Below are 554,691 nucleotides of genomic sequence, written 5' to 3'. Positions count from 1 at the left end.
TCTCTCAACTAATTTTGAGACAAAGGACTCAGGAACATCTAATTAACACAACACAGTCCTGGAGAGTCAGTAACCAGATACATAAGTTTATCTTTTCCCTGAGTCACTTTGTGTGTCTCTTAATGATCTTTTGTCTTAGTTTTCTCATGCGAAATTTGGAAATATACGATTTCCAACATTACTAACAAATTAGGCATCCAATGAACACCGACTGAGTCCCACCAATGAAACTGAACATTTTCTAGAAAAATGCCAATTATCTTAGAAAAAAATCAAATGTGAAGTTATGTGCTTGGGACCTTTTTTTCTAGATCACATACCTACACCCTGAGACCAGCATCATATAGTGCATTGTCTTTTTTTTCTTTTAATTAATTAATTTATTAGTTTTAATTTTTGGCTGTGTTGGGTCTTCGTTGCTGTGTGCTGGCTTTCTCTAGTTGTAGCAAGCGGGGGCTACTCTTCGTTGCGGTGCACGGGCTTCTCATTGTCATGGCTTCTCTTGTTGCAGAACACGGGCTCTAGGCGTGTGGGCTTCAGTAATTGTGGCTCGCGGGCTCTAGAGCACAGGCTCAGTAGTTGTGGCGCACAGGCTTAGTTGCTTCACGGCATGTGGGATCTTCCCGGGCCAGGAATCGAACTCGTGTCCCCTGTGTTGGCAGGTGGGTTCTTAACCATTGTGCCACCAGGGAAACCCCCAGTGCATTGTCTTCTATTACTCTTCTTGGGTCTTGGAGAGGACAGAGAACAGCCTTCCTACATCCTTTGATTGATGAGATACCTAATTTCTACACACAAGATCCCCTTCTCGTTCAGAAGGGAGTAGCAGGGGGCTAGGTGTGGAAAACCCACTGTCAGGTTCTGTACGGAGATGACATCAGGCCAGATCCACACAACACAACCTCAATGGGAGACCCAAACAAGCTGGAGAGACTGCTGGGATCCACTGAGCCAGTATTTGGGGTTCTGTCTCTATCTCTAGGTGGAGAAATACACTTTCTCACGGGCACGTCCTACCAGTGAAAAAAGGGACCAACCATACTACACACAACCACTTGCCCCATGTGGTCTAATAAGCAAGACATGCTGTAAACACTTAGCTATATGACTTATAACCATGTCAACTAAATACTCAAGTGTACTTTCTAGAGTAATTGGAGTCTGGTGAGTTTGGAGCAGGTTTCCACACTCCCTGTTTCTGTTTTGTTTTGTTTTTTTTAATAATCCTAGGCCAATCTTGGATCTTATGTACTTTGAAGGCCAATTAAGTGGAGATTCTCCTTGACAGTTCAGAATGTTTCATTTAGCACTGATCTGTTGGAGACCCTGAAAGTCATCCTTGGGCCAAGGTTCAGAGGTTCCTTAAGGGCATTAGCAGGAACTTGGCATTCTCAGACCCACCACAGGGAGAAAGTGCTCCTGGAGACCCACCCTGGGTCAGATCTTTCATGCTTGTACAAACTTCTAGAAGAGTTATTCCAACAGTTCCATCCACGACACAGAAAACAAGTGTACAATTAAGATCATGTTCCCTGCAAAGCCAAGCTCCTGAGCACAGCTTTGCAATTTAGACCACGACCCACGAGGACCAAGCCAAAGCCCCCGTCAACGGCATTTCTGTGTCTCCTGGCAAATGTTTCACGTCTCATTACCTTCTTCTCACAGCCAGATTGGGTCTGTGAGATAAACAGCCCGTTGCAAGCTGTGTGGTTACACTGCTTTATTTGAAAGTCTCTTTCAACCACGCCACGCCACCCAGCGGTACTACTGAGTCCTGGAGTGACTGGTGATACCCACTCCTAGGCTGTATATGTGCCATGTTCAATAGCTTTCATGACTCTCCCCCGTGTTCGGGGGGCAGAGAGGCCCACCAGGCTTGCTGCTATGAGCTAACCAACTGCGGAGCAGTGCAAACACCGCTACAGATGAGGCTGCAAACCTGGAGCCTGTGTCCTCTGTTCTGAGGACGAACAACGTCTTCCTTAGAGAGATGCCGTCTCAGCCAAATATATTCAGTGGTCCGTTCCTCTCAGCCCTGCTCTAAGGAGATAATGGATAATGCTACTCCACCAGTTGTGTGAAGAGGGAGAGGGTCAAGAAAGCATTTGAAGCTTAGAGCAACAGGCTGTGGGATCCATCCAGTCTTATGCAATCCTCAATCCCCGGGCGTAAGCTCCGTGAGTAGAATTTGTCAGCAGTGGAGAATTTTTTAAATTATAAGTTAAGTTCTATGTCAGCTTGAGGTTGTGTGAATGAGTGACAGACAGGTAGAGAGGAAAAGAGGGAGAGAGAATGATGAAAGAGGGGAAGAGAATGAGAAAGATGAACGAGGATGGATAACGGGAGGTAGAGATAAACGCAAAGCAATCTAACACAGAGAAGGGAGAGAAATGAAGCAGTGACTTCTGGTAATTGCGGAAATCTACCACAAATACAATTGTGGAAAAGAAGGGATTAAGACAGCGGACAGGAACATTGAGAGTATAGCTGTAGATGGAAGAAGAAAGACAAATAACGGGGGAAGAAAAAGGAAAAGCAAAAGGGAAACAGTTCAACAAATAGGTAGGAAAGGAGATGTGCATTTGGAATTTAAATGAATTATGTTGTCTCCCAAGTTTTTAACTTACAATGTGTCCTGCGATGACAGTCTAATTCCCAATTAAGATATGCTAATAGGGCTGACCATACACCATAGACTCACCCTGCCTGATAAGCCGCTTACCTTCCTTTTGGGTTGCGGGGGGAGGCAGTTATCTTCACTTTCCACACCTACGTTTCTCATTGGCATTTTTCCTCCAAAGACACAAAGTGACCACATGTTGTTCCGCCTCAGATTTGTCTGGGTCTACTACACTTTCACCTCTGCTGAACTGACCACTCACTGCTCCTACAAACTTCCTATTCCTCTATCTGCTTTCAGTTACCTTGATGAAAAATCATTTTCACGTGAATCTTAGATACACATATATGTATAACTGAATCATTTTGCTGTACACCTGAAACTAACACAATATTGCTAGTCAGCTATACTCCAATATCAAATAAAAAGTTAAAAAAAATCATATTTCACTTGAATCTTTTTTCTTAATGGGAAAAAATTGGTTTATCCTAGTCGATTTATCTGTGGAGAAATAGAACTCTTTTCCAGTATGTAAAGCATTTTAGGAGGCTGAGAAGATGCCTGAGAAGTGACACTGATAGAAAAGGAGACATCATGGGACTTCTCTGGTGGCACAGTGGTTAAGAATCCTTCTGCCAGTGCAGGGGACATGGGTTCGAGCCCTCGTCCAGGAAGATCCCCCATGCCATGGAGCAACTAAGCCCATGTGCCACAACTACTGAGCCCACGTGCCGCAACTACTGAAGCCCGTGTGCCTAGAGCCCGTGCTCCACAACAAGAGAAGCCACTGCAATGAGAAGACTGTGCACCGCAATGAAGAGTAGCCCCTGCTCACCGCAACTAGAGAAAGCCCACACGCAGCAAAGGAGACCCAACGCAGCCATAAATAAACAAACAAACAAATAAATAAATAAATACATTACAGAGTCATCTTGCTGACCTGCAAATGATCGACAATGAATAGGCACTGAATCGTGGTAATTGAGTGAAACGCTGGATTGTCTTTCAAGGGATGTTAGAAAAAGGATCAGAAAATGGCAGGAAGACTTAACATACAAAGCAACCAATTACTGAGCGTGGGAGCCTTGTGAAAAGCACGATGCCCGTGTCATCACAGTTCACAGGGGTGGAACTCATCCTTTCCACGTGCAAATTTCTCCAGGGAGAGTCCCTGTTCCACGGTACTGCAGGAACGCCGGGTCCTTCCTGAAGGCTTCTGAGGTTCCCGGAAATTGCTTATATCCTCTCGACGTCATTGCCTAGCTTTTGCTTTGGGATTCTCCCAGATTTCTCCCGCTGGGCTCATTTCCACCTTTCTGTGGTGTGCCAACATTTCTGGTCTGCTCCTCCCCAAAATGTCCTCGCAGATCCTCCCTTTATTTATTTCCCAGGCTAACATGAACCTAAATGACGATGTAGGGAGTAACAATGGTTAAGATTATGAGCTCTGCAGTCAGACTTCGTGCGTTCAAATTCTGGCTCTGACCCTTGCTAGTTGCATGGTCTTAAACTAGTGACATAACCTTTCTGTACCTCGGTTTCTTTCTCTGTGAAATGAGGGCGATAATAATAGTTCTTTCCAGAGTTGCCTTGAGGATGAGTTGATAATTTGTGGAGCCCTTAGAAGAGTAGCTGGCACATTGTAAGGCCTCAATAAATGTTCATTATTATTAGTGACAGGTTGTAACTATGAAGAAACTTTACTGAAGACTTTAGGTTATAGGAAAATGACAGCTTTGGGAAGGACAGTGTGAAACTGTGTATGAGATACCACTGCTGCTAGAATCCATTGGCCACTCTCTCTCTCTCTTTTAAAAAATCTTATTGAAATATAGTTGACTTACAATGTTGTGTTAATTTCCGCTGTACAGCAAAGTGATTCAGTCATACATATGTATGTTATTTTTCATGTTCTTTTCCATTATGGTTTATTACAGGATACTGAATACATTTCCCCGAGTTACAGAGTAAGACCTTGCTGTTTATCTGTTCTATATAGAATAGTTTGCACCTGTTAATCCCAAACTCTGACTCCATCCTTCCCCGCAGCCCTTGGCAACCACGAGTCTGTTCTCTATGCCTGTGAGTCCGCTTCTGTTTCACAGATAAGTTCATTTGTGTCATATTTTAGATTCCACATGTAAGTGAAGTCATACAGTATTTGTCTTTCTCTTTCTGGCTTACTTCGCTTAGTGTGATAATCTCTAGGTCCATCATTAGCCACTCTCTGGATCCACAGACTCTGACGGGTTGTTTTTCTTCTTAGTCCTCAGCCTGCACTGTCCTGCTGGAGTCACACTCTACCTTAGTTTTTTTTTTTTTTTTGCGGTACACGGGCCTCTCACTGCCGTGGCCTCTCCCGTTGCGGAGCACAGGCTCCGGACGCGCAGGCTCAGCGGCCATGGCTCACGGGCCCAGCCGCTCTGCGGCATGTGGGATCTTCCTGGACCAGGGCACGAACCCGCGTCCCCTGCATCGGCAGGCGGACTCTCAAGCACTGTGCCACCAGGGAAGCCCCCTGATCTTCCTTTTTAAACTCCCAAATCTAATCAGTCATTAAGTAACATTTATTTTCAAAATGTCTTGCATACTCAGTCTCTTTTCCCTATTTTCTCTGACTTTTCCAAATGTCCTCTCCTGGGACAGCCGTCCTGGGTTCCTCCACTCAGGGTAATCATCCCCCGCTCCCCCCCCCCAGCCCCCCCCCCCACCCCCCCCCCCCCCCCCCCCGCACTGCCAAGCAACTCTGTTTCTTTGTTTGCATTTCTCTCAAGTTACTTAAGTATCACACCCCATAACTTTCTGTTTTCTTATCTTGCTTTGTTTCTTTCTTCCTAGCCCTTCTCACTTGACAATATACAATGTATTTATATGTTTCTTTATTTTGCACCTTTTTCACTGGATTGTGAGGTTGAAGATCCGGTATCCCCAACACTTAGAACTGGACTGTGCTTGGGACACAGACCACCAATAAAACAAGACCCAAGGGAAGAATGAATGAAAGGATGACTCCTAGCAGCAACAGGGACCAAAGCTTCCTCCAGGGATGGAGAGAAGGAGGCTCCTGCAACCTCTTTTTGTTAATTTTATTGTTACTATTTTTTAAAGTACCTTGGATCTTCTGCGCACGGTCATATGTGCTGGGATTGACATGGCCGAGGGATTGACATGTGCTGATGGACTTAATGCCTGAATTCATGGTCCGGCACTGAGTCATTCACTGCGGATGACTCCAGTCAAGGCCCACCCTTACAGCCAGGAGTTGGGTGCATTCAACCAAAACCCCTGAGTGTTTCACAGTAGGAATGGGGGGAGGGGTTGGAATGGATACTGTCGAGAGGCTGTTGAGAGGCAACCAAAACACCCACTACAAGAATTCAGAGGAGACCTATGAGAAGCAGTTTCTTTCAAAATCGACTTTGCACTGCCACTTGCATGTGCTAAGCTGGCCGCTCTACAAAGTCAGTGAAATGACGCGTCCCCCCACCCTGCCCTTCCCTTCTCCTTCCAGCTAAATCCTTTGGTCTAAAATACACCGCTCGTCATTCTCCAAAATACATAAAAATGATGCACTGTCACACAGTTGCTTTGAAAGGAATGAAAACGCTGAAAGAATGAATCAATAGTTTAAAATGTGAACAAACTATTCACCAATAAAAATGAGAATAATGTAGAACGCTTTCATCTATATTCAAAGACACCCTTGGGGAGAGAGGGGGAGGGGCATTCAGAGACTTCTAAAGCACAGCTGAATAGCTTAGGTTGCAGTTGCAAAGAACTTACCCCAGAGGAGATCATTTCTGTAACGTATATATGTTCTCCAGCAGGCCAGGATCATTTTCTGTAGAAGCCCCCTGAGACGAGAAGGGACTGTGGATTCACATCCTCTGAGATCATCACGTGCTAGGTCTTCGGTACCCACTGCGTCTTCCCATATTTAAAAGAGGGACATTGCCCTCATCCCTTTTCTCACAGCCTGGAGCCACTCTTGGGGAGATGGGGCCAACTGTGGTGGCCAGTTTCAGGCTCCCTCGAAGCTCACAAGAGGCATATCAGTTAGTGAAGAGTGAGCAGCTCTAGTGGGGATGACGTTAGCGCACATTCTGACACAATGATCCGAACCGTTCTGTGGCTTCTGTAACCCTTAGCAGGACCAGCCAGGGAAGGGCAAACTCAGGGAGCATCCTGGGCTCTGCAGAGACCTCATCCAGCCCTGCTAGGAGGGCTCGGGGATACGGACACTGGGTGGGGCAGTGAGAGGCAACCAGGGAGCCTGCGTTACAGAAAACCTCAGCTTCTTTTCTGTCCAAGTCAGCTTGGTCAGGATGTCCTTCTGCCAGCAAAAGTCCCCTTGTACACTGACCCACCCTTTTATGCCACTGCCTCCCTTTTACTTAATTTTCACCTTTGATGGTCATCTTAATCAGAATCAACTTGAATAAAAGTACAGTGCAGGATCTGGAAGTAATAAGATGGTTGAGGGTGGTGGCCACTGCAGAGTAATCTGTGGGGTGGGAGACGTTTGTCCCCAGATATCTCCTTCAATCTGAGAGTGTGAAAATCCAAGCTTCACGACTCTTTTGGATCAAAGTACAAAGATTCCAACATCCTCCGGGAGGATTAACACCTCAACACATGGTTTGTTATCAACCATGAGTCCATTAGCAAAGATTGGTTTTCTCAGATTATCTTGTCTCTTCTGATACTAGAGCAGGATGAAGCTTTACATATAGTATTTCATTGGTTTGTCCAGACTACCTTATGTGGCAGATCTTATTATACAGATAAGAAAATTGAGTCCTAAAGAGAATATAACTTTATTCCCTCATCCGTCCGTCTCTCTGTCCATTCAGCCAGCATATTTATTAAATGCCTCCAATGTAACAGATATTGTGCTAGAAGCCAGGATAAAGAGATGAGTATAGATAAGACAAGGCCTCTGACCCTGAGGAATTGCCAATTAAGCAGGAGAGAAAGATAGTGAATTCACACTGGTAATCATACCTGGAGTTGTGTATGTAGCTAGCTAATGGATGAACCGGGGGTCATGATTCAGGTCTCAGAACTCCTAATATACTATTTTTTCATTGTATCAAACTATCGCTTTCATTGTAGCAACTGATTTCCTGATTGCGAAATATAGTTAATGTAAGAGATGCGGAATAGCTAATAAAAATGATTGCAGTTCACCTCTTGTGGAGGACTCTTTTGAACAGACTTAATGACTCATAGGAGATAAAAATAACAATCAGAACACTTTCAAACTACCGTGCAAAATTGGCACTGGTCTGTCTCAGTCTTGATCACTCACTGATGTCTCCTCAACAGCAGCGAGGATCTACAGCCTCAGGAATCCTGGGGTAAGTTCTGTGGTTCATAACTTTGAAGTTAAAATTCTTCCTTTTGCAGAGTAGCACTTCTCTCCCAGTCAAAATAATTTGCTTGGCTTTTGCTAATCTGCATGGCTGTCTAGCTTTATTAGAGGGGCAGGTAGAAGGAAGGCCTAAGATGTCACCTGTCCAGAGAATTGAAGAGCAGCCTGAAGCAGTGCCAGCAACAAGCAGATGACAGTAATTCAGAGTCACTGGTGACAATACCATGAGAGTCAGGTGGGACCTCAGAGAGGTCATCCAACCCAACGCTTGCAACATAACAAAGCTCAGGGCGGTGGAAGGGGTTGTCAGAACCACAGAGCAGGTGAATCTCGGAGCCAAGACCAGGTTGAGCCCAAGTCTTCTAATGCTTAGTCCTTGATCCTGATGTTGCCATGGCAGGGAGAAAAGAACCGTGTTCACTTGGCCAAATATTTGAGAAGAGACACAATTTGATGAAGAAGAATGAAGCTATAGGAATCTAGGAATCAATTTTCACAGTTATAATTTATGGAAAGACATTGAACCATATATGTCAAGTTACCTGGGTCACAGAGCTGTAGTTCTGGTCTGTCCTTTTATATCCCAATGATCTTTTGCTGGTTAAAGCTTCTTAATCTTATTTATTTATTTTCTTTGGATGGGGTTGAGTTCTGAAGATGTGATAAAAGCTGTAGACCCTTTCCCCAGATATTTGTACATACATTCATAATTTTATAAACATTTCCAAGGGTTTCATGAGCTTCTTGAATCTCATTCATGGCACAAGTACACATTCAGATACCTTTAAAGAGAGGCTCTGGGACTTCCCTGGTGGCGCAGTGGTTGAGAATCTGCCTGCCCATGCAGGGGACATGGGTTCGAGCCCTGGTCCGGGAAGATCCCACATGTCGCGGAGCAACTGAGCCCGTGCTCCACAACTACTGAACCTGCGCTCTAGAGCCCACGAGCCACAACTCTTGAAGCCCATGCACCTAGAGCCTGTGCTGCCCAACAAGAGAAGCCAACGCAATGAGAAGCCCGTGCACCGCAACTGAGAGTAGCCCCTGCTCGCCGCAACTAGAGAAAGCCCGTGCGCAGCAACAAAGACCCAATGCGGCCAAAATAAATAAATAGATAGATAGATAAATAAATAAATAAATGTATTTTAAAAGAATAAAGAGATGCTCTGGCTCAGGGAAGTTGACAAGATGTGATCGTGACTCATCTCACTGTCTCCATGAGTTGCTTGATGGTGGGCAAGAAGGAAGTCTGCCAGCAGAAGGCCTCTGGACTCGAACTGCACACCATCCTATTGGTTCTATTTTCTGGAGCATCTCGACTGATACAGATTTCCCCCAAAGGGTACTGATGTTAAAACTGTGGCAGCAAAAGTCTATGTTGCCCAGAGCACACCTTACTCGTGGCAGTGGTAGTTGCGCATAACTCTGCCAAGGGGGCAGATAAAATCTGTGCTTTTGTTCCAATCGATCAGTCTTCCAGCTGCTCCTTGAGACTTATTGTTTTAGGGAAATCTGAGCAACGTTTGCACGTTCAAAAGCACTGGGATGGCCAAACAGACTAAGACCAGATTCCTAAAATCTGGTTTGTGGGAGCAAAGCATAGAGTGATCACGCCAGTCAGTGAGATAGAACAGGATTAAATAAACTGACTGAATTACTTGTGGGTGCCCAGAGCTGCCATGCAGCTTCTTGCCCCTGTGCCTTTGCACATGCTTTTCCCTCTGCCAGAATATCCCTGCTCACACTGTGTGCTAATCAGCGTTCTCCAGAGAGACAGAACCAGTAGAAAGAAAATCTATGTATATACCGAAATATATACATCTCTCTCTCTCACACACACACATATATTTATTTTTAAAACAGTGTTTCTTTTTAAAAAAATTTTATTGAAGTATAGTGATATACACCGTTGAGTTAATCTCTGCTGTACAGCAAAGTGACTCAGTTATACATATGTATATATTCTTTTCCATTATGGTTTATCACAGGATATTGAATATAGTTGCCTGTGCTATACCGTAGGACCTTGTTGTTTATCCATCCTATATATAATAGTTTGTTTATTTATTTGTTTTAAGGACTCGGCTCCTCTGGTTATGGAAGGAGATGGGCATGCCCTAAATCTGCAGGGGGGAAGAGCTGATGCTGCAGATCCAGTTCGAAGGCCATCTGCTGGCAGGAATTCCCTCTTGCTCGGGGAAGGTCAATCTTCTGTTCTATCCAGGTCTTCAATTCGTTGGATGAGACCTACGGACATTTCGGAGGGCAATCTGGTTTACTCAAAGTCCACTGATTTAAGTGTTAATCTCATCCAGAACATCCTCACAGAAACATCCAGAATAACGTTTGACCACACATCTGGGCACCAAGGCCCCACCAAGTTGACACATAACCATCACACATCGTTTGCCTGGGTTCTTCTCCTAATTCCTTAAGGTCTACCTTAAACGTCTTACTCCCTCTCTATTTTGCCACTGAACCCAGCATATTCTTATGTTCGAATCCGTGTTCCCCAGTATTGAAAGGATTTGATCACATGGCTGTGAACCCTGCTAGACATTGAGGCTTCTGAGGGCAGGCACTGTGGTGTCTATTGGAGGTGACACTACAAGATGACATGCTGGGCCCTACCCAATGCCTAGCACAGGGAGTTGCTTAGTGTAGTTTGTGGAATAATGTGATAAATTAATGGAAGGACTCAGAAGCTAGAAATCTCCAAATTATGACCTTTTTTCTTTTTCTGAGTATTTGTTGCATCAGAGATGCAACAGAGCTTGGTCACCTTGTCCCAGGAACGCATGTACACACACACCCATATTCAATTTTTCAGACCCTGGAAAGATTTGGAGGGGTCGTTAGAGATGCAATTCAATGATTAGCTCTTCCTGCCCTTCTCAGGGCAGAATGAAGCAGAGGGAAGAACCGGGTTTATAGCTTCGGGTAGATTTGCCTTTGACCCACATGGCAGTGCCTTGCTAATTGCCTGGACTTGGGCATGATTTGTATATTCTCAAAGCCTTCTTAAATTAATCCTGTGAGAACAACAATAATGATACCTACAACATAGTGTTAGAAAGATCGAGTGCCTAGCATTGAGTAGTTCCTCAGTAAATGTTGATCCTCCTTCCCTCTTATTTATGTTTGAATTAATTTCTAGTACATGTGCATTAACTATTGAAACTAACTAAGAACATGTTGATGAATTCTTTTTTTTTTTTACATCTTTATTGGAGTATAATTGCTTTACAATGGTGTGTTAGTTTCTGCTTTATAACAAAGTGAATCAGCTATACATATACATATGTTCCCATATATCTTCCCTCTTGCATCTCCCTCCCACCCTCCCTATCCCACCCCTCTAGGTGGTCACAAAGCACCGAGCTGATCTCCCTGTGCTATGCGGCTGCTTCCCACTAGCTATCTACCTTACGTTTGGTAGTGTATATATGTCCATGACTCTCTCTCGCTTTGTCACAGCTTACCCTTCCCCCTCCCCATATCCTCAAGTCCATTCTCTAGTAGGTCTGTGTCTTTATTCCTGTCTTACCCCTAGGTTCTTCATGACATTTTTTTCCCTTAAATTCCATATATATGTGTTAGCATACGGTATTTGTCTTTCTCTTTCTGACCTACTTCACTCTGTATGACAGACTCTAGGTCTATCCACCTCATTACAAATAGCTCAATTTCATTTCTTTTTATGGCTGAGTAATATTCCATTGTATATATGTGCCACATCTTCTTTTATATATGTGCCACATCTTCTTTACATGTTAATGAATTCTTAAGAGAGTCTTCATGTCTCTTGATGCTCTAGGCTTCCTTTTTGTCTTCTTTCAATGTTTGACTGAAAGGGAGAATGTAGATTGTATAGCGGGTGGTCCCATATGAAAGAACAGAGAAGAGGGCTTGTGTGTGCACCATTTTGTTTTTCATTGCAACTGGTAATTTCTGATCTTTCCTGGGACACAGGCACTTTTGAGGATCTTCATAAAGCTAAGGACTCTTTCCCCAGAAAAATGCATGTACATTTTGCACTTTGCATATTATCTCAGGGAGTTCATGAATCTCATATATTCCAGATTAAGAACCCTGGGTCAAAATATCCTCACCTGCTGTCTGTCTGTCTTCTGTCCCTTGTCTCGCATTCTCCCTCCCTCTCTCTTCTTCTATCTATATTTTCACGTACTTAACTAATGTATTTAGATTAGGATAAGGATTACGGATGGATAAATGGGTGAATGGATTAGAAAAGTAAAGGGCAAGAAAGCACTATGGCGTTAGAATGGTTCCTTCTTTTTTCCTGGGAAGCTCACTAATATGTCACCTTGCACATACCTTGCTGATCTGTTATAAGGCAGAATGTTATAATGGTTAAACTCTGAAGCTAGGCTGCTGGGTTCAAATCCTGGCTGTGTGTGAATTTGGGCAATGAATTGTCTCTCAGTTTCCCTGTTTTTAATGTGATAACACCACCATATTGAATTGTTTTTAATAATTAAATAAGCTAAGACATATATGGATTTTAGAATAAAATACTTCAGCAAGTGCTCCGTAACAGCTACTACTATCGTTAATTTTGATCATTTAAAATCACCAATAATATAATTACTTACTCACAAAGCATGACATACTACAAATAATAAATTCAACATTACTAAGAGGAAAACTGCAACTAGAAATCCTCTTTTGAAAAAAAGAACTTGCCTACCCCTTAGGTGTCTTGCTCTTAAATAGAAATTTTAGGTTAACAGGGTAGCTAGGAAGCCATCATGGATCTTTTCTTGAGACCCAGTGAGAAGAGGGAGCCATTGTCCAGAAGATGGTTTTTTGTTTTTCCCACACTAACAAGGCCTTGTTAGGAGAGGAACCCAAGCCTACTTCTAGACGTGACTAGGAGGGTTTATGTCCTTTTGTCTTTTACTTAGGAAGGGTCTCTAGACTGGTAATTGCACCTATACCAAGGCAAAATGTATACCATGGTGTCAAATTATGAAGCTGATACTTTCCCATGAGACGTTGCTTAAAAGAAAAAAATATGAAAAAAGAAATGTAAATGTGCGGTCACCACTGTTAACACTTCACATTTTTAAGGTAAAAGACTGTCTAAAATGGAATCTATTTTCCCTAATTTATAGGACTTGTTTACATGTGGCTTTTCATTCTTCTCTTGCAATGTGTTTCTTGCTGCTTTTTATTTTTTTTAAACTATGTGTCTCAACCCCAGAGGATTTTTTAAAAATTAATTAATTAATTAATATATTTTTCGGCTGCGTTGTGTCTTTGTTGCTGCCCATGGGCTTTCTCTAGTTGCGACGAGCTGGGCCTACTCTTCGTTGTGGTGTGCGGGCTTCTCATTGCGGTGGCTTCTCTTGTTGCGGAGCATGGGTTCTAGGGCGCATGAGCTTCAGTAGTTGTGGTACACGGCCTCAGTAGTTGTGGCTTGCGGGCTCTAGAGTGCAGGCTCAGTAGTTGTGGCGCATGGGCTTAGTTACTCCGTGGCATGTGGGATCTTCCAGGACCAGGGCTCGAACCCATGTCCCCTGCATTGGCAGATGGGTTCTTTAACCACTGAGCCACCAGGGAAGTCTCTCTTATTGCTTTTTAAATGGAAAATATTAATTCTTGCAAAACTGCAGCAGAATTCTCCAGTTATTGCAGCAGAATTGTCCAGTTACTGCAGTGCTAGCAGGATGGGAAGAGCCATTGGTCCCAGGCCAGCTCTTGACACCCCACCTGTGCTACCAGAAGGGGAAGGTGAAGCTGAGTCTGCGTCCAGGAGATGGCGCTGCCTTCAGAACACGGAAGGGAGGGGTGGTCCGGCTGGGGAGGCAGGGAGGGGTCCCTGGGAGAGAGCAGCGGGGAGGGAGGGGGGGGAGGAGTGAGCAGTGGCCAAGGCCTTGTTCTAATGGTTCCAGAGGTATGAATTGTGAATTTCAAAGGCAATGTAATTGAATTCTAATTGTTTTGAGGTGGGAACAAAATCTAAGGACATTCAGATAGATCTGGGGATGCCTGGAAACCCAATGGCAGGGTCTCCTAGTAGCCTATGTGCATGAGAATTGAGGCTCCTCCTGGGACAAACTCTTCCCAAGGGAAGAAGGAGCTTTGAGAAGCAGGACCACTTTGGTCCTGGATCACCATATGCTAACTGTACGAACGGCCTGGAAGTGGCTCCTGAGTCATGAACACAAGTCTGCATTTTGGGACTTCCCTTGTGGTCCAGTGGTTAAGAATCCGCCTTCCAATTCAGGGGATGCGGGTTCGACCCCTGGTTGGGGAACTAAGACCCCACACGCCATAGGGCAACTAAGCCCGTGTGCCGCAACTTCGGAGCACAAGGGCCACAACTAGAGAGCCCTCATACCGCAACTGCTGAGCTCTGGCACCACAACTGGGGAGAAGCCTGTGCGCTGCATGCCGCAGCAAAGGATCCTGCATGCTGCAAGGAAGATCGTGGAACAACTAAGGTCCTGCAGCAACTAAGACCTGATGCAGCCAAAAATTTAAAAAAAAAAAATTTTTTTAAATGTGCTCATAACTTAATAAGAACAATATTTCTAATGAAACAAAACAAAAGAAAAAAACACCAAGTCTGCATCTTGTGGGCCGTAGAGAGAGGAATCTGTAAATGCCCCCTGGAAGAAATGTTTCATTAAAATCCCAGGAGGCAGTGAGGTACATGTCACACAACCTTGGGGCTCTCCTGACAGAAGCTAACACTGGGGTGATGGGGACATTGCTACCGACGGCTGTAATTGCCATGTATCCAGGACTTATTTTCTGCCTGACTCTTGCCAAGGGCTTTATAATCTTGTCTCATTTAGGTTTCAAAATAAATCTAGAAGGTAGATTCTACTTCTGGTCTTATTTTACAGAAGAGGAAACTGAGGCGGACTGAACTTGTGGGCAGAGCTAGGGAGTTGCAGGCTGGGTTTGCACTACGTGGGCCTGACCCCAGGGCACATGGCGACTGCTGTCCTTGTCCTGGGTGCCTGTTTGAACCTGTTCCAACAACAGGACTTGCCCACAGTATGTGCCCCGAGGAGAAGATGAGGTTGTACGGGAGGGCTCAAGGCAGTTCTGACTGGCATTGTCTTGAGGTCAACATGGTGTTGTTGAACTTGAACCAGGCTCTGAAGACTTGGGTTTGGGAAAGGAATTGAGCTTTTCAGGCAGGGGCCTGGAAAGAAGAAAAAAGTGAAGGCAGGTGCAGGTAAGGTGTGATCACGGGCAGTGAGAGGCCTGTCTGACAGGGTGGAGGGGTCGGTAGCCTGAGGCCCACGCAGAAAGGGTGGCCTGGAGCTGGCAGCCTGGAATGACAAGGATTGATGGTGGCATGTGTGGGCACAAAGAACGCAGTGAAGGGAGGGTGAGGTGGGCTTCACATCCATAGGACCCCAGAGACCTTGGGTTGTCTTCCACATGGGCTCCCTCATCAAGCTCTGAGTTCTTGGTACTGACCAGAAGGCTCGTTTGGGCCTTGGATCGTTTATGGGCCTCTGTCAACCCAGCATGAAGTCAGTATCTCAACCCAGCATGAAGTCGGCATCAGAAGTGAAATACTTTTTTTTTTTCTGAAGAATGTTGCAGAGAAAATAACTTTATTGTCACTTCGCAATTATCTGTGAGGAAATAAGGTTAATTGAAATCTACAGATTTCAGTAGCTAATAGCTTTGCCTTCTTTTGCAAACCATCCTTCATCACAGCTTCCAGAAAATAGCACAACTGACTAATCAGATTTTTGCATCAACTCCCTCATGTCCTCCACATGAAGTGCTAATAAGCAGTGAAATGGTCCAAATGTGGACAGCAGGAGGGAGAGAAAGGAAAAGCAGGGGTCTGGAGAACAATCCACCTAGACGTTAAACTCCTAAGGAACCCAGAATGAACGCTGGGATGCGTTTGTGCCGGTGCTGTTGTGGCTAGAATGCGTTTGTGCATCCCATCAGGGCTGCTGGCTTGGTGGAGACCAGGAGACGGGATGCGAGGTAGAAATCTGGGACATAATAGCTGCAGACGTCATTGAAGTTCAGAGTTCAAGGGCACCCCACAAAGTCGACATGTCCTGAGAAGCTTGACAAAACACCTTGTCGGGGAGGCTCACATGGGGAACATGGGAACAAAACTGGGGTGAGCTGAACTGAGGACCAGCTAGTGGGGTAAAGGAATTCAGCAAACAACTCCATGACCCTCATCATCCCTCTCCTCTTCTGTTCCCCTGGAGAGTGGCTTCAGGTGGTAAATATTTATATAATATCTGAATTAGTGGTGATGTCATCCATGCCTGGGCATCTTAGAACATCTTGTGATTTAGATGGAAATTCTTTATCATCTCCATTTCTGCTAAGTAGGGTCTGTTCCTGATGTGAGGATACAGGGCCTTGGGAAGAACATTTATATTTGAGAGAAGAGGCCCTGATGTGTAATCTCAAGAGTGCCCCTTATTTCTTTTAGAGGGAGAGGAAATGAATTTTGGGTAAATAAAGAGGATGTAAGTCGGGGTGATGGGGCTGGAGAGAGGGAGGTCTAGTGTTTTTTACCTTTCTTGATGGTAGGGGAACACAGAGCTTACCCCAGGCCCTGGGCAGACGCTCCAGGGCGGGGAGAATCGTCTACAGCCAGGGCATGTGGAGAAAGAGGACCAGCCTCTGGCAGGAGGAGAGGCAAGAGCAGGATGGGCTCTGTGTGCTTCAGCCTCTGCTCAGACCCTGGTGTGCTGTTCTGACAGAGCCGTACAGGAGAAGATGCTGCTACCGCTTCTTTTCCTCTTGCAGTGCGCGGCCCATTCCTCCACGGCCTATGACTTCTCACCCCTGACAGCTGTCATTCTGGTTTCTTGCAGCCCAAGAACCCACGAGCAACGCCCCGGCCATTGCAGCTTCATTTACGCTGTGCACAAACCCAGAGCCCGATCTTCAAGGAAATCCAGATCCTGATGGGGCTTTCTGTGGGCTGGGTGCCTGGGGCTACATATCACAGCGCAGCAAAGCCTCAGAGAAGAGAATCCCTGAGGACAAACACCCACCAAGCCTTGTCCCACACTCTCGGTAACATCTCATCTTCTTCTTATGGGATATGGGTGACTCTGTTGGTGATGGAAAGATGGAAATTTGAATGCTGTTTTGACATGGAAAGGGGATCCTTACATGAATTTTGGGAAAGTTCACTCCCCTGAGATCTCTTCAGCTATTTGCTTAGTCTTGTGGGGAAGGAACACCCCTTTCCCCCTCTGGGATTCTGGAATCAGAATGTTAACTCTGACCGTGACTCTTGTGATCCCAGGGAGACTCAGCTCCTGAGCTGCTGGGAAGTCCCAGTTTTGGTACCACGTTCCTGGAAAAGCTGGACTGGCTCCATAAAGGGTTAGGTGTGTCATCCGGCCACCAATGACGCAGCCTTGGAAAAGGCACGCCACCGTCCTAACTTCAGTTTCTTTATCTGAGAAATGAGGAGGTTACGTAGATAATGTCAAAGGTGATTATTCACGTCAACGAGGCTTTTATTCTAAATTTCCGGACAAACAACTTACATCTCTGACTCTTTCTTTATCCACAAATGGGGATCATAATACCCACCTCTACCTTCTAATCTGTGTGAAAACACTTAGACCTCTGTGGAGGAAAAGCATTATAAAATCCAGAGTAGAATTATTATTATATTTTATTTGTTCTTTCCTAGTTATTCATCATGGCTATGCTCTACCATTAGGCCCTGGGGTGAGTTATGTGAATAAAGAGTCACACTGGGCGAGCTTATCGGGTGATGGAGCCTTCTGACTGTGCTGGTGGAAAAGACGCCCAAAGTCTTTTATTTAGTTATTTTAGAGCGGAACTTGTGATCTATGTTGTATCCAAATGGAATACAACCCTAGCCCTAGAATAGAAGCTTTGCGGTGAATTTAGACTTTGTTTTCTTGCCCTTGAAGCTCTGTGGCTGTTGCTTTGCCCGGTTCTGACCCCGAGGAAGCATAGTACCAGTCCTCTTTGGCTCCCAGCAAGACCCTGCTAGTGCCCCAAACTCTGATGGTACCTGGGGTTTTGAGTATAACCAGGGTCCCCATGGCTGGAAAATCTTTACAGACCAAGGCACATACACATAAAGGCTCACCTCACCTAGCTAAACAAACACACGCTGGCTTATAACTGCTTTTGTATTTTCCCTTTGTAGCCACCAGAGGCCTCCCGAATTGTGGTCGATTTTAATGTCAGTGGAAATCTACTGGGAATTAACCAAAAAATATATATTTTTTAATTGAATAGAATGCCTACGAAAGTTCAAAGTCTGTTACCTTGTTCATTCAACATCGCTATTCATGCAAAATGTCATGCAAATCAGTTCTTATTTACTGAGTACTTTGCTTCAGTAATCCCCCCAAAAAATGCTAAGAAAAAAAACGCTTATGTTTAGCCATCTATTTTTCCAAAAATAGGACAGCAATTAAAGTAGTACCACATGATATGACTGATGATATCAGTGCAGGAAAAGAATGCCATCTTGGTGGCTGGTGTTCAGGGCTGAGCATCCTCAGAGGCTGGGCAGAGTATCCTGAAGAGACGTTCTGGAATGCCAGGGCCATCAGCAACGTAGATGCTACACGGGGCATGGAATGATGAACGCATCCTTTGTGTGATTAATCATGACAGCTGTGCCTTCCAACAGGGGAACTCAGAGACCCTTTGGGAACCTAACTTCACGTCTGTGGTGCTCAGTTTCTTCTTTAAAAGTGAGAGGATTGGGCTATGTGATCTCCAAGTCCTTAAGAATCTATGATTGTTTTCTAGACATTTAGGACCACTTGTTGTGCATCTGTCATATGCAATCACAACAAAAGTTGGTTTGCAAATGTTTTCTTACTTAACTCTCGAGACCACCCTTTGAAGTAGGAATAGTCAGCTCCATTTTACAGATGGTGAAACTAAGCTCAAAGAATGAGGCTTGGTGAGGGACTTCACTTACAGCGCAGGTTGTAAGTGACAAAGCCAGGATTTGCACTCGGATCAGTTTGATTCCAAAACTTCTCACTGCCTTATCCTATCTTGCATGCATTCTCCAACTGAGAAAATAAACTCAATTAACCTATATAATTTACATAGGGTTAATATAGGTAACTATGTAAATGGGGTGTACCATTCCTTGCTGGTTACTGTACCAGTTAAGACTTGTGCTCACGGTAAGCAACAGACCAGACAACTAATGGCTCAAATACACATAAGTTTATTCCCTCTCATAAGTAAGGAGATGGGTTGCCTAGGGCAGGTGCTTTGGCTCTGGAGTCACCAGAAACCTCAGTGCCTCTGTCTTTCTGCTTTACCGTCTCCTAGGATGTTGTTTCCATCCTTAAGTTTGACTCATGGTGCAAGACGGCAGATGGAGATCCAACCGTCACATCTGGGTTGCAGGCGGGAAGAAGGAGGAAAGCAAAAGAATTCAGCGGGCGGGTCTCTAAGTTGACTTAGCTCCACTTCAGCAACACTTCAAAACGTCAACACAGCGCTCCTGCTTACATCTCATTGGCCACGCTTTAATGACAGGGCTACACGTAGGGGTGAAAGTGTAAAGCTAGCCAATGCAATCTTTTTTTTTTTTTTTTTGCGGTACGCGGGCCTCTCACTGTTATGGCCTCTCCCGTTGCGGAGCACAGGCTCCAGAGGCGCAGGCTCAGCGGCCATGGCTCACGGGCCCAGCCGCTCCGCGGCATGTGGGATCCTCCCGGATCCGGATCGGGGCACGAACCCGTGTCCCCTGAATCAGCAGGCAGACTCTCAACCACTGCGCCACCAGGGAAGCCCTAGCCAATGCAATCTTGATTCTTGTTGCCTAACTGCCCAGTCAAACCCTAGGGTTTAATGTTGTTAAGGAAGAAAGGGAAAATTGGTACGGGGAAGCAAATAGCTGTTGTTGCCATAGTTATCAACTCCACAGTGACCCCCAGCTTTTTTCTGCTGTTGGAGCCCTGATTTCATTCAGGTTTCTGCCTTTCCCCAGCCTCTCAGGTAATCCTGAATAGGTGGAGTCAGTCACGGTGGTAACCACTCCTCTTGCCTGTGATTGTTTGGAATTAGATATATGACTAGTTCTGGACAATGAGATATGAAAGTTCTTCTGGAAAAGGTTTCTTTGCTCTTAAAAATTTGGTGTTTGGGAAGAGACTGCTTTTCTACTAGATGTTATAACGTCTGGCAATGACATCTGGAATGTGGCAGCCATCTTTGTAATGATCTGGGGAACCTACTTCTGGGGATGAAGCTGCACCTGGAAGATGGCGAAGGGGAGAGATGGAAAAAATCTGGGTTCTTGAGGATGAACTGACCAACTCTGGAGCTAGCCTACTTCTGGACTTCTTATGAAACACATTGCACATGGTTTAAGCCAGTCAAATCAGGGTATTTTCTTGCTTGCAACCAATGATGTCCTGACATATATGCAGGAGAAAGAAAGGAAGAGATCCATTCCTTTATGCCGCTGGCAAGCGAGACACCAATCTATGCCCATCTTTGACTAAACCCCTGTATTGCTCTATTTCTTATAAGAGGTACTTCGTTTTGATTCCCACAGAGAGGATACCTTTACACAGAGTATTTAATAGGCTCAGGTAGGAATGTTTTAGAGTTACAAGGGAACTTATCCCCATTGCTCAAGGCTCAGAGAGAATCAGTGATTTCTCCAGGGGAAAATTTACTTAGTTAGGGGTAGAACTGGGCCTGGGGGTCAGGTCTTCTGAACACCTCCCAGTTCAGTGCTCTTTTCACTACATTGCTGTCCTTCTCCTTTGTTTCCAGTCCAACCACTGCTGCAAGGTCTGACATGTCGTGGGTTTGTCTTGATCATGGTTAGAACTTTCCCAAAGAGATGCCCTCCCCTCCATGCCCCCAGCCTTGTCTTTCTGCCTCTTCTACGTAACCCCTCTTGGTTCCAGGCTCCCAGGCTGGTCATGCTGGGAAAGATGACTTACAAGGGTAGGCAGGAAGTGGCTTTCAGCATCAGCTGTTGCCAGCCACATCAGCCATGGCTGTCGCTCTTCCTTTCTAAATGCTCTTGCCAAAGCGTGCTGGAAATCTTTAAGATGGCCTCCTTCCCTTGAAATCAAACCCCAAAGGGCTTTGTGCACTCAAGCCCCATCTGCTCTTCATTCCAGACCATGTCATGTCACAATTATCCCCAATCATGTCTCATTTGGCCAGCCAGGATGCACCAGACTGGGAAAAATTCCCTTAGTGAGAGTCAGAAGTATGTGCAGCTGTCCAGGGCTGGGGGGTGGGGGGCAGGGGGAGCTGCTCTGGGACCTGAGTGACAGGCTCAGCCATGGTCTGTGGATGTGCTCCAAGGGAGACAGCATGGCGGTCAGGGGCTGTGAAGTCACACCAAACCCAGCTCAGCTGCCTACTAGCTGTTAAGACCTTGCAGGCTGTTTAAATTCCCGGTGCCTCTGTTTCCTCACCTGTCAATTGAGTATAATAATATTGATAGTTATCTTGTAGAGCTTTAGTAAACACCAGATGACACGGTATGTATAAAGTACTTAGCAGACACTCAGTAAACAATTTTTAAAAGTATCTAGAAGGCACTCCATATACTATTAATCGAAAAATAAACTTTTGTCGTTGAGTCACAACATTAAGGCTTCAACTTGTGTCTTGTTTTTTTCTGAGTTCATGCTCTTTGCTCCTCTGACTTGATACTTACTGGTTCCCTGGGATCCAGGGAAGAGGTTAAGTGTCCCTCCTTCCCAATCACAGACTCTTAGAGTTGAAGGGACCTTGGAGCTGTGTATCCTGACCTGCTTGGTCCTGGCCTCTTACACAGTCTTGCTGAGCAAACAGGATCAGTTCAACAGGTGGAGCTTGAGTTACTCTCACCCCAGGAGTTATCATCAGCCTTCCAGAAGAAAAGACCTGCCAAGGGACTACTGAGGCACTAGAAAGAACAGTGACTTGTTACGGGCTTATGGTGGAAGTCAGTCTGACTCTAACTTGTCCTGTCTCTGCCTATCTAGGCTACTCTGATCCTTCTTCCATTGGGGTTGTCCCCTTTCCTCTGAGGTCCCCTGGATCTCATCTGACTTTTCAAAGGGTAGACAATCCTTTCCAAAGGACATCCCCGGGCATTATCTTAACCGCCCTTAGCAAGAGATGGAATCAAACAGGTGAACTGGGGTGAATAAGAGAAATGGTATCAGCTTTGCTCTGACCATTCATATCCTGATAGGATGACCAGCTTTATGTATGCTTAGCATGTCATGTTATCTTTGATGTTGACCGTCTTCCCTGGCAGTGGAGTGAGGGGAATTGTAGACCCTGAGTTCTCTCATGAGACTCTTAGATTTGAGCAACAGTGACCTCATAATAGCTGATAAATTTGGTTAATTCTATTAGGGTCCTCAGTTTAATTGCAGTGGTCCTATTAACTTCCTCTTCAAACACAGCCATATCGTTCACCTCTCGCTATTATTTTCTTATCTGTACTGTGGTGAGCACGATGGCTACATTAGCACCAGCATTCTCAGATAAACGGCACCATAATTCAGGGAATGCCTTTTATGCCTTCTAACCGAAAACAGGCTAAGGAAATAGTAAATGAAAAAATAAAAAGTTAAACAGATTCTTCAGGGGAACGTTTGCTGTTTCACAATTTGCCTAGTTGGAGGATATTTTATGATGGTGTCAGGCAGTCCTCCTATCTTGGGGACACTTGAAAAATCTTCATGAGGCCCTTGTTCTAAAGACTGGCCTGAATGTATGGGACAGAGGCTGCTGAGGTGGATTTTCACGGCAGTGTCAAGAGGCCAGCCCCCGAAGACGTCTAGAAGTCTTGGCCATCTGGTCTTAAATACCAGAGCACATGCTGGGAGTTGCGGAAGGACGGATGCCCTTAGGAGCAGGGCTCAAGGAGGCTCTTGTGACACAAGTGGTTGTCTCCAATTTGCCCTGAGGAATATTCAGATGGGAGCTGTGGATTGCACTGATGTTATCTCATCTCTGTGAGACCCCTCTTGTGCTGAGCTCCACACTTTCACTTAGAGGCAGTAGATGGCTCCCTCGTCAACACAGAGGACCAGGCTGCTTGAACGCTGCTTCCTCCAGCCTCTGTTCCTTTGTTCTTTGTCTTGTTTTTCCCTTAACATGTGCTCATCAACATAGGTTCTTCCTTTTACCTTTTTTTTTTTTTTTTTGCGGTACGCGGGCCTCTCACTGTTGGGGCCCCTCCCGTTGCGGAGCACTGGCTCCAGACGCGCAGGCTCAGCGGCCATGGCTCACGGGCCCAGCCGCTCCGCGGTATGTGGGATCTTCCCGGACCGGGGCACGAACCCTTGTCCCCTGCATCGGCAGGCGGACTCCCAACCACTGTGCCGCCAGGGAAGCCCTTCCTTTTACCTTTATTGTCTCTTTAATTCTCTAATTTTCAGCATTTCCTGGCCTCTTCCTCTCCACCCCTATCCTCCAACCTGCTTTCACCTCCCTCACACTTCCTTCCTTCTCTGTATCCTACCCACCAGTTTATTCTCTATTCTCTCTCCCTTGTTATCATCCGACTTCCTTCATTCTGTTGTCTTTTTTCTTCTCCGCAAAGCTTTCTTGGAACACGGTTTAAGACAGATGTCAACGCTCCGATAAAAACAAGAACTTGACACAGAAATATTTTACTGAGGAACCCTCTCTCCATCCGTGCAGCTCTGGGCCCTGCGGTGGCTCTCACACCCCTGTCCCATGTCACCACTCACCCAGCATATATTTAACGTGCTACATGACTCCAGAATAAGATTGGTTTTCTTAAGATCAGTTTGTTAATTCTTGGAGTGGGCGGTTATTCTAGATGAGGAAGCTAAATGGTAGAGCGTGGTGTTCTAAAAACTCTGTAACAACCAAGCTGAACAGAACATTCCATCAGGAAGCTGGGATGAGACGTGGAGGCCAGACCCTCATGGAGGTCCTCCTGGACTCCCCACGCAGGGTTCGATGCTCCACCTATGTGCTGCTGTGCATTCCTCTCCTTGCGTAGCCCCCATCACCCTGCCTGTGTGGTTGGTGGTCTCCCCCACCAAAGCATAACCTTGCACAGTGTCTGATGGAAGTAGGTGCCCAGTGCATGGAACCCACAGGTCACTGAGATCCTAGGGAAAGTCTCTGTCCCAGGCTGCTTCTTTCCAGCTCACCCCGAGAGTAGGAGGATTGCCATGAGTAGCCGCGTCGAGAATTCCCTTTTGTATGTGAAGCCAGAGAGCACTGCATTTTGATCAGGTATCCCAACAAACGATTCAGCATTTCTTCCCAACAAACACTTCTGGGCCTGTGCTAGGAAATCCAGGTATCAGAGACACCAAATTAAATGAGTGTACCTACCGCCCTTGAGGAATAGACGGTCCAGTGATAGGTCCTTCCTCAATCTTGAGTTTAATGTGACATCTGCTGGGGTGGTTCACGGGGCCTGGACAGTGAACTCAAAGTTTGCTGAAATTTTCTAATGTATAGTTTACCCGTGTTAAGTACAAATGTATTTTCCTAACAAGAACCTGTGTAGAATATGCTATCAGGCACCTTACGTATTTTCTGGAGATTATCATCCCTGCATGATTTTTATTTGTAAGTAGGTCCACAGCCTTTTTTTTCTTTCTTTTGTTCCAGAATTATTTACAGAGTTATGAACAGGTTTAAAAATCACTTGTTTGGAAAGCTACATTTAGTTCACAAAAATGTCACTGAGCTTTGCAACGGTCACCAGAGCCACTTTTATCCACAGTCACCTTGCTTAGAAACTGGTCCAACTTTAGGAAATTAAAATTTCACTTGCTTTGCAGGAGAAAACTTTTGGGCATGGTAAATAGATGTATTATCTTGAGTGTGGTGATGGTTCATGGCTGTCTACATATGCCCAAATCTATCAGATTGTACACCTTAACTACAGGCAGGTTATTGTCTGTCAATTATATCTCAATAAAGTTGTTAAAAAAAGCTCACTGGGCCCCAAATATGTCCCTTTCCTCTGCCTGAAATTCATCATTTTGTTTTCTTTCACTGTCTTTGACTTCTTCCATCAGACAGGCATTTGGTTCTATCAGATTTTATGAAGTAAATGCTACTAGGAAAGTAAAAGTACAGCCAACAGATTCTCACACTCTTGTATCAATTAAATCAATTTACTGACTTTTTAGCAACTGGGGTTCAGAGCTAAAAAGGGACAGAACTGGAGTTCAGATGAGGCAGCGAAAGAGGGAAAAATGATTTTGGAGCCTGGGGAATTTTAGAAGATGAGAAGACAGGGTAAAGTGACTTGGTGACCAACCAGTTTCTAGGGAGGGGTCCCAGGAGATGAAAGTGTTAACATCTGTGAATTTGCGTCAAGGGTCAACCCTGTTACTGATCAAGACAGGTCCTCTCAGTCTTTTCTTTAGGATCAAGGGTGGATCTGCGGGAGGCTTTGAAGTCAGGCAAACATGGATATGACCACGGTTCCCTCACTGATGAGATAGATGACCTTTGGCAAGTTTTTCAACTGACCTTAACTTCATTTTCCTAGTGTGTCAAAGGGTATAAGAATGTTTATCTCAGAGGGGTGTTGTGAGGCCCAAATGAGATTATTTAAATGGAAAGCTTTACCGAGTGCCCTGCACAGGGTAGGGCCTCCTTTCCTCACTTTAGGAACAATTTACCATAGATCTTTTGAAGCTTCATCAAACCCATTTAAAAATAGGTGTAGGCACTTCCCTGGTGGTGCAGTGGTTAAGAATCCGCCTGCCAATGCAGGGAACACGGGTTCGGTCCCTGGTCCCGGAAGATCCCACATGCCGCGGAGCAACAAAGCCCGTGCACCACAACTACTGAGCCTGCGCTCTAGAGCCCGTGAGCCACAACTACTGAAGCCCGTGCGCCCGAGAGTCTGTGCTCCCAACAAGAGAAGCAACAGCAATGAGAAACCAGTGCACCGCAACGAAGAGTAGCCTCCGCTCGTCGCAACTACAGAAAGCCCGCGCGCAGCAACGAAGACCCAATGCAGCCAATAAAGAAAAAAAGAAAAAGAAAAAAATAAAAATAGGTGTATACTTTTCTTTTCTAATCACAGAAGTAATCCATTGTAATGGTTTTGAAAGAATGCAGAATACAAATTAGTCAATGGGGAAAAAATTCTCCCTTCCCTGTGAGTTCGTAAGAGAAAATGAACACCTCAAAATATAAACATTCAGAAATAATGCCATTTGCAGCAACTTGGATGGACCTAGAGATTCTCATACTAAGTGAAGTAAGTCAGCAAGAGAAAGACAAATACCATTGATATCACTTATATGTGGAATCTAAAATATGACACAAATGAACTTATTTATAAAATAGAAACAGACTAACAGACATAAAAAACAAATTTTTGATTACCAAAGCGGAAGGGGAGGGGGATAAATTAGGATTTGGGATCAGCAGATACAAACTACTATATATAAGGTGGATAAACAACGAGGTTCTACTGTATAGCACAGGGAACTGTATTCAATATCCTGTAGTAAACCATGATGTGAAAGAATATGAAAAAGAATGTATCAATATGTATAACTGAATCACTTTGTTGTATGCCAGAAACTAGCACAGCTTTGTAAACCCACTATGCTTCAATAAAAAATATATATATAAATATTCATTGTAACCCTTACAGAGCCCTGTTAAGGGCGAGAGGTTGTGGATGGGTAGAATATAGGACCCTGTGTCCTATCCTGCCTTATTACCTTTGGTCAGCTTTGATCTCCTTTTGATTCTGGAAATCCAGACTGACACTTATTTTCAGATACTACTGTCTTATTTTAAACCCAAGGTAAAAGAAAATTTGGCATAATTTTATATTGCAAAGTTCAAGGATGCTTACTCAGTGTGGAGAGCAGAGGGCGGATGTACCATGTGACCCAAAGCAGATCTTGCAGTTCTGCTGTGTCTTTTTTAATAAGGCCAAACGCAGAGCATCCACGCTTACTCTTGACTTGCTGTTTTTGCCGACCTCCGAGCACAACAGAATTAGTGTCCGGTTACCCCTGACCTCTCTCTTCCTTCCTCTCTCGCACCAGCTCAGTCTCCGAACCACGCCTGTTCCCTATGCCCCACGTGTTCTGCTCCATCCTTTCCGCTGCCTCTCCAACCATCACGATTCTTTTTTCTGCAAAATCATATTGCTTTATTTTTTTTATCCGTATTTTTTCATGTTCTTTTCCATTACGGTTTATCCTAGGATATTGAACATAGTTCCCCGTGCTCTACAGCAGGACCTTGTTGGCTATCCATTCCATATATACTAGTTTGCATCTGCTAATCTCAACCTCCCACTCCATCCCTCCCCCATGCCCCTCCCCCTTGGCAACCACAAATCTGTGCTCTGTGTCTCCATCACACTACTCTTTACACACACAACATCTTTGCCCCTTGTGAACCACACCACCTTCGGTGCCACCTTTAGATTCTTTGTGGAATTCTTTCGGTGCCACTCCTTTAGATTCTTTGTGGAATCACATTATCAAGAGCTAGAAGAGACTTCAGGGTCATCTCATGAACTCCTCCCATTGTATCAGTGCTTAGTACAAGGCCACAGAGCTGGGGCTGCTGCACTGATGTTCTGATGCCCAGGCACAGGTGGCCCGGAATGGGCTGGAGCAAGGGATCCACTGATCCGTGACGCTGGCCACGATCACCTGGAACGACTTACTCGTAAAGCAAGGAAAGGCTTGGGAGCCCCTTAATTTTGGCATTTTGTGCAACACAAAGACAAACCCTTTAAAGAGTTTAGCTACTTGTGTTGCTCTAAGAACCTCCTGCTTGCTTCCATCAAGGAGGCTGATAAAGGGTCAGTCCCCCCAGGGTATCGATCCTGTCCTCACAGCCCAGGCCACATCTGTTGCGTCCCTGTCCCCAGACACACAGATCTGATCCCGTGGCGACACAGAAGCACTTTCCCATCTACGCCACCTGTCTCTGACCTCCTGGTCCCTCTGACTGGAAATGTCCTTCCCACTTTTCTCACCTAGAAAATGTCCAGTCCAACCCCTCTTCTGTGCTGCCTTGCATGTTATCACGATCCCTTGACCACCCCAACGACGGTAATCATGATAAGAAAGACAACCATGGTAATGAAGATTGATCGAGTACGGGCTGTGTGAGGGGCAATGTGCTCACCAAGACTCACTATTTTATTTATTTCATCACCGGAAATGACTTGATTAGGGTGCTATGTTTACAGAGGAGATACTTGAGCCTGAAAGAGGTTTAGTTATTTACCCAAAGGTACAGCTAGAAAATGGTGGCCTGAGGCTCAGACTCAAGCTTGTCTGAATCCAGAGCCCAAGTCCCTCATCACGACATCACCTCTCACCACTTATCATGTTGTCTTAGCAACGATCTGTGAGCAAGTCTTACTGATTGAGGACAGGGACCATCAGTGTATTCCCTGTGCCTAGAATAGTGCCTGGCGTATTCCAAGTGTCCAGGAAATGTTTGTGGAATAAATGAATAAACAATACATTTCAACGGGGCACTCCCCACCTCCAACAGTCTTTGAACTAAACCCAGTGACTTGGGTGGAGGATGGTGGTCTGCGCCCAGGAGTAGTAGCAGATGGTGCTGCTGGGAGTTGCTTCTCCCATCACTCCTGCCCTGAGCTGCGCTCTCCATCCCCTCTCCTCCAAAGAAGCGCCCCCCCCCCCACAAGGCAGCCAAGTGAGGCTGCCAGCAGGAAACACCTGGCTGGTCAAAGGTTTTTGCAAAGCTTTGTTCCTACAATTACCCTTTATTTCTCTCTCCCTCTCTTAGATTTCATGCAAGCCAACTGGTATTTCTTTCTAAACAGCTGAGAACACCAGATGGAAGGGGAGGGAGAGGGGGAGGCACAGGGAAAGGAAGGCAGGAAGAGGTCGAGCAGGGTCTGTGGATGAGGAGGAAATGTTTTGAAACACGGGAAGTTGGGGAAATGCCGGACAGGTCAGCAGAGGAAGGAAAGGAGAAAAGAGCTGAGAAAGCGAACAGCCACCATATGTGTGATGCACAGACATGCAGGGCTTTCAACATCCCATTAAAATAGAGAAGGAAACGTTCTGGTTTCCGTAGCAACAAGGCCTGTTGGCGCCTCAGCCAGAAAAACGTATTGGAAAAAAAAAAAAGGCATTTGCCTGTTAAGGAGCCTGATGAATTGGGAGATAATTATACAGCGTTCCACCACCGCTAAGGACACACAGATATCCTCCAGGAAGTAGTTTAAAGAGCACGGCTTGTCACAGACCCGTGAAGGCAGGGGATAGGAGTAAGAGGCAGAGGCAAGGATAAAAGGCCACTGCAGTGATTCTAGGGGAGCAGCCCAGGGGTGTGTGTGCTTGTGAGGGGCAAACTAGGACCAGTTCGTATGTCAGGCAACAGACATCTAATGAGAGGCCAGAGCTGGCCAGAGCTGTGTTTGATCGGAAGAAGCCAGTACATTGAGTCCTATTGTTTGTCCCTTCACGACGTGGCGGGTGGGTCTGTAAAATCTAAACTATTTGATGCAATATGAGAGAGTCTGTTGACCGGAGTGCTGGGATCTGCATTTATCAGGGTCCTGCTGGTGCCATGGAATGTGTCAAATGAAACTCATGGTACATCTGGTCCCTGAGATAGGTTGGGACAGAAGAGATTCTTTTTTTAAAAATTTATTATTTTTTAAAAAAAAATTTTAAATTTAAATTTATTTATTTTTTTATACAGCAGGTTTTTATTAGTCAACAATTTTATACACATCAGTGTATACATGTCAATCCCAATCACCCAATTCATCACACCACCATCCCCACACCTTCGTGCAGAAGAGATTCTTGAAAACGAGTAAGGTAACATAGAATCTTGCTTAGGGTAGAAGGAGAGGAAATAGGTAATTATTTTGTACTCAAAGCTAGGGACACAGTGCTGGGCATATAAGAGTTGTTAATATAATAGCGAATGAGGATTGAGTGGATAAATGGATAGATCAATGGTTATGTAAGTGAAGTGATGAACGCATGGATAAAGAATCATGAATGACCAGGTCCCCACCTTCTTTCCTCTTGTTCCTCCCTAGGAACTTAGCTGCAACTCCGTTTTGTCCTCCAGAAGATGGGCAGGGACGTGCACACCCTCAGCCATGGAGTCTTTGGAAGACTCACGTTCTGAGGTAAGCCCCGTGCTCCTGGGGCTAAAGTGTCAAGCCTCTTCAGGAGATTTTGAGGGGCTGGATTTTCCGCGCATGCTTCTCCCCACCGTGGACGGCATATCCTGTGATACGCCCTTCTAGGGATGCATCCTAAATTAGAGGGAAGAGCTCGCCCACTTCATCAAAGCACCAGGACCACTTTCTGTGGTTCTTGGGGGCTCAGAAGAGCCTTCAGATTTGCTCTGGATCAGTTTTCCATCCTTGATTTCCTATAGTGCTGGGTGATGTCTTCATTTGCACCTTATCACATGCCATGTACAGACCTTATTTATCGTTTAGTTTCTCCTGTGTGGACGTCACACCTCTCCAACTAGACTACGCTCCTTAGGGGCAGGGGACTCCCACAGAACCTCTTCTTCCTGCCAGCCCCTAGCAGAGCGCCCTGCATTTCGAAGCATTGAATGTTGGCAGCGTTAACACCAAGGAGAAGGACATTGACCCAGAGCCTTTAGAAGCGACGGAAGGCATCAGGCTCCACCCCAAGCTGGGTTCAGCTCCATGCTGAGAAGCTCCTTGATCACCAAACACACCTGCACCCACACCTACCATTTAGTGGGTGCTGCCTGGTCAGCTTGCATGTTCAGGCATGGGCTTGAGGGCTGTGTGAACTGATGGGAAAGACGGGAGGGGTCAGGGAAAGTGATGGAGGACTCAGCCACCTGCTACTCACAGGCACTTGGCCTATTCTTGAACTGAGTGTATTGCAGTCGCGCCCTAAAGGGGTCCTGCCGGGGAAGGGAATGCTGAACCTGCCTCGGGCAGCTTCTCTGTTCTGAATGTAGCGATGAGGGGATGGGCACCTCGGGCACCACTGCCTCTTTGTCATCACAGTTTTGGAGGAGCATTTGGCTTATATTTTGTTTTCTAGACATGGAAATGGAGGTTCAGAGAGGTTGAGTAAGTTGCTCAAGGTCACACAGCTAGTGAGTGACCATGTTGGACTTACACTCAGGCTTTACACTGTGTCCAGTGTCCAGGCTCTTGACTCCTGTCCTATATTGGCTCTTGTGACTCAGGCTCACTGGAGGAAGCCGAAATATGTTTGATTTCCCTGAATAGATGCCTCTTCCAAAATACAGCCGGTTTGGGAGTATGAAAGAAAAAATCGGATCAGAGCCCACTTCTAGTTAAAATAAAGATGAAGGAAGCAGAGTTCAGAGCAGGGAAAAAACTTATATGTCTTATTTTGTGTAAGCATCATATTAACAGATTCCGTTCCAACTATAAACAGATTTTCACATTTCCACCTTCCCCCCTCCCATTCCCCTCATCAGCCCCACCATCCCTAACAGATTGTTCCTTTCCTTCTTGTTTAGATTACAACTAAGCAAAATTGGCTTTCTTTTCATTCTCCACCCCCCGCCCTGCACCATCTGCGGCGGGGGGGGGGGCATATTTCTAACCCCAGTTTCTTTTAAAATCCTCCCTTGACTTCCTGTCCAGCGGCCCCGTGCGCTTTGGAAGCTCTGCGGAGACTTTCTCCAGAAGCCGCCAGGGGTCGCGGTCGAGCAGCCGGAGCCTCCTCTCTGCAGGGGCTCAGGGACCGCTTGCCGGGAATCGCAAGCCCATCTCCTGTAGATTATCAGCGCGCAGCATTCATCAGGCCGCAGCTCTGCAGTGCTTTGCGAGCGGAGGGAGAGACCGGGGCTGGGAACGAGAACGGACTTTTTTCAGGCATCTAGAGCCCGGCCGCGTCAACTCTCCCGCCCCGGGCTCAGAGCAAACAATGATGCATCAAGTGAAGTGAGGCCACCCACTCGCCCTGGCCCAGGGTCGTGCTGTGCCTTTCAGGATTCCTGAAGGGAACAGGCGTGGGAAACCACAGGGCCCGTGACTCTGCAGAGGGCAGTGCCCTGCCAGGCCTGACTGCATCAGGGGAGGAGGGGGGCTGGTGGTACAGGGGCAGCGCTTGCTATAGGAGGGGAGGGCATCTCTCCCAGCCCGGTCCTCTTACTGCCCCTCCCCCCAGTCGACAGCCCCGGTCCCCAGAAGCAAAGTGCTGCTTTCCTCCTGCGCACACGTGGACGCTCACAGCTCCCCAGTGATTGCTCTGTCACCTCAGACAAACTTGGCCCAGCCTCGCGTGGTCTCCGCCAGGATTTTCTCAGATGAGATGCAGAGGAGGGGGGGGAGCACGTGCTGCCTTTAGCATACGAATTTTTCAGCATTACATTTTCATCTCTTCGTCCTATTTCTCTCCATTCCCGCCCACTGCTCTTTTCAGAGGTGGAGCTGCTCAAGATATGATGCAATTACTGGGCATCTAAAATGGAGGCACATGGGGAGGAGCGGGGAGAGGGAGAAGAGGGGGAGGGGGAAGGGATATGGTAGCCCAGGATGCCAGCGGTACGGCGATGATGAGAATCTGGGGGCTCGGTGAGGCTTTGCCAGTCCTGGGAAGCACTGCTGAACGGCTTGATTCAAGACAGTGAGGTGAACCAGCAGAGACCCAGGAGGCCCCTCTGCTTTTCCTTCCTCATTTCTCCTGCCCCTCGCTCTCCTCCTTCCCTCTGCTCCTTTCTTCCTTCCTTAGAGACAGTTGCGAGCACACGTATAGAAAAATATACAAGCATGAAGACATGCTTACAATACAAGATGGACTTTGATCTTTTATAATAAGTTTGAAAGGAATAAGGAGCTATTTTAATGGAAGGGTCTGGTAAGTTTCCTGAAATGAGATTTGAGTTGGAACCTGAGGGATGGGTAGGACTTCTGCAAGAGGGAACGAGGCATGCCCGGCAGGGAAAAAAAGAGCTTGAACAGAGCTTCCCTGGTGGCGCAGTGGTGGAGAGTCCGCCTGCCGATGCAGGGAACACGGGTTCGTGCCCCGGTCTGAGAAGATGCCACATGCCGCGGAGCGGCTGGGCCCGTGAGCCGTGTCCGCTGAGCCTGCGCGTCCGGAGAGGCCGCGACAGTGAGAGGCCCGCGTACTGCAAAAAAAAAGGAGCTTGAACAGAGACCTAAAAGTGAGAGGTTTCATAGCATTTGGGGAGAGTAACGGGTCAGCAGCTGAGGTTCAGCAACAGGCACAGGGGAAGGGATGCACTGGACGTGAGCGTGCGAACGTAGGTTGGACCAGAAGATGGAGAACTCTGCGTGCCCGGGTGAGGATCTAGGATTGCCTTTAAAAGGTGAAGTCCATCAAAGGTTCCCATGGTACCGCAGACTTGTGGTTTAGGGGGATCCTTCCAAAAGATGGACAGATAAAGAACTGGCAGACTAGGAAGTTGCTGGGGTGGGAGATCTGTTAGGAGGCCATCATGGAGATCTGTCAGGAGTTGGAGGCAGTCAGGTCCTGAGCTAGAGCTGCCCCACTAGGAGTGGAAAGAGAATGTGAGCAACCGTGAGGAAGGGCTTCGTGATTGTTCCTCAACATGCCCGCCCTCTGCCTGGCAGAAAGGTTTACTTTCATTTTAGGTTCGAAGGATTCATTAGCAGAGACACCGCTCGTCACGCAAGTAGACAATTTCAACTTGACTTTAATAGAAAATCATTAAAAAGAAAGAAATAGAAACGAAAAGGGAGAGAAAAGTAAAAGCGTGTACCTCACCAAACTGGGCCGACACCTACATCCAGACCTGAACGGCGCTGGGAAGTCCTGAAAACAGCAATCTGGAGTCCCAACTGGGCAAGGTCCCGGGCAGTGCGTCCACTCCACGGGTGAGACTTCAAATTGCAGTTTAGGGGAGTCCCGCTTATAATACCAGGCCGCAAACTGATATCATCAGTTTGCCTGCAAATACGCAGCTTGGGGTTTCTTCAACGATGCTGTTTATCTCATTTCGTGTATCATAAGAATTTCTAGATCCCCGGGAACTGGCCAGGTCCCTGAGGCTCAAGAAACTGCACGATCCACTCCCTTCTTTATCTTAAGTGCCGCCGGACTTGCTGGCCACAGCTCCCAAGCAGGCACGTGGTCCAGGCAAGATCACAAATCAGTTAGAGGCCTAATATCGCCTCTGAAGCCTGAACAAGATGACTTCCATTTCAATCCTCCTAACACCCTCCCATCTCTTTCCCTCCTTCCACTGTCATCATAGCTGGTGATCACTCTTTATTGAAACATAGAAACTATTGGAGAAGAACTCCCACTTCTCCCAAACACCAAGTCTGCACAGGTACCTGTGTGTGTACCACTGTCTCCATCTTCCTTGCTCCTGGGAGGCAAAAGGTCCCCCTTATCAAAGGCCAGTGCCCCCCCCTCTGCTCTTCTAAAGGATTTTTCTTCTTCGTGATTCCTTTCTCCTGCATGATCAGTCTCTCCCTCTTTAATATTCATTCCTACCAACATACAAGCTTGCTCTCTTATTCCCCATCTCCACCAAGGCTTTGACTGATGCTACGTTCCTCTCTACCTCTACTTCTGTTTATAGTAAAACTTCCCCCGAAGTATCGTCTGTACATGTCGCATCCATTTCTTCACCTACAAATTGCGATTCAGTTTGCTCCAATCTGGCTCGCAGCACTGCTTTGCCAGAGATTACTCTGCAATCTCCACCATCCTAAACCCAAATGGGCAGTTTCCTGGCTTTATTTTGGTCTTTTTGTAATATTCGGCACATTTGACCCCTTCCTCCCTCATGTTCTCAGTTTTATGAGACGCTCTCCTGGATTTTTTTCTGTATCACTGCGCTCTGCTTTTCATGCTGAATATTGCTGGCTCATCCCCTTTCCTTTTCTTTCCTTTCTTTTCCTCTCCTCTTCCTGTCTTGTCTGTTCTCTTCCCCTCCTCTGTGCACTCCCGTGGTGCAAATACCGTCTCTACAATGATGTCTTCTGAATGGATCTCCATCCCAGAGCTTTACCCATGGAGCCCCAGCTTGTTATATCCAACTGTCAACTTGACATCACCACCAGGATGTCTCACAGGCATCTTAATTTAGCATGTCTAAAACAAACTCTTTATTCCCTGCTGTACTCAACTACCAGCTGGCTCTGTTCTTCCTTCTATGTCCCCAACTCACGAAATGGCATTATCAACCACCTAGTTGCTTACACCAGAAGCCCTGAGTCATCCTTGGTTCCTCCTTTCCCCCCCATCTCCATATCTAATCCATCAGCAAGTCCTCCAACATAGACCTCAAATTGGTCCATTGCTCACCACGGTCACTGCCATCCTGTAGTTCAGGCTGTCACTACCTCTTATCTGGTCCGGTGCAAAAGTTTGAACTTGCTTCCCTACCCAACCTCTTGCCCCCTAATCCCCATCAGTGAAAGTGAACTTGGAAACACGTAAATCAGATCAGATCCCTGCTCTGCTTAAACGTTGCCGTTTGATTTCCCATCATACTTGGAATAAAATCTAAATGCCTTGAATGGCCTCCAAGGCCCTTCCTAATCTGGCCCTCTGGCCGCCCCTCGCCCTAATCCAGTTACAATCACACCCTCCTCCGTAAGGTCTGCTGCAAAGGACTCATTGCTGGTCCTTGGACCTGTAAAGCTCCCTCTCTCCCTGTAGCCTTGGCATCTGCTGGCTCTGGGACCTGGATTGTTTGTTCTTCCCCTGGGTCTTTCAATGAGAGGTTCCCTTCTCATCCAATAGAGAGGCCTTTCCTGAGCACCCCATGGCTCCAATCGTCCACATCAACCTGCTCCCTTCCTTCACAGCATGGGCCACACTCTGCAACACGGTGCTCATTCATTTGTCTACTGTCTGCCTCCCAAGAATAGGAAACTTATCTGTCTCACCCGCCCCTATATTCTTAGCACCGAGCCAAGCCCCTGGTTATGAATGAGTCGTGTTATCTGTTAGGTAGAAATGAAAGACTCTGGTGAGTTATCCCATATACAGAGTGTAGAAGGCAGAGATTTCATTAAAGATGGAGGGACTGGAGAATGCTAATGCCTGTCCCTGGATGAAGGGACAAAGGAGAAAGTAGAGGCTCGAGTGGGGAGTCGAGTAGGGTGGAGATTTCACATTGAGTGTGAGATGTCTGTGGGACTTCCAGCTGTTGGATAAGGATATATAGGTCGACAGCTTGGCTAAGAAGTTAAGGCTGGAGATACAGGTTTGGGAGACAGCTGTGCCAACGCCATAATGAAAGCCACGGGCATAGATGAGACTGATCGTGGTGGGTCAGATGGAGGGAGACCAGGAGAGAGACAAGGATGAAACCTTAGGTAATGCCTATAACTAGGGATGGGAAGAAAGGAGGAGCCTTTGAGGGAGCCTGGGAGGCAGGGGGGAAACCAGGAGAAGGAAGTATTCCTGAAGCTCAGGAAAGCTGAGATTTTAAGAAAAAAGTGTAGTAAGCTTTCAGTTCAGCCCTACAAATATTTATTGTGCTGTTCCTTCATGCCAAATACCATACTTGACTGCAGAACTACAAATGTAAATAAACTCTCATTCCTTGCGGGGAGGAGTTAGTGTCTGTTAGGAGAAATAGATACGTGAAAACATTTAAATAAAAAATATGTGCTGGGCTTCCCTGGTGGCACAGTGGTGGAGAGTCCGCCTGCCGATGCAGGGAACACGGGTTCGTGCCCCGGTCCGGGAAGATCCCACATGCCACGGAGCGGCTGGGCCCGTGAGCCATGGCCGCTGAGCCTGCGCGTCCGGAGCCTGTGCTCCGCAACGGGAGAGGCCACAACAGTGAGAGGCCCGCGTACCGCAAAAAAAAAAAAAAAAAAAAATGTGCTGACACAAACTAGCTCTATGTACTTTTTAAGCGTGTATCTAGATATAAAGATATATGTCAAATGTATTAGAGTGCTTTCCTGCGGAGAGAACAGGAGTGCAGAATGGGGATAAAAAGCAATCAGTACGTAAATAAAACAAGAGAGGGGCTCAAGCACACAAGGATGTTAGAATGCCATGAACGGAGACTCCTGCCCACCTCCCAGATCCTTGCAGGTTTTCCCTTTATTATCAAAACGCTTTTTTCCTATTATAAAGTGCTAAGTATTTAAAGTGCTAAATATTTATTGTAAAATCTTTAAATGGTAGAGAAAGCATAAATAAGAAAATAAGCATCCCTTGACACCCCATTGCCCAGAAACAACCTATGCTAATATTTTTGTAACCAGGTATGCCTGCACGTACATGTATGTATATCTTTGGTGCCTTTACTTATTTAAAATTTGCTGACAATTTTTGTTTCAAATCACCTGGGAGCAGATCCTCTTTTGGGGAAGAACCACTTGCATGTGTTCATTTCGATAGTGGATATAAGGGGCGTATCCATCTGCCTGCTGTTCTAGGAGAAAAATATAATAGAATATGTTTTGGTTTCACAAGAGTCCAAAGCTTAGACACTGGGGTGGGTGAAATTAGGTAGTGAACTTCCCAATATCCTTTGGCCTCCATTAATTTAAGAAGTCAAAGAGCCTTTATGAAAAAGGAGTGAGGCAGAAAGAGAGGTGGGGTTGACGAGGTGAGTGGATTCTATCCTGCAGGGCCTCATAAGCCAGGTCTGGCCTCTGCATTTTGTTGTTATATATGACTGGAACATCACTGGAGGATTTAGGCAAGTGAGTGACATGACCTGCTTACGTCTTTTACCTGCACATCTAGAATTTTCCATATAAGCGGGCATACGATCCCCTCTCTTCTGTAGCTTGCTAGCTTTGCTCAGGAGTGTGTAATATCTAATCACCTCTGTTTCGTATGGGAGGTGCAATGCCATACCATGGCAGAAGGGCCCCGGGAGCACAGAGGGCATGTCCAGCCCTAAGGAATCATGGAAGCTGTCTTGGCAGAGGTGCCTGATCCAGGTCGTAGATGAGAGGTAGCCTAGGAAGGAGCAGTGAATGGACCACGTATAGGCACAAAGGAGAGAAGCACAGGAGAGGGTGGGGCAGGGTGCCCGTGTGCATTGCCGCAAAGGTAGAACAGGACAAAGAGGCCACTGGAGTCGATCTTTTTTATTGAGATGTAATTGACATATTATATTTGTTTCAGGCGTGCAACATAATGACTTGGTATTCGTATATATTGTGAAAGTATTGCCACAAGAAGTCTAGTTAACATCCATCACCACCCATAGTTATGATTTTTTTCTTGTGGTGAGAGCCTTTAAGATATACCGGAGTCCATTTTTAAGAGGCGATGATCAGCAATCTTGAAAATATCAGCTTCAGGGAGGTTGTGGGAATGTGGGTTCAACAGCCGTTGTCGGATTACAGGGACAGAAACTACCCAACTAAGAAGGGCAGCTGGCTATTTTAAGGATCTCACAGACGGTCTAACAGGTATCCGAGAACAGGATACGCTGGGATTGAACCTGGAAAGTCAGGAACTGAAGTCATTCTCCCTCTGTGAGAATCTGATTGGCTGAGCCCGGTCCATTACTGGATCTGTCCACTCCAGGTCCAATTGGCTTGGGTGGGTTGGCAATTCCAAAGAAAAGAGCATGGGTTGAGCAGGCCTCCCAAGTATGTCTTCTGCAGCTCTTCTAGTGATGAAGAAGACAGACTCCAGAGCCAGAGTGAGGCAGGGCCTCAGCACTACCACTCACCAGCTGTGTGATATTAGGTTAATGGCTTAACCACTCTGTGCTTACTTTCCTGTACTGAAAAATGAGGATGTTAGTGATATATATCTATCTCTCTATATATATACATTTAAAATGTTTATACATGACTGTTCCTCTTCAAAGAACAGTCCTGTTGGGGCTCGGGTCTGCGGCTTTGGTCTCTGTTGATAGAGGAGCTCTAGTTGTCACCTGTTTGGCAGAGGATCAGGAATCGGACTGAGAAAATGCCAGGACCTTTCCTCTCTTGGCTCAGCTCTGAGGTCCCGCCCTGGCCCTTCCTCTGCCGATCTTCCCTCTTTTTTTATTTTTTTAAATTTTAAAAAATTTTTTTAAATTAAAAAAAATTTTTTTACATCTTTATTGGAGTATAATTGCTTTACAATGGTGTGTTAGTTTCTGCTTTACAACAAACGGAATCAATTATACATATACATATATCCCCATATCTCTTCCCTCTTGCGTCTCCCTCCCTCCCACCCTCCCTATCCCAGCCCTCTAGGCGGTCACAAAGCACCGAGCTGATCTCCCTGTGCTATGCGCTGCTTCCCGCTAGCTATCTATTTTACGTTTGGTAGTGTATATATGTCCATGCCTCTCTCTCGCTTTGTCACAGCTTACCCTTCCCCCTCCCCATATCCTCAAGTCCATCCCCTAGTAGGTCTGTGTCTTTATTCCTGTCTTACCCCTAGGTTCTTCATGACATTTTTTTTTCTTAAATTCCATATATATGTGTTAGCATACGGTATTTGTTCTTCTCTTTCTGACTTACTTCACTCTGTATGACAGACTCTAGGTCTATCCACCTCATTACAAATAGCTCAATTTCGTTTCTTTGTATGGCTGAGTAATATTCCATCGTATACACGTGCCACATCTTCTTTATCCATTCATGTGATGATGGACACTTAGGTTGTTTCCATCTCCAGGCTATTGTAGATAGAGCTGCAGTGAACATTTTGGTACATGACGCTTTTACCTTCTTCTTGTGCACGCAATGCAGACCCTGCCCCACACCCTGCTCAGTGCCCAGAGGACCCACACTGCCTCCTTCTGGCAATCGCTTCTGTTCCCCAGTGATTTATGGACCATATTTCCTTTAGTGTGAACATCCTCTGAGGGCAAGACCCGTGCTTATTTCACTTGAATATCTCCCTCACACTCCTTCGCTAGGATATGTAGCCCAGGGCTGTGAGGTACACAGTGGGCGCTCAATAAATGCAGGTTTTCCAAATGTGGAAAAGAAGTTCTCAGACTCATTCCACTTAGATCCCGGTCTCCTCAATCTCCATTGGTAACATCCCTTTCACAACACACACTGACACTTTCAGAAACAACTTTACTTTCAAAATACTTTTAAGGTTCTTGCCGTTCTATCGGAAAGGAGTCAACTCTGGCTTCCAATCAGGCATTTGTCCCCCCCTATTAGAATCACTGATTGGGGAAATGCTTCTACTGGAGTTCAGCATGAGATGGGCCTGCTTTCTGTGGCTTTCCACTCTGGAGGCACAGGGATGTTGAAGGCTGTGTGTGGGAAGGAGGAGGGTTATGATTACGTGCAAGTAAGAGAAGACTCCTGTGAATCAAGAAAAGCTCAGCCCTTTATCTTCATGCTTCTGTTTTATATCTCTGTACTTCATCTGTCAAATTGGATAATGACATCTTTAGAAGTTGCCTACCTATGATTTTAAAATATCTAAGGTGATGAAAATGCTTTGAAAAGTGCCAGGTGAGATGTAAATACCAGGTGTTCTATTTCTGCCTGCACACAGATTTTAAGGTTTCAGTTCTGACAGGTATGCCTCAACTACTGAAGAATATCTAGGGGCAGTTCATTATGTGTGTGTGAAATACATACTCGGACGCACCAACGCTCTTTTTCTTTATCTCAGGAGAATTTATTTCAAAGAAAATGTTATAAATACAGTTAAAATCCACTGGGTACTCCTCCCCAATCTCATTTCTCTCCTTCTTTTCTTAGAAGTAACCAACACCCTGAGTTAGGTGTTTATCATCCCACACATTTAAAAAAACTTTTACTATATATACATGGTCATAAAAATATATGGAATTGGCTTTCGTGTCCTAAAATTTTTATATAAATGGTTGTACACTGTACATAACCTTCTGCAACTTTCTTTTGTTTGCTCAGGATTACATGTATATATGTGTATACAGGTATAAATATATGTATGCATATACTTTATTGAAATATAATTGATATGTAAACATTGCATGCATTGAATGTATATTTGATGAGTTTGGACATGTTCATACACCTGTGATACCATCGCCACAATCAAGGTTCTAAACTGTTGCATCACTTGATGGAGATTTTAAAATAGAATCTGCATGTCTGTGTGTGTCTATACTTATGCCAGCAAGGATGTTTTGTAAAGATCTGCCCATGGCAAGTGTATGTCAAATATATCATGATGCATTTGTATGTCCTGGTTTAGCGGGATGAACTTGAAGTCTGCCCCTGAACATATCCACTTAAGTTATACACGTGTTTATTAGATATGCACATATTTATAGATTCAGATATACCATAGGTCAAGTCCTGTCCCCACTAAACACGGTAGGCTCCTTATTGGGAAGAATTTCTTCTGTGCTTTCATCTTTGATTTTGGACTAATATCCATAAATTGGCACTAACAGTTGCCCATCTATTTCTCAGAGAGCTGTTCGTCTTCTCTTACGAAAGATAATTACTCACTAGCCCAAGAAAGTTCCTAAGTTTCGGTGGGAACTTTAGTTCCAGGAAGAGATCACTGAGACTGGGTGCCACTAGGAAAAGTAAGACTTTGCATTTCAAACATTCCTGGGAAACTCAAGTACACTGCTTCTGACCTACAAGCACTACAGGCTATGATAAACGAAGATTCTACTTCCCATGACTGATTGCACTTGACATGAGAAGTATAGGCCAGACCTTGACCCCAATTAATTAAATTGCCAATTGCTATTGACAGAGGTGAGCCCAGTGCCTGTGATATGTCTGTAAAATCTCATTTATTCAAACTTCATTAATTTAGAATTTAGGTTCCTCTGGAGAGGGCCAACCTCTGCATTTATCCTCGTGTTAACTGCAGGAAAGAGTCTGCTACAAGAGCTGCTGAAGTGAAAAGTCACAGTGGGGAAATACTTAGCACACGTTGGCATAATGCAAGCAAACGGAACCTCTTCGTGGCGTTCCACCAGCCTGGATTTGAGTTGCTGCAAGACAAAACTGGGTGAGGTGTGGATGGATCAGCATTTCATGAGGGTTATAACCCAAAACTGTCAGATGAGTTTGGACAGGTACATACACCTGCGATACCATCACCACAATCAAGGTTCTAAACTGAGACATCACTTCATGGAGATTTTAAGATAGAGTCTGCATGTCTGTGTGTGCCTACATTTATACCAGCAAGGATGTTTTGTAAAGATCTGCCCATGGCAACTGTATGTCAGATATATCATGATGATGCATCTCTATGTGCCAGTTTAGCGGGATGAACTTGACGTCTGCCCCTGCACGTGTCCAGGCAAGTTGTACAAGGCTCTTCCTCCTCTACCTGTGACCACGTGTCTCTTGCTCACGGCACCTCTGTTTCTGTCTGACATCTGTTCCTTTTTCTTTACTAACCAGTTCTTCTGGCCTTATCCATATACATCTATATATCTATATCTATTCACGTTTCCAGGGAAATTCTGATTCCTGTTTAAAAAAATGTTTTTCTTTTGATTCCTGGTTTTTATGGCTCACCCCAATTCACTCTGCACCTCTGGGAAGTGACCTCTCTTACTCATTTTCCTGTGCCCAGGATACGGTTGGTATTTACTGAATAGACTGTTGACTGTAAGCTCAACTAGACACATTTTATCAGAAAGCCATGCCACGTTTCTCACCCTCTCTGTGGGCGTGGCTGAGGCTGCACCGGTGCAGACACAGCCCTGGCCCGCAGGCAGCTCCTCCCGTTCTCTGCCGTGGTGGTCTGCTGTGTGCTGCCCTGTGGCAGTGTCTCCTATGCACGTGTGCCGGCTGTAACCTCAGCACCCAGGGACATCACACTTCATATCTTTAACTTAATTATTCCCCCAACATCTTAGGGATGCGAGGCGGACTCAGGTGTGGAGTACAAAGATGGAGACGTGAGGTCTTGGACCTTTCCACCATCGGCAGGCTGGAGTCGGGGAGGTCAAGAGAGATCCCTCTGCTGGACTGCACAGTGCTCCTTCCTGTCACTCACAATCTGTCACTCTGTAAGTGGGTTCAGTGGTGGAAAGATAGACTGTGAAGGGAAGAAGTCCACAATGCCTTCCAGAAGCCCAGGGGAGCTTTTCAGGAGACAGCACATCTGGCATTGCTTCAAACCAAGACTGGCCTAGATTCTGCGATGAAATAAACAAACAAGCATGGTGGATGTTTGTAACTCATTGAAACCTTGTTAGAGATCTTAAATGACTTCCCACTGTTCTCCGGCTAAAGTCCTAAATCTTTACAAAGACAGTGCCCTGCAAGATCTGGTCCCTGCCTACTTCTCTGGTTTTCTCTCATCAATATTTTCCTGGCTCTGGACAGCCCAACCAAGCCAGTCATCTTCCAGCTCTCCAAAGTGGCCTTGACCTTTGCTCACATTAATTCCTCTCCTGTGATCATTCCCCCTTCCCTTTCCTCCTCCTTCTTCTAGCTAGCTCACATTCCACTGTAGGTCTCTGCTTAAATTCACATATTCAAGGAAGACTTTCCTGATACCCTAGGCTATAATATTAGTCAGTGTTCTCCAGAGAAACAGAAGCAGTGGGAGCTGTATACAAAGTAAGTAATAAATCTATAATAAAGGTATTTATTATAAGGAATTGGCTCACATGATGAGGGAGGCAGAGAAGTTCTACATCTGCCTCTGAGAGCGGGAGACCCAGGAAGCTGGTGGTATACTTCCAGTTTGAGTCTGAAAGCCTGAGAGCCAAGAGCACTGATGGTGTAGGTCCTCGTTCAAGGGCAGGAGAGATGGATGTCCCAACTCAAGCAGTCAGGAGAGAGAGAACTCTCCCTTCCTCTGCATTTTTGTTCTATTTAAATCCTCAACGGATTGGATGGTACCCACCCACATTAGGGAGAACAGTCTGCATTACTCATATTCAGATGCTAATCTCATCCAGAAACATCATCACAGACACACCCAGAAATAATATTTAACCAAATGTCTGGGTACCCCATGACACAGTCAAGTTGACACATAAAATTAACCATTACAATCTCCCTACTATACATAACAATGCACCACAGTTTTTTTTTTAATTTGCTTTTAATTTTTATTTTTGGCTGTGCAGCATGTGGGGTCTTAGTTCCCTGACCAGGTTTCGAACCCATGGCCCCTGCCCTGGAAGCACAAAGTCTTAACTGCTGGACTGCCAGGCAAGTCCAACAATGCACCACCGTTGTAACAAATTATCTGAAGTGGTGTGGTTACTACTTTAAAGTCTGTCTTCCCTTTGTAGCCTGTAAATTCCATAAAGAACTTATTTTGTTCACCGCCTTATCTTCTATCCAGCGTGGTGCTGGAATAGAGTTGGCATTTAATGAGAATTTATTGAATTAATAGCGTTCCAGGAAAATCCCATCAGTTGCTAAGGAAGATATTACTGAAGAGATAGGGAGGTGGAGAGTTTCAAATTCTATTGCAAATTCTGAGGCAAAGGACTTTATCTTAAGTTCTTTTACCGCTCAAAATTTTATCTCTCTCATTCCTTATTCCTAAGTCTCAGCGATTATTGAACAAATACTCAATGAGAGAAGGAAGAGAACTAATGGTATGACATGGGGTGGGGAACTCAAAGCGTGGGTCTGGGTCTCGGGCTGGTTTTGTTGATAACCTGGGAGATGACTGTCGGCAGTTACTTGACTTCCCCCTGCGTCACCTCTAAGCTTGGTCTGTGCCTCAGCCGTGCTGCTCTCTGGTCCAGGAGCAGAGGGGCCTTTCCATCTCTGTGAAGGGAGGAATGGTGGGTGCATGTCTTTCTGCGAGTCCGCGTTGAGAGGTCTTGACATTGCTCCCCAACTTTGCAAAAATGCAGACAGAAGTCAGCTAATGGAGGGAGGATGAACCCAAGTGGTCAGGGCACAGTGGGAAGGAAGAATGAGTCCCCTGAAACATTGGAGCTGGTAGGAATCATCGAGTTTATCTAGTTCAGGCCGTATTTTACAGGTAAGGCATCCGAGGGCAAGATTAGCTCATCGGTTCATCCTAGATTAGTGACCAAGCCAAGACCCAGATTCACCTGTTAAGACTTCTAACTCAGGGCTCTTCTTACCCTGTCCCTTTCCCCGTCCACTCTGAGGACTTGGGCACACACCTGAACACAGACACACGTAAGCAGTGGGCTTGATAAACCTCCATAACCCAGGTGCTAGCTGGAGTCCCCTGGCCCTTGGAAATGTGGATAATAATGGCCGGAACCCTCATTCCATGGACACTAGGGATCCACCTTCCCTCCCAGTCTCCCCAGAGATTCTTACAGAAATTTAGTCTTGGGCTGGTCTCCTCAGGCTCTGAGTTCTTGCTTCCGCTGACTTAATTCCATTTCTGTATCATCTGGGCCACCTGTGCATGTCTTGCCCTTTCCTCACTAAGTTACCCCTCACTAAGTGGGATCCTTTCACCGCTGCAAGAGAGCCCATCCCCTCCTTCGGCTGTGTGCATAGCAGACTCTGATGAGGGCTCAGGGCGGTGGAGGGAGTTTACACGGCAGCACCACAAACAACTTCACTACATAGTAGACACCCTGTTCTTGAACCTTCTTGGGCATTTCCCACTGGCCCACATCTCAGCAAGGGGCCGACTTCGGCCACATTACACAAACCCCACCCCCGCTCCTGCTCTACATCCCATTACATTTTTGTGCAAAAAAATTTAACTAAGTCATTGACTATCTCCTGCTAGTCCAAGCTCTTGGGGCCCAGCTTCTGCACTTCAGTGGGCGTAACAAGGTATTTGCCGAACCAGAGGCAGTTCTCTTCCTGAGGTGAACTTTATCTAGTTAGTGCCTTCTGTGCGCGTGTGTGTGTTGGTGTGTAAACAAGTATGGCGCAATATTTTAATTTGTTCTTACTGTTTTCCTAATTGTTTAAGTATTTTAATTGTTTCTTAATATTTTCCTAATTTTAGAGAAGGATGAGAGCTCAAAGAAAGATCAGGAGGAAAAGAATGCAAATGGCCGTTATAGGCAGGTAAGGAGGCTGCTGCAGAGGGGCAGGAAAGACTCTGAACGCCACAGAGCCAAGACGAGGTCAGGGTACAGAGGAAGGGCGATCCCTGGAGGTGGCTGTGCCCGTGGTGACGCACGTAAGGCCAGGCTTGCAGGGGGCAGAGTAGTCGAGACCCTCTGATGGGCAGGTGTCAGATGGAGGTTGGGCAGGTGTGACTGCAGCGGTTGAACCAATGGTCCAAAGCCCTGCACTCCCATACTGCAGCCCCAAGTCTGGCTGTCAATCACCATTAAAATAAGATGCTGGGAGGTGCTTCAAGGGGGCCCCCGGAGACAGAGACCAAGATGGAACCCAGAAAGGGATTGCATTAAGCCATTCTCATTGGATAGAGTAAGCAGGGCAGGGGGGTGGCTGCGGTTTTTGTGAATGGGAGGTTGGGTAGGTGGGGGGGCTTCAGAGAAGGAGCGTAGAACCTCAGGGTCTTTACTGCCTCCTTCTAAAACGTGGGTCCAGCCCAAATGGGACGAATTGTCCTTTGCTTCCAGAAGCTTCTCCTAGATCTATAACTGTAGTCAAGGAGACGGACTATTCTAGATGGTCAGCCTGGGTCCATGCTCACCCCTAGGACAGTGGGGGAGGAGGGCTAGGTCATGGGGAACGATAGCCCACTTGGCACACAGGGTGGGTAAGTGGTTCTCCAGTGGGAAAGTGAAGCAGCGTTTTCAGACAGTCACTGAAACAGATTTCTGCTAAGTTAAAGTGGCAAGAGAAAGAAGAATCTTTTGGTGCCAAGGGGTTTCCCTGAGCCTTTCGTGGCGTTTCTCCTTCTTGTAAAATTCTGTGTGACAGCAGCTGTGCCAGGTGCCTGGGATACAGACACAAAATAGCCATTTTTCCGGGCCTTTAAAGCCCACGCGATCTTTTAGCTGGATGGAAACATCAAAAGACAAATGCAAGGCAGTGTGACGTTGGCAAAAGGAGGCCTGGGCAAGCTGCATCGGTGCGTCTGACCGTGTCTGTGGGTATCAGATGGGGAGAAAATTGAGATAGTCCTACAAGGGGTGAAGCTTGCTGGCCGTTAGCTCGAGGAAGGGCAAGCGTGCCTTCAGGGCAAAGAGAACAGCTTGGCAAAGGCAGAGAAGCTCAGTGTTCCATGGAAATCCAAGTTCAGTATGTTAGCACAGCCGAGACCCTTTGTGCCCTGCGGGCTCCAACCAGGCCAAGCAAGGCGGGGCACGGGGGGCGTGAAAGCGGAGGGCAGGAAGTAGCATCTTTGGGAGGCAGCCTTAAGGCCAGTGGAGGCTTTGTCCCAAGAGCGGCTGCGTTTCAGCCCCACCAAGATGGGTCCCGTCCAGGGCTTCCGGGAAGTATGCACAGAGGCTCCACGCTCCCTCCCCAGCTTCTCACCAAACAGGATGGGCGCTGCTGAGCTGTTGCTACTTAGGGCACATCCCCGTTTGGGCTGCTCTTTCCCTGGGGTCTTTCTCTCCTCCCCTCTCTTCTTTACGTGTGCGCTCATGCCTGTGTGCTCTGGCGTCTTTCTCTCTGAAAGGCTGCCTGCCCTGTGACATGTTGACAAGGAGGAGACACACTGGGAAAATGTCACAGCTGAATGGTCCCAAGGGAGACAGCTTTGTTAGATGCCAAGCGTACAGGAAAGGTGAAGGCCTGCTGCCATCTGGGGAGGGAGTGATTGAGTGGAATCCAGGGGCTGGCACCACTAGTGCCCCCAAGATGGCCTTAGCACTTGTTTTAGAGCAAGCCGAGGGCAGGGGCCTGAAATGGGGGAAGGGTGGAGTGAAGCTCCTTTTAAAATTCGTGGCCCGGCCCTGCCAGCCTGGGCTCTGGGGGTGATGAGGGAGGCTGACAGATGAGTTTGGATGTGGAAGTTCTGCAGCCCCTCCTGGGGCCTGGAGAGGGCAGTTTCTCAACCAAGAAGGACACATTTGAATCCTTCAATGGGATTTTGAACACACTTAGTAAGAGGGACAGATGTCGGCGGGAAGCTGAGTTAGACAAGATTTTTAGGACTCCTACCCTGGTTCTATTCTGAATTCCCAGTGCACTTTTCCTGGGACCTTGGAATTTTGCAGATGCAAATGGACACAAGCATAGGTCCTTCTGTAGTTGTGGTGTTTGGACAGGAATTGGTTATGTTTTAGACTTTTCCTGAACCATACTGAAACCAAACCCATGTACTCAGCATGCAACAGGCTAGGATTCTCAAGAAGCAATGCTCATGCCTAAGAGAAATATGAAGGCTCTTTATTCCGTGTAGTAAAGGGTCAGCCCTCATTTCTTTCTCCAGGAGCATGTCAAATACTAGGTTTATTAAACAAAACGCCACATCTGTCTTTATCCCTGCATCCTGACTGGGCACAGACTTGTAGGAGAAAACAGGCAAAGAGAACTCAGGTACCAGATGGAAGACGGTACCATCATCCTCTAAAACACTGATTTAGGCAGAAATCACTTCCTTTCATTCACAGTCATTCCCCCAATTCATGAGGCTCCTAGTCATGGGAATAAGACAATGGACATTTTCAAATCATTCAGTTATCCGTTCATTCATTTAATGACCATACTATAAAAACTTATTTTGCTCCATGGTAGGGACTTAGGAGGCATTCAGAAAGCTCTGTCTTTAGAATCTCATAGACTCATAGCAGAAAGAAGACATGTAGACAAATAAGAACAATGCAATGGAAGAAGTAATTGGCATCATAGCAAAGGTTTGGGAAACGGACTGTGCGTGCAACTTCTCATCGGCTAGAAGCAAATTATGGCCACCCTAAGCAAAAAGAGATTCGTTGGGATTGTGAGATCATAGATTAAGCTTCAAAAGGACAGAAGTAAGGACAACTTTTGGAAAGCACGGATATGGAGTCCATTTTTAGGATTCTGCCTTAAGCTCCACCCGCATTTCATTTCCTACTCCTTTTCTCTTCCACCCAGATCAGCTTGCACCAATCTTGCAGTGTCCCTTTCTTACAGTATCTTCTGAGAGCCTACCAGAAGTAGCGGGGACACTCTAGTATCTAAGCCTGCAAGGAGGTGGCTTACACAGTCACCCCGTCCTTCACCAGCTCACACTATCCAGTATCTTAGGGGGCTGTCACTTTCACCAGCCTATTTCTGGGCACTAATATCAAGGCAAGGTGGGTGAGTTACAACACTTGGCTTAGCCTGGGTCAATGTCTGCTTCTGAGACTGGGGGTGAAGGAGGGATCTTTTAGAAGAAGAAACGGTGGAGGGGAAGGCTGCTCAGGAGAAAGGACATCAAACTGTCACCTACGAGTGATATAGATACTCAACGGTAAGAGAGGTCTAGATGGTGGAATCAGAGAAAGCTTTGAGAAGGAGCTAGAGTTTGGGCTGGGTTTTTCATGTAGGTAACTTGTAGGGGGTCTTCCTAGGGCATGCCCTGCTGCAGTGAGACTGTCCCCCTCTCAGCAACACAGGTGTACCTATACAGAAGCTCAGTCAAGTTATATTTGACGTTCCTCACCTCCTTGGCCATGGCTGGGCAGATGAAGTTGAACAGCTGATGGTCAGTCCAGTGGAAAGGTGACCCTATGACACCTCCTTCCGCATCCATTGGGAACTGGTATACACTGCAGGATGCTGGTTGGCTGGCTGGTGAGCTTGGAGCTGAGAATCATGGAAAAGCCGTAGGTGGCCATGTTTGGTCAATATATATGGAAAGGTAGAAAAAGCAGAGTCTGAAAGCAGCAGAGCAGACTCATGGGAGAAAGTAGAGATAGAGCATATTTGACTAGCGAGGAAGGAAAAACTGGGGTGGGCGTGAGGGGCAGAGAGAGAAAAATGAACCATTGCTCCCTATGGCTTTCCTGTGTCTTTTTCCAGACCCTCTTAAGATCTAGTTATACTTGGTTCTTTTGGCTTTCATGAGATATCCTTCAATCTTTCCAATCAATTCCTTTTGAGTCAATTTATGTCTCTTGCTATCTTTGAAGCTTTGAAGGACAATGGGATATGAACCTTCAGAGATGGGCCAGGAGGTGAGGAAGAACATTAGAGACAGCTTGAACAAAGCCTGAAGGTGGGAGAGTGTGGGACTTAATAGGTAAAGAACAGTAAGAAGAGTTCAGTTTGCTTGGTTCATTTTGTAAACAAGGGCTAGGAAGTGGGATGGGAAAGTAAGTAAGGTTAGATTGCAAGGACTAAGGAGTTTGGAAGTTAATTGGGATGTAGGGTTGAACCACTGAATTTTTGAGTGGGAGAATGAGTTCATCTGACCTGGTCTTTGGGAAGATCACAGAGAGTGGACACCACTTTTGTATCCAAAAAAAAGTGTGCAGTGCTGCCGCTTTCCTAGGAGAGGAGACGAAATCCCTTCTATGCCCCACTTCCATAAGATCTGGCTTGGGGCAGCTTATTTTGTACAGGGTGTGTACTCCTTCTTCACCCTTATGGTGGGTAGCACCCAAAAAAGAACCTGGGATTCTTCTATTCTGTGTCCCAGATCAGTCATGTCTAAGATGGTTGTGGGGATTTGCCATTGGAACTTTAAAAACCTGAGTGGTCAAAATCTCTGAAAAGATCTATCATCAAGACAAATTTCCTCCCATCTACAATAAGAAGATTATGCAAAACAGTGTGCTCTGAGATATTCTGGTTTTGAGAACACTATCTGGATGACTCTAAAACGGCAGAAAAAAAGTTGCCTAATGATGGAGGTTGTTCATGATGTTTCCTATACTAATTGTACAGAAAATCATCTTCACGCCCACTCCCACGCTCACCCAGCCTTGGAGAATCAGCAAGGTGTGGATCTGCGGTCTCAAATTTACAAGTGCCTTGTGTGTCACTGCGTGCAGTCACTTTTAGGAGTCCTCTGTGACAGGAAAAGAAACATGAGGAGTACAGGAACCTTGAGTACCAACTCATTTAGCAACCAGCCTGCTCTCAGCAGTGATGGCTAATAACCAGGTTAGAAACCAGAGATGCTTTCAAATAAAAATGATTGCTGAGGGTGAATTGAAAGAGCCCAGGAATGGCTTCGTTTAGGCAGGCGTGTTCTGTGCTGGGCTGGGAGGAGACTCTTTTAGCTTGAGGCAGGGGATTCCGTAGAGATAGGATATGAAAGGATACGCCAGAGGGATAGTCATCTCGCTTATCCTTCTCGCTGCTAATGGTGGTGGGGTCACCATGGTACCCTCCCTGCAACATCCACCCCGTCACTCTACTTACAACAGTCACTTCTGCAGCTGACAGTTCTTGGTGGCGCGTGTAGAGGTGCCTGTGGGGAGGGAAAAATCCCAAGAGGGAATCGAGACAGGTGAGAACAGTGGGTAAGTGGACGGTAAGTGGTCCGTTTATCTTTGCCCGAGCGTGGAAAGGGGGCATTGCCATAGCACGAGAGAAGATGCCCCCCTCTCGGTCTCAGTCCCATGCTCTCGGAATGTGGACCTTGGAGCAGAAGGCTTTGAGGGCTCGTTCTATTGCTTATGTGGTGTGATTCCGTGGATTACTGAGCTCACTGGGGTTCATTCTCCATCACTTGGGGAGGAGGTGGAAGGAGCACCATAGCTGTGATGGAGGACCTTTCTGCCCAGAGAGACTTGGGTCATACTTTGAAGAGAAAAACAGGTACGGTAAAGCTTAACTGGTTTCCTGGGGAGGGGTGAGAGGTGGGGTGGGCTGTACTTGGTGGCATTCTGATAAACCGATCGAAAAAACAAAATCTTGCTCCACTTATTTTCAAGTGTGGTCCAACATCCAACACTTTTTCCTGCTATTTGGGCAGACAGAAGTTGAACTCTAACCGAAGTATGTGGAATGGTAAAGAAGTCTTCTACCTTCATTTATTCAAGTTTTGAAAATTACTGTTTTAGTTTTTTTTTTTTTTAACAGTAGATTCCATATTTTGGAATGTGTTTTGGTGGATGTGATTTAAATTAATGATATTTCAACTAGTCCAATCATCTTACCAGTGCAGAAATCTCATCTATAATTGATTCCTGCCTACCTCCCTCCCTTTCCCCCTCCGATAGACATGTTTAATATATGTGTTCAGAGCAGGGCAAGAAGAATTAATAGAAATTCAAGTGGTTCATATGTCCAGGGTGGGATGGCCGGGCAAGAGCCATGCAGACACAGCATAATATAGATCAAAGCACAGTGTCTGGTACATGTTAGAGTTTACCGAATAAATTTTTGTCTAAAAACAAGAAAGAAAGGACTAAATACATCCTCAGTAGTTTTGCTCTCTGCTTTTCAAGGAAGCCTTTTTCACCACTGAATAATTTTGTCAGAAAAAGCTTTCCTTCTTTATTGAACTGATTTCTGTTTTTTCACTGGCTGGCTTATGTTCTGCCCTCTCAAAATTCTTTTCATCCTTTAAGAACCATCTCAACAGTCACCTTTATTTGCCTTTCCCATCCCATAGTTCTCTTTCTCTGTTGGCCAGGGAAGTGACTGAAATAATCCTTAGAAGATGCTCCAGAGAGCAAAATTCTTGGGCTTGCTTGGTTGCCTTTTTGAATCTCTTTTACTTGGGTTTAGTTTTGTAGAGACAAAGGCCCAAAGGAAACCCAGCTGACATGTTCCCTAACTGGGCGTCCTGCACTGGGGCCAGTGCACGCCACACCTGTAATCCTGCAGCCCAATTACAATATATCTTTTGAGGGTAGTGCAGATTTTAACTCCCATGTGTACCAGAAAGGCTAAGTCACTGATTTGCCTAGGCCTTTAAGGATGCTGTCATAATTTAGGGGTTAGTGAAACGTCACAATGTGTGAGCAAAGCCGTGAAACTCTGAGACTGTCTCTATCTGTCCCAAAGTGGAAGGGAGATGGGCACACTATCTGGTTTATGGCAGTATTAGAGGTTGTGAAGAGGACTGTCAGCTGTGACTCCACATCTGGCTTGAGCATCTTTCTCTCGTGACTCTTCAACGTGACCTTTCTCTTTCAAGTTAATCTCCTCAGTGGCTTATATTCCCTTAGTTGAGTTTATGTCCATTGGCTACTTCGAAGCCCAAGTTTGTAGCCTACTTTTGATCATATAAATTTCAGTTTCTGTTCCCAGTAGCCCTTGTTTGTTTACCAGGTCACAAAGTTTTAAAACTAAATAAAACATCTTCAAGTTTATGAGGCTGACGTTCCTTGGCTATAGATTGGTGATAACGGCAGCAAAGTGGAATCAAATTTTGAAACTTGCTTTGAGGTATTGAACAATTGTATTTGTAGTGATTTTACAACCTTTGTGGGTGTTTATTTTGCAGTTATCGTTTGATGCCATAGGTTGGTCACTTATATTTTCTCTATGGATTTCTCCTCTAAGCTTGGTGTCTTGGCAAGCTTACTTACTCAGCACAGGAGTATTGCTTTTTGAAACGGGGCAATGTTGCTTTGATTCTTGTCCTCTAATCCATTACAGGCTGTGAACAGATAAAGCCAGGGCATGCCACACCTACACACTAAGGAGGCAGCACCTGTTTAGGGAGGTCTACAGAGACAGAGACGCTCTCTCCCTCTCCCTAGCCCCAAACATAGCCGAGCAGTGTTTTCCTTCCTCTCAATATAATACCAAGCTCCCAGTGTATCAGCCCTAATTAATAAGATGTCGGAAGTCAGAATCGTGCATGTCTCATAAACTCCTCTGAGTTTGGGCTTTGCCATAGCTGATCAGGGGGAAACTCATCAAAGTATAGCAGAGAGGAAGGCAAGCCCAGACCAGGGCAAAGCCAGGGAAAGAGAGCTAAACTGAGCACCATTTAAATTATTTTTCACGTGGCCTGGAGAAGAACCTGCAGAAATACGAGCAACTAAGCTCTTGAAGATTTCAGTTTTCCATTTTGGTCTCCCCTCCCTTGTCTCAGTTCTTATCAGCGGGAGAAAAAGCTTGATGCATATGCTGATGACTCTCCAGTTAACATCTTCATTCCAGATGTCACATTGCCTTCCTGACTCGCCCATTGGGTGACTAAGGGATAACTCAGATTTAATGTGATCAACCCACGATGCCGAGCTCCTTCTCCCATGTTTGTGTTTTTGGCAGTCTTCCCCCATCTTAGTCAACGCTAACTCCAGCCTGCTGGCTGCTGAGCTCTAGCACCTTGGAGTCATCCCTGAAATCTTTCTCTCATATTGGTTATAGCTGCTGTCTCAGTAGCTCGACAGTCAAAGCACATCCACAGTCTGATCACTCGTGTTGCTGCCATACCCTCATTCAAGCCGCCATGATTTCTCCCTTGGATTATGGTCATAGCCTTCCGACCAAGTCCCCTACTTCTACTCATCTGGCTTTGGGCTCTGCTTCCAGCTGTAGGTCTGGTCTGTCCTTCTCCTGGCAGGTAGGACTCAGGTGGCTTCCTTGTGATTCCGTTCTGGAGTCTATGTGGAAAGGGCAGCAAGGACCCAGGGAAGGCTCTTCTCATGGTGATGGCAGAGGTGCAAGACTATAACCCTGGTCTGCAAGCACATCTTAAAGACATTGTCAGCCTTCTCTGAAATAATAGCATGTCTACTGTCAAACATCTTTGGTGATGCGTTGATGGTCTCTCTCTTGTTTTGAGATGAAATGTTTATATTAGCCAGATAGGACCCCCTCCCACGGCTCACTCCATCACTTCTTTTGTTCAAATATCACCTTTTCAGAGGGACTTTCTCTGACAACTCTTTCAGACATAGCGTACCGTACTCTGTGTACTCTGCTGTATTTTATTTTATTTTTAAAATTTATTTTAAACATTTTTTAATCAATTAATTTATTTTTGGCTCTGTTGGGTCTTCTTTGGTGCGTGCAGGTTTTCTCTAGTTGTGGAGAGCGGGGGCTACTCTTCCTTGGAGTGCACAGCCTTCTCATTGCGGTGGCTTCTCTTTGTTGCGGAGCACGGGCTCTAGGCATACAGGCTCAGTAGTTGCGGCTCGTGGGCTCCAGAGTGCAGGCTCAGTAGTTGTGGGGCACGGGCTTAGTTACTATGTGGCATGTGGGATCCTCCCGGACAAGGGCTTGAACCCATGTCCCCAGCATTGGCAGGCAGATTCTCAACCACCAGGGAAGCCCCTTCTATCTCTTATTTATTTATATTTTTTATTAAAATTTTTTGTTTTTAACATCTTTATTGGAGTATAATTGCTTTACAATGGTGTGTTAGTTTCTGCTTTAAAACAAGGTGAATCAGCTATACATATATATATATCCCCATATCTCCCCCCTCTTGCGTCTCCCCCTGCTGGATTTTAAAATAGCATTTCTCTGTACTCTACATTTTAAAAACTTTTTATTGAAATATAGTTGATTTACAATGTTGTGTTAGTTTCAGGTATACAGCAAAGTGATTCAGATATATATGTATGTGTGTGTATATATATATATATATATATATACATATATATGTATATAATTGTTTAGATTCTTTTCCATTCTAGGTTATTATAGGACATTGAGTAGAGTTCCCTGTGCTATGCAGTAGGTCCTTGTTGGTTAGTTATTTTATATATAGTAGTGTGTAAATGCTAATCCCAAACTCTTAAGTTATCCCTTCCCCCTTTCCCCTTGGGTAACCATAAGTTTGTTTTCTAACTACATAACATTATAGTAAATATTTATTTCTTGTTTCTTTATGTCTCTCCTACAAGAATATAAGCTTCATGAGGGGAGAGACTTTGTCTCGTGCACGGATGGATTTTCAGCACCTTGAGTGGTGCTTGAAGGCTAGAGGTTTTCAATAAATAGTACTGAATGAATTAGGAAAAACAGTTATGAAAGAGGTCTAAGTCTGCATTACGGACTTCTCCACGGAGGAGAGTTGCTTGCCCCTGAATTATGTGATGTCACTCTACAGTGTCCGTTTATTCAGGGTCGAGCTCTTTTTGACACAACATCAATATTTTTGACATTCTTGGTTTTTTTTATTTGCTCATAAAACACTGTCTGTGGCCCTGTAAAAGCATCTCTAAATTTTTCCTGATACTTCATGCGAAGTTTTGATTATTTCTGAAGCCATTCTCTGAGCCCCTAATATATCTGTCCCTCCGGTCTGCAGATACTTTCAAGGTGGTAGAGTTGAGCTAACGAGGAAATAGGTAAGCAGTAGGCTTTGCTTCAACCTTGTGCACTGACTGCTTTTGATTCTTATCCTTGAATCTGGTATCAAAACAAAAATCTTTAACACGGGAAGATATTCTAGTCCTCAAGCTATCTATTATTGTCACAGATAATGAACGAGGCAACTTTTAAAAACACCCAAACAACATTCTCTAACCTGTCTCTCCAGGCACCCACCTTCTCCTACAATGAGAATGTTATGACTGGATTCATTCCAAATAACCTTACTTTTATATAACTTAGAACTGTAATGCTTTTTTAAAATCTCACATATTTGTATAGTGTTTGTTCCTTTCTGGAGAACTTTCACATCGTGTATTTTTTCCTTACACATCAACGTAGGTATGGCTGCTCCCATTCGACACAGGACAAATCAGATACGGAAGAGTTCATTGACATCCTCAAGTCACTTGGCTAACTAGTGACTGCATCAGTACACAATCTATCTCCAGGCTTCTGTGCTATACAGATTTCGAATGTTGAAATATGAAGGTCACTTCATCTGATTCCCAGTATAGACTTCCTGTTTTCTCGATTTGAAAACGTATCAGTAAGCTTAAAAAGGAAACATCAAAGGAACAGAAGTGTGTTTGACAAAGCTGTGGGGCTGGGGTAATCTACGTACTGTATTCTCCCCGCTGTCCCATCACTACATTTATGAGGATAAAACCAGTTGTGTTTAATGGAAATGGGTGGGCATGGAAGGGCAGCATGAAACGTGAGGGAGATGTGTGTAAGGGGGGGGGGCTTCATCCAAGAGTGTACATAAGGTGAGAACCTGTGTATTAAGGTTCTAGGGCTTTCTTCGCCAGCCCTGTCTTTCTCATCCCAGCTCACAGGGGCTTAGCCGTGTCCATTACTTGAGCCAATCCTGACCAGGTGTCAGCAGCCTCAGGCCACCAGGTGGCGTGTTCTAGCATGTGCTGTCGTGGATCCGGTGTCTGATACGAGCTATAGGCGACCACACGTCCACCAAGTCCTTGCCTTCTTTGACTGTAGCGGTCACTTCCTATGTTTGGATTTCTGTCTGGAGCTGTGGCCTGAATACCTGATCATCTATCTAGGACCCCAATGACCCCCATCTAGCTCCCACCAGCTCATACCCTGAGGGGGTGGCTGGGTTTTGCTTCCTGAAGATTCAGGCACTGGTTGGGAACATGGAGGTATCACTTGGTGGTAATATTGCTACAACTGCCTGCCTGACTTCAAGCATGTCCTGTAGGGTCCAATGCTAAAACTCCAATGCCTTCCATCCTACCTGGAATGGGGTAGACAGTCAATGCATAAGTGAATGAATAAACAGAAACACTTCCCGACTTCCTATATCCACTCACTGGGGAGAGCCTTTTAGATAGGACATCTGTCTGGATATAACCTGAATTACATCATCTTTTTGGACTATGAGTCTTGGGCTGTCTACCATTTGCGGCTAATTCAGTCTTCCTGCTTCCAGATTCACGGGCAAGCATGTGCCTTACAAGGGCCTCCCATTCACTTGCCCCTTTATCCAAGTCGGCTACCCTACCACCACTACTTGACAGTGAGTAGAAAGACAGCCCCCTTCCACTTTTGGGGACTGTGAAAGCCATTTCAGAAACCAACAAGTGTGCCCTCACGAAATGGACTCTAAAAATGCTTTTTGAGGAGCAGCAAGGAGAAATCTCTGGCCCATGCTCAGGATTTTGAAGGCAGAATTAGATTTGGCAGTAGGAAAAATTCAATGCCAGTTAACAGAGATTTATTTAATTTTAAAGTACTTTTATATGCCTAGAACAACAGGAATGAAAAAAGGGAGTCAGGCATGTACTCTGCTCTCTAGAGAATGACAATCCAGTGCCTGAGGAAGACCCAGTGATAATTGAGGTAGGCACAGTCATTCCAGCATCGGGCAGATTTAGCAAATGCTGTAGCAGGGCAAGGGTGGAACCCCTGGGGAGGGCTCAGCAGTTATCATATATTTCTAGGAGACCGAGGGAGGGAGAAGTCCTAGAGTACTATAGCTTGTCCTTGGTGTCTTCCCGTTTCCTTTTCGGGATCCTCTATTCTAAATGAAATGAAATGAATTGAATTAAATTCAAAATTTTGGTTAGTTAATATATTCCAGTGATCAAAAACCAAAAAGGTTTCATGAGACACACACTTCAAAGTCTTACTCTTACCATGATCCCTTTCGGCCCATCCCCCCACTCCTATTCCCTGTAGGTAAGCTTTTGTACTGGTTTCTAGTGAATTCTTCCAGGGCTACTTTATGTAAACAAAACAGGTAAGAATGCACATTCATATTCACCCGTTTTCTCACACAAAAGTTTACGTTATGTCTGGTTTCCATCTTGTTTTTTTTCTTTACGATCTATCCCAGAGATGATTCTATATCAATAAATAAGGAACTTCTTCTTCTTTTTTTAAATAAATGCATAGAAAGCCTTGCTGTTTAATGAACCAACTCCTTTGGGATGTTTCCAACTGTTCGCCTTCAAAAATATTGTTGCACCATTTATGTACATCATTTCATTTGTGTGCAGGTATATCCGTAGGGTAAATACCCAGAAGCAGGACTGCTCAGTGATCCGCTCTCTTCTCTTTTTCTTTTTCATTTAAGCTCATCACTATTCCCAGTCTCAGAGATACTTTCTTTGTCATAGAGACTCTCAAGGACCAAAGGACTAGATCTCTTCTGGTTGAAGTCCAGTCCTATGAGGAGATAGAAGGTGAGATCTTAAGACACTTGCTACATTTTAAGACCTAAGAAGCCACTTAGTTCTACATGACCCACTTATTGGATTGACTCTATCATCAAATCCTGATTTCTAATTCCATTAATATTTGTTTTGGCCTAGTCAGTGGCTTATTCTGCCCTCATTCACCTGTGCAGCCAACAAATGTTTATTGGGCACTTACTAGACCTTAAGCTCTGATAGACACTGGAGTTAGAATTGGTCCCTGATCTCTAGCTCACAATCTAGACAGAGATGTAACTATCTAAGTACACATTCAGTACGGCAGATATTGCTATAAACCTACATGTAGGTTGAACTTTGTCTCCAGCCTCCCCACCTTCTCTGTCTATGTTCTTGGCAACCTATCAGGATCCCTCACTGCCACTTGCCATGTGCTTCTCATAAGGCATGGAAATTTGGGTCAGAAAACTTGAATTTGGGTTTAATCTATGTTACTTATTAGCTTGTAGTTTTTCAGAAAATCGAAATCTCCATTTGAAATGTATGTCAGTATCAAATGATAGAAAAGCTTGAAATGCTTTGCATTGTTTACATTTTTCTCTCCTAGAAAACAGCACTGTGAATAAGAACAGTTAAGGGTTGTGGGAATAATTTTAGTACTTGCCTCTGGACCGTCAGAACCTCTCAAGTCCCTCTCCTTTTCTGGGTAGATTTGTCCAGGTGACAGGCAGTCAAAGGAAGACATTAAAGTTTTCTTGTAACGGCTGTCAGTGCAATTTCTCATGTGGCCTTGGCACCGACTTTGGCCCACATGTACTTGTCGCTGTCAGTGTCACTTCATCACCACTGAGCCATGGAGCAGACCGTCCTGCTCTGACCAAGGAGGGGGAGGGCTTTTTGAGATGATGTCCCTGGGAACGTACCAGAAACTATGAGAGTTGTACCGAAAGTATTCCTGCATATGGATGGCACATCAGTGTCAACACAGGGTCAGAATCGTGCATCTGTATCAGCCAACGTGTGGTCAGGAAAAGAAAACCCAGGCCAGGGGGTCCCTCAGAAGAGTTATAATATGGGGAGCGCATCTCAAAGGCACTGGAGGAGCTGAAAAGTGAACCTGGGGATAGAGAGACAACTCAGAACTCAGCAACATTCACAGCGGGCCGCCAGCCCTCGGGTGGGAGGAAACAAGAGAGCAGGAGGTATTATCAATGCCCAAGAGACGGACCTGATGGTCTGTCTTGGATCACAGAGCAGCCTCAGCTCACTGATGGGAATTAGAGAAATTCTGTCTTCTTCCTCCCCCCTCTCCTCCCCCTGCTAGTCCCTTCTGTGAGCTGAACCTAGTGAGAAGACTATTGGCAAGGGAGCCTGGGAAATAGGTTTTGCTGGACAAAGTCAGGGAACGAATCCGAGAGCAAACAGGCAACTGACCAGCACAGACTCTGCTCTCTTAGAAAGTGTTCCCTTTAAGTGGGGAAGGTTGCTTCCAACTTTCCTTTGGTTCCTGAAGCCATTTGCTTTTGTCCTGAGGCCTATCGGGTTTTACGTTCTTTGTTACTCTTTCTTCCAGCAGGCCCACCAAGCCCAGACCAGAGAGAGCTTCCGGGAGTCCCAGCAGGGACCATCAATCCACATTATCCTGTCTATTCTCTTTTTTTTTTTTTTTTTTTAAATTTATTTATTTATTTATTTGGCTGTGTCTGGTCTTAGTTGCAGCATGCAGGATCATCGTTGCGGCTTGCGGGATCTTTCACTGAGGCGCACAGGCTCTTCAGTTGCAGCTCGCGGTCTTAGTTGCCCCGCGGCATGTGGGATCTTAGTTCCCCGACCAGAGATCGAACCCGTGTCCCTTGCATTGGAAGGCGGATTCTTAACCACTGGACCACCAGGGAAGTCCCTGTCTGTTCTCTTTGATTCCTACAGTCGTCTAGCTAGCCCTTTCGTCAGTGGCTTGGCTGGATGCACAGGTAGGAAAGGGGAGGTCCGGGATCAACACGTCACCTCCTAGAATCATCGAGAAGCCAGAGAATTCTGAGAAGGAGCAAGATGATTGCTGAGGCTTCACCGTGGTTATTACCCACCACACATCCAGTGGTTACAGGGAAAGAGTCTCTAAATCGCTTTACTGTCAGCCACAGTCTTCTAGTCTTGATTAGAACGATGGCATTTTAGAGCTAGAAAAGTTGTTAGAAATAACCAGTCTCAACATTTTCTTCTTCATTGTATAAACAGTGCAAATGAGGTCCGGCAAGGTTAAGTGACACTATCCAGGTCACATAACAACTTAGTGGTGTGAGCTGATTTTAAAACATCCCTTTTCCATCTCCCCATGTCAATTTCACTTAAGTTCTGTACCGATTCAACATCTTTTTTAAAAATTAATTAATTAATTTTTGGCTGTCTTGGGTCTTCGTTGCTGTGCGCGGGCTTAGCTGCTCCATGGCATGCGGGATCTTCCCAGACCAGAGCTCGAACCCGTGTCCCCTGCATTGGCAGGCAGATTCTTAACCACTGCGCCACCAGGGAAACCCGTTGATTTATCATCTTAATACATTTTTCCAAAAAGATTTAAGCACTTCCACTCCTACTACTTCAGAATTTCTCAGTGTAGAGATCAGTTTCGGTGGTCGCAGATCACTTTCAGCAGATTTTTATTTTCCCCTGCTGCCTCCATCTCACTTGATACAAATGATTCTGAGCTGAGGAGTATCTCAAATGAGCTCAGGTTTGAATTGGCCGGTGGCTTATGTTATCAGAGGGAGGGCTTGTGTGGCTTTCCCTTCTCCAACGTTGTTTGTGGTTCGAGCATGCGAGGGCCCTTTCTGTGAGAAGTTCTGCGGTTTTATTGCCAGTAAAGTAAAATGGAAAACCAATACTATCGTTTTCACTGTAGGTTTTATTTCCCTGGTGCTACATGAAGAAATTGGTTCAGTGAAGAAGCCAGCTGTGAGCGTGGAAATCTGCAGAGCGCAGGTCCATGGGAGCCCCGGAGAGGGTGTGGAGTCATGGGGGAGGAAGGTCTGATCTTTGATGGGACGGCTGATCCCACAAGCCTTCTCCCCAGCTTCAGTCAGTGGCTTGAAGCGGCAGTTTAGTTTTTATCTGAGTGGGGAAGGAGAAAAAGACAAAGAAGCCAAGAGAAAAAAGATAGACTAAAGAAGGGGGGTGGGCACAACAGAGACAGAGCACAAAGGAAAAATAGAAGGAAATGCTCCCACTGGAGCAAAGAGCCATGCGAGAATAAGAATCAAAGAAGGGGGCCACATGTCACCCAAAAGTGCATTGAATGGAAATGTGACTTTTTTCTTTGGTCTGCAGCACTAAGCTGAATTAGCTATTTTTATCAGTGTGAGGTAATCAGACTCAGGCCATGTTTCTTTGACTGCAGAGAAATCAGAGCGATCCAAAGACTAGGTCAGTCTGGTTTGCAGCTGCAGGGACTAACGCGCTGAGATCTTACATGGGTTGGAGGTAAGAATGGGGTCGGGGGAGGAAGGGGGAGCATGGTCTTAATCCACTGGGGATGGGGGCTCGCACATACCAGGTCCTCCGTGGGCACTGCTTGAGTGTTCGCTCCTGCTTTGGCTACTTGTTCTGATGCAGTCACGGTGATGCCAACTTAGCACAGAGATTAATTTGTACGTTTTTTTTCAATTGTTGTGAGTCAACATCTGGCTAGAAATTGGGCATCCTGAAGTTTGGAAGGTAGAGGAGTGAGTGGGAGGGGAAACCTCCTGGGTGAACACAGAGGTAGGAAGGTGTTTGTTCTTCTGGGCGGTAGTGAAGGAGAAGGAATCTTCTAGAGTGGGCAGGTGCTAGAGGGCTGTATAAAGTGGAAAACAGCTGCGCTTTAATCAGCTGGAAGGAGAGAAGGATAACTGTTTTGAGACCCTCGAAGTACTTTGCAATTACACTGGTTGGTGAGGCCATCAGTCACGATGCTCCAGCTGGACTGTTTCCCGGAACTTAGAATCGTTTGCAGATGAAAAAAGCAGTTGGTAGGATCGTCTCTGGAGAATATTCCTACCTATCATCATTAAAGGAGAAATAATGAGAGAGCAGGAGATTAACTAGTTAGTTGGGGAATCAAGGAGAAGGTGGGAATTGACACCTCGGGGCCTAATCTTGATAATTGTTCTGGCACAGACGGCAGCTTGCTGAACAGAAGAGGAATGGGATGTGGAATGCCAAAAAACAGAAGAGAAAAAAGAAAAAGAAAGATCAAAAATGCTAATCAAAATATAATACATAGACCTAGAGATTTTCACACTAAGTGAGAAAGCCAGACAGAGATAAATAGCGCATGGTATCGCTTATGTGTGGAATCTAAAAGAAAAAAAAAACAAATGAATTTATTTACAGAATAGAAAGAGACTCACAGACATAGAAAACAAACTTATGGTTACCAGAGGGGAAAGGAGAGGGGGAGGGATAAATTAGGAGGTCGGGATGAACATAAACACGCTATTATATATAAAATAGATAAACAACAAGGACCTACTGTATGGCACAGGGAGCTATACTCAAGATCTTGTAATAACCTATAATGGAAAAGAATCTGAAAAAGAATATATATATCATTAAAAAGTTATATATATATATATATATATATATATATATATATATACATTTATATGTGTATATAACAGAATCACTTTGCTGTACACTTGAACACGACATTGTAAGTCAATTATACTTCAATAAAAAAATTTAAAAATATGTAATAAATATAAAGTGCTAAACTATTTTAAATAAAAATAACAGCTTTGGTATGACATCTTTATTCAGTCATAGATGACATTTATTAAAAATGCGCCCATTCTTCAAGCTGTTTCAGCACAGGAGCCAGAGAGAGAAACCCAAGAGTTAAACTGGTGATGGTTGCAGCTAGATTCCTCATCTCTCCATGCTGTGTGGGATGCCAGTCCTGATGACAGCCACAATAGCTAAACACGGCTCTGAATTATAATTGTCATAAGTCTCTTTCCCGAGTTCATCTACCTTACTTAACATTTTAAGTCTCTCCTGCTTAATGAAATGTCATCTTTTCAAAGCCGGTGACCAGATAATTGTTTAAAGTGAATCAGAATGTGAAAGGTGAAGGTTTTCATAACTCGAAGCTTAATTCATTGTGATACTGAGAATCATGCCTCACACTAACTTAAAGGATGTCATATTCCAGGACGTGTGACCTTTCGCCACCCCACGCTTCACCAATTACAGCATTTCCCTTTCTCCAGAGTAGCTGGGGAGAGTGTTTTCAATTTCCAATATTCTGATTAACTGGGTATTGACATATAATCCAATTATCAGAGAATGAAAATTCGTCTTCTCTGAATGATGGCTTTACCTTTGTAACCTTGCTGTTTTTTCTACTCCCTCTTTAGGTTAATCTTCTTGAAGACCAGCTCATTTCTCCCCAGCTCAAAACGTTCAGTAACCGAACTTCCCCGGTGGTCCAGTGGTTAAGACCCTGTACTTGTCCTGCAGGGGGCATGGGTTCAATCCCTGGTCGGGGAACTAAGATCCCACAAGCTTCGCGGCCAAAGGAAAAAACCCTCCAATAACCTCCTGTAACCCATGGGATGAAACTTCCATTCAAAGTTGTTCATGATCGTTCCCAGTGTATCCTATTTTTACCCCAAGTTCTGTACCTCTGTGCCTCTCACACTCTTCATAAACACGCTGACCTTTCTCCATGCTTGGTGTTCCCTCCACAGAAGGTTGTTTCTGCGTGTTCAAATCCTACCTATTCTTGAAGACTCGGGTCAGTTCCCTCCTCTTTGGAAAGTCTTCCTCAATCTCTCCCTCCCCCCACCTCCTGGTTTTACTAATATCTTCTCCTTCTGAAATCTCATATTCTTTCTTTTTAATTCTCTGTAACATTTTCTTTTAAAAAACTTATTGAAATATAGTTGATTTCCAATGTTGTGTTAATTTCTGGTGTACAGCAAAGTGATTCAGTTGTATATATATATGTATATGTACACATATATATTCTTTTTTCATATTCTTTTTCATTATAAGTTATCACAAGATATTGAATATAGTTCCCTATGCTATATAGCAGGACCTTGTTGTTTATCTATTTTATATATAGTAGTGTGTATCTGCTAATTCCTAATTTATCCCCCTACCCCTTTGGTAACCATAAGGTTGTTTTCTAGGTCTGTGAGTCTGTTTCTGTTTTGTCAATAAGTTCATTTTTGTCATATTTTAGATTTCACATATAAGGGATGTCTTCTATTTGTCTCTCTTTGTCTGACTTACTTCACTTAGTATGATAATCTCTAGGTCCATCTATGCTGCTGCAAATGGCAGCATTTCATTCTTTTTTGTGACCGAGTAATATTCCATTGTATACATGTACCACATCTTTATCTACTCATCTGTTGATGGACATTGAGGTAGCTTCCATGTCTTGGCAATTGTAAATAGTGCTACTATGAATATTGGGGTGCATGCATCTTTTCAAATTAGAGTTTTCTCTGGATGTATAGCCAGAAGTGGGATTGCTGGATCATATGGCAACTCTAATTTTAGTTTTTTAAGGAGCCTCCGTACTGTTCTCCATAGTGACTGCACCAACTTACATTCCCACCAGCAGTGTAGGAGGGTTCCCTTTTCTCTACACCCTCTCCAGCTTTTGTTGTTTATAGATTTTTTTGATAATGGCCATTCTGACTGGTATGAGATGATACCTAATTGTAATTTTGATTTGCTTTTCTCTGATAATTAGTGATATTGAGCATCTATCGTGTGTCTATTGGCCATTTGTATGTCTTCTTTGGAGAAATGTCTTTTCAGGTGTTCTGCCCATGAAATCGCATATTCATCTCTGCCTCTTTTGGGAAATGACTTTCCCCTTTAAGCCATTATCATTTACAACTACTTTATCTTAGCAATTAGTCACAGTTTTCCTGAATGTATAATTTGTGACAGATACATCTCTGTCAATCCCCTAGGTGCCACCACATGTCTTGCACACAGTAGGTGTTCATTAAATAAATGAACCAACAGAACCATAATTTCATCACTAGGATGGGTCAGAAGGTGATTTTCTCTTTCTTAGATGATTCATAGAATACTTCAGGATCTCACAGTGCTTGTGATTTATTATGATTAATGTCAGCCATCATTAGAGAGGCTGCAAATAAGTCTGGGTATTTGAATTTTCTGGTTTGGATTTCTGAACAAAACTGAGAGTGAGTACGTTTAGCAACCAGGGGACTGACAGAACCTAAAGGAAAAATGCAAGCGTTCATTGACTTCACATAAACCACGGTAAAGGGTTCAGGGAATTAGGAGAAAATTAAATCCATCTAGATGTGGAGTGATTTTGTCTGAGAGAATCTAATTAGTCATGTCAGAGTGTGATCAGAACCTCAGTGTTAATACTACCAGCATCCCCACTCTCTGAGGAAAAGGACTTCAGGAGATGTAGCCATCCCAAGGGACAGGACCAGGCACTAGGCAGGAGGTAGACAGCTTCCTTCTTCATCACCAGAACCACAAATCGGATTGAAAATTCACTGTGATTTCCTGCCCCAAGGGCTGCAGGACATGGCATTTATTTCAAGGCTGGCACAGTCACTGCCCCTGATACCATGCCTGCGGGCCGACAGGAGTTCGTGCAGACTCATGCATATCCAGATAAAATAGGAAAGAGGCCAGTGACCAAGCGTGGGTGAGAGGGCAGTGTCCGTGATGCCAGGCGTCGCTGGGAGCAGGCTCAGGTCAAGTGATCTGAGGAAGAAAGAAACGGGGATGTAGGAGCTCATGGTAGGATACGGTCAGGGTAGCAGTGTGCCGGCTGCCAAATAAGCTAACGTAGATGTCAGGAAAAAATAGAAGACCAGTCCAGGCTAAGAATCAGCCTCTTTGAAATCTGAAGAAGTTGAAGGGACAAAACAAGATGGATTGCCAATATGGAGCTATCTGGAGCATTTTGCAGCTTTCTCTCCAGAAAACAGCTGCAGGGTCCCAGCATCCAGCAAAGAAATGAGATGCCAGGGGAATTTGCTATTCCAGTCCCAGCTGCATTGATGTGCCCTCTCACTCTAGTGAAACCCACTGTGATGTCTCCTGTCTCGAGGGTTGGCAGACAATGCTCACTGAAGGCTGGTGGCAGGAAATGTGGCAGTGATCATCGGAGGCGATTATCCAGGCAGAATAATTTTCTCAACACACGGGCAAATAGTTGTTTGGAAATGGACCCTCCCTGGAGCATTACGCTGATCAGGACATCTACTAGGGATTCTCTTTCCTAGACTTTTATCTGATTTCTCCTCGAGGTTATGGGAACCAAGAGTCCACTAAAATCCTCTCCAAGAGCTCCCTGTCTTGGTCTTTGACACTGACCGATGCTTAACTGTGGATCTTCCCACAGCTGGCTGTACTGTCCTCGTAACAGCTGGCGGCAGTGGGAGCCAGGTTCACATGCCCTCTCAGAGCAAGCCAAGCCCATCCTAGAGTAACTTCCAGGTGGACGGCTGAGTGCAGTTCTTTGTGTAATGGAACTGTCTGAATTATAGACTCGATAACGTTAAAGCTAGAAGAAGACAACTCTGTGTTTCATACAGAGAGAAACAAGTTCAGAGTAGTTAAGTAACTGGCCCAAGGTCACAGAGTCAGAACCAAGAGAACCCAGATCTTCTGAATTCCTGTCTATTAAATCATATCCACATGGCCATCAGGGACCACACCAATTCCAAGTCAAGCTTTTAGGCTCCCATCTGATTAGTGAACAGGAAGTTCTGATCCATTGTCCATGCAGTGGAAATTGATTCTTAAAATGATTGTCATGAGAGTACGTAAGAATGGGTGAAGAGTTGTGAACAATTTACCAAAACTGCTCTGAGCCCTCGCTTTCTTATTTGGAAAATGAAGCCTTATCACCCCCCTCAGAGGATTACTGTAGAGATTAAATGGATAAAAATGTAAGTATAACATTAACTAGACGTATGGTAAGTCCTTGCTTCATCAAAAGAAAGATTCAAGAAGGTTTCGTTTTGGTGCTCTTTCGCCACATTGTTTCTTGGAGTTTACTTAACTCCTGCAGGGTTTTTTGTGTGTTTGTTTGTTTTGTTTTGATTTTTGCAATGTTCTACCGACCGGAAAGAAGCACAGTACATGAGAGTTATATGTACTTACATGACCAAGAAACAAAGATATCTAAGTGTCAGTTCCAGCCCTGCTACCTACAAACTGGATAATCCCGTGTAAACCATTTCGAGTTTATGGGTATCAGTTTCTTCTTCTTTAAAATTCAATAATAGACTGTGTTTTCTGTATCTACTTCATAGGATTACTGTGAAGATCAGATAAAGTAACAAATGAGCAAGTGTTTTTACCATTAACTCCGTGGCCATGTATCAAGTGTGTCAGTTTCCAGCCGTCATTTAATCTCCACAATAATCCCGTGTGGCAGACATAGCTTGCTCCATTTGAAAACCTGAGCTCAGAGAGACATTCAGTGACTTTCTAAAGCTTCGCAGTTACTGAGCAGGAGAGCCAGGACTCAAAACCAAGCCTCTCAACTACAAGTGCCTTTCTCACTATTATGTGGAATCAAATAAAATTGCTATTTTTGTAGAAAAAAAAAATCGAATGTCAGCAGTTTCACGCGGTTTAACCTGATATAGCACCTCTGTATAAAGAACTATTGAAATTCAAGAGAGCAGAACTATTGAGTAGTAGCTCAGGCTCTGATTAGCACCATTCAAAAAAGTATGACTTTATACCATGTAGAGGATCAGCAAGGGGTCATAAATTTCACGTTTCATCCGAATGGGAAACGTGGCAGAACCCTGCTCTGGTTCTGAGCATATTCACAGTTCAGCCACAGCTCATACACAGGAGACAAGCTCTATCAGCAGCGCCGCCCTTAAGCCGGGGTCCTGATAGACTATGTGATGTACAACAGCTACCTATTGTCATAGAAAAGTGTAATCTCATGATGAAGCTGAATCCAGGTGCAGACTGAGATACTAAATCATTTATTTAGTAACGTAAAGTGCGCGCCTTTAGCAAATATGCCTCTATGAGATTGAGATTTTTTTTGACTATTCTTTTTTTATTGAAATATAGTTGACTTACAATATTATATTAGTTTCAGGTGTACAGCAGAGTGATTTTAATAGTGAATTATATAGATTATACGCCATATAAAGCTGTTATAAAATATTAGCTATATTCCCTGGGTTGTACGTTACACCCTTGTCACTTATTTATTTATTTTTAGAGTCTTTATTGAATTTGTTACAATATTGCTTCTGTTTTATGTTTTGGTTTTTTGGCCTCGAGACATATGGGATCTTAGCTCCCCAACCAGGGATTGAACCCACACCCCTGCATTGGAAGGCGAAGTCTTCACTACTGGACTGCCAGGACAGTCCCACTTATTCATTTTATACCTAGTCGTTTGTACCTCCTCACCTTTCTTGCCAAGTCCTGTTGACTCTTACTCTAAGATCTCTCCAGCATCTGTTTACTTCTCACCATCCTTGTGGCCTCCATGGTGGCCTAGGCCATCAGCATCTCTCACCTGGATGACTACAATAGCCTTGTAAGTGACGAGATTATTTTTTAATATGAACTTAGATTGGTCTATTCATGAAAATCGCTGTAGTTTGGCGGGAGATCTACAACTCTTGGCTGATAAGGTCCTGTTAATCCTGTGAGGGATGTTGGTTTGAGTTTCTCTTCACTCATGCAGGAAAAGACTGTGAATGGGTTCTGGGATGAGCTTGACCTAGCATTACCTGTACTGGAGACATGGGGTCCTCCATGTGGTGTCACACAAGGTTGGACAGCTGACTTCTGGGGAGATGTATACAGAGTATCATGATTGCTTTGATCACAAGGCTGGATTATACCCCACAGATAAGGGTGGGGGTTTTTCCCTGAAGATAATAAATGTTCCTACTATTGGTTATCCTGGGAGACTGGGAAGAGGAGGGCTTTGGATTAAGAAGGGGAAATCTTCTCTCTGTAGGTTGAAGGGCAGTTAGGGGTCAGGATTGCAAGTTAGGAAGAAGTTTGGACATTCCTGTAGGATTGAATTTGGCCAGCTATTTCTAGATAGCGGCCTTGACGTAGCATTTAGAGAATTTCCTCCTGGAGCTGCATACCTTTTATACCAAGCCTTCAGAACAATTTCACTAATTGTTATAGATCAGCTTCCAGGTAAAAGCAACAAGTTGGCCACATATATTTATTTTCACTTCTCCACAAAACCCCACTAAAATGATAGAAAAAGAAATTTAAAAAACAGTCTTTATTCATGAAGACAAAAGAATAGGAGAGGACAAAATGACAATTAAATTTTGGAGGCTGGGAACCAGGTGGATAAGCGATAACTGACTTAGCAATCCTGAGAATGTGTGGGAAATGAATGGAAAAAACTGAAAAGTAATTGAAGTTACGTTGAAGAACTCCAGAATTTGTGTCACTATGGAAGTGAGTATGAAGATGGGACTGATACCAGGGAGGTTGGTTGAAAGTCTGTTTAAGAAGGAAGCAGTTATGGGCCCAAATCCTTCCTCCCATGCAGTGTAGCTGGGCTGCTGCCTCTTCCCGACACTGGCAGAGGTGAGAGAAGATAAAAAATCACTAAAGTGAGACGATAGTAAGTACGATTGAGAATGGAAGTATTATAGTGAAAGTATCCATGGGAGGGAGCATCAGACAAGCGAACTCTCTCCATAGTAAACCTACTCACTAGTTCAGAACCGTCAGTCGGCATTTTCAACCAACACTTGCACGTATAAACAGATCACCAAGATGACCATGCATGTCAGAGGGAAGTCTGCAACATGAAAGCAATAGATAGGAACAAATACACAGAGAAAATTGAAACAACTTGGAGGAAAGAGAGATTATACAGGCACAGGAACACTTAAAATATTTGCTATTCTCTACGACTCAGCCATAAAAAAGAATGAAATATTGCTATTTACGGCAACATGCATGGGCTTGGAGGGTATTATCCTAAGTGAAATAAGTTAGACAGAGAAAGACATATACTGCATAATACCGCTTATATGTGAAATCTAAAAAATACAACAAACTAGTGAAAAGAAGCAGACAAAAAAAAAAAGCCGACTCACAGATAGAAAGGACAAACTAGTGGTTACCAGTGAGAAGAGGGAAGGGAGGAGGGACAATACAGGGATAGGGGATTAAGAGGTACAAACTATCATGTATGGAATAAGCTACAAGGATATATTGTACAACATGAAGAATATAGCAAATATTTTCTAATAACTATAAATGGAGTAGAATCTTTAAAAATTGTGAATTACTGTATTGTCCATCTATAATTTATATAATATTATACATCAACTATACTCAAATTAAAAAAATTGTAAGTCAGACAGAGAAAGACAAATATATGATATTGCTTACATGTGGAATCTAAAAAAAGTGGTACAAACGAACTTATTTACGAAACAGAAATAGAGTCACAGATGTAGATAAAAAACTTATGGTTACCAGGGGGGAAAGGGGTGGGAGAGGGATAAATTGGCAGACAGGGATTGACATATATACACTATTATATATAAGATAGATAACTAAAAAGAACCTAATGTATAGCGCAGGGAACTCTACTCAATACTCTGTAATGGCCTATATGGGCAAAGAATCTAAAAAAGAGTGGATATATGTATACATATAACTGATTCACTTTGTTGTACAGCAGAGACTAACACAACATTGTAAATCAACTAAATTTTAAAAATTTTAAAAAAGAAAAAGAAAAAAATTGCTATTCTCAGAGATATGCAAGGATAATACATCTACAGACCAAGGAAAAAATATTGTAGAAAACAATATAGAAAACAAATTAAAAAGCTCTTGGAAATTAAAAATGACAGCAGAAATTAAAAACTTGGAAGAGTTGGAAGATAAGATTGAGAAAATCTCCAGGAAATAGAACAAGAAGGCAAGAGATGCAGAATAGGAAAGAAAAGAGCAGAAAAAGATATAATCAGGATATAGGAGCTTCAGAAAAAAAGGAATAAAAACAGTTAAGGGAAAACATTTATTAAAGAAACAATTAAGATGAACAAGTGGTCAGCACAAAGGAGGGTAAATCCTTTGTGACCCATAGCTGTTACAGGGGATGTCATCTGGGCAAGCTCCAGAGGCTCCCAACATATTCCACATGTATAGTTTTGTCCAGACCTCAAAAAATGTTCAGGGCTTCCCTGGTGGCGCAGTGGTTGAGAGTCCGCCTGCTGATGCAGGGGACACGGGTTCCGGGAAGATCCCACATGCCACGAAGCGGCTGGGCCCGTGAGCCATGGCCGCTGAACCTGCGCGTCTGGAGCCTGTGCTCCGCAATGGGAGAGGCCACAACAGTGAGAGGCCCGCGTACCACAAAAAAAAAAAAAAAAAAAAAAGCCTAGCACAAGGCCCAGCATGAAACAAACTCTCAATAGATACCTGTTGAATGAATTAACAAGTAACTAGATGAAGACTCTTTCCTTAAAGAAAAATCCTCACTGCTGACCAGAAAAGTCTACATCACCTTTCATATTTTTAAATTAAGCTTCAGGCACTGACTTCCATTGCTATATGCACTCTTCTAACATGGATAGATAGGCATCCTGGAGGCCTGTTCAGCCCTGGCCAGATGAGCAAACTCAGGAAACTGCATTTCAAGCCTCACTGGTGACTTTTGGAAATTACAGCCAGTGCAGTCCCTTGTGTGCAAGTCTTAGGGAGATGGTAGGGGAAGGTGGGCAAGCAACTTCCAAATATGAGAACTGGTGATCAAAGCCCGGCCCCAGGAGGGCAGTGAGGGACCCAGGTTATCTTCCTCAAACATTGATGAACGCAGGGGTTACAAATGCTGAGACTGGAGCCCTGGCTCTATTTGAGTAGAAACCCTTAGAAAGGCTCCCAGAACAGATATTCTGTTTCCAAAGTAGCAATGCCAATGCCAAGTTTCTGGGCCAAGTAAAGGCCACAAAAGCTGCTTTCAAAGGACAGCTAAATCACCGGATGACTGCTAGACCGTGTTTATAGCAGCCACAGAAGTCAACAGACTAGGATGGGTAAAAACAGGCCATAATCTGATAGGCCCCCCATTTATCATTGCCCTTCGTGGTCCACGATGTTGAAGCCCTGGCAGTGATCTCGATCTTTATTGGTCTGCCTTAGACAAAAAGATTAGTGCATGGCCCTGGGTGTATCCGCAAGGAGACTGACAAAAGGCCTGGAGGAAAGAACGGCCTCAGCCCAGTGCCCTGTGCAGAGTGTGAACCCGGGGGCCGGCACAGAAGCCAAGACGGAATGCCTTCCCTTGGGAGTGGGTGTTGGTATATCCAGGACACATAATGCAGGCCTCTGCCGTGAGAGGACATTGAAGCCAGCCCAGTGCCCGAAGCGTGGGACAATTTATGGTTATCCTTTGTTGCCAGGATATGCGTCACTCCCTGGTGGATGTGTGCCCCCCCGCCTTCCTTATCTGCTTAGCTTCTATGTGGCACACGGGCCTGCTGTGCCCCTCTCAGGGGCTGGCCCATCATGGTATGTGTCCTGAGTGTGCTGGAATTATTTGAGCGGTAAGAGGGTCAAGGTGGTGCACAGAGATAAGGATGCTGGAAATCTCTGCAACCAGAGGCTGGGGGCACATCTCCCCAGGGGGTACCCCTACTCCTTCTTCAACAGGTTTGGCTGGGCTCCCTGGCAGACTTCTGAGTGGTTGCCTTTCCTTATGCCTGATGCTCAGGGGGTGCAGACGTGAATTTGACCTTGGATCACTGGAAAGTAGCAGCTTGTGACTAAGAGGTCACCTACAAAATCCTACCTGACGCTACAGAAGTAAGAATAGCTCCCTAACTTTGTAAGCCATCCGAGTCCTAGAAAATAATGGGAGTTTTAGTTTCTTCTGGGGAAGGGCAATCTGGTTTGAATGACCTGCTTTGAATGAGCCCTTTTGCAAATAATAGATTCTCATCCCGAGCTATCTTATGAACTTGATACAAGAGTTTCTTCTTTACATTTTCTGAAAAGGTCCACATGGTAACTGTTTGAGGCTTTGCTGGCCACATGTGGTCTCTGCACTCCTCCTTCCTCTCATTAAAACTATAAAAACCATTCTTAGCTCAAGGACCATATATAAACTGGCCTTGGGCTGGATTTTGCCTGCAGGCTCGGTTGCTGGTCCACGCTCTAGAACATAAAGTGAAGAAAACCATCTAGTGTCATACAGGGGACCGGAGCATTTTTCAAACACTTAAGTCAAGTGGGACCATGACTCTAAGTTGGTGGCCCTTCACTGAGACGGTTGCACATTTATGTAGGTCAAGTAGATCTGAGAGGAGCTGGGAACTCAGAAGTACTTCTCCATCCATCTGACAAGAAGAACATGAAAGTCTACCAGAGATATGTTCCTATAGGTCAAAGCTTACACATCCCAGGATTCCCAGTTAAAAGATAGTCCAGGCAGGTTAAGATTCATTTCTCCAGATGGTTTTCTAGATTAAGAGGTGAGTTAAAATGGAGCGAAATGTGAGACAGGTGGGTTGAGATGCCTTCCGGACCAGAGGAGCACAGCTCAAGTGGTAATAGGGTGTAACAGCGGCAGAGGGCAAAGAGGCTCTTAAGTGCCGTCCAAGCAGGTGACATAGGTGGGTCTCAGAGGGTCTGCATGTTCAACAGGAACCAATGAAGATGACCAGTCAGCAAAGGGACTACAGAGGCTTCCACAGGGCTAAGAGAAAGGACACTGAGTACATCGCTGTGGATTCCAGCAACGCATCCAGCAAGAGACAGGCAGCAGCGTACAGGCTGGATGTGTTCTCTCCCCTGCCCACTGGCACAACTTGGAGCCTGAGAACCCTCCTTGGGTAAAGGGAAGGAGAAGGGCAAGGGCAAGGAACTACTGACTATCGGATGCTCTTTACTCTACAGGGATTAAGTTCACCCTGAAAGAGACTTTCAAACCAAAGGATGCTGAATTCCCATCAACTGGTAAATTTAAATTCCCCACCTTCTCCCCCCACCTCCATCATCAGGAACAGAGGCTTAGAAATAGAAAATAAAGTCCTCTTTCTATGTCCCTCCCCCATCTGAATCATACTTTGGTCTCCCTACACATATGAAACCGATTATTGCCCACCACGTGCGAGCCCCTGCTGTTGCACATAACCGAGATGGACATGACCTCTGCCCTCATGGAGCCAGTGGTCTTCCTGAGCGCTAGTCCGTCATAAAAGTGCTGGCCAGTCTCCCTTCTATGCCTGTCCCTCTGGTCATCTCCAATAGCACTGCCCGAAATAGCCACCCGCTGGTTTCTCCGTTCCAGTATTTTCCCGCTGATACCCATTGTTCTCGCTGCTACTAGAGTGCTTTCTCTAAAAAGTGAAAATCTAATCATGTTCTTCTTTTCAAAAGCATTTAATATACACAACATATAGGCATTTACTATACACCAATATTGAATCATTGTCTTGTGCCTCTGACACTAATGTAATGTTATAGATCAATTATATTTCAATAAAAAAATTTAAAAGAAATTACAGGATATTGAGAAGTATCAAAAGGAATACGCCAAAAAGGGACAGCCTATGCTTTATAATCAGAACTTTGAGAGGCAGTTTCATTCATCAAATTTTAAAAGGGAAATACAAGAACAGTATAAGCAAATAAAGGGGCAAAAATGGAAGGTGTTTGTTATGCTGTTGCTGTCATTTTTAAAAAGAGCCAAAGTAATGAGGGCTAACAGAGTCAAAAAAATAATAAGTCCAGTAATGACGATGGTGCTCAAGTACAGAGAGCTAGGGAGGAAGATACTGATTAGCTGATCTCTGCAATAAATCTGTGGAGGTCTGTGCAAGAGGAAATGGGCTTAACTATGAAAAAAAGAGATATATCCCCTGGAAGTAATAAAGCATCTCCCAATACATACCTTTCATGAGAAAAAAAAAAAAAAGGCATTTACTGGTCTTCTACTGCCCACAGGGTAAAAATCCTAATTTCTCGTTGTTAGGAAAACCCCACGTGAACCCCACCCCAGACATATGGGGTCCTTGCTACTCCCCAGACAGATCAAGCTGCTTTGCATCTTTCAAGCTGTGTGTGTGACTCCTTGTGCTCTGCTGTGGTCTGGAAACTACTACTCATTCTTCAAGTCTCCCTTGATGTCCATCTGTTGGAGCTTGGCTAAGAACCTCCGTTGCTAGGCTCCCACAACACCTTATGCCACCCGAGCTCTTACCGTACCGAAGGGCCGTTGCTTATCAATGTCCCGCGTTGGGTTCATTCCTTCATTTATTCACTCACTTAATATTTGTTGAGCACCTACAATGTGCTAGACGTTGAAAAACACACAGTCCTAGCCTTTCAGGAGCTGGTATTCTAGTGCAGGAGACACACAATACATTTAGGGTCAGGAATGGGGTTTTCTTTGTCTTTATGTCCCTGGTGCTTAGCACATGTGTGACACACACATGACCCTCCACGATGCTTGTGAATGAATGAATGGATAGGAGAAGCAGAATGTTATGTCCCTGACTACATGAGTATATGGAGGAATGATGTTTGTTTTTGATTCATCTGAAATTCTCTTTTCCTCAAAATCCTCTTCCATCCTCCCCGGTAGAACTCTGAGGACTTTTCACGTGGTTCTCCTTATTTCCCCTTCTCTTGGATCCCATTCCTTCATGACGGTCCTTCCCTCAGGGCATTCACCGTCTGGCAGATTTCTCACTCTTCTCCAGACAGAGCAAACCATCAGCCTTTCTGGGAAAAAGAGAGGTATCTCCCGGGCTCTTTCCTCACCTATTCCATAAACACTGGGTATTCCTCATAATCACACGACAGTATACTCACAACCAAGGTATGGCAGAGTCAAATCACTCTCACGTAACAGAATCTCATTAATATCTGTTTCTCCAAAAGGCTTGAAGAAGGCAAACGTGATGCACACAGAGGTGCATGTGTCGCCCGCCCTAGGTGGGGAAACTCACAGGTACACATGCATACAATACACAGCCACGTGGAGTCACCCAAATTGGCATCCCTGGCCCCTGAGACACACTGAAGCAGCGCCTGTCTGAGCCTCCCTTTCTGCATCCTTACAGATTTCTCTGCAGTCATCAGGGCTACCTGACCTTCCTCCTCCACTTCAGACCTGCCTCGAACCCTCTCATTTGTTTCTTCTCCCTATTCGTGGGTCAATAACCCCTCTTCTTTTGCAACATCCGTACTGAGATGAAATCCACATTTGTTGATTCTCTTAACTGAGCTCTGTCCCCCACAATTGATTAAAAATTAACCTTGCACACCACTACCTTGACACTGTACTTTTTCTACGGGGCCCCCTTTGACCAATGTCACCATGCTGTGCAGATCCTACAGTGAGAGGAGGATACAATTTTATAGCTTGGTCCTCTTAGGCAGGCTCATGACTTTCTCAAGACATAGACTAATAAATAGTGACTCCAGAAGCTTCCAAAAAAGGCTAGACAAGATGGCTAGTCCTTTAAAACATGGCCTGTGGCTAAACCTCATGTGACTACACAGGCAACTTGGATAGTCAGGGTGAGCTGGATTCTGCTCATTGCTGTGGTAACAAACATCCCCCACCCCTCAATGGTCTACAACAGCAAAGGTTTCTTTCTTTCACTCATTCCACTTGTCCACCACACCTGACCACACTCTGCTCCCTATCTCCACTCTAGGGCCCAGGTCCACAGAGCAGCCTCTGGCTGGAACACGACAAATCTCATGGCAGAGGGAAAAAGAGATCATGGGGACACTCAAGCCGGCTCTTGAGGCTTCTGTCATATTCACTCTCACCTCCTTAGCCAAAACAGTCGCATGACCAAACCTGATGGGTATCCTGGGTGACGGCCAGCAAATAATTTGGTTGGTGATACAATCTATCACATAGTGGAAACTTAAACTAACCTCTGAATAACTCTTCCTCTTCTTCCTCCAAGCTATCTCTCCCTTCTTTCAGATCGGGTGAATGGCACTAACATCTACTCAGTCACATTTCCCCAGGACGCTTCCAGAATTGTCTCTCCAATTCATAAAATGAATCATACCACACCCCTGCCTTAAACCTTTCAGTGCCTGTGCTCTGCTCACGGGATAAAGTCCCAACTTATCAGGAGGGTCTATGCAGTCTTCACAATAGGGCTCCTGCCAAACTTTTATCTCCAGCTACGCCCTCCCCTGAACACTCTGTACTGCATCAATTCTCAGTAACCTAAGGTTGATTTTTTTACAAATCCCGTTTTCAAGGCTTCATGTCCATTTTCACGGTCATGAAAACTTGTTATACTCTTCCTGTCTTCGGTCTAAAAAAGTCTTACCTATCTTTGAACCGTCAACACAAATTTCACCCCCACCATAATGTGTAGACCCCCAGGCAGTATTCGCCCAAACTACCACCCAGGTAAAAGTGGCAATTTTCTCCTTTGTGCCTCTACTACATCGTATAGATAGCAGCTTTAAACTTCTTTGATTGTGCCCCTGTAAGAAACATATCTGATATCACAACTCAGAACATACATACATATATATAAACATAACACGTATATATGTGGGGCTGTATATATATATATATGTATTGTATATACACACACATACAAAAGTGAAACAACAGTATTAGGAAATAATATATCTACCTTTACTACGTGTGACAAATTCTGTTATTTTCTATTCTTTCTACTTCATTTAAAAGATGCTGCTAGGTCCCACTGAATTGGTTCCATGACTCACTAACAGGTCATAACCCACACTTTGATAAACGCTGCTATATAATATAGATGGATCTTAGGAACACAGTGCTTAGTAAAAAAAATTAGAAATAGATTGTGATCTGCGATTCAGTACCATTTATTTGAATTAAATACACTACCACGTGTAAAATAGATAGCTAGTGGGAACCTGCTGTATAGCACAGGGGGCTCAGCTCGGTGCTCTGTGATGATCTAGATGGGTGGGATGGGGTGGGGAGGGAGGTCCAAGAGGGAGGGGATATATGTATACATATAGCTGATTCACTTCACTGTACAGCAGAAACTAACACAACATTGTAAAACAGTTATACTCAAATTAAAAAAAAAAACAAACACGCACAAAAAGTAACAACATATGTTGCAGGAGCACACACAAAGAAAAATGATATGCTTGAAAATGGTTGTCTATGAGGCAGGGAGGGGAATGGGAATGTTTGGAGATAATATAGAGGACAAATAAACAAATAAATGGATCAGTTAATAACTGGGAGGCCTTGCAAGTACAATAATACTAACAGGTAATGACTTTACACCTAGGGTCCAAAAGAAACTGTAACAAGGATTCTCTATTATGGAAACTTCTATAATATTATCTAACATCTTTTTCCTTGCCTTTGGTGTTCTGTAGTTTCATTATGATTTACAGAGGACGTGTATTCATTTTATTTATCCTGTTTAGGGCACATTGGACTTCATGAATCCATAGATTTAGGTCTTTCTTCAGTTCTGGAAAACCCTCAGGCATTATCTCCTCAAATATTGCCTTTCTTTCACTCTGATTAAACATCTATTAAATGTTCTCTTCTCTCTTCCACATTGCTTAATATCTCATATTTTCCATGTCCTCATCCAGCCATGGGGTTTCATGGATTTTTTTTGTTAGCTCTAATTTACAGTTGACTAATTCTGTCTTTTGATGTGTATAATCTGCTGTGTAACTAAAGTTCCACGGACCCCGTGTTACTGACCAGTGTTCTGGGCCTCCTTAATCAACAGAAATTGAGAAATTGATCACATGCCAGACAAGAAATTCAGGCGGGGCTTTACTGGGGCCCCTGCTGCAGCAGTGGCGAGTGAGAACAAGTAACATTTTCCCTTGCTCGCTCCCTGACTGGGGGGCTAAGCTGGTTCCTTATATGGGGTGAGGGTAGGGGTGTGTCCAGGCGTTGGGCCGGAGGGGTGGCTTAGGTGTTTTGCCCACCCCTTTGTGGTGTTGAGTGCAAGGGGCACGTGCAGTACCCTGCTTTTGCTCCTGACACCTTGCTTTTGTTCCTAGCTCTTCAGAAGCAGCAGTTGGTATTTTTGGCCTTTTTGCATCTCGTTGTCCATAATTTGCCCCAACTGTGCGTGCACGCAGTGATGTTTAGTCCCTTATAGTTTCTTTGTATTCTGTTGCTCGAGGAGATGTTTGTCCAGGTGCAAGCACTGCAGCCGAGGGTCCCAGGTCCCGGGTCCCAGCCTGTCTTGCCCACAGTGAGTCCAGCTTTGCCCTGACCCAAGCACACCTCTCTTTGGGATGTCAGGAGCCTGGAGGACTCCTGTGGTTGCTGCCCTTCTGCTGATGGCGCCAGCCCTCAGAGATGACAGCAAAGACATATGCCTGGCCCTCACTTTATGGGATCCTGATCCTCAGTCATGGCGGGTTTTGATTGTGAGCCCATTTTTGCTTGTTCTCTTAATCTGTGAGAATCCTGAAAGTCTAAATCAGGGATATTTCCCTTCCAGACAGGGTCTGTATCTACTTCTGCTGAGAGGTAGTGTCTTATCCTGACTGGTGACCGACCCTTCAAGGACCTGCAAGTGTCTCAGGTTTAATTTCCGCATTTTGCTGCTGGCCCAGTGCTGATACCCTGAGAGCGTTGCTGGTAGAATTTGCTGTTGGGGCAACTCCATCTTCATCACTGTCTTATAGCTCTCCACCTCCAGCAACCCATTCAGCTCACACTTTGGGGGCAGAGGGGAGGGTTTGTGTGAATAATTCTTGGAGATTCCTTTTGAGTACAGCACTGAATTACAAGGTGTGTTATACCCAGGATCTAGTAGCTTGGTAGCAGAAGGATCCTTCCAGGGTAACTAATCAGCCATATTACAGGAGGCAGAAGGTTTTTACACACATCTGTCTCCCGCTACTAGACTCTGAGCTTTCTGAGGAACAAAATATGCCTATACCCAGCACCCAGCACAGTGCCTAGACTATGATAGGTCTTCAAAAAATGTTTGTTAAAAGAATATATGATGTGACAACACTTTCCTCCCTCAAAACACTACCAAAGCAGCCCCTCACCCCCAAACGCATAGCATGTACTTCTTAGTCTGAATCTTATCTTTTAAAATTATTTTCTGAATTTCTACTTTTATGGGAAAACAAGAAGGAAGAATCACTTGGGTTTGTTTTAGGTCTAAACGACTACTCCTAGACTGTCACCCAACTTCTCACTCCCTCCACCCCAGGAGCAAGGGATGATTACTGTGAAGTTAAGAGGTGGTAGAGAGGGCTTCCCTGGTGGCGCAGTGGCTGAGAGTCCGCCTGCCAATGCAGGGGACGCAAGTTCGTGCCCCGGTCCGGGAAGATACCACATGCCGCGGAGCGGCTGGGCTCGTGAGCCATGGCCGCTGAGCCTGCGCATCCGGAGCCTGTGCTCCGCAACGGGAGAGGCCACAACAGGGAGAAGCCCGCGTACCACAAGAAAAAAAAAAAAAAAAAGAGGTGGTAGAGAAATTCATAGTAAAGTTCAGTCTGCTCTGGTGCTTGGAGATCCTTGGGGATAGTATCGGTGTACACATTTTAAGTACTTATATTATTCACATTTATTACTATTAGTATCTAGAGTTCCCTGCAGTTTTCTAGTTCAGACATTCTGATCCATTCTGCATTTCCTGATGCCCAGCAAAGTAAGGATTCCCTGCAACTAAGTCACAGGGATTGGCAGAACGCCAAGGTGGTATTATTGCCAGGCCAATAGTGCTTCATAATCAATTAGGCTTATTCATTAGTATTATTTACTCTCTTTCTCCAGTACCACCTGCAGTCCATTACACGATGGCAGACAGATGCTTTCCAGATGTTCACAAGGCCAGTTTTGTGGGTTTTCTTGACTCTAATCAGGCAGGCTGTGAAGATGCCCGAGGTGGAGAGGAAGGAGTTAGGGAGTGGCGGAGGAAAGATGGGGAGAACAAGGAATGAGCGCTCGTTTTCAGGGTCTGTGGTGAATTAAGGTCGGGTTCGTGGAGAACACGGTGTCCAGGCTGCGGCAGACAGAAGGTGCAGCCCACCTGTGACCAGCTCTGGCCAGAAAGGGATTGGATACAAGAAACAACTGGTCCCACCCTGGTCCCCCTCCCACTGCCTGATGAGCACATTCTACCCCAGTAGAGTCGGGTTGGAGTGGGTTCCATAGTGACTCCAAATACTTTCCAGTTGTCTACGAAGTGGGGACTGTATGCTTCTGGACGAGGCTCAGTGGTATCATTAGTTTGTAGACCTACGGCCAGCTTTTCAAGAATGTGAAAACTGAGGGTTTTCACATTCACAGCAGCTTGGATATAAACCACATCCTGCTGATCAAAACCGCACAGTAGCAGGGAAGGTATGTGTCCTGGGGAGACCGATTCCACAGCCCAGGTTTTGTGCTGGATTTGTGCCCTGTCTCTGGGCGGGTGGACTCCCCTTCCCAGATCCTGGAGGAAGCAGATGGAGAGTGGGAGGAACAAACAGCTCCGGCAGCCATGGAGCCGGCTGCTGGAAAGTCGTCGTAATTACGATAATAAAAATAAAATTGTCACCAGTTATTTGCCAGGCATGCGTTTAACCATCACAACAACCCTGTTAGTTTTGTGGCATTGTTGTTCCCATTTTGCAGATGCAAAAACAAGTCCAGAGGTTGTAAGTTCACATGCACCTCTTCTAAGTACACATCCACATACATTGCTAAAAGTTGCACAGTCAGAATTCAAACCTATGTTGTCCAGTTCCCAGTTGTGCCTTCATATCCCTGTTCAAAAATATTCACCGTTCTCAACCCTAGGACTGCTTTTTGTGATTGTTGTAGGTTGAGCAGAAGGTCTAATGCAATCTTATTTTTGGTAGTGGGTGTTCAGAATTAACGTATGGTGCAGTCAATGGATGAAGAATTCTTTCAAGCTAAGAACTTGTGAGTCTCTGTAGTGTCAAAGAAAACTCACAGAGCTTTACTTGATATGAATATCTGATTATAAAGGAAAATATTTGGTTATAAAGGAAAAAGGGAAAAGTTGTTTAACCTTTATAATGATTGATTATTACAATGGGGGTTTCCAGACAATGGGGGATTGGTTAAAAGTGATTGTCTTATATCATTTAAGGAAGATAACTTAAGTTTTATTTATGATTATAAGAGGCATTTACAAGAAATAACCTAAGTTAAGTTTCACTTATGTTCATGAAATAAACTAGATTATTTTGCTTACATCGCTGAACTGCTTTTCTCTACTTGGAGTACTTTCAAACCTGGTCTTTTTATTTTATTTTAACAGAGGTAAGTTTAGGTAAAAAATTGGGGGAAGCATGTTTATAGATGACACATATATTTTTTAGGTGTTAGACTAGAGAAACAACACACACACACACACACATGCGCGTGCGCATACAGGCACACTTACAGCCTTTGTAACTGAATAACTGTCTTGGCTTCCTGATTGTATCAGCTGCCTGGGAGCAAGGTGGCCTCTGAGAACAAAGGTTCAAACACAAGAGGGCAGAGAGTGTCCTGAGAAGAACAGGTGGCTGTGTGGTTTGGGGACAAAGCCCCTGCCTCCAGGGCTGCCCTTCAGGCTGTCATCCTGGGGTTGTTCACCCCATCAGTTCCCTGGGTAAAGCTGACTGGGAGATGGCCTGGGGCAGATGTGCCCCTAGGCTGCTTTCTCCCTGGAAAGTCCCTCAAATGTAACAAAGACTCTTCCTTGTCTGTGGGAAGTACCAGGGCTGAGAGGGCTGTGAACTCAGAGACATGCAATTGCTGGATTGAAGCCCTTACTTGCTCCACACGAAAGACCCTGAATGCTGAACTCCCAGCATACTTCCCGCCTTGGGGCCAGAGGCCCTCCCAGGGACCGAGATATTTGCTGGGAATGCCTGATTTGCTCATTTCTACCTCATTAGCTTTCACGCGGCTAACATATATTAAGCACTGATAAATGTTGCTAGAATGAATTAATAAATGCATAACTCATTTCTTGAGCCAGAAGTCAGAGATCAAGCTGTGGGAAAACATGTCACACATATTTAATAACCGTATTCATTCAGTGTCTATTGAGCTTTTTTTTTTTTTTTTGCGGTACGCGGGCCTCTCACTGTTGTGGCCTCTCCCGTTGCGGAGCACAGGCTCCGGACGCGCAGGCTCAGCGGCCATGGTTCATGGGCCCCGCTGCTCCGTGGCATGTGGGATCTTCCCGGACCGGGGCATGAACCCGTGTCCCCTGCATCGGCAGGCCGACTCTCAACCACTGCGCCACCAGGGAAGCCCTGTGAGCTCCTTTTTATAGGGACCATGTAAAGCATTGTGAAGGATACAAAAATAAAATATATGGCTCCTATACCTAAGGACTGGGAACTGTAGTTAGGAAGGATAACTGTTAACACTGGCAATTCTTTTCTTTACCTGGATTCTTTTCCCTTATTCTCCTGTCCAGATGGTTCCCATCCTTTAAGATCCTGTTCATATGATGCCTCTTCCATGAACCTTCCCCCTTCTCTGCATTCCCAGAGTGTATTATAATTATTTCTGTATATGCATTATGTACTATTTTAGGCTATAAGCTTCTTCAGAGTATCATTGGCATCTGAATCATGGATATATTTTCTCATCTGAGAGCCTAATGTAAACCTAGAACATAGCCGAATCTCAGTGTTTTTAAAATTAATTAACTATTAAACCAATGAAAATACACTAACAAAGAAAACAAATTTTGAGGCTGGCACAGGAATCGGGATAGGCGAAGAGGGAGGAAAGGAATCCAGAACGTAGAAAGGAGCAATGATTTGACAAGTGGAATGAATTATTTCATGGGAAGAACCATTGAGAAGTGAAGAGAGCCCAGTGGTCTGGAACTGACAAGGGGGAAGGTGAGCTATTCCACTGGCCCATAGAATCCAGAGGAGTGGAAGAAGCTGAGGGTGTCCAGAAATACACAGGAAGGTTTAAGCTGTGAGGAAAGCCTCATTATATTTCATTCTGGGTGATGAGACCCAAGATGAAATTGATAAGTAGATTTAGGCTGTAAAGGGGTTTAAGAAATTTCCGGTCAAGATGTCATGGAAAGGTCAGTCTTTGAAGTCTTTCAATAACTTCTACATGTAGAAAATTTTAAAAAGGGAAAATTTCAAAGACAAAGCTGTGTTCAAACACCAGATAAATATCTCTGTGCAGCACAAATGAAATGAATACAAAGTGCAAATTGGGCTGAGACTGGGAGCCTTCTGGGCTCTAGGTCCAGAGGCAGGCAGAGAAAACCAGGTGGTTCAACTCTTGCAGAGTGACATAGACACAAAGGCCTCGCTCCGGGAGATGATCAGTCTCTGTGGTGGTGGGGCTGCCACCCACAAAAAGCGGCTAATAGAACTGCATCTGTTTCCTGGGGCTCTGCTTCAGTGAGGGTGGGAGGAAGCAGACCCAGACGTCCACCTAGAGCCATGGCCAAGAAAATCTCTGTCCAGGACGGGCAATATGAGTTCTGGTTCCATTCTGGGGGCCCTGGGAGGCTACATGGAAGCAACTGCAAAGCTGTTAGACCAGGAAGGATGGAGGGACAGGGAGAGAGGAGAGAGGAGAGACGGAAAGCGAGAGAGACAGACAGACAGAGAGAGATAAAGAGACAGAGGGACATAAAGAAGATGTGGCACATATATACAGTGGGACTATTACTCAGCCAGAAAAAGAAACAAAATTGAGTTATTTGTAGTGAGGTGGATGGACCTAGAGTCTGTCCTACAGAGTGAAGTAAGTCAGAAAGAGAAAAACAAATACTGTATGCTAACACATATATATGGAATCTAAAAAAAAAAAAAAAAGGGTTATGAGGAACGTAGGGGCAGGACAGGAATAAAGACGCAGACGTAGAGAATGGACTTGAGGACACAGGGAGGGGGAAGGGTAAGCTGGGACGAAGTGAGAGAGTGGCATGGACATATATACACTACCAAACGTAAAATAGATAGCTAGTGGGAAGCAGCCGTATAGCACAGGGAGATCAGCTCGGTGCTTTGTGACCACCTAGAGGGGTGGGATAGGGAGGGTGGGAGGGAGACTCAAGAGGGAGGAGATATGGGGATATGTGTATATGTATAGCTGATTCACTTCATTATACAGCAGAAACTAACCCAACATTGTAAAGCAATTATACTCCAATAAAGATGTTTAAAAAAAAAAAAGAGAGAGACAGAGAGTCAAAGAGACAGAGCGGCAGAGAGAGACAGAGAATGAATAAACTTTTAAAATAAGATCACAAACTAAAATTCCCAAAACATGAAGGGAAAGTAATGCTAAGAAGAAAGCAAAGCCAATAATTTGGGACACGAATTCATCTCAATGAACTGAAAATAATAGAGCAATCTAAAATAATACAGCAATCTAAGGCATGTGGACTTTAAGATATTCAGAATCTTCACAGAGATAAAGGAAGGAAGAATAGCCCCCCATCCCCCAAATAAATTATGACACACTAGAGTAAGAAATAAAGCAAGAAGAGAATTTTATAAAAATGAAACCATTGGAAAACGTGAAAGTAAAAAATGATCATTGAAATGAAAATAATCTCAACAGCCAAGATGAATTTCACACTGGACACAAAGGGAGAATTAGTGAATTGGAAGGCATTAGTGAGAAGGCATGTAGAATAGAGCAGATAAAAGTACGGAAGGGCAGTTAAGAGATGTGGATAACAGCACTTGTCCCAGGAATTCTAGACGAGGAAATAAGAGAGCACCAGTACTTAAAAAGATAATATCTAAAATTTTTCCAGAATTGAAGAAAACATGCATCTTCAGACTGAAAGCGCACATAATGGGCTAAAAATAAATCTACATCACCTAGAAACATTGTGGTGAAATTGAAGAATATAAAGTATAAGGGAATTTTTTTAGATCTACCAGAGAGGGAAAAAACCCAGACCATTTCAGAAAAAGGAATTTCTCTTATACCATCAGTAAGCCACTCATTAACAGCAATAGAAAAGTCAGTGAAGCAGTATCTTCCAAGTATAGAGGGAAAGTAAGGGTTCAGATGGGCTAGAAATTATCTAGGTTTAAAAATGTAATTGGGTTCGATCTCTGGTTGGGGATCTAAGATTCTGCATGCCATAAATAAATTAAAAAATTTTTAAAAAGGGGGACTTCCCTAGTGGTCCAGTGGTTAAGACTCCGTGCTTCCACTGCAGGGGGCATGGGTTTGATCCCTGGTGAGGGAAGATCCCTCATGCCATAAATAAATAAAAAATTTTAAAGAAATGTAATGTAAGGTGAGGAGGAGCAAAATAGGTGAAGGGGATTAAGAGGTATAAAATAAGAAAGTTACAAGGATGTAATGTACAATACAAGAAACATAGTTAATATTTTATAATAACGTTGTATGGAGTATAATCTATAAAAATATCAAACTACTATGTTGTACATCTGAAACTAACATAATATTGTAAGTCAACCATCCTTCAATAAATAAATAAATTAATTAATTTAAAAATGTAATGCAAGGGCAAAATAATGATCAACTGAATTTCTGCTCCCCTCCTTTCCCCTCCACTCCATCCCCTAAGCCTTGCTAGCAGAATGACTACAAAAGGCACACCTCAGCTACAACAGTGGTTCTTAACTGTGGAAATTTTGCTTCTCAAGGGACACTTGGCAATCTCTGGAGACATTTTTTGATCGTCATGCCTTGGGAGGTGCTCCTTGTTTCTAGTGGGTAGAGGCCAGGGATACCACTGAACATACCACAGTGCATAGGACACCATGCCATAGGAAAGAATTAATCCATTCAGAATGTGAATAGTGCCACTGCTGAGAAACCCTGAGTTAGAAGAAATCAAGAAACAACATGAGCCTCCAAACCAGTAAAATATATTAATGTACTCAACTATGGATTATTTACAAACCATTGGTAATGTATAAAAAAGTGGAAATAAATTCTAGCAGTGGGAGGTGGTTTTAAGTAGTTGGTTAAAGCATGATAAAGTCTTTATTTTGTTAAAGAGGAAGATAGAAATAATAATTTTATACTTTATTTAAAATGTAAATTGTGTGTTTGTTAAAAATTTGGGAATAACAATGAAAAAAAAAATAGAAACATACTCTACAGGTTCCAAACCAGTAAATGAGGAAAAGCAAGACTGAGACAACTTGATGAACTTAACATAAGGCAGGAGAAGAGGGACAATAAGCAAAAAGTATGGAAAACAAAAGATACAAAATAAGATAGAAATAAGTTCAAACATATTAGTAGACACAAAAATGAAAAGGAATAATCTCGCCTAGTACAGATCTCAAAGACATCAGGTTGAATGGAAAAATCAAGTGGTATGTTGCTATATAGAGGCTGACGATACCATGTGTGTAAAAATTATATATTTAACTGAATTTCAATTATAGATAAATGCATACACAGTAAATATTTTAAAACATGAATGGGAAAGTTACACACTACCTTCAGGATACTGGTTTGTTGTGGGTGGGAGAGGAATGAGACTGGAAAAAGAGAACATAGGAAACTTCAACCTTTTCTCTGAAATACTTCATTTCAAGAAAAGAAAAAATATGAAGCAAAGATGGACAACATTTGGGTATTGAGTACACAGGTGTTCGTTAGCTTTCATAGTTTTCTGAATGTTCAAATTATTTTAAAAAGTCATTATAATTGGATTGAAAAATGGAATAAAAGCTGTCCCAAGAAAAAATGAAAAAGCATTCTGATAGAGTTTTAGAAGTGAATATGCAGTTTTTATGATGATGCTTTCTTACAAATCTGGTTTCATTACTTATTAAAAATGTCTAGTAATTATTTTTAGATTGTCGTGTTTAATTCCATATTCATTCTCTTTCTATCAGATAGTCATATAACAAATATACGTAAAATAAACCAACCAACAAACAGGTAAATAAATACACTCATAAATAGGTAAATACATAAATAAAATACCTTAAGTTCACCCATAAGGGAATGCAGTGTCTGCAGGACATAGTGTAAGGAAATCATAGGCGTGAAACGTGTAATGGAGAGAGGTCTGCTCCTATCCCAGCTCTGCCATGCGGAACCGCGGGCAGGCATTAATCACCAGGAGATCGGACTCCTTGTAAAAAATAAAAGAGGTTAATAACCCTTGCCTGATATGATTGAAATGACAAGAGGGAAAGCACTGTGCAAAATTTAACAGGCAAGTAAGATGTGTGAGATAAGAACAGAGATGAGCTGAGTTGGCTGTGAAAATTCATCTAGGGGAAATGGGACTAGAATGTATGCCCCCAATGGTGGGGTATAGAGAGGGGAGATGCTTGTGAAGTAGGACATTTCCACCCCCTATTCGACATGTACCTTAGGCCAAAGTGGACTAAAACTAATTGCAAGCACTCTATCCCAGAAGGCATCTCCCTACCTGCTGCTAGAATTGGGTAACGGGCAATGATGCAGGACAGGTCAGCTGGAAACCAGCATTCACTGGAGCAGTCAGCTGCTGAATACAGATGCACTTTACATATATATGTAATAAGACTGACAAAGGTATCAGTGGAAAGTATGCTGACAAGGGTAATTGCTTTGGAGGCCACATATCCAAATATTGACCCAACTTGGGAGCATTAGCATAACTATTGTCTCCTGACACCTGGGGAGATGGTAGGCACACTAGCCATAGGCTAAATGAGTTCCCACAAATTCTCTGGTCCCCGTCAATCCAGCAGTTACTGCCATGCTGGTCCCTGTGGCAGCTGGGCAGCAAGCTATATTGGTTTAATATAATTTGGAAATCTATAACACTTTCCATTTTCCTTTGTATCCCAAAGCGTTTATTGTTTAAAGAAATTAAGTTAGAATTTTCTCAGGACTATAACTGGAGCAGAGAAGAAAAAGAACTTCTCAGCTGCAATGGATATCAAAAGAGGTCTCACAGTGGTCCATGGAAATTATACTTAGATAAACGCTTCTATCATTCCTCCAAACAACCACCACAATAACAACAAATATCATTTATTGAGTGATTACTATGTGGCATGCACTTTGCTGAGTGCTTTATATGTATTATCTCATTTATACCTTACAATTATCCTATTAGATAGTTATAATTATTGTACTGATTCTGTAGGTGAGGACATTGAAGCCTAGAGGTCACACAGCCAATACTTAACAGAATAGGAATTTCAACCCCCATTTGTGGCTGTCCAGAACCTGAACTCTTAAACACTAGTGTTTTTTGAAACTTAGGCAGCTAGGTACTCTCCTGACTTTTTCCAAATCCACCTACCGCCTAAATGATTATTTATTAAATATTTGTTTAACCCAATTTCCCCTCCCCAACTTAAAAAAAAACATTTCATAGTTGAGAAACAGATATAGAAAGCCACACAAACATATATATTAATTAATGAAGGCAAACATCTTTGTAATTATCACCCAGGTCAAGAAATAGAACTTTGCTACCTGCCTCAGAACCTCCTTCATGTGCCGTGTCTCAACCAGAACTCCCTTCCCTTCTCCCACAAGTAACCACTATCTTGACTTTTTGGGTGTTTCCTTATAGTTTTATCATCCCAGTTTGTAACCCTGGGCATAGTAGTTTAGTCGTGCTCTTTATAGAAACATGATATGCCTTTAATGCATTCTTTTTTTTTTTTTTTTGCGGTACGCGGGCCTCTCACCGTTGTGGCCTCTCCCGTTGCGGAGCACAGGCTCCGGACACGCAGGCTCAGCGGCCATGGCTCACGGGCCCAGCCGCTCCGCGGCATGTGGGATCTTCCCAGACCGGGGCACGAACCCGTGTCCCCTGCATCGGCAGGCGGACTCTCAACCACTGCGCCACCAGGGAAGCCCTCCCCCATTTTTTATAGTTCTACTATATCTTCATTGTCGGAGTTATAACCATTTCATACTATACTTTTTCTTTTTCAGCCCTCAGTCATAGCTGTCCAAGTAATTATATCCTTAATGCTTATGTAAAAGGTGCTGTAGTCATTTTAGTTGTCTGAAGCTTGTTCTCTACTAGATTTCTCAAGAAATGCTCATGAGAACAGTATTCTCTGGTTTCTTGTATGTTATTAACAGCTGTGTTCTTCATCCCTGAAGGTTAGTTTTGCTTGATATAAAATCCTTAGGTCATTCTTTCTTTCCTTGATTATATTACCAATGTTTCTCCATTGTCTTCTACTATCATTTTTTTTTTTTGAGTTCGCGTTTTTAAAAAAATTCGATTTACTGAGGTATAATTTACATGCAGTAAAATTCACCAGTTTTAAGCTTCTTGAATTTATTGAAAAGATTGCCTCACTCTTATGTCACTTGTATATTGTTTGAGAAGTTGGAGGGTAACTTGGTACTCATTCAGTTTTAAGTGACTTGGGTTTTTTGTCTGGCATAAAGCATTGCTGGGCAGACATCTGATAATGATCTCATTTTCTTTCCTTTATAAGTCACCTGCTCTTTTCATCTAGTTATTGCTCATTTCTTTCTTTTTTAAAAGTCAGTTAATTATACAAATCTGTCTTGCTCATGGTCATTCTGAGTTGATATGCTCGGATATGTAATTTATGATGTTCTTTGCTTTGATTTTCTTCTTCAGGGATTTCTATTAACTGTATACTAGATTTTCTTTGCCTCTCTTTAATGTTTTTCTCTTTATCTCATTTTTTCTTTCTTTATTCCTATTTGATTTAAAAACTTCCTTGTTTTCACCTCTAATTCCTCTTAAGGAGCTGTCCGTTGTACTTATTGCCCCATGTGTTCTCTTTTGTTTAGTTCTCACTTCTGAGATGAATTGTTCTTTTGTTTTTATTTCCTGAGTTCTGTTACCTCATTTCTGAGATTTGTGTAGTTCTGATTTATATTATTCATTCATCTCTCTTATCACTTTTAAATGTCTTTCAGTTAGTTTTGAAACAGAAGGTTACAGTTTTGATCTCTTTGTGGGCATTTTTCTTTCCTGGAAGGCTTATTATTCTGCTCTTTATTCTTATTTTTTCTTATGGTTATTTTGTGTGGGATTTGACCTCAATACTTTTTGCATGCTTTTATTTATATGAAATGTTTCCTTGAAATTTTAGGAAAAAGCTGTGTTCAGGTCAAAATAGACTTTCTAACTTCAAAGAGCTCTCTCTTCTGTGGTTTTGTGTCCTACTGAAAAAATAGCACTTGGCTTTCTAAAGTCTGCTGGCTGTGCTACTCTCCCCCAATTTATTCTCCATTTTTTCTTCATCTCTATTTTCCTTATCCTGCTCAATTGTAATCTCATCCCAACAGTTTCTCCTCAGTCTGAGTCTTTCTCTTGGAAGGGGTCCTTAACTGGTCAATTTTGAGAGTTTATAGGTGCTAGACTTCTCCATTGTCTTCAAACCTTACTGCAGTTCACTTGTACTCAGCCACAACTGAGAGGGAAAAATAACTCTTTGTCTCAGCTTCTTTTGCCAAATTAGTCTGCCAAGCTTTCCAATCAATACTTGTTAGCTATTTTTTGTTGTTGTTGTTGTTAGCTATTTTGACATTCTCCTCATGTTGCCTGTGAACTTTTGGTTTTGCTCTCTAGTTGTGTTCTTTGTTTTAGTGTGAGGATTCAGGGAGACTAAAAAAAAAAAAAACAAACAAAAACTATGCAGTTGCTGTCTTCTGATTGCCCCAGAATCTTCTGCTAACATTTTTTTAGTTCCATTAAAAAAAGAAAATGGGTATATTGAGGTGAAATCTACATGTAAAAAATGCACCAGTTTTATGTTTCTTGAGTTATTGGCAATGTTGCTTCATTATTGAGTTGCTTTGTGTATTTTTTTGAGAAGGTGGAGGCTAAATTGGTATCCATGAATTGTAAATGATTTAGTCTTTATGTCTGGAGTCCCAGAAAAAAAGTTTTAATTAACTTCAGCATCTTAATAATTTTACTATGCTATGTCCTAGTGTTAATTATTTGGGTTCCAGTGTTTTGAGGTATACTATGGACTCTTTCAATATGTAGATTCAGTTCTTTTTTTTTATTTTTGGAAGGTTTTCTTGCATTATAGTTTAGACATTTTTATTTTGTTCTGCTTGCTTTTCCTCTATGGAATTATTTCACCTACTTCTTTATTTTCTTATCATTCTCTCAGGTGTTTTCATTTCTCTTCTCAATTTCACTTAATATACTTTCAATCAGATCTATTTTCACCTGAGCTCATAAAAATTTAGTCTTCATTTCTGAGAAGAATTTGTCTTTTTTTTCAATTGTTTTCATTGAGTTCAAGTTCAGCCAACTCTCATTTTATGTCTTTTTTTTTTCTAAGTCTGTAATGAGTTTTTGAATTTCTGGTTGAAAGAGGTCTTTCTTCTACAACTGCTATTTAAATGATATTTAATTCACGTTGAGGCACTGTGTTACAGTTTTCCTCTGCTTCATGGTTGATTTGGGGGAGAATTTTTTTTATCATTTGAGAAGTTTTGATTCTCAATTTCTATTTTCTTTTTGTAGCAGCTTTGCATGATGTTTCCTGAAAAATTAATATAAAGAATTGTTATCTAGTAGTAGGTAGTTGACTACTAAGGGATAAAAGAGGACTCTCAGGATTCCAGAAGTAACAAGTTAAAGAAATCAGCTACTGCTTTTAGGCTGAGGAAAAATAGAAATAATGCAACTAAGGATTTAGAAGAACATCCTTATATCCCTTAAGCATGAGATTCAGACTTATTTAAAGAGGAATGTACAGCCTGCCTATAAAGACAAGACTTGCTGGAAGGCATGGATTAAGTGTCAATGCAGTTGCCTAAGGGTGTAGCTGCAGCTGCTGTGGAAGTGGTTCACTGGAACCAACCAGAACCAGCTGCTCAGTGGGGAGAGGTTGGCTTGAAGATGTAATTGGAGGCACCAAGGAAGTAGCCCACTAGAGTGGGTCAGAAGTGTTTACCAGATAGGGACAGAGTGGCCTGGGGGCACAGCTAGAATGGGTCCATTATGGCCACTAGGCTGCAATGCTGAATAAAGAATGGTAGACTAGAATCTGGAAGAAGCGCCTCTTCATGTGGCTATCACCTTGGTGTTACTCCAGCATCTCCTGTTGATAAAGCTTCACATTGTGTCAGCTGGCAAAGGACATGTTTGTCCTTTGCAAACATGTCCTAGACATGTTTACAGGGTCTAGCTTCATTATCACAAAGTAGGTCAAGGAAGGGTGGGTTTGGAACAGGGAGACAGTAAACTGATACCTGGTACAGAGAAGTTCTTTTTCAACTTGTCTTCTCTCCCAGAAGCTGTGCCTTTCCAATACTGCCAGCTTTGTAACAGTACCCTTTCAACCCCCTTATTTTCAATTCCCAGTTACCAGTAGTCTTATTTACTATCCCAGACATTTTCTCAGTATTTCTCAGCTCAGGATGAAATCATCACTTTCTGAAGGTGTATTTATATTTCTTCTGCCATCTCTAGGACATTGCACTCTCCTTTTCTTCACAGTCGTCCCTGGAATCTCTGCTCTAGCATGAGCTACAGGTGTGGTTCTTCTGGTTTAGATGTTCATTTTCCCACTTACTTGTAAAATGAAGCTTGTAGCTTTCTTTTTGTATCAGTAAGCTACTATCATGTAAGAAATCACCTATGTAGCCTGTAACAACAAGCATTTATTTCTTGCTTAATCATCTTTGGGTTTGTTGGAATTTGGCTGATCTAGACTGAGCTTGACTGGTCTTAATTACAAACTGTGGGTTGGGTCCACATCTATTGAATGTGCCTTTCATTCTCCTAGTGGCCCTGGAAGACATGTTATTTCAGGACAAAAGACAGGAGTGCAAGAAACCAAGCCCCTCTATGAGAACACATTTCAAATCTCTACTTACAACACAACCCATTGACCAAAGAAAGGCATATGAATGAATCCAAAATCAATGGGGCAGAAAAATTTGTTTTCTCTGTGGAAGTTGGAAGAGACAGGAAGTGAATATTTTCCAAACAATAATCTTACGTACTGTAGGCTTCCCTCTTGTTCATAAATAAATATCTATGTTCCTCCCATATTCAAAATAAACTCACTCCCATCCCAAGAGCCCCCGAATTCTTATCAAATCACGGCATAAGGCTTGAAGTCCAGGATCTCATAATCTACACCAAATCTGTATTTGTCTTCTTCTCTTGATCCAGAGATTTGTGAGCTAAGAAGACAAATTGTTATCTACCACCACTCCATGTATAGAGAGTATAAAATTGTGGACCGGAAGCAGGTAAACTGCACCCTCATCAATTAACTGCACTCTAAACTTTCTAATTTTAAAAGGGAAAGAATAGCAATCATATAGCACATAGTCACTGATCCACAGAAATTCTGAAATCCTGCTGGGAAAGTGTTATCAGGTTCTTCTATATTGGGAGCAGCAATTTTCCTCCATTAGGTCCTGGCGATCCCCCGTAGGAACAGTCCTAAGTCCCTTGTTCCTCGCTATTCTTGGCTCTACCTTTTGGGAGTTCTTTCTTGTTTTATCATTTGATTCCTATCAACACAAATGCCAAAAACCACACACACACACACATATTTTTTAATACATGCCTTTCTCTTTCTAGACTTAAATTGCAACAAATTCGGACACTCCACTCTTCCATGGGGTCATGCTCTCCAGCTTTCTACTTGCCCTCTAGTTTAGTTGAAAGGATCTAATAGACTTTACCTTCATCTCTTCAGAGATATAAGCACATCTTATAGCCACACCCTTGGTCTGATGCTTATTCTGAGGTCATGTGTGACTGGAAGAACCTGGATTTGGCATTTTCTCTGAGGCTGTGTCATAATGATAACAATTTGATTTAGTAGTAAGCACTTTTATTTTACAACCCTGTAATTTTCTTCTAAATATTGCTTGCAAACTGGGTGGTATTTTTCTGATCTAATCACTTTCATGTATATCAAATACAGCTAGTCGCAACCAGCTCACACTTTGAATGTTCTACCTCAAAACTTCATTGGACACTAAATATTTATTAGGTACATTTTCCGCCTTCTAAGATACTGCAGGTAATATTTACCAAATAATTTGCCACTGCACAACATAGACATTATTTTTCATCATTTCATCGCCTACTTCCTAGTCCCAAAATGAATACCAAATGTTTCAAGTTTGTTACAGCAGCATCTCACTTCTGGTACTAATTTCTTTTTTTAAAAAATATATAAATGTGTATATATATATATATATATATAGGACAAGTAGGTCCTTGTTGGTTATCTATTTAAAAACTAGCAGTGTGTACATGTCAATCCCAAACTCCCAATCGGTCCCTTCCCCCCCTTCCACCCCCCTCCCCGTAACCATAAGTTCTCGAAGTACATTTTGTGAGTCTGTTTCTGTTTCATAAATAAGTTTGTTTGTATCGTATATTAACACATATATGTGGAATCTAGAAAAATGGTACAGATGAACCTATTTGCAGGGAGGAATAGAGATGCAGACATAGAGAATGGACATGTGGACACAGGGGTGGGGGAAAGGGAGGGTGGGACGAACTGGGAGATTAGGATTGACATATATACACTACCATGTGTAAAATAGATGGCTAGTGGGAACCTGCTGTACAGCATGGGGAGCTCAGCTCGGTGCTCTGTGATGACCTAGAGGGGTGGGATGGGGGTGTGGAAGGGAGGTCCAAGAGGGATCCATAGAGATTCTGAAATCCTGCTGGGATATAAGTATACATACAGCTGATTCACTTGTTGTACAGCAGAAACTAACACAACATTGTAAAGCAACTATATTCCAATATAAAAACTTTGAAAAATTTTTTAAATCTTTATTTTTTAAAATTAGACTCTGCATGTGAGTGATATCATATGATATTTGTCTTTGTCTGACTTACTTCACTTAGTATGATCATCTCTAGGTCCATGTATGTTGCTGCAAATGGCAGTATTTCATTGTTTTTATGGCTGAGTAATATTCCATTGTATATATGTATATATATACCACACCTTCTTTATCCATTCATCTGTTGATGGACATTTAGGTTGCTTCCATGTCTTCGCTATTGTAAACAGTGCTGCAATGAACATTGGGGTGCATGTATCCATCCTTTCTAACCATGTTTTTCTCCAGATATATGCCCAGGAGTGGAATTGCTGGGTCATATGGTAGTTCTATTTTTAGTTTTTTAAGGACCCTTCATACTGTTCTCCATAGTGGCTGTATCCATTCACATTCCCACCAACAGTGCAAGAGGTTTCCATTTTCTCCACACCCTTTCCAGCATTAATTGTAGATTTTTTGGTGATGGCCATTCTGACTGGTGTGAGGTGATACCTCATTGTAGTTTTTACTTGCATTTTTCCCTAAGAGACTACTACAAGCAACACTATGCCAATAAAATGGACAACCTGGAAGAAATGGACCAATTCTTACAAAGGTGTAACCTTCCAAGACCGAACCAGGAAGAAATAGAAAATGTGAACAGATCAATCACAAGTAATGAAATTGAAACTGTGATTAAAAATCTTCCAACAAACAAAATTCCAGGACCAGATGGCTTCACAGGTGAATTCTATCAAACATTTAGAAAAGAGCTAACACCCATCCTTCTCAAACGCCTCCAAAAAATTGCAGAGGAAGGAACACTCCCAAACTCATTCTATGAGGCCACCATCACCCTGATACCAAAACCAGACAAAGATACTACAAAAAAAGAAAATTACAGACCAATATCACTGATGAATATAAATGCAAAAATCCTCAACAAAATACTAGCAAACAGAACCCAACAACACATTAAAAGGATCATACACCATGATCAAGTGGGATTTATCCCAGGGATGCAAGGATTCTTCAATATACGCAGATCAATCAATGTGATACACCATATTAACAAATTGAAGAATAAAAACCATATGATCATCTCAATAGATGCAGAAAAAGCTTTTGACAAAATTCAACACCCATTTATGATAAAAACTCTCCAGAAAGTGGGCATAGAGGGACCCTACCTCCACATAATAAAGGTCATATATGACACACCCACAGAAAACATCATTCTCAATGGTGAAAAACTGAAAGCATTTCCTCTAAGATCAGGAACAAGACAAGGATGTCCACTCTCACCACTATTATTCAACATAGTTTTGGAAGTCCTAGCCACAGCAATCAGAGAAGAAAAAGAATACAAATTGGAAAAGAAGAAGTAAAACTGTCACTGTTTGCAGATATGATATTATACATAGAGAATCCTAAAGATGCCACCAGAAAACTACTCGAGCTAATCAATGAATTTGGTAAAGTTGCAGGATACACAATTAATGCACAGAAATCTCTTGCATTCCTATACACTAATGATGAAAAATCTGAAAGAGAAATTAAGGAAGCACTCCCATTTACCATTGCAACAAAAAGAATAAAATACCTAGGAATAAACCTACCTAGGGAGACAAAAGACCTATATGCAGAAAACTATAAGACACTGATGAAAGAAATTAAAGATGATACGAACAGATGGAGAGATATACCACGTTCTTGGATTGGAAGAATCAATATTGTGAAAATGACTCTACTACCCAAAGCAATCTACAGATTCAATGCAATCCTTATCAAATTACCAATGGCATTTTTTACAGAATGAGAACAAAAAATCTTAAAATTTGTATGGAGACACAAAAGACCCCGAATAGCCAAAGCAGTCTTGAGGGAAAAAAACGGAGCTGGAGGAATCAGACTCCCTGACTTCAGACTATACTACAAAGCTATAGTAATCAAGGGCTTCCCCGGTGGCGCAGTGGTTGAGAGTCCGCCTGCCGGTGCAGGGGACACAGGTTCATGCCCCGGTCCAGGAGGGTCCCATATGCCATGGAGTGGCTGGGCCCGTGAGCCATGGCCACTGAGCCTGCGCGTCCAGAGCCTGTGCTCCACAATGGGAGAGGCCACAGCAGTGAGAGGCCCACGTACCGCAAAAAAAAAAAAAAAAAGCTACTGTAATCAAGACAATATGGTACTGGCACAAAAACAGAAATATAGATCAATGGAACAAGATAGAAAGCCCAGAGATAAACCCACACACCTTTGGTCAACTAGTCTATGAGAAAGGAGGCAAGGATATACAATGGAGAAAAGACAGTCTCTTCAATAAGTGGTGCTGGGAAAACTGGACAGCTACATGTAAAAGAACGAAATTAGAACACTCCCTAACACCATACACAAAAATAAACTCAGAATGGATTAGAGACCTAAATGTAAGACCAAACACTATAAAACTCTTAGAGGAAAACATAGGAAGAACACTCTTTGATGTAAATCACAGCAAGATCTTTTTTGATCCACCTCCTAGAGTAATGGAAATAAAACCAAAAATAAACAAATGGGACCTAATGAAACTTTAAAGCTTTTGCACAGCAAAGGAAACCATAAACAAGATGAAAAGACAACCCTCAGAATGGGAGAAAATATTTGCAAACGAATCAACAGACAAAGGATTAATCTCCAAAATATATAAACGGCTCATGCAGCTCAATATTAAAAAAACAAACAAACCAATCCAAAAATGGGCAGAAGACCCTAAATAGACATTTCTCCAAAGAAGACATACAGATGGCCAAGAAGCACATGAAAAGCTGCTCAACATCACTAATTATTAGAGAAATGCAAATCAAAAGTACAATGAGGTATCACCTCACACCAGTTAAAATGGACATCATCAGAAAATCTACAAACAATAAATGCTGGAGAGGGTATCGAGAAAAGGGAACCCTCTTGCCCTGTTGGTTGGAATGTAAATTGATACAGCCATTATGAAGAACAGTATGGAGGTTCCTTAAAAAACTAAAAATAGAATTACCGTATGATCCAGCAATCCCACTACTGGGCATATACCCAGAGAAAACCATAATTCAAAAAGACACATGCACCCCAATGTTCACTGCAGCACTATTTACAATAGCCAGATCAGGAAACAGCCTAAATGCCCATCGACAGACGAATGGATAAAGAAGATGTGGTACATATATACAATGGAATATTACTCATCCATAAAAAGGAACTAAATTGGGTCATTTGTTGAGACGTGGATGGATCTAGAGACTGTCATACAGAGTGAAGTAAGTCAGAAAGAGAAAAACAAATATCGTATATTAACACATATATGTGGAACCAGAAAAATGGTACAGATGAACCGGTTTGCAGGGCAGAAATTGAGACACAGATGTAGAGAACAAACGTATGGACACCAAGGGGGGAAAACCGTGGTGGGGTGGGGATGGTGGTGTGCTGAACTGGGCGATTGGGATTGACATGTATACACTGATGTGTATAAAATTGATGACTAATAAGAACCTGCTGTATAAAAAAATAAATAAAATAAAAGTTTAAAATAAATAAATATTCACTTTCACTTGTTTTTGCATGTTAACTGGGACTCAGCTGATATACTCTGGGTTAGGCTGGGTTTGGTTATAACCTGCAGGTTGCATCCACATCGTCTTCAAGTGTCCCTCATCCTTTTTGGACCAGCTGCTAAATAAGGCATATACTTTTCATGGCAAGAGACCAGACCCAACCACACAAGCACATATCGGGTTTCTGCCTGCATCATGTCCCCAACATGTGACTGGCTGAAGCAAGTCACCTCACCATGCTCAGTGTCAGAGGTGGTGGTGGTGATTCTTAGGTGGGAGGGAAAGTGAGCTATACTCTGTCTCCTAGTGATGCATTAGGGCCAGAGGTTTGACTATATTTGTTCCACTCGTGGTCCATTTGTTTTTTTTGGGGGGGGTATGTGAGAAATTTAAAACAGCTGCCATTATCCTATGAAAAACTAGAAGTTCTCTGTTTAAATCAACTTAATTTTTTAAAACTAAATTTATTAAATAGTAATATCCATTAAAAAATTTAATGTGTGACATATATTTGTCATATCATCACATATATATGATTTTACACACATATTAAAATTTTAAGAAAAAATTCCCTATACTGCATACAACCTTCTGATTTACCAACTTGGGCACATGTACCAAACTTTTGGAAAAATACTGTCTTAACCTGTAAAGTTTCCCTAAATCGCTGATGTAGGTGTCCCTTGTCCTTTCGACCCATACGAGAAAAGTGCCTTCATCCTATGGATCTTAATAGCCTGGGTGATAGTCTAACCAAAAGTGGGAGTCCGGCTGCTCGCTGCTCGAAAGCCAATGAAGAGGCAAGTTTGGTGGAAAGTTTGCTTTATTTTGGATGCCAGCAACTGGGCGGGGTGGGGTGGGAGGTAGGGTGGACTCCTGTTCAAAGGCCAGCTTCCTACCACTGACAACCAGTGGGCAAGATCTTTTGTAGATGGAGGGAGGGGGCTACATGCAGAAACAGTCATCTCTCACAGTCATCTTGAAATTGGCCATGGGTCGTCTGCCCAGCATCCTCTTGATTATTTTAGGCACAGTTAGTCTTCAGTTCCGGGGTTGGTTTGTTTCCATTTCTTCGAGGCAAATTCTCAGAATTGTGGCAGCTTATGTCATGGCTACAGTCTGGTCATCATGTAGTTAACTTCTTCCACCTGGTGAGGGTTTCAGTATCGACAAGGCAGCTCCCAGGATATGGCTCAGAATATTATCTATAGTCCTTGAGAAGGAACCGAAAGTCCTTAAGTATGCTTAATGACTAAACTATTATTATTTAGTCTTGTTGGACAGTTTTCCTTTGTTTCTGCATTTGCTCACGTCTATGATTAAACTTATTCTTCGTCCACAGACAAAAGGCAGACAGAGGACATGTGTGTGTGGGGGGCGAGGACCATAGAGTCCTGTTCCACTTCAATAGGTTTGACTACTGCACTTGGCATGCAGTAATAACCAACACTTACACAGCACTCACCATGTCATAAAGGTGCTCCAAGTGCTTTACACATTAGCTAATATATCCTCACCACAACCCTCCAAAATTGGTACTATTATTATCCCCACTTTACAGATAAAGTAACTGAGGCACAGGGAATATAAGCAATTTGCCCAGAGTTACAGATTTAACAAGTAGCTAAGCCCAGATTCAAACCCAGGCAGTATGGTTCCAGAATCCAAGTTCTTAACGACTTGAATGTTCTGCCTCTCATGGCAGGTGCTCAGTAAGGGTTTGTTGAATGAATGGTTGCACAAAATCCACTACATGGTTGATCAGAAAAAAACAAATTTAGGGCCACTGGATGGCATTTAGATTTACAGGACCCCTTATAGCACAGACCGCCTCTGTAATGTTAGGACCTGCTGTTTGTTTCATAAATGGATATCAAACAGCCCTGTCCCCCAACCAGCTATTAAAGCAGTACTCTATTTAAAAAGAACTAAATGCAATGTGCTGTTTGCTTGGTACTTTGCCTGCAGACAGGCATTAACTCACCACCAGACAGAAGTGAACCTCCTTTTCCTCACTGCTTTGCAGCCTCCTTGCTAAAACAATATCAGAGGCCCCTGTGAGAGATCGATGTGTATCCTGAATGGGTTAAGAGCTCCAGGCACCATCCTAAGGTACCCTTAATAACAGATGATCTCTTTTCTTTTTCCTTTCTCCCTGGAGGCAAACATGAACTCAGCTGGCTCCTAGAATTTATTGGTGCTTAAAATAAATTAACTAGAACCAAAGAGCCTTTCTGAGGTGATGGTACTAGTCTGGAGTGCCCTGAAGACAGTAATCCACTTCAATTCCAATATCTCTGCCTTTTGGGCAACATGATGGGAGCCCACAGTGTTTGCCATGGTCTCGGGGCAAGCACCAGGCAGGCTTCTGGAGCTGGAAGTCCCTTACACTTTGAGGCTTTGATATAGATTTCTCTGTCTGCTCGCCTGTATGTAATTGGGAGGGGCACCAGAGCAAGAAAGAGTAATGTGACCTTTCAGGGCTGTGTAAACAATCACGTCCTCTCTGAATTTGTAGGTTGAGTGATGATGTAAATTAGGGCTTTGGCTTATTCTTCGGGGTGAAGTACCCAGACCTTGAGTTACCTTGAGAATATTTCATCATTATTTCTTCATACCCAGTAAGAGCTCTGCCCTGCCCCCCTTCTTAATTAAAGAATCCTTACATCCTTGTAATAAAATTTCACCCTGTGCTCTCATCTCCTATCCCACACTTCAACTCTGTCTCCTTCCTCCTCAGTGACGGTAAAGAATCAAAGAACATCCCAGCCTGACCAAAAGCCATACAGAAGAATTTACTTAGCATCCATTTAATAAGTATTTACTGAGCATCTTCTAGATATTGGGAGAGTCTTAGCAGAGCCCTACCGCTCCATGCTAAGTCCTGGGAGAGTAGACAAAAAAGGGAAACCTGGATTTCATTTTTGGTCCAGCTCTGTGACCTGGGTAAATTAACCTCTGGGTTGCTTCAATGGCAGGTTTGGGATTACAATGTTTATATTGTGAGTTTTAAAAGAAATACTTTATGTATGATGTGTCACATAGTGTTCCCTTTAATAAAAGCTCAACAGGGACTTGCCTGGTGGTCCAGTGGTTAAGACTCGGTGCTCCCAATGCAGGGGCCCCAGGTTCGATCCCTGGTCAGGGAACTAGATCCCGAATGCCACAACTAAGAGCTCAACAAATGCTGGTACTACTCCATCCCCTTTCCCCTCTCCTCCCCAGGAACAGAGGAAACAAAGATAACTATGATACAGCCTTTCTTCTTGAGAGGCTCGTAGTTCAGTGGGGAAATACTTTGTAAAGAGATAAACTCTAATAAAAGGTCTACAGAGGATGAACAGCATGCTGTGGGAGCCCAGAGGAGGAAGCAGCTGATTTTCTAACAAAATGAAAGCTGGGGAGGCTTTACTGGTAGGATAGCTCAGCTTCTTTATTTTACAGGTGAGAAAACTCATTCCCAGAGAGGTCATGTGACTTGTTCGAGGTCATGTGACTTTTTCAAGGTCATGGTGCCTTCGCGGAAGAGCTGAGAGTAAAACTCAGGACTCCAGATCCCCAGCTTGGGGCTGAGGTCACACAGACTATGAGGCAGTCATTGAGACAGGAAAGAATACAGGTATCTTACTAAACAGAAAAGTGCAAAGCTGGATTTTGAGTTGATGGGTCTAGAAGCTGGAAGAGGGCTCTAGAGCGAGGGAACCCGGGACTCATCTCATGCTGGACAGAGTGCCTACTCTGTAATTGGAAACTTGAGTACAGTTAATGGTTTGATGATCCCCGTGCTCTCTCAGAAAGTAGGTTTATTGTCCCAGAAGCCAGACCTGAGAGTGAGTTCTGCAGGACAGTGCATTCTAAGGCAGGGCACAGTAGAGAAAAAGAAGCGGGAGGAGGATGGTGTATGTCCTTGACGTTGGAACCACCGCGAAGGTCCTCAAGAATCTTGGTGTTGAAAACAAACCTGCAACTGAAACTAAACCATATTTAAATCTGGAGCGAAAGCTTCATTTCATCTAGACCCAAGTTATGGTTTTGGATTATGCAGATGTTTAACGAATGTAATTTTAAAAATAATTAAATTGTAAATTAATTAATTAAAAATTAATTTTTAAATTGTAATTTTAAGAATTTACAAATTTTTCATGCCTATAGAATTGTCTTCAGAGACCCTGACCCAAGACCTGAAACTTATCGTCCACTCCTCCCTGCCGCCCTCACTGGGTGGCCCTAGGAGCTCCCCAAGTCCCTCGGCAGGAGGGGAGGGAGAAGTTGATGTGTGAAGTTGAAGTTCATGTTGTTACGAGTGGCTTCAGGATTAGCCTGAGCTATTAAGGACCAGTTTACCTAAATCCTCCCTAGCCCACCAATGTTTCAATTGCGTTGCATGTTTTAAACTCTAGAGCAAAATAGGAAAAGCAGCCTAATGACTTGGGTGTTGGAAAACGGAGAAAGAAATAGAAATAGAAATAATCACCCACTTCACTCCTCATCTCCTGCCTCCAGTTCCAGTATGAGATGGTATTTACACTTCAGGTGATCTAAGGAGGATGTAGTCCCCATTTTTTATTTTGTAGGGGAAAGAAGATCAGAAGTGATTTGAGCCTCAAAGCAGCAATAAAACAGAGCTGTATTTCCCGCCATCCTAAGTCCCTGGCAGGTGGGTGGCAACCTTAGGGGGTCTCCACTCCCCACGCCTTCTTCCCCTCTGTCCTCCCCCCCTCCACCAAACAGAGCAGAGGTTCTTGTCAGAATGGGGGACTATTTTTCTTTCTAAGATTTCTTTCTTCTTAAGGTCAGGTCAGAGTCTAATTATTATTATTGGCCAATCAATTTATCTTATTGAAAAAGTTGGTGTTTAAGAGCAGAAATAAAATTATTTTTCTGGCTAGGTTTGATGACCCTTAGAAGATTGTCTCTTATTTTGAGTCTATATAAAGTCAAAATATACTCATTCTCTGAGTTTCGGATACTGTATTAATATGACTTTTGTTTCCTTATTCTAAGGGGGTTGGAAACAAACTAAAACAATTATCCTTTTGGGAAAATGTTCAGTGTTTAAGCCCACATCTAATTTCCAGTTCCTCATCTCCCAAGGCTCCGTAATTACAGTGAGAACTTTAAGGACTCTCCTGTGTATTTGTTCTTTGGGCTTAAATTGCCTTCCTCGGCAAGAAAGCAAATTGGGCACGACTATCAGCGTTCGGCATCTCTTGGCAACCAACTGCACTTCCGAAGGGCCGTCTATGGCTTTTTAAAAATTTATTTATTTTTAACATCTTTATTGGAGTACAATTGCTTTTACAATGGTGTGTTAGTTTCTGCTGTATAACAAAGTGAATCAGCTATACATATACATATATCCCCATATCTCCTCCCTCTTGCGTCTCCCTCCCACCCTCCCTATCCACACCAACCATGGCTTTTTTTTTTTTAACTTTTTAATATGGGAATTTTCAAATACATATACAAAAGTAGAGAGAATGATGAACCCACATACCCATCGCCCAACTTTAACAGTTATCCTTTTTAAAACCCTCTCTCCTCTCTTCCCAGCATCCCCACTGCTGCAAAGAAAAGTGCGGCCAGGTCCGGGGCTGTTGCCTTTCCAAAGCTCTTAGGACATTCATAGAGCGGAGGTTGTGATACCCAGTGTTATCCAATGTGATGGCCCAAAGTGGGAGCCTTTCAGCCTTGCCTCCCACTCCCTTAAGGCTGGCAGCCTTCGGTGTCTACACAGATTGTAAGTGAGCCAGAGGAGTTCGCACGCCCCCTAATTTGTCATCACCTTGGAGCAGTCAGAACGGATAGGCCATGTGAGTGCAGTATTTGCATAAGCAGGGTGCCAGGGTGCAGGAGGTAGACGGTGCCATTGAGGACTTTGGCAGCCACCCGCCCTTCCCGGCAGAGCTCTGCAGCTACAGGACAGGGATGAGAATCCTCCCTCAAATTTCCCACTGGGAGAAGGAAAGCTCGATGGAGAAAAGGTAGAGAAAGTTTGTGTTTTAAAGCTGGCTAATGCTAAATTATGGAGGAGGTCTGTGGGATACCTTTTTTTTTTTTTTTTTTTTTTTTTGCGGCGGGCCTCCCAGTGCTGTGGCTTCTCCCGTTGCGGAGCACAGGCTCCGGACACGCAGGCTTAGCGGCCATGGCTCACGGGCCCAGCCGCTCCACGGCATGTGGGATCTTCCCGGACCGGGGCACGCACCCGCGTCCCCTGCATCGGCAGGCGGACTCTCAACCACTGCGCCACCAGGGAAGCCCTGGGAATCCTTTTTGATCTACATAAGTGACAGAGCTGCAACGTGAGCCATGTAACTAACACCGGTCACAGGGCACCTGCTGGCACTGACATTTCCCTTTAGTTTCTGCCCACCCCCTTCCTCATTTGCAGCCTTCTCTGCAGTCCCCAGCCCTGTCCCCTCCCAGCAATTCTTCCTTCTGGTCTTGGTGGATCTTGAGAGGAGCTGGCACAGTCAAGCGGAAGGTGTCTGACTAAGAGCACACACACTGTCCCGGGGGATGGTTCCTGATGCCCAGCTCTATTGCTGCAAATAAGCAGGAGGTTGTACTTTCCTGAGGCCTGGACGTGGCGCGAGCATCCAAGGGAGCATCAAACTACTAGAGGAAAAAGGAGAAAAGGGTGATACCGGCGCATTTTGTTTGCATCAGGCAAGAGGTGAAGGCCTGGAGAAAATGCTGCCCTTTGATTGTGCGGAGAGATACTGACAATCCGTATGAAAACGGCACCAACAAGGCGATGGTTTTTCACGTTGTTTTCTTACTTCAGTTGCTACAAAGGTCAGTGGAACTCAGACGTTTGGCGGTGGCTCCTCTCAAATGAGAGTAAGAGCCCAGGGGAAGGGCGTGGGTTCTGACCTCGTTTTCCTTCGGACTGCCTGAGCCACCACTGGGGGGTTTTAACATCTCGGTTTCTGCATCTGGAAAACAAAGGGGCAGATGGCAATGAGTTGGGTGGTTTTCCACTCTCCTCCCACTAGGAGCAGAAAGCTCTTTCAAACTTCGCCCTTCCACCCCCCCGCTGTGTGTTTTCACTGGTTTCTTTGTTTTTGTCACTTAGTTCCCTCAATGCCACCCTCCTGTAGTAAGATGATCCTGTAGTAAGACGGGTTGTTCCACCCTGTCTCTTCCAGCCCGTGGACCTGGTCCTGTGATGAGGTGAAGCAGGTCATTGCCTCACCCGTGTGATTTAGGGGGGGTTGTGTGTGTTGGGAGAAACGAAGACCATGTCTTTCCCCAAATGCCGCATCAGTGCCTAAAATTTTGCCATTGCTTGCTCGTCCCTTCCTCTCCAAGATCATTTGTTAAAATATCAGGAACCTTGAGAGCGATCATATAGGTCTAACCAGTCATTGACTCTTTAAAGTATGTACGTCTTTCCTGACAGCAAGTTTCCTGATAGGAGGGTAGGGGGAGACTGGGGCCACTGATGGCTGTTCATCTGGTGGCCTGGGTGCGGACACAGTGGCGTGTTCTCACACCCAGTTCTAAAGCTAAATTGCCCCGCTGAGGAAACGGACAGCCCTTTGTCACCCCGAACTGGGCGCAACCAGAGCTCCATGTTTGTGGGAGGGAAATCTGAAGCCAGAGTTGTGGAGCTCAGCTCTTAGCAGCTGTTTTCGGGGCTTGGGATTCAAAGAATGTTAATTTAAATGTACCTTATCAGTAGTTGCTTGATACAAAGGAAAAAAAAAATCCCAGAAAATTTCCTTTAACTGTCCCTAAGGTGACTCTGGTCCAATGAAAGCGGGGCCTCCAGAAATCCCAAGGTTATAGGTAATAGGGCCTGCCCTCCCATGGCCGTGTAGTTTATGAGGAGAGCATCATTTTAATTTGCATTGCTCTCGTCCCTGCTCTTGTATTCTAATACCCAGTAGCACGATAAGGAGAAAGGGAACTAATTTCCAAATATTAACAGAGTTGTTCAAGGGACCTGAATTTTCTGATGCTGCACGTCTTTTTCAGAAACCTTGCCTGTGGCTGACAGCCTGCTTGGCACACTCCTGCTGAAGTCCTTTGGTGATGAAGAGCAGGCCTGACAAATGGCCAGATTCCAGGTAGGCCAGTGAGGGCAACAGTCTGCGACCTGGGGGAGATTGAGGCCTTAGAAGGGCATCCGCGGATGAATGTATCCAGTCTAGGAGGGAGGGGGGCAGCCAAAGAGAGCCACCTAGGGAAAGTAGATTGAAAGCAGCTTTGAAAAATTCTTTTTTCTTCTTTATTTAAAAAATCTTTTTAGTTTGCTAATTGAAGTAGAGTTGATTTACAATATTGTGTTAGTTTCAGCAAAATGATTCCGTATTTTCTTTTCAGGTTCTTTTCCGTTATCGGTTATTACAAAATACTGAATAGAGTTCCCTGTGCTATACAGTAACTCCTTGTTGCTTATTTATTTTATCCATAGTAGTGTGTATCTGTTAATCCCATAGTCCTAATTTATCCCTTCACCCTCCCCCTCCTCTTTGGTAACCATGTTTTCTATGTCTGTGTGTCTGTTTCTGTTTTGTAACTAAGTTCATTTGTATCATATCTTAGATTCCACATATAAGTGATCTCATATGATATTTGTCTTTGTCTGGCTTACTTCACTTAATATGATAATCTCTAGGTCCATCCATGTTGCTGCAAATGTCATTATTTCATCTTTTTAATGGCTATGTAATATTCCATTATATATATATATGTACCACATCTTCTTTATCCATTCATCTGTCAATGGACTTGTAGGTTGCTTCCATGTCTTAGCTACTGTAAATAGTGCTGCAATGAACACTGGGGTGCATGTATCTTTTTGCATTAGAGTTTTCGTCTTTTTTGGGTATATGTCCAGGAGTGGGATTTCTGGGTCATATGGTAGCTCTATTTTCAGTTTTTTAAGGAACCTCCATACTGTTTCCTGTAGTGGAAACTCTACATTCCCACCAACAGCATAGGAAGGTTCCCTTTGAAGAATTCTGAAATAAGGATATGGAATAATGCTGGTCACCTCCACATCCCCATACAGAAACCCGCTTAATTAAAAAAGCTGGGCTTATTAGGAGATGTTGAGCACCAGCCTCCTAGGTATTAAGCACTTTTCTGTGTATAATATGATGGAAACTACCACTGATTTCTGAGCAAACCCAGGGTAATAGAATACCCTGGGTATTAGCTGAGAGGTAATTATTCAGCCAAGGACTAATTTCTGGCTCCTTCTGGAACCAGGTGCGGCCACATGACAAACTCTCATCTATAGACTGTGAATGGAAGTGATGTGAGCTCTTTTCAGACCTGGCCATAAACCTTGTTCATGAGCTCGTGCCTACCACCACCCTCCTTGATTGCTGGGATGGCAATCCCCCAGTAGCCATTGGAGCCATGAGTTGAAGGTGATAGAGCCACCCTCTGTCTGGATCCCTCCAAAGAATGCTTGGAGCACAGCGCTCCCCAACTGCCCGCTCTAGGCTACTAACATGAAAAAGAAAAAACTTCTATTATTCTTTGGCCATTGCATTTTGGGGTTCATCCATTGTAGCAACTTAGACCACACTGTCCTAGTCCATTTGGGCTGCTATAACAAAATACTATAGACTGGGTAGCTTATAACAGAAATTTCTTACAGTTCTAGGGACTGGGAAATCCATGGTCAAGGTGACAGCAGATTCACTGTCTGGTTCTTAGACTGTTATCTTTTCACTCTGTCCTCATGTAGCAGAAAGGGCTAGGGAGCTCTGTGGGGTCTCTTTTATAAGAACACTAATCCCATTCATGCGGATTCTGCCCTTATGACATAAGCACCTCCCAAAGGCCCCACCTCCTAATTCCATCACCTGGGGGGTTAGGCTTTCAACATATGAGTTTTGAGGGACACAAACATTCAGCCCATTGCACTGCTTAATATATACAACAACTGTGGAAAGTAGGTGATGTCACTGTTTTATAGGTTAAGAATTTGCAACTCTGAGGATTTAAGGGATTTGTTTATTTACCCAAAGTCATGTGGATTTGATTTGAATGTGGAATCATGATTTGGACTGGAGTCTGTCTGGTTTAAACCTGTAGCTCCTCAAAGTTCAGGCCTCCAGAGAAAAAGAGGGAGGAATAGATGGTTTGGTGTCTGATTCATTGGGGATATCCACTAACTCAAGCCCACATTCACACCACTCTTCCTGCAGCTCCAGCTGCTGTCCCCCTGAACTTCATGTTGGAAGAATGTGAGAACTGGAAGGGGCCTCAATAATCACCAAGCTCAGTGGTTTTCAAATTTCATTTTGGCAACAGAAACCCTTCTCGTGAAATCTCATTTGGAAGCCCTGTGAGTGGAACAGTTCAAAGCGGAGCTTGTATCTTTGAAGCGGGGGTCTGCTCACCTCTTACCCACATAGCCCCTGGAGGCTTCCTCAAAGCGGGTCAGAGAACCACTGATTGGGTCCAGCCCTTCATTTCACAGGTAAGGAAACAGCGGAGTACTACGTGTCTTCATCAGGGTAACACAGATGGTAAATGGCAGGGCAGGGACAGAAACCCAGGCTCCTGCTGTTCATATTTAGAAATCTTTCCATTGCACTGGGTGGGCTTCTTCTTTTGAGATATCAGCCCTTGACCCCGATCCAAGATGCCCAGCCTCTTTATTCAGTAAGGACAGAATGGCAGAGAGTCAGAGTTAAGTATTGTATTAGTTTTGTTCCTGTGTCACAAATTACCACTAACTCCATGGCTTAAACGGTACCCATTTATTACCTCAGTGCTCTACAGGCCAGGTGAGCTCAGCTGAGTTCTCTGCTCACAAGGCTGAAGTCAAGGTGTTGTCTGGGTTGGACTGTTGTCTGGAGGCTTTGGGGAATTATCCACTTTGAAGCTCATTTATGTTGTTGTTGGAATTCAGTTCCTTGTGGTTGCACGACTGACGTCTCTGTCCTCCTGCTGGCTGTTGGCCGTTGGTCACTCTCAGCTTCTGGAGGCCACTCTCTTCAGGTCATTCCCTGTGGCTCCCTCCGTCTTAGCAACAAAGAACCTCCCTCACATCAAATCCCTCTTACATGTCACTTCTCTCTCACTTCCCCTTCTGCCACCAGCCAGAGGAAGCTTTCTGCTTTAAACTGCCCATGTGATTAAGTTGCGTCCGTCTGGATAACCTCCCTGTCTCAGAGTCACCTGATGAGTAGCCTTAAGTACATCCGCTAATCCCTTTTGACGTGCACGGTAGAATCATCTCGGGAGTGACCCCAAGGGGTGAAGGTCATGGGCCATCTTAGAAATCTGCTTCCCATGCTAACTCTGTAGCTCACATTACCTTCCTTCGGGGCCTCAACCGTAACATGATTTACCTCTGTGACCTCCTAACAACATTTTGCCAAATTCTCTTTCCTCTCCTGGGGAGAGAAAACAGCCTAGTTATGTTGGTTTTTCTTTAACATGGTCTGTAGGGCCAGGGCAGGTAGTAAGATCTGCAGAGTGTGTTCCCAGCATGGGCAGCTCTGACAGGGTGAGCTCAGCACCTGTATCTCTGGCTACGTGCAGGAAGGCGGGTGGCAAGCCTGGGATCTTGGGAACGTCAGAAGGGGATAGGGCCTCCCTTCCTCTGGTGCTTGTCATAGAATGATGCGCGCCACGATCTCCTCCCTTTATTGATTATTCCAGAGCGGAGACAGGATTTAACCAAAGTTTGTAGGACTAGCCAGAGCTCTTAGTTCAATGTTGTTTCTGCTGCTCTAGGTCAATACTAGGGTCAGCTGTTTTCTTTGCCAGTTCTTTGCTCTGGCCTCTAGGGGATCTCTATGAAAAGCCTTGCATAGTGTCTTCAGTTTCTTTCCTGCCCTCTAGTCTAGCAGGTAGGATTGCTGGTCGCCTTATCCAGGCCCAAGAAGCATGGGAAATTGCATATTCCAAGTATCATGCTGGCCGATTCTTTTTTTTTTTAATTTATTTATTAATTTAGGCTGCTCCAGGTCTCAGCTGCCATGTGATGGATCTTCGTTGCGGCATGCCTGATCCTTTAGTTGTGGTAAGCGGACTTCTTAGTTGCGGCATGCATGTGGGATCCAGTTCCCTGACCAGGGATCAAACCCGGTCCCCCTGCATTGGAGTCTTACCCACTGGACCACCAGGGAGGTCCCATGCTGGCCAATTCTGACAGAGCATTCCAGAGAAACTGTCTGCCATCAGCTGCAGAAGAAAACTGAGGTGAGAAAGACAGGCGGGGCTGGGAAAGAAGATGCCAAGAACAGGAGGTGGTATGCTTAAGCTCCTGGGTTTCTAGTTTTTCTGTGGCAATGGGTTTGCAACATGACTTTGGAGGACTAGCCCAAGGTCTGGGTGTGATACTGGAGGCTCCAAGGCTTGTGTCAGGGGCGGCAGGGGAGGGATGGTTGCGGGAACTGAAAAGTCTGGTGGGTATGAGATAGGATAGTTCATGCTTTAAGGAACATTTACATTTGTGTTCTTTGTTTTTTCAGAAGTGAGGATTAAAAGAATAAAGGATAGAGGAAATGAAGGGAAAAATAGAGCCATCAGAGGTGATGATATTGAAGTCTGATGCTGACCCAATTCTGATGCTGACCCAGAGAAAATTGAACCTGCTTGCATTTCCACTGACTAATTAAATAAAGGGCTGGTTAAGAAGCTTCGAGAGACTTCCCTGGTGGCGCAGTGGTTAAGACCCTTCACTCCCAGTGCAGGGGGCCCGGGTTCGATCCCTGGTCAGGGAACTAGATCCTGCATGCCGCCACGAAGAGTTTGCATGCCACAACTAAGGAGTTCACGTGCCACAACTAAGGAGCCCGTGAGCTGCAACTAAAAAAAAGGAGCCTGCCTGCCACAACTAAGGAGCCCACGTGCCACAACTAAGAAGGTGGTGAGCCACAACTAAGGAGCTGGACTGCCACAACTAAGACCCGACGCAACCAAATAAATAAATAGATAAATAAATAAATATTTTTTAAAAAAAGAAGAAACTTTGAGACTACTTCTCTTCCAATCACCACTGGAAAATACACACGAGTCTCCCTCCCATTAGAGACACATGCTACCAGGGATATCCAAGTTCTGCTGGGGAGGAATTTGGCTCTAAAAAGTCAGATCTTTTTAGAGTTGGTCCCATAAACCACAGGCACAGGGCCCACGCAGAGCCTTCCTCTGGGCCTTTTAGATTGTGTCAGGTCCTAGGGTTGGCAACACCAACACCTCCACCAAACGACTCTGCAAGTTTCAAATTTCCGAAAACAAAGGTCTTGGGAGGAAAAAAGTGGCAGAGAGATGGAAACGGACCAGGACCCAAGGGCAGATGCTGGAGGAGGTGCTGCAGTAGCATCCTTTGTGACTCCTGTCCAGGTTCTCTGAATATGCCCTTGAGTTGGGGCTGTGGGTGCAGTGGAATAAAGACAATTCATAGTTATTGTCTTGGGAGAGGGCAAGGACCTCTCCCAATAAGGACCCTCTTATTGCAACAAAGTCTCCAGACTCCTGGCTGGAAGCTGTCCTAGGCCCATGTCTTTCCCTTTGCAATCCAATATCCTTCCACCAGGCTGGGCTTCTGGAGAGCCTCATCCAGACCCAGGAAACCCAGGCCAGGACAGTGGGGAGGGGCAGGCTCTGGTGCTGTTGAGGACCTTCACCGCTGGCTTCAGTCATCTCTCCCAGCTCTGCTCTTCCCTTTGAAGGGATGCAGTTGACAAGCGGGTCTATTAGAGCCTTAACTGAATCGTCAGCACACCAGCCATTAGCAGCTGCTAATGAGGGAATCCAGAGGATTACAGCATCAGTTATCAAGTTTGACTTCTGAACGTGGCTCTGCCAACAGTGGGCTCTCATGAGAGTCTTTAGAAAATGTGATGGAGACAGGGAGGAGAGGCAAGTGCCCATGGTGTGGCTATGCCCAGGATAGGCTCTTGTGGGGCCTGCTCTATGTGGCTACAGGTCCCGGGGCAGCCAGTGCGTTGGAGACAGAAGAGCGTCCCACTCACAGGCCTGCACGCCTCTCTCCCAGACCTTTACAGCTTCCTGAAAATGCTTATGCTTCTTTGCCTCCCACAGCTGTTTCCTCCGTAAGTCTTGCCATCTCATCCGTGGTCTTCCTTAATGCCTTCAGTCAAAATCATTCCCAAGTTTCCCATCATCCACATCCATCCTAACAGTCACCGAGTCCTTGGAATGCCAACTTGTTAATATCTCTCTGGACTCCTCTTCCTTTCCTTCTCCTACTACTTTAGTTCAAGCCCTCATCATCACCATGGAAATGGTCACGTAGGGAAATTGGTCTCTCCATCTCCAGTTCATCTCCTCACCTACGTCCAAATCATTCTCTTTCTAAAAAGCAAATTTGATTGTCACTTCTCAAAACCCTTCAGGGATCCTTATAGCTTACAGGAGAAAGCATGATTTTTCAGCAGAGCATTATAGGACCTCCATGATCTTGGATCCTTACGTCTCACCCTCATATTCCCTCATTCTCTGCTTTTCAAATCTAGCTGGAGCCACAGCGCACTGCCTGCCCTTCCCTAAAGTACCAAAATGTTGGGGTCATCATCTTACTTTGCGCATGCAGATGCGTCTACCTGGAGTGCCTTCCCCCACTGGATCACATGGGAAACTTGTACCTGTCTATTAAGTCTCGTGTAAGAATTCTTCCTAATTCACCCCTTCTTTCCCGGGAGCCCTGTACATATTTTTCTCCTAGCACCTAATCACACTACAATTATAATTGTTTATTTGTCTCCCCTACTGGACTTTGAGATCATTAAGGACATCAGCTTCAGTATTTATTTCTGGAAGCCTCAGGTCGAGCACACGTGTCTAGCGCATCAAAGACATTCAGTATGCTACCATTACTACAGTGTGTGCTTGACCAGTGGATTAGAATACTGACGATGTTTCTTCCAGTTCCTTTCATGGATCTGTATTGATGTGCATTTTATTATTCTATGTGGGATTGTTAGTTGTTCACAGTCTAATTCTTTCAAACCCAAAGAGAAATGTTTTAGCTGTCAGAAATACCCACCCTCTACCCCAAGAGCTCAGCACATGACCTTGGCATCCTTGAATATTTATGGAATTGAACTAAAATCTGCAAGTGTTAATTGAGCCTCTTGTTCTACTGAGGCCCTAGAAGGAGGTGCTTGGGGAAAATGTCAGACTGTAATAACCTATATGGGAAGAGAATCTGGGAAAAAATGGATATATGTCTCTGTGTAACTGAATCACTTTGCTGTATACCTGCAACCAACACAACACTGTAAATCAACTATACTCTATTATAAAATAAAAATTAAATTAAAAAAATTTAAAAAGCCTATGGGGTGGGGCAGGGATAAATCAGGAGTTGGGGATTAACAGATACACACTACTGTATATAAAATAGATAAACAACAAGGACCTACTATATTACAAGTTATATTTAATAGCTTGTAGTAACCTATAATGGAAAAGAATCTGAAAAAGTATATATATATATATATATATATATGCACATGTATAAGTAACTGAATAACTTTGCTATACACCTGAAACTAACACAACATTGTAAATCAACTATTCTTCACTAAAAAAGCAAAACAAAACAAAACAGAACCCCACAGCTGTCACAACAGCCTCAGGTGGAAACTAACACAACATTGTAAATCAACTATTCTTCACTAAAAAAGCAAAACAAAACAAAACAGAACCCCACAGCTGTCACAACAGCCTCAGATGGTGTGTAGCCCTGTGCCCAGCCTACGTAGGAGAAAACCGAATCCCATGGAAAATAGGAAGGGCTCATACCACGCTGCCTGCTGCCAGGGCTCCAGACTCCCACCTGCAGTGACTACTGCCCGGTAGCCATATGTGGTTAATGTAAATCAATCTCTCCAACGGGGAGGGAAGCTCTTCCCGCTTCCTCCCATCCCCTCCATCTGTTAACGCTTTGCAATCCGGGGGATTGTCCGCACATCAAAGCCTGTCAGATTGGACAAAATGAGATAACAACGCAGAGATTAAACTCTTGCCCGAGGTGGTAGCCTTTGTGCAGCCCAGAAGTCGCTTTCTTTGGGGACTTTTAAAATTGAATCACACAGTCTCAAAATGAGGACAGTTAAGCCCCGTAAGAGAAGAGAATTGTTCAGGGTAGTCTTCCGGGTACCTAAAAAGATACCTTGCACACAGTAGGCACTTAATAAGTATTTAAGAAAATTACTGCAAATGGTAGAAACAGGAGCATTTCAGCAGTGTTTAGAAGGCCATGCCCATTCTTATTCTTACACTTACTTATACCAGGAACACCTATGAGATGCTGAGCTGCTTTGCATACACTCAGCCCTGTTCTCGTCTCTTTCCTCCATCAGCCCAGAGGGGAAATCCATAGCACAGCCTGCATGTCCTGCAGAGCGGGAGGCTGTGGGTTGCCCACTTCCTGCAGCAGCCTCTTCACCCTTAGTTCACTAAAAGGCAAAATTTCAAAACAGGCATGGGACTAAGGTGAGCTGAAAGAGGCAGAAACTAATGGTCTCACCCCTCTTATTTCAGGCCTTGCTCTAAAGAAACTCATTCTGTCAGCTTTAAGTAAATGGGAGTCTAATCGCCTGTAAAAATACATGTGTGAACTTTCTCCTAAAATGTATTACATTAAATCATCTATTTTGACATCACCCTGGGTGAGTTTATCCAATCTTTCCTGAAGTGGATGAAACAATGTCCATATATTGATATTTAAGTCATGCCCTGTGGATCCCGATCTTTTTTTAAGTGAAATTTTGGCTGAGGTAATCACAGATGTGAATGCAGTTTTATGAAATAATACGGAGAGACCCCCTATGTTTTTACCCAGTCTTCCCCAGTGGTTAACATCTTGCAAAACTATAGTACAATATTGCAACCAGAATACTGAAGTTGGTAAAATCCACAGATTTTACTCAGATCTTCCTCATTTTACTTTTACTCATTTTGGCGTGTGTATTTAGTTCTCCACAATTTGATCCCATGTATATATGTTGTGCATCTACCACCGTAATGGGATGGTGAGCTATACCATCACCGCAGGGATTTCTCATGTTCCCTTAATAACCACAGCCTACCCCCTACCCACACTCCCCTCCCCATTACATTTTCACATTACATGACTCTCCATGGTCTTTCCCAATTTGATGGCTATAAGTACTCCATTTTAAGAATTTATCAATACCATATTCACCCAATCATCGATAGTTGAACATTTTTTAGATGTATTTATTTTTGTTGTTGGAGACTCTATATTCAGTTTGGCTTCAGAAACTCCTGAAAGGCCTTAATGGTCAGAAGCATCTTTCCTGGCCATCCTGAAATGTCCCCACTAGCATGCTGTCCCTATAGCTGGAGGCTTTGATTCCTGTTCTATGCAAACAACCCTGGAGGTTCTATCCATAACTTGTATATAAATGTGAAAGGAGGAGAGAAGTGAAAAGTTTTAATAAAGGGAAGAGGGTAAAGAGAGGGTGTGAATACAGGAGGATGGAGGTAAATTGGGGGATTTTAAGTGTAGGAACCTATCTTCATTTCGATTTGCCTGGCCCGAACCCCCACTGCTAATGAACTCGGATGATCTGACGTTCTCTGATCCAGGGCTCCGTTCGGCCTGTCTCCCAGCCCAGGTCCTAGTGTCAGTCTTTCCAGGCACAGGTGGAGTTTCTGCAGCTGACTCAGGCCTCGGAGGAGACCGTGCACAGGCTCCCCTGGCTCCTGTCCTAGGATCCCCAGCCAGCAGAGCCGGGCACAAAAGCCCCACACCAGTGACAGCACAGGGAGTAAGTGGCTGGCCCCCTGCACCACCCATCCTGGCAAGCTGGGAGTCTGGCTGGCATCACTCCCGGCTCATTTCTAAGAGCTCGCTAGCTAGATATTTACTGGGAGGGACCCTTGGCAAGAGGAGGAAGCTGGGCAGAAATGGTGCCCAGGCCCATTCACCCACTGCGCTGTGGCAACTGAGGTTTATTGCCCTGATGGAGTTTGGTCTATGACACAACTTTAGCAAGCTTCTTCCTCAGGCTGTCCCTCACCCAGATGGCCAGGGGAAGAGGCGAGGCAACCCTTCTATCACCAGAGGCAGGATGGAATGCTTATTGTGTGTCCCTCACTCTGTAGCAAGGGAAATTTGATTTATTTTAGAGTTAATCCATCACCCTCTGGCATTCTTTCAAGATGGGCCTTGAGCATAATTGCAGGATCTGGATAAAATAGGGAAGTCAAATTCAATTTATTCCATTAACATTTAAAAGGCATCTAATTACAATAAAAACTGAAAAGCATTTAATGTGAATGGGACCATGGCTTTATCTTCTCTCTGTGTTTTCCCCACCAATCTCTCTCTCCCTACTGCCATTGGCCTGTTGGAACTTTGTTTCCTGTTTTTAAGGGTTCCCATGAGCCTCGGCCCCATTGTCACCTTGGCCGGCTACAGCAGGGGGAAAGGAGGTGCCATGTCCTCTCACCGCCCTTTGTGCAGACCTAGATCCACTCATTCCTTTCTGCATGGTCATCGCACTGTCTGCCCTGCTGCACTTTACTTTTTGTATCTTATCCCGTCCCCTCTTCCCTTCAAGGGCCAGGGAGTAGAACAGATGGGATGCAGTCACATCTGCCTCTTTCAGCTGTCCCCTCGCCAAGCCCTCAGTCCATGCTGGACTGTCCAGCACCCAGAGGAGACACACTCGCAGAGCACTACAAAGCGGGGGCAGCTAAGGGTGTGATTTTAGAAAAAGATAGTATATTTCATTTTTCTCCAAGGTCACCAAGGTAGACAAGAAAGACTAGCATTTGGTCAGATTTCTTCATATTTATTTTATGATTAGGTATTGCTTTTACTTTTAATTCTATATGGGATTGTGGGAGGCAGACAAGTGGTCCCCCAAAGATGTGCATGCCCTAATCTCGGAAACCGTAAATGTGCTATGTTATACGGTCAAGGGAAATTAAGGTGGCAAGTGAATTAAGGTTGCTAATGAGCTGCTTTATTTTATTTTATTTTTTAAAAAATATTTATTTATTTGGTTGCCCTGGGTCTTAGTTGCGGCAGGTGGGCTCCTTAGTTGCGGCTCACAGGCTCCTTAGTTGCGGCATGCATGTGGGATCTAGTTCCCTGAGCAAGCATCGAACCCAGGCCCCCTGCATTGGGAGCACAGAGTCTTAATCACTGCGCCACCAGGGAAGTCCCATGAGCTGACTTTAAAATAGGAAGGTGACCCTGGATTATCCAGGCGGCCCAATGTAACAAAAAGGGTTCCTAAAAGTGGAAGGGGGGGCAGAAGACAAAACCAAAGTGCTGTAATGTGAGAAGGGCTTGACCCACTCTTGCTGGCTTTGAAGGTGGAGGAAGGGGCCACGGTCCAAGGAGCACAGACGGCCTCTAGAAGTTCGTGAGGGAAGGAAAAGGATTCTGTACCGAGAAGCCTGCAGAAAGGAACACAGCCCAGCTGACACCTTGATTTTAGCCAGTGGGACCTATGTTGGACTCCAAATCTCCAGAACTGTGAGATAACAAATCTGTATTGTTTTATATCACTGAATTTGTGGGTGTTTGTTAAAGCTTGGAAACTAATCCAGGCCCTGCCTAGATTAGGGGAGGAGAAAGATGCTTGGAGACACACCATCATCCCCAGCAAATATATTCATTCCCGAGCATCTTCCAGGTGAAAGGCAATGTGTTGGGGCCTGGTCCTTGCCTTACATAAGCCCTAGAAGAGATGGTACAAAGCAGGTGCTCAGTGAGGCTCTGTGGGGTTTGCAGGCTGGAGCTAGTCCAGGGTCAACTTTAGTTGGGTAAACTCGGGAAAGGTATTTAATGTCTCTGAATTCCCATTTGCCCACATTATAATGGATATAATAATAATATTAGGGTTGATATGAAGAATGAATGAGTTAAGATTTGGAAAGCCCATATAACAGTGCCTGGCACGTGAGAAAGGCCATATAAGTATTAGTTATCACTGGACTTTTAGGAAAGTCTTTAGGGGCAAAGCAGCCTTCAAGGAAGGAAAGTTAGAGAGATAATAAAAATAACCAATATTTACCAACTCCTTCCTGTGTGTAAGCAGTGTGATAAGCATTTATCTTTATAACATTATGTGCAAGTATTAATCTTAGTTCCACTTTATAGGTGCACAAAGCTTAGAGGCTTAGAGAGCTAAATAGCCCAACCGTTGAGAGGCCGAGTAGGGATGCAAACCCAGATTCTTGTCCTTCCAGCCAGCACACTTATACAACTGCTCAGAGGTGGGGATGAGCACGTGTTGGAAGAAAGTCGAGGCAGGCAGTTAGTTTAGTGGAAGCCAAAGGCTGGTATGAAGGAGGAACTCACTGGGACCAGGCTGGGAAGTCAGAGGGGCCAGACAGTGATGGCCTTGAACAGCAAGATGTTATTATTTAAGGAAGGCAAACAGATGGACTTGTAAGAACATGAATCTGGCAGGTGTGTGTGGGGGAATGGAATCAAGAGAAGGGGATCCAGATGTAGACAAAGCAGTTAGGGCATCATCCCAGATGCAGAGGTGCTGGGGTGGAGAAGATGTGAGGAACAGGTGAGTGAGGAAAGTAACACAAAGGAAGCACTCCCACAGAATGGGAGAAAATATTTGCAAATGAAGCGACCGACAAGGGATTAATCTCCAAAATATACAAACAGCTCATGTAGCTTTATGTCAAAAAAAAAAACCAACCCAATCAAAAAATGAGAGGAAGATCTAAATAGACATTTCTCCAAAGAAGACACACAGAGGGGCAAAAATCACATGAAAGGATGCTCAACATCACTAGTTATCAGAGAAATGCAAATCAAAACTACAACGAGGTATCACCTCATGCCGGTGAGAGTGGCCATCATCAAAAAGTCTACAAACAATAAATGCTAGAGAGAGTGTGGAGAAAAGGGAACCCTCCTACACTGTTGGTGGGAATGTAAATTAATATAGCCACTATGGAGAACAGTATGGAGGTTTCTCAAAAAACTAAAAACAGAGTTACCATATGACCCAGCAACCCCACTCCTGGGCATATATCCAAAGAAAACCATAATCTGAAAGGATACATGTACCACAGTGTTCATTGCAGCACTGTTTACAATAGCCAAGACATGGAAGCACCTAAATGTCCATTGACAGAGGAATGGATAAAGAAGACATGGTACATATATACAATGGAATACTACTCAGCCATAAAAAAGAATGAAATAATGTCATTTGCAGCAACATGGATGGACCTAGAGATTCTTATACTGGGTGACGTAGGTCAGACAGAGAAAGACAAACATCATATGGTATCACTTATATGTGGAATTAAAAAAATGGTACAAATGAACTTATTTACAAAACAGAAATAGAGTTACAGATGTAGAAAACAGTCTTATGGTTACTGGGGAGAAAGGGGCGAGGGATAAATTGGGAGACTGAGATTGACATAAAGACCAATGACCCAGCTGTCTGACCCCATCTGCCACAGGAAGTGGGGAGCTCACCACCCCTGAGTCTCCCTTCTCTGCCCCACCTCCCTGCAGGTTATCCCCTGTCCCCTGTCACCCTACCCCGTTCTTTCTGGTGCGTTGGGAATTCAACCCAAGCCCACGCTCTCTGAACATTGAAACATCACCCCAATTGTCCTGCACGCAGCTGTCAGATCAGGATTAAGTGCAAAGGAAGAGTAACAGCCCAAACAACCGAAACAAGAAAAGCAAATAACAGAGGAGGTTGCAGAGAAGCCTCCCTACCCGCCCTGTGATGAACAGAGAGCCCCCTTGGAGTTTACATCTCCCCTTCGTGCAGTTGCAGGTTCCAAGCTGACATCACCCCGCCTGGCAGATCCCCATGGAGCAAACCCACTGGACACCCGGGCTCCCTTGGTTGGACCATCTTTGCAGCAGAGTAGGGGACTCTGTAGGTGCCATGACACAGAGGGTGGCCGACGAATGTGGGATTTAAGGAAAACAACTTCCCAGAGGATTTTCTGATGATTTATTTAAAACATTCAGTCGCACAGTCAATAACAGAAGCAAAAAAGAACAAAAAAGTGCAGGAGTTGATAAAGTCATTAGCCGGGGAGAGAGGATGTCCCAGGGTGCAGGAGACATGATCGCCCGGATGGAGGCCGGAGTGGGTGGAGAACGGGACCCACACGCCCTCCACACAGCCCTGGGCACCAGGGAGCCCCGAGGAGCTGTTTCAAGCTTTTTGGCTTGGTCCACCCAGAGGCCTGGCCCCGAGGACTAAGGAGTCCCGTGGAAGAGCAGAGCCAGTAGCCTGGAAGGCAGAGCAGGAGGGCTTAAGGCTGCAGTCGGTCAGGAGGTTTAGAAACTTGCAGGGGTTATTATGGAAGGAAAACCATTCCAGCTGGAAATCAGAGAGAATGCGAAGTGGGTCAGAAAGTTCAAGAACATGTTTCAGCACATTTAGACTTTTGGCAGAGGACCACGGAGCTGCTTGCTTCCTACCAGTTCTTTTTTTTTCTCTTTTATTTATTTTATTTTTATTTTATTTTTATTTTATTTTTATTATTATTTTTTTTTTGCGGTACGCGGGCCTCTCACTGTTGTGGCCTCTCCCGTTGCGGAGCACAGGCTCCAGACGCGCAGGCTCAGCGGCCATGGCTCACGGGCCCAGCCGCTCCACGGCATGTGGGATCTTCCTGGACCGGGGCACGAACCCGCGTCCCCTGCATCGGCAGGCGGACTCTCAACCATTGCGCCACCAGGGAAGCCCTTATTTTTATCATTTTTTTAACATATTTATTGGAGTATAATTGCTTTACAATGGTGTGTTAGTTTCTGCTTTATTATTTTAATGAACCCAGTAGATCAAGACTTTTCCTGGAGGGGAGCTCAGTGTGAGTGGTGGACCTCGGAGAGCTGCCTGCCCTTTTGCCAGATCCTGGCGATTCTATTGCCTTTATGCCCCTCCAGCTCCCACTGCTTTTCTGCCTTATTTCAGACTCTCGTCTTTTTCTCCTGCATTATTGAAACAGCCCCCTAAATGGTCTCCCCACCTGTATTCTCATCACCTTCCAGTCCTCCCCCCTCCCAACCTTCCAGACTAATGCTTAGACATCCCAAATCCGATTGCCTCACACAGCTGCTTAAAATCCTCCCCGGCTCCCTGCTGCCCATGGACGTGTTCTCAGCCTTCCTTGATCACAAGGCTCCCCTGAGATGGTTACCAGAATACAGATTCTTAGGCCCCCTTGAGATTCTAATTTAGCAGATCAGAGGCGGAGCTCCAGTATCTGTATCATCAATAAACATCCTAGCTGATTCTCATGATCAGGAACGTGTAGGAGACACTGTCTAGAGCTAACACTGAACTCTCGCTCGTGTGAAAGGTCTGTGTTGGGCGGCTGTCTCTGCACCCTGACAGTTGAGCTGCATCTCTGAGCATCACTTGTTGGAACCCAGCCAGACTGGGCTCTGGAATGGGGATCGAAAACTGAAGGCTGGTTCAGAATACCAACCACGGGGCAGTCCAAGCTCATTGTCAGGCAGACCGCCCGACTCTGGGCTGGGAGACGGCAGGTACATGTGCTTTGGAGAGATGGAGAGGTTTTTTTCTTTCCTTCTTTCTTACAAAAATGAGAGAAAAACAGACTGCAGGTAGACAGGGAAAAGCAGTTTAAAACCCATATTATATAAATAACTTGTGGTGTCCACTCTCTCCTGTTGTTCTGAGACAAACAGCTTAGTAAGTAAACCGAGGCAAGACAAACAAGATAGTAACAGCACTAAACGAGCTCGGCCGGGATTCTCCGAATTGCATGTATCTGAAATTTTCGAGCTCCGGATGGTAGAATTGTGACGTCGGCGGTTGGCCTGGACATCCTCCAACCTCTCCCTTTGGCTTCTCCTTCTGCCTTGGTTGCCTCCCTCGGCTGCCTGATCACTGGGATCCAGATACTTAGGGCCGCTCACCACAGATTCCATTTCAGCAGCCCACCTGCCCCACTCTCACCCCTGCACCCATCTCTATTCTCATCCCTACACCCACCCCTCATTTCATACCTTGACCACTTGCTTCCAGATGGGAAACGATCTGATGAACTGATCTCTGCTGAGGTTTCCATACCTGATAGTAACTATATCTAATGTGACATACATATGTAAACACTGTATTCCTGAATACAGTGTTATAGAGCTTATGTTTTCACCGGTGAACTGCTGGGAGACAAACCTTTGCTAAAGGTTTAATTTATGGGTGTGAGACGTAGGAAAAGATTGTTATCATTTCCCACCCATTGGCTTTAACCACTGTGTTCTAGCCCTGATCACTGTGCTGGCGCAGAGTAGGGACTTGATAACCTGGCTCCAGGGCTTAGACAACAGAAAGACTGCTCTCCGACACCTGGATTCCACCTGGATTTTCTTGGACCACTAAGTGTTGATATAAGCATTGTTTTGGCAAAGAAGATTAAATATTCCGTAAGATGTTATGGAAAAACCCCGAACGAACTTTTTGGCCAACCCAATATCTATTTAACGAAAAGGGTATCATTTAACTTTTATATCTCTCAAGATTTTTTATTTAAATAATTCCCCAATTTAAAAAAATCTGTCAGACCGTGACTTTCTGATTTGGTTTGCTGATTTAAGTCTTAATAAAATACTATTACTCCCATTCTGCCTCAAATAGAAGTGTCTTACAATAAGAGTTGTCCTCATCCCTGGTGAGTTTTTTTTTTTTTTTTTTTTTTTTTTTTTTGTCTCCTGTGCAAGCAGTGTTCTCAGGCACAAACCCAACTTTCCAGCTGGGATCTTCCCTTGTGATCTGTTGGTATGTCAGGTTGGAGGGCTCTTCACTGTCTTGGATTTTAATAAGCTTTGATATGGATAGAATCCATCTCACTCCCTGTATTAGCTTCCTAGAGCTACCATAACAAAGTACCACAAATTGGGTGGTTTGAAACAAGAGAAATGTATCTTCTCACACTTCCGGAGGCTGGAAATCTAAAATCAAGATGTCAACAGAGGCATGCTCTCTCCGAAGGCTCTGGGGAGACTCCTTTCTTAGCTCTCCCAAGCTTCTGGTGGTTGGCAGAATGGCCTGACTTGTAGACACGTTACCCCAAACTCTGCCTCTGTTTTCACAGGATATTCTCCCTGTGTTTGTGTCTCTGTTTTCTCCTCTTGTAAGGGCACGAGTCATCGAATTAGGGCCTGTTATAATCCAGTATGACGTCATCTGAACTAATTACATCCTCAAAGATCCTATTTCTAAATAAGCTCGTATTCTGAGGTTCCGGGTGGACATGAATTTGGGGGCACACTCTTCAACCTAACACACTCTCCTTGGCATTTCTGCCCTCACTTTCAAGTTCTATGTATAGTGAATCCATCTAAATACACATCCATCTCTTCCTGTTTTCCCTGACTCACTCCTCTTTGTTAATGGCCTTAAGGTGTTTCCAAAGAGAGTAAAACGTTCTTATTCTGATTCTCCCGGGCGGGGCAGGGGCTGGTAACCCTTTGGCCAAAGACAGCTGGGGCAGAGGGTGGTCGGCGCTTCAGGAAACGGGTTCCTCACCAGCCTGCCCACAAAAGTTGACTGTGTTTCTCATACTGTTTTGCAATTAAGTGTGACCCCGTGACCAGGTTCTAATATATAGAATCTGAGCAGAATCATGTGCTCCACTTCCAGGATTGGCCCTTGATCACCTCCCGTGCAGGATCCTCCAAGCTCTTTCCTTCTCTGCTAGCTTGAAGCAAATGGGCAGCATGGCCTTGAAAGCTGTGTGCTAAAAATGGCAGAGGCAGAAGATAAAAGGAACTGGACCTCTGTGTCATTTCCTGAATGAGAGGTACCTGTAGGTCAGGAACACCATTTTGGATTTTATATGGGCAAGAAATACACTTTGATTTTATTAAACGCAGGGGCTGATTTGCTATAGGCGTTAGCCTACTCTGAGTAACCAGGGGTCTAGTCCAAGTTTATATGGCTACGTTTATATTAGTGGCAGAGACACAGGATTCAAAGACCCAGTTCTTCTCACTCTTATTCTAGTACTCTTGTCACTCAACCGCCCCATATCAGTTGAGCTTCAATCATTCCTATGATGTAGAATTTATTTCTTTGTGACAAATTTTAAGATTACGTATTTCTTGGCCTGAGTCTATGCATTGAAACACAGACATGTGAAGTCATGAGAATCTATGTGGATACTGACCTGACCATTTCTCCTGTGCATTACTGGATACCTCATCTATCACTACTTTTATTCTATGTCTTAGTCTGCTATTCTATGTCTTGGGCTCCTCTAACAGAATACCACAGACTGAATGGCTTATAAAAAACAGAGATTAATTTCTCACAGTTCTGGAGGTTGACGTTGGTAGGTTCAGTGTCAGGTGAAGACCCATGTCCTTCCTGGTTCATGGGTGACTCTCTTCTCCCTGTAACCACACATAGCAGAAAGGGTGAGGGATATCTCTGTGGTCTCTTTTTTTAAGGGTGCTAATCACCTCCCAAAGGGCGCCCTCTCCTAATACCATCACAGCGGACACTAGATTTCAACATGAAAATTTGGGGAGGACACAAATTCTTAGTCTATAGCATTCTACAGTTGATTTTGTGATATTATCCAACTATTTCCACCCAAGTTCATGTTAAGCCCTCTTGTGCTTTTCTTCTGGTATCAGTGTGCCCTTCAGCTTTCTCTGTGGAAGACTGTTCCACTTCAATATGAAACTTCCTCCATCCAGGCCTGGGTGCTCTCATGTAGCTCTGTTTTCTCACCAGGTCCAAGATATTTTGGCCCCATTCAGAGTGCCCTCCTTGACCACCAACCAGATGTTGATTTACTAATTCTAGACCTTTCCTCCCAGGACCCTTCCCCTAACTTCTGAGTGTCAGGAACCCACACACCAGCTACAGAGCTATCGTCACGTGGAGGTGTCAGCATCCGCCGAGACTTCTTGTTCTGGGGGACACTCCAGAGAGTGGATGGGACCACTAGGGCCAGCATTGGTGTAATGTGGGGAGGGGGTGGTGTTAGCCTATTCCCACCCTTCTTCATGGTTCCTAAAATAATGCTGACCTCTGGCTGCCCAGCACTCCAAAGATCTGCCCACGTCCTATTCTACCTGAGTATTTCTAGGTTTGTTATACCCAGTGTTTTCAATCTCCTTGCTTTCCTTTATCTCCCCACTTTAAAAAAGTCTCAGAGCTTAGTTTTCTAAGCTGAATGCCATGGGGCTATTTTTACTTTGCTGAGTCTATTTGTCTCATTATTCTACTGTTCTCTCACTTGTACCAGCTCCCGGCTAAGCGTGAACATACCATTTCCAACCACTTCCAGATCATTAATAAAGCTGTGAAGGAAGACAGTTCCTTACCCTAAACCCTGTGTCACCAATTAGATGCTTACCCCCAAATGGGCTTCTTGGCAATTTATCATTACCCTATGGTCTTTCAGTCAGTGTTTAATCAGTGAGGCTGTGTTCTGATCCAGGCCAATTTTCAACTAAGTTTCCAAGGAAACTTTCTTGAGACCAATTGCCTTTCTGAAGCTGTCTTCTCTCTTGCAGCCCTTCTAGCTGCTCAGTTGGGAGCACAAAAACCTGCCAGACCATTTATTTGGCTCTAATGATTGTTGAGGGTGGTAGCATTCATCTCCCTTTACTTCTATCAACTTCCGCCTCTTGAGAAAAGGAAATCATCTTGGACTGCCCCCTTCTGCATTACAGAGACTGAACTGTTGCCAGGGTGGGGTTGGAAAGGGGAGCCTATCTTCTACTCTAGGCAAGACCTTGATCACCAAGTCCTGCTTCCCAGACATATCCAGGTGCAGAACTTTATATAAGGGGGCTCTTCGGAAGGACACCAGTGATATGGGGTGCCTATGCTCAGTGAGTCTGAAGATTAAATCATAACCATTGAGCACTGATCATGTTTTAAGAGCTGTACCAGAGACGCCCATACAAATCTAAAGAAGCCATAGCCTACAGCCTCGGATAACTTCAAGTGTGGTGGAGGTAGAATGAAAACCTAACAAATCGTCCCTGCCAGGAGTTGAGATATAAGAGGACCAGGATAAATATAAATATATTTGAAATTATGTTCCCTGGCAAGACAAAAATTTAATGTTTTATGAGTTGCTACCACTCTCAGCTGGGTTTGGCTATCAGAGAATGAGATGTGGGAGAGATGTGTTTCTTGGTGAGTTGCTGGGTCATAGGCTAGGTACATCTTCAACTACTAGGTATCACCACATTTTCCTCCAAAGTAGTTGCACCAATTTGCACACTATAATAGAAGAAGTCTAGGTATGCAACTCAGCTCCAGCACCAGGAACACAGGGGACACCAAATCTAGGTGGAAAACTCTCCAGCACTGTTCTTTCAGGCCATCGCTCAAAGTGTGGTGCCGAGGTGTCTACGCCACAGACACGAGGGTGATTAAGACGCAGATTCCTGCATCCCATCCTAGCCCTTCTCCACCACAGTTTCTGAGCATGAATCTGCATTTTAAACAAGGATGCTTAGGTGGTTCTAAAGCAGGAGTTTTAAACCTGGGGTTCACAGGCATGCTAGGGCAAGGTTCTCAAATTATGGTGTGCCTAAGAGTCACCTGGAAAGTGGGTACAATACAGACACTGGAATCTAACACTTACAGATTCTTCTTAGTACGTCTGGAGGTGGGGCAGAGAGCCTGCCTGCATTTTTAATTAGCATCCCAGGTCTCTGTAGTGCAGGTGGTCCTGGGACCGCACTCTGAGAACCCCTGCCTAGGAGGTCTCAGGGGTTCTATGCTCTGCGTCCCATTCCTCCACTCCCACTCACTGACAACTTACGCACAAACCTTCCATGTATGTGCCTCTGTGCCATTTTATGAGGACGGTCTTTTGTTTCTTCAGATCCCCAAAGAGATCTGAAAAAGAGTCCAGAAAAAAAAGTTAAGATACACTTTTATAGATGCAGCCTCTCCTTACTGGTTCCAATAATTTCTTACATCTCTGTGTAAGCAGTATAGGGGAAAAAATGTATCAGCCAGGAGCTGCAGACGCTACTCCCTCAGGTAAGCTATTTGCTCCTCAAATGACTCATAAGCCCTGTCCAGCAGAAGCCCAAGGACAGGAGCACACAAAAACGCATCCAGTCTCCAGTTTCTGATTGAATATTCTCACTGCCCAGCCTTCAGGCTCTATTTTAGGGAATTCAGCTTTAAAATTAAAAAAATAAACTATAATAATAATTGGTTTATATTACTAAATTTGCTGTCCCTGGAAATACACTTTTTCTGATCTACCAGAGTTATCATTTCCAAGATCCTCTGAACTCTCTCTCCTGGAGGACCACTTCTGCTGTCCTCATTATTTAAGTCAAAGACAATCAAAACCTGCACCTTCTCACTCTCCTATGATTTATAGTAAAAGTGAACCCCCTTTTTCATTTTTCCATGGTTTCACCTGTGTTCACTCAAGCTCCAATTAAATTCTCATAAGAATTTTTTGTTTGTTTATTTTGCTTCCTTTTCTGTTTTCAACTTATGTTGTTGTTCAAACGGTGGGGGAAAGAGATGTGCAGATGTTGCTTTTATCTAGTGGCCAGGTGGGGGGAAAAGACACAAAATGTTTCAAGGCCAAAATTGGGAGAGTAACTGCCAAGTCCCCAACCTAAATGGTCCAAAGACACTGCACGCTGGAGTGGACTGAACCTGGGCTTTGGAAAATGCAAGGCCTTAGCAGCTTTTCCTGTGTGACTCCAAGAAGGCAGCCTATACCCTCTGAGCCTCAGTTTCCCCATCTGCATGTGGGCAGCCGTCCTCACTCCTCTCCTCCAGGCAGGGTAACATCTTCTCACCTCAGCCAGTAGGACTCAGCACGTCTTTCCCCTCCCAGTGAATCCAACCACACCATAGGATTATAGAGCCACATGGAGTTTACTGAAGATTTTGTGTAGAATCAGAGGAGGCTTTACATCACACAGCTCTGTGGGAAAACCCTGTGAGCCCCCGCAAACAGGTCTTCTCTTCCAAGTCTTTCCATCTCCTGCTAATCAGTAGCCTCTCTTCTCTCTTTCTGCTTCACACAGTGCCCAGGCTCACTGGCTGAGCATCTTGGTCTCCCTACTTCCCATCCCTGCCCCTTTCCCCAGTTCCTACAGCCTCTAAGTCACTGTCCACTTCCTCATTGCTCAGACCCCGTGTCTCCAAATCTACAATCATCAGGTGCTCAGAGAACAAGGGTACCTCCCACCCTCACCAGCCTCTTACTTTGGAAAAACACAAGCAATTCAGCAATAAGATATTATTTCCTATTAACTATACCTCTTCCCCCACCTCTTTTTAAGAACCTTCAAATGAATTCCAGCCTTTTTGATGTCACATGTAAAAAGTGAGAGCCTGAAGAGGTCCCCATGGCTAGGGCTACTTCCCAGGGCTTCCAGCCACCCAACAGCTTGGGGCGGGTAATATGTCACCAGATCCCTAGTCCATCCGAGGCACACCTATGTTCCACCGCACACAGGCCAGGAAGCTTGACCTCTGAAGACAGAGGGTAAGAAGAGCTGACTCATCGTCACCTGTCAAAAGGGGGAAATAATGCCTATTGGATAGGGCTCCCCTAATGACTAAATGAAATAACACCTGTCAGCCACCCAGCAGATTCTCTGCTATCAGGAGGTGATCAAGGAAGGACCTTGGTTAAACCTCGACTTAGTTTTTATGTTGATTCACTTTCCTGGTAAGAATGCCTTTTGCTGGGAATTCCTTTGCTTCCCTTTATTTCTGTTTCATTTTAAAGAATATCCATAAAGTCTCTAAACTTACTTCTTTGAAGCTACACTGGCTGAGGTCAATTATCTTCCCTGTTTGAAGGAGTTACAGTTCACTGGGGCTTGATTATGGTCTCCCCTGGGAGGAATACATTTCCTCTGCCATTTGTATATCCTGACCTCACTCTCCCTACCCCCTGCCCGTTGCTTTCCACCACAATCCCTCACCATCAGTCGCATATTTTCCCTCTAGAGCCTCCCACTGCTGATGGCCTATGTCTCATGTCTCTTCGTCACATTTTATTTGTCTTTTACCACCCACTCCTGGTTCGACACTTGTTCCCCGGAATCAAGGGAGACTATGACTGCAACATTGTCGTGCATTTTGCCAATGTGTCAACTTCAGTCATTCACCTGTGCAGCATGCCCCTTGCAGATCAGCATGGAACCACTACATTTTGTAGGAGAAGGTACTTTTGAGATGCATCATGATTGATCTTATCATCCTCTTCCTCACTTTGCTTCAGCCACACCAGGCTCCTTGCTGCTTCTAGAACACAGCAGCACACTGCTGCCTCGGGCCTTTGCTGCTCTCCCCTCGGCTGGAACGCTCTTCCCCCAGACAGCCACTTGGCCCACACGCTCACCTCTTTCAAGTCTTTGCTCAAATGTCATCTTCTCCTTGAGGCTTTCCCTACTATACCCCAGTGCCACCAACCACCTCCCTGCTTTACTGACTTCTAACATTGTGTGTGTGTGCATGTGTGTGTGTGTGAGAGAGAGAGAGAGAGAGAGAGAGAAATGTATATAGTTTGTAGTTTGCCTGCTCCCACTAGAATGTAAGCGCCAGGAGGTCAGGGATTTCGTCCTTTTTGTTTCTTAACATCTATCCCCTGTATTATATATTCAATACATATGTATTATATGCATATTATGTATATGTATTATGTACTCATTTATATGTATCCCCTCTTTATATTCTATATCTAGAATATATCCTGGCACATAGTAAGAGCTTTGTATATAACTGTTGAATTGAATGAATCAATCAGTCACTTATTTCAGACAATGGTGGAATGAATTGTCCAACATTGCACGCTATCTAGGATAGAACTAGGAAGTTAACCCAGGTCTCTATCACACAGTTCAAAGCCTTTCCTCTGCCTCCACTGCCATCTTTATCAATCACAATCTACAGAGCTCTACCCTTGGGGTCACTGCCCCTAGAGTGTAGCTAGGGAAGGCTTGGAGTCTGTCCCTCAGCAAGAATTAAAGAATGTGATGTTTTTAATGTGTTGAATGTATGCTCCTTATAAAAGTGGCTTCGTTTACTATGCTTCAGCCATACTACTCTTCCTTCAGTTCTCTAAATCAACCTCAGGGCCTTTGCACGTGTAGTTTTCTGGAATGCTATTTGCCTAGCTTTTCCTTTGACTGCCTCACTTTCATCCTTCAAGCCTTGGCTTAAATGTGCTTTCTTGAGAATCCACCCCCAACTACCCACATCAAATAAGTTTCAGTAATTTTTCTTCATAATATTTGTTACTGGTTGTTTGTGGTTATTTGTTAAGTCCTTCTCCTCCTGTAGGGCCGGGGTTAAATCTATTTATTTCACCTTCGAACAACAGTGCTAATGAAGGATCTGTAATGAGTACGTCAGTGAATAAATCTATTACCAGATAAAATGCAAAGAATTTGAGGATTAGGCCTTACTTCACATTAGCCACCAAAGCCATTTTTTGAACGCATGCCATCTAAAGGAGCAACTACCAGTGGGTACGAGCCAGGTTCAAGCCAACATGTGCTATGGTTGTTTATGTTTGATTCTGTTTCTAACTTGCCAAGTATATCCCAGGCAAGTGACTCGGTATATCTTCACCCAGACCCTGAAAATATATGTCCTATTGTATATGTGTATATGTAACATTGTAAGTCCCTCCGTATAAACTAAGTTACATCAAGCTGTGATAATACTTACCTTCATATGCAGTTCAAGCCTTACCGGGGTATCTTTTCTAATGTCTATCTTATTAGATTATACCTCATTGGAAACTATTTTAGATCAATGGATAAATATTCATTGAGAACTTATCCAGTGCCTACCTCTGAGAAGAATATGAGAGTACTAAGAGAATGACTCTGTTCTCAAGAAACAGATTATCTAGTAGGACAAACACAGTTTATACACGGGATGATGTAAACGGGATTCTCCTTCCTAATGCATACATTAAGCAGGACAGACAGTAAGTACAGTGAAATCTGGTGGGAGGAAAACAAATGTGTGCTAAAGTCTTAAGAGAAGGGCTTATGAATGAGGTGGTATTTAACTGGATTTTGAAGGATAGGGGAGAATAAATCAACATATTTATTGAGTGCCTACTGTGTGTAAGATACTGGACTGAATACTATGGGGGATACAAAGAGTCATAAGACAAGGTTTCTGCCCTTGGCAAGTTTGTGATCTACTTGCAGAGACAAGACATAAATTAGCGGAAAGTTAAGTAACGTTATGAGAGATAAGTAGCAGCTTAACACAGGAGATGTCAGAAGGCAATGTGTGATTAATTACCCAGGAAATGCTACAGACAGTAAAAGCTTTAGGAGTTCAAAGAAGGTAGGCTGGGAAGGCTTCTCAGAAGGCATAGGACTTAAATTTGTGTTGGAAGGATGAGTGGGGTTGGTTAAGAAGATTATGGAAGATGAGAAAAGACATTGTCAGGGAGGAAGGGTGGGGAATGACATAAAAGTACAGCGGCAGGGAAAGAAAAGTGTGTATCAGGAAAATGAATGAAACAGAGTGGCTGGAGCAGATAAAAACTAGACAACAGAAGAGAAATAAAGCTGGGGAGAAAGATTAAGAGCAGATCATGAAGGAATGAAAGCTGTCCTACTGAGTTTACATATCACCCTCTGTGCACTTAAGAGACACCAAAGCTTTGGCAGGGGCATGATGTTTAAGAATGATTTGTCCGGCAGTGTGAAAAGTGGCTTTGAAAAGAGCAGCTCTTCGGGAGTCTGATGCAGGTGTCCAAGCATGAGGCTAGAAGGACCTAGTAAGGGACCTAGTAAAATGTGCATATTTCAAGTTGAAAAAATAAAAGAAAGAAAAGGCTATGGAAGGGGTCTCATTAGCTAAGGAGCCCTCTGGTCCTGAGACCTCTTGGTCGACAACTGGATGACCATGTCTTGAATATCACAGAAAGTCCCCCAAATTTGGTGGGAAATTGGGTTAGATGAATGGTTTTCAGCTAGGATGTTTCAAAGTGTTGTTATTGATGGTAACAAAGTATCTAAGTTTATAAATGATTTGCTTTTTTATAATAATGAATCAGAGCACATTAATTTATCCAAGTAATAATTTTGTAGTCACTGACTTGCATTTAGGTAGGTTTCCTTGAGTGGGAAAGAAAGGTAACTTACCCGAAAGGTAGCATACTTGGGAATTGGACATATCTCCCAGCCTGTGACATGCCCACCAATATTGGTGGCTCATACAAGTATCAGGAACACTGGTGTGTGTGGTTGAAAAATGCTGGGTGGCTTCAATGAACGACAGTTTCTTTTGTGACTTAATATTTCTATAATACTGTGATTTAGCAATTAGAGGCCATAGGTGGTGAGCTTCTGGTTGGTGAGGACCATGTATTGTATCCTTGCATTTGTACCCCTCCCAAGATCTGATACACTGGTAAGTACTTAATAATTTTGTATATGAATAAACTGATGGAGGCCTTCAGCAATGCAGTGCAGTTTCTATAGAACAGGAAGAATTTTTTAGCATCCAGTCAAAAAGATGATGAAGAGATCAGAAAGTAGAAGTAAAATTGATGGGGGTGGCTTTTGTAATAGCTTCATATCTGTGAATGGTCATTGCATGAAGACATATATCTGTGCTTTGATAAGAGTGACTTAGGTTGGATATAACAAAGACTTAGGTTGGATATAACAAAGCCCTTCCTGGTCGTAAGGGCTAATAGATTCTGAGGGGAGATTGTAAGGAATGATGTGGGTGTGGTATCTCTGAAAATGCTTGTAAAATGGAAGTCCTCTGCACCTGAGGTTCAGCCCTCTTTCTTTCCATTCACCGATGCAGCGATACAGACCACCATAGCGAGTGTCCCTCCTTACATCATGTATTTGAGTGAATATTTATTTGTGAGAACTTTGATATTAACCACTTATTGACCACTCTTAGGGACCAAACTCAGTCTATTATGTCTCCTAGAAAATGAAAATGACTAGTGCATCTGCATTGAACTTTTAACTGTGGATGTCAGGCAGTCAGATGCCACTAGCAAGGAGCAATGAACGTTAGTGAAAGGAGATGGTGTGTGTGTGTGTGATTATTTCAGCCCTCCTTCCATTCAGAGGGAAAACATGCTTCCTCTTTTGTGTAAGAGGACCCAGCCTCACTGCTTACTGTGAACTGTAAGTTATAGTTTCCATCCAAATACAGCCGGAATGGAAATCATGAACTTGAATACATCATAGTTCACATTGCCCAATTCTCTCTTGCCCTGCTCTCTGTTTACATTCATCCATTTATATATAACCTTGTATTGTGCTTAGACATTTATTATAAGCATTGCTGGAACCTCAAACAATGGTTATCTTCACTTGACAGGTGATGCTTTGTTGAGAAAGGGCCAGAGGAACTTGAACACAAATTCTCTCCCTCCTCCCACTTGGCTTCAGTCTGGACTTTCTCTCCTCTTTCCTTCTGTCAGCTTCCTGCTCTCTCATTTCCATCCCACTGCCTCTCCCAAATTCATATTCAAAGATGCTTTCAACATAACACAACTTCTGCCAGAGCTGATTATAATTGTGCATGGATCCTGTTACATGACATAAATTTTCTCCTAGCTTGAATATTTCAGATTGACCTATGAGAGGTACAAAGAATTAACGTGATAATTTTTCCCAGCCTCCCGCCCTCCCTCCTCAGTTTCAGTTGAGAGGAACCATTTTTTTCCCTTCTTGGGTCTGTCTATTTTTTATTCCCTGTCCCCTGCACCCTTATTTAAACCTAAAATATTGAGGAACTCCATTTCAAACTCAGCATTCGTTAGCAGAAGCTACAGTTCAGTTCAGTACAACCGGATGCAAATTCCTAGGATTCCTTAGAGGCCAGACAATGAGATGCATAGGCTAATGTGGGGAGAAAAATGATAATACGCACTGATTTTTAATTTTTTTTAGTTGAAGTATAGTTAATTTACAATGTTGTGTTAGTTTCAAATGCACAGCAAAATGATCCAGTTATACATATATATGTATATACATATATATATTCTTTTTCAGATTCTTTTCCATTATAGGTTATTACAAGATATTGAGTATAGTTCCCTGTGCTATACAGCAGGTCCTTGTTGTTTACCTATTTTATATATAGTAGTGTGTATATGTTAATCTCAACCTCCTAATTTATCTCTCCCCACCTCCTTTACCCTTTGGTACCCATAGGTTTGTTTTCTATGTTTGTGAATCTATTTCTGTTTTGTAAATAAGTTCATTTGTATCATGTTTTTAGATTCCACAAATAAGTGATATCATATATTTGTCTTTCTCTGTTTGACTTACTTCACATAATATGATAATATTTAGATCCATCTATGTTGCTGCAAATGGCATTATTTCATTCTTTTTTTACGGCTGAGTAATATTCCATTGTGTGTGTGTGTGTGTGTGTGTGTGTGTGTGTGTGTGTGTGTGTGTACATATACCACATCTTCTTTACCCATTCATCTGCTGATGGACATTTAGGTTGATTAAGCACTGGTTTGAATGCTTTGTGGACTTAAGGCATAGCCATGTGAGAGGGAGAAAGTGTGAATTTTGGAAACAAAATCCAGGACAGTCTCCTAGGTCATCAGGATTCAGTGGTGGCCTGTGCATGGTGTGGATTCCAAGGAAGATAGGAAGTTACAGGGATAAGAATGGAAACTTTCAATCAGGCTGCCTATGTTCAACTTCTAGCTGCAGATCTTACTAGCTGCTTGATTGAGGCATGACCCTTGCTGATCTAAGTGGTTTCCTATAAAATAGAGAAGGTAACAGTTCCTATCCCACATGGCTTGGGGGAGAAACTAGAAAATGCTTATAAAAACATTCGGCACAGTGCCTGGCATATAGAAGGTAATTGGTAAGTAGTAGCAATCGTTATGTGCTGTCCCTTTATTAATCTCTACCCACAACCAGCACATTATTTTTTCAACTATCTCTGTGAGAAATTCTTAGTTCATGAAAATGATGTTCAAAACCAATCAGCAAAAAAAACAAAACAAAACAAAAAAACCAATCAGCCTTAGAAAAAAGGAGTAAGGTCCCTTTGACAATTCCAGTAATTCTGGGTTGATATCAATTTATTGTCTTCTACATTGTTCAAGACTTTAATCTGCTGTGGATTTGTCTCAGTTATAGCCTAGTTATGAGATTATCTCTCCCTATCTATCATCTATCTATCTATCTATCTTTCTTTCTTTCAAATGCCTATCATACATAACATGATGTTGAGTGAAATTTTTCCTATTGCTTTGGAATTTGTATCTGGGGTGCAAAGTCTCCCAGGTGTCAGGATTCTGCAGCAGAAGGCTGGGGAGGTGGGATGTGATGCACAGGGCTGAGAGCTGGAGGACCCAGGCATGGATGAGGTCAAGCCTGAGCTGCATCTTCAATATCAAAGGGTTGTGCAGCCAAGAGGCTCCCAGGACACTCTGAAGGACTCACACATGTGTCCCAGGAGAGACAGCCCTCAGCTGGAAGCTGGCTGCATGGAGGGCTTCCACGGCCCATCTGTGGAAGGTAGGGAAGCAGCCACAAGCAGCAGTGACCACAACAGTGGCCCAGCCACGTAAAGAGACACTTGTCCTCCTCTCTCTCCTTTCTACCCATACCACCGTTCCTGGAAGAGTCAGATTTGCTGAGCTGGGGCACAGGAGGTGTCTCAGAGTCAGATCACAGTCCCAGGTCCCAGCCTATTATGGATTGAATTGCGTCTCCCCAAAAGATATGTTGAAATCCTAAACCCCAGTACCTCAGAATGTGATCTTATTTGGAAATAAGATCTTCACAGAGGTAAACAAGTTAAAATGAAGTCATTAGGGTGGCTCTAATAATATCGATACAACCAGTGTCTTATAAAAAGGGGAAATTTGGACACAGACATCCACGGAGGGAGGACGATGTGAGGAGACACAGGAATAATGTCATGTGAAGATGGAGTTAGGCTCTGCAAGTTAAGAACACTGGGGCTACCAAAAGCTGACAGACAGAACACAACCCTCTGCACACCTTGATTTTGGATTTATAGGCTCCAGAACTGTGAGACAATACATTTCTGTTGTTCTAAGCCACACAGTTCGTGGTACTTAGTTATGGTGGACCTAGGAAATTAAGACACAGCTCAAAGCTGTACTGAAGGGAGGGAAAGGAGACATGACTTAAAACTTTAACCTGGGCTGTACTTTAAGAGCCAAAAATGACCAGAAAATTATGGAATCTGCCCACGATCTTGATGAAGGATGTGCTATGTATTAGGAAAGGGAAGTTCTACAGAGCATAGGTGGAAGCAGCGACTGGAAAAATACAATTATTTTGTGAACACACCCCACTGAGTTCTGACTACTCAATAAACCAGTAACACACAGATTCCAACATTCTCTGACCACCAGATGCTTGGGAACTTTGCCAGGATGGCTCTCAGGCTGTGTGCTTGTTGTCATGACAATGTTGGTAAGTAACAATCCTGTAACTTCCCCAGCTTATAGAATAGGACCGGTAGTGTCTCTAAATGCTCTAATCACTAATATTATGTGATTAAATCTGATGTTTAATGATGAGCTCTAAATCTCTGAAGTCGGAAGGTGCTCCAAGGGCAATCATGAATCTCCCTCAATGGAAGAGCTACTTCATTGGCGGCTTAGAGGAAAGACCCTTTTCCACATCTTGCCTTTGCCTCTAGATTAGTATCAGGGGTTCCATACCCAAGAGAATCTCTACCACAGTCTAATTCTAAGTGGGCTCCATCAGGCTGTACTGGACTTTGTTCCTCATCTCCCGTATATCCCACTGAGCTGCCCCACTAATTTTATGTGCAATCCCAAGAGAGTAGAGGCTGCAAGCTGAGTTTCTGAGGTGGACGGCCACATAGGGTTTCTTTCCCTCTCCCTCCTGGAGACTGAAGGCAGGGAGCGAAGAATTTTGACAGGCTGGGAACTTAGTTATGTTCATTCTGCTGGACCAGGGGCTTATGGCTGCAATGAGCAAGTCCTCCCTTGCGGGACAGCAAAGGCATCTCCATCCTCACCTTCTGGGGAATGGATTTACTTACTTATTTTCCTGCTTCTCTGATAAACTAGACAGTTCTTGCTTGTCTGCCTGGGCATGACCAGCATTCGTGTTTTTGGAAATGGTGGCAGCCCTAGGAGAGGGGGCACTGAAGAAGGAGATTAACAGGATGGTAGGGATGGCTGGGGTAGATGGGAGGAGACATCAGCCTGGGCCCATCATGGTGTTGTGGTCCCCAGGATACAAGGGGATGTTCTGGGGAGTCTAAGCAGGTGAAAGGGAGTTCTCCTACTTATGTCTGTCCCCCGCTTTTATTTTTGGACTGTGCCACTTGGCATGTGGGGTCTTAGTTCCCCAACTGGGGATCGAACTTGTGTCCCTTGCAGTGGAAGCATGGAGTCTTAACGACTGGACCGCCAGGGAAGTCTCTGTCCATTTTTAATACTTTTCTCCTGGCACCCCAGCTACTCTTGGTGGGAAACCAAATTTCTCCTCCTTGATACCCGACACTCCTCCTCACTGCAGTTGGGCCCTCGATGTTGATCCTGGGACATTTATTCATGCTCATTAGTTGCATCTGCTGGGGAAAGAGGAGGAAAGGAAAGATGGGAGCCAGGGTTAAGAAGGTCCATATCCATTGCTACATGCCTATGTCTTTACCATTCTGGTAAAATCCTCTTGGCTCACTCTTTCTCTCTAGCTCTGCTCTCTCTCTCTCTCTCTCTCTCTCTCACCCTTTATATAGTGGACCCTACTGACCATTATCCCTTTCCTAAACCCAATTTCCTTGACTTCTGGGATTCCACACTTGTCTGCTTTTACTGTCATCTCTTGGGCTACTTCTTTTCCATTTCCTTCCCCTACCTGTCCCTTAAATGCTGGTGTTTCTTGGGGCTTGTTCTTAGCTCTATGCCATTCTTGAGTTATTTCATTCATTTCTTTATTGATGACTTTCAAACCTATATTTCCAGTCCAGGCACTGTTTCCTGAGATCCAGGCTCAGAAATATCACTTCTTAGTGGAGAGTTATCTTCATCTGAATATCTTGCAGACACTTCAAATAGGAAGCATCTAAAGTGCTCTATTCTTTCGCAGTCCCCAAAGAACTCCCTTGCTTCTATAGCCCCATAGTCTACCAGTTGGCAATAAATAAATAAAGCACAGAAGTCTTTCTTAAGTCCATCCTCTACCTCACACCACATCCAAGCAATCACCAAGTCCTAATAATGTCACCATCTAAGTAGACCTTGGCTCCATCTCTCTTACTCCACTGTCATAGTCCAGATCACCACTATCTAGCCTTCAAGGGCAGGTGCAGGACATGTGCATTCTCTGTGCAGGCTAGTTTTTCAGCATGGTTTAAGTATAAATCTATTGTTTATTTACAGGGAAATCTCAAAGAAGGAACACTGTTAAAGGAGCACTCAAGCTATCTTCTATTACAGGGCCAGTAGGCTGGCTACCTGTTTAGTAAATAAAGTTTTATTGGGACACAGCCATGCCCTTTTGTTTATGTGTTGTCCCCGACTGCTTTCACAAAGTAACAGCAGTTTGGTGGTTGCGACAAACCATATCTAGCCAGCAAAGCCCCAAATATTTACTATCTGGCTCTTTACAGAAAATACTTGCTGATCCCTCTTCTACTATTCTCAACAATTCAGCTCTGGCCCTGTACTTGCATACTTCCATATGAAATAATTTAGAAATCATCTGTTGTAAGTCAACCATTTCCCTTGGTAGGATTCAAAGGGATGGTTCAGGTAGGAAGGTGTCCTTCACAACCACAATGGCTTATCAAAGCATTCTTCCCCATCACATACAGTGTTTCTGCTTGGCAGGACATTTGAAACATGTAATTGTCTCTGTCTTGATACATTTCAATTGATGTTTTAGAAACTTAGTGAGGTTTCATTGCTCCTCATAGATGGATGTCTCAGGCACTACCCAGCTGGCTCTCCTTAATTTGGTTCTGATCTCACCACTGTTGCTTTGACCTCCTCACTGGTCTTCCTGCCTCAAGTCTTGCTCCTCTTCAAACCATCCTCCATAATGTGAATAGAATCATCTTTTCCAGATAGGTATCTGATCATTTCACTCACTTGATAAACTACGTTGCAGAGTTTAGAGACTTTACAGTATGTTTTGACCTCTGCAAAAATATCCTTTAGGATCTGGTCTAAACTCTCCAATGTGGCTTATCAAGCATTTACTTTCTGGACTCAGCCTTGGTTTTGGCTTCATATCTTGCCCTGCACCCTCATTTTCTAGACTCCAGCCATATGCCTCCTCTTTCAATTTCCAGATGCACCATGTTTTCTTCCTCTGGGTCTTCACAGACTCTTTTTCTCCGTGCAGAACACTTTTCCCTTCATCCTTGTCCCTACCTGGCTTCAACTCATCCTTTATGTATCAGTGTAAACATTGCTTTCTCAGCTTGGCATTATCTGTCCCCTAGACACCCTTAATATCTCTGTACTCCCCTTATCATAACACTAATCATTCTTATTGTTATCACTTGTTTAATTATCTGTAAATTTCATAAGGATAGAGAGCATGCCTAGCTTGTATCCTTCAAACTTCACTAGCAATTAGCAAGCACTCAAATATTTATTGAGTAGATAAATAAATGATTGAATAAATATACGAATGTATGAATGAATGATTTAGTAGTCCTCCTAAACTATTCATTATCCCCTAGTCTCCACAGCTAACTGGTAACCAAGTCTGGTGCATTTCTAATTTCTACCATCTCTCATGTGCCTTCCCTCTTCTCTCTTGTACCTGGACCAGGACAATAATCTACTTGCCTTTGGTATGGTGCTTCATTCACCCTCCATACAGATATCTGAAATATCTATCTATGACCTTTCCTTTCTGGCCCTCAGTATAAACTCAAAATCTTTTTACTTGTTTGATCAATGTCTGCCTTTGTTATCTCGATTTCCCATTTCTTGCCCCTCCCTCTTCATGACCAATGTCCACCAACGCTGAATTACTTACAGTTCTTTAGAATATACTAGGATGTTCCATGCCCTCCTGCTTTCCCCAGCTTCTCCCTGCATTTAGCACATCCTACCCTGTTTTGTGCACCTGGAGAATACTTGTGCACTTTCCAAGACTCAGTTCAAGTGTACGTCTTCTGTGGAGCTGGTCTGAACTCTCCTTTCTCTGCGCCCCAGATGAGCAAGTGTGTCTATCATAGTGCCAATATCACTTTTTTTGGACATGAATTGGTTTGTCCTGGTTTTTCCCAGTCTTGGGGATAGATGACATGTCTGATTCATGTTTATACTCCCAGTAACTAGTCTAAGATTGGCACTTTTTGCTGAAAAGTGGACTAAATGGAGGTGATCTCTAAAGTTCCTGCTAGCTACAACATTCCATTCATTAAAGAACTAGTCCACGATTTTCAGCACATTGAACCAGCATCCTGGGGACTTTCCTAAAGTTGTCATGAACTCCATTTTCCTGTTTTGAAAGCCTGGGCAGCCTAGATCTGGGCTCAGCATGACATATATTGCCATATGACATATATCACAACTATTTGAGGAGGCTCCCTTCCTGTTGATTCTTGCTAGAACCTTATCTGTAAATGTAATTCGGAGCCCACTTCTACCTTTTAATGATATACATCTTTTCCTCTTTTCTACTCCTAACATCCAGGAAGGAGGAAGCTAAGCAGTGGAGGTTCCAAAAGGGGCCAGCTATGGTTTATGGTGAAGGAGGAGGCTTCCACGTCTTTGGAAGTATCGTGGCAGGTCAGCTGTAGCAAAGGTACGGGCTGTGGTGCCCTGTGGACTGGAGGGGGTTGGAGATAAACAAGGGTCATAGAGAGGCTGACTTGGCTATAGAACTGGTCTTGCAAGCAGTCAGATTATGTCATAAGTACCGGTCCAGTCTGAGATGCTGAGATGGCCTTTAAAGGGATTGAATTTACAAGGAGAAGGCATAGAGATTCTCAGAGCATAGCCATCCAAGACTTGGGAGCAGGGCTCTGCTTATCTTCTTAACCAAGACATAAGACTGTGAGTAGAAATATGGTGCTAAGGTTTAGCCAGCCACTCCTCCCATTTGGAGCAAAATATCAGAGCTCCAATCCCAAGGGGACCTTGGAGGGCAAAGTAGGAATTGTGGCTGGGGGGTTAGGGAAGAATCGTCTTTCTAGAAACACAGAGGACATTATGGGTTCCTAGGTACTCACAAAAAAAACATTAGTTAAGGGTTAGAAACTAATCCTAGATTCCCCCCACTGGTAGAGACAGGGCCTCAGATATTACAGTCTTTGTTAGTCAAAGAGATGAGGTAGGTCAGCCTGGGGCTTGGAATTATTTAGAATATTTGTAATAGAACTTATCTTTCAAGGCTTTGAAATCCTAAATGGTCACAAGTGCATAATAGTAAAGAAATATAAATTTATGTAGGGATGCAATAGCTATTTGCAATAGTTATTTGGGCCTATCCAATTGGAATTGGGTAGTGAAAATTTATTTTATATAAAATAATCAGTGCTGGTGATAGCACAGTTAGACAGACCACTGTTGATTTTACATTGGTACAAACTTTATGAAAAATAGTTTGAAAGATCATGTCAAACCCCTTAAAAATTTATTCTTGTAGTGAACATTTGTTTATTCAGCCCTTATTTCTGTCTTTCTCCTTCTAATACTGCTCAGGTTTTTGTTTGGACATTCATCCTTTCCAAGCAACCATGTGTTTTAGGGGAAGTCCCTCCTCCTCCCTACCTTCATGGATAGTCTGACTTAAGCCAATCAGAACATTCAACCCCTGGTCCACAGTCATCGGTTTGTGGACAGGCATAGGACTGATATTCCAATCAGGGTGAATCCCAAAACTGTTTTGGAATGCAAAGACAGAAATGCACACCCTCCTGCTAGGTGTTACTGATGGTGTATGTAGCCCTGAAGAAGGAGATGTGAAAGAAAGTGGAGAGAAGAGGCGTCCCAGGAATGGCTGTGCGGGGCGAGGCCATATTAGTCCATCCTGGGGAAAATGCCGCAACCTGCCTCTGTGGTATGAACCAACCCCCACTGCTGACCCATCATCCTTCAAGTCCTTATCTTCCTCAGACTCTTCCCAATTTCAAAATGTGATTCCTGGAGCTACAGAGCTAGGACCACAATAACCTCTTAGGTTTGTGCCCTAGAATGACCAAGTCAGCCTACAGTAAATGGAATAAATTGAGAAGACCCAGTTCTTCTCTCTTCTTCCTTCCTTGAGGGGCCATTGAGCTACGGAGATTTGCTGCCCGGAGGAACCCCAGCCCAGCCCGGTCATCTGCCTGCTGCAGAGCTCAACCTGGGTATCCCACCAGGCTTCAGACTCAGTCCTGCCCAGGTGATCTTATCATCTCATCCGACCCCAGCCTTTCCCATCTCGGACATGCACTTATGACATCATCATTCATCTAGTTTCTCCATTAGAAACCTAGGAGTAACCCAATCATTCCAATTATTTTCCATATTCTGTTCCATCCACCCCTTATACCACTCTAGAATTTGTCACCTCCTTTTTCTTCTCAGTCTTGATTTATTTTATTTATATATAATTTCAAACTGTACAGAAAAGTTTTAATGATTGTGTAATTCCCATGTGCCCTGTACCCAAACTGTTTGCATTTTGCCTCTTTTTCTCCCTCTTCCTCTCCCTTTCTCTCCCCCCCCCGCCACCGCCCCGTCTCTTATTCCATGTATGTGGGTGTGTGTGTGTGTGTGTGTGTGTGTGTGTGTGTGTTTGGTTTTTGCCTCTGAACCACTTGAGACATCATGTCCCTTTATGACTAAATACTTTTTTGTGTATTTCCGTATTTCCTAAGAACAAGAACCTTTTCTTATATAACCACAGTACAATCGTCACAATTGGAATATTGATATAACAGCTATATTTAATCCACAGTCCATATTCAAATTTTAATAGTTGTCCCAATAATGTTCTTTATAAAATTTGTTTTCCCTGGTCCAAGATTTAACACATTACATTTAGCTGTCATGCCTCTTTAGTTTCTTTTAATCTGAAAGAGTTCCTCTGCTTTTCTTTGTCTTTCTTGACCTTGACAGTTTTCAGAGTACAGGCTAGTTATTTTGTAGAAATCACAGAATTTAAGTTTGTCTGCTGTTTCCTCGTGAATAAATTAATTCAGGCTAGGCAGTTTGGGCAGGAATATCACTTTGTCAGGCCCATGGTGTCAGTTTGTCCCAATATTGGTGATGTTAACTTTGATTATTTGGTCAACATGGCATCTGCCAGTTTTCATTTCTGTTAAGTTACACTTTCTTCCTTGTAACTAATAAGTGAATTACGGGGAAATAGCTTGAGGATATGAAAATTTCCTCTCTTCCATCAAACTTTCACCCACTGGTCTTAGCATCTGTTGATTTTCAAACTCCTTCATTCCTTCTGTATTTACCCATTGGGACTCTTTTTAAGGAATATTTATTTACTTATATCTGTAAAAATGTATGGATTCTTATTTTATTCAGTGGGTTGTAATCAATTACAGTCATTATTTCTTTTCTTGCTTAGCTTGCCCTGATTTGGCCAGTGGGAACGCCTTCCAGAGAACATCTGTGTCCTTTTGATGTGTCCCCACCATTTTTGGAGAATTTTTTTACTTTCTTATGCAACAAGATGTTTCAGGCTTATCTTGTCCTTTCCTTGCCTGGAATCAGCCTTTCTCCAAGGAACTCTGGTTCCTTTTAGTAGAGAATGGTATTTAGAAGCCAGGATCTGGGTCTACATACAAATAGTGCTCCTGATATATCATTGTTTCTAGGCTTTCTCAGGAGATAGAGCTAGAATATATACACATATATGATAGAAAAGTAGACTAATATATACATATGTAGTAAAATCATGTGTCCTACAGGACACAGGCTTTCTCTTCTTTTTCTATGTATGATTTTCTTCTCCAATAGTAAGAAACCTGGCTCTTATTATCCTCAATACATTTACTCTATTTTTTCAAGCCTAGAAGAAACAGAAAATAGTTTCAGGATTCCTAAACTGTGCCACTGCTGAAACTAAATTTACTAATTAGAGTTCAACATTTGTTTATATTTTTTTTCAGGGAAAATATACAAATAATGCAAGTGGACAGATCTTAAGTGTATAATTTAGTACAAGTTGACAAATGCATATATATCCCATACTCCTATCATGATATTATGTATCCATCACCCCAGAAAATTCTCTCATGCTCTTTCCCAGTCAATACTGCCATCTCCCATAGGCAACCATTTTTCTGATTTGTTTTCACCAGAGAAGAGTTTTGCCTGTTTTGGAACTTAATATAAATGGAATAATACAGATATACTCTTTCATTCTTTAGCTCATCCATGTTATTGTGTGTATCAGTAAACCATCCTTTTTTTTGTCTGAGTTTCATTCCACTGTATGAATATACCTCGATTTTTTAATTCACTTTCCTGTTGATGGACATTTGAATTGAATGCTAATATTGTGAGTAATGCCGCTATGAATATTCCTGTACAAGTCTTTTTGTGTACTTTTCATTTCTCTTGGGTAAACACCTGGGAGTGAAATTGCTGAATCATAGGGTAGATACGACAGATTGCATTTTCCAAATGAGGCCACGAGAGTATCTTTGGTTCCACAGGCTCTTCTTCCTTGTCTCTTCTCTATCGAGAGGTAGAGTCTATGTCTTCACTCCTTGAACCTGGGCAGACCTGTTGGACAGCAAAAACAAAGTCACCGCATGACTTCTGAGGGCAGATCATGTACTGCCCCATGTGATTCTCTCTTTTCCTGAGGATCACAGTCCCGTGCTTGCTATTTTTCATTGCCTGAAAAAAAGTTGCTTTATGTATTTTCCAGTTTGATAGTTTTTTCCAGCGGGAGAAAAAGTCTGGTACCAGTTATGCTCTCATGAATAAACATCTAACTACAGTGGCTTAAAACACTGTATTTCTCTGTATTATAATATCCGGAGGTGAAGTACAGGTTAGCAGGATGGCTGTGCTCCAGCTGGTCATTTCAGGAAGCCTAGTTCCTTCCATCTTGCTGCATCACTATCCCCTAGGATGTTGTTTCCACTTGCATGGTTGGAGCTGGACACAGTCTAGTCTGAGTACCAATTCAAGGAAGAGCTAGTCTTGTCTTTGAACTTGGAGATGATGACTTAGAAGCGTCTGTTATTTTGCAGCATCGTGGAGACATTCTCCACGATGCCGCCATGGTGACCCATCTAGAGGGCAAATCTAACCATCTCATCAAAATAAAGTTTACATGTCTCAGCATTTGACATCTATAATGGCCTTCATGATCTGGTCCCAATTCTCTCTTTTGTCTCTCCCCTTCCTCCTCCTTAAACTGTACAATCATCTTCATTTTCTTCATCTTCTATCTTTGCGTGGAATGACCCCCCCATCGTTGTCCCACAATAGTCCTCCAAAATCATCAAGTGTCACCTCCTCCATGAAGTCTTCCCTAATCCTTTCTCCAAATAAGTGTCTCAAATTTCCTGCCTGTTTACATTTCTCTTCTGTCACATATGACGCTGAATGTGTTCATTGGTTTATTTGTTTATCCCTTCCACTAGATTGTGGTCTCCCCAATAGTGGGAAGCTTTTCTTTTTCTCTTTTCATCATTCTTTTTGCAGTATCTGGTATGGTACCAGTCCATAGGGAGTGCTTATTCAACACTTTTTTTGTGGTTGAATTAGACTGTTAGAACTACAGTCAAATACTGCTCTTATGCAGTATTTAAAAACTGGAAATTCTAGCTTTAGAAAATGAAAGCGACTGACTGGTGAAGATCTGAAGGGTGCTCCTGAGGCTTTTATGTGCTTTTTATTGGGTCTCCTAATTCATTAATACCAAGGAAAAGGAAGAATGCTGGCAGGTTTTTATCTCAAATCAGTATTAAAGTGGAATCTTTTCTTCCAAAAATATTCTCTGTGTGAAGCACAATTAGAGTTTGTCTGAAAAATCAGCCTTCAGGAAATGACTTGGGTCTTGACCTCATCCATTAAAAAATGGAGCTATGCTGCTTGGCCTGGGGAGCCCATTCACCACTCAGGCATCTTCCTGATAAAGACTTGATTCGTGGTACAGGTAGAAAAGAAAGCATCTCCATATCTCAGTGTGTGCAAAACAGAACTCGTCATCTTTCCTCTCAACCCAGCACCACCTCCTGAGCTGCCTATTTTTGTTAACAGCATCACCATCCTTGCTGCCACCCAGGCTCAAAATCCCCCTGTTATCTTTGCTTCTTTCTCTCCCTCCGCTGCTCCCCAACCACCTGTCTGTAGTCAACTCTGCCTTCCCATTCTCGCTCTCGTCTGTCCCCTCCTCTGTTCCCATTGCTGCTGCCCTAGCTCAGGGGCTTATTCCCTCTTGCCTGGGCTGCAGCAATAACCTCCCAAACGGTCTCTCTGCCTCCCTAAAATCAGCCCTACATATGGGGTTAATCTTCCTGAAGCACGGCTGTCATCACGTCCCAACCCTGCTAACAACTTTTCAACGGCTTCTCAATTCCCTGCAGAATCAAGTCCACATGCATTCAACGTGTGGCCTTTGCAACACGATTTCTCATTACTCTTTCCACGCTCCCTATGCTTCAACTAAATCAAATGGCTTTTTCTTCATTCACTCACTCAGTCATTTATTCAATAGATATTTATTGAACCACTGGGCAAGGCACCGAAGATTCAAATATCAAAGGCAGCATTTCTGATCTCAAGCTGCTTTGCAAGTTCTGCCCTTTCCCACCTCTGCGCTGTTAACCTTTCTGTCCCCGTCACCTCTCTTTTCCCCCACCCTCCATCTACGTCTGCCCCATTTCAACTTACGCTTCAATGCCTCCTTTCCTCTGATGCAAATATCACCTTCTTCCTGAAACCTCCTCTGCCCGCCTCTTTCTCTCTCCGAGCTGGAAGAAATCAATTCCCCCTCTCAAAGGTTATAGCACGTCACCTGCATTCTCTGAAGGCTATGTCTCCTTTTCTGCTAAAAACTATTTGCTCCTGAGAGTAAGATTTGTGTCTGTTTCACCTCTGCATCTGAAAGAACATTCAATACCATGCCGTGCAGATATTAATTACTCAATCGTAGTTGCGTGAACCAATTTCCCAGAGATGCACCAGGTAAATGAGGCCCTCCTGGGTCAGACTGTAGAACTGGAAAATAAGCCTTTTCTGTTCTTTGCTCCTAATTGTCCCAAAGACTCTGGCCTTTTCACAACCCATGCTCTTTTTGTCCCGGCACAATGCCCAATGCCACGTGGATTGGAGAAGTCAAAGCAAAGCTCAGGCTGAGTTCCTTGGAAGCCTCCTGACTTTGCATTCCTGGGGCTATGTTTTTTCAGACTCATGTGGTGGCTTAGTTCCTTGGTGACCTAGATTATCCAGGGTTTACTCTGTCCCCTCCTGGAGACATGGTGGGCCCAGTCATCTGGGGGGGTCTCTGCACCACACTGGGTGGCAAAGGGAAGATGGCTTGGAGCCAGAAGAGGGGTCCCAGCAGAGCTTGGATGGATGCTCCAGCCTTGTGCGTGAAGGCAAAGGGCCACTGGTGGGTGGCCAGAGTCAGAGGCTGCCATTGTTCCAGGGCACTGCAGAGCCTAGTGGGACCCCAGTGAGAATCATAGCCTGGGAACAGATTTTTGGGTAAGAACAGGGTGCTGGGAGTAAGCCCAAGCTCAGCCCAGAGATTCCAAGGGCTCGTGGAGCTGCACTGGCTCCTTCAGTAGCTCTCCATGGATGGAAAACCGAGTTCACACCCTTGGCATTGGTGGATCCTCCCTCACCTGGTCCCACCTACTTCTATCATCCTAGTATCCACCACACTTCCAGGCTTAGCTTCTCTTCCCCTTGTAAGAGACCGCTCGTCATTACTTCCTGCTCGTTCATGCCCGGGACTCCCTCCCACTGCTGGCCCCATTCTCAGTCTCTTGAAAGCCTCTGTGTTCACAGCCCCACTGAAATAACACATCTACTTGCCCTTTTCTTGAATATCCCACTGGAAATGCACCAATTGCTCCTCTAGGTTTAGCACTTATTTTATTGTGCTATATCTTACATATCATCTATAAGACAATCAGTTGTTGGTAAGTCTGTCTCCTTCAGTGGATTACAAGAGCCTTCAAAATCACCACATTTTATTCAAATGTGCCCCAAAGCCTATCATAGCTCCCCAAACACAGTGGCCCTGGGGATATCCAATAAATGTTTGTTCAGTAGATATACAAATGAAATATTATCATACTGTTCCATGAGATTAATGTGCTTCCAGAGAGTTCTTCTACCTTGCAGAAGAGCGAGGCAAACAGGAATGCTTGTTCCCCCAGAGCATCTTGCTCTGGCCTTGAGGGTATTTTCTGTCCTATTTAGCTCAGGCCCGACCCCGCCACCAGATGTACGTGGTTAGGCTCTGCTCAGTGACATGGTGTGTTACCAACTGAAACCCAATTCTGAGACTTGTCTCTCTCCCTGGATCCCTCATCTCAGCCCTCCTTCTGACAGTTGGGGCTCACCTGGTCCCCGTCACTAATGTTTTTGGACTTCGTAATCGGTCGTCATGGAAACGAAGTGTGCTTGCTCAGGCTCAGGGATGCGAGGATGCTGCGACAACAGACACTGCACTCCACGCTCTCTGTCTACTTTCCAATCATCTCCTTTGACTCACACATTTTTCAAAGGGCTCCTGTACAGTATGAGGGTATCATACTGTACCTTCTCCCATAGCTTCCAGTGGTCTCAGGTGCATTTCTCTCATTCTCAGCAAAACGGTAAACTTCTTGAAGGAAAGAATTATGCCTTATAATATTCTAGTATCCGTAACACAGCATTAAGCATATAGTAACTATACAATGAACACTGTTGCCTTTTACAAGTCAAGCTCCCAATCAGGGCATCCTCACAAGTCATGGGCATCAAAGTGAAACACTACGGTCTACAATTAAAATATCTTCACCGCAATGCTGTCTATAATAACAAATAACTGGAAATAACTTAATACCCAAGGATGAAGTACAAGATTCAGTAAATGGTACATCACTTGACGGGATAGTATGCAGTTATTTAAATGGTAATTATAATATCTATGGAGCAAATATGAAAAATATTTATGATAGACTGGAACTGATAAAAGAAGATAAAAAATAGTCTGAAGCTATAATTGTAACTATTACCTGCACTATAGCAAACCTGGGGAGGTGATATGCAAAAAATAAACCCGGTATCAATGCTGTAGCATTTGAGTGATTTTTTTCTGTCTTTAAGGTTGTCTTTAAGGTTGTGATTTTCTTCTATTTTTTCTTTAAGGTCACTAGAATATTAAATATATAATATTTTGAATAAAAATATAGGTATATCTGTAATTAATATAAAAATAAATGTTGCCTGAAGTTTAGGGCCATTAGTAGGGAGAAGTCCATCTGGCAAAAGAATGGAAGGATAGAAAGGTGATTTTAATCAATACCAAGATCCAGTATATGTTATACTCTTGCCAAATGAATTTTGATAATGATGATGGTACTGATAATCAAAAGAAAATAGTATTTCTTTGACTGGTCTCCTGAAATCTGTAAATCAGTATAGAAACTGAAAATAACCATGGCCCCCTATGAAAACTATGTCAACTCCAGTAGGGTCAGGAATTTCAGGGAAGAGGGCTGCTCTGACCTTGGGAATTGCTGGTCCCCAACTATATGGTACATGAAGATGGAGTGAGAGGAACAGGGAACAGAAATATTGAAAGGCTGGATTCGAGTCCCAGTTCTGGTATTAAAGACCCACTGGCATTTTGGGGAAGTCACAACCTCAATAGGTAATGTCCTTCATGCAGCCAGCCAGCCAACCCCATTCAACAAAAATACAGCCAGTTCTTACTGGGAGGCAGTGCCGAGCTCAGCATTGGGCCATCCTTGGTTTCCGGCAGAGCTAGTTCATAGGGATAGTGGGAGGATAAAATGAAATACTGCATGTAGAGGTTGTGTGGGAAAGCTGCTCTAAATAAATGTGAGCTATTATTACCGAACACAGAAGCAGAGCTGACCTGCTTAGCTCCACAATGCTGACAGCTGATTCAGATCACACCAAAATTGAGACAATCAACTACTAACAAAGCCGGGGAAAACAAAGCCCTGATTGAAATGGGCTGCAGGTGACTTTTCCAAGCCTCCCAGCTGGACTCATTCAGATTCTCCCAGCGAACTGCTGCCCCTCCATCAGAGCAGTGATCATGCTGCCTAGGGCACAGTTCTGTCCCGTGCCCCGTCCCCTCTGCTAACCTGTCACCTTGCCCTCAAGGGCTGCTTAACAAACGTTTGTCAAATCTGAAGGCCGTGTGTGTGTGTGTGTGTGTGTGTGTGTGTGTGTGTGTGTGTGTGTGTGGAGAGAGAGAGAGAGAGAGAGAGAGAGAGGAAGAGAGAAGGAATAAGAGGGAGAGAACTTTCGATCTTGATATGTCATTTCTGACCTAGCACCAAGGATGGGCAGTATTTCCCCTCTGAGCTAGCTGCTTACCACTTTCTTAAAAGACACAGAATGCCTTGATAAGGACTTTTAAACGGGCTTTGGCCTTTTTCTGAATATGTTTCCCCTTCTCATTTGGGCAGAAATGAGATGAGTTAGTTTAATACCTTACGGAGGAAATGGGGAGAAGATAGGAGCGCACAATCAGCAGAAAAGAAAAAGAAAGAAATTGACAAGAAACCATTGGAAAGGTGATCCAGTCCAAGCGAACAGAGTCTCTCTGTAGAAGAGGCACTGACCTCTCTCTGCACCTTTGCACTCTCTGTCTGTGAGAAGGGCTGCAGTAGGGAGGTGAAGGTGGCATCTGAGGTCAGATCCTTAGTCCCTGCTTCCCCAAGACAAAGGGCTTGGAAATACTACTCACAGCAAATGAGGTTTGAATTATGAATCAGTAACAATTGCAGTCCTTTCTTTCTTGCTGCGTCCCTAATTGGCATGTTGGTCATTTATAAACTCGCCTGCCTCTGTGTGCCCTCACAGCTAGCCTCGTGCAGGAGCAGAAAAAGATGGGTGTCAGTGGCAGGACACGTTGGCACCTCAGCTCTGCCAGTGTCTAAAGCCGGCAGAGAGGCTCACAGCCTCTGTGCCTGTGAACTTTAGGTTGTCATTTTTCTTTAATGAATTCTGAATTAGGATATTAATAATACTAATAGAGCTCATTAATTGAAGGCTTACTATGTTCAGATAGAGTGTCAAGATTTGTTCTTGTAACAGACTCACAGACATAGAGAACAGACTTGTGGTTGCCAAGGGGGAGGGGGTCAAGGAGGGATGGATTGGGAGTTTGGGATTAGCAGATGCAAACTATTATATATAGGATGGATAAACAACAAGGTCCTACTGTATAGCACAGGGAACTCTATTCAAAATCCTGTGACAAACCATCATGGAAAAGAATATGAACAAGAATGTATATATATGTATAACTGAATCACTTTGCTCTACAGCAGGAATTAACACAGCGTCGCAAATCAACTACACTTCAATAAAATAAGTTTAAGTAAAAGATTTGCTCTTGTAAACTCTGTAGGGTCACAGAATTAATAAGTTGCAGAGTGAGTTTTCAACTCCTGAGCATGGGACTGTGAACTAGGTAGGAAAGTTGAGTTGAGTATTTATTTATCCAGTTGCCAGGTCCCGACTTAGCATCTACTGGAGGAGTAGTCCTGGGCTAGCGTTAGGACGGATATAAAATGTTCTACAGCCTCATTGCCCTTCTCACCGAGCTTCAGGCTCACGTGACACTCACTATTTTGGGTTAAGACACAACATCTCCCATCATTGTCACCAGCCCTATGACCGTCACCACCATAGCCCTGCCAGCATCACCAGCACCTCCATCAGCACCCTGGCCATCACCACACTGTCATCAACGCCAAAAACATGTGTGAAGCATCTGTTGTTTGCATGTGGCCGCATGGCTTTTCTCCAGAGTGGCAGCTGGGTCACAGCTGGGCTGTGCTGAAGGATTAAGTGATGCCTAAGTGAAGGTGACATGTGACAGAATCTCCTCCTAGGCCGGAGCAGACCGCAGATGCCAGCCTCCCGGGAGCTGTCAATCCAGGACAGAATATGGTGCTTACAGAATGGGAGACGAGCGCGGTTTACATAATGTTTCAGGAGGAGCTGACTACCAGGACTTCCATCTCCCTTTCTGCAAGCCAATATGAGCTGATGTCTCTCTTCCTGATCAAAGGTCCCGCCAACCCGTCACAAAGGGCGCCCTATAACACCAGGCAGCGCCTCACCTCTCAAAACTTGAGGAGATGCTGAATGCACCGGGGCAGCATTGCCATGCCAACCGTAACCTCTTGAAACACACAAAGAAGGCAAACGCAGAACCAGAGAGCTGAAGTGAGTCAGAGTCTGTCCACATTGGGAATTTATTTATTTTTCATTTTGGGGGGGAATTTATATACAAACAAATTTCATGTACATGGGCACACTTGTCAGATGCATCTATATTCATGATATTACTTTAATCACAGAGCCGTATGAAACCAATCACTCTTTCAAGCGTATAAAAATCACTTCCCTTCCCATCTCCATGCCTTAGCTTATTTTCTACTTACAACCTGGAATACCTTTCCTCTGCCAATGTCCGAATACTGATTATCATGGGTGGAACGGTATCCCACAAAATATGCTGAAGTCCTAACGCCCAGTACCTGTGAATGTGACCTTGTTTGGAAATTGGGCCTATGCAATTGATCACATTAAGATGAGGTCATTAGGGTGGATCCTCACACGTTATGGCTAGTATACTTATAAGAAAGGGAAATCTGGACTCAGAGACAGCCGTGCATGTACAGAGGGAAGATGATGGGAAGACACAGGGAGAATGCCATCTACAAACCAAGGACTGCCTGGGGGTACCAGAAGCTAGGAGACAGGCCAGACTCTGCCCCACATACATCAGAAGGAACCAGCACTGCTGACTTCTTGACTTTGACTCCCGGCCTCCAGAAGTGTGGGACGACACATTTCTGTTTTAAAAGCCACCCTAGTTTGCGGTACATTGTTATAGCAGCCCCAGGAAGCTAATACATTAATCAAGCCTCAGGATCAAGCTACTTTCTACAGAACATCTTTTCTGAGTGTAGCACAGTCCCATCTGTGATGATACAGATGTGCCATGGCTTTACCTCCAAGATTCCCAATCTTTGTGCTTGGACTATCAGGTGGGATGTAAAGGTGCGGAACAGATTTTTAGAAAGTGAAAAGAAAAGGCACTATTGCAGGAAGGTCTTGGGGAGGGGGTGGCAGATTGCGAAGTGACTCAGGTAAAGGTTACCCCCTTTTCCTTGACAACACAGGGACCCCACTAACAATCTGATGGCCCCTGCCTGTGCTGCCTTGTGTAAGCAGACCTTAGAGGTCAGAGAAGGTGCTCAGTCTGGGGTCCTGGGATGCTGCTGACGGGCAGGAAGATGTAGGTGAGAGAAGCCTAGGTAGGCTCTGTGTGTTGCCTCCCCTTCTGGAAACTTCTCTGGTGCTAACATGGGATTATGGGAAAGCTGAGTGTTCGAGCAGGCCTGGAAGGTTCTTGTATACAGAATGTGGACGCTACACAGCACGCCTGTCACTTGCTTTCTTTGTTGCAGTGAAAACTCCCCAATCAGAGTCTGGATTGGGAGTAGAAAGTGGTACATGCCATGGTGGGCCTTCCACCCAGTGCTGGAACTCAGTGATCTCAATGATGTTTGTCATCAAGGGCTTTGGGGATCGCCTAGAATCTGCCTTGGTCCATTTCCTAGTCTCAGAAGCTTAGAATGCCCCAGGACTTTTACATCTGGAATACAAGGTAGAATGTGATGAGCATCACAAGATGGGAAGGAAAGATGCAGAGTCACCAGCACTCCCAGTTGGCAGATGGGGGAGGGATCTCTCTCCCTTGTTCACCAGACTTTCCTCAGGAGCTCTGTCCACCAGAGAGCAAGTCCTTGCCCCGACCTCCAGTGCTAGTAGCTCAGGAAATCTGAACTCAGGTTCAGAATATCAGCGTTGTCCCCTCTGGCTGTCATTGTCTTGTTGACCCTCCAAACAAGCCTGCCACCTCCTCCAGGAAACCCTCCCTGATGATCTCAGGTGAAGCTAATGGCCCCATTGTGGCATTTTAGCTTCTGCTTAGCCCTACGCCATCTTGCTTTACATTTTAGTTACATACTGAGCTCAACCTCTAGTTATAAGTGCCTCAAAGTTAGGAAACATGTACAGTTTGTGTTTTTATCATTCTGGAGGCTGGCACAGGCCCATTGGTTAGGTGAGAGTCAATAAATAAATCAATAGATATCTATTTATTGAGTGCCTATTAGGTGCTGGGTATCGTGCGCTGCTGGGGAGATCGATACTTTGAACAGAAAAGTGTTCACGGGTGAAATAAGATCTTGCTTTTATTCCTGACCCCTATTTCTCTTCAGCCTCCAGCTTCCTAACATGACTTACTAACTATGTCTGTGGGCTTGTGCCCCACTCAACAAACAGTACATAAGATGTTCCCTGATTGGGCTGGGAGTTGTCTCAATTATGGGTCATCTGGTTGTGATGCCTTGTATCTGTGGTCAGGACCACTCGTTGGGTCCTGTCTATGTCTTGCTTGCCCAGACCCCTGGTTCCCAACTGCTCACCTAAGATTTGGCTTCTTTTTTAAATTTTTATTTATTTACTTATTATTGAGGTATAGTTAATATACAATGTTGTGTTAGTTTCAAGTGTACAGCAAAGTGATTCAGATTCTTTTCCATTATAGGTTATTATTACAAGATACTGAGGGTAGTCCCTGTGCTATACAGTAGGTCTTTGTTATTTACCTATTTTATATATAGTAGTGTATATATAAATCCCAAACTCCTCATTTATCTTCCCTCACACCCCACTATTCCTTTTGGTAACCATAAGTTTGTTTTCTATGCCTGTGAGTCTATTTCTGTTTTGTAAATAAGTTCATTTGTATCATTTTTTAGATTTCACATATAAGTGATATGGTATGATATTTGTCTTCTTCAAGATTTGGTTTCTTGCAAGGGGGAGAGGTGTGAGGGAGGGATGGATTGGGAGTTTGGGATTAGCAGATGCAAACTATTATACATAGAATGGATGAACAACAAAGTCCTACTGTATAGCGCAGGGAACTATAAACTATGGTTTATCCTGTGATAAACCATAATGGAAAAGAATATGAACAATAATGTATATATGTATAAATGAATCAATTTGCTGTACAGCAGAAATTAACACAACATTGTAAATCAACTATACTTCAATTAAAAATAAATTTAGCTTCTTGCATTAGCTTGACTTTCCTGACTTCTGTCTTCTCACCTAACTCTGACCCCAGCTCTGCCTTGACCCTGGGCCCTCAGATGTCCCCCTGAATCTGGATCCATCAGGCCAAGCCACTGGTGCTCATTAGAAGTCCTGTCTTTCCATCTCTGTCCTGGATTTCCAATCTTTTTGATGTACATCTTGTCCTCAGGCAGGTCTTCTTGGAGAAGAAAGGAAGGACAAATTTATGAATATATGTTCCAATATACGTGTACTTGACTGTTGAAATAACAACAATATCTTAGATTAAAAAGAGGAAAAAGGAACAAAAACATTCAACAAGTTGGTGAGGGAAAATGGAGGTAAGTGTTGTAAAATCTTTATATTGTATGTAATAAACATAAGGGTACTGATTAATTTAAAAATTTTATATACTAAGTATGTATGTTGCATTTTTTAGGGTATGTACTAAAAGAATAGAAACAGAGTGTATAACTGTCTAACTAATAGAAGGGAAATAGAAATAATAAAAATAAATAAATCCATAAAAAGCAATAAAGGAAAAGAAACAGAAGTAGGGCAAATATAAGCACAAAAAAAGAGTAGATTTTAAACCTGAAATATTAGAACTTACAAGAATCTGAATGGATTAAGTTCTCCAGTAAAAACAACAGCAGCTATATTATATACGATATACATTCCTGTATGTACTATTTTCAAGAGACATATCTAAAACACAAGGATACAAAAAGGTTAAAGACAAAAGAATGGAAAAATACAGGAGGCAAATATTAATCAACAGATGTCTTAGGAGAATTCATTAATATGAAATAAAACAGACTAAGCATTATTAAAGATAAAGAGTATAATTTCACAATGACACATTTTAATTAACAAAAACACTACAATTTAAAATACGTAAAGAACCTTTAAAAAAGCTGCAGAATACATAAAATAAAAATTGACAGAAGTACAAGAGGAAAAATAATAACCGTCAAAGCGGTAGATTGTCTTACATTGCTCTCAGTTACAGATACATCTTGCCATAAAAAAATCATAATGGCATAGAACATTTAAACCAGATTTTAAAAATTTACATAATGGATGCATATAGACATTGCATCAAACAGCTACAGAAAACATATTCCTTTCAGGCACATGTATAATGTTTATAAGAATCAATTATTTCTGGACCTTGAGTCAATCTCAATGAATTTTACTGAATTGAAATCACATCAAGTGTGATCTCCAATAAAAATACAATTAAGCTAGAATTATAAAACAAAAATTAACTATAATTTTCCCATATAATTGGAAATTTAGACACATGCTTCCAAATAATCAAAGAAGTGTGGCTAAAAGAGAAAGGACAGTTTACCCTGAACAAAGCGGGAGGGTGGATTAGGGGAACTGACCCTCTGAGCAGTTGAAAAATCCACGGATGGGCCCTCCGCATCAGTGGTTTCAACCAGCAACCATCTGTGGATTCAACCAGCAGTGGATTGTGTAGTACTGTAGTATTTACTATTGAAAAAAAATATATAGGTGGAGTCGTGCAGTTCAAACCAGTGCTGTTCAAGGGTCAACTATATAGTGTTAATTAGAACATATTTTGAAAACAATAGTGAAAATACTATTTAAATTTGAGACGTACAGCCAGTGGTGTGCTAGAGCTGCCTTGTATCAGCTTGCAAGAGCCGAATGTTAAATATTCAGGACATTTTCCCACTGGTTATTAATCCACTACTAGCCTGAAATCAGTTGTGGTGAAGTATTTACAACACAGAAATATGAAATTGGCACGCTACACATCAGGACTTTTTATTTTCCTTTCTTTTCTTTTCTTTCTTTTCATCCTTCTTCCTTCCTTCTCTTTCTCTCCCTTTCTCCCTTCTTTCCTTTCTCCCTTCCTCCCTCCCTCCCTTCCTTCTTTTCTTTCGCAAATTAGTTAACAGAACGCTAAGAGATGCAGTTAAAATATTATATAGAGGGAAATTTATAGTCTTTTGAGAGTTTGTTTTTAGATTGGATTAGATGGATTTAGATGGATTAGAAAAAAACAAATGCTGGAAATTCCATCTTCAGGAACTAGGAAAAAAAAGCAATGCAAAATCCAAGAAAGTAGAAGAAAGAAAACAATTAAGATAAAAAGGTAAATTAATGGCATAGAAAAATATTATACAAAATAGAAATATAATAAAGAGAAAAAACAAACCCAAAAGTTCACTCTTTGAAACTAAGAAAAAAATGGACCAACCTCTGGTGAGATTGACCAAGAAAATAAAGAAGAAATGCACAAATAATCAACATCATGAGTGAAAAATTGGACATTACTACAGACACTGCAAATATTGAAAAGATAATAGAATATACAAAAATCTTAACACCAATATATTTGAAAATGGATGCAAAATGTATACATTCCTGGAAAAGTATAACATACCAAAACCCTTCTCATGAAGAGATAAGAATCCTGACTTTTCCTTTAGTTAGTAAAACAAAAACTTCTTATCCAGAGCTCTCTAGGTCCACGTGGTTTACCAGTAAGGTCTATAAATGTTCAAGAGAGAAATATTTCCAATTTATACACATTCCTTCAGACAATAGAATAAAAGGGCAAATCTACCATGATGCTTTGTGATACTACCCATCATCTTGATTTTAATGCTCAACAAAGGCAAAACGAGAGAGGAAAACTAGAGCCCAGTCTCACTCATGAATGTAAATGCAAAACGTAAACTATAATTAGTAAACTGAATGCAGCAATATACATAAAAAATACATCATGACTAATTTGTGTTTATCTTAGGAATGTAAGATTAGTGTCACTTTGGAAAAGCAATTCATGTAATTCACCACATTATAAGAAAAAAATGGGGTGATTATCACAGAGATGCAGAGAAAGTATTTAGTAAAAGTCAATAATCATTCATAATAAAACTCTTATAAAAATAGAAATAGAATGAAATTTCTTTAACCTTACAAAGGGTACCTACTACAATCTTATGGCAAACGTCACATCAAATGTTGAAACTTTGAGAGCTCTCATTTTGAAATTTGGAACAAGACAAGAATTCCTGTTATTGCTACTTCTATTCAGCTTTGTCCTGGAGTTCCCTGCCTGCTCAGTGAAACAATGAAAAGAAATAAAAGGTATGAGAATTGAAAAGTGGAGAAAAACAGCTGTCATTATTCACAGATGATTTAATTATGTGTAGAAGATCTGAAGGAATCCATAGAGAGATTACTGTAATTATTACGAGGCTTTGACACGGTTGTACTATTCACATTCAGTACTTAAACAATACATTTAATTCATATAATCGAGGAACAGATTGAAAATGAAATAAAAGAGCTACCATTTAGAATAGCATAAAACAAGATGATATCCTTGGGAACAGTACTAACAATATATTTTTGTCTAAGACATCTACGGAGAAAATTATAAAGTGTTACTGAGAGACATTAAAAAAGAAAGCTAAGTGGAGAGGTATACCAAGTTTATGAATCAGAATAATTTTTATAAAGATGCCACTTGTCCTCAAGCTGAGTTATAAATTTAATGCATGCCCAAGCAAAATTCCATGATTTTTTAAAAAAAAACTTGGCAGGCTGGTTTTGAAACTTATATGGATATGCAAAGGGTTAATAAGAATATCCAAAACACTCTTGAAGAAGTAGAACTCTCTGGCTCTACCAGATTTCAAGATCAGCAGGGAAAATAAGAAGTTTCCAACAAATTGCTGAGACAGGCATCCATGTAGAAAAAACGAAGTTGGATCTTTACCTCATACCATCCTAAAAATGTCGATTTCAGTTGGTTAAAAGACTGAAGGTGAAAGGAAAATCAATAAGGAAAGATACTGTCATGATCTTGGGGTAAAGATTTCCTAAACAAGACACAAAAAAACACAAACCATAAAGAAAAAAATTATAAATTTGTTCTACATTAAAATCAAGACATCCTCTTCATCAAATGGTATCAAAGGTAAAAAGATAAACCATGAAGTGGGAGATAATATTTACAACACACAAAACAAACAACACACTAGTATTCAAAATACTTATAGAATTCTTCCAAAATCGCTAAGACAAAGGCAGACAACCTAACAGGAAAAAATGGGTAAAAGGTTTAAACAGATACTTCACAAAAAGGAAATTTCCAGTTAAATATAAGATTAATAATCTGTGGACTAAAATACAATCATAATGGAATTCCTTCCATACCCCACTCAATGGGCAAACGTTTGAAAAGTCTGACAATGAAGGAGCGATGGAACATTTTGAACTCTCCTCGACTGCTGAAGACCATGGAAGTTGGTACAACTACTTGGAAGTCAGTTTGGCATTATTTAATATATTGCCTATAAATAAAAATACCCAGAAATGCAACCCTAGGTATACATCCTAGCAAAGTTTGTTCAGATGGGCACAAAGTAACCCAAGAATGTTCATAGCTGTGCTGTTTATAATTATTCCAACTTTGATACAACCCAAATATTCATCAACAATAGAGTAGATGAACTACTCTGTAGTTTGTCATGCGATGGAATAACACAGGTACAGGTAGACCCATGGATGAATCCCACAAGTGCAATGTCAAATGAAAGACCCCAGACAGAACAGTTCATTTCTACAAACTTCAAAACCAAGAAGCCAGACTTTAGAGTTGCGTACATGAGTGGTAAAACCATAAAGAAAATGAAAGGAATCATGACCCTCAAAGCCAGCATAGCAGTTAACTCTAGGAAGAAAGGGCAAAATTGTCATCAGGAAGGGGCGCATGGGATCTTCTAAGGTGCTGGCAGTGTTCCTTTTCTTGTCCTGGCTGGTGGATTATCTGGGTGTTCTCTTATTTTATTCATTTATTTGTTAAACTGTATACATGTGTTTTATGTACTTTTCTGTATCCACGCATCATAACTTTTTTAAATAAAGGGGGAAAAGTTTGCATTATCATCACTGGATGGCAGTTTCCATGTGCTGATAGCCATAAAGGTATTGACTCACAGAAGTCATAGAAGAACAGCCTAGCTAACTTCCTGGTAAGGGATGCATGGGAAGTACCCCAGGGGAGTCCATTTGGGAGCTGAAGATGCCCAGAATCCGAGAAAGACTTTTGGAGAAAATTACCTGTGTAGGCGTTTCTATTCATCATTCCAGCTTCTAACAGTCTTGGAACCCAGCAGTCACTTACAAACATAGACTGAGCCCCACCAACGTGCGAGGCATGGGGCTTGGTGCTGGGATACAGAACCCAGTGAGATGTGGGCTTCAGCGAGCTTACGCTCAGAGAGGAGGAGGAGACCACCGATTACAGTAGGCTGCCGGCTAGTCTCAAGTGGGTCTTGTGTGGGAAGTATTCCCAGAAAAGATGACACCTGAGTTCTGTGTTAGGGGACAATTGCCAGACATATGTGGAATAGTGAAGGGTCATTCAAGAGAAGGAAGCAGCCTGTGGATAAGTGAGAAGCAGCGGGCGCATTCCAGAAACAACAAACAGCTCTGACTGTCTGGACTGTCCTGAGTGCATATGTAGGGTTGATTTTATAAGAAGGTTTACTGCGTGAACCCCATCCATTCCTGGCATGACGAAATTAAGGGTTATTTAAGGAAATATTTTCAGCTTTCAGGACCCCTGAAAGTATTCCTAGAAGGGATTTAAGTGTAAAGATCAATAGGAATTTCGACACATTTTTACTAAGCGCCTACTATATGCAAAACAGGTGCTGGACAGGCAAGTATCAAAAGCAGGATGTGGGGAGTAAGATAAAAAGTATTTCTGTAACCAGGACATGGAAGCAGCCTAAATGTCCATGGACAGAGGAATGGATAAAGAAGATATCGTTCATGTATACAATGGAATATTAACCATTATAAAAGAACGATATTGTTCCTTTTGCAGCAACATGGATGGACCTAGAGATTGTTATACTGAGTGAAGTAAGTCAGACAGAGAAAGACAAATATCATACAATATAGCTCATGTGTGGAATCTAATAAAAGGGTACAAATGAACTTAACTACAAAACAGAAATAGAGTTACAGATGTAGAAAGCAAACTTATGGTTACCAGGTGGGAAGTGGTGGGAAGGATAAATTGGGAGACTGGGATTGACATATATACACTACTACATATAAAATAGGTAACTAATAAAGACCTGCTGTATAGCACAGGGAACTCTACTCAATACACTGTAATGACCTATATGGGAAAAGAATCTAAAAAAGAGTGGATTGTATGTATATGTATAACTGATTTACTTTGCTGTACACCTGAAACTAACACAACATTGGAAATCAACTATTCTCCAAAATTTTTTTTTGAAAAGGGGAAAAAAGGATGTTTTTTGGGGGCTCATGAAACATGAAGGTGACAATAATGCTTTATCTCTGTATGTCATATTGCCATTTAAATTTTTTTTCACAAATATCTCATTTGGTTTGAGGTGGAGAGGACCTGACCAGAGGTTTTGCCCGACAGCTCTGCCGGTGATGGACGCTATGTCCTACACACTATTAGCAGCACATCTCTATCATGGGCTGCTGACCCTGTCTGGGGTTTATTAGAAGTTGGAGGAAGATCAGACAATTTGCTTGTCTTGCAGGGTTACTATGTTGCCTGGAAAACAGCGGCTTAGCCCCTGAGGGCCTGGATTTTCCCTTGGGTAAAATTGCTTTGAAATCCTTAGCGGAAAGGTTTTTTCTACAAGGGCCTTTTCTTTCATTTTTCCTTTTTTTCTTTTATTTATTTATTTAGTTTTGGTGCGTTGGGTCTTCGTTGCTGCACGCGGGCTTTCTCTAGTTGCGGCGAGCTGGGGCTACTCTTCATTGCCGTGCGTGGGCTTCTCACTGCAGTGGCTTCTCTTGTTGCGGAGCACAGGCTCCAGGTGTGCAGGCTTCAGTAGTTGTGGCACATGGGCTCAGTAGTTGTGGCTTGTGGGTTCTAGAGTGCAGGTTCAGTAGTTGTGGCTCATGGGCTTAGTTGCTCCGTGGTGTGTGGGATCTTCCCGGACCAGGGTTCGAAACTGTGTCCCCTGCATTGGCAGGCAGATTCCCAACCACTGCGCCACCAGGGAAGCTACAAGGGCCTCTTCAATAGAACTTTTGCCAAGAGAGAACTAGAAAAAGAATAATCCTGTAAATGTCATCAGGCTGAGGAAGACAGAAATGAAGGCCCACGCAAGCTATTCTGCTAGGTTTACCCAGAAGCAAAGGACCATTGGAGGCCTGTAATGCCTTCCACTCGCAGCAGAGGGTCCTGAAAACAGCCCTAAGTAAAAAGATGTGTTTTTAGCATTGGCCCAACTGCTACTTAACTGTGTGGCTTTAGGCAAGTTATCCAACCTCTCTGAGACTCAATTTTCTCATCTGTAAAATGGGGATGAAAACTTCTACCCATCTCAGTGATTATGGCAAGAAATGAGATTAATGTCTGGGAAAATCAGCTTGTCTCAACCAAGGAAATTATCGTTGTTGTTTGTTGTTACTTAGACTTTTTGTAGGATGGGCTTGGGAGGTCTGTTGTCAGGAGGGGTTTATTTTTTATTTTTTGTCTCCTGCAAGGTAGCTCTGAATTCTGTCTACTGAATAGCAAATTGCTACTTTGTTTTTTTGTTGTTTGACACTTAGGTTCTCATCCTAAAATTCTGTTTACTTAAATATTTCAGAGTCTCTTAGCATTTCAAAAGAGTATTTTTTTAAAAAAGAATAGAGACACAATTGCTCCTTTTTCTAGGCTCAGCAGTTATGTATTAAATTATGCACATATACAAACAGAGAGAAAAAACAAAAAATAAGACATTCGCTTGACAACAGAAATAGGAATTATCTGTAAGTTTTTAAATCAATGCCTGGCCTTGGTGGTTAATTTCACATACATAATTTCACCCTTGCATGAAAGCCAGGTATGAAAATGACAGTCCCCAAGGGAAGGTTTTGTAATCCTAAACGATTCCAAAGAAGTCTCTGCTTCAATCTAATAGTCTTGTCTGTTTTTTTTTAAGGAACATTTTTTTTTAAATAGATTTTATTTATTTAGGCTGTGTTAGGGATTTGCTGCTGCATGTGGGCTTTTCTCTAGTTGCGGTGAGCAGGGCGACTCTTCGTTGCAGTGTGCGGGCTTCTCACTGTGGTGGCTTCTCTTGTTGCAGAGCATGGGCTTCAGTAGTTGTGGCATGTGGGCTCAGTAGTTGTGGCTCTCAGGCTCTAGAGCGCAGGCTCAATAGTTGTGGCTTGCTCAGCGGCATGTGGGATCTTCCCAGACCAGGGCTCGAACCCGTGTCCCCTGCATTAGCAGGCAGATTCTTAACCACTGCACCACCAGGGAAGCCCTGATAGTCTTGTTTTAAGACATGGAGTGACAGGAGTTCCCTACAGCTTTGAAGACCGGAAACCAGGAGGTTCTAACCAACTTTGAATTCTAGATCTTGACTTCCCTGTCTCTTCTTTTGTAATGTTACAGCCCCGGTGCAGTTGGGTTCTAGAGGACATTTGATTAAAATGTTATTTTTAGCGAATACATAATTTCCTACAGTAAAATTCAAAAACCCAAGAGAGCAGCTGAGGCTTGTAACTGTGTAAGGCTGTAGGCCACTTGTGTCCAACAAAATATGAACAAGAGGGAAAGGGGGAAAGAACTGGTACTCGAAACGCGCCCCGGCCTTGAGAAAATGATGCCAGAGCCCCAGCCTCCAATACACCACTTCTCTGGCGCGAGGTTGTAAGCCCGCCTGCAGGAACCCACCGTCCAGGCGACCTCTCATTTTCCAGGATGGGAAGAAGCCCCGCAGAGGGACTGTGGCCTAGATGTCAGGCATCTGGCAGGCTGCAGAGAGAAAGGAGGTGCTGAGTTTCCTGCCTTGATCAGCACAGGCCTAAATTTGCCGTGATATGATTCCGTGTGCTTCCCAGAGCACTGGATATAGTTGCAGCTCTGAGTCAGCCTCAGGCCCCACTCCCTCCCTCGTGGCTCTATAAGCTGCGCAGGGCTGAGTGTCTCACCAGGGCTCACTTGCTCCCCATGTCAGATCAAGGTCCTCGTTAGGCCTGACCTTTTGTGCCCAGAGCGTGCTTTCAAAGAGATGCTGGCCCAGTCGATAGGAACACCAAAGTCTCTGTTGTCTGTTAAATCTGAGTAATGGAGAGTTCTTTCTGGTTAATTCAGATTATTAGAGGCTTAGATCAATCTGTTAATAAAGGTTTACCATTCATAACATTTGTACATTTCCAGATGTCAAGGGATTGAAGTTAACCTGCTATTCACTTACTGTGTTTCTAGTGATAGGGATAGAGTAGGATAATGAAACAGTCAGTTTAGAAATTCCACTAGGTGATTAAAGACAGAAAGGGAATTTTAAGGGAGTTTGGAAGACTGTTGTAAGCTAATGACCACTCAAGAAAATAATCCAGTAACCTAGCAATAGTCTGCACTACCTTGAAGGAAGACCAGGTGCATCCAAGCCCCAGACACACTCCAGCCACAAACCCTGATAGTTAAAACACAAGACAGTAGATATGGGGGCTGAATCTTGTTACATGAAGCCAGAGAGTTAATAGTTCTCGAAGAGTAGCATTCCTGAATGTGGCCAAGGCAGAAATATAGGTGAAAGGGGAAGGAAACTAGGTGAAAGGGGGCATTATACCGAAACCTGAGATGAATGGCCATATTTAATATATGTTACCACCCTTTTGCTAATATACATGATTTAAATAACGCCAGGACAGTCCCAGTTAAACCATATAGGGCCAAAGGAGGAACTAACGACAGAAGCCTTGACATCTGCCCAAGAATGACGAAGAAGGTGGTCTTCTCCCCTCCCCACTTTCTCTGTGATTGTAAAAATGTAGCCCTCTTTCTCCTCAGGGCTGCGCTCCCTCGCCTGCCCGCTGGTGTCTCTCACAAGCATCCTATGCTAATAAGTTCACTCTTTACCTGTCACTTTGCCTCACGCTGAATTCTTTCTGCCCCGAGACAAAAGAACCTGAGCTTCAGCAAGTCCTGACACTAGGTGAGAGGCTTCAATGAAAGGACGGTGGGTTTCAGTCTCCTCCTAAGCTAGGGATTGTGGGTTTGAGCCCCAATCTGGATTTTGGCTGGGTTCAAGCCCCATCCGAGAAGAGGTGCAGTTTCACTAGTGTTTAGGTTCATATCTTAAAGAAGTTGGAAATCTAGCTGGTTAACAATCTAAAACACATGTAACAATGAAGAAGGCTTGACCAAGATGAAAACGAATCTAGAAGGACAGCCATGAAGAAGGTAGTTGTGGTCAGAGATGATTTTGGGGAGGAAGTGAGGTACCCCCAGAGCTCTGTAGGACCAGTAGGATTTACCTGGCATGCCGGTGGAGAATAAACAGGAAGAGCCGGGGAGTGCATGTGAGAGAATTGCTAATACCAAAACAGGAGAGAAAATAATTTAATCTTTCTTTGCTTCCTCAGAAGGCTTATTAGGACTTTACAGAACTCCAGGATCCTTCTAGATCACAATGTTCAGGAGCTACCAGAGGGTGCCGGCTGATAGCTGAGCCTCTGAGAGAAGAGAGGGCTGACAGCCTTCATTTTAGTTCCTGGGTCTCCTTTTGGAGACATGAAAACTAAAATTTTTTTTTTTTTTTTGCGGTACGCAGGCCTCTCACTGTTGCAGCCTCTCTCGTTGCGGAGCACAGGCTCCAGACACGCAGGCTCAGCGGCCATGGCTCACAGGCCCAGCCGCTCCGCGGCATGTGGGATCTTCCCGGACCGGGGCACGAACCCGCGTCCCCTGCATCGGCAGGCGGACTCTCAACCACTGCGCCACCAGGGAAGCCCCTAAAATAGTTTTAAAATCAAATAAAAGAAACTTTATTTGTTGGGTTAGTGAAAGGATCAGGGCATATGAGTCTGGTCGGGGAACTAGCCTCTTCCCCCAGAGTCATCCTCGCTCACTTGGTAACCATGGGCCACACAGGAAATAGCTCTCTGCCTTAGCCTGAAAAATGGAACTAATAACAAGTCCCCTTGTGTGTAAATAAAATGGCCTCAGGGATAAGCACTGTGCATATTATCCCTTACACGCCTTGGAAGAAAAGATTAAAATAGTTTCAAAGAATTATTGTTATGATTACAGATGCCTGGAGACTGAGGGCTGATTTTTCAATTCAGTGATTTCGTAAATCCTTCATGGTGTCTTAGAATTGAAAGCAATATTCCAATTGGAATTAGAATTGGAAGAGGATCATCTACTGGGGAAATCTTGGGCTTTGGAATCAGAAAGGCTTGACCTTGAATCCCTGATCAATCGCTTATTACCAGCACCATCTTTCTTTCTTTCATTAAAGAAATAACGTATTAAGCTCCTGTGATGTGTTCTGATAAATTATCTAAGTTCTTGGAGCCTCAGTTTCCTCATCAATAAAGATTAAAGTATAACCTCTTAAGGTCATGATAATGACTGGCATATAGTAGACCTATAATTCACATTAGTTTTCCTCCTTTAATGAATGAATGAGGGAATTAAATAAGACATGGCTACTTAAGAAGCTTAAAGTATGTGATGGGAGGAAAGGCAAGGCAGAATGCATCAGGTGTTAGAGACGGGATACAGAGGAGCTGAGATTGTCTGAATGGACAGAAGGGAATTGACTCAAGGACTGGGGCCGTGATGGCTGAATGGAGAAAGTGGATCCTTACCTGCTGCTGCAGTGTAGCCCCTAACCAACAGGATGCTGTGAAGTGATACAAGGAAGTGTCCCACGTCACACTTCGCCTTGTTTACCATTTATTAGTTTAACATTGGCATTTGGGGAAGATGCATGTATGCATCCAAGCATCCATCCATTCTTTCCTTTATTCATTTATTCATTCATTGAAGAAACATTTATTACCCTCCTTCCCTGAGTTAGGCATTTATCTAGTGCTGGGAATACAACCAAAGTACTTAAAGAAGAGTGGAGAAGAAAGACAAGTAAACAGACAGTTATAAATCATCGTGATGGAGACTAAGATGGGACCAGACACAGACCTGAACACTTCCTGAGGGTCACACAAAACTGGGTGTAGGCTCCGGCTTTGCCACTCACTGGCCGTGGTATCCCAGGGAAAACGATGAGGAATCATGTACTTAAAAGCTCTTTGGAATCTGTGTTATGCCATATAAATGTGCATTTTAATATATTAACCATCAGTGAATTCATCATCTTATATTATCCCATCAGATCTGATCCTCTTTTAAATGTTTCTGTAATAAATAGTAGCTGGCACACAGATTTCATTGTCATTCCTGTCATTTTTATTTCATGACGTAGCTTCTTTTTGAACCTCTGTAAAACCTTGTCTTCTAGTTCTTTCTACCAATGTGGTTGTATCCAAACCTGTGTGTTCTGTGTCAGATAGAATTTTAGGGACGTCTAATAAGGTTTTTTGTTTTGTTTTGTTGTGGTACGCGGGCCTCTCACTGCTGTGGCCTCTCCCGTTGCGGAGCACAGGCTCCGGACGCGCAGGCTCAGCGGCCGTGGCTCACGGGCCCAGCCGCTCCGCGGCATGTGGGATCTTCCCGGACCGGGGCACGAACCTGCGTCCCCTGCATCGGCAGGCAGACTCTCAACCACTGCACCACCAAGGAAGCCCTCTAATAAGGTTTTAAATTGTCTTTGGAAAGGGATAAGGAGACTGGTCACTAATGAGGGAAAGACTCAGGCACAAAGATTAGAGGGGAGTCTCAAGTGTTCCAGAAAGATCACAGTAAGAACATGAAGGGTGGGGTTTAGCAGCATAAAGGGAACAGAGATGGAAATAAAACCTAGAAGAATAGAATGGGTTGAGAGTAAGGGCAGAGGAAGAGACAGATACAGCCATCCAGCTGGTGGAGGAGAGAAAAAGGTGCCTCCCATTTTAAACAGCTTATCTCCTCTATCTGCAATATTTCTGCCCATGTCTGAATAGAGAGAAAGATGTGTGTGTGTGTGAGTGTGTGTGTGTTTGTTAATAACAGTCATCTATTTATAGACCTTAAATTATACACCATGAAAGCCTCTCTGAGACAAGATGTGTTATTTTGCTGCCAGAAGGAAACGTTAAAGAAAAAACTACCAAAAAAGGGGGCTTCTGGATGTCTTTCTTCCTTTCCTCATCCTCTCTGTCCATCTTCTCATGGTTAATGACAACCGTCAATTCTGTGTTTTGGAGACAAAATTCCAAAGAGGTGAAAGGAGACAGTCGAAGATCTTCCTCCAGAATTAGGGGTCTCCATGGTTTCCAAATCACATCATTTTCCAGCTGAATCAGAAGGGAGATTGGACAGCATCCTTTCCATTTCAGAGGGTGCTCTTTCCACCAGGGTGCCCGCCAGGCCATCATCCCTCTTTCCAACTCCGATTCTCTCATCACATGTGAAACAAGACGTTTCCATTTCCTTTTCCTCTAACCTCATCTTTCCAGAGAAGGGACTGAATCCCTGAATGACCTCAAGACGACCTTCAGGTAAAAGGACTTCATACTTGGTTCCAAGTTTGTAGAGCTTAGAGAAGAGTGTGCCTAAGAGTGTGAGCTTTGGTGTCAGACCCAGATCTCCCAGTTAGTACTGTGTGACTTTAGGTACATGATTCTTTATACCCTGGTTTTCTCACCAGTAAAATGAGGATAATAATGGAACTTCTCACATGGGGACTAGTGTGGAGATTGAATGAAGTAATACATGTAAAGCACTTAGCAAAGAGATGGAACGTAGGGAACTCCCTGGAGGTCCAGTGGCTAAGACTCTGCGCTTCCATGGCAGGGGGCACAGGTTTGATCCCTGGTTGGGGAACTAATATCCCACATGCCACATGGTGCAGCCAAAGAGAAACAAAACAAAACAAAACAAAAAGAAAAAAAGAGATGGAACATAGTAGTTCTAATGATTTTTTTTCTTATTATCATAGATTTCTAATGGGTTAGAAAAGCTGACTCCAAGGACAAGAGTTTTGGATGGGAACCTCAAATGCAGTGTCCACTCCCTCTGAGGCCCTTCATGTGCAGGGTATTGATGGAAGAGATGGTGATCAGCCAATAGCCTACCAGTCAGTCTATAGATGGTCTTATTGAGGATGTCAGGGTCAAGAGAAAAAGGCAATAGTGGGAGGGATGGGGGAAAGTGGCCAGGGGCCATCAGAGAGTATTAGAGAGAGGCTGGGCCTCTTCCTTTGACGAGAAAGAACTCACGTCTTCTGTCCTCCTCTTCCCTCTATAGGCCATGGAGGTATCAATTTTGATCTCCTACTCTCTACGAGGAGGGACCACTTGCCAAGTTCTGTAGCCTGAAATGACTTACCCATCTCATATACCAGCCCTCTAACCTTCACCCATACAAAGTTTGGCTTCTGTTCAACTTCTTGATCACCTTTTGCTAGCAATTTAACATTTTCTTTTATGAAATATTTTGACTATTATTTTATTGGATTCAACGACTCCTCCACAATTTGAGAGCAGATTATGACTGCCATTTGCAGAGAAGTCAAATGTTTTCTCCAAGGTCCGATGTTTAGAAATTGGCTTCCTAAGTCCAAAGAAGGGGAGTGCTTTTCCTGCTGCATCACTGGACTGGTTCTTTGTAGTAACTTTAATCTTTCTTTTGTTCTCACATATACATTCAGATGCACAAGAACTTACACATTTAAAAAATCACCAAAGCAGGGGCTTCCCTGGTGGTGCAGTGGTTGAGAGTCCGCCTGCCGATGCAGGGGACGCGGGTTCGTGCCCCGGTCCGGGAAGATCCCACATGCCGCGGAGTGGCTGGGCCCATGAGCCACGGCCGCTGAGCCTGCGCGTCCGGAGCCTGTGCTCCGCAACGGGAGAGGCCACAACAGTGAGAGGCCCGCGCACCGCAAAAAAATAATCATCAAAGCATTATGTTTTAAGAATTTCTGTCTTAGTGTTAAGCTGAACAATATATTCTCTTATTTCCTTTCCCCATAGGGGAAACGCAGGCCCTAAAAATCAAGTCTGAGAAGATCCATTAAGGCAGGCATAAATGAAGCCTCTATTAAAATCTAGCCTCTAAGCAAAACGTTCCATCCTCACATCCTTTGTAAACAACCCAAGGGCACGATTAGTATCTTATATACTTTATTTCCTATAACGTTTATGACAGTGCTCTGAATTTAGCAGCATTTCAAAGTGTAATAAATGAAACTGATTCAAAACATCTTAGCGTGGGAGGTGGGATAGGGAGTCCTCTTATGCTGATGTGTGCAGCAATGTTAGTAACATTAATGGTTTTTACTGGTTATATAATGCTACGTAAGGCACATTACAAAGACTATCTCTAATTCTCAAAATCATCCTGAAAGGTAGATATTGTTCCTATTTTACAGTTGGGAAAACTGAGGCTCAGAGAGGTTAAATAATCTGTCTAATTCACTAGGTAAGTATGAGGCAGGGTAGGAATCTAGGACACACTAATATTTTGGTTTGGGGTTTTTTTTTACTCCCTTAGTTTTTTTTTAATTCATTTTTTATTGAAGTATAGTTGATTTACAATGTTGTGTTAGTTTCTGGTGTACAGCAAAGTGATTCGATTTTATATATATATATACACACACACAAACACACACACACACACACACACACACACACACATATATATATATATATATTCCTTTTTCATATTCTTCTCCATTATGGTGTATTACAGGATATTGAATATAGCTCCCTGTGCTATACAGTAGGATCTTGTTGTTTGTTTTATATATAGTAGTTTGTATCTGCTAATCTCAAACTCCTAATTTATCCCTCCCCACCCCCGTTCCCCTTTGGTAACCATAAGTTTGTTCTCTATGAGTCTGTTTCTGTTTTGTCAATAAGTTCATTTGTGTCATATTTTAGATTCCAGATATAAGTGATATCGTGTGGTATTTGTCTTTCTCTTTCTGACTGACTTCACTTAGTGTGATCATCTCTAGGTAGGATGCCCTAGTTTTGTATAGTTTTATGTGGATCCAACACCACCAGGCCACCACTTTCATCACATTGGTTCCAGTGCAGTTCTCTGACCTTCCACAATATACTTCTCTCCATCAGCAGAGTTGGGGTCATGCTTCCCGTGTGTGTGTGTGTGTGTGTGTGTGTGTGTGTGTGTGAGAGAGAGAGAGAGAGAGAGAGAGAGAGAGAGAGAGAGAGAGAGAGAGAGAGCTGGCGGGCCCTGCGTGGGAGCCACTGTTGAGAGAACTTGAAAAGTGGGAGGGGGGAATCTTCTTTTACTGAGCAAGGATCTAAGAGCTGTTGTCAAGGAAGAATCCCAGGCCTTCCATAAAAGGAAGGCCTCTCTTCCTCTGCTGGCAGCAAGTACTGCCTTGAACAGCGAGTCTGACATTCTTCCTGGCCCGCCTGTACTTGGGCAGCTTTGGAAAGGAGGCCCCCAGGGGTGGGCATGGGGGGAGTGACCTGGAACCAGCAGGTGGAACCTTTGCTTGAAGGCACAGGGCATCATGGGAGGCAACGCTCAGCAAAGCAGCAGAGCTGAGCTCACCAGCCACACCAGGTGACAGGTCACCTGCCCGCCAATCCTCTCAAGATCTACCTGGGAGACTTTCCCAATATGCCACAATTCTGCCTAAATGTCCTTCCATGAATCCCCATCATTACTGGATAAAACCCAACTTATTTTGCCTGACAAGAGAGGGCTTTTTCCCGAGCTGACCTTTGCTTGTTTTATCAGCCCTTCATACCAGTATCTCTCTGGCTATTTCCAAGTGCTTGTCTGCTTCTGAGCAGAGTAGGCTTTCCTGTGCCCCTGTGATTTGCACAGAGTATTTCCTCTGTCTGGTCTGCCACCCTCCTGACACGTACCAAAACCCTTATAGGCCTGCGAGTCACACTCAGAGTTTTTGCACAAGCATTTCAGATCAAGACCAGGCCTCCCCGCCACCAGCTTGTCAGTTATGACACACCCTTGGCAGTACTTCCTTCTTTCTCAGTCTCCCACCCACCCCAACCCTAAAGGAGCCAGACTTTAAAGAGAGAGGTGGAGTGGGTATGTTCCCAGTTTAGACTATGCCGCTCTCTCCATTCCAAAACCTCTAAGGAAAAGTGAAATGTACCAGGTAGCATCTTTCAACTTCCCTCTCTTAGTCCATTCAGGCTGGTATAACAAAACTGCCCTAGACTAGGTGGCTTACAAACAACAGAAATTTATTTCTCACGGTTCTGGAGGCCAGGAAGTCCAAGATCAAGGCACCAGCAGATTTGAGGTCTGGTGAGAGCCTGCTTGCTAGTTCGTAGATGGCCATCTTTTCACTGTGTCCCCAAATGGCAGAAGGAGACAAGAGAGCTCTCTGGTATCTCTCTTATAAGGGCACTAAACCCATTCAAGAGGGCTCCACCCTCATGACCTAATCACCTCCCAAAGGTCCCACCTCCTAATGCCATCACTTTGGGCATTATGATTTAACATGTGAATTTGGGGACCCACAAACATTCAGTCTAGGGCTTCCCTGGTGGTGCAGTGGTTAACAATCTGCCTGGCAATGCAGGGGACACAGGTTCGAGCCCTCGTCTGGGAAGATCCCACATGCCGTGAAGCAACTAAGCCCCTGTGCCACAACTACTGAGCCTGCACTCTAGAGCCTGCGAGCCGCAACTACTGAGCCTGCGTGCCACAATTACTGAAGCCCACGTGCCTAGAGCCCATGCTCTGCAACAAGAGAAGCCACCGCAATGAGAAGCCCACGCACTGCAATGAAGAGTAGCCCCTGCTCACCACAACTAGATAAAGCCTGCGTGCAGCAACGAAGACCCGATGCAGCCAAAAATAAAAATAAATTAAAAAGTAAATAAATTTATAAAACAACAACAAAAACCCATTCAGTCTATTGCATGTCCTTACCTCACCTCACCCTGAGCTTCCTGAGGAAAGCAGAGGATATTAGATTTAAATCAAGCTTAAGATCTAAGTACAGGTGATTTTTTTAAAACCTGAGAATGATGAAACCCAGCCCAAGATGTTACTAAAGGAAAGACACAAGGATTGGAAGGCAGTTTATATCTGGCAGGGCTGAGACTACCCCCAAACTGGCTACATTCAATTCTCATTTCTGATTCTGACTGACAGTCAGTTCCTCTGTCCCCCTATCACTCTCTCAAGTGTTACGTGGAGCGATGTTCTTCAAGGGGCTGTGTAAACAGCTGTGTGTCCCACGCACATACTTGCAGGGCTGGTGATTCATCACCAGCTTTCACCGTAGGTCTCCCGTTAGTATTATAAACAACCAGGGAGCACCTGTGCTGACGGAAGCATCTTCGTTATCTCATGAATCCTCTCAACCACCTGAGGTCTGATTCTGCCCGTTTGTGCTGATGGGGCTCACAGTTACACTGTTTGCCCAAAGTCACGAAGCTGGCAGGTTCTGAGGCTATCAGTCAAAGCCACCGCTGGTTCCCAGCTCCACAGTCTTTCTACTGCGCCACCGATAAATCCAGTTCAAAAGAAGCATTTACTAAGTGCCCGCTGTGTATCAGGCACCATGCTCAGAGCCAGGACACGTAGATGAAGAACGCTCAATTCTTGCCTTGGTGCAGCTCGTGTTACTCTGGGGCAAACACGCCATGGAGAGTTTGTTCAGTGTGTCGTGGTGAAGATGATGGTGACGGTCTGCATCGGGAGCGATGCGGGCACAGAGGAGGGACGCTGAGACCTACCACGAAGGGGTGATGCCTGAATAAGGAGCTGGGCTTTTCAGAATGAGTTTACCCAGGTGAAGGGCTCAGGGGATGGAGATGCTTTGCAGTGGGAGATGCCCATGTGCACAGGTACCGTCTCTCCACAGGTGCAGATGGGGCGGCCTGGTTGTGGCATCCCCTCCCCCCCTTGCTCTGGGGACATTATCGTTCATTTGCCCTTTAGTCTCAATCTGTGCCCACGCTAGCTGTTTTTCTTTTTTAAAGTTCTATCTCAAAGTGAGGAACAGAGAGCAAGGTCCAGAAGAAATATCAAGTACTCTTTGGGAGGAGATGCGGATGGGGGAGGATTATTTTAAGGGGCAAGAGGCCCATTTCCTGAATCCTGCAAAATGTGCCACATAGACTAATACCTGTTGCACCTGTCCTAAGGTTGGTGCTGGGAGGTGCTGTGGAGGAAACACAGACCATCAAGGTGATAAAAATGTGCTAAGGCTCCTGTAGCCAATGGAAGGAAGAGGCTGTGCACATCTCTTTAGAAAAGCTCCATATAATCAGAAGCTGGATTTACTCAGGGATGTTTGGGTTTTATAGCTACCCACTCGTAGCTATAAAAAAGGGTTTACTTTTGAAATTGCTGCTGGGGAATAACTTTTTTTTTTTGGAAGGCTGAACTGCTTTAGTCTTTAACCCATTTTTCCCATTGAAACAATTGTTCTTGTGATACACTTTTTGAACTCAAGGTTTCATAGCCACACAAAGAAAATATAACTAAAGAGACTTGGCATGATAGAGTTTAATCCTGGAAGAGCTTACAAATGCATGTAGAAGACAGAATATACATGAAATAATGAAACCTGCCTAATAGTTTTCATTAAGTGCTACAGTCTTTGACCTGTAATCACCTAAGCTCTGTAGGTTCATATATGTGAATATGGTGTTTTCCACAGGTGGGGCATTTGTGTGACTGCAGTCTGTCTGCACTGCTGTGATCCAGGTGCCATCCTGGTGCAGCCTGTCCAGGACCCTTGCTCTAGGCATCAGGGCCAGCTCTGAGGCACTTACTTCCCTGGTGGGAATGCCACAAGCCATTAGCATGGCAAAAGCACACCAAGGGGGGGCGGTTAAAGAAAGGAATATAGATGGACGGAGGCAGAACCACCACCATGCACAACTCCAGGGGGCGCCATTCACATGGAATATACACTTGAATACGTGGTGATTGATGCCCTCTGGAGCAGCTAACATGGCGGCCTACTGGGGGGCTATTAGAGGATGAAGAGGGGGACCAAGGAGAGGAAGCAAACACGATTGTTTGGGCGGGCATTATTATCATCTACTTTTCTCTGTTTTTTTCCCCCCCACCCCCGTCTCTCCCTCTCTTGGAATCTCAGCAACTGTCCCCCTTCCTCCCAATTCCTTCATTTCTTTCTTTCTTGGCTTAGTCCATCTAAGGGTCTCTCCCTGATGCCTCAGCCGTCACCAATTTCTGGTCCTCCTCCATCTAGTGCATTTCCCCACTCTGCTTCCATTGCTTTAGCCTATGTTCTTTCCTTCCCTTTATCGTTGTCAAATATTTGGCTCATAATTTTAGGACTTACTGCCAAAGAAGGACATCAATTTTGAAACTTAGTGCAAAAATGTAAAGCTAGCCTAATCAAGATGATCCCTAAATACCTCTCTAGCTGGGAGTATTTCTCTTGGACACCTCCAGCTCTGACTCATCTCACCTCTCTGAATCCCTTCCCTGGCCTCCTGGGATGGTGAAGGAAACACTCAAATGTCTGGCCCTAACTGTGTGCCTTCCCTCCCCTCCGTGTCACCCTGGGTCCTCTTGTTCTCTTGCTGACCCGGACTCTCTGCGGTGGACTAAACATCGTCTCCTTTCTGGTCCCCCCCTTCCTTGCCGATCTCCTGTCACTTTCCTCTCTCTCTGTATCCATGAAACATCACACTCCTGGACCAGCTGCCCTCAGTGCCGCCTTCTCCTGCTGGAGTCTCACGTTTGATTCTTACTCAGAAGCACCAGCCTCACCCTCAGAAGCCGAGTCCTTTGCCTCATGAAGGGTTTCCAAACAAGCCTAATCGCAAGAGTCAGAGGGAATGTCCAAAACCCGGATTCCAGGGCTCTGCCCAGCCCTAAGGAATCTGATGATCACCCCATAGCGAAAAATCCTGGCCTGGTTTAAGGTCACCAGAACACTGGGGGTGGCAAAGGGCGTGGGCGGGGGAGGGCAAGGAGCTGGCCTGCAGCTCACTTAGAAGTCACATCCTCCTATCTCTGTCCCTCCAGGCTCCAGGTTAGTTAATTCTGGAGCTGGGGTAGAGGGAGGCCTGAACCCAACCAAAGCCCAGCTGAATGGTTCTGAGATCTGAGTCAGCCGGAAGCCACTGCTCTGGTCCCCAGAACCCATGTCTCAGTTCCACCTGGCACCACCAATTATCTGTGCCTCTGACATAGGGTGTTTTTTTTTTCCCTCGAAATAGGGCTATAATTAAATCCAGAATTGTACTGGAGACTTTATAGTCATGGCAGAAGCAGAACACAATGTCTGCAGACAAAGAAAAAACCTCTTTCAATAAAAATTAATTATTGGCAGCTCGTGTCCCAGTGCCAGTGGTGATATAGGGAATGCATATGAGGGTGAAGGCTGGGGAGGACCCCGTTAGGGAGGCACTGGATGGCAGCTCCCACATCTCCATTCATGTGAAGCCCTCGCTGCGTCGCCCTCCTCCCCTCCCTCCCTCCCTCCTTCCCTCCCTCTGAGTAACTGCGTGTTCTCTGCGGCCCTGGAGGTTACTGCTTTCCTCTTTTCCCTCCTTCAGGGTCTGAGAAATTGAAAGCAGCCATAGAAGGGCTGGGAGAGGAGAGAGAGGAGAGACAAGACGCAAAAGGAGACAGTGAACCTGAGATCTGCATTCCCGTTCCATCTCTCTTTCTTGCAAGTGGAGAAACCCACTGATGGGGAATATAGAATTTTGCCGGCAGTGTGTGCCTCTGCTTCCTGCCGAGGGGAGTGTGCAGGCTCCAGCTCCCCCGGTGAGCTCTGCGGGAAGATGGGAGCCTGGACCCGGGCTGTGTAACACCCACGGGACAGAGCCCGCTGGGACTCGGCCTCTCCTCTTGTCCAGAGCGTGAGTCCAGATGTGCAAGAGTCAGAAGAGAGTTCTGAGCTGCACAAGCCTCCTGGAGGGGGAGTACAGTGAAAAATCAGAGACGGGGATGTGACGGGGGAGGCAGAACGGGAGGGTCTCACTCTGTAACCTAGTCATCAGATTGGCCAGGAAAAAGGAAAAGAGCTAGTAAAATCCAAAGTGGGCACAAAGCGGGGTTGGATATCTTCCAGTTTACCCAAGGGCGTAGACACGAGGAGCGGGAACCCAGCGTCAGTTGCTCCGTCAGCATCTCGAGTTTCTTCCTGCAGTAGGTCAGGTCTTCGCCATCCGCTCTGCCTGGGGGAGGGTCCCACCAGACCACACGGAAACCCGAGATCCGAGCGCCCGGGGGCTGTGCATCATCTAAACACACAGAGTGGAACGGAGGGCGAGGGGCTTCCTCAACAGGGTAATTCAGTGGGGCGCCCCCTGGGGTCAGGCTCCGCCCCCAAAAGACGCCGCTGTGCTCTTTTGGGTTACGGCTCACCCAGGCCTCCGTAAGGGGCGGAGTCAAATTTCAGCCACAGAAGCCGCGGAGGTACAAGGCGACAACAACTCCTGGCTTGGTAGAAGGTGAAGGCTGGGAGTAGGTAACGCTGCGGGGTCATAAAGCAACAGGCAGGGCTCATGGAAGGGCTGATGGGACGTTTTTGGAGATGCTCTTAGACGCGGGGATGAGCACAATTGTCCTCCAATCCCAAGTTTTTCAAGATATTCCCAGGGACTCATGCTTTGGGTAGAAGATTGAATGAGATGCTCCCCAAGTCTAAGATCGGGTGATTCTGTTGAGTCAGCCAGATTTTCCTGCGTTAGGGGGATTACATGGGTTTAAGGACCAGCACCTCCTTATCGCCTGCTGATGGGACCCCATCTCCTCTCCCAGCACCACAGGCCTCAGCACATAGACGCTCAAATTGCACCCGCCGCACCACATACAGGTGGGCAGCACATAAGCATGACAGGTCTGCCATTTATTCCACAGATGTTTGTTTTCCTCTTCATTTCTGCTGAGGCAAACTCTCTCTTGCATACCTGTCCCCCACCCCCGCACTTTATCCAGTTTCAAAGCTTATCAAAAGCTCAGATTATTTGATCTCAGAAAGGGAGAGGCCATGCCGTGCTTCAACTCAGATGGTTAAAACTCTGTCAAGCCTCTCTTATCCTGGGGAATTAAACGGTAACTGCCACTACCCGACTTGTGGTCAACATTGTATCACACGTCCCAGCCAAGACGATAAGACAAGAAAAGAAAGTACAAGGACTGAAAAGGAAGAAATAAAGCCGTCATTAGTTACAAATGGCATAACAGCTTATGTAGAAAAAATTTTTTAAATCTACAGATAAACTATTGGAATTAATAAGTAAAGCCAGTAAGAATACAGGACTCAGGATCAACATAAAATTCTTTGTATTTTGCATACATATGCAACAAATTTTTTGGCTAAATATTTTCAATAGTTACAATTTGAAAAGCATCAAAAATATAAAATAACTATGCATGAATCTTACAAACTTGTACAATTGCACTATCCTGCAGATGGAGAGACCCAAAGAAATTATTAAGGCAAATGAAGAGACCCAAACAAATGATGGGATACATATCATGTTAATGTGTTGAAATACTGTGAAGAGGTGAATTCTCCCTGAATTGACCTGTAGATTCAACATAATCATAATCAAAATTCCAGCAGAGTGGTGTGTGTGTGGGTGTGTGTGTAAAGTGTCATACTGATTCTAGGATTTATATGCCTGTGCAAAAGGATGAGGAAAGGCAAGACATTCTTGTAGAAACACAAAGCAGGAGCCCTTATACTACTGTATATTAAGGCTTATTATAAAGTACCAGTAATGAAGACAGTGTGGTATTGACCCAGGATAAACAAATAGACAAATAGAACACAATAGGGTCTAGAAATAGACCACACACATGAGGTCACTTGATTTATCACAAAAGTGACAATGCAGTGCAGTCAGGAAGAGATAATCCTTTCAGTAAATGGTACTGGCTTAATCGGATATCTAAATGGGAAATAATAATTTTACCCTACCTTATACCATACACAAAAAATCAGTCCCCAATGCATTGTAGATCTAAATGTGAAAGGTAAAACTACGAAGCATCTAGAAGAAAACATAGGAAAAGATCTGCATAAGCTTGGCACAGGGAACAATTTGTTAGACAGAAATAGAAAAGCACAAATCATAAAGGGGAAAAATCAACTGGAGTTCTTAAAAATTAAGAACTTCTGTTCTTCAAAATACTATTAAGAGAAAGAAAATGCAACCCATAGAGTGGGAGAACATATTTCCAATATACTTTTGTGTCTTTCTATATCCAAGATATAGAGAAGACTCCTACAAATCAATAAAAAAGATAACTATTTACCAAAGAAGGTGAGTAAAAGTCTTGACTAGTATTTCACAAGGATGTCCAAATGGCTCATAACCATTTGAAAAAGATCAAACTTTCAGTAGTCATCAGGGAACTGCAACTCCAAACCACAGTTTAAGGTTCCACCATACACCACTGGAATCACCCAACTTGTATCAAGTACCCATTCGTGTAAAGTACAGATTGGGCAAACTCAATCTATGCTGTTAGAAGTCAGGATAGTGGTTATTTCTTGGAGGGGGCAGTAACCAGGTGGGGTTACAGTGGGGTGTCTGTGGTGCTGGGAAGGTTCTATTTATTGATGTAGGTGCTGGTTATTCGGGTGAGGCCTCTTTGTGAAAATCCATTGAGTTAAACTCTTATGATCTGTATACTTTTCTGTAAGTATGTTATACCTCAAGAAAAAAATTCACTTAAAAAGAACAACAACTGCTGAAGAATTTCCTCAGAAGAGCATAATCCCCCTGGTTAGGGGGGAAAAAAAATTAAAAACTGAGGCAGGAAGGTTAGGTCACAAGCTCAGGCCAGCCTCCTAAGAAGGCAGAATGGTGCCCATCCACCTTGTACAATTTGAGGACCATCACACATGGTGATCACGGTGTCAGAAGTCCCAGCGCCGTAAATCTCTCCATTCCTTTGAACTTTCAGGAGTCCTGGAAGGCTTAGACTTTACGCCCTGTGATCAGCTAACATGTCAAGGAGATTTACTGTCAGCTGGGAGATGGTCCAAGCTTCCTGAACATAGAATGGGTTCTGGGAGATCTAGGGAGGAGAGAGAGGACTGCACTTGTGGATGGGAGGCGGAAGTGTCCACAGATGCTCTGTCAACCACTCAGGGCAGCCCTTTACTATGGCTGTTCCATGTAAGTTATTTCTTCATCGATTTACATGCGACACGTATTTATGAAGAAGCTACTGTGTCAGCACTGCAGCTGATGACAGACATGAACAAGATAGGTCCTGCCCTTGCCCCTGGACGTGTACAGTCTGTAGATGGGCACACAAAGCTGAATTGCTAGTAGGTGGATAAGCTTACTCTTCTACAGCTCAAGAGCCATGCTGGGCTTCAGCTCCCTGTCTTCTGAGCCCTCACCTCACGTGATGATCTCAGTGGAACTGGATGGAACCCTCCCCGTCATGTAGTTCAAAGGGCAACAGGCGTGCAACTCAGAACATAAAGGATTACTTTGAAATGGTTGAGGAGACACGGGCACAGCATATCCGGAAATGGATTCTAGCCAATACTATGAAGTTCCTATCATCTCATTTTATGTCATAATTACAGTCTACTTGCTCTTTGCTGTCATCAGCCAAAAGGGGTTCTTAACAGCGTGTTTGTCATTATAAATGTTATGTATATAATCATGGAAATTTGTTACCGAGTCAATAGAGGAAGATTAATCATATTCAGGAGAGACACGTTACCTGCTACGAAACACGAGGCGAATTAATTATGGAAGAATATACCGCACACCCAAGGCGACAGAGCGCCTTCCCTCATCTGGGCTTTCATGGCCACATAGGAGCCCACAGCCAACCCTGCAGCCTAAGTTGTTTTTGTCTTAGAAATTAAAGAGACACCAGTTATCAGAGAGAACAGTTTCATCCAAAGAACCAGAATAGACCGTGCATGTGCTGTATTCACGCTTAACCACGGACATACATGCATTTTGGTTCCTTTTTATTTTTAGTATATGTTAAGTTCTTATGTTCTCATCAATAAAACTTCATCGTCCTTTCATTAAGAAATAATTCTGGGAACTTCCCTGGTAGCACAGTGGTTAAGAATCCGCCTGCCAAGGTAGGGGACACGGGTTCGAGCCCTGGTCTGGGAAGATCCCACATGCCGCGGAGCAACTAAGCCCGTGCGCCACAACTACTGAGCCTGTGCTCTAGAGCCCACGAGCCACAACTATTGAGCCCACGTGCCACAACTACTGAAGCCCGCGCACCTAGAGCCCGTGCTCTGCGACAAGAGAAGCCACCGCAATGAGAAGCCTGTGCACCGCAACGAAGGGTAGCCCCAGCTCGCCGCAACTAGAGAAAGCCCTCGTGCAGCAACAAAGACCCAACACAGACAAAAATGAATAAATAAAATAAATAAATAAATTTAGTGAAAAGAAAAAGAAAGAATTCTGCAGCTTTTTTCCATAAGAAGACAGGTAGGAGTCTTTTGTCTCAACACACCGTGTGTCCCAGGCCTCTCTACAGATGGTGGAAGAGGCAAAGTAACTTTGGCACATGGTGTCCCCATGACTGCCTCACCCCCTCACTGACTCTCCAGTCTTGCTGGGCAAAGCTGATCACGCATGAGGCCCGAACGCATTCTTTAATCGTAGTCTGAGGCACTCGCATACCTTCAGTATCATTCCTTCAATAAATATTTAATGAGTTCCTCCCCTGTGTCAGGCACCAGGCCTGCGCATTCCACCTGGGGCCCATCCTCCCAAGCCAACCACCACTGACCACGAGGGCATTCTACAAACAGTCCTTAACCTAGGTGTATCCTACTAGACCTCTCTGATGTTCATTCTGAATCTTGTATGAGTGCACATCTAGAAGCGGACCCTCCCATTTACTCAGTGTGCTCTTTCTCCTATATCATGCCAACTCTCACTAGCACGTGTTTGTGCCCATAGCCCCTCAATGCATGTTTGCTGGTTTGTTCTTTGAGATCCAGACACAGTTCCTTTTACTAAGACTGTGTGTTTATACTGTGCTCGTGCGATAAACAATGTGTTCATGCCTTTCTTGGCGGGGTGGGCAGACGGTCCGAGGTGGAATTCCCTTGCAACTCATGCCAAATCTAGATGACACTGTGCTTTGGGAGAGTTGTATATATGCCATAGAACCTACACATGGTTAAAATACTACCGTGCAAAGGTACAGTGAGTTCCTGACAGCACATCGGGATTCACAGGGAGAGAGTCCACAGCCTGTAATTCAAAGATCACAACAAGATCATTTCTATCAACACCACCTGAGGTGTTTAATTTTCAAGCTCAGGAGGCAGCTGGGTCAGGTGAGGTGCTTGGGGGTTTCCTAAAGTATCTTGCTTTTTTTTTTCTGAGACGAAGAAGTGCAAGGTGACTCAATAATTAGTGCCATGAGGAATGTGAAGAGATAGGACGCTGAACCCACTAACAGATGAAAGCAGAAAAAGCTCATGGAAGCAGAGTGAGCCTTCCCCAGATTTCTGAGAAGAGGGCTAATACATGGCACACAGGCAGCCTTAAATCTTAAGACATACTCCCAAGCGCTAGCGGCACCATTGGGATCTGGGCTGGTAGCTATTTCTGCATCTCTACAAATTCATCTGGTGAAATTCCAAAGAAAAACAAGAATTGGGCTATAGATGGATGAGACTAGAAGACACTTAGTTTTAAATTTAACTGAATTTATTGTTACTGTAAAGGCCACACAAGTTCTAAGAAATAGCAAGATGGATGATAGAAATAATAGGTATAATTTTCTGGAAATAACCAAAGTCATCCTGGATGCTGGAGACCCATGCTGCATATAAATTTTATAGTCATCTTAAACATACTGGAGGCTCAAGAGCTACTAATTTTAACCTAAACTTACTTACTAACCTTAACCAAATAACCTCCAAATATAAAAATTTTCATCATACATACAGAGAAAAAAATATCAGCTTGAGAATAACAATGACAAATAGTGATGAGGGTAGTATGAGAGGAGTGAAATGGAGAAGTGCTCCCAGCCTCAAGGAGAGAAGAGAAAAGAAACTTCACTACTTGGACCAAATAGGACAATGTTTACCCCCAACTGTCCTCTAAGGTTAAGCATGGGCTGGATGCCAGTTGCCTACTGCAGGGAAATCAAGGGAGCATTAAGAACCCAAAAGAAGAGGCCCAGAGTAACTATTTGGGAGGTGACTGAAAGAAAGACATTTAGCTGAGCTGGCAAGATTGAGAGCAAGTGTATGAACATATTTGAACTCTGCAAGCAGCTCTCGGCTAAAGCCCTGGATGGATTGCCAAGACAGGAAGACCCCCTAGCTCTCCTTTCTCCTTCTTCCCTTGGCCTGAAGGCTTGAACATTGATTGGAGTTTAAACACTGAGAGTGCCTGAAAGCATTCTGAGTTTCCATATTCAGGGTTCAGGTGTGGAGATGATATAGGTATAGATATACACACACACATAACACATATATAAATAAATGTATATAAGTATGTATATTATTATACAGATATAAATAAATTTGTGATTTAAGAATATGTATATATATTGTTATTATATATATATATATAACACACATACATATACCACACACACACATACCACATATATAGCTATTTATGGTTCAGTTAATGGCTTTGATTAGCATTGAGGTAAAACCTACCCGGTAATGGATCAAATTATTATAGCTGATCAGCCAAAAATAGCCTGCCCTAGGCCTTGTTCCACATCCCCCAGAAATGGTCTACTGAGCAAAAAATGACACCCAAGCAAACACTAGGAGGATCCTCAGGGTGAAGTCCAACTCCCCAAAATGTGACGCTACAAATGCATATATGTAGAATCTAGAAAAATGGTACAGATGAACTTATTTGCAGGGCGGGAATAGAGATGCAGACATAGAGAATGGATGTGCGGACACAGGGTGGGGAAGGGGAGGGTGGGATGAATTGGGGATTCGGATTGACATATATACACTACCATGTGTAAAATAGATAGCTAGTGGGCACCTGCTGTATAGCGCAGGGAGCTCAGCTCCGTGCTATGTGGTGGCCTAGATGGGTGGGATGGGGGAGGGAGGGAGGTCCAAGAGGGAGGGGATATATATATATATATATATATATATATATATATATATATATATATATACATATAGCTGATTCACTTCGTTGTACAGCAGAAACTGACACAACACTGTAAGGCAACTCTACTCCAATTAAAAAAAAAGTGACTTTAGATTAACTAGTGTTTTTTATATATATATATATATATATATATATATATATGTATAAATTTTTACTTATTAGTCTTGGGTATGTATAAGACTAAACACTTGCCACTAAATGGAACCAGGGCATCACGGAGTGATGGTTGGTTGATTATATTTCTGTAGCATGGAAAGTTCAAGTTCTAGAATATCTTGTACCAGAAAGCAAGGAATTGCTCAAAAACTATGGGAATGTGTTAAAACTACAGAGGAGGAGATTTGAAGTAGGTCATAATGCCCAAAACTTGGTAAAATTCAGGCATTCAAAAGAATAATAATAGTGATGGATTATAATAATATACTCAATCAAACAAAGAATCCCTGAGTCCAGAATATTGCTACAAAAAAGGGAGGTGGTTCTTCTAATAGAAGAATGCCAGCTAATAGATATAGGAGGAGTGATAAAGTTATAATATAACCACTTTACCATCACCAAAATAAGTTAGGTCAGTATCATCAATGGATGATAAAACCACTGGAGGAATGTTATTGGAAAAGGATATTCACACAGTCTCAAAGTATCACCTCATCGATTATATATTAACTACAAATGAAAACATGTGACACTTCACAATGGAGAAATCCAGAGGACACCTCCTCAACCAATTGAACATACTCAGCATCACCGATAAAGGGACAAACTGACATTCCATGTCTCCCAGTTTGATGTACTAAGAAGTCACAACATCACCTATGTATATTCTTGGCAAAAATGTTTAATATAATCGTGAGAAAACAATGACATAAATCTAAACTGTGGGACAATCTACAAAATAAATGACCTGAGTGACCTCTTTAAGATGTCAATGGTATGAAAGATTTTTAACAAGGCAGGGGACTGTTCTTGATTAAAAGAGGTTATAGAGATATATCAACTAAATACAACACATGGTCTTTGATTGGATTCTGGATCAAATGAAGGAAAAAAGCCATGTAAGACATGGGAGAATGGGAGAATTGACCAATTTAAGATGAGCTATAGATTAGAAAACATTCTCGTATGGATGTTAACTTTTTTTCAGAATTAACATAGTGCCCTTAGGAGGCATTTGTTGAAGTATTTGGGGGTAAATTTTAATTGTGACGTCTACGATCTGCTTTCAAATGTTTTTCTGTTGGGGGACAGAGAGGGAGGATGGCAACATGGAGAAAGCAAACACACGTGGCAAAATGTTATTAACAACTGGTGACTCTGAGTGAAACATAAGTGAACCTTCACTGTGATATTCTTTCAGTTATTTTGTAGGTTTGGAATTTTTCAGAAGAGAAAGTTGGGAGAAATTTGCTTGCGAGGCTATAGAGGAAATATGAGGACATACCATTTCAATATGTTTTATGTTCTCTGCTGTACTGAATAGAATATGCTAGCAAAGAGATCGAACATGACTGTGTTACCAAAAGGAAACGATTCCTTCTTAATATTCCTAAAATAATAATATCTCACCCTGGGATATTTACACATGTGCCAAGTATGGTGCTAAGTGCTTCAGGTGCTTTAGTCTTGAAGTCGAAAACCTGATGACATAGGCGCTATACTGTGGATGAGGAAACCAGGACTCAGAGAGGTTAAGTAACGCACCAGTGTTAAACAGTAAGCAGACGAGAGCCATCTGCCTGACTGCTAAGCTTGGCTTTCCACCTCTCCTTCACTGACTCTGTGGCCAGTCCTGAGGGCCCTGACCCCGTGTAGAAAATCAGGTGACATGAGTCTTATATGTATATTTCTGTATACATACTCCTAAAAATATACATGAACTTGTTAGAAACTGGGAGGAAGGTCACATAATTTTATGAAATTGTATTCTGAATACTGTTAATCTGGTAGCCATCCATTATGAAAGAAACTCTCAGGTTATTTAAAACTATCTGTCATTCAGCATGACCACTTAGATTTATTATGTTCATTCAATATTCCGGTCAAACAGAGTGACCATACATACCGTGGGTTGCCAGTTTTGAAACAAAAAAGATCAGTTTGAAGTTGCCTCTGTAGAACTCTACCAAATGTACAAAGTCGTTTATAATAGTAGCAATATAAATAACAAGACCACCACTTCCTGTTATGTCCCTTTTATCTTTTCAAAAAATGCCTGAATAATTATTATCCATTTTTCATCAGCTCAGGAATGTCCTTATTAACATGGACAGAGACAGGTGTTGGTGCCGTAGAGATGGAGCTCGCTCGAAACTGTGTGATACCTCTCAAGATTTCCTCTAGAAAAGACATCACTTGACTTGTGCCTTGTTTGCATAAATGTAGAGGAGAAAACGTGTGTCTCTGGCTTTGCTGGTGAGTAGAGAATTTCATTTCCTCGAGTCCCTTCTCACCCCACAGGCTGGGCTGAAGGATCTCTCTGCCTGGTCAGCCCTGATAATGAAGGCTGAGGGCACCGTGACCATACTTCTATCTGTTGATGTTCTAGAAAGCTAAGCATGTGTTCCTAATAGCTTGGCATTTTTCTCAGCTGTGGCCTGATGCACTTGGACTCCATTTGTGATGGGTCCCTCATTGAGCATGAAAGCTGGTTTCCTTTTTTCCTGCCAGAAAACCTGGCTCTCTCATTTGCCATATTTTCTGGGTCTGTTGGACTCAGCTCAAAAACGCCCCAGCAGAGTCTGTCTCTAGGGAAAAGCAGCCCCCGAGAAAGGGTGATTAAAGGCAGTGTTTGTCTCTGATTCTTCCTGGCATCTGTGTGCAGGTGAAGACATAGAAAAGGCCAAAGCCCGCAGCCTACACACAACCCAGTTGTACAACTTAGCAACTTTCCACAAGCAGTTGAGTTGGTAATAGGAGCACTTAAAGGAGACTTCCTCATGGCACCAACTGGGGGAGGAGAATGTAGGCCATTTACCTACACAATGAGGCAAATGTCCTACTTGCTAAGTCTGGAAAAGTGGGTGGCAAGGCACGCAGTTTTCTGAGAACACAGTTTGTCTCTTTGGCTCCATTTTTCCCCAGTATCATCCCCAGACAGGACCATCCTGGAATTCAAGGTCATGGCTGAAGCCCTGGTGCATCAAAGAGCATTCAACGGAAGGTAACCTGCAACACATTTGGTGCAGTTTTCCCAGAAAACAGCATCATTGACTTTTTTTTTTTTTTTGCGGTACGCGGGCCTCTCACTGTTGTGGCCTCTCCCGTTGCGGAGCACAGGCTCCGGACGCGCAGGCTCAGCGGCCATGGCTCACGGGCCCAGCCGCTCCGCGGCATGTGGGATCTTCCCAGACTGGGGCACGAACCCGTGTCCCCTGCAACGGCAGGCGGACTCTCAACCACTGCACCACCAGGGAAGCCCCATCATTGACTTTTGTATAGCCTGGAAATTCGGATTTAGTTCAGAAATCTCAGGAAAACAAAAGGAGTAAGGATCAATCTCATAGCGTCATCTACACTTGACTGTTCACTAAGAGTTAGATTGGGGTCATAATAGAAATTATTGCCTAGATGGCTTATGAACAGAATGGGTTTTGACATCTTTTCATTGTTGTTGTTTACCAGATGCTAAATAAGAGAGATTTGAACACCACTCAGATTTCATATTTAATTTAGAAAAGACATTTAAAAAAAACCCAACACCTCAAAATGTACGAGTCATTTATCCTGGGCTGACATAAACATTAATTGTAGGAGTAACATGATCTCCAGTGTGAAGTGTAAAACCAAAACAAAGGTATCAGTGAACTTTCCAGCACTTCTTGAGCTGGTCCCTCGTGATTACTTTTATCAAGGTTACCCAGTCCCTAAAATATCAGATACTATTTATTAATTTCAACATAAATTTAACAATTTTAAATCCATATCATAACTATTGCATCCTTTCATTGAAGGTAATCAGTAGCTAAAGGTTGATGATTATTTCTGGAAAGGGTAATCTTTTTTTTCCCTTTGTAAGCCTTTTTTTTTTTTTTTTTTTTTTTGCGGTACGCGGGCCTCTCACTGCTGTGGCCTCTCCCGTTGCGGAGCGCAGGCTCAGCGGCCATGGCTCACGGGCCCAGCCGCTCCGCGGCATGTGGGATCTTCCTGGACCGGGGCACGAACCCGCGTCCCCTGCATCGGCAGGCGGACCCTCAACCACTGCGCCACCAGGGAAGCCCTGTAAGCCTATTTTTGATTATGACCTTCAGCACCCCAATTTATATTGTTCAGCTCCCCAGTGAAATTATGGAAAGAATATACAAAATAAACACTTTTCCAAGGGGGAGGGTCTCATGCTCTTGGTGCTATTGAGAAATACAGCGTATCTCAGGGCAGTTTTCACATATTCCTGTTCTTAGTCGAGAACCCTGCAACCAACACGTTCAACAGCTTAACTCCAGCTGCCAGTACTCTTCCTCCTTAGTTCTACTAACATGCAACCGCTGTTGACCCCCTCTAGTGTTTCACAGATTCTTTCCCTCCTTTTCATGTTCTTTGCCACTATTCTAGTCTGGGTCCTTATCACTCCTATCCTGGACGGTGGTGTCAGTCTCCCGACTTATGTCTCCTCTCCAAGGCGGGTAGACATCACCACGGCTCATCAGGTTCACGTTCCCCTGGACTCGATGTCTCCTGGAAGTAATATGTAGATTCAGCCCTTTCCCTGACCGCTGAGATCTGAGCAGAAATCTGAGCAGAAGTGAAGCGTCTTCTGCCCTCTCTCTTCTGTGATGGAGAGTTAGATCATTCCAGAGAGTAAAGCCTGTGCCAGCAGGGTGCCTGATGAGGATGTGCTGGAGCAGGGCCCCTGCCAATGTGATGTAGACATGCATAGGGATGAGAATGTGTGCTGTTTTAAGCCACTGAGATTGGAGTTTTGTTTGTTCGTTGTTGTTTAGCTTCACCTAATACACTCCTCCAAGTCTCCGTGTACGCTCTTGCCGGGGTAGTCTTCTGAAGGCACAGGCCAGATTGTTCCTTAATCGGAAGCCATCAGAAGTTCACCACTATCCACAAATATAAAATCCCCCTTTCTGTCTTTCAGGAAACCACGAGCTCTGTCTTCGGTTTCCTTTTCCAACTTTCTCACCACACCCATGTTTCCAGCCCAGTGGTAAGACTCGCTGTGACCTTCAAATACTCTTCTCTTGACTTGGGATGTTACTTTCATCTGGGGGGGCCTTTGCCCTGATTACATCATGTTCAAATTCTACCATCCTTCAAGCACAGGTTCAAACGGTAAGACTCTCCTGACTCCCAGAAATGGATAATTACTCCCTTTCTTCTGGGATTTCCTAGCAAATTGTATCTTGTCTACAGTATGTATCCCTTTCTATTGTGTAGTACAGTTATTTGAGTCAATTCCTCACCTCTCCTATTAGACTATAAACCACGTTAAGGCATAGATCAGTATTGTTTATTTTTGCAATTCCCTACAACACCAAGCTGTACAGTTGCTCAACAAATAATTTATGAATTAAATATTAATCTTCAGGGGAGGACCATGTCCCAAGTGATCATAGTTTAGTAAGTGACTAGGAATGCCACCTGTAGAACAGACATACATTTTCCTGGTGAGCCTCCTTCTTTTGTGGGAGATTCTGCAAGGCCACCTCTGTGTGAGGCATCAAAGAGAGCCTGTTTCCCAGGAGACCTGATTAGACTTTAGCCCCACAGTAACCTGTATCCTGCAAATAAGCTAAAAACTAGAGGAAATCCTAAGGCAATAAAAGAGAAGCATATTGGACGAACCAAAAAAAGGTCGTTGAGAAAAGAATTGGTAATTCTTGGATTCAGAGGAACCAGCTGTATTGAAGAGAGTTTCCTAAGGTAAGATAGCACTGGCCATTGAAGCCTTGCAGCTACTTTTTGGGGTGAAGAGAAAGGAGCAAAGGGGAACAAGAGACTAAGTAGGGAAGGCGAGCTTGGAGCAACTGATATTACTGAAGGAGAACAGCCCAAATAATCATCTGGGGGGAATTCTTCAGTCTAATGGCACAGGGTAGGGAATATACATCAAAAGCTAGTCTAGAGAGTTCCAGGTAGGGAAAGGTGGGGCCTGTAAGGAGACATTTGTAACTTTGGTGCCATTGGGATGGAATTTTTGTAGTTATGTCTTGAATTGGGGAGGGCCTTCCCCAGCTAGAAGATCAGTCACCAGCTCAAGAACCAAGAGAAGCAGGCAACTGTGGAGTAAAAATAAAGCACTGAAATGGTGCAGAGAGAGAGGCGGAGAAACACAAGGGGCTTACTTGGTCTGGAAGCTGTGCAGTCCAAATCTACCTTGAGTTTAATTATTTTTACCATCTGGCCCAAACAAACCCCAGAAAACCGAGAAGCCCACAGGCTATGCCAACGCAGCTCATGTGTTTTTAGATATTAGTTGAAACGAAAAAGTACCACACAATTATAGAAATTAAGAAATTTATATGAATTTACAAAGTTGGTGTTGCTTTGCAAGACAGTAAAGAATTGTGGTCACTCTTCCAATATCAAACACTTGCTCTCATATGTATGCGAGCCAGTGTGTGTGCCCCTGTTCTATTTCTGTACCTCTCTGTGTATACAAAGTAAGTTTTTGTTTCAAAGCCAAAGCACAGAGAGTGTTCTGCTTATGTTTTCCTGTGAGAGTTTTATAGTGTCGGGTCTCACATTTAGGTCTTTAATCAATTTGAGTTTATTTTTGTATATGGTGTTAAAGAATGTTCTAATTTCATTTTTTCAGGGGTGAAGTGGGGGAAGGATAGTTAGGGAGTTTGGGATTGACACGTACACACTGCTATATTTAAAATGGATAACCACCAAGGACCTCCTGTATAGCACAAGGAACTCTGCCGAATATTATGTAACAACTTAAATGGGAAAAGAATTTGAAAAAGAATAGATACATGTATATGTATAACTGAAAAAAATGTATTACAATCCTAGGGGGAAATAATCACTGAATTGTACACTTTAAAATGGGGGAATTTTATGATATGTGAATGATATCTCAATAAAGCTGTTATTAAAACAACAACAACAAAACCAAATCACAGTGTACTTTGTTCACAAAAAGTAACAGCCTAAGTCTAAGACAGAGGCATCTGGAAAATTACAGTAGCAGTTTTGATAATATTAATCTGTTGAAGAGTAAGAAGAAGCAACTATTGAATGATTTTATTGCCAATTTCTTCAATAATCCTGTGACATTAGAGCCAAGGGACTATGTGTACCTAATACACCACTAACCCAGAGCGGATGTAGACGCCCGATACCTGGCCGGCTGATAGATGGAAAAACGCACACCATAGCAACAGATCCCGAACAGGATCCTTAATCTCCTTAATTCCTGACCAGACCTATGTCAGCTGGCCACTCTTCAGTTAGAAGAGATGGGTAGAAGTGATGGGGCCGAGGGAGTCTGGGAGAGAAGTTAAACAGAGGTCAAGGAAATGGAAGCTATGTGTGTGACGGGGGTCCAGCACGACCGCCACACTTGACCAGTGTTGCCTGGAATAGATGGCAAGGAAGAGATACTTAACATCAGGATCACACCTGATATACTGAGCTGAATAGTGTCCCTCACAATTCACATCCACATAAAACCCATCAATGTGAACTTATCTGGCAATAGGGTCTTTGCAGATGTTACTGAATTAAGACAGGGTGAACCCTAAATACTATACAACAGGTATCTTCATAAGAACAGGGATATTTGGACAGATGTACGCAGAGACACAGACACAGGGGAGAATGTCATGCGAAGACAGCAGCAGAGATTGGATTGTAGAGATGCGTCCACAGGCCAAGGAGTGCCAGCAACCACCAGAAGATAGAAGAGTCAAGCAGGGATTCTTCCCTTGAGCCTTCGCAGGGAGCACAGCCCTGCTGACTCTTTGATTTGGGACTTCTGTTCTCCAGAACTGGGAGAATACATTTCTGTTGTTTTCAGACACCTGGTGTGTGGTACTTTGTTATGGCAGCCCTTGGAAGAGACTATACCTGGATCAGGGCTGCATTTCAGACCCCAGGTCGAGGCTCTCTGCAAGGTGGCAAGGGGGCCAGTTTTTACTAAACTCTTCCTCCGGGTAGACTGAGCTCTGGGTGATCTTGATCGATCTTGACCGATTTCTCTGATTATGGCCCAGAAACCTTGCATCTGCTCCTGATGTCCTGATGCTTCAGCTTTAACTTACGGACTGTGAAAGCCTTTCTCTAGATATCACAGAGGCCTCTCTTATCAAAGCTGGGCTATTCCTGAGACCCGCAGAGCTTCATGCCTCAATACCGAGCATTTGGCAAATAAGGGAAAACTGAGAGGCACTTGTAAAACTCACATGCCTTAGAGAGCTCACCACCTCTCTCCCACCAGGCACATTTTATCTCACGCTTTCTCATAAATATTGATTTGCATACAACACACCAGCCCACCTTCATTCTTGATTGCAGGCTCACACAGACAAAAACTTCTAAGTGATGAAAGCACACTTCTGCAATCAAATGCTTCTTTACTTACTCCGATCATAGCGTCCCCCTTTTTTCCTCAAGTCTGTATATTCCTATCCACTAGCCTCTGACACACACATGCTAATGTCGTCTTGTTCTTCACATCTTATGTATTAGTTATCCATTGCTGTGTAACAAATGATCCCAGAATTTAACAGTTCACAACAATAAATATTTATTATCTTACACAGTTTCTAAGGGTCAAGAATCTGGGAGTGGCTTAGCTGGGTTGTTCTGGTTAATCAAGCTGTCAGCCAGGCTGCAATGCTTTCAAGACCTGAATGGGGCTGGAGATTCTGCCTCCAGGCTCGCTCATGTGGTAGTTGGCCTCTCTGACTATTGGCTAGAGAATTCAGTTCCTCGCCACCATGCCAACCCCACAGTCTCTTCTAAATGTCCTCGTGATGGGCTCTTCCCCCACAGAGTCCACGACCTGAGAGAGTACATACAACCAAGATAGAAGCCATATCCCTTTATAACCTACCTTGGAAGTACCATACCATGACTTCTGCCCTTTGCTAATGGTCACATAGACCAACCCCAACACAAGATGGCAGAGACTACACAGGATCTTTGGGGGTCACCTTGGAGGCTGGCGACCACACCCACATGGAAATATTTCCTATATTTTCTGAGCCTGCAGCAGGAGACAGATTACTTATGGCCCCCAGAGTCTGGGAATATGTAGCCCCTCCTAGAGGATCCAAATGTCTCTATTTATCAATCTGTCTTGATCTTTCCATAGAGCTAGAAAAACTGTGGTATTTTGTTCATTTCTCTTTGGTCAGACTGCCTGGATTCAAGTCTTGCCTCCTTCACTTGTTAGCTGTGTGATCGTGGGCAAGTTACTCAACTTCTCTGTGCCTTAGTTTCCTTGTATGTAAAATGGGGCTAAAATAGTATATACTCCACAGATTATTGTATGGCTTTAATGCTGTAATACACAGAAAATGAGTGGCACAACCCTAAGTGCTCCTTACATTGTAACTAGTATGGTCGTTGTTGTAATATATCCTGTTTTAGGAATCAGAAAGGAAGGAGAAGGGTTTAAAGGGGGTGATAAAACAATAAAACGTCAAGAATTCCTCCTCGAATGTTCTGCTGTGCTCTATGTAGCGTTGGACTTTTTGAGATAACTGTTATTCCGAGCAAAGTCTCTCATCCTCCCCTGCCCCTTCCTCTCATAAACACATTGCCATGAATTCCTGTACAGTTCATTGGCCAACTGAGAAGTCCTGCCCAGTTGCAGCCTGATCTATGTGTGTGTGTTTGATGAGGGTGATCTGCCCCAACACAGAAAACCTTAACTCGGGCCTTTCAACTCAATGGAATTGACTTTAAAAGGAAACAAATTAAAAACCAATGAAGCTAATAAAAAATTAAATTAAATCTCCTTTATTAGATCCATTATTTTTTAATTTCCCTTTGCTGAGTTTGGGGCAGTCCCATCTGCCAGAGGTCAGCCCAAATGTTTTTATTTGTAACATAGTCATTAGTAAAACTACCTAGACCCCATGGTTCAGAAATGCTTGCCAAGTGAATTGGGTGCTGTTGGTTTAAGCTCCTTGTCGTCAACATCGAGAGAGACTCTCGTTATTCGGATCAATGGCTTATAAAGCAGACAGCATTAAAAGCTTGGTAGGACACTTCCTCGTTCATATTTGTAAATAGAGAATTAGGAAGTGAGACCAACACAAATAAAAAGAGTAATAGGACTCTAGGCTTCACATTAGAAAACCAACCAAGGTTAATTCTAAAGGGGCCAAAAGAACAATGGTCAAGAACCATTCATCTCTTCTTCCTCCTGTTTGTTGAGTATATTCACCAGGCTCCAACTAACGGTTTTCCTGGAAGAGCCCCTGAGAAAAGCTTTGCCTACTGGTAAAGAGGGCCGCCATATTGCACCTTGAGTTGCTATGTTTCCATCAACATTTTAAGGCCGGCAACCACAGCCATGCCTTATTAAGCTGTTAGAACAAAGAACCCAGAGCTTCCTTTATGTCTGATGCTTATAGGTCAAGGCAGTTCCTACGGGTAAGAATCCTTAGGTTTCTTAACTTGTTAGTCTCTCAACATCTAACAACCTAGTGCAGAAAATAGTGGCTATTTCTCAGAAAAGGAAGGTATGGGACAGGTGCCTCAGACTACCAGTGGTCCAAAGATTCAGCAGTCAGGCCAGAGAAGCTCTGATAATAAACAGGATTCTTTTCCAACCTGTTGTCCGCATTCCTTACCCTTCTCTCATCCAGAGGCCCTGCTGCCTGCCATAGAGAAATCCATAATTATGGTGAAAAACTGCCAAACCCAGGAAAATTCTCCAAGCAAATAACGATTGTAATAAAGAGTGTTCAAATTTGCAATAATCGTAATAATGAAAACGATCCTATTTTATACACCTAAAGCACTTCTCATCCCCTAGTCTACTATTTAATATGTGAGGCTTATGCATTTGCATATGTCTCTAGGAGGACGTGCACAGTGTACACTGAGTCCATAAAACGATTCGATGAAACATTGCCCTCTGATTAATTTCCAACGTTTATTCATCTTGCCTATTTTTAAATGTTAATACCAAATATTACATTAGCCTCCTCCCACTGTCATCAATTTCACCCATTTACATTTTTAGCATCAATGTTGTTATCTATTAATATCCAGTAGATGGCTAAGAAGTTGGGGGCCTCTTCCTGTGAGGATGTCATTTCATGTTCAGAAAACTGAAGCAGAAAGAACTTGAGAGACAGGAGCAAACAACACATTTTGACATTGGGGATTGTGCCTGATTTCTGTTATCTCTACTCATGCTCTCTGAGGTCAGAAACTCATGAACCAGCACACTCCAGCCTGGCTTTATTCAAGTTTAGAAATGAAACAGTAGAAGTACCAAATTCTGCAGAGCTGGAGAGTCTTGCAGCCACGGTGACTCATAAACACGGCAAAAGAAATGTATTTAATTTGGGTTTTGGCCTCTCAAGGTGCCACATTAATCTCCTTTTGGCCTCTGCTCCCCTGGTGGGATTCCACTTAGGACGGCAGAGCCAGAGCTGTAGAGCTCCCCAAGCTCTTTGAAGAGAAAGGCCCGTTTTGTGCAAAGCGAATCCGTATTATTATTAAGGATACACGAGAAAATATCACTCGGCTTCCCAGACTGACTGGGAGAGGGCACTGTGCTGGGAAACTTAGCCATTCCTGGCCCTTTCAGGATCTTTGATCTCTTCTGGGATGATCAAGGAGAGGTGGGTGGAGGAGAAGAGGAGGACAGGGGCCATGAGAAGGAGAAGGGGAGAAGGAATTATAGGGAGGAAGTCAGTTCAGCGCACATTCACTGACCTACGTGCTGGAGACAAAAACCCCATAAATAACCTTGTCAGTTATTTGCTGGATGGGAAAAAAAAGGGGGGGGGGGGAAAGGAGAATAAGGAGGCTTCTGGAACCATGGTTTTCAAAGTGTGACAGCCAGACCAGCAGCAGCAGCATCACCCAGGATCTTGTAAGAAAGTGCAAGTTTTGTGGCACGGGAAGGCACACAAACAGAACATTTCAGTATCAGGTCCTAAGGAACAGTGTGGAGATGTGCTAGGGAATGCTGGGAAAACAGCATGGGGTCACTGAGGCCACCTTGCGGGGGTTTGAAGAAAGGTTCCCGAACAACTGAAGGCTGAGCTCAGAGCCCAATGCACAGATAGAGGAGTGGTCTAGAAAGCATGCCCGCGTCCAAGAGAACAGGGAAACGCAGAGTATGTGCTGGGAATTCCTAGCCCTTCAGTATCACAGGGAGTAATGGAAAAGGAGTGTGGCGAGGTAGACAGGTCCCTTGGGGCATTGCCAGTCATGCTAAAAAGCTAAACATTATTCTGCTGGTAGAGTGGGAGCCACTGAAGGTTTTTAACCTGGGACAAATGGGGTCTGACTGGTTTTAGATGGATCATTTCACTGGCAGTACATATCAAAGGTGGAGGTGGCCAGCTTGCAGGTCATTGGAATTGTTCACGAAAGAATGGCAGAAGTCCAACTAGGACAGAGGTACCAGGGAAGAGACAGACAAATTTGTAGACAGAAATCAATGGAACCTGATCAGTTATTTGCTGGATGGGATCTGCAAATTTTGTGGCCGGTGTCAGACCTTCAAATCAGTTACTGCATCAGTGACTCTGAGGCTGGGGCCCCATAAATCTTCATGTTAACAAACCCTGCAGGGTATTCTGAGGCAAGCTCAAGTGTGAGAGCCAAACTCAATAGAATAACCTCCAGAATTTTGCCTTGGGTCCTTGGGTAAATGAAGTTGCTATATGCTGAGATAGCGAAGACTCTAAAAGGAGCAGAGTGATTTGTTTTTGTTTTGTTTTCTTTTGTTTGAGGATGAGAAGAAGACCAGAAGTTAAAGAAAGGAAAAGAAGTAGGGTGACACCCAGCAAAGAGAAACAGAAAAAGAATTAGAGAGAAAGACAGGAAGAGAGGAAAGGTAGGAAGAGGTAACTTTCAGACCCCGCTTAAGATTAGCAGTTGGCAGGGGGAAATTTTTGAAAGCTGATTTGCTGCTCCTGGAGTAGCGATGGAACTGAGAATGCAGCCTGAATGGTGAGTTAGCCATTTTTTCCCCCTGAATCATTAAAGAAATCTGAGTTGCCCACGCTATCGATGGTAACATATCCTGCTTTTTATTCCAATGCACAGTAACCATAATTTGGAAGGATGTGATTGAGGTCTTCCTCCTTTTATTTGGCTGAAGAACTGGAAAGAATTTGCAGAAACACAGGACCCAGGTTCACAAGCACTTGGGCCCAGGTCTTTCGTGTCACGGGCGTGATTAACACCGTGTTCAGGCAGCAGTGTGGACCACGGCAAGGCTTGGCCAACAGGTTGGAGAAGCCCTTCGCATGGCGACAAGACCTCAAGCGATTTGCCTCTCAAGTTGTCTATCACTGTGCCAGGGTCAGAGCTCAAGGTACAGCCCAGTGCATGCTTCTGTTGACCTGGGGAAGACGGCGGGCATAGTGGAGGATGATGTGCAGAGAGAGAAAGGGACGTTCTTTCTCCCTTTCTCCCTCTATGGAGCACCCTGGATGGGTTCAGAGATGGATAAAGTGACTAAGGAGAGGCAAGAGCCAACACAGGGGGAGGTGGTAAAAGAGAAAACTTCTGCCTGGATCCAGCCCTGCATAATATAAAGAGAGATGAAATAGCATATCCTCAGCCCTTTGAAATGGAGTGACTTGTTCGGGACTTTCAAGTCTGAAAATAGAAGATTTAATGCAACGAGGAGGCCACTAACTCAGTTATGACAGGTGTATGGAAGCTTTCTCCTAATATGGTATCTGAAGATAAAAGCAGCTCAGGAGAGACATATATTTTAAGTGCTGTCCTCCTAATACAAATCCATCACCAGCTAGCCGTGCTTTGACCGCCGTTTTAGCGGTGAAAATGGTTTGTGCTGTTGAATCCATGTGTTCAGTGCCAGCATTTCCAAGCCCTTGGCTTTGCGACATCACGCTCCAACCAACCGTTCCTTTGCCTGCTCCAATTTCTTCTAGGTATCACTGCCAGATTGATTTTCAAAAGTAGGTCCCATGTTACACTTCTGTTCAAAAACCTGCAAAAGCTCCCTCTTGCCAACACAATTGAATTCAAACTTTCCAACTTGGCCAAGGTACCTGAAATTCCCAACCTTCATGCCTGTCCTGCCTCCAAAAGCCACCAGTCGTAATGGAAGTATGATGACACCCGGAAGGAAGCATTATCACTCATTAGCACCAGATGGAAAATTCAACAATGGGTACGTTTAACAGACGGAAAGAAAGCGGGGTCCTTGTAGACGCAGTATGGGCAATTTCCAGTGAAGTTTCCTTCATACGTTTAGGGAATTTTTATAATAGAAGTTTCAGATGGTACATATTGATAGGGGGGTTGGAAGGAGGAAGGTCTAGCCTAGAGGATGGTGCACTGCAGGCGTTGAGGAGATTTGATGTGAACTATGAACAGCCTACTCTAAAGGCATACGTGGACTCTCTACCCAGGATGGGGATGAACCCAGAAACAGTGAGAGGGGCCTCACAAGAGCCTGGAATCTTTTGCAGTAAATTATGTGCAGCCCAGCTCCTCGGAGAGAGGTCAAGTTCAGCATTTACCATTACAGAAATGCCTCTGCGAGGAGATGAGGGGACCCTGCCTCTCCCTCAACTGCACTCATACTGCCAGTCTGCTGTCCGCTGTGGGCTCCCCATTGCCTTCATAAACAGGGTTCCAGGTTCTTCTTAAATAGTGTGTGGTGTTGCCAAGAAGTTGACAAGCATTCTCTTGGGACTAGCAAAACCACGGGTGCAGGTGCCTTATCTCCAGGAGGATAGCTGAAGCTGGGACCCCAAGAAGGCACACAGGATGCTCCAATGCCCCCCTCGCAGTAGAGAGCCCAGAGATCTTGGTGGAGTCCCTTAACCTGCTTGTGCTTCAATGTCCTCATCTGTAACATGCACATGACGTAATACCAGTGCCCACACCACGAGGTTGTTCTGCAGATTAAATGAGATGATATGTGAAATGCTTAGAACAGTGCCTTGTGCTCAGTAGCACCCATGTAAGCGCTTGCTGCAGCTGCCGCTATGAGTGGTGGAAAAGACCGGGCTCTGGAGTCACATTTTCTGGGTTCAGATCCTGCCCTCGCCTTGTTGACCTTGGGCAATTACTTCACCTTCTCTCTGTGTCTCTGATTCGTCACCTGTAAAATGGAGATGATAATAAGTTTCTCATAGGACTGCAGGGAAAATAGTGCACTTTGAGCAGTGTCTCCTTGGTATATATTAGCTCTTACATATTTTAGCTATTAGTTTAATCATCTTAGTTTTCCTTCTCTCCCCATTATCTTTCTTTGCCACCCTCACCCCACACTCGTGTAGTTTCTTAAACTTTGGTACTTGATGTTCTAGAAAGGGTCAGGATTCCCTGAAGTCTTCCTTCCTGTAAGTCCATTCTGCTTCATTTCTTCATCACCGGGTCATAGACTTACAACCCTGATGCTTGAGTTCCACTCCAGAGACTCTGATTCGAGTCAACTGCACTGGGGCTCAGGCATTGCTACTTTTTTTTGTTTCTTTTTAAATATATTTTATTTTATTTTATTTATTATTTTTGGCTGCGTTGGGTCTTTGTTGCTGCACGTGTGCTTTCTCTGGTTGCCACGAGCAGGGGCTACTCTTCGTTGCGGTGCCCTGGCTTCTCATTGCGGTGGCTTCTCTTGTTGCAGAGCATGGGCTCTAGGTGCACAGGCTTCAGTAGTTGTGTGGCACGCGGGCTTAGTTGCTCCGTGGCATGTGGGATCTTCCCAGACCAGGGCTCAAACCCGTGTTCCCTGTATTGGCAGGCGGATCCTTAACCACTGCGCCACCAGGGAAGCTCCTTGGTAAGTTTTTTTTAAGTGCCCCATTTTATTCTAACGTGCAGTTGGCATAGACCTGCTGGTCCAGGCTGATTGGAATCAAAAGAATGGAAGGAGGAGAAGAAGCGTGCTGGACCACTCAACAAATCCACCAATCTTTTTCTAAAGGAAGTGATCAGGGAGCCTGGCATGTAGAATGGATTGGATCAGGGACTGTCAGAAGGCAGTTGAAACCACGTAGGTGAAGAGTATTGGGAGAGAAGAAAGGCTGTGTGATGGGATGAAAGGACTGGGGTTCTGTGAACATGGTCTGTCAGAGATCAGCCTGGGGTTTTGAAGACGAAGGAGAATGAGACCCCTTTCACCACATCACTGCCCGCCATAGCCTAAATTATGAAACCCCAAAGCCATTTGCTCCTCTCTCATGCAGCAAAAGTGTATTTAATCCCTAGAACATGGCCGTTGTAGATCATACAGTGAGTAGTGAATGGACAGAAGAGGGTGTAGAGAGCCCACTGCCCAGTGGGGAGGAGAGGGAAGGGTAGACATTAAAAAATAAATACATTAGTGGGCATCACATGAAGGGAAGTAAGCCAGACAGAGAAAGGCAAATACTGATATCATTTATACATGGCATTTTTAAAAAAAAAGTCAAACCCATAGAAACAGAGAGTAAAAAAGTGGTTGCCAGGGGCTGGGGGTGGGGAAGTAGGAAGAGATTGGTAAAAGTGAACAAACTTTCAGCTCTAAAATGTATAAGGTCTGAGGATCTAATGTAAAACATGGTGACAGGTCTTCCCTGGTGGCGCAGTGGTTGAGAGTCCGCCTGCCGATGCAGGGGACGCGGGTTCGTGCCCCGGTCCGGGAGGATACCACAGGCCGCGGAGCGGCTGGGCCCATGAGCCATGGCCACTGAGCCTACGCATCCGGAGCCTGTGCTCCGCAACGGGAGAGGCCACGGCAGTGAGAGGCCCGCGTACCGCAAAAAAAAAAAAAAAAAAACCAAACAAACAAAAAAAGACATGGTGACAATAGTCGATAGCATTGTAGACTTGAAATTTGCAAAAGAGAGTAGAACGTAAATGTTCTTACCCTCCACAAAGGCAAGCATGTGAGGTGATGGGCATTTTAATTAACTAGATGGGGAGACCCCTTCCACAATGTATACGTCTATCAAATCATCATGATGTACAATTTTTTTTTTTTTTTGCGGTACGCGGGCCTCTCACTGTTGTGGCCCCTCCCGTTGCGGAGCACAGGCTCCGAACGCGCAGGCTCAGCGGCCATGGCTCACGGGCCCAGCCGCTCCGCGGCATGTGGGATCCTCCCGGACCGGGGCACGAACCCGTGTCCCTTGCATCGGCAGGCGGACTCTCAACCACTGTGCCACCAGGGAAACCCCATGACGTACAGTTTTAATATCTTACAATTTGTCAGTCATACCTCGATAAAACTTGAGTGGATGAATGAGTGAATAATAATGAGATAGATGCCATGCAGAGGCCTAAAATAAAATGAATCATAGAGCGACTAATGACAGTTTTAGGTGGTGGTCACCAATGACCTCACTGAGGACGTGGCCTTTAAGCTGAGGTCTGAAGGGCAAGAAGGAACCAGCCCTGTGACGACTGCTGGAAGAACATTGCAGGCAGAGGGAACACAGCAAGAAGGTGGCCATGAGCTTGAAAAGTCTGAGGGACAAAAAGAAAGCTAGTGCCGCTAGAGTATATGATCCAGGGGAAGAGTGGTCTCAGATGAGGCTGTAGGGAGAGGCAGGGCCTGGGTCAGTTTGGGAATTGAAAGTCAGGCAAAGGAGTTAGTTTCTGTGTTATTCCAAGTGTGATAAGAATGGGAAAAGCGATTGGAGGAGTTTCGAAAAGGAGTGTAACATGGTCTGATGTATTTAGTTGAAAATTGTTTTGGCTGCTCTGTGAGAAAGTGTAGGCAGGGCAAAAATGGTAGGAATGAGTTGCCCTACCAGGGTGGGAGTAGTAGAGATGGAGGGGAGTGCATTGATCTGGAATATATTTTGATGATGGAACTGGCAGGACTTGATGATTTAGGTGTGGTGGTGAAGGATAGGGAGAAATCAAGGCTACTTTATAGATTTGGGGGTTGAACAACTAAATGTTATGTACTGAGATTGGGGGAGTTTCAAGGAGTAGCAGGGTGACAGGTAGGTAATCTGAAGTTCTCTTTCTACCATCTTAGGTTTTCGGTAACTATTAAGCTTTCCAGCGAAGAGGTGAAATAAATAAATATTTGACATAGGTATCTAGGTTTGGAAAGAGTAAAAGACTGAAATAACGTTTAGGATGAAGCGGGGACTCAATGTAGGTAACACCATGAGGCTGGGTGAAGTTGCCAGAAAGAGTGTATGGGTAGAACAGAGAAGGGGGCCTGGCGCCAGCTTTTCAGCATATTGATAGTTGGAACTGAACACAAGAGGAAGAGCTGATAACGTTATCTGTGAAGGACGGACAGGCCAGTGAGGGAGAAGGAATAGCAGGAAAGTGAGGTATCATGGAAACCAAGAAAAGGAAGTGCTTGCAAATGGCGAGAGTGTTCAGCTGTGTGGAGTGCTGAGATGGAGAGTAAGAAGAAAACAGAGGCAACACGTGGTCTCAGTGGAATGGGAGGATTAGAAGGGTTAGGCTGAAGAAAGAATACAAGGACAGGAAATGGAAGGATGGAAGTCCTTGAAGGTGAGAGCAGATGTTTCCAGAGCCCAAGAGAAGGCTTGATTCTGGATAAGGGCCAGGAGGGAGGGTGAAAGGCACAGATACTGATGCCAGAAGGATGGTGGACTTGGTGAAAGGGAGATAGCATTGCTGTCCAATTGCTTGTATGCTCAAATAAAGTCTGAGGTAAGGTCATTAATTAAGAGTGAATAGGAACAGGTGTCGAAAAAGCTTAAACATATTTTTGATCAGTGAAATAATTTTATACTATACCTAAAACTGTCCCATAAAAAATTACGAATCTCTCTCTTAAATAAAACTTTATAAGTGAAAAAAAAAAAGAGTGAATAGGAAAGAGGGAAGGGTATAAGGTCTTTAATGAGTGAGAAGAACAATGATCATAGCAAATATTTCTACTGAGGTTACTACTTGCCAGACATCTATTAACTCATTTAATTCTCATAACGATCCTCTATGGGGATTCCATATGAACCCCATTTTACAGATGACGACACTGAGGCATGCTGCGACTAAATCCATATAACTAATAAGTGATAAAACAATTGTTGGCACTGGCTCTATGGATTAAGTGTGACATAGTAGTTTGGGGGATTGCAAGAGTAGAGATGCTATGGGAGTGCTGTAAGTTTGCCCATCATGGTGAGTGCCATTGGAAATTCACGCTCGTGAATTTAAGGTGGGACAGCACAGTGTGTACTTTTTCTTCAGAGTTCATCAGTTAGGGAGCAGGCACAGAGCAGGTAGACAATTTGGTTTAACCAGCCTCGGGCTCTGCTGGCAAGCTCCCTGGAGAGGGAAGAGGGCAAAGGAGTTCCCGATGCTGGGGAGGGAATGAGTGTGATGATGACGACGCTTGGCCATAGATAGGACCGAGAAGATGCGTGGGGGTAATGAAGAGTGGGAGAAGTGGCCGGGTCAGTGGATTGCAGAAAACTCTAGGTCAAAGTTTTGCTGCAGGGGTCGTAGAAGAAGAGAAGTTGAGCTGGGAGGACAGGAAGAGGTGCTCGGACGCTGGAAATGAAATCCGGAGATGAACTTATCAGTGATGACAAAGTCAAAGGCATCAACCCAGTTCTCCCTCTGCTTCCATTCTTACGTCTTACGGTCCTCATGACAGAGGCTGTGCTCCTTTAAATAAGCAACACATTCGCTCGTCTCCATACTTTTGAGTGCGTCCTTTCCTGGCTCAGGATAATTTTTCTTCTGTCTTCTCTCATTTCAATACCACTCATTCTTCCAGTCCTTTCTCAAAGGGATCCTCCTTTGTCCCTCCCCTTTTCCCACATGCTGATGCCTTTAGCCAGAAGTTATTTTCATTGCTCTCTTGTGGCACAATTTATACCATTAATATAGTATTTATTACATATTGCCTTTTAGTGAGACATTTCTTCTTGGATCTCAGCTACTCCACTAGGCTTAAGGGCAAGGGCCATCATTCCACAACCTGGTATTCTGGTTCAGGCTTGGCTTAGTGCTTTCCTGCCAGTAGGAGCAGTACAAATAAAGAATCCAATCTCCTAAGCACAGGGGCTGGGTAGTAGATGCTCAGTAAACGTCTGTCGAATTGAATTAATGACTCAACACAACGGGAGCATTGGTTTCTATTTCTCACGTGGATTTGTACTGATAGACAACTGTGAACCAGTGTTCCTGCATATCTATTCTCTCTCCTTTATGAGGTTAAACAGTTCGAGCCCAGTCCAGTTCTTCATGAGAGGCCATAATAACAATAATAATTTAAAAAACCATATAATTCGTACTCTATGTCAAGCACCATTCTGATACTTTCTTTACATGTTTAACACATTTCATCCTCATAATAACATCAGGAAGTGAGTGTTATTATTCTCATTTCATAGAAGAGAAAACCATGATTTAGAGAAGTTAAACAATTGTCCAGGGTCACTCAGCGTGCTGGCAGCAGAGCTAATCAGCAACAATATTTAATGAAGCTCATACTTTCGACCAGTGTTTTCTAACTTTCGGACAATGGTCCAGAAAAAGAAATATTACACTACCGCCTAGGACAGATACACACAACTCTGAAATGAAAGTTTCGCAGATGAATACGTCTCTTTGCTACAAGCAACGTTCTTCGGTATTTTTGGTTACATTTTATCGTATTTTATTGCGTTACAAATGTTAGAACTCCCTACATTGATTTCCCAACTTCCTAATAAGTTGAGACTCACAGGCCGAAAAACACCACTCTAACCAATGTGCTTTACGGCATCCCTTGGCTGGAATACGTGAATGACTCTCAGTCCTTCCCTGCTTCTCCCAAGTCACTGGTCCAAGCTTTATATCTCTAAAAAAGAAGTGTCCTAACTGGTATGCGTGGGAAATAAGACGCACCGAAGCTGCTGTTTAATTACACAGGGTCGAGCTTAAGTTAAATGACATATTCCCTTCTGAGTTACAAGTAACCCAGCTACAGGATTGCTGGAGAATTAGGTAAGACAATTCTAATTGAAAAAGAAATATAATTACGTTCGGAGAGGTCATCTGCTCTGAGCCAAACTGCTCACCCGTCCTGGGGTCTTTTCTCTTCTGTATCACACTGACTAAGCAACCTTCGGTAGATAGATCCCTGAATTCAGTTTTTCTCTTCATTCCTTCATTTAGTTACTAACTTACCAACTCTTTTATTTGGAAAAGAGTCGTTAAAAGTGGGGCTTCCCTGGTGGCGCAGTGGTTGAGAGTCCGCATGCCGATGCAGGGGATACGGGTTCGTGCCCCGGTCCGGGAAGATCCCACGTGCCGCGGAGCGGCTGGGCCCGTGAGCCATGGCCGCTGACCTGCGCGTCCGGAGCCTGTGCTCCGCAACGGGAGAGGCCACAGCAGTGAGAGGCCTGCGTACCGCAAAAAAAAAACCCCAAAAAACAAGAAAAACAAAGAGCGTTCGGCCATAGAGTGGCACAGATGGTGTAATGTTTCAGGAAAGCAGCGATGATGTGTGGAGTAGGGGTGAAACAGGGTGACCAGCACAGGAAGTGGGGTGAAGGCAGGGGTAGGTTGGAGAGCCATTTAGCAGAAGAGTGGACAGAGTGAGTGACAGTGTGGAGGGAGTGGACAGTGGCTCCCGGATTCTGCTTTGGGTAGCCCAGGCAATAATAGTGCCATTTGCCAAGATAGGGGGTACAGGAGAGGAAACAGGCATGGAGGACAAATGAATAAGTTCTATTTTAGAGAGGATGAACTTGAAGCCACCAAGAGCCCCCCAGGTATGCATGTGACAGGCAGGCAGAAATGTTATTCTGGAGCTTGGACATAGGTCTGCTTACAGGTACAGATTTGGAAACTATAGGTTCTGGTTCCAGCTGAAGCATTAGATGTAAATGAGTGTGTGTGTGTGTGTGTGTGTGTGTACGCACACATGCAGTAAAATTAAGAGGGCTAAAGGCAATATTTAAGAGGTGGGCTGGAGAGGAGGAAAATTAAAAAAAAAAAGTCCTGAAAGTATCAGCCAGAAAGATGGGAAGAAAATTGCCAGGGATTATCATTATGGACACCACAAAGGGAAAGACCTTCAATAAGAAATTTTCAACAGTGTCAAATAACGTAGAGGAGCCCAGAAAGCGGTCACTGGTTTGCTCAGAGCAAGTTCAAGGGTGAGGCCAAGGGTAGGGGGCTAGGGAGGGAGGGAGTCAGGGGCAGCCCAGCATCGCAGTGGTGGGAGAGGCAGCAGTGGACAGCACACCAGCGCCATTAAGGAGGAGACTCTGGTAACAGATTTGTTTACTCAACTGCTATTGATCAAATGTCCACTCTGTTTGGGGCATTTATCTAAGACCTATGGGTGTTTCAGTGAACAACAGAATAAAAATGAAAATCCCTTCTCTTCCAAAACTTACATCCCCAGATAACCTGAGTTTGACTCCTGACTCTGACACTTCTTCCTTGTGTGGCCTTGATAAGTTATTTTAACTGAGATTAGTCTTAGTTTACCAGTCCATGAAATGGGTATGAGAACAGAACTGTCAGGGAGAAAAAAAGATTTTCCTCTACCTTTCTAGGTTTTTCTTAGGGCAGGGTGGGGTGGGATCTATGAATGAGGTTGACATGAGACAGATTGACAAGAGAAAATCAGACAGAAGTTCAATAACGTGTATACACGGGAGACCCAGGAAAACTCAGTAACTCACCCAAATGGCTAAAACCCTCACCTTAAATACCATCTCTGGCCAAAGACAGAAGAGGATGCTGGGGGTAGTGGTCTGGGACCTCAGAGGGGAGGAAGGCGATTCACATGAAGATGGAAAAGCAAATGTTTGGTAGACCAATGTTTGCCGGGGGCTGCAGAGACAACGGGACACAGCGTGACTCTGATCTCGAGGCCCTGCCGAGTTTCCCCACCTCATCCAACCCATATTCTTTGCAGATCCCTCTGATGACAGCTTTCTCGGAGGAACAGGCCTTCTGTCTAAATTCTTTTAGGCAGTTAGGGGAAAGGTCAAAGTTTCTCCTTGAGTCTTTTGGGCCTTGATTCTTTTCAGCTTGAAATAACCCGCACACTAAAGAGGCATTTGGGGGTGGCAAATTTTATTCCCCTACAGTTCCTGTCTCACTGGGTAGTGGTGAGAAACTGAGAAAAAAAGAAATGCAAGTCACTTGGCTCCACGAATGGAGCCTCATCACCTCTCAATACGTGTGAGCCACGTTCCACAGACACTTTTCCCGGAGACTTGTCTGGAAATAAGAGATCTGATTACAGCTGAGCGTGGACCTAGCCCCAGGGACACGCATTTCTCCACGCGGGAGAGGCCTGGCTGCTTTGTGTACCGGTAAGACTGAGTCAGGCGGAGGAGAAACGGACGTGCAGGAGATCAGAGGTGCGGCTGTGGTTGCCTCTGGGAGAGCAGCTGCCCGTCAGGGCTACCCGAGGCTCAGCGAGATGAAACAGAATGACCCTGAGTTTCTGAGCGAATGACCTTGCCTCTGAACTCCCGTGCTCCTTTGTCTTTCACTCTTATAATCTGTTTCTGGACCCAGAGCTGCCTTGCCCACCCCTGGAGTAACCCCCAGTAACCTCCGGGCTGGCACACTCCCCGGAAGCAGCCCGGTTGCTAGGGTGACCATTCACTCCAAAGTCCCAGCAGGGTGCTTTTCATATCGACTTGGAATTTCAGTGCTCCTCCACTGGGAGGTGTCTCCCTTCTCCAGATTCAGGAACGGTAGGTGTTGCAGGAGCACATGGGCTGAGAAGTCAGACAGACCTGACCTCCATCTCTGTCATGCACTAGCTGTGTAGCTGCGGCAAAGCTCCTTAACCTCTCTGAGCTTTTGTTTCCTCCATGGTGAACATGAGAATAAGAATACCTACCTCATAGCGTTACTGTGTGATTAAACCTGAGAATGGAAAGTACCTAACCCTCAGCCTGGTACTCAGTAAGTGCTGAATAATTAGAATTTTTTCTCATCTCCAAGAACCCCGAAACACACAATCATTTAATAATAATGGAAATGATAAACACAAAGAACCTCAGAGTATTACATGGTTGTTTACGTAACAATTGCTCATCTATAAAATGGGATAACGAGAGCGACACCCTGCCCCCAGCACCGTGAGGATTGTGGTCACAAGGATGTGGCGTCACATCTTTATGCATAGTTTGACTACTGCTATCATGAAGGCAAACGTGAAAATGCTCAAGGCTACTTACTTTCCATCAGGTGAGAAACCTTGCTGCTGCAATGAGGTGGGAAACTCAGGTATGGGTCTCTGTTGAGGGCCAGATAGGGATCCTTAAACCTAGGAGACAGTGTGCGCCATAAACTTCAAGCAGGGCTGTCTGCAGTCCAACCGGCATTGCCAGGAGTGCCGACGTAGAGACCCTGCACAGACTGACCCAGTGACACGGAGCTCTGGGCCACCAGACCTACCTAGACAGTGATGTTTTGGACCAGAGCCATTGGTGTGAAAGAGGTTGGAAGTAAAGATACATCCAGGCAAGTCAAAGGTCAGGAGAAACATGGGGACGGCAGGCCACCAGTGAGATCTTCCCTTATAACAAGATTTGGCCCCCGGCAGGTGTCAACATGGGAATCCAGCAGCAGCCTGTGTCCAAACAGCTGGTGTGGTCGTCCCACCTCAGTCAGACACAACCACTGCATGTTCTCTGGAGGTTATGAATGCGCTCACTGCCCTTCACTAGCTGCGGGGCTTTCTGCCATTCCCTTTAATTTCTCTGTTCCCACCTGATTTCTCGTTGCATCCAGATACTCTGCACCTGGGAACCAGTCACAGGGACGGCCTGCGGAATTCCATAGCTAGAGAAAGCTAGGCAGCTATCCAAATGCTATGTTAGCAATACAATTAACTGGTAAATGAGGACTTTTCAGAGAAAATAGGCCCTTTATTATATCACATAGCCAGGGCTGGTACGCCTTCGACTGGCTGGGATGCAAGGAAAGGGTGCTAGGGTTTGACCAGTCTAAGTCATTGGCACTGATAATACTGATAATAATACTGCTATGATGGTGAACCTCTCTTAGAAGACAGTGAAGGTAGAAGGGAAGAAGAGAGAATATTACACAAACTCTAACCTCGCCGTTCTTCTCACCCAGCCATTTCCCCAACACGCCACGCATATCCCATCCACTGAGCCTTTTCACTGGCCATTCCTTGTGCACGGAGTCGTGAAAACTAACAAAGGGAAAACTCACTAAAATGGAGTCGAGAGGCCAGAAGGGGAGCGCCCACGTGCATGCCATTGGAAATCAATACAGATCCCAAGGCATCTCTGGCAGGAAATGACTCTGCTACTGCCAGCAGGAGGAAGAAAGATTTTCTCCTCCCCTGGCAACAGCTCAGCCAATGAAAAGCCACTCTACTTCGAACTCCCAGTTTACTCCAATGGACTTTTTGTTTATAACAGCCCCTCCCAAATTCCCCTTCTCCTCTATAAAAGAGCTTCCTCTCCTTAGCTTTACCAAACTTGCCTGTGGGTCACCATCTCCCGAATAAAGCCATTTTGCTGGTAAAATAACTGGCTGTTTTATTGTTGTAGGTTAACAGAGTTCTCCTCCCTAAGACGCTTCATGGCTCACTTTCTCTCTGCTCATATGGAACCATCTCTGGGAGGTCTTCCTGGTCACTCCCCCTGGACGCTCTCCCCCTTTTCCTGTTCTACTTTTCTTCACAGCACTAATTACCATTCAGCGAACTAAATCTCTCACACGTTTATCTTTTGCCTCCCCTCATTAGATCTTAAGGTCCTCTAGAGAAAGTATTTTGGTCAAGTCTAATCGTTGCTATATCTTTAGCAACAAGCATTTACCTGGCATATAGTAGATGCTCAGATGTCTGCTGGAAGGAAGGAAAAGAGGAGATGAAAGGGAAGATAAAGATATAAAAAAAAGGCAAAACTGCATTTTTTGCCTCCAAACTTTCCATTCAATTTAACAAGCCGTGTTTCCACCTATACTTCGTGCTGAGCCCCTGCTCACACCCTGGAGTAGTGAGCGGACCTGCCAACCCAGCTGTGATTTTGAGAGCAGGTAGGAAACAAGTGGCGTTAAGTTGTGGGCATCACAGGAAAGAAAGGACACATGGTCGGGGTGACTGGCAAAGGCTTTAAGAAAGAGGAGACATTTGAGGTGGCATGTTACGGGATAGAGAAAGTAGGATGTTGTGATTTATAATAAGAAACATACTTGGTCTTCATCCCCATACCTGGCACAGAGCTTCTAAAATCCTTGGAATTTTCTAAGTGATAAGAGAGATGAAGGTGCCTTTCCTTATTCATAACAAGCCCCTTTCGACCACACCTGAGTTTATGTTAATGAGGTGCTTTTTGCAAAGCCCCTCGATAACCGCAGGATGGGAGCCAGCTCTGTGACTAGAGGGCTGGAACTTTCAGACCAACCCCATCCTCGCCTCCCCCTCTGAGACGAGGAGCGGGGCTGGAGACTGACTGAATCAGCAATGGCCAATGAGTTTATCGGTCACGCCGACACAAAGCAGCCTCCATGGGCTTCCCTGGTGGCGCAGTGGTTGAGAGCCCGCCTGCCGATGCAGGGGACACGGGTTCGTGCCCCGGTCCGGGAGGATCCCACATGCCGCGGAGCGGCTGGGCCCGTGAGCCATGGCTGCTGAGCCTGCGCGTCCGGAGCCTGTGCTCCGCAACGGGAGAGGCCACAACAGTGAGCGGCCCGCGTACGGCAAAAAAAAAACAACAAAGCAGCCTCCATAAAAACCCTAAACAACGGTGCTTGGTGAACATGCGGAGGTGCGAGGAGAGTGGCCTCTTGCCCTGTGCATCTCTTCCATCTGGCTGTTCCTGAGTTGTATCCTTTCATAATAAACTGGTGATCTGGTAAGTAAACTGTTCCTGAGTTCTGTGAGCCACCCTAGCAAATTAACTGAACCAGAGGAGGGAACCTCTGATTTATAGCTGGTCAGTTAGAAGCATAAGTGACAACCTGGACTTACAACTGGCATCTGAAGTGGAGGGAGGGGACAGACTTGTGGGACTGAGCCCTTAGCCTACGGGAGCTGATGCTGTCTCCAGGTCATAGCATCAGAACTGAGTTGAACTGTAGAGCACTCAGCTGGCTTGATGAATGGGGAACCCACACGTCCGGTCACGGAAGTGTTCAGTGACAGAGTAGAGGAGAGGTGACACACAAGAGGGCTTTTTCCTAAACAGGGGGTATACATAGGAATATCTGCACGAAAGCAGGCGGTACCGGGTGTGACTGATGAACAGGAAATAACCCAGTGGGCTTCAGCTCGGACTGTGAAATGGAACGCTAGATAGGAGGCAAGAGACGGAGGCAAGGCCATGACGTCAGGGGAGCGGTCCCACTTCACTGGCAGGCGGTGGGGAGCCGCGGTGGCTTCGGCTGGGAAACGGCTTGGGGCGCACGGTTCTGGAAGGCAAGCCAGCGGGTTTGAAGCGGGGGTTGTCAGGAGGGGCTCTCAGCGGGGGCGGGGAGCCCTCAGGACACCACTGCCGTTGTCCCGGGGAGATCCGGAGGGCCAGACCCGGACGACGGCCAGCAGAGGAGGCTTTTAGGCACATTCCAGAAGCAGATTTGACAGAACATGGCAACTGACCCACGTCAGGGTGCGGACACAGAGTCGAAGATGACCCAGGCTTTCAGCCCGAATGCACAGGAGAATGGAAATGGAATACAAGGAGGGAGAACTCCCAGAAGCAGAGGGGGATGCGATCTTGTCTGTTCCCAAAGTTCCGGGCCGTTCAACCTTATTTTGAGTAGGCAGCCTTAGGACTGGGGTACCGGAGTCAGCCACAGGTCAGGTTCACCCATCCATCCCCTCCGCCATCACCAGGAGACCCTGAGATGTAGTTACATAGAGCGGGCTGCCCCGCAACGTACTGGGAACAGAACATCTACTGCAAAGTGTAAGGACCGGAGCACTGCTCGGCGAGCCCCCTCGGCACGTCCCCCTCGGCACGTCCCTGAACCAGGGACGCTTCAGTTTCTCCTTCTGTTGGAACTGGGTGATGCTGATTTGCACCAACTCAAACTGCAGCACGAACGTCTAAAGACAACGTTTCGTCGTGCACAATGAACTCCTGGCCTAACAGGAGCTGTGGTGGAAACACCGTTGGTCGGTCCACACAAAGGGCTTGTTCCGCTGAAGGCGCTATTTATTGCGCGGGCGGGGGCGGAGGGATGTCAGAATCAGGCTTGATTCCAGCTCCCGTGGCCGCTGCTTCCGCTGTCCTGATTTCTTTGTGCGCAGCTCCTGGGCCCTCAGCTGCGGCTCTGTTCTGTTCCCATGCAGATGGTTCAGCCCCGCCAGGCTCCCCCCGGGAAGGGGTTGCATTTGTGAGAGGAGAGAAAGGGCACTAAATATGTCTGAGAGACACAGGCTATTAAGCCCCAGGACACTGGAACACCCACCGCAGCGGCTACGAGCAAAACAAGGTTGTTATTTTCCTTTCTCAACCATCCAAACAGGAAGCTACCTGTGGCATCTCAATTGCAAAGGCTAAGCATGGAGTCTGCGTGGGACCTACTGGTTTGGGGTAATTGGGAAAAGACTAGGGAGTTATTATAGGTTGAACGCCGCCTTCTGGGACCCAGGCCCCAAGTGATGCTGTAGTTGCTGTGATGAGAGCTCAGGACGCCTATTACTTTACCACGTGATGCCAGGGAATAAGCTTCTGCCCTCTGTGATGGAGATGGCAAAAGACGGAAAACATTGTATGAACTGGAGCCTGAAAACCAGGGCTCTCCTCCAACTGGCAGAGCCAATGTAGAAGGTAATGTATGTAGATCAAAGGGAGCAAGGGTCCAGCCTGCACAGGGAGAAGCCAGCGTGGGAGGCACCCGGGGTCCTTGGTGAAGCATCGCGGTGGTTGATGCGCCTCCAGGCCCATGCTGCGGCTTCCTCTGCTTTTAGGAGACAAGACGCCAAGGGCGAGCACTCCGAGGGGAGAGCTGGGTTGACCTCCTCGCGGGCAGGCAGGGTGACACTAACCTGCAAAGCATTTCTTTGAGGTCTTGGGTCCCTCTGACCCTGCCACTGTGGAGAACGCCTGTCAACTTCCTTCCCGGGGATTCTCACTCCAGGGTGATGGAGTGAAGCCGGAGGCATGTTAGAGAAAAGAACTAAGAAGGAAGAGAGAGGTCGAAATCAAAAACAGAGGCCTGACCCACGTCTGCCATTCGCCTTTGTGTGGCAAAGGAGAGGAGGATTTGGCTTTCCATGTTTTTGTTTTGTTCAGTTCTGCTCTGTTACTGGGAAGGGCACCTTAATCACAGGGAAGGGTGTTCATCTGTGTCTACATTTGGTTTCCTTCTATTCTCCCTCTGCCAAGACTTACATAATTGTGTAGCGAAGCATTCAGTCCTTTCCCCAAACTCTCTTGGGAGGGTCTCTCTCCCAAGTGAGTTGTTACCTTTGCTGTTCCCCTCCTGTCAATCATTTGTGCAAACCCTCCTTTGAATCTTGTTTCTCCAGTGTTTACCCTGGAAGATCAAAGCCACCATGGCTCAGGGGCCACGGAAGAGACAGCAGGGTGCCAGAGCAATGATGCTAGACAAAGCCCGGAGCTTCATCTTCTGATGGTTAGAGCCCGTGTATGTTCTCAGTCCCCTTGGCCATCTGTGTGCCTTGAGAGCATCTCACTGGCCAAGGATGGGTTTGGTGAGGGTGACATGAGTGGTTGCAGGCAGCCTAGAGGCCCCCTTATTCATCTTTCTTTCCCACTTAAATAAGAGTGGCAGTGGGTTGCAGACTGATGTGGGAGAGAGGGGGTCATCACCCTACAGACGCTACAGGATGGGGTGGAGATAGCTTAGAGCCTGACATACCAGGAGGATATAGCAAGGCAGTGCCTGTGCAAGAATCTGGCACATTTTTTTGCCCCTAGGACAACGTCTGTACTTGTTGACTTAGCAGGATGGTGGGGGAGTGACACTGGGCAACCAGGGGCTCTAGGACAGGCTCAGCTCCAGGGGCAATCAGGTTGTAGATATGCAGAAACCTGGCTAAAATGCAGCCCTCACGCTGGTATTTCCTCCGCGGCCTCTGTGCCGTTAGATGCCAGCACCACGATGCCATGCTGGCAAGTAAGAGCCAACGCAAGTTCTGTGGGTTCATATGGTTCTGTTCGTGCTGGTAAATGTTTAGAAAGGACCTGCCAAGTTGTTTTCTTCACGTGAAGGTTTTGCAACAGTGACTTAATCAGAGTCATAAGGAGGGGTGTGCATCTGTCTCTATATTTCGTTCCATTTTACTTTCACTTCTGCCTCATCATCCTTCATCACCTTATGTTACATTAAAAAAAAAAATTCCTGCAATTATCCATGTCAATCATCATGAAAGTAGCCTGGTGCCATGGAGAGAACACTGGGCTTAGAAAACCTGGGACCCACTTTTTACTCACTGCATGACCTTGGAAAAGTCCCTTTCCCCCCAGTTTTCTCATTCTATAGCATAATACTCTCTGCCTGTTTACCCCTCAGGGATGTTGTGAGACTCAGAAAGACACCTGGATGGAAGCAATTTGTCTTCCTAAGTCGTTTGCCTCTTTCCGTCTCTCCCCCACTCCACCCCTACCTCTGGTTCTAGAGTTCATTATACTCTTATTTATGACCGTGTCTATTTTTCACTTCAATTCAGGTATGGCTTTCATCGTCTGTTGTGGAGGCATTCTGCAGAATGAGTCTATGTGGAAGAGAACCCCTTCTCTGAAGAGGAATTAAGGCATCCGTTCCAGACACAAAGGCTCTTGCATTGGAGCTGGTACCCCAGGCACAGAGAGCACTTCCTGGGACCAGTGACTGAATCTACCTCCTAAGTATGTGCTGGGCCAGATGCAGTGTGCACAAGTGTTGTCCTGCCTGGAAGTCAATCCCAAGGTTCATTGGGGCCATGAATGATTTTCCAAGGCTCTGCCCAATTAAGTACTAGCATGGGCGTTCCTTGAGAGCAGAACTTTTTTTCTGTTTTACAAGCTGCTGCATCTTTAACTTCCAGAACAATGTCTGGTGTATAGTAGACACTCAATAAATGGAGGAATGAATAAAAATAAGTAGAAGCAGTGGAAACCCTGCTCTTCCCCTAGAATCTTCACACAAGCCTTGCCTGGGAGTCCCCACCCAAGTTTTGTGATCATTGTTGATTTGGAGCACACCAGCTTTATGAAAATTTTCCAATAAGTTTACCCTAATAAAAAGAGACACAGAGAAAATGATTAAGACTTCCTTATCTCTCCCCTACTGCCACCACAATCACCAGAATCAATATAAAACATAAAAGCATAAGCATTTACTTATATAAATTATTATTAAGTCACATAGAAAACTAATTATAGATTATATATTAGGTAACTCATCTTATGTAAATATCCTCTGTATGAAGTTGTCAGGAAATCATGTCTCCTAATTATATGTAGCTTGCAAATTAATTCACTTGAATTCTCCTACCACTGTGATAAAGCAGTGGAAGCAAAGCAAAAATCCAGTGTTAACTGTCACAAAGAAGTCCGCAGCTCACGGAGTCTTTTGTTAACCAAAATCATCAATTGAGATAGATCCCCATATTCCTACAACACCCATGAGATCTGTTTCCAGAAATACAACATCTGTCATTTGTATAAAAGAGACATGCTTATCCAGGCTTCACAGGGGAGCCTGTGCAAAGCTTTTCCTCCATCCCCACTTTGTGATCTGACAGCAGGGTTGGTTATAAAGAGAGCGATGGACGCTGCACACAAGTTTTTGACGTAACCCAGTGTAGCCGTCAGGGTTCAGGAGAGAAAGAGAAACCACAGCAGTCATCTAAACGGGGAAAATTTAGCTTGAAGAATTGTTTCCTGGGTAATCGTTTACTGGAAGTGTGAAAGAGAACCCTGCAGAGAAGGGCTTCCATCCCTGGGACTGAGGGGAGGGTGAAGAGACAAGAGACTTTCCTCTTAAAGGAGAAACTGCGAGGCTGAGACTTAACCACTGTGGCAAGAGGGAGCAACGCCCTGGCTGAGGAAACAATGAGGAAACTGGCTGGAGGCTGTTCTGGAACCCTGGGAACTGCCCACCCCACAGGTGTGGTGTAGCCTTGGGGGCCAGATGTGCAAGGAAGTGCTGGCTTGTTGACTGAACAAAAGAACTCTTCTTCCTTCACCAACCCTCCAGCGCCCCTCCAGCGCCCTCTACTGGCAAAGCCTAACATGGCATGGCTGGCAAAGGAGAAACGAACCTCGCAGAGACCAGCTCTAGAATCACAAAGCAGCAAAGAAGGGTGTGCGTGGAACTTGGAGGCCAAACTTAATAACTGACACATCCCCGAGGGCATATGGGGTAAAAAGTATTTCTGGGTTTTATATATTGAACCAAAGGGGCCATGAACCCTCTTTGCATTCACTGGGCTGAAGAAACCTGTTCCAGCCTCTCCCCCATCTGGTGACCCTGATTTATGTGCTGGCATTAAATGAAACCACTTGTTCCCAACCCTGGCTCCAGGTTAGCACCATCCCATGAACTTTTACAAAATACTGAGTATTTGGCATCTGTATTTTCAAAATCTGATGGGGTAACTCTAATATGTGGCCAGAGTAGAAAACCTCTGGCAGGAAGAAAGTGGCAAAAAGTAAGGCTGCCACAAAAATAATGTGTTTTAGGGGCACTGCAAACCTTCAAAGGCTCTGTAGTGGAAAGGTTCTGGGGTTGGATGGATCTGTTCCACCTGTGAAATTCCAGGCATATTAGGTAACCTCACTGAGCTTCTGTTTCCTTCTCTGTAAAATGAGAGATGGAAAGAAAAATAGGATTTGTCCCAACATTATTAGGAAGAGCAAATGAGATGATACACGTGAAATATTTAGCACAGTGCTGGTAAGTAGTAAGTATTCAATAGATGGTATTTATAATGACAGAAGTAGTGGCTATTTTCACTTGCAAAGACCACTTCCGCATGACTTTCTCAGAATGGCTCCAAAGGGACAAGATTTGCCAAGATTGGTGCCTAAGTGAGTAAAAGTAACTAATTGTTGAGTATCAGAAAGAGGCGAGCGAGTACCAAGCCATTACGAGACAGGTTAACGTGACCGTCCGTTTATCTGGAGTGCGCTTCTGTTCCCAGAATGGCTGCGGTGTAATGTGTACTCATTTTAATAGATCGGTAAGACTTTTTGACTTAACGGTGAGAGTGGGGAGTCTGGGATCAGCTTTGCTGGTTTTGAACTGCTCATCTTTCACTCGGTCGTGTGGATGTACATTTCTAAGCTCAGGGTGGAGTGGCTTCTGCGCAGGGTGCCATGTCAGCAAACCAGAACTTAGATAACGTTAGTGTCCCTGTAAACGCTCTGCTTGATAGCATAGCCAGCCAGCCAATGTCCAGACACCAAGGCAACTCTGGGCTCTATACTTACTTCCTATTCTTTATCCCATAAAAATCTCCCTGCCTTCCGCCCCACTTTACAGTTCTCTGGACCCCTGGTCATAGAGACTGCCCATTCCGTGAAGTGTTAAGAAAGTTTGTTCGTATCATCTAAATTGTCTTCTTTACCCACAACAGCTGTGTGGCTTTGGGCAAGTTGATGAATCTCTCTGAACCTCAATAACAATGTTTGTGAAATGGGAGTTATTAAGAGGATTATATAAGATGATGAATAAAGGGCCTGGAATATAATAGGAGCACATTAAATGACAGTTTCTTTTAGGTATAACTAAAAGGAAAAAAATATCCTCTCCTCTGATGTCTGGGAGGTTTCTTGGATAGGATAAAACTCACACTGCCATGTGCACTGGGAATAAAGAAAGATCTATCCAAATATTAACTTTAATCTCAAAAAGAAGCAAAAGAGAGAGGAAAAAAAAAACTTGACATTTAAAGCTTTTGTGGATATGTGTACTTAAATGTTGTAGACGGTCGTGTAGTGGGTCATTTTATTAGTCATTGGTGGGACCTCGGTACACAGACTGAGGATGTGAGGAAAAACAAAACACTGTCACCGCTTTGCCCCGAAAGAAGAAATGCTATTTTCATGGCGTAATTACAACTTTTTTGAGTACCTTGCAGCAGTTAGGAGATTAGACTTGTATATGTGTGTGTGTTGAGGGCAGGTGGCAGGGAAGGAGAGTGTTGCAGACTTAATTACCTGCTAAGATGAGACAGGTAGTGGAAACTGATAGGGGCTGCACAAAACTCAAGAGCAGATACTATCTAGAGGTGTTCAATCATTAGAGGATCATAGGTCATTGCAAATTTCGGAATAAACCCAGGAATAATAGTATATCCATAAACCAACCTCTTGTAATAGGTTTAACTTTTTGACTTTCCTCCCGTGATCATGGGCATAGTCATATTTAATATGCATCCCGAATTTAAAATGTATGTGTGGAATTTCCTGATTGTGGTGGTAGGCAAAATCAAAGAACTGGATTGTAACAGTAAATTGAGCCTTCCCTATGTTTATTCTGCAGCTCCAGTAGAGGAGAAAAGAGGTCTAGGAGTTCCAGAGGGTGACCATCCATGACATGTGACATGAGTGGTGGTCCATAGTGAGGTTGAGAATGGGAACAGGCAACAGCTGCATCAGAGTTGAATTAGAAGCAAACATGAGACCTCCTTTGCCCCCAATACACTGCTGCATATTAAAATCACCTGGAGAGCTTCTACGATGCCCTGTGCCCAAGCTGCACCCCAGAATAATTGAACAAGAATCCTTGGGAGATGAGACCAAGGCATCGGTGTTTTAAAAGCACCCCAGATGACGCCACTATGCAACCAGAATAGAGAACCACTGCTCCAGGTAACCTGTGTTGGAGGAGGGCAGAAAGGTGGCTATCTGGGCTTAGAGGGAAGAAAACTGAAGTCCGCTGAAGTTCAGTGATTTGTCGAAGACCACAAATGACAGCTTTGGCATAATTTTTTAACAGGTTTCCAGACTCTGTATCGGAACGATCTTTCTGGCGGTCTTTCCCACTCTTTGATCATTCTAGAATTCTACAGGGAGTTGCTTCCTGAGAATAATTTATTTCAAAAGGATTATTTCGGGTTTGTGAAAGGACAAGGGAATAGAAATATTCAAGCCAAATGATCAGGGCAGGTGTTTGAGTGAAAAATGCCGAGAAAAGATGTCAGTCTGGGAAGCCCATCTTTCCGGGACAGTTGGCTGGTGGGGACATGACTGGGTGCCCTTCAGCCCATCATTAGAGTGCTGTTGTTGGTACTCTCTTACAGTGGAATGCAGGGTGGCACAGAGATGTGAAGAACAACACAGGTGCTCTGAGATAATTAATTCAGGAGGTCCCAGGTGGTGGGTGAGGCAGGTGGTATGAAGAACAGACATCTGCCACAGTCCCGAGAATTCCTACAGGGTGACCTTGTCAGTTGAGTCTTTGGGGGGTTTTTTTGGTTTTGTTTTGTTTTTTGCTGTACGCGGGCCTCTCACTGCTGTGGCCTCTCCCGTTGCGGAGCACAGGCTCTGGACGCGCAGGCTCAGCGGCCATGGCTCACGGGCCCAGCCGCTCCGCGGCTTGTGGGATCTTCCCGGACCGGGGCACAGACCCGTGTCCCCTGCATCGGCAGGCGGACTCTCAACCACTGCGCCACCAGGGAAGCCCGAGTCTTTGGTTTTTTAAGGTGCTCTGGTCATGGTCAAAGCTTTAAGTATGTCCTTACCTGGGGCTCCCACCAGAATTCTGATACCTATTCTTAAGCTTTCACTATTTAAAACCACTTTAAAATGGGGAGGAAATCTCATCTCCCCCACCTTTTTTTTTTTAAATGAATATCATATTTTCAAATCAAACCTACTATATAACTTTCAGATTCTTTTTAAAGCAAGTTTATGGCCCAAGAACAATTTGGGCTTCAGTGAAATACCTCCAGAAGTGAAGAGAATAACTATATCTGGGAAGAACTCTGGCTTTATGTTAGAGCTCATCTACTTTCAGGAGTGATCAGGGAGATAGGAGACCTTTTTCTTTCAGTACAGAGGAAAATACAGGAGAAACCCTCACAGAGAATCCCTCTGAGACGAAGAAACAATACATCACCCTGGAAGATGCTCAGAACCAAGGATCAGAAGTGCTGGCTTCTAGCCAGGACTTTGCCACCTATGTTAGCTCTCTGAGACTCCTGAGTCATAAGGTGGGTTTCTACTAACTATTCTTTCTATAGTATAATACTTTCTAGCGCTAGGATTCTAGGAGAAGCACATGGCTCTTAATAAAGTGATGTTGGAATGTGCTTTATGATTTCCATCTGAAAAGCTAAATATATCTATGCTATTTTCTTTTATTATCAGAAATATCCTTTCACTTGAATAATTTAGAAATTATAGTAAGAGAAATCATCCTCTGTGTGTGTGTGTGTGTGTGTGTGTGTGTGTGTGTGTGTGTATATACATATACATATATAAAATCAATGACAGAACTGGGGCTAGAGGAGAAAAAAGAAGACCTTTCAGGCAAATGTAATAGCTCAAAAGAACAGGTTGGGGCTTCCCTGCTGGCACAGTGGTTGAGAGTCCGCCTGCCGATGCAGGGGACACGGGTTCATGCCCCGGTCCGGGAAGATCCCACATGCCGCGGAGTGGCTGGGCCCGTGAGCCATGGCCGCTGAGCCTGCGTGTCCGGAGCCTGTGCTCCACAACGGGAGAGGCCACAACAGTGAGAGGCCCGCTTACCACAGAAAAAAAAAAAAAGCACAGGTTGAAGTGTCAGACCAAGTACAGTTTCTTGTCTTGGCTGTGAGAGGAGCTTGGTCACCTTGTGACTAGGTCCACATTACTGTTGACCACCTGGAGGTATGTGAGTAGCTAATTCTTTTCAATGCACCACACATTGGTTAAAATGAGGCTTAGTCTGCTTTCCTGATGACTCTACACAATGGAAGAAAAATGCATTAAAGAGTAAGAAAGACAGTTACCAATTTAAAGAAAACAGAGGATAGAGGAATATGTCAATTGTGACCATGGGGATGCCACCAGCGAAATCTAACTGTGGGAACATTTACAGGATAAAAGACTCCACGTCTTTAACAAATACATTTCAAAAAATAAGTTGAGAGGTGAAACTATAGGTTCAAAAGAAATTTGAGAAGTAGCAACCAATTGTGGGGACTTTATTTGGCTTGTGATGAAAAAAAGAAACACCCAACTGTAAAACAGTGTTATATTTGAGGCGAGAAATTTGAACAGTAACTAGATATCTGTTATCAAGGAATACTGGGAAATCTGGATGTCATGATGGTATTGTGGTTACTCTAAAATAGAGTCCTTAATTATTAGAGATACGTTAGTGAGATATTTACAGATTAAATTATACCATTATGGACTTTGCTTCAAAATAATATAGAAGAGGGAAATGGACAGGGATATGACTGAAACCAGACTGGCATAAGCTGATAATTATTGAAGCTGGATGATGGATACACGGAGGTTCATTATACCATTCTGTTTTCTTTTGAATATGTTTAAAATTGTCCATGCTGAAAAGAAAAGTAGATGACAGGTATCACGTAGGAAGAAAGAATCTTATGGAAACTAAAAAGTTGCTTTAAGATCATAATTATTTAGTCTCCTCTCAACCCCTTACCAACATCATTTTCAGTATTACCAACATTTTCAGCATCACCTAGCAGAAACAGTCTCCTAACTTAACTGGATTCACCAGTCCAGACTACCACTGACGGTTAGAAACTGATTGGGAAAGGAGTTTTTTCCAAACAGCACCTTGTTATAACAAGCTTTTCCAAGTCATAGTAAACAGTAAAGAAAGCACAAAGACCAAAAAACAAAACAAAACACACACACACACACACACACAAAACCACTCTGATTCTGGATTTTTTTACCCTGATAATTTATGGTAGGTTTCTTTATTTTTTGAATATAAAGTGACAGAAATAATTTGCCATTAGAAAAGAGAAAGAATCTTTGACTATTTACAGCTTTTATACATCACAAAGTTTTTCTGGTTTTTATGTTGTGTCTTTTTTTTTTAATTCATTTTAATTTTTGTTCCTGCATCATTTGAACAAGTCCAAACTGGAAATCTATACAGCTCACAAAAAAGCCCTCCACCCAAAAGACCCCCCCCCAACCCCCATGAGAAACAAGATAAATCAAAAGAATGAAATCAACTTATTTCTTTTTTTTCAAGGTAAGTCATTTGCTTATATATATACTTGTAATTATTTTTTTTTCAAGTTCAAACACCAAAATCCAAGAGAGAAAGGAAAAAAATAAAAAGACCCAGTCATCCGCCCTCTCCCCCCACTCCAGAATCTCAGTTGATCCCTACACGTCCAAAATAAGAAATATATATTTACAGAAAACAAAAACAAAACAAACAAACAAAAAAAGAACTTGGAGGTGGATGGACTGGGGATCTGAGAGTCAAGAGGAAGAAGAGCCGGCCCCAGGGACGGGAATGGGATCTGGGCCTCACAGAGTCAAGGCGAGCCTGAGTCCTCTGTGTTTTCCCTGGGGAGGGTACCACACTGGGAAAGCTAGAAACGTGTCCTCTGTGCCATGGTGCCTCGGGAGGGGTGCGGCTCTGAGTTTGCAACCCAGTCCTGCGGTGGATTCGTATTTTGTGGTTTCCACCATCATCCCCTCACGCTCACACACATATGCGGGCACACACACACTCACAGGCACACACACGCATGCGCCAGTCATGGTGGCACAGTGCAGTGATGACAGTGCTGGAGCTTTGGCTTCTGCCAAGTGGACGAAAGAGATTGGCCCTTCGGGACGAGAGCGCATTGCCCTATCTTGTCCCTTTTCTGATCTCCACTGTAACATGCCGTCTAGGGCCTTCAAATGTTTCCAGCTACACTGAAATATTAATGCTGGGATGGTCATTGGGTAACAAAGCTCCTACGGAGATTTGCCCCCGCCCCCCTCCTGCAAATTCCCTTAACAAACAGGTATACCCACTTAACCAGGTGTGGGATGCAACCTGAACTAGGGAAAAACCTGAGGCTGAGGCAATGGAAGCCATGTCGTTTCCTGCTCACCTTTGAAAGGTTTCGTTCCCAGGCATCCGAAAGCAAACAGAGGGCATGACAAACCCACCCCTGGTTTGCCTCCCTTGCTTCCTTCTCCCTTCCTAAGTGGGGTCCCTTAGTCTTCGGCGCAGAAAGCCCAGTATATCCCCTTGGGTTGGTCACGATGTCCCTCCAATACAAGAACTCAGGACGTGGCATTAAGACAAGCCAGGGTGAACACAAGAGAATCTTCTGGGGAAAATGCCAGGCAGGATGTGACTAAGCTCGGGGGTCCCTTTACTGGGGGACAGAGAAACTGAACCAGTGGTAGCCGTGGTGTGACGAAATGCATGTCTTGTTCAAGACTCTGCAGCAGCTTGGAGAACTAGTGCACCAGAAATGGTTGAACAGCTTCTATCTCTTTTCAAATTAAGAGAGTTTTTTGTTTTTTTTTTAAGGGCACAGGATATAAAATAGGATGAACACACCATCTGTGTCAGAAGCATGTGGACTATTCCTGGGGGCAGACTCTAGGTTGCTCTTACTAAATCTCTAAATGTCGATGCAAGTGGATTTTTCCCCCTGCCTCCCTTGGTCAAATTTCTGATTTTTTTCAGCCCTCCCTAAAAGCCCTCACTTGTCCCTTTTTCATGCGGCCCCACTCAAAGTCCTTTTCTTCCTAACCCTCTCCTGCTCTTCCAAACCTCTCACCCAGGGCTTTTAAAGACTACCGATCATTTCCTTACGTTCCTCTCTGTCGCAAGAGAAAATACTAAATGAAAACGATCAGTCAGAGAAAACTTTCACATAGCAGAAGTGGGCAGAAGCAAAGCTGCTTTCCAATCCTTTTACTTTGATTTTGTTTACAAGGTAAATGAGGAGAAAGGTGAACAAAGAGTTATGATTCCCCCAAGGAAACTGACTTCGATGGGAGCCTTGAAAATAGAAAGGACAAGATTTACTGGGAAAATGTGTTCTTTCCAGGGCAAGAGTAAAAGTGCGGCCTCAAGCCACAATCACATTTGCTGACACCTATAAAAACAGGCTGTGGCTTACCGCAGATGGCAATGGAGTTTCTAGTGAACATCAAAAAACCCCCAAACATCAGGACTGAAGAAGAGGCACCAGAGTTGCGCTCAGTGCCTTGGCCTCCGCTCCTTCAATAACCTTTTCCTCCACCTAACGGCAGTCCTACCGCACCCCAGACCCCAGACCAGTAGCTCCAACCTCTGTGTAATCGAAGCCTCAAGCATCACACTCTCTGACCCCGCTCCTTCCTACTTCCCAGATCGCTCTTTCTGGCAACTGACTCAGTAATTCAGGGACCCCAGTCTGCATCTCAATCCCCTCCCCCTACCACACTTCATCATTCCTGATTCCCTAAAAAAGCCTCACTTTTCTCCTCACCCAGCTTAGATTCCAGGGCCAACCATAATCACCACTTTGCAGTTGCCCTCGACTGTGTTTCCCGTGCTGCCCTCATCGCATTTACCTGGCTAACCCCCAGCTCTGTTTAAATCTGACTCTCCACTCCAGCCGAGCAGCTGAACGCAGCTGACAAAGATTCTTAAGTTACTTTTAAACTCACGACTGGAAGCATCTCAAGTAAGTCCTTCGTGCCACCTAGGACGCCTCTTACAGTCACTTTCCCTCCTCACTCTTCTGCTGTATGGCAATATGAGTAATTCAGGCCTTCTTTTCCTCCCAAACCTCCAGTACCCATTCCCCAACACTCACTATTGGCTGATGAACTCCCTTTGTAATTCACTACAAAATCATCAGTCAGAGAAGACATATTCCCAGCATCACATCTACGAATCCCCTTGCACCTGTGCCCCACTCTCTCCCTTCTGTTACCATAACAACCTGGTTAGGATCCTAAAGCCAGTCCCCTCCACTTGTGCCCTGGATCCCGTTCCCTCTCACTTCGTGGAAGACATCACTCCAGCAACTATCCCCTCTCCTTTAGAATCAGCAATCTCCCCTCTTTACTGGATCATTCTGGTCAGCATGAAACAGAATGTTATTTCTTCCATCTTTTAAAAAAATAACCTCCTTGGACCTCACATCCTTTACCATCTACTATTATTCTATGTTCCCTTTACTGCAAAAGAGTTGCCTTTTCATATTGTTTCCACTTCCTCTTCTCCAACTCTTTCTTGAACCCACCCTGACCATGCTATTGCCCCCCCCCCCACCCAGTTCACTGAATCAGCTGTTTTCTAGGTCATGAAAAGGATGACCTCCCTGTTGCCATGGAGGCCACTCCTGGCCACTTCTCAGTGCTAGTTTCTCCCCATCTTCTGGGGCTTTGAACACCCCCTACCCCGGGCTCAGGCCGAGGGACTCTCTTCCGTCTGTACTCACTCCTAGATCTAGTCTCATGGCTTCAGATACCAACCAAATGTCTCTGAATTCCAAATTTATATCTTCAGGCTCTACCTCTTGCCTAAACTCCGGGTTCATACAGCCAACGGTCTAATCGGCATTTCCACTGGGATGTCTGAGGGACATCTTAGCCTTACTAGAAGGATATCTTTCCCAGTCTCCTTCACCTCTAGGGTTCCCATCTTATTAATGGTGACTCCAAACTTACAGTAGCCGAGGCCAAAAATTCTAGGATCATTCTTGATTCTTTCTTTTCTCTTACTCAATATCTAATCTGTCAGCAAACCCTTCAGAGCATTTCCGGAATCCAGCCACTTCTCACCACCTTCACTGACGCCGTGGCCCAAGCCACTACATCTCTTACCTGGACGGAGGCCACAGGCTCCTAAGTAGTCTTGCTGCTTCTTCCCTTGCCCACCCTCTCAAAGCGGATTCCCAACACAGTGGTCACAGTGCTGCTTTTGAAATGGAAATCGGTTCCTATCACTCTCTACTCAGACCCTTCTAGTGATTTCTCATCTTGCTCTTGGTAAAAAGGCCTTACCATGGCCTATAAGGCCCGTGGGCCAATGCCATCTCTGACCTCATCTGTCACACTCACCTCCTCACTCATTGGCCTCCTGGCTCTTCCTCAAGTATGTCCAACGTGTAGTTTGACCTCAGGGCCTTTGTGATTGCTTTCTCTTCACCCGAAAAGCCCTTCACATAGACAACTCCTAGTCTCACTCCCTTGTTTCCTTTTAAGCCTTCGCTCAACTGTCACCTTTTCATAGAAACTTTTCCTGTCCACCCTATAAAAAGTAGCAGGCCCATGTCCACCGCATCACCACTACCCCCCTCAATCTGCCTCACCTTTCTCCACTGCACTTTGAAGTGTCTGACATGAAATTTATTTATTGATGTTTTTGCCAATTTCCTCTCATCAGTATGTAAGCTTCACAAGGGCATGGACGTGGCCGTTCTTCTCTTTTGTATCCCTGGCCTGGGGGTTCCATTCAATAAATATCAATGCATGAATAAACAATCACTCCAAAACATGCTCCTACACGGCAGGCCAATCTCCCCCAAAGAAGAGCTTCAGTCAGAAACAAAACTCTGGTTATCTATTCTAAACTTTAACAAATTTGTAAATGACAAGAGTAGAGCTTTCCTTTCTGATTGAAGAATTGCCCTTGGGTTTATTATGTTTTTTAATAATTAAGAAAAAAATTTCCTTGAATCTCAAAGGCTCTCTTGCTGTTGCCTAACTCTTAAATCCCTTGTGGGTCCAGTAGAATTTATAGAGACTCAATAGTTGGAAGGATATTTAACATTTTTCAGCCTTTCTGGTTTGCTTAGAACATATGATCTACTGCCTTTCAATAATATTATGCTTAAAAGATCATGTCTGAGTCAGTTAATTCCATGTTAATATGTGTAAGATTTGGGATTAAATCAATCTGTAAAAAATGCCCATTTGTAATCAAATCTACCAATTTCCTTCCTCAAGTAAAGAGTAACCAGATTAGAAACCTGGTGTTTTCTCGGGGGATGGGCAGATATAATTTTATTTAAAAGATTTTCTCTCTCAGAGGTGACAACTTCCAAAGTTGAAAAAAGCTCCAGCTAAATTCTATTTCCCTGATATACTTTTTTCTCCACAGCACCCTTTGCCTTTCCAATTTAAGTAAATGTAGTCATAATGGGGCTACAGTTCTTCTACTCAGAACACTTTTTTGACTGGAGAATGGAAATCGTTTGAGAGGAGCTGCCCTAAAGATCTGTAGACACATTTTGGAAGAGTTAAGGTGCAGTGCTTACCAATGTCTACCTGGAAGCAAGCCCATGCCTCTTTCTCAAGTCAGCGTCACCGTTTTTCCTGAACAATCAATACCTGCCCAGCTTCCCCTGCTGCCCAAATCTCTTATGGAATAAACCAGAGCATCTGGGTGTCGGTGTCACTGCCTCCTCACCCCCAAACCATTCTACCCTGATTTCTCCTTTCCTTGCTTTTGAATTTTTTCTCAGCTCAGTAAAGAGCAATTTTCAGAAGAAAGGTTTTTGTCCCCTTGTCACCATCTCTGTTTCCTAGTTCACCTTCTCTCTCTCATCTCAATAGAGAGACAATGTTAACAATTAATAAAACAACGCACAACAGCTCATTGGGTGAGATATTTAGAAAGTCTGTGGCCGCCAGGCCAAGGAGAGCTGAGGAGAGTGTCATATCCCCAGCACCTTCAGACTGGAATGCAAGCATCCCCCGTCTCACAGGGCTTGTGCTTTGAGACACTAAAAAAGAGAGACGATGATGACAGCCACCTCAACCAAAGCCCCGGTGCACACTCTCAAGGAGGATGCCTGATATTCTACAGCACACCCCCTCTCCACTAGGTGAACCACAGGTTATCACCGGAACAGGCACACACTTTCCCAGCATTCGACCTTGAGTTGAAACATCTGGTAGTAGGCCCTTCTTGTTTGCTTACCATTCTCCTTTTAAAACTTCTCCATCTTCCCAAGTTAACAAACAAACAAACAAACCCATGAGAAATTACCAATGGTTCCTTTAAACGATCTAAGAGTTTAGATAATAACACGGCTTAAGGACTACATCCCTCCTTGAGGCGGGGGGCGGGGGGGAACCACATCCATGAAGAGGAACCAGGAGAGCCACCAAGAAGGCTGAGAGGTGAGGAAGAGTTTCCACGTAAGAAACCCGGAAGGTTCCATGATAAAAGCCACCTCACCACAGCTAAAAACATAGGTATTTTGGTCTATTTCCTATCCTAGCCATTATTCTTCTTGTTCAGCACCAACCACTGAAATTGGTTTTGGAATCATGGCTGCCGGGCAAGGAGCGAGAACAAGTGCCCCAAAGAAGAGATGGCTCTGGAAGAGAGAACAAGCTCCCCAAAACGATTGGGATTAGAGGAAATATGCTGACCCTGTTCGTTCTTTGTGAATTTCCATACCAAACTCTGCCTGTAGGATGTTTGATGGGTGACGACCAAGTAGATTTCCCCACAATGTGGCAAAGAAAATGAAAACGAAACAAAGGAAACCAAAAAGTGATGATGACAGCCCCAGGAGATCACAGTTTTGTTCTTGGTCTCATTCATCTTTCCACTCACCGGACTTTACCCACTTACCTGAATTACCATGCGGGTAATTCTTTCATGTTAGCTACAGAAAGCAAGAGGCCAAGGAAAAGTGTGAGCTGCCCAGGTGCCCATGACCAAATGGACAAGCCTGGCTTGAGAAGAAATCAAAACCACGCTACCAGAGGAAATTACATCCTGCCCCCAGCCTCCGAGAGGAGGAGTTTGAACCCATTGTGGGGGCTGCTGCCCTGCAGAGCCCTCGACTCTGAAATGGACTCTCCCCTCCGCTGCTTTTCCACGGGACACCTAGCACCCAGGCCCAGTAAAATCTACTCCCGATGGGAAGCTACCCGCATCTTACTTGTGCTCTCGGCTTAGAACACCAGTCTCGTGCACACGTGGATTTTCTTTGGAAAACTTTGCCCTTGTAATGCTTCCTATCTTTCTCTATGAGCTATCTTTTTGTCAGCTGTACCGAAGGGTTGGCTTTTTCATTTCTACCATAATCTTTAATACTGAGCACAAAAGCTCTGTCGTTTTGATTAAATAATTCTGTTATTTCTTGCCCTCAGGGTCCCCATGAATCCTTTTATTCCCCTCCTCGCTTCAGTGAATAGAGCTGCAGTAGAGCACGGAACGGCCATCCCAGGCACTAAGATGTTCCAAATGCTCATCAGCTGTTGGCCCCGTTTCTCCTCACGAAGGAGCATCAGGACCAAGTGTCTGTAGTGACACTCCTGTGAAGGATGAAGTTCCCGTGGCCTGAAGATGGAATAGCCCCCGCCCCTCTCTCTTAGCTTCCTGTAATACCATCATGATTTCAGGTGGCCTATGGGGAACAGAAAGGAATGGATACTTGTCATTGGCTTGATTCTAAACTTCGAGCTCAGGGAGGGCTCTAGTACCTTCTGCTACAGCAGCCCCGTACGTGAGAATAAAACTCACCTCCTTCCTCTGCCCCTATTCTCTCCCGAGCGAGGGTCCTGAGCCAGGCTCTGGGAATGACCACACTGTGCGATCGATGATAGAGAAGACCACCGCCCTCCACTGCCCCAAGCAGCTATTACTTTTCCAACTTCCTATTTCTTCTCCTATCTTTCCCCTGGGGCAGGAGGGACCAATGACATGAAAAAAATTTTTTTCTACATTGAACTAGGACACTTAGAGCTCTTTCACTGCTCTTGGTATCCGCAGCACACTCTGTACATGAACCAAAATCTCTTCTGTGGCAGAAACTAAAGACTGTCCTCTTTGGGAAGACTGATGATTACTTCCTGATCTTAAATCATTCCTCAGTGAACAGGTGGATTGCAAAAGAAGATGGCTGCAGGATTCCCTGGCCCTTGGGTGCTTAATGATTTTGCCGCTATAATCTTGGGGTGAAATTAAGGTTTCGTAAGAATTCTCAGGAGACCTTTATTAGTCTTTGCAATGTCCATGCTGCCCTGCCTCTGGGCTTTAGGCAGCAATAATTATCACGGGGGATAATTGCTTCCTCCTGGAATTCCTTGCATGCGTGAACTTCCTTCTATTTCTACGTAGGCTTCCAGAACTAACTCACGCCTTAAAACTGGCATCAAGCTTGCTGTGTTTGAACTTGACTAAGTTACCCAGAAGAAACTAAAAGGCTCTGTCTTGAGGCTGCCCTCTTCACTGTGAGCTGATTAAAACCACTGATACCTTCAGAGTACCATGACTTTCTCGCACAGATTCTTGAAGTCTCCCTTCCCCATGGAACACTCTGGAAGAGATCCTCTGTCTCAGTTTTCCTTGAGCTTTTTATCTGAGTGGGTTACATGCTACATACAAATTTTTTAATGATAAAAAATTATTCACAATGTGTTGCCCCACAAAATTCAAAACCGTTTTTGTTATTTAGCCTCCAACTCCTCTTCATTATAGAAACTCTTCTATTCCTTTCTCGTTTTTAAGTTTTTTGTTCTTACCCCTTTGACTGGTCTCTGTAGACTCATGTGGACTCTGTGTGTGTGTGTGTGTGTGTGTGTGTGTGTGTGTGTGTGTGTGTATGGCTTTGTGAAGAAGACAGGTTCTCATGGGAAAGATTTGGGTAAACCATAAACTAGCTGCCTGGCTTTCATGACGTTTTTCCTCCATTAGATGCTGAACACAGGGTGGGGTGGACATTCAGGCAGCGCTGTTTTGTGAGCTAGGCTGAGAGTTGGAAATTCAGACAAGTTTTGGTTCCGACAAGAATTTCCTGTATAACCTTAGTTCTGACTGCTCATCAAATTTTGCTGTGCTTCAACATTTTCATCTTTCAAATTAAAAGACGACCGACCGTATTTCCATGCCAAAGGAAGCCATTCACAGGGATGGTTGTGGCGGAGGTCTAAGTGGGCTGCTGGTGACCCTGGAAAACTCTATCCTTCTCCAAGCACGCGTAGCAGAGTCAGGCTGAGAAACTGCCATAGCTCAGGGCCATTTTACATGGGAATTAAGCTACGGATGCTCAAGAATGACTCCTCAAATGTCTCTGCGCCCCATTTCTCGTGCCTGCTACCGAGACACAACCAACGTACTTGCCCTGATCACTGAAAGTGCCCAGGAGTCCCAGGAGGAGTAACAGTAACAAGGTCGTTCTCTTTTCTGGGATCCTAAGTACACAGTTATATGCAGCAGGATATATCCTCCACCATTAAAATGCAGCGGGGCTGACTGTACGAGGCGTGTTGGGCTCTGGTTTGAAAACATTAAATACCACGCACACGTGCAAGCTCTGTGCTCTCTCGACTTCTCATTCTAACAACGTGTGTGTGCATGGGTGCGGGTGTTTGGAGGGCGAGCTGCTCGGAGCTGACTTAGAACACAGCACAGCTTGAGACCCTTCGCCTGAGAATGAGAGTGTAAGATGATAAGTGAAAGAGGAAAAACACGGCTGTAAGTGCCCTGGTTGTCTTCCAGTTGCGTTCGCATGAAAGAAAGGGTATTTTTGCTATTTTGTGTCTTAGTAAGAGTTCTGTCTGGATGCCTCTCTAGCCTCTTTGCTTCCTGCTGACGTGAAGTCTTGCTATCTTCTCTGCTCTTGACCCTGGGAGAAGAAAAATTATTGAATCTCCCAAGGTATGTTTGCCATTTCTGTCCCACTGAGGACAGACCTCTCCACCCCCGCTCATGGTGTTGTCAAGAGGAGATGTGGGTACCCATGGAGACGTAGTTATCTAAGCAGCAAGCCTGTCTGTCCTTGGAGAGTCTGGCTTCTACATCTCCATCCTCTTAGCACTGATCCACTAATGGGACCTCAGAGGACCACATGGATTCCACAGGGCTCAGTAAGGACAGGCAGTAGGATGGTTGTTCCGTTACAAAGAGATGCTCCCTTCATATAAGCCTGGATGTTCTGTCAGACCCTGAGGTGTCAGCGATCCACAGGCTAGGAAGGGCAAAGCGAAAACACTGGCTCGAAAAACTGTAATTATGTCCATCCGGTTCCAGATGAACACTTTCATCTACCGAGAATGCAGCCCTGCTCCTCCGTAATATGACTGACAGTGGCGCTGTGGGATCTAGCTGTTAGAAGTGAGTGAGTGAGTGAGTGAGTGAGTGAGTGTGTGTGTGTGTGTGTGTGTGTTGGGCAGGGGCACAAGCATGACAAAGAGGCCAAATTAGGTGTAGTCACGCTGCTCGAGTGTACCTGTGGAAGCATTAAGAGCACATCTCAGGCGGAGGCAGCATCATGGCCTAGTCTCTGATTTTCAGATGGTCCTATGTCACAGCCAAAGGGAACATTAAAATAGCCCTTGATTTCAAAAGAAAACAATCAATGACAATTAAAGTGTGACAATGACATTGGGCGGTAACTACAAAGACTGTTCCGTATAAGACCGAGGTTTCAGGCAGGCATGTTTTGGTTTTCCAAAAAAAAAAAAAAAATGTCCCCTCTGGAAACAGGTAACATCCCTATCTAAGAGCAGCCGGCAGCCCAGCAAACTCACATTCCTGGGGCCGCTTCCCCTGAGGCTTCGCTCCTGGCAGATCTCTGAGACTATGCACCTCTTGATACAAGGAGGGAGATGGAGCCACAGCCTGGGGGCTTAGACTTCCTGTCACTCCCTCTCTGCCCAGGGGCTCTCTGGGTGCTGTGGTCTGAAGGGCACAGCCTGAGGATGGGCTCAGGGCTGACCTGTGGCTGGACTCCCTGAGGACACTTGGGAAGTCACAGGTATGGTGGCATCCAGGCTCCTCCCTCACCCTGGGGCGGGCACAGTCACCGCTGAAGGCAGCCGCGATGTGGCTCTGGCTTTTCCTGGCGCTGCCCTGGACAGCTGTTACCTGCCCTGGTATTTCCGGCATTGCATCAAACAACTCCCAGTCCACACGAGGGCAGGAAGGTGGCCCCCAGAAAGTGCTTTTGAACCTGCTGCAACTCAGGTTACAAGTGGAAATGGAAAATGAGAAGTGCAATTCTCTCTTCAGTCCAATTATGCCCAGAAAACAAGCTCCAAGTTTGAGTGAATTTTCACGCCCTGCGAAGGACTAAAGGGACAGACACCTGAAAGGTCATCAGCTTTGGGTCCTGCTCTTTCCCAAAGCTACCATCAACACCAGTAACCAGGGGGGGTCCCAGAGACTCAGGTGCAGCTCCTGGCTTTGTGACATGAAGGGGTGCTCTCCTCTAGACCCCCTGTACTCTCCCTTCTTCCTATGCTACCCTTCCTCTGCTTTTGTAAGTATTTATAGGCCAAAAATTGACATGAACACCTCATGGGTAAAGCTTCCTTCTGGATATATTCTGAGTTCCCTGGACATTTCTTCATTCCACTCGTCCAAGAGTGATTCAGGAATGTACCTCTTCACGAGGATGGCATCTCTACACCCTTCCACCAGCTATTATCAGACTATTTGTTTCACTGGTTAAAAAAAAAAAAAGTGTCATAACATAATGAGCTGGATTTTGCTCTAAAACATTAACTATCCCTATTCCTTGGTGCAGGACTATCTAGATTTAATGGGATTTTTGAGAAGAAGAATTCTCCCCCAGACTTACATTTTAATTTTCATTAGGGTGCTTCCCAAGTTGTCACAGTTTGCCCCATCTCGCCCATAATAATTCCTCTACCCGCTCCTGTCTCAATGAAGAATGGACTTTGTTCACTTTTTTGAAGAAGAGACTTGCCACTTCCTGTAACTTATTTGAGTTTGGTTCTCTATAGGATGCTTTAAATTAGCACACAGTGGCAGAAGATGCCTCCCACGGGAGAATAATTCACCTTCTATGACAAAATGAAAGTTACAGAGAAGGCTGGCCAGGAGAAGGGAACATGATCAGTTACCAGAGCAGTGTAAGTGAAAGGACAGAACGAGCTCTAATGTTTACGGGGACATCAGCAACTGACACTGGCCGGAATAGGAATAGGACAGATTGCTCAGTAGACATCAGCAACTGACACTGGCCGGAATAGGAATAGGACAGATTGCTCAGTAGACCACCGAGGAGGTGAGGGAAGGCTGAACGGGGCTCAGAGACTAAAGCGACAGGAGGGCCATAAGGTCAGAGGTGATGTTGTCTCTTCCAATGCTATGAATCCCTTCACATTTAGAGAGAAAGGAGTCCTTTAGAAACTAGAATTCTCTCTAAGCCAGCTCATTCAAATCCTAAGCTACGTCCGTTTGTGATATAAAGATCAGAAATAAAGTGCTCGATTACGTCAACTCTTGTCTACTCTTTGGGAGAAGTTGTCCTGTAGTCCAAGCCTCAGAAACGGTGAGAATCACACAGAGTCCAGGAAATATATATCATCAAGACACAGGTCGTGAGCTGCACAAACGGTTCCCCCAAGTCTGATCTAGCATAGATACAGAGGTGGAAAATACCAGGCGTGCAGCATTAATACATTGGTCCTAGTGGACCACTGTTTGGGGTCCATAAGACTGTGTGATTAATGAGCCGGAACTGTGCCAAGTTCTTTCTGGTACTGCAAGTGCTTTAAAAAAAGGCTAGAGGTTACATCAAAGCCAGGTGAATCCCAGCGTAGGTCAGGCTGTTAGAGACTCAGTCTGGACAGTGCAGTGTCTGGAGACAGGCTCCACTGAAAGCATCTGAAAAGCTCCTGGTACCTAACATTTGATCAATATCCTCCATGGTCTCTCCCTCTGTGACTGACAATATGTATACATATTGTATGCCAAGGACACTCCACTAACCGTAAGACAGTCACAGCATAACTTTGAAGGACAAAGCAAAACTTAGAAAAATCCAAATTCCCATCTGAAATGATAATTTACATGAGAATGTACACATGTCCTGTGTTGCAGTGACTGTTGGTGGGTGCAGATGTACAGAGAGAAATGGGAAGGGACTCATCCTTAGGTTTTACTGCAGATTCAAGTATCCTGTGGGCAAAATAAAGTGACTCCTTTTCAATTACAATTTATAATAACATCAAATATTTTTCAGTACCTTCCATAAACAAGATGCACTGGTAGGTGCTACAGGAGATAAAAAGATGAATAAATGCATGACCCCTGACCACAAGGAGTTTATAATCTAGCAGGGGAGATGGATGTATAGCTAAATAACCATAAATAAGATGGTCCATGATGGCTGCCACTAGACAGATTAAATGAAAGTGTTATGAGCATTCACAAAAGGCATATATATGGGGTTTTTTTGGGGGGCGGGGGATGGCAGATGAAGACAGTGGACATGATGGACCAGATGTTCTGGTCTTTGAAGATTTGTACTGAGGAAGATGGATATTAGGCAAGAAGGGAATGAGATAAGAGATCGGGAGGCGAGAATTTGGGGCAAAGGGCACAGTTTAAGGAAAGACAAAAGTGGGAGAACAAGTTAGTACAGGAAAGGAAAGGGACAAAAATGTGATTCCCCTGTTGTCTGGGCCCCGGTGCACGCAGGCAAACAACAGGAAGTTATTCTTGCTGGTGGATTGTGGCAAATACAGCCCATTGAAGGGTCCTTTGTTTTGTTCTGAGTTGGAAAATGACATGATTTAATTTGTACCGAGCAAGTGATACTGACGAGAGTAGATTCAAATATAAAATGTTGCAACAGTGCTAAAAGACACAAATAATCCAGACTAGAGGGAAGGGCCTGAATGAGAAGACTTGGAAACTTTCAAGGTATGAATTAACGGCTTTCCAGATGATTAGATGTGCAGGATGAGGGAAACGAAGGAGGCAAAAGTGGCTGAAAATCTTTAGTTTGGTGACAGAAAGAATCGTGGTACCATTAATCAAAGGGGGGACTTGGTGATTATGTTGGTTTCCATTGGATATTTGACTCAATATGAAGTTAGTTGTCCAGGAAGTGGCTGGAAATATGTGCATTAAGGTGAAGTGAAAAGTTGGGTCTATAGGAGTGAAGATTTGGAATTCATCCTCATCCAGCGAGTCGTTGAAGTTGAAGTGGAAAATGGAAATATTGCTACAGAAGCACAGAGGAAAGGAGAAGAGCGTCAAGCTCAGAACATCATGGCAAGTCGATGCTGAGGGGGCAGGATGGACAGCAGGAACCAGTGAGGGAACACCGAGAGAGGACCAGAGGGAGGGGATCAAAACCAGAACGTGCTGCTACCCAGCAGTGGATTTAGGGTAGTATTCATGGTGCCGAAGAGCAGGATTAAAAAAAAAAAAAAAAGATTACTGGATCTTGTAACAAGGAGTTCACTGGAATGTTGCCACTGAGTAGTTTCAGTAGAATGGCAGGATGTAGCCCAATTTTAAAGGGTAAGTCATGTGCATTAACTGAGGAAATGAAGAAAGAAAGGCGACCCTTTTGAGAAATTCGGAAGTGATGAAAAGAAATGGCGATAGGACAGGAATTCAAGGGTCTAACTGGACTGAGAGAAGATTGGGATTTAGGGACTGTTGTAGGACTTGATTTTGGAGATGGTGGAGGACTGAGGACTGTTTTTAGTGATGGTTGTAGGCAGATGTGTGGAAGGGATTAAAGGTGCAACAGAATGAAGTGCTACTGGCTGGAGCGCCATAGAAGAGGTTGGGTGGGGGTATCAAGAGTACGGGGAAGAGGGTCACCGAGTTGGGAGGGAGGAGGGAGGATGGAGGAGATAAGTGAAGGATGGGAGAAATTTAAAGGTAGAGAGGAGAGGTCATGTGAGAATTTGCAAAATCAGGTGTCTTTTCTTAGTAATTCAGTAGGAAAGAGACGAGATGAAAATGAAAATAAAAAACAAATGAACAAACCCTTGGAGAATGTGACAGGGAGTCAACACTGGAGAATAAAAAAGATATCTGAGCTGGGTAGGGTTTAGGTGAGATTAAATGGAGCGAATCTGTGCTCTTTGGCATAGGTTTTGACCTTCTGTTCTTGGCGATAGAGTGGATGTTGGGAGAATGGGAGACAGAGTTAGAAAAGCAAGGTAGGTGGGGTGAGAAGGCGAGGAAGAAGAGATTGCTGGTGAGGGTGTTGTTGATGTGGGTGATCACAGGGTGAGACCAAGGAGGGAAGTAAATGAAATCAGAGGGGTTTATGGACCGGAACAACAGAGGGACCCTGAAGGAAGGCAGACAGGATATAGAAAACGCCAGGTCGTGGTCAGAGAGGGCATTTCACTGGGAGGCGGAATAATTCCAAAAGAAGGATTCAGGCGAGGCCACGACGGGTAGAGGTGAATCTCTGTAGTGTTTTAAAAATAATATAATGCCTAATATCTTTGACTCACAACCTGGAGCCAGAAAAAATTAAACCTGCATGTATAAATCTACCCATTTATGCACACCTATTTATACATACGTAATACATACATTTAAATATTGTATGCTTTTGCATTCGCATATTATATGTGAGTGTAATATACTCCACTTTAAATTCTTTTATCTTCTTCACAGCACTAGCCCAGGGGCATGATATGTGTTCAGTAGACATTGGTTTAATTGAACTAACACATTTAACTAGAGCTTTTATTTTTTTCTCCCGCATATTACTGGAATCTGCTCTACCCCTAAATCACAACGCTAATTACGAAAAAGAGAGTTCGGGTTTAAACTGAGGAGACCAAACCTTTAAAATAACAGTTTTATAATGGGCTTAGTGTTGTGTCTTTTCATTGTACCCTTAATCCTTGCAGTGAGTTCCATTTCTCTCACCTTTGCCAAAACACGAATATTCTACACACAAGAGTCCCGAGGCTATGGGGAATTCTACTCAACCGCTCTGTTTTCCACCCTTAGTTCTCATTAGGAGTCCTCACCCTCAGAATCACACCAGCAATTCTGTTGTAAAGCACAGAACAGAGCCAGAAACTCACTGCGATGGGCTCGGAGTTGGATGCAAATGGACACACTGGCAGAGAAACATGGATGATTTCTAACTCTGCCCACTTATTCCCAGTACTGCTATCCGAACCCGTCACTCTCTCTCCTTTTTCCTTGCTTCAGCATTGTAAATTAGAAGCCCCAGACTTAATTAATCTCTCCAAGACACGGAAAGAGCACTGATTTTCACTTAAGGTTTTTGGGGGCATTCTTTGCCATGAGAATAGATAGGTCTCTAGGCTTTAAGTCAGAGGACCCATAGCACCCCTGCATGGTGATTGAGTCTGTGTGGTTGGAATGGGATGGAGGGGGGATATATGAAGATATCTTGGGATTTTATACGGTACTGGAACCCCCAAACTAGAATGGAATCCTAGATCCAAACTAGAATGGAATCCTAGAACTAAACTATGATTAGAAGTTCTCAGACTGCCGAATCTACATTTTAGTGTTGTCCCAAATACCTGGTAGGTCTAAAAAAGAACTGCCCACCAGTTAAGTTGTACCTGGTAGTCCAGTAGCTTCCGTTAGTGTGTGTTGGGATCACCCGAGACCCCCTATGGAGGTGGGGAAGTGGAGAACATAGAACGACCCAGCTACACTGGAAGATTAATTGAACTGGGACGGAAGGCAATGACAGTAACTTTTTATTATCATAATTTGATCTTTCCAGTTGTCTACTCAGTAACTTGTACCAGAGGAGAAACATCAGTGTTCCATTTTCTACAGAAGGAGTCAAAGCCCTTAACCTGTCCTACAAGGTACAGATGTTAGAAATTCATAAACTACACACTCATGTGGCTGCTTATTGAAAATAATTCCCAGCTGGGAGTCCTAGTCCTGTGTCACACGAGCCTTAATCAAAGCAGAAGGATGAGATGTTTTAAATGTCTTTACACTCTAGAACCTGTGTCTTTCCTCCCTACTCTGTTACCCTTAGCATTCTTTGTGCTCTCCCTCTTCTCCTGTACCGTTACTTTATGTCCAGGAAAAGAAACGAGAACCCTAATGTAAGCTAGGTGTTTCAACGTCTAAATTTCTAATACGGCTGAATATGGCACCCTTCCGGGGATGACTTTCATTTAAATGACAGATGAGCAGCTCGGGGCTAAAGGAATAATTCTGTGTGGGAAGCCAGTAGCTGGAGTGGGGTGGGGAATGAAAAGGAAAGGTCTTCTCAAAGGTCTTCAAAGGACCTCTGAAGCCACACCATGGACGATACGCCATTTTTAAGTCCAGACCCATTCCTGGGTAACTGTCTACCCTGAGCTGCTTCTCACCCATAAAGAGTTCCTTAGACAGGAAGGAGAATCTCTTGACACTCAAGAATGAAACACTCCACCGAAGTATCTGGCAGAGCCTACTGAGCACACATTCCTTATATGGCTTTGGGCTCAGAGAGCACAGAAGGTATGGCCCCAATACCTAGAAACGCCGAGTGCGTTCACCCGTAGCACTGCAGCCGCGTCATTTATGCACACATCTGAATCATTCCTAACACACCGAACAGACACACACAGGGTGTCAAGCAGTGACAGGGCTTTTTTAAAGAGATGGGAATTAAAAGAATAAAGTGAGTTCTGGAATAGCTTTTTCCAAAGGTTATTGCCCAGACAATCTGGTTATGCTGTCCCTAAACCTTGAACTAAGTAAAAACCAACCCAAAAAACAAACAACAAAAACAAACAAACAAAAAACCCCAAGAAACCCTAGTTCTTAAATGAGTTGTGCAGGTGACCAGCACACTGCGTTTTGGTAACACAGTTTCTTCACCTCCCATGCAGAGAATTCACCCGTGGGCAACTTCTGATGGCCGTGGAAGACTGGGCGGGTGATATTCCCTTAATTTTCTAGACGACTCCTATTTTATCACATTACACATGCGTTTTGGCACGACTGACACCACCGACATTGAATGGAATCATTTGGGATTTTTTTCTCCCTCAGTCACAATATGGCTGTGGCCAGCAGAGGGGGAATCCGTACCAAGGCCGTTTCCCACGTTCTGGCTGAAGAAACACAGTGACATACTTTGAAATTACAAGATCCACTGTACATGCGTCACTCTGAAGGGTGCGCACACTCTTGACTCAGGCAAGTTCAAGGGTCAGATTACCTGAAGTTGGTAGAAATGCTGAGATTTAAGCATGGCCACCGAAAGGAGTGATATAGGACCACACCCAGCGACTCACTGCCACAGTGGAAGGGAATGATTAGAGGACACGAAAGATAGAAAGCACGGACTCCGAAGAAAGTCGGAACCATTAGCGCTCCCAAGGGTGTCTGTGGAACGTCACAGTTTGGACAGACTGTGTCCTTGTCCAGACCCATCTGTGGAAGAGATGGGGCTGAGAGCTGCATTCATCCTCATGCATTTTTCCTGGCTTCTTCTTTCGCAATGAAGTTAACATCTAGAACGTGGCATGGCTCAGCCTTCCTTTCTTTAAGCTTTCTTGAGCAGGCCATGAATATCTTATTTGGTCTCAATTCATACATTCAGTTGAAGAGAAGTGACCAACGGGGGCCAAAGAGGGGTTTAGAGAAATGGAATTACCCAGCTGACAGCTCTTGATGATGGCAGGATAGGACAAAAAATGTAATGTAATATCTCAGCTAAATGGATTTGGAAATGTCATCTGGTGGTAAAGAGAGAGAGGCTGCCACCCTTCACAAAGCCAAGGGTCCAGTGAAAGAAATTCTACTTGTCTGGTTAACCCCAGGTCGGGTTCTGAATACCTGGTTCGAGGCAAATAGCACCTTCCTGACGGCAGAAGCAAGGCCAAGGCGAATATAAAGTCACTACTGGCACTGTCCCTCCTGTGCTCACCCTTCTACCGCTAAACCCAACTTCCGAGACCTTCCTAAGAGAACCCTCTGGCCGCTGAGCTTTGAGTAGAGCCGGTAAGCTTTTCTGGAAAAGCAAGCTCATTTGTAAGACATGCATCCAGGGCTACCTCCCTGTAACCAGATAGCACGTGCTTCAAGAAAGGAGACCTCGTGGGAAGTTTCTGGGAGTGCTTGCAGAGGAATGGAGGGGGCCGGGGAGAGGGCTGGAGCCCAGGTGGTAGGAAGAAAAGAGTCAGAGTGACTGAGGTGCTTGTTAAACACGAGAGGGGGCTGTGGGGAGATTTCTTAAGACTGAGCCGCCTGAAGCTCAGCTTACGGTTGATTTGACCTCAATTCTGGTTTAAGCCCTTTGGGGAATCTTTCCCACCCTCGGTGCCGACAGGGAAGATGTGGCGCCACCAGCTTGACTTTGCGCAGATGCTGGTGATCTACGGTCTACCTGGAAGATAGGAGCTGGGCCTGTGGTTTGCCTGGAGCCAAACTGGACCCGACGTCAAGCCCAGGCCGACAGGCATGACTACTTCTCGCAGGCCAACGAGAAGACTGGTGAGTTGGGAGGTGGAACACGCAGCCCTTCCCTGGCTTAGTCACCACGGCGGCCTCCATTCCCCTTCACTGTTCTCCGGACACCCTGAAGCGAAAGCCATACAAAACAATTCCCCCGAAATGGAAAACGAAAGCCCGTAACAAAACACTTCTTCCCCCTTCATTCCCATCCCGACCCCGCTCCCTCCGGCCAACACCCTGAATACTCACGAGAGAACACTTTATCTATACAAAATTAATTAGAAAACAAAATATTTACATATGAAATAAACACCATCTTGATTTCCATCACCAGCGGAGACGCCAGAGCCCCCTTTGTTCTAGATTGCTGTTCGCTAGGTTAGTTGGTTTGGTTTTTTTATTTGAAAGGGATGAGGTAAGAGGAAGAGTGAGGGACGAGCCCCTGACCTGGGACAGAGTCGGGGCAAAGAATGCTTGACGGCCCTTCGCCTTCTTCCTCCTGGAGGTGTCTCACGCCCTCTGTCCTCTCTCTCCAAGGTCCTTCCTTGAATCTAAGGTAAAGCACTCCGTGCTCCTCTCTCCAAATCTGTGAGAGGTTCAGCCCCTTGCCCCCAGGTTTGTTTTAGAAAGAAAACAAAGCTTTACAAGGCCTTCGGTTGGCTTGAAAATGAAAGATACTGAGGTAAAAATCCAGGAGGAGAGCGGGGGCAGCAGTCAAGGGCTGGGGGGTGAGGAAGGGCGGTGAGTCGGGGCGGGTGGGACTTGAAGAGACATGGCAGCTTCCTTCCAGAGGAGGATGAGCACCTTTCTGGTTTATGTGTCCTGTGTGCGACACGGAGACCCTGCAGCCAAGCCTCCAAACTGACCTGGCTCTTTGGCTGCCATCCTGGGTAAGGGGACGATGGCAGGACAGTGGAACTGACCCACGGAACACGCCTACCCCAAGTTTCAGGACTGGCAGTGACAAGTATTCGTTTCCCTTCTCAAGTTTCCAACTTTGAGTGAAGGGGGTATCACATCTGCCAGTGCCCTCATCTCTCTCTCTCTATATATATTTTATTCTTTATTCTTTATTCATCTGGGAGGGGAAGGAGGTGTTGCAGGAAGGTGGAGGGGTTTCTACAGAGAGTGTCCACACTGGGTTCAGCGTCACATCCTCAGGGAGCCAGACCCAATGGGGTAGCGGGGGAGTCCCTTCTCGCCTCCCGTCCCCGCGTCCGAACCTCTTCCCTTCCCTCCACTGTTTCCCGAGCTGTACTCGTGGAGTAAGCTCATGCCTCTTCACTGGCTGTTCCGTATCGGTTGTGGCCAATTCAGGGGGGTAACAAGCCTGCTCTCCTAGCTCCAGGTTAAGTAAGAAGGGATCAAAGCATTGAAAACATCCCCCTCTCTCACTTACCCGACCACAAATGACCCCCCTGTCCTTCAAAGCCTTGCTTAGCTCCTCCCCCACAAACTGGCCAGCTGAGGGTCCAAAAAGCTCAGACGAGCTTTGTACAATCTTCTGCCCTCAGGTACGGGCCAAAAGAATCCTGGCTGCTTCTACTTCCCTTTAGCCTTCCTGGAAAGTTCTTGGCCAAAACTGGTGGAATGTATTGGCAACCACGGAGGAATTATTTTTGTACGTTGCCCTTGTAGGACTGTTCACCCACGTTTTTGTCTAGACCACAGGAACTTCTCCGTCAAGAACTTCCATTCTCTTCATTTGGGAAGGGTCAAGGGGAGAGACAGCCAAAATTCAGGTAACACAGGCCCGTCTCTGTTTGTATATAAGCCCAAACAAGCCCGGTGCTTAGGGATATTGAAAGAAGAAACAACATTACGAGGCAAGGTTGCCTTCTCCGCATGAAAAGCCCTGATGACAGGCGTGTATAGACAACACGTGTGCAAGTGTATACAGACACACATGCACACGCAGTCCCTCCTTCCTTGCCTCTAACGCACCATGAAACACTGCTCTGATGTACTTTCCATCATCCGCCAATGACCTTTCATTCCAGTTCACTACCAGCGAAGTCTCATGGAATTGAAGCAAACGTTTTTTTTTTTGGCTTATATACAAACACACGTGGCTTCCCACCCTCTGCTTGGCGCACGATCCCCAAACACACGCCATCTAAGCAACGAGAATTTAGCAAAAGCCTCTGTTCACTCACAGGCAGTAATGCTAAAGGCGCTTACTGGGGCGCTGTGCTTCCTCACCTAAACGTAAAGGTCAGTTCGGGGAGAGCTATCCTGCGCTCCCGTGGCCTCCTCCCGCTTCTCCGTGCTTCCCTCGAAGTGCGTGGCAAAGAGTCCTTCCACGCTAGGAGGAAGCTCGCGTGGGGCCACTTCCTTCAACCACTCCGCCCTCGCCGGCTGAGCGAGCCCACCGTATCCTCTCGCGGGAACTGGGAACTGGAAGGATGGACAGACCGGGAAGGAGGAGGGGACCGGAAAGGGAGCAGAGATGGTTCTGGTCACCAGGGTCGCCCTCAGAAGGAATCAGAACTCCAGGATCCCGTAAATAAATGAAAACGACAAGAAAGGAGCAAATGGGAACCAAGTTCACCCCCGTCACCCTCTGTGACATGCGCACCACACGTCCACAGCCCCGACCCTCCCGTACCCACCTTCGCCTCTCTCTTCCCTCACTCAGACATCAGACTCAATACTAGACAGTTTCTCATACACATGCCCATTGCTGGAGCCATTGAAAGCCCTGGGGTTTTTGTTGTTAGGCACACAGGGGTTGGACTGGTTCCCTATACAGATGTCTTTCTGGAAACGGCCTGGTACAGCCCCGTGCAGGGCCGACACCACCGGCTTGTTGGTGACAAGGGCACGGAAGTCCGGCCTGGCCTTCGGCACCCCTGCCACCGTGGGCTGCCTGAAGAAGTAGGATTTGCTGCCGTGGAGCAAGCACTGGTCGTCCCCGAAAGTGGGGATGAAAGGGTTCTGCGTGACCCGGTCGGGGTAGAGTGACTTGCTGAGCATGTAGCTGCCGCCGCCGCCGCCGCCGCTGCCGCTGCCGCTGCCGCCGCCGCCGCCGCCGCCACCGCCGCCGGGGTTGCCATGGTTGCCGTGGTGGTGATGTCCAGCGGCCGGCGCCGCCGCCTTGCCGTTGCCGAAAGCGCTCTCGCCCGCCGGCATCTCAAACATGTGCGCGTAGGGACTGCCGTCCAGGAAGCGGCCCTTGTCTTTCAGGCTCACGCTGCGCGGGGCCAGGGCGGCCTCCTCCTTCTGCAGGTCCACGAAGGTGTCGTAGGAGTGCTGGCGCCGCAGCTTGTTCCGGGTCTTCTTCTGCGCCTTGGAGTTGGTCGGGCTCTGGGGGTACTTGGCGGCGGGCGCGCTGGACGGCACGGCCACCGGGGCGGCCGGCTGCTCCAGCTCCTGCAGGGAGCTGTCCTCGCTGATGTCGTACAGCTTGCCGGCCTTCTTGCACGCCTCGCAGCGGATGCACGCCTGCCGGCCCGAGTTCTGCCCGGCCACCGCGCTCGAGTAGCTGTGCAGCTTGGACGGGCAGCTGCGGCAGAAGTTGCCCCCGGAGCGCTCCTCCCAGTCCACGCTGGTCAGGTTCTTCTCCCAGGGGGCCGGGACCCCGCCGACTCCGCCGTGCTTGTCAGCCGGCCCGTGCTTGAGGTGCGACCGGTTGGTGCAGGGCCCTCCTCCGCCCACCGAGTCGCGCTTGAAGTCCTCGCCGCGCTCCTTGTAGATGTCGGTCAGGTCCACGTGCTCCCAGTGCGGCGAGGTCTCCTTGGTGCGGAACTGGTCCAGGTAGAAGTCCCGCAGCCCCTCCTTGTCCCTGAAGTAGCGCTTGTGGTCGGGGGAGCGGGGCGGCCGGCGGCGGTAGGCCAGCTCGATCTCGTCGAACTCGCGGCGGGACTTGGCCGAGGCCGGCCGCTTCTTCAGGCTGTCCTTGTACTGCTGCTTCCGCCTCTTGGCCGCGTTGCCCTCGATGTTGCCGTAGGTGACCGTATGCGTGGAGATGTCCGACACGTCGGAGCGGATCAGGTCGTCGTGGCCGCCGTAGCGGTCGCTCTTGAACGAGAACTTGCCGTACAGGTCGCTGAGCTGGCTGTGCTTGGAGGAGGGGAGGCCGATGTCCAGGGGCTTCTTGCCGAGGGACCTGGGCTGCGTGGTGAAGGGCGGGTTGTCGCAGTCATAGAGCCCGTCGATGGAGCTGGTGCTGCCGATGCTGTGCGGCCGGTGGTGGGGGTCCTGGTACGCGTTGCTGTCCTTCAGCTGCAGGTTGCCGAAAGTCCTCTCCACCTCGCTGATGTAGTCGCTGAAGAGGTTCTCCTCGCAGGGCGGGTTGTTGTAGGATTTGCAGTCAGAGTGCGTGAAGCTGCGGCGGTGCTCGGAGATGTCGTAGACGGACGACTCGCGGCGGATGAAGTCCAGGGCGCTCTGCGGGGAGCCGTTCACGCCGGACAGGTTGGCCATGTTCTTGGCCGTGCGGAGAAGACGCAGGATGTTGGAGTGCGTGTTGTTCATGGTTGCGGTGGGGGAATTCATCACGGATTGGCGCTCCTCGATGGCCACCCCGTGGATGCAGCTGTAGATACCCTGGAGGGAGGATGGGACCGGTTAGGTCTCCGGCGAGGCAGGAGGTGACCATAAACAGCACCCCCCAACCAACCCACCACTGACTGCCCAAGTGGATGAGAAAAGTCAGAGCGGACACGAAAGGGATGGTCTTACACACTCACGGAAACATGGCTAGGAGCTTGCCTGCCTTATCCCCCTGCATTTAGCAAGTCGCATCACGAGCTGGCCGCCTGGCGATCCGGAGGGAACACGGCTACACCGAGTGACTTGAACAAATAGATTCGAATTGCAAGACAGGACATTCTTGCCTCAACTCCACTACGGACTCGAACTGATTTTCCTTTCCGTGCCGAGGTTTTTGTGTCTCAAAAATGAGGCCATGATATCGACTGATAGCAAAACATATTGTCAGCCTTCTGGAAATCAGTAGCAGTGCTTTACAGATGCCGGGGCTTTTCGGCCCTGGCTGGTCACCCTTGGCTGGCAGTAAAGTACGGCGGAGCCCAGGCGCTCACGACTGCCACTCTTTCCTGGCTCTGACAAACTTTGAGCAGCTTTTAGGATTTTGGTCACCGAATCACAACTGAGCAATTCTCTTCTTGAGCCAAGCGTGAACCAAATTCACAGAGACAGTCAGGCAGCCCTGGGGTCAAAGAGGGATTTTTCTCCTGCTGTGCCCTATACCGGGGCAGGAAGGACCTGGGACAGATATCCCAGTACTAAAAACGAATAAAGAATGCCTTTGTTGGGGAGAGGGAGGTGGGGGAGGGATGGATTGGGAGTTTGGGGTGAGCAGGTGCAAACTAGTAGATATAGGATGGATTAAACAACAAGGTCCTACTGCAGAGCACGGGGAGCTACATTCAGTAGCCTGTGATAAACCATCATGGAAAAAAACTATGAAAAAGAGCGTGTATATGTGTATAACTGAGTCACTTCGCTGTGCAGCAGGAACTAACACGACACTGCAAATTAACTGTACTTCAAGAAAATAAAGAAAGAAAGAAAAGAATCTCGTGGAATCCTCTCCTTAGCTCCTGGTTTCCTCCTTATAGTTTCTCACTCAGTTACTCTGATCATAAATAATTAATATCTTAACAAATTAGTATTGACTGAGAACTCCCTGTGTGTGCGGCTCCTTGTGCAGAGCCCTGAAGAACACCGTCCAGGAGAGGGAAAGGCTTGGGCTCAAGTCTGAAGTCAGGCCAACCTCCTGCCAGTCTCTTGCCCCCTGCCTTGAAAGGTGGACACATTTGGAACTTTTCTGCCTGGCAAGGGGAAGGTCTCTGCAGAGGAGGTTGTTTGAACTGTATCTTTAAAACTAGGGGGATAAATTTGGAAAGGGGCTGTCCCAATGGAGGGGCACGAGAGGAGAGAAGATTAGAAAGGAGAATGGCAGCTACATGGGAAAGAAGGAAGATTTGCATATGATAAGCCTCAGTTTCCCTGAGGCAGCAGTGAGATAAGAGACCTTTAAGAGAAGGTTCCTCTACTTTCCTTCTCAGGCCTCCTTTCTAACCCTTCTTGATTATGGCCAGGAGAAAATGCACTTTTCCTCTACAGAGCCATTGATTATGTCGAGGGGCTACAAATGGGACTTCTATTGCAGGTTCCCCCCACTGCTGCCATCCCCCTCTCTGGAGAGGTCTTGGGAAGGGCCACGCAGTGCAACGACGTGGCTCAGGGACCACTACTTCCAGCCTCCTGCTCCCAGGTAACTGAATGGCCTGCAGCAACTCACAGCCAGAGAGGACACTTTCTCTATCAACTAAAATACTACAGGAAAATGATCAAAAGATGCAACAACTTAATGAGTACTCCATTTTCTCATATAATTCCATTAGAGACAAAGTTGGTTATTTATGTCTGAAGCCTAGACCTCTATTTGAAGAGGACATTTGAGTTCACCTCTCATGAATGAATCCCATAACTTTATTAACGAATTCAAAAGAAGTCTTTTTTTTTTTTTTTTTTTTTAGCTGTTCCCTGTGACCCTCTGTTCATATTCAAAACTCTGTTCAAAATCTCATTCTGGACTAGACACACAGAAGAGCACTAAATAAAGAACGACTTGAGTCACACTCTTGCTCCAACTAAGGAAGTTTCTGGAATGCAAATTGCTTACAGGTCAGGACTTATTTCTGAAGGTTCTGTTAAGCTCTTTAACTCCCCAAACTCACACATGGTTAAATCATAGAGTAGGACGGTGAAATAACCAACAATATACCTTTGGATGTCAGACTAAGAGAGATATATGTCATGATTTAAATAGAAATGTGATTTTTTAAAAGGATGAAATGATTAATCCAACCTCTGCAGAATTAACTAATGGTGATGAAAGGCATCTGGGAAAAGGCCAAATGTTTCATTCTGATAGATCTGCCAGTTCTTATTGAGAACCAAATGCCCAAACCCCACACAGAAATCTGTTTCTTGAAGGAAAAACCGCATCACCTGTTTTTTGAGCCACTTGAAATTATGTCATCCCACCCCCCTGGGGAAATGTACGTGATGTGGCTTCTCGCTTCAGCAGCCTCAGGCTGGAGTCAGGGCCCTCCTGGCTCTCTGCGCTCTGCACACTGAGCTGTCTTTCCCGAGCTCCAAGCACCTGAATCAAAGCACTTACTCTGCTGATGGAGAAGACCATGCCAGGCTTGCCAGAACACACACCCATAAAGCAGTGTCTGAACTGCCAATAGAAGAGGTGTTCGCAAATGAAGGTGATGAGGCTGAGAGCCATGGCGGCCCCCAGCATGTAGAAGACGCCCGCCATGTTGTCAATGTCCAGCTGGCTGCTCATGACCTCATTCTTCTCGTTGTGGCAGATCCCCGTGAGCCACAGAGCTTCCAGCTCCTCCATCTCCCCTGGCGGCGGGACGGGGAGGAGAACAGGCAGAGAGAGGAGAGAGGGCAGGAGTAGAGGGGGGGGCGAGAGGGGTGTTGGGGAAAGGAGAGGAAAACATGCGAGAGAAAGAGGGAAGGAGACATAAAGAAAGAAAACCAACAGAGAAAGTTAGGATTTTATTAAACACCGTTATGTAGCAACTTATCGATGTATTCAGGTATTCAGTGAAAACGATCATGTGGATACCACCGGTGACACAAAGACAGGAGACATTACCTCTGTGCCCCATTACCTACCCAGTGTAAACTGGTATAGAAACAATCAGTATGACAAGCTGTATGCAGGTCACAAGAGCTGCCCGAATTAGAGTAATTTTGCAGATGGGTGGCCAGTGGGTTTTCATGAGGAACGTAGGACTTGGAGGTGGGCATGGTGAATGGGTGAATTGTAATTTACATTGCACAAAAAGGCACTCCAGGCAGCAGAAATAGCATGGTCAAGGGGAGGAAGGTAGAAAATCACAAGGCGTATTTGGGAAAGGCAGGCAGAACGAGTCAAACGAGTAACGGTAGGCAAAGGAAGCTGAATACAAAAGGTTGATGCAAGATCGCCGAGGGCCCGAGTATCAGACTAAAGCACTTCGAACTTTTTCTTGCTGTTGTTGTAGACAGTGAGGAACAACATAACCGAACAAGCGGTTCAGAAAATTGCTCTCAAAAAATGTGCAAAGCAGATTGGGTCGGGGGGAGGAGAGACAGAGACGTATCGGCAGAGAGATTGATTGATTCCCTAGAGGTCCTCAGGCTTCCTGATCTCTTGTTGAAAATATAAATGTTCACAGTAAAAGGGAGGAAGCTGCAGTAAAATGACACCACCAATTGCGGACCTGCCTCCTTTTAACGCTGCTTAAGGAAGTTTTGATTAATTCAAGTCATGCCAGGTTACAATAACCGTGATCCACTTCAGTGGATGCTGGGAATTAGAAAGGTAGAAATCGTAGACAAAAGGAAAATGACAGAAACCATATGCCCGAGAATGCATCTAATTCCAGAGAGGCGAAAATCTGAAAATCTCATGAAGAAAACTGCCTGTTCCAATAGTTCCAGTTTGGTTCAAAATGTGAACCTTGTCTGAATAATCTGACCGAAGCCCTGGCAACTTCTGCAAATCGTCTCTATGGCTGCACTTCCTCGTGGATAGAGGCCCCGTTATTGCCTTTAAGTGACAGCTGCATTACAATGACAGAAACTCTTATACCAAAATGGCTTGTAACCCTCCACCTAGAACCCCCCTCCTCTTTCCAACGTTAATCAAATCACTTTTTACTCATTTCTTGGATCAAAGTATGATTCTCCTAACTAGGGAACAACTGACTTCACCCAGAGTCTGACAATCTCCCTATGCTCCTCTGCGGCTTCTCGCATCCCTAACAGCAAAGATTCTGCAGACAGAACTTGGGGAACCGCTTGGTTGATGGCCTGTGAGGCCACGTACAGTCAGGCTGCTCATCCATAACTGGATTAGCTTCTGTGAGACGGACAGGAGGAGTAGGTGCTTTAGACAATAAAGTGAAGAGGGACGCGGAAGGCGTGAGTGTAACGAAACAGGAGATGAGATCTCCTCAAAGCAAGCTGTCTGCTCAGTCTGCTGCGAGGATCACTCTGGGGGGTGAGTGCCTTCCGGTGTCTGTCTCTGAGGACCCTGGCCCTGCTTCCTCCCTCTTCCAGAGGGAAAAGCAAGATGGGAGAGGGAAGGATGAGCAGATGGCCACGTGTGGATTTCTCTGTCCTTTCTCTGGGCCCAGAGAGAGCAGAGACCTTTCCAAAATCCCATCCACTGCTCTGGCCACATGTGAGAAGACTGGGGAACTTCTGATCTCAGCCCCTCTTACTTTATCCCTGAGGGTTTGATCACACCCTGCAATCCTGAAACACACCTCCTTGACTGACTAATCCTCTCCCCCAAATTTCACCCTGGGTTGGATTGTATAACCACGCCCCACTGCCCCCCACAGTTCCTTTGTTGAAGTCCTAACTCCCAGTACCTTGAAATGTGACTTTATTTGGAAGTAGGGTAATTGCAGATGTAACTGGTTAAGATGAGGTCACCTGGAAACGGTGGGCTCCTAATTCAATATAACTGGTATCCTTAAAAAGGGAGGGAATCAGACATAGACATGTACAGAGGGAAAACATGCACACAGGGAGAAAGCCATGTGAACATGAAGGTAGAGCAGGGGTGATGCGTCTACAAGCCAAGGAACGCTGTAGACTGCCAGCAAACCACGATGAGCTTAGGGGAGAGGCATGGAGCGGATTCTCCCTCGAGTCCCTCATTAGGAACCAAAGCCGACACTTTGATCTTAGGGTTCAGGCCTCCAGAACCTTGAGCCAAATGTCTGTTGTTTAAGTCACTCAGTTTGTGGTACTTTGCTACAAAGCGTTAGGAAACTAATAACATATACCCTCCAAATCTCCTAGTATACTGTGAAATGCTTTTCTGGAAATGCCGAGGTTAGAGGGATGAGGAAGGAAGAAGGGTTGATGTTTCGGACTGGCCATCGGGAGAGGCCAAATAGGCACCGTCCCTTTCTTTAACTCACCATCTCCGAAGAGCTGCAGGATAGCAAGGTCCACCTGGCGCTTCCATCCAGAATCCTTTTGGATGGCAATGCCATAACCAGTGGAAGCAAAGACCTTCCCGCTGCCAATGGTCACCAGCTTGCAGCCTTCGTCTCTGCCTGCCATGTAGTTCAGCACTGCTGCATCGTAGATGAAGGCATCCAGTTTCCTGTGCGAGAAAGAAACAAACAAAGCAAGTCCAGTGGAGGAATTTTAGTACAAAACTACCACTGGGGTCATTAATAGGAAGCAGTAGGGCTCCAGCAGACTATGGCGGGAAGTGGCTCAAAGTAAGGCTCAAGGTGGAACTCGGCCAGAAACTAAAGCCTAAATCCCAGGCTGTTCTTTGTGCGATTTCAGGTTGACAGGAGGAGTTCTCTCCCTCCCACTGGGAATGATGAGAATGTAAGCTGGGCCCGAAGCCAACTCATAAGCTGTGTCTGAAAGGAGAAGGAGTAAAAAGGAATCAATAAAAATAATAACAGAAATAATGAAAAGGAACCATCACAGTGATAACAACAATAGCACAGGTTAGACTTGTATACCAGTTTTCATTTCTCCGTTCATTACAGCCCGGAGTGGGGTAAGTGCAGGTGGACGTGTAGCACTAGATGGGCAACGCTTTGTCTGCAGTCAGAAGGGTTTCAATGTTCCGTTCTGCAGCGCGAGGAGAGAAGTGCATCATCGGGGTGGTGGCAGGACAAGCTTGTGTCAAGAGCCAATGTGTGAAGCCACAAGCCAATGCAGCATGCAGGAGAATTCCGAGGTCTCAAATTCCCAAACGTATGAGAATCTCATGGCACATACTGTGCTTTTCAAGGAAAGACTATACAGGGAAGGCGGTAAAGCTAGGGGCGGGGTCAGGAAGGTATAGGTCAGTATTTAAACACATCAAAGGGGGAAGAAGAAATGGATATATTCATATAGGTAATAGAGAGGTCTGCAAGAAAGAAGGGCAGCCATCATCCTCTTCACCTTTACAAGTTAAGTCAGCTTTACTCCTCCTTAAGAAAAAAGGGACCCTTTCTGGCATGATAAGACACAGAACATTTTTTCAAAAGGCCTGTGAGTAACCTTTAGGAGGCGTGTCCATCAAAAAGCCAAAGCTCTGATTGACAGCTGTGATTGTAGCAGGGACCAGACTGCCCCGAGTGGCCCACCCCAAACTCAAATCCCATCTTCTGAAATCTGCCGTGACTTCATAATGATAAGACAGAGTCTAACAGTATTTAAGTAAACACGCATCTGGGTGGTTCTTCCAGAACCAGAGCCACCAGGAGGTCTAAGTGTTGCTAGTTAACCTACAACACAGGAAATCAGCTATGAGGCCCCAGGACCCTCAAATTCCAGCAACTCTCATGGTCAATTGTCTGTCTGACTCTGCAGCTGTGGCTTCTGAAGGCCAAATGAATGAATGTGGCTGAGATTATGCAAGCAAACCTATTTGCAGTTCATGAGCTCCTTTTAGTGAATGAACTGAGATTATAGAGCTGGAGCAAAGAATGCCAATTTTGTTGGAATTGGAGATCGCTTAACACATTCTTACTGTGTGTTGTCTAAAAACTTTTACCCTTTCATTGTTTATTTCTCCCTGTCCATAAGACACCAAAATCATCATTTTCACCTTTTGGTCAACAGGTCTTTATTTCGTGTGTAACGTGTGAACTTTAGCCTTGAACTCTCCCCTTTGACTTTTACATCTATTACATTCTTGTCTCATGTTTACGTTAACGCAAGTAGAATACAGTTTATTAAAAATACATAGAAGTGAACGGTGGCATAGGGATCTCTGTGCACTGGCCTGAATTACACTGTCACTTTAACTTGGAGATCCACAAAGAGCAAACGCAGCCTGCTTTGCTGTAACGTGGTGTGGCACCGAGCATGGCACATCCGATTCCACGTATGTTTCATAAACGTGAGCAACGTATCAAAGGTTCTGAGCTTGGAAGCAGTTCTTACCCGGTTTTCAGGGAGAGCAGTGCATCGTCCACACCCCTCTGGTTGAACTTCCCCATGTAGGCGTGCATTTCCGCATAGTTGTTGCGAATGTTCCTCTCCGTGCTGCCGTTGGGCACAGTGCCAAAGCGGAAAGGGGGTGAGAAGTCATTAGGTCTCTGGAACTGGAGAGGAGAGAGAGAGAGAGAGAGAGAGAGAATAATATGAGGACCTCAGAGAATGTGAAGAGATATTACGTTAGCATTAGTGGATTTATCGTGGAAGGGACAAACAAAAGTTCACCAAATACGTTAGCCCTCACTCAGGAGCAGCAACTGCCATCTGAAAGTGAACTTCAATTCAACTCAGTTTATTCCACGTTGTTGAGAGCTTTCTACCTGCCCACCCTTGACTTGAATCTGTAACACTTGTGTGCCGCATTTAGGCATGCTGCACAAAACCAGGGATGATGGAAATGTGCTATTAGCTTAACTGCAGTGGGCTGGTTACCTTTATTTCTGAAAATTGTGTGAAATCTGCTTCCAGGCCCCTTCATTGCACTATCAAGGCTATAGGACCTTAGTGAGGTAAGCTACGTCATACTCCTGAAAATCACTTGTTGGATAGCAAATATGTTTTGCTAAGAAGTTTTCTCTTGACCTTGCTTGATGCTTTAAAAGCCCATGTTTATCCTACATGAGTTGTAGGATAAATTGTAAAAGCAAATGCAATTTTAATTATGTTCCCTCTCGTGTTTAAGAACTGAATGTGGATTACCAGGGCTTAGCATCACAAAGTGAAATCTCTTGGATTTTCACCCCTATGACATCAGCTTTATTTCTGGCCATTGCCCTGCAATGAGCAAGCCTTTATGTTGCTTCCTGAACACACAATTCATTCATTTGTACCTTCACAGCTTCATAGAGTCTGTTCCCTCAGCATGAACTCACCTTTCTCCCCGGGCCAATTCATGTCCTTCACCTCAACATGTAACTCAAAGCAATTTCTTCAGGACAATTTCTATGAGTTCTTCCTTCCATCAAGTCTACCCAACAGTGACCCACCAGTACTCTGTGTTCTTGGTTTAGATCATAATTAATACTACTAATTCATTTACTTTCTAAATGAGCTGGCTAAGTTCTGAGAGCTAGTCTCTGACGTAGTCATGAAGCTCTAGATTGAGACAGATATGGACTGAAGAGCAGCTCTGCCACTTACTACCGTGTGACGTGGGGCAAGTAACAGGAGTTCTCTGTGCATCATTTCCTCATATGTAATAAGGAGACAATAACGTCTACTTTTCAAGATCGTTGTGTGTTGTATTAAATGACACAATGTACAAGAAGTGCATGGCACAGCATCTTGCACACAGCAAGTGCTCAAAGAAGACCCCTTATATTATTTTAAATTCATGTCTATATTCTGCATTCCCTAGTAAACTTCATACTTTCTAAGTTTCTCATTCTATCGGAACAGCAATGATCAGATGGAATGTGACCAGAGTGTGTGGTCATATGTGCTGTGCCTTGGTATAGGAAAGACAATCTAGATATTTGAAGTCCACTTGGTTTCAATACTATACCATTTACTGTGGAGATACATTTGAAAATCTAACTCAGGAGTACTCTGAAGCTTTGGAGCTGTCTGGGCTTCAAGCCATTCTCCTTTCTCCCTCCCTTGACCTGAGACACTCAAGAGCTTCTCAGAATATGGGGATTTCATGGACCACAAAATGTCACAGCACCAGGAACCATAAATGCCATCTTCACTGCTTAAAGTTGGCCATAGTTAAAAGTAAGGTCATGCAGTGGTGTTTGTTAGGTAATCTGAGACGCATCAAAAGACCACTACTTTCTGACTTACCGTGGTGCTTTCTGCCATTAAGAGTTTCTGTTTAATTATTTTTAAACAGGTTGTGATTTTTAAGTGAAAAAAAAAAACACTATAAAAGAGTCAAAGAATTTTAGAGTTGGATGAGCCACTCAAGGTTAACTAGTCCAAACCTTTCATTTTACAAATGAAGACAGAGGCCCACAGAGGACAAGCAATTTGCTCAATGTCCCACAGCAGCAGTGATGGCTAACATTATCAGGAATCAGTTGGCTTAATTAATAGTATTCCTCATGGTCCCCAGCAGATAACAAGTTTAAAGTAAACAGGGATATGTTTTGTTGGAAGAGACAGAATGCTGTGCATAGAACTGTCAATTATAAAACTTCAGATGTTTGAAAAAAGGTATCCCCCAATCAAAAGTAGAGTAGATACCATGGCAGGCAGCAGTATAACCAGATGAGCTCCCTTTAATCAGTAATTCCCCACTTTGCTAGGACAATGACAGCTGATGCTCACAGGGTCCAAATACTAGGGTCCAAAGTATTTTCTGAAACATCGATGAAAATTGAAATCATGTCCAGTACAATTCTGGTATAAATTTTTATGTTCTAGTTGTTTTGAAAATCGGCAATCCAGGGCTTCCCTGGTGGCGCAGTGGTTGGGAGTCCGCCTGCCGATGCAGGGGACGCGGGTTCGTGCCCCGGTCTGGGAGGATCCCACATGCCGCGGAGCGGCTGGGCCCGTGAGCCATGGCCGCTGAGCCTGCGCGTCCGGAGCCTGTCCTCCGCGACGGGAGAGGCCACAACAGTGAGAGGCCCGCGTAACGCATAAAAAAAAAAAAAAAAAAAAAAAAAATCGGCAATCCATGTAAGGTAGATACAATAATTTTTCTTAATTAAAATTTTTTTATTTAAGTATAATTGATTTATAGTGTTGTGTTAATTTCTGCTGTACAGCAAAGTGACTCAATTATACAAATATATATTATTTTTCATATTCTTCTCCATTACGGTTTATAACAGGCCATTGAATATAGGTCCCTGCGCTATACAGTAGGGCCTTGTTGTTTATCCATTCTATATTTATAATATATACATTATCCCAAACTCCCAATCCTTCCCCTGCCCCAAACTCCCAATCCTTCCCCTGCCCCCCACCTCTGCCTTCCCCTTGGCAACCACAAATCTGTTCTCTATAGATACAACAATTTTTGATTAACCAAATGGAATGTGATACCCAGAGTGCCTCACGTCCTGATGAAGCTAGATTATGGAAAGTTTCCATACTACTCTTAATTAACTTTAATTTCTAAGTTATCTTTAGATTTCTAGATGCTGTTTTATAACTATATCTTTGAATACATAAATACTAAAGAAATAATAAAGGACCTAGAATAGCCAAGATGACCTTGAAGAAGAAGAACAAAGTTGAAAGACTTATACTACCTGACTTTAAGACTTGTAAAGCTGTAGTAATCATGACAGTGGGATATTAGCATAGAGGGAGTAAAGAGATTATGGGAACAGAATGGAGTGCCCCCAATAGACCAACACACGTATGGTGCAAAGGTGATTCAGGACAGATAGGACAGTCTTCAACCAGTGGTGTCAGAACAGCTAGCTATTCATATGCAAAAAAACCTTCATTCCATACCTTACAAGATATATAGAAATTAACACAAAGTAGATCATATATCTAAATACAAATCCTAAAATTATAACATTTCCAGGAGAAAATATAGGAGAAAGGTTTTGTCACCCTGAGTTAGACAAAGGTTTCTTAGCTATGACACCAAAGTACAATCCACCACAAAAAAAAGATAAATCGGACTTTGTTAAAATTAAGAACTGTTTGAAAGGCACTGCTAAAATCATGGAAAGACAAGCCACTGGCAAGATAAAAATATTTGAAAACAGTTTAAAGCTATTAAGGAACTACAGGAATTAAATAAGAAGATAGCAAGACTCTTGAATAGTTAAAGCATCTTCCATCGGAAAACAATCAGAGAAATCAGCCAACACTAGAAGAATGGAAGGTGTGGTCCTGTGGAAAACATTGGTCTTGGAGTCAGATAATTTGGATTTGAATTCCAGATCTTTCTCTGACCAACTGCATGACCATGGGCAAGTTATTTAAATTCATGGAGCCCCATTTTTCTGGAAGTATTATTTTTAATTAATATTGAGATAATATCTGGGATTACTTAACACAATATCTGGCACATGGTGGATTCTCAAAACTATTAACTGCTTCCATGAGGATGACGTTGTAATATCTAAAATTGTCCTTTGTTAGATAATATTCCCTAAGATGGAAAACTCTTGTTCCCTAATTTGTTCCTTAAACTCAGCCAGTCTGGGGACCAAAAGGGTGAGTGTATCACCCCACAATTAGCCGAAGCAGAAGCAGAAGTGAGCCTGCCTTTTCCTTTGAAGATTCTTGTCCCAGCTTGGTGAAATTTAAATAAAAACCTAGATTTTAAAAAAAAACTGTCATTGGAACTTGAATTTTACTAAAATTCATGGCCGTGGAGAACGGTATTTTTAGTGAGGAAGAAGGAAAAAAGAATCCTCCAAATTCCACCTTGATGCTTCCACTAAATGCCCTGTAATAAAACTTACCCCAAGCTGGGAGGCATTACATGGCACTTACTTAACCTGAATGACAATCTGTGCTCTCTGGGGTTTGGGGAAGGAGTAAAATTTAGTACTGTCCAGAACCGGAAGTCTTAAAAATCCATAGAACAAGAAGGACTCTAAGAAACAAATTTTTAAAATATTAAAAAACCCAATACACCAAGGAGACCAGCATTGAATTAAAAAGCTCAGTCTGATTTTCAAATAGGGAATTTTATATAGTATTCCTTATTAGTCGCCTTTGGCCATTATAGAGCTTCCTTGAACTTGGAATCTTTTTCCAGAGCTACCCTGGTCGGGATTCTAAAAACATACAGAGGAAAATAAAAACGCAGAAAGGAAGGAACTTCGGGGATGGATCCCATTTCACAGATGAGGAAACTGAAGCTCTGAAGAGACCAAGGAAGTTGTTCCAGGCCATGTGGTGAAATAGGAGGACCAGCTTATAGGGCTTGACCCCGAGCTGAGTCGTCCCACTGTGGCTCAAATACCAGCCCCCTGGTTCTACTGCTCACTGGGGAGTGAAGCCACGCACTGTGGAGCCACCCGGTGAGGGTATCCTTCCCTTCCTGTCATGTCAGATGCCAACACCTCCTTGGGATTCAACACAGGGTGTCCAGCCATCACTGCAAGCACACTCTCGCACAAGGGCAAAACAGTGCCAGAATGTTAAGAGACCTGTAATCTCACTTGATCCTTCTGGAGAGCTGCCGGGAATCAGAATTCAGCACTCTGAGCTCCTCAGACCACCATCTCAGCCCCCATCTTAAGGACCTCAAAGTGAGTTAGTCTTGGCAGTGAGGCAAGGAGAGAGGTGCGGAGGCCAGGAGCAAAGGCCCTTTTCCCCACCCAAAGATGGTGGGATTAGGGGGCACTGGGGCTGCCCCTTCCCAACAGAGAGGCTCTCCTGCAGCCTGCTGCAGAGGGAAAGGGAAAGGGGAAGGAGTCAAGGAAGTGGAGATCTGGGTCCATTTTGTTTAGTTATTAAATAAATATATAAACCGATTTTACTACGTATAAGGCAGTACTAATTTATTAATAGCAGCTACTCATATTCAACACCTATATATGTACTGGGAACAACTCACGTTATCTCCTTTAATGATAATTAAAATGCATCCATTCATTCGACAAATATATCCTGAGCATCTAATAGTGCAGAGGACTGTACTTATGAGGATACAAGAAATTTACATACCAGAGAGTCAGAGATGTAAACATTCGTTCAATTTTTCATTCCTTTACTTTTTCATTCATTCATTTGTTCATTCATACAGACATTCAGCACATATTTATAGCATCTGTCACGATATTCTGGGTGCTGGGGATACAGTATGACAGGAGGGTAAGAACCTGCCTTCAAGGAGTTCACATTGTAAAGAAGTAGGGCAGATAATAAGTTGTTTTTTTTCTAATGTAATGGACTAATATAGAGCCACAGATTCTTTGCTAGTCTTTGTATAAGAGATGAAGTATGTTCCCTGTCCTTGATTCTGGCCTGGGCTTGTGACTTGCTTGACCAATAGAACGTGCAGAAGTAACATTCTGGGGCTTCCGAGGCTAGGTCATAAGAGCCTTGCAGTTTCCTCCTGGGCCTCTTGGAACCTGGCTCCGAGGGGAGCGGTCACCTCTGTAGGAAGTCCTATGACCCTGTGGGCTCCACGCCGGAGCTGTCATATCTAGGCACTTCTATCTGCACGCCCAGCTGAGCCCAGCCTTCCAACCACTCCAGCGAGGGCACCAGGCAACCCCGCCCACATATCTGACCCACAAACTGGGGAAATAAAATGAAACGGCCCTTGCTTTAAGCCACCAAGTGCTGGGGTAGGTTGCCGTGCATCCATAGATAATGGGCACACAGGTGATCTCAAATAGTGAAAACCAAGCACTGGGAAGAAATGGACACAGCTACGATACAGGATAAAGAGCGACTGGCCGGAGAATAAGTTTAGCCTGGCTGTCCTAAGAAGCCCCCTCTGAGAAAGGTGGCTTCTGAACAAAGCACTGGACGATGAGGAGGAACCAGGCACGTGAGGATCGGGGGAAGGGCAGCGGATGTGGCTGGGGGACTGGGAGTGACATGCTGGGCGCCACGGAGCAGCGTGCCCGTGACAGTGGAGGCCAGAGCAAAGGGCGCCGTCCTGAACAGCCTTAAGGAGGCCACAGAGCCGGGGGCTAAGAGCTGAAGGGAGAGTTCTCTAGTAGGACAAGAGGAGACAAGGGGTTTTTAGATAGACACAGCAGTCTGTGCAGACGCAGGGCCCTGGGAGAGACCGGGCATGACTGGAGATCACGGGCAGTTTGTCATTGCCAGAGTCTAACAGCTATAGCCCTGGTAACTGGAGGGCAGCAGGGCTGAAGAGCCAGGGCCTGGTTCACAATGGGAGTTGAATTCTGCACAAAGGAGTTCAGAGTACATGCTCTAAGGGAAAAGAAACAGCAGAGCCTCTGGAGCCAGACTGCTTGAGTTCAAATCCCAGCTCTGCTGCTTAATAGCTGTGTGACCTGGAGCAACTCACTTAACTTCTCTGTGCCCCAGTTTCCCCATTTGTACAATGGGGCTAATAATGCTACCTACCTCATACGTCTTCTTAGTATTCAACAGGTTAATCTGGGCAACATGTTAGCACAGTGCCTGGCACATATTAAATACACTATATTAGCCATCATTACTGTCATCATGATTGTTATGAGACGCAACTGAAGAATTCTGGCTGAGTGTCAAGGCTGGGTTTTTGTGTCAGAAAGAGCCCGGAGGGTCAGCATGAAGAGCAGGTTGGAAGGAATAAAGCAGAGAGACGGGAGCTGCGGAGGACATGCGCTCGGATGAGGGTCTGGGCCCCAGGGAGAACAAGGAGGGGCAGAAGCGCTGTCAGATACTTGCTTACCGTCCAAGAACGTGAAAGAGGCCGTATGCACAGCTAGACGAAATCACGACCGCGGGCTGTGTACCAGTGCCACCGAAGTTCCACGGGAGAAAGGCTGCAAGCAGCCCGGCTTCCTGGATGGCTTCTTGAAGGAGGCTGCATTTAACTTGGTAGGGGGATGGGCTGGGCTTGAAAAGGTGGAGGTGGGGCGGGAACGTCCCTTCACGTTAGAAGAACCGTCTGCTGTAAGACACTCCTCGTCCAACTCTGTTCAGTTCCCACAGTGAGGAAGGAAATAGATCCTTGCAGAGTTTTTTTGAGTCCATGATGACAGAAGAAAAGAAAACCTGAACTCTCCTCCATGTTGATGGCGCCCAGGCTTCTGTGCTGACGACCAGACACAGCCCAACGAGGTCCCTTAGTGTTAGATCTTGGGAACGACAGCAGGCAAAGGAAAGGGTCTCTACTCAAAGGAGGAGGGAGGCAAGAAATGCCTTCTGGGGTGGCTGGTGACCCTGAAAGTTGGCTCTTCTCCTTCAGTCGGGAGTCCGATCAGTCTATGCAAATTAGGACAAGCCAGCTCTGCGACCTTGCAGAGATGGATATTGTAATGTCCTGTTTGCAGGGTCCACCCGTGTGAGACACGGAATCTGGGGGCTTTTGTCTTCAAAGCTTGACAGTCCCACACATCAGTATTCATCCCATCACTCTGGCTTTTACATTTGAATCACACACAAAAAATCAATGCCCAAATGCCACTCAGCCCTCTGAGGCACCCAGGAGGAAAGGTGGGAATGCTTAGGCTACAAGGGCAGCTTTTGCCCGGTCTGCTAATAATGAGGAGGTGGCAGAACAGCAGAATTCTTCGGGGACCACTTTACCTATGCAGCACGCTCCCGTTATCACCGTTATCAGCACCGGCACCCTCTGCTTTCACAGGACCGTTTTATCACTGACCTTCATTATTTTTTAGGTACAGTTCTATGCATTCTGTTATTCTATTGATTCATTCATTCATTCAAATTGGGGTAAAATATACATAAAATTGATCATTTTTTGTTATTGATGTATCTTTGAATCCATTGTTTGTGGTTTGGTTTTGCTTTGTGATCCAACCTGAGAACGTTTTGCCTTTAACACGGGAATTTGTGCTATTTTTACTTATTCATAGGAAAGGTATGTTTGGTACTCAGTTTATCTTCTAAAAATGTCCTTCTGTTTGTTTCAGCAATAAAAGTTACCATTTTAAATATTTCTAAGTGTGCAGTCCTGTGACCTTAAGTGCATTCACACTGCTGTACGACCAGCACCACCATCTGCCTCCAGAACCTTTTCATCTTCCCCAACTGCGATGCCATACCTGTTAAACAGTAACTCCCCATTCATTCAACTAATTTTAACCACATATAGAATCTTGTAACCAGGAGCACGATCACGGCACAGAACAGCTCCACCACCCCAAGAATTCCCTTATGTTCCTTGTCTACGGTCCTCCCTCCACCTTTAACCTCTGGTGACCACTGATGTCTGTCCTCTGTTACCATAGTTTTGTCTTTTCCAGAATGTCCTACAAATGGAATCACACAGCATGTAACCTTTTGAGACGGGCTTTTCACTTCTCATAATGCCTCTGAGATTCATCCATGCTGCTGCTGTGTACGCGTAGGTCATTCCTTTTTATTGCCGGGTAGAATTCCACTGGATGGCTGTATTGGTTTGTTTATCCATTCACCCATGGAAGGACATTTTGGTTACTTTCAGCTCGGGATAACTATGAATACAGCAGCTATAACACTGACATACAAATTTTTGTGCGAGCATATATTTTCATTTCTTGAAGGTAAATGGGTCATGAGAGCTACCACACTGCCTGGGACCCCGCCCCCCCAAGGGCATCTCCTTTTGCATCTCTCCTCTCTTTTTATCTTCCCAATTTTCCCATGAACTATAATGTACATCAACTGTTATTATCGTATTATTCTGCCTGATACTCTTTCTTCCCATAATATTATCCTACAGCCAAAGTAGGATGACGTATGTATGTGTGTGTGTGGCTTCAGACTCTGAGCAATACCCGAAGGCAGGACGGGGTGGCTGGGGAAAGTGGTCCCCGTGCTCTCCCACGGTGATACCTTGTTCGCCCAGAGAGGAAAGAAGGTCAGATGACAACACAGACCAGACTCTCTGAAGGTATGGCCTTCACCGTTCCACGGCCCAGAAGTACTTGGGACAGATGGGGAAAGCAAGCAGAGTGCGCTTACACTGAAAGGGCCATGTAATGATAGAACAGTTACGTAAGGACATGGGTTCTGGGCCCAGAAGATCTAAATTCAAAACTGAGCTCCAACGTTTATTGACTGAGTGACTTAATCAACAAACCATTTAGCTTTGAAACTGAATTTCAACAATGTTCAGGAGGAGAAATAAGGAATAGCATCTCATTACAAATCTCCCATTTCAAACATGGGGCGCAGGGCAGCTACCTAGGATCCCACCGTGGAATGAGCTGGCTGTGGATATAGTGATGGGTTAGAAAGTCAGACTCTTCGCCTTCATGGGAATGGGATGGAAGTGGGGGGGGAAAAATAATTGTTTTTACATTTTTTATACATTATTCATCGGAGAGAATACTGTTCAGATTCATTTGGAATAGGTGACTGACTTGCGGTAACAATAACACGGAATGTAGTTAGAAGATACAGGTATATAATGAAGGTGCCCAAATTAACTCAGTTCTCTTCCCGGGCACCAGGAGAAATTGATCCCATCTTGCTACCAGGAAGTGAGTCAGCATTTAGGAAGCACTTGACACCTTAGTTGTTTCTGCTCTTTTTTCTCTTGTTATTAATATTAGTACCGTGGTTGTCTACAGTGGCAAACACATCTAAGTTTGCATGTGAAGAAACCTGTACTTGGATGCAAGAAGCCTGGTACGTACGTCTTCACAACTCTGGGTGCTGTGCTTCTGGGGAAGGAGCCCCTTGCCTCTCTGAGCTGGGGCTCCAGTGGGTGACAGGCTGTAGAGGGGAGAGAGTGATGGAGGGAACGGAACTCGCTCTCCTCCTGTCCTTCCCTCTTGCTGTGGCCCAAACAAGAGCTTGTAGAAAAGAAAATACAAGTTCTTTGGATTCCTGGAATTTATAGTTAATGCTCTGTTTTCCTCATTGTAAAGCAGTCATTTCTTTTGTATTTTCCTAAGTTTGCACATATAAGCCTTAATAAATATTTCCTGAAATATTTCATAAGATTAGACAGTGGCATCATAGTTCATGTTAGCTCGTTGAGGTTTGGTCCCTGAGCTAGTAGAGCACAGCAGAAGGGCTTATTCCTGCATTATGACACTTTACCATGTCACACTTGTACCCTGAAGTCTTAGGCGGCTAACCCTAAAGTATCAACATCAACACACATTTAATGTGGATAATCCACGCATAAGTCACTGAACTCTGAAATGACTATCTGAAACGAAATGGGGCAACAGATACAATTCTTACACCGCAGTTCAGTTGGAAATAATAGTGATGGTATAATACAGACACAGCTAACACGCCTATGCTCATGTACCACACAATTTACATAGAGTAACTCACTAATCTTCCCATCAACCCTATGAGGGAGGTATTATTATTCCCACGTAACCGACATGGAAACTGTTGCCCAGAGAGATAAGTAACTTGAAGAAAGCCACACAGCTAGGCTTCCAATCTAGGGTTCTCACACTTAACTGTAAAACACATCACAGAGCTCTAGATACACGGAGTAGATGTTCAGCAGACACGAAGAGCAGAATAATCCAATGACTAAATGAATATGCCAAGTTCCAAAAGGGACGTAAGGAAAGCAAAGGCAATGGAGATTTACAGGGAGTAGAGATCACCATAAGAGAACGGGGATGAGGCGGCTACAGGGAGGAAGCAGAGATGGAGCTGACTCCTACAGATGGGCCAAGATTTACACAGGGAGGTGTGTGGGGAGGGCACTCAGGACAAGAGGAAGGGCACCAGCAAAGATGCAGAGGGACCCGGGCACAGTGTCTCAACAGAAGTTGGAACGAATGTTTGTATGTGTGAATATGGACCACTGAGTTGGTGTCCAGGCAGGAGCCGAGCGGCCAAGCACCCGTCGTGGTCGGGCAGGGGAAGGACGCAGCATTTAGTTATCATTACACAGCTAAAGCAACCGAATGAAGAACTGGGAGGCTGGGGCAGGGATGCTCCCTGGGGGTCTGGCCTGTTCCCAGGAGAAAATAACGGGAGGAATATATGGAAATGACATCAAAGCGTAAGCCTTGACAGAATCCAAGTCTGCTTATATGTTCAGAAGAAGGAAGGAGAGGATGTGGCAGAGGGGCCTCGTCCACACCACCTCCTCTCCCACTGCCTTCCTCGCCCTCCCCTCATCGCCACCCTGGCCTCCTAGAAGTTCCTAGGAACGCCGAAATCCCCGGATACCCATCGCTCCCTCTCGAGCTTCAGGTCAGACCTGATGGTCTCACTGAGACCTTCCCTGACCCCCAGATCTAAAGATGCAACTTCTCTGCCAACACCATCTCCCTCCTCCGCTGTACGTTTCTCTGTGCAGTAAACACCGTTCTTAAACTGCATATAATCGCCTTTTACTTTTCTCCCCTCCGCCAACCCCGCCTTTAGAATACAAGTGATATGAAGGACAAGATTTTTGTCTGTTTTGATCACTGCTGTCTCTCTGGTGCCTAGAATAGTAAGCGGCACTTCGTAGGCTCTCAGCATGAGTGAATGACTAAATGAGTGAATGAACCGAATAGCACAAATGTAGATCTATTTATTATATTTTTAAAAATCACTCAAAGTGCCCTCCTTACTGGCGAATGCGTTATCAGGCAACACGGCTGAGAATGACTGTTGTTCAGAGCTAGTGAGTGCCCTTCTGACATCCCTGGTGAATAAGGAGTAATACGGCCTCGTGCCGGCTGGGGACACCTTTCCTGGTCCCGTCTCCATTTGGCCTTCAAAAAGTATATCCGAGCTGAGATCCCACAAGAGCTTGTCAAGTTTAGGACTTGACAATGCGTATGGATATTTCTTTGGCACCAAAAATGTGACAGAGCTGGAGATGACTATGATAACACAGGGATGAAGGAAACAGAGGCGTAAGGACTGAGGCATTTGAATTTTATCCTTAAGTCATCCTGTACCTGACGGTGGCCCTGATCGTGCTTCCTCAACCTCCCCTTAGGCGAGACTGTTACAAAGGGCTGTTACTGCCTTCTGTCCACTCACACCACTGCGCAGACACACCTGTAAGGGGGCGGGGACCGTGTAGGTATTTTATGAAAGTTGTGGGCGCTGGCAAAGAGACATGGCCTTTAAAGAAGATTTTAAGTCAATGGTACAGATGGATCCACCGTGGAAACTGGGACTCCAGAGCTTCACTAGAAGCCCCAGCTGCTCATCTACAGTTTGGGGGACACCGCTGAGGGTTACTACCAGGATTTCCATATGCAGGATGCCCCAGGAATTTAGGGGCGCTCCAGTTGTTAGCATGATGACCTGAGGTTCTTATCACAGTGGAAACAGCTCCAGGGTTGCGAAGTTGGGGTCAGGGGAGGGCAGCCAAAGGTCTGTGCCAGGCAGGGCTGAGGATCCAGGGAGAGGCGTGGCAGGGGGACGGGCACACCTCTGCTTTCCTGGCCACCAATCAGATCAGTCACTTCCAAACCAAGAGATGGAAACTCCAGCATGAGCGCACACGCTCGCATTGTGCCACATTTACGCAGACCAGAACTCCTTGCCTTGGTCAATAAAGTCAGCCCCCAAGCAGGGGACATTGCAGCCTGCAGAGTATCAGCCCCGGGAGGGGGTCAGTGATCCCACTGTACACACTGCATCCCCTTCTGGGTCCACAAGGGACCCGCACAGGAGAGGGCTCCAACACGTCCTTCGGTAAAGGAACTTATTTAACCTTGTCACAGCATTTTCCCGAACACGTTCTGCTGTGGATCTTTTAAAAGACTACCCATTATGTGTCCCAGGACACTTGCGGGCTGTGAAACAAAGTTTGAGAAATGCCGACTGAGCGACGTCCTCATGGTGAAGAGCAGGAAGCAGAGGCCTGGGCAGATCGTGACCTATCCAGGGCCAAAGGGCCATCCCCCGCTCCTGTCCCCTCCATCCCCTCCTTCATCCAGTCACCACACGCGTACTGAGCATCTACTCAGCACCAGGCGCTGCTCGAGCGTCAACATCGAGGGAAGGCAGAGGCTTCCACTCCCCGGGGCCTTTAGGGATAATGAGAGTCCAGTTCTTCCCTTGTCCTTTATGGGCCTCCAATTACAATGCAAATGTCATTATTATAAGGCGACTGCTACAAAAGTAAAGGACCAATAACCACATCAGGAGAGGAATGGATTTAACTTGTCCAGTTGACTGAGGGTTAAGTCAAAAGCCCTTTCACTTCCAATCCTTTTGTCGTAAGTCATCCTAAACTAAGGTAATTCACACTCCTCTTCGGGGTTAGACATCCTCAGACATCAGACATCCTCGGTGAGCTCCGCTATGCGTCGTGACGCTGGGGTGTGAACGCCGCGTAGGGATTTAGACCCAAAAGATCAAAGATGGTTTAAGAGATTGCGTTTAATATGTGTTTATTCCAGGAAAATCTTAGAAACTGTTTTTACTTTTAATAATTCCTTTATATAAAGCTGGTTTTGTCATCATTTATCTCTTTTCCCTCTAAAAGTGGCAAGTGGCACTGTTACAGTTATTTCAGGGCTGGCTACCTCTTGTTAAATGAGTGATGGGAGAGCAGAAAGCACTTGCTGGACACCTGGCTGGTTGAGAAGCTGAGGTCTCACACTCAGACAACACAGTCCAGACTTGGTGAGCACATGCGTACACAGAGGGCCCACCATACGCTGCGCACACATGAGAGGAGGCGCCATCAGGGGCTTGGAGAAATCAAGTATCTTGCCAAATAAATCCTGAAATCACTGTATAATTTAAGATACGACTAGCCACAATAGTAGTATTTTTCGGTATTCTTCTTATACACCTGCTTGATTTAGACGATTTGACAGCAGAAATCACAAGTCGAGCAAATTCTGAGACTATAAATGTCCAATATTTCTCTAAATTACCCTCTCTTCCCCACCAGTATTGATAAAACTATCTCCTGTTCCTCACATTCAAATGGCTACTAAAGAAAAGGAAGTATTGGCTTATGCTATGAACGCTATATGAATTATGTAACTGTCTTATTCATTCATTCATTCATTCGACTAAATAGTTCATTAACTCATTCTTCAACAAATATTTGAGCACCTATGTTTGCCAGACTCTATTATAGTTACTGTGGATACATCAGTAAAGAAGGACAAAAAGTCTTGCCCTCATGGAGGTTACGTCTAGCAGGGAGAGACAAACGTTGTAAATATGTTAAATATGAACGTGTCACACCATACAATATAATTTCCATTAGTGGGGAAAAAGAGAAACACAGATGGGGGGATAAACCTCTTTGAGAACCTCTTTGAGATTTTAGATCCGTTGCTTAACTGGGGGCCTGCCCTACAGGATGTCCTGAGCTTAGACTGCCTTTTAGGGTGACCGCTCCCTGGAAACTCTTGTCTCTAATAACATACCTCCTTTCAGTGCCTTTCCCTTGAGTCTAGCCCCACTAGCTTAGTCTGATGTGAATTCTCAAGTTCACATCAGATAAACATATTAAGGTTAATTTTTCCACTTAAAACCCAAGGCGTGTTTCGTCTCAGGCTTGGAGAGAGACTTTTTCTAGAATAAGCAAATGAAGAGAGAGAATTACTGGCACGGTAGCTTGCTTATGAATTGCAATATATATTTGGGAGAATAATCTAGATGAGTCCATTTCACACTTATATTTCTTTAAATCCTTATCTGGGCAGACGTAATTAGAGGTAAATGTGTGCACTAATTGGGCTATTGTCTCAGCTACCTAGCAGGAAGTTATTCAAGCTTCCTTATCAAGCTCCATGATGATTCTTTTAAGATACCAGCCCACCGGGTCCTTTTAATGGTTCCAAGTGCATGTGTCATGTTCCCTTTGTCAATGGTTTACAGAGTACCTAGTCTACTTTAAAACTATTCTATAAGTTTCAAATCAGGAGCCAATTAACAGAATGGGAAAAAGTCTCTACCCAATGCCAGAGTAAACTGTAAAGAAAAAAGTTTCTCTGTATCAAAAGGTAGATGGGACCCTTGGTGAAAGGGTAGATGTGATTGCTTGAGTTGGGAGGGTGAGGGTAACTTTAAATACACAGGGAAAGGTGCCATTTTCTTTAATCACTTAGATGGTGGGATGGAAAACTTGCTCCTTGAATCTGCTATGACATTAAATTGGATTGGATGGCTGGCCATTTGGAAATAGAATTAAACATCAAAGTAATAAGTCTGGCATGAGGAAAGAGGATATTAAAAGGATGAAGTTCAATTAGGGATCAAACAAAGTAACCCTCGTAGGATGTAAAACCACATGGTCCTAGAGTAAGAAGGGGCAGGAACTGGCTTTGTCAAAGCACGGTCAGAAAGGATCGTGGAGCCCTAGAGGACCACAGGCTACACGAGCTGATAACGCAGTGCTCCTACTTAAATAGGGAGCCTATAATGGGAAGCTAAAGAGAAATGTGGCAGGTGGGAAGCACATGGTCAGGCCCTGTGATGCGCCAGTGGGAGGGCTTTATGATCACTGTGCTCTCTCCTATAACTCACAAGTGAAATTTGAGAAGGTTCAGAAAACCATTAAAGGTAAGGGGAGCAAGTCTCACGCTGAAAGGTTAAAAGACTGGGTTTATTTAACCTTGAAAGGAACACCCAAGGACATTCCTCTATCATGGTACTTGATCCACTGTTTTGAGTGTCTGCCCCCCTCACTGGACTATGAGACCAGGGCTGTTTAAGCCCATCTCCAGCACCTCACAGGTAGGGTTCCATGAAATCTGGGGACACATTTATACTAAAATCATATTCGCTGTTTATCAAAATTCGAATTTAAGTAGGTACCCTATATTTCTATTTGCTAAGTCTGGCAACCCTACTCACAATGTAACTGTGGTAACCATCCAGTAAATAACCTGTTGAATTAATTGCTATTATGTACTAGGTGTTATGCTAAGTGCAGAGAACAGAACAACTTAAACAAAAAGCCAGGCAGATGATACAACAGAGGCCTTAGTTAATCCAAGGAAGTGTGGAAAGTGGCAGGATTCTGCTAGGAGGTAGAATCCAGGTTGAAGTGGGGGCTTACAGAAGGTGGGAGGGGTTTCAGGAGAGATTCTTTGAGAAAAAGAAGCACAGCTACTGGTCTTTCTTATCCCCAGGCCTCTAGGCCTTAACCACGGACAGCGTGGCAGCCGCCGGGGATAGACAGGGACAGATGTGCACTTGGACTCTGAACTCAGTGAGGACAGGAAGGTGAGAGGGAGAGAGAGCCTGCTTGCGCAGAGCTGTTCTGATCCTCCCACACGTATTCCGGGCAGTGGTTTATGTAGATATTTAGAGTCTATCTGCTGAACGAATAAATGAAGAGTAGATAGTGAGACTGAAAAACAACGCAACTGATTGTTTAGAGAACACCATCACACTAGGTTTGCATCACAGAGATATGCAAGATAAGGGGCACTAACACAGCATGTCTAAAGTGTGAACTGGCCAGTGGAGACACCTCAATGGTATAGAACATGGGAAGAGAGCTCCCTGGCTTAGCTACTGAGAAGAGGAGCTTCAGGGACTGAAACCATTGGGTCTCAGGCTCTTCTCCCAAACCCACACCTAACTTGACTTTCTGGGAATTTTCCAAATGGCGAGGGGTCACTGGGGAGCATTAGTCTTTCCTTCATTAGCGGACAAATTACGATAGAGTAGCAACTCTTTACGACAATAAGAACATGATTTCTATTGCTAAATAAACTAGTCGAAATGGATATTAATAATAAACGTAGGGATGTTATAAATTCTCTGGTTTCGTCAATAATTCGCAGTGTAGCTAAAGCTCTTTTCTACATCTTAAACAGACCTTGAGGTAGAAGCAGTTAGGTTTACTTTTTCTGAGAGTCTGAAAGGACAGACAACTCTTGGGCAATACAGACCATGCAGTTAGAGAAGGCTTTAGGAGGAACCCAGGTTTAGAGTCTGTCCAGTCCTGTAAGAAACTGTTTGGGGTAGGGCCCACTTGCCCAAGGGAATAATATTTGAAGTAGCTGTTTTCTATCACAGCGATGGGTGACAGACATAGATTTAGAAACGACCACTGAGCTCTTACTCCGCATCTAGGAGGGTGCTCAAAAAGCATCCTAGGAGGGGCTTTTCTCTCAAAAGCCCCACAGGATGGCTGTAAAGAGGTCCCGGCCGCCTGCTGCCCATGGCAGATACCCTCTTTCCAGGCAGCCCTGGATCCAGAGCTATTTTCGGGGAGTCTAAGCACTGCAGCGTGGCACCTCCATCCTCCCCTGCACACCTGGCTTTCCAGCCCTGGCACAGTACTGGTCGTCCCCACCCCGTCTCTGAATCTCACTGAAATAGACAAGTGCAGGGATCCTGGAGGGTAGAGGGAGGGTGGGTCCTAGAGTGGATTAGGAGCCGTTTGCCTACGGATTTCCAAGCACATGTTAATCATCTGCTGGAAACAGCACGGCCTTTGTGAGATGGATTCCGGCGCAAACCCTGGCTCTGTCATAGGATCCGAACCCTAACATTTACTGAGGGATTAGTACGCATGCAACGCTATTCTAAGCATCTCACAGTATTATAAGTATATACAGTATGATACATCTTTAATCAGCACAACAGCTATAATGTAGGTGACATTTTTATCCCCATTCTATAATTAGGAAACCGAGGCACCAGAGGGGCTTAGGAACCCAGCCATGCCACATACTTTCCAGTAGCTGAGTCTTAGTTTTCCCTTCTGGAAAGCAGAGGTAGCATCTGCCTAAAAGGCCTGGGAGGAGAAGTAAAGAAGACCAAGAATGTAGAGCATCTAGCCCAGGAAGGCAACCCCTGGTCAGGGATGACTGGTCCACTCTGAGACCATAACTACCGAAGTGGTTTCCATAATGACTACCACGGATGATGGTCATGGTCGCTCACACTGCAGAGGAACGCACAATACAAAGACTGATTTATTTTTGGCTTTGGAAGTGCAATTTTTAATAGGCAGGCTCCAACCTATGAACACGCTGTCCTCAATAGTTCATTCATAAGTCAGCTGTTCAGAAACAGAAATACATTTCCCCAGAGAAAGAAGACTGTAAATGCTTAGCTCATTAAAGGCAATTTAATCCATAAGAAAGCAGAACTTCAGTGTTAATATTATTAGTTTCTGTTCTGGGAACATTCATTCACTTAACACCCTTCTATAATGTACCAGGCACTACCCCAGGAGCTGAACAGAGTTATTGAAAGCATGTCTGTTGCCTCAAGGAGCACACAGCGCAGTGAAGGAAATGGGCATCGATGAGTGATTCTAGTGGAGGGTGACAGGTGGGGTCTGGTGGTGGTAGGAGGACAGGGGTGGGGTAGCTGGGCTGGGGGAGAGGCAGGAGACGGTGATGAAGCGCTGGAGGAAGGGGAAGGGCTTCCCCCTGCTTGGGGTCAGGGCTGGCCCTCACACTTCTCTTTCTGTACTCATACCCCACTTCCTGGGCCCTGCTGCTTTTCTAAGCTCCCCTCCAGGGCATCCAAAAAGTCTCTATTTTCCTACATGATCCATGGCCACAAAATCAAAAGCCCCGTTTTTTCAGTCCAAAGGAATCACATCTAGGTGTCAAAAGGGAGACAATCTTAAAAACAAAAAAGTCTCTGAGGACACGGGGATGGGGAAGGGGAAGCTGGGACAAAGTGAGAGAGTGGCATGGACATATATACACTACCAAACGTAAGGTAGATAGCTAGTGGGAAGCTGACACAGAGCACAGGGATATCAGCTAGGTGCTCTGTGGCCACCTAGAGGGATGGGATAGGGAGGGAGGGAGACGCAAGAGGGAGGACATATGGGGATATGTGTATATGTATAACTGATTCACTTTGTTATACAGCAGCAACTAACACACCATTGTAAAGCAATTATACTCCAATAAAGATGTTAAAAAAAAAGTCTCACTAACCTGTGATTAAACTATTACTAATGTCCCCAAGATCTCTTCATTCTAAGTAGCAGATAGTTTAAAGTTTTTAGTTCTTTATATAAATGTTTCAACTAGAAAGCACGTGAAAATGTTCCACAGCAGCAGCGGTCACGCAGACCAATAAGCCCCACTGGAGGACTGCCCTGGGCACCATTTTCTTTCAGGGATCCTTCCTTCCTCGCTGAACCACGCGTGCTTCAGATCCTGCAAGGATGTCGAGGATGCCGCGCCGTTCTTCTTATGTGCATGCAGTAGCCCGCACGGAGGGCTGCTTCCAGCAAGGGAGGGGGAGTGGTGGTAGACTGGCCGCTTGGCTGGGTCATCTGTAACCCGGAGGGACTCATCCTGGGTGTAGTGGATGATGTGTGATTTCGCGACCCTTCAAACCGAAAACTGAGGGCACGTCATGAAGACTATTCAGGAGGGGCTGGAGAACTGCCCAGCTTCCCAACAAGCCCGCCCTGCAACCCCCAGCCCCGCTCCTGTCACCGAGACCACACCACCAAGCAGAAGTGTCCGTGCTGCTGTGAGCTGTGTCTGGCCTGTGCCACCCCCAGCAGAGACGACCAGGGCGACAATTACCTGATTCTGTTAAAAGCCTCTTTTTGATGACTCGGGACTGAGAGGAGAGATTGTAATTCTAACCCAAGAGGAGGCTCTGAAGTGCTGGGGTGTGAAGTGAAGAGCGAAGTCAGTCCTCCCAGCTGTGATCACTGGGAAGACTCCTGCTCTGCGTATAGCAGCTCCTGGATGAAACGTGCAGGCCTTTTCCAAAGAAATGAATCTCATGATGTGAGATCTTAAGTGTTCATTGATTTCTTCGTGCGTGTGTGTGTGTGTGTGTGTGTGTGTGTGTGTGTGTGTGTGTGTCGTTTTGTGCCCTTTCCATGGTGGCTCATGCTTGCCCTTGACTGCAGGTCTTCTGAGTACGGATACATTTATGGTTACGTCTGACCCCCAGCTTACTGACGTCCACATGTCCCGTGAACTGTTATTTATAGTTGTCAGACCACCTCTTCTCATCACAGCCTGGAGTCACTGCTGTGCTGAAGGCTGCTTTGCTCTTCAGCGCTGGAATACCAATTTACATAATGAAGCAGGTGAGAGAGCCTCTTGCCTGTTCAGGCGGCCCTGACTGGCGGAGAGAAAGGGATTTGGCCGTAACTGGCTGGAATTAATTTGACGTGCTTTTATAAGGAGAAACGGAAAAAAGCAGAAATTGCTCAGCACGCCCAGTCAAAGCCGCATTTGCACCCTCTGGTGTGTGCGCGCGTTTGCAGTCACGGGTGGGTGTGTCCCGTAAAGACACGTAAGTGGATGACCTTGTGCGTCCAAGTGCATTTTTTTCCCCGGGAGCATCACTCCCTAGTGGCACCTCTGCCCGGGAGGTCTGCAGCCGCAGTGTGCTTCCTCACGCGAGGCTGTCTGCCATCTTGTCCAATTTGTACTCGAGGCCACTAGGAGACGTCACTAGACATCACAGCGTTCTCTCTTCAGTACCAGGATGACACCCAGCTCAACGGCTCTCTTGTACTCGGTCCAGAAGAGGCCAAGTCCCAGCTGTCTCACGGTCTGCTGGCAATCAGTTCTTGCAAGAACTGGAACTGCCTTATGCTTAACTCAGAACCCAGTGCCGTGCAAGTGATGAGCTGGGAGGTGGGTGAGGAAGTTTGAAAGAATGAAGCATTTAGCACATTTACTATCGAGGTAGTTTCTAGACTTAAACCATTGATGGTCTCCTAGCCACGAGCGCTTCAGAAGCAGTAAGTGAACACAGTTCTTGCTCTAGTTCCCGCCTAAGACGAGGATGGAGGCGGGGAGAACGAGACATTTCCCTCCTCTCCAATTCTTTTCTCTCTCTTGAGAGTAGGATCTTTTCTTTTCTGGCCAGATTAAGTATGTATATTGGTTACTTCCTGGAAGGGAGAAAACAAGGTGCCTGGCAACATTCATCCAGGCAACACTCATCAAGCACGTGGCTCTTGAAGGTGCGAGGGGCTGAGTTCAGAAACAAAGACAATAGAGCCCTTGGCTATTCCTAGACTGGAGTGAACAGAAGTCTCTTCTAGGTTCCTGTGCATCCATAGCTGGGCAGAGGGTCTACCCGCTCTCAGTGGGTTGGTGGGGTTCCATAATCACCTCCTTGAGAATCCGAGAAGCCAGGTCAGACAGGGTCCCGTGACGGGGGCTGGCCTGGGTTCTGCTGCCCCAGGCCTGTGTCTCTAGAAGCGTGTCCCTCCTCCCCGTGTCCACACAGAGAGCACATGGGGCTATGGCAGTGCGGTAAGACAGGACGGCTGCAGGCTCTGGAGTCGGCTCTCCCTGGATCAAATCCGATGCCCTCACTTGCTAGTTGTGTGACTTGCGAATTCGCTTATCCCTTAAATGACTCTCCTCATCTACGGAAAGACGTCGATAATATCTATCGCAAAGGGTGGGCACGAGGATTAAAGGAGACACAGATGTGAAGAGTCTGACAACAGGCACATAGTGTGTGCTCATTAAATAGTTCAATCATTGTTCATTAATAAGGGCCGGGGCGGCCGTGTGTCTGCAGGAAACCCAGGTGCTAACGCCGGGCCAAGTGAAGCCAGCTCTTACCGGACCTGCCCCTGAGCTGTTCTGTTCTCCCCCGTTCTCTGGGGGGCCTGGGGTGGAAGGCAGAGAGTAGGAGAAGCCAGAGGCGGGCAGCACCCACCTCGTGGTGCGGTAGTGAGCCGGCATGGATGCTCTCTGGACAAGGCCGCTGTGCAAAGCAGACTCTTCTCCTGGTCAGGCGAGTTCATGGGTTCCCCGAGAGCCTCTCGGTGAGCACCTTGGTCTCACTCCCTGAAGGCAGCTGCTCGTCTACATCAACCCCTCCGGCTCCCCCGCTGGCTGCCACCCTCCCATGTATCTCTGGATGGGCGGCTGCCTCATTCTGAGCAGGAAGCCCAGTGGGCAGGTACCTTTAAAATCACCTCCCTCCACTCCCGGCCCAGACTGGCCCCCTCCTGCCCGAGTGGCCTGACGTGGACTCGAGGGAGGCAGACCTGACCTGCCGTGGGTGGGAACCTGTCACCTGGGTCTTCTCAGGCTTGGGGCAAATGCCAGCCTCTCCCCCATTCTAACCACAGGGGGTGAATGCCAAGCTCTCCCAGTGACCCCCTCAAAGCCCCTCCAGTAGGTCTGAGGGGTGGGAGGAAAGTGGAGGGGGCACAGCCCTCCAGTAACTCCCCGCAGAGCAGCTTCCTCTCAACCCTTTTCACATGTCTGGTTTCCTGGCTGCGTCCTGCTCAGGTGGCAGCTCTTGCCACCTGGACTTTTATTTCCAGCTGGACGGACAGAGTCCTGTTTCGTTTGAAAGGGTTCCCTGAGTGACTCTGATATCAAGACTTGGCCCTAACCCACTCCGTCCTGGGTGTCGCCAACACACACAGGTCCACGTGGACAGACTAATCCTGTAACGATTACACAGAGGACCCAGAACCCCGATTTTCCTCCTCCCGACTCCGCCTCCTGAAAGTCCAAGCTGCCTGCACCTCGGGGACCCTCCATGTGGGCAGCTCTCAGGGTCACACTGGCCTGGAGCCATTGCCCTTGACACTCTGCATCTGATCTTCCCAAATAGCGCAGAAGAAATGTCTGAGGCTATGGTGCCTGTAGAGCATGAGCTGTCCCTCCTGGGCTCTCTGTGACCCTCGCTGGAAAGGAAACCTTGACATCAATTGTAGAAGAAATGGTTGGGCTTCCCCAGCCTCGGGCTCTCTCAGCCACCACCCTCACCCCGCTCCAAACACCCGCTTCCCTACCTTCCTGGCCCTAGCACATGCCCAGGTAGCCCCGCTATGCAGAAGGCTTCCCGAAATACAACAGACTGCACGTGGGCCACTGAGGCCCTTGCCCACCTCTCTTGCCACCATTATGGGGTGGAGGGTGTACTGGAAGCACCAAAAGACCAAAACAAAGGCCCAGAGCCAGCCCGGGCCACAGTCTGCACTGTGAATACAATTCTGATGTCTCTAAAACTTGATTCATTTTAGGCCCGATGCCTTTGGCCACATATAAATTTTCACGGCTGCGTTAATTTGTCTCAAAGGACTTGAACTTAGTTGTCCAGAAGTGAAACACTAATTCTTAATAAATCCTCAAAACACAAGCTAAGATTTCATCAGCCTGTAAAAGCTGCCATCTTGGTAGCTTTTAGTAAAGCTACTCATAGTAAAAGTTACGGAAACATTTATTTCTAATTTTTGTTTTTAACCAGAGAGGAAAGGATGTTGAGAAACTCTCTTATCTTTCTTGGACATCTATAAACTTCGGAATAAAAAAACCGCTTTCAACAGTTAGCTAAATGCAACGGCTCACTTCTCTCAGAACCAGAGACTTGACCCTAAGTAGACTCGAACTTCTATGGGATTCCCCAGGGTCACTTGCTCTTCCCAACCTGGAAGTGATGGCCTGAGCAGAGAGGTCCCGTATGGAAGCCACACAGATAAATTCAAGGACCTGACCAGTTCAGAGACACGCTCACTATTTTCTCCCGCTCCCAGCGCACCCAAAGCTTGAGTACTGCACTTGGTGGTACATGCTTTGAGTTTTGTTAACAAAATTGTTTGTTGTCTACTGCTGGCTTTCACTTGGGGTCAATTCAGGTGGGGAAACTGTGATTTCATCCTCATGGTAATCTGTGTAGTAGCAATTTAAAAAATGTCACGGCTCCAGGAAGGCATCGATCTCTCCGATACCTTGACAGGACCACCTTTCTAAGAAGAGATACACAGAGCAGATCTAGCTTACGATTGGGTTCTCATGTTTGTTTTTCTTTTTTTCTTTCCTTCCTTTTCTTTCTTTTCTTCTTCCTTCCTTCATTTCATTTTTGTTTCATGTCACAAAATGATGGTTCCACTAATGTCAGCAGAATGAGACAAAAGTTTCTTTCTTTTCCAGGTAAAGACGTCCTTTCTCAGATCAACTCTGTAAAACGGAAGTTCCTACGGACGTGGGAAACTTGCGTTCCTTATGCAGCTTGGTTAAGTGTCAAGTTCCTAACTACCCAGTTATCCTGCTATCTCTATGTAGTTTTGGAGGATGGAGATACACATATCTAGACACACATATGCACACACATACATGCATATGTGAGGGTGCACTCCTATGTAACAGGGAAGATACATTCATCTACATGAAGAGAGAGGACACCTGTTTGCCTTTGATGAGCAAAACATCACTTGTGTCTCATGATCAAATAACGTCCCTTGCAGTCCCGTGATACGAACAGCGCAGTGAAATCCAGAATATAAGAGGGCTGCGTTAATAATATTTTCCCCAGAAGAGTTGTGAAAATGATACCTCTTACAAAAACATGTCCTCAGTCCCCTTTGACAATGGCCTCCCCGCTCAGAGGTCTAGTAGAAGGCTGCACAGGGAGCGTACACACAGATAACACGCTACATACTGGGAGAAACTAACAGCACTCAGGCCCAAGGACAGAGCAAAAGGGAGCACACAGTGACACGTGGGATTTTTATTGTCTCCTTAAAATTAACCAGCAGGGAGAAGACTCCCTCTGGGTGTAAACCATGTCTCTGCAAATCTTCAGGGTGACGTAGATCTGTTCTTCCAAGCAGAGGAGATTAGTGGGAAGAGGAACTGAACTGGATTCTGCTGTAAGAAATACCCGCTTTGGAAGGATGGGGCTGGGTGGCTGACAAGAGCAGGTGAGTAAGAGCTCCAGGGTTTAAGGGGGGCAAGCCCCTGAGAGTGCAGGTTACAGGAGGGGCACTGAGGCCCCGTGTTCGTTTCCTGTGGCTGCCATAACAAACCGCTGGTGGCTTAAAACAATACAAATTTATTCTCGCACGTTCTGGAGGCCAGGAGTCCAAAATCAAGAGGTCAGCAGGGCTGCGCTCCCTCCAGAAGCTCTAGGGGAGAATCCACGCCTTGTCTCTCCTAACTTCTGGTGGTTCCAGGTGTTTCTGCGACTGCCACACTTCCGTCTCTGCCTCTTACTTCTCCTGGTCTTCTCTTCTGCGTCAGCTCTCTCTCTGCCTTTCTCTCATAAGGACACTTGTCCTTGGATTTAGCAGCAATCCAGGACGGTCATAACCTGAGATGCTCAACTTAATTACATGTGCAAAGATCTTTTTTTTCCAAATAAGGTCACCACTCACAGGTTCCAGGAATTAGCATGTGGACGTATCTTTTGGGGGACCACCATTCAACCCCTAGAAGCCCCAACAGTACAGCAGAGGTGGGAGGTGAGGTATCCTGTATGGGAAGTCACAGAAGGTCAGGACGCAGGTGGTCATTCAAGGAGAGGAGGGCAGAGCGAAGCCCGATGCCATAAAGGGGACACGAGAAGGAGAGGAAGGGGACCCTGGGGCTCCCTTGGGAGCTCAGCCATCAACACGGGGACACCCGTATCCCTGGACCGGGAGGGTGGCCACTGCTAAGCCTTACTGGATGCCTCGGTCAAGGCAGCCAGTCGAGAACGGACTTGGGAATTAGAGTTCACGGGGGCCAGCTGGGGCCATAAGCAGTCCCGTTCTCAAATAAACCTGGAGAAGTGCTGAGAGCTGACCCTCGGCAGCAGAGCCGGGCCGCTTAAGCCTCAGGGCTTTGTTCTGGATGCATCTGGATGGAGGCCGCCCTGGCAGGAATGAGTGGGTTCAGTACTTGGGGTGGTGGTCCACGCATTGGACCGGCTAATTAGGTTCAGCTAATTAGGAGACAAAGGGGCACGTGTCCCTTCTCCCACCCATGTGTGTCCTGTACCCCGTACAGTCCCAGGGTTTGGGGAGTTTTCTTCTCTTGTTACTTCCTCCAGAACTGCTCCTGGCCAGCTGTAACAAAAGGACCAGATGCCCGACAGCTCCAAGGGACTCCATGTAATAAATCACACCCTTTTTTTGCTCAGCTACCTGGAGGCCCAGCCCAGGCCCTCATTTCTAGGTCCCCGGCTAGTTGGTCATTCCTGCTGCTTTCCCTGGTGAGCTACTTTTAGCTCACTATTCCATGACCTGACCAAGATGGTCTGGGCCAGGACCAGGATGTGACAGATCAGGCTTGAGGTGAGCTGCCTCCCACTGGCTTCTGGCCTAAAGTTAATAGGGCAAGGAAGTACCATTTGTACAGTGGCAAGCAAGGCCCATTTCCTCACCCATGCTCAAATGCCATCCAAGCATCACACATCAGTGTAGTTGTGGTGTAAATATCTTATCCCCAGGCTGGCTTTCTTCCAGGATGCACACTGACACATTTGTTTGCGTGCTGATTTAAAAAGTCATACACTGCCTATCTGCCAGAAGGACATGAGACAGCTTCCAGACTCTATGGAACTTCTCAGAAACTCAGAATAATCATTATCTAGAAAAGCCACGGGGTTCTTCCTTAGTTTTTAGAAAGTTATCCTGATTGCACCTTCAATGTTGCAGGCGAAGATGTCTGCCCTCATTAACCAGATAAACACCTTTTGACATTTAAAGTTCATAAAGTTCCTGTAGTTCCTTGAGGAAAAGAACAGCAAAATACAATGCGGGCGTATGTCACACTGGTGGCAGGAATGTGTAAGGTAGGACGCAGCCTTGGGAGCCCCCTGGCCTGACGGCAGCCCCTAGTGACCTTGGCAGCCTCTGCCTCCCTGCAGGCTTCCTTCACCCCCTGAACCTACCACTGACGCTTCTCTGTCCTGCTGCCACCCCTCTGCCACCCTCCAACAGTGGCTTAAAGCTCATGGTCACTATAGGCCCAGGCTAAAGTCCATGTGTGGGCCATTAGCCTGCCCAGGTCCACGAAAGCACCACCATTCTCTGTTCAAAGGAATGCCTCTGAAAGACTTATTAAATAAGGGGCAAATGTTAAAATACTATCTAATTATTTTGGATCAGTTAATCAGATAGCTCCTCTTTAATAGAGGAAAAGGATCCCACTTGTTAAGCTTCGGGAAGGTAGATGGGAAGGTCAGGAAGAAAGAGGATCTACTGGAAAGAACACTGGAATCTGAACACGGTGGCACACGGCTGAGGGGCTGTTGGCCAGCCAGGAACATCAGAAGGGCAAATGACTTAACCTCTCCAAGCTTCAAGTTCCTCATCTACAAATGAAGGTATGATTATAAAAGCACCATTACATAAGAAATCTATGTAATGTATTTGGCATTACGCCTGGCTCCCGAGAGCTGAAAAAAATGTTTGCAGAGATATCAGTGTTGAAGTCATATTAATAATAATGATAATTGCTATTATTATTATCAGTACTAGTAGTAGAGGTAGTAATAGCAGTCTTGGCAGTGGCAGTGTATGGTGACCTGAGAAGGGTTAGGTTAAGTGGAACCAAAACTGAAGGTCATTGAATGAGAGGGTAGGAGATTCAATGAGGAAGTGGGTGGGGTGCAGGGATGTCAATACCAATCCTTAGCTGTGTCATAACTTTGTCTGGGATTCACTACAAGGGAGACATCCTGGCAAAGTGACTTTTAAAGCCAAACACACAGGAACTCAAACCCCGGCTCTGTCACTTGATAATGTATGACTTTAGGGAATCACGAAAGTTCCCAGAGTCTCAGTGCCCTTATTTGTAAAATGGGAATAGTCATACCTGATGAAGATTATTCATATAACATATATGTAAATACTTAATGTATCCAGTGCCCGGAAAATATGTCTCCTGTTCGCCTGGCCAAACTCTCCTCTATACTGCGGTTGGCCAACTGCGAAATGAGAAATCCATCCGGATAGCCGAGAATATGAGAATGAGCATTGTGGGCTCTTTGTTAAGAGAAGAAAGATGTCACCAGCTTCCTTATATCCTCCTCCCACTGGGAGAGCTGATGGAATGTACAGTAGGGCTGCTAAATGTTAGAACTTGCACCCATATTTAGTTACAGCATGTGGTGGAATAATTCTGAATTCAATGATGCAATGTGCTATTGCAAGATGGAAGCCATCCAATAAAAAAGGAGCCCCCAAATAGGATTTCATGGAAATTTAACTCTGAACGTTCTGACTTTGTACCTTAACATAAATGAGATCTGGGAACATTTTCCTGCCATAAAATTGAAGATAATTTCTTAAAATATCTAAATCTAATGACTACAAATATCTCCCCATCATCACTCCAAAATATTTATCATTTGGTCTGAGTTACATAGAAGATATGTCATCCGTGATAGTCAAAACAAGTATAGAAACCCTTCTCCACTTTAAATGTTACCTTCCTTGATGAAAATTTCATGACACTGAAAAGACAGTCTTCAAAATCACCTCATTTCTGTTCTCAGTGTTATCGTTTTGAAGACTTTATTATTTTCTTTTGCTAAATTCACAGAATATACTTCCTCTCGTGTAAGTCATTCTCAAGACTTAGTTTTCTTTAGGTGTTTTGAAGTAAAATTGATAAGAATTTTGACATTTTAAGTGTACTTTCAGAAAACTCTCTGACTTGCAAAACTGTTCCTGACACTGATCTGCAGTTGTATGTCATTGGTTACTTAAATGTTTTCTATACTTCTGTAAATTATGTTGACACTTTGTGGTCAGACGCTATTTTGTCATTTGCAGAGTTCTGAAATGGATCAGATAATCATTTTCAAACTGAACAGCTGTTAAAGGCTTCTTGCTCTCTTGCTGCTTTCTTTGCCTGTAATGTTTCGTCCACTGCTCTGTGCAGGAGACTCTTGAATTAGTATACCATCTCTCCCTCTCTCCCTGCAGACTTTTTGTAAAAATGATAACCAAGGTATGGTCACTGACCCTGTGAAGCTCATGGTCAAATAAGGGGAGATATGGACAGGTACACGCCTGTAGATACAATGTGGGAGACAAGTGCTATAATAAAGGTATGAATGATTGCCACGACAGAGGAGACAATGGCTAACTTCCCAGATGAGCCCAGATGAGAAGGCTTTACAAATAAAGGGATGCAAGAGTCTACGCATTGGCTGATGAGACGGAATTGCTGGTGCACACTGGGAATCATTTGTAAAAGCTCTGAGCGCCACGCCTGAAAAAAGTTGTCTTTATTCTGTAAGCAATGGAGCCACTCAAGTTCTGTAAGCAAAGATGGGATCCAACTTCTCAGAACATAACCAACATGGTGTGGAGGACAGACAAGGGGCAGAGCCTCTCTGTTCAAGCAGCCCAGAACAATATGTTCTTTCCAAACCACAGAAGGGAAAACAATCTCCCTCCATCTCAATTATGCTCAGTTCAAGTAGAAAATCATTCAGTTGTTGCCGGATGGCCCTTGAGAGGATGAGAAACATAAACACAGTGTCCTAACCAATTCTCAGAGGAAACGAAAGAAAACACTGTGATAATTGTGGTGGATCCCCTACTTAACAGTCCAGAGTCCCCGGATGGGCTGTGGCCCACCACCCTTCGACCATGTTATTCACTGCATGGTGACACGGTCCCACCGCACTCTGCATGGGGACATAATCCGCCACACCTCTGCCGTTCCCTGATGTGAGGATATGGTCCTCCGTACCCCTGACAGATCCACACGTGGGGACGTGGTCTGTCACGCTTCTGCCACATTCGTGTCTTAGGGTGGCCGTGGCCCACCTCAGCTCCGCCACATCCAAGTACGGAGCCTGGGAGATCAGCTGTTCTTAGCACCACGACTGCCCAGGTCACAGAAATAGGCACAAAAATTAGTTGTAGAAAGGGATGAAGGGAGAGGTCTAGCTCAAAGTTTCTGAGAGGATCAAAATGGTAAAGGAAGGATGCTGACAAAGTAACAAGGAGAGAGAGAAAGGTTTAAAGTGAATTAAGTAATGGATGAATATCTGAGGAAATACATAATAAATCATGAGTTAGAAGAAAAGAAATTAAAAAAAAGCTTAAAGATAAGGGAGAAGGAAATAGAAGAGAGGGAATGTTTTTGAAAGTAAGGAAGAAAAATAAAGTGAAAAGGAAGACAAACCAAAGAAAGAGCCAACCTAAAGAGGTGAACGTCGTGAGTGTTCCATGCATGTGTGTGTGTGTGTGTGTGTGTGTGTATATATTTTTTTTTTTTTTCATTCCCTTAAGAAGCTTTTTATCTTCCTTATGCTTTTGAATGTCCTTGGTGAGTAGTGATGAGTAGATGGAGAAATCATAACTTGAGTCCCCAAAGAGAATATCTCCTCCTTTTCATTCTTCTCAAACCATCTGCTAAGTGATTAAGGCTTTGTCTTGGGAAAAGCTGACCCATGTGATAAAGCATGAACTACATATGACCTATGTGGTCTAAACACACATCTGTCTGTATCACATAGTTTCATCCTGGGGGAAGGGGTGGGAAATCACATTTTCTAAATCTTAAGGAAACGGAGAAGAGGAGACATTGTAAGTGAAAGTCTCCAGGGTGATTTGGGGTATCCAGGGGCTCTCCTGGGCACTCCAGGAAGGTAGCCGCTAGTACTGGGGTTGGACCAGAGCTCCCACGGAACCTGTGTTGCTTCCAGCAGACCTAGAGAGTCACATGTACTGAGCCTGGGTTTTACACATCCTCGCCCAGAAAACATGGCAACCAGCAGACGCTTACCTGCCTTCCTCTCTTCGCGGCACAGGCCAGCAGGGAGGCCTGCGGTTGGTATGGGGACAACCCATTCATCGGCACCCCCCGATCCAGTTAAGTAGCAGCTACCTTTCTTCAGGACACAATGAGAACAATCCTTCTCCTCGACCCTGGGAACCCGCGAGCGTGCAGAGGAACAAAGGGGGAGGGAAATGAGGGCCGTGACGGGCCGGCACCCTCAGCGTGGGTGCGCGGGGCGGCCCTCTAGTAACAGCCCAAAGGTGCAGCCTGGTGTTGCTGTTAGGCCTCCTGAGCGCCCCGGACAAGAGGAACCCTGTGCGCAGAAAACCGCTAACACACCAAGCCCCTCGTTTGCGGCCCAGGGCGCGCTGGGGACAACCTTTCACAAATGAGAAGGCAAACGTGAAGTAATATTATTTCGGTGGGGAAACTGAATTCTGCTCCTGTGTCCCAATTTCAGGAGCCATACGGAAGAGCGGTCGATTCTAAAGGTTTAGGAAATTAACAGGTCCGTGAGAGCTCCGAGTATGGCTGAGAATGGGACCGGGGGAAAGATGGGAGGCTTCAAACGGTGCTCCTACCTTTTTGTCACTCAGGCCGGAAACCTGGTCCACATACTCCTCTTGGATCATGAAGGCAGCTAAGTTGGCAGTGTAGCTGGCCAGGAAGATGACAGCAAAGAAGGCCCACACCGACACCATGATCTTGGAGGTGGTCCCCTTTGGGTTCTGCACCGGGACGGAGTTGTTAAACACCAGACCCCACAGTAACCAAATAGCTTTGCCGATGGTGAAAGATGGGCCACCCGGCTCTGGCAGGACAAAAAAGACAAGGACAGAAGGTTAAGACAGAGTCACTGGTTCTATTTAAACTTACAAGTACATAGAGCTGGTAAGTTCTTGCTCAGAGCAGGAAACCCGCCAGCAAAGCCCCAGCCCTAAAGCTACCCTTAGGCAGCTTTTTCAGTTGAGAGCTTGTGTCTCTCTTCTCCTGGGACCCACAGGAAGGTGCAAGAGAAAAACCAGAGGCCTGGGGTGTGTGCGGGCTCTTACTCCAACCAATGACCATGACTCAGCCAGGGCGCCGTAGGAGCCAGCTTCCTGCCCTGATGGATGTAAGACCCTTACGAGCCCATCAAGACCGAGTAATGAAGGCAACCAACCCACTGTGGTCACACTTGCATCCTCATTACCACGTTCCCAAAATTTGTATTTGTATCTACTGAGAAAGCATTTCAATTTCAAAGAAGGTCAGCAAGGGCTTCCCTGGTGGCACAGTGGTTGAGAGTCCGCCTGCCAATGCAGGGGACATGGGTTCGTGCCCTGGTCCGGGAGGATCCCACATGCCGCGGAGCGGCTGGGCCCGTGAGCCATGGCCGCTGAGCCTGCGAGTCTGGAGCCTGTGCTCCGCAACGGGAGAGGCCACAGCAGTGAGAGGCCCGCATACCGCAAAAAAAAAAAAAAAAAAAGACGGTCAGCAAGAACCTTGTGGGGTCTTTTTCTCCCACTAGTCATACATCTCCTCCAATTTTATTCACAGATGCCGCTTTGAACGCAGTTGATCCTGATTCTCCTGTGGCTTCCAGCTCTTAGCACTCAATGTTTTGAAGGCAGCCTTGACCTCACTCCAGTGCCAACACCTCCCATCTGGTTCCCTCCAGTAGGGCCTGCCTTCCGTGCAAAAGAATACCAGGCGGCCCAGAGAGTCTGCCAGAGATCCCTGGCTTGGCCACATGTATCTGAGGGTGGAAAGGTAGGCTGCCTTTGTCCTCCACCCGACCTTCACACAGATCACGCAGGGCTTCTGCACACGTATTTATTGTGACCTCTCTGCTTTCTCTGCTTGGCGATGGTGAAATCTTGCCTGCTGTCTGGGTCTGCATGCAGCCCCTCCACTGCAGAAACGAACACCTGCCTGCACAGTTTTACAGCACATTAGCACAGGTGTTTCGATGCTATCTGTGATCCTGAGAGCATCTGCTCAGCCACCTAAATCATCAGTGACTACACATGTCGAGCCTAAGATCTAACTGTGCATACACATCTGTGCGAGTGGACCTTATTTCTTGGAACAGGTGCATAACTAAAAAACTGTTTATAAATCAAAGTTTTGTGCGTTGTAAAACGCCCCAAGGAGACTTGATAGTTAAAGCGGCCCCATGTTGAATTCTTTGGCGAAGTCAAGCATCCTTCGGTAAAGTGAGTAATCGTAAGCCCTGGCTCTGATTTTTGTGTCTGAATTTTTGCCTCTTTGATTTTCTTTGCGGGGTCGGGGAGGGTGAACACTAGCTTTGGTTCTTGACATTGTCAACATGTGTGTGTACTCTTGTGCTTCTCGGACGTTTCTCTTGTTACTAATGCCCACCGGGATGGGGAGTAGTCATGGCTTTTGGATGACCCTTTGGCACAGGCAGGAAGCCCCTGACTATTCCGCATTGTGGAGGCATCCAAGTGTCCACCCCAGAAGGCACACCCCAAACGAGAAGGTAGGTCTACACCTGGAAATACCTCAGTGCAGGGGTGGCTCATAGCCTGGACGTGAATTCAACAGAAGCTCAGGGGAGCTTTGACAAAATACTGACACACCATCCCCAGAGGTTCTTACTAAACTGGGGTGAGGTGCGGTGGTTATTGTAAACATGCAGCCAAGGTAGAGAACCACTATTTTGAAACATACAGTGGTTCAAGTCCCGCTCTGGACTTAGTGAATCAGAATATTAGAATATGAGGTCTGTGCATCTTTGTCTTTTAAGTGCCCCACAGGTAATTCTTATGTGTAGCTGGGGTTAAGAATCTTTCCTCTTTGACGCATAGTTCCAGGATAGAGCTCACATGGTGGATGGGAGAAGACGCAGAGAAGGCATAATATTTCCTAATCCCGGTGCTCTCAGGAAGTTTTAGAAGAGATATCTATAAGGACACCTTGGCCCCCTTCAGAAATCTAGTAAACTTTTTGTGAAGTCTCATAAATGCCTCAAACACACGGGTAGCCCTCACATCTCTGGACCTTCCTAGCCAGGAAGATGGACCACCCCCAAGAGTAGCTGTGGGTGAGAATTGTAATCTCCCAGCCATTTTATTTCCAATACCCAACTCCTCTACCTCCTGGCAGAGAGATGTAAGCCGGGGACACATGTTTTGGGGACCTTGTACCTCAGAGGTTATCCTTTGGCTGTGGAGAGCTGTTCCAGCCACAACTACCCTGCATGTACCCTGGGGTGACCTGTTTTTTCTTACTCTTGATACATGTGTCTAATCTGCCTTGTTAGCACATCTGATCGGACAGACTGCTTGTAGCCTAAGGTTATCTAAAGAGTTTCCTCTGACATGTTTATGTTACACGTTTCTGCTGCCAGCTTTGATCTCACTTGCTTAGGGGTGGAACTGGGCTTGGGGTCAGGCTTGAGGCAGGGAGGGGACATACAGATTCAAACTAACATCTAAATTGGGGTCTTTGTGTGTGTGCGTGTTTGCTTCTTGTTGTTTATTTGCTTTAATAATGGGAAATGATCAGAAAGTTTTGGAATCTACACAAGTTTTTGTTAAGGGGTTCAGTCACATAGTCTAGGTAACAATAGAAGAAAGATAAAAGTTTTCACATTCTTGCTCTACTAAGTTTGGGCTACTTAATAGAATGGCTACATGTGCATAAAACTTAAAAGACTAGAAGTATATATACCAATATATTAACAGACATTATTTCTTGCTGATAAACTTATGGGTGATTATTTTTAGTTTTATCTAATGCATTTGCAAATCTTTCATAAATTCCACAATAAACTTTAAAAGTCAGGATAACGCCCCACCCTTTCCAAGTGAACAGATGAGTAGAATGTTACAAGTGTATCCGTCACTATTTTTTTTTTTTTTTTTTTGCGGTACGCGGGCCTCTCACTGTTGCGGCCTCTCCCGTTGCGGAGCACAGGCTCCGGACGCGCAGGCTCAGCGGCCATGGCTCACGGGCCCAGCCGCTCCGCGGCATGTGGGGTCTTCGCGGACCGGGGCACGAACCCGCGTCCCCTGCATCGGCAGGCGGACTCTCAACCGCTGCGCCACCAGGGAAGCCCTCCGTCACTATTTTTAAGGTATATTACTTTCATGTGAATTAGTCTTCTACTTACTTCTCAAGTTAAAGAACAATGGTAATCCCAATTGTCACCGTACATTTAGCAATTAGTATTTTCTGAACACCAAGGTAAAATGAAAAACCATAGCACTGATTAGAAACCCTTAACTGGGGTCTTTCTAACGAGTCACCAAGGTGGTGACCTTGAAGACCGAGGGTTAGGGCGGAGGCAGGCAGCAGATGAGGGGCACAGAGATTCCGAGCTGAGAACTAGAGAAAGGCAGAAAGGCAACGGTTACAGCTGGCCTTACCTCTGCCATCGGCGAGGCACCTGTTGTAACCCACAGGGCTAAAGTACTCGAAGACGAAGACGGCCACGGCGGAGACGATGAGTAACATCACAAACATCATGACCCACACGTCGGCGCTGAAGGGCTCTGGGGAAGCAAAACATCGGCGCTCAGGGTTAACGCAGAGAACAAACAGGTCCCGACTGACTCGCGTGTTCATTCACTCGCGCGACTCCTGTCTTTGGGGAAACAAGCCAAAGGTGTGTGCGTCCCTTCAGAAAGCCAGGGCCTGGCTTAGGGAGGAAGGAGTAAGAGGCTGTGTCTGAGCGTCTCCACCCCCCTGATGGGCGTGTCGAGGCTTGTTTTCCTTCAAACACATGAGGAGGACGGCCTCTTGCCCGTCCTTTCTGAGACTGTACAGATAGTTTCTGCCATGACTGGACCAATATCTGGGTCTTTTGGAAAACAGTGGAACTAGAATAAGTGCTAGACATGGATAGGTGAGTCGTGTTGGACTGGCTCCTGGTTTGCACTCCTATCTATACGCCACACCCCACAGCTGGACCTGGAAAAGTTTTCACCGATGCTTCCGAGCCTTGAGGCCAAGTTCATTCTCAACAAACTTGGTTACTCTTTGTGGCTTGAATTGGTTCAGTAATAATTAGGCACAATGAATAACTCCCTTGCCCCCTTGCTTCACTTCTCTTAAACTTTCCAGCCTAGATTTGCTTTTTCAACCTGGTTTGACGTGGTATATTTTATTAGACATCATTAGTGTAGGAGAATATGTCAATGTTAAAAAAAAAATCCATCCACATTAAATATCAGTGTCTACAACACTGGGAATTTAGCAAATGACAAGGGGACAGGATAATCAACAAAACAACCTCAATCTAGTCCCTATTTCCAGGTGACAAGGTTGATGGGACAAGAACAGGCAAGAGAGTAAGAATGTTCTACATATGCTTTCTTTAACTTTCTAAAATCATTTTTGCTGACTCTCTTCCAGTTGATCTAAATCTCTCTGGCTCAGACGTGTCTAGAAATTGAATACTGAATTCCAGGAGCCCTCTCTCTGGAGGCCTGTAAAAAGAGACAATCACTCTTCGGTCCCATAATACAATGCTTCCTCAATTGTGCCTCAAAATAGCCTGGCCTTTTTAGCTGTCACATCGTACTGTAAATTCAGAACTAAGTGAATTAACATGCTGTTTCCTCTACCTTCCAAATCATTAATAAAGATGAAACTGAAAAGGGAGGGAAATGGGCTGAAAATTAGAAAGTATTTCCTTATTTTGAAACCTACTTTACTTTTGAACTCCCAAGGGAATGATAAAAGCCTGGTCACTTAATTAATTTAACAGGGACCTTGATATGGCACACACTGACTGTGAAATGCACAGAAATGCAAAACCTTTCGGTGGCAGCCAGAGACGCGAAGGTGGAAGGTACAACTCAAAGCCTCTGTACGGTGGAATAGAGACCCTCTCCTCCTTGGGTCTGATTGATTGAAATCCTACTCTGGTCCCAGTTTGTCCAAGATTAGGAAACAACCGAGTAAAAGCACTGTCTCTATGCTTTCTTTCCCCCCATTAAGCCCAGAGCAACTTTTGGTACACAAAATACAAAAAAATATTTGTGTTGATCTATATAGTTTCGAAAGTACTTTCACCACATGGTTTCTACTATCCTTGAATGGCCCTTTCATTATGGATGGTTCTATCTGTTTTACAGAGCAGTAAACTAAGACTTAAGAGGCCCCAGCCCTTTGTAAGTTCATACTCAGGAGGTGGCAGAGCCAGGTTATGAACACAGGGCCTCTGAAGGCAAAAGTCTGTGCCTTTCCATTTTATATCACATCTTAGTCTCGGCCCACTGCACTGTTTCCCGATTTTAGGAGTCGAGCTCTGAAATGCCCCCATGTGTACTAAAACACAGGCTGCAAGGGCAGCCACATCTGGGCTTTAATCCTGGATCTGCTCCTTACTAGCTGAGAGACGGTTGGAAAATTGCATAACCTAGGATTCAGTTTCCTAAGCCATAAACTGGGTATTATAGTAGTGTCAATGAAGTAATATAATCAAAGTTTGTACAATGATGCCTGGGCCTTCACATAGCATGTGTTCAATAAAAAAAAAGTGTTGGTATCCTTTAGAGAGACTGTGACTGGTCCAAGGGCTTTCAGCTTGTTTATGACCAAACCAGCTTCCTATCTCCTAGCCCAGTGGCCTGTTTTCAAGGTGACATTTTATTTTCCAATCCCGTTGCTCTCACAGCCCCTGCCAAAAATATGGGGTATGAGCTCACAAAAGACCTCATCTAATTGAAATCTTGGCCTCGTCTCACCCAGTCTTATATCATACGGAAGGCGTTGACACATAAGTAATGCTGGAGAGCGAGGTACAGGTTCTATGGGGAAGGATGGGGTCGGTGGGTGGGAGAATCGGAGCAGCTTTATCTGGCAAAGCCTCCAAAAATTCACGTGAAAACAGAAAAACTTCTGTTTTTGGTAGCACTGAGCTCCGCTCTTGAAGCTAATTTGAAACACACAGGTATTTGAATGATATCCAGAATTAGACATCATTAAAGCAGGAAGCAGCTTCAGAGATCAGCTAGTCGAAATGCCTTCTTCTGTGGATGACGAGACTGGATCCCAGGATGGAGCAAGTTTGTTCAAGGTCAAATGCAGGAGTGAGACTCAAGTAGGACCCCTGGTTACTGGTCCTGTACTGTTTTCTTACCGGGTACCATGCCTTCCTATTTCTGAGGGTATTCTTCAGTTTTCATGTTGGAGAACGATCAATTCTGAGGTTCCCCAAAATGAAATCCCTGGCTGAGGGAAGCTCCTGAAAAATCAGCTCCTGCACCTGTTCCTCATTCCCTCTACCTGTCCCTGGGTCCATGTCCTTCACGCCTGCAAGCCCATCACTCACCTAAGAAGGCAGAAGGTGAGACGGTCCCATTGCTGCGTGACACCATGACACTGATGCCAGTCTCTATGAAGGGCACGGAGAAGTCGACCACCTCCGATCGCTCCTCGTTGATGGTCAGCGACCCCACTGCCATGTAGGCCCTCTTCATGACCACCTGGGGAGAAAAACGCAAGGCTCCAGTTAGGGCATCCAAGAAGGCAACGGGCCACCATGCAGAAAATATTTGGGGCTCTACAGTGCTTTCCTTTGTAGAGTGGGAACAGTACATTTCATTTATAGCCTTCCTTCGGTATCTTCCCTCGGTATTGGTTCCTGGACCCGCCGTGGACACCAACACCTGAGGACGCTTAAGTCCCAAAGTCAGCCCTTCTTATCCGCGGATTCCACCAACTGAAGACTGTAGACACAGTACAGGATCCACAGTTGGCTGAATCCACAGATGCAAAACCCACAGGTAAGGAGGGCCGCCCATATATTTACTGAGAAAAATCTGCTCACAAATGGACCACATAGTTCAAACCCATGTTGTTCAAGAGTCAGCCGTACTATTTTATATTTTCTAAAATTTATAAAATGAGCGTTTTAAAAATATTTAAATGAAACACGGAAATGGCCCTTAATCCCTGACACGTACCTCTCCAATCATACCATTCCAGGTTCCATTGATTTTCTTCCCATGCTTGCCATTGGTCACCAGATAAAGATCATAGGTGAACTTCACAGATTTAGAAATTTTCTTAAGGATGTCAATACAGAAGCCCTTGCAGCATTTTTTGATGTAACCTGGCTCCTCATCTGTTTTATTTCTAACCAGGTAAAGAAACAAAAACAAGGCTTTTATACAAGAGGCAAAATATTACCCTTGCCAACCACAAAGCAGGCCCTCCTTCACAGCTCAGCACAAGTTATGTCAGGCCCGGGTGAGGACATAAATCAGACCACAGAACTGCCATAATCTCATTACCTCATCATACTGGACCATGTTTTCTCATACTTTTAAATGCTCCTTGGAAGTGTAACATATATCAGGAAAGTGCACATATCCTAAGGGTTCAGCTGGATGAATTTTCATACACTGAACCCACCCATTTAACCAGAACCCAAACTCAAATACAGAAGAGTTACCAGCACCTTAGAGGCCTCTTGTTCTCCCTTGCAGGCCCTTCCCACCCTCACCAAAAAGAACCATTATCCTGACTTCTATCAGCATAGATTAATATTATCTATTTCCAAAAATGGTTCTAAAGACATGCTGGCCTCAGAAAACATCTTTCAACACCAATGTAAACTTAAATCTCCACGAACTTGAGGTCCCGGTCACTGAGACCTCGCAAGGCCCCAGAAACGATAACATAGTTAGCAGTAATTCTCCCGGGTCATGATCCGGACAGAACCAGATGCCAGACCACGGGGCTGCCAGAAACTCCACTGCTCAACAGTAACGAAATTCAGACATGGTGTCCAATTCATTCTGTGCCTCGGATCCCAGCCGGGTGCTGACAGCTGGGGCAAATCTGACTTTCCCAGGCCACGTACTCAGAGATGATGCGCTTCTGACAGGGCACCGTGTTCCTCATGCAAGTTCCACTCAGGGGGTCCACGCTTTCCACAATGACGAACGGGGCCTCCTCCAGCGTTACGATGCTCAGATGGTCATCTTCCTGCTCTTCCGTCTCAGGACACATTCGGGGCCACACGTAGTACTTCATCTGCAGAGATTTGTCTTTCCACTTGCCCACCTGCACAGGGATAAACAAGGACTCAGAAACCACTGGCGGAGACAGAGCTGCTTCTCCTGGCCTCCCCCGGGAAGCTGTTAAACGAAGTCCAAAGATGCAGGCATTGTCCATAATAGAGACGAATCCTCCTTAGATCACATGCTCAGGATGAGACTAACTGTGTCCAAATCTAAGAAAGGTAGGCTCTTCATCCACCCGCCCGCTTACCAAACACGGGCCCGGCACTCTGCTAAACCTCGTGGCTTAAAGAAGCATCTTTCTGCCCTTTGTCAAGTTCACACTGAGTGAAGGAGTCAGAAGTGTAAGCAAATGTTTACAGCACCGTGTGATACGTGCTAAAACTGAAGCCCGTCCCAGTGCTGGGAGGAGGCCAGAGCCTCCTGCCTTGAGTGCCTATTGGTGTTTTCTCCTCAGCTGTAATAAAGAGCAGGACGGTGAGAGCAGCAAATAGCTTTGGAAAGGTCAACAGAATGACTGGAGCAAGTGAGCCAGAAGGATGTGCTTTGGCTTGTGCCAGAGGTCTAGTGGGAAGCCACAAGGAGGACTGGGTGGGTCTGAATTGGAATAAAACGGTGAGTCAGGATGAAAGAGTACAGCACAGCTTGGCTGGGGAGGGGAGTGTGGTCGAGGGGGTGATGGACGTCACAGGTCAGCGTGGATACGCACCTGCTGGGCTGGGTGGGCGCCCCAGGCGGGGATCAGATAGGTCTCTCTGTGAGCTGCCACACGTGGCCACATGGGCTGTGTGCCTCCACTTCATGGACTCCAGTGTGAAAGGCGGGTGCCCCTGGCATCATGCACATGGTGGCCCTGCTGCCAATCATCGGGAGAAATGTGTGGGTTCCATTGTTTTTTAAAAGAGCCCTTCGTTCCTGTTTTTATAATAGAATCTGCACGCCTTGTTGGTAGGTTCTTGCTCTCACTCTGCCACTGAGTTTATTGAAGAAAGAGGGAACGCCTTTTAACTTTCTATAACCAAACATCTTCAGTTATCACCAGGAATTATAGATGGCAAGTTGCTGCATGTTCTCTCCTCTATGCAGCAAAACAAATTAGTAGCACAGGTGAGGCACCAGGACTACGAAACGACTTAATTTATGAACTACGAAAACCAACAAGGAGCAACAAATGGGCAGTATGTCATAAATCTTCAAGCAAGTGGCTTCGATTTCCGTATTAATACAAAACCAAAGTTCACTCCTTTGCTACTGCTTTCGTCTACACCCAAGTCTCTACCTAGTGCCTCCCCTGGTGTGGCTTATACCTCCCCCCAACCTGTCTGGTAGGTGTTGCCTACTTTCATGCCCAAATTAGGCCTGTACAGCCACCGCCTCTGTTCTCGCGTGTCACTATAACACGGGCAGTGGCTCGGTGGCCTGGGCTCTTTTGTTTGGCATTGACCCTGATGCTAGTTTTCTTCCAAGTGCGTAGCCATATGTCACTTCTGTGTTCGGAATTATGCACTGAAGCAAACATTTGCTTCCCTTTACATGTATAGTCTCTTCCGTACTGTTGGTCCTGATTTTGGTACAAGTCTATTTTTCTTCATATTACTCAGACTACTCATTTCTAAAACGAAAATGTCCAAATAGCTTCCCAGCCATGTGGAGATCTTAATGTCTTCTGCCTGTGACTTGGGGGAGGTGGGGCTTGGGGAAGGGAAGATCCAGCCATGGGAGCCCATGACATTGGGTCGTGTCCATCTCCAAGCGGCCCTAGTTACCCCAGTGGCCAAACTGATATTTTCTGTATGTTCCCTTATGTGAAAAGGATTGGGAAGCCCTAAGGTACCTATGTTTATTTTTTTCACTGCTATCATGTTCCCCCAGTAGTCTCTCTGAGTGTTTTTCTTTAATCCAAATGTATGCTCTTCCAGCTTTACTGCTACTAGCTTAGCCCAGTCGTCCAGCAGCCCATCTTGGGATTACTGCAGGCAACTGCAAACTTCGCATAAGGTTTCCCCTAGAGTCCACCGTGGACACTGCTGCCAGATGGCTCTTCTTAAAACATCATTTCATCATATAATTCCTATTCAAAAATTTCAACAACTTCCCACCACCCTCAGGACTGTGTCCAAACTTCTCACCTAGATGGTCAAGATTTGTGCATTGAGCCTCATCTACCTTGATACAGTTAACTTCACTATTTTGAAACATGCAGCCTTTATTAAAGTCGGAAAAGGAAGTTGTCGGTTTTGGAAGTTAACACAGGTTAATCAGGAACAGGTTTCAACAAGCTGGCTGTATTTTCTTTTCTGATAGTCTCACTGTACCTGTGAAACAAAAATGCTGCACACATAGCATGTTGGCAGAGTTTTTTCATGAAACTTGTGAACAAGAGGGGATATAATATAGATCCTTGTATACTGGATGGATTTGAAAGGAGTCTAAAATCCATATCCAAAAAAAAAAGATTGTTTAACGAATTAATGCCAACACAGAAAAAGGTCTCTAGTGCCATGTCGGGGGACGCTGTTTTCAGAAGTGGCCTGTGTAGTGCTTCAGAAAACAAAACAGAAGTCATGCTCACCAAACTGCAGGTAACCCAAACTAGAAAGGACAGAAGATACACTGCAGTGCAGAGTCAAGGCTGGAGGCCGTATGAATGCACTGGAATAATGGACTGAACGAAATGGAATAAAATTCAACAGCATTTATACGTAACGTCTAGCACTTAGATTTTTTCAAAGCAACTGCACAATACTGAAAAGGAGATATTTCAAGGAGCAGCAGTCTACACAAGCGACTGCAACGACAAATGGTATATTTACAAACTTACGGCGTCCAGCTCACTGAGGGAGGGGAGGGTATGCATGATCCCACCCTGCTCTGTGCTCATCATACCACAGCTGGAAAGCTTGGTTCTGATCCTATAATCCTATGATCAACTGATTTTCATTTACTATCTCATCCTCATTCCCCCAGCAATAATCTGTTCCATGAGGTCTCCTCCAGCACTCTTTCTTAACTTCCTGTCAAGATAGCTGGATCACATCCTTGCTTCACTTTGACGGAATGCAACCAACATCAACTGCACATCAGTTCTGTGCCAGGCGCTGAGCTGCGTGCTAGAGAAAACGATACCAGGCAACATTTACTAAGGGTTTGGTATGTGCGAAGCACCAAACACACCCAGGAATCTCATGCATCGTCAGAGTGAGCTTGTGAGATGCAGGGTGCTATCTAATGTCTCACTTTGCAGGTGTGAACAGAGGGGTCTGATGACTTGCTCATGGTCTCAAGGTAAGCGAGCACAGTGTCTCGGATCTGAAGCTGACCAGTCTGGCTCCAGAGCTTGGGCTCCCACCCACCATCCTGCATTGCTTCTCAGATAATAATGAAGGAGTAAGACACGGTCCCTGTCCTCCAAGGACAGTCCCCTGGGGAAAGACACTGTCTATTGACAGTAATATCAAGTCGGGCTTTGGTAATTACCCTAATAAAAGGTCTAAAAAATTACTCGGATTCAGAGAAGTGACTATTTCTGAAAGGGTCAGGGAAAAGCTTGACTTGGGACCCTTTTTTAAGCTAGGCCTTGAAATGGAAGTGATAGCTCAGTAGGTGAAGAGTGGTTTATCTGTCGAGGCAAGAGCAAAGTTGCAGAGTCCTGCAGCTGCCCCATGGAAAGACCAAGGATGTTCCTTCACGTGTGGAGAGAACTGGTCTAGCTTAGTTCTCTTCCTTAGAGACCTGCTCCCTGCTCCAGCCAGAAAGTCTCTGTTACTCTTGACAGCCAGCTGGATTGTATAAATCTGTTCCCAACTCCTTGTTCAATGGATTCAGGTTGGTAGTTTGAAACTGGTCGTGGGCACCATGAAATCAGGGTTGCCCCTGCCCACCCCTGCCCTCAGCAGTTAAACACTTACCAGCTCACCACTGCCCAGAATAACCAAATCATTCATTATTTCATGCTCTTTACTACCTCATTTAGTGACTTTTTAGATGTCTTGTCTCCTAAACGAAATTCTTTTTTTTATTCATTTTTTATCCTTTTAATATATGTGGGATAGTTTTTTGTTTTTGTTTTTGTTTTTGTTTTTGCCTCACCCCAAGGCATGTGGGATCTTAGTTCCCCGACCAGGGATCGAACCCATGCCCCCTGCCTTGGGACCACAGAATCTTAACCCCTGGACCGCCAGGGGAGTCCTTCCTAAGCTAAATTCTGAATGTGTCTCTAAGTATTTCTGTGACTGCAGACAAATATCTATAATTCTCTGAGCCTCAGTTTCCACATCTGTAAAATAGGGAGTGATTGCTAGGTGTCTTCTACATAATTTCATGATCTTTAGGACACAGGTTCCCTACTACATTTCCATCTGATGACAGCCCAGTAAAAAGGTGTTCTTAGTGGTTATTTCCTAAAGGGAGGGAAGTATCTGATCTGATTCTGCAAAAGATTAGCTTGTCTTAAAGTCTTGATTCTTTTTTTCTTTGTTTCTTCAAGGACGATTACAGTGAGAAAGAAAGTTAACAAATTCCTTCAGGACTGAAAGGAGAAACAGGTTTGAAGAAAAACCGACACAACTCTGCTATGAATATCAGATTTGCAATGCCACTACACAGTGCTTATGTTAAAGAATGTGTTTAGTTCCCACAAATTAATTACTTCAACTTCTTTTGAAGCAAGACAGTCAGAAATAAGTAAACAACTAAAATTAAATAAAATAGGGGCTATTTATGTGGAAGAACAAGGTATATTTCAGGCAATTCTTCTTTTAAGGGGGAAAAAGTATGGTGAAAGTACTAAAAATGGGAAAGTTTGTAAAGTAAATAGAGAAAGAGAAGCCTGAGATTCCGAAAGGAAAAATCTTGAATTCTTTTCTAGGGTGTCTGAACTGGCGTTAGTATATCATATTGGATATGCAGAGTGGGAGGAAATGAGGTTAACAGGAAATATTTCAGAAAAAATTCAGTGAGAAAAACTGAATGAAAAATTTATAGTCGAGCATAAAACATGTTCAGGAGAAAGAAAAAAACCTTAAGGAAAAAAATGAAGAAAATGTCTGTAAAGCACTCTGAATTCCTCAGAGGAAAGCACTAAACAAACATCTCCAGAAGCACATTTAACAACAACATCTGTCTGTAAAAAATGCAGTTTCCTGCCACACTAAGATTTCAGAAGATCTCTTGAGACCTGAAATCATCTTTCTCAAGAAAAAAAAAAAATCTCTGATTAGTTTTCTCAGGAAAACATGCAGTCATTTTGAGGGTTTCTGGTTGCTTCTCTCAGTACAAGCTGAACACCTGTTCAGCTGGGGATTTCTCCTCAGAAGGAAGTCTACCTCACAAACCTACAGCGTGTTACTCTGTAAGCTTTCCCTTAGGAAAATTCTAGAACCAATCTGTGGTGATGGGAGACGTCAAAGTCTTCCTTCTGCTAACAGATTTCCTCCACCGCTGGCAGTGAAGCTGGCACCCAACAGCACGCTGGGACACACAGGGGCGGCACTCCTTCTGGAAGCCCCCGAATCTGTCCCCTTGGTGAGCGTGTCCTCGGGGAGAAGGAGAGGAGTCCAGGCAGGGCATGGCTTCTCTGAAGGCCACCGTAGTCCTTGCCCAGAGAGCAGAGGGCATCGCTCTCCCCGGGCAGCCTCTCTCATCTGCAGGCAAAGTCATCTCTCAAGATGCTGGCATGAAAGCCCTTAACAGAGCCTCTTTAGGCGTCAAAGGTTATTTTCCCCAAGTCAAAGCATTGTTGTTTCTTGCTGAAGATGACATCTGGATCTAACGCTAAACACTTGCTGCTCATTTGACGCCTTCGTCTGACTGTTAGAATGCAAAACTGAAAACTACATGTAATTTTCCCTGAGCAAGCCGAAGGGACCAGCAGTCTCTGCCAGGCAGCCCGGATCTGCACCCCACCCCGTCCCAAAGTGGTGTCAAGCAGGCCGCTGTCATGTGTGGGGCACGCCCTGGGGCAGGCCTGAGACTCCTGATAGAACAGAAATCTGAGGAGAGCAGGGCACTCCTATTTCTCCTCCCCCAAAGCTACACATCTTAGCTCTGAGGATTTTCAAAAGTTAAGTGTGTGATAACACTTCATTTTGTTCAACCTTTCTTTTACTGCATCCATCCCTCCCCTCCATTCCTCATAAGCAAGTAAATATCCTGGTGTATGACCATCCATTCTCTATATTCACACAAAATACATCTGTGAGTATGTATGGATGTATGACACCAGGTCATAGTATGCATGTCTCTGCAAACGTGCTTTTCCCACTTAATTATACATCATGGGCTTCCTTCCAACTCAACAGATGGCAGACTTGAGTCCTTTTAATAGCTGCATAGTACTTCCTACTAATGAATGCATCCTCGTTTATTCAGTCATATCCCTACTGATAAACATTTAGGATGTTCCCCCCAAATTTAACAAAAACACATACTACTGAATACATATCTTGGTATTTCCAAAGCATCAATTACCAATAATAAAAAAGCAGAATGAAAGGATATTTGTGTTTTCAAATGTGCTTGATGTCGCCAGACTACTTTACCAAAGGTTTAGAGTGACTGAAATTCCCATCAGCAAAGCACAAGAATGCACCCTGCTCACATTCTCACCAGCACTAGGTTCTTACCCCTATTAAGCGTTCACCAATCTGAAGAAGGAAAACTGGTGTCTAATTGCTCTAATTTTTGTCTCCTTGACTCGCGGTAAACCAGAGCACCCTTGCACGGCTGTTAGCCATTTTGATTTCTTTCTTTTACCCTCCAGTCACACACTTCACCCATTTTCTGTTGAGTTGTCGGTCTTTCCTATCTACTCGCAGGGAGTTCCTGGTATAGTATGATAGTAACCCTTTATCTGTCAGATGTGCTTGAAATACTTTTCTACTCTAAGATTTGTCTTCTGTTTTTGGTATTTTTTTATGCACAAGATTTTACTCCTTTCTGTCAAAGTAAAACATGTCTCTTTTTATACAGAACGCTTGATTACCCACCCTTACTTTAAAGAAAAGATCTATCCCACTCTCATAGCATTCCTTATTTTAATGTTTGGCCATGTTATTTACAACACTAATTTAAACGTAGAGCTAGGAATAAACACTAGGAAAACTAAGGTTATACAATGAAATGTGTGTGTTATAAACCTTGACAATGGAAAATAAAATAGCATGTACTAAGAGTTAGGGAATGGGAAAAAGTATAAAAGTACTAAATTTGTTTTAAGTGTGTCTCTAGAGTATAGCATGCGGTTGGCTTTTGCTTTGTAAACCAACCTGAAAGTCTTTTTGTCTTAATACCTAAATTTTGCTCATTTACGTTAATGGATGTGGTGTATTTGGCTTTGTCTCTGTAATATTTTGGTCTTTACTATTTTTTATTTATTTATTTTTAAGGATAGTTGATTTGCAATATCATGCCCATTTTCAAGTGTACAGCTAAGTAAGACTCAGCTGGTTTTTCTTAAATTATATTCCATTATAGGTTATTGCAAGATGTTGAATATAATTCCCTGTGCTATACAGTAAATCCTTGTTGCTTGTCTATTTTATGTAGAGTAGTCTGTATCTGTTAATCCCATACCCCTTATTTGTCCCTTCTTCCCTCCCTCTCCCCTTTGGTAACCGTAAGTTTGTCTTCTATGTCTTCTCGCAGTGTTCTTTGTTCTTCCTTTTTGCACGGAGCTTTGTCTAGACTATGTGGGGTCGACGTGCAGCTTCGTTTTCTGGGCTGCCCAGTCTTCTCTCCATCAGCCCCTCCCACGTTTCTCAAATGCTCTGCATCCTTCGTAGCCCTCCTCAGGCCTCAGCAACACCATGATGCTGTGCTTGTCCACCCCCAGCCAGAGAACAAGCTCTGTTTGATCTTCCGCAATCATTTTGTGGGTCAACTGCTCCCTCGGGCTATTACATTAAAATCTCTATCTCTGTCTGTGAGTGTGTCTTTAAGCACTCGAGGGCAGAGACTATATTATTTACCTCTTTCTGTCCCTGTACTGGCTTGAAACAAGTGTGTTCTCAGTAAATTATTGACTGATGTGTCACTGGGGGACAAATACTTCATACCCACAGAAAGCCTCCAGTGCTAGATATCGGTCCAGTGCTCTTCCATGAAAGGCTGTAGTAGGTAAGGGCTGCCTCACATACTCCCTCTCTCAATTCTGCCTCTAGATTACAGAGTGCCCTGGGCGGACTCAGTTCCATGTGGATGGCTGTACGTACGACGGCACATCTGCTGCGCTCCTTCCCCTAATCGCGTGCACACTCGGTGATGTCTCGATTTGGAAAGTTAGTGTTTTGAAAAAGGTGTTAGAAAATAATTTCCACATTCAAATTTGATCCATGCTGCCTTGACCCTTTACTGCCTTGACACGTACTAAGCTGGGGACCGGGGCACACACGCCGAAGGGAGACCCTTGCAGCCACTCTTGCCCGGCACCTGAGTGGGTCTCCCAGCGGCACTGAGGTGTCAGTTGTCATCTCAGGCCTCATCTGCTATCCCTGGCTGACCACTGCCCCTCTGAGAGAGCCCGGGGCTCCCTGGGGGTTGTGCAGACCCACTGCTGCCACTGCCCATCGCCCCCTGTGTGGTCCCTGTTCTCCACGGTTCCTCCCTCCATCTCCCCTGCTCTGGAGAGTGAAGGAATGGAGAAGTGGCGAGCTGGGGTAGAATCTGGGGCCGGGAATGGAAGGTGCTGATTCCCTCGGCACCAGAGAACAGCTGTGGTCATCTCAGATAACACCATGAGCAGAGATGCAATAATATTAGAGTAACTGTGTGTATCCTGGGTCAGGCCCTGTGCCAGGCACTTCACACAGAGTGATGGCATTCCGTTGTCACTAGCTCCCAAATAGGTGGGTACTGCGATGCCCACAGTAGAGGCAGCGAAACTGAGGCTCGTTGAGGGTCCAGGACGTCATCCCTGATCTGTTTGACTCTGGAAGCCCATGTTTCTTGCACTGTGCCATGTGGCCAAGAGAATATTTCTGGCCTCTTGACTCCTTCCCTGCTGTGATCTGAGAGAAGAGGGTCTGCTTCAGCTCCACAGCCCCGCTCCAGTCACCTAAGCCTCCCAGAAGCTGGGACTCATGGTTGTGTCTGAAGACTTTACAGCAAGTGTCAACTGGAGTCCGTGGGGGGCGGGGGGCACAGGCAGGATGGTAGCAGTAGGAGGCAGGGCACAGACAAGCTGTGTGACCTTTGGTGAGTTATTTCACCTCTGGGCCTGGCATGCAGTCGTTTTATGCAAGTAGTATTTGCTATTTTTTCTCCTCCTTCTTCCCGTCCTGCTGTTACTGTTACTCCTCAGCGTGCCTACTTTCCTCCCAGAACCAGCTCCAACTTCTCAAACTCTTAACTCGATCTGTTTCAAAATGTCAGACTAAACTCCATGCCATTCTTCCGGTTACATGCAATGTTTTCATTCAGGCGCAAATAAAAACAGAGATCACGAGAGTAAAATTGCTACGACCCTTCAAGGTTTACCAAAGGCCTTGAACCCAACGAATGCCACCGAGCCAGGTGATCCTCTCCCATAAACCCCTCCCTGGGGCAAGGTGGACAGTTTAGAAAGCGTAGTAATTCTTTTAGGTCACAGCATATTGTAAATACTTTGCTCAGCAGGCTCAACTACGCTGAAAGATTCAACATGTTTTCCTGAAGTATCTGATGCCTTCCTGGCCCGAGGGTTTGAAACTTCCCAAGCCAACTCCCCATCCCTGGACAGCAACCCTCGGAGTCCATTCTGGGACTCAGAGGGGCTCAGTTACTGAGAGTGGAGCCCCATCGACCTTCTCCTCTGATCCACTTTTTTCCAAAAAAGGCCCTCTTCTTGAACATCAAGACTGAGTCCTGGACCATCTCCTCTGGCACATGTGGGACCAGGCAGAGACCTCTGGAACTAAACAGCACCAAGTCATGTCCCACCTCCTCTGAGTCAACTTCCTCCTGTATCATGGGGCTGTAGACATGTGTGCAACATGCCCAAGGCTTAGGTTGCTCCAGAACCCAGCTCAGCAGGGCTGGGATGCTGACTGACTGACTTGACTGATGGATGCGGGTGGTGTTACAACCTGCTTCGGGGGACTGGGCTACAGGCTTTAGTCACGGACATCGTTCCTCATCAAGTTCCCTTGTCATTGCTACCTTTATTCTCCGATCGCAACTGAAAGGATAGAGCACGAGTGCACAATGCCTGAAGGTTCTGAATGCGACTTCCTGGATTTGAGCCCTGGCTTGGCAAGGTCTTCACTGGTATTTACATATGTATGCAGGACTGTAAGCATGCACGCACGTATGTACGTGTGCATTCGTACATTCACTCACTCCACTACTTCACTCTAATTTGTCATCTTAGTTACATGCAGGGCCTTGAGCCAGAAAGGCCTAAATTGAGTCCTGGCTTTGATTGCGTGTGACTCTGCAGGGGCTACCTAACCTTTTAAGTTCTGGGTTGTGGGTAACTGCTCTTTTGTCTACCAACCAGCCATCCTCTGCCTGACCCCTTAACTCACGCTCTCCCCCACCCCTTTTGCTTAGCTCAGTCTCTCCTTTTGTGAACTGCCCCTTCCTCGATTCCAACCACATGGTCCATAACGGCCATGTTATTAAATCTCCCAGTCCATCCTCTGACCCAGCTACAGCTGAGGGGCGGGCACCTGACTGGTTGGGTCAAATCCTTGGGATTTTTGGCCTTAGGAACAAAGAGTGTTAAGTCAGTCTTTCCCCAGTAGCACAAGCTATCATATGTAAAAATCAGAAGCTCTTTCCACCACCTTTCCGTGCCGCCATAGTGGTGCCCATGAATGTCCTGGCTGATGCTCTCAAGAGTGTCAACAATGCCGAAAGGAGAGGCAAGTGACAGGTTCTTATTAGGCCGTGCTCCAAAGTCACTGTCAGGTTCCTCACCGTGACGATGAAGCATGGTTACATTGGCAAATTTGAAATCATCGATGATCACAGGACGGGGAAAATCGTTGTGAACCTCACGGGCAGGCCAAAGAAGTGTGGAGCGTCCAACTCTAGATTTGACGTGCAACTGAAAGGTCTAGACAAATGGCAGAATAAACCGCTCCCATCCCATCCGTTTGGTTTCATTGTACTGATAACTTCATCTGGCATCATGGACCATGAAGAAGCAAGATGAAAACATACAGGAAGGAAAATCCTTGGATTCTTTTTCTAGGGATGTAGTACATACATGCAAATAAAATGCCTCAGAGAGAAAAAAAAAAAACCTGGAAGCTGTGGGCCACCATGCTTCACACCCTAGGAGAAAACTGGCCAATGGAGAGAGAAGAATGAAGCCAGTGGCCAGAGGAAAGCATGTACCAGTGAGAGAGTGAGCAAGACACCTGAGAGCATCAGTGTTCTGGAGGCCCAGCCGCGCTCCCATCGTGGGTTCTGGTCAGACAATCCAGTACCCTTGTGATATATTTGCCTTTTGCTTCTGTTCATTCAAGTTGGATATTTATTCTTTATCACCGAAACGGTCCTCATCATGCACTGTTTATCTCATCTATAAATGGCAATAGATTATAACTATCTTCATGAGGTTTTGATGAGAATTAAATGAAATAATGCATCTAAACTGCTTTTGCAAAATGCCCGGAACTTGGTGAGCACTGAGTAAGTGATGCTGGTGGTGGTTGGTGTTTATCACCCACTTTCTGTGAACATCTCAGGGGCCAGGAAGTAGGTTGCGTCACCAGTGACAGGCAGATCCCACCGCCATTCCTAAATAAGCACCCCCTGCACGGGATCAAGGAGAAGCAGGAGGCTTCCCCTCAAGTTCTCGGGTTCTGGAGTGTAGGCAGGGCCAATCAGCAGAGCTCCTGTTGTCAAGTCCCACAGTGACGTGTGGCTGCATCCCCTTCCGGACCCCAGGCCTTGGGGATGTGGGGAGGGGTTACTTGGACAATCACAGGGTCTCCACTTGCAGCCAATCTCACTTGGCAGGTCCAAAGTATACCAAAGGGCCTTCTGCCCACTGGCCCGCATGCTAAACTCTGCTGCCAGGCCCCGCTATCTCCATTCCCTCCATCTCCTTTTCTACTCCCCACGGCCCCCTCCACAAATGCTTTTCCAGGATTAAGATCCCCATATAGAGGTTTCAAAAGCCAAGCAAGTGGTAGGGACAACATCTGAATCCAGACATTCTAATACCAGAGTCTTCGCTTTTTGCCACTCCTCTATGTTGCCTCAAATATTGGATAAGACACATAAGAACCGTATCAGGCACGTAGTAATAATGTTCAGTAGATGGTACTGATCCAGAATAGCCCGCCCGCCCTGTTCTCCTTAGGCAGCCCATGTGCCTCGGGCCCGCCATAGCATCAGATGTCCTAGAGGCCCAGAGCAGCAGCAGGACAAAAGACACTAAGTGGAAGCAGTGCCACCACCCTGAAAGCACCAACTCGTTGTGCGAGACCTCTGGAAGCCAGAGGTGATTATACTGCTCTTCTAATAGTGCTCTACTGAACCGCTCCCTGCTTGCTCTGCCTTTGGCCTCCTGATGAGTTTCATTACATCGTCTATCATGATCTTTCACTTAATTTTTTTAAATTTACTTTTTATTTATTTATTTTTGGCTGCGTTGGGTCTTCGTTGCTGTGCACGGGCTTTCTCTCATTGCAGAGAGCGGGGGCTACTCTTCGTTGTGGTGTGCGGGCTTCTCATTGCGGTGGCTTCTCCTGTTGCAGAGTATGGGCTCTAGGCACGCAGGCTTCAGTAGTTGCGTCGTGTGGGCTCAGAAGTTGTGGCTCGCGGGCTCTAGAGGGCAGGCTCAGTAGTTGTGGCGCACGGGCTTAGTTGCTCCGCGGCACGGGGGATCTTCCCGGACCAGGGCTCGAACCCGTGTCCCCTGTATTGGCAAGTGGATTCTTAACCACTGAGCCACCAGGGAAGTCCCCTCTCTGAATTTTAAATGTATTTAATATTTAAAGACAAGGTTATTTGAAAATATGCAAGAATCTACCCATAAATCTTAGATACATAAGGCTAGCACCTGTATCAAGTACATCTCAGGACACTAAGAAAAATGATGCAAATGTCGCACACCGAGTGAACCCACCAAACAAGCAAAATCGGGTTCTCGTGCAAATCTTCAGGAGCTAGAAAACATGCCCAGGACTGAAGCAGGACCTTAGCAGGTGAGGTTGCGGAATTGCATAAGTGTAATGACAATGTCTCCCAGACCACAAATCTGAATGTAAACTCTGATGATTATGAATGTGTTTTCAGGGACAATGAAGCAGCAGAGTTGAGAGCGTGATCATCCAGGAAATCCAAGGCACAAGGTGCTGAATATATATGAAAAGAAACAAGGCATGCACACTCATAAGGCACATCAAAATAACTGAGGTGATAAGGGAACACAAATAGAAGAGAGCAAAGTCATTGAAAATGCATTCAAGTTTAAAAAGACTAGACCACAGATAAAAGAAAAGAATCATGAAGAGGTGTGTCCAAGAAGGTCCCTCGTAGAATTCACAGAACAGTGTGCTCACACCTCACTAAGGCCATGCAAAAGAGGAATAAATTCCCAATAAGAACACTCTAAGACTGTCCAGGGTCTACCACCCCTCCTTAGCCAGAAAAGGTCCATTTTGTGGACAGGCATACACTTGTTAAGAGTGTAGAAAGTCGTTTTTTTCCAGAATATTCTGGACTACGCTATCCCAAACTAGGATATCTAAAGTCATTCCTCTTCTCACTGAAGTGCCTTGCCCCAGCCTTGCAGGGTGGAAATGGCAGGAAAGGATCTCAGTCTGGCCTCCATTCTCAGATATTCTATCTCTTGCCTGGATTTCTGGATTACTCCTAGCTGGTCCCTGGCCCCCTCCAGTCTTATCTTCCTCCAGTTCATCCTCTTCTTGGCCCCAGATTTCTTAAAATACAGATCTGACCCCATCCCGACTCTTCTCAAAGCCTGTCAGTGCCTCCTCATTCACCTACAGAAAAGTACCCAACCTCCTTGGGAGAGGACACATTTGTTCCCCATACTTTCCCTTTATCTTTCCCGTTCCTACACACCCTCCCTCCCTCTCCCTCTCCCTCTCCCCCTCTCTCTCTCTCGCTCTGTCTTTCTTACCTTCCCACTTTCTTTTTGGGTTATCTCTTCAGATTTCCTAGCCTTTCACTCTGAGAAGAGCACACTACTCTCTTTCCTACCTAATGCCTCCACTCATGCTGTAATTCTCTGTTTTAAACGCCTGCTCTTTTGGGTGAAACCCACTCAACCTTCAGGATTCAGCTCATTTGGTATCAAGAAGCCTTTTCTCACCACACCCCCAGCCTGGGTTAAGGGGTTAGGTATCCCTCTTTGGTACTCCCCAAATACCCTGTGCAAACCTCCGTCACTGAACTTGCCATACGACACTATATTTAACTGCTTGCGTGTCTGGTCTGCTCCAGCAGACTATGAGTTCCTCAATGGCAGAGATTAAATATTATTTCTTTTTTCCCAAATGCTCAGCATAGAGAATGGTACCACGATGGGCACTCAGTATTACTAGGTTAGTTGAATAAATGAATGAATGGAATTTCAAAAGGAGAATCTGCTCTTGGCAGCTAATAACGGCTAATGGTGATTCTACTACTAATACTGACTAATATTTATCGAGCATGTTACTGTGTGTTAGGGACTATGCTAAGCAGTGAACGTGGATTAGCAAATTTAATTCTCAGTATAGTCTTATAAGGTGGATATTAGTTTTTACACCCATTTACGGTAGTTTATTATATTAGTGGTACCCAATAAATCATATGTCTCAGTAGCCATGCCCTTGTGACTCGCTTTGACCAAAAGGACAGCAAGAAAATGTGACACATGTAGAGACTTGATGATTGACAGTGCAAAGGGCCTTGCCTTCTTGGCATGGTGGCTGACAACTCTGAAGAAACTTGGGCCAGCCTCCCAGAGGATGAGCAAACCTGCAGAATAAGGTCCAGCTGATAGCCAGTAGCAACAGTTAGACACACGAGTGAGGCCATTATGGATTGCCCACCCTTGGTTGGGCCGCCAGATGACTACATCAGGTGAGTGTTCCCACGTGAGACCAACCAAAGGACCACCTAGCTTATCCCAACTCGAACTATCCCAAAGAATAACGAGTAATAAAATGGTAGTTGTTTCAGGTCACTAGGTTTTGGGGTGCTTGTTACATAGCAGAGGTTAACTGAAGTATGTCCATCTCGGGAAAAGGCTCTGTGTAGCTGGCAAAACCAAAGAAGAAGATAGAGGCAAGAAGCCAGGCAGATGGAGATAGAATTAAAAGACAAAAGAGCACGAAGTCCTTCTTAACTGTAGTACTGTTGAAATAGTGCTAAACATAGAGACGGAAATCCCAGATCTCAGGCCCAGCCCTACTCCCGACAAGTCCTGTGAATGTGACAAATCGCTTAACCTCTTGGACTCTGTTTCTTTATCAGCAATGTGGGAAGTTACATATATATGCTTACAGGTATATTCTACTTCTGCTAATCTCACAGGGCTGGTAGAAGCATCCAGTGTATATAACAAATTGTCCAAATGTAAGTATTAATGCTGCTGAGTTAGTTAATAGCTTTGGTTCACGACAATGACTAGCAATTTACCTGTGAACCAACGTAAGCGGGTGGGACAGTGAGAGAAATTCTGAAGTTAAACAGTCATCATGTTTCCATGTATCAAATAATATTTCTCTACTAGGTATTTCAACACCTTTCATATCAGTGGTACCTTACCGTTTTCTTGTAGAAGGTGCTCTTGGGGTGTCTCATATACCTCTTTTCCTTTTCTCCCCAATGTTTATAATCTAGTTTTGCGTCATCCACTGAAGGCCAGGGGGTACCTGGTCTCAGAGCAAGAGCACAGGGCCAGGAGTGTGGACACTTGCTTGGCCTCTGGCTCTAACCAGCTGTGGGGCCTTGGCCCGTACTTTCCTGAGCCTGATTCTCTATCTGTAAAATATGAGGGCAACAACATTTACCAAAACTGCCCCAAAGGGGTTCAAGAGCGACAGCTGTGATGATGTGTGTGGAAATGCCTTGAAACTGACTATTCCCTGCACAAAGTCAAGGTGGTAGCAAGCAGAAAATACCCTTGATGTTTAAAGGTATTAATTTATTTAGAGGTATTTAAATTGAGGAGATGCCAGACACTGGCCTAAGTGGTAGGTTTTGCAGGGGAAAAATGGGGAAACTGACCTTTTGAGATGCGAGGTCATTTGCCTGTGGTCACGTAATAATTAAAAAATGGCTGAATTGGATTCAAATCCTTGTCTGCCTCCCTCTAAAGCTTGGGCCTCTTGTATAGTTCTGGGCAGCCTCCAAATGAAAACTCCTCAGCCCCTAGGAAAGCAGAATTATTGGCCAGGTTGTTTACATTAAATGGGGTCACCAGCTTGCGGCTAAAGAAACAGATGATGAAAAAAGTGCTGGGGGAGAAAAGGCCTGTTTACAAACACAGCTTAATTAATTAGTCAACTCAGACAAGGCAGAAGAGGCGGGTTTCCAGATGCCTGACATGGAGGATTAATTAGCAGAGAGGCACCAGTCCCCGGCCCTTGATTTCTGTCCAAAGCACATGGTGGAATTAAATGATTAAATTGCCTCAGTGCCCCTCACCTAACTCAACTAAAGCCACTTGACTGGCTGTCATTGAGAATGACAACCGAATTGAAAAGGCTCCACCGACTAAAGCTTCAACCGCAGTCCAGAAAAAAAAGCAGTTTCCAGTGTTTCTAATTCAAGTTACAAAGGGTCAGAATAAAATTAAAGTGATGTTAGGTTGCACCCCACTAGCACTTGGAAATTCCAAATCTGTACCTACTCAGGGAAATAAAATGGAAACCCTCTAATTCCTAGCAGGCAAAGCCACCAGCTTCACTGCCACTGTCTTCATGGTTGCAATGGAAGTGTGTTTGGGAAAAGCCAAAGCACACAGCCCACTGCTTCCATTTTCTAATTCATTTTGTTTATTTAAAGGACAAAGGATTATTTAGGAAAGAGAGATTTACTGTACTCACCTGAGTTATGGTAAATATAAAGTACAACCATCCCTTGATCTCCACGGGGTACTGGTTCCAGGACTGTCCCCCCCCACCCACAAGGTACCAAAATCCAGGGATGCTCAGATGCTCAAGTCCCTTATATAAAATAACACAGTACAGTCAGCACTCATATCCTCGGATATGGAAGGCCAGCTGTATGTGTGAAATCTTTCGGGATCGTGACAAAATGGGGTTGGACCAGCCTAGGGGAATAAATAATATGGAGTCAGTATTAAGCGAAATGTGTACTGTTCCAGCTCTAGTGTGACTTTATGAGTCAAAGTTACTTTCCGGGAATGGGTCCCTTCTCTGCTTCCACAGTTAACATTTCCTAAGGGTTCTAAAAGTGCTGCTAATTCGTTGTTTATGTTTTTGACAGTGAATTTCCATGTATTCTGCAGTTGTTTGGGACTTGTCCTCTGCCCAATTAAGCAGAGGAAGTTAATGAGGTATGCAATGACTTCGTGCCACCCAGCAAACGGAATACAAAGTGTACAGGGAGAAGTCAGTGAAGGGTCAGGGCAAAGAGTCAAGGGAGGCTTGAGGATTAGGTCTGGGCAGAGGGTGGAGGGGCAGAGAGGCCAGGCGAGACTCCACATTTGCGGCGGGTGGGGTGGGGAGCTAAACAAAGACACCTAGATCTGGACGTGGTCTAGACAGATCCAGTCATTTTTCAACCACGCTGTATATTAGAATCACCTGTAAAGCTATCAAAATGCTGATTCCTGGGTCCTGTCCCCACCCCCAGTCTTGGAATTGCAGGATGTAGTCTAAACAACAGTACGATAAAAAAAATCTCCCCAGGTGATTCTCATGGGCAGCAGGATGGAGGACCACTCATCTATGGGGACCTCTTCATTTTACTAAAGGGGAAACGAGGGAAAAAATATGGGGAAGCAAAAGAGAGAGCCACTGGGGGCCAGTGGTGGAAGGTGACACTTCACTGAGTTGTCCTGAGCAGCTTCGCTCTGGCTTTAGGCGGAAGGAATTTCTCACGGCCCGGCATCCTTCACCTTGACAGGCTGTCGCACTTGGGCCCATTTGCAGATTCCTCTGTTAACATGAAGTGAGGCTGAGGGGATTTAGACCAGTGGCGCTCAAAGTGTGGTCCCCACACCAGCCCCATCAGCATCACTTGGGAGCTTGTTAGAAATGCACGTTCCCAGGCTTCACTCCAGACCCTGTGAATCGGCAGCTGTGGGAGTAGGACCCAGAAATCTGGGTTTTAACACACCTGAGGCACACTGAAGTTTGAGAACCACTGGTTTAGATCATTGTGTTTCAAACTTGGGTCTTTAGAGGCAGGAAGTAGAGTGGGCGGGGATGGTACTAAGGTTCATGAGGACACTGGCCACTGCAACTGAGGGTGAAGGACGGGGTTTTCTTCTAAGGAATCGAGGACCACAGGGTAAAATGCATCCCTGTCCACAATGAGGATTTTAATATTTACCGTGTGTCACCTGCCTGGCTACAGCTAACTGGTGGAAATAAAGTGCCTTTTCTTCCCTCGAAGAGATGTGAGGTCACACTGATACATCCCCGCTTTGATAAAGTTCCATCTTTGCCTACGATAGGGGTTATTTCAGAACCCTACCTGGTCTTAACTTTAATATTTCTATTTCAACTCTTGATTATGTCTCATAATAGATAAGAAAATTCACATAATAGTAAAAAAATAAAATCAACATTTTCTTTGCTTGTAGAACGTATTCACGACTCACACCCAGCGACACAAGCACCCACCCCCAAACCCTGCCCCACTTGTTTCTCATTCTCCCTTGGCTCTGGGCCCTTCTCGTCACTACCACACAGCTGTTGACAAGAGGAATATGCTGAGATGATGGAAGAGCCGGGTCACAGCAGATAATCCATTTATGTATAACAAAAAATGTGTGTCACACTTCGCTGACCATGTCAGTTCTGAGCTGCTACACATACAGAAGAGATCCTTCATTCCCAAGATGGATTTCAAAGCAAAATGAAAAATGCATATGATTTGGCCATGTTCCTACTCATGTTTTAACTCATCCTAGAATAAAAGGTAGAGAGAGGCTCTCTGACCAACAACTCTTTATTGACCACGTGGGCTGTTCTAGGCTCTGTGTGAGACTCCCTGCCGGGGACACAGAAGGCACTGACACGGACTCTGCATTCCAGAAGCTTATAGTCGTGCCTCGGTATCCACTGGGAATTGGTTCCAGGACCGGCCAAGGATTCCATATCTATGGATGCTCAAGTCCCAGAGTTGGTCCTCTGTATCTGTGGGTTCCACATCCACGGATTCAACCAACCCCAGTTGGCTGGATTCAGTCCTGGTTGAATCTGAGGATGCAGAAGCCGTAGACACAGAGGGCGGACTGTATGATAAAATGGAGAAGAAATACACATACTGAAAACCGTCTTACAACATCTGGTGGATTGGCTATGGTGGGCTAACTGCTGTAACAAATCGTCTGTGAAATGTATTACAAGTCCAACACAATCGAATTTTATTTCAAGTTCATGTAACTGCACTGAGGTGGCCAGGGCAGCCTCCTCCATGTAGCTATTTGGGGACCCAGGCCAGTGGAGACTTCCACCTTCAACGCGAGGCTTTCAAGGTCCCCACGGAGGTGTTTCCATTCCAGCTAGACAGAGACAGGGGGAGCATATTTGAGCTTGTGTGGGAGGATTTTACGGCACCCATCACTTCTGCTCACGCTGCATTGTCTAGCCGTCAGTCATGTGGCCACAGCCAATTGTAAGAGAAGCTGGAAAACAGAGTCCAGCTGTAAACCCCAAGACGAAGCACAAACACATTTTGGCAAAAAGCTACAGCTTCTGCCATAGTAAGCATGGTTGGAGGGTGTGTGGGGCTCGGTGGGGGGGGAGATTGGTAATAGCTTTCTCTATATGTGGTGGTCTTGTTTGGTTGTTTCCCATTATCGAGTTTTACTTTTGTAATTTTTGAAGTTCCCGTTATCTGTACTTATGGTTACTTCCTTGATCTTCCTAGAGCGCTAGGGAACACTAGACAGTACAGTCCACTCCAGGGATGAGTGTTATTGGGAGGAGAAACTGCGCAAGAGAGGGGTAGCAACGTTCAAATGATGCTACTTTGACGTCTTTCTGTCTCTCCTTTTAGCCAGTAATTCGCTGCCTAATGCCAATGCATGAAAACCACTTTAGTGTTGGCACCTACCAGGAAGTGATGGATTTCATTCAGATGCCTGGGCCAAGAGAGGTCCAGTAAGGCAGGACACCGAATGAATGTTTGTTCTGGGGTCTGATGGGATATGAATGCTGAAAGGAGATTTAAAAATACAGAGTGTAGAGGAATATGAGAAAAAGAAACCTCTTCACATGGAGAAAAGCAGGAAGGTGAGACAGTCTGCAGTACTAAAGAGGGACTGGAAATGGAGAGAGGGCCATTTGCATTTTTTCCTGTTTTCTACAAAGAAGGGAAATCAATAGACCCTCCTTAAGAGCTGTCTCTGGGCAAAGAACAGATACCTATCTCCTTTCTCCCCCTCACTACCCTGCCAGCACTTTCCCAGACACCATTTTACTAGTTCAGGGTACTGGGAGGAACAGAGGAAGATGGAAAAGCAGCACACATCTGGACTTACAGCCCCCCTGCTGCTTGTCTGCAAAGATAATTATCTAATTGGAATTAACAGACACTCAGCGTCTGTTGGAAACAACAGACGTAAGTAGTCATCAAAAGGTTGAGTGTGAGCACAGAAGGACTGGCAAATATGTGAACATGGCCTCTTTAACTCGGTGCCCTGAATCTAGCCGTCTGCTTGCTTTAAGTAAGACGTTCTGCTTCACGTAGACAGTTAGTGGCAGGGAGGAAAGGAGTATGTGTTAGGTGTCCCGTGCATTATGCTGGGAAAGGTATTTTACACCGCTGTAATTAGAATACAGGTTTTTGTTCTTTAACCCATTCATTCATTCATTCATGCACTCAACAAATATATACCACAGGAGACAGGCACGCTTCTAGCTGCTGGGGATAAAGGTGAACAGTCCAGTCCCCGGCCTCCAGAAGTTTACATTTCAGTGAGGAAGAAAGACGGTTAGCAAATATATAATAAAATGTCAGCTGGAGAGAACTGCTATTAAGCAAATTAAATGTGGGAAAGGGGACGGCATGTGATGGGGCTTAGACAGGGTGGTCAGGGAGGTCTTCTTCAAAGAGGTGGCATTTGAGCAGAGACCTGAATGAAGTGAGGGTCCTGGGAATATCTGAAGGAGGAGGATTTCAGGCAGAAGAGTGCAAGGGCAAAGGTCTTGCAATGGCACCTTCCTTGGAGTGTTTAAGGGACAGCAAGCCGGCCAGTACGGCAGGAGCCGGGGAATCCAAGGGAAGAGTGGCAGGAAATGAGTCTGGAGGGCTTGGGGGCAGATAGACCAGCTAATGAGGCTTTGGATGATCTGTGTTTGATGAAAAGCTGTTGCAGGTTTGTGAGCAAACCACTGACACGAACTGTTATGTTTTGAAAGTACTGCTTTGGCTGCTACATCGAGAACTGACTATAGGCAGCAAGAGAAGATACAGAAGTCAGGTAAGGAGATGATAGTGACTTTGACCATGGCGGTGATAACAGAGGGAGTGTGAATTGGTTAGTTTCAGGATATGTTTGGAAGATAGAGATGACAGGATTTGCTGACAAATTTGATATTGGATGGAGAGAAAGATAACTCTGAGGTTTGGGGCCCGGGCCACGGGTGAATGGTGATGCCATCTACCGAGACCCCGTACAGAACAGTGATTAGGCTGCAGCCAATGCAGACGTGGATGCCAAGAGGACTGAGATTAATACCCAGTTCTGCCATTTATGAGCCATGTGACCTCAGGAAGTTCTCTCTGTACCTCAGTCTTTCCTCTGTGTAATGGGGATGTTAAAAACACTGACCACATAGGGTTGTTATACAGATGAAATAAGTTAATACCTATAAAGCACCCAGAACAGAGTCTGGAGTGTAGGAAGCTCTCAATAAATACTGGCTACGACGAGAAGCATGGCGAGTGGGAAGCAGACTCATAGAAGAGAATCAAGAGCTTGATTTGGGACAGGTAAGTTTGAGTCCCCTCTCAGACATCCCAGTAGAAATGTCAGTGAGCAAGTAGGCGTAAGAGTTTGAGTTCGGGTGAGAGTTCCAGACTGGAGATATAAATTTGGGAGATATCCACACACAGAAGATTTTGCAAGTCAAGGGGTTGGATAGTATAAGCTTGCCCTTCCCAAGCAAACACAGACCATGGACTGTAACCACCAGGGAGAACAGTATGGAGGTTCCGTAAAAAACTAAAAACAGAGTTACCATATGGTCCCGCAATCCCACTCCTGGGCATATATCTGGAGAAAACTTTAATTTGAAAAGATACATGCACCCTAATGTTCCTAGCAGCAGTATTTACAAGAGCCAAGACATGGAAGCAACCTAAATGTCCATCAGCAGATGAGTGGATAAAGATGATGTGGTATGTATACACACACACACACACACACACACACACACACACACACACACACACACAATGGAATATTACTCAGCCATAAAAAGGAATGAAATAATGCCATTTGCAGCAACATGCACAGACCCAGAGATTATCACACTAAGTGAAGTAAGTCAGACAAAGACAAATATCATACGATATCACTTCTATGTGGAATCTAAAACACGATACAAATGAACTTATTTACGAAAGAGAAGTATACTCACAGACATGAAAAACAAACGAATGGTTACCAAAGGGGATAGCGGAGGGTGGGGCGGGATAAATTAGGCGTTTGGGGTTAACGTATGTACAGTACTATATATAAAATAGGTAAACAACAAGGACCTACTGTACAGCACAGGGAACCATACTCAATATCTTGTAATAACCTATAATGAGAAAGAATCTGAAAAAGAATACATACATACATATGTATATACACACACATATATACATATGTATGTGTTTTTTCAGATTCCTTTTCATATACATGCATACATATATGTGTGTATATATATGGTGTACGTGTGTGTGTATATACATATATGTATGTATAACTGAATCACTTTGCTGTACACTTGAAACTAACACAACATTGTAAATTAACTATACTTCAATAAAAAAAACTACAGACCACGGACAAGAGATTAATGTGTTCTGAAAGCTAACAAGGAAAAGCAGAGTAACGCACAAGAAGAGGTGCTTACTTAGACTTGGGGGACAGGGACTGTTTCTCTGAGCAACTGAGGTTTAAGTTGAAACCCTGAGGGAGAACTTGCATTCATAACTATGCTCCCTGCTCTTCTTTGTCTATTTTTGGTCAAAACACTCATGGCCTACATTGAGCAGATTAAAAAAGATACGCGTATAGAAAAGGACAATGACAAAATTAATTGCCCATCTATGTACATTTCCTTAGGAAAAACATCAGTTGGTCTTCTTCAATGAGATGTTCTGTCTTCGGTAAGGTTTTGGCATTTACCAGTGAAAGGAAATGTCATAATTTCCATACATTTTGCATTTGCAGCAAGAAATCGCTCACGGCTTAGTCAGCATTTTCTTAAAACGAGAACGATAATCACAACACAGCCTTATCTAAGCTAACAAACCATTATCCTTCATAACCTGAGCATAAACGGGACCCTGATGAAAGGCTTACTAGTTTTCCTCCCTGTTCAGGACATTAGACCCTTAATATACACATAGAAGCTGTATATATTAAGATGCCTGTTCACACAGTCCACCAAATATTTCAATACTCTTTTCCCTTTCCCTTCCACTCTGGGTGCCAAATCACTAGAGTCCATGCTGCATCAGTAAATTGTTTAACTCAAACAGAGCTTAGGGGGCTTCCCTGGTGGCGCAGTGGTTGAGAATCTTCCTGCTAATGCAGGGGACACGGGTTCGAGCCCTGGTCTGGGAAGATCCCACATGCCGTGGAGCAACTGGGCCCGTGAACCACAACTACTGAGCCTGCGCTCCGCAACAAGAGAGGCTGCGATAGTGAGAGGCCCGCGCATCACAATGAAGAGTGGCCCCCGCTTGTCACAACTAGAGAAAGCCCTCCCACAGAAACGAAGACCCAACATAGCAAAAATAAATAAATAAGTTAATTAATTAAAAAAAATACTCTCCATTCTTTATGTGCTCAAAAAAACCAGCTTGGTTAAGAGTCTAGGCCAAAATAATGTCACTGACCTGTGAATAAGCGTGCAGGCCTGACCGGCAAAGGGGATTTAAAAGACACAAGATTAGAGTTCCCACTGAAGTGGAAAGGAAGGCTTCTACTCTTCAGAGAGAACTGCTGTCATTTTTCCACTGTCCCAGATGGTGAGAGTTATATACTCCTTGACCTGAGCCAAAGACGATGTAAGAGAAAACAAAGGGATAAACAATATCTGCTCAGAGAAACTGAGCAAAAGCCTATCTCCAATGGCTTAAGTACAAGACAAACTTTCCGGACAAGGATGCTTCACCTGACCCTGTTTTCTACACTATGGTTTACAAGGTAACTGAAAAAAAATCTCATAAGAGACTAGTTCACGGTATCCCACAATACCTGGAAACGACAATACTAGATTTAAGGGACTTTGAACGCAGTGATTTTTTTTTTTTTTTTTTTTTTGGTAAGGAGTAAACCAAGGCCAAGATATGTCCATATGCATACATAGTACACGCTGAATGAACGTGGATGGACAGGTAGTGGCAGAGGCAATCACTGGGCACTGGCCACTGATCAGAGAAAGTAACATCTTGGGGGAAAAGCCATGCCTGCCAAAGAGAATCAGAGCTGGGGACCATAGTTCTCAATCTAGCCCTCTGTCAACAGCACAAGAAAGGGTCTTCTTAATTTGCAAGTTAAACAGGTCTCCAGAGTGCAGGAGTCCATCTCTGTTTATGGAAGGGTGCTTGAGCTCTCATTTCAAGATGGTCTGTCTTAATAATGCAAGTAACAGAGCACAGATGGCAGCCTTTAACACTGAAGAAGCACTTGGCAAATGAGAGTGGAGGGAGTTTCTAGTAAGTCACATCACGTAGAGAACTGTGCACTCCCAGTGACCTCAGTACGGCGAGCCCCATCCTACCTCTGTCTGTGGAAATGGGATGGGTCTGAATTTTCTGGGCAAAGAACATGACTCCTCTTCTTACCCTACTCTTGGCTCCCCTGCATATGACAGCCTACGGTGAAGATGAGGCATTCCCTTCCCCTTTGTTTACCCCATGGGAAGGAAACAGGAAATGAAAGATAACATGTATGGAATACCTCCAATCTCCCAGTCCCTGAGGAAGGTCTACATACCCAGCTAGGGACGTTATATTTTCTCCTTTTTACTGAGGAGAGAACTGACGTTCAGGAACGCTGAGTAACTTGCCCAAGGTCATCGAGTCAAAAGTTGCAGTGTCAAGATTCAAACCCAGTTGTCTCTCCCGAAGCCACATTCTTTCCAGGGGAGGCGGTCTGGTTCTGACCATGCCTATCCTACTCAAGGTCCCAGCAAAATTTCAGCAGCAATGCTTTTTGATTCATACACTGTGGCAACCAGTCAGCAACAGACCCTAGTGCCAGAGAGCGCCTTGCTCAGGTCATAAAAATAAAAAGGTTTTGCAGTCGCAGAGGCAGTAAAAGCTGTCACAGCGCTCACAGACAAGGAGGAGGTTACCCTAATACCAGCTACATCCTGTGGTTTTCGGCAGTCACGGCATTAATAGCTTTTTCATACCTGATGGCCGTTACGAGGTCACTTCTCAATGTTCAATGTCCCATTTCCTTTAAGTGCCCACACGTGTTCCATTTACTGTCCTCTTAATCATTCTCTTATTTTCCAATAGACACTCACCAGGTTCTCTTAAATTCCTGTGGAGTCTGCAGTTTTCAACAGGATCCAGTCCTCCGGGAAGATTGGAAAAGTACAGTACATCTTGGAAGAAAGATGTCTCGATCAACACTCAGAACGCGCTTGTCAGACACACGCCGCACCCTCTGCTGGGGACTCACACTTCCCCACCCCTCATTTCACTGCAGCCCCCTTTCCCTTCATTACTTACCTATTTCTCCCTTCCATTGGTCCTTCTATCTTTCCTTTTCATTTTCCTCTACTCATTTTCTCTTTCCATCGTTCTCCCTTTCACTTAAATGGCCCGCGTTCTTTTCTTCACCCCTCTCTTCCTTTTCTATTCTTAGAGGCCAACCAGTTCAGTTTGAAAAACACAGGTGTCGATGTCACACAAACCTGGTTCAAAAGCTGATTCTTACACTCAGTGTGCCCTTGGACGAGTAACCATCCTGCTCCTTCCTTCAGTCTTCCCGTCTGTAAAGGATAGTTATCAACTGTATTCATGGCTAGATCTGCATTTTAAATGAGATCATCTGTGCAAATTCAGTTCAGGGCTTTGTAAGGAAGCAGGACAATGCCCCCGACTTCCGCCCTGTCTCCCGTCCTGCTGTTGTGAATCCTACCGTCTCTAGGATCCGTTCCTCTCCTAGCTGTCGTCTCTGGTCCTGGTTCAGCATTCAGCTCTGCTAATCCCCCTCACTGTGATATGGTTTCCCTTTAGCTGACTTCTCCTCACGGTCAACACGCCTCTATTCTGAGTCCATCCTTGTGTGGAAATAATTAGACATCACAGAACACTGCGCACAGACAAAACGTTCAGGCCCCTCGGCGGCATGCTGATTCTAAAGAACAGTAAGAGCAACAATATTAAATACTTCTGGACCGTTCTGAATCATCCAGGAAGAATGAGGAGCTCAGGAGGAAAAGAATGGCCAGGTTGCCCTGGACCTCCAGGAGCCAGATGTGTGACTGAGAAGGAGCCTACCATTACCAATATCACACTCATTACCTGCCCAGATAACGAAGATGACGATATTTTTTAAATGGAAAGTTTTCAAAATTTGCGAGTGACATTAACCCCTGGCTCTTAGATTACTTTTTGGTGGACATAACTCTAATCTAAGGGGAACCATTTAGGAGGTAAACCTTCCACAAAAACTTCAGACTCGTAGCTCTCCTTTCCGTAAAACATCGGACCCCACTCAGAGACACTGACTTGCATTGTTGCACATGGTGACCTCTGCTACGTCACTGCATCGTGTTTCTTTCCAGGCCTCTGTAGCCCCGTTCGTCTTTCGGTAGTTCTCAGCCTGACCTGCCATTTCCATGTCTCAGACTTTTCTTGTCTTTATTTTCTCTGAGTCCTCGATTTCCCTCTGCCCTTGTCTTAACTGAACTTCATCCTGTTAGCTTCTGATTGCTTGTCCAATTTGTCGAGGTCATTTCCAATTCTAATCGCATCCCCCAAGGCTTTAGCCTCCACTTTAGATTCAGCCTCACCTGTGAACTTAATGAGTGCGCCGCGGCTGCATCCAAGTCACTGATGACAGTCTTAACTAGAAGTGGATCCGGGCCCGGGCCCTGTGCAACACCATTTTTACCTGTTTACTTGTCAGAAGAAGTGTATGTGCAGGTGCCTTAACGATATTTAGAGAACATAAGCTTCTCTTCTCTTCAGAATCTAGGGTTATTTGGGTAGAATTTGTGACATTTTTGGCATTTCAAGTCTGTAGTTCCTTACAAGCCAAATTAAATAATCGAAGTCACTGCTCCAAACATAACTTTCTTTGTTTAAGAAAGTCTCAGTATTTTGAATATAAAAGTCAGTACCTATTTTCACTATTTCTTCCCTGGGAATCATTCATATGCACCCTCAGCCTTGATGAGGGGGCACCGGGAGGGGAGCGCAAGGCCCTGGCTTTCAGTTCTATCTTTGCCATTTGGCGTATGACCTTGGGTGAGTCACCTAACCTTTGTCAGCCTGGACCTTATCCTCATCAGTAAATGCCTTCCAGTCCAAGAGGCTGTGATTCTCTCGTGATGAAGGGCCTAATTATTCTCAGTGACAAATTGCTACACACATTTTTTGATTATAAGCTTTTCCCATGACACTTATATATGATGTTACAACTCTGAATACATTTAAGAAGTGAGTTAGATTAGCTCTCCCCATCGTCTGGAATTTATCTGCCAGAAACACGTGCTTATCTGCTTAGGCGTGACTTCTCCGTGCATTCTCAAATACTTGAATGTTAGGTAAGTGTGAGGTGCCCTGACGCTTGTCATTTCCTTGTGATATCACTAACAACCAATATTCTCTTGCAGAATTCTCACTTGAAGAATGAGGAAACTGAGGCCCAGACTGTTTTAGTGACTGCGTAGGGCAACAGAGCTTGCTTGTGGTGAAGTTCGGGCTTGAACCTGGGTTTCTGGGCACAGAGTTCTGTACTCTTTCCATATGGCATGCTCCCCTGCCACGTAAATTATTGTTCAAACTCAGTAAAGTATATGCTCTGAAAGAAAATACCAACAATTATTTCAGCAATCAACTAAAATGCCTCCCCACGCTATGGAGGACCATCTCTTTTTCAATGATGGATGATCATTAACTCAGCTGGTGGAGACGAAAGTGATTCTACATTTCTTACGCTGGGATAGGTCAATTATTTTCTTTAAGATGTTTGGCTCTAAGTCTGGAAACAATCAATTTTTTAAAAGTCAAATTCTTGGTACTTATTTCTTCACAGAAATAAACAATTTCCCCCTTCTTCTCTCCTCCTCCTCTTTCTTTTAAGCCCAGGGCTTAGGTTTTCTTTTTTTCTTTTTTTTTTTTTCCCACTTGGTACTAGATTCGGCCTCCAGGTAGGAGTAATGATGTCAACAGCCCCCTTTCCTGACCTTCCTTAACATTTCTACCCTCTGACTCACTGATTTCTCTGATTCACCTGAATTTTTCTGCAAGACAAGTTCTACACAAATAAATATTTAAACAGCAGGGGAAAAGGTGGGGGGGAGCATCTAAAGACCTAGTTGTAGAGTCTGGGGAAGAGTAAAAAGAAAGACGTATATTTGAAAGGAATGATTAGAAGAAATTTGAAAGCATCATTTCACCTCAGAAATTTGTATTCTTCCAGTCGGTCACCTTAAGACACTGGGAGTTGTATTTTTAATCCCCCAAACAATTCTCACTAATAAACAAGGGAGCAGTCTGCAATGCTTGCTCCACGGAACAAAAAACAAGAACCTGAAACAGCAGTAAATCATAAGAGGTTAATGATTAAGTTCCTCTCCCTGAAATTACAAAAGAATAATGCAAAGAAATACACGTAATGTTTCTAGCGAGAGGCTTGTGAACAGAAGCACCTGCCCTCTCCTTGCTGAGACCTTCCTTTATTACCCATTTTTCCTCCTCCAACTCTATCCATTGTCTTAGTTTCTTCTTCTTTACGATTCTCAGAACATCTGCCTCAGTGTGTCTCCCAGATAGGAAGAAAGGAGCTGATATTCTTTTCATATGTTTTACATAGATTATCTCATTGAATCCTCATTGTAACTGAATGCGGGGGGGATATTATTTCAGCAGATACTCCGTAAGGTGACTCCTACTGAGTTACTACTACTACCTTGTGTAATCTCCTCCCCTGGAGCTTGTTTCTAACCAACAGAATATGGCAGAGGTGATAAGATGCTACCCCCTTGGTTAGGTTACGTTAATGGCAAAGGTGATGTGACTGTCACTTTCATGACTATGTTATGTTACATGAGATTTCTTCTTCACAGACTAGGGGGAGAGACTCTCCCACTGGCCTTGAGGAAGCAAACAGCATGTTGTCAACTGCCTATGGAGAGGACCACAGAGCTGGGGCCTGTGCGTGGCCTCTAAAAGCTGAGGATCGCCTCTAGCCCACACCCAGCAAGAACCTCAGGCAAGTAGCCACAAGCAAATGAATTCTGCCAGCAAAGCAGAGGAAGCTTGAAGTGGATTCTTTCTCACTCAAGCCTCCAGTGGAGAACACAGCACAGCCGACACTTTGACCGCAGCCTTGCAAGATCCTGAGTTCAAGACATGCCTGGACTCCTGATCTCCAGAAACTGTGAGATGACAAGTGTGGGCTGCTAAAGTCACCAGGTTTGTGGGAGTTTGTTACACAGCAATAGAAAACTACTACAATTGCTCCCTCTGCTTCATGGAAGAGAAAAGCAAGCTTCGGAGAACCTAAGTGTGCGAGTTTTTGAGAACTTAACTAATTTTGTTCAGGATCACACAGCCAGTAAGCAGTAGAAATCATATTAAACTTAAGTCTCCCTAAAACTCAAAGGTCAAATGCTCTCCAGTACAGCATGATGCCTTGCCACAAATCCCTGCCCGTTAACTGGCACTGCTGACGGGATATCACCACCTATGGGCTATGATATGACTTCTGGCCGTTATGAACCTCTAACGTACGTGGTCTTGAAGGTTAAAATGAAAGAACTGAATTAGTTAGTTCCTCGCCCCATGCCCCCCTCCCTGGCCATCATGTAGAGGGGTGCTTCCCCCTGCTCACCCTTTAGAGAGAGGAGAGGAGGAGACCAAATGGGGAAGTGCAGAATGGAGGGGGCTGCCTGACTAGCGCTGGACAGAGGTTCTCACCCACTCAAAAGGGGAATTAAAGGAACATCCTCCAAAAAAGAATTGCTCCACCTAGGAAAAAGCTCTGAGGGTCACAATAATGAGCCTCCCCCCAGGAATACCCCAGAGGCAGAAGCTCAGGGCTGATGAATAAGGTTCCACACTTTGGGTCAATATTGGGTAACGATGAATCCCGCAGCTTCACTTCAATACCATTTGCTTTGGGTGGCATGAGAGATCGCTGGCAGCAGGCTGACCTTGAGCCTGACAAGTCAAGGAGCGTTGCTTCAGATACCTTAGGGGCTGTTTGTTTGACGTGGACCATAAAGGCTGAAATTTCATTGGTTAGGCTTGGCTGGACCTGCCTGCCGCTGGGCAGCGTGGGACGGTACTTTATACGCACCTCGGTTAAATGACTGGGACAGTAATAAACTAGGTGTATCAAAATTTTGACGTGCCAAATTACATGGGAGCAGAAAGGGACTAGTATAAAGCTCCGCTCTCTGCAGTCCATCATAACTCTCAATTTCTACAGCACAGCTTCAGAAAGAGCTCAAGAGTTGAGGACCGATCCCATGCCAGACCCAGGGCTGAGTGCTGTGAGGAGAACAGGGGTGAGACACAGCCCTCACCACATCCCCCACTCCAGAGTCTATAATCAAGCAAGATAGAGAAGGGTGTACATTAATAACTAAGCAACCTTCCTTACAGTTGGAATTTGCCATCTTTGGAGCAGGAAACAGTGAAGGGCATAGCCAGCCCCCACTTTAATGCAGTCGATTAGATGACACTAAGTCACTTGGAAGACCAGGTAGCAGGTGTGAAAGGCCTAAGGGACAGACTGTCATTTGCTGTAAGAATTCCTAGAATTTCCAATTCCCTTCCACTGCCGCAAACAGCTTCTTTTTTGTTGAAAGATCTTATTGCAAGTACCTCCTATGATAGCAGGCAGGGTCTAGTTGAAAAGGGGTGTGAGCTCAATGAACACTTCTGGACTTCATCATCTTCACCTTCCAAGAAAAAGGCATGCATAGGCAGTGTGCAATGAGAACTTTAGAATATGGATAACAAATCCTGGCCCTGGAGGATCTTGTTGATCGAGCTAAGGAAGACTAAATTACCTGCTAAATTTTAAATACCTAAGAGGCACAGGAGACGTGGGAGCCTTATGGTTGAATACCCTTGAGAGTCCAATATTCTCCTTCAACTCATTTAACGTGGATGCTTTGAGTGGTTGACATTCCAAGGGAGAGAAGAAAAAGAGAGGAACAAGAAGAAATAACCTGGGAAGAATAACATAACAGACAACAGTACTACCTTTAATTAAACACTGGTTTGAATCTTGGCTCTGCCAATAAATTAACCGTATGATCTTGGGCAAGTGACCTACTATCTCTGAGCTCAGTTTCCTCATTTGGAGGGGCCATTCCTGACCTTTCCAGGAGCTTACTAGGAACAAGCAAGATAACGTACGTAAAGCCTGTAGCATGAGGTTTTACATATAGTGGACACTCAAAAGTTATTTTGGAAGGAAGGAATGAAGGCAGGAAGGCAGGTGAGAAGACAGAAGGAATACTGATTTTTCCATGATTATTTTCAGGCTTTCCTCTGAAGCTTCTCTGATTTATCTACCTTTCTCTTTCTCCACAGAGGCTCTAAAAGAGCCAACTGTTGCTGAGGACAGATGGCTCGTGGTTCCCAGGAATACCCATTTGAGGAACTCTGATTTATATCAAGACAGTGGGCAGTAGTGGGCACCACACTGGGGGTAAAAGTCCCCAGAAGAGGCTGTTGGGAAAATATTCTGGAGGAAGAATCCCACCTTTCTTATCAGCTAAGCTGCCCTAATCACTCAAACCTCTGGCCCTCTGTTTTCTCATTTGTAAAATAAGGGGTTGGAGACACATATTCGAAGTACCCTTCTAGCTCTAACAGTTGAACATTTCCATGGGGATGTGAACTATATGGTTAAGGATTCAAAAATTATACACGTTACTATGTCCCTTCTTAGATAACCAGCAATTCCCTTCCAGGAGGCCTTCAATAGTATTCACCAAGCACCCACCATGAGCTGTGATCTATGATAAAAGCTCTATACTCCAGATTCTTGTAATTGATTGTTAATGCAAGAACTCCCCTTACGAACAAAGTAGAAATGGAAAGAAAGCACTTTGGCCTGGCAGTCAAGGCCCTCAGGGTCTCTCCATTTTGTGTTCTCCATCTCTCAGTAATCCCGTACCCACCATGTTCCACCGGTCCAGGTAGAAGCTCCCCTTCCTATTCCATTATTCTACTCATCTTCTCAGTGGGCCCCAGCCACGTGCTTTCCTCTTGCTTTCACAGCATCATCTTGCCTGCGATCCCCTTCCTCCTCCGTCAACATAAACTCTGTTCTTCCTTCAGGACACCAGTCAGGTCACAAAAAGCCTTCCCTGATCCCATAGGAGGGACCCTCTTTTTTTCTCTCTCTCTCACTTGAAATTTAACAGACCTTATTCCTGTGTGTACTCTCTCACTAAGATGAGAAAAAATTCCCTTTGCACGTATGTCGATTTATCTTTCCAACAAAATCTTAAGGGTTAGAGACTCAGGTCTACCAGCCACGCATTTTTCTCTCTGGAGTACTGAACAAGGAAGTACCTCTCATAACCATCAATTGGCAAGTGGGGGAAAAGTGCCACTTCATTTAGCTCAGTAACTCCCAACACCCCCAACCCCCTTAATTCCTTGGGTGTGCCTCAGTCACCTTCTCAATGAGGTCTTCTTTGGCTACTTATCTAGAATTTCAACACCCTCCCTGTTACATTTCATTAATCCTTCCTTTCTTTATTTTATCTCTTTTGCATTTATCTCTATCTAACACTGTATAATTTACTTAGTTCCTATGTTTTCTGTCTCTCCAGCTAGAATGGATACTCCATAAGAGCAGAGAATTTTGTCTTTTGGGTTTGTGACTGAATCTTAGCGCTAGAGGACTATATAAGTGCCTGGTGCATAGTAGGTGCTCAATAAATTTTTTTGCATCAGTAAATTAATGCAGAGAATGCCATTTAACCTAAAGGGTTTATAGGGCCTTTTACTCTGCTCTTTTATCTACCAAATCTTTCCACGAAGATGGGATCTTTCCACTCAGTAAGGGGAAAGTCTGGTTTGAAGCACATCCACCAGTGCCAGAGGAAAGGGAATGAAAGAGATAGTTGGAACATACCGTTTGTCTCAAAAACCTTGAGCTAAGCTGCTGTAGACCTCCTAACCCAAGGTATGGACAGGACCGAGGCCAGGCTGGCATGTGGAAGAAAAGAGAGAGGATGACAAGACTGATTTCCTCATGCGAAGAGAAAAGGGTGATGTGGACCCAGACGTGTGCAAAAGGAACCAGACAGCATTCAGGCAGAAGCACACACACGTCTTTGACAGTGACTGTGTCCTCCATTAAAACAGGACGTGTGATCAATCAAAATAGTCATCAACCATGTGTAGACAGGTGGGCCTCCAACATCTTTCCTCCAACCTAGTGGGGGAAAAGAGCCTGAAAGATGTTTGATTTCTTTGAGAGAGAGACAGAAATGAGAGGAGAGGGGGAAGAAAGATACCTCAGTGCAGACTTTGACAAGAAGTGGCAATACTAGTTTTACATTCTCCAACAGGCCAAGCGTGTAATGGTGGTTCAGTGAATGCTACTGAATCGGATGGCTGGTGTTGATTTTATAGGCGTTAGGAGAAATTCTGGGACTAAACTAAAGGCCAGCATAAAGTCCATCCATTTCACGGGGCTTCAGGAGCTACTGCTGATTTTCCTCACTCAGCCTAAGTATGACCCTAACTCCTTAATATGAACTCTTCCCTACCTATCTTCTAACCATGCTCAAAGCTGTTCTACATCAGAAGCTGCTTTGAGTGCCAATAGATGGCCATTGGTCCCATGGCCCATGCAAACTCTCCACGAGGTTCAGACAGACCCACACTCTTCTGTGATTTGATAGCTGCAATGATCCTGGGCCAGTTATTTAACCTCTTCAGATCTCAGTTTCCTCATCTATTAAACTGGGATAATATTTACCCAGTGGGAAGTTGTGTGGATTAAATGAGATAATTTAGGATTTCATTTACTTAACCTTTGCTGAGCCTTTACTACGTTCTGGGCTGCGTTATGCACCAAGGATACAGAGATGAAGGATTCAGTTCCTGCTCTTTGGGAACTTGCAGTCGGGAGAAAGAGACACAAACCCGAGCAAGTACAATATAGTGTGATAAGCGTATGGATGAAGGTATGTGTCCGTTGGTTCTGGAACACACATACTCAGTTTCTAATCTAGCCTGCAGGGAGGTCAGGAAAAGCTCACCAAAGAGCTGAACTCAGCTGAGTGGAAAAGGTCTGGGGCAGTTGACCCTTCTAGACAAAGGGAAGAGCACGTTGAGAGCACGGAGGTGAGCGTCTAGCAGATTCAGAGAACCACAATCAGTTTCTTATGGATAGAAAGTTGGGTTTAGGTTGAGGAATGATGGAGAATGAGAAGGAAGAGAATGGCAAGAGTCTGCAGCCAGAACATGCGCATCAAAGCTTCTCAGCGTGGCTTTGAGTTTTCATCCTCATGTCACTGGAGCGCTATTTTGCAGAGTTTGAGTCAGGCAACAGACGTGAATACTTTTATGTTTTAGGAGGATCTCTCTGACACTGTGTGAAGGCTAGATTAGAACAGGGCTAGATCAGAGTCAGGGAAAGGAGGCAGATGCAGTGATTCAGGCAATAAATAACAAAGGCAAGAAGAGAGGAAAGAAAGAGATGAGGTGGATATAAGAGAGGGATAGATGAGAAAGAGAAATTACGTAGAATGACCCCCAGGTTTCTACCTTGATAATTGGGTAGACACTGGTGCCAAGGTTAATTCAAGAAGAGAGGAGGAGATGAGAGTGTTGAGTTTGGTGGACTTGAGGTCTCTATGGGATATAAGAGTAAAGGTGGCTGAGCACCTAAGTCCAGGGCTCAGGAGAAAAATCTGGGTATAGGCGTTTTTAAGCCATCACTCGTAGGCATGGGTTGTCCATAAAGTCTATGTAGATGGGTCTGTGATGAGACCAGAACCCTGGAAGTACACCGGTGAATAAGGGGAGGCAAAGTGAGAACAAGGGTGAAAGGTAAGCCAGCAAAGGAAGGAGAGACAAGACAGAGAGGAAGTCGCAAGAAGGAAAGAGGGGTCACCAGTGTCAGCTCTCAAAGAGAGGTCAGAAAGGGAATAAGTCGACTTACTGGATTGAGAGCCAGGAAGCCACAGTGGCACTGGGAAGGGCCATGACAACGGAAGTCCATTATGCGGTGTTAACTCGAGACAACTTCCATTCTGCTCATCAACCGTATACAGTGTCAACACTGTGACTTTGTATTTAGCGTTGGAAATAAGTTTATCTCTTAAAATTTTTTTTATTAAAAAAAATTCTTCTTTGAGGTTAAGAATACAACATGAGATCTACCCTCTTGACAGATTTTTAAATGCATAACACAGTAGTGTTACTATAGGTACAATGTTGCACAGCGGATCTCCAGAACTTACTCACCCTGCATAACAGAAACTTTATGCCCATTGGTTAGTAACCCCTCATTTGCCCCTCCCCCTCAGCCCCTGGCATCCACCATTCCCCTCTCTGATTCTATGAATTTGGCTGTTTTAGAGACCTCCCATCGGTGGAATCACGCGACGACTGACCTTCTGTGACGAAATATTCACATTGTTGAATATTGCAGAATTTCCTTCTTTTTTTTTTTTTTTTTTTTTTTATGCGTTACGCGGGCCTCTCACTGTTGTGGCCTCTCCCGTTGCGGAGGACAGGCTCCGGACGCGCAGGCTCAGCGGCCATGGCTCACGGGCCCAGCCGCTCCGCGGCATGTGGGATCCTCCCAGACCGGGGCACGAACCCGTGTCCCCTGCATCGGCAGGCGGACTCTCAACCACTGCGCCACCAGGGAAGCCCTCCTTCTTTTTTTAAGGTTGAATAATATTCTGCTGTTTCTAATAAGTACGTCTCCATCCAGTAGGCGAGTTTTGTCTAGAATCACTAACTGGTCACATGCATTGTCCATCTTTCCCCTTAATGCAGTAGGTCTACAGTTCCTTTACCCCAGAATTTCTATTTGTTGTGCCAGACTCAGGACTAAGTATCTGCTTTTGTCAAGAATCACCAAGAAAAGAGTTGCATAACTCTGCGACCTCCTTCCTGCACTCCCCACCCCCTGACTCTCAAAACACCTGTGTCTCCAGCTCTTTCCCTCTGTGACCCGGAAGCAGAGGAACGCTGCCCTGGTGGCCACGCTGCTCAACAGTCCACACTGCTTGAGTGGCTCCATGGGAACCCGCGGATAAAAGGCGTGAGAGAAAAGGGAGATGTTATTTCTGGGCTAGACAGAAAGAAGGAGGTGGAGGCAGCAAGGGAGAGAAAGGCTTCCTTGGTTTCTTTGCAAAGAAGCTGTAGGAAAATATTTGAAAATGTGTGAATGGTGAGAAATAAGTAGGAAACTGAAGAATGAAAGGCTTCAGTGCTGGTTAACTAATCCCATTTGCTTGTTTGCATGTGAAAGGCCAAAGAGAGAATCTTGACATAAAGGACATCTTTTAAGAAATCTGTTGCTAATACTTTACATCTGAGGGTCTCTGCTTAAACTCCCAGATAACAGCCTTGCACGGTGATGTCCACAAGAAGATGGACAGGGCAGCTTAGCCACTGGCTCCCCCGAGCTGCTTGCTGCCAGTGAGCCAACTGGTTCTGTTTCTGACACAGTTAATTTTCATTTTCGCTGAGTTCCTGTAGATAACAAGCGCTCACCGTGTTCTCCTTTGTAGCTGAAACTGTTAAAGGCTCGGGAGTCCAGTTTTGCCCATCCTGCTGGTGTGTTTCGCTTTTCTGGGCTGGAACTGTCCCGATAACTAAGGTCCTGGCATCCCTGTCCACTCATTACCATGCCAGTTACAATGAAGTAAGGCTAGGTTTGCATCCAGTTCTGTAAAGCCCAGTCCGAGGCTTAAGAACAGTTTTTAGGTTGAGGATGACATTCTGGCCCAGGTTCTGGCTACTTCCTTCAAGGTCTGCAAATAAGAGAAACAGAGGCTTCTAACTGTCAGAGATGGCAGGAACAACATTTTGACTGAGGAAATGGAATTAGGAATGTCAGGCTCCCACAGCCTTCTCCCTATGAGTCAAAAAAATAAACAAGTAACTCTCCTAAGTTGGGTCAGTGGTTTTATGTGCTTAGCTGGAGCACACTCGTTGAGAAACGTGGAGAGGCTAGAAATGAGTGTGGTGTCAGTTACATGAAACCACCAGGCACAAGATATCCAAGGTATTCAAAACCCACCCAATTCGCATCTCTCCTTCTCTGTACCAGCAAACCTGTGGGCCAAACGTCTCCTCTTTTCTCAGGCTTGTTCTCCTAAGAACAGAACCTGGCTTGGCCCAGAATAGAGCCGCACAGCCCAACCAGCGATGATTATACTCAATGCCTGAGGCCAAAGCGAATGTGCTGGGCACCGTTGGCAAACATGGAGCATGAGGCTTGAATTTCAGAGCTACAAGAATTGATGGGGAAGGAAACAGCCATCAGGACACTTAGAAGCTAGAGCATTAATCCACACTGCCCCCCTGTCCCCCACCCCCATGGAACATAAGCGGGATCAGATCCTTCCTGTGCTGCATTCAGTGGTGTGTGGTAGTCAGTATTGCCTCCGGAGTCTGCACGGTCCAAATCCTGGCTCTTCCACCTCCTAGCTGTGTGACCTTCAGAAAGCCACTAAACCTCTCTGGGCTTCATGATTTTTTCATTTGTGGTTTTGTCTTAAATAATGCTCCATAGGGACGTCGTGAGGGTTGACATGAGTTAATATAAAGTAATCTGCTTAGAACAGTGCCAGGCCTATGATACTGACCTATTACAGAAGTGACGGCTATTACTAACACTGTTACCTGTCAGCTAAGGCTCCTGTCTCTTTAGAAGAATTGGCACAAACTAGGGTTTTGAGTCCCCAAATCTTCTGATTTCTTCCCTTCACTTCCCCTGCTTTCTGCCCTGGGTGGTGTCTACACTATTCTTTACCCCTTTTGAGAAATTTCCGCCCTTTCTCGCTTCTCTTGGAGTGCCGACCCTTATCTCAGTTCTCTCTTGCTCTCTCCACCTGTCCGTCCATTTCCCCTCACACTCCTTTTCTTGGAGAACAGAATCCAGCACACTGCAGGCACTAATTAAAAATTCGTTGAATGAATGGTAAACCGGAGCAGAAACATACAATATAGTCCCAGAATACAATAGTGACTTCAAAATTTAAAAAGGAAAAAAAAAAACACCTATAAATTATTTCTAATTTTGAAGGACGGGATCACAGAGAAAGAGGTAAGTGATCAGTTACAAGACAATATCCAGAAACACAGAATAAAATATAAGAAGAGGCTGGCTCCCAGTGCGGTGGGGAGCCCTGGTGGGTCTGTGTGTGTGCAACCGGGACATTGATGTGTAGGCGACACTGCTTGACTACAGCCACCCATGTCTCTTCCATGAAAGAGACACAAATAGTCAAACTGCATAAGGCAGTCAAGGCTTTTCCCTGTGTGCTCAGAAGCCAGGCCCCGAGGAAGCCTGCCCTCCGCTGTTATCTCGTGAATGACTAGAAAGGCCAGAGAAGCAGGGCAGTGGAAAAATTCAACCTCCTTTTCAGCCCCCATCCCAGAAAGTTAGCTGTTAACAAAGCCCGTGGGGCCAATGGCAGAGCCACCCCATCTAGGAAATGAAGTTCTAAAAATAAGCAATTCTTTATAAACTAATTAACGAATAAATAGATGTCACTAAAATATGCCACAGACAGAACACTGTGAAAAATCCAAAGGTGCACTCGAAACCACAGACTGGGGATTTAATGCAACCCTCTTGCTTTATAGATACGGAAACTTGAAGCCCAGGGATCTTAAGTGAACTTGTCCAAGGTCATCCAGCAGATTGATGTCAGAGCTAAGACTTGATAGGCCAAGGGGCGTGGACTTGCCTGTTTCTGGGGATTTAATGCCAACCGAGTCTGGATATCCTGCTTGAGGCAGGCAGCAACAAGGAGCCAGAGCAGAGAAGAAAACAAGGAAAGAGCTCGGAAACTTCCACGCCGGCAGACTGGCTTCAAAGATTCAGTGAAAGTTGAGGCCAGGATTGAAGAAGTAACTCGGGAAGGAAATGGAGCAACAAAACCCACCAGGCAAACCATTTGCTGTCCTGGAGTGAGTGGTTATTAAACAGTGTCCTGGGGAATTGGGGGTGTTCCAAGACTCAGCTCTAAAGGGCCCCAAATAGCTTTTTCATGTTCTAAAAGCCGCTTGAGCTCTCCGAGAAGAACGGCACAGGTGCTCATTCTATTATTGAGCCGTGTTTTAAAAAGGCATTTAGGAAAGAAGCACCAAGAGACAGATTGGCAATACAAACGTCAGTCCCAGGAGCGCTGTGCTTGCTTACAGAAGGAGCAGAGTTCAGACGTTCAGCGATATGGGAAGAGCCACCATGGGCAGGTGGCCTGCGCGTTCTTGGGAGAGCACCTGTTGGTGTCCCCCCTCCAGCAGGTGCCCCGGAAGTGAGTGACGCAGGGGGCGAACGCCAACAAGCGCAGCCCCCCTACTGTCAGTTTGCTCAGATCAGTGAGCCGTGGCCAAGACCTTGCACCTTGTATGTCGGGGGGAACCGCATGGTGGGGGAGGGATTTTGTAACACATACGTCTACATACACAGTTTCTAAATAATTAAATAATATATAGCACTAAAAATTATGTGATAAATAGACGAATACAAATAGATAATAGATCAATTAATGGCTTGATAAATATTGAATGATATATTTTTCTATCATATTTATATTTTTAATATTTTAATGATACGTATTATGGCATACCATTCACAGCAACATTGTTAAAGGAAAGTGTAGGTTACAAAAATGGGAATGTATACTACTATCCCGATTTTATAAACATATGCACTTACATTAATAAAAACACATTTATAATCTAGAAAGAGCATAGAGGAAAAAAGATTGGAATGATAGAAACCAAAACGTACATAGAAATTATCCCTGGGAGGGAGAAATTTGAGGTGAATTTTATTTTTTTTCTTTATGCTCTTGTCTATTAACTTTTTCTCAGTGAACAGCTACTATACTTTTGGAATCAGACATAAATAACAAATATCATTACATAAAAGAGAAGTTTATTACTCAAGATGAAAACTAGACAGCGGCTCAAAATTCTCATCTGCCCCCTAGGGACTACAAGGTGAACTGCAACAAGCAATCGAAAAAGGCTGTGTCTGCTCCATTTTTACCCTGATTCCTTAATCCTGAAACGTACCCATTTCCAAGGTATACATTTTTGTTTTTAAGCAGGGACTGAATCTTTTCTGAACGCATTCCTGTTCTAGGAGTTGCAAACTCCAATGGCTGTTAAGAACTAGGTAGCATCATTAATAAAAGGATGGGGGAGCCACCTGGAGGGTGTGTATTGAATTGAGAGCGTGTATTCCACCCAAAGGAGGCTCTACCCCTCAGCCCCAGCAGAGTGTGAGCCCCAAGGTGGCCACTCTCTCAGATTTTTTTAGGATCTACAAATCTGGAGTTTTAAGGTAATCTCTAAATTTGTAAGTGCTGAAAAGGCCAATTTAATCTTAAATACACCACTCTTGGGCCACTAGAACGTGTCTATGACCCCAAAGCTGCCTGTGTTCTGTGAGTTTTTATGACCTTTCCTGAACATCCTCACCAGGTCCTCGTGTAGTGTCACATCGTGACCACAGGGTCAAATGGAGACAACTCAGGAAGTGAAATAATTTCCACAACAGCTGCAAAAGAATGTCATGGTCACTTGGAACAGTAGATGAGGGTATGTGACTTACTAAATGCAGTTCTAATTAAACAAAGAGAGTTAATGCTTTTCGGTTTTTCGGAAAAATCAAGCATAAATAGTGAAATGTTCACAGCCCAATGTGTCAAATTATAAAAATTCATGTCCATATTCTCTAAAACCTAGTAGTAATGGGAAAAATGGAAGATCAGATACTACCCACATTTGCCCTGCCGCTTGGAAGTGGGTCTGTAGTCTTAACACAGTATCTATGCCAAGTTTAAGCAGAGGACCTATGGGCATCATTTGAAAGGTTTTTACTTTAAGTTGCCAGTTAAATTTCTAACAGCTGTGGACATACTCCTTAGAAATTTAACTGTCATCTTATTTAAAATAAGAAATTGTAAACAAGCCCTGCTGGGGGATGGTATTTTAAATCGCCCCCTTGGGGGGCTGGCATCACGTGTTGAGAGCCACCAGACCCTATCTTACCACCTTAATGGCCCCAGACGCCACTTGAAGTGATGATATTTACTTATTTGTTGATTGTGTTTGTTGTCTGACCTCCTCAGGAAGACAAAAATTCCTTGAGGGTGGGGGAAATTGGTTGGTCTTATTCAATACTGTTTCCCCAACACTTAGAATAGTGTCTGGTACTTAGTAGAGGCTCAGGAGATATTTCCTGAATGAACAGCCCCAGCCAATCAGCCTAATATCCTGGAGTTTCTGTAGCAGTGACTGAAGACCATAGATAATTCACAATCTCCTGGAGTGAGTGATACAGGCCTTCGCTCTTTCTTGCTGGGCTTCTGGCTCTATCCTCAACTTTGTGGAGGGATAAAGATTCAGATTTATTTCAAAGTAAAAGGCTGGAAAATAAAATGAGAACAGAAAACGGTGACAAAGTGGCAGTCTTAAATATCCATTAAACAGATACGTCTTTTCTCCTTGTGAAAGGGAAATGTCTGTGGTCAACTATCTCTGTGTTTTATAGGTCAAAACTCAGATTTCTGGGCCTCATCCCTGGAGCTTTGGCAGCAGGACCTGAGAATCTGCATTCCAAATAAATTCCCAGGTGATGCTGATGTTGCTGGTCCAGGGACCACACTTTGAGAATCACTGGTGTAAACTATAAAATGCTATGTGTCGGGCTTCCCTGGTGGCGCAGTGGTTGAGAGTCCGCCTGCCGATGCAGGGGACGCGGGTTCGTGCCCCGGTCCGGGAAGATCCCACATGCCGCGGAGCGGCTCGGCCCGTGAGCCATGGCCGCTGAGCCTGCACGTCCGGAGCCTGAGCTCCGCAACAGGAGAGGCCACAACAGTGAGAGGCCCGCGTACTGCAAAAAAATAAATAAAAAAAATATAAAAAAATAATAAAATGCTACGTGTCAGTTGCATTTTCTATTTCCCTCCCCACTTCACCATCATCCCCTTTGTAGTCAACCCTGACTAGGACGTGTCTTTTGACATAAACCACCCTCCCTTGTGGGAGGAACTCCTTTAATGCTTGTAGGCCAATCTACCCGCTGCACAATAAGGAAGCCGTAAAGGGGAGACTGGCGCGGTTTGCTACAGTGAAACAAAGGCCAAGGAGATCAAATGACACAAGGACACACCATGAGGTTTCACGAACAGTCACTATCGCCTAATGTGGCTTGGTTGTTATGTAACGGTTACTGAGAACCCACAATGTCCTAAATCTAAGCTGAACATGTTTTTAATTCCCTGATTTGGGGGCAATGAGCCCAGCATGGACTGCTGTGTTGTGTTGGGGACTTTACCATTCTTTTATTATTAATAAGACTCAATTTTTAAAAATCCCTGTGCAAAAAGTTGTTTAAGAATAAAGGAAGAAAGCGGGTTCTTTGCCAGTTTATCATCGGGCACGTCAAGGATTCTATGTGTTGTTTCCTAGTTCCTTCCTTTCAGTGACTAAGGCCAAAATCCAACCTTGTTGTGTACTTGTGTATGCGGTTCATTTTTCTTCACTTTCTTGTTTTCTAGAACCCAATTTCAGTTAAGATTGGTTTAAAATATGTTCAATTATACTTCAAAAACAAACAAACAAACATAGAAAAAGAGATCAGATTTCTGGCTACCAAAGGCAGGGGGTCGGGGGAGGTGGAATTGGACGAAAGTGGTCAAAAGGTATAAACTTCTAGGTATGAGATAAATAAGTATTAGGGCTGTGATGTACCACATGAAAAATATAATTAACACTGCTGTATGATATATATGAAAATTGTTAAGAGAGTCAATCCTACGCGTTCTCGTGACCAGAAAGATATCTTTAAATGTCTGTATCTATACAAGATGATGGATGCTCACTAAACTTACTGTGGTAACCATTTCATGATGTATGGAAGTCAGATCACCTTAAACTCATACAGTGCTGTCAATTATATCTCAATAAAACTGGAAGAAAAAAACATGTTCAAGTAAAGAACAGTAAATATTTGCACAGCACCTGCTACACGCCAGATACTGTGCTAAGAATTTTAAATGAATTATAGCTTATTTGATCCGTATAGCCACAGTTTGAGGTAGGTGCCATCATTCTTTCCGTTGTATAGATAAGGAAAGGGAAACAAAGAAAGTTGAAGCAACATCTATTTACACTGCTTTGGATGAATCACTGTGTTAGGCAGAGGTGAGGAAGATATGATGCCTCTTGGCTTTTAAACTATGCCTCAATGGGTAAGTTCAAGAGTCCAAGGTTAAGGGGAAAGCATAACCCAAGGCATGTAGGCATAAAAGTACAAGAGGTCTGGAGAAGGGGTAGTTGCAATTATGCTGGTGTGTAGGCTAAACGCAGAGAGCAGAAGAGGAAACAGGACGGGAAGGTAGGTCAGTCTTGACTACTGTGATTTGGGAACCGGGGTCTGGAATACACTTTGCCCTCTGGAAGCATTTCTCAAATTTCAGTCATTTGAGTTCCACTGTACCGATTTTTGCCACATCTGTGCACCACCTACACTATTTTTAATTACATATGAAACAACCTTCTTTTAAAAAATATATTTATTAAAAAATTTCATATCATGACTGTAAATGTAAGACAAGTGTCACTTGTCAAAGATAGAAGATAACTATAAAGATAAACAGATTATTTAAATAAAAAATACTCATCCCTCTTAATTCATGTACCACAGTGAAACCCACAGTCATACTTGGGGAAACACTGAAGAGACAATGATGAATCACAGAAGATCAGTGGTCTTAGCCATTGGATTTTGCTTCTACTTTCTCTTTTATATATTTGGATGTATTCATCTCAATGAACCTTCAGCTAGTTTGATATGAAATGCCCAAACTCCTCTCTCTTAGCTAGTTGAGCTCATAAAATATTTAATTGATTGTGTTTTATGTAAAACAAAGTTAAAATTTCATGTCACTCTCTTGGTAAGATTTGAAGTCTGTTTTGTAGGTCAGCTATTTTAAATTCCTCTTGGTGTTTCGACATTTCTCTGCACCTCCTGCAGGAGTCTGATCAATGGGGCTGCATGGCTGCAGTGTCACTGCCATGGTGGCTGCATTTTAGAAGACCTTTTAAAGCAGAAGCAAACTACTTGCTAGGAAATCCATCCCGTCTATGTAATCAGGACCTAGACAACTATTTCTGTAGGTAGCTGTGGCCTTTGCTATTGGGAGAAACGTGTTCTGTCCTCACAGTTTGAGGAGATACGTTCTTGTTCTAGCTGAAAAAAAGAGGCAATGTATGCATGTATGTATTTTTAGGGATGTGTGTGTGTGAATGTGTGTTTAATAATAGGTAGTGAAAAGGGATAAGGATGTAGGGATGCAGAAAAGCTTTTCTGCTGTTGTTCCTATCTTTCTTGCCTCTCTCCATTCCTCCTTCCCTTACTTTTTCATTTTATAATCTTCTCAGGAAAATATTACATTGAAACAGCCAGTCCCAGTTTAAGCCAACTCCCCCCACCTACCTGGTACAGGACCACTTCTGAACACTTTGTGTAAAAACTCTCATGTGGTAGTGCTCACGTATTTCCGTGGTGTGGTCTGTCCTCTGGTCTACAAAACTATCCCCATTGGTAGTGCTACGCTTTGATGCCATTAGCCTAGTTATACCGTTATACTCTGTGTATCAAGGCAAAACATATATTGGACTTAAATGGAGCCAGACGTAAATATCCACACTCAGCTCTGCCATTCCTTAAGTGTATGACTTTGGCAAATCATACAACTTCCCTGAGCCTCAGTATACTTACCTGTGCGATAGGAAGTAAGTTTTCATAGGAATCAGAATTAGGTCATATATGCTAAAAGTCTTCATAAACCACATTCTTAATAAAGGGCTCAATAAACGTCAGATGTGCTAGTGCCAAACCTTCCTAAGATCCCTTGATCTCAGGATAGAGTGTTTTAGAAATTGTACATCTTTCTCAGACCCTTTAGGGAGAATAGATGTTTTTTCACTGTTCTATAAAGAGAATGCTGAGGTGGCTTAAACATGACCAGAAGTTCCACCCAAGAGGTAAGATTCTATTCCTACGCCAGAAAGCTCCCCTCCTTATGGGATGAGCGAAAAAGATGGTACGCATTATTATGAGAATAGCCAAAATTGACGATCTTAGAAGACACCATACACCAAACCTTTAGAGTAGAAAAACGTGAAAGGATATCTACAGAGTTTGGTGTAAACGGGGAATATTTTGCACTTTGAAAATACAGCTGTGGAGAATGGTCCTCTTTCCCTTGGGGTCTATCACTCTCTCCCGGACGTCTACTTGTGCTCTTCCCCTCTTTTATTTGTCTCCTCAAGACCACACTTTCATTCTCCTCATTCCCCTGGCACAGATCTGTTTTAAGTTTAAAGCTTCAGAACACGTAGCTGATGGAGCTGAGACCTGGAATGCCGGGAGAACTGGCAATGGGCAGCCTTTATGTACAGCAGAGAATACCTGGGTCACATCATCACAGAGAGGGAGAAAGTGCAGGGGGGAGAAAGTGCAAGAGTGAGAAAGTGCAAGAGCTTGTCTCTCTCTCAAAATGAACTGAAATGTTCACCAAATTATGGACAGAAATCATTCTGATAGGGAAAATACTAAAATCACACCAAATAATCTTGAGTGCTATGGCTGCTGTGGAATGCTTGTATTCATGTTTTTTTTTTTATTAATAGCTTTCATTCTTAAAGGCGGTTTATTTTCTTAATTGGCCAACGCTTCCTTTCAACTCTTTGTACTGGGGGCCGATCAGCAGGGTTAACATGCCACGGTTGGCGCTCCCCTCCCTATGCACACGAATCACCTCACCCTGGTCCCGGCCAGCTCTCGTAAGTAGGTATTGTGGAGAGAGAGGCTGTGCGTGGACTTGTACAAATCTGTCATCGCTGTAGGAAGAACTCAAAGCAGAAGATCTCCTGGTGATAGGTCAACAGAGGCATGCTTGTAGATGAAGAACATTCAGATATTATAGCTTTAATGTCACACCTCAGACTTCAGGGCAAGTGTATACGCTATTAATGTATGCACGAAGTAGCTTGTTTGGTGGAAAATACACCAAGGTATGAAAAGAGGAGTCCCTGCCACGATGGCCCAGACAGTCCTGAGGCACATCAGCCTGTGGGTATGTGAGTCAGCCGGCCACTGGTGAAAGAAGGGGATCACTCTCCCTTCTTCCTGGGTCACTTGGGGCACAGAGAATGGAAACAGCACTAGAAACGATGTCATACCAAGCATGAGCCCTACTACCTCCCTAGGAACACGGGCCTGAATTTTACAAGCTTCCAACTCTCAAGAAAATGGTCCCAGGATGTTGAAAACTGCAGACACAGACCACATGAACAACCCCATCGTCTGTGTGCTGTAACTGCCAAAGGTAAGAAATATTCTCACCAGCAAAGTTAGAGGATCAGAAGGTCAGAAAGAGAAAAACCCTCTGGGATCCCCAGCAGGCCAGGAATCACAAAGGAGAGCCTTTCACACCCACTGCATGTGTGTCTTCTCCTTGTTACTGAATGAATATAACCCAAGCTTCTTGAATTAAAGGATATCATTTTGAATGTTTAGGGACATAAAACAACAACAAAAAAAGGTGACCAAACCTTGTCACCTCGGACATCAATCCTACACATCAAAGCTGGATTAACAAAAACTCTGAAATTATTCTCATATGAGTACCAGTCTCTACCGAATACACATATGAATGCCTAATCATGGGGGATCAGTTTAAAGAAGTATGATACATCTTTACAATGGAATATGAGGCAGTCATTACGTTTCATGCTTTTGGATAACATTAATAAAATAAGACAATGGTCACAGTATCATAGTGAGAGAAAAAAGAAGACTGCAAACTGTTCATACATTGCGTTTCCAGTTCTATTGTATCACACTGTATTGTGTTAAAACGTACACATATACACACACAGGCACAGAAAAAAGCATCAGTAAGAAACAGAAGAAATGTAAACACTAATTCTTTGTAGGTATGTAAATGGGTGAATTTTATTTTGTCCCCCCAAGTATCTTTAATAAGCACCAATTACCTTTATAATAAGAAAATCATAAATGTTGATTTTAACCTGTATATTAACATAAGAGTCTTGTAACCTCTACAGCACTATTTCATCTTCAATACCACTACTGGAAAAACATTATAGCCTAGAATTAGAAAGTTCAGAGGACTCAGGAGCCAACCAAAGACAACTGTCATGAAATAAAATCCTCAATAAAATTTAAACAAGGTGGATGAAAGCTATCTTTTGGCTTTGGGATCCTTTCCTCTATACAGTGTTTCCTTAAGTCAAGATTAAGCGGCACTTCTGTCTCCAAGCTCCATCCTGCTTTTCTCCCCCATCAGCAGGTATAGGTTTCAAAGCAAAGTCAACCAAGGTTATCTTGTTCTTTTATCCGCTTCATTCAGTGGCTGATGACAGCACATGAAGACAACCAGCCTTTCTGAAATGACATTTCTGAAGTCCTTTCCCCCAGTACAACCTGCTCTGCTCTTCGAATTATTTTATAAATGTGCATGGGGGTAGCAGCTTGACATTGTGCACTGAGTCTACCAGGAGTGGGTGTGGAGACCTTGGGGGTTAAGGGCACACCTCCCCACCATGGGCTGGCCCCCAGCGGTCTCTTTCCGGGACCCTGGAAAAGGGTGTAGGCAAAGAGCATGGGCCACGGCTCTTGGAGCTGAGGGAACCAAAGAAGGGAACACTCGGATGTGAAAGTCTGTGATAATCACAACTTGGAAAGACAACCCAAAGCATGTAATCCAGAGGCCTTGTCTATAAACCACTGTCACGTATACGCAGGGTCTTTACTAACCAAGCAAGATGAAAGAGCCACCCAACTATTAGACCATATCAAATAGTCAGATTTAAAATCACCTGAGGTTATAGAAATTTTACGTGTCACAATAAGCACCCTTCTCCTTGCAATACTTCTTTCCCCAGCAACTAGGAAAACAATAATACTAGTTTGGTGGGGGCAACACTAGGCTCATAGTAGGTGCTCAATCGTTATGTGCACGAAGGAGGGAAGGGAGGGAGGGGAAGGGAAGAAGAACTCTCAAAGCCTGTAGTTCACGCATTGTTGTTTGGGCAGGACTGCACGTTACAGAGTCACGAAGATACACCCAATTTTTAGTTCTTCCAAAGTCAGCCCCTGGTGGGGTTAACGGTTCTGGTACTCAACACTTCTCTCTAGAAAGAAATTCTCCTTATAGCTAATATAAATCCTCTCTGCTTGATCTTAAGCCCACTTACTCTGGTTCTGTCTCGGCAGAGAAAGTGAACAGCTGATCTCAACACTCGGTCCAATAATTCTTCATATATTTAAAGGGAGTAAGTCATCACCTTGCTGCCTCTTCTTCTTCCCCTCCGTGACCGCAATTCCCACAGCCCTTCTCCATGGATCCTGCTTCTTAGCGCCTTCATCCGGTGATGCATATTAGTATATGCAGTTCAAAGTCAGCACAAGGAGCATGTTGTCAAGTGGTGGTACCGGGAGATGCAGCAAAAACACACCAACACGGGGAGGAGCTTCTGTTTCACTCCTCAGACGCCCTCTGCAAGTCTGGAGAGAGCACGTGGATAGCCCGTGGCCTCTTCCCCCGGGGCGGGAGGTGGAATTCAGTAGGGGCAGGTGTGTTCAGGCAACACCAAGTATTTCCTGGCCTGCTTAGCACTGTCTCGCACTCTGCTGGGCACAGACACCTAGAGGGAAACCAGCCAGATGTGGTTCCTGTGCTCGTGAGCAGACCGTCAGTTCGTCCGTGATGAGAGAGAGAGAGAGAGTGTGTGTGTGTGCGCACGCTCTCTGAAGGGATGGACGGGCTGTTTTAGGTCACGGGTCAATGGCTTTCAAGCAGAATCTGCCCCAGTAGCGACCAACCTCTGTCCTACCATCACCCACTTGATCGCTCTGGAATAGATCACTCTGGTCCTCAGGTATCGGTGTCACGGGGCAGCCGCAGCCTGGACTCAGTGCTGCCTCCTGGATACGGGGCTACCGGAAGCATCCCTTAACCGGTTTCCTTCCTCCCAGGCTCCAGATGCTGGTGGGACCTTCTGTTCTATAATGTTGTTGCTTCTGAGGAGGCTCTTGGGAGTCTTCTCTCTACCAGTTTGGTTACCCTTCCTCTCTCTCACTGATCCATACGTTAATTCATAAATACGACTATGGACTCAGCACTTCCTACCGACCACTTTCACCTTGAACCCTTCTTCCACTGGTGGATATGGCTGTAATCTCTCAGGATTGCCAGCCTAAGGTGATAACTGGGGTTTGGGGAGCCCAAAGAATGACCCAGACAAACGAAGAATGTTTTAATCTACACAAGGAGGGGTATTTTCTGGTAGGTGGAGGCAGGCAAGAGGGAGTGCGCTTCTAAAATACACCTCTGGCGAGTCTGGGGGAAAGACAAGCGGAGAGGCACACCATATGTATTGTCCTGCAATTCCGACCCAGACAGTCCCTTTAAGGTCTGTTTACCTCTTCCAACCTGAAAAATGCATCATCATCATTTCTTGAAGTCAGTACTCAGAACACACCCCACTGCATTTCATTTTTACTATCCCCATTTTAGGAACGATTAAATGGAAGCAGGGAGCAGTGGCAATGAAGCAAATCATGAGAGGCTCTGATAAAGACAGGAGCCTGAATGCTCGTTGGAACCGCTTCTCTGTGCCAGACTATTTTTAATGCAAGCTGATGCATCTGTCCCCCTCTTACAGAGACTCACAAATGAAGCCACTCTGCAAACAAATATTTTTCACCATCCCCTACCCTTTCCAACTCACCATGCTGTGTGTGTGTGTGTGTTCCTCTTTATTTTTTTTTGGACTTTTTTTTTTTTTTTTGGAGTATAATTGCTTTACAATGTTGTCTTAGTTTCTGCTGTACAACAAAGTGAATCAGCTATATGTATACGTATATCCCCTCCCTCTTGAGCCTCGCTCCCAATGCCCCTGCCCCCATCCCACCCCTCTAGGTCATCACAGAGCACCGAGCTGAGCTCCCTGTGCTATATACAGCAGGTTCCCACTAGCCATCTATTTTACACATGGTAGCGTATATATGTCAATGCTACTCTCTCAATTCGTCCCACCTTCCCCTTCCACTCCTGTGTCCACAAGTCCATTCTCTATGTCTGTGTCTGTGTGTTCCTCTGTAAATGTTCTTCACATTTCTACATACCAGAGATATGTACTTGGCTTTCTGTGAATATAATTCTGATCCAGAGATCTCTTTGCTGTTCTAGCCCCCAGCCTCCATGCCTCCTTAGAGGCTACTAACATACGGTCCCACTAAAGGTTCACAAAAGCATGTACTATTCGTTTAAAAAAAGAGGTTGAGTAAATGTAGAAAATTTGTATACGCTTGGGAGTATTTTCAGAGCAAATACGTAAGACATTGCGAACTATGATCGCTCTGAGGAGGGACCTGGGGAACCAAGGATCATAGGTGATCAGAGGACATTCTTTTTACTGGATATTCTTTTGTATCATTTGACTTTTTACCACGTGCAGCTATTACCTTAAAAAATTACTCGAGGAGGGTGGGGACTACCAATTGGTATTTGTTGAATACTGGCTATGTTTCAGCCACTATTAACTGGTTTTACCATAATATCTCCTTTAGAGTTGGTTACTGTAAAATCCCCTTTAATCTGTATGACAGCCTTAGGTAAAGCCCCATTTTACAAAAGGGAAATAGACCCCGGTAATACCAGTCGCTCTGTACACACAGCTGATAAATGGCGATGTGGGAAACTGAACTCGGCTCTCTCCGGTTTCTAAAACCATGCTCAGTCCCACAGACTATCCTGCCATCACTTGAAGTCTTTTGGAAGGAACCAAATTGATAAGACAGTAGCTTTGAGACGACTTTGTAAAAACCTGAAGGAATACTGTGAAATCCTATCACACGATTCACACAGTAAATCTTCCTCTTCCCGAGGCTTCCTGTCGAACACTGTTCGGGCGTGCCTGCCTGGAGATGAGCCCTCCCGAAGGCGCCCTGAGTCCCTTGCTGGTCCTCGGGGTGCTCAGTCCGTAGGGAGATGTACCTGCTCTTACTTGCTTTTCAGTAAACCACTCAGTCTACACGGGAGAGTCTCAGGTAGAAGCGAACGGTCACTACCAGTCACTGCTCTAACCCTCCTGAGCGTACAGATTCTTCATTTATTTAACAATTATCTTTTGAGTGGTCCCTCTGAGCCAAGCGCTCTTCTTAAGTGTTAGAATTACTGAGGTGAACTAGGCCCTTGCGCCCACACAGCATCCGACCTGGTGTGGGAAAACAAGTGATAAATGAAACAAACAAGCAGACAAATGAGCAAAACGTCAGATAAGTATCTTGAAGCAAATGAAAATAAACCTGACTGGGTGGCTCTACCTCAGCTTGGGTCATCAGGGAAGGCCTTCTGAAGAGATGACATTTACCCCAATGACAAGAATGACGAATATGTCCTGGGAGCTACTGTCCTTACAAACAGAGTCGGGCTCCTTTTGTACGCTCCAGCCCTCACCAACTTCCATGCCATGCTCCGATTTATTTACAGCGTGAATACGTAACCTCAGAAGTTAGAGCTGGAAAGGACCCATCTCACGCCATGGTTCCAGACATGACGGCAGAAAGATCCAGAAAAGTGAAAAGAGCAGGTCACACAGCCAGTTAGGGGCAGCACCAGAGGCCAAAGGCCCCACCTCTTAACCCACGCCTCTTCCACAAATTGAGACCCATTCTCTCCTTATCTCCCCAGTGACCATCTCTTCACTGTAGAATCCTCACCCTGAGGGCCTGCCTCTCTGAAGTCTAAGTCTTCCCTGGACCACTGGGGACCTTCTGGAATGCTATCAGGAGTCCTAAGCATGCAGAAGGGTTCTGGGGGCCAAGGTGATAGCGGAAGAAAAGGTACAACTTCCCACGGTTCGATTTTACCACAACCCAGACATGCCCTAGACCTGTGCCTGGCATCCCCACCCTGCCCGCAAGGGCTTCCAAGTTTGGGAGCTGTGTGGCTCATGAACCTAAGGAATACTGAACATCTCTCTTCAGCAATGCTCCCTGATGTAACCAAGTCAGTATGAAAATGTTCTATTCTAGGATCCCAATCCCCCCAAAAGACTTTATCAAAAGATTACCCACAGAATTTCTTTAAATAACAAGCTCCCTTAGCACACTTAAAGTACGATCTATGCAAACTCAATCTACATAAAGATTTTATCTCCCCCCGCCCAAAAAAACGAGCTCTTGTATCAAGGGCAATAGCATAAACTTGATTCTTCATGACGGATTTTAGACTCTTGTATTATGTAATGGCTCTCGTTCATTCTACGTGTATCTATTGAGCTATGCAACACGGTCCTCCAGGTTGCCATGAGGACACGACAGTATAAAGACACAGCCTCTGTCCTCTGGAAGCATCACACATGCAACTCTAACACAGGCAGATGTGACGAGTACTACAACAGAGGTACGGACCAAGGCTACAGGGGATAAGGGAGCAAAAAATGATATCTTGGCCAAAGATCAGGGATGGAGACTGCAACATTTTAATTGGGCTTCAAAGGATGATTATGATTTGTATAATTGGACCATTCATTCCAGGAAAAGAAAACATCACGACACTCTGTACGGAGAACAAGACATACAAGGGTACATTCTCAGAACAGAGAGGAGTCCAGCGTAGCTTGACGGTGAGATGGGAAATGGTGAGGAAGAGAAGACGGGTGTTGGAAAAGAGACCAGAGCCTTGAATGCATGAATAGATAGAGTTTGGGCCCAATCCACAAACTGCAGAAGCTCTGAGCGGGTTTTGGGCAGAGAAAGAACTAGAATTGTGGCTTGGGAAGCTCCTTCTAGAAGCCACGTCCAGGGCTGATCTGAATGGTTCAACGTGGGCGTCAGGGAGAAGGAGGACCATTTAAAAAATTATCCACATGGTTCCCAGATCATATAGAAATAAGGAATAAATTCAAGAGTTAGAGTAGAGGGAGATCTGTTAAGGAGGCGTGGGATCCAACCCCCAGGAAGGAGGGTCTAGTTTTGGAAAGGGCTGGGGGTCCCGGGCCTCAGATTCCAGCCTAAGGAAGAGAAGGCAGCACACATGATGGGAAGTGGTGTCTCTTTAAGACAGGACGGTCGTGAGAGGGCCCCTCACTTGAGGCAGTAATCACAGGTCTACTGAATTAAAGCCACCCTAGCTGGATGTCTTCCGATCCACGTATGAAGCCTCCGTTTTTAATAACTCCTCTTCTGGAGATATACAGAAGCGCCTGTTGTACATGCCGGCCCAGACACTCCTTGAATGATTATGTCTCCACAGCAGCAGTGAAAAGCAGCTTGACTGGGGTAAGGAGTGGAAGCCCAGGGAATAGCCATTTTGGGACAAATGACAACTCAGGGGAGGGGCGGCAGCTTCAATCACGAACCCCGGGCATAACGGCAGGCTTACAGCCAAAAAGCCCTGATATGAGGAACACATGACAGATCGAGGTCTTCGGTTTGAAAGATAAGGCCCTGGGTCCCACCACCTGAGACACACATGCCTGGTTTCACAGGTGGGCATTCTCATAACCACCTGTCCACGGCTCTCTGTGACAAGACGGTGAATTTCACGAAGTTTATCTCTGGCTTCTTTTCCTGGCTACTCTCTTTGGAACTACATCACCTGGTTTCCATCCTAGTAGGAGCCATGCTGACATCCTGAAGTCTGTTCTCAGCCAACTGGCCCACAGCGTCTGCAGAGTCTGTAAATCAATGCTTCCCAACGCGATTCACAGAAGACGATTTCATGGGTAAAGGGTTCTCGTGATAAATCATTTGGGGAAATGCCAGATTAAATAAAATTAAAGATGTTTCTTTGCTGTAAGACACCTCTATTGGCAACAACATGGATGGACCTTGAGGGTGTTATTCTAAGTGAAGTAAGTCAGACAGAGAAAGACAAACACTGCATGATCTCACTTATAAGTGGACTCTAAAACAGAAGAAAAAGAAGGAAACCTAGTTCACAGATACAGAGAACAGACTGGTGGTTCGTCAAAGGGCACAAAGTTCCAGGTGTAAAATAAATAAGTCATGGGAGGGTAATGTACAGCATGCTGACTGCGGTTAATAACACTGTGTTGCATATTGAAAGCTGCTAAGAGAGTAGATTTTAAAAGTTCTCGTCACAACAAAAAAAAAATTTTGGAACTATGTATGGTGACGGATGTTAACTAGACTCTCTGTGGTGATCATTTCATAATATATACAAATATTGAACCATTATACTGTATACTTAAAACTAGTATAACGATGTATGTCAACTATTCCTCAGTAAAAGACACCTCTGAACATTCAAATGCTAATATGTTCTGAGAATCTCCCAGAGTGAGACAGAGTAGACAGCATCTCTCGGTCTTATTTACCTGGAAACCATTTCTCAGCAAAGCGTCTAAAGGCACAAGTGCCCTGCCGAACATTCTCGGGAACACCAGTGATGAAATTACTCTCAGGAACATTTGCATTTAACTAGGAATCAGGTATAATAATAAAAGCCAATACCTAGTAAGTGCTTACTATGTGCCAGGCACCCTTCCAAGTCCTTTACATATATTAATATATTTAATCCTTATAACAACCCTGTGTTATTGGTACTATTATTATTATCCCCATTTTTCAGACGAGGAAGCGGAGGCACAGAGAAGTTAAGAGATTTGCCCAAGGTCCTAGACAGACAATTTAGTGAGTAGAGGAGCTGGGGATTGAACCTAGGCAGTCTGGCGCCCACGTAAATTAACGCCTAATGGTAGAATTTCAGACACTGTGGTCAGCTGGCAGTGGGAGAGATCCTGAGAAGAGCCTTGCATGGCAAGCCTCCAGTCACAGGAAATCCAGACTTGTGTGCTCATAAATTAGGCTTCACAGGCCTCCCCAGGATACCGTGTAGGACACGACTTCTGAATTACCCCATGATTCGGTTTCTCCACCTAACTGTGTTATATGTTGCATGCACACTCTTCCATTAAAACAAAGTCACGCTGCAGACAGCACCACTACCAATAAAACAGAAATCCATAGGGACAATCATCTCTTGATTGACCAAAGTAGCAAGAAAATGAAGATGCAAGCTTGAGAAATGGCCTCCCCTGTGTTATTAAAGTATTGATCTCTTGCTCTCCAGCTCAGAAAGCAAAACCGAGGTGCCATTTTCCTCCAATGTGTTGCAGACTTTCCGATCCCCACCCCCTCTACTTAGTATGAGAATTGCCAAAGACATGTCCTACCCTCTCCCACTTCCTCTCCTTGTTCAGAAGTATGATCACCAGTTTCGGGTGCATCTGGTAGCCGTCTTCACTGAAGGACAGATTTCTCCCTTCAAAAGTCACATTGATCAGATACCTGGAAAGATAAAATACAGAGAAGGTTGAAAGTACGAAGAAGGTACGCTAGAACAAGATGGTTAGGAAGACGGAGAGAATGGGCTGGAGGCAGACACGTAGATAGCGGTACAAATACCACGTAAAGCTTGTACCCCTCGGGCTCCCATCTGATGATCCAGTACCGTCATCCAAGTTTTCACATAATAGGAATGATAAGAAAAGACAGAAATTTGAAACAAGGGCAGCGGGTTTGACTTCAGTCTGCAGCCATGACTGAGCACTTATTTAGCCTTTTGAACATCAGTTTTTTCACGATCTGCCAAAAATGGGGTAATAAAGAACCCGCTCTATTAGGTTTGTAAGGCTTAAATTAGATAGCTCACCACGGGGCCTGGTGCAGAGTAAACTCTCATTAAGTGTTAACGATTAGTATTCAAAAAAGGAGCTGGAGGGCTTCCCTGGTGGCGCAGTGGTTGGGAGTCCGCCTGCCGATTCAGGGGACGCGTGTTCGTGCCCCGGTCCGGGGGGATCCCACATGCCGCGGAGCGGCTGGGCCCGTGAGCCATGGCCGCTGAGCCTGAGCGTCCGGAGCCTGCGTGTCCGGAGCCTGTGCTCCGCAACGGGAGAGGCCACAACAGTGAGAGGCCCGCGTACCTCAAAAAAACCAAAACAAACAAACAAACAAAAAAAAAACAAACAACAACAAAAAAAGGAGCTGGATTAAAGGGCAGAGGTGGTAGAGACGACACAGTGAGCGTGGGCCAACACAACTTCCTGCTCAGAGAGCCTGGAGTTTAGGGTCTCTCCGCCTCCCAGAGATATGCCTACACTTTTGAACTCTTGCGATGTGCCTGCCCAGCCCATACTTCTAAGGGTTGCAAGATAAGTCCAGCAGTCAGGGATCTGGTTCCACGAGATGCATCTGGAAACCAGGGCTATTGCACTTTGTAGAGTGAACAGAAAATAGCAGGGGCGGGAGGTGGTGATGGGGGAGGAGGGAGAGACATTTCACAGAATGTTCTAGGTTCAGGCACTTAAACTAGCAGAAACTCTAATAATTAGAGTCAGACCAGTGGAGTTGTCTCCCTCTCCAACACCTGTGCCCCGCCCGCTCAGCCCATCCCCCTGCTGGCTGCTCCGACCTGATGAAGTTCCCGCACTGGGAATTCCCACAGGCGTGCCCATTCCAACAGCATTAGCGCGACTGTGCTGATGGTAATTTAGGTCCCTTTGCCATCACGGCTCAAGGAATCCATAATGATTCGCTCTGTGCTCACATGAGCTGCTACTCTGGAGCCTGGCACCTGGTGCTGCTGTGAGATGTGTCTCTGCTAAGAAGCAAAACGGGAATCTTGTGATTGTCCTGAGCATTCCAAAGGGCTTCAAACCTTTGACCAACAACGGTGTCCTACTACACCTGAAGGGCAGAAGAAGAACGTGCAGGAGGTAGCTTAAAGGCTCCTCTTTGAAGTCTTTCCATTCAACGGAACTGTGAGCCTCTTCTTTGATTCTTCCGGATAACATTAGGTGAAGCAACAAGGTTGCTAGGATGCCATGTCCTTCAGGCACTTCTAGAGATGACTAGGCATTGTGAACCAAATCCTCACGGACCACTTCTCACTTCTAGAGCCGCCTGGGATTTTTCAACCTGTCATTCCGGGGCGAGTGCAATCAAGAATACGGACCTCAAAAGAGTAGAGAGTCCTAGAATCTCAGAATCGGAAGAGACCTTCACAATCAACTAGCCACTTACTTCTTGTAGTTTATGCTTCCCTTCTACATAATAAATCCAGCCCTCTCAGCTCTTCTTGAATACTTCCACTGATGGGGAGCTTATCACTGTACACCCTACCCTCAAGGCAGCCATCTCACTGCTGGGCAGCTCTTTTTTACCTAAAGCTGAAATCTGCTCCCCTACCACTCCTAGGTCCCTGTCTCCGCCTCAGATATTATACAGTCTTAGCCTAATGCTTCTTCCACATGGGAGCCCTTCAAGTATTTGAAGATATTTATCGTGTATCCCTTACAAAATAAACTTTAGTCTTTGAAGAAACCATAAGCTCAATTAGTTCTATAATTTTAACTTGATAGATCAGGGAACTGAAGCACAGAGAGGTCAAATTATGTGCCTAATGTTCTCCAGCTAATTGGGAGCAGAAATAACATTTTAAGCGCCATTCTCGATCCCATGCCCTCTCTAGCACCCCACCCTGATTCTCGTATGCCACAGCAACTTTAATATCCCTGGTTCCTTCATGTGGTCCTGCTATGCTACGGCTTCAGCTCCCTCCCTCTATCCCCTTGGCCACACTCTCTGGACACCTGCAGTCGGTAAAAGTGTAGCATCCCTGATTCCGCTCAAGCCTCCACCTGGCGTCTTCGCCATCCCCTCTGCTGTTCCTCCTCTCAGCTCGGTGCTGCCTGCTCCAGCCCGTCACTGCTGAGAAGGTGATACTCAGGTGTCCTGCAGTTAACAACAACTTCAACACTGCAACCGAAGCCCCATATGATTCACTTCAGGGAGTGTAATTACAAAAGCACAAGACACAATATTTTAAACTAACAGACCAGAATTTAAGCACCCAACATAACCAACTTGAAAAATATGTTCTTACGACAACAATATGGTGCGGCTTAGAGTAATTTCTGGAAGTGCAGAGAAGGTGTACAAAACATGTAAAAAAAATTAGTCCTGCCTCTTTTTTGGAAGAATGCAAGAGAGGAGGGGGAGACGGAGAAGGAAGGAAGGGAGGGAGGGAGGGAAGGAAGGAAATGGAAAGAGAGAGAGAAAGAAGTAGGAAGGGAGGGAGGGAGAGAGGGAAAGAGGGAGAGAAGGAGGGAGGGAAATAAATTATCTGGTTTAAGCACCCTCCTTTTCACCAGACAAGGCTCTGAATAATTCTGACTTTATCTAAAGTGCCATTAAGAATATTTCAAAGAAAGTGTCCATTTCAGAAGGCAATTATAAAAGAGGAGTTCCAAAAATCATGTAAGTAATAAGCAGCACGCATGGAATAAGTATACAGCCTCTCAAGATGACTTCTTTGAAAGGGGACAGCACTGAATTAAGTGGGTAAGTTGAGAAATTCAAACTCCGAGAAAATAAGCCACGTTCATGGGTAACTGCTCTGTAGTTAATTTCTCTAATTGTCCCTGCTCCCGCGCCTTTTGATTTTCCTTATACATTTCTCTCTCTCTGGAACGTTCACCCTCTTTCAGTTCGACATGTTCATTTGATTCTATGTTGACATTTCTCATATATTGTACTTATCACAAATAGCACTAAAATGTTATGATGATACACAAAATGCTCTTCTCCAAAGTATCCTTTAAGCATTCATATCCTTCAGCAGTGTATAGAGTGACCATTCACATTGTGTTTTTCTGAGTAATTCCCTGAGACGTGCCAACATTTAGCTATTAGTGAGGAGCTTGCAAATATATACTCGCCTTGAGCAAGGATGCCCTTTGAATAGCAGAAAAGACCAATCCATTCATTGGTAATGAAAAGTGTGAAAAAATAATCGGGAGTGTGGTCACTTTTAGACATGTGACCTTGGCCTTGAACCTGACTTTTTCCTCTTTAAAATGGAAACACCATTTTTTACCTCCAGCTTATCAGGTTGTGATGATTACATGAAACGGGGTAGAAAAATGATATAAACTATGACACAAATATAAGGTTATATAGAATAAAAAATAGATATTAGCCTGATTTGAGTATCTAAAGGCGAGGAACTTGCCTCATTTTTGACCTCAGTGAGTAAAAGTGGGATGATTACATTTAATAAGACCAAATGGTCCATGGAACACATGGGAGGAATGGAAATTGTATCTCACATATGGAGGATAAACTAGGTCAAATGGTCATATTAATTTAATTTCCATAAGATCTGAAAATATCCAACTACCTTTGAATCTGGCTGTACTTTGTCAATTTTGAATATTAATTAAATTAAAACCTCAAAACTTCCATGTATAAATTCTCAGTAAAGGATTAAACTACAAGATTAAGAGATGCCACGGCAATTCTGTTTTTCTCTAAAAATGTCATCCTCAAGTATGTAATCAGAAAACCTAGCTTCAAGTGGCAGCCATATTCAGAAGCTCTGTCCATAAAACTCTAGTCCCCTGGGAGGCCCATCAAGGTTTGGTACATAAAAATATTGCTTGATTTGTCCCTGGGATGCAGCAACCTGATGGCTTGCCTCATAAAGTTCTAACATTACACAGATCTCAGGTTGCCGGAACTAGAAGAAAACTTAGGAACTATCCACTGAGAACTCTCATTTTAGAAAGGAGGAAACGGGTCCCAAGACGCTACCTGACTTTCGCAGGTGACTTGCCTGTTCAGGACTGCAGTTCAGGTCTTCCGATTTCAAGTTCAGTGTTCTTTTCCTTACATCACCAAGTAAAGTGAAATCAGTGTCGCTGAGCCCCAGATGTGCCCCTTAGCATTCTCACATCACGTGCCATGCCCTGGTCTATGCAGACCCCTCATACAGACCGCAGAAAATAAAACCCATCTCATTTCCTGCCTGACGCTGGCTTGCGGAGAGTCTCAGAAAAGAACCCTGATGGGCTCAGAGCCAATACATTTGCTGCGTGTGGCCAGAGTCATCCTCCACTGGGTTTAATGGGGTCAAGCTGAGGTAAAAAGCCCTTGTGCCTCTTTGACTTTGACCATGCCACTCAGAGCTCATTTGCTGCAATGATTTAGCAGTACGCCCAGTGTGGGAGGTGTCGGAAGAGCTCTGCCAGAATTTTCCCAGCAAACCAAGAGCCTTGGCACCACAGTACTAATTGTGCCCTCCATATTTTCACAAGGCACTAGATTCCTTTTATGAATGTCTTTTAATGTGGTAATAAGAGAGACAAGTCTCTCCTCTCAGGCGATCCTTTCAATTTTCAGATAAGCAGATGAAGTCCAGAGGGTTCTGTGGCTTTACCAAGATCAGATGACAGGGCTGAAATGAGGATCCAGGTGTCCTCAGCCCCCAGACCAGTGATCTTTCCACGCAACACCATGCCTCAAAAATGGTGGGGCTTCCCTGGTGGCGCAGTGGTTGAGAGTCCGCCTGACGATGCAGGGGACACGGGTTCGTGCCCCGGTCCGGGAAGATCCCACATGCCGCGGAACGGCTAGGCCTGTGAGCTATGGCCGCTGAGCCATGGCCGCTAAGCCTGCGCGTCCGGAGCCTGTGCTCCGCAACGGGAGAGGCCACAACAGTGAGAGGCCCACGTACCGGAAAAAAAAAAAAAATGGTGGAGTTTTTCATAGCTCTCAATTTCCATTCCATTGGAGAACTGGAAATTCTCCAATTTCCATTTGTTATTCAGAGGAAAATAATAAAGGAGGAAACACAGCTCCAGGGAGGAGAACTGAATTCTTGCCCCCTCTGTGTACAATTTCCTAGCTCTGAAAATCTGTAACTCTGTCACTGTGTCTTTGGTGTGTCACTTACCGTTTAAAGCCTGCAGCTCCCTCATCTATAAAATAGACTCGTTCAGACCATCTCACTTGCCTGAAGCGGGAAGCACAGGGCTCCTTCGAGATGCTCTCTATCTCTACGTCTCATCTGGTTAATACTGTGGCTATTATATTGCTAAACTCTATCATCTAAATGACAAAACCACAGATCTTTCAAAAAGCTTTTCTCTGGTCTCTTTTTAACAATTACTATTTCATATGCATGTTTTCACTTGAAATAGTAGGAACAATTTCCCATGGGATTAGAAATAGTGGACTTAAAAACATTTAAAAGCTACTTAGTTAGAGACCAGTATTGGGGGAAGAAAGCAAAACATTTAAAAATTAGATGTTCCTTGTGATGGTTTGGTAGAGACTAAATAGAAATTCAAAATAATTAAAATGAACCCCAAATGACCAACCCAGTACAATGTGGTCAACGTGGCAGGCCACGGCCTGGGAACAATTCTCTCCTGTACTTACCGATACCTTCTTCTGGGATCAAACCCAGAAGAAAGATCTCATTAGTGAGATATCCTGCACTCAAATGAATGACTTAGACAATGCCCCTAAATGCTGGTAGGAAGAAAATAAGGAGAAACAGGAAAAAATAAGTTAATCGAAGAAGAAAGGAATGCAGTATGTACCGCGCACACACTCCATCACCAGCACCTGCAGGAACAGCAGCAGGCAGGGTACGTGGACCTGGGCTCCCTGGTGGCGCAGTGGTTGGGAGTCCGCCTGCCGATGCAGGGAACGCGGGTTCGTGCCCCGGTCCGGGAAGATCCCACATGCCGCGGAGCGGCTGGGCCCGTGAGCCATGGCCGCTGAGCCTGCGCGTCCGGAGCCTGTGCTCCGCGGCGGGAGGGGCCATGGCAGGGAGAGGCCCACGTACCACAAAAAAAAAAAAAAAAAAAAAAAAAGAGTAAGGACCCTGCAGTCAGACCACTTCTGTTCAGATCCTAGATCCACCAGTTTCTAGGTTACGTGACAATGTTTTTAAGGCACACGCATTAGTTTATTCCGGCCAACAATGGTTTTCTTTTTGAGGAAAGGGATTTGAAGAAGCTTTAAAGGTTTCCTTTGGCACATAGGCATATATTTTCATATATAAAAATACTAAACCATGTTGTTGAACAAAATTAGAAATACCAGTTTCCTAAGCTGTCAAGTGTAGGCCTTTTCTCTTATTTTGCAAAATGAAACTTAGTAGAGAACGTCAGGAAAAACTAATTTGAAAAGTAGATTGTAACATTAATTTATAATTACTTGAGGCAACTTAAAAATAGTTTGTCTTCCAGTGGATTAAACATTTTCTCTGAAGCGGTATTTATGCCATTCATTTATTTTACAAACCATTCCTTACAAATCATAAAAGCTTCAAGTTTGGGCCAGTCCATATCTCAGTTATTTAAATTCTAAATTCATAGTGTTAAAATAATGAGATATTAAAATATCTTGAAGACTCTCTGATATAAATGTTTTTTACATCTTTATTGGAGTATAATTGCCTTACAATGGTGTGTTAGTTTCTGCTTTATAACAAAGTGAGTCAGTTATACATGTACATATGTCCCCATATCGCTTCCCTCTTGCATCTCCCGCCCTCCCTCCCTCCCTATCCCACCCCTCTAGGTGGTCACAAAGCACCTGATATAAATTTAATATACTTCCTCTCTCCTACTGGTGGTGAGGATTGGCCCCTTAGCAATCTGGCTGAGGGGTAAACGGTGATGTGTCAACTCACCAACTATTACAGTGAGAGAGTCTTCTCTGGCCCCTAGGCCTGACAATGAAATATTTCTGAGAGCTATTACCCGACTTCTGTTTCATGACTGAATGCCATGAATTAGATTTATCTGACATGAAAGAAAACAGAGAGCATTGTTGAGAGTCACCTGACAATCTCTGCTCAGATATAAGAAGGTAGAGAATATTTCATCTTCCTCCAGAAAGATGTTAAGTCAGTGAGCTCCGAGGGGCTCTGCCACCAGCTGCGATGGCCTCCTGTCTACTCTTTCATCCTCGTTTCTGTACCCTTCCACCAAGTGGGGTCAACGTGGCAGGCCATGGCCAGGTGACAATTCTCCTCTGCATCGTTCCATCTGGGATCAAGCCCAGGAGCTTGTCCTCATTAGTAAGATACCCTACACTCGAATGAATGAGAAGGCCTGGACGATGCCTCAAAATGCTTAATGAGGAGTTGGCAGAAAGAAAATAAAAGGGAGAAACAGTACACCTGAAACTAACACAATGCTGTAAATCAACTATACTTCAATAAAAAAAATAGTGAAGATGGAAAAAAAAGGGAGAAACAGAATATATTACGTGAAGATTAAAGGAATGTAGTATGTATTAAACACACACACACACACACACACACACACACACACACACACACTCAACAGTACCACCAAAATGCAGTGCAGCGTGGTGTGGAAAAGCAAGAACACTGCGGTCAGATGAGCTCTGCTCAAGTCCTTGCTCAGCCAGTTCTGAAGTTGTGTGACCTCACGAGTTATTTAACCTTTCTTTGCCTCGGTTTCTTCACTATAAAGATATGAATAATAATAGCACTTACAGGACTGCTGTGAGGATGCATAAAGGACTTAGAGCTATACTACTGCATCTATACATAATGAGCCTTTGGTTTTAGCTGCTGCTGTTGTTATTATGATGGTTGCCTTTTAAAAGAATACTGCCTGGATATCAGAGAATGTTAGAGTTAGTAGAGACTCCTGGATCACAGTCTGAGCTTCCATATTTAAAGAAAGGCCTGGGAAGATGCCGCTCTTCGGCAGGGTAAGTTCGGAGTCCAGGTCTCCCAATTTCTGGATCTCTTCTTTTCCATAAAAGCACATTTCCTCCCATTCCCACAGTATCCGAACTGCTAGGGCTTCGGGACATTTGTTTTGTCTCCTATGGTTGGTTCCCCCGTGAGCTACTCTGCAGTAGGGAATCACTTAACCGTACTACTTCCATGTATAGTTCACTTCCTGAGGAAGGCCAAAGGTGAGCTCACAGTTCCATAACTTTAGTCTAGAATGAATGACTCCTCCAAATGACCTCCATTCTGACCTCCTGGAAGCCTGATTGGAACACTGTGCAATCTCTTTAGAATTCCTTTGGAGGGGGCACGCTCCTGCTGGTGGGTTCCTTAGGGAACTGGCGATGCCAATACATCAAAAGTGCTGGACACCAGAGCTGTTTCTCCCTTCGGGAACTGTGCACAGGACTCAAGATGGGGAAGGAATTCCTCCTGGTGCTCGTGCCCACAGCCCTGCGTCACCTCTGCTACGGGCCACACAGGCGAGGGTGCGACGGGAAACCCAGGGTTATCGGAGGCAGTTCGCAAGGCAACACTCCCAGTGGGAGGGAATCTAGTAACTCTTCTGGGTAATGTTATCATCACTGGATTTTTTTTTTTTTTTTTTCATTTTAAGTTCACGCTTTCATGTTGCATGTAAGTTAAAATCACTTCCTTTTTCAAAAGCACGGAATAAAACCCCTCTTCTCTTCCCTAGATTATGTGCGCAGTATACTGGGATATAGCCCAGTGTGGGCTACCAAAACCAAGCAGTTGGGACCTTCCGAGAGAACATGCCAAGACAGGTCAAAGGCTAGCTGATCGCCGAGTGCACCATTTCTCCTTTATGCCCACTGATAGCGTGCAGGTGAAGGCTTGCCTGTCTGGTATCCATTTGAGCTCAAGAGCTGGCAGCCCTGCTCAGGGGCTATATGTCAAAAGCAGCCGAACAGTGACTGGCACAGACTTCTCTAGGACATTCAACCCTGACGACCAGAAGCCTTTTCCTTCTTGTGAATGTTCAGACTTTACTGAAAGAAACCCTGCTCATATACGCCCTTGGTCAAGAATCCAAAGTGACCTGGGCATGACATCAAGGGAAAAGAATAAGGAGGCTTTTCTCTTCCTTTTGGCCTTTCTCCAGTTCCTCCATTTGTTCTTCCATAGGAGCCCATCTCTACCCTCTCCTCTACCTGAGGTGGCCAACAAAATGAACACACTGGCAATATCTCCATGCACATAGCACCTACCCACTCTGTAGCTACGAAATGCTTAATTTCACAACTGCCCCCAACAGCTCTACTGAAGGGTGGCAGAAGAGTTAAACAAAGGAATTAGTGAGATGGCTTCAGTTACAGGGGCTGGGAGTGAAGGTTATGAGGAACTGTCGTCCGTGGAAAAAGGGGGTTATGATTCAGTCTTCCAGTCTAACGGAAAGACCTTCAGGTGGAGATCTCTAGAAGCAATTACATTAAACGGGAGGAAAAGAGGATCAAAAGAAGGAAGATATTCCAGGGGCAGGGGACGGTTTCCAACAGACAGGATGCCTGGGTGTAGATGATGTCGTTCGGGGAGATGGGCGTCTCATAATGATCTCATGCTATGGATGCAAGACAGAGGGTGATGGGGGCTGTTGACTCATTCCAGCACACATCTCCGTCTTCAGAAGATGCAGTCACGAACCACCTGCCACAAGGATAATGCCCTTTCACATAGCAAGTAGAATGACTTATTGAGTCTAGGGTCCAAGGGAAGACCAGGGGAATGAAACGTACATGCGGCCCAGATGCACTGTGGAACATAATATGCGCGTGAAGGAAGTGAACTGTCGGGAAAGTTAGTTAGCGACACGGGGTTTGCTGATGTGGTTCCCGCAGCAGTCTGCAGAAGAGCTTTCTGGGGCTTCGGTTCAGTGAGAGGACCCACTCCTTAAAGTCTGCTTGGGTTTGAAGGTGCAGGAAATGTACATATATCCGTCAATAGTAAAAGGGATATCAGTGAGATGAAATGTATAATATACCTTATCAAGAAGAAGACGCCAAGATGGAAACTACAATGCGAAAGTGCTGATCAAAGGTTATCAACCAAACACAGCCTATGTTTCTGGAGTTTCTGTAAGTGCTGCTCTAAATCACAGTACTTTATAGCATGGTTTCTAGACCAGGTTAGAGTAGAGGGTCCAGGGGAAGATCAAACTTCTTTATTTCTTTAACTAATTTTAGTTAGCTACTTGGTTAAAGACACCCATCAATCTGTTCCAATATTCTAACATGGCTTGACCCTTAAGTCAGAATTTGAAGCAAGGTGGGGGCAAGAGTTTATTCAAACCTAACTCCCTTTCTCTCTTTCCTGGTCCTTAAGAGGACAGCACCATGGACCCCAACTGTGTCTTCACAAGGAAGCTGAAAGAAACATGTAATCATCTCTCCCTGCTGTACGGTGCGGGGGCTAGAACTCTGCTGTTCCTTCTTTTCAGGGGATCCTAGCTCTTTCTCTCCCTCTGTAGGTTGATGTTTCCATGGAAACATGCTCTTTAATGCTTCTGAAATTACCATGCATTTATACCATTAACTCTTTGTTGGCCAGGGGAGGTCACAGAGATTTATTTTCCAACTTCTGCAAAGTAATTCCATTTTCTACCTCTTTTTACTGCAAACTTAAAAAAAAAAAAAAAAAAGTAATTCACACTTGATGCCCCGATGTCCTCACCAGCCCTCACTCCTTAACTCTTGCAGTCTTGGTTGTTGCCTCTATCGTTCTATGGAAACTGTCCTTAGGAGGTCATGAATAATCAAAGCAAAGTCAACGAAACCAAATCAGTAGCTTTGTTTCATCATCCTCCTCCTTGACATTAGACAGCTTCTAACAGTGATACTCCCACATTTTCAGTAACTCTCCTTTCCTTTGTTTATTTTTTGATTAAAGTAGGATAATTTCTTGGTTCTCCCTATATCTCCCAGACCAGTTCTCTCTTCTGTCCATTTTTGCTTGGAAATCCCTAATTTGGGGCACCCCAAGACTCACGTTTTCACTCCTGCTCTCTCCCTCTGAGACTCATTTGTAGCGAAGTATCAACCATCACCTCCGCACCAAGGCCTTCGAAATCCCCATCGGAGGTCCCATCTCTTTCTTGACCTTCAGTGTGATATTTCTGAGGGGACCGTTCTACCTGAATGTTCTGATACCAGTTCAAACATAACATGGCCAAGGCCAGGCCAGGCTCCCCTGTCTTCTGGCAGTGAGACCACCACTCTCAGGGTTGAACATTCTGCCACACCTCTGGCTTCTCCCTCTCTGTTATGCTTTCATCTTTACAACATGAAGGTAAAGGGGAAGAGGCTGGCTGCCCTTATGAGCTGCTTTCTCAGAACCAGGCAAATCAGGTAAATCGTCAGCCAGAGTTCAGCATTATGTATAAAATAAGCTGAGGGATACTTTTTTCTCCCTCTTTTCAGAATTTTGTCTCCCCAAGCTAAATGAATCTCATGGCTTTCTAGCCTATAAGTAAAATTGCTTAGAAGCCATAGTTCTGCTCTGGTCACTCAGTTAAAAAAACAACAAAACAAACAAAACCCTCTAGCAAATGCTACCATGTTTTGAGCACATCCTAAGCTCTGTTCTGTGTGTTTTGCATTATTTGATATTGTCACAGCAGTGCTATACAATGATAGATCACGTTATAATGAAAGCCCAAGGTTGGTGACACTGGGAGTTGATCCCATTCGATTCTGAGTGGCTCTAAAACCCAGGTTCCTCCCATCCTCCCACTAAGGATAATGTTGTCAAGAGAAGCAATGGTCAGGAGAGAGGAAAACAAAAGAGTCCCAAACTTCTAACATGGTAGAACCAAAATCTAAACCCAGTTCTGAATGGCTCCAAAGCCTGGGCTCTTAATCACTATTTATACCACCAAGCACCAGTCCATCAGCTGCTTTTAATTGTCCCTCATGCCAGCATCATAAGGGAAATCTTTAGGCAAGGGGGCGACAGACGTGGAAAGACTGGAGGCGCGTTGCTGGTCAGGCGATACGTTCATAGAATAACAAGAGAACTCCAGGTCTCTAGGGGCTGTCAATCTGTCATATTTCATAAGCACTAATCCAAAAAAAAAAAGTGCAGAAATGGAATTAATTCGCCTTATAAGAAAACAGGAGACAAACCACAAAGCAGTAGCTTGACTGAACTTATAGAGGAATTAATTCTCAGATCACACTCTGGGAGGAAGTCAGTTATGAAAGCCTAGGACTGCATTCTTGGAGCTCCTGTTAGGGGCAGACAACAAGAGCTAGAATATTTATTTGGCTCGGATAAGATGGGGAAAAATTTTATCCTGCTTTGGCACAGAATATCTAAGTTCTCTCTGGACTTAAAAAATACAATATTGAAGTATTGCTTTGGAGCTACAATCAACTCTCAGTGATCCTCCATGAGGGAGGCAGAACCATACTTATGATCTGGACAATCAAATACAACTATTACTCTTGGTACTAATTCCGTTCCATCTCATCGTGGGTTTAAGCTGCAGGACACGCCCCTCCTTTGGAAATGCTTCTAGTCTAGGTCTCATCACGCTGCATTGTCTTGGTTCTTCTCCTTCACCTGTGATTGTTCCTTCTTTCCCTTCTTTGCTGGCTGCTTTTATTCCTCTTTTCCCCTATTTGAGGTTTTGTAGGAAATTCACTACAGGGTCTCTGTTCATTTCAGCCATTCTCAGGGCACCAACTCTTCCTCTGAGTCCCAATTCTACGCCTGCATCCTAACGTCTTTTTCACGCCCCACTTTCACCCCTCGATGGCCATGCCTGCTCGGATTTCCCCGTTACAAACTCTTAGTGTTGGCAATGGATTTGCTTTATCTTTCTCCTCAAACGAGCTGATTTTCTAATTCCCCTCTCTGACTGAGTTGATGTTCACCGAGCCTTTGGGATGGAGCCTGGCACACACAGGCACTCAGAGAACATTAACTGGCCTCATTCCTTTGGTCTTGAAACCTCCCAGGAGTCTCTGCCATCTTCCTTTTCCTAGTTTCCCACGACCAACGAGCCCCCCAGACAGTCCTGTTTTTAAAAAAATACTTCTTGCATCTGTCCCTTCCCTTCGAGTCCCATGACTTTCATCCTAGACGAGACGTTTATCACTTGATACCCAGACACCTACAGCAGCCCTCTCCTGGGTCATCTTCTCCCCGACATCAATCACACACACCTTCCAAATACCACCTGCACTTCATCTTACAACAAGACTTCTTAGGGTTATGTCACTGCTAACTCAGAAATCTCCAATGGCTCCCCACTACCTAGAGGAAAATTCTGCCCATGGTCAAGGTACTCTCCATCCAGGCCCCATCTATCTGTTCTCTATATGAACTCTTGCTAAAGCCAAGTGGCTTCTTCACTGTCCCCTGAGCATTACCTGCATTTTCCTGTCCCCCTTCTATTTTCTCTCAATTGAGTACAACACAAATCTCACTCATGCTTGTGGTCTCAGATCCAATTTTACCCTCTCCCTATACTTTCCTGACCATGCCCGGCCCCTCTCTGCTCCTGCCCTTTCTAGCCTCCAGTCCACATTTTCAGCATTTGATTTATTGTTGACCTGATGTCTTGCTCCTTTTTGTTACTCAACGTTTTATGCGTGTGGATCTTGTCTTCCATGATAGACAATACACTGTTGGAAGGTCAGTATCAAATCTTGCCCTTCTATTATCCTTTGCAGAATCCAAATTAGTGCCTTGCTTGTGGTACATATTCAATAAATACTTACTGATTTGTTTTTGAACTTCTAGAAGACTAGTCTTGAAGGCTTCTCCTCTGCTTTCTCACTTCCCACCCCTCACACCCACCTTTCTATGTCAAACCTCTCTCTCTCTTTCTCTCTCTCTCTCTCTCTCTCTCTCTCTCTCTCCCTCACACACACACACACACACACACACACACACACACACACACACACACACACGGCTGGCACTGTGCATTGGTATCAGCATTGAGTATTGATTCCCTATAGAAAGTGACTCCTCCAATAATTGATTTAAAAAAGAATAACTTCTAAAGAATATACACCTACAATCTTTTTTTTCTAAAAACAATGAGACAAAAAGTGGGGCTGATTTCATTTCTGCACAAGCTCTTTTTAAACTTCTCCCCTTTGGATGTTCTTCCCGTTACATTGTCCATAAAACATATACCTGCCCATGAGAATCACCTAACTTACTCAAATCATATTCCATAAGAAAGAAAAAGAAATAAAATTTCTTGATAACAGGGTTGCTGACAGTGATTTTTTCTTTGAAAAATAAAAGCACTGGGGGGATCTGAAATATATGTAAAAAATCATACTGGGGTGTTCTCTACCAATGTAAACTCACTTTGGTAGTTTAGGAACAGAGAAAAACAGAACTCATTTTGTTTATAACATTGAAGTGAGAGGGTCTTTAAAAAAACAAAAACCAGAAAAGCAAAAGAATTTACTTGTTATTTGTTTTCTAGTATTTTTCAGTTTTAAAATTAAATTAAAAACTTAAAATGTCCTCAGTGGGGGAGGGAGATAACTTCCCCCCAATGTTCATGTGGTTAGGCACACATAAAACCCCTCCCTCACCCCTTCCCTCTCCCCAGCTCCCCACAACCCCACAGCAAGAGCAGAAGAGAAAGAGAAGCCACCTAAGTGTCCATCGACAGAGGAATGGATAAAGAAAATGTGGCACATGTATACAATGGAATATTACTCAGCCATAAAAAGGAATGAAATTGAGTTATTTGTAGTGAGGTGGATGGATTAGAGTCTGTCATAGAGAGTGAAGTAAGTCAGCAAGAGAAAAAATACTGTATGCTGACACATATCTATGGAACCAAAAAAAAAAGAAAAACATGGTTATGAAGAACCTAGGGGCAGGACAGGAATAAAGACGCAGACATAGAGAATGGACTTGAGGACACGGGGAGGGGGAAGGGTAAGCTGGGACGAAGTGAGAGAGTGGCATGGACATATATACACTACCAAATGTAAAATAGATAGCTAGTGGGAAGCAGCCACATAGCACAGGGAGATCAGCTCGGTGCTTTGTGACCACCTAGAGGGGTGGGATAGGGAGGGTGGGAGGGTGGGAGGGAGGGAGACGCAAGACGGAGGAGATATGGGGATATATGTATATGTATAACTGATTCACTTTGTTATACAGCAGAAAATAACACACCATTGTAAAGCAATTATACTCCAATAAAGATGTTTAAAAAAAAAAAAGAGAAAGTGAGGGTGAATATTCAGATATTCACACTAAGATCTTTTCTACATTTGGCCCAACTCTTGATAACCCAGGATGTCAATATCTGCCGAGATGCCTATGGGTCAGTGCAGAAAATGCACAAAGTGAATTATTTCATGGGTGGGAAATCAGGAGTTGAGATAGTTCAGGCTTTCTCCTTTGTAGATAACACCAGGACAGGAAGAAGCAGTCCAGGTGGAAATCAGAAACGTATTGTTAATAAGTCTCTCTGAATCTCCCCGTGAAAGCAGAGGAAAGCTAATTTGATCAACACTTGCCTGAATTCCCTCAAACTCTTGGGCATCCTAGCATAACATAAAGCAATTTAGCATTTGAGTCAATTTTCTTCCCTCTCTTCCAGTCACTCCCAGGTTGCTTTGATTACAGGAAGTTAAAACACAGTCAGTGTGTCTGGGGGCAGAGCGGCAAAACAGCCTGAAGAAATGCGGTGTTTGATGTCCTCAATTATAAGGGGGTGAGGTTGGGTGTATAAGAGAGGATGGAGGGAGTGAGCACATGCTGGAGAGAAAGGAAGAGATGAAGAGGAGATGAAACAGCATGCAGTACGCTGGATAACATCTCCATGGCAACCACAGTCCACACACAGAGAACTGCCAAAATGAGTCAAGATCCAAGTAAGTAGGTGTTGGTGGAAAGAGGAGGTAAGAACTCAGCAATGGACAAAAACCGGCTAGAGGAGATGAATTCTCTTTGTGAGCTTAACTCTTCTTCCCACTTCTTTCTCCAGCCACACTCAAAGCTCCCGTTTGGGTGAGAATGCAACTGGAGTTTGCCTGCTGTCAAGTCCGAATTTTACCCAGGAAGGTCTTGGGATGGCAGGAATGAGGCTTAAGAGGCCCCAGGAAAGCCAGGAGAGAGAGAGAAAAAACCCTGAGTGAGGTGAATTAGATCCCTGTAGCCATTAGCTCGTTTTCTTAACTCTTTCCAGCAATGTGCACAGAAGGAATAGATTTGTTTTCATTTTTCCGTTGGCCTAAAGAGGGGAAACAGCATGGATGGAGATACTGTTGGGTGTGTAAGACAGGTACAAAGTTCCTACGTTGGTGTTCTAGGCTGCCTGCCCAGTGGGGAATCTATCCCTGTAACGGGAAGGAGCTTTGTCAAAAATAGAGTCAGGATGTCCCTGGAAAAATTAGGTGCTTGGAAAGATCATTTTCTGAGAATTTGAAAATTACCCAGTAAATAATGTATAGTCCTTTCTGTATAACTTTAGGACGTCACATATAAGAACCACCAAGAGCGCCAGGATTTGGGGGCGTTTGTGCCTCGTGGCGAGCCCTGGGCTAACGCTGGATGCGTGTGGGGCTTCTCCACACAGGTTTACACCTGAGTAGGGGCCCTGCTGGGTCTCTGACACTCACCTGGGGAGCCTGTTAAAAAACATGAATTCCTGAGCCACACCCCAGAGACTATGCCTGGGATGAGCCTGAGAATGTGCATTTTAAAGCTCCCTGGTGGTTCTGCTGTGTAGACAGGTAAGGAGACCATCCCACGAAGCAAAGTCCCTCCCCCACTCTCTGGTGACTCCCCTACTCTCTGCCTTGTGGGGAGGCGAGGCTTTCCTCACCCCTGAAGTGGCAGAGTCCTCGTGCCTGGTGGAGAGTTACCCCTCGCACGCTCCCCAGGCCAGAAAAATGTCATTCTGTGTTGAAAATGAGTGTGAGACCAGCGCTGGTCACCAACTACTCCTGTGAAGGAGAGTCTGCTCTTGGAATCACTCTTCTGTAAATGTTGGAGGGAAAGGGGCAAACTAGGCAGAAAGGGAACATAGTTTACACTGAAGGCTTAGACAGTTAAGTGAGAATAGTTAGGTTTTAAGGTAAAATAAATAGCTAAATTTTGAACGAGAAGTACAGCACTCTTAATTCTCCTCTAGACCCACAGAGGCACTCCCCTGCATCCTTCCTTGCCCAAAAAAAAGGCATTCTTGATATCACTTATCTCAAAACTCAGTTCTCTTTCCTTTCAGTAACACCATGCTTCTGATCCCGATTTATACTACCAAACGTCTGAAGAATTGCTTCCAAAACTAACTAAATCATATCTATAAAAAGTAAAATTTACTAGGTGAGGTATCTGACAGGAGCAATGTCAAGTTTATGCACCATAAGATCATGGAGCCCTAGGATATGTCAGACACTAAATACAGAGATGAGTAAGAGAAGTTCCTGGCATCTCCTAAGCGCTTACTCTGTTACAGGTGTTTTGCAGATGTTACCTTATGTGATCCCATGTTACAGATGAGGAAACTAGGGCTCAGAAAGGTAAATAATTTTTTTCAAAGTCATGGAGCTAGTAAATGACAGATGGAATTAAAATTAAGGTTTGTCTGATTCCTAAATTATACTTTTAAAATCTATCACATGAGCTCTTTCCCACAGTTTTGGGTACAAACAGAAATGTATATACAAAATTAATATTGTTGATCACGTGTCCACTCTTCCCGTCTATTTCAATCCCTGAACAGGCACATGGAATTATCATGGGGGAAAAAAAAACCAAACGCCCTCTTCTGAAAAGAGATGAGAGGTGTCTCCCATTCCTTTGTCCAGGGCTAAGGAAAGAGAAGAAAGCCTTTCCATGAGTGGAGTAAAGGAATATATACATATGTTGGTCTCTCTTTGCCTTTCCTTTTGTTCTTCCCCTTTCATAAGACTTGAGGCTACACCACATACACCTGAGAGGTGACTGACTGTCTCTGAAGAATGAAGAGGATTGAAAGGGCTGTCAAAGAGGAGGAAGGAGGAGCCCAGTGCTTTGTTGGAAGCCGCAAAAAAATCCCTCCAGCAGCAACACTGCCCCACTCCATTCACGGAAACAGACACGAAAGAAGCATTTATCAAGGAAACAAAAGCATCTGCATTTGGGGGTGTGTCCCAGCAGTGGTACACTGTCAGGATAGTAAAGCCTTGCAGGAAACGTGCCGCACTTCACTCACCTGCCCCTTCCCTCCTCTCTGCCTTTCCTAGTGCTGGAATGCCACTGTCCTATCTCTCAGGAATACAGCAGAGCAATAAGGGACCTGGTAAGGGGCACTGCTGAGGAGAGGGAAGCCCCACAAATACAATGTGTCAGGTACTGTAACCACCTTACAAGGAAGGGAGGGCCCAGAGGACACAGGGAAGCTGGGTAGGGAAGGGGCTTACGGCTTCACGAGGGGGAGCTATTTTCGTGGCTCTTAAGGAATGAGTTGTTTATCTGTCAGAAGAGAGATGGATGGAGAGTCCAGGGACTGTGTCACATGCCTAGGCAAGTGTCTGTAGGAACGTTGGCGCTGTGGCCGCAGGAGAGGATGGAGGAAAGGCAATAAGGTCACTGGAGTGGAGAGAATCAATGACAACAGCTTTAAGCCTGGAAGGAGCGACTGAGGCCATGTGAAGGTCTTGAACATGAATGAGGCTCTATCCCTATAAGTAAGTATCCAAGACAAGTCTTCAAACGGGGCAGATAAGTGATCCAATTAGTCTTTCTAATTAAATTTTTTGTTGAGAACAATAATGCTTGGCGTGAAGCCAAGTTAAGGGGCTCATAGTCTCGATAAGAGAAACCATGTGAATGTGAAGCACAGGAGTGGAAGTGGCGACGGAATGCAGGAGGACAATGTAAGGGACCCTGTGAATGGCACGGATGGACGTGGAATGCGAAGTGTAGTGCGTTTAGCTGCATTACCTGCCCCCTCTCATTACAGGGAGAGAAAGTACAGCTCTGAGCTCTGCAGGCCACTCTCAAGGCACGGCACCTTGCATTTAGGACCTTCCTGATTATAACAACCGCCTCCTTAGGACTTCAGGCTCAGAGGTAAACTGACTGGTTCTTATTAAAATTAGAAGAGGAAGAAGAAGGGAGACAGACTGGTAGAGTCACGAAGGAAAGGGAGCTTGGAGCGTGAACAAAGACCAAGATGGGGTGTAGCAGAGTCATTTTGCATGTTGGAAGGTCATGCTGGCAGGAGTGGGGAGCCGGGGGTGCATAAGCAACCTGTCATCTATCTGATGACATTTATTTGGCTACCTTAGGAGCTCCCCATCTTCAGGTTTGAGGATTCTTCTTTTTTAAATTGAAGTAGAGTTGATTTACAATGTTGTGCCCATCTCTGCTGCACAGCAAAGTGACTCAGTTTTACACATACAGACACTCTTTTCTTTAATGTTCTTTTCCATTATGGTTTATCCCAGGAGACTGAATATAGTTCCCTGTTTTATACAGTAGGACCTTGTTTCTCCTTTTTAAATGTAATAGCTTGCATCTGCTAACCCCAAACTCCCAGTTCATCCCTCTCCCTCCCCGCCCCCCTTGGCAACCACCAGTCTGATCTCTATGCCTGAGTCAGTTTCTGTTTCATAGATAGGTTCATTTGCGTCATATTTTAGATTCCACATATAAGTGATATCATATGGCATTTGTCTTTCTCTTTCTGACTTATGTCACTTAGTATGATAATCTCTAGTTGCATCCATTTTGCTGCAAAAGGCATTATTTTGTTCTTTTTTATGGCTGAGTAGTATTCCATTCAGGTTTGAGAATTCTGATTCCTTTTACCTTTGTGGAGTCCCTTTAACTGTTTCCATTGTTCTTGCCCGGATCCTCTCAAAACCACTGCCAGAATATAAGATGATATTTAATCCAAAGTCCACAGCCTGACCTGTCTCAAATGTTAGCATGCAGAGATATCAGTTTGCACTCAATTTGAGAAAGTTGCCCTGGGTGATTTTAGAATCTAGCCCACCACACAGTCTCACCCCTGCGGAAAACTTCTACTTTACTGGGTGCCTGACCTGTGCTGGGTGAGGAGAAGGATTGCACACCAATTTGATACTTCAGTGAGCTCGTATGGATGCAGGCTCACTCTTATCATGGGGTCCTATCAGAGGACCACGTTTAAATCATGGCTCATTGCGGTTCCCAGCTGTATTTTGCGGCTGTTTTTCTGCACGGCAGCTCTTCATCAGCTGCACTAATGGAGGACAGGGAGGGCATGCATAACCCAAATCACTAGATAACTCAAACCTCGTTGTAGGCAAAGGTTCACAGTGCTCCCCCACCGAGTCCTTGGTAGAGCGCTCTTATCAAGAGGCAAAACTTAATAATGCTTTGCCTGTTCTCTTTGCGCCTCCATACCTGCTGGTGGAAGTCCTAATGAGCAGCAAAATGACCAAAACCCAGCAGGAGGGGGCAGGGGGAAAAGCGAAAGACCTAGAAACTTCACAAAGTGGATAATAAGTGCCTGAATGATGGGCTCTTAGAAAATCGAGCCCTGGCGGATGAGGCTTCTTTCTTCCCCCCAAATACAATGAAGACAAATCATCAAGCACGTTTGCTCTAAGATGTAAATTCGGAAGTGCCATGAACTACCGCACGCAACTCAGAAGCGAGGCAGAGAATGGGGAAAGCCTCAGTTTTCACTCCTTAAATGTGCAACCATAACCTTAAAATTCATCCAATTCAGGAAGCAGCTTGTCTCTAAATGTGATGAAAAAAAAGAAAAAACAGTCTATTGAGTCTATCGGGGCTTCTGACACACTCACAGATGGTGCAATTAACATCCAGCTCAGCCCATATTCCCATCGTGCCCCTCGCCCCCTTGTCACTCTACTGGCTTTGGGCAACACCTGACTTCATCTTTCCTTTCATTCTATCTTTTGTTTTCTCTTCTGTGGGTTCTGTAGTCACTGGAGGGACTTCATTTCACTTGACAGTGACACTCTGAGAGCAGGAACTAGAGCGGAGAGGCTGGAAGGATGCCCTGGCCCCCAGTTCTCATGCCGAAAGTTTCTTTCCAAGATATTGTTTAGGGAGGATATACCCACCAATTAAATATTGTCTTTTAAAGAGATCGGAAGCAAATACGGCCAACGTTGACTTTCATTAAATCTGCAGTGGAAGCATGGTATCTGAGACAGTATTTTCTGTACTTCCCTGTACAGAAAATGACTTAAAGAATGTCACATCTTTAAAAATTAATTAATTAATTTAATTTTATTTATTTTTGGCTGCACTGGGTCTTCGTTGCTGCATGCGGACTTTTCTCTAGTCGCGGTGAGCGGGGGCTACTCTTCGTTGTGGTGCGCGGGCTTCGCATTGCGGTGGCTTCTCTTGTTGCGGAGCACGGGCTCTAGGCACACGGCCTTCAATAGTTGTGGCACGTGGGCTCAGCAGTTGTGGCTCACGGGCTCTAGAGCGCAGGCTCAGTAGTTGTGGCGCATGGGCTTAGTTGCTCCACCGCATGTGGGATCTTCCTGGACCAGGGCTCGAGCCCGTGTCTCCGGCACTGGCAGGCGGATTCTTAACCACTGCGCCACCAGGGACGCCCATGAATGACACATTTTAAAAATGTTTCACTGTATGGAACGTAAAAGGCGACTTGCACCAACTCTACTGTTTCAGAATGAATTAAAGCAGAGAATGTTGCTCTTACGAAATGCATTTTGCTATGCTGTACAGTATCTACTCCTACTGGACACTAAGCTTCCATATCCAATGTAACACAGGCCTCGGAAATATGCACCGAAGTAACAGACTGGCTTTCCCATCTCACAGGTAGGATGAAATGGACCCTGTCCACTCTCCCCCATTAGGTCTGTAGCATCCCTATGCGAGAGCCTGGGGCATTGTTCAGAGGTAACCACAGTTGCACAGAAAAGCATCGTTTCGTCCACCTTCAGCGTTTAGCTGGAGGTCACCTCGCCACATCTTTATCAGCCTTGCTCCATGGTTTATGAGGCAATGAATGCATAATGTGCTCTGGTAAAGGATGCATGTGTGTGCTGTTCTGCCCTGATGCAGCCCAATGTAATGTCACATTTAGGAACATCTCAGATTCCCAAGAAATCCCTACCTTGGGAAAACAATGAAACACTCCAAAAGGAGAGTCCTTATAGAAGAAGCATCAGGAAAAAAAATTCCTTTTGTGGAGACATGCAAACATTAGTTGAAGTTGTTGCTCTGACAGCATGATTCCACTTCTGCATACAATAAAATGGCATATGTGTGTTTATATAAACAAAATATATTTATAACCCATTTTTAAAGCCTGGAAGAAAATACTCCAAACTATACCAGTATTATCTCTGAGCATGATAAAAATCTTTGTATTCTTCTTATACTTATGTAGATTTTCAAATGTTTCTATAATGCACACGAATTGCTTTTATATACAGAAAAAATATTTTAAAAACCAAAAAAAATCAATCTACTTTGGCTGCACAGACTATTACCTAGCAAATATAAATTATTACCGTAATATGTAGAAACTTGGGGGAGAGTCCATATATCAAAACATTTTCTGAAAAGCTTAATGAAAAATTGTGCATACGCTTGTGACGGCAATTGTATAAAAACAGGCTGGCACAAGGTGAAAGGCTCCAAAAAAATTAAAATACTTGTGTTGTGGTAGTGGGAAAATAAGTGTATTTTCTTTTGTTTCCAGTTTTCCTACTGTTGTTATCTATCTATCTGTCTACCTATCTATCTATTTGTCTATCATCTATCTACATCATCTATCATCTGTCTACCTATCTATCTGTCTGTCATCTATCTACATCATCTATCTATCATCTGTCTATCTATCTCATCTATCTTTTAAAAAAATGGACTCAGAATTACAGCTTGTTAAGGCAGTTTATCAGGGGCTAGGACCAAGTGTCTCAAGAAATGGATATAGTTGGCTCTGAGAGCTAAACTAGTACAATTGGACCTATCATGGCTGATATGGGCTTGCATAAAACATCACGAAGGCAGTGGACTTCTTAGGAAAACCTGAGCTCACACCTGGTGGCAGCACTAACTAAGGACCTCGGGTGAGCTGGCCTCTCAGAGACCCCTTCTCCCCAGATACCCACTAAGGGCATTGCATAGTGCTGCCTGGGGGACAGTGCAACGCATATATACTGCCTGGAACTAACAGGTCATTGATAAATGGTTGCTACTTGGGTCTCCTGAACTCAAATAGAGTAAGCAGAGCCTGGAATGCTTATCAAGGTGGGTCTAATGGTATCAGAAATCTGCAGAAGAATCATATACGAAATGAACATATACAACTTGTTTGGCAGGAAATCTCTGAAGAAAGATTGAATTGACAAAGGAAACTTGCTTGAAATCTCTAGAAGAATAACCAATGTATATAAATTTTCTGATGACTTTTCTAGCGCTGGAGAGGGGAGAAAATCACCGGAAGGATAGAGAAAACTCTTTTTTTGGTCTAAATACATTTGGCAAGTAACACGGGAGTTGAGATGGCTATATCATAACTTTGGTGACACCATACCCTCAAACCATGTAATTCACTCCCTCGGTCTATACATATCAGGGAATCTTCTTATAATGGAGGCTTTTCAATAAAAGAGGAGCGTTGTATGATTTATGTGTGGGGAGGGCGGGGTAGGAGACGTTAGCAGACTGAGACTTCTCCTAAAAAGTCATCTGCATAATAACCTGGTTTCACTTAGACTGTACACTTATTTTCCAGGGTTTGGAAGGGCAACTGATGGGAACTTTAAGGAAGTCAAATACCATGCCCCGCCTTTGGCCTGCGTAATTTAGCTAACTGAAACTTCTCTGTAAGGAAGAGAATAGAATGAACAATTAACTTTAGTATCAAATCTTTAGAAGAGTTGTTCTTCAGTGAACATTTGGAGTGTATTAGAAATGGCTACAAATTGTTATCACTTCCTCCACCAAGAGGTAGTGTATTTCTTATCCCCACACCCCCTGCCCTGGTAAACCTGGGCTGGGCCTGTGACTGCTTTGACCAAGAGAATATAGCAGAAGTGGCACCGTGCCAGGTGGAACCAGCCACCATGCTGTGAGGAAGCCCAAGCAGCCAAGTGGAGAGGCGCCCATGGAGGAGAACTGAGTTCTGGTGACTCCCAGCCAATAGCCAGAACCAGCGGGCCAGCCGTCCGAGGGAACCATCTTGGATTAGATCCTCCAGCTCTAGCCAAACATTAACTGAGGCTGCTTGGAGCTAAAATACACTGTTCCTGCTGAGTCCTTCTCAAACGCCAAAACTGTTAGCTTACTGGGGTTTTTTTGTTTTTTTTTTTTTTGCGGTACGCAGGCCTCTCACTGTTGTGGCCTCTCCCGTTGCGGAGCGCAGGCTCCGGACGCGCAGGCTCAGCGGCCATGGCTCACGGGCCCAGCCGCTCCGCGGCATGTGGGATCTTCCCGGACCGGGGCACGAACCCGTGTCCCCTGCATCGGCAGGCGGACTCTCAACACTGCGCCACCAGGGGAGCCCTACTGGTTGTTTTTTTAAACCAGTAAGTTTAGAGATGATTTGTTATGGAACAACTGACAACAAAAACATCGTTACTAAGTGGCATCTGGCTTACACATCAGTCTCTTATGAGTTTGGTTAGGATAGGTTATTGTCCTGATTTTGACCAACTCGGAGGGAGCTATTACAATTGAGATTGGGAGCCTAAATATTCACAGGTCATCATAATCCTGTCAAAGCAATAACTTCTGTTCAAGTTCTGCTCAAGCACCCCACTGGCCTCTGTAATATTTTTAATTCATTTAACTAATATTCATTTAACTAATATCAAGCAACTGTTAGGCTCTGAGGATTCGGTGGCAAACAAAATAGACACAGTTCCTGGCATTACAGGATTCCTGGTCTAGTAGGTGTCCAAGTTCATCTCTCTAACGATAATAGCAGTGCCTACTCTAACCAAATTTACTACAGCTCTACGATAGAAGCCAGACCTCAGTGGAGGTTCTGCTGCAGTGGTGAAGTCTGGCTCACGACAAGGAGTCCAGAACTGCACAGCTGAAATGCATGTTCAATTGCTGTCACCAGTTCCTGTGGCTTTTCCTCAAGCAGAGCACCCCAAGATGCAGGCAAGAACTCTACCCACCCTCCTCGACACGCCCTCAGTTCAGGGTTCTTTGGATGAAAGACAAATGCAAAGCAAAGCAGGGGGTTACAGGAGCTGTGAGAAGAATCTTTGGAGAACTCTCGAGAAATTCACGTGGAACTCCTCTACTAAGTGAGTTTAGAAGCTTTGCTATACAAACCAATACTGGTCAATTCAAACTCCAAGAAAGTTTTTTTTTTTAATTTGAATAAACTTAGCAATAACAGAACCTCAGCAATCTGCTAACAAATAATCACATTAATTAAGATTTGTAGGGCTTCCCTGGTGGCGCAGTGGTTGAGAGTCCGCCTGCTGATGCGGGGTACACGGGTTCGTGACCCGGTCCGGGAAGATCCCACGTGCCGCGGAGCGGCTGGGCCCGTGAGCCATGGCCACTGGGCCTGCGCGTCTGGAGCCTGTGCTCCGCAACGGGAGAGGCCACAACAGTGAGAGGCCCGTGTACCGCCAAAAAAAAAAAAAGATTTGTATACTGAGCATCTTATAATTCATGGATCTCTTTCAGGTGTATCCTAGTTCTTCCATTATCGGTCTCAGAAACTGCTTCCCACGAGACCTTGGCTTGATCCCTCCTCAGATGCTACCATCACACCCAAAGTAACACAACTATAATTCCTGGTCTGTTCTTAGGCTCTTGACTTCAGTGAATCGGGAATGGCTCTGTATCAGTGACGAATGAAAAGATCTAGAATGGAAATTGTCATAAGTGGCTATAAACTAAACCAAGAAGCACAGCTGCAAAATAAGCATTATGATTTGAACACGGGGATAGATCACATCAATATGCCCTCCACAGGGGTCCACACACCATTAGCACAACAAGTCTCTCCATCCCTGGGAGGCAGCTCCATCATAAACCAGGGACTCGGCTCACTTCCAAGGCCCCAGGAGGAGGGGGTCCCACAAGAATTCAAGGGCAGTGTCCCAAGCCCTCAGGAATGCAGGAGACCATGGGTCAAGCATCAAGAATTTGAAGGACAGCTTCTGGATGCCCATCTCTTTTCCCTTCTGTTCTCTCAGACCCCGGCCACCCAGGTGCCTCTTTTTCCTTAGTTTAATGCCCTCTGTTGTTTCAGGCTATCCAGAGTTTCTGGATTCAGAGCTCTCTCTGACACCTTCCGCAAGGCGTTCCCAGTTCACTGCTCCTTCCACTGTGCCATGTATTCCTGTGCTCGTGGAAACGCCCATCCTTTAGAGCTATGGTCTCAGCCAGACTAGGAGGAAAGCAATATCCACATCGCTAACTCGTGCGATGGTGAAGGAACGTTGCTTATGTGTGTGTAGGAAGGGCACTGCACAAACTCGGGAGGGTCGTCCTAACATGAATATTGTCGCTGAGTGTTTTCACTATGACAGTTCTCCAGCACACAGCAGTACAGTGTTTTAAGGAATGGACACCTTCTTCTAATTCGCACAGAAGTGACTTGTGGGCTAACATGTCCTGTGAGTCACTGGTAAATCTTTGCCCTCCCAGGGGTGTTTATTACTTCAAATAAATTTCTAACTGGGTAGAACTTTTAGGAAGAGATTTTGGGCAGTAAGGTGAGCTGGAGGAGGAGGGAAAGAAAGGCTCACAGGCCTCGTAACCCTCCCTTATTTGGCTGTAATAGTGACCTCTTCCTGTCGGCCCACTCTTTATGTTACTCCTAAAATACTGTTTTCATCTCACAACTTTATACTTTTTTTCTTATTCACATGCTACATGTTCACTATGGCAAATCAGAACATGCAGTTAAGAAAAGTAATTTCGCTTTCCAGGGGTAACCACATTATTATTTTAGCAATTTGCTCAGACGTTCTCTAAGCGTAAATATGTAAATGCAATAAAAATATGTCACATGTATCTAATCTTCTATTTTTTAAAAATTTTTATTGGGGTAGAGTTGACTTCCAATGTTGGGTTAGTTTCAGGTGTACAGCAAAGTGAATCAGTTATACGTATACAAAAGAGTGCTTTTTCAGATTCTTTTCCCATAGAGGCCGTTACAGAGCACTGAGTAGAGTTCCCTGTGCTGTACGGCAGGTTATTATTAGTTGTCTATTTTTCTAACCTTCTTTTTTCTTGTTCTTTTCTTTAAATTCATTTTTATTGGAGTATAGTTGCTTTACAATGTTGCGTTAGCTTCTACTGCACAGCAAAACGAATCAGCCATACATATACATAGATCCCCTCCCTTCTGGATTTCCCTCCCATTTAGGACACCACATGCATTAAGTAGAGTCCCCTGTGCTCTACAGTATGTAACCTTCTATTTTCACTTTATGCCTCCATCTCTTTCTACACACATACACCCATGTAAGCATATATATTTTTAAAAACTCGTATCTCATTGACTGATTAACCAAAAGTTAATCAACTCCGTCACAGAAATGGAAACAGTAATAGAAATTTAGGATGTGTTCAGTTTACAAAAACTGGATAATTGCCCTCCTATGCATGTCTTTGTGCAGCTCACCTTTTCTTTATTTTAAGTAAGCTTGACCACAGGATCCTTTCAATATCAGTTTACTCCCAGCTGCTCCTTCCCACCCTGGGAACAAAAATACACATATACAAACGGGCACAGATACACCCTTCATTCGGTACATACCCTTACTTAGGCACTTCCATTCATAATCACGTTCACATTCAAGCTTGAACGCATACAGAAACCCACCCCGCATGCAGGGTCACGTGTTCACTGTCTTTGGCACCCAAAGAGGGGGAGAGGGTGGGAGGGGGCTAGGGGTGAGTGAGGATGGGGACAAGGTAGGAGAGGGACTCTGAAGGCTTGAGCAGAACGAAAGTCATCAGAGGGATAAGAAAGTAACGACCGGGTCATGAGGGCGGCATCTGCAGTTATGGGAAGAGAAGAGGACATCAGAGCCATGGTCAGGAAGGGTTTGATGCTGAGACTGGCAGGCCAACAGTGATGCTCCAAGGGTGTGATGACGTGTGGAGGATTTGAGCCAGTTAGGGAGCCAACACACAGCCATGCAGAGCCCAGGCTGGGGCCACGAGAAAACGGCCTTTGAGGGGTCTTAGAGGAGGACAGAACAGTAGAAGAGGAAGGGGAAAGAATGGAGGAGGAGAGCACGGGATGACGAAGGGAGGAAGGACTTGACCTCTGTGAAACACACCGCGTGAATGGCCAGTCCCTACACGGCAGTCACCCAGCAGCTCCGATGACTCAACCAGCAGAGAGCTCTCATTTTGCATTCATCTGTTTTCAAGAGTATGCTGGAATAATGCCTGTGGCATTGCAGTCCTTCTTGGCCATCACAACATCCCTCAGTGCCATCCCAAACCCCTAGAAGTAGCCACACACCCACTCATCTAGCGCCACATCTCTCTAAATCCTACTGCCATCGTCTCCAGGTGAACACCCTCCCTGCTACTCAGACCCACCACTCCACGAATTTCCATGAGACTTCTCCTCCCTATTCATTTCCATGCCTGTGTCTCCGCCCGACGGAGACAGAACAGTATGTGCCTCATAGCGCCGTTGTGAGGGTTAAATGAGTTAATACCCGTAGAAGGACTGAGAACTTTGCCTGGGACGCTGTGAAAGCTCAAACCGTTTTAACCATTTACAAAGGGGGGAGGAAGGGGGGGATGAATTGGGAGATTGGGACTGACATATATACACTACTGTGTATAAAACAGATAACTAATGAGAACTTACTGTATAGCACAAGGGACTCTACTTCGATGCTCTGTGGTGACCTAAAGGGGAAGGAGATCTAAAAAAGAGTGGATCTATATATATGTATGACTGATTCACTTTGCTGTACAGCAGAAACTAACACAACACTGTAAAGCAGCTCTACCCCAAGAAAAATTAATTTAAACAATGTTAGCCATTATTACAGTGATTTCCTCGTTTATAAGTAAAATGCACGTCACTGATACTTTCGTTCCTCGTCTCTTAATCCCAAATTTTGAGGAGCCAGTTCCCTCCTTCCTGATGACTGATCTCAGTGGAATATCCCCACAACCCATACTTCCCTAGACGGCTCCTCCTCCAACGCCCAGGTGCCATAGTGCCACCACCACACAAACATACCCTAATTTGATCATCCCATCCATTCTTCATCCTTTCCCCTGAGGGTCATGTGTTGTTTCTGCCCATGTTTGTGTATCCACAGGACCTGGCGTCATGCTCACACATGGAAGATACCTGATGAGTGCTGAATCTTGCTCCCCTGCTTCCCACCTTCGCACAACCTGATTACCTATTAGTCCCTTAACCTCTCTATGAACCCCAAAGTCATTTCATAAGGGAAGAAATGTCATATACTCTTACAGTTATTTGTAGTAATTACTATGTCTATTTCAGATTTTTTGGACAAGATACTCTAAAATACACTAGAGGAGACACTCCCAAACTGATCAGACCAAAAAAAAAAAAAAAAAAAGGGAATGTACAATATAAGGCATAGTGCCTTGTCTGCTCTAGGTTTATAACTTAAAAGTAGTTTCATGACAAGAAGGCACATGATCATCTCTACAAGGATTCCAGAGAAATGTAGGTGAACCACAATGAGATTAAGTCTGTTAAAACAATAATAAGAAAAAAATAAACATCCCACAGCCCTACCTAGAACTGGGCCCTAGCAGCAGTCACTTTAATTTTCACCAAAAAAGGCCCATGAGCTTTGTCACTTTGAAAAATCATCAACGAGGCTCCCAAACAGTTATTCTGCACTCGGTCTAAATTTCTGTTCACTACAGTAATTATTTTAAGACAATGAAGAAAAACTCAAGAGTTCAGAGAACTTTAATAAAGATAGCTAAAGACACAAAGAAAACCTTTGATGAACAGTATAAGAAACTGGACTTGTTTAGTGTAGAGAAGAGGGGTAGACAGGTGATGAGATTTTGTCTTTAAGTTCATAAAGGGTTGTTATTAGTGGTGCAGTGATCATTTGCTATCCTTGCCCAAGTAGACAAAACAGGAGCAAATAAATTAAATTACATCAGGAAAGACTTCAATTAGACACAAGGAAGAAACTTCCAGCTGATTAATTACTAGAATGAGCTACTTGAGGGAGGCTGCCGGTTTCCATTTCTGGAGCGCTAATAAACAACTCTATTTTAGTGGGCTTTGGAAATCATCTACCTATAGGCACAGTGACCTCCAGAGGTCCCTTGCAACTATTTGATTTGATGACTCTCACAGTGTTTACTGGTGTCTCATTGATCACATAAATAGATTGGAACTGGCAAAAGGCTGAGGATCAATAAGGCTGAGGAACAGCGAGGATTAGCGGTTGAATTAAGTACTGAATAGACATCAGACGTGCCATCCTCCGATACGATCATATTCTAGCACTGTCAAGATCAAAAGAAAAATGCATAAACCCGTACTTACCCAGTGGGAGACTAAATGGTTAGAAATGAAATAAAGTTTCTTCCAGTGACCTAAGCAAAACTCAATCAGTAGAGACAATTAAAAGGTCAAAACAGACTCATTATTTAACTGTATTTTCCAGTAAACCAACTTGCATCACAGATCCTAAGCCCCAGCTTTATGCTGTGCGGTTATATGGACTGCAGTATCCCCCCAAAAAGTCTTACCCATTTCTTCCTCTAGGCTGAGCTTGGAATGCCCAAACCCCCATGTCTGACCATCAAAGTCCTAACCACCCCTAAAATCCCAATTCAGATGCCACCTTCTCTCTGAAGATTTACCAAATCCCCCTAAGCCAGAGTGCACCTCTTCTTCACCGCATCGCCGCCTTTGTGTCTGGGTCACGGCGCACCTCAGGGCTCTGTAATGTCTGCTTGACTGAGCTCCACAGCGCCACGGAGCCAAAAGAGTGGCAGCCCACGACAGCAGGAGAAATTCTGTCTCATCCCAGAGCGTCTTCCCAGGCCCAGAGAGCTCCCATGGCCCAGATGGCCATCTTCTCTCCCTTCGATGCTAGCGCCCAGGACACAGTCTCCTTCCCCTTCTGTCAGGAACTTCCTCACATTCATGATCACTTGTAAAGACTCTTTGCTCAAGCTTGGTTATGCAGGGGAAATCAGTCTCTCTAACCCTTCACTTCTTGCTGCCCAGAAAGGCTGACGTATAAGCCCCTTTCCGTTCAAAGTTGTTTTTTTTTTTTAAATCACTCTGGGCTTATACATACGGGAATGAATTTCTAAAACACCAGATTATAAGAAATATTCTTATAGTCTGGTTTGGCTCCTTGGCCTTAATTCCCTTCTGAGACAGTAAATGGGAGTCTCATTTTGTTTTCATTCCTGAAGAACCTATCAAATGTCAGTCCTATCACCTTTTACCCTATTAATGAAGTCCTTGTAGTCCCCTTTTCATTCTAGACAGACTTTTTTTCTTTTTCTTTACACCAAAGGGGTGGGGGAGGGATAAATTGGGAGTTTGGGATTAACATATACACACTACTATATATAAAATAGATAACCAACAAGGACCTACTGTATAGGACAGGGAACTCTACTCAATATTCTGTAATAACCTATATGGGAAAAGAATCTGAAAAAAAAAATGTATAACAGAATCACTGTGCTGTACACCTGAAACTAACACAACTCTGTGAATGGACTATACTTCAATTTAAAAAAAGGTAAACAGCAGATGTACCCTGGCATCAGGTGGCATCTCAGAAGATCTTCATCCTGGACAGTAGGAGGTCTCCTCACACGCTCTAAAGGATATACTTTAAACGATAGCCTGGGACTCTCGTTTCTGACCCCCCCTCCTTCCATATTTAATCCCTGTATCCTCTCCCTGAATTCAGCAGCTATGATGTCGAAGAGTAATAAGCAGAGCTGAAGGTACTCATAGAGATGCCCTTCTGCTACATGTTTATACAGTTCCCAAGACGTTAACAGCATCTTCCCATAGACTTTAGAATGCCGTGGGAGTCTAAAGAAAAGTTAAACGGTGTTGTGTCAATGGACAATTAAATCAAGGCTGTCAAGGCACATTTCTGAACACTTACCAGATCTCTTGCATAAAGTCTGAAACTTTCACTAAGCACCTCTCTGGTTCAGGGCACGGGCTAGGCGGAAAATGTGAGTTGGATAACATATAAATGCTTGGTGGACAGCAGTGTGAAAAAATTTGACTACTTTAGCTGTTTGGAAAGGCTGTGGGGGATACTTCCATTCAATACTGGGAAAGAAGGAACGAAAGAGATAAAACTCTTTGGTTGAGAAACAGTGCAACTGAGAATTAGTAACAGATGAAATACGGAGCCAGATTACTGGGAAATAATGGGTGAAAGGAACAGGTTTCTGGGTCTCTCACAGAGCTCTGGTACAGAGTTGCTTTGGTGTGGAACCAGGCTGAGTTTCCAAACAAAGCTGGAAGCCTGATGGATGTGGTGTTTTGGTCTGCAGGCCCCAAGAAAGCCACAGGCTTCCTGCAGTAGGGAGTAACACAGAGTAGGCCGTGACTCAGCAGGCAAAGTTGTGTCAAACCTAGTCCAGCTCTACTGGACCAAAAGGTCGACAGCAGCGAAACGGGTAAGGCTGCCGATTTACCCCCGTCCATCAGGACTGGCTTTGGGATGAGCTGGAAATTAAAAGACTGTCTTTGACAGGCTGGGAAGTGAGAAGAGCCTATGTTCTCCTGTCCCCCCTGCCCCAAACCTCCAAAATTTTCATCCCGTCACACTTAAAACAGCTCTGTGGGAGTAGCTATTATTATTCTTACTTTAGAGAAATAATTTGGCTCAATCTGAGGGAGACTAAAAAAAAGTCACCTATGAAGCCATCTCACTTCAGAGGGCATGATATATTATCCTTTTTCATTTGAAGATCATTTCCTTAATAGAGAAGATGGAAGGAAAATAGGAGTGAAGTATTTCTGCTTTTATTTGCCATCTGTTTACACAAAACCAATGGCCCCAAGGAATGAACCCATCTTTGGGTTATTCTCCTTGCTCCCAGTTTTAAAAGTTTTCTTTACTTGAAGAGGCGTGAAAAGGAAATGGTGAATCTGTGTGGGTTTTTTGGTACCCACCACGTGCGAAATACTTTCCGTATTTTTCTACTATGAAATAAATATCATTTTCCCATTATATAAAAGAAGACACTAATACACACAGAGAAAGGTTGATCAACTTGTACAAAGTCACAGGTATTGGTTATTCTAATTGTTTTCTTGTAATACTGCTCAGCGAACATTAATGTATTCTTCCTTGTTTACTAGCTTATTTTTCATTCATTCCAAAATGCTTATTGAGTGCCTTTGATATTTATTTAGTTCTAGACAGTGCTCTGAGTACTTGGGATACATTGGTAATATAACAATGATCCTTGCCCTTAACCAAACATAAGTGAATACCTGGGTTTTCTTTCATCTTGTGAATAGATGCTTCTGAAATTCAAGCTTCCTGGTTCTGGTTCCAGGTAAAATGGAGAAAATACATGACAACTTTTCTCTCCCACTGAAAACAGCTATTAAACCCGGAGAGAATGCATAAAACAGCTATTTGAGATCTCTGAAAATCAAATATCAACATGCAGATTGGAAAGGACACCAGAATTCAAAATACCATCAAACTAATGGCTCTAAACAAGGCTCAGAATCTCATAACACAGTACTCTAGATGTCCAAAATGCAACCCAAAGTTACTCATAATACACAAAGCCATGAAAGTCTAGACTTGTACGGGGAAAGACAATCAACAGTTGCCAACAATTGTGATGGCTCTGATGTTAGAATTATGTGATGAAGCTTTTAAAGCAGCTACTATAAAAATACTCAAACAAGCAATCTCAAACACTCTTGAAACAAAAGTTAAAACAGAAAGCAAACAGAAGTTTTATAACTGAAAATACAAGAGCCAAAATAAAAACTACCCAACAAACAGACTCAGCGACCAGAATGCTGATGGCAGAAGAGCCAGTGACTTAAAGGTAACAAAAGTAATTGGGCAGTACTTCCTCCCTGAAGCTCTAAGTACTGTACCAGATTCACATGGCACCAGGCATATATTCTCCTCTACGCTTTTAAGTTCTAACCACAACCTTAGCTCTAGAAATAACAGGTGTTCCTGCAGGTATTATTTCTCAGGATTCACTTTTTGTTCTTTGAGCCCTCCAACTTCCTACAGTACATTCCCTCTTGTTGACTGAAATATTCATACAAATATATGAATGGAATAAATACGGCAGAATGTAAACTGATATAACCACTTTGCAAAATGGTTTGTCCCTATCTCGCAAAGTTAAATATATACCTATCCTCTGACCCAACAGTTCTACTCCTAGATATTTACCCAGGAGAAATGAAAACATTATGTCCACAAAACGACACAGAAAAGAATGCTCAGGGCGTTTTTATTCATAGTAGTTAAAAACTGGAAACTCAAATGATCACCAGCAGAAAATGACATATTCTAGTATATTCATACAATGGAATATTACTTAGCTTTAAAAAGGAACAAATTATTTATAAATGCAACAACATGGGTGTGTCTCAAAATATTATGTTGGGCAAAGGAAGTCAAGCACAAAACAATACGTATTGTATGACTGCACTTATAGTAAGTTCTACAACAAGCGAAATTAATCCACAGTGAAAGAAATCAGAGAGTGGTTAACTTTGTGTGTCACTGGGGGTTGGGGGGCAGTAGGGATCAACTGGGGAGGGGTGTGAGGCAACATTTCGTGATGAAAATATTCCGTATTTTGATAGAGGTGTGGGTTATACCCAGGAAAGCGTTTGTCAAAATTCACTGAATACACACCTAAAGTATATGTTGAAATACCTAGTGTGCTTTGTTTTCATTAGAGTTTTACCTTTAGAGGATATTTTAGAGTCTCTGAACATCAGGTCAAGCCAATCTTTTCTATCAGCTTTCGAAATATCTTTCCATAAAGTACAAGCACATGTTTTCTAACTTCAAAATTTTAAATCCTTAAGTTGGTATGGTCAACATCCCCCAAGGTTCTAGTCACCTTCACACCTTCAACAGTTATTGGACATAGCTTCTCTTGGTGCTTAATTTATATTCAGAATATGTTACCGTGTAAATATTTCTTCATTTCAATTTACTTCACTTCCATAAATATTTATTGACCATATCTGTGTGCAAGGCAACGTGCTAAGCAATGTAAGAAACCCGAGACAGATGGCATATAGTCTACTCTTCTCGATGCTTACCATATAGAGTAAGATAACGAAATACCAAACTAGAACATTGGTAGAATATAAGTAATTTTTAAAAGTATAACAGGGAGTCAACAAGATATGAAACCTGCACAACAAATTTGAGAAATGTTAAGTGCTTCTTTTAACATCCTTCGTTGAGAGGCATTCTATGTTAATAACATGACTTTCTCACTCCCACTCCCAGTCCACTTGCTGTGCTGTGTTTTATGTTCCTCGCAAACATAAAATTGGCAGACACTGACGATTTCATCCCACCAAATCTCTGTTCCTATTAGTCCTAATAATTTTAGCAAGCGATCTTCAAAGAACACTGACCTTAGTGGTTTAAACTTCACATATTCAAGAGGTTCCCAGCTTACACAAGAAGGCCAGTGTGATTTCCCCCTAAAGAGGCACCAACTTCTTTCTAAAAGAATAACAGAATCTAATTATCCTAAAAATTAAGCAGAAATCAGTATTTATACTTTCATTCTTCCAGTAAAAGAGCAGGCTTGACTTACTTCTTTCCTAGGAATGAGCCATCAGTGTTTGTAAAGAATTCTTAATAAACAAGAAGTCACATGTGTCAATATTTCATTCTACATTAAATGAAAATCCTGTAAGTGAACAACTCAGAATCTGGTTGCAGTTTTTGCTTTTTTTTTTTTTTGAAAATCAGTGTCACCAATGCTTAAGAAAGAAAAGTAAGGCAAGCATGGGACAAAAGTTGGTGGAAATCTGGGTTCACAAGATCTGTCTGTCTTCGGAACAAAAGCCTGCCATCGGTATTAATCACACAGAGCTGTTAGGCTGCCCGGTTGGAGAAGAGTGCAGCATGTTTAAGATGCTCTAACACTAGTGTCCTGTAAGGTTTTTTTCCCCCTTCCTCCTAAGGACTCATTCTTATTGCTCCTTTGTGACCTAAAGGGTATATAATTTTCAGCTTCTTTTTCGCATTGACAAAATGGGTATTGTTTCTGGCCTTGTATTCCAAAAGCAAAATCCCCAAACTCCAACTCAGAAATTAAACAGATTTCTAAAAATGGACCCTCTATCATGCAACCACAGTCCATCTCTCAGAAAGTGGGTGGGAATAGGATTCTCTCCTTCCTGTGGTCCCTCCCCCGCCATCACTGTTGACAGATAGGAGATGTCAGCTTGTCAAGTCTTATTGGGTGCTACCTGATACAAGGCCACACTGAGGCAGTAAAAATACGTTTGCAGTCAGCTCTTTTAATAAGTCCCAGCAAACAGGAGGAAAGCAGATCTATTCAGTAAGATGCTTCCTCTGATATGGTAGGAAAAAAGTAGTCCATGACAGAGGCTTGATACGAGGAGATTTTTAGACAAAGGACAGCTCTTTCTTTAGAGAAACTAGAGAGAAATAGCTTCCCTAGGGAGTTTGGGATTCTGAGAAATATTATGTTGCTATGCTTATGATTTAAAGCTGACCTGGACTCCAAGCTCTTTGAAAAGGAGGTCATATCTTCTCTGTAAAATGCCCACATTCCACAGAGTCCTGCTGAGTCCCAAGCGTTCTGTAGGTTCTGAACTTCGATGAATAATATCGATGCTGTCTCTTAATCTCAAGCCCAAAGGGAAACTCTGGTTGGGTATCCGGCCTTCCATCTACCCGCAAAAGGATAAGAAAGACTGAGAAGACCAAATGTTCTGAGAACAAATTCTGTGACACAAAGGACCTAATTCCTGGGCGAACCAAAGTTCTTTAACTTTGGTTCAGCCAAGAGATTTCAGAATTCTAAGAAATAGGTCTCTATGCACTACATACATATTATTAAGATCAAATTAGGTGCGAACTTCCTGAAGACAGTGGTCCAGTCTCTTCAGCAAATATTCTCTTTCATGGTGCCTAGTGCATTGCTGGTGGGCTATAGGTCTTATGGTGTTAATACTGATGGATGATGCTGGTGGTGGAGGTGCCAGTGGTAACAGTAATGAAGGAGACGAGGATGCTCACTAACGAGACTCAGCCAGGTTTTTAAGAAATGACCTGACAGGCCGAACTGAGGATTATTCTGAGAATGATTATCATGTATGTATTCATCCGTTCACTTTTCTGAAGCCTCTCAAGTCTTATCTTCCATGTCATACTCACTTCTCCTAGAATAATATAGATGTGGCAGAAAGTGAATTCCAGGAGTCGAGCTAACAGCATTCAAGTTAAACTTATTACATCATTAGACTGAGAAATATTTTTCTCTGCATGGAATTAATAAAATAAGAGCTACCAAAGTTTTAAATAATATCACGCTCTTCAGAAATAGTCCTGCATAGGAGGTTAAAGAATTGCCTTTGCTCCTCACCTTCCAAGACAACTAACACGCAAGAAACGCTTGGTAAATGTCCTGAATGAACGCATGCGCGATTGTAAAATGAATGAACGAATGCATGAGTGAGTGGGCAAACGAAGAACGGTTCCCTGAACTGTATTCCTTTGCTAATTAGAATAGTTACTACGGTGCAGGTAAAAAATGACGTCTAAGACATCTGGAGCTTATGCTCTGAAACACTGATCTCAGGGAACCCGAACGCTGTTCCTTCAAATGAGCGATGCAAGACTTGTTTGAGCTCCAGAATTGCAACATATGACCCCCTGATGACAAAGCAAAACCAGCTGGTCCTAATGATCTCATGAGAGCAAGTCCTTTTGTAAGCCATTATAGTTTTTCATGTCAATTTAACCAGAAGATTTGTGGAAGCATAAGAATTTGATCCCGATGCAAAGTGGTGATGGAAGTTCTACCAGTGTTCACTTACTTCCTCCACAATATGTATTCCCAAATCATTACCCTGTCTATAATGACCTGAGTCCAAAATAACTGAGCTAAGAGCCATAAAATCCTTTCTATAGGATTTTTAAAAAAAATCTACAACTAAAGTTATCAATGGACCACTGGTGACCTAAACCATCATCAGGTTGAAAACTCTTCAGGGATAAGAATATTTCTAACTTACCTCGGATTTCCTTGGTGGCCCGGTGGTTAAGAATCTGCCTGCCGATGCAGGGGACTTGGGTTCGATCCCTGGTCCAGGAAGATCCCACATGCCATGGAGCAACTAAGCCCATGCACCACAACTACTGAGGCTGCATTCTAGAACCCACGAGCCACAACTACTGAGCCCGCATGCCACAACTACTGAAGTCCGCGTGCCTAGAGCCCGTGCTCCACGACAAGAGAAGCCACCGCAATGAGAGGCCCACACACCACAACAAAAGAGTAGCCCCTGCTCGCTGCCCCTAGAGAGAAGCCCGCTCACAGCAATGAAGACCCAACGCAGCCAAGAATAAATTAATTAATTAATATTAAAAAAAGAATGTATCTAACTTACCTCTGTATCTACAGTAAACCTAATACCAAGTTTTGAATGAAACAATCTCTTAATAAACTGCCATTGATTAAATGCAGAAGTGGGACTAGGGTGATGCAACAGGCGATAAATACTGTGCAAGTTTAGAGACAGGAGAGCACAGCGTGGGGAGGTGAAGTCGGAGTGGACTTCACGGAGGACATGGGACTTAAATAATATATTGAAATAAATGGCTGTGTTATCAGCCAGTGCTTATCTAAGTGCCTAATATGAAAAAGCCCTAAGCTCTCAGGGTCCATGGCAACCTAACAGTGGCACCTTACCCAAGGCTTTTCTGATGTTCAGTAGTATCTTACTCCTTTCAGAGGGACCCTGCTGGATAGAGATGTGTACCTTTATTGTCACAGTGGACCATGGCAGATGAAATATGGGATGCTTCGGAAGACAATGTGGTGAGAAGCATCACCATATAAGAGATCAACACTAAATTTTTCAAGAAAGATGAAAGACAGGGGTATGGGATGAAGGTGAAAAGGAAAGGCAGAAAGAAAGAAATGGTGTCAATGAAAGAAACTCTCCTTTCTCACAATTCAGGGAAAGAATTAATCTGTCTTCCAGGAATGAATGTCATGTAACATTCTTCAGGAAAACAGAAGATAGAGGCGGTTTAGAACTACCAATTATTCTATCATACTAGTCCTGTTCTGTCCACACACGTAGTAACGTTAGTCTTTGTTACTGAGAAAGTCCTTCCTATTCATCACTTATGAGGACTGTGCCTACCCTGATGTGACTACATATGCAAGGGCTTGGTTCTTTGAGCGTAAGAATAAGAACTATAGAAAACGATTCAATTTTATGCAACCACAGGAAATAAGAAGAGTGGGTTCTCATCAGAAGGGGGAATGAGGGAAAGAGCACTGGGTGTTTCCAATCTAATAAGTGTGTTATATATTATATTAGGCGATATACATACATACACACACAAAATGATGTACGTACATGAGTGCACGTATATCTTTACACGCGTGCGTATGTGTGTATTCACACAATCCTCACAGCGAGCCTTAAAATAGGGAATTAATATCTTTTTCTACAATTGGTAAAGCTGAGGTGCAGATAATTTTATACAAGTTAGAGAGTACTGGGATTCATAACCAGGTGGCAGAGCGTGGCAATTCCTGGTAATAAAAACAAAATTTTGATTTGAAGTAAAAGCAAGATGTGCAGAATAATGAAAAGACCACGAGAATCAAACTCACAAAGCCCTGCTTGTTATACTATCTCCGTCACCAGCCCCTGGACAAATTATTCTATTAGCCTTAGTTTTCTCTTCCATAAAATGGCATAATAACTGCCCCAAAATATAGCATCACAAACTAAACATGGCACCTTTGCGAATGTGCCTGACTCCGTAGCTGGTACAGTAGGGCTTCTGGAACAGAATCTGCTAACAGTAGGCATTTGGTTAAATATTTGTGGAATGGTAAGGAAGTAGAAGTGAGAAATCCCGTAAGAACCATCTCCTTTTTTCAAAACTTGACAGATGGTCAACTTATTCTTAAGAATATCCGATCCCTCCACCACCCTCAGAAACCATTCTACCTGTGTCTTCACTGTCATAAATCGAAAGTGAAAAATACAAAGGCACCAGAGGTGGAGGTAAAAATACAGGCTGAGGGTGGCTGGAGGATCCAAAGTAGAAAACAGACTCGTCCTCGTTCTGCAAATCAGTCTCGTTTTTCCCTCCGTCCCCCGAGGTAGCTTCCCCCATGGCCAGGGTTTCTCTTAAAGAAGAACCAGGGAAGCAAATCCCAGAGGGAGCACAGGGGCTTGAGGGCAGACTGGGGCTCAGCCCTCCACCAGGAAAGAAACTCCTTGAGGCACGTCCCTCCTATTCCTTTCTGGAACCTCTTTGCTCATCTCTCTCCTCCATGACCTCCTTTGTCTCTGGAATCGAGAATGGTGATCTCCTGCTTCTCCTTTTGGAAGGGAAGTCTCTTGCCTCTCATGGGCAGCCACTTACTCCTCATGCTTGACGCGGTCACTCCAGCCTCCCATGCTGGGACACCCTCCAACCACACACACGCACACACATGCATGCACACATCACCTCCCTCTCTCCCCATCCCCAGGCAAAGATCCAGGGGGGCGTGGGAGAACTCCGGTCCCCAGAACAGCATCTCTGCTGCCTGCATGTCGCACCCCCCCTGCTCTTCCCTCTTTTGAGGTGAGGAGACAAAGCCTCTCAGGCTGATCATTCAAGAAACTCAACTAAGAGTCTGTTAAGCAGAGATTCACAGCTGTGGAAGTCCACACGAGGTTTCAAGTGCAAGGCAGCGGTACGGAGGATAAAATGGCAAACGCCCGGACCGGGGCCGTTGCAGAGATGAACGGATGGGGGATACGGGGGGGCAGCGGGGAGCTGTTGCTGGCTTATTCCCAAGGGTAAATTGCTCGCTTTGCCCTACAGCATTTTACGGCCTTGGGAAGTGTCTCTAAGGAAACTCCTGTGGGACTGCAAATGATACAAACGTAAATAAGAGAAACTGTACTGCTGCCTCAAACAGCCACTTCTAAAGAGGATCTGGAAGCGCCTTTAGTCAATCACGTGACACCCCTGGTAGGCAAACTCTGTGACGTGAGGTTGCGCTTAGGAGAGACGAGAAAGTTCACGCCCCATGGGGCTACCGCTGATGATGTGGCTTCGGTGTGTCTAATTTTAAAAGGGGTACAGTCACACTGGCTCTCTTCATGCCTAAGTGGAAGCACAGAGGAGAAAACAGGCTTCAACGAGCACCTCTCTCCAACTCGGCCAAATGCATCATGACTAAAGATACCCTCATCTACCAAGCCTCCCACTCTAAAACAGACAGCCGCACTGCCCCACCTACTTGGCCCAGACCTACTAAGTCTCAACCACTCCCAGTGTTGGGTAGAGGCCACCATCCACCCACTCACACAACTGCTCTCACACAAATCCTCTCCAACAGCCCCTCACACACTAGAACCACTTACACACGCTCACTTTCACCCCTCATCACCCACCGTCTTCCGTTCCCAGAGGCCAGAAGCTGACCTACCCCCGCCGTCACCAAAGGAGACGGCCATTCCTGCTTACACCCCACCACTCCTGCCTCCCCCTGCACACTGAGTCTATCCCCTGTATAAATATGTACGCAGTGCATCCTGTCACTCACTTGTGCTGGCTTCTTCCCACCCAAATGAATACTCAAGCGTAAACCTACTCTTACATTCACTCATCCACATGAACCAGACAAGTATCAATAAATCACCTCTGGACTTTGCCGTAAATTTCAAAGCATGGACACAGTTCCTTGTCAGGAAAACATCTAAATTCTCTGATACGTTTTACCAAATAGTTGTTTCTGTATGCAAGCCCAGCCAGAAGAAGCCCAGCCTCACAACCGAAATGACGGTGACACTTTGGCTTACTGCCGTGTCACCATAAGAAGCCACACAGCGGCACGTGAATAGGAGGCCATCACAGTACGGTAAGTACTGTATCGAGTCTAGCAAAGCCACGCCAACATTTCTGTTCTTCGTCCCAAGGGCTCTTTTCCACGCATAAAAACATATGATAAGCTCAAAACACAGCTGTCAAATTCATATGGCTACTTTTGGCCTATTGACCTAGCATCTGGTTCAGAAATCCATTCTCATGCTAACTTGTCCCTTTTGAAATGTAGCTGTCCCAGGGCCACAGGGTCAGAGGCAATTCTTTTGTTATTTCATAGAAATGGACGGCAATTTGCTACGGTGATCACTCTCATTAACTGAGGCTCCAGAGATTCTGGACCCTCTGCTTGCGAGTACCAAAACTGTCATCCACAACACTACTGCAGGAACCGCGGAAGACTTCCAGTTCACTCCCTTGTGCACCTTTCAACGGATAAAAGGGACAATTAACCCAGACCAGGGGTCCGATGTGAAGCCGGGAAGGAGCTGCCCCCGGGATGGTGTATTTCACTTGCAGTACTGGGAGAGGGGAGAACTGACAGGGACAAAAAGATGAGCCCGAGTCTCAGTCCCTGGGGCTAATGGATACATAGGTAAATGTCAAGTCAGCCTGTTTTTATCTAATTCAAAAAAATAACCTCATTTATGTCACTTCCCAAGCACCCGTGTGCCCTGGCATCTGTCACAGGGCGTCTGGCTCCTTGGTTCTGGCATATTCAACCAAGCAGGCTTTCTTTTCTTACATCCCCAATTAAAAATGACACGGCCTTTCTAGCACCACGTCAGACTGTCTACACCAGCGCACAGGACTCCCTGTGATGTAAAGGGAGTGGTAGTAACATCCCTGAGAAGTGAAAGTGACGAGGGCCAACAGTCCCCGTGAAGGTCTTAAGAAAGGCACTTAAGTCAGCGGCAGGATTATTTCCATGTGAATGTTCACCGACAGGGCGTGGAGCTAAGGCTCACACTGTTATCAGAAAGCAAGTTATTGAACAAACATGAACTGAAGCCTCTGATTTCCTTCCTTCCACCAGCGGATTTCTGAAGAGCTGGAAAAACCTAGGGTGAGCCTTGATCTTAGGGCAATTCTATCATCACTCTTCAAAGACCCTTCATCCCCTGAAGTTTACTTTGGTCAAGTACTAAACAAACAAGCAAGCAAGCACCTTATTCACAGTCAGGGCTCCGAGAATCAGGAGTCTCCTGTAGTAACCCAGGGAAAGAACGCTGGTGCCTTGGACAGGGTGACCGGTGGATGGGAGGGTAGATGGATTTATATGATGAGAAGGCGGGCTCCACAGCTGTTACTTACGTTTGGATGTAGACGTGAGAAAAGCAATGGGGTGAATTTGGTTGCCCGTTGACTAAGATGTGAAAGGGGAGGAATGTTCTATTTTGGCAATGTTCAGTTTTAGGTGCCTTGCAGACACTGTGAGGAAATGTCTGGTAGGTAACTATACAGTGTTGTATACGGTTCTGACGGGTGGTCTGAATTGAGGATAAATATTTGAAAATCATTGCATAAAGAGGATGTATAAATCCATCAACTAGATTAAACCACCTAGGAAACCTGTGTAAATTAAAAAATAATAATAATAAGGGAGCCCAAAACAGGGCCCATCTTTAGAGATGGAAAGGAAAAAAGTGAAGCTAGCAAAGAAGATTGAGAGGAACTGACCAAGAGGATGGGAGGAAAATTGCAATAGTGTGGCTTCATGAAAGCCAAGGATTTCAATGAGGAAGCTGTCACCTGCGTCAAACGCTGCAGAGGGGACAAGATGACACTGGAGTGACCACTGTATCTGGCAACATGGTGATCACTGCCAACTCTGGCAAGAACCACAAGAGCCATTCCATTACTGTGGTGTGAATGGAACCCCATGGAATGGGTGGAGGAGAGCCTGGCAGGCGGGGAAGGAGAGAAAGCGATTATAGGCAACTCTTCCAAGAAGTTTTTCTATTACAAGGAACAGAAGAATGAGGAGATAATCAGAGGCAGACGTGGATTTTTGGTTTTATTTTTAATATAGGAGGTATTAGAACTTATCTGTGGCTGGTGAACGTAGTGTAGTAGAGAGAGAGGGAAAAACACAAGGTCTTTGAGAAAGCAAAAAGGCTGGGATCCAGAATTTAAGAATTCAAGAGATCTCGACTCAAGTCCATATTTTCTCATGGACTCTGCTCTTTGTAAAGGGTTGGTCTCTACGAGACAGGGGAACTTCACCCACAGAACCTGGAGTGAAGGTTGAAGGCACTGGTGCTGAAGCAGGTATAGCTGGTAGACTTGGTGATATGAAAATGAGGAAGTTCCTGGCAGAATATTCCATTTTCTCAATGAATTCTGAAGGCAGATCTACCAGCAGAGAGTGCTAGTCAGAGACAGGAGAGATGTAACAGGTCTGAGTGAGAAGAGAGAGTGAGAAGTTATTCTGGAGCGGGAGAAAGTTAATATAGTAGGAAATGCAGTAGGAGCTCTAGGCAGGACCAAGTCACAGTTTGAGGACTGTGGCTTTGTCATCATGATTGTGTTTCTCCAACTTGGAGGAGAAACCGGAGTCGTTCAAGTGCTTCAAGGCAGGCATGAAAGAGGCGGTTTACTCAGCCATAAAAAAGAATGAAATAATGCCATTTGCAGCAACATGGATGGACCTAGAGATTATCGTACTACGTGAAATAAGCCAGACAGACAAAGACAAATAGCATATGATATCACTTATGTGTGGAATATAAAATATGACACAAATGAACTTATCTACAAAACAGAAACAGGCTCACAGACATAGAGAACAGACTTGTGGTTGCCAAGGGGGAGGGAAGAATTGGGAGTTTGGGATTAGCAGATGCAAACTACTATATAGGATGGATAAACAACAAGATCCTACTGTACAGCACAGGGAACTATATTCAATATCCTGTGATAAAACATAATGGAAAAGAATATGAAAAAGAATATACATATGTATAACTGAATCACTTTGCTGTACAGCAGAAATTCCATTCACCACTGCAACAAAAAGAATAAAATACCTAGGAATAAACCTATCTAAGGAGGTAAAAGACCTGTCCTCAGAAAGTTATAAGATGCTGATAGAAAGAAATCAAAGATGACACAAACAGATGGAGAGATACACCATGTTCTCGGATTGGAAGAATCAATATTGTGAAAATGACTATACTTCCCAAAGCAATCTACAGATTCGACACAATTCCTATCAAATTACCAATGGCACTTTTTACAGAACTAGAACAAAAAAATCTTAAAATTTGTATGGTGACACAAAAGACCCTGAATAGCCAAAGCAACCTTGAGGGAAAAAAAAGGAGCTGGAGGAATCAGATTCCCTGACTTCAGACCATACTACAAAGCTACAGTAATCGAGACAATATGGTACTGGCACAAAAACAGAAATATAGATCAATGGGACAGAATAGAAAGCCCAGAGATAAGCCCACACACCTACGGTCAACTAATCTATGACAAAGGAGGCAAGGATATACAATGGAGAAAAGACAGTCTCTTCAATAAGTGGTGCTGGGAAAACTGGACAGCTACTTGTAAAAGAATGAAATTAGAACACTCCCTAACACCATACACAAAAATAAACTCAAAAGGGATTAAAGACCTAAATGTAAGACTGGACCCTATAAAACTCTTAGAGGAAAACATAGGAAGAACACTCTTTGATATAAATCACAGCAAGATCTTTTTTGACCCACCTCCTAGAGTAATGGAAATAAAACCAAAAATAAACAAATGGGACCTAATGAAGCTTAAAAGCTTTTGTACAGCAAAGGAAACTATAAACAAGATGAAAAGACAACCCTCAGAATGGGAGAAAATATTTGCAAATGAATCAACGGACAAAGGATTAATCTCCAAAATATACAAACAGCTCATGCAGTTCAATATTAAAAAAACAAACAACCCAATCAAAAAATGGGCAGAAGGGGCTTCCCTGGTGGCGCAGTGGTTGAAAGTCCGCCTGCCAATGCAGGGGACACGGGTTTGTGCCCCGGTCCGGGAAGATCCCACATGCTGCGGAGCAGCTGGGCCAGTGAGCCATGGCCGCTGAGCCTGCGCGTCCAGAGCCTGTGCTCCGCAACGGGAGAGGCCACAACAGTGAGAGGCCCGCGTACCGCCAAAAAAAAAAAAAAAAAAAACCAAAAACCTAACTACATATTAGTCTTTGCCTAAGTCTCTGCCTTCAAGGGAACTCAGGGTAAGATCACTGGTACTAGAAAGAGCTACATAGATCAGAACCTCAAGATGGGACTGTGGAGTTCAATGAAGATCCCACTGCTGGGGGTAAGTGGGGTAGTGGTAACTCCTGGCATGGTAACTACTAGCTTCACAAATGCTACTAGTTTCCCCTGTGGTAGACTGGGACAAGGTAGGGGTAGAGGGTGATGTATGGGGTTGGGTGGTGGCTCTGGTCCTTGAACATGTGGGCAGTTGGCTGACTTTGTCAATATATTTTGCAAGTCTTGAAAAAAGAAACTGAAAGGGTCAAGTCAGCCAACTGTCAACTCAGGGCTTTCTGTGAAAGCCTTCCATGCCATGTATAAGGAGACTCACACCTCGTAGCCACAGGCAGACTGTTGAAAATCAGACCCCAAGAACTAACTGTAGCAGTGACAGCACTGCAAAGGAGACTAAATGCACAGCCTTGGACTATCTCCTGTGACAATAACAGGAAGGAATGGGACCCTGAGACCCACATGGGGACCTCTGGGTGGACAGGGAGGGAGGCTTTGCCTGAAACCTCGCGGAAGGCAAGAGAAGCTCCCCCAACCCCTCGCCAGAGGAAAGAAACCTGACCTTACTTAGAGACTCTGCAAGGACCTCATCTGAGGCAGGTGTCTTTCAGTATGACTCTGCTCCTCCAAGACATGTGCCCTGTCTGCCTCATCCTGTCCTGGCCAGTAACCAGAGCCTGGTCACATGCAACTCCAGCTGGACAGCACATCCCTAGACGGGGCGATGGCCGGCAGGAAATAGCTTCCAGGCTGAAGGGATGGCTTTATGATGCAGACCTCAGAAAGCAGTGAGCACAGCTGAGAGTGGATTCTGAGGGAGTCCAGGCGGGGTACAGCTATAGAGAACTTGTTAGCATGGGAGCACTCGCCTGTGAATTGAGGGTCGAGGTCCTGTCAAAGCCTCCTCGGGGCAGTGCTAATACCCTCCTGGGTCGGTGGCCCAGGGAATGAGGCGGTGGATGATGGAGTGACTTTGGCAGAATCTTGAGGTCAGAAGACTAGTGAGGTGGGAACATCAGGCTGGAAGCACCACGCGAGCCTGAGAATGGTGACGTAACTGTGCGCTGAGATGATTTCCGAAGGCTCTTCTACAAAGCTCTGGCGGGATCAAGCACCAGTCACCCATGGGGGTTATCAGCTCAATACAGCTCCTTGTGTTGGCTTCCCTCCTTCCCTATCTCACTTCCCTAGTCCCTAATTTCCTCTCCTCGAGATGCTTCCCACACAAGCTCTCTGAGCAAAAGCTAAGAGGCTGCTTCCGAGGAGCGAAGTTCCAGGCGAGGTAGAGAATCCAGAGGCTGCTCCTGGCCCCGCCACTGGCTCCAAGCACTGACGCTTCCTACTGCAGCGTCCAGGACTCAGTGGGTCCTCAGCACGTGACAACTCCCTCCTTCCCTTCTTCGCCCTTCCCCTGAATCAGTAAATTTGGATGGCGGTTAAGGGCAAACAACTCCTTGAGACAGAACAATGACCTCTTCTGCTCTGTGCCTACCCAAAGCCCCTGTGAACTCACCCTTCCTCAGCCCTGACTCCGCTTCTCCTTCCCCAGCACACGGTTTGCCTCCCTGGTCCCTATGTAGCCTCAGGATAACTGTGTCCCCCAGAGGGATCGAATCCCCTTCTGGGGAAATCAAAGAGCAGATGAAGAATTAGTCACCAGACTGTGTCACTTTGAATACAAGGAAGAGGGAAAGGAAAGGAGGTGTAGGAGCAGGGTGGAGGCAGACGGGCAGGGGAGCGGCCGGGAGAGGAGAGAGGCAGGAGGGTAGCAGCGCTGTGGTTGAGGAGTTCACACATTTGATTTTCTTTCATCATCACAATACATTTGCAAGGTGTTCTCCTGTCACACAGATGAGGGAGGCAAGGCTCGGGGTCCCTGTCTTAAACACCTGATTCCTAAGCTAAACTGACAGCTCGGAGTTGCAGGTGGTGCTACCACAAGAGCCAGAGACAGAGCCTGATTAAGAATGAGGGAAACCGGGGCTTCCCTGGTGGCACAGTGGTTAAGAATCCACCTGCCAATGCAGGGGACACAGGTTTGAGCCCTGGTGCGGGAAGATTCCACATGTCGCGGAGCAACTAAGCCCGTGAGCCACAACTACTGAGCCCGTGTGCCACAACTACCGAGCCCGCGTGCGACAAGTACTGAAGCCCGTGCTCTGCAACAAGAGAAGCCACCGCAGTGAGAAGCCCGCACACCGCAACGAAGGGCAGCCCCCGCTCGCAGCAACTAGAGAAAAGCCCGCACGCAGCAACGAAGACCGACACGGCCAAAAATAAATAAATGAAAAAAAAAAATGAGGGAAACCAAACAGACCAGATACACTGATGCCTTAGGCCTCTGCCTCCTTCAAGCCTGGATTTATTTGGAAACACCAAGTTATAGGGGAACTTCATCGAACTGGAATGCGGGCGACCAGAATATTTTCATTTTTCCCTCTGCTTAACAAGTAATGGTCACCAAAAAGTATAGATGGAGCAATTTCCAGGGGAAGAGGGCACAAAGGCTGTGAAGAGAAGCACCGGCTGCACTGGGCCCCGAGCTCTGAGCACCAGGATGAGGCAGCCCAGAACCAGGGCAGAGGACCAAGCCAGCGGCTGTTGACAATACAATGAACTTAACCACGACACCCCAGGCAATGGGACCAGAACGCCTTCAATTGTTCTACTTTGCTTCTGGAAGGTCCAGGGCATTACACCACCTCCCTTTGCTTTCCTGCTAAGATCTTCGCCCAGGAATTTCCACCTCTACCAATGAAACAGCTTATTTCTTCCTATACTATATTGCTTTCTCAAGGTTCCTGCTGAAGTCCTCCTAACTCTTTGCCATTTCAGCATTCTTCTTTAATGTCAGGTCCTTTGTAAATTGTACATTCTTCTCCATTTCCAGTAATAACTAAGCTTCAAAGACTCATAATACCCTAGAGCTGAAGGGACCAATTTTTTTAAACTCAAGAAACAATTAGGGCTTCCCTGGTGGCACAGTGGTTGAGAATCTGCCTGCCAATGCAGGGGACACAGGTTCGAGCCCTGGTCTGGGAAGATCCCACATGCCGCAGAGCAACTAAGCCCGTGAGCCACAACTACTGAGCCTGCGCGTCTGGAGCCTGTGCTCCGCAACAAGAGAGGCAGCGACAGTGAGAGGCCCGTGCACCGCGATGAAGAGTGGCCCCCACCTGCCGCAACTAGAGAAAGCCCCCGCACAGAAACAAAGACCCAACACAGCCATAAGTAAATAAATAAAATTTAAAAAAAAAGAAACAATCATATAGCATTTACCCTAAGCCACACACACGGTTGAATCCCTTGAAATTATTAACCTATTTAATAATACTCATAACAATTCTATGAGTAAGGTACGGTTATTATCCCCACTTTTTCTCAGATGAAGACCCTGAGGTTCAACAAGATTAAATAACTTACTTTGGGTCAGACAACTAGAAAGTGGCAGAGCCAGGAAGTCTGGCTCCAAAGTCTGTGCCTTAAAAAAAGTCTTAACCTTAGGGATCATTTCAACCATCCCCTTCATTTTACAGAGGAGGAGACTCAAACACAAAAAGCTAAGTGATTTGTGCAAAGATAAGGTAGACTGTGGGCTGGTGTGCAAGTTTTCTGATTTCCAGTTCAATGTTTTTGTCCCCGTATCCCAAGGCTGGACTCCAGACAGCAGTCTTCACCTCTAGGCTACATTTCAACGATGGTTTCCCATGAGTTCAACTGACCCGTAGCTTTGTAATATCATCATGGATCTTCATTTTACCAAGGTTGTGTAGAAACACATGGGACGTTGTTAAGGCTCTGCACCTAGTCCTTTGGGGCTTTAGAATTGGGTGATCCAGGTCCTAGGGCTTCCTGATCAGCTGTGAGACCCTGGCAGGTTCCTTTCCCTCTCTAGAAAGTCTAGCTGGTGTATGGGAGGGTGCCCTGCACACTGTAAGACACCTATAAATCCTATAATTACAATAATGAGGATTAGTACTGTTAAAAGCAACACGTTTTACCCTTGATTTCTGCAGAGTTTGTGAAGTGGTGACGAGGATGTAGTCTCAGACGGTCACTGTTGTTCAAGGCAGGAGGACCTTGTGCTGAGCTGGGTGTTGGGGGGATACGGGAGGCTGGGGGCAAAAGCTGGAAACGCAGCCATGTTCCTGTCATTACCAGCTCTGGATAGGAGTGGTGTGGGGCAAAATGGAAGGCTGTTAATAATAGAGAAACTGGGGGTCATGGAGACATACGTCTGCATGGGCCCCAGCCCCCAGCCCTGGGGCACGTGTTTTCACCTGCTCTTTCATATCCGCCGTTACTGTAGCATCGAATGCAAACCTCAGGTCAGACTGATGCATTTGGTATTTCCACTGTTTTCTCAGCCACCTCTGTCACTGGACATCGGGAGCCCTTCAAGGACAGGAACGCTTGTCTTTTATCTCTGTGTCTACAAAGCCAGCAGCGTGGCTGGCGTTCAGGAAATGGTGGGTGAATAGGGAATGAACGAATGCTTTTTTGACTTCCTTGAATAGCAACCATTTTGCCTTTTGCCCAGCAGCCCAGGACTCAGGGCGTTCTAGAAGTAGCCTTCCCAGGGTTGTGGTCAGGCAGGACTAATATTGGGCTGGGGGAGTCAATGGAATTTTCAGGAAGTGTGGGAAGAGACAGTGAAGCCTGGAACTTTTGTAGATTCAGTTTCTGAGAAGCACTGTGGGGTAGTTCTCCAGTATTCCATCACGCAACCCCCAAGGGTGCCCATAACTGCCTCTGCATCAGAATACTCTCCTATACATATTAAGAAACAAAAACTAAATCAAGTAAGTATTTAAAAAACTCAATCTAGCACTTTGTCTTGTGGGCACTTTAATCCCTAGGAGATACTCAGACAGCTGTAGTTTTGGGCTTCAAAGACAATTTTAAGAAAGGAAGTGGGGATAAAGGCCCTGAGAGAGGCGATGCCAATTCACACATTCTTTGTGTATACTTCAAAATTGAGACTATTGAGAACTCCTTAATGACAGGAAGAAAGTATAAACTTGGTAGGGCTCCTACAGCACCTAGCACTGGCTATGCACACAGACAATGCTCAATAAAAACTGGATATATGGATGGATGGATGGATGGATGGATAAATGGATGGTGGATGGATGGATGGATGGGTGGATGGATGGATGGATGGATGGATAAATGGATGGTGGATGGATGGATGGATGGGTGGATGGATGGATGGATGGATGGATAAATGGATGGTGGATGGATGGATGGATGGATGGATAAATGGATGGTGGACGGATGGATGGATGGATAAATGGATGGTGGATGGATGGATGGATGGATGGATAAATGGATGGTGGATGGATGGATGGATGGGTGGATGGATGGATGGATGGATGGTGGATGGATAAATGGATGGTGGATGGATGGATGGATGGGTGGATGGATGGATGGACGGTGGATAGATAAATGGATGGTGGATGGATGGATGGATGGGTGGACGGATGGATGGATGGATAAATGGATGGTGGATGGATGGATGGATGGGTGGATGGATAAATGGATGGTGGATGGATGGATGGATGGGTGGATGGGTGGATGGGTGGATGGATGGATGGATGGATGGATAGATGGATGGTGGATGGATGGATGGATGGATGGATAAATGGATGGTGGATGGATGGATGGATGGGTGGATGGATAGATGGATGGATGGATGGATAAATGGATGGTGGATGGATGGATGGATGGGTGGATGGATGGATGGATGGATGGTGGATGGATAAATGGATGGTGGATGGATGGATGGATGGGTGGATGGATGGATGGATGGATGGATGGATGGATGGATAAATGGATGGTGGATGGATGGATGGATGGGTGGATGGGTGGATGGGTGGATGGATGGATGGATGGATAAATGGATGGTGGATGGATGGATGGATGGGTGGATGGGTGGATGGATGGATGGATGGATAAATGGATGGTGGATGGATGGATGGATGGGTGGATGGATGGATGGATGGATGGATGGATAAATGGATGGTGGATGGATGGATGGATGGTGGATGGGTGGATGGACAGAATACAACTTTCTATTGCCACCACTGCCAACAGTCACCTGTAACTAGTGTAACTCTATAGTCACAATAGCCTAATAACCTACCATGCTCTTTCCCATTAATTCTCTCTGGACTGTTTTTGCACAGAACTGATATCTACTTATTGTCTGTTCTTTATTCAATCATTCAAAAGAAAACTCTGTCTCCCTCATCACCTAATAGTAAAACCGTCTACATACGCCAGTGCCTTCTCACACAAATCAAACAACATGATACAATGGTGTTTTCATTCACTGTATTGTGTCTCCATCTGAGTAAGAGATGGAATCAGAGATGTAGTTAAAGTCTAAGACAGATGCTTTCCTTCTTCTGTCATTCATCTGGCACTAGCTATGGTGTTTCAAAACAAAAAAACCAAAACATGCTAACAATAAACTAGCATTCGCTCCTTACCTGGGGTAGGGGAGGGGCTGATGTAAATTAGTCTCTGCAAGTCCTTTCACCTATCGTAACTCTTTGTCCCAAAAAACTCATTGCCATTCCTACAGCCAGGAAGGAATCTGGCCGCTCAGGTCATCTTCACCCATGTCCAGACTCCTTCTCAGAGAACTTTATTCCTTCTGTCCCTCCCGCTTTTGTGTAATTCCCTATCTGCCCCAGATTTTGAGTGATAAAGATTTCCAAGGCCAGATAATTCTTGGGTTGGGAATAGGTGATTCATGGAGAGACAGTCTCGGAAGAGAAGGGAAGGAAGAGCATTAGAGAGGAAGCTTGGGGAAGCTGCAGAGAGGATGGTGCCAAATGAATGACCAGAGGGAAAAAACATGGGAGAAGTACAATAGAACCTGGAGAAAAAACTGTTTCCCACATCTCTTGCTCATTCCAGAACTTTCAGAAAAGAGGTGAAGAGATGGAGAACGGGTTTGGGGAAAGTAATCCTCTGTTCTATGACAGGATTCGCTTTGTTACTGAAGGGAAATAACCGACAAGAGAAGAGAGAGACAGAAAGAAACCAGGAGTAGGGTGGGCGAGACAAAGAGGAAGACATATGGGGAGGGGGTGGAGGAGAAGGGTGAGGAGGAGAGAACACGGAATGCATCGGGAACGCTGCTGGAAACAGAAAAACCGCCCCCAGAGGAAAATGCCAGCATCTCTGGGCAAAAATCTAAACTGTCATCACATGCATCTCTGCTCTCAGAAATATACACATTTTTTCCTTTCAAGATGATTCCCCACTCCGACATCAGGAGAACACTTCAAACCGAGAGACTAAGATAATTTCATTCCTGCTATCATGTAGCACTTCCAGGCCCTCCCTTGGCATTCTCCATAAATGTGCCATCACCACCCTTTAGACAAATCAGTGCTGGGAGCCCAGGGCAGGGAAGATTCAGGGCTAAGTCCTTGTCTAGACTTCATATAGATTTTACCTCTTACAAAAAAGGAGTGGAAGAAATCTGTCCCTCTTGGAAAAAAAAATGAGGAAAAGAAAATGCAATCTTGAATGTTTACACATTCTAAATACAGTATCTTCATTCAATTCTCCGTTGTTAATGTCAGTAGAGCAGGGACAGTCCAAAACAACAAGCAGAATGAGACAATGATAACAAAACCAATGGCTATGTTTCTCGAGCACTTATATCAGGTCCTCTGTACACACTTTGCATACATTCTCATTTAACCAGTATGAAGACAATAGGAAGCCTTTAGTGCTACCCATGTTTTTACAGATGAAGAAGCAAGCTCAGAGAGGTTAGGTAACTTGGCCAAGGTTGCTCAGCAGATAAGTATGGGGCCCAGATGTTGAGAGACCCTTCTGGCTTCCTATATCATGCAAGGGCCTAAATTTTATTTTACCAACAGTCAATATTAAGCTCCTTGCCCACCAACATTTTCGTATACCTGGTAATGGAGAGAAAATGGTTGAATCCTTCCCTTCCCTTTAATTTTTTCCCTAAGCTATTTACAGAATAATAAAACGAGCTCAGCACTTCTACTCCACCGTCTTGGCCAGTCGGATCACCCTTTATCAGAAATTAGGCAACCGACATGAGTAATCAAAAAACTAAATAATCAATCCCTGATCAATGGTAGTTAATGGTAAAAAAGAGGAAATAAAAGCTATGTATAGACCACATGTGCCTGCCCTCTCTACCATATTGGACACTATTGATCCCTTTTGCTTTCTTTTTTTTTTTTTTTTTTTTTTTTTGCAGTACACGGGCCTCTCACTGTTGCGGCCTCTCCCGTTGCGGAGCACAGGCTCCGGACGCGCAGGCTCAGCGGCCATGGCTCACGGGCCCAGCCGCTCCGCGGCACGTGGGATCTTCCCGGACCGGGGCACGAACCCGTGTCCCCTGCATCGGCAGGCGGACTCTCAACCACTGCGCCACCAGGGAAGCCCACCTTTTGCTTTCATAAAGGTCATTTCTTTCGGCTTCAGTAGCCTGCCCTCTACAGAGCTGATCACCACAGCCTCCCTCCCTGTATCCACCGGCCTGTGGCCTTTGCTGAATATTCTGCCTCATCCTCCCTCCAACTGTACTGGGTGTTCAAGGCTCAGCCCGAATCTCACTTTCCCGTTCTCTACGTACTCTTCTCCTGAAAGAGCAGATCTTTTCTCAGCCGGCCACTGACAGCTGTATCGACACTATGCTGATGCATTCCAAATCTGTAACCTCACATTCCAGACTCGATTAGCTGTAGACACTGCAAGACATGCTCACTGACACGTCCTGCCCTCAGCTCAGAATTCAACATGTTTTCTGTGAAAAACAGGTTTCTACTTCAACTTTTCCATTTCCATTGATTCATCACCAGCCTTTCAATCTCAAAACCTAAAAGCCAGCTTTGACTATTTTATCTCCTGTATTATCTCTATGTAGGACATTACTAGATCCTAAAATAGCATTCTTCAAAATTCTCTTGCGATCTCTGAGGCCACCAAAATCCTGGCTCTGGTCACCTTGCATTTGGAGTAGGTCTGACTTGTCTCCCACCCTTGGGTCACTCACTACTCTTCCCCCATCCTTTCATATAGTGGTACGGGATTAATCTTCTCAACATAACCATTTCATCGAGTCTTTCCTACAGTAACCTCTCAGGATAGAGTTAAATGACATTAATCTAGCTTTCAGGGTTTTTCATAACATACTGGTTAGCAGTCACACTCATTCAGCCCAAAGCAGGGATTCAAAAACTAAATAGGCTATTTCTTAAAGAGAAGATTCAGAGAATCTTAAAGAGAAGAAGCAGCAGAAAGATACCCCAGTGGTGTCTAATTCAACTCCTTTACAGAAATATAACATGCATTAGCTAAAAGTTGATGTAATCCTACTTTTTATTGATGCATGCTCTTTACCATGCTATTTTTTAAATGAGATTTGAACAGACTAAATGACTTGATTAAGTTCACACAATTAGATGCCAATTCCCAATATGGTACCTTTCCAACTCTAGCCTTTCCAGAAAAACAACTCTGTCCCACAGTGACCCCACGCTTATTCCCATTAGCTGTCTACAAATCCATTCAGATGAAGTTGATCCCATGAACATTCAGTGTCAAGTCCAAATCTTTGTTCATGCTATCGTTCCCACTTGGAGAAAGGTCACCTTCCCTTGGGCCTCTACCTTCTACATCCTTTGAAGTCTAGGTCAAGTTCCATTGCCTCCAACTCCTCCACAATGTTTCAAGGCTTCAACTTCAACCTATGTAGATAACACTCCTTGACTGTAGCATATGAGCTGTATTACCCATCTGAGGCACTTAATCACATTCTTACACTTTTTTTTTTTAACATCCTTATTGGAGTTTAATTGCTTTACAATGATATGTTAGTTTCTGCTGTATAACAAAGTGAATCACCTGTACGTATACATATATCCCCATATACCGTCCCTCTTGCGTCTCCCTCCCACCCTCCCTATCCCACCCCTCCAGGCGGTCACAGAGCACCGAGCTGATCTCCCTGTGCTTTGTGGCTGCTTCCCACTAGCGATCTACCTTACGTTTGGTAGTGTATTTATGTCCACGTGTCTCACACTCTTACTCAACAATTTTGTGTATGTAGCCTTTGCTTCTTCAACTAAACTCAAGTTCTGAAGAGAATCAGAACATGTCTTTTTTGTTGTGATGTCCTTCACACCAACTATAGCTCCTTGAGCAGAGCAGACACTGCACTATTTGTTAAAAACATAGACTCTAAGAATAGAACCTGAAACAAAGTCTTAAATAGATAATCCAGAGGCCCGGAGGAAATCAAATCCATAGATAATACAAAGCTTAATTTTCCAATTAGCTTAAGTTAATTAACTGATTTTCAAATATTTAGTAAGTGCCTGCTCTGAGCCAATTAAAGTGTCTAGTATTAAAGTGCGATGGTGAGTGGAACAGACAGACACACTGCTGCCAACATGGAGCTAATAGTCTAGTCAGAGAAAGACACAAACATTAAATGATCGCATATGTGTGTGTGTGTCTAATTTAACTAGGACTGTAGGAAAAATGGGAAAAAGTGGACAGATTTGAGATATATTTTTCTATAGAACCAGTAAAATGAGAAAATTGATTAGATGAAGGGTTTGAGGGAGAGGAAAGAATCAAAGATGACTTGCAAATTTCTGACACATGCAACCAGAAAGATAACTGTGCCATTCCTCTGAGATGAAGAAAGTAGCAGAGGGCAAGGTTGAAGGGATTGTATCATGAAAATCCAACCTTCGGCATATGCTGAACAGTTCATTAGTAGAACACCAGCAAATAAGAGAAGTCAACAAGAAGCACTTGGAGGCCCATGTCCTGACCTTTACCCTGTTCACCTTCAGATCGTGTTTCTTAAAAAGAAAACGCTCCACCCAAAATTGGGCCTGCGAAGAGGAAAGCAGAATCGTGGAGCTCAGACGGCCCAGAATTGGGTAACTAGACTGTGAATTACTGCAGGTTACTGTTTGCTGAGGCTTGAAGAATACAAAATAAATCTTTTCAATCCAAGAAAATAAAATCTGGCCCATTTATTTTTCTTATCAAGTGAGTCAAAAGCTTAGCTGAACGGAAAACTAAAAGTAATCTGAAAAAGGACAGCTTCTGGTGTGTATACTCACGCAAAACGCAGGCTTAACACACAGGCCCTGACTCTTTGTGCCCCTCCTGGTGCCTGGTCAGCTGCTGTATAACGTGTGCTAGGAATGAAGCCACGGTTCTGGATTCCAAACCTATTCAAGCTTTGATCACAGGGTTGGAAGGGAACATAGATGTTCAATACCTCATAAAATCAAAGGATCAAAGAACCTAACCTAATCAGAAGGAACACAGGGCTCATTTTTTTCCAAATTCTTTTCAGGCAGGCATCTCCCCAAGACACTATTTTACAGATGAGGAAACCAAAGTCTGAAAAGGTAAAATGACTTGTAACACAGCTAATGGGTAGTAAAGCTGGGAACAGAGGCATGCTCTCAGCACAGCGCCCCTTTCACTCTAGAGACCACATTGCTGCATGGTAAAGAGAGGGGCAGGCCTAGAAAAGAAGTCCCTTTTGGAAAGTAATTTGAGATCAGATTCTGAGAGCAGAAACTTGCTATCTAAGGAGGATGACTGCTAAGTATCACTTTGGCTAAAACAAGTCCCCATCAGTCCTTCACCTCGTAAGCAAAATGATCCAAATGATATTTGAAAAATATAAACCTGAGAGTGGGTAGAAGATGATTTTCGTGACGTGAAAGAAAAGGGACCTAGAACAGCATGTTATGAGCACCTGGGCACAAGGTAATGAGGGCAGTGGCTATGGAAAAGAATGACAACTTCGGGGCGCCATACAAGAATTCTGGAGTCTGACTATCACATAAAAGAAGCGAAGGGCAGCGAGGAATCGTTTCCAAGTCCACGTGACTGATTAGAAGGCAGAAGGTCATGTGAGCACTCTGCACATAAAGCCAATGTTGAAAACTAGTCCAAAGCCTACATTTTACCGCCAATGAATCAGAAAAATCCCCTTCACACATGAAGGACAGCATATTGAACTTTTAAAAAGAATAATCACTTTTGCACCCCACATGCATGGGCCCCACCTTTCATCTTTATTGATTCATTCACACTCTCATTCAACAGCAAAAAAAACGTGTGAGTCTTCTAGGCACTGAGTCCTGGAGTGGCTACGAAAAATGAACGAGACAGTCCCAGCCTCGGGTGCGCTCAGATCTACTTTTAATTTGAACTGCTGGCACAGCTAAGTGTTTATTATAATAGCGGTGTGAACGCAGGGCTAGGGGAACACAAAGAGAGGGATGACTAATTCTGCCTGGAACTGTTAGGGAAGACTTCATGGAGGAGGTGACACTTGAGTTAGATCTTAAGGGACAGTCATGTATCCACCAAGGGAACTGAAAGAGGACTATTAGAGAGTACAACCCATGTGATGCCAGGAGCAGTAAAAACACTGTCATATTTAGAGAATGGTCGGTCATGTCACTGGGTGTTGCTGGATCACCAGCAGGGTATGTTGGGGCCAGCATAGGAGTTGGAAGAGGGAGGTAGTTGAATAACATAAGCCCACTCATAAAGTTAGGCCCAGATATTCAAGGTCTTTGATGGCTTGCTGAGAAACATATCACAACCAGCAGATAAAAGGGAGCCATCAGAGACTGGTGGAAAAATTAGCTTTCTGCTCTAGATACCCAATTCGTCATTATTTGCAGCATACTGAAATCTTATTTAAATCAATGAGTCTCGGGTGGCAACTTCTTCCTCACCCCCAACTTGATTGGAGAAAGACCACTTTAGCCACTTTGAGGTCTTCAGTGGCAACGGCTCCATCCGAAAAAGCATGGATGCCGAGGTGATGGGCTTTCCACCATCCAAAGCAGCCACCAGACCTCAACGTCCTGGCAGATGCTTGCTGGGGCCACTGTCATTCTGATCAGACCTTGTTTCTTTCTTCTTTGTAAAGGAAAGCAGAATCTATTTGAGGGATTTTGAGCACGTACCCCCTTTCAGGAGCACACACCCCTTAACTGAATTCACAAAGGCAGGCTTTTCATTTTCTCGGCAAGGCACGCTGCTGCCGCTCCCCCGCCGTAACGCTTCTCTCTACTCCATTAGGACGGGCCAGCGCAGGCTGGACCGACGGCAGGTTCTGCGGGCTCTGCGATCATGCTCTCAGCACCCAGGCATTACAGGATCATGCCCCAGTCTCAGTTATTTCTGAAACGTCTCTCCTCCCTCAGATATGTCCTGTTCCTTCTTTCTATCTCCTGTCAATTTCTTTTCTTATAGACATATTTCCCTGCTGCTTACTAATAACCAGAGTGACTGATTCGACAGCTGGTATGACCAAGTGTGGAGAAGTAGGATCCTTTCCCAGTGCTCAGAAGGAATGGGAGAGACAGGCATTTTTCTTTTCTTTTGGAAAAAAAACAAGCTCACAATCTGAAGCACGTGTCACTGCCAGGGCTGACAGACTTAGCATGTGTGTCCTTTACAAGGGACCCAGAAGATTTTAAAGCCTGAATCAATGCTGTGCTTGCTTTCTTTTCCCACTTTCCAATTTTACCTTTTCAGTGGCAAAAGAAACATGTCTCAGTTTTCCTGACAACCGAGACACGTGAACTATCATCTCCACAGGGAAGAGGAAAAGGAAGTACCACTCAACTCCTGGCTGTACCCTCGGCCCCTCCAGGACAGCATATGGAGTTTCTAGGTCACCCTTTTTCTTTGAAAGTTCTCAATTTACTATTTTTTTAAAAATTGTTTTATTGAAGTATAGTAGATTTACAGTGTTGTGTTAGTCTCTGGTGTATAGCAAAGCGATTCAGTTATACATATGTATTTTCTTTTTCGTAGTCTTTTCCATTATGGTTTATCACAGGATACCGAATATAGTTGCCTGTGTTATACAGTAGAACCTTGTTGATTACCCATCCTATATATAATAGTTTGCATCTGCTAACCCCAAACTCCCACTCCATCCCTCCCCCACCCCCATCCCCCTTGGCAACCACAAGTCTGTTCTCTACGTCTGTGAGTCTGTTCCTGTTTCGTAGATAGGCTCATTGACGTCATATTTTAGATTCCACGTGTAAGTGATATCGTATGGTTTTTGTCTTTCTCTGTCTGACTTACCTCACTTAGTTTGATAATTTTTAGGTTACCCTTTTGACTCAGCACGTAAGACAGCACAGTGGGCTGCTCTGGGGAGATTAACTCTGGTCCACCTTTTCCTCGCTGTCTGAAGACAGCACCAAAGAGCCAGGATGAAATGAAGTTGACGTGAGAACAATGGCAGCAAGGAAAAGGAAACCCCTGTACAGCACAAGAAACATTAAGAATGGCCACGGGCTCTCGGCCACTAAGTGCCACGGGTCCATAATTGTTTGAGGTTCGCAGTGCAGGACAGTAGCTACACCTCCTTTTCTCTGCCCTTTACCTCCAGTGCAGAACCCAAAATCGTCTTGTGCGTCCCTGCCAAGAAATCCAGAAAAAAAACCAAACCAAAACAAAAAAAACAACCTCTAAATACTTAAAAACAAACAGCTCAACACATAATCCTACTTATAGCACCAGTCACTGGGCGTATGCAAAATAAAGATTTGACCGCGCCTGCATGAGACATTCTCAATCCAGCCTTGAGGAGCCAGCTCGATACTAGAACATGCCTGGTCTAGCCCAAAAGAGGTACACACGTTGTACAGCAGTTAATAAATGCTTCTCCATAGTGATTAGTTCCTCCCTCCTCTCATGCTCTTGGTGTAGAGACACCAGAAGGCTCCATTTAATAGCCCAGATCTGAAACCTGGAGTTTGGGGGAGCACAAGTGTTCTGCATTCATTCCCTCCTGTTCATTCAACAAAGCCCAAGTCTGATGCTGCAAAATGCCATGTGTTCAGCCAGGCACCTTTGTGATAAACATGGGAGAGATGGCAGGGTGGGTGGAAAACAGGGGTCAAGGCCAGTGATAACAAGCACCTCATAATCACCTACTTGGTAAGTGTGTCTGGAGACTGTCACGGCTCTCACTCACAAATCACAAAGAGCTTTAACAACAATAATGTAGCATTTCTTTCTCTTCTTCTTATCCCTTTGGACAAACATACAGTTTATGCCATGCAGAGTCTTTAATAAGATGGATGGCATCACCCAATTCTGAAGACTTCTGTCCTTCCTTCATATAATACAATTCCAAAGCTATGCCTCAGCCTATCTTGCTTACTTGCTCACAGCAGTCAGATGAAATCACCTGCAAACCCACACCAGAACATTCTCAAGCCCAACACAGTGGGCTGCCCTGACGGAGAGCTCCCCCAGCTTCCGGGGGGAGAGCTGGAAGATCAAGATAGCCCGCCACTTGTTTCTTATCTTACCTCTCACCCCGTGTCTTCCTGATTCTAACCTGTTTTTCCTTTCATTCTGTAGCCCTTCAGGGAGCAATTCCATTAAATGTAACAACAATGTAGTAATACAAAGGACATCATTTTCTAGTGCTAATAACTTTCATTTTAAAAACCACTTGTGTGCTCCAAAATTTAGCAAAGCTTCAATTTCTCGTCAAGGCCGGCAGACATCAAATTTGAAGCTTTAAAGTTCTGTTTCTTTTGCGTTTATAATCCAAGTACAGGGGAATTGAAATGCCATTTAAAGTCAGATTTGCTTTGATGCCCAGGCTGCCAGCTTTACCGACGGAGACTCATTTCTGTGCACAAAACAGACACATGGAGTACCAGCAAAGGACCAAAAACCACATTAGGAAAGCATGACCGCCTGCAAGAGGACCACCAATGTATACACCTGTATGTACCCCCTCCAGAATTTCCTGTATTTACCTTTTCCAGAGTTTAAATTTCATAGTGCTGATAAGGATCACAATTTTGAGACTGGTCATCAGGAGAGAATTAAAGGAAAGAATTCTCCCATTAACGCCAAGTTCAAATTGATGAAAATGCTATCATTGCCTTTCACCCTATTCTGGTCGCTGGGGCCACAAAAATGGCGGCAGAGTTGAACACAGTGATTTGCAACCCTGGCTGCCTTTTAGAATGAACTTGGTGGCTTTTAATATATGTCAGTTCCCAGGCCCTCACCCTCTCCTGTCCACCTAAATCAGAATTTTGCAGGGTGGGACCCCAGGATCTGTACACAGTTTCTTAAACCTTCCTAGGAAATTCTAACACACAGTCAGGACTGAGAAACACTGACATAGGGAGCTGCAAACACGGGGAATTGAAGACAGCATGGGAGCAAGTCAGCACATCAGTACTTCCCTGAGGCTGTTAAACCAGCATCAGGTGATACATTTTAGAAGCCTCCTTTATCTGGAAAAGGAAAATGTTAACTTCTGATGGTCACAGCAAACACAGTTTACCATGAATTACCTCATTCTCTATTACTACCTCTACCCCCAGCTGCCCTGCAGCTGCTCTCAAAATGTTTGTGGGATGCAGGTCTCACTCCCCCAGCAAGACCCAAGCTTCTGGACTGTTCCCCATGGTTTTGAGCACACAGTAGGTACCGACTGGTTTGCTCCTCGTGGCTGAGAGTCTGCAAAAAGCCAGTCACATGGAGAATGCTTCAGAACACACAAGTGTTCAACTTGGCTAGTCTGGGTTAATTTGGCATCCGGGAAGGAAGTGCTTCCCTAAGGATTGAGCCGCTAGAGGCCGCTCTGAGCCAGAGCCTTGGTCAACTGTGCACCGAAGTAAATTCACATCAAAGGGAGAAGAGGGTTGCTGAGTAGACTGGGAGTCATGGCAACACCGCGGCTCCTATTTTTAAACTTGTTGGTGAGTGAGCACACCAAGTGCATGTGTATTTGTGGGGGAGGAGATTCTGATCTCTTTCAAAAGAAAAGTCTTTTATGAGGTTTTGAGTTTGCAGGTGGCTAATAATCCGTGACAATGAGATCAAAGAATTCAGCTGGCATCAGCGATATTAGAACAGTTCTTTTCTCTTCTTCCACTCCACTATCTTGCTCTCTATCGGAGGACATCCTTCATGCCTTGTGTCAGAAGTATCAGGAAATTCTTGATACTTTTAACAAACAGATTCTGAAATTCTGATCTCGGTTTCTTAGGCTCATCCTGCTATAGCCTCTTAAGCAATTCACTTTGTGTTACAAGAAAAATAAGTTCAAACCAGCAAAGGGAAAGAACTTTCTGTGGATGCCCCGCTCCTCGTGAGGACAAGCAAATGGACGGTGTGTCGTCTATATGCCCAGCACCCAGCACAGGGTGCAGGACATAAGAGGGAGTCAAAAAACTAGCAGTGAATGTGATACTGGGAAGTACAGAAAAGCTACCCTCCCCATGTCATGTTTCTTTCACTCCCAACAGCACTGCTTTTTTCTCTAGTCTCTGGCCAAGTATTAGCCTTAAACAAATCCAAACTTATCTGACCTCTCAAAAATGAAGAGTGGCCTTGGAGGACATTTGTAAATCATGACAGAAGCCAAGGTCTTGTTTCGTTTTATTACACGCCCCTGACAGTGATTTCCACGTGTCTGTAACCTCCAGGAGCCTCGGCGAATCTTAAACAGAAAGTCTGCTCTCACTTCAGTTCAAAGGACTTTCAGGTCCACCAAGACTACAAGTTATTGCTTTTTTATACGTGGGTTTAAAGGATTTTGGAATATACAGGACTAAGATAAAAAAAAAAAAAATCATCCTTTCTAATTGAAGAGGAAGGTGTAAGAAAGATCACAGCAAGGCTGGTAAATATAGACGTGACACACTTCAGGATGGAGAGAAAAAGAAACAGACTTTGGTCTGGAACATCCCTAACACGTGTGCAAGGGACTCTGTTCCTGGGCTGTTTCCGGATTTATCATGGCTTCAGGACACGAATTCAGCAGAGTGCCCAAGAAAGGAAACTATTACAAAACCACCCTGTCCTGCAGGTTAATGATGTGTTCATCAACATCACATTGATGCCTAACTGACTCGACATCCTCAGCCACAGAAGGATGGACCACGTTGGGCAAAGTACACCTGGAATCCATCAAGACTTGGGTTTGAGTCCCAACTTTACCTGTATGGAAAGTAGGCAAGTGACTGAACCTTTCTGGATCTCAGTTTCTTTCTCTGAAAAATGGAAGTAATAATGCCTCTGAAATGTACTTTTAAGATTAAATAAGGCTATATAAAACACCTGGCACACAGCAGTCACTCAGTAACCTTTTTTTTAAGTAAATTTTCTAAATGGCTGAAGCTTAGTATTTTTAGGTATCAAGCTTCTTCTTGATTACAAGAAGCATTTTTAAATGGAAAATTTCAGAAAGGTATTGTAGAATTCGCTGACTTCTTAAACCAAAGATAATCAACATAATTTAAGCTCTTATTGATGACCTAACAATGACTGTGCTATTTTGCTCTACAGGGATGCTGTAAAGGGGGTATATGCTTTCTGGGGAGTATAAGGCTGTTTGCCCCAAATGATCTTAGACAAACGTTCCTATCAAGGTCTTTCGGTGGGTTTTTCTAATACTTTCTTCACCTTACCATCCTGTTTATTTCTTAATGCTGTCAGCTCACCTACCTGATAGTCCCATCGTGTTTGTTATTTCTAAGCTGTTGTCATCTGGTAAATCAGATAAGCAAGTATCTCCAGACTCTATGGGTTGCTTACCAAACATATGGCCTTGACTTTCTCTCTCTAGTTAAGAGAACTTTGATTTTTAACTGGGCCTATTACTGCCTGGGTCAAAAACTAAATTAAACTAAACTAAATGGAACTGGCCAGCTTCCCTTGCAGCTAGCTGTGGCCACTGACCGATTTCTGACCAATGGGCTATAAGCAAAGCACGGGACTTCACGGTAATCTCCGTGAAAGGGAAAGAGCCTGCCCTCCTTCCTTTCTAACTTCAACCTGCTGCTTGAAACTGGAGTTCTGCAGGCATCCTGGGCATGAGGATGAAGGCCATACATACCCCATCAACAAAAGAGCAGAAAGCTAGCAGGAGGCTGGGGCCTGATGGTCAGGCAGCTACCATACCAGCTCTGGACAAACCACCTAAATATGCTCACATATCTTGCTGAAACTGGGTTACTGACACTCTATGCCACATCTAATCCAACTGTCCCACAAGTGTCTTAGACGTATGCATAATATTAGAGTAAATGAACTCTGAGATAAAATAAGCCACATTCATCTTAGGGCAAGAAATTTGTGTCAGTGATTTTAGCTCAAAGCCCTCTCCTACTTTCTTTGTGGTTCAACATCATACTGTTGAACAAGTGACCCCTCCTCTCCCAGGTGAAAGAGGTAAGTCTACGTGTGAACACACGTCAGCTGTGGAAACAGAGCAATGAGAGGAATGGCCCTGCGTAGCCTGTGGGACACACGGACACACACACACACACACACACACACACACACACACACACACACACACACCTGGCTTTTTCTCTACGTAGTCAAAATGAGAGAAATTTGACATATTACTAAAACCTGTGTAATAACGGACTATATTATAATGACATTCTATTGTGCTATTTTTGCCTAAACGAAAGTTCCTGATAGACTTTTGTTCAAGGACCAAAAAAAAAGTAGGTAGGAGTGTCTGGAAATGCTGCTGGGAAAATGAAAAGAAAGTAAGTATCTGAGTTTTCTCTGTCGATCTCCACCGTCAACCTATGCAGTGAGTAGACAAAGCCCTCACAGGTCTGTTGTAACGATTTGGTGAGATGATGTGCATGAAGATTCCTTGTATGAAAATCGTCACTTTTATTTTCATCACTATTAGCCACGATCATGAATGACCTGAAGGTTCTGATCATCTGGTTTGATGTCAAACACTAAATGTACTTTGACACACGACCTCATGTGGAGGCCATGTGTGATCTCTTTCAGGGAATGGGGAAAAGGACCACTTAGCATGAATACAATATTGTCACAGTGTGGCTTCCATGACTATTTCTGCTGCTTTGTCAGGGAAGATCTTTCCTTCAGAAAAAGAAGACATTTATGAGTTTCTTAAAATTATATAGACCCACTTGCTTACTAAGTTTATCTCCTTTGCCCAAACAGTAAATGTGCTAGGGTTACTTAGCAACCATCCTTACAGCCATAGAGATTTTAAAAATGAAATCAGAGTGGATGGAAAACACCTTGTTGATATTCACCAGCGCTAACTGCAGGCAAGCCATCTTAAAGGATTCTTCCCAGCTTCTGTCCCATCCGCAGCCATGCGCATGCCATCAGCGAAATGGTCTCAGCGATAGGAAGAAGTGGGGAGATGTCCTATGTGAAAGTATTTTCACCCAGTTCTTTGAATAATTCTTTATCCACTTGACAGATGCCAATGCACATACAAATACCCGTGCTGTCTGGATGTCTAATACACGTGCACTTGGACGTGTGCGTGTGTGTGTGTGTGCATGCAAGAATTCCACACGGTCATGTATGACCACAGAAAGTGAAAGGCAGGAAAGCCGTTAAAGCTTGTACAGGAAAGCTGGTGAGAAGAGGGGCAGCAAGAGATCAATGAAGAGAACACCCCACCGAGAGGTAGGGAAGAACAAAGAAGGAAAGGTGAGGGGCGGTGTGAGGCGGCAGTGAACGAGGGAAAGCAAAGCCGGAGCAGCGAGGGAGGCGGTCAGCAGCCCCCGGCCGCCTGCTGCTGGCAGCCGAACAAGAGGGAACAGATTCTAGCAGCAGGGGCTCTAATCTGTCAGCAGCAGTCCCTTCATGTGTGACCAGCCGGCCCAGCTTGGGGACTGGTGCCAGTCTGCACACGCTGACCCTACCGGGCCCTCCCGGAAGAGAAAGAGCCGCTGATGAAACCCTGAAGGTCCGGGAGGGCTCCCCGACCCCAGCTCCCGCCGCCGCCGCCGCCTCCCCTCTACGCGCCCCTGTCTGCAGCGCGGGGTCAGATCCCTCAGCCACTCCTTCTGAAGTTCAGTCATGCTCAACACCCCGCTTCCTCCCTACCCTTAATGGCCACATCAGGTCCGGGAGGATTCTTTCCAGGAGATGACCACCTACCCATCCATGTCAGCTCCACTGGAGAGGAAAGAAAGAAAGGCTCAGACCATCATTTATTTAAAATGTGCGAGGTCTTATATAGATGCAAAAGCCACAGAACCACTTCTGCTCTCAAGAAGCTTGTGTCTGTTAGGCTGACCTTGGCCGGCTGTGGTCGAGCCTCCGCTCAGCCATCCAGCCCGTGGTCTGTAACCATAAATGACGGCACTCGCGCTTTCTGGCAGTTCGCCCCCATCCTTACCGCCACTCAGCCAGCCTTTATCCTCTGGTGGGAAGAGACAGCAGATGGAGAAATAACTCCCACTCAGTTCCTAAATAACACCAGCTTCAGTTCCCATTAACTGTGAATTTGCACCCTTGTCTGGGTAAGAACCAAGGGAGCAAGGATCATGGGGACTTTGCCAGACCGAGGCAAAGGTTAACAGGGGAGCCCTGGCTGCCTGCCAGCCCCCCTGAGGCCGCGGGCAGGCAGCCGGGAGGCGGCGTGCTCTCTGCAGAGCACTGCTCCTGCCACTGGGACACCTGGGTTCTGCCACCGCCTGCCCTGCCTCTGAGAGACGAGGGACCACTCTGAGATTCTGTTCTCACATTTGTAAAATCCATTCACCATCCTACCTACCCTCTATCCCGTGAGAATACGTAACTTGAAAGGGTTGGATTAGATGAGCACCGAGGCCTCTCCCCGCAGCAGTGCTCTGATTTGAAGCCAAGGTTTCTTTAAAGCTTGATTACTATGCAGCAGGGTGAGGGGCTGAAATCCAGGTCTCCGAGGCAGATCCAGGCCAGGTCCTGGCATCACACTGCCCAAGCGTGGGCCTTGGGTTTCTTAAAAACATGAAATGGGGATAATGATTCCTGCCTTCATTCATGCTTTTACCGGACAAATATTTATCAAGTACCTACAACGTATTGGGCACTGTGCTAGAAAACACAGAGATGAAAAAAAAACTCCTGCTCTCCTGGAGCTTAAATTCAATGAGGAGAGTGAGACAACAAAATATTTTAAAAGAAAATATACACAATATGTCCGACAAGTGCTACAGAGAGAAATAAAGCAGGAGAGGACAGGGAGCTTGGGAGGATGGGAAGGACAAGCTGCCCTTAAAAGGGTGATCAGGGCTTCCCTGGTGGCGCAGTGGTTGAGAATCCGCCTGCCGATGCAGGGGACACGGGTTCGTGCCCCGGTCCGGGAAGATCCCACATGCCGCGGAGCGGCTGGGCCCGTGAGCCACGGCCGCTGAGCCTGCGCGTCCGGAGCCTGTGCTCCGCAACGGGAGAGGCCACAACAGTGAGAGGCCCACGCACCGTGATGAAGAGTGGCCTCCGCTTGCCACAACTAGAGAGAGAAAGCCCTCGCACAGAAACGAAGACCCAACACAGCCTAAAATAAATTAATTTAAAAAAAAAAAAAAAAGGGTGATCAGAAAACATCTCCTGAGGACATCTGTGTGGAACAGGAGTTTGTGAGGATCCAGTCAGACGACTGTACCATGCCACGTGTGCAGTGAGTATTCAGGAAGGCAGCCAACACTGGAGTTATTAACTTTACCAGCCCGGCTGACAATGGGGCTGCTTCTGAGCATCTACCTATGACCCTCTTCTTAACTCTGACCATTGTCACCAACCCACATGCTTTCTGAGACAGAGTCTGCTCTCAGAATGAGCCTGTCTGCTCTCTCCATGGAGAGCCACTGGCCTGCTCTGCTCTCATTTCCTTCCTCTTCAAGACCATCTTATTCCTTCCCATGGATACTGGACCACCTGTGTCTTCTTGCCCAGCGCAGATGGGCATCCTGCCCCCGCTCAAAACTGTCCTCGGTGAAATGGAATTCTTTTCCCACTCACTCCCCCTCTGTGTCTCCTGCCCTCTCCTCCAAATTGTAAATAGTTTTTAAAAGGAGGAGGAAAAAGAGTGGGGAGGAAGAGGAGGGGGAGGAAAATGAAAGAGAAGAAAGAAGAAAGAAACACCAAATATGTCATTGGTAAGTTGCAAATTTTGCAAGTCAGCTCTAGAATTCAATAGTGCCTAAGGAAAGAATCACGTAGGGGTCTCAGTGTTAAGCAGCTGGGCATGCTCTTCACAGGTTTGAACTGAAGGGAAAGAAGCAAAATCACTTGCTGAAATGACCATCTATACATGTGACATGAGGAAGGTGGAAGACCACAGACAGACAGAAGAGCTGAATACTGCCCACGTTCCGTCATTCCTCCATGAACAAGCTTGCTTTGCCTTCATTACAATCAGCAGTGAATACGCCTTTCGGGATAGTTATTAGATTCTGCAGTTATTTTCCCACATTTATATTTCCTGCCACACCACTGAGTAGATAAAGTCTGTCTCTATATACGCAGCTTGTGTCTGTCTTGCTTTACTGAACATTTCACATGAAAAATGGGAATTTCCTTAGATTCTAGTAGATTTCTTTAATCAGGTAAAGGCCACCATGCCTAACAGTCCGCTTATAGCTATGCATTCACGGAAACTTTTGACTGGTTCACATGTAAATTATAGTAAGTCTGCCTATAATACATGTTTGCCTTACCGTAAATTTGCCTGGGCTTGGCACTCCACGAATATTTAACAACAACTAAGAGATAGGTAATGACCAAGCCAATCTTGCCCATGGTGTCTAAAAAACTAATTGACTCAATTCCTCGTTTATTTCTTAACCTTTCAGCACTTTCCAGGCCAAGAGTCAAGGAGGCATCCCATGGGAACAATCCCGCTAATACAATGGTTTCAAGGATGTGGCATCTGCCCCAAGGTTAAAGGAAGATGGTGTTCATCACAGCTCTTTTTTTTTTTTTCTTTCTTTCTTTTTTTTGCGGTACGCGGGCCTCTCACTGTTGTGGCCTCTCCCGTTGCGGAGCACAGGCTCCGGACGCGCAGGCTCAGCGGCCATGGCTCACGGGCCCAGCCGCTCCGCGGCATGTGGGATCTTCCCGGACCGGGGCACGAACCCGTGTCCCCTGCATCGGCAGGCGGACTCTCAACCACTGCGCCACCAGGGAAGCCCCATCACGGGTCTTTTAATAAGAACCTAACAAAGCACCTTTCTTCACATTGGTTACCCCCATCTCTCAAAGGCTGGGCCAGGGGAGGATTCTGGCCGTTAGAGATGGTGACTTTCATGGGGAAGGAAGAATTTGCGGGTGGCAGGGGATAGTGCAAAGCAACTGTTGAGTAGGAAACCTGAGGACACAAGGGGAAAATAATTAGGCAAGGTTCATAAGAGGTTTGCTATGTTGAGATCCAGCCATCTCAGAGAACAACTGCTCTTTCTACAAGTCCCCAAAGTTGCCATGTAGGAAGAGTAGGAGCTCTGGGTCCCCAGGACAGAAAGAGAGTCCAGAGGTGAGTGGCAGGCATGCCACCAACTACGTGAGAGAAACGCACTGGCCAAGTACTGGAGGCACATTGAGAAGGAAACTCACCGTAAACTGCTCCTCCAGGAAGTGATAAAGGAAAAATATAGACATGGGCCTATTAACAGCTACCAATTCTTCTCTAGCTCAGAGGGGTAAGGGAGAGTTAGGCAACTGGTCTGACCACTTTCTAAACACTTGCAGATCATCTGGTACCAAAAGGGTTTCAGGATTTTCTCCGGAACTAAGAAGATCTTTCACCTCAAGAATGCATGGCATAAGAAATTCTCCAACTCTTTCAACCAAATAAAGCTCCCAGTTGGGGGCTTCCCTGGTGGCGCAGTGGTTGAGAGTCCGCCTGCCGATGCAGGGGACACGGGTTCGTGCCCCGGTCCGGGAAGATCCCACATGCCGCGGAGCGGCTGGGCCCCTGAGCCATGGCCGCTGAGCCTGCGCGTCCGGAGCCTGTGCTCCGCAACGGGAGAGGCCACAACAGTGAGAGGCCGGCGTACCGCAAAAAAAAAAAAAAATTCCCAGTTGGAATAAAATGCTCTCAGCACGTCTTGGTATAAGGGCTCTGTACTACATTTACTAATAAGGCATAAATGAATGCTAACAAATGCTAATAATTAAAATGAATTCTTAAGGTACAAAGTAGAATGGTCATATTTAGCAAAAAAAAAAAAAAAAAAATTCAGGAGCCCTGTAACATTACAACAAATTATCTTTTAATATCAGTATGTCCCATGCAATATTTGGGGCACACTTATGCTAAAAAAAAATTTGTCATTGATCTGAAATTCAAATTTAACTGGGTTTCTGTATTTTTCTTGCAACCCTAGTAAAAAGCCTTATCCAGCAGCCTGTAGCCTATCTGGAGACAGTCTCCAAGTCTATAGTGGGCCAAGCTTCCAAGAGCTAACAAGTTATCAGTAAGGAATCTGGATTGATACGTGACAAATTGCATTCACTGGACAGTGAACGAAATAGTTCATTTTAAGGATCCTCTCTGAGGATTTTTTTTTCCTTCCATAACTAACAAGTAAATCACTTCAAATATGTGTCTCTCTTTAGGACTCAGGGATATCATAGAATCTCCTGTCTGTGATCCCGAAATCTAGACTTAGGAACTTCCCTCGCGTGGAAAGAAAGCCACAGTCTGGTCAGGTATGAATGAGGGATTTCCCTCCCCTTGCAATGCTTCTGGGGACGGACGACAGGGCCTGTGAATACTACTGGGTTTTCAGAAAGTGAGACCAGAAGACGTTTCCCGACTCTGTATTTCCGGCGCCATCCCTGGCTGGGTCACCCCCAGGTACGTCCTGAGGAGCCTTCCTGGGGATGCTGCTGTTAATGATGCTGGGAGGTGAGCATCAGGCCAAAGGCAACAGTTAAGCATTTGCAACAATTGTATTTGCAAGATTTCCCGCTGTGGCTGCTTGGTCTGTTATTTAAAAGAGTGACCCTAGTGAGACCAGAGCTCTGGAGGAGGGGCTGAATTCCGACCAGGGGAAGGAGGAGGACCGCTGACCGAGGATGCCTAATTGAGTCCCACTGATGAGCTGAATGCTGTCCTCCTCTGAGTCCCTGTTCATCAACCCCAATCCTTCCTGGTCCTGATAGAAAAACGTATTAAAATGCTAAGAGAGGCTAGGAATTGGATTCTAGAACCACAGGAAGCTGCATTTGGGAGGAGGGGAAGGAAAAGACAATGGAGAAGAGCAAGGGATGCAGGTCCATGGACAAGGGGAGATAGCCCAGAGGAGATGCCCAGCAGGCAGTCAGATGGAGAAGCCTGGAAGAATCGGGGAACCGGGGCAGATGAGAAGGTTCATAGAGGAAATAGCTTGGTGGAGAAACGCTCTGATAAGTCTGGTGAGACCTTTACACAGTGTACTTGGGAAACTGAGGGAAGGTGGACTCTCCCTCTGCTCTGCCCTGGGACTGGAGGAACGTATGAAAAATCTGCTGCGCCATCCTTGCTCCTTTTAGGACCTGCTGCACTTGAGAAGATGGAGGGGTGGGCGCTTGCGGTTCTCTTGACAATAAGCTCTAAGCACGGGGTACAGAGGACTGAGGAGAGCCACCCTCCTGAGGGGCCACAAGAGATGGCAACAAAGGTTACAACCAATGGTGCTTCCAAAGATACAGTGGTTAGAGCCCTGGCTTCCGAGATAACAGTTACAGTCTAATGTGAAGTAAGCCAAATGGGAGATACTATCTTCAGATAGCTGCTTACCCAGAGGAAGTTCTAAGGTAAAAGCAGGCATTCCTGACCCATATGTATGGACCCTAATGTAATTCCCACTTGATTTCCTTGTGTTGCTCGGCAGATGTTTTCTGTTCGCTCATCTTGGTTTCAATGAACAAATATTTGGGAAAATAAACTGAACTAGGGAGAAAACATGAATGTACAGAACCGAATATGTAGTAAGTTTTTAAAGGAGGTGCCCCTTGTCTTGCAAAGAGGAGAAGAACAGAGACGCTCCCGTAGAGCAGGGAGGCACCGGGCAGCTCAGCAACTCGGAGGACGTCATGCGTTTGCTCCAGGTGTCTTCCCCGGTGCCACAAGAATAAGGAAGACAGAAGGGTCCCTGCTTTCAGAGAACTTACAGGGAAGAGAGATAATAAAGCACAGAACGACGATCGTCTTTATTGGAAAGGCACGGGAGGCGGGGCAGGCGTGTAACCGAGTGATATTAGTCCAGGGCTCAGCTTTCAGGGGAAAGGAGGCCAAGACTGAATCCTGAGGGATGCAGAGAAGGAGGCAGGGGAAGGGGCACGTGCATCTGTGTATGGCTGGGCAGGGGCGCCTGGGGAGCACATTCAAGGCAGCAGTAGGAGCTGGAAGGGAGAGAGAACACGGGAAGTTCACCATGGCAGGAAGGCGGTGTTGAGGCGACGAGGGGCGGGAGACGGTTTTGGAAAGCTAGGAAGGCTCATGCTGTGGAAGACTCTATAAACCACATTAAGGAGATGGGACTTTATTATAGGAGCAATGAAAAGCCGCTGAAAGGTATTAAGCAAGAAAGTGATGAAATCACATTTTCATTTTAGATCACTCCGGCTGCAAAGGAGATTGAAAAGAAGCAGACTGGAAGCCAGGAGAGATTTAAGAGGCCCTGCAGCAATGCGAGTAGAAAGAGGTGGACTGGGCGATGGCACGGGGATGAAAATAAGTGAAAGCTCTCCAGGGCGAGTCCACAGACAAGGCCATGACTGGCTATGCGGTGTCAGGGCTATGGTATCAAGGACACCTTGGGCATTTTTACTTTAGGAGACTGGGTAACAGGATGTACCCTTTATAAGTGGCGCCAATTTGGCTAGAAGAGGGTGGGAGGGTTGATGGGAGAGGAGACAGCTGTGCAGCCTTGGATATGGTATGTTCTACGGCCCATGGCATCCAAAGGAACAGATGTGGTCATACATAGACGGACGTGGGGCTCGAGGGAGAGGTTTCAGCCAGCGATGTCCGCTTGGGGGAACTTACAGACATCGATTGTATTCTTGGCAATGGAGGAGAAAAGAAGAGAGTCTAGGGACTTCCCTGGTGGTCCAGTGGTTAGGGCTCTGAGCTTTCACTGCCGAGGGCACGGGTTCTATCCCTGGTCGGGGAACTAAGATCCTGCAAGCCGCACTGCGCAGCCAAAAAACAGAAAGAAAAAAGAAAAGAGGGTAGAGGACAGACCCTGGAGAAGCACCAATATTTAAGAGATAGGTAAAGGAAGAAGCATGCTGGGGAGCCTGAGACAGAACTGCCAGGGAGGCAAGAAGAACGCCAAGACCGTCTGTACCAACGTGTAGGGATAACTAGGGATGGCAGAGAAAGCAGAGAGTTCAAGGTGGGGGAATAGCAGGATTGGATCACAGATGCAGCCACAGAAAAATGACTTTTAGTGTCAACTCTGAATTAGGAGCTTAGACAAGAGGCTACAGAGTCCAAGTCCCTTCCAGAAGCCAAATAAGTATAAGTCAGTACACATTCAACCTCCTCTGAGTGTATTTCAACCTCCCTGAAGTACACTTTCTAATATTTTATTTCTTAAGCTGGGTGGTGGGTACCTGAGTATGGGTTAAGTTTTTCTGAATCTCTCTCTATATGTCTGATATAGCTCATAATAAAGGTGAAATGGATACCCAAAATACACTGTTGAGTGAAAGGAAGTTGGGTTATTGAACAGCACGTCTGGTTAGATTTCCATTTATGTAAAACTGTAGATTTATCTCCACACAGGTATACATGCACCGGGAGATAGCTAGAAAGACAGTCATTAAGTATTTCAATAATGACCGTTTTGGCTAGTCAGATTTAAGGTCGTTTTTACTTTTTTTTTTTTTTTTTTTTGAGCTCTTCTATATTGTTTGAATTTTTACAGTGTACGCACGTAGCAGTTTTATACAAATAACAAAACCACAAAAGCACAGTGTAGAATTTTCTACCCCACTTGGTCACACGATGGCCCCTAAGAGGATGTGCTGCCATCGTAGCTGGATTCTGAGGTGAGGTCGGGGGAGGAGGATTCCACCCATACCTTCTTCTCGTTCAATAAGCCAGACTGACAGCCGCCATCAAAGCTGCTCTACACCAGCACTTAATCTCAAAGGCAGAGAAAGGCGAAGCAAAGGCAGATTAAAAACCAAGGGACGAATCCGCTTCATGTGCCTACAGACCCATGTACCCTATTCCCCATTCCCTCTCGGTACAGCGGTGTCCCAAAGGTAAGGGGGCTGGTCTTCCCTCATTTCTATGCCTGTCTCATCTTTCATAGTGATCAGGTGTGTAGCAATCAGAGAGACCTGGGTTCAACTCCAAACTGAACCTCTTACTTTCAGCGTGACTTCGGACAAGCCTATTCTCTTGTATTATAAAATGAAACAATTTTTAAAAGCTGCCTAATGAGGGTTGTTGCCTTGAGGGTTAAATGAGGTCGAACGCACGAAACGCTCGGAGTGAGACCCGGCACACAGCAGGTGGTCAAGAAGAGGGAGCTGTTTTGCATTTCTTAGAACAAGCACACAGCGCAGCGAGCTCTGGATCTGGATCTCCCACCGTCACGAACGATCGCCACCCCAACGACCAGTCTTCAACCTCAGACATCTTGAACTGCCCCTCCCACGGTTTCTGAACATCCAACCCAGTCTTGGAAGCTCTCCTCTGACCTCCCACACTCACCTGTTCAGCATATTGGACTGGTAGATTCTCTTCTCGTGGGTGTTGTAACAGCTGCTCTTGGGCTCGGGGATGAAGCTGTGTTCGGACAGCATGTCGGAAGCAGCGGTGGTGATGATGGCGATTCCATCCCTCACTCTGGCAGGGAGGCCATAGTCCCATTCATCATAGGACACAGAGATAAGCCCGGTGGGGAACTCCGAGGGCACTGTGTCTGTGTCCCCTGCCACCAGACTAGGCACAATCCACGTGTAGCCGTAGCCAGTCAGCCCTACTGAGTTAGCCACTTCGAAGATGTAGGTGGCTTCTTCCTTAGTACAATAAAGAAGAATGATGGGGCTTTGAAGTTTCTTGAGCTGGTTCTGGATCTTAGAATCTCCATCATCCAGGGACATGTCCAGCAGGAGGACTTCCTCTAACTCCCAGCCCACAAAGCTGTTCTCGATGGTGCTGCGAATCTTGTTTACAAAGTCCTGGTAGCCAGGGAAGTAGGTGGTGACGATAGAGAAGATGTACCAGTCATACTCCTCCATGATATTGAGCATCACGGAAGCTTGTTGTTCAATCGATGGGCCGAACTGGAAGAACATTGAGGACTCATCCTAAAGTCGTGAACACAAAGAAAGAGAGAGAGAGAGAAAAACCAAAACGAAGATGGTGAGGGAGAGTTTGGACCATCTGGATACAAAGGTTTGTGTTCATTATTTACTTTTTCCACATAATGCCTCTAAAACTGGATATGTTTAAATTGCAAACATTTGTAATACTTTCCTTCCTAAAACCTTCCTCTTGAGAAGATCGACATGGGTCTATGCTCTTCTTGTCTGAAATCCTTGGGGCTACTGCAGAGCCTCAGGCAGCTTCCTAAAATCAAATATGCTAGTATTTCTAGAGCAAAACATGTGAAGAATCACATAAAGTGGGATAAAGACTGTAAACGGCGTCATGTCAGTTCAGGTCAGGTTTTGCTGTCAAAGGAGTTATATGAACACAAACACACACTTTCCATATTTTGAGGCTTTTGGATTCATCAATCGGGGATATGTATTATTCAATCGGAGTGAATAATCCAAAATGCCATCAATCTGCCCTTAAATCTACCTCTAGTCGCCCAGCAGGTGGGTGGTACTCAGGTATGGCTAGCAGGGAAGCACGCTGTAATACAAGATTTTCTATAAAGACATAATTGTTAGGTGAAATGCACATGGAATTTTCTCTCTGTCTTCTACTCTGACAATGAAGTATGTAGGTGGAGTAATGCACAAGTAGTGCGTGTCAGCTACAAGTTACAATGACTTGTCTTTAAGGTCATATATGATTAAGCTTTATATGAGAACAACAGAGAAAGGACTGTTCTTTCTCTTACCTATATAATGCCACGGGTCTCCGTCTGACCTGTGTGTGGCACACAACCCTCCATCAATTCTAAACACCTTATGTTTTCTCCCACCTCTTGAGGGAGAAGCCATTTTAAATGTGTCCCATTTTAAGCTGTATTTCACCTGCTGTTTGGAGATGTCAAGCCCTGCATTTTGTCTCGATCTTACAGCTAGAAGAATCTGAAGCCACACAGTGAAGACCCTCTCAGCCTTGTCCTTCTCTTTCAGTCCATTTTCCCCTGACTTCCTCCTGGGTAATGACATCTCTTTTCTTGGTCAGTGGCCCCTATCGCCTATCTGATGGTTCATCTCCATTTTATAACAATCCAAGCTAACAAAATTGTGTCTTTAATTCAAAGGGGCAGTTCTTTTTTATCCCCCAAACTAGAACTTCAAAGTACAGTTACAAGAGATCAGGCTTTTAAACAAAAATGATGCAGTGATTTCTTAGTTCAGGAACACACTGTTGTACAGCTGAGAAACTGCAGAGTATTTTTTGGGCACCCACTATTGAAAAACAAAAATGCAGGCTGGGAACTATCCAGCTGGTGTCCAAAGACCCTGATGGGGCAACGAAAGCCGCCAGCCCCTCGAGGCTCTGCCAGAGCTGTGTGTGCTTCACGTGGCTTGAACTCGTCACATTCCCCGCAAGCGATCCAGAATGAAACAGTAGCTGCCTAGTCGTCTGGGGGCAACTCTTTCTGCTAAGGGTAAAATGGTGCTTATAATGGCTCCCTCCCCTGGCTTCAATATACAGTCAAGGAGGAGCCTGGTAGGACAGTGGAATTAAGAGAAGTAGAGAGGGTGGGGCAGCAAGAATGGGCGGGGAGGGAATGGAAATTAATTCAGGATAGAACAGTGACTTCGTATGTGGCCAGTCCCTGCTCCTGGTCTTCTACTTCAGTGCCACTATGTACTGCTCTTCAGGGGAAGCTGACCTTGTCCTTAGGTCGTAGGATAGAGTGGGAATCCAGGACAACAAAGCTTAATTATGACAGGACTTGTCAGGGGCCCGCAGCAAACCACAACTACAGGAAAGGAAGGCCCTGCGACCGAACAACTCACCCAGAATGGTTATCACTTTAAAGGGACAGCCATTTGTTCTCCTTGTTACTTCCAGCTAAGTTAGGGAATTTGGGGAATTCTCAAATGAGACGTATTATCACTTGAGTTTTCACCAGCCCAGTGGACATAACAAAGTGACAAAAGCTTTTAAATGTACCTTAAAATGCACAGGCTTAGGATGAGAGGGATCCCCACTGTAAACAACGTAAGTCTACCCATTCTATGATAAATGAACATATCATAAGGAGGTTCTTGAATACCCACAAAGCTCCATCTACAGTGAAACCACAGCTGGTTCAAATACACAGCTAGAGATAGCCTTGAAAGAAAACCCTTGGAGGGGGCAGGACGGTCCTTAGTAAATGAGCCCATGCTAATGAGATTCACTTTAAAAGAAAACCAATCTACTACATACCAACCTGACCCTCTCCTCTCTTAGTCTTCTCTTAAAACTCGCTCACAATTATAAATGAGCTCCTAAAGAAACCGCCAGCTACTATGTGAAGAAAGCCAATATATGGTGAACGTAAGAAAAGAGAAAAATTAATATGGCTCCATCTAACCCTCACCACATCCCCATCTAACCTTCTACTTCTCCCTTCCTCCACAACCATCCTTCTTCTGACTCCTCTGCTCCCGTCAATGCCCAGTTCAACCATTTTATCTTGCCAATCCTTCATTAAATAAGGATGCCTTACACGGCCATTTTATCTGTGGCACCAAGAGGAGGTTAATGAAACCAAACAGGAATCAAGAGACAAAGTTATAGCTTGGGCAAATGTTTCCCAGTATAATGAGTGGTCCAGCATTATTAATTTAGTTGACCCATCAGTCTGGTGTATAGTAATTGGGAATGGGACAGCTCTTTTTCAACAAAGCTTTGGGCTAACTAAAAGTTGTAAGCAGTGACAGACTTTGCAAATTATGGTCACAGCCACAGATCAAAGAGCAATCTTCACGTGTGCATGGAGTGGAAAGGACTGGTGGCCAAGCATCCACCTTTGGACGCTCCCAGCATGCACTGTGATCACCACAAGAAGCAGCATCTTCTAGGATGAAGGACAGGGATATAATTCAGCTCACTACGCTTCCACACTTACATTTTTATTCTCCTAATGTCATTACAAAATGTTACGTGCAGGGCTCCTTGGAGCAGTCTCGTCCTCCTTGGGAAGATTCCCCGTCAAATTTATTGCGTGAATGTACTTCTTCAACTTGCCTTGAGAGCCCCTTAAAGCAGTCCTAGGTAAAAGGCTATCATGACTGATAGGTGCAGTTAGCACAGGGAAGACACGATTGTACATCAGACCCCATCAGTCTGGAACTGTTACGGTGAACCTCATCACGTTGATGTTCAGGGTGTTTATTTGCTAATAAGAAGAAACAAAAACAGGTACTTTTTTTTCATTCTATTAACTGTCTCAGAAAATAGCTGCCTAAAGAATTAGCAGTACATGAGATTCTTCTTCTGCATCACTGAGATCCCTTACGGATCCACTTCAGACATAAGGGATTAACTACCCCAGCTGGTGCCCCTAGCAATTGGTTTCAGCTGCCATCCCACTCTGGGGACCGTGTCAGCTGAAGAGAACCACCTGGTCCAAAGTCACGTCCCCTTCCTGGGATAGAATGCATTGAATGACTGGTGGTCATGGCGTCTAAAGACCTGGTCCTCTTGCCCTATTTCTAGGCAACTCTGAAGGATGAGTCTATCTTCAGAACTTCCCACAAGCTTCCACTAATACTGCGTCTCACCTGTATTTCTCTCTCTGCCCGCTCCTGCCCAATCTTCCCTTCCTTTCATGGTGTTGATCTCAAAAGCATTCCCTCCTAAACCCCCTATCCACCAACCTAGTCTCAGATCAGCTTCTCAGGGAACGCAACTGGAGACTTTATCCATTTCCCTTTTTTCAACATGGAAAAGAGATGACTATTTGCAAATATAGAAATGACTTATATGGTAGAAAGATAAGTCTCTGCCCATTAGCTCCAGAGGAGAAAACCGGGACCAATGAGCAGAAAGAGTAAAAGGCACTGCTTGGCTCAATGTAGAAAGTACCTCTGCAACAATTACAGCTATTCAAAATGAAATGGGCCTCATAAGGTAGGGAGCTCTCTGTAGTTATAAACATTCAAAAAGGAGCTGGATTATTACCTGATAAAGGGATCCTCCTCAGCACTCCCTCTGAAAACTGTCATGCTCACCTTTCAGACCTAGTTCAAACGTCAGCTTTTTTATGCGTATCATCCTTCCTAACTTCCCCAGGTCAAGTTAGTTCTGTCTCCCCTGTGCTTTTGCAATATTTTATACATGCCTCTATCATAATATTTATATACTTTTAAAGTTTTCATTGAAGTATAGTTGATGTACAAAATTATGTGTTACACAGGTACAATACAGTCATTCACAAATTTTAAAGGTTACACTCGTTTATAGCTATTATAGAATATTGGCTATATTCCCCAGGATGTTGTAAAATATATCCTTGTAGCTTATTTTATACCTAATAGTTTGTACCTCTTAATCTGCTCCCCCATTCCTTTTCCCACTAGTAACCACTAGTTTGTTCTCTATATCTGTGAGTCGGCTTCTTTGTTATCTTCACTAGTTTATTGGATTTTTTACATTCCATATGTAAGTGATATCATACAGTATTTGTCTTTTTCTGACTTATTTCACTTAATGTAAGTCCATCTATGTTGCTGCAAATGACAAAACTTCATTTTTTTAGGGCTGAGGAGTATTACATTGTATATATATACCACATCTTGTGAATCCATTCATCTGCTGATGGACACTTAGGTTGCTTCCATATCTTGGCAACTGTAAATAATGCTGCTATGAACATTGGGGTGCGTGTATCTTTTTAGTGATTTTTTTTTTCAGATATGTGCCCAGGAGTGGGATTGCTGGGTCATATGGCAGTTCTATTTTTAGTTTTTTGAGGAACCTCCATACTGTTTTCCATAGTGGCTACACCAATTTACACTCCTACCTAGAGTGTATGAAGACGGTTCCCTTTTCTCTTGGGAAGCATATATGCCTGCCTCATCCCATTAAAAAAGGTATGTTTCTCAAGAGCAGGAACTGTGCCTTATTCATCTCTGGATCCCTAGGTGGCACATGAAAAAAATTTAAATGTTGGTTGTATTAATATTACAAAGAAGATTCCACTGTCCGGTGGGAGATGAACTGAAATGACCTTGATGATCTCAACCGGTTCCAAACTTCTACGCTGATGGCATATAGCCACTTCACGGAAATAAGGTAATGCCTGAAGAGTTGTGCCCTTTTACAAAATGTGAGGGCAATCCACCTTGGAGCCAGCCAGAGAGGCAGAAAGTGTACCAGTCACTTCTTCACTCCTCCCTGCAGCAAATTCCACGACAGCATCAACTATACTTACTTCTTCCAACTCCTCTTCCCCACTTCTCTCTCGCACTAACTTCAGCCAGACTTTTGACCCCACCACTCCTCTCAACATCCTCTTGTGAAAGGCAGCGGTGACCTTGCTACTGCCAACTCCACATCCGTCTGCAGCCTTTGACTTGGGTGATCACTTGCTCCAAGATACGCTTTCTTCCCTTGGTTTCCAGGGCTTCACATTCTCTTGATCCTCCTCCTACCATACTGGTTGCTGTTCCTCCATCTTCTTTGCTGGTTCCTCCTCTTCCTTCCGGCCTTTCGAAGCTGGGGTGCCCCAGGGTCAATCCTTGGTGTTCATTTCGTTTCTATCGACATTCACCTCCTTGGAAATCTCACTCGGTCTCCCGCTTTAAATCCCTTTTCCATGTTGATCACTCTCACACTTCTGTCTCCAAAACTTCCAACCTGTACGTCAAACTGCCTACCTGACAGCTCTGCGTGGATATCTTTGAAACATCTCCAACACTTCCAAAACTGAACTCGGCCTTTCCCATTTCAGTTAAAGGCAACTCTATCCTTCCACTGCCAGCTGCTCTCTTTCTCCGGAATCCTACATCCAATCAGTCAGGACACCGTGACCACCTGACCTTCGAAGGGTATCTAGAACACAACCTTTTTTTACCCACTTTGTTTGAGCCACCCTCATCCTTCACCCATCACCGAAAGGGCCTGCTAACTGGACCCCTGCCTCTGTCCCAGTCTCACGCTCAACAAAGAAGGAGGATGATCCTTTTAAAGCTTAAATCGTAAGATGTTACCTTCTGCCCCAAACCCTCAATAGCTTCCCAACTCCCTAAAAGGAAAAAGCCAACACCCTTGATTCGGACCCCACTGCCCCTCAGATCCCACATCCTCTGACTCTCACCCTCTCTCTCCTCCAAGCACACTGACTGCTCTTAAAGATACTCATTCCCGCTCCAGACCTTTATTTCAAGCTATTTCCTCTGCCTGAAACACTTCCTCCAGCTACCCAGGTACTCACTCACAGGGCTAACGCTCACACCAGGTTCAAGTCTTTGCTAAAACCTCACCTTCTCCACAAAGCCCAAACCTGATCCTGCAATGCGATGCGACAGCCGCCCTCTCCTGTCGCAGGGAGGCCTGAGCCCCCTTATCCTGCTCCACTTTTGCTTTTTGCCATAGCATTTATCACCATCGAACAGATGACGTGATGTATTTATTATGAACGTATGCCTCGTGCCAACTAGAGTGTAAACACCGTGAAGGCAAGGATCGACGTATTTGCTCATTGCCATAACCCAACACCTAGAATGGGGCCTGGCCCAAAGTGGACTCCCAGTAAATAGTTGTTGAATTTTAAAAGGTGGTAATTTTCCATTGTGTATGTTTCTGTGTGTATTCACAATTTCTTTATCCATTCATCCATCAGTGGGCACTTAGGTTGGTTTCACATCTTGGCTACTGTAAATAATACTGCAATGAACATGGGAGGGTTCAATTATCTTTTCTAGTTAGTATTTTCATTTTCTTCAGATAAATACCCAGAAGTAGAACTGCTGAATCATATGGTAGTTCTATTTTTAATTTTTTGAGGAACTGCCATACTGTTTTCCATAGTGGCCGAACCAGTTTATGTTCCCATCAACAGTGCACGAGGGTTCCCTTTTCTCCACGTCCTCTCCAACACTCGTCATTTTTTATCTTTTTTATAATCCATTCTAATAGGTGTGAGGTCATATCTCACTGTGGTTTTGATTTGCATTCCCTGATGATTTGTGATACCAAGCATCTTTTCACGTGCCCGTTGGCCATCTGCATGTCTTCTTTGGGAAAATATCTACCCAAGTCCTCTGACCATTTTTTAATGATTGTTTCTATTTTAGCTATTGAGTTTTATGAGTTCTTTATATATATGATATATGATTATCAGATATATGATTTACAAATATTTCTGCCCTTCAGTAGACTGCCTTTTCATTTTGTTGATGATTTCTTTTGCTGTGCAGAGCTTTTTAGTTTGATGTAGTACCACTTGTTTATTTTTGCTTCTGTATTACTCAGCCATAAAAAAAAATGGAATCTTGCCATTTGTGACAACGTGGATGGACCTTGAGGGCATTATGCTAAGTGAAATACATCAGGCAGAGAAAGACAAATACCATATGATTTCACTTGTATGTGGACTCTAAAAAACAAAACAAATGAATCAAATCAAATCAAGACAAAACAAAACAAACAAAAAAGCCAAGCTCATAGACACAGAGAACAGAACGGTGGTTGCCAGAGGTGGGGCGTGATGGGGTGAGTGAAACGGGTGAAGGGGGTCAAAGGTACAAACTTCCAGTTATAAAATAAATACCTCATTGGGATGCAACGTACAACCTGATGACTACATTTAATAATACTGTATTGCATATTTGAAATTGCTAAGAGAGTATATCTTAGAAGTTCTCATCACAAGAAAAGAAGAAAGTTTTGTAATATGTATGGTGACGAATGGTAACAGACTTACTGTGATCATTTCACAGTATTTACAAATATGGACTCGTTATACTGTACCCTCGAAATTAATATAACATTACATGCCAATTACACCTCAACTAAAAAATGTGGCAACTGATGTTTCAACCAGATAATTCTCAAATCTAGTTTATTTTTGTTGGCTATCGAATTGATAATATATTTTTCTAGTATTTTAAAGTCTCCCACACTACTCAAATCTTGGTAATTTATAACATCATAGGGATTATGAGCCTGTGAGGACATTAAAGTAATTTCAGAGTAAATAAACCCGATTTTTCTCCGAGTCCTTCCTCCTAGTATATGAGCAAGAAAGTCCTGCTGTTTTCCTTCTAAATTCAGTTCTTAAGGAGGCTCTGTGTTTGATAAAAGTCTAGAATCACTAGGCTTTTGCTGAAAACTTTCTCCACTACTATCAGATTTAGAAGGCGAGTGTAGAAATCATGGATTAAGAGGCCAGGTTCACCCTGGCTGGTTTTGTCCTGGGTATTTCTTCCTTACTTCTTCCATGCTGAGCACAAAGCAGAAGCAGAACATGGGGACAAAATGTCTTTCCTCTCCCAACACGAGGAGGGGATTTTCTCTCCCTGACCTAACTCCAAGAGACCCCCTCTTTGGTGACTACAAATTCTGATTCCAACCATCATTTTTTTTTCAGGTGACTAAGGCCGGCGGTAGCTATTTAGGGTGGGTTTGGATAGTGTCAATTTAGTGAGCAATGCCCTGCAAGAAGGAAAGAAGCACCCGATGTTCTCCGGCCTCGCCATTCATCAGAAATATCATGACTGAAACACACAAAGGAAGCTCACCGGTGAAGAATCATGATCTTTCCTGCCAGATCCATTCTTTGTAAACCACGGCACACAAAGGAGAACACTCTGGATAACTAAACAACTCCCCCAGAAGCCAGCAGTCTTTTTCTTATTTGTTCTTTCAGAAGATAATTTCACTTTCTCCTTGACTTTTGTTCCGTTTTCTTCCCTGAGTCTCCCTCTTGGATGTGCTTCAGTCGCTGAATTTAAGCCACAGCTGAGAAACAAACTGAAAGTATTCACTTTGAGAACGTCTACAAGGTTCTTCCTATTCTAGGTCTCAGAGATGATTTTATAGCAAGAAGAAAGCTTACAAGCAACAGACAGGGCAATAAGAGGAGAAGAATAAAAAGGCCTATCCCTCTTGCTAAGATACCCAAGAGAATTAAAGAATTAAGTCGGGGAGCAGAAGGCCTGGAGAATACCAAGAGAACTTCCGGAATGTGCTTGTCCTCCTCTGGAAGATGCCAAAATCTTAACAAGGCTCTTACATTTCAACTGAAATTAAAATCCCTCACTGTGGCCTGTGCCATTTATGCACATGAAAACAACTCTCAGATGGACCGACTTGTGTTTCTACTAAGAGGTCCTTTTCTATAAAAGAGCAAGCTCACAAGTTCAGCAACAACCACATTCTGTGACTGAATCAACGTACTTTTAAGTAAACGCAAGCGAAGAAGGTAGGGGAATAGGAAAAGTTGGGAAAAAATGAAATAGATAGAGAAAAAATAGTATAAATATTAAACTAACAGTACTAATTAGGATTATCAATATCAGACTAAATTTATTTAGACAAGTTTACGAAATCAAGTGTGTTCAACACAAATATAGATCTGAGCATTTCGTAGCTAGAAAGAAGGGCATTTCATAGATAAAAAGAAGGGCATCATAAAACTAAACCATACAACCAAGGGAAAACAAAAAAATTTTTATGAGGTATGAAATACTAAATCCAAAATCCAACACTATCAAAATCTTTCCATTTGACTTAAGCTGAGAGGGTAGAGTTTACAGAAGAACTGTGATCATTATTAAAGAACAAGGTGAAGTGAACAAGGCCAGTGATGGTACTTGACACACCAGCAGCATTTATCAGAGGGAAGACGTTGACATTTCTTCCAAATACATAAACATTCCCATCTCTGTATATGTATTTGCTCAGAGCATCACATGCGTATACCAATGGGAGCAGAGAATGGGGGAGATGCCCAAGAGAGGGGGAGGGTAGAAAAGGCATTTTGTATTTGATGAAGCTAAGAGTGCTGGTACCTTTTTTGTTGCTAAAAATAACAAAGCAGTGGTTCTAAATACAGTGATTATGTTTATACACACGGGTCTCTGCAAGAGATCCCTGGAAAACAAAAGGTCCTTTGTCCTCCTATCCCTGCTGAATTTACTATAGAGTTTGGACCAAACATGGTCGTTTGGCACAGGTTAGCAAGCCGTAGCCTCCAGCGGCAGAAAGAAGTTTCCTGAGAAAGTTTTTCTCAACAAACATCAGTGATCTGTTTCCCCAGGTCCCTGGATTGAGAAACCAATTGCTACTTCCTCACGTAAAGCCAAGGACGGCTGTTCACAATTAACGCGGCTTCGAATTTATTCACTTGTCCCAAAGCAATTCGGTCCTCCGTCTAAAAGAGGCATCGCATTTTGAAGGGCTCCAGAAGTGAAAATAAAATTGCATACAGGCAGATCAAAAATATATATACATCTTCAACAGCTTGTCAGCACCTGCCTGGCTCGGCCTCACTCGATGGTAGGACTTAGAATTTTAGCCACCAGGCATGCCTGCCAACCTTTACACCAGGATTGGCCCTGTCCCGTCCTCACCAACATCATCGTCTAAAGCTGACTGGGCTGCTCTAAGCCCAGTATTTGGAGCAGCTGATGTGGTGAGCCTGCTGGGTGCAGACGTGCCCACCCAGAAGAAGCCTTCCTCCTTCACAGACTAACCATGTGACCAACCGAAGTCCTTCCACGTGTCCTGACCTTTATCCCAGTCTCTATTGGATGAGGAGCCCTACTCAGAAGTTGCAACTATTCTGCACAGTCCCGGACACACTTGATGCTGGACCCTGCTGCCTCTATCTGCAGGTGCCAACAGAGGTTGGACACCCCTTCCTACCCTTAACAGTGAGAAGTTTATGTGGCTTTGTCCTCTATTGTACCAAACCCCTGCATTCCCACACCAGTCTGAGTCACACCGAGTGGGTTATTTGGCCTAAAATAGGTTTCTTGGAGCTTGCTACCTGCGGCAGGCAGTGTACAAGGTTAAGTCCGGTCCTACCAGCCCTCAGCCTCTCCCTAGACTCATTGCGCAGATCCCAGTATGCCTGGCCCGCAAAAGGGTAAAAATGGTGTCCAGTGTTTGATTGGTTACATCTAAGTTTATTTGAGATTTTCTCTGTTCTCTTTATACTGAAAATTGCTCTACTTTTTCGGAATTATTCAACTCTCACTCTTGCTATTCCTCATTTGTGCCTGCTGGGGAAAAGCACTAAAAAGGGCTGTTTAAGAGTTCAGAGTTCCTACCCACTCACCCTTCATTTTCTTTCCCTCAAGCTCTGGGAGGCGTTTGTATATGAAGCCTCGTTGAGTACGCGACGCCATTGGCTGGAACCGACACCCAGTGCCTAACCTGACACAGGGAGAGCCACACGATCCTGTCCACGTTCCTAGAAAACACCTATTACTCTCTCTGTACACGGAAGGAATACTTGGCCAAGAAGGTACAGAATGCTGTGGATTCAGCTTCCAACACAGTCCAGCATCACACTGTCTCTGGCCCAGCCTAAGCCCTGCCAATATCCCTGGCCATCTTGTCACTGCTGTAATGGGCTCTGCAGCCCGGGCTGAGGTTTCTTCCTTCTTTGACTCTCTTTGCCCACAGTCCTAGTTCCACAGATAAAGACCCCATTGGAATGTCCTAACTGGCCTACACCTTCAGCCCAACCAACGTTTCCATTCTCCCTTCTGGGGCCTTGAGTCGCTGGAATGCTGTCAGTATCTCAACTTGACCCTGGAAGATTGGCCAAGCAGGGATGAGCAGCTGCCATCACTCGAGGGAGGTATCGCAGTTGGCAAGATCTTTCCTGAAAATAAGAGCTGGACAAGTAAAGGAATAGCCCATTTATACATTCTTATTTTGAAGTTTGTGTATTTCTTGTTTTTAAACCACATTCAATGGTCTCCTACATTTCTATAGTTCATACATTTCACCTAAATACGTTTCCTCCGATGGAAGCATGTGAGCAGAAAAAGAGCTCTTTAAAAGAAAATGCCAATTGGCGTTTCAAACAAGGAAGTTTCGAGCTTAGCCTTTTACACATCGTCATCAGACTCTCTGGAGTACAGAGCCGCTGTCACAGTCAGATGCCGGCACATTTAATCTCTCGTCTAGATTCTTCACAGTGGGGCCTCTGCCTGTAGAGGAATCACCCCAGACGAGTATGAGTCTTACATGGTCTCATTATCTTTAGACCTGGCAGTAAAGCCACTCACCTCTCAGGCTCATGTCAGCTGGCTGTGAATTCGGATCCATGCTAACAAAAACAAAATGGCGGATCCTGATGGCTCAGCAATGACATTTTGATGCTAACTTGGTACTGCTTGAAAGGTGCCAATACATTAACCCTGTACAAGCACAGCTTAAAACTCTCTATTAAATAATACCAGCCTGGGATCTCAAAGAAGACGCATTAACCAGAGTGGCTCGAGAAGACACCAGTCCAGCTCAGAACAGGACCACGGTTAAACCAGTTTAGGAGACTGTGAGGTGGAACTAGTTTATTTTCCAAGCCTTCAAAGAATATTCCACGATTTTCCTCAGATATACAGGCCAGTGAGTCCAGCAATCCTGACTTTCAGAAAATCTTCCCTATGTCTATCTCAATTCCAGCATGCTGCAGATGAAGCCCTTTGGCTCTCACATTTTCCTCGGTGAAAGGCCTTCAAAATTTTTATTGAACTAAATTAAGGTGATGTCAACTTAGACGATGGTCTGTGATTTGTTTTGTGTGTAAAGATTATAATTACACTTACTCTCAGACTTTTCTTCCTTAGCCTAAACAACTCCCTTTATTTCTCCTTTATTATGTTTCTTATTACAATATTTATTGAGTTTACACTGTACTCGGTTATACATGCATTATGTCAATTAATTCTCATACCCCTATGAAGTAAAGCCCTATTACTCTCTCTGTTTCATCAATAGAGAAAGTGAGCTTTAGAGAAGTAACTCACCCAAGGTCACTGCTGGTCTGAGAATCTAGCTGGGTCTGACTTCAGAGTGGATTAACCACGCCCCCCACACACATCCTCAAGCTTCCATGAATCAGCGCTCTGGCTCCCATCTGAACCATCTACACCTCCTGTTTTAACTGTGAACCACAGAATGATCACAGTTATCTAGTAAAAGTCTAACCCCCGCCTAGTATAGTACAGAGACTATTTTCATGAGTTCTTAAGCTTCACCCCTATGCATCCACCTACTAGCACAGTTGCACTGCTAACTAGTGATGGATTTGGTCCATGTTATCACCCTACGGTATTCTTTTATTGGACCTCATACAACCGGTTCTTTATGATCTTATTAGCTGTTCGCTAATCAATCAAGGATTTATTAAATGCAGGTGCTGTGGGAAGTAGAGACCAAGTATAACTCATCCTCAGTGAGCCGACTGGAAGATAGGTCAAAATACACAGAGTAACTGATGGCTTTCTTAAGTTAAATGATAACATGAGTTTCAAATATGTGTCGTAAGAATGGTGAGAACAGAGGTGCCGTGTGGCTGGACAGCTATATTTTTTTAAGCTTTTCACTTATCTCTTTCTTTGCCGGTTTTCCCACCAGCTCTGTGCGGTGAGCAAATTAAACGCCCATGCATTTTAATCCAAATACCAGACTATGGACAGAAATATAAGTAACACTGGCCTTGAACTCAGCCTTAGATTTGTCCTCAGGTGGACAACCAGCCTCTGATGTCCACTATCTCGGGCAGCGATGTAAGGGCTGATAGAAATACCATACAGCATCATATCCACAGCATTCCACCATCTAAATGAATTATATATAAATCTTTCTCCTTGATCTACCCCGTCTTTCATTTTCATCTCAGAAGATTAGATTAGTATGACAGGACTTGTCCTTTATGAAGTCAAGCTACCCAGTTAAAAAACCCTCTTCTCTTCAAATGATTGCAAATTGATTTTGTTAAGACTTCCTTTCAGTGTTCCTTCAGAAAAGCTAGGGGAGTGTTACTTTCTAGTCTTTCCTTTCTCTCCATGTATTTTTTTTCTTTACTCCGGCCTTTTTCGTCTGATCCTCCAATAGTTTTCGATAATTGTGTGCATCATTCGGGAGATCAATCAATTACCTCAGTGCTCCTTGCATAAAGATAACCTGCAATGGCAAAATTAAATCCAAGCAACTCACCAAAGTAGCCTGACACCAAATTTTCTTCCGTTCACTTTATTAGTCTCTATGCCCCATTCATTTAAAAATGCACAGACAACTACCCAAGCGCTATCAAGTCTCAAAGCCCCCTCCATGTCTCTTAAATTAACATAATGTTCTTTTTAATTTTATTTGCCTACTAATAAAGCAAGGGTATATTTCAAGATCTGCTTTTATCCTTGGCTCCATGAAATTAAGTGAATACAGAGTAGCAATGGCATCCTTGAGAATTCACACAGTAACACAGTTTCTCACCTTTTGCAAAAAAAAAAAAAAAAAAAAAAGGACACACCTGAACTGAGGGGGGTGCTTCCTCCAGGTGTAAATGGAATGAGACACAACGTCCTTGTCTGTATGTTGAGGCTCATGTTGGTTACATATGAAACAACCTATTAACAACGTTACTAGAACTAATCAGTTCAGTTTGCAAGTTATGTTTCACACAAAAAGGAGAGCTGTCTTGGCCCCTAAGAAAATATCTCCTTGTATTTATATTCCTGAGTTCCACAATGATGCAAAGATTATCTAAACTATCTAGACAGAGTCCCCAAAAGACCTCCTACCAAGGACCTCTATGGAATCAGTCGCTTGGTTATAAGTAAGTTCTTAATATTCAAATCTTTGGTGACAAAGAGTAAGCTCATCTCACTCAACTTCTTTTTTTTTTGCATCTTTTTATTCTATAGCAACATCTTTCAAAGAACAGACATTTTAAATCTGAAGTCCAATTGCATTTTTAAAAGTGAATCATGCTTGTACTTCTCCACGTTCATCCGGAAAAGCAAGAGAGAGGTTCTTCTTTAGCAAGTAAAAACACTCTGCCAGTTTACAGGCTACAGGGTAATCTGGGAATTCAACTTTCTCAGACGTATTCACGAAAATATCCCCATTCCAAGTCTCAGCATTCCATTGTTTTTTATTAAGGTCCTTGACCGTAAAAGAAGGGACTTACTAGAGATGTGTATCTGGTATCTGGTATCCTTTACAATTTTACTGTCTTTAAAATTCAAATTTTGGGCTTGATAGATAAACTAAGGTCTTCTCTAGTCTCCTAGGATGTGGGACCATTTTCCTCGCATGAGCTCAAACCATCTTAATCTTGCTGCTTACATGTGGCCTTTTCCATCCCCACCACTACCACCCCCCAGACAGATAACTTCTCTTAGAACACTTGGCCCGAACTTGGAAAGCAACACTGGGAACCGTCTCTCAGCTTCTTAGTCCCTTCCTACTGTAAGGGAGAATAACTCCCAGATTCCCCTCTCATCTCCTTCCCATAAAGGCAAAGATCCTCCTGATCTGGTCACAGTAAAATTCCTTGAATACCTAATTGTGTTTTTTTTTTTTTAATTAAATATGTACTAGTAGAGAGTCGCCATGTTGCTCAGTGAGTGACTTCTGGAGTCAGACTCGGTTAAGCTTCTTTCTTTGATATGTTTGGTGTTAACAAAACCACAAACCTTTCACAGGCATTGAAAGGGTTAACCGTGAGTTGCTTGCAAATATGCTCCCAAAAGAAAAAAAGCAAGCCAGCCGATGATGTCAGGTAACTCAGATTATTACACGCAGACTATCCACGTACAATGAAAGATGAGCAGAACCACATAACTCACAGCAACAAGACAGCTGCCCCACGTGCTGCGAGGCCACTGGGACCCACACAAACCTCTATGAGGCATTGAGGGAGGCTGGTCCTGCAATACCAGGTCAGGACCTAACAGTTCAGAAAGTAAGCTATTTATTTATTTATTTATTTTTAATTTCTGCTACTCTGAACATGGCTCTTGGTTTCTAAAATTTTAATACGTCCCGTTCTCCACCATTACAAGAAATGAAACTTCTCCCATCTTGCCCTGCAAGCTCAAGGACTTCATCAATACGCCCTGGAAGCCAAATTCATGCCAGTCTTCGACTTTTACTCATTGCACATAAAGCTGGTGTGCACTCTGTTCACATCATTTCCTATATCCTTATAAATATAGGAGGAGAGAAAGTGCGTGTTCTGTTTCTTCTGAATTATCGGGCATTTCACAGTGACCTGTCTGTCCACGATCACTTCAAAAGAACTTAACGTTCATTGACTTTGACCAAATTTGGCTCATTCTGAGGGTATTACCCTCTGTGAAATAGTGGCTGAGTAGCTGTCAAGAAGACTAGTTCCCAGAATATTTTATTGATTTCACTGAAATTTGGTTAAGTGGGAGGAGGTTATGGAGATATTTGCTGGCGTTGAGATTAAGGGTCAAACATTAAGTTAGCCCGTGGCATTAGCATCTCAACACCCCTAATGTACAAACTGCAAACTCCCTCTATTTTAACCACACTGAAAGGTAGGTATGTGTTATTTATTCCTGAGAATAACAGTGTAAAGGTATTCTGTGGTGAATTCGGTCTGACAGGAATAAGGGGCCCTGACCTCTAGAGACTTCTACAAACTTTTACTCTCTGGGTTTCAACCCCAGATGCCTCATCCTTCTCTGTGATTTTGATAACTGGTTTCCCATAGCCACCGCTTCACAATGACCCCTAAGTGAAAATCTAAAATTTAGATTTTGCTCTTTATAAACTTACATGGTTTTAGAAGGAAGAAGCCAAGGTAACAAAGCAGTAAGTACAAAAAGAGAAAACGCATACTAGGGCTATGGAAAAAGAACTGGATTTGGAACCAGATCCAAATCTGGATACTTCCCGTCTGTGTGATCTTAGACTGTAATTTCACTTATCCGACCGTTATTTTCCTCTAGGAAATAACAGTTTTCCTCTAGGAAATAACAGTGCTAATTCTTAATGTATAGAGTTGTAAAGAGGATCAAATGGGGGGTGGGGGAGTGGGATGAATTGGGAGATTGGGATTGACATGTATACACTAATATGTATAAAATAGATGATTAATAAGAACGTGCTGTATAAAAAACTAAATAAAATAAAATTCAAATTAAAAAAGAGGATCAAATGAGGTAATACCTGTGAAAGTGGCTACTACAATGCCTGGCACAGAGTAAATTCTCAAATTCAGTAAGTGTGAGGTTATTTAGCATGTACGATGACCAACGATATAGGCAAGGAAAAGTTTTATTTCATAAATATTTACAAACGGGTGAAGTTGATATAGTCGTCATCATTTTTATTGTCCTTCTTGCCTAAGCATCAGTTATAATTGATTAAACAGCTTTCAAGGTTGACTGGATATTCAATACAACCCAGAACAGCTGAGCTCCCAAGTTGGCCTTTTCTGAACGTGTGAGAACATTCTACCTCTTCAGGTCTTGATGCAGGTCCCACTGATTCTTTCCATGACTTCGGTCATTCACTCCACCGAATGACTACTATGATTTCCAGCCCAAGAGACATACTGTTGCCTCTCTCTTGCTTCTCACTGTCCGATCAGAACAACATTCACCAGCCCACTGATGATACTCATTCTACTGTATCATAAAAGTCACAGTCTTCAGCCATTGCTCCCTGCTACCATCGGGTCTCAGGTGGAAGACCTTCTACTGGGTCTGCTGGGCGGGTGCCATGTTGGTGGCTCTCTACCAACAGGTTACCTATTTTACCAGACACAATTCCTCTTCATTATCTTAAGGAAGACTACCCCTTTCTTCCCATGCGAAGATCACAGGTTTCCTCTCAGCTTCCCCCAATCTGAGTTCTGCCCCCCGTCTGAAGACTACCGTAAGCCTCCGGCTCGTTTGCAGACTGGTTTGCTCTGAGCATAAAGAAAGACTAACACTCCCCACCTCTCACTCCAATTCGTGCCCATGGCTCAGGCCACTAGCCCCACCCAATTCCCTTGGTTCTCTTTCATGACTCGTCAGCCAGCATGTATACAGTGAAATATCTATCTAATGTCCTCCAGCCAAAATTTTAGAATATAAAACTCTCTAGGTGCACACATAAAGTATGCAAAATAACTCTTACTGAGAAAGAAGCAGTATTTAAATCATGTCTGCACAGAGTAAATACCTAACTAAAAGCAAGAAGAGATAAGGCAGAAATAATAAATTGAAATTCTAAATATCTGAATCACTTAAGACATAGTACATTTCTATCACAGGCAACGTAGCAGCCTTGTAACAGATTTTTTTTCTTTCACAGATCAACTAGTTTCTAAATATCTTCACAAGTCTAAAAAATAATCACGCTTTCCAACGCTGTTCCTCATCATCAAAGCCACCCCCAGGTCTCTAACTAATGTATTCTCAGCAAAGTCTTAACCTTTATTCATACCCACATCCTCAGTGGTGAAATCAGCGCTTTAGGGTCCATTCTCTGGGAGGGTCCAGAGATGTCACTGATTATAGTTGTGGGTGAAGTTCACACTGAAACACTAGCAGAGCAGGAACTCTTGAACAACTGCAGTCCGCCGGGGTGCTGGGTTAGAGAGGATGGTCAGAACTGCAGAAGTGACCGGTGTTAGCATGTGCCCACCCAGTGACTCACAAACACGGGCTTGGTAAGTTCCCTCCCATCCACTCACGTAGAAACTGCAAGGCTCTGTGAAAGAGACACATTTTTCTCTACTCAAAGACCCACACTTTCCTTGTTTTTCCCAAATTCAATTTTTACATCACTTGACATAGCTAGTGTGCTCTCAGTTGTGAGCTTGTGCATGCACACACCCGCACAATATTGTGTGCACACGTGCAGAAAAGGAAGCAGGAAGTCGACACAGAAAGATCTATACGGAGAGAGTACATATCTGTTAAATACACGTGAGGCAGGTCCTGGTGAGACCGGACTTAACATTGTTTAGTAAAAGAAGCCACGGTCTGCTTCTTCGTTCAGATGGACCTGGAAAGAAGTCTGCATCCTCCCAAGAAGCTCCCCGAGGCAAACAAACACCTCCTTTCCTGGGGGGAGAAATAAAAGAAGACTTTCGGGCATAACAAAAGTATCCCTCTTGGTGTGGACAACACTGATCTCTAGAGAAGAGGTGGAGAAAGTAATACAGAGTCAAGGATTCTGTTGGGAGAAAACAGATTGATACCCCCAAACTCCTTCAAAATTACTAGACACTCTTCTGTAGACTGATATATTCAGACTGAGACCACTGACAGGAAAGAAAAATGGTGGAACTCGCCATGAGGTAATGGGGAATGTATGATATGAACCCAGCTCAACTTACAAGGGACTAGAGCCTCCCGGAGGAGAAGCCGTTTCAACACAGCACAAGGCTGAAGCTGGAAGTCCTTCGGGTATAGACCTCCCAGGACAATGACCCTGTCTTGGGAACAGTGGATGAGCAGATGAATGTAGCTTGAAGCACTGTCAGCCCCAGGCAAACCAGATAAACAAACCAAACCAGAACAGGGTCCACTAAGCAGCTGCTCAGACCAGCCAGTGCTCTCTCCTTCTGAGCTCTAGAATGAGGCTGATCTATAGCCTGAGTAAACTGCTCGTGTTCTTGAACAATCTGGCACGGATATTAGCGAGACCTTCCGAGGGTGAATTTGCTTTTCCTGATAATACGGGTAGGAGGGAGTTTTAACAGTAAATTTAAAAATATAAGATGTGACCCTTCTTTTCACCCAAGCTGATGACTGGTACAAAACTAGTTACACATATTAGATAAAGACTGAACCCTTCTGGGTTCAATTTAGTTAATTTTGCTAGTGGGTTTTTAATCAAAATGTGAAAAAGGTGAAGTGTAATGAGGTGAAAGGTGAACATCCAGATGGCTAATTATAGCTCATTTGCCCAATACTCTGAAACCAGTGTGGTTCCAATCCAACTTTATCAGAGAATGCTCATCCCTGAGACAGAAAATGGAGTGACGACAATGGGAATAGTGGAATCCTTGAGTCTACCGCAGGTATTTAACGATTTACAGGCCTTCATTGGGGTACAGGGGCATCGAAGAAGGAGTTGACGCCCCCTGGGTTACGAAGCTTGCCGAGCCCAACGCACAAAGTAACAGTAAATATCATTTCTCCAAATGGTGCCACAACGTTGCAGTGCTCTGCTAAGTCTTTTTATCAAGAGCTCCAGTTGGGGGATGTGTTTTACGTATAGCCGAGCCTTCTCTATTTACTGCTAAAGACATGATATGCACTTAATCATTCCTGAGCACACACGACACGAACGGCCCTGTCCTAGGCACTAAGGAGGATGCGATAAGTTATGGGAAATTATCCCTGACCAAAATTCTGACACCTGGAATGTACAAGTGGCAATAATGCAAAGTGTAATGTAATTATCACAGGGTGAATTAAAATAAATGTTACGGGGCTTAGAAAGGGAAGGGATCACACATGATCAGGAATGAGGAAAATTTTCATGACGGAGAAGTAGGACGATGGTGGCAGTGGTGGTGGTGGTGATGATTATGACCAGGTACTAACAGGATGAGAAGCCGATTCTAGTGGTGGGAGCAGTTCAAGCATAAGTGAGGATTTGGTTCTGAGAACAATAAAGGTTCAATTAGGCCATTCCTTCAGCAGATATTCATCAAGTGCCTAATAAATGCCAAAGGCTGGGTTGGAGGCCGGGGACAGAGACAGGAGCTACTTGCCTAAGCTTTCGCGGGGAGCAAAAGGTAAACAGAAAAATAACATATTAGGTAAGCACTATACTGCGTTCCACCATGTGGGTTAAGTGCAGGAGCTCTGCGGTAAGACTGTCTAGGTGGGAACAGGACCATATCACCAACAGGCTGTTATCGTAGGCAAGTTACTTAGCCTCTCTCGCCATGGTTTCCTCATCCACAAAATGGGTCAGTAATGCACCTACCTCACAGGGTAAATGAGATAATGCCTCTGAAGCACCTGGTATGGTGATGGACACAGAGTAAGTGCTTAGTGAATAGTACTATAAAGAATACATTTGTTTGTGTCCATCGACAGATGAATGGATAAAGAAGATGTGGTATACACACACACACACACACACACACACACACACACACACACACACACACACACAATGGAATACTACTCAGCCATAAAAAAGAATAAAATAATGCCATTTGCAGTAACATGGATGGACCTAGAAATTATCATACTAAGTGAAGTAAGTCAGAAAGAGAAAGACGAACATCATATGATATCACTTACATGTGAAATCTAAAATATGACACAAATGAACTTATCTACAAAACAGAAACAGACTTGCAAACATAGAGAGCACACTTGTGATTACCAAGGGGGAGGGAGTGTGGGGGAGGGATGGATTCGGAGTTTGGGATTAGCAGATGCAAACTACTATATATAGGATGGATAAACAACAAGGTCCTACTGTATAACACAGGGAACTATATTCAATATCCTGTGATAAACCATAATGGAAAAGAATATGAAAAAAATGTATATATATGTATAATTGAATCACTTTGCTGTATAGTAGAAATTAACACAGTGTAAATTAACTATACTTCAATGAAATAATTTTTTTAAAAAAGAATATGTGTGTTTGTACTTCTGTCTGAATACCTGATGTCATGAAGACAGTCTCTTTAGAAGTAGAATTAGGGAAGAGTCAGTCAAGGATACTAATTTTAAAAGTCATTAATGCATTTTTACACACTGTTTTCCAAAAACGTTGTATCATTTCACACTCTCGTAAGCAAAGCGTAAGAAAGTGCTGATCTCACTATACTCCATAGTTATTCTATTTTTAAAAATTTTGCCAATTTGGTAGGTGAAAAATGTCATTGCTTTTTTAATTTTCAGATCTTTCATTATGGTGAGGTTAAACGTTTTTTATGTGTATGGGCCACACATATTTTTCTTCACATCAAACCATATTCCCATTTTACAAGTGGGAAAAATGGGAATTTTGGTTGCAGAGTTTGGACTTAAAAAGGTAGAAAATGGGAACTGCTTCAAAATTACTGAGAGGGGAACAAATTGAAATGATCTTATGCTACAGTGCACATGTGCTAGTTCATTTCTTGTCATATTATTGGGAAAGAACAATAATAAACTAAATTAATACTAAGGAAAGTTTGGGTGGGGGGGAGTTTGGCGCAGGAATGGATTAGAAGAGAGCCAAGAGAATAAGTTGAAAACATTAAGACAGAAAGAGGAATAGGGAGCAAAATAAAGAGAAGAAGACAGTGAGAGCAACACGATTACCAAAGGCAGGCAAGGAAAGGAAGGAGATGAGAAATAAGCCCCCCAATTAAAATTTACATATAGGGGGAAGGGATAAATTGGGAGATTGGGATTGACACATACATATAAGATAGATAACTAAGGACCTACTGTACAGCACAGGGAACTCTACTCAATACTCTGTAATGGCCTATATGGGAAAAGAATCTAAAAAGGAGTGGGTATCTGTATATGTATAATTGTTTCACTTTGCTGTACACCTGAAACTAACACAAGATTGTAAATCAACTAGACTCCAGTAAAAATTAATTTAAGGGCTTCCCTGGTGGCGCAGGGGTTGAGGGACCGCCTGCCGATGCACGGGACACGGGTTCGTGCCCTGGTCCTGGAAGATCCCACATGCTGCGGAGCGGCTGGGCCCGTGAGCCATGGCTGCTGAGCCTGCGCGTCCAGAGCCTGTGCTCCGCAACAGGACAGGCCACGGCGGTGAGAGGCCCGCTGTACCGCCAAAAAAAAAAAACCACAGAATTAATTTAAAAAGTAAATAAATAAAATAAGATAAAATTTACGTATAGTTTGTTTCTTTTCATCCCCCAGCCTCTGTGCTTGAACAAATACGGCTTTAGCTCTATAGCTTGTGCTGCAAAATGTACACTGATGTGGAGGGGAGGGTAAGCGTGGAAGGAGAGAGCAAGGGCACACTAATGGGAGTCCCAAAGGTGCACCGTTCTCAAAGGCAAGGTAATCCTGAACCCCATTCCATTAACCTGGTGGCCTCACCTCTGACCTGACCTGGAAGCAAAAAAAGAAGAACCTGAGTCAAAACAGCTTCTGGATGTGGATACTTCAGCCCAAGTCACCTTTGGAATGCCCCCTTTTGGTGCCCAGAACAGAAGGTCAACACAGAGAAAACAGAGTTAAAACTGAGGCCAAGAATAGGAGGGAATTGGAGCCAAAAGCGTCTTCTCATCAACTTGCGTAAGGACACTCCTTCTGCTCAAGAGTGATCACTTAGCCAAACGCTTGTCTACATCCTGACCACTCAAGAGCTTCCAGCCTCCTCTGGACTTCATCTTTTCCATGTCAATTTCAGCCCACCTCACCTGTGCCAGGAAAGTGCAGGATAGACATGTCAGCTGGGAAAGGCAAGGCGGCAGAAGGAAGAGTTAAACCAAGTCCGCATCTCCACTGCCTGAGGTACTGCGCAACACCCCCTAGCCGTCAGCAAAACAAGAAAACAGCAGCTGCGAGACCCACAGCGGCCGGGATAAAAGGCCCCGAAAGGAGAGAAGATGCGACATCATTTGGTGCCTTCCCATCACCGGAACCCGGAACCATTTCTCCTCCAAAGCCTCGTCATTCGTTAGCCTTTCTCCCTTGTTCTCCTTCCTCAAAGAACACTGACATTCAGAAGATATGCGACGGGTATTTAAGGTGCGAAGTATATGCTTAGAGCCCGCAGGTCAGGTGGTGCCTCCCTACTCTGGGGCAGTCTTATCGATCTGGGCCCAAGTATCAGTTCTTAGGCTAGCACACTCAAGACTCTTTCCTGAACTTCGTACAGCTCCTGTGGCTGACTTTCTCTCAGCGTGTCTCGAGTTCCCACATCCACCCTGCTTGTCCACTGTTGTTCCAGCCAGACCAATGGAAATCTGAAGTCCAGCCTTAACTGGCATCTACATAAAGGGAAAAAAATCCACTTGTTTCATCCACCTTGTGAGCTTAGTAATTTTACATAAGATCTGGGTAGACCTAGGGAAGGGACACATTACTGCTGGAGCGGGCCAGTACCATTTCCACGGCTGGTCCACACCCTTGTGACCCACTCTCTACCTCTATCGTCCTCCTATTCTGGGAAATTACATATATATTTATATATATAATTATGTACATATTATACATATAAAATACATATATATATATGTTTTTATTTATATCTTACTCATGTAATTGTTCATAGATCAAGCAGAACAGTTTCTCCCACTCTGAAGTCCCTCAAAGTCAGCTTCTACCCCAGGCAGATTTTTCAAGTTGTTTATTCTGAAAAATATAGATTAGTCTCTCTAAAAGGTATTCTGGAGAATACAACTTTCTCTAGTCATATTATAACACATGATGGTGCAAATTATACGAAATTATAGAGATGTTACAGGTTACAGTTTCCCTTAAGCGTGAATAATATTCAAAATATTTAGCAACTGACACCTTTGCCAGCCAATCAGAACTGAAGGTGGCCTCAGAGATGGAGTGGGGTCCTGGGCCCCTGCTCTGCCAGGCATCAGCCCTTTCCGCTGACTTGTGGGAGAGCCTGGAGGAGGGACCAGGTGCACTCACAGGCTTCAGAGCAGCTGCTCTTTACCGACTGGTACAGAAGTGGTTCCACAGTTTAATGATGTACAACCACACTAGCGCTCACCAGCTGAACCCTGGCCACTCCTCAGAAACAATCTTACTCGATCCCATCTTATCTGCTGAAAATAGGGATCCATCTCTCCCCAGTCCTCCCTGTTTGTAAAATCAACCGGAACCCTTTATTTTGGTCATCCTGCCCTTAACTTGACTGTTCACTTTTGGTTTTGATTTTGGCCAGTGATTAAGACCAGCGCCCTGGGATTTTTTGGTCTCTGGGAAACCAATTTACTCTTTTTTTTTTTTTTTTTTTTTTTTTTTTTTGCGGTACGCGGGCCTCTCACCGTTGTGGCCTCTCCCGTTGCAGAGCACAGGCTCCGGATGCACAGGCCCAGCGGCCATGGCTCACGGGCCCAGCCGCTCCACGGCATGTGGGATCTTCCCGGACCGGGGCACGAACCCGCGTCCCCTGCATCGGCAGGCGGACTCTCAACCACTGCGCCACCAGGGAAGCCACCAATTTACTCTTGATCAAATATTTTAGGGAGAAATCAATTCCTTCAAAGTTACCCCAAATCGACTCTGGGGCCTTTCCAGAGTCCAGGTATAACATATATTACCAGCAGCCTCCTTTCCTTACAGAACCCAACTCAACTAACCAAACTGCTTTGCTCTGTAACTCTCTTCATTCCTTTTTAACTTTACGGACATTACCAAAACTCAAGTGTGTCTGTTTGTTTGTTGCTAAACAGCAGTCCTTGGGAGTAAAGCTCTAGAACAGCATTATCCAACAGAAGTACAATGGTGAGCTACCTAGGTAATCTGAAACTGTCTAGCAGACACAGTAAAATAAGTAACAAGAAACGGGTGAACTTAATTTGTATATATTATTTAACTCAATGCATCCAGAATATTATTTTAGTGTGTAATCAATATAGAAATTATTAATGGGGTAATTCACATTCTTTCTTTTATACAAAGTCTTCAATTCCCGGTACGTATTCTGTGTTTACAACACATCTCAATTCCACATGGAAAGTGCTGATTGCCTCATGGGGCTAGTGGCTGCTGGCTGGACAGCCAGACTGTCTAACTCAGCTACTTACGGATCCACCAGTTCTCAGCTGCTCAGTCTTGGGTAAATAATCTATCTGTGCCTCAATTTCTCATCGGCCAAAAAGTGATAATAATGGTACACACCTCATAAGACTGTTGTGAGAATTCAGTGAGAAGGCACTATTCCTAGCACATAATAAGATTTCAACCAACGTTAGCTATTGTTATCACTAGTATTATGCTGCTATGTCATCTCCCAATACTGCTATCCATATTCCAACATTTTATTCAACATCCAAAAGAACGGGGGTAGTAGCCACATCCATAAACTTCTCTCTCTAGGAACTCGTTGTCCAGCCTCTGTCCTTTTTTTGGGTGGAGAAATAATGACCTACAACAGTCCCATATCTTTAATAACTAACTAGATGGTGTCCATCCTGGCCGAAACAGACCAAACATAACACAAAGTGAATTCAGCCAAGTACAGCCCAAGTACAGACACAGTGAGAAGTACATTTTTTATTTACCTGGTGTCTGAATCCTTATTCACCACTGAACTATTTTTTTAAACCAGTCTCCTCATTTATGTAAGCAACTTTTATCTCTACGCCTGAATTCTAGCCAGTATTTCATGAAGGATCAGCCAGAGAAAAGCATTCACCTTGACATACCCTCCCAAATATTACGGGATGTTATTTATGCGGCCTTTGAGCAGGTTGCATGTCCATCCCCAGCCATGACTTCATTTCAACCACAACAAACAGCAGAGGCACCATGTTTCCCAAAACTCCTTTAAAAACAACCCTGCAGATGCCAGGAGAACTGGGAATATTAATGACTGAAAAGCTGGGAATTAAGGGATGTATGCAGAATGGTGGGAAGGGAATCTAAAGAACCCAGCTCTATTGAGCGTGAAATTGTTAACAGAGGGCAAACGTTTACAAAGCTTTGTGGCAGGAGAAATGACAATGGAGGAGAAAGTCAGAAGGCAAGAGTCTGAAATAATCTAGGGTCAAAAGTATTTGCAGAACCAGGTTGTAAGATATTATTTATAGAGAAAAACAGATTTTGGGGGGACTCAGAAAAGGTGTTGTAAGAGTGGGTTTTACCAAGAAACGTACAAGATGCTTTGGCATATGTAAGTGGCATGATTTATGAAGCCTAAAAAAAAACAGAGAAAAAAAAAAAGAGAGAGAAGCAATTTTGTTCACATAGTATGCACTTATATTTTATTCTTCTCAAGAAGGAATACATTCTGATCACAGACGTGGCCAAATATTTCAGCAGGACACTCAACAAAGACCCTTATGAAATCCTGGTGGACAGAAAAGGTGGAGAAACAAGCTAAAGGGAGGTCTCTGGGGGACAACCGAAGGATAGAATCCTGTTTGATTCAGCGTTTTTATCAACGAAGTGGGGAAGAATAGTTCGGCAAATTTACAAACTACACACAAGACAAGAAAATGGAAAGGATACTGAGGTGACAGAGGGAAGAATCAAATTTCAAAAATACACAGGCAGGCCAGAAAGATGAGATCCACCTAAACAAACAATACGAACTGCGTTACATTTAAAACCAGCTGCACAAATGGAGCGTGGGCAAGGCTTGGCTTACTTGGGGTCTCAGATCACTGTAAACTTGGGTAACTAGGGTGCCTAGGCAGCTAATGCAATCGTAAGGTACTTTAATAGAAGGGCATCATACCAAACAAGGGATGTGATCATTTAATTGTAGTCGACAGTTAACGGAACACGGTGATAAACTGATCACTGGTACCTTGATCAAATGTCCGGCGTGAAATATCTGAAAATCACTGAACGTGGAAACCCGCTGAGGAAATTAGGCTGCTAAGTGTGGAGGAGACTCGGCGGATGCCTGAGCCTTGTGCTGATGTACCTGAAGGCAGTCATGTGGGAAAAGGTTAGACATAATTCCAGAGGGTAGAATATGGCCCTCCAAATGGCAGTTACAGCATGGCACACATTGTCTCAATACAAAGAAAGCCTTTCACAGGCTGAACGCAATAGACTCCCTTGGCCATCCAGGTAAGGTCCCTGCCACCAGAAATATTCCCCCAGAAAGAGTCTCAGGGCCACCTCCCGGATCTCGGGGATTCCCGCTCTGAGTGAGATGCTGAACCGAATGACCTTTAGGGTTCTTCTGAGGCTACGCTAAGATGGTATTTATGCAGTAAAATGTGCACAAACTGAGTCCGCTCTTTCTGACACTGTAACGTAAGTGAGGTAATTACACATACATATACCCCCATCACAGAGGACGTGTGTTATTACTAGAATCAAACCTTAGCTCTTCTGTGTCTGTAGATCAATTATGTCAGCAGAGTTATGTGCTGACCTTGAGCTAGTGAGGTTGAATGTAGAACAGGATCAGAACTTATCTGAGTTGATGAAACAGGCTTCACTTTTCCATAACTAGAAAGCACAGGTCAGTCAGTAGGCCTGTTGAGGGAAGGAGACAGGCTACAGAGAAAAAGGAATAGTTTTCAGTTCTCCTGCCTATGCTGGCAACACAGGGGAAAGGAAGGGAAGGGGCTGTTCCACACACACACACACACACACACACACACACACACACACACACACACTCTCACTCTCATGGTAGCAGCCAGACAACACTAGGCTTCTGTGACTGCCAACATTTCTAAGCAGCTTGAGAGCAAAGGTTCCTCTTCTATATCCAGATGATCTTTACCATGGAGGTTAAGAACAGTATTATATTTCTCCTTCTCTCAAGGGATGAATTTGTCAGATTGTCAGATATCATTTTTGTCTTTGAGTTGAGGATACAATAAAATACAGAAAGAATTCTGTATCATCTCCCAGCCGTTCCAGTTTTAAAACTGATGATTCAAAATGGCTCCCTTTTTGACAGTAACATAATGAGGCTCATTTCTTACAGATATGAGAAAAGAGCTCTCACTACTTTATAGTTCCACTTTGTACGTCATTCTCGAGCTATCTTTCAGTTTGGTGAATGAAGCTCGGGAGGCTCTTTGCTCTAGACCCCGTCACACTCCTGCTTTCACTTTAACTCCCCACTAAAGGTCAGAGCTGCAGCTCAGCAGCAGACCAGGAACTCAGAAGGCAGAGATATGGAAGGAGTCCATCCTTTACTCTATGGAGATGGGAAAAATAGGTCTTTTCCTGCTCTTCATAGAAAGAGGCATATACTGTGTGAGCCCCCGGAGCTCTCCCACACTTAGAGAGAACCAATGACTTGACACAAGCCTTCCATCATTCCCAAAAGAAATCAAATTTTTCAAAGACTGAGTAGGAAATTTTAAAAATACTATTAGTATAAAAAAACTCCATTTTGTATTCTCAATGTCAAATTTAAATAATAGAAAGATTCAACAAGTTTATGATTGGCTACCAAAAAAAAAAAAAATAGATAAAGCTTCACTTTACTCAATGTCTTCACTGAAAATTCATTCAGGTCTCCTCCAGGTCAGCTCATCCTTCTCCCACCCCACTAATCAAAGGAGCAGGACACTGAAAAAATAGAAGGACTCATGCACTAGGGATGAAGAAGGGAGTAAGTTAGTGATGCCATACACAAGACCTGCTTTTGGCTTATAAGCAACAGGATTCCCTACGTAATGAGCTATGGACGTTCTGTTGATGTCCAAAATATAAGACAAGAGAAATACTAACATGAATGGATTTTTAGAAAACCACAGATAGGCAGTAGGGGAAAATGCAGCCCTTTGTTCCAAGCAATAGGCAGAGTTAGGTGTGTATTAACAGAGAAATATTTCAAAGGCTAAAACACTATGACAATAAAGACACTATGATCTAGGCACAAAAATCTGGGGCATAAGAACAAAGGTGGCTGACGGAGGTCTGTGAATACCTGGCAAGACTGATGAAGGCCTTTGGGCTCTTTCACAGGACAAAATATGTTTCTTTGTCATGAAGCAAATGATCTGAGAAAAGAAGTGAAATAAATTTATTTGAAATAAACAAAGAAGCCCACTCCAAGCAGCAAAGCTCTAGAACCTGCTGGCCAGACTTGGTGTAGATTAGTTTAAGAACCAGGAGATGCTCAGTGGAGGCTAACACAACATTGTAAAGCAACCATACTCCAATAAAAATTAATTAAAAAAAAAATATATATATATATATATATTTAAAAAAAAGAACCAGGAAGTGCTGAGCCTGAGGGTTCAATGTCTTCAGAATTTGTGAAACTAATACGGAACATATCTCGCTGTGTCCGAGCTCAATAGGAAGCTTCCTGAAGGAAGGGGAGGCCTGCAGTAGTGACTAGAATATAGTTAAGTGCTTAATAAATATTCGTTATGTGAATACAATAGCTCAATTCAAGTTGTCCCCATGTATCAATGGTGGACTGAACGTACCAATGGCTGCCATTGATGGCCTCCTCTGAAGTTCCTCCCATCGAGAGGTACAGTCTACTTCTTCACCCTTTGAAATGAACTTGCCTAATGACTCATTTTGGCCAATATGACGAGGGAGAAGTGTCACCGTGCGAGTTTCAAGTTTAGGCCTCAAGGGGCTTTGCACACTTTTGCTTTCTCTCTTGGGAGCCTGCCACGATTTGAGAATAAGCCTGGTCTAGCCTGATGGAGGATGAGCGACCTCATGGTGAAGAGCCCAGCTGTCCCGACTGAGGTCATCCTAGACCAGCCTATAGCCAGCCAACATTCACACATGAGGGAACTCGGCCAACACGTTCAGAGAGGCCAACGCAACACAAAGCCTACCACAGACGCAGGCCTGAGTCCAGCTGAGACCAGAACACCTGCCCAGTTCACTCCTAGGCTCATGAGAAAGAAGAAATGGTTGCTGTTTCAAGCCACTATGTTTGGATAGTGGCTTTTAACCCAACAATAGCAAACTGACACACCTCCCGAAATGTTGCTTTTCTGTCCTTTATCACTGACCTTGTCTTTAAATGTTTGTGAAATATTTTCACTCCTAATAGTTTAATTCAAAAGGAAAAGCAAAAAGAATCCCTATCCTTCATTCAGTAATAACTTGTGTCTAAACGTCCTTTCTCTTTCCCCTCTTCTTGCCTCTAACTTCTTGAAGTCCTCATTTACGTCTCAGTTTTTCTATTAAAATCAGTCCCTAGCTGGTCTCCAGGCATCCATCTTTGTTCTAACCCCATCTGCATAATGTGTAAGAGTTATCATCCTAAAACATATGTGTAATCATGTCACTCCTCTCCTCAAAAAGTTTAAACCTTTCACATCACGCACAGAAGAAAGTGTGAACTACGCATATGGCGGTCACATCACTCACACTTTTGCTCCAATGTCTGTTCCCAGTGTGGCCTCACACCGGAAGCCCCCCATGGCTCATGCCCCAGGACACCTGTCTGCCTCCGTACTCCCACCTTTCCCACCCTCATATTTCTGTCCAACTTGTTTCATATGCTTGCAATTTCCCACTGGTGAAAATCCCACTAAAGCCACCACCCTAAGAAGCTACCCTAATCTTCCACTATATCTTTATGTAATAAAAATGATATAATAATAACCACAACAGCGCCGATAATAATACTTAGTAAGCATGTACCATAAGCTAGCGCTGCGTTCAGCACTCCAAGTGCATCCTCTCTTAACCATCACGTCAATCCTAGGGCATAGCTATTCTTACCACTGTCTGCATGCTATAGGTGAGCAAACTGTGGCTCAAAAGGTTAATCAGTCCAACGTCAAATATCTACTAAGTGGCAGAGCTAAAATGTGGATCTAGGATTCTAGGAGTAAATACACTGAGCTACATCATGGTTTCATTTGAATTTCCCATACTTATTATAATAAAGTAAAGCACAAAGGAATGTAAATGACTTGCCAAGGCCGCAGAGTCATCAGCAGAACTAGATCATGAATCAAATACTCTGAATCCTCCAATCTTATGCTAATTTGGGGCCGCCAGGGAAAATATAACTGCTGCCTGGTCTCCCCAGCAAAGCACGAGCGTTTTTGCCTTTGCCCATTTTTTTCAGTGAGAATGCCTCAACTAAAGTAAGCAGGTGGATTTTAGTTTCTCCTGCTGCTGTGATCGTCCATAGCTCTTCAGCCGACATTCCAAGGCTAGAGGAAGGAACTGAATCTAAAACCAAATTAATGTTTAGCTTCATCTGATTCACACGTCAACAACGGTCCACCCAGTAACTGTTAATATACAAATGAACTAAATTTCCCATATTCCCAACTCTGTTTAATTCTGTTGGGACCACATAGGTCGCACTGATGCCTTAAACATGCTAATCTCATTCTGTCCTACTTTAGGTACTGGTCTCCCAAAGAGCACTCCATACATAGCTGAATATACTTGCTTTTCAAGAACTGTGCTCCTTTGAATTATGGGAAATGTCAGCCAGGGTAGTCCCTGGTCCTGATGGACACACTTGCACACTCAGGAGTGCAGGCCTGCGATTGGCCTGTAGCTATGAGTCTCCAGAGGTTAGGGCCAAAGAAAGGAATACGAACCAAGAACATAGCAGATTTTGCCCACAAGTATCAGGGTTGAAAAAGAAAGAAAGAAAGAGAAAAGCGCCGAATACAAGCCCAGGTGAACCATGTAAGTTTAGAAATAGCTCTTTTGCTAACTCAAAGGGGATGGGAGGGAAACTGACACAGCTTGTTTGGCCGCTGTGCCTGTTGCCCACTCCCTTTCTTGGTCCACGCAGCCGCGCAGCGGGCGCAAGCTGCCACCGCGAGCGGCAGGGGCTGCAGAGGCAGCGGGGGAAAGGGTCTATTCAAGGGCGCTTAGTCCTCCCAGTTTGAGACTCTCCACAAAAGAGAGACAACAAATGCGGCTTCAAAGGAGAACAGAAAATGTTACAGTGATCCACATCCTCCGAGGAACCTCTGATCGGCAGCTCTTCCTGCTGCTTTATGTCCATCCTCTACCTCCCCCAGTTCCGGCTCATCTAAGAGGTTTTTTTATTCTTAAGACCTATAAAATAGGCATAACAAGTAACTGGATGAAACAGAGGGTCAGGCTTAACCTAGGCCTGGAAAAGCATCCACTCAATATTATTTGAAAACTTTCTTAAGTTTTTGAGAAGCCCCTGTATTAAAGAGGAACTTCAGTTGAATTCCGGATGTCTTCGGTTATTCATTGCTTATCTCACGTGTACCGTAAGAAAAGATGAAGATTCGATTCTGTTCAGTCCGGGAGAGAGGCAGGTAACGGCAGATAAGATGGGTCTTTGCTGCTGGGAATGCCCTTAGAAAAGAACCCTTCAGATTCTAGGGCTGGGCATCTACCTGCTAGAAACGCGTGCACTATTTCAGACATCCTTTCCTCTAAGTCTAACTTAGAACCACTGATTCCCCCCCAGTCCCTCCCATTCTGCAAGCTTATGAGCACCTCTGCCAAAGGCGGGGGTCTACCGGTGAAACGACACACAAATAACGGGCAGCTCAGCTAGAAAAAGATCTCCTGGGGGAAAAGAGCAAGAAACATGAGCTTTCAGAACGTTTGCAAGTCATCTAAGGATTTCCCGTATCCTATTATTCTCTCCTAAGGCCTATAACTAACCCCAGTGCATGTTAACAGACTCATCAAGACACTGGAAGACACAGTTTAGGCCAGTGGAAGCACCCTCTGGTAACTAAGGTGTCAAACCACCTTTTATTCACTCCAGATACGGAAGAGAAAAGGGAAGGTGAACAATTAGCATAAACGTGTAACCTACATTTCTAAGAATAAAGAGCTCACCTTTTTTTTTTTAATTGAAGTATAGTCGATTTACAATGTTGTGTTAGTTTCAGGTGTACAGCAAAGTGATTCAGTTACACATAGACATACATATATTCATACATATATATATATATACATATATTTTCTTTTTTTTTAATAGATCTTTATTGGGGTATAACTGCTTCACAATACCATGTTAGTTGCTGTTGTACAACAAAGCGAATCAGCCATATGCATACACATGTCCCCACATCCCCTGCCTCTCGAGCCTCCCTCCCACCCTCCCTATCCCACCCCTCTAGGTGGTCACAAAGCACCGAGCTGAGCTCCCTGTGCCATGTGGCTGCTTCCCACCAGCCAACTATTTTACTTTCAGTACTGTATATGTCCATGCTACCCTCACTTCGCCCCAGCTTCGCCCTCCCACCCCATGTCCTCAAGTCCGTTCTCTATGTCTACCTCTATTCCTGCCCTGCAACTAGGTTCATCAGTACCTTTTTCTTTTTTTTTAAGATTCCATATATATGCGTTAGCATATTCAGATTCTTTTCCATCATAGGTTATTACAAGATATTGAATACAGTTCCCTGTGCTATACAGTAAGTCCTCGTTCATCTATTTTATATATAATAGTGTGTATATGCTAATTCCAAACTCCCAATTTATCCCTCCCCCCACCCTTTCCCCTTTGGTAACCGTAAGTTTGTTTTTTATGCCTGTGGGTCTGTTTTTGTTTTGTAAATAAGTTCATTTGCATCACTCTTTTTTAGATTCCACATATAAGTGATATCATATGACGTTTGCCTTTCTCTGTCTGACTTACTTCATTCAGTATGACAATCTCTTTGTCAGGTCGCACATTTTTACCTCACTAACTAGACTGCTCAGTCCCCAAGATACAAATGCACCACCTTCCAGAAATTAACTCCAAAAAGTTATCACTTAGAAACCCAAACGCATTCTCTCACCGAGCCAATGTAATAGGTGGTGATTGCAGTCTCGGGTCAGCCTGCAAACATCAATTTATCTCAGATACACCAGGAAGGGTCTTCCTAGGAGCCCCAGGCCTCTCTGAACCTAAGCCCATGGGGGCTCCTTGAATCGTAAACTCCCTTTAGTACCAATATCCTGACATCTCAGAGCCAAGGCCGGCGGAGAGAAGGAAAACATATCAGGTTCCATCACTGTGGCGGCTGGACAGATGCTCCGGTGGGAGAGGTAGAAAGATATAACATTCCTCCTAAAGTCAGGGAACATGAGAGGAAGGGAGATGGTATGGGATGAAACTTTCCACTTTAATCCTAAGAAAAGATGTTGAGTTTAGGGGATAGAACTAGACTTTCAGAACATTAGAGAGGCCACCATAGCCTTTTAAAAAAATATTTATTTATGTATTTACTTATTTATGTATTTATGTATTTGGCTGCACAGGGTCTTAGCTGCGGCACACGGGGTATTTGTTGCCCCACGCTGGATCTTTAGTTGCAGCATGCGGGATCTTAGTTGTGGCATGTGGGATCTAGTTCCCTGAACAGGAATTGAACCTGGGCCCCCTGCATTGGGAGCGCAAAATCTTAGCCACTGCAACACCAGGGAAGTCTAGAGAGGCCACCATAGCCTTTCAACAGAATGCTGACTGCAGACGCAACTTTCTCAGCAAATATAACTAATAAAAAACCATATTTCTCTCATTTCTACTGATTATAACCATTATATACTAATTATAGAAAGATACAGTTTTAAAAATCTAGGTCTAATGATCTTATCAATACACTCAACTCTTGCCAAGAATGTGCTAGCACCATAGAAGTTTTGCACTTAAGGGGGCATTGGAGGTCATCTACCCCAATACCTTCATTCTAAAAATGAGGTCACCAAAGGATGGGAAACTTGAGTGGTTTCCAGAAGGTACTCCAGTTCTTTAGATCCAGGAATCACCTAGTGTCCATTGGGGACACTATTTCATGTGCCTCTTATATAAACTTTGGTTTCCCTTCTTTGAGGAGCCTTTCATTTCTCTGCATTGATGCTCCCCCTGGGAGTTAAATCCCACTCCCAACCTCCCAGAGGTTGTTTATTTGAGGGAAGGTATTAATGGTCTCACCCCAGGCATCTCCCTTTGAACGCTGAGGACTCCGCTGGAACTCTCTTTGCAGCCGGGAGAGCCTGTTTTTCCCTTTTCTCCAAGGAAGGCCATCCTTGGCCCTGAGCATCAGGCCTTCTGTACTCGCTACCTCCGAGCAAGTGGAAGACGGCACTGGTGATAGAGCAGTAAAACTGCGAATGTCAAACTCACTTAATTTGCTGACCAACTGATTGACGGCTCATCTCCACATTTCAAGTCAGCCCCACCTAAACCTCTGGAGCTTCTTGCCAAAGCCTTCTTAAACAGTCTTAATTTTTTTTTTTCTACACACACTTAAAAACCTCATTAAGCAAGAGAGAATGTTTTTAAAACAGTCAAATAGTGTTTTCTCCATAGCCTTGCACGCCGAAGGTTATAAACTCTTATATTCAGCAACTGCCTCTGCAGGACGCATGCCAGGGCCGCACGATGACAAACCACTGACAACGGCGCAGTAATGGTTTCCTGTCATGAGTGGAGATCTTAAGTGGCAATAACTGCGAAAGGATGTTACTATTAAGCTAAGTGTGCGTGCCTTCATATTCCTTCAACAGGTTTTAGAAGATGGCTGAGGTTGAAAGTAGCTGGAGGAGGATAAAGGGTGCCCTGCTTCCTTGTGTCTCCTGGGCCAGTCCTTTTCAAACCTCAAGACACCCTAAAATGAAGAAGAATATTTTGGTGGTAAACACCTTACTGTTAGACCTAAGTGTCAGTCCAAGGTCAGCTTGTTAGTGGCTCTGAATATTGCCTGACCACTGTTAGCCTGAGTCTCCTCAGTTGTAAAGGTGATAATAATGGTCCCTTTTCCTTGTACAAGGACTGTTGGAAAGATGAAATGATCACGCTATGCATTAGAATTTGGCAAAGCAATGAGTACAAGAAGTAAGTGCTCAATAAATGTTAGCTGCCGTTGTTTTTTAAAAAAACAATACACATGAAAGGATGCTCAACATCACTAATCGTTAGAGAAAAGCAAATCCAAACTACAATGAGGTATCACCTCACACCGCTCAGAATGGCCATCATCAGAAAATCTACAAACAGTAAATGCTGGAGAGGGTGTGGAGAAAAGGGAACCCTCTTGCACTGCTGGTGGGAATGTAAATGGATACAGCCACTACGGAGAACAGTGTGGAGGTTCCTCAAAAAACTAAAAATAGAACTACATATGATCCAGCAATCCCACTCCTGGGCATGTATCTGGAGAAAAACACGGTTCGAAAGGATACATGGACCCCAATGTTCACTGCAGCGCTGTTTACAATAGCCAAGACATGGAAGCAACCTAAATGTCCATCAACAGATGAACGGATAAAGAAAATGTCGTACATATATACAATGGAATATGACTCAGCCATAAAAAAAGAATAAAATAATTCCATTTGCAGCAACATGGGTGGACCTGGAGATTATCCTACTAAGTGAGGCAGACAGAGAAAGACAAATATCAAATGACATCACTTACATGCAGAATCTACAAAATACAAATCATACAAATGAACTTATTTACAAAACAGAAACAGACTCACAGACTTAGAGAACAAACTTACGGTTGGGGGGGAGCGGGGGGAAGGGATAGACTGGGAGTTTGCGATTGACATATACACACTATATTTAAAATAGACAGCCAACAAGAACCTACTGCTCAATACTCTGTAACAACCTAATTGGAAAAAGAATAGATACATGTATATGTGTAACTGAATCACTTTCCTGTACACTTGAAACTAACACAAGATTGTTCACCAACTATACTCCAATATAAAATAAAAATTAAATAAATAGAAATGATACTTTGAAAACAATCTGTTGAAATCAGATGCCTTTCAGCTTTCCCCATCACCACTGGTCTCGAATGATAGTCACTTGCTATTACCATCGCCCAGAAGTACAACTGGGGAGGGGGATCAGATCCCGGTGGTGGCCGGGAGGCTGGGTGTGGGAGGGGCAATCGTTCGCTCGTCCTGCATTGCTCCTTCCCTCTTCAGGCCACAGAGCTTCTGATGCCCTGCGGCGATTTTACGCAACTGGCTTACGCAACTGGAGAGGCCCCGTGACCACAGAGGTGAGGCAAATCAGAAGCACAGTTTCATGTCAGCTAGCTTGGCATGAGCTTAAAGCAGAAACACACCATCATCCCTCTCTTTGCACAGCACCTGATGCGACACCTGATACTTGATGTATCAGCTGGGGACACCTCCTCCTTCGAGATGTCCGCCCAGCTTTCAAACTGCTAAACTCCTATGGAACTGTGGGGTGCAAAGCACTACCTGGTCCAGCTGTGAGTCTGTCCTCAGCTCTCCCAGCCTCCACCTGCCTGCCCATCACAGACAGGGTTCCTCTGCAGTAAACCTCTGTAAGCTTCGGCCTGCAGGGCCTTCGGTCCCTCGGGCAATATCCCTGCAGGGACCTGCCTCCTTAGCCTCAGCCCCTCTTTCTGTGTCCTCTCTTCCGCACTCCTCAGTCTTCCCCGACCCACTCATTCCCTGAGCCCTTCTGATCTGTAATGTCTCTCTTTGAGCTCATTATCTCTGCTTTCCTTGAATAAATACACTTCACTTAAAAAGGAAAGAAAAAACTCATTTTTTATACTATTCCCTAATCATACATCCACCTGACCCAGAAGAAAATGTTTTTATTGCCCCTTTCGCGAGATGCAGATAGATATGGACAGTTAAAGACAGCACCAGCAGGCCCCCTGAGGTCTCTCTTCACGTTTTCCATAACTTTGGGAGTAACTGCAATTTATAATAGTCACCTCCCAGGAATGCTCTGTGGAGAATCATTTCTTTTCTATTCTATTTTTGGCAGGCGGAATAGTGGCAGATCAGTGGGCAGTGATTTTATACAATATGGAGCAGGAACCTTGGGTCCAGAGAAGGCACACGCTCCTGTTGTTGAAGATGTTAAAGTGAAATAAGCACCATTATTAGGACCCAAGCCAGGGCTGAGAGCAGGGCCTAAGATGGGCAGTTTGGTTTGGGCAAGACTGAGGTTACAGTAAGGACCCAGAGAGCGGGCCCAGAAATTTTAAAAGGCAGAGCAAGGCCGGGGCTGCCCTCAGAGCAGGGGTGAGGAGGCCGGAGCTCCACCCCACAGACAGAACACGAGGCCTGGAGAACACGGGGGTCGGAGTCCAGGCCCCATATCAGCCAAAGGAGAAGGTGTTCAGGGGAGCCCTCCGCGTGGTCCTTACTAATTTCAGCACCGGTCACCAATATAAGAGCTACAGAAAAGAATGACAGTACAGAGAGAACACCACTCTCTATGAACTTTTTCGTTTTCTCAACAGCCTTGTGAGGTAGGAATTTTTTACCTCAAATGTGAGGCAAGTGAAGCTCAGAGATACTAAGGGACTTGCCCCAAGGCCGTGAAGCGGGTGGGTGTCAGAGGTGGGACTGGAGCACGCATTCTGACTCTGCGTCCGGTGCTCTTCTCAATAAGCCTCAGCTGCCGACCACCACTGAGGGCAGAGTCTCCCACTTCCTAAAGGGCAGCGCTTGGCCTGGGACCCGTGAAGGTCCTGTTCCAGCGGGAGCCAGCAATGGACTTTTCAACGTTCGGGCATGTCTTGGAAACTGGAGGGGTGGGCTCTGCAGAAGACTATTTTCGTTCTTTTATGGCTGAATGAAAACAGACGTCTGCAGAGCCCGCCCATCCAGTTTCGAACTAATGTCATTTGCAGCAACATGGATGAACCTAGAGACTGTCATACTGAGCGAAGTAAGTCAGACAGAGACAAATATCATATGACACCACTTATATGTGGAATCTAAACAAAAATGGTACAAATGAACTTATTTACAGAACAGAAATAGAGTCACAAATGTAGAAAACAAACTTATGGTTACCAAGGGGGAAAGGGGGGGAGGAATAACTTGGGAGATTGAGATTGACATGTACACACTACTATCTCTAAAACAGATGGCTAGTAAGGACCTGCTGTACAGCACAGGGAACTCTTCTCAAAACTCTGTAATGACCTATATGGGAAAAGAATCCAAAAAAGAGTGGGTATATGTACAGCTGATGCACTTTGCTGTACACCTGAAACTAACACAACATTGTAAATCAACTATACTCCAATAAAAATTTTTGAAAAAGAAAAAGAAAACTGTATCAAGAAAACATTTTGGGGCTGATGAAAATATTAAGACTGAATTGTGGTAATGGATGTATAACTCTACACATTTACTAAAGTCATTTAATTATGTACTTAGAATAAATGAATTTTACTATATGTAGAAAAAATAAATCTATTTTCACGAGAAATGAAGGAGCCGGCTAGGGGAGAACTTATCTTAAGAAAAGGAGGAACCAAATAAATTCTATCCACTCACAAGGCTGTAGCCACAGGGTGGGAGGAGCAGTTTGGAAGCCGCCGTAATGGCTGTTGCTTACCCTCGCCCCAGCCTGACCTGTGGGTCCTCAGGGAATGAGGAAAGTGGAGACGTAAGTAAACGCTGAAAAACGATTTCATTAAAAACTTAGAAGAGGGCTTCCCTGGTGGCGCAGTGGTTGAGAGTCCGCCTGCCGATGCAGGGGACGCGGGTTCGTGCCCCGGTCCGGGAAGATCCCACACGCCGCAGAGTGGCTGGGCCCGTGAGCCATGGCCGCTGAGCCTCTGCGTCCGGAGCCTGTGCTCCGCAATGGGAGAGGCCACAGCAGTGAGAGGCCCGCGTACCGGGAAAAAATAAATAAATAAATAAGAAATTATGTCACGAGCATGCCTGTGGCTTTGGTAATGGCCTGTAACGGAACGGGGGATGAGACCTTTTCACCAGACACTCCACCACTGACCATGTTGAAGCTTTGGCATCAGGAAGGCCCCAGTGCACTCGAGGCAGGTGCTTAGTGGGAAACCATAATATCCACAGGGAGTGGGGTTGCAAAGAGGCCGAGGTGCAAGGCAGATGCCACGGAACTCAATGAAAGCAGCAGGAAATGACAGTGCTAGCATGGAGAAAAACCAGGAAACCCACAGAAAATGGCAGCCATTCCCAGCAAATCCGGTACCAGAACCGTTTGTGAACCTGTGACGTACCCTCCCGAGGGCTGCCCATGCCACACCAGAAGATAATGAGTTTGTGTGGGACTGTGGTCTTGACTGAGTAGGGAGGAAGTAAGAACAGATGGGATCTGAGCTGTTACTGATATACACACACAAAGCGGGGAGGGCTGGGGAAATTGGTGCTCTGTATCGTATTCCTAACTGTATTTTTTTCCGGAAGTATAGATGATTTACAATGTTGTGTTCATTTTTGCTGCATTTGTGACGTCTGTCATTCAAACTAATCCCAAAGCGGACCTGAATCTTCTGGATAAAGTGATGAAACTCACAAATCTTTAGTCCTCAAGAAAATTTCAGGACACACTTGTCCTCCAATCAAAAGTGTGTTCAGCATCCTCTCTCCTTTCCAAACAGAAGGAATTGAGCATCCAGGACCCTGCCAAATGTGGTTCTGTTTTTCTCCCACTCCTCTCTGGCCTGTGTTTCCTTATTTGAATCCATTTCCAATTCCCCAAAGGGCTCCAGTAACCTAGCCCCAGCACGTCACCTCACTGACAAGCGCACGGTGGATAAGCCCTCTCTGGCCTTGGCTCTCTCCATGCTTTGGTCCCTTATTTGAATGGTGTGCTCCAAATGGGGCTCCTCAAACCCTGTCTCAGCATCTGAGCACAATAGGTAATTTCCACCTCACCATCAGACTTTCGTGGGGATAGAAACAGAGGGGGGCAAGTTTTAATTCCGTTGCCATCTATGTCTTCAACTCATTAGAGAAAGTGGAAAACATTAAAGCAAAGGAAAGGTGAGTAGTTTACTTATTTATATGTTCCTAAGGACCACCTCAGTTTCTATGGCAATGAGCCAGTAGATGCTTCTATAGCAGCAGGTCCACTTCAGTACATCTGCAAAAGTTCCTCTCTACCAAATTAAACACTAAATGAGGACGAGCTATCACCAGAACAAACTATCATCCCTCAGTTAATTCCATTACCGTGACACCTGCCCTTCCCAAACCCAAGAGGTCATAGAGATTCAGTGACAACAGGAACATAAAATATTTCCACATCAGCACAGCTCCAGCAAGAAATTCCTCTACGATTGTCTGGCAGAGACATCATTTTTTTCTCACAAAGTTGTTCAAGACAATTGAGTAATCAGAAGAAATGAGGCTAAAAATAATGTTAGCCATGGAGCGGGAAGACGTAACTCAGCAAAGTGCTGGCAAGTGCTCCTCTAACGCCAAGCCTCAGAATACACAAATGCCCTTTTCTGTTCAGCCGTGACAATCTAATTCAGGTTTTGTCCTCCCAGGAGGTGATCGGTGAGTCCAGATGGACACCAAGCCATCTCATCTTCCCGGGCACAGAAGCCAGACTGCACCGCAGGTACGTGCTCCGTGTCTCCACTGCCAGCTAGCTTGGCCAGGAGAGGAGCTGCCGTGCCCAGAGCCAGCTCCTGGGAAGGCTGGGGAAGGCCACAAAGCCCAAGGATTCCTTAGGCCACTCTGATGTTTCAGCACCTAAGGGAGCAATCAGAACTCAGCTCAGCTCACCCACCAGAATTCGGAATGACTGTAGGATGAAATCGAGACATGATCAGAACCAAGAGAGCAAAGTAACAGGAACAAGTGCTGCTGAGTACAAAGAGGCTGAGTCAATCTGTACAAAGCAGAGAAAAAAACAAGTCCAGGAACGTTTAGTGGACAATAAGCCAACTGAGTGAGGTTAGAGGTTATAACAAGTTAGATCAGGATATTTAAGTTTCAGAGTGCAAGGCAGACGTAAGAAGGTGGGTTATCATCCGTAAGTTAGATCTGTCGGGGAGGAAGAGATTTCCCTCAGCACTTCTAGGTTTTTCTGGCTGGTCTAAGAGTTAAACTGACATGAGATTAACAGGAGAAAACCACACAGAAGTTTAATAACATATGTACATGAGAGAGACCCAGAAACACTGAGCAACTCACCAAACTGGCTAAAACCCTCACGTTAAATACCATCTTCTGCTAGAGACAAAAGAGGATGTTGCGGGTAGTGGTTTGGGACCTCAAAGGGAAGGAAGGCGATTGACACGGAGGTGGAAAAGCAAACATTTGCTGGGCCTTGCAGAGACCATGGGACACAGAGAGGACTCTTAACAGACTTTACTAGGTTCCTCCCTCTCTCCACACCTAGTTCATACTCTAGTGATCTAGGGTGACAGCTCCCCTTCCTGGAACAGGTCCTCTATCTACATTCTTTAGGCAGTTTGGGGGAAAGTCAAGGGTTCTTCCCAAGTCTCTTCAGCTCAAAGTAAAACACAGCCAAAGAGTCAGTTTGTAGTGGCAAATTTTGCTCCCCTACAGATCTTTGCTAGAGAAAGAAGTCACATTGGGGCAGCGGCAAAAACAAAACAAACTATAAAAAATAGGTTTACAGGGGCTTCCCTGGTGGCGCGGTGGTTGAGAGTCCGCCTGCCGATGCAGGGGACACGGGTTCGTGCCCCGGTCCGGGAAGATCCCACATGCCGCAGAGCGGCTCGGCCCGTGAGCCATGGCTGCTGAGCCTGCGCGTCCGGAGCCTGTGCTCCGCAACAGGAGAGGCCGCAACAGTGAGAGGCCGGCGTACCGCAAAAAAAAAAAAAATAGGTTTACACATAGAAGAACTGGATTTGACCTTGCTATGCACTTTCACTATGCCACCCGGCATAAACTCTCTGAACCTGTTTTCTCACATATAAGATGGACATAATAACAATACACAAGTAAAGAAAAGAAAAAAGACAATACATAAGTCATTAGACTGCTGTAAGAATTCATGAGGTGATGCATATGGAGCACTTTATAGTGCCTGGCAAAGGGTTCAATAAATGTCAGGTCTCAAGGGGACATCTATTCCTGATGTGGCCAAAGGAAGACGGGAAGAGAGGTTCTTGGGGAACCCTGCATGCCTTAAATATCGTAAAATATGTTGTCTCCGGAAAATGTGACCAACCATGGACCTACAGAGCTAAGGACCAGACAGGCCGTCACACTTTGCGCCGTGTGACCCCGTTCTGCGAGGCTCAGCCTAAGGAATCAGCCAGACTCCTTGGTGATCTTTCCCTTTAACTTCACATTGTGAGTGGAGGGAAGAGGGCCAAAGCGGAGCCGTAAGTGTGATCACAGGGCACAGGCCTGGATCAACTGCAGCTGGGCTGCAAATGACCAGCCAAGCCCTTCCCCAATTCTGAAGTGCTTTTAGGACCATTTTAAATAGAAATGTCCATTAACCTTGAAGGCAGGCAATTAGTAATGCAAATATTAAGTCACCTTATAAAGACAAAAGAACAAGATCAACGTATTTTAAAAAACTTTGTGAGAGAAACTGGCTTCCTGCCACAGTCTAGCCTCCTGCATCTGGTCAACTGATCCTTCCCATCCATCACTCTACCACTTGACTTGCCACTTCCCCACAGGCTTGGGAGCAGGAACAGGAAAGACCTTCGAGTCCACCCAGTCCAAACTCCTCATTTTAACAGATGAGAAACTGAGACTGGGAGAAATTAAGGTGTTTTCCAAGAATGCCAATTTAGTGGCAAAATCGGTACGAGACTCTAGCTTTCCTGATTACCCGTCATACCTGCGTTGTTCATTCTCACCTCAAAGATTTTATGACAAGGAATATGATGCCTTCACTTCTCTCTGTTTAATAGACAGCAAGCGCCTTGAATGAGGGTAAAGCATCCAGCTTTTGTATTTCTCATGCACAGCCATAAATAGATTAAAAATACTTATCAGTTGCACCTTCATGGAAATGACAGTGGAGAGTAGAGGAACCAGGATCCATGTGGGCAAGGATCACTCATATTAGACATAACTGTGCTAATAATTTTGAAAAATCCCTAAAGGTTCTCAGAATATGGATAGGACCAGCCTGCCATTTTCAAATAAGCCCAGCTTCATGCAAGTGGGCGGAAAGCTATTCATTTGAGTAAAGTAACAACAGATTATTCTCCATTTCCATATAGGATTAAAAGCTATCAAATAAACTGCAAGGAGAGCTTCATGGTACATGAGACAGAGATAATGTCCTTATTCAATGGGCATAAAACTCTAAAAAAATACCATGGTGTGACTTTTATTCTTACAAACCTTACAAAATAATGCTGTCCAGAAGACCTAAAGAGACATTTCTCCAAAGAAGAAATACACATGGTCGATAGGCACACGAAAAGGTGCTCAACATCACTAATTATTAGAGAAATGCAAATCAAAACTACAATGAGATACCATCTCACGTGGGTCAGAATGGCCATCATTAAAATGTCTACAAATAACAAATGCTGGAGAAGGTGTGGAGAAAAGGGAACCTTCCTGCACTGTTGGTGGGAATGTAAATTAGTGCAGCCACTGTGGAGAACAGTATGGAGGCTCCTCGGAAAACTAAAAATGGAATTACCATATGATCCAGTAACCCCACTCCTGGGCATATATCCAGACAAAAACATAATTCAAAAAGATACATGCACCCCTATGTTCACAGCAGCACTATTTACAATAGCCAAGACATGGAAACAACCTAAATGTCCATCAACAGATGAATGGATAAAGAAGATGTGGTACATATATACAATGGAATATTTCTCAGCCATAAAAAAGAACAAAATAATGCCATTTGCAGCACCATGGATGCAACTAGAGATTATCATACCAAGTGAAGTAAGTCAGAAAGAGAAAAACAAATACCCCATGATATCACTTATATGTGGAATCTAAAATATGATACGAATGAACCTATGTATGAAAGAGAAACAGGATCAGGGACATAGAGAATAGACTGGTGGTTGCCAAGGGGGAGGGAAGTAGGAGAGGGATGGATTGGGAGTTTGAGGTTAGCAGATGCAAACTGGTATATATAGAATGGATAAACAACAAGGTCCTACTGTATAGCACAGGGAACTATATTTAATATCTTGTGACAAACCATAAAGGAAAAGAATATAAAAAAGAATATATATGTATTGGGGGGGGGGGGGGTTGGCCAAAAAAGTTCGTTCAGTTTTAAGTAAAAATAAAAGACACATTTTTCGTTTTCACCAAGAGCTTTACTGAACAACGTATTCATTAACCGAACGAACTTTTTTGGCCAACCCAATATAACTGTGTCACTTTGCTGTACAGCAGTGATTAACACAACACTGTAATTCAATTATACTTCAATTAAAAATAAATTTAAAAATGAATGAAATAATGCTGTCCAACTTGAATGGTTCAGCTACTCTCCCATATGAAGACAGAAGCTGGATATACGCCCTCCTGTGAGCCTTTCCATCCTCTCTTACTTTCTGCTGTTTTATGACAGTGATGTTCCAGCAATGCTTAATTCCTTACCACCATTATATCTCCTACCTCCAATAACTTTCATATTCCAACCCATCTTTTAAGTCACAATTGTGATTCAGAAGGTCTGGGGTGGAGCCCAGGAGTCTGCACTTCTAACAAGGTCCCTGAAAATATGGATGCTGCGATCAACTACCCAACCTTGACCTGGGATGTCTTCCTATTTTCCCAAGTCTGTCTACCCTGACCTGGATATCTCCCTAAAACTCAGAGAGTGTCTACTCTGACCAGGGATGTTTCCCTAATTCCCCAGGTGTGACCACTATGACCTCAGATGTCTAATTCCCCAGGTGTGTCTCCTGTGACCTGGGATTTTCCTTAATGCCACATACGTGGCAACTGTAACCTGCTCTGTCGGCCTAGTAACCCACGTTATTCCTGACTCATCCCCTTTCCTCAGTAACCTCTTTACTAAAGTGTTTAAGATGCTTTGTGTGTGTTTACTGTAAAATGAATATACGATTGCAGTGTTATGAAAATTAACCAATGGTGTCATTCATCCAGTTAAAAAATATATATCAACGTGCAATATGGCATGTATCTTACCAGCCCCTAGGGATACAGAGGTGAACAACACATAGCCTTATTTGGAGATAGAAGTCTTGGTTCCACAGGTTACTAGCTGATTGACCTTGGGAAAACTACCTAACCCGTTTGTGCTAGTTTTTTGTTTTATAAGATAACAATGTCTACCTCACAGGGTAGCATAAGTATAAAAGAGAAGTATGTACGAGAACTCACAATACACTCCAAAATGTACTATAAAAACATCTGATGCGCTCATTCTTATCTGTGCAGGTTCCCTCTTATACTGTAAACTGCCTTAAGATAAGAAATATCATTTTTTCCCTTCTACCAAAACTAAGAGTTTAGCATGGTTCTTTACACTTTACGGAATTTAAATTCTCTTTCATGGATTGGCTTATCTCTTTTTTTCCCATTGTTGGGTAAACAATACATCCTAGAACATTTCCACAAGGAAAAAACCTGAACCAGATGGATCTTAGGACACATCCTCCAAAAATCTCTGTTCTGAACGATTTCTCATTCCACCATTAAGTTCCTCCTTGAATTTAACACGGCACTTCATTTCCCGGTGGCCCCTTTCTTCCATTGATCTCAGAACATTTCCCACAATTGCTGGCACTCAGTAAATAATTCATCGAATGACTAAATTAATATTAGGGTTTGACATTCGTTAAATCCAAGAAAATACTGACAGGTTTGGGAATTGAAGCCAGAATCTGTAGCCCTTTTCCCTTCATGAACAATTTCATTGCCCTGGGTCAGGGCAGCCACCCATCATATCCCCTGGAAGCTGTCTGAGACCTTGATACTGTGCCTTGGAAGCACTTATGATTTATACACCTGTTCCTTAAGAATGGTGGCCACTCACGTAATTGACACCAATTAGCCCTTCTCACTCCAGGTCCACGCGCAGGGCCAAAGGCTAAATGAGACACAAACACAGTCCACCTCTCAGCGCGGTGGAGGGTGAGTGACACACTGGCAGAGGGTGGAGAGGACTTTCAGGCTTTCGCCATTGTTCGCTGCATCTGTTTCGCTCTGGTAGTACACTGTGCTTCCATTTCTAGGGACTGTCAATCCAGCACCGGATCCAGTTCAGCGGAGGCACAGCCACTGAGAGGCTGAGTGCAAAGGCTCTCAGAGCACAGTACTCCTGAGAGACGGCTGAGCCACCATCTCAGGGTAGAACCTCCGGGCATCTCTTGCCCGTTGCCTTCTTCTCCAGGTGCTGTTCCTGCTGCCGCCACGGGCAAGATTAACAAGAAGGTTATATTTAAACTTCCAAGAGGCGCTGCTGTGCCATTATGGGTCTATTTAAAATCCTCCGGGCAGCTGCAGTACATAATAACAAATCAGCGGGAGGGAGGAAGGAAAGGGAGGAGAAGGGAAGGAGGAGGGGAGGTGGTCAGGAGCATCACGGATTGTTTCTGTGAAAAACTGACTGTCAAAAGATGGCAGGGGGTTCAGGCAAGTTAAAGATGTCCCCCGTGGTGAGAGCCAGGGAGGGAGAGGCATCAGGAGAATGTGCTAAGCAGGGGCTGGGAGAGAACCTAGGATCCTAATAGGAAAATCTGCCAGACCTGAAAACTTGCCGCCTGCCTGGGATATGGCATAGCTCCAGGACACTCTACTTCTCCCAGGGGACCCTGCTCAACAGTACGAACAATACAAGCCATTGGTTCAATGTTGATGACAGATCAGCACCAGAATATAGAGAGCTCTGGCGTCCGGGGTACAAAGCGGCTCCCTCAGACCCAACCAAGGCGTGCCATTCTGCTCCTCGACTCAGCGTCCAGCACTTCCCGGAGTCAAGGTCCCTTACAGGACGTTCCCTACTGCAAGAGCTTTAGCACCAAATGACTCACCTACAGCTGGGCTCGATTTTGACCCTGAAGACCCACCCCGCTTTCTGCTGCCTTTGCTAGGTTTGGGTGTACGGCTTTTTTTTAGCTTCTGCTTGCCCCCTCTCCTATCCCGTGGGTACAGCGGGATAGTTACAACGTTCACTGAACTGGAGGGCACAGTCATGTTCGTTTTCATTTCTCAGCCCTACCTTCACCCATGATATTTGTTAACGTGGGTCTGACTCACATTATCCAAACTCTTGACCATTTTTATCACGCGTTGCTAAAGTTGCTTCAAAAGTTATTAACAAAAAAAAAAAAAAAAGTTATTAACGTTTGCCATGATTTGTGTGTCGGGGGGGGCGCAAGTTTATTTAAATCTCCACTAATTGTCCAAACGATCACTCTCTGCCCACCCCTGGGGCTCCCATATGATAAAAAGCTCTGGTCTCACAAGCACGGACATTACAAGATGAAACCAACAAGGCAGTCCTGGGCGGCACAGGCTTAAAATGAGGAAAACAGTTATGATCGAATTGATTTTGCTTCTGTGGGTGACCAAGCTGGATGTCACAGGCTCAAACAAATATCTACTATGAACATAAGTCAGGAAACTTGGAAGTTCACAGTAATCCAATAAACCAAGCAAATATCAAAAATTCACCTTCTACTGCAAAGACATATTCTGATGTAAATATGTAAGTAAATGATGTAAGATGTAAGTTCTAGATATGTTATTATCTCAAATAGAATATTCTAGTAGATCAGCATATGTTAACAGTTTATACAGATTAAGAATGCATTCCTCAAGGAGCTTTATCTTCTTTTTCTTTTGCTTCTGGTTCAATGCCTAATGAGCAGGAGATTTATAAAACTATCTGTCCCTGCTAAAGCAACAACCGGCAGACAATACAATTTGTTATAAGCCCAAATCTGCCATATCAACATATACTTACTGATAGTAACTATAGATTTAGAATTAAGTTCTACAGTAAGTAGAGTGATTGCTTATTAAGCACATTCTGTGGAATATATTGTGCAAATATTACCAACACACAGAGACTGTATAAAACACTCTGCCACGATATGTTCAGATTACACACCGTGACCCATGTGTCATAACTCTGTAAGAATCTATAAATGATTCATTACCTAGTGTCAATGTCCTCCCTTCTTTTCATTCCTGTATCTTTTACTATAAGTTTGGGGAGCTCAAAAGAGATAAGACCTCCAGAGAGAAAAAGCCGGAAGAATTCCTACAAGAGGTGCTACACCACCGGGTCCAACCTCTCCAATGACTGAGGGGACAGAGGACCTTGTGACAGCATCACAGCCAGACTCCACCATCCACTATGAAAGCAAATGGTCTTGGCCAAATGAAAATGACCTTTTCAATAATAAATACAGCAAAGATCCATTACACTCCAAAGAGTTTCTTCTGCGTGAGATGATCAATTGAGGAAATCAGATATAACAATTCCAAGGTGTCAGACAGGAAAACATCGACAAAACAAAAGAAATGCAGCCCTATGGACACGCTGTCCCTCATCAGGCCTCCAGCTGAACCTGTACCGACCACTCAGCTCATTCTCTGAATTCCTGGCCACTTGACTCACTCACTATCTTACATGTCATCCACCTCTGGATGGACTGAGACTTTGAGTCGGTCCCTGGGAACGGCTCTGAGCTCCGCTCGCTCACCAGCATGGCTTAGAGGAGACCTACCTACACTCGCTGACTGCGCTGAGTCTGGGAGAGCAGGCAGGGGGCGCTCACCCCGGCTCAGCTTCATATACGTCCCCCATCCTTCCATTCGCTTGGGGCCCATCTCTTCACACACCCACCAGAGGTTTACTGAGTCCTCATGCTGGTGCTCAGGATAGAAAAGAATAAGATATGACCTTCCCTGAAGGAATGTGAAGTGTCGCTGAAGTAATAAACATGTAAACAAAGAATAATAGTTTATTCAAGTGAAATCATGGAGACAGACCCAGGGGAAAACAGGCTGCCGCTTTAAAGTCCCTACTGGAATAACAGACAATTCACAAAAGCAAAATAAAAATCAAGTGGCTAATAAGTATATTTTAAAAATTCAAGCTCACTGATAAATCAACTAAATAGAAATTTAAACATTTTTTCCAGTTTTATTGAGAAATAAGTGACCTGCATGACTGTATAAGTTTAAGGCATACAGTATGATGGTTTGACTTATACATACTGTGAAATGATTACCACAATAGGTTCAGCTAATATCCATCTTCTCATCTAGAAATAACTTTTAAAAACGAAAGAAGAAGAAAAAAAAAAAAAAAAGGAAAGAAGAAGAGAAAAAAAGGAAAAAAATTCTCCCTGTGATGAGAACTCTTAGGATTAACTCTCTTAACAACTTGCCTTTGTATCATTCAGCAGTGTTAGCTGTAGTCATTATACTGTACATTACATCCCCATAATTATTTATCTTATAACTTCCGTTTATACCTTTTGACCACCTTCCTCCAATTTCCCCTCCCCCTGACGTTCATCTCTGGTAACCACAAGTCTGATCGCATTTTCTGAGTTTTAAACAATAACATTTTACCTTCTTAAATATGCAAGGTTTTCTTCTTCACTGCAAAGGTCAGAGTAATGGATATTCTCGTACATACACACAAGCACAAGCACATATAATAGTTTTAAATTTCTGGGGATCAATTTGATAATACACACTCAAAGCCACAAAACGTTGATGCTATTTGACCAAGTAAATCCAGTTTTACAAACTTATACTAAAGAAATAATTAAGGACAGACAAAACGATTTATCTGCAAGGATGTGCATCATTAGCTTATCTGTAAAAGTCCTCATTTTGAAAGTGATGTAAAATGCTGAACCATGAAGAATTGGTTCAACTGCAGAATTCTATGCAGTCAGTAGAAATGATGTAGAAGGATGCTTTTGACAGGAAAGAACGATCACTGTATGTTGATAAAAAGAAAAGGCTGGATACAAAACGATGTGCATAGTATGACCTCATTTTTTATTTTGCATAACACACACTTAGAGCCGTTTACAGTGCTGTTATCTGGTGAGATGATGTCTGCTCTCGTTGTCCCCTTCTCTTCCAATTTTTCTCCGATGTGCATGTATTGCTTTTGTAATAAGAAAAATAAAGTTACACTTAACTTTAGAAGAAAATAAAGTGCACTTCCTGGGCTAGGCACTGGGCTGGGGGGCTCTGTGTGTACACCATCTCTAATTTTCACAGTCCTGCAGACGATGAGTGAGACCAAGTGACTCACCTAGTCAGACAACTGGTAAACCAGCAGTCGAGATTAGAAACCACGTTTCCAAACTCCTGTTTCCCTCCCTGTTGGCTAGTTCATAATACTTGTTCCCTAAAATTAGACTTTTTTCATCGATTTCACTATGATGTTACAAAGAGTTTTTTATATAAGCCAAACCAAAAGATTTTTTAAACCAACGCAATACCTAAAATAAAATTTAGGGGATTGTGAACAGGCAGAAAAGTGCCTTTAAAAGTGTTCTTTCACGTTATTATATCTGAGCTCACAGCAAAGCCTCCTAAAGCCTGTGATGAGAGGGGGATGGGGTAGGAACAGTAGGAAGTCAAAAAAAAAACCAGAAGACGCTCACGTGTGAACAACAATTCACGCAGGGCTACCCACAGCCAAGTCTCAGCTGATGGAGAAAGTCAACCAGACGGGCGTTTGCCTTTCTGCCTGTGAACCTGCATTTATGTTTGTCCCAACCAGTCATTTTATGCCCCTCTGCTTTTGCGTAAAGTACAGTCCCTGGAATTATATTGTGCTCAGTATGGATTATCACCTCACTGGGTGCTTTATTCATTATTTACCCATTTTCATCTTTCTCTGAACCTGCCAAATTATATCTTTGTGTTGGGATACACGTTCCTGGGTGATCAAGTAGGAACCTGTCAAACTTCTGCCTCTTCTTTCTGATCTCACTGTGTCTCGTGGTTTCTACAGAGTCTTTTTGTTCGTAGATATTGTATTGAGATAAGAAATCTTTTAAATGCTGCTTTAATCCTCTATTGTCTGTTTTGTCCAAATTACACTGTGCATTACTTAGATTTAATAAACTGATTTTCACTCTCTTCTTACTGCAGATCAGAGCTTTCTTAACGTTTTAGACTGTTATTCCTAAAATTTGTACATTCATATATTCTTATGCCTCTTAGCACTCCGCAGTCATTTAGGCTTCTCCACATTCTACCCCAACTTATTTTTCAGTCCTTTCTCTTTAGTCCTTCAACACAAATCCAAAAGCGAGTCATCCAGACTCCTCATTTGTGAAAATTATTCCACTTTCATCCACATCTGGTCATGGGGGCCCCTCCACCTAGACTGGCCTCCTCTGTGTCCTTGAAAACCCATGGAATTCAAATACCACCGCCTTCTCTGATGACACTAATTAAAGCTTCCCTCTGCATTCATACGTTACACTTAGTTTTACAGCTCCGACAGCATTTCTCATACAGATGTATATTATATATTCTTGGTTATGTCTTATTGCCTCCAATAAATTCTTAAACCCCATGAGGTCCGGAAGAGTGTCTTGAGGCAATAATGCCTTGCCCTTAATAGGTACTCAAATATTTTTTTAATGAATGAACCCAACAGTGTTTCTCCAAGATCCTGGTCATGAGGGCAAGGGCCAAGGTGCACAGTGTACCTGGAGTTCATGGGTTTCCTGGGCAGGATGCTGCCCCCTCTCTTGTCCCCAACACACACACACGGAGCCTTGCTGCTTGGCTATTAAGTTCAGTCTGGTCTGGCCTTGATTTCATTTTCCCTATCTACATTTTATTTAAGAGTCAATTTATTTCATCTTTTAGTATTTATTTAGTACTTCGTGTTTGGGAGGAGCTTTGCAATCATGTATTAGTTATTCTTCTGCGAGACAGACCAGTATTGTCATCCCTCTTTTACAGTCAAGAAACTGAAGCCCAGAAAGCTTCTATGACTCATGGAGGATCAAAGATAATGTCAGTGTTAAACGCTACAGCTCTAAAGCTTCTTGCCCACAGATTCCCCCATGTCACCACATTTCCCACCAGAAACCAGGGCTCAGGGATCAGCATAAAAGAACCTCATCACCCAAACAAGATTGGATTAAGAAAAACCTGAAGCTCACAAATCCAAACAGTTATCCCAAACTGCAGGATTGGTGGGGGTTTTTTTTTCCTTGAAAGTAATACTCTTCAATGCTAACTACAGCACCAGAGAAAGGAAGCTGCTTGCATCTCCACTGTAAGTTGTTTGCTTTTCTAAGAAACAACAAGCATGTAGGTTATTAACCTACATGTTATTAAAAACCTAAAAATGTTCAGTTCAAACTCTAATCTGGGCAATATAGCCTGCCACTTAAATGTTCTGGAAGTGCCTCGTAAATTATAATACTTTCTACGAATGTAAGGTCTATCACTGTGTTATATTTACTTTCCTGCAAATCCCATGAGATGGCATAAGCTTCTTTACTTTCTGTCCTGAAATCCTGCTTGGTATTAATGAACAGGGCACAAGTTCCTTAAGGTCTCTGGGGCTGTTTTATGCAAAGAGGCAGGTGGATTAGAAGATGTCTAAGATGTTCTCCTGCCCAAACAGGTTACAGCCGCATGTATCTGCGTGGCTGCCGTCTGAAATGATGGAAACATCTCAGGTAGGTGGTCATGTGGACAACCGCACCAATGGCTTCACACCGTGTCTAATAATTAGGGGTCCTAGCAGCCACTTCTCTGCGTTTGTTCACATTTCACTCCCTGTGCTGCCCTCTCCTGCCTCTCACTTCCCATCTCCTCTCTGACCACAGTCACCTCGCCTTCCCTCTTCTCGCCTCAGGAGGCAAGCTTTACTAAGCCAGGGGAGAATCTCACCACAGCGAAATCTGCCTCAATTTCAATCAGCAACAGAGAGGGGAAAGTGTCCAAATTAAGCTGCTTGATTGCGGAAATTAATCTTGTCATTTAGCGTCCTGTTCTGCAGAACAGGGCCTTTGATTAGCCTCCTTGTTTCAGAATATTACAAGCAGGAGTTTATTAAGCAGGAGGCATATTTTGTAGTCAGGCGAGTCGGAGGAAAAGCAAAGGTGCCAGGAGCTGCGGATAGAAGGACAGCCAGTCGAGGACCCTCGCCGGCTTCCACGCCCAGGTTCTCCCAGGGAAAGACGGTCACAGAGTCGGGGCGCAACCAGCCCGCCCAGCTGGGGACCACGCCTCTGAAGGGGAATTCAAGAAGCAGTAAGATAATGCATAGTCCTTTATCCTTTAAGTAACAGAACGATGAGAGACATTCTGATGACTAGAGAGACAAATGATGACTAGGGGTAACTTCAGGCACTATACAATTAAAATCCGACGCGTGGAGAACTTGCTCTCATAGGGCCATCCGCTGTAGCAGCTCTGGACTGTGTCAGTGTCTAGACTGAGAAAGCCGTAAAGACTGCATGTGTGTACTTTTTTATTGGGGGGGGGAGGGGCACAGAGGTCATTCTGTCTCTCCCATCAGTGTGCACCAGCATTTTTAAACTTTGAAGGTGTGCGCTCTCCAGTAGAAGGCAGTTTGCTTACTAGACTGTGTTCTCAACCTCACAGCTGCTGGGGTCTCTTTGAATTTGGTAGCAGGAGGGAGTCAGGGTTGGCCTGCTCCCAATTCACACAACTTTCTGGTGGAAGGGCTTCTTCCAGTGCTGACAGCCTAACGTGCACCACGCCAAAGGAAGCACAGCGTGGAGCGATGGGGCAATTCAATGCAGAAGCCCCAGGATTTCATTAGAATGGCTCAGGGGCTCCTGAGCCCTAGAGTCAGAGCCCAGGCCACCAGCAATAAATGGTGCTGGGAGAAAACCACTCATTAACCAAAGTGAAACAAAAAGCAGCTTAACAACAGAAGTCTTTCTTCTTTAGTTGCATCCCAATTTCTCCTTAGAACAATAGCAAAGACACATAATCAGGGTGATGACTGATGCAGGAGATGGATACTGATTAAAGTTACAGACAGATCAGGAATGCAGAAGAATAACTCTGGAACAGCATCTCCGAACCTTGGCTCTATTGACACTCTGGGCAAGATGATTCTTTCATGCGAGGCTGCCCCATGCCCCGTAGGATGCTTTAGCAGTCTCCCTGGCCTCTACCCACGGGACGGCAGTAACACACCCTACCCCAACTTGGCACAACCAAAAATGTCACCAGATACTGTCAATGTCTCCGAGGGTCAAAAGTCCCCTCCCTTGAGGACCACTGCTCTAGAATAATAGCAATCTCAGAAAAACCAATTTCCTAAGTTTTCCCAAATAAGCTCGTCATGCCCTTCAGCTCTAAGAGACAGGAAGACAGTGAGGTTTGGAGGCCAAGAGGCCCGTGATCAAGTCCCAGCCACCACGCGTTTGTGTGTGGCCACGGCTGAGGTACTTTATCTCTCTGAGCTTTAGTAGAATGAGAAGAAGAATTTCCTTGCAGTTTTTACGAGGATTAAAGCGTATACTACTATATGCCCGGCATCTGGTCATAGAGGAGACATTGAAAACCAGTGGCAATCATTATTACTCAAAATCCTAAAATCCAAATCTGAGACAGAGAATGACACGCCAAAGAGAAAGAGAGAACTTGTAAAGTGAAACATTAAGCACGTTAGCTGGTCACCGTGAAAGTTTGTTGCCAAAAGGGTTTAAGGAGGGAAGGGGAGAGAGAGAGAAGCGAGGCCCCCTGGAGCTGGGCCGCAGCCCTACTCGGGAATGCTGAATCAGGAGAACCTCCACGTACACCAGCCTCCAGGCCCACTCGGGTGTCCCCACCTCCAACAGGTCATCTTCCACGAGCACTCAGAGCGCCCTTCTGTAAACGTAAGGCCCGCCCAGTCCTTCTCCACACACTTAGCATAGCATCCAGGCATCTCAGCCTGGCCTGTGGGCCCAGTCTGCCCCTACCTCGGCTGCTGCCCCCTCCCCTGCTTGCTGTTCCAGCCAGGGGGGCTTCTAGCTCTTTCTCCAACTGCCAAACGCCTTCCTGCTTCACGACTTCTCCACTTGCTGCTCTCTTAACCTAGAAAGCGCCTCCCTCCTCTCCACCCTTCAAGCCCCCGCTCAGATGCCATCTCTTCTGCAGGAGCTCCCTCAACCAGCTTCTCGAAATGAACTCTTCATCGTCCCATATTCTTTTTTTTTTTTTTTTTTTTTTTTTTTTTTTTTTTTTTATGCGTTACGCGGGCCTCTCACTGTTGTGGCCTCTCCCGTTGCGGAGGACAGGCTCCGGACGCGCAGGCTCAGCGGCCATGGCTCACGGGCCCAGCCGCTCCGCGGCATGTGGGATCTTCCCAGACCGGGGCACGAACCCGTGTCCCCTGCATCGGCAGGCGGACTCTCAACCACTGCGCCACCAGGGAAGCCCCGTCCCATATTCTTTATCCCCTTACCCTGCTTTCCTTTCTTCACAGGACTTAATTCTGTCGTGAGTTAGATCTGGCGTCACCTGTTTTCTGTCTGTCTCCCTCAGGAAAATGTAAGTTCAAAGCAGGGACTCTATCTAGCCCGCTCAGTGGCCCCAGGGTCTAGCCTGCCTTGGGCACTCAGTACGTATTTGTCGAATGAACTGCAGGTGAGTGCATCCATGGTCATTCTAAAGGATTTTCTTACCGCTGAGTGCAGCTAGCCCGCATCCCTGAGTGCCAGCCCCTGAGAAGCGGAGTAACCCCTGTCGCTCCTGAATGAACTGTCACTGCGTCCTGCTTAATAGTGCTTCTGTACCTCTGCCTAATGCCTAGTACTGTGCCTGGTACAGACACCCCAAAATGTTGATGGCTTCTGCCTTCGGAGAGATCAGAGAAAGAGGGAATGATACACCTTCTTTGCTCTGTCCATACATCCAAATCCTGGGCCCGGTGTTCGTACTGTATAAGAAGAGGGTCACGGAAAGGCTGTCTTCACCTCCTTCCCAGCACTGCTAAAACATCTCCACAAATAACAGTCTACCACCTTGTAGGGAAGTCTGACTGTGTGATTTGGATTAATGCACCAGTAGGCAGCAAAGCACTGGCTGCCTGTCACATAGAGTAGGGTTAATTTATCAGATCCAGTGGCAAGATTCATTTATCTAATCATTAGCCACTGCCACCTATGGTAACTAGCCGGAAACGGTGGCCTCGTTTCAGTGAATGAACGGTGGGCACGTATAACTGGGGAAGGAGATAATGAGGAAGATGCCAAAGCAAACTAGAGTTGGCAATATGAGAACCAAACCCTCCCTGTGATCCCATTCCCATTCCGCAAGGGACGGGCCTTATTTACAGTTGTAAAATACGGTCAAACATCAAGAAGGGTCCTCACTATGCCTGCACAATGACCTTCTGGACAATAGTACTTACAAATGCTAGAGCATTTGTAAGAATAACGTGGGCTAGATGGAGCTGCGAACTCTGGCAACTGACACAACTAGCCTAACTGGAGGGCAGAGAGTGGGTAGTTACACTAAGACTTCTGGCTTGGAACTGGGCACAGAGGTCATCTTTCAGTGGAGATAAGGAAGAAGGAAGACGTCCAGGGAAACCTATGAATAGGAAGCAGGGATGCTAGACCTGGGGCTCATGACTGGGCCTCAGAGGACCCATAAATGCCCTGAAACTGCAATGCAGAATGGGGTTTGTGGATACTTTTCTCAAAAAGGGATCTATAGCTTCCTTTAGAGTCTTTAAAGGCTCCATAAGCCATGGCCACTGCTTTATACAAGTCTCCACAGAAAAAAGGAAGTATGTCCTGTGACTCTTAAGATATAGTGGTGTTCATGGGCAGGGTTCAATGTTACCGTTAATCGATCTATCCAACCATAAAAATCAATGCAACAAATATTTGCTAAGATCCAGACTGTGCAAGATACTGTGTAGCACCATTTCCGGGGGTGTGCCTCACAGAAGAAATTTCGAGAAAATGTTAGCATTCTTTTTTTTTTTTTTATGAGGGAATAAAATTCTTAACAAAATGTTGACTGAAATAACTTCTGGGATCAGGCATTTGGACTGAATTTTATTCACCTGTTACATTTGCATTTTCCACTATTGACTCTCCCCAACCTCTATTTTCATCTGTACATAACATTTTTTTTTCATTTTTCCTCTTCTCATCTGCTACTGAATCTATTTCAACTTTGAACATTTTCCACAAGCAAAATTCTGCCACAGTGCTTTGCATTCAAAAAAAGGAAGAACAGTGTAAAATCCAACAGATAAAAACTGCAAATGAAATAAAGAATTCTGTGTTTTACTCTATTAAATCTGAGGCAGCTGCAAGAGATTAAACTGCAATGTCTGAAAGAAACGGAAGTGAGGAAGAGAAATAAGAAAATTAATAGTAAGATAGAGATGTTGATCAGGGTGTCCAGCATACACGTGCGATATTTAAAACCATGAAACCATTTGCATTGGGAGTGAAAAGATAATGGACTCGCCTAGAGTGACCGCTGTAGAAATCAGTAAAGGCATTTCACAGTAAACTGGGATCCAGGCTACAATGAGGTAAGCAACCGAGAAGTTTAGGGAAATTTTATGTAAAACTGAATCAAGAAAAGACCAAGCAATAAAGCTATTTAAAGAGCCATCCATTTGAATACTGAATATCAGAATTATGACATAAGGCTAGAATAAGAGTGCGCACAAATGAGAACCAGATGGCAAAGCAAGCATGTGAGAATGCTGTAGATCCCAAACACTCCACTTCCGGGACTCGGGGTACCGGAAGTTGGGAACAGGGCGAGGATAAAAAGTTGGGGGTTGGAGAGCAATTAACAACAGCAGCAGCAGCAAAATAAAAGTAATAATAATAATAGCTAAAAGTAACGAGCACCTACTATGTGCCAGTGCTTGACACACACTCTCACTTCATCTTAGTGACCACTCTGCAAGGTTCTGTAAAAAAAAATGAGGAAATGGAAGGAAGGTTGGCGAGATGAAGGCACTTGCCAGAGGTCATTTATGCAGGATTTAGACCCAAGCCCACCTACCCTCTAAGTGCTAATTCATTCAATGAGGTATAGAGTGAAAGCAGTGAAGACTTGAGAACACATTCCTTTTTCGAAGTGAGTACATACAAGTCAATAAGGGTGTGGCCAAGCTCACAAAACAGGTAAAAAAGTTACCCTTCTCGAGATGTTTTCTATTTTTTCTTGGCCTTGTTTTAATTAAGCTGTACAGCCCCACCTTTGGGGAAATTGGAAAATCTCAAGGCTGACAGCGTTTATGCCTCTGTGTACACGTGTTCTCACGCTCCACTGACTGAGTCTTCAGATCAACGTGGGCAATGACTCAAGAGGCAAAAACCATGGATGTATCGTCACTTCAGGATTCCCCCAAATGATTCCTTTTAGACAAAATAAGAAAGTGGCCATTGATTTAAAAAAAAAAAAAAAGTCATAAAGAAGGAGACAGCAGAGATTCAGAGCTGGGATCAAACACCTGCCCTTCCAGGTAACCTAGGAAGTGTTTGGATTTAGGAACTTAATGTCTAGAGTACAAAACGCTTTCAAAAGAGATGAAGGCTTGGTACTTCCCTGGTGGCGCAGTGGATAAGACTCTGTGCTCCCAATGCAGGGGGCCCGGGTTCGATCCCAGGTCAGGGAACTAGATCCCACATGCCACAACCAAGAGTTCGCATGCCATTTGCATGCCGCAACTAAGGTCCAGCACAACCAAATAAATAAATAAAAGAGATTAAGGCAGGCAAATGAGAGCTCCCCTCTCCTGTGCATCCCTCAGTGTGCAGTCCCAGGCAGAGGGACCCAAGAGAGAAAAGAGCCATGTCCAACGCCACATGTCATGTTTTGCCGTTAGGGTTGGCTGAGATGGCCATCAAAGGAGAGAATCACTACAAGGCAAGTGTTTTTTGAATGTGATGCTTATTTTATATGTTCTAAGATTTGGGACCAGTTTCACTGGGGCCACTAAGACTTACAAAACAGCCACAAAGCTTAGTACCCCAGGAGAGAACAAAAGAATTTCAGTGAATAACCAGAGCCTCCTCCAAGTCACCACACCTTTTCTCTATCATTACAGATATTCTTGAGGAAGTTTAAGTTCTCTTAACCTGTATCTTCTGCCACGATCAGTTCCCTCTCTATGTTGCAGCGTGGTTCAGCAGAGCTTCCGGTGATGACAGGAACGTTCTCTACCTGTGCTGTCCAATGTGAGAGCCAGTAGCCACACGTGACTATTGAGCACTTGAAATGTGGCTCATACCATTAAGAAACTGAAGTTCTAACTTTATTTAGTTTTAACTAACTTACATTGAAATTGAAGTAGCCACAGGTGGCCAGTGACTACTGTACTGGTCACGGCAGAAACTTTAGAGCACTGAGCAGGCCTGGCTTCCTATTTCCTAGTTCTTCCTGTCTCTGAATGCTATTTTCAACTCTTCCCTTAATTTTCATCTCTTGGATTTTTTAAAATCTATCTTTAAATGTCAATCTTGTTTTTCGAGGTCTTTTTATACTGCACCTTTATCTTTGGTTAAAGCATATAAAATTGCCCTTTTACAGGTCAAGAACAGTGGAATATTTGCAAGTCTCATATGGTTCAACTCTATATAATGTATCTTAGGCTTCTTTGGTATGACTAATACGTGACACAAAGCTATGCACACAGGAACCGTCTGTGGTTGAATGAATGAATGCATTTTTGGATGAGTGAACAAACAAATGGATACTGGCTGAATAAACGAGTGGCAAAGTTAGGTGGCCAGCAAATCTTTAAGCATTTTACTCAAGGTACCTTTCTTCGAATCAGTGGGCAAATATAACTGATACTGAGGTTAAGCCACAAGGCAAAAGCCTCTCAAATCAAAAACACATAACAGGAATATGTTTCAACTGAATCTAGTATTAGGCACCATTCAGAACAAACTTCTGACATTATGAGAATAAAATAATCATTCCCAATAAAATGAGTAACTTGGGATTCACGAATTCCTGGAGCAGAAAATGATTAAAAATCATTAAGGATGGGTTGTTTATTGAGGAGGGAAATGGAGTCGTTAGAAAAAGGAGATTTGGGGATAGGTACCAGAGACACTTGAAGAAGCTATGGAAAAGATGTGGTTACAGTCTAATAATGGGCCTTTGGGAATATTTCTGTGTAATATGAGAACTGGAGAAGTGAAAAAAAAAAAAAAAAGATCATCAGTTTTTAAAGTCTAACAAAATAAGCTCTCACTGCAAACAATCTGGCCTGGTGTTGTTCATGAAAGCCCACTGTGCCTATCTTTGAAGTGGAAAGGTGGGTTAAAATACGAATGCATTTTCTGCCTCTCCTTCTAAAAATGTGCTTGTAGACTTAGCCTTTCTTCTGCTACTTGTATTCATGGGCTTCTTCTGACGTCATTCCTTACACAATAATCTTCCCATTAAAAGAACACAAGTAGGTGATAATTTCAAGTGTACATCAATACCCTGAGTCAAGAGACCCAAAACACACACACACACACACACACACACACACACACACACACACACACACAGCTGTAGTTCTCCATGTACGAAATGATGCCACAAACCCACGGCCAGCGGTGCGTACACAGGAGAGGTGTTTGCAGAGCGAAGAAGAATCATCCATGGTCTGTCATATGGTCCCCATTCGTGAAAACCAGTTTACACATACAAGTCATATGAAGGCTAAGACCACCATCTGTGGCCAGAGGTAAGAGATGACAGGTCCCTAAAGGGTCAGATCCTGCACCCTAACTCCAAACAGATTACGAAAAAGATAGGTACACGGAGCTGACACCTGTAGTACTACGGGTTTTGACAGTGCTATAAAATGGAACCCGGAAAAGTGGATGCATATGGCTATGACAACCGACACATGGTAAAACGAATTTTTCTCTCCATCCTACTGGAAAATTCACAGAAGATTTAAGGTTTAGAGTTTCCACCAGCGGTTTGGACTAGGTTCCTATTTTCTTCCCCAGAACGATAGGTTACAATGAGGTAAGAAGGTTAAAGTCACAGTTCAGGTAAGAGGCTGGCAGGCTTCTTTGGAGCCCATGCTATATGAAGCATGGAAGTTCTACTCTGGGAAGGAGTGAGCAGCAGAGCCTGGTTTCCATAGCACTGCCATGGAAACAGCTCTTTGTGACTCTGCCTCCAGGCCCTCTGAAACTGAAGCATCTCTCCCTTTTTTGCTCTAACATCCACCTCCGTATCACATGCCCCCAACCCCTCACAAATGATTAAGGGGTATTTTGAGAAAGCGGGGCCCTAACCGGGCTTTTGCCTGGTTATATTAATATACATTAATATCCTTGAATGAAGGAAAAAAAATCAGATGTTTCTTCCTCTTTCACTGGGGGTGGGAGGGAGGTGGTGGATAAAAAAGAGAAGAATGAAAACCAAAAGGCTCAAACCCCCTAAACTTGAAGTTGCAAAAGTAAAAATCTTGACAAGCGGCGTATTAAAGATGGGCTTACTAATCTCATGCGGTGGGTTCTTTCATCCTCTTTTGTCTGCCTGGAATGCCACTGTCCAAATATAAAGGATTTAATTAACTGTTAGGATGCATAAGAGCCTCTCCCCTAACCGTTATCATGGGTGATCAATTGGAGGTTTGGTAGGATTGTTTTCTCAGTCTCCATCCCTTGGTCATGATCTCGAAAGTAGAATAAAAGTTCAGAAATGGCCTTCTGGAATCCGGTAGACAATTCCAACAGGAAGAAGCATGGGTGATTGAGCACACTTTGTATCCTGCATGCCCCTCTCTCCAGTCCCTCTGAGGGTTGAGTGACAGCAGGCCAGCAGGGCACGGGGCTGGAATCTGGCTGGTTGACGTGCCCTCTAGCCGAGCTGGAGCGATGCCCAGGGACCAGGAGTAGCTGGGAGCTCAGGAGGCCTGGGAGCCAGCAGATGCTCGGGAACTTGACAGAGCACTGCAGGATGGCTCCTGGCCCAGCCAGGAGACTGCACCTGGGACCCTCAGAAGCCTCTTCCTGTTTTCAGTTCTTTCTCCACCTGATAAAATGAACTTGGGACCCTGACCTTGCCACACGTGTAATGCACAGATGCATAAAAACATTACACCTGAGAAGAGCCTGAAGCTACAGCTCCTGGTAAAATTGTTGAGAGGAAACATAGTAAAGGAGGGCTTCAAAAATTGCTGATTGGGAAAGATGGGGCTGTGATTGTTTTTTGTTTGTTTGTTTTTGCGGTACACGGGCCTCTCACTGTTGTGGCCTCTCCCGTTGCGGAGCACAGGCTCCGGACGCGCAGGCTCAGCGGCCATGGCTCACGGGCCCAGCCGCTCCGCGGCATGTGGGATCTTCCCGGACCGGGGCACGAACCCGCGTCCCCTGCATCGGCAGGCGGACTCTCAACCACTGCGCCACCAGGGAAGCCCTGGGATTGTTTTTTAGCCCCTTCAGCATCACCCGATCATGAGTAAAGAGTAGGAAGAGTGCACATATATGCAGAGAGGATGAAAGTCTGGCTGTGAGTTTCCAGCACCTCAGGAATGCTTCTTCGGGGCAAATAACTAAAATGCTCTACGTCTTTATTTCTTCACCTGAAAAGTCTCCTCTGCCTGCCTTGCTGAGAACTGTGAGATGGAAAGCAAAGCCCGGATCAGTCCGAGTTAGACAAGGGGGAGTAAAGTAACACAGGAGCTCTGAATTATTCATTTTTATTTGTGTATTGTAGTGATAATTGCTACAGTTTTTTTTTCCTGTTTCTCCTGGATGTTGAAAATCGTAAAAAGAAGATTGAATAATTCAGCGTGACTCAAGAAAACATAAACGGGGTACTGTCTGGGCAGCGAGTGCCTATGAAAGAGGTTCACTTTGCCGTTAGTCTTAACATTTGTGTGATGCGCTGGTTTATAATTGAATGAACAACCTACGACGGCTCTAATGAACGTGATGATATTTGTAAAGCATTTCAGTGTTCTAAACGTGAAAGGGACTGAACAGTCTCAGTCTCTTCGTTTCTACCAAAGGGTAGGAAGGAGCAACGGACCCAGTGGGGGAGAACAGGGACGTTCTCGGACCAAAGGCCATTCCGGGAAGACATCAGCACCCACACATGCCAGAGGCACATTTCCGGGCACTGATTCCTGCCCTGGCTTTTGAGCACCTGTGCTAAGCTCTACATGCAATCTTTATTTCATACCACCGCAAGCCTAGAGGCGGGGCAGGATTTATTTTAAGGGGTGGGGGGGTTATTTCAGTCTAAGAGTCACAGGTGAGTTGGGGAAACATAGAAAGTGTCAATTTCTCATTATTCCTAGAGACGAAGGAGCCCAAACTCCAATCCAAACCTCATGTACTTAAATCCATTTCCTCATGACATCTGCTTCACAGAGTCCAGAAATGCTGCCTGAGGGAACCAGCCAAAAAGGGCATGGAGAGGGGAGAGGGGACAGCAGTTTGAAGAAAAGAACATTCATCCCCTGAAGACTGCCAGACCTCAATTTCCCATCAAAGATGGGACCATCCTGACACACCCCCTCCCAGGGGCTGGTCCAAGTCTCTCTTCAGCTCCTCCCTCTGTGTTCCACACCAGAGTGGTCGGCCTTCTGGGGGGCTCTCTTTTATACTACAGGCTGCCCTAGCCCCTCTCCCTTGTGACAGTAACACCCTACAGTCACGTAACCTCTGAAATGTACATCCACACATTTATTTCCAAACACCCCATGGGCAAGTTATGGGCTGAACTGTGTCCCTCTAAAGTTCACATGTGGAAGCCCTATCCTCCCCTCCACCCGCCACTTCAGAATATGACTGTATTTGGAGACAGGGCCTCTCAAGAGCTGATTAAGTTAAAATGAAGCCATTAGAGTGGGCCCTAATCCAACATGACCAGTGTCCTTATAAGAAGAAAAGATCTGGACACATAGAGACAACAGGGACATGCCCAAAAGAGGAAAGACCATGTGAGGACACAGGAAGAAGGAGGCCATCTGCAAGACAGGGAGGCCACAGGAGAAACCAAACCTGCTGACACTTTGATCTTGGATTTCCAGCCTCCAGAACTTTGATAAAGTAAATTTCCGTTGGTTAAGCCACCCGGTCTGTGGTGTTTATTATCGTAGCCCTAGCAAACCAATATAGGAGAGAATACCACCTCCAGCTGAGAAGCAAAAAAAGGTTCTATGCATCTGCAAAACTCAACTCACACTCATCTTGTCCAAAAGCCTTTACTCATCTCTGAAAGGAAATAGAAATCCACAATCCTTCATCTAAGACTCTAGGAGCAGGATGTGCTTGATAATTTAAAATTTTTCAAAATTTAAAAAGTACCATGGTGGTGCATTTCCTGAATATTACGTAACACCCTCCTAGGGGTGTCTAGGGGAAGATCCTGTAATCAAACACATAAATGTTTCCCCCACAAAACATAAGAACTGAACACTTTTAAGATTAAATTAAGACTATAAATGGATTCACATCACTTTAGGTCAGATTTTGCTGCCAAATGAGTTTATATTGAATCAGGTTTTTACCATAATTGAACTACAGAAAATGCTTTGTTCTTCAGCATATGTTGGATTTCTCCCCTGCAATTAAGAGATCATGACTCAATCCACCTCCCTTAATAAATGAGATCCAGAACCTCCAGGGGTGAGAATTAAATGGAGATTCTTCTGGTGAACAGGAGCAAGCAACAAGCAGCATAAACGTCCTGCCCCGAGGTTTCGCCTTCCTCACTGGATTCTCCTACTTTGCTTCCTGGCCCTGGGTGAACATTTCTCTCCTTAACTCTCTGGACAACTTTGGACAAAGCCTTTCCTTTAGTTTCCCTTATTAGAACTTTCAAGAAAAAACTTTATTAAATCCCAAGGGCTAACAAAGGGGAACAAACAGAGCTATTCTGACCCTACTCTGGGTAGCTAGCTCTCAGAGGCTTACAGCCCCCCAAATAATCCACATCCCAAGAGAAAAGAGGAAAGAAGGCCCATAGCCAGCTACCTAGTGCTATCCTAAGTGCCACCACCTAGGGACACAACCCTACATATTTTGACCCTTCCATTTTCAAAACCAAGAGAAAGGTCCCTTCTCTAGCCTATGACAAAGTAGAGAAGTTGTCATTCCCCTATCCATATACCCACCCACCCAAGCTCAAATATTTATTCAATAAACATTAAGCACATAGTAGGTTCTTCAACTCAACTAAGTGCTAGGAATACAACCGTGAGTAAAACAGTAAATTTACCCTCATGGAACTTCTTAGAAACATTTTTGCTCGGTATACCAACAGCACACATTGCTTACCTCTGCTATAGTAGTCACCATACTGCGTTTTAATTCTTAAATGCCAACCTTTCTTACTAAATTTTTAGTTTGTTATGGGAAGAAGCCATGTCCTTTTTATTTCTCAAGTTTTTCACACAATGCTTGCCAGATTAATGGTGACTGGATTAATGAACAAAGGAACAGGGATGAGGGAGAACTTGGCCACTAAATGCTTTTAATTATATAAAAGGCAACCTTTCTTTCTTCTTCTCCAGATCTGTGTCTTTACTGTCCCTTGGCTAATTACTGCACCAGTCTGATGACTGGCCTCCCTGCCCACAAAGATTTACACTTCACGTTGCTACCAAAGAGAGCTTTCTAAAAGAGAAATTTGATCACTCCACTACCTTTTGGTAAGGATCAAATTCCTTTGAATCATATACACGGCACTTCACAATCTAGTCCAAACTGGTTTTTGTTCTGTTTTCTTCGCTTTTTGTTTTTTCCACCCTTCTTGCACTTCCTACCGTGCAACATTTACCCCATTTACCCAAGATTACTCCATGTTCCTAAAATACACCCTGCTCTTTCGTGTCTGTATCTCTCCCCAGGCTGTTGTTCCATTTTCCTGTAATGCTTAATTATGGCTCCTCTTTCCCACCTCGTCCCCTACCCCCAAACACCTCCCCATTGAAAAAACCCATTGTTCACTGTTCAGGGCCCAGCTCAAATACCTTTTCCTATGTGGAGTCTCTTCAACTCTCAGGCAAAGTCATTCTTTTCCCCTGAAACCAAGCAATACAGTAAGGGAGGGTTCCAGGAGGACGGGCTCTCTTCCTCTCTCATGCATACCATGTACTTGGTGGAGGTCATTCCTGGCCCCAGACTTGAACTGGAAAATGTACCCCTCTGCCTTTAAGAAGATGTTGTTAAAATGCTAATATCTGAAAGGTGTATCACACGCAAAGGCTAACGTAATGATCAGTTAATCGTTATCGGGGATTAGTTAATGGCCAGCTGAGCAACAGAAAGGGACTGGTGCCTGGGAAGAAGGAGAAGTCAGAGAGGAAGAAAGGTGCCACATACAAAAAGAGGTAGGAAGGAACATAAAACAAACTTGCCCTCTTTTACCATTTGCCTGGGATCAATGCTGGCCCATGTAGTAACAGAGACCCTGATCATCTGGTCATTTAGGGAGAATTAAGTACCAGCCACTGTGAAACGTTCCTTCGGAGACATATATGATTAAGATACAGCCACTATCCTCAAACAGCTTACAACCAAGTGAACTATTGAATTCACAAGAATCACAAGCCTACCATCCTACCCAGGGCCAGATTTCTTTCTACCAGCTGAACGTAAAATGCAGGAAGTATACTCCTTGTTGTTTCTAAGACTTCAAACATTACTAACTTTCTCCATTATACAGAATAAATATGGGAGGCAATGAAGCAGTAAGAAGCTGCCCGTAAATATTCTCAATCCTAGCCATGAAATATGTCCAAACTTTAACATATATAACAAGTCGAATGAAAATCAAGGAATGAGATGCAAAGCAGTTTAACTTGCTCTGTTTCTCTACTCTCTTTTCTGTACTGTATTTCCTAAAGGGCTGGGCCTAAAGTCTTACGAATTATTAGCACAGGGGTTTCAGAAGGGAATTTGGATGTGCAAAAAAGAGAGGGAGAGAAGTCTACGAAAAAATTATGGAACCACACTTGTAACATATTTGGTTAAAAATAATGGTACCACCCTTGTAATATATTTGGTCAAAAGGAGCCAAACAATCAAACAGATTCTGAAAAACATTTGTAAGGGGGTTCAACCCTCTCAGCCTGTAATGCAGTAGTCAAAGATCTAAATGTATCAGGCAAAGGGGGATGCTTGTAGGGGTTACAAATAAGTACACAGCCCGTGAACTTACAACCTATTTGCTAAAATAACGTGTGCCCACGGGGAAAAGTAACTAAAATATGACAGAATCAGATAAAGGTTAATGAGATGAATAGCAAAGAAAGTATGGGGTAACATCAAAACAAAACTTTATTTATTGGGAAGATTCTACAGGTCAAGCCGTTTGCAACACCCCTGTTAAGTCTCCTAGCAACCATACAAAGTCCCTACAGTAGAAGTCTTCTCATCTGACAAGATCAGGATAGACAGAAAACTTTGGTTGAAGCAAGTAATATTTATACCTTTTACGTCTTATTTTAAGCTAGAATATATAAATGTGCGTCCATTTGTTAATCTCTTGATATAGAGACAAAAGCTTTTTGTTGATTTTGATTTGATGACTGGAGCTCCTATCTTTCTTACATAAATGACCCCCCAAGTCCGTATTCTATAATTCTTAGTTTTAATTCCTTTAAGACACCTGCAAGGGTTGAGAATCATTTCTTTTTCCACATGGTTATCCAATTGTTCCACTTCCTTTTGTTGAAAAGCCTCTTTCTCCATTGAATTACCCTGGCATCTTTAATGAAGATCAACTGCACATATAAGTCCATTTAAGAACCCCATTGATCTATATGTCCATCCTTATGCCAACACCACCCTTTATTACTGTAAGTATGGTAAGTTTTGAAATCAACAGGTCTAAATCCTCTAACCTTGCTCTTTTTCAGAATTTTATTGGGTATTATAGGTCCTTTGTGATTTCAAATTTCTATAAGCTTTTTTTTTTTTTTTTTTTTTTTGTGGTACGCGGGCCTCTCACTGCTGTGGCCTCTCCCGTTGCGGAGCACAGGCTCCAGACGCGCAGGCTCAGCAGCCATGGCTTACGGGCCCAGCTGCTCCGCGGCATGTGGGATCTTCCCGGACTGGGGCACGAACCCGTCTCCCCTGCATCGGCAGGCGGACTCTCAACCACTGCGCCACCAGGGAAGCCCCCTCTATAAGCTTTTTATAGTAACTTGTCAATTTCTACCAAAAAAATCCCCCTGGGATTTTGACTGAGATTTAGATGAGTCTAAAGGTTAGGGTGAAAAACCCTGAATCTTCAAATAAATATTTAATCCTTTGATCTGTGAGCACAGTATATCTTTCCATTTACTTAAGTCTTCAATTGTTCTGAGCAATGCTTCACAGTTTTCAACGTAGAAGTCTTACCCATATTTTGTTACATTTTCTGTATTTCACGTTTTTAATGTTATTGTAAATAATATTTTATTTAAATTTCTTAATTTTCCAATTGTTCTCTGTTAATATATAAAAATACTATTGATTCTTACATATCAATTTTGATTCCTATAACCTTGCTAAATTCGTTTCTTCTAGTGATTTTATTTATATCCCTTAGAAATTTCTACATAGAAGATCATGTCATGATACTTTTACTTGTTCCTTTCCCATCTGCATGGCTTTTATTTCTTTTTCATGACTTATTCAGTATGCTACAAAACTTAGTATAATGCAAAGTAGAAGCAGTAAGAGCAAACATCCTTGCCTTATTTCCAATCTTAGGATAAAAGTATTCACTCTTTCACCATCAAGCACAATGTTAGCTGTAGGTTTTTCATAGATGTGTTTATCAGGTTGAGGAAGTTCCCTTCTATTCTCAGTTTGTTGAGAGTTTTTATCAGAAATGACTGTTGAATTTTGTCAAAATGTTTTTCTGCATCTATTGAGATGATCATATGGTTTTTCTCTTCTTTTTCTGTCAGTATGGTGAATTACATTGGTTGATTCTCAAATGTTAAACCAATATAACATTCCTGTGATAAGCACCTCTTGGACATAATGTATTATCCTTTTTGTTTCTTGCTATATTTCTGTATACTATTATTTTGTTGAAAATTGTTGCTTTTATGTTCATGAGGAATATTAGTATATAGTATTGCTATAAAATCTTATCTCATTGAGGTACCAAATGTCATACTTGCTTTAAGTTTTTAGATGTTCCTTCCTCTTCTATTTCCTAGAAGAGTTTGTGTAGAATTTATATTATTCTTTCCTCAAATAATTTGGTGGAATTCAACAGTGACGACACCTGGGCCCAGCATTATCCTTATGAGAGGATTTTACCTAGGAATTCTGTTTCTTTGATAGATGTAGAGTTATTTAGGTTATCTTCTCTTCTAGAGTGAACTTTGATGCTTTTATGTGTTTCGAGGAATTTGTCCACTTATCTAAGTTATCAAATTTATTAGCATAAAATTGGTTATAATACTCTTTTATTACCTTTTAATTTCTACAGAATCTATAGTGGTATCCTGGTTTCATGACTGATATTGGCAATTATATTTAATCTCTTTAATTCTTAGTCAGTCTTGCTAGAGGCTTACCAATCTTATTGATCTTTTTGAAGATATAGTTTTGAATTTCATTGATTTTTTTCTTTCATTTGTCCATTTTCTATTTCATTGATTTCCCCTCTTACTTTATTATTTCATTTCTTGATAAATATTACTAGTGTACCAGAAAAGGATGTATATTCTCCTGTTGTTGAATAAAGTTTTCTACAAAAGTCAATCAGGTCAAAGTGGTGGATAATATTCTCCGAGTCATCTATATCCTTAAGATGTTTTGGCATACTTGTTTTGTAAATGAATGAAAGAGAAGTGCTGAAGCCTCAGACTACAAATATATTTTTGTTTATTTCTCTTTTCCATCAGTGTTCCACCAGTGTTCGCTTCACGTATTTTGAAGTGATTAGGTGCACACACATTTAAGATTGTTGCATCTTCTTGAAGAAAAAAATGGACCCTTTTTCATTATGAAATGTCCCTTCTTATGCCTGGCTATATTCCTTGCCCTGAATTCTACTTTGTCTGATATTAATATAGCCTATTCAGATTTCTCTGGATTAGCACTGGTATAGTATATCTTGTTTCACCTTTTTTCTTTTAACTTATCTATGTCTTTATATCTAAAGAGGACTTCTTACAGAGGCCTTGGTTTTTATCCAATCTGATAATCTATGCCTCTCAATGAAGTATTTAGGCCATTTTCATTTAGCATTATTATTAATACGTTTGGGTCTATATTTACCATTTTGCTCTTTGTTTTCTATTTTTTACATCTATTCTTTGTTCCTTTTTTCTGTTTTTTGCCTTTTCTTGGACTGTCATTGTTCTGATGGTTTCTCTAGGATTTACAACATTCATCTTTAAATTATTATACTCTTTCTTCAAATAATATTATACCACTACACAGATAGTATAAAAAACTTCCGTTTTCTTTTTCATCATGTTCACATCTTCCTTTACATCCTTGAACATATTTATAATAGCTCTTTTAGTACCCTTTACCGGTGTTTTGAACATCTTTGTTATTTCTGCCTCTCTTTCTAATGTTTTGTTGGGGTCTTTTCCATGTTTACAGGTCATAGTCTCCTGTTTTGCGTGTGTGTGTGTGTGTGTGTGTGTGTGTGTGTGTGTGTGTGTGTGGTGGGGGGAGGTAAACTTTAAAATTCCTTTTTAAAATGTGGGAATGTTTTTCTGGCATGGAGTTACTTACAGGTTAGTTTACTGATTCTTATGGCATTCTAGAATAACCCTTATTTTAACAGTAATTTAACCCACTTCGAAGACGTTAGACCTGAGATCTCTATTGAACTCAGTGAAGTCTCTCCACTCTGGCTTAAGGGAACTAGAATGGCCCCCGGCCCTGTGGGAGTCATGGGACTGTTCTTCTTATAGCTCCATGATAACTGTTATTTCCTCAGAAACTGCTCCTATCCAATCTCGGGGAGTTTCACTTAGAATGTGCACAGATTGATATTTGGACAAAGACTCAAGAGGAGCCCTATGCATATTTCTGGAGCTCTTTCTCATTTTGGGTGTTCTGTCCCACAAAGCTCTTGCCCAGCCTCCCAAAAGCCTGACCTCTGTTTTCTTACCTCAGTGAGATTGCTCAGCTCTACTCAGATCACCCCTCCCTGTGCCTCAGTCATGGAATTATCTCCAGGTAAACAGCCTAGGATAACCTGACTTCCTTTTACTCAGGAAGAACAGTCCTGTGCTGCCTATTTTCCAATGTCTAAAATTAGCTATTTCCTTTTTCCCTTTCAATTTTCTAGTTGTTTATGGTGGGGGGGGCTAATTCTAGATTGTCTTACCCCCTCATGGCTGGAAGTTAAAGTCTCACACTTTTTATATTTGATATTAAATTATATCATCTTGTCTCTGCTTAGACACCTTCAATAGCTTCATATTACGTGTGGAATTATACCCAAAGTCTTTATCATGGCCTATAAGGATGTACATCATCTGATGCCTGTCTTTTCTTCTGACCTCAACTCCTACTAATCATCCTTTGCTCACTCCATTCCAGCTACATTCGCCTTCTTTATTCTCTATAATTCCTCACCAGAGCCCTTATCCTTGCTACTAACTCTTCCTAGGGTGCGTCTACCATAGATCTTCACATAGGTGGCCTCTCATCATCTAACCCCAGTCCAAACTTTACCTCCTCAGTATCTTCACTGAACACTCAATCTAAGCTAGCTACTCCCCCAGCCACTTCACATTAAAAGATTCCCTTTTATTTTCTTTATAGAACCTACCACTATCTGAAATTATTGTGTTCATTGATGTGTTATCTGACCATCTCCAAGACTGGGACATGTAAACTCCATGAGCCCTGAGACAAGTCTCTTCATTCCTGAATATCCATCACCTATAAGAGTACATGCCTATACTGGGTATTCAATAAGTATCTGTTGAATAAATAATACTGTTCATTTTAAATTAGAATTTAGAACACGGAGAGCAGACTGTGGTCTAGAGAAAGAGAAAACACAGAGAGGGAACTAAGCCCTTGGAGATGCTGACACCCTTTCTTTTCCATTTGCTCTTTCAACACACCCATTCCTGCTTCATTATCTGCAGTCCCGGCCTGACAGATAAATTTGAGACCTAAGGATGATGCAGATTTCACCCGGTCCTGGTTGAATATTTGAGACTGATCTTTATCTGAATTAAAATCAGAATCCTCCGAGATGGCAGTCTCTAAGAGGGAGATGTAGGAGGGAAGAGATCACCAGCCCTGCTAAGTCCACCTGCCAGGTTCCAGTAGCCTTTCTCTTTGTGTCTCAGATGAGACCATTCCTGAACTCAGGGCAGGAAAGGAGGAGTCCCTTTACCGAAGCAGTTTTTCCGTGCTTACGCGGTGGCGGCTGTGATAGCGCTCTGTCTGAAAGAAAGGGGTCACCTCCAAGAAGGTGTCCCCCCTCCCTCTTTCCAAGATGCTGTGGGAAGGTACAGGCGTGAAGAAGGGATGTGGAGTGCTGGCGAGTGGGAGGGGGGGATGAAGGAGGGGATGAGACACGAGAGTGTGTGTGGTGGATCTAACCTACTCTCAAAGCACCTGAGACCCACCCACTCCCTGGCAGACAAGAGAGCGCAAATCTGTCACCCTGTGATCAGAAAATGGTTGAGGTCTGTCAACAAGCCAGAGTCCCTTAAGACACCCACATAAAAGATACTTGACAAAAGCAAGGAACCTTAAAGAAGGCATTACCTAAGGTAAGAGATTACAGCTCAGTAAGAGGCCCAAACCAGAGCAGGGCCAAGTCAGTCAGCTCATTCTTATGCCTTGGGTTACGACCCAATTCCATTATTTTTATGACTTGGATTATAACTCATTAACACAGACTCGGATAAGAAAACTATCAGTCTTGCAAAAACTGAAACAAATTAGGCTAACTTAGGCTTCTACCTTGAGGAATACATTTTTTTGACATATGACTTCTAGCTTTATGATCCTGTACAAACACCCAAAGAGAGCATGTCTTTCATTTCCTAATGAAAGGAGAGTTGCAGAGAAACTACAGAGAATATAATTGGAGAAAAAACAAATGCCTTCATCTTCTTTGGAGCAAACACTAGCATTAGCTTATCTTTGTAACACCTTATCAAAGGAAGAAGGAAAAAAATTAAAATATATGTACATAGATTGGGGAGCTATATATACATAAATAGATAAATAGATAATATAGATATAAATATAATTATAAATAGATAATATAGATAGATAGATAATATAGATATAAATATAATTATAAATAGATAATATAGATAAATTGATAGATAGGTAGATAGATAAATCTATCTATCTATATATCTCCCCAATCTAAGAAACTAAGCTACAGGACCGTATAAGCCATCTAGAACAAAAGCCCTCTTCTCCACTGAGGAAGGCTTAAAACACAGGCAGCAGTCCTGCCCAGATATCCCTGCTTAAAGAATCCTTTTCCTGCAAGAAAAGAACAGAGCCCAGCAGGAAAGTCCCGCTGTAAATACCATGATGCTCATCAACACCTCCCCACGCACCCGTCACAGCTTTAAAGTGAAAACTGCAGGTGAGTGAGTTGATTTTCTGGTTCCCTATCAAAGTGCAAGTAAATTCAAAGTTGCCCCAAAAGACAGTGTCAGAGGTGAGAGAATTCCCAGAGTTTACCAATTGCTGGTGATCGTCTCTTCTAGAACAGGAGCCAACAAACACCCTTTCTGGCCACTGGAGATGCCAGCTCAGGCCTGAGGGACAAGAAAGCACAGGAGTGGTGGGTAAAGCCAAGGACAGAGGGAGGGTGAGGGCAGCGTGACGCCCGGGCACAGCAACACTGGGTAAATGTGATGGACTGAAAGGGGTTGAAATTGAGCAGGAGATCGGCAACGCACTGCGGACAGGCAAGGACGGGAGAAAGGAGCAGAGGGGTCCATGTGGAGGAACCCAGTGACTGCCCCTCACAGCTTCCTCTACAACCAGTCAGCAGACCAAAGCTGCAGGCCCCTCTCTCTGCACCAGGCCAGGCCAGGCCGCCTCCTAGTTAAACAGTTTTAGTCTCTTTTCCTATTCAACCTTATAAAGAAAGACTGTGTACTGACACATCCAGAAACAAAAAGTGATCTGGGCTTAAGAGAAACAAGTCAGCAGGGCTAAAACAAATTCAATAAGCAGTACTCTGCTTTTCATTCGTTTTCTATAAGCTTTGGGGGGAATTTGCCTTTATAAGAGAAGCCTTGCATGTATTTGTTCCAAAATATATGCTATATGCCGGGGGAGGGGGGAGTGTTCCTGGTTGGGGGACAGGTTTGTGTTATTTTATTTTCATTTATTGGTGCCAGCCATTAGCAGTAGGGGAACAAACTTAAAGAAAGGTGGTGTTCACAAACAAACATGGAGTCCAGGAAACTTTAGCAATTTTCCTGAGACCTGTTTCTTTTTTATAAGTATGTATCCTTATTGTAAGAGTATTATTATACCTTGTAACTGTGGGAAATTGGGGAATTATAAAGAGCATACAGAAGAACACTGAAATCACCTCTGCTGTCTCCATTCAGAGATCATAACTTATCGCTTTTGGTGTCTGGAGATGAACATTTTTTCCATTGCTCACATCATCACAGTATATCCATTTTTACAAACATGGGCTCCTCCTAAGTTCACTCTACACCCCCAGCAAAACACACAGCACACTGGACTTCGTCTTCCAGAGAGCACACTCCACCACACCACTACTGGATAAAACCTTCAGAGCGCACCCCCATCTCCACTGGATAGAACCTTCTAGAGTGTAGGGTCTGTCTCTTTTATTTACATGCCATCCCCTGCATATCATAATAAATACAGTGTCCTGAACACAGTAGAGAATCAACAAATATTTGTTGACTAATTATTACAACTGCTTTTTTCATGCATTTATTGAATATAACATTTTACCATTTCATTAATTTTGTCCTCTATAATGCAATTTTTAATGGCTGTTTAGCCTCCAAACCATAATTTAAGTAGCTCATCACTGAACATGTAAAATGTTTCAAATCACTATGATAAATAACGCTTTGATAACCATCTTTCAGATAAATATTTTTGCGTTGTCATAGGGTCATTTTCTATAAGCTGAACAGCTGTAATGTATACACATATTTTTGAGGCATTTATTACCAAACTGTCTTCCAAAAAGGTCATTCTGGTTTACATTTTTATGATGAATTTATGCGAGTGTCTATTTCCCCGTACTCTCACCAACACTAAGTACTTTAATGCAGAAAAAATTGTCACTCTGATGGATAAAATATAGTATCTCATGATAGCTTGAATTTGAATTTTTTGATGTCAGTGAAATTGAGTTGCCTGTGTTCAAAACTGTGTTACTTCCCAAAGAATAAAGTCAGTTCTCCACCTTTTATCATGCTCATCTTCTGTTATTCCCCCCCATATCTACCTTACAAAATAGCCATAATGGGTATTTGCTGTTCCTCCCAGGCAGGCTGTGCTCCCTAGCCTCTACTCCCCCTTCTGCCTCCTTTCCCACCGCTCCATCTCCACTTACAGGAAGCCTACCCTTCCTTCAAGGTCCTTGTCCAAAGACTATATTTTTATTCACCAGAGCAGCGTTCACGGAGCTCGTGAAGAGGTTGCTCACTGTGCCCCACAGGTGTGCTCTCTCCATCACAAAGCTCAGAAAGCCTTCTGTCTGCAGCAATCGTGTCCTGCCTTGTGTCGTAGTTATTTGTATCCCTGATTCCTTAGCTCCGGCCACACTGGCCTTCTTCAGACTCTCATACTTGGCCATGCAGCCTCCTCTGACACAGCCATTGCACGTGCTATTTCCTCTGCCTGGAATGCTCTCTCCTCCCCTCTATGCCCAGTTGGCACTACTCATCCCGATGCCGTTCTGACCTCTGCGACTAGGTCAGGTCCCCCTAACACTGTGTACCTCACATCCTAGTACTTACTACAGTTGGAGTTTTAAGTTTACCTGTGATTACTTAACGACCTGCTCAGCTGCAACCTGCATGAAGAAAGTGTCTTTCTGTGTTCACCACTGTCACCCCAAGGCCTACAATGTCCACAACGGTGCTCAGTGGGTAATTATTGAATAAATAAATGAATGAATAAATGGTACGGAAAACAAATGGGATCATGTGATGAGGGCTTTGTATACAAATGGTCATTGTTAAAGTTGTAGTTATTACTGGGATTGCATGCTTCTTGAAAACAGTGCCTAGCATGGCATTTGGCATATGGTACGGTATTAAAAACGATTATCTCTTGAATTGAAAGTAGACAGGTGACATGGATCTGTATTGACCTGGGAGCTTACCGTAAATCTGACCTTGGAAGATGGCTAAGCACTAAGACATCCCACAATTTCAATCAATCTGTTCAGAGGGTTGTAGGCACTCAAATGTAAGGATCGTTAGGCCCATTGTCCAGTCCTGGTCCTTACAAGGAGGATTAACACACTAGAACCTGCCTTAGGGCAGCCACCATGGGCCTCAGAACATTCTTCCTTTCTGTCTCCGCAGAACCTTGGCCTTTTTCCTGTTCTAATTTTATGCTATGACTCTTCCCTGATTCCTAAATCCAGTTCATTAAACTAGCTGAGAATATTATAAACTATAAATTATCTTGTAAAACTGTTATAAATTCAGTTGTTTTCTTTTTTTATAGAAATTTACTTATTTTATTTATTTATTTTGGCTGTGTTGGGTCTTTGCTGTTGCGCGCGGGCTTTCTCTAGTTACGGCGAGAGGGGCCACTCTTCATTGCAGTGCATGGGCTTCTCACTGCGGTGGCTTCTCTTGTTGTGGAGCACAGGCTCTAGGCACGTGGGCTTCAGTAGTTGTGGCACGTGGGCTCAGTAGTTGTGGCTCGCGGACTCTAGAACGCAGGCTCAGTAGTTGTGGCGCACGGGCTTAGTTGCTCCGCAGCATGTGGGATCTTCCCGGACCAGGGATCAAATCCGTGTCCCCTGCATTGGCAGGCGGATTCTTAACCCCTGCGCCACCAGAGAAGCCCATAAATTCAGTTGTTTTCTGATTGGTCTTTCTGAATGACCCCTGAGCCCAAGATTCTCCAACTGTGGAACTCCTGTCTTCTAGCATATCTCTCATCCTGATCTAAAATGGGGGCTGTCACCATGTGGCCACCTGCTAGGTAACTTTGAGCAAATGGCAGGTGCTAAGGTGACACTGATGGAAACAACATCCTTAGAACCGAAGAGGCTATAACGGCCCCATCTCACTCCCATTCCTACCCTTCTTACATTGGAGGAAATGAGGTCCCCAGAGGCTAAGGCACTGCTCCACAGGATCACAGCTCACGATGACAAAGAGGTATCGGGCCCTTCCTACAGCCCCATGATTCCTTCCTCATGGAAATCACAGAGGGGAAAAAAAAAAAAAACTGATGACGCTGCCTGAATGTGATCGAAATTCTGTGAGTTGAAGGCTTGCTACTTTTTCCTAAGACGTCCACTGCCCACAGGTAAAGGCAAGAAAAAAGAGCAAGGTGAAAACACACCTTTTCTATCTGACAGTGTCTCGAACTAGAGGAAACCCTCCATAGGAAGTTCCATCAGCAGCTTTAGGTCAAGTTCCAGACGCAGATTAAAATGCCAAGTCACGTTTGTTTCACGCACGCCACACAGAGCATCATCTTTCGACCCGAGTGACCACCGGAGTGCACGATTTCCCCCCGTGCACCCTCACATTAGGCACCCCTGACTCCACCTGGGCTCCCATCTTGTTATCCCGCAGCAGCTGGCAGACCCTGACCCTGGGACAGCTCTCGCCTGCTTACCTGGCTAATTGCAGTGGTGTTCTCCCTTCGCCCCTTTCACAGGTCAAAGAATGGTCATGTTTCACGAGGACCTTGCATTTTCTAAAGGTGACATGCGGAGACGGAGAGGGAGGTTTGAGCTAAATCTGAGAATTATGTGCCTTTCCCCCCCCCGCCAAGGATTTCAGGGATGGCCACTTTACAGCCAAGTGTGCGGAAGCCATGATCACTGCCTTCGCCAAACCATCCCCGGCTAAGCCAGTAAATCTCAACCTGTTACACATAAGAATCCCCTGGAGGGTTTAACAAATTACACTTGTGTGCACCCCAAAATGATGACATCAGACTCTGCGGGGGGGACACAGGCACCTGTATTTTTTAAACTTCCCAAGTGCAGCCGAGTCTGTGCACCTCTGTTCCAAGCACGGGCCAGAGGACCCTTCTCTAACTGACCTTTATGTGCCATGGACAGAGCACCAGGAATGGAAATGAGGGAAAGGAGAGTTAAATCTGTGTCCCTTCCCCTATTCTCCTTCTCTCCCCATTTGCATCACAGGCTGTAATTCAAGTGGCTCGAAGAGCTATCTACCATCTATGGAGCAGAAAAGAATCCCGAAGGAAAGGAATACCTCCGCCTGTCCCTTTTTTAAAGCACTGACCGACTTCTGTCCTTACTCTGTCCTTACTCTCAGTCATCGTGCTCTCTTGATTTGAAGCTCACATTTTCCCGGGATCCTAAAATGAGATGTAAGGGAAAAGACAAGATGCCCGCGTGCTCGTTTATCTGGAATCCCGGTTATGTGAACATTCCCTCGAATAACTATGTGCCTAAGAAGAGTTTCTGAGAAAGAATATTTAACGTCCTGGCTTCAGCTGTCTCTATCTTACCTCTTCCCATTCACAGAAGCTTTTATGTAAAACAGAAAAAAAAACTCATTTGCTATTAGCTCGGCCCAGATAGCACGGGAGCCGCGCCGGGAGTGAACCCAGCAGAAAGTACTCTGTGAAGGCCACTGAAATGACCTCCACGGACACAGTCCCTCGTGGGGTCGGACAAGGCGGGGTGAGGGTGAAACTCAGGAAAACGCCCCCTTAGGCTGGGGACCCAGCCAGTCCTGGGGACAGGCACTTAAATTAGCATTTTGGGGGAGAAAGAGAGGGAAGGATTTAAGGAAGCCAAGGAGTTGTGTGAGAGAGAAAACATACCACATTAAAAAAAAAAAAGAAAGAAAAAAAAGAAAAGAAGGCAGCAGGAATATGTCCTAATTTGGAGAAACAGGCCACGTTGCCATGGCAACTCTGAACCTCCACGAGGCAGCCAGGCATGCCTTTAAACACCGTGTTAAATAGTTCAGTTATGAAGAAGAAGGAAGAAAGAGAATGGAGGGGTCGGAGAGAGAAAGAAGAGTCTGAAGTCCGCCGCGGGCCAGAGAGAGGTGCCACCCGGGGCCCCGGGCACGCTTCAAGGGAGGTCTGAAAAGTGAACCCGCAAGTTCTGAGGGGGCTCTTTCCTCTCCCACTTGGGCAGGTTGGGGACTGTATTTGCAGAGAGGTACCCTGTATCTTAAGGAAGACTCTCCCAAGAGTGAACCCAGATGTTGACCCACACAGACGTTAACCCAGGACTTCAACCTTTATCGTCTGAACTGCCACCCCAACATGGAAGCTGCCCTCTGCGCCCAGGCCTCCTCCCAGGACCCCCAAGGGGCCGGCGGTCTTGAGCCACAGGGGAAGGGAATCCGGCAGCCCTGAGGGCTGAGGAAAGCCACATCTGAGCCACACCTGGAACCCATTCATGGCACCCTGGTCGGGAACTCTGGCCTAAGGGAAAAAACACTTCATGTATTTAAAAAAAAAAAAAAAAAAAAAAAAATGTTTTTAAGCCACCTGGAAACCATGCCTAAATGAAGTGATGCCATGTGTGGTACTTTGGGATCCAGCCAGTGATGACAGGAATTCAGGAAACAGTTTACTGAGTGGCTCTGAACCTTTAGAAAATATGAGTCAGGATGTAAAACTGTTCTCCCATCTGGAACATTAATTACTCAAATTATGCACGTAATGTTCAGCATTTATTGTACCTTGCAACTGATTCTCAACTACCTTGTCTTCCACATTACTTTGTATCCTTTCCTTTTCCAGGAAGTCCCTCTCCTGGTCCCTTCTGGCTTTGTCCACCTGCCTTTCCCCACTTCTCTGTTAGGGCTAAGGGCTGCCCGAGACAGAGCAGAACAGAGAAGCTCCAGGGGATGCCCGAGGGTGGAGGAAGGAGCCTGCATCACAGGTAACCTGATGGGGATTAACAACAGCAAGAATAATAAAAGCAGGTGTGTATTGTTTCCCCAGGCCTGGCCTCCCTCTCTTTTTGTTCATCAGCTTACATCAAATCATCTTCCCCATAGATCTATTCTTAGCACATGAAGCTGAAATTTCCACTTGCTCTGCTGTGCTCTCTCAGAAAGTTTCCTGTTCCGAGAACACAGCCCAGCCCAGCAGGGGTCCTGTCTTATCCCGCGTGGCTGGCTGCGTCTCCAGCTAGAGACGAGGGAGGCCACGCAAGATCCCAAGCCAAAGAAAACCAGGCCTCTCCCCCATAAACACCCTCCCCCTCGCCCCGCCCCTCCACCTAGAATGTATCTTCCACGTTCTCTTCTGCCGCCTTTGCACAGACTCAGACCACAATCTCCCAAGTCCTAAGTGTCTTCACTTGTACAGGAGTCTCCACCCGCCCAGGACTGCTGGGAGGACTGAATGAAGTAACTGTGGAAGAGTGAGGCCCGTTTGCAGGCTGAAGTGAAAAGGGATCCCTGTGTGCATATGTATATGTATATGTGTATGCCAAGTGCCATAAGGCTTTTCCTTCTCTGTTGACCCCGCAAGGTATTATGACCCTGCTTGGAGGGAGACGCAAGAGGTAAGAGATATGGGAACATATGTATATGTATAACTGATTCACTTTGTTATAAAGCAGAAACTAACACACCACTGTAAAGCAATTATACTCCAATAAAGATGTTAAAAAAAAAAAAAAGAAGAGCCTGAGGTTCTAAGAGGTTATATAATTACCAATGTCCAAACAGCTAGGAGTGGGCAGAACCCGATTTTGGCTTTCACAGTCACAGCCCTTGACTGCCACCCTACTCTCAACGGTGGCTCGGGGTTTCTGCACAGAGGCGATTGGAGCTGACAGTCCGGTTGGAAGGTAGGGCTTCAGGAGCTGTGCCGAGGCTGCACTGCGTAGCAGAGTCAGCGTTTAGCATGTGTCTTTATTTGGGGTGACGCATGTTGGGGCAGGGAGGTATAACTGATGGAAATCTGTGAAGGGCTGAAGGCACCTACCCCCCAGCCTCTCTCGGTGCTGCCCTGAGCACCCTGCCTTTCTGATAAACGCAAAGAAATATCTGTTTAAAAGAAAATGCCATACCATGTATTCCTTGGTTGCAATTCTGCTTTTTTTTTTTTTTTTTTCTAGCTGGAGATCCACGAATTACCAAGGGATTTAAAGATTTAGGAGGGAGATACAACAGGAAATGTGAAACCATTCATTTTATAAAAATTAAACGAGCAGAAGGCTGCACACCAGAGGAGTGAAAATAGGAAAGAACGAGATAAATGGTGAATGGGGAAAAGGAGAGAGGAAAGTAGTAAGTGTTTAACAAACTCGCTACTTAAAATCCCACTTAGGACAAAGCCTGAAACACAGCCAGACATGACCCAAAGTGCTCCATTTCCCACCCTTCAGGCCCCTGCTCGTTCCTTGGATGCCTCATTCTCTGAGGAAGAAATCCCTAGTCTAAGTCCATCTGATCCAGAGAAATTTCCATGCCCAGAGCACCCCAGGCCCCCAGAACTCAAGGACTCTGGCACTGTTTTTCTTGTCAATTTCTTATTCTTCCTATCTGACCTTCCTGTTTCTCTCTCCATTCCTCAGGTCAATTAACCTGCACTGAAAAAGAACTGAATTATCCTTGCATTGTTTTGTCACATGACTTAAATGGCCTCTTGCGATGCCGATGCCAGCCTTCTGGGTTCCACCTCCTGTAAGGTTCACGTCTGTCTCTCCTCCCTCTTACCTATTCCATCTCCTGTCACCTCTTCAAGGACTTACAGGGTCAAACCACTCATTCACCCAGTAGTCACTGATGATCAGGTGTGACACAGGAGAATTTCTAACATGGCCTCAGAGCTGTTTAACAGGCAAGACATGGGGAGCGGGAGTGGTTGCAGAAGCCAGATGTTTTGCTCAAGAGATGAGTATATTTCAGGGGTGTCGTACAGAGGGACCTGGCAGCTTGCTCTTGGCACCCTGCTGATGCAAGATGGCATAAAACCCATCTCCCCGCTTCGAAGTTATCCCGGGCACGCCAGCACTCGCCTGCCCACCCTCACTGACAACCTGACTTGACTCATTCACACTTTCGGAAGCACTGCTCTGGGCAGCTCACCGAACCTGCAGTCATTGAGCAAGGCCCCCAATGCCTGAGCCACTTTTTGCTCAACCCTCTCACCTGTCCACTCAGCCGACATGTGGCAGAAAACGTGCCACCATGGACCCTGATTATAACACGTGCCGATGACACTCGGTGGTCAGGTCAGCCCTGGCACCGTGAAGCCCACATGTGCAAAAAGATGGATGAGTCTAAAGAAACAGCAAAGAATCCAGCGGTTTCCACGGCAGCCCGGCAGGCTGATTTCCCATCATTTACAATTAATTATTCGCCATAATGTACACAGACAACCACAAAAGAAGGGAGTTTGGGCAAGGGCTAAGAAGCAACAGAGTGAGGGTGACGGGGCCCGGGAGGGGCTTCACCATGACTTATCTACACAGAAGAAAGGTGTGGGCTAGATCCTTTCCTGCATGACGGAAATTTAAAAGTGGTGAAATGTAACCACACATACAATCACCGTGGTGAAAATCCTCAAGTTCTTTTCACTTCCTTCTAACCAGAGTAATAATTACACCTGACGCCTGTAGAGTGCTTATAGCTTAACAAAGCACTCTCATGTATACTATCTCATTTTTAATCATGACATCATCCATTGTCACTTTATGGACAAAGAAACTTTGGCTCAGAGAGGTTCAGTGATCTGCCCAAGGTCACGCAGCCAGCAAGCAGCAGAGCCAAGTGGAAGACCCAGGTGTCAGACAAAGGTCTTGTGACTACACGCTTCAAATTTATTGCACTGCTGTCCCCAGTCCTGGGAGAAACAAGGGCAGGCACAAGAAAAACCCAAGATCCAAGAATAACGTGCATACGAAAAGCCACTCAACAGCATCAATTAGCGATTGAAAATGCACCTTCTTTAGTGAGGAATAACCAGGTCAAAGCTTTGATTTTATCGAATGGACCAGTACGGCTCATTCAGTGAACATAAAGCATCTCCATAATAGGAAATTCTGCATATGTGTGTATTTATATAGGAATCATGGAATATTTTTATACTTGAATCTTTCTGAATAAAATGTAACATTTCTCCCCTACCTCGCAGGAGGAAGGAGTTTATCCTGTAATGAAGGACTAAACCACTCATAACTCAAATGGTGAGGCGTGTTCCCATCACCTCTAGGAGGACATTATGTATGCTACCACAGCGCATGACGCGCTGCTCTATTTCATTCTGTGCCTCTCAGTTCTGCCCCATCGCACCTCTCCATATCACCGGGGCCAGCTTTGCTCCCTCTGGAACCTGTTTATTTGGTAAGAATCCAGCCATTCTAGAAACACACAGCTGGAAAGGAACTCAAGGTCATCTCATTGGAAAGGAGAACAGCAGAACGAGATAGTAAACAGATTCCAGGGCTGAGAAAAATGCCTTGGACACTTACTCTGCAATAGGAAGGAGCAATGAATGACTGCATCTGTGCGGGGGAATCTTGCAATTTGGAGCCAAGAGGCCTGGTTTAAATTCTGGCAGCACCTCTTAGCCGATGTGCAACATTGACAACCACTTGGCCTCAGCTTTCTCCTGTATAAAATGGGGGTAATGATATCTACCTCACAGGATTATAGTGAAACCAAGATGATCTCATTAAGGTAATACGTTAAATAACATTAAGTAAATAATATAATCAGATGTAATAAAATACATTTTGAACTGAACAGGTACTCAACAAAGTACCTGTTCAGTTCAAGTTAGATTTCTTTCCACCTTTTATATGTCCAAAATCACTGAGTATTTCTTCGTTGATTTAATTTTAAAATACTACTACATGACTGATTTTTATCTCTGATGTGCTACATCTTCTGGGTTTTTTTCCTTTCCTCTCTGAGCCTTGAATTGTTTGTCCTGTCATTTTTTATACATTTCTACCAAGTAAATGTAGGAATCTCTTCTTCAGCTTGATTCTCCAGGGGCCAGAAGCAAGAAGTAAAGGCAGCTCATTCTTCACTATGGAGATCACATAACGCCCTATATCCGTGTGTTTATTAAGTAATCATAGTTTTCTCCTTTTTATTAATAGGGATTGGAACACTGTGAGGTAACCATGTATCAGTGAGCTGATATACTGGTAACTCAAAGCAAAGAAACATATCAGTTTTTTAGCCTAAACAGCCTAGTTGTGGGTAAATGTAAAGTTCCTGTTGGGTTTTTTGAACACTGAAGATAACCCAGTGGGCCCCAGGGGATACAATTCTCATCTTACAGATGAGGAAATTGAGACCAAAGAATGAAGTGACTTGTGCAAGGTCACACGGCTGGCCAGGGCAGAGCCAGGACTCTAACCCAGCACGTGGAACTCTCAGACGAGCCTCCTGCTCCTCTATACCACAACTGTGACATAACCTTCCCACCAGCAAGTCGTGCCTAGATTTTATTTTCTCAGGTTATGGATGAATATGTCATGCAGGACAGAAATAAAAGGCTCGCTAAAGTCAAAGCTGAGTACGTAGATCACTCCCCCCCCCATCCCCCGTCCCCGAGCCTCATCTATCAGTCACTGAAGGAGATTGTGACTACCCTGGAGAATCTCAGGGCAACACCTTTGTGATTTCTGGCAGAGAAACAGGATACGAGCAGAGCCCTTAACTGTCAGGCTCCAGACCACCAGTTCAGGGGACGCATCTGGATCCACGGCTCTTAGAAGTAATTTACTCGGTAACGCCGCCTCTGGCAATAATATCTACAGCAGTGCTTCCCAAACACTAGTCCACCGATCAGTGACAATCCAAGATAAACTTATCATTGGCGCCCAGAGAAGCGAGAAGTCTAAGAACAATGCAGTGGTTGTTGAACAATACAGCTAAATGTATTCAATTTAAAGGACTCTCCTTTATTCCGAGATCATGTCTTTCCTAGTTTTGTTTTGTTCTTAGTAAGTATCCAAGACCTTTCTTTAAAAAAAAAAAAAAAAAAATGCGGTATAGAGTTTAAAAAATATATCTTCAGTTGGGAAAATAAAGACTCATCATGCTCGATCATGCCACCACTGCCATTGTGATTAGAAAATAATTAGTCTGCAGATCAAGTAACCAGGAAACCTCTCCTCTAAACAGCAGGCAGCAGAGGCTGTGTGTCAGGAAGCACTAAGTCTCCACTGAGGCTGGGGCCATCCCAGCAGATGAGGCTCTGGGAGGCCCTGCTACTGCCATGGTCAAGGGGCTTCCGGGAGCATCATAAAACCATAGCAGCATGACACTCACCGCTCAGTAGCTTCTGAATTCAGTCACACAGGGTTTTTATTGTGTTATGTCGGGATCTTTGTTTTAATTTCTTTGCTTCTGTTTTTTACATTCAACTAACATTGGTGGATAACCACCTACCAAGTGCCAACATCTGTATCAGCAGCTCTTACATGCCGCATTTTTCTGAGCCTGTGAGGCAAGCCTTCAAGGTATTCAAGGTGGCCGTGCCTGGTTTTTGTAGCTCACGGCTGCAAATTTTTCATGCTGGCCTCTCACATCTTAGTTTCTCAAATTCGGTCCTCTTCATCTAATTTCAGAGAGGCGTTCTGCACGTTACTATTGATTAAAATCCTATTCATGTCCAGCTATTTCTCCAACCTCACTACTGTGTTCTCAGTGACATGGACCAGGTATAACACATAATGGATGCTCAATTATATTTACCGAATGAGTAAATTAATCCTAGATCACTTTCTAAGAAGCTAATCATAATTCTATGAAATTATCAAAACGTTGACTTTTTTTGTGAAAATAGACCTGAAAAGAAAGCTAACTTCTATAGCTCATTATGGAAATAGGGTGAAAGCGAGGTCTAGGGAAGTGATGGGTTTTCACCAGCAAAAGTAATTAAGATAATTATAATGAGATAACACATATAAAGTTCTTACACATAGCAAGGGCTCCATAAATGTTAATCTTCTTCCCTTTCCAAGCCCTCTTCTGATTAGTTGCTTGTAGGAATGCTGGGGTGATTTCTTTTTCTTTTTTTTAGGAAATTTGCTTGATTGCAGTCACAACACTGGTTTTAAAAAACTATAATATCAACACTGGGCCAAGGAAAAACACCTTAAAAACATGATTTCACCATTTGGTATGTTCTCCAGAACACACACACACACACACACACACACTTCCAAAATTTTGGTTGACATCAGTTTGCCGATTATTATAAATATAATCGCCCGGCCACCTGAGTTCACATCAAATACTTCTAAGGGCCAGTCACATCTGATCCAGTTTTTAAATTTTTCCAATTTTTCATGGCTGATCAAATCTAAAACTTCTTCAAAGTAAAGATTAAATTTTTTTTTTTTCTCTTAAAATGTCTGCACCTTCAGGCTTTCACAGTTTATTAAGGCAGTGTGACAGGACTTACAGAAGCACTGGGAAAGCTTCTGCGAAGGGAGCGTTATTTAATTCTAAGAGCACCTGGTCGTTGATAAATATTAAACAGCCAGAAGAAATCGATTAGGGCTAGAAGCACCAACATCCCATGGGTCCCACAAGATTAGTACGTCTGTTTTTGAAGGAAGCAAGTTTTAAGTAATAGGTGCAAGCTTCAGATCTATCAAGATCCTATCGTTCTCTAAGCCCAACACGGCTCAGGTCTGTATCATCTGTTGACAACAAATCACCAGATCTCCCTGAGATGTGGCATGTTACACTGACGTGCACATCTCTTTCTGCTTGTGCCTATGCGTTCTATTTACACCGCCCAGTGTCAAATACTGTTTAATATCCATTTTCAAGCCAATGTTATCAAAATACATTTCGGCCTACATTCCACAGCTCTGGAGTAGGCCAAAACCCTAGTACATTTCCTCCTCGTTATCACCTCAGTAAGAGTCCCTTGCCAGGATCTGGCTAGGAGGCTGATATCTGACAACGCTGAATGAAGTGTTAATGAAGGGAAGATGTCCCAGCCCATCCTGAGCTTTGTTCAGAACGGGTTTAAGTGTACCCAGGCAAAAAGCTCTACTAGTGGCTCTTTTTTTTCCCCCAAGAGAGGACAGATAAAGGGAGAGGCTGTACACTTGGCTTTGCCACCTTTCGCTTGAACGGTGTGGTCTGTTGTTCACTAACACGGAGGTTTAATCCTCGTCCTTATTTTAAAATTCCTTGGTATGAGCTTTACCCATGAATTCCCCAGCCTAGATACTGCCCGACCTTTCTGACGTGTCCATGCAGATTTAATATATCCATGGCTTCTTTTTCTTCCCTCTAAGTAACTTCTGGATCTTCTCCAGCCCCATCTGAGCTCTTCATTCAACTTAAATCTCCTCAGCCAGCGTCTATGAAGAATTCCTGTGGCCAAACCCTCTGGATTCTGTGTGACCCCCCTGTACTGACCTGAAACCACAGGTCATTCGTGTCCCTCAACACCCCTCAGTATGGTTCACCTGATTCTCTCCTCTCTAGCTTTGGGGCCAGAAAACCTAGATTCTAGTCCTAGAGCCTATAATTTCTTGGTCTCCGCTGTATCGTTTAACTTCCCAGTCTTCGTTTCCTTACCTGGAGGACAGGGATGATGGTTACTATCATCTTCATTCTTCAGAGAGACAACCTGAGGCTGTATTTCCCAACTTACACAACTGTCATTATCAAATTAAGACAAAGTATTAAATACATAAATTCTCTTCGAAAGGTGTAGAGCGTCACAAAATGTCAGCTTTGGTTATTTTTTTGAAATCTCTAACCACATATACTGAGGAGTTTCTTTCTGATCTCTCTCCTGCTTTCCCTCTTTCTTTCTGGAAGCCTCCCCGCCCTTCCAGTATGAACCCCCGGTTGCAGACAAATGTCCATGCGTACTTGAGTCCTGCTTTCCTAATCATCTCAGTGAGAGGAATAGCTCAAAATAAAAAGTAAGAGGGGTAATCTCAAGGCACCATTTTTGGAGTAAAGGGAAGACCGATCTGTAAGTAGTTGGGAGATACCAGCTTCTCTGATCATTGAAGAGTCTCAACCAGATGAAATTTACTTTATCCAAAGTTATTTTCCATCTGCCTACCTGTGATTATCGTAAATTCACAACCTCCCCATGTATGGGTCTTTTACCATAAAGAGGCCAAAAAATACATTCAATGATATTCACTTTTATCAATATCCGACAGATTAGTTAAAATACTTCTAATCAATTATCTCAGACCACATTAGTGCAAAAAATGGTTAAAAAAAAAAAAAAAAGTCATCTCCCCCCACACCCATCCTAATTCAATTTTCCCTTGTCCTTCACCTCTAGTCAGGAGAGAAGAGACTGCAATTCATTGTATCACATTATCTGCTACAGTGTGAACTAGCAGGACTGGTGCTTTGTGGAGGTAAAAGTCCTACCAGAGACTGACCTGGTAATCTGGAAAATTAGGCCAGCTCCAGGAGAGAGCAGGGGTGTGGCCTCAGGCAAGTCACCTAATCTTCCTTGGCCTCAGTGTCTTCTACCATGAAATAAGCGCCCTGATCCAGTCTCTGAGATCCCTTCTGGGCCAAACGGTCTTGTACATAGGACAGCGAGATAAAACATGCATCCGGACTTCTGTGGAAGGGTGGGGACTAAGATGGGGTGAGGATGAAAACAGAAAGCTCCTTTTCCAAAATTCCCTTTCCCTTCTTCACTGCGTGAGGAGAGCTGCAACCTTCTCTTTGCGACCCTCTGCCTTCCAAACCTCAAAATCTGTCAGAAAGGATGCAGTTGGAAAGCTCATAGTCTGACCACATGTTTTCGTATTTTGCCACTGTCCCTCGTTTCCTTTATTTACTTTTATCTACACATACTGACACCTGTACCTTTTTCGTGGCTTCCCCTTATTCAATTACCCACTTCTCCTTCAGTCAACATCTGCTTCTCTTGGACATCGTATCGGAAACTTCTAGAACGGGTTATCTGCCTTTGTAGCTCACTGCTGCAAAACTGTTCGTGAGGGCCTCCGAATCTTGGTTTATCAACTTTGGTCTTCCTCATCTAATTTCTGTGCCACCTTCTCCTTTAGTGAAGCGTTCAGCATGTTATAAATCCCAATCCCTTCATTTTGCAGATGGACAAAATGTAAGACTAAGAGATATCAAGGGACATGACCAAACAGCTGTGGCTGGTTATAAAGGAAGTCTGAGAACCAGGCCTCCTGATTCTGCAGTTCAGTCCAGGCTTTCCACCGTAACCCCAGCCACCACTAAGTGAATATTGCCACTCAACCCCAGGGAGCAGCTGCAAGAAGGATAAGTCTCTCCCCAAAAATGAGCAGTAGTGTTCCATCTACTCTAGGGCCTCTGTGTTCCAAAATGGTTTTCAAAACACTTAGCCCCAATCGCTCCCGCCTCAATTCAGATATTGGTGACACGTATCTCACATTTTACAGTCCTAGCTGGGAATTAATTGTCTATTGTGCTTTTGTGGGGGTTTTTCCAGCCTTTGACAACTGTGATTAAGTCTGCTATAGACTCTTTATAGCTGCATCCCCACCTCAAACCTACTCGAACCAACCCTTTTCCTCATAGCAAGTGTGCTTGCTGATATGCTCCAACTCCACCATCATCCAGCCCAGGATCTACGTGGAAAAGAGTAATTCAATCAGTTCTGTAATTATTCTCTCATGCTTATAAGGAAGTAAGTGCTGCACATTCTCCCGGAAGCCACGAAGGGCCCAGGAACAGTGAATGATGGCGGGGAATGGGTCAGGACACGTGCTTTGGGAAGTATGTAAAAATTCAGAGAGGGGTTGGTGGAGGAGAGAGCAGGAAACAGAGGATGAGGAACTGGCTGAGAGTCAGGAAAATGGAAAGAGAAGCACAAAACAGGGAGAAGAGAGGGGCAGAATTTCTAGAGACATTGGACAAATGTCCAAACAAAAGGACAAATAAGGAGGAAAACAGTGTAACTGAAGACCTAGTAACAAAAGAGGCAGGGGAAGGTGTGCAGGTAAAGGGAGGCTGAAGGAGGCCAAATGTGTGCCGTTGTCATCATGGCCCTTGTCTCACAGCTAAGGAAACTGAGGCACAGAAAAGCTAAGTAACCAGGCTAAGGTCACAGAGAGCCAGAATCTGAGTCCAGGGCTGTCTGGGCCTGAATTCTGTCTATGACACTGAGCTCAAACCTTTTTTAGACCTTTAACAATATAAAATGTGAATCTACAATGATCTCAAAATAAAAATTTAATTTGAAAACTCACATACATAATATTATTACCGATGTCCCTTATCAGTAAGTTAGCACTGATCCGGCCACCGTCCCTCAGCCATAGCCTCACTGTGACCAAGGGCGTGGACATGAAAGGGGGCAGCTCGAGGTTACCTTGGCCATGACTCGGAAGAGAGCAAGCGGGATCCTACGGAGATAGGACAGATATCTTTGGTTGGCCTCATTAAATGCCAAGCTCTAACCAACTGCACTCACTCGACACAGACTATAAAAGTTCTGTTTGACAGCCACGAGCAGACCACCTGGGAACTTTTAACTATGCCAGGTTCAAAGGTGGGCCACTGAGGGACCCGGACACTGACAGGATGAAGCATGAAGATGGCTGCGTGCACCACACAGAGTGTGAGTCACGTGGAAGAGTGTAAGTCACGTGGAAAGGTGTAAGTCACGTGCACCACACAGAGTGTAAGTCACGTGGAAGAGTGGGTCACAGGAGACGGGGGAGGGCAAGGGGAGAGAAGGACAGAGAAACACAAACCAGAACTGGGATGCTGGGGGAGCAGGGAGCAGAGAAGAGGGGAGGGAAAGGAGGACAGAGAGAAGGAGAAATCAGAGAGTCTAAGGGAGGGAGAAGCAAAGAAGGGTGCAGACACAGGTGAGGTGTGCAGCCCTGGGGACAGGAGGAGGCAGCTCAGAGTTCTGAGTGCAAAACGTAGGATTTGAGCCTTCTCCACGGTGTGGAAAATTAAAACGTCTAGAGCTAGAGTTCACTGATGAAACTCGGCTTCCCATTTCTACTGGATTCTTTTCCATTTCCCAGAATGAGCTCCAGAGGCCTCCTGCCTTAGCTGCCGAGGTGCTCCCAAAGGCTCCGGAGCAGGTTGTGTGCTGTGCCCTCTCCGCTGGGGGTAACTGACACCCTTCTCGGCGGCTTCCCTTTAGCTTCTGTTTGCAGCCAGGCCCCCCAGCGGAGCCTAGGCTGACGCTGCCCCTGATGAGGCTCCTTACGAGTGGCAGGATTCGTGGGAGTCAGGAAAGGACCTTCGGCTTTAAATGTGTATTTCCCTTAAGGTCCAACAGGGTATCTGAAAGTCCACTAGTCCAAAGTTCTTCCTCTGAGTTAAAATATAAATGCCCATGGAAAGGGTCACACGTTAGCTGCTTTTGTCTATTTAAACCCTGGCAAGGACCTGGTTGTACAGGTTGTCTCCCAGATTGAAATGAGACAGGGACCTACGAGGAGGACATCCGTGGGGGCTCCATGGAGGACAGACCCCGGGCCGAATCACATCGTGCTTCTTGGGGAAGCCCGATCAGCGGGCAATGCAGGGAGTAGGGGGCACGGGGAGGGGAGTCCTCCAGGCAGTCAAGAGGCAGAAAATGGACTCCGGATGGTTAAACAAGGTGGCTGCTGTCAAAAGAGGAGACAGGAGCATGGGGAAAGGGAGTTAAGAAAAAGATTAAAAACACATTCTTTTCCAATTGCGTAATTTTCTCAGGGCTAACGGTCGAGGTCAGGATGACAAAGGTGGCCACGGTTGCTACTTGGAAGTCCCAGCAACATACCAAAAAACCCTATTCAAGCCCTACTGCTACCTCCCAGAGGACAGGAAGCCAGCTCCAGATATCTGCAACTCTTAGAAGCCGCAGAAGCCCCTACTGTAATGACAGGGGAGCCTCTCTATTGGGTCAAAGAGCACAAGAGCAGAAAATGCCAAAGGAAGAGAAGGTGCACCTCCTCCAGAGCACGGAAACCTGTGTCCAGGTCCCCTCCTCCGCTGAACAGACTGGTTTTCATCATAATCATGAAACTGATCTCCAAGAAGAACTGAAATGACACCAGTAACTCTTCAAGGTGTTATCAAGTCTTCCCTTCCACTGACCAGGGAGACTTCTCCCTGGCACAGAAACTTCGGGGACGAATCGGAGAACTTCCAGAACCCCAAAGGCCACGTTACGTTCCTTGGTAAAATAAGCCACCAATTTAGTCTCGGCAACAGTGATCAGAGACCAAGGCATTCATAAAAATAGTACCCCAAACTCACGGATGCTTCTGGTACAGACAGGTTAGACGTCTCTGGGAAGATCGCTGGGCAGGCAGGCAGAATGAGGACTGAGACTCCAGCCACCAGCCCTCCTCTCCGCCCCGCTGAGCAGTCTTGGGGTCCTGCTGCTTTGCCTGTGCCCCTCCTTGGCCTGAGAAAAGCTTCCAGGGCCCGAAGGAGTGCAACCGGAGTTGCCGCTGTTGACAACTTCAGCTGAAGCTCGCCGCTCCTCTCCTGCCTGGTTCTGGGAACAGTGCACTCACATGTCCTGCCCCAATTCCTCTGTCCCTGGGCTCCAACCCCGGGATACCAGCCTTTCGTCCTTTCAGTATCAGCTCTGCCTTCCAGAACCATCCATCCAGGGTAGGAGACCCTCTGTGATCTCCATTCCGAGGGGCTGGGGGAAGATGGCTCTGGCAGAGATTCCAGGCAAGTGGCCAGCCTGGGCCAAGGGGAAGAGCATTATTCACAGAATCACAGATGTTAGAGATGAAAAGAACTCGCAGAGCCACATCTCACTCATGCATCCCACCTTGCGAAGTAGGCCCTCTTCCAAGAGCATATGGCCTGCTCCCATCTGATTTCAAAGGCTCTTTCATTACCAATAAGGTATGACATGTACTGAGTGTGCCCTGTGTGCTCCATGTGGCCCCAGTCACACGAAGAGGAGACAAATGGATTCCCCTCCTCAGAAAAGGGCTGCCACACTGCGAGATACATTTGCCTCTCCTGTGCATTGCTTGAGCCCACCCTGCTATCCGTCCCTCCACCCCGACACGGATACCATTCACACACCTGAATACAACTCTTGCACGTAAACAGGCCTCTGATCATCAGAGAAACTAACAGGGAGAGTAGGTGGTGAAGACCCGGCAAAAAGAGAGGAACAGCGGGAAGGGGCCGAGGAGGGGGCTGGTTGAAGCAGCCTATGGATACCACCCCCAGGAAGGTGGCACCTGCCTAGATTTTGATCCAAGGTGATAACATTTACAGCTGATTTCCTAAGACTATTGAGAGAATAGCAAGAGACAGTTTTCTCCAAGGCCTATAGCCATACAGGACAGTGAAGCAAAAATATTACTCCTTCTTTGTCAACTTCTCACCTGCTGAGATGGAAACTCAGACCGATGTGTATCTGGTTTCACTTTCTCCGGACACACAGCAAGCTAGAAAAAAATATCTTTCCAATCCCAAAAATGTCAGGGAAGAGTCTGATTTGATCCAGGAGTCAAATCCTGGGCCACCCACTTGGAAGTGGGTGGGCTTGAGGGGGCACGTCCCCTCTGGGAGAACAGAGGCCTGGGAAGGCGTGGGAGCTCCTGGGAGCCTCAGTTCCGGCCCAAGCAGACTGGGAATTGACCAGCAGTTTTGTCCACCCTCATGGACCTCTCTCTCTGACTTCTCTTTCCCTTTCTACTTCTCGTCTCTCATCTCACTCTCTTCTCTCCTTCAGAGCCTGTCCTCTTGTTTGGAATGTTTAAGTCCTAAGCAAGACCGACTGGGAGAGGGAGGAATCAACTTTCAAGGTCAAGTGCCAGTTGGCCGCTGTCTGGGCAATCGGGAGAGTCCCCTCCCAGGCTAAGCTGGGTGTTCCAGGAAGACCGAGGACATGACAGCGACCCAGGGCGAGTGCGGCCCCCCCGGTGAAGTCCCTGGGCGCTACTGTCATCAGACGAGGGTCCCCGTTGCCGCACTGCCACTGCTAGTGTGTGACCGTGGCCAGTTACTTGCCTTTCTGACGCTCAGTTTCTTCATCTGGAAAAGGAGAACAGTCCTACTGCCTAAATCCTAGGGCTCCCTTGAGAGTTTAAACTGGCTAAATGTGGCTAAAGCACTATCTCGTACAACATGTAGCCCTGACTTGTAGGAGGCACTTGGTCGTTTTTAAACGGGCAAAGAGAATGAAGCTGACTTCTTCTGAAACTCCAGATCTAGTCCTCCCCAGTCTCTCAGTAACCACGGAAAACACATCCGAAAGAGCACGATAATCGCTTCTAGACCAGGACACGAGAGCCTGCACTGCAGCTGAAGGTCAGGGCCGAGGGCCGCAGAGCCTGACATGTGATGGCTGAGTGTCCCCTACCCCAGTTCCTCTGCCCCTCCTTACCACGTCCACGTTCACTGCTCCCTCCCTTCCAGCTTCCTTTCCTCTCCTCCTTCAGCTTCTTCTCACCCTTCGCCAACCACTCTCGCTCCTCCTTAAGCAGCCACGTGAATACATTGCATTGGGGACCACGTGAATACACTGTACAAACAGAAAGCTCAGTGGAGAGGTCCTGACCCATCGCAGAACTCTACAACCTAAAAACGTGCCATGCTTTACTCACCAGTGGCTCCCAAACCTGGCTGTGTCTCCCAGTCCCTTGGGGGATGTTTGTGACAACTGTGAAATTAGTGGGGCTTTACTCCAAACCTATTAAATCAGAATCACTGGGTACAGACTCAGAGAATCTGAATTCTTAAATCATAATAAAATTTTAAAATTCCTCTGTGGCTTCTAAGTTCCAGTCACTTTAAGAACCACTACCACACACTGCACAATTAAACTACAAAAACAAGCTCCTTTCCCCTCTTCTTCTTGATGATTTTTGGTTCCTTCATTCCCATCACCCTCTCAACTTATGATACTACACAGCTTTATTTTCTAAGAATTTACAATATTTGCTTTTACGTGAGCAATGAGAACCCTGGAATGGCAAGAGAATGAAAGGCAAAGGTGTTGGAGGGAGCTGGAAAGACTATGCAGACGTGGATCTATGAAGGCGGAAAGCACGAGAATGCAGGTGGAGGGCAGCAGGAATAAGGACCGGCAGGGGGCGGGGGGGGCGGGGGGGCGGGAGGGGCGGGGGGCAGCAGCATGGAGAAACTACAGTGAAGCCTGGCTGTAGTTGTCTGTTGTCCTGGCAACGTGATGCTGAAAGCCTGAAGGCTGCTGCTCCCTCTAACACTGGACAACATGTCGTCAAGGCAACAGAATGCATCCAAGACACATGGTGGCTGGCCATGTGGTCTTGGGGGTGTGCCAGGAATCCGCAGTTGAAGGCAGGCTACACTGGCTGTGCCGTTACACCACCTCCCACTCTCAGTGCCCACACCCTTCAACCCCCCATCAAATCTTGCCCTGGCTGTTCCATTCCCTGTGGCACCGTTCTCAGTGCCATCAGCCCCCCTTGGAAAGAGTGATTCTCTCAGGCTGCAGCGATGTAGATGTAAGTCCAGGAACTGGCCACCGGACACTGGTGCGTGCATGGGAACTCCATAAACTCAAAAGGAGAGGAAGCTATTTAGCCAATGACAATGTTTCTAACTTCCTCCATTGCTTGGCTACTTTGCTCCCAAGTTTGTAAACAAATTTTGTGAAAACAACAAAACTGCATCATCCGTAGATATATCTAAAGAAGATGATGCCCGATTCCAGAGGCATCTGTATCTCAGTCCTACTAGGAATGATAATAGCAGCGATTTTGCAAAACCAGGCGTGTTCCTGGCCGAGTAATGAGTCCTGTAAAGGGTACTTCATTTCACTTCATAACAGCTCTTTGAAGTTAATGAGCATTAACCCTATCACAGAGGTGAGAAGTCACACAACATGGCAAGAGGTCGCTCAGCTTCTGAAAGACGGAGCCAAGACTCAAACTGGCTCCAAGGTACATGTCCCGTCTACCACACTCTACCGCTCCCATCTGAAAAGATGCCAAGTCAAGTTACATCACTCCCTTCTTACACCTTCTAGAATGAATTGAAAAATACCCAACTTTGTGCCAAGGCTCTCAGGCCCTCCAAGATCTATCTCACGGTACCTTTCAACCTCAGCTGCTACCTTTGCCCCCATGCCCATCCCCCTCCAGCCCTACTGACCCTCCGGCCACTCATCAAACAACAAAAAAACATGCCCCCCCTTCAAGAATTTTGCACCTGCTGTTCTCTCTGCCAAAAGGCTGCTCCTCAGATTTTCATCCTTCTGGATCCTTCTCATACAAATGCCAAGTGCCACATCCTCAGAGACCTTCCCTGACAATCCCAAAATAGCCCACAATATCCCTCCCTGCTGTTTTCATTAAAACATTTACCATTAAAAAAAAAAAAAAAAAAAAAACATTTACCATTGCCTCAAATAATACTGTTTACTTTATGTGTTTGTTTATTGTCAGTCATTGTACCCAGAGGGCATGCCTCTCTTATGGACTAGATCTCCAAGACCTTGAACAGTTCCTGACACCCAGTAGATACTTAATAAGTATTTTTTGAATAAATAAATAAATCAGTGAGAAAGGCTGTTGTTTTTTGCTAAAGGAAGTTTCAAAATCTCTCGCAAGTACCTTTGGAAACTTAATCACACTGATTAAAGTTCATTGGTGCTACCTGGCTGATTAGCATGTCACATGAATCGCACATGTTTACCTTTCAAAACTTTTTAAAAAATGTTTATTTCTTTCTGCTTCCTCCTTTGAAAGAAGGCTAATAGAGTCAAGATCATCACCGGCACCCGTCTGCTTTGCGTGATAAAAGCTTTGCTCTGCTACCTCAGATGCACCCCTAACCTGAGACTGCCCTCCTGCCATGAGTGTCTGCTGGGAATTAAGTGGCTGTGAGTGCCAAGGTGCTGAGGGCTGGTATCTGGCAGAGGTGAAGAAGGGAAGGGTGAGGGAGATAGCAGCCTGGAGAGAGAGAAGGAATGTACTCGCCAGCAACCAGAGATTAATCCTACCGTCCATTTTTATTTGGGTTTAAAATACTTTTCTCTTAATTGTGACTAACATCTGTTGCACTGAAATAATAATCTACCTATATATTTAAATAAGTATGTATCAAGGGCTTACTATGCGCCAAGCTATACGTTATGTTCTGCAGACACAGAAAGGCAAAAGACATAGCCCCTGCCCTCATGAAGCTTGTAGTCTAGCAGGACGGACGGCTAATAAAAAACGATTATGATTCATTACAGTTGTGATAAGGACTATGAAAAGTATGAAATGAAAGGGGATAAAGGGAAAAGAAACAGGAGCTTTTATTTGAGGGGAGGGAAAAAGAAAAATCGGAAAGCATGACATTGGATTAGGAGGGCAGCCCTAGGTGAGATGCTCTATCCTGACGACTGGATAAGAGAAAGATACAGGCAACTAACGGCAGCGGCAAACACACACACAGACACAGACACACACACACACGCACACGCGCACAGGTACACAAAGAAGCAAAACCAAACCCAAGGAGAGAGGAGGACAGAAAGGGATGCTAAAAGACAAGCCTCACTGCCCTGAATTTCCACCAAAGAACAGCTGACTAACTCTGACACCTCACCTCTCAGCACTGTCCCAGGCCCCGGAGGTCCAGAACACGCGAGCCAAGTACCCGGGAGCTAGGTGAGTTCAGATCCTGCCGTGGACGGCTTGCGTTTCTATTCACATCACTCCCTCACTCATTCATTTATTCAGTGGAGACTTACTGAAAAACTCTCGCAGACCCACTCTTACTGATTCCTGCTATTTGCCAGGCCTTTTCTAAGCACTTTTAATAACTTTACTTAATAAACCTTAAGAAACAGGGTCTATTTTTACCACCATTGTATAGACGAGGAAACTTAAGATTCAGAGAAGTCAAGTTATTTGCCAAAGGTCACACAGTAAACAGTGGAGCCAGGAAACAATCTAGGCACTGAGATTCCAGAGCGCCCCCCCTTAACTGCCATGTGAGTTGCTACTTCCCTAAGGCTGCCATAAAAGTTGTATCACATACTTGGCGGCTTAAAACAACAGAAATCTCTTTTCTCAGAGTTCTGGAGGCTGGAGCCTGAAATCGAGAGTCGGCAGGGTCGTGTTCCCTCTAAAGGCTCCAGGGGAGAATCTTCCTTCGCCTCTTCCAGGTTTCTGGTGGCTTCCCTGGCTTGTGGCTAAATAACTCCAGCACCTGCCTCTTTCAAGGACTACCCCTTTGTGTAGATGTCTTCTCCTCTTCTACCTCTTAGAAGGACATTTGTCGCTGGATTTAGGGCCCACTTGGCTAATCCAAGATGATCTCATCATAAGATCCTTAATTACATCTGTAAAGATCCTTTTTTCAAATGAGGTCACATTCACAGGGTCCAGGAGTTAGGACACGGAAGTATCATTTCGGGGCCACCATTCAACCCACTAGAGTGTGTATATAGAGTGTACATTTTAACAACTGCTAATTGTGTAACAACAGTTGGCTGTTACTATGCACCCGACATTATGGCATGTGCTAGGAACACGGAAGTCAGTAAAGCATGGCCTGGCCCACAAGGAGCCCGCTGTACAGCAAATGAGACAGATAAGTAAACAGGATGGGTTATAATAAAAGCTTAAATAGAGCACAGGTGAAGTGCAAAAAATAAAAAAGAACTAGTAAATTCTGTGAAGATGGGAGTCAGAAAAGGGTTCACAGAAGTGCCATGATTTCTCTTGGAAAGTGAGTAGTAGGTGCTTCTGGGAGGAAAAGGAGGAAGAGGCACTGACCAAGGCCCAGAGATGTAAAACAGTCAGGACCAGACGAGGGGCGGTGACTGATTTAGCGTGACCTCACGTTGCCGTTCAAGGGCGGGGAGGTGAAGGGAAAATCCTGGAGAGGTGGCCTGGGACCACATCAGAGAGGATGTCCTAGTCCCAGCTGTGGAAGCCGGTATGGAGTTTTAAGTCAAAGTGTAACCATCAGATCTGAGTTTCTAAAGAACCACACAGGCAAGCTGCCACGTGGCGGGGAGGACAAGAGGGCAGAAGTGCTGCTGAGGTCACTGCAGTGCACGGTGGGGAGGGGATCCGCGACAAGGCTTCTCTACTGTTGGATAACTGTCCTGAGGGGAAGGAAGTGGCCGGGGTTGACCCCGGACTGGGCAGCTGCTCCCTCCTGCTTTAGATAAGCCTCTCTTTTCTCCTCGTTCTTGTTCTCTTCTTATCTCTCTAAGAATTTCTTTAGCTCTTTCCCATCTCCCCCTCCTCCCATCCCTCAAGTGGGGCTTCTGTCCTGGACACACTTCTCTCCTCGTCCCCCGCGTTCGTTCTCAGCCTCTCCTCCAGGCTCCTGGTTTCAACGACCCTCTCCATCCTAACGAGGCTCATCTCAACTTCCAGCCCACCAGACCACTCTCTTTACCTCCAGTCCCAGATCCAACCGCTTGCCAGTGGTTTCCACTCCTGTGATCCACCCACGTTCCAAATTCTACTCATCCTCATTTCCACTGTCACCAAGTCTGTGACAAACCTAATGACTCTTGTCATCGTAATTTGTGTAATAGCACTAAAAGGGTCAACGGTGTTCAGTGCCACAGAAGGTCACGAACGACTTGAAAATCCCACTTGGATTTGGCATTTTGGATAAAGGGAAAGACGATGAATTGAAAACAGCAATTTCCGAGGAGCATTTAAGGAATTTAACTATGAAAACAAAGAGCGAGGGAGGAAAACCAGGGTCAAGGAAAGCTTTCAGGTTTGTTTACTTATTAATATGAGAGTGATCTGAGCATGTTCGAAGAGGGCAAAATTGACATTTTGGGGAAGACAATTCTTGACTGGTGGGTACTATCATGTATACTGCAGGACACTTAACACACCTGGCCTCTGTGTTCTAAGTGCTAGTACTGGGTGCGTGCAGAAACACACACACACACACACACACACACACACACACACACACACACACGCACACACAGACCAGTCATTATCATCATCCAAAAAACTGCCCCAGTACATTTCCAAACATCTCCTGAGGACCACTAAGCTAGAGGGCAGATGCCAGCAGGGAGGAATAAGTGGATAATTAAGGAGAAAAAGGACATAACTGATGAGCCAGAGTCCTGGAGGACATGTGAGGCGACTGGACCAAGGGCACAAAAGCAGAGTTTGGTGTAAGGCAGGAGAATTTTCACATGAGAGATGTTGAGCTTTAGAGTCACACAAACATTGGTTGAATTCCTAGGTCATCACTTCCTTCCTTTGAGAGACACTGCCTGTTGACTAACCTCAAAGTTGGTCCCCACGCTTGTCCCCTTGCCACCTCCACCAGAGAGCCTGCAACCTCCAAAGGGGTGGCCATGTGACATGATTTGGGGTCATGAGATCAAGGATATGGGGAAGACTTTTCCTGATCTAATGATACCCAGCCCCTGGCTTTCCCTGCTCTGGGTTTGGGGCAGGACGCCTAGAGCAAGGGCAGCCTCCTCACAACAATTACCAAAATGTCAAGGAAATCCCCGCGGTCAGCCCTGACCTCACCATGTGACTGCACCAGCCCAGCAGTCCCCAGCGCTGAGAAACCAATAAACACCTATTGGTTTAAGCCATCATGAGCAGTCAATACCTAAACATCCTGGGCAAAACAGCCTCTCTGATCTACAGCTGCCTCACCTGTGAAATGCAGACAAAATGCATGCCTTACAAATACAATGAAAGAACTGAACGAAGCAACGTATAAATGAAGCTCATATTAAGGTGACCAGCTCAGAGCCTGACGAAAGCAAATGATCGGTGTCAGTTCTCTTTCTCATTGAAACCTCCTAACAACCCGTGATAAACTCGGGGGTTCTCTGTGCCTGTGAAACAGAATAGAAGCAGTAAAGTATTTTGCCTTCAGAAAAATGGAATAAAACTAGCCTTGAACGTTACTCTCATACATGGTGAACCCTTAAGCCACAGAATCAAAATATAACGTTGGGGAATATAAACTGATACAGCCACTGTGGAAAACAGTACGGAGGTTCCTTAAAAAACTAAAAATAGAACTACCATACGACCCAGCAATCCCACTACTGGGCAAATACCCTGAGAAAACCATAATTCAAAAAGACACAGGCACCCCAATGTTCACAGCAGCACTATTTACAATAGCCAGGACATGGAAGCAACCTAAATGTCCATCAACAGACGAATGCATAAAGAAGATGTGGTACGTATATATACAACGGATTATTGCTCAGCCATAAAAAGGAACGAAACTGGGTCGTTTGTAGAGACGTGGATGGACCTAGAGAGTGTCATACAGAGTGAAGTAAGTCAGAAAGAGAAAAACAAATATCATATATAACACATATATATTGGAATCTAGAATAATGGTATAGATGGCCTTATTTGCAAAGCAGAAATAGAGAACAGATGTAGGGAACAAATGTATGGATACCAAGGGGGAAAGGGGTGGGGTGGGAGGAACTGGGAGATTGGGATTCACACATATACACTACTGATATTATGTATAAAGTAGACGACTGAGGGGAACATACTGTATAGCACAGGGAACTCTACTCAATGCACTGTGGTGTCCTAAATGGAAGGGAAGTCCGAAAGGGAGGGGATATATGTGTATGTATGGCTGATTCATTTTGCTGTGCAGTAGAAGCTAACACAACATTGTAAAGCAACTATACGCCAATAAAAATTAATTAAAATATGTATATATATAAAATGTTGAATAAAATATAGATATAAAGCCTAAGAATGAGGCAAAAAGATAGAGTCACGGAAGTCTCAGAAAGGGGAATGAAAATACATTCTTGGTGTATAAATCAGATTCCAAGGAGTTTTTCAGCAGTATCAGTGTAATCTATTAAAAACTGGCTGGTGGGACTTCCCTGGTGGCTCAGTGGTTAAGAATCCGCCTGCCAATGCAGGGGACACAGGTTCGATCCCTGGTCCGGGAAGATCCCACATGCCGCGGAGCAACTAAGCCCGTGTGCCACAATTACTGAGCCCGCGCTCTACAGCCTGTGAGCCACAACTACTGAGCCCTCGTGCCACAACTACTGAAGCCCACACGCCTAGAGCTCATGCTCTGCAACAAGAGAAGCCACTGCGATGAGAAGCCCGCGCACCTCAATGAAGGGTAGCCTCCGCTCGCTGCAGCTAGAGAAAGCCTGTGCATAGCAACGAAGACCCAATGCAGCCAAATAGTAAATAAATTAATTAATTAATTAAAAAAAAAAAAAAAAAAAAACTGGCTGGTGAGGCCATTCCCTGGAGGTCCAGTGGTTAGGACTCCATGCTCTCATTGCCGAGGGTGCGGGTTCAATCCCTGGTTGGGGAACTGAGATCCTGCAAGCCGCACGGTGAGGCCAAAAAAATTAAAAAGATAAAACCTGGCTGGTGACATTTAGTAAATTAAGTTCCTTCCTATGTCTTTAACATATTACTACTTCCTACCTAGTACTTTTAATATTCCCCTCATCTCATTGCTCACTTTTTCTTTTATATCAACAGAGATAAATCGATGAGTAACCCTGGATTCAAAGACTATTTAATTCTGCTCTGCTTTCTTTTTTAATGTTCTTGGCTTATCTTCATTGCTTACATCCTATATGTATCAGTTTATTGAAATCACTGTATGTCTCTGCTTTGAAAATCGTGATATGTCCTGATCAGGGCGCAGTCAGTAACTGCATGGCCACAGAGGTGGAACCCACGGAGCTGCTGCTGACCCACCGGGCTTAAAATGAAGGGCACTGACATCCCAAGCTCCTCTCTTTCGGTTAATGGGAAAACATTAGAGTCCCATTTTCTTCAAATGATTTAGGTAAGGTCTAGTGTAGGAAAACACAGGACAGCGTATACTGAGGCCCTACGGTTTACCAAGCGCTGGGCACGCTGCTTCATAAGGCTTGGTAAAACCCACTAGGATCCAAGTGTTATTTCTGTCCCCATTTTACAAACGGAAAACTGGAGGCTAAGAGTGTTTAAGGAGCACAACTACAGTCACATGACTGGGAATGCACAGAGCTTGAGCCTACTGGCTACAAAGCCCGCCTTCCCTCCATGTGATGTCACCTCCTTCCTTCCACAGACACACCATCACCTCCTGCCAGCTGCGTGAGAAGTGATGCCTCACGCGTTACTTTCTAGCAACAAGCACCTTAATTTCTGTGAATGCCTAAAGCAATTTCTGGAGCCTCAGTTTTTCCAGGCATTAAAACTGCACCTGGACTTCAAGTGGCTGGTCTCTTGAAAGCAAATCCCAGCTCCAACTGGAAAAGAGCAGATACGCTGGCCAATGAGATGCAGGTGTATAGTCCTGGAACCCCCACAGGCTTGAGGGCAGCATCATTGCAACGTCTACGGTGTCTCAGAGAGAACTGCCCGCGCGCCTTCCCCCAGAGTATAGTTCAAGGAAGTAGGAAAAATGGGAGAGGAGTAACGGACCCCCAGATGATTCTATCCTGGCTTTTTTCTGACCTCCTCAGTGTGTGGACTGAAAGTTTTAAAGTCGGCGGAAAAAATTTTAAAAGAAGACTCAGATCCCAGTCCCACTACGTTTCTAGCTGTGTGACTTTGGCCACGACACGTAAACTCTCTCCCATCAAATGAAATAATGCTACTTGTCCCACAGGACTGCTTAAGGATTAAGATGCTCATTAACGTCATGCCTGGCACAAAGTTGGCGTATGACAGCAGCTTTGCTACTGTCTTGCCTCTCCCACCTCTGTGACTTAACTCTGCTCATCACCAAAGAATGCTCTAACACCACGGTTTGCTCTTGAAGTGTGCTATTCCAAGAAATACCATATCACAAACAACTAAGAAGCAAGGTTAAAAAAAAAACTCAAAGTCACCCCCAAATTCGGGAATACAGTGGGGTATGAATCGCATGGCCATCTTGGTTTCAAGATTATGTTGGATATGGAAACCCCACATGAGCAGATGGAAGGCAGTTAAGGTATTTACAGGGTCACAGTCCACGGCTGGCTCAACTACTGTCTCCAAACATATTGCCATTAGGTGTCGGGGTGGGGGGAGGGAGTAGGGAACAGGGGGAGAGTGAGGGAAGATGGGGCCAAAGGAGAGTAAGGGCCATCCTCCTGGCCCCAGGTGGATTCCAAAACGTGGCTTTCTGCAAAGAAAATCAGAGCGCTAGTAGAAGTATTAATTCTCAACCAATAAATTGAGAAATGAAACAATCATAGCAACAGATGCCAGAGTAAGAATCTGCTCACCTGTCCTTTAGGGAGGAACAAGGATCACGACACACGTCTTAGCTACTGTACTCCACTCTGATCAACAGAGTGAAGATCACTCCAATCCATTTCCAGACCCTGACCCTTTACTCAGCACACCTTCTCTCTTCCATTTCCGCAGCATTAAAGCTCGGGTCTTCCACCCTTTTGCCTGATCCTACTGTAACTTCCACTTTCTGTATTCCTTCCTACCACCTGCCCAAGCCATTTTCATTGGCCCTAATGCTAGTGACAAAATAGTTTTCAGTGACTGTCATTCCCTGTCCCCACTTTTTAATTGGCTCACCTAAAGTATCTGTTTGCCCAGCATTTTTCCAACTATTTTATTTTATCTTCAAAATGTTGTAAAGTGGGTAGGGCAGAAAACAAAATTGAACACTTATAAACTAGAAACCGAGCGTCATGTAGCTGCAGTGATTTGTTTGCCTAAATCTCCAAAGCTCCTGAGAATGGAGACTGAAACACAGGACTTACAATTCTTAGAGCAGTGCTTTGTGGGGCAGAACTGCGTAAGTAGAAAGCGCAGGCTTCAAACTAGGTACTTCGGGATCTGAATCCCAGTTCCACTGCTCGTAAACTGTAATATCCTGGATTAGTTACTTAACCTCTCTGAGCTAAAATCTGAAAACCCAAGAAAGGGTTCAGCAAATCAGCAGAGAAACCTCCTGCAAAGGAATGAAAGTATGTCTCGCTTTAGTTCATCATTTGGATTCTGACGGGCATCCTAATCCAGGATCTCAGGGAGAATAAAAGCAATTATAACAGAGGCAAAATAAAATGGACTCTTTATACTCGGCGGGGAACTGCCAAAAATCACCTCATACATTTTTTGGTTTTGTTTTGTTTTGGTGGTACGCCAGCCTCTCACTGTTGTGGCCTCTCCCGTTGCGGAGCACAGGCTCCGGACGCGCAGGATCCGGACGCACAGGCTCAGCGGCCATGGCTCACGGGCCGAGCCGCTCCGTGGCATGTGCGATCTTCCCGGACCAGGGCACGAACCCGTGTCCTCTGCATCGGCAGGCGGACTCTCAACCACTGCGCCACCAGGGAAGCCCACCTCGTGCATTTTTAAATGGACCCCGTTACTGTTCTAAACGGTCTTCTGCAACAAGCGCGAGCAGTTCTTTCCTTATTAGAGTTCTTCCTTAACTGAATGTGCCCTTTTTTGGCCCTGGAGCGGCTACGCCACCAATGAGCCTCGGCCTCCCCGGTGGGACAAGAGCAAAGCTCCAAACACAGTTCAGAGCCCTTCCCCCGGTTTTCACCTGAGCTCCCCTCTCGGTTGGTCTCCAGCTGTGAAGCGCCTCTCTATTTGGCTGTGACCCTATTTCCTTTCCGTGCTTCTCCTGTCTCATGAAGGCTTGTTTCCTTCAGACTTGCTCCATACAACCTTCAGCTCAGCCTGCTGAATGCTGTGCTGGACACTTAGTGAAGCAGCTGCTCTGTATTACCTCATTTAATCTTCAACAACCCTATAATGGATATATGATTATCCCCATGGTACAGACAAGAAAACCAAGGTTTAGCGTAAGTGGTTTGGTAAGTTGTCCAGATCCCCACATCTAGGAAATGATGGTTAAAACTGCTCGGAGTCCGAATTCTGAGCTTAGAACAGCTCTGCTCTATCAGCTCCCATGCTTCTTTCTGCCATGGTACGAGGTGCATTTCCTCAATGGGAAAGTGGAGACTAATTAATGTTTGTATTGATTAATTAGCACATTAATTAGCATTAGCAAAAAAGTGAGCGTAATCTATTTGATCAGATGCTGAACTATGTCTCCCTACTTTTGCCAAAAAGTCTCTGTAACTAACTGTGCTACCTTTCTTCCATCACGAACTCCTTGAATCAGGTATTTCCTCCCTGTAAACCAATCTTCCACAAGGACACTTAGTAAGTTTTATTTGAAACAAACACACAAAAAACAACTGAGTCAAAACAGAGTGGCAATTACCTATCTCATAGATGGAGGAAGCAAAATGGAAGGCTTATTCACCATCCTTCGGATGGCGACTGTACCTTCAAGACTATGCCTTAAACACAGCAAAGCTGTATTTCTTACATTTTCTGCATTAGTTCTGCTTTCAAACGTGTTGTCCTATTGCCCGTAGTGGATTCAGAGTTGTCAAACTCTGTGTCCCCATTCTATGTTGGTAAGATACAGTCATGGTACTAAAAATAACTTCTATCAAAAAATAAAAAAGCTGGCCTTAGAATTTGAGGTGTTTTATTTTTGAAACTTGCCCCCAAAGCTTATTTCTCTGATTTCTGGGGGACTTTTTATTTGCCTTCCGGCTGGTCCTTTAGGCCTGCGAACATCCCTCTGCACAGATGCCCAGCATCTCAGTGTTGCTGCCCTCTGGATCCCAGAGGTCCAGGGGGCAGTTCCTCCTGCTGCCCCACCCATCCCCTGCAGCCGCCCCCCACCCATCCAGGCCTCCCACCCCGTGACTGAGCCTTCAACACTCCCGCTTCTGTGGCACCAGGACCTCCTGCTTGCTTCTTTCTTCTTTCTCCTCTTTCTACCTACCTTTCAGTAACTCTTCTTTTCAGGTCCAAAGTCAGATATTATTTAGGCCATTTTAGCAAAGTGCCTAACAATCATTGCCTACCTCCTTTTTTTGATGGAGAGAGAAAAAGATAAGATGGGATATTGGGGTGTGGTTGCAGTGGGGGGAGGGGGAAGGGGAGGAGACCAGAGGGGGATCTCGTTACAATGACCTGGAAAAATCTCCCTTACTGGCTTCCATCCTCCATTTGACCCCTGGAACTGGTAGCCAAGGGGCCCCCTATAGAATTAGGCTACACCTAGGCCTCCACCATTTCATAGCTCATTAATCCTCTCCTCTAGTCAGGTTCCGGTATTGCCATAATGAATCAAGTGATGCTTCACTTTTAGGCTGATAACATTCACCACAGTGCTACGTAACAGAGGAGAAAGTAAAGAAGAGGAAGCTATGAGAGACCTTAACCCTCCTCTCCATTTTCTTGAGAGGCAATCAAGCACATGGTCTGTGGAGCCAGCAACCAGTCCTGGACGCCACTTCCTAGCAGCCTAATTTGGGATGTTATTTAACCTTTCTGAGCCTCAGCTTCCCCATCTGCTAAATGGAGATAAGTAATGCCACTTAGCTCACTGGGCTGTTAAGCGTATTAATTAAGATACTGCAGGCAAAGCAGTAGGTTCCCAGCACACGGTAAACACTCTGAAGCACCTAGGATACATCACTGAACAAAAGAGCCCAGTCTCTCCACGTGGCCTGCGTCATTCTTCATACTCTTATATTGTTATTATGCATTTGTAAGAGACACAGCAGAGAAGCAACCAACCAGTTTAGCCAACAACCTTTTACACTGGGATGGGGGGAGGGGTGAGCCTGAAATAACAGGCTGTGCACGAGTCCACAGATGCTAAATCAATCAATCCATCAATTATTTTCACCGGACTTGCTCTCAGAGTAAGTTTGCACTTATTTATGATTCAAAAACTGGGCTCCTCCACCTTGGCATTCTTGCCATGCAAATTGTGCCCTCAAAATACCACTGCTAAAATATAATATACTTTGCTAAGGGCAATGATGTTTAAAAAAATCTACCTGAAGCAAACACTCGTTAGGTTTTGCCAAGTCCACCTATATTCTCCATTCTATGCAAGTTTATCCCACTTCCCTTAGCATGGGCTCCTCGGGGCAGCATTTTTTCTAACATCCTTACCTGTGTCTTTACCCATGCGCATGGGACAACAGCCTTCTCACATGCTACTGAAAGCATGAAGTCCCTGCACTCAGTACTCTCCGCTTGACTTTGCCTATAGACTGAACAAAGGAAGCTCCGAAACAGACATCTCTGCCTGCTGCCGACAGATGGCGATAGTGATCACGCAAGCTTATTTTACTCTGTTAAGCCCTGTGGCCTGGTGGTTCTCAACTGGCCAAGTAGCACGCTTGTGGCGTCTGTGCTAGGTTTTGAGCTGTTTGCAAACATCGTTAAGCCCACGGCACGTCTTTTCAGTACAACACTGAAGGAGGTTTTGAAAGTGACACTAAGAAGTATAAGATGACAATGCAAAAGTAGAGACAATTTAAGAAACCCAAAGTGATGTGCAACAAATACTGCATTTGTGAAATGGATCATTCTAAGGTATGAACGACTGCAGAGACAATATGTATGTGAGAAGTGCTGTACTTTCATTGTACAAAGCAAGGAAAAATAACCGAATAAGTGAAACATGTAAAAACAAAACATAACTACAAACAAAACACTTTTTCCTGTAGGCAGAGAATAAGCATCGTTGTCACCTGATAATTACTTTGTCGTGTGACAATCTAATATTAGTGTAGGAGAGGCTATGACTTATTGGCCGCCTTAAAGCAGTGGTTCTCAGCCTTAACTGCACTCGAGAATCACCTGCTGAGCTTTTAAAAATCCTAAAGCCTAGGCTGTGCTCCAGAACTTCTAGGGGTGGGACCCAGGCAATGGTTGCGCTGAAAGCTCTTCAGGTGATTCCAATGTGCAGTCGAGGTCAAGAACCACTGCCTTCAAATCTAAGCCTGGGGAAAACACAGCTGCAACTGGTTCTATGGGTTAAAATCCATTCACATGTGCAGATGGGATGCGTGTTGAGCCTGGACACCTTAGCAAGAAGTACTTCTCTAGGATATCTGAATCTTCAAGGAGACAAATTACCTGCCTCAGGGAATTTTGCTTTTTATATTCTTGAAACTGGTATGGGGGGAGAACACGTATTATCGAGGAAGAATACAGCACACTTTTTCTAAAGTTTTGAAGGAGGTATTCATACACGTATTTGAAGAAAATGTATCACCGAGCTACAACCTTCAACATCTCTTAGTCATTTCGGTGAATCCATTTACAAACAAATGGACACACAAACCTGTTCCAAACAAAAGGAGCTTCTAGACACCAGCATCTTTCCCTCACTTTCAACTCCAAAGCACTAGACTAGCTCCTGGTCTATCCATTCACTCAGTGCATTCTGGTTACCTCTGGTTACACTCCATCTTTCATAATCGAGTTCGGCATTCAAACAAATGCATCATTTAGTTCTCAGTACATACCCCCCAGGCTCTTCTCACCACGGCCCCCTTTTACCTTGTCTGCCATTATCATCGAGGAGCCCCCGTGGATACCCAGGATGGGGGTGAGAGTCTGGGCTGAAATGAAGTCAAGGATCTGGGCGATGGCTTCCTGGTCTGTGTCGTCAGCGAACACCACGCCCTGGACCTTCCGGTCAGACATGAGATCACAGATGCGGGTTATGATGCTCTTTGGGTCCGTCTCATTCATGGCTACCAGCTCCACACGGGGCACCACAGAGAGATGGTGGAAATCATCTTTCTCGTGGGCATCCTTGATGGCCACCTCGTCTGAAGTGCCCACGAGGATGACGGCAATGCCAATGCTGGGCGGGCTCTTCTGAGACCGAGCTCTGCTGCCCGACACGGCCAGGACAGCCAGCACCAACCAGAACCGGGGGGAACAGCATTCTGCTCTGGGCTTCATCTTCAACTCGTCGACTCCCTGGAAACACAAAGAGAGAATGGTAACGTTACACCCCACACTACACGACTGTCTGGGAAGAGGCTGGATGCTGCAAGTCAAGGAACTCATCTCCTTTTACTGATCATCAAACCCAGCTTCTATCTTCTAGCCTAGTTTCTTATCTCTTGTGTTTGCACAGCAGAGTGAGGAAAAAAAACTTCCGAAAGCATCAGAAATCCTTGAGCAAGACACTAAAAGGTGCTACTGCTATAGCCATCAGCAGCAAACAGACAGGGACAAACAACGGAAAGAGGAGGTAAGTGGTCCAGGCAAGTCACACCAAGCGCACGAACACAGGAGTCTCCAAGAGCGTGTCCGGCTGTTGCTGCGAGATCCCCGGTACTCCTGTCACAACCCATCCTTGAACTGCTCTGGGGCCAAGGGATGGCAAAGGCCAGGCAAAGTGAGCAGCAAAATGGGCTCAGCAGAGGTTCCCTACAAAACGTGGTCTGGAAGAGCTGGATACAGGAAGTTACAGATACATAAGCCTCCATTCTTGATGCCTTTACTTTGTATTCACCTCAAAGGTGGACAAGAGCCTGAAAATTCTTCAGCAACCCATCCGGCTCTTAATACTAAATCAAAAACAGCCCATATGTTGTTTGGGCAGTACTTTTAAAAACATCTCCGATCCTTACAATAAACCAGCAGGGGGGAAATAAGAAAAACATTATTATCACCATTTTATGGATGTTGAAGGGAAGACTCGGAAAAGCTAAGAAGTCCGAGACCATAAGCCAATTAAGTGAAATGAACATGAGCCCAGATCTTCTGGTTTCAGGCCAACCCGCCTTACATCACATTGCCTCTTACATCATCATCACTTATTACGAGGAATAGTTTTATTCCCATTTGTTTATGCATCAAAGTATGGCGATTTGGACAAATGCTATTAAATTACTGACCTAGTGACCTTCCTGAAATGACTGACTTCATGTTTGCATGCAGTTTACCACTTTTTACCTTTTACCACAAACTCCTCCTGCCTCTTTACTTCCACATGTGCCCCTAAATCTTACACTCTGCACCAGACTGAGGACACAACTCTCTACAAAGCTTGGCCATTTCTCTTTTCACGTCTCACCATTCTCCAAGAGCTCCCCTTACTGAAATAGAACTGGTCCTGCTTAGATTGTATTGATTTGTTTTAAATAATCATTTATGGTACATCTGGTATGTGTTAGGTACCATACTAGGCATTTCCTCCTCTGCAATCTCTTTAGTCCTCCTAGAAACCCTATAAATTAGTCATTTTATCCCCATTTCTCAAATGGAGAAACCAAAGCTCAAAACAGTTACATTATGTTGCCAAGGTCAATGATATTACAACACCAGCATGCCGGTACATGCCAATACAAAATACACGTAGCGTTTTGGGGACTTCCCTGGTGGCAGAGTGGTTAAGAATCCACCTGCCAACGCAGAGGACGCAGGTTCCAGCCCTGGTCTGGGAAGATCCCACATGCCGTGGAGCAACTAAGCCCGTGCGCCACAACTACTGAAGCCCCACGTGCCCTAGAGCCCACACACCGCAACTACTGAGCTCGAGTGCCACGACTACTGAAGCTCGCACGCCTAGAGCCCGTGCTCCGCAATAAGAGAAGCCACCGCAATGAGAAGCCCACGCACCGCAACGAAGAGTAGCCCCAGCTCGCTGCAACAAGAGAGAAAGCCCGCACGCGGCAACGAAGACCCAACGCAGCCAAAACTAAATAAATTAAATTAAAAAAAAATAAAATACACATAGTATTTTTATACTCCAAGGAAATAGTCTATAAACTGCACCCCAAACCAAAACCAGGGATTTTTATTCTTCTCCAAAGGGAGAGAATGTAATCAAGGATGATAATGTTGCTTCATATCTCCTGCTTGTCTGGAAAAAAAAAAAAAAAAAAGGTAAGATATTAGGAATCAAAAAGCCTTGAGAGTTTAGCTAACAAAAAGCAAACAATAATGATGAGGGTGTTGAGCAAAGAAAGATAAGAAAGTGTCCAGGTTGAGCAGACTGACTGCAAAGGGCATTCATGATTTGGGGCTAAGATGCTGGGGACATTTTGTGGCTGAGGAAGCAAAAATCCAATCCAGTTCTTGGCAGAAAACATTTTGGAACCCTTGCTGTTGTAGTCATCCTTCCCCACTGCCAAGAAGGAGACCTGTAACACCGTCCTTGTCTCTCTCTTGCAAGTAAGACGAGCAGCTCAGTGGTTCACATCTGAACCAAGTTTATTCCTGACAACTTCCTCGGCTTTGAGTCTCTGTGGAGACCGGATGACTACACAGCCCTGGCAACCCGTGTGATGAACTGTCCCCAGCTGCGCAGGGCAGCCGGAGCCCAAATTCCTCCTCCCAGAGCTCTAAGCCAGCAGCACTGAATACTGAGGAAGACGGACGGCTTTAGCACCTCAAAGAGCTATTGGCAAAACAGTAACAAAAATAACCTGTTAAATTTCAAGGACTGGTTCTCAAGGAGAACCAAAAGACTTAGAATTTGGCAAAAGTAGCAGCTAACTTCATTCCAATGGGATTCGAATCATACAGTCGTCAGTCACTAAATCAGGTTCCTTCACATTGAAAAGTGGTCCACTCTGCCATGACTGTTTATTGACTTTAATGCCGTCTACACTCTCCCACTCTGATGTTTTATTTGGTCTCTTAAAATATCTCTTACAGGGCTTCCCTGGTGGCGCAGTGGTTGAGAGTCCACCTGCCAATGCAGGGGACATGGGTTCGTGCCCCGGTCCGGGAAGATCCCACATGCCGCGGAGCGGCTGGGCCCGTGAGCCATGGTCACTGAGCCTGCGCGTCCGGAGCCTGTGCTCCGCAACGACGGGAGAGGCCACAACAGTGAGAGGCCAGCGTATCGGGGAAAAAAAAAATCTCTTACATTCCTCTATTTCTTCTTACACAATATATTATACTTTGTTATGCGATGGCTAGTCGTGACACTCGAAGAATAGACTCTGGTTTTACTGAGTGTCTCTTTTTATACTCAGGATACAGCAAAGCACTTTATGAAGTAATACATTATGGGAGATACCAGTAACAGAGGGACTGCGAGACAAAGAAGTGCTGTGAATACAAACTCAATTTCACACCTTAGAAGGGGTTACTTGAGAGAAAGCTTGTAGTCCAAGATAAGCTAATTGGTGGCGCTCCCTTCCACCCAACAGACCACGTTAGTCTTCCGGCACCTGCTTTATGAAGCTGTGCCCCCTCCTGTGCACTGCAGTGCCCCCTACCCCAGTAGAACTGAGCACCGTTTCCCTTCGGCTCTCGTCATGGCCTGTGTGTGTCTATCTAAATACCCATAACAGTTTATTAGAGTATATGATTATGTATCTGCCTGTCTTCACTGCTGGTCATCTCCTGGTGGGCAGGGACCTTTTCAGTTCAGAAAGCACCCACTTTTATTAAGCACTTTTATTAAGCACCCACTCCCTAGCAGACATTGTTCTCGGTGTCAGGGATATAACGCAGACAGGTTCTACCCTCCAGGACCACAGTCTAGTAGAAGACACAGACACACAAGAAAACCTTGCCTCACTTATATTTGCAATTCTTGGGGCCTAGCAGTGCCTTGGATACGTACACTAAGGAAGGACTCAATAAATGGTAGCCGCTGAGTTTCTACCATAATAAAATTGTCAATGTTTGGCCATTTTTACCTACACTAGTAACCTATTTTATATATTATATATTTATAGTAACATTTTACCTATAATCTACCATATGCCAGACACTATTTTTCATGGATTGTTAAATCACATGTAAACATGATATAGTTTCCCCCATGTTACCAATCAGGAAACTGATCTTCTGAGAGAGAGGCTAAGTGCACGACCAAGATCACACAGCTAATAACTTGGCATCAAGTTTCAAACCAAAGTTTGTCGCCGAAACCCTTGCTCTTTCCATTCTACTGCCTCTCAGTATGAGTGTGTGAATTAATGAATGAACAAACAAACTCATTAACCAAAACCAAGCTGTGTTCTAATAGCAGTTCCACAGTAACTAAGTACCTGAGGGTAGGCAATTCCTCATCACTGTCTCTGTTTCCTCATCGGTGAAATCCGGATAATATACCTAACCTAAATACCTGAGAGAGTTTTATGTGAGGATCAAATGATGATATGCAGCTGGAAGTGCTTTGAAGAATATAAAATCTCTAGAGATGCAAAGGATGTCACCTTTAAGCTTCTACAGAAGTTGTTCAAGGAGCCTAGCTAGCTATTTATGAATGCACCAGGTCAGCATGTGGGAGGTGGGCCGGGAGAGAATGGCAGACAGTCTGAGAGGAATGTTGAGAGGAACTTCAGGGCAGGGGAGGATGGAGGTGCAGGTGGAGGTGGGGATTGCGGGGGGGGGGGGGGGGGGGGGGGCGGGTGGCAAGAGATATGAGTTCCCTGACGTTCTAACTCCCCGAAGAAGATGCTGCATAATGGCCTCAGGGGAGCAGCAAACTCCACTGACAGCTTACCGGTCAAGTGCAGCAGAATTCAAGAGTAATTCAGGCCAGGGTCAGAAATGGGGATCGGTGGAACTCGGCACCCCCAAATCATGCTGTAAATTCAGACACGAGGGTTCACAAGCAGAACCAAAAACAAAGCATCAGGATTAGAGAGTCAACTGTTCACCTCCTGATCCTCTGCCTCCTTGAGGCTTGAGTTGAGCGGCCCTTAGATTTACAGCAAGCAGAAGGCCGCAGTAGCTTGTGTTCATGCCTACCACCAGTGCAGGGTAACTAACAGGGACCAGGCGACACTTTGCCCACAGCAGGCTCCAAGGAAGACATATTTGAGTGAGAAGCTGGGCCAATCCTGTTCTCAGAGAAAACTGAATCCTGGGGCAACCCCCAAAAGAAGGATAAAATGTGATTTAATAGATGAGTAAGTCAAATTTTCCAAGCACCATCCTTAATGGAGTCAGGACGCTGTTTCAAGTGACCTAACTAAGGCGACTGTGATTAGAATATGATAGGCAGTGAATAAAATGAAGATCAGAAGTGCCAGAACTATGCATCAGGTCCAGTTTCCCAAGCTACCAATAAAGACAGAAAGTTACGATGCACAGGCCTTAAAATCTGCCACACAGGAGAATGTGAGGGGAAAAGGAGCCTCATACAGTCTAAGTCAAGTGAAATATAAATGAGTACAACCTTTTTGGAGGGCAGTGTGAGAATCTCTATCAAAATTTTAATATCACGACAAAATAAAATTCAAGGTGAAAACATCAAAAGTGACAATGAGAGATGTCCCATACCACTTCCAAGAAGATACTATAATCATGAATATACATGAATCTAAAAATACAGGCTTGACATGTATAAAGCAATAACTAAAATTACCCTAGGGAGTAACAGACAAATCCAACAGAGAAAATATAAACAGTGACATAAATGATCAAAAAACAAAACAAAGCATGAATAATAAGCTTGAACTATTTCAAATATCTAGCAACATATACAAGAGAGAATATATATTCTTTATAAGCACATGGAAAATATTAACTCTACGAAAGTGCTTCAGTAACTTCCAAAGAATCAATATGAATGATTGCCATTTTTCTGTAATGTGATTAAATTTACAAATAAAATTCTAAAGGTAGCTAAACATATCACATATCCAAAACTTTTAAAAAACAATATTAAATAACACTAACGTTAAGGAGGAAATCATAACAGAAACTGAAAAATCCTTTGATTAGAATGACAATGAAAATATTAAATACCAAAATTTCTAGAGCATAAATGAAACGGTTTAGAGAGAAACCTATACCTTTAAATTCACTTGTAAGAAAATAAAATAATTAATTGTAATTAAATTTTCATTTATTGAACAATTAACAGAGTCAACCCTAAGAAGGAACTGAATAATACAGATAAGGGCAGGAATTAATGAAACAGAAAGCAAAGAAAAGAAAAAAACAAAACCAAAAGTTGATCCTTCGAAAGATTACACTAGACAAAATTCTGACAAGACCAATCAAGGAAACAAAAGAGAAAATGCAAATGAAACTGATGATGAAAAAGGGACAATAACAACATATACAGTAGAAATTTTAAAATAATAAAAGAATATTATGGGGCTTCCCTGGTGGCGCAGTGGTTGAGAGTCCGCCTGCCGATGCAGGGGACACGGATTCGTGCCCCGGTCTGGGAAGATCCCACATGCTGTGGAGCGGCTAGGCCCGTGAGCCATGGCCGCTGAGCCTGCGAGTCCAGAGCCTGTACTCCGCAACGGGAGAGGCCATAACAGTGAGAGGCCCATGTACCGCAAAAAAAACCAAAAAACAAACAAACAAAAAAAAACCAAAAAAAAAGAATATTATGAAAGTTAGTTGCTTTTAAATTTAATGTATAAATATCTAATTTTAAAAAGCAAAAAGTTTCAAAAAAATATGGAAAATTTGAATAATAACCATTAAAGAAAATAAAATGGTTATCAAAGGCCCCCAACTCTAATCCACCAAAACCACCCCACCCCATCTTTGCCAAAATAAAAGGAAGTAAAACAGGTACACGTGGGGAAATGAGCCTTGTTCACACAAGTTGAACAAAACAGAAAAACAAGAAAAGTTTAATTCTAAATCCAGATAATTACAGTACAAGAAAAGATTATCATAGATCACTTTCACTTATGAACCTAAAGGCAAAAAAATTGTAAACAAAATATTAGCTAACCAAAACAAATAGCATATTTTAATAATAATATTCAAGCGTGGTTTATATAAGGAATGCAAGGACGGTTTAATATCAGAATATAAATCAAAATAATTCACCACATTCATGGACCAAACAAGATATTTATATGAATATCTCAAAAAAAAAAAAAAAAAGAAGAACACACATTTGATTAAGGGCAGCACCTATTTATGATATAAATGTTAGAATATTTTTTTAACTCTTTGGTGACAGGCAATGAAGGAGATCATCAGTCTACCTGGTAAGAGTATATACCAAAAACTCTTAATCAGATTTTTTTTGACAGTGAGTTAATGCTATCACTGCTCCCGGAGATTCTGGTAAATAAAATAGGCAAGTAAACAAAAGTTTTAAGGATGGGAAGGAAAGAGAAAATAATAGCAGTACATGAAGATAATATGGTTATCTACACGAAGTCCAACAGAACTTTAAACTATTTATTAATATGGGTAGAATGAGATTGCTAGATAAATAATACTCTTGTAAAAAATCAGTAGCTCTTTTTAACCAACCAGAAAATATAATAGTCATACTAACAAAAACAACTATAAATTATTTAGGAATTAGCAAAAAATGCACAAGACATCTGCAGAGAAAATCTGAAGCTCTACTAAAGGATATGAAAGAAGTCCTGAACAATGTAATCATAGACGAATTCATGGAGGGGATAACATAATATTTTAGAAAGTTCTATTTTCTCCCAAATTAATCCGTAACTTGAAGGCAATTCCTATCAAAATAACAGCAGGATTTTTAAAGGAATTTTATTATCTTACTCTAAAAGAGTAAAGAAGAATAAAGGTACATGGAGAACAAGTTAATTAAACGAGACATCTTTATCTGAACCAGTAATGAAAGTGTGCCTTGAACAGCGAAGTATGAATAACTTAACTCTGCAGAACAGATCCAAAATAAAAAATTTTTAATTAACACATTTTTTTAAAACGTTTAAGTTCCAAGTCAATTTCAGGTTTTAAGTCATACTTTCTAAATTCAAATTTATAGAGGCACAGCAAATGTGGAACCAAAGAGGTGCTTTTTTGAGTCCGAATGCTTAGCTTAGGTAATAAATGTGTTCCACAATCATCTGAAGCAGAAAGTAGGAGTACACCAGATGTCAAACATCTACTATCCAGTGCCATTCTGAAGTACAAGACTAATACCCATTTCTAGCAAAAGAAGCACAATGCCATCTATGCATTCAGGACATTTGGAAACCCAATTTCAATCCTCCAGAAGCATTTAGGGTCTGCTAAACACATCTAAACTTCATCTAAATCTGTAAATATAACATATAAAAGGCACCTATCTTTAATATTAGTGGACTTAGAACCTAAAACTTCTCTCTGCATTGTTATTCTCCTCTTTTCATACATACTGTTATCATCATCCAAACTCTTTTAGAGCTTCTGAGCTCCCTTGCCCCTGCTCTTTCTTCATAAGGAACAAGGTAAGAAAGCCTGGTAATCTGGGATTTGGGGTCTGGGACTATGTGCCTATGAAACCAGTGATGATAGAAAAGTCTACCTGGACATCCCGTAAACATGCCGAATCCATTTTTAATGTAGTGACTGACATGGCAACAAACTGCTCTCCTTGGTCCTGTCGGGGGATTTAACTTATCTAAACATACTTCTATGCAGAGCTAATCCCAAATCCATTTCAACATACCACAGTCATAACAAATAATGTAAATAGACAATCAAAGAACTCAGAGCCTTAGTTAAGTCATTTCTGGGAAAGTACTCGATCAGGGAAGAGCAGGATACATGGGAGAGAGGGAAAAGATACAGGAAAAAATTATCTAAACCTTTGACCCAGCAGATGGTTCCATCAAGTCCTCCTACATAAAGCAAGTAAGGATGCCGTTCCAAAGACCACCAGTCCCCTAGACCCTATGAGAAGATGGCCTCATCATTGCAAAGGGCCAATGTGCCATTGAATTCCTTGGCAGAGGAATTTGCTTTCCTAGGACTCCTGTTACCTAAGAGCCTCCTTGTTCTCGCTCAGTCCAAGCAGACCTACCACCTGAGCCTTGCTCTACAACCTACCACCTTGTTCTGCACCCTTCCAGGAGCTAAATCCTGGCTTTTCTATCTGACCTATTTTTTCCTGCTGTACGCACAAAGCAGAAGTATCACTTCTACTGTCACCCAATTTCTTGACACAAGAGTTGAACAGATAACAAACAAAGGATCATAAATCACTTTATATGTATGCATTTTCATAGAAATATGTAATATAAACATAGATGATTATCTGTACTCCCATCAGCAACAGCCACTGACGGTTTTTTTTTCTTCAATATTCTGCAAGAGCAGACAGCAAAATTTCTCTTCTAACATCTGCACACGGTTCTTAATTATAATTAATTTATATGCCTCCAAGGACAGTGTAGGCAGCCCTGCTGAAATCCAAACCTTTGGAAACCTGATTCGGATTATCGCCATTTGGCAGCAGATGAGGGCAATTGCATGTATCGGTTTAACAGCAAAATAGTATTTTCAAGTGTTAATAAAAATTATTGCCTTGTCACTGACTATTAAGAGGGGGGAATGAGCAGTAAAAATGGGTGATGGATGGTAAAAAGAGAATCATGGGGAGCAGGAAAAAATGTCACCTGGGAAGGAGGTCAAAGGACGATATTGGGAGGGTAACGGTGAGCCAGGGACGGAACAGGGACCACCAGAACCATACGCATCCACCCAGAACACACTGGTGTTCTGAGCTGCAGATAAACAGCCTGTGTTAAAACAGATTTAAAATTGGGGTGTTGAGGAGGGCCATTTCCAAGTCCCCCATATGATCTACTCTACTGCCTAAGTATATCCCAAGCCACTGCAACCCTCTACCAAGCCTGTTCTGCAACAGCAATAATCGTGCTGCGTTGTGGTGGAGATAGCAAAACTCTGGAGTTGAGAACATGTTTTACATTTACTCTTAACTTGCTATGTGATCTTAGATCAGTTTCTTTACCTCTCTGACCCTCAGCTCCCTCATCTGTAAAACGTGAGACAGTAACGGTTTTCACAGGATAATTGTGAAGATTCACTCATTGGACAAACGTTTGTTAAACGCTTTCCATGTGCCAGAGAATGTGCTAGGAGATGGGATCCAACACTGAATGGAATACAGTCCACAAGGAGCCTTTAGTCTAGTGTCCAAGACAACAAAATAAACAGGAAATTACGGTACGATGTGATGAGTTAGAAAAGAGCGTGCTCAGTGCTCCACAGGAGGCCGCCTAACCCTGTCTGGGAGATCAGGAGATTAACAAGCTAAGTACTAACACATAAGCAGGAATAGTAATGAATATATTCAAACTGCAAAAATAATAAAATATTAGTTAGAAGGATATTATGAGACAGGGGAGAAAGCAAGGAACTAGACGTCAAAAGATCTAGAATTGACACTAGGCTTTGACACTTACTTCCCTTAGATGGAGGGGAGGCAGTAACTTAAACTACCTGGACCTCATTTTCTTCATTACAAAATGGGGGTGATCATCCTTACGTCACAGAATTGTTGTGAATATTAAACAATTTACTTGAAAGCATCTAGCAAATAGCACGTACCTGATATTTACTTACTGAATATGAATATACTGTGTTCAGAGACAGATAAGGAGCTTCTTTTGCCTTGAATTACTTAGAAAGAAGTCAAAGACTCCTTCCCTCCCACCCCTCTCTCCAGCTTTAGTACAATTTCTACCAACCTTAGACACAGGTTGCTTTTAAAAGCTCGTCTACAAGTAACAACCTGATATCCAATATAAACAATATTTAAAATAGATTTTGTTTTATTTTGTTTAAGCTTTTAGTGTTTTGTTTTGTTTTTTTAATATTTATTTATTTATTTGGCTGCGCCGGGTCTTAGTTGCGGCATGTAGGATATAGTTCCCTGACCAGGGATCGAACCCGGGCCCCCTGCATTGGGAGCATGGAATCTTAACCACTGGACCACCAGGAAAGTCCCTAAAATAGATTTTTAAATTCTAGAACCACCCAGCAGTAGAACCTATTCCCCCATCTCCCACCAGCCACCAAACAGCCACCAAATTTTGTGCAAAGTAACATGATAACTTCAACTACATAAAAGCATTCATTTCTTATCTTTGGAACCCATACCTTCACTTACTAATAGTGATTCTCCCTGCATGGAATATAGGAAGGGAGAACCCAATTCTCACTAGCTTGGCTAACAAGATAGCTTTTCTAGCAAACCCTAATGAAGTGAAGTCAAGGATAACGTGTCTTCCTTATCTACGTCCAGTACTTAGCAGAGTGCCTGGCATATGGTAGGTGCTCAAGAAACGTCTGTTGGCGACACTAATGAATGAACCAATAAATAAGTACCTAAGAATGCCAATAACAAGTTGATTCTCTCCATCTCCATTGACACATAAATGAAGGCACTAGTCTAGGTCCTTCACTCCCAAGGGTTACAACATGAGGGGAAATACCATAAACACCAATACAATTCCCAACTTCTTGATATTCTACAGAGTCATTCTTAGGTCAGTGTTGTTAGCTGATAATTGTCTATGTATCTGAGTGTTCATTTGCACATGTACATATGTGGGTAAATCAATGCCTATACTGGTGATATACATATGTGTACAAATTAGACCTCTTTCCCCTGGTCTCTAAGTTGTAAGAGGCTGCTGCTGCTGAAGGATGGTACCCAAACATGAAAACATGATTCAGCCTTCACTCAAAGCCTAGGTTTAAAACAAGACCCTGAGGCCATAAAAGACCTCAAAGAAAGCATGGTAGCAAGGCCAGAATCAATAGGGAACAAAAGCCACACCACTTGAGCTGGCTGGTTATCAGGCCAACTTCAGATGCAGTCATATGTTTCTTAACGTAAAATGCCATCTTTATTTTTGCCATCAATATTCATATTTGTTAACCACGCTACCAATCATAACTGAATTCTGAGCTCGCTTAAATCCCTTTAACCTCACATGTGGAATTGAGCACCTACTCAGAGAATTAATCATAAGTGGAAACATACCTCTCTAATTTCACTTCTCACTCTCTCCCTCTCCAATTACTGTACGGGAAGAATGTGTAGTAGAAGGGACACAGATCTGAGGATTAGGAAACCCCAGGCCCTGTTACAAACCTACTACTAACAAGCCAGGTGAATTAGAAAGAATTACTCAGCCTCTCTGTGGCTCTGTTCTTTATCTGTGAAGTAAGAGAAATGGACTGGCTGTTCTCAAAGTCTCTTCCGGCTTTAAAACTCTGTGAATCTCTCTGTCTTCCATACCCCCCACAAGTTCAACTCCCTACTCTTCTCTCCTCTTCTCTGAGCCCTGGGAGGCAGTCCTGTTTGGAGCACATCAATGGACATCCTAATCCTCTGGCTTCCAGTTGGGTTTGACCCAACAGACAGCCCAAGCAGGAGGAAAGAGGGAACAAGAAAGCCAAGACTGGGGTATTTCCCCTTCGTGCCTCCCTCCCTGTGGGTTCACGGCAGGTTGGCTTTTTATCACTTGACTGAAGGTCACGGCTTCCATGAAACATCGTTTTCCACACAGCTCTCTCTACCCAGTTCCCCCTCCAGATTCCAGATTATCACTCCCAGCTTCCTCCTTCGGGACTAAAAATGGTGGTAACTACGCCAGGTGACTTCTAGCTCAGGACACTGTACCACCTCTTGTGGTTTCTGTGCATTGCCCACATCTTGGTAAACAGTCCTTTTTCTAAACTCTCTTCAAATTAAACCAGTTGAGGGTTGCTATCCGTTTCCTACTCTGACCATAAATGATACAGATTCCCCCTGCATTCCATAATGCCTAGGAGCCTCTCAGGTTCAAAATGGCAAAACCAGGACCTGAATTCCACCCCACCCACCACTGAATAAGGTATGGCCCCTCCAGATGGTGCTTCCTGCTTATCCTCAGGTCCAGGTTCGGCCAGCAGTATGATAAACAGTAACATTCTCTGGGCGCCTGGCCCCCCTGCAAAGAATGGATAAACGTCTGTAGGATATTTCAAGAGAATAGCCTCCAGGAGCTAGCGTTTTGAGTGAGGAATATAAAAGCATTGGGCATCAGAAAAATACACCAAGCAATTATCAGAATGACTCCAAAGCACAACCCAGAGAAAGGCCAAGCATTTTCATGAAGGAAGATGTGGTCATTAAATGGGACTTTATGTAGCTGAAGAAACAAACTGGGTAAGGAAGCCTTAACTTTCATTCTTTCTCTTTGGTTTGGTTGGAATCCGTTTCATGAAAAAATGAATTTTAGAGTCAAATGTTCACTGTCAAATTATAAGCCAAAGTATAAACAAAGAAATACGGCAACACAAGAAACCATAAAGGTGATATTTCAAGGAAACGTGACAGTTAACTCTGTATTGTTTCTTAATACGTGGAAAAGAAATTAAAATAGTGAAAAAGAACCAAAAAAATGTTTGTGGCTCCCTTGCTGTAATGATAATAATATAGTTGTAATCTGGCCACCCTTCACATTTTTCATTGTTTTTAAAAAGCAAGTAGCTGTTCTCTCTGCCTGAGTCCAGCATTTTTACACTGTTAGAACAGCATGTACATCAGGCCTGCATCACCGTGTCCACTATCACCATAGAGATGGTAGGGTGAGGCCAGCTGGCACTGCCTGCACCTCCCTTCCCAGGCCCCGCCCAGGCCAAATGAACCCCTCTCCCCCGTACAACTCAGTCGCAGGCAGCGCCACAATCCACCCGCGGAGATCTGCGCATCCAATACAGGGAGTGCACTCAGGGTACATGCGACTTTCCCGTTAAAATCAGATCTTGACACAGGAGGTGATGGATGTTAACTAAACTTACGTGGTAATCATTTCACAATGATGTAAGTCAACTCATTATGCTGTATGCCTTAAACTTATACAGTGCTGTATGTCAATTATATCTCAATAAAACTGGGAAAATATATAGATTTTGAAAGCAAAAAACTCGACCTCACACACCGGCTCCTATCCCTTTCCCCTCAAAAGTCCAATGAATCAACACATCCTTACTGAAGACTCACTTTGCGAATCACAGAGAAGTGTTCCAGGGAGTTAACACTTTGCTTCTGCCCACGAGGACTACCCACTCCAGCAAGGAGACGACAGAGACTCCCCAACACTAGACCGTCAGATGGCGTGAAGGATGTAAAGAACTACAGAGACGAGCAGAGGGAGGCTGGCTCTGGGCTCAGTAGTGCGGACAACTTTGTCTGGAAGCAGCTCTGAGGGTATCTGAGGTGAGGAATCGAGCTTGAGCGCAGGAACAGAAGTGAGGCAGGCGGCACTAAGGCAGCAAAGCAGTGAGACACAAAGCTTAACAGGGATGGTAAACAGCATGGTCTGGCCAGAAGAAGAGTTCATGGAAAGAGCAGTCGTGAGATAAAGCTGAAAAGGGACACAGAGAAATCTGGGTGCTCAGCTAAGGTGCTTAACATATGCTAGACAGGCGGCAAGAAATGACAGAAGAAAGAGAGGGGAAGGAAAAGATCTCCGATCGTGAAATTCGGTTTAGTCTCAATTTCCAAGGCGAATGAAACTCTAGTGCTGTTTGGGAAATCAACCAGGCTGGCCTATTACAGCACGGTAAATCCTTCTAGGCCCAGGATAATACCGCCACTGTTGAGAAGACCCCAGTTTTATGATGATTAAGAAACCGAAGTACTGATGAAATGCCATTCACTGAAGTGCTTTTGATTGAGATACTATTCATGGAAACGGTCCTCTTCTCAACATGAACATTTCCCTGTCGGTAACACGAACCTCAACACCACAGCCCTGGACCACTGCCTTGAAACTGCCCCTGGGCTCCAAAGCCTCTTTCGTCCTCTCATCTCCATCCTAAATCGAGTCCCTCAGCTCTTCCAGTTTAGGACTCTCACTTGCTCATTCAAAGGCTGTCTCACAGCCTCACGGAAACCCTTCATCCTCAGGCGGCCTTTTTTTCAGTTTGCAAATTCTCTCTGGCCTCACTGTGGCTGATGAATAGGTATAAGGTTTTGCATGTGCGTGGATTAGAGAGCAAGAGGGAATAACTCATTCTCATTCATCTGGCCTCTCCTCCATCCTTTTCATTCCATTCCTCACCTCTCTTTTCAAATCTGTCTTCTCTTTTTCTTAGAATTTCCTCTTGCTGAGTTCTTTTTGAGTGTCTTCCCACTTTCATCCCCTCCATTTGACTAAAACTACCTTGACACAAGTCACTTACAATATATTCACGAACAACCCCGGTTGCCTCTTTCTTCCTGCTGTTCTCATTTTCCCTGGCTGTGCTTGACAGGATTCATTATTTGTTTCTGCCCCATCTCATCATCTCTCCGGAAGCCTAACCTCCTTGCTTTCCTCGGTCTGCTTACATCTGAATGTCTCTGGGAGCCTCTGCCTCTACTCTCTTACTTACTCTGGACCACTCTTTTTCCCTCCTCATCCTGTCTTTCCAGGCAGCTTCACTTCTACCCAGAATTTAACCTTCTACTTTCCCCTCCCCTCATCTGAGCTGGTGGCTCAAATCTTACTCATTCCTAACCTGTAAAGAAAGGTCTTGTTTTACACTTTTATCCATCTGTTCAGTTGTCTGGCCTCACTTCAAGGTTGACATGTCTGAAATGCTTTCACAGCTCTTCATATGCCCTTGTCATTTTCCTTTGTCTAATTTATATTCTGGTCTAAGTCGGACCCTGCTACTCTCTCTGTTTTCCCACCAAACTCTTTCCTTATCACCTGATGCAAGGTCCTATTGCTTTCGTTCAACCATCTTTCTTCTTTCACTTCACATCAAAATATCCCCATCAGAATCATCTCCTCCTGGTTGCCAAACTACATTTTTCTTTCTTTAAACTCTGACATCTTGTTTCCTAGTCTCCTCTTGCCTTAAGAGTCTACAGACACTCAGCAATGTCGCTTGACAGGAACATAACTGATCCAGTCTGAACTCCACGGAGTTTAGTGAAAAGGCGGCTAAGCCTTTACCCCTGCACCTAATTAATCATTCATGCCTTGAAATTCACCGGTTCTTCTCCCAGCCATGCGCTTGGTCATTCCCACACCAATTCTCCAAATTTCCATCTGTCTCCTTGTCCAGAGTCAA

The 554,691-nt window shown here is 44.5% G+C and overlaps 1 protein-coding gene and 1 pseudogene across 1 annotated transcript; one reads left to right on the top strand and one right to left on the bottom strand.

Moving 5' to 3' along the window:
• Positions 1–245,891: 245,891 nt before the first annotated feature.
• On the bottom strand, positions 245,892–538,866 carry GRIN2B (glutamate ionotropic receptor NMDA type subunit 2B). Its single transcript, XM_032645586.1, has 12 exons — positions 538,456–538,866; positions 427,448–428,046; positions 351,193–351,307; positions 294,987–295,189; positions 294,085–294,256; positions 293,451–293,604; positions 290,539–290,664; positions 286,744–286,973; positions 255,216–255,376; positions 253,235–253,422; positions 250,414–250,652; positions 245,892–247,805 (listed from the first exon to the last, which is right to left on the bottom strand). Exons 1-12 carry the CDS (start codon positions 538,864–538,866, stop codon positions 245,892–245,894), a joined length of 4,512 nt encoding a protein of 1,503 aa, XP_032501477.1.
• On the top strand, positions 305,924–306,319 carry LOC116760571 (annotated as a pseudogene).
• Positions 538,867–554,691: the final 15,825 nt, after the last annotated feature.

Source organism: Phocoena sinus, chromosome 10 (genome assembly GCF_008692025.1).
Source record: "Phocoena sinus isolate mPhoSin1 chromosome 10, mPhoSin1.pri, whole genome shotgun sequence".
Classification (NCBI taxonomy): Eukaryota; Metazoa; Chordata; class Mammalia; order Artiodactyla; family Phocoenidae; genus Phocoena; species Phocoena sinus.
This window is presented reverse-complemented; position numbering and strand designations above follow the sequence as displayed.

Coding starts and splice junctions, on each gene's coding strand:
- GRIN2B (XM_032645586.1), bottom strand. CDS start 538,866: ATGAAGCCCAGAGCAGAATGCTGTTCCCCCCGGTTCTGGTTGGTGCTG. Junction 351,308..427,447: donor CAGTCCAATATGCTGAACAG/GTGAGTGTGGGA, acceptor TTATCTTTCCAG/GTATCTGATCAATGTGACTT. Junction 286,974..290,538: donor GTGCCTCGCCGATGGCAGAG/GTAAGGCCAGCT, acceptor TTGTCCTGCCAG/AGCCGGGTGGCCCATCTTTC.